The sequence below is a fragment of the Rhinoraja longicauda genome, chromosome 11, assembly GCF_053455715.1.
Source record: "Rhinoraja longicauda isolate Sanriku21f chromosome 11, sRhiLon1.1, whole genome shotgun sequence".
In the NCBI taxonomy this organism is placed as follows: Eukaryota; Metazoa; Chordata; class Chondrichthyes; order Rajiformes; family Arhynchobatidae; genus Rhinoraja; species Rhinoraja longicauda.
The window spans coordinates 39,344,177-39,920,892 of NC_135963.1; the positions used below are offsets into that span (position 1 = coordinate 39,344,177).

Here is a 576,716-nt window from a genome sequence, read left to right on the forward strand (position 1 = left end):
GCAGTGATCACAATATGATAAGTTTTACTCTACAAATTGAGAGGGAGAAGGGGAAAATCAGAAGTGTCAGTATTACAGTAGAGCAAAGGGGATTACAGAGGCATGAGGCAGGAGCTGGCCAGATTTGACTGGAAGGAGACCCTAGCAGGGAAGACGGTGGAACAGCAATGGCAGGTAATGCAGAAGTTGCAGGATCAATTTATCCCAAAGAGGAGGAAAGATTCTAAGGGGAGTAAGAGCCACCCGTGGCTGACAAGGGAAGTTCAGGACAGCATAAAAATAAAAGAGAAGTATAACATAGCAAGAAGAGTGGAAACAGAGGATTGGGACTCAATCCTAAAAAAGGATTGGGACTCAAAAGCCTAAAAAAGCTTTTACTATCCTCCTTTATATTATTGGCTAGCTTACCCTCGTACCTCATCTTTTCTCCCCGTATTGCCTTTTTAGTTATCTTCTGTTGCTCTGTAAAAAAGGCAATACAGGGAGAAAATATGAGGCACGAGGGTAAGCTAGCCAATAATATAAAGGAGGATAGTAAAAGCTTTTTTAGGTATGTGAAGAGGAAAAAAAATAGTCAAGGCAAATGTGGGTCAGAAGCAGGGGAATTTATTATGGGGAACAAGGAAATGGCAGACGAGTTGAACCGGTACTTTGGTTCTGTCTTCACTAAGGAAGATACAAACAATCTCCAAGATGTTCTAGTGGTCAGAGATCCTAGGGTGGAGGAATTGAAGGAAATCCACATTAGGCAGAAAATGGTGTTGGATAGACTGATGGGACTGAAGGCTGATAAATCCCCAGGGCCTGATGGTCTGCATCCCAAGGTACTTAAGGAGGTGACTCTAGAAATCGTGGACGCATTGGTGATCATTTTCCAATGTTCTATAGATTCAGGATCAGTTCCTGTGGATTGGAGGGTAGCTAATGTTATCCCACATTTTAAGAAAGGAGGGAGAGAGAAAACAAGAAATTATAGACCAGTTAGTCTGACATCGATGGTGGGGAAGATGCTGGAGTCAATTATAAAAGACGAAATTGCGGAGCATTTGGATAGCAGTAACAGGATCGTTCCGAGTCAGCATGGATTTATGATGGGGAAATCATGCTTGACTATTCTTCTGGAATTTTTTGAGGATGTAACTAGGAAAATTGGCAGGGGATAGCCGGTGGATGTGGTGTGCCTTGACTTTCAGAAAGCCTTCGACAAGGTCCCACATAGGAGATTAGTCGGCAAAATTAGAGCACATGGTACTGGGGGTAGGGTACTGACATGGATAGAAAATTGGTTGGCAGACAGAAAGCAAAGAGTGGGGATAAATGGGTCCCTTTCAGAATGGCAGGCAGTGACTAGTGGGGTACCGCAAGGCTCGGTGCTGGGACCGCAGCTATTTACAATATACATTAATGACTTGGATGAAGGGATTAAAAGTACCATTAGCAAATTTGCAGATAATACAAAGCTGGGTGGTAGTGTGAACTGTGAGGAAGATGCTATGAGGTTGCAGGGTGACTTGGACAGGTTGTGTGAGTGGGTGGATGCATGGCAGATGCAGTTTAATGTGGATAAGTGTGAGGTTATCCACTTTGGTGGTAAGAATAGGAAGGCAGAGTATTATCTGAATGGTGTCAAGTTAGGAAAAGGGAACGTACAATGAGATCTGGGTGTCCTAGTGCATCAGTCACTGAAAGGAAGCATGCAGGTACAGCAGGCAGTGAAGAAAGCCAATGGAATGTTGGCCTTCATAACAAGAGGAATTAAGTATAGGAGCAAAGAGGTCCTTCTGCAGTTGTACAGGGCCCTAGTGAAACCGCACCTGGAGTACTGTGTGCAGTTTTGGTCTCCAAATTTGAGGAAGGATATTCCTGCCATTGAGGGCGTGCAGCGTAGGTTTACTGTGTGGAATTCTCTGCCTCAAAAGGCAGTGGAGGCCAATTCTCTGAATGCATTCAAGAGAGAGCTAGATAGATCTCTTAAGGATAGCGGAGTCAGGGGGTATGGGGAGAAGGCGGAAACGGGGTGTGATTGAGAATGATCAGCCATGATCACATTGAATGGTGGTGCTGGCTCGAAGGGCCGAATGGCCTACTCCTGCACCTATTGTCTATTGTCTATTGAAGCTACTTTCAGGAATCCATGGATTTGAACTCCAAGTTGCCACTGTTCATCAACATTCCTTAGCATCCTACATTTATTTTGAATGCCGTACCCCTATTTGGATTCCCAAAATGTATTACTTAGTACATCTGGATTAAATTCTGTCTATCAATGCTCCACCCAACTTTCCTTTGATTGATATCCTGCTGCAGCCTTAGACAACTTTCCTTGCTTTCCACATCATCTGCTCACTCACATCATAATTTATTAATTATCTCTCCTACATTCACTTCCAATGTGTCAGTATATATCATAAACAACAGGAGTCCCAGCACCCATACCTGTGGTATGCCACTGGTCACAGACTCCCAATCAGAAAAGCAACCTTCTATCACCATCCCTGCTTCCTATCACCAAGCCAATTTTTTATCAATGTACCCATCTCTGAACTCACTACAACTTATTGAATGTCCTTGCACTCATTTTTAACAATTTATACATACATTTAACTTTTTATTTGTAAAGAATACTCAGAATCGTTATTGAATAATTATTGAATCCATTATTGAAAAAAATCAACCACACTCCAAAATTATATTTTGATTGTCAATTATCCACTCACTCTTGCACTCTATCAGTCTACCTGTATTTTGGTGTGTAAGAAAAAAAACTGCAGATGCTGGTTCAGTCTGAAGAAGGGTCTCGACCCAAAACGTCACCCATTCCTTCTCTCCAGAGATGCTGCCTGACCCGCTGAGTTACTCCAGCATTTTGTGTCTACCTTGCATTTTGGTGTAGTTCTCCGTTGTATTCTAACATTTCTGATTGTGTAGTGGACAACCATACCCCTGGATGTATCCTATCTGCAATGAAAATCCTTAAATCCAACTTTCTGATTTGTAGCCATCATTCAATAAATTCTTCCACATGGCCACATAGTTTCTCTCGTGATTCATTATAACTTTAATGGAAATACCAGAGGAACAATGTTAACTGCCAGGGTTCCATCAAACCTAGTGGATTAATTGAAGCCTGTGGAAATGTAGAATGATGATTAGGTAATTCTAAGAATGAAGGAAAGATTTGCTGCATTATTTTGGAAGGGGAAATGGGTCTCACCAACATGATCGATGAACCAGGTTCCTCTGGCTCAGGTGGATGGAAATGATCACACGGAGTTCTTTGAGGAATACAATCAAAACTCCTTCAACAAATAAGATTAAAAACAATTCAAGTAGTCTCTCATCCCGTTGCCATCTGAAGTCTTGTAAATGACTGTCCCTTTCTTATTAGCCGAACTTGAGGTACTTCCAGGTGTTTTGGTGATTTAAGAACATGAGAACAGGGGAGCAGGAATATGCCATTGGTCTCTGAAACTTGCTCACCATTCAGTCAGATCATGGCTGATCCAATCTTGGCCTCAATACCACTTTCCCTTTATCTCCCAATACGCCTTGATTCACTCAATGACTTTGATGAAGGAATTAAATATATGTAGCCAAATGTGTTGGTGATCCAAATATATGTGGTTTACAAAATTATGAGGAGGGCTCAAAAAGCACAATTTTCATTTTTATTTGTTCTTCTCTTGACCCCCTTGAGGTTCAAATATCTGTTAATTTCTGTCTTGGATATATTCAATGACACCACCTCTACAGAGCTGGAGTAGAGAATTCCAAAGATTTATGGGAGAAGAAATTCCTTGTTAGCTTTGTCTGAAATGGACAATTCCTTTGGTCAAACTATGGGCCTAATTTCTAGATAATCCAATGATGGAAATCATTCTCTCATACCAATCATCTTCAGAGACTTGTATATTTTAATTAAATCACCTCTTATTCTTCCCAACTCCAATGACTATGTGTTCAACCTGCTCAACACTTCAACGTATGCCAATCCCTTCATCCCAGGAGCAACATCCTGAAGCTAGTGAACTTTCTCTGTGCTACATTAAATTCAGCTATATAATTCCTTAATTAAAACCAAAACTGTCCAACAGTGCCTGTGCAGCTGCATCAAAACTTTTCTGCAAAAAAAGCCAATATTCCATTCACCTTCCAAATTCCAAATTGTTGCTGTTGCGTGCATTTTTATGTGTTTCATTATTAGGACACTTAGATTCCTTTATATTGCAATATTTTTTGGTCTCATTCCATTTAAATAATACATTTATTTTCAATTTTTTCATCCAAATTGGATAATCTCACATTTTCTCAAAATATATTCCATTCGCCAACTTCTTACTCACTCAATTAATTATGTTTATCCTTTACAGGCCTTTTGTGTGCTTCTCACAATTTTCTAGCCAATCTATCTTTGGATCACCAGAAAACCTGTCTGCAGTATATTTGATCCGTTCAGCAAAGTGATTAATATCGAATAAGGGTCCAGCACTGATCCCTATGGCAACCCATTACTTACTAATTGACACTCTGGAGCTAACCTCTATAGGGCTACTCTGTTTTTTGTTAGTTAATGTATCCACTGCCCATGTTGATATACAGTACTACCCCAATCCCATGCCTTCTTCTGGCAAAGTCAAAGTCTAGTTTATTATCACATGCACAAGTACAGTGAGGTAGAGGTACAATGACAATCTTATTTACAACAGCAACACAGGCACATAGACTCTACATGCAGCAACAAATTATATTTAAATTATACATAAATTACACCAATTCTACAAAACAGACTGAGCAAAACATGCTATTTGTACAAAAAATACATAATTAAAAAACAAGTCCATGGTAGTGCAAGAAGTGGTTTGCAATATTTTATTGTTGAAGTTGGATTAGGATTGTGCAGGTCAATCCAAGAACCTGCTAATTGTAGGAATGTTTCTGAACCTGATTGTTTGTAATTTCAGACATTTGTACCTCCTGCCTGATGGTAGCCACATGAAGAGGGCATGACCCAAATGGTGGAGATCCTTGATGATAGATGCCGCCTTCTTGAGGAAGTGCCTTTTGTAAATGGTTTTGATGGTGGGCTGTGACTGTAAGTGATTTTAAGATCGCTCATGTACATAAATGGCTTAAAAGCCCATTTGTTACTGCAGTACTACTAGCTACAGATTCCAGCTTTAAAAGGTACTAGACCAATTGGACCCATTAGGCCCAAACCTCTCCTGCATTGGTGCAGTACCCACCCCCCCCCTCCACTTTCCCGCCCCCCCCCCCCCCCCCCCCCCTTGCGCTAGCGTGTAGTTTTGGCTGTGGTTCAGGAACAAACAAACAACCAAACACGAGTTTTAGTATATAGATGTGTATAGACGAATGTTCTCCTGCATGCTGCCTGAAAAATGTCGCCTCTCTCCGGTACCTTTATTTTCATGTGATAACCTTTTATGTGTTACTTTATCAAATAAACTAAATCTATTGCTTCCCCTTTATCTATCTTGTTTGATACATTCTCACAGATTTCCAGAACATTTTCCAAACAAGATTTCACTTTCATAAAACTTTGTCGATTCTGTTTTTTTAAACACCTGCTATAAACCCTTTGGTCAATTTCAGCATTTTTCAACTGTCTGGGCCTATAGTTTCCCATTTTAATTTTCCATGGATACATATATGGGTGTTATGACATTTGGAGAACTATTATTAATAGTCATTTATTTATATACAAACACGTGCACCAGTTTTGTCCCACATGTCGTACACGTTGGTAGGTTAATTAACCATTGTAAATTGCTCCTAGTATGTAGGTGAGTTGTAGAATTTGGATGTAGTTAATGGGTTAATATAGTTACCCTGGGTAAAAAACTATGCATTCACCCTATCTCTGCATTGTGTGCATTCACCATATCTATTCCCCCCATGATTTTATACACCTCTGTAAGATCACCATTCAGCCTCTTTGTGCTTCAAGGAATAAAATCTTAGCCTGTCCAACTTCTCCCTATAATTCAGGCCCTCGGGTGCTGGCAACATCCTTGTAAATCTTCTCTTAACTCTTGTCAGCTTAATGATGTTCTTCCTATAGCAAATTGACCAAAACTGAACACAATATTCGAAATGTGGCTAACATCTTGTACAACTGTAATGTAACGCCACAACTTCTATAACTCAGTACCCTGATTGGTGAAGACCAATATGCCAAACGTCTTCTTTACCATCCTAGCTGTGACGCCACTTTCAGGGAGTTATGTACTTATACCCCTACATCCTTCTGCTCTGAAATTATGCTTTCCAACGGAAGACATGTTAGCAGTCAGAAGTGCTTGATTCTCTTCGCCAGTCTCCTCTGCAGGCATAATGCCAAGGGTTGACAGTAGCAGCTACTGCTCCCAGGATGGTACCCGGGTGCTTAGCCTACTGGAAAATACCCATCAACAGCACAAAATTGAAAATGAGTTGACACAGGCTCTCCTGCATGCAACCAATAATTACTTATATTCTTAGGGTTCTGAACTAGTAGAAATTCCTGGTGGTGGTATAGCATTTGCCTGCATTTGGACCATAGCCCTCTAAACCATTCCTATTTATATATCTGTCCAAATGTCTTTTAAAAGTCGTAATTGTATTTGCTTCTACAGCCTCCTGTGGCACCTCATTCCATATATTCACGAACGTCTGATTGTTAATGTTGCCCTTGAGATCCTTCTTAAATCTCTCTTCTCTCACCATAAGCCTAGGCTCTCTAGACTTAGAATTCTCTATCATGAGAAAAATATTGTTCACTTTAGCCAAGCGCATTAAATCTCTCTGCCCCCCTCTCTTCGCTATGCCGCCCCAACAGTGCACACCCAATGCACCCCTATCCTGCCCCCCCTTACCGCACCCTTTTGTTTCCTTTTCATCTCAAGCCTTTTTTCCACCCATCTGCAAATCAAACCCCCAGCCCTGTATCCACTTACCAGGTTTTGTCCCACACCCACTTCAATAATCCATGACCTCTAGTGATGCTGCTTGATTTGTTGAGGTACACCAGCATTTTGTGTTTTATTTTGTAAACCAGCATCTGCAATTCCTTGTGTTCTCCTTATGATCTTACACATCTCAATAAAGGCATCCTTCAGCCTCCTATGCTCCAAAGAAGGAAGTCCCAGCCTATCCAACCTTTTCCTATAACTCAGCCTGCATGCCCAGGTAACACCCTGGTCAATCTCTCTGCACCTTTTACAACAATGACAATCGTCCGAAAGCATTGTGACCAATACTGCACACAGTACTCCTAGTCTCATCAACAACTGGTACAGCTGCATCATGATGTCCCAACTTTTGTACTTAATGCCCTCCTCAAAGAAGGCAAACATGCCAAAAGCCTTCGTCACCACACTGACCACCTGACCTGCCACTTTCAGAGAACCATGCATCTGTACTCCCAAACAGCTCTGTTCTGCTACACGCATGGAACTCTACCTTATCCCGTGTAAGTCTTGCCTTGGTTTGACATACCAAAGTGCAATACCTCACACTCATCAGGAATCAATTCCATTTCATTGCCTACTTTGTTCCCGTTGTAAACTTCGATATCCTTCCTCACTGTGCACTATGCCGCTAATATTGGTGTCAACTACATAAAAGTAAAGGAGTTTTTCAGAGGTGGTAGTGGCATTGTTTACTCATTAGGTTTAAGTCATTATGAAGATGTATTAAATGAAGCTGCAGTAGAAAAGGAAAGTAATGGAAGGGTCATGTCAGGTCAATCTCAAGCAATAATTCTGAACCATAACAGTGTGCAGTTACATAAATCAGAAAGCAAGTCTCTATTGCTTTTACTCTCTTCCTTGGTCCAGGATGTATATTTTCAAAGTACTAAATTTTAACAGCATGTGTTCTGAGGCTTGTTCAATGAAAATAATGAGACAGCTGGTTAAATTTGCCCAGAAAATTTGCCCTGGAGAAAGGGCATTGTGTGTTTACTTAGATCACTGCTCCTTCATTTTACCGCATGACCAGATACGGTACATAACTGTCAGAAGTTGATAAACTCTTTGGGTTCACATCCACCTAACCATGGCATGGTGATTACAATTGAGGGTTTCAAGAGTTGAGGGAGAAAAAAACTTTCTGCTGTAGATAAGTAACTTTTTAATGTTTTCCATTCCACAAATATTAGCTAATATTATGAATACAGCTGCTGGGTTACAATCACAGGGCAGAGAGATGGGACACCACATCCCACTCTGGTACTGACTGATTTAATTCCATCTGTTGATTCACTCAGTGTAATGCATTTTGTCCTTGAAACAAGAAAAAATCTGACCTTGCAATAACACTTGAAAACACATAAAAAAGTTAGTCATTCGGAACAATTCTCAGAATCCTCATTGTCCCAGGAAATTTATTCACCGTGGAGCTGAGCAGCACATATGACAAAAAATATATTAAAAATTATATTGAGAGAATTATATAACCAGCCCTGGAACCACTGGGTTATGGATATGGTGATGGGCACGGGTGCGGAGTGAGAAACCAGCCAAGGTTTCCACTCATGAATATGATCCAGTAATTGGAGTTCGGCAAGGTTCATGAAGTGAAGTATGTTCATTAGGTGAGGTATGTGTGGTCAGCCAACACAATTCTGGAGCCATATCCTCGTAAAAAAAATCAGCTTCTTTCCAGCAAAATTATTATGCCGAGAACAGATTACTTGGATGACTTCTGATTGTGATGATGAGATCGTATCATTTAACTAATCCACCTGTAATTATTCTGGCAGAAAGTTATACAAAATATTTGAAGTGAAGGAAGTGGTACATACTTCAATCAACAATGGGGATTTATTTCAAAATACTTAAACTGGCTGCCATTCATGATTCTTTCAAACTAAGTCTAAACTTCCATAAACTGGAAAAATGTCAATACAAAGGGCCAGAATGGACTCAACTTTTGTAAAACAAGTGTTAGTGCGGCTCTGTTCACTGCTTTGCATAATCTTAACCTCCACACCAGTGCATTGCAGTATTGATGTGCAGACTGCATTAGAAGTAAGATGGCAATGCCAATACCAAATCATCTGATTTCCCGATCTACTGCTGGACTCAACACCCTCCAGTGGTGGAGCTTGTGTCCTACAATGATGAGAAAATACATTTCATAACTGACAGTCAGCTTAATCTAGCAACGACTGGCAAATCTATTGCAATACTATTCAATAGAGCTGTAAAACGCCCATCAAGCCAGGCAGTTGAAGTGGTTTCTTCTGCTTGCAGATGATCCGCTGCACTGAATGGCCTTAAATCCTAATGGCGGAAAATCTTGGAAAGCTCAGCAGATTAGCAACATGATCTTGAGCTCAGTTACAGCCTAGAGGTCAACAAAGTTTACTGAAGCCTTAGGGATTGTACAGAGGTATGGAAATGTCAGACATGTGTTGGTCAAACACTATCTGAACCATTATTTTGGTTGTCGCACTTCCTTCCCGTGTAATAATTTTCTTCCAATTTCATTTGAGTCATTATTTTTTTTCTCCTTGCATAATCCCAACCTACATAGACTTGTTGCCTGACTAATGGTTGAATTATTGGTTTAGTATGGCCACCACCAGTTTTATTCCAGCTATTATAGTTGAGATATTTGAATATGGAAGAGAAGATGGAAGAAGGTAGAATGGGACAAGGGGAATTCTATCCCCCTTTGGAAGGCAAGGCAGCTTGGTGTTATATTTAAAAGCCAAACCGAAAGCTGCATCTTGCTACTTTGGTATTGAGAGAGGCTGCATTTATATTTCCTGTCATCAAAAGGAATCAGGCTGATTTCTCGAGAACATGTGCATGCTTCTGAGATTATATACTATCTCATCAAAAACCTCGATATCCCTGTTTGCTCTGGATTTTTCTTAAACTGTAGTAGCTCATGCATTATTCTGTACATAAGGAATACAATTGCCAGGTAGTTATATCATCTCAGTCGTTGGTTAGATTTCTGCATAATCTTACCAAGAGAACATGTGATATTATAAATAGGATTAAGAACATATTCAGCAGTAGGCTCTCAACTTTTCTATTCCTGGTTTCTCTGAAACATTTAAGCCAGTGGGTATTTTTTTCGGTTGAACATCTGGAGTATTTTCTTTTATGAAAATATTAGTTTTGATATAAGACCACTTCAAAATTGGCTGCAGTTAATACACATTTTCTTAAATTGTTGGCAAGCAAGCAGTGAGTTTAGCATTTTATATCAAAGATTTCTGGAATTTAAAAAAACCCTAATGTTTCAGTTATTCCAGTTTTGTTAATATTGATGTTTAATAATCCAATCAGAAAAGAATACCAAAATGGTAAAAAAAAATTAAAAACTAATTTAATTGGGTAACTTTGCCAATTCTGAGAAATTTGACTTAGCCTACTGATTTTTTTTAACATGATCCAGAAATGTCCTCAAGGAATTTTCCCAACTGATGTAACTCTGGTGGAAGATCAGCGGAAACTCTGGATCCATGTGTAAATGAGGCTTTGGCCAATTACAACAAGCAACTGAAGGAGGAATTCAAAATTTATGTCTCAATAGTTGGTGGAGAATTTATGGAACAATAAACCATTACATGGAAAGGTAAATTTTGCTTGCTGAACAGTAACAAAAAATCTTGATCCTATTGTAAGATTAAAACATGGATGTTCGTCCAGTTCTAAATTCATAATGGCATTTTCCTTCAGCTATATATTCCTGGGCCAATATATAGATAGTCTGCTAAAAAGACATAGCATGTGTGAAGAGGCACTGATGTGACGTGCAGTTACAGGTTTGTCAGGCAATATGCTGTATGAGTGAAATTACTGATTATTCTGGATTTCCTGAGCAGCAAATGGATGAATACAGCCAGTAGTGTGCTGAAGTTTCCATTTACATGGAGAGACTGCATTGTTAAAATTAACATTGGTCCTAGGAAAGGTGACTGGAAGGCTGGATAATACCTATTATTAGCTTCAAGCCACAGAGTCATAGTCCACCAAGTCCACACAGATCCATCAAATACCCATTTATATTAATTCTGTTATTCTTCCTGTATTCTCATCAATTCTACTTGATTGTTCCCCTCGTCTACACAACATTACAGTGGCAAATTTACCTACCAACCAGTATGATTTTGGGACCCACATGGTCACAGGGAGAAAGTACATACTCCAGACAGGGAGCACCAAACATCAGTATTGAACCCACATAACTGGAGATGCTATAGTTCTACTTGCTGCACCACTAGGCCACCATTTGCATCATGTTACTGGTCAGATTGCAAACCAAAAATGAGAAAAGTCTTCTATCTGCACTTGTCTTTTCATCAGCAGTGTAAAGAGTTAAATTTGTATCATGCCTGATTGCAGACATTCTTAGCAGTACAACTCTGTGTGCTCTGATGTTAGTTTTGCTTGCACAACATTGAAATCCTCAAGGGGCAAGAATCTGAAGTGACCACATTTACTAGCCTAACAACTTGGCTATTAATATATATTGTTTCTATATGTGAAAGGTATGGGATTTATCCACATTTGAAATGGCAGATCCTAAGACTGGGTAGCAACTTTGACAGCTGCTTCCATGTAGTTTGAAAGGAAGATATTTTTTTCAATAGCTGAGCTCTCTGGGGTTGTCAGCTTCAGGGGTTGAAGTGTCACTTGAATGGGTAATTTTTCAAATTGTACATGTGGAATTTTCAACCGGCAGTCAATTCATTAGTCTTCTTTTCGGAAAAGAGAATTCATAGCTCAGCTTAGTACAATATATTCAGTGAGAACTGATATATAACATAAAGGTTCTGTGTTAAATACTTGTTTCATACTATTGTATAATTAAACACTGTGCAATAAATAATGTATTCTTGCACATGGGGAATGTAAAATCAATTCACTGGAGTGATCAGCAATTATGAATAGAAGAGAATATCTAATGTAAAAGATCCTAAACTGTGGAAACTAACACATCTGAAACTATTCTGAAATGGGTACCATGATCTCAACAGTGCAAGTTTTGATATAAAATTCAATTTATTTCTCAAAATTTGGTAGTACAGAGCACTTGGTGTTAAATTATTCTCTAGATTCATTTCCTCTGATTTCCTCCTACTGCTAGTTTATTAATTGGTGACAGTGCTGTTTTATGATTTATTATTTTCCATTGAGTAATTCAGATGAAAGATTAGAAGCCAAAAGAGATGTTTTTGCTAAATTAGCAAATCAAGAAAGATATTTTTACCAAATTGAAAATCAGTTATGTTAAAACAACAATGAAGATTCCAAATTATGATATCATGTTGATTAACAGAATATTGTTCCCAATAGAGGCATTTTCTTCATTGCAGGTTAATGAATGGTATTTGCCCTGGTGGGAGGGGAGGTCGGTATGAGATATTGTCCTAAGTTATCAATTCCTTAAATTCTCTTATTTCTTTGGTTCCACAATGATTGACTAAATGCATCCTTTGTTTCATATCCACTATCAAACATTATCACATTTTAAGTTTTTGGTTATCATGCATTTAAGCAATTCTGATGAAAGACTTGAAGTGTTTCTCTTTCTCTATGCTGTCCATTCCACTGAATATTTACAGCATATTATTTTATTCAGATTTCCACATCTGCAGTTTCTAACTTTGTAATTTTTTAAGCAAGACTACCTCAATGACCAAAAATGTAAACAATGTTTCTCTTTCTACAAATGCTACGAGCTGTTGAGTATGTCCAGTATTTTAGGTTCATTAAGCTCTTATAATGTTATCTGAGCTGAATGGAAGACTCAAAGCATTATGTCTGGTTTTAACTTTTATTTATGGTTTTAGCAGAGTTATTAATTTGATCACAATTGTCGAATACAGAAGCAAAACTTCACAATAATAGAACATAAACATGTGGCAGTAAATAAACAGGAAATTTCAGAACTAATGCAGCAAGGATTCTTTTCTCCCGCAGCTTGAACTTCGCAGATTGCTTTTTACCAGCTGAACAAACTGCTCTGTATAATAAGAATAATGTTAAATAATTAAAGTGTGCTTCAAACCATTCACAGTCAGGAATGTTCCAAATGACAGCTATACAAGCAGACTATGTGACTTCGACAGTAAATATAGCTTGGAGGAACAAATTCATAAAGTGAAGGGATGACATCCATTGAAAATGCTGATGAATGTTTGCAATGATAGGGAGTCGGCAGGGTGGTGGTGGGGGGGGTGGGGGGGGGGGGGGGGAGGGGAGGTTGAAGTCAAGCCCATTGCCCAATTAGATTTGTCATTTAACTGTGTTGAAGAACAACACTTTAGAAAGAAAAGACAAGTATCTGATGATAGGACATAAACTTCAAACATTAAACTGTTTCTCTCTTCAAACTGCTGCCCAAACTGGTGTGAACTTTCCACATTTCCTTTTTACATTTCAGCTACTTGTGAGTTTTTTAATGGAAGTTAGCCATGATTATACAGTGGAAGTATATGGATGGCTAGACATTCTTTGAGTTCTCATGAATCAATTTGTTAAGCTGTTCCAAAAATGATTTTTTTAAAAGTAGATTCCAAGAGTAGGACTCTTTTAAAATTAATTTATGGTGTGGAGGCATTGCTAGCGAGGCTAATATTTATTGCCAATATCTAATAAACATTTTAAAATAACTTCTATTCTCACTTCCCTGTGAATTTTAAGGAATTTCATGTTCTTCAGGTGCAGTTACAAATTTATAATTTTGTTTTATGTATTCCTTCAGCTACAGCAGTGTAGGCCAGTCGCCTAAATTGATTGCAATGTTGCAACTATCCTGCCCGACAACCACTTATATAATGACACATGATCTGAACAAGAGGTTTTTTCTTTCACTCATTTTAGCTTATTCATTTTTTTTCAAAAGGGAACTTAGAAATCATCTGGCAAAACAAGGACTGGTGCAAATTATAAAACAGTTTTATTTCATACTAAATGAACATATGCAGAACATCAATATAATTCAATCAAACAATTGATCATACAATAATATGAAATAACGAATTCTTCATGCTTCTGTTAATCAGAGGGGGCTGACTTGCTGGACTTAAAGTTATTTTGAGTATTCCTCCTGCAAAGTTTGGACCCTGACAAAAGCTTTGCCTAACAACTTTTATTTTAAAGGGACATTATTGGTCTGGTCCTGTAACTTTGCTTTAACTCATTCTCAGCGCAGGTTTTAACAACTTGAGGGCAATGAAAGAAGTTTTGTTATATCTAAACCCGGTCTTCCAAAACCATAGGCGATAGTGGCAGATTAACACTTTTTTTGCAGTCTGAAAAAATGATTCCAGAGTCTAGTCCATCAGCAATTCAGTGCCTTTTCAACCCTTTAACTCTTTTTCCTCCTAATTTTTCTCTGTCGAAGCGGATTTCTATTTCGCATGTTGCTGGAGTCAATCCAAGTCATATATGAAAAATGACAAACATACAACTCTCCAGGAATCTGTGTGTTTCCAAACTTCTAACTGATCAATTATCAGCAAATTGGGATAGTAGATAAAATGAATTGTATAGAAACTTTAGACTTCCTTGTAAATTCTCAATGTAGCTGAGCAGATTTGTTTATCAGCAAGGATGTTGCAGCTCTCCAAAGAAATAATAAGAAATATTTGTTGTCCCTGAGGATTCCCATCCATTGATTATCCAAGTGATATATAATCCGAGCTGTTGGATAAAAAAGAGTTGTGGAGTAAAATGTCTCCCTGGTTCGAACAGATAGAAAGCCAGTATTTCCATCCATCCAGGAGCACTTTTCAGGTTATAGAGCATGTAACTACATAAACACCATTCTCTCATGTACCTGTGCCTGCATTGCCTTTCACTGTATGGAAATCACTGATCATACAGGGCTGTGTCAGTAACAGTTCTGTTTTAGCAACATGTTGCCATCCTTCTTCAGTCAGGTTTTTAAAAGATGCATTAGGAAAAATGTGGGTTATTCTAGGTCAGTAAGATTGGTTTGTACATATTCCAGGAGATTTTTTCACATGACTGCCAACCGCCCTAATGCTCTTTTCCTGGCATCTTGACCTTTTCAGTGCCAACCTTACCAAGACAGTTGGAAAACAAAATCTTTGGTTTCCGCTTGTCTGATTCTTGACTATCCCTCTAGTCAATATTTTCATAATTTGTGATCAAATAGAATGGGAAAGAAAACATTCCAATCCTCATTTGAATGATGTGCAGGTAAGAATTATTTTATTTATCTTAATGTCTTAAAATATTTGTTAGTAATTGCATTTTAACATGCTTTTAATATTTTTTGTGTTTGTTTTAAATATATATTTTATTTATTTTTAGATTATTTTAATCTATTTGGATCATTTGCAAACAACTTAATCTGAGACTTTCAAATACTGTTAAATCCTTTGACACCAGACAAACTGGTGAAGGCTGTCAGGGCATTCTGGGGGCAAGGACTCATGAACGCTCACTGCTCAGAGCACGGCCTGCATCACTGGCAGCTTATCAGATGAGGGGGCTGGGTGAGCTTGCTCCACACCACTTCCAAACCAATACAGGATTTACAAATGGCTAGTGTTATTGGGAAAATATTTTGTTAAATAAATATTTGTATATTATATACCCAGAAAGTGACATGCTATTCATTATGATGGAAAATAACTTTGTATTTTAAGGATGCACACACTAAAGAGTCAGTGATGTTCAAGCGAAAATCCGTAAATTGAGAAATTCCTGTAATTGCAGTTGGATGAAGAATGCAGTTAGCAAGCCTAAGAAGTGGGCCAGATCCAGGACAATAGGGCCCATTTGATAATCAGTATAATATAAAGAAATCAGAAGACAAGCAGCAAACAATACAAAAAATGCCAAATTACTGAGCTAAGAGAGATTGAAGAATGGGTTTAATGCAGACCATGTCCCTGTTGCTTTTGCGTAGGCAACATACCATTCCAGCTAACTTACTGCTGTTTGCCAGACCGATTTTTTTTGCCTGATTAGCACCATGTTTCCCTACATAAATCTGCTGTAGTTCAAATATTTGTTTATACTGAGCCCGATATTTTATTTATAATAGGGTAGAAGAAAATTGAACTGTACTTCATCTGGAAATATCTGAAACATTCTGTCAATTAATCTGAGAAATAATAGATGATCTTATTTATTATCATTGTATTAATCTCATTGTATTATTTCATTTTGCAAGTGTGCGGCACTGTGGTGCAGCAGTAGAGTTATCATATATCATATATCATATCATATATATACAGCCGGAAACAGGCCTTTTCGGCCCACCAAGTCCGTGCCGCCCAGCGATCCCCGTACATTAACACCATCCTACACCCACTAGGGACAATTTTTACATTTACCCAGCCAATTAACCTACATACCTGTACGTCTTTGGAGTGTGGGAGGAAACCGAAGATCTCGGAGAAAACCCACGCAGGTCACGGGGAGAACGTACAAACTCCTTACAGTGCAGCACCCGTAGTCAGGATCGAACCTGAGTCTCCGGCGCTGCATTCGCTGTAAAGCAGCAACTCTACCGCTGCGCTACCGTGCCGCCCTATGTGTATGTGTGTGTATGGAGTTTGTGCGTTCTCCCCATGACCGCGTGGGTTTTCTTCGATGACTTCGGTTTCCTCCCACACTCCAAAGACGTACAGGTTTGTAACTTAATTGGCTTGGTATAAGTGTAAATTGTCTCAATTTGTACAGGATGTGCACAGGATAGTGTTACAGGATAGTGTTAATTTGCAGAGATCGCTGCTCGGTGAAGATTCGGTGGGCCCAAGGGCCTGTTTCCGCGATGTATCTCTAAACTAAACTATTCAATTATTTTCTTTATTTTAGTCTGCTTTTAATCAGGAGACACCATCTTCATTCCTCAAAGAGACCAAGGCACATCTTTCAGGCACATATGCAGTATGTATGTTCCTTTGTAAATGTCATAGTAGTGATGCCTACTTGAGGATGCTGCCTAAGAGTAAAAATAAAGATTGGAATTTTTTGCAGGTTTTTAAATGTCATAATGTTGTATAATATAAGAGCAATATATTTTGTATCCTAAAAGAAAATGATATTTAGCTCATTTTATATTTTTATTGCATTATTCAAGAATTATTTCCTTTTCAGCTGATCAGAAATTGTATATATTGGAAATGTCCTTTGTCTGTGCAATTAATAAGCAGTGGTGGAGGTGCAAGGCATTCATCTTCCTGAGCCAATCTGTCTTCATCAATGTGACCGCCTGCGGTACTACCGTGTGAATATGTAGGAGCACAAACTTGGCTCTGATAAGTAGCGAAATAGCTTGCCCTGGCACTGCCAGCTTTTGTGAGTATAATGACTGAGATATTGACCACCTGCAACAAATTAACAGGTAGATATCTATTACAACTAAAGTTGTCCATTTTGCCATCGATTTAGGTTTTAGTTTATTACTAGACTGAGGTGGACCCGTTGGTTCCAAATCTCTCCTGCGGGCCTCTCCTGGGGCAACCCTCCCTAACTGACGATCCTGTGGGCCCAGCAACCCCCTCCAACTGACGAAGCCCGTTGCCAGGCGGAGAGTGTCCCCCGGGGCCGTGGGCGGTTGAGGGGGGACAGGGAAGGGGAGAGGGAGCCACTCACCTCTGCCCCGTGCTACCAGTGCTGTAGCCAGAGCGATCCGTGGACCCAAAGCCTCTCCTGTATTGGCTTAGCACCCTCCCCTCTCCCTCTTCCACTCCCCCCCACTCCATCCCCCCTCCCCCCCCCCCCTCACCCACTCCATCCCCCCTCCCCCCCCTCACCCACTCCATCCCCCCTCAACGCCTCTTATCCCCCCTCCTCCCCTCCACTCACTCCATCCCCCCCTCAACCCTCCTTAAAACTCCCCCAAACCTATCCTGCATTGGTCGAGCACCCTCCCCTCCCCCACTTCCCCTCGCCTCCTCTCCACCCCCACTCCCCTTCCCCCCACTCACCCACTCCACCCCCTTCCCCCACCCACTCGTTTGTTTGTTTGTTCCTGAACTACAGCCAAAACGGTACAGAATTGCGCAACAATTTTAGGCCCACCTTACTCACCATCGTCCCTTTGTTGTTAATGGAAGAAGTTTCATTGAAAACAGAGTTATATATTTAAAGTTACTCACATTTTAACGTTTAAATCTATCTCCTAGGGAGGGAGGGGGAGGAACGGGGGGGGGGGGGGGGGGAGGAGGGAGGATAAGGGGAGTTGGGGGTGGAGTGGGAGAGGGGGGAGGTGGAGGGGGGCATAGAGGTGGAGGAGGGAGGGAGGGGGATGGGGGAGAGGGAGGGGAGGGGTGGAGAGGGTGCTGCACCAATGCAGGAGAGGTTTGGGCTCAACGGGTCCACTTGATCTAGTAATGAGATAAAATCTGCGACTGAAGAGAAAGATGCACTTTGCAGAAGTAGCCACTGGATGGCTCCCTTGCCCAATTCCCAAAGCCCAGGTGAGATCTGATGTTTTCATTCCCAAAGATTTCCAGTAGGGAAAAGGTATCACTGCTTGAGATAGGCAGTACCTGTGGAAAGAAAAACTGAGTTAGGATTTCAGGTCAGAGATCCATGAAAGCAATTGATAGGCTCAAGGACAATATCTGTTTTTAAAAGAAATAATAATTTCCTGTTAACTGGAATTGGCGTTTAAGTGCCATGGAGCATAAAGATTATTTTTTAAAATCTTAAATGCAAATTGTTTACTTGACTTTTATACCTTCTTGCTGATGCTTTTGGGTTTTCAGCACTCATCCAACCAACTGGCCGAACCTGCACCCCAGAATGCCAAAGTGCGACAAATGCCCGAGCCAAAGGAAAACTATTATCAATCAATTTCAATTAAGATGACATTCTTTTTAAATGGGCACTTTGGCCAATTAAAATAAATCTATTAAAATTATTTTTCATCTTTGATGACCCTAGTTTCATGCAGGAATCTTAACATGAAAGGGTTTAAGTTAAATGACAGCCTTTCCTTTCTGGAAGTGAATTGATGGCTCAGTGGACTGACCCTATCTTTGGCAATTACTACTCTAAATTGTGCTCCCCTTTGCTTCCTTGCTAGTGTCACCATAAGATGAATCAGAAGAACTATTTAACACCTGCAGGATCAGCTGGTGCTTCTCCCATTTGCTGTTACTTTAGGAAAATGTAAAACATTACGATGAAAGGAAAAGCAAGTGTTCATACAGTTTCCTCACCCATTATCACTCTTATAATGATTAATTGTGAGTCTCGTGGTTATTTTCAGTCACATCTTAGCAATCGACAGAAGACTAGGGAATGTTTTAAATGTCTGATTCCTGAACCAGATATTCTTGGCTAAGGATTACTGAAAATTGAACAAGTTCTTTAATTCTTATAGAGCGATAATTTTCTAATATTTTTGGTTCCGTTTTCCAGCTGTTAAAAGATCTTTGGTTCTCAAGTAAATCAATGCCAATGAAAATAGGATAAACACACCAAGCTGGAGTAATTCAGCGGGTCAGACAGCATCTCTGGAGAAAAGGAATAGGTGACATATCTGGCCGAGACCCTTCATCAGTCTGAAACCTCACCTATTCCTTTTCTCCAGAGATGCTGTCTGACCCATTGAGTGTCTAGCTTTTTGTGTCAACTTTTGGTTTAAACCAACATCGGCAGTTCCTTCCTACCCAATGAAAATAAAATCATTGCAGAAAACTGTGGCCAGAAATCTATGTTGTATTATAAAATTTAATAGCACATTGGCATCTAAGTCTGACCTAGATTAGTAATGTTATCTGATAGCACCTCAGGGAGGACCAAAGATATCTTATGGTGTAAAGAAGTGTGGTACTTTGAAAGCGACCAAATCGCTGTTTGTCTTTTCCAGTGGTGGGATGAAATTATTTGAAGCTAGTTCTCCCTGTCCAGAAGTCAACTTTTCTCCCTCAACCAATAGTACTCCAAAACAGGCTGAGTGACTGAATCTCATCTCATTTATGTGGTGCTGGTTTTGAGATTAATGACACGAGAACAGTCACTGCCCCTTAGTGAAGGGGGGTATTCCAAGACACTCTGCTTGTGAAGATATTGTAGAAACATCCACCAAAATAAGGGAGAATGGCTTATTTTGAAACTAGAAAGGAAATTGCAGGAGCCCTGGTTGAAATTGACGAGTTGCCATTAAATACAAGAGAGGTGCCGGAAGATTGGAGCGTGGCAAATGTTGTGCCTCGATTCAAGAAGGGCTGCAGGGAAAAGGCTGGGAACTATAGGCCAGTGAGCTTAACATTTCTCTAGTTGGAAAGTTACTAGAGTATTCTGAGAGATAGGATATACATGCAGATAGATGGACAAGGGCTGATTAGGCATAGTGAGCATGGTTTTGAACGTGTCTCTTGAATCTGATTGTGTTTTTTGAAGATGTGACCAAAAAGGTTGATGAGGGCAGAGCTGTAGATGTATTTATGGTCTTCAGCAAAGTATTCAACAAGTTTCCACGGTAGGCTGCTCTGGAAGGATAGATTGCATGGGATCCAAGGAAATATAGCTGAATGAATAGAAATTTGGCTTAATGGAAGGAAGCAGATCGTGATGTTGGAAGGTTGCTTCTCAGACTGGAGGCCTGTGACTAGTGGTGTGCCTCACGGTTCGGTGCTGGGTCCATTGTTGTTTGACATCTATATACTAAAACTCTCATTTGTTTGTTTATTTGTTCCTGAACTACAGCCAAAACGGTACACAATAGCATAACAATTTTCGGCCCACCTTACTCACCGTCATCCCCTTGGTGCTAATGGAAGAAGTTTCATTGAAATCGGTGTTATATTTTTAAAGTTATTCACATTTTAAAGTTTAAATTTATCTCCTAGGGAGGGAGGGAGAGGGGAGGAGGGAGGGAGGATAAGGGGGGTTGAGGGGGATGGAGGGGGGAAGGGGGATTGGGAGGGACAGGAGGGGGAGAGGGAGGGAGGGAGGGGGAGAAGGGGAGGGAGGAGTGGGGGACGGGAGAGGGAGAGGGGTGGGGGGGAGGGGGGAGGAGAGGGTGCTGCACCAATGCAGGAGAGGTTTGGGCCCAATGGGTCCACTTGGTCTAGTCTATATTAAAGATTTAGATGAGAACATACATGGTAAAGTTAGCAAGTTTATAGATGATATAAAAGTGGGTGGTATTGCAGATAGTGAAGATAGTTGTGAAAAATTGCAGCAGGATCTTGTTTGGTTGGCCAGGTGGGCTGAGGAATGGTTGGTGGAATTTAATACATAGAATTGTTTAATACAGAGGCAGGTGGGACTAGTGTGGGCAAGTTGGGCCGTAGGACCTGTTCCCATGCTGCATCACTCTATGACTCTAATTGTGAGAGGTTGCATTTTGGGAAGTCCAATATGGGAAGTCTAACATTGGGAAGACCGACATAATAAATGGTAGGGCTCTTGGGAGTGTTTAGAGCGGAGGGATCTAGAAGTACAGGTACATAGTTCCTTGAAGGTGAAGTCGTAGATAGGGTGGTCAAAAAGGCTTTTGGTACATTGGTTTTCATTAGTGAGAGTATTGAGTATAGATGTTGGTAGGTCATGTTGCAGTTATATAAATATGATGTTGGTGAGGCCGCATTTGACGTATTGTGTTCAGTTCTGGGCACCATGTTATAGGAAAGATGTTGCCAAGCTGGAAAGGGTACAGCGAAGATTTACGAGGATGTTGCCAGGACTCAAGGGTCTGAGCAATAGGAAGACGTTGAGTAGGCTGGGACTCTATTCCTTGGAGCGCAGGAGGATGAGTGATGATCTTACCGAGGTGTATAAAATCATGAGAGGAATAGATCAGGTAGACATAGAGAGTCCTTTGCCCAGAGTAGGGGAATCCAGGTCAAGAGGACATAGGTTTAAAGTGAAGAGGAAAAGATTTAATAGGAATCTGAGGTGTAGGAATCTTTTCACACAAAAATATAGAGTAGTGAACATGGCCCAGTCCATCAAAGGCTCCTCACTTCTTTCCATCCAGTCCATCTTCAAGGTGCATTACATCAGGGAGGCTAGAAGTATCATCAAGGATGCCTCTTACCCATGTCATTCCTTTTACTAACTTCTCTGTTCGGGGGAAAATATAGAAGCTCGAAAACCCGAACGCCTAGACATGAGAATAGCATCTTCTCCATTGAGTCTGGAACCAATGGCTTGTTTTACACCCCATTCATTCCCAGATGTCCTACCACATTCTCTTACTCTTAGCTCTACCTTATTCTGTTGTTACACGTCATATTTTTTTGCACTACAATCTTTGCACCATGCTACTGTTTATTATTTCATATTTATTATTGTATCTCATTATCATTAATAGTGTTTACTCTGAGCTTCAAGCGAATAAGAACCTTCATTATACCTGGTGTAAATGACAAACTGATTTGAAAATGAATTCATTTCAGATTATTGGTGCAATCAATGGAAGTGGTGATGACTGAAAATAGGACTCAGTTTGAGCAATTCTGATCTTAATGAATGGAAGAGTATGCTTGAAAGTGTCAATGACCTATTGACACCGATTTCCATATCTTTATCCAGAGTCGAAAAACTTATAATTGTCATATACACGTCATCCCCTGGTTGCGAATGCCGGACCTATGTGCAGTCGAGATATAGGAACGAGTGTTTGTAAGACTGGTATATTCTGCTGCGAGGGGGTCTTGGTTCAGGTCACGAACTAAATCATTGAGCTAAACGTGGTCCTTGCTGTCGAACAGTTCTCAGGAACATAACCTGGGGAGGACCTGCACTTGCATTGGTTTAAACATTTTAAATCTATTTATTATTTGTTTTCAAATCTATTTGTGATCTTATGAGAAAGACAATTTTCTGGAGCGTAATCTCTCTAACTTTTAACACGCTCTGCAGAAATCTTGTCCACGGGCTTCCTCGCCTGGTGTAAGTGCACCCCGCGATCCATAACGCTGCATTGGACCTGTGTCCAAGTTGAGGATGCTATGTGAATTCAGCACGGCTCTCGTTGATGTGGGGCTCCGCCACAGAAGGTCGGACATGAGTCGCTGAGATCGTTTCACCATCGGCCGTCATTCGGGACGGTCCCGGCCGACGCTAGGAGGCGGAAGTGTCGCATTGTTGTCAACTGCCGATCTGAGAGCTCGGCTGGCGGAGCTCGAGCCCGAGGTTGGGCACGCACAGCACAGGGCGCGCGGCGGCGGGCAGATTCCATCAATGTGAGCGGCGCGCAGGCGAGCGAGCGGGGAGTCTTAACGGAACCGGCGCGCGGCGGCGGGCAGAGCTTCTGTCAACGTAAGCTGCGCGCGGGCGGACAGGCGGCCGTAATGGAGCGGGCGCATGGGGAGCTTCCCACGACAGCGGAGGAGCGCGGTGGACGTAGGGGGAGCTTCACTCGAAGCGCCGGAGGGAAAGCGAGTGGGCCGGGGGAGGACAGGCCCCGGTAGGCAGCCGAAGTGCCGGGGGTTTAGTGGGGTTGCAGGGCTCTGGCTGGAGGTGATGTGTGTGTATCTTGTTTACTCTCGGCAGAAACCAATCGATGAATGCGGCTCCGGCCTCATTCCCTCCCAACACTTCAGTTCCCTGGGTCCTCTCTATCCTACCTCACCCATCCCCACACATGCCACGCCGCCTTTCCGGCTTCCTAATACCCACCAATACCTTTTCTGTCCTCTTTCCAAAAAAAAAATCCATCCCCTTTATTTTTTGACGCCCCCTTCTTTGCTCTTGGGTGAGAAGGTTTATGAGTTAAAGACCTCCTCTGGAGACTCCATTTCAAATCTCGCCAGCATGACACTCGAGTGCAAAGTCCCAATGGATAATTTTATCGGGATCGCCAAATACTTTTGGGCTGGACGAGGGAAGCTGGTAAAAGCAATTTGTGCCTTTTTTTGTAGTTGAAGCTAATTGCATAAAAGCTTCTGCAGGAAAAGCTGGATAAATCCACGAAGGAGAAAAGATTGCAATGTTCTGTTGATAGGATTAGATTAAATGGGAATTGGAGGAGATTCACGTGTAACATGAGAACCAGTGTGATACATAGGACCAAATAGCCTTGCTTCATAGAGTCATACAGCTGTAGAACACGAAGCAGGCCCTTCAGACCATCTTGTCCAAGCTTGGCATTCAGGGCTAGACCTATTTGCCTACATTTGGCCTATAGCCCTTCAAACCTTCTTGCCTAGATGTCTTTCATAAGTTGCTGTGCTATCTGCTGTAAATTATTTGTAATAATGCTTTCAACACACCTCCAGCAAGTGCTGTAAACTGCAATAAGCTGACAGAGGAAGTCAAAAACAGCATAAAAGTGAAAGGGAAGGCATATAATATTGCTAAGATTAGCAGGAAACTAGAAGATTGGGAAGCTTTTACAAACCAGAAGGCAACTAAAAAGGCAATAAGGGGAAAAAGATTAAATATGAAGGTATGTTAGTCAATAATATAAAAGAGGATACCAAAAGTTTCTTCAGATATATAAAGAGTAAAAAAGAGGCAAGAGTTGATATTGGACCCTTGGAGAGGTAGTAATGGTGAATGAAGAAATGGCGGATGCATTGAATAAGTTATTTGAGTCAGTCTTCACAACGGAAGACACCAACAATGTGCCAGAAATTCAAGAGAGTCCGAGGGCAGAAGTTAGTTAGTTGCGATTAACTGAAGAGAAGGTGCTTGGTAAGCTAAAGGTCTGAAGGTGGATACGTCACCTGGACTAGGTGGACTAGGGTCTAAAACAGGTAGCTTTAGAGATTATGTGGGTATTAGTAATCACTGGGGCTAGAAGTGGTCCTAGAGGACTGGAAAATTGCAAATGTTACTCCACTGTTCAAGAAGGAAGCGAGGCAAAAAAAGGGGGATCGTTAGAACAGTTAGCCTGACCAGTTAGCCTAGCCAGTTTTTGGTGTTAAGATTTTAAAGTCCATTATTATGGATGAGGTTTCCCAGTACTTAAGAAGCACATGATAAAATGGGCCAAAGTCAGCATGGTTTGGTGAAGGAAAATCTTGCCTAACAAATATATTGGAATTCTTTGAGGAAATAAACGGCAGGATAGGTAAAGATGTTTTATTTGCTTGAATTTTCAGAAGGCCTTTGATAAAGTGCCGCACATGAAGCTGCTAAACAAGATGAGAGCCTATGGAAGATATTAGCATGGATAGAAGGTTGGCTGAATAGTAGAAGGCAAAGATTGGGAATAAAGAGTGCTTTTTCTGGTCAGCTGCCAGTGACTAGTGACGTTCTGTAGGGGTCGGTGTTGGGTCCACTTCTATTCACATTGCATTTTATTGATTGGATGATGGGATTGTGGCAAGTCTGCAGATGACATGCAGATAGGTAGAGGGGCAGGAATGTTGAGGAAGGAGGAGTCTGCAGAAGGACTTGGACAGGTCGGGAAATTTGGTAAAGAAGTGGCAGATGGAATACTGCATGATAAAATGTGCAGTCATGCACTTTTGGAGGGGATTGATAGGTTCTTGATTACTAAGGGTGTCAAAGGTTATAGCAAGATGGCAGGAGAATGGGGTTAAGAAGGATAGATAGATCAACCTTTATTGAATGACGGGGTAGATTCGATGGGCTGAATGGCCTAATTCTGCTCCTCTTCTATGAACTATCAACGTTCTAAGAATACTGAGGAGGTAAAATGGATTATTCCTCAGTATTCATTCTTGCTGACTGAAGGACAGTGCCCATGATTCCCTTTTAATCTAGCTACAGAGAATAAAAAGATAAGAATGTAAGAAATAAAATCAGGAATAGATCACTTGAGCTTTGGCAGCAGCAATGCCATTCAAGAAAATCCCGGGTGTTCTTTTTTCCGAGTACCACTGTCATACCACTGGATGATCCCCCAAGAATATTCTCTCTCAGCGTTTAGTTTGTCCTCCCCGATTTAAAAAGTCGACCCACCGTTCCTGTCCTCCATGAGTAGTATTCACCTAGGTTGTCCAAACCAATTTTCAGAAAAATAGCTTTGTTCCCTTGTAACTGGCAGTTGAAGTGCCATGAATAACTAGCTTGAATCATACCATGCCCCAGAGATTTGCTATTTTATTTGGAAATCAAAAAACTACAGACGAAATGTGAAGCAAAAAGATTTTGTAAGTTGCCTTGAAAGGTATTTCACTTAATTGTATTAAGAGAACACATGTTTGTATCCTAATTCCAAACTAAAATCCTGTTAACAAATTAACGTCTAAGGGGTGCCACCTTAAGATGTTAAAATAAGTCATATAAAAATGTGTAAAGAAGTCAGGATACATTACAGGCTATTAGGTTGTAGGTTGACAGGAAATTATGTCTGGATGTACCGTAGGTTGTCTGGAAGTGATGTCTGTTACAGGTTGTCAAGACATTGCAAAGTCTTGGGGTTCTTTGCAGGATGTGTAGGCACTGGGAGATGCAAGATTGCAGGCAAAGTTTGGGGATTTATGTTCGTGGGAGAGTATAAAGCTGCTTTTAATGCAGATGAAAATAAGTTCACCATAAGCATTGTTTTGCTTTTTTTCTGCACAATTGTGATTTTTTTTAGAATTCTGGCAACCTTTCAGCGATTTTCATGACAGAAACAAACAGATGGCACCGGGGTGTGGTAAATCTTTGCATCTATATGTGCTATTCCCAAGGAGGGTGTACTATCATCCAATACAATAATTCTACTGTTTTAAAATCTATTTTCCATCTGTAAATCTGGCACCATTTCAAAGTTCTGAAGATATTCTACCTCCAATTCACCTCTTGCAGACATTGGATTTGTCTGGGCGCTACAATGCTGAGAACGAGATTCAGCATGGTGTATCTTCCCTATTGTACTTGAGCTTGACTTGGTTGAATTTACGTATAGGATTATATCTGATTAAATAGCATGCAAACAAAGCGTTTCACTGTACTTCGGTACATATGACAATAATAAACCTAAACAAGTTGTGAAGAAATTTGGTGGAAGTGTGAGACTGATGAGTTCACATAAAATGGATGGAGAGAAACTGGTCATTGGCAGGTGTTTCAAGGCCCAGCAGATTCTGATATAAACTTGATCAAGGTTTGTAGTTGATTTATTATTGTTGTCATCGGACAAAGACCTGACGAGGGAGGGGAGAAGAGAGAATGACGGGTATGAGTCATCCTTGATCATTTTAGCTGCTTTCCTAAAGTAGAGGGAAGTGTAGGCGGAGTTGATCATGGGAAAGCTAGTGTGCCTGTTGGATTAGGTTAAGTTTACAACTCTTTCAATTTCTTGCGGTTTTGGGCAGAGCAGTTGCCATGCTGTGATGCATCCTGATACGATAATTCATAAAAAATTGATTAGTCATCAGTGGCATACCAAATTTCCTTATCCTAAGGAAGTAGAGGCATTTTTTCGTGCTTTCTTAGCTGTAGAGGCAATGTGGTTGGGTAAGGTCAAAATGTTGCTGATATTTACACCTATGAACTTGAAGCTCTCTGCAATCTCCTCCTCAATACTATTGATACAGACAGGGATGTGTACTCCACGCTGCTTGCTGAAGTTGATGACTATCTCCTTCATTTTTTTGACATTGAAAGAGGCTGTTCTCTTGATACCATACTACTAAGCTCTCTATCTCCCTCCTGTACTCCACCTCATCATTGTGTGAGAACTTGCCCAGCATGGTGGTGTCATCTGCAAATTTGTAAATGGAGTTAGAGCAGAATTTGACCACACATTCACGTGTGTATAGGGAGTATAGCAAGGTGCTGAGTACACAGCTTTGTCAGGCACTGGTGTTGAGAATTATCACGGCAAATCTGTTGATGCCTATCCTTTGATTGCAGTCTGTCATCAGGAAATTGAGGATCCCTGAAGAAGGATGTGCTGAATCCTTGATCGTGAAGTTTAGAGATAAGTTAGGTTGGAATTGTGGTGTTGAAATCATAGCTGTAGACAATAAATAGGAGTTTGACATGGTGTCTTTGTTATCTAAATGTTACAGGGATGAGTGTAGGGGTAGGCATCTACTGTGGACCTGTTGTGGTGGTAGGTGAATTGCAATGGATCAAGACTATCTGGGAGGCTGGGTACCTTGTATACCTTGACCACCTGCTCTAAGCACTTAATGATGAAGGAGATCAGAGCCACTGTGAGGTAATCATTAAGGTACATTACCTTGTTTTTCTTTGCTGCAAGATGATGATGGTCTTTGTAAAGCAGATGGGAATCTCAGATTGAAATAGGGAGAGGTAGCGATGTCCGTGAATACTCCCACTGCTGTTCTGCTCAGATTCTGAGGACACAGTTGGCGACTCCAACTGGGCCTCCTGCTTTCCACGGGTCCACTCTCAAGATGGCTGTCACGGTGATGTCATTTTACTGATGTTTTTTAAATTAGCATAAATGCATTGAGCTCATCGGAGAAGAAAGCTACGTTGCCAGTGATTCTGCCTAACTTCACTTTGCCACAATCGACAGGTGTCTGTGTGGTTAATCTGGGACTCTAATTAGCTCTGGTATTGTCTCTTGACATCCATGACAGCTTTGCGAAAGTTGTACCTAGATTTCTTGTACAGTTCAGGGTCACCTGACTTAGATGCCTCCGGTCTGGACTTAAGTAGGAAGTGGCTCACTGGTTCATTCATGTTTTCTGATTGGGGGACTCTCAGATTGACTTCTTTGACATGCAGTCCTCTGAACACTTGCTGATGAAATCTGTGATGGTAGTGGCATACTCTTTTAAGTTGGCTGCTGAGTCCTTGAATGTGGATCAGGCCATTAACAAAACTGTCACGTAGGAACTGTACGACTTTCTGCACCTGATCCTCGCGCTTCAGTTTCTGCTTGTATACAAGGGGAAGGAGCACGATTTGCTGGGCTGATTTTCCAAAATGCAGGCAGAGGATGTAACGATAGGCATCTTTGATGGTTGTCTAGCAGTGGTTAAGAATGTTTGGGCTGCTGGTTGGATAAGATAAGTATTGATAGTATTTTGGTCTCACACACTTGCGATTGGGCTGATTTAAGTCCCAAGCTATGACGAACAATGCCTCAAGGTACTTTTTTTAAGACTATAGGTAGCATTGTATAGTTCATCCAGTGCATGGCCTCGTGAGATGGGATGTAAACTGTTGTCAGGGTAGCCACAGTGAATTCTCGTGGCAGGTAATAGGGATAGCACTTCATTGTTGAATATTCCAGATCCGTGGAGCAGGAACTCACTAGGACTGTCACCACCAAGCACCACGAGGTGTTAATTAGGAATCTGATCCCTTCATCCCATACCTTGCACAAGGATGCCTTACACTACAATCAGTTAATTAAGAAGTAGTGAAAGATGAAGGCTAGCATACCATACACCTTCTTTACAACTCTATCTACTTGTGTTGCTATTTTCAGGGAGTTATGGACCTGGACCCCAGGATCCTCTGTACATGAATGCTGTTAAGGACCTTGCCATTAAATGTGTGCTTTCCTCTTGCATTCAACATCCCAGAATGCAACAACTTGGACTTAGTCGGATTAAACTCCATTTGCCATTTCTCTGACAGTTATGTATTGATCTATATCCTACTATATACCTTGTATATTCTCTGACAGTTATGTATTGATATATATCCTATAATATATGACCACATTATCTGAACACTCTGCTTCCGCCAACTATTATGCAGGTAGTATTGGACACTTTAAACTGATGGACTCGCCCGTAACATATTGGCACTTGCAGAAAATTCAGTTCATTGCTTTATTTCAACTCTTGCATATTTGTCTTGCTTTTTCCTGGATCATCATCAAACTCGGGGCCATGTGCCATTAACTCAAGTCTTTTAGTCATATGCTTAATCCTATTTTCATTCGCTCCATTATGATATCTCTATCCTCAAATTATGATGTACCAACAGGAATAACATTCTGATATCTATATACTAAAACTCTCGTTTGTTATCTTGTTTGTGACTGAACTACAGCCAAAACGGTACATGATAGCGCAACAATTTTAGGCCCACCTTACTCACTATTGTCACTTTAGTGATAATGCAAGTAGTTTTATTGAAATCGGTCTTATATGTTTAAAGTTATTCACATTTTAAAGTTTAAAAGGAGGGGAGGGAGAGGGAGGGTGAAGGGGGGAGTGGGGGAGAAGGGAGAGGGGAGGGGGAGTTGAGGAAGGAGGGGAGTGGGGGAGAAGGGAGAAGGGAGGGGGGGTTGAGGGGAAGGGGGGAGGACACGGTGCTGCACCAATGCAGGAGAGGTTTGGGCCCAACGGGTCCGCTTGGTCTAGTATCCAACAAAGATCTATTTCTAATGCAACACTGAGCAGATTTCTATGATACCCAATAGAAGTTTATTTCCATTGTTGCCTGTTCCAATCATGGTCTGTGTAAAAAAAACTGTGGTTAGTTTGAGGGATCTATTAAGTTAAGTGGCTGCAGTCTGTGATTTCAAGGTGTTGTATGAACACAGCATAACAATTACCTCGTGAATAGTAATCTTGTTAACCTGTGATTTAAATTGCCACATTACTTATAATAACACAGAAGGTAACCTAGTTGCTGACAGTGCCAATATAGGATATAATAGAAACAGGTTGAATGCTGTTGGTTGTTATTACTATTAACAGTAACTACCAACAAAAATGCTCTTTCTCTCTGCCACCTAACATTAAAGATGGTTTGTGGGTGTGAAAAAAGGTTCCTATATCAAGCTCGCAAAAGGAGCAATTATGTTTTAGTGAAAATAAAACATTGTTAATCTGAGGAGTACCTTTACCTTATATAATTCTACTTTCGGAACTATCACTTTCCTCAAGTCACACACACAGTCTTCAGTTAACGCTGCTTCTTGATTTCACAATATTATAATGGTATGGCGAGTCCGAAACTTGTTGGTTGTAGACGAAGTTTATTGCAGCCGCAATACACGAATACAGAGTTAAACAACAAGGTAAAGGACAACCAATACAAACTTACTGTCTTCCTTGAAGACTTCGCCGAACTGACTAAATCGGGCGCCAAACGCGCACATGACATCGCTGGCCAATCAGCGATGTCGTTCCCTGGACCAATCCCCATGGTCGCGTTCCCACGTGACCTCGCTGGCCAATCCGAGGGTTCGACGACCTGGACCATTCTCTATGGTCGCTACATGACCCCCCCCAGAACCCGAGGTGCGGAACCTAGCTGGGAGCCGGATTTCGCGACCATAACGAGTACGGAGAGGGACAGCCTGAACCACAGGAGCCGGAGGTTCCGGACTTGGTGGGACAGCCGGAACGAGAGGTTCTGGAGGAACTACCGGCACGGGGGGTCCTGGAGGAACTGCCGAAACGGGTGGTCCTGGAGGAACTGTCGGAACGGGGGTTTCTGGACTGGGCGGAACTAACGGAGGTCGGCCTCTCCTAGGGGTTTGACCGACCAGGACTGGTTGATCCGGGTCCAAATGGGCAGGTTTGAGCCGGGACACCGAGACGAGTTCACTCTTGCCGCCCATGTCTAAGGTGAAAGTAGCCGTTCCCTTACGTAAAACCCGGAACGGCCCTTGATAGACCCTCTGCAACGGGGCGCGATGGGCATCTTTACGCAGAAAAACAAACTCACAGTCCTTCAGGGAAGACGGTTCATGTACCATGGGACACCCATGACGTGAAGTCGGCACTGGAGCCAGGGAGCCCACCCGTTCCCGGAGAGATGCTAACGCTGATGGGACTGTAGGGAGCAGGGCTGAAGGGTCCGGAAACAGATCTCCGGGTACTCGAAGTGTCGAGCCATATACTAGCTCTGCGGACGACGCACCGAGATCTGGCTTAGGAGCAGTCCGGATGCCCAAAAGAACCCAAGGGAGTTGGTCTACCCAGTCCGGGCCTTCAAGCCTTGCACTGAGGGACGCCTTAAGTTGGCGGTGGAACCTTTCTACGAGTCCATTTGCCTGGGGGTGATATGCAGTTGTGGGTTGTAACTTGGACCCGTACAGTTCCGCCAGCGCGGCCCAGAGGGACGAAGTGAACTGTGGCCCTCTGTCAGTTGTAATAACTGCCGGGACCCCGAAACGAGCTACCCAATGAAGGGCCAAAGTCCTAGCACAAGACGCTGACGAGATATCAAACAATGGGAAAGCCTCTGGCCACCGGGTGAACCGATCCACCACCGTGAGGAGGTGTGTGTAGCCCCGGGAGGAAGGCAAAGGCCCGACCAAATCCACGTGGATGTGGAAAAAACGACAAACCGGGACCTCGAACTCCTGTACGGGGGGCTGGACGTGGCGCTGGACTTTAGCGGTCTGACAGGGCACGCAGGAACGTGCCCACCCCGCTACCTGTTTCCGCAGGCCATGCCAGACAAACCTCGCTGCTACCAAAGCAGAGGTGGAGCGGATGGACGGGTGCGCCAGCCCATGAATGGCATCGAAAACCCGGCGCTGAAGGGAGGGCGGTACAACCGGCCTGGGACGAGGAAGAGAAACATCGCACCAGACTTTCGTGCCCTCCGACCCACAAGCTACCTGGGCCAACTTCAATCCCGAAGTGGTGGACTGGTAAGCCGAAACGGTATCCGCTAAGAGCTGTGCCTCCGCGAGCTCCTGGGGATCCACTTCGCAGTCCACCGCCGAAATAGGGGGAAAAGCAGGTCTAGACAGGGCGTCAGCAACGGCATTAAGCTTACCCGCGATATGACGGACATCTGTGGTAAATTCGGAGATAGCAGTCAGGTGCCGCTGCTGGCGGGCCGACCATGGTTCAGACAATTTCAAAAAAGCAAATGTTAATGGCTTGTGGTCCGTAAATGCCACAAATGGGCGGCCCTCGAGGAAATACCTGAAATGACGGACAGCTAAATAGAGAGCTAGAAGCTCTCGATCAAATGCGCTATATTTCAGCTCGGCCGAATTTAGTTGCCGGCTGAAAAACGCTAAAGGCTGCCAACGGCCACCGACCTGCTGCTCCAGAACCCCACCCACCGCCACGTCAGAGGCGTCAACCGTCAAGGCCGTGGGGGCGGAGGGGCTCGGATGGACCAACATGGTGGCGTCTGCCAAGGCTGCCTTAGCTGCCGTAAAAGCCGACTCTGCGGTCGGGGACCACAACAACTCTACCGGGTTCCCTGCAAGGCATTGGAAAAGCGGGCGCAGGACTCGCGCCGCTGCCGGAACGAATCTATGGTAGAAATTAACCATGCCTACGAACTCCTGCAGCCCTTTTACTGTGGTGGGCCTGGGGAAAGCCCGGATAGCCTCCACCTTCTCGGGCAAAGGGGCGGCGCCGGCAGGGGTAATTCTGTGCCCTAGAAAATCGAGAGCAGGCAGGCCGAATTGACATTTGGAGGGTTGGATAATGAGCCCGTGGTCTTGGAGCCGCTGGAACACGGTCCGCAAATGGGCCTGGTGTTCCTGCACTGAGGGGCTGGCTACCAGAATGTCGTCTAAATAAATAAACAAAAAGGGTAAACCCCGGCCCACGCGGTCCATCAGTCGCTGGAAAGCCTGTGCCGCGTTCTTTAAACCGAAAGGCATACGCAACCATTCAAACAACCCGAACGGAGTAATAGTTGCAGTTTTTTGTATGTCCTCCGGTCGCACCGGAATCTGATGGTATCCTCGCACCAAATCGATTTTGGAAAACACCACCGCTCCTTCCAGTCCAGATGAAAAGTCCTGTAGGTGCGGTATGGGGTAGCGATCAGCCGTGGTGACAGCATTGAGACGCCGATAATCGCCACATGGCCTCCACCCCCCAGATGCCTTGGAGACCATGTGTAACGGCGAGGCCCACGGGCTGTCAGACTGACGGACAATTCCCATTTCCTCCATCTTCCTGAACTCTGCCCTTGCCACCACCAGTTTGTCTGGCGGTAGTCTCCTGGCCCGAGCGAAAACGGGAGGGCCTTCGGTGCGGATGTGATGGACCACACCGTGCTTAGCCGAAGGTGCGTCAAAACGTTGGACGAGCAGCTCTGGGAACTCTGCCAGAATCGCAGCATACGAGTCGGGGGCCGCGACGACGGCCTGGACCGTAGGGCTGGGCGAGGAGGCGATTGTCGGAGCGACGTGCTCATCTTCGGCAGAGGGTCGGAGGTCGTTACCGCGGACATCAGGAACCAGTGAAAAAGCCCACAGAAAATCTGCGCCCAGGATCGCTTGTTTGACGTCGGCTATGATGAATGGCCATTCGTACGTGCGGAGGCCTAACACAAGGGACATCTTCCGTGTACCGAAAGTGCGAATTGGGCTGCCATTAACCGCGATGAGGGTGGGACCTGTCTTACCCGATCTGGTTTCGAGGTCGATCGGCGGCACTATGCTGACGATGGCTCCCGTGTCTACCAAAAATTCTGTGTCCGTGAATCGATCATGGACATAGAGGCGCCGGTTCTGGCCAATCGTAACTGCCCCTATGTACGATCGGCCGAGGCATTTCCCGCGAAGGTACAAGGCAAACGACAGTTGCGGGATTCGTTACCCCATTGTAGGTGATAATAGCACCAGCCGCGCTTGTGCGGATCTTTTTGGCGGGCTTTCGGAGAATTGGCGGGAGACGTGGCGCCATCTTGCCGTCGCTGTGGCGTGGTCACCGATGTCGAGACTTTGTTGATTGAACCACTTGCCTTGTTTTTTGCCGCTATGAGCGCGTCCGCTTTCGCTGCATATGCTTCGGGGTCCTTAAAAGAACAATCCGTAAGCAGCAGTCGGACATCCTCGGGAAGTTTCTCGCGGAATGCCTGTTCAAACATCGGGCAATCCGTATGCTCCCCGGCTAGCATCATCATTTCGGCCATGAGGACGGAAGGCAGTTGGTCTCCAAGATCCGGTAGGTGCAGAAGTTTTGCCGCACCACCATGCTTATTCAACCCGAAGGTTCGCAGTAATACCTTCTTCATGGCCTCGTACTTGTCTTCCGCAGGTGAATTTACGATGAACCGCATCACGCGCTTGGTTGTGTCCGGCGATAGAGCGCTGACGAGGTAGAAGTACTTCGTGGATTCGTCCGACACCTTCTTTATATGGAATTGAGCCTCGGCGTGGATAAACCAAGCTTGCGGTGCGTACGTCCAAAATAACGGAAGATGAACGCCTGCCGCGCTTGACTCCGGTGTTACCTGCTCGGTCATCGTCAACGAGGCGTCGGGTTCCTGCTCAGTCGGTGATCGTCCAGATCACGTTCGGGGTCACCAATATGGCGAGTCCGAAACTTGTTGGTTGTAGACGAAGTTTATTGCAGCCGCAATACACGAATACAGAGTTAAACAACAAGGTAAAGGACAACCAATACAAACTTACTGTCTTCCTTGAAGACTTCGCCGAACTGACTAAATCGGGCGCCAAACGCGCACATGACATCGCTGGCCAATCAGCGATGTCGTTCCCTGGACCAATCCCCATGGTCGCGTTCCCACGTGACCTCGCTGGCCAATCCGAGGGTTCGACGACCTGGACCATTCTCTATGGTCGCTACAATGGAATTCATTTTAAAGGCCCCAATGCTGGCCAGGGGATAACACTGAAGTTTGTGTGTCAATTTTTGGTTTGAAACTTTGAAACCAATATCATGAGCTATAAAACACTAAATTCTTGATGCCTCATTATCAGGAGCGAATGGAATAAGACAATAAATTAAGAGTGCAAGGTCCAAAATGTGTGTAAGCTGCATGTTTAACTAATTATTTTCTTTATAGTGCACTATATTGCATTATTGTGTACTGTGCACAATATAGAAAATAATTGGCTAAATGTGTTCTAATTGTAATGTGTTCCTTTCATGCCCATCATTGATATTCACTACACTAACAAAGCCCACCTGTTAATACTTTCACATACTTTAGTTACTTCACAATTTGACTCTTCCAGTGTTGTTCTGCCCAAGCTGCCAACTTCCATCTTGCATTCATTTGCACTCATACAAACTTTTGTTATCCTCGCTCTCATTAATCCTCCTCCTCTTTCACCCATATATGTTTGCTAATTTTAGCTGACTGATATGTAAACTTTTTAATTTGTGTCCATCTGTTCAAATCTCTCCATGGCTTTCGCCCTCCCTGACGGGGACAATAATCACAGCAACATCTTTGAGACTTGGCAGAAAACACGAGTACCCAGAGGAAATCCATATGGTCACAGAAAGTCCACTGTGCCATCACATTGTGCTTCCAAATTTGATTGAAACAAAGTCTTGGCTATATTTGTGATGGTTCGTGTGATTCGCAATGGTTAAACCTTGTTAAATACCGCATCACATTATCAGCATATATTATGGATTATATGGTCCATTAAAAATCCTAATTGAACATTTTATAGAATTTTCTATGAAAATGGCACAGAAGGGCCATGACGGGACTAATGTTGACAGATCAGACATTTTTTTTGCTTCCTTGGAAATGGAATCTTGCTTTTATGTATGGTGAAAATTGTCTGTGTCGTTGAGATGGCAGGTGGGATAGTGGAATGCTCCTCCTGCAGGATGTTGGAAGTCACAAGCAATTCCCGTGCCCCTGAGGATGACACCTCCAGTAAGTGTGTTCAGCTGCAGTTCTTTAAGGACCGCATTAAGGAACTGGAGCTGTAGCTGGTGACCTTAGGATTATTATCAGTAATAGATAGGAGTAACAGAAAGATGGTCACGCCTAAGGTACAGGCAGGAAGTAGATGGGTGACCGTCAGGAAAGGGGGTAGACAGAAAGTGCAGAAATCCTCTGGGGGCAATCCCCTCAACCACCAATATGCTCTTTTGGATATCCTTGCCGGGAGGTTTGCTTGTTCAACTTTGGAGGGTTTAAACTAGGGAGGCAGGAGGGAGGGGAGCAGAATAGCAGGTCAGAAATTGGAAGAAGTGAAGGGAAGATGGAGGTTAGGATTGAGGCAGGTCACTTTATTTTTCTTGGGTATTGGAACAATGGAAGTTTTCTTGAAGCAGATACGGACAGAAAACTGTTAGAAGTGAGAGGTTGAAGATGTTGGCAAAGACTCTGGCCAGTTGATCTGTGCATCATTTCAGACTCCATCTGGGTCGAGAGTGCACTCTTGTGAAAACAAATCTGACTTCTGCCACCAAGATGTAAAGGGACAGAGCCAAGGAGATGGGATAACTCGCCTTGATGGGAGCTTTATTGCTGTTCAAAATGGCTATAAAAAGCATTAAACTATTCCGGTGTAGATGTCTGAGATCGTCCACGATTTTGGCGTGTAGTGATGTTATTGATGCTTTGCACGGTTATCTGGCATTCACAATTGAATTTATCTCCAACTTGCTTTGAAATTCTCTCTTGGCATCTCAGGTAGCACTGTGAAGATTATATTAGGCTGCCTTGTTCATGTGGGATCATCCTTGCTGAGAGCCTTGAATCTGGAGTTTAGCAGAATACTGAATCACCCTGTTCATCCAAGGTTTCTGTTTGGGATAGTCTTTGGGATTAGTTGTCTTTTTCGGAATGCAGGTGTCAAGGCATTTCTTGATGAAACCAGTGTGATGAATGCACTAATTCAGGCTGGATAAAGTGGTCTTGAATATGTTCCAGTCCACCGACTCAAGACAGTTTTGAAATAGACCTTGGTTAGGGACCGAGAGCAAGAGGAAGTGATTCCTGTTTCGTGAGCATGTTAGTTCACTTGGATGTCTGTGTTCTTCATGGAGCTATTTGTTCTTGTTGTCTAGTGAATAGCTTTCTTAAATCAACTGCATCCGTGATGATCTAAAATATATCTTTTCTCCAATCTGCATTGTTTCTGAAAGAAATTGCAAATCACCTGATTGAGGCCTTGAAAATCCATAGGGAAAATAATACTGGGCCCATGGAGTAAACAATATAAGAGATGACTCACAGTTTGAAGAAGGGTTTCGAACTGAAACGTCACCTATTCCTTTTCTCCAGAGATGCTATCTGATCCGCTGAGTTACTCCAGTTTTTTGTGTCTATCTTCTGTTTAAACCAGCATCTGCAGGTCAATCCTACACAATGTAAGAGATGAAATGGATTTCTGTCACATAGTTCTTCAGAATTCTCAACAGCATATCGCATATCTGCAGCAGTTGAAGGTTTTAGGGAATTCAAAAGTGGCTGGTTTTTAAAATAAATCTCTTAAAGCTAGGTCTTTTGTAATTTTGAAGACGTTTGTTATGATGGAAATCAAAATTCTCTTTCTACAGAGGACATTAATTATAAATTATCAGAATCGATCAGTTTGCTTGCGTGAACAGAGAGGAATAGAATTGGGGATAGGATTAGAAAATGTTGAAATAACGGAAATAAATCTGTATGTTTTCCACAATATCCTTGTACAGTTAAGATGTGATCATTTTTGTGAAAGAATTATAGCAAATATGTGCCCTAAGCATAAAGTATGACATTGACTGGGTAACCTGCAAGGGTCCCTTTCCAGTCAACTTTGGCCAGCTCTTCCCTCATGCCTCTGCAGATCCCCTTTGCTCAGCTGCATTACCGACACATCTTCTCCCTCTCAAATTGCAGGTTAAATCTCATCATATTGCAGTCGCTACCTCCTCGTGGTTCTTTTACCTTGAGTTCCCTTATCAAATCCGGTTCATTACACAACACTAAATCCAGAATTGCCTTTTCCCTGGCAGGCTCCACTACAAGCTACTCTAAGAATCCATATTGGAGACACTCTTCAAATTCCCTTTCTTGGAGGTCCAGTACCAACCTGATTTTCCCAGTCTACCTGCATATTGAAATCTCCCATGACCACTGTAATATTGTCTTTCTTACATGCTGATTGTGATTTGTACCCTGTATCCTGGGTTATTTACAGTACCCCCATTGTACCTTAATGGGGGTCCTGTAAATAACTTCCATTAGGGTCTTTTTACCATTGCAATTTCTCAACTATACCCACAATGACTCTACATCATCAGGTCCTATGTCATCCTTTGCTAAGAACCAAATTCCATTCCTCGCCAGCAGAGCTACACCACCCCCTCTGCCCACCTGTCTGTCTTTCCAATAGGGCATGTAACCTTGAATGAAGTTGATGAAGTAGATGAATGGATGGGTATTAATCAGTTCTTTAAATTGTGTCAACTTGAGAAAATAAGACATTTGAAAAATAACAATTCAGATTACACAGTGTACTCTCAGTACTACATTGGATTTTCGTGGTTAAGTCTCTGGAGTGACTTCTGACTCCGAGCTATGTCAACTCGACCAAGACTGCCGTTGAGCCCAAAAGCATTTTCATCTGTGGTTTTGACTAACAGTATTTAAAAGTGAATGAAAAGTCTCCTGAGCCCAGCCCTATTCATTTTCAATGAATTAGTTTTGTTGCAGTGTTGTGAAGAGCTTCTGAGATTTACTTTGCCGAGGACCTGCACTCTGTCGATTCTGTCATCTGAAATCCCCCCCCCGATTGATCAACCCTCCCCTCACATCTGTCACCATCACCCCTTATTTGGTTCCACTCTTGAACTCAATTTCTCATCGGGTTTCAGAATCTGCAGCCTTGTATTCTCCACACCTTCCAGCCTGTGTTGCTATCTAAACTTCCCTCCCCCACTTTTTTTTTTTTTTTTTTATATCAAAAAATACTTTATTCAAGTAATAAATATCCTTTACAAAACATCATTTTTTAAACAAACCCATCCGACATTTCCGGAGGTTACATATTCAATACAGGCATTTACTTAGACATTTACATACATTTACATACATATCCCTTATTTGGAGGGGCGTCTCTCTCCACCACACCCTGCCCCCCATGTCCAGCAGCGGAAGGACCCTAGACTGTGGTCCTCCCCCACAGGGCCTTGGCGTTGGCTGCACCGAGCTTCAGAGCGTCCCTCAGCACGTACTCCTGCAGTCTGCAGTGGGCCATGTCGGCAACATTCCTTGACGGACAGCTCGCTCCGCTGGGAGGTCAACAAGGATCGGGCAGACCAAAGAGCGTCTTTCACCGAGTTGATGACCTTCCAGCAGCACTCGATGTCAGTCTCGGAATGCGTCCCTGGGAACAGTCCGTAGAGCACAGAGTCCTCTGTGACGGAGCTGCTCGGAATGAATCGTGACAGGGGCCCCTGCAGACCTCTCCAGACTCTCCTGGCAAATCCACACTCTTTGAAGAGGTGGGCCACCGTTTCCTCTCCGTAGCAGCCGTCCCGAGGGCAGCGTGCGCTACCTGATTCTTATCTGCCTATCGTTTGCTAGCTCTTGCCCCATCCCTCTCCCCCACCTCTGCACTTGCCGTCTCCCCTGTACTCTTTCAGCCCAGACGAAGAGTCTTAACTGAGTTCCACCAGCAGCTTTCCTTATTTTAAGATCCCCATTATTTTATGTCAATGATTAATATTCGTACTCTGTCACATATGTGTTATGAACTATTGTTTTTAGAAGAATTCAATATACTTACTTTTAAAATATGTTGATGACGTTATCTTTCTTGACAGTTCCCTTTTCAACCTGGAATGAAACAGTTCCCTACTCTCATTGGACTCCCATGAATGTTTAAATATAGATTTGCTAAAGGCTTTTATTGTGAATTAAATCCATTTGTAATATAACATTTCTGGAACTTTAAACAATCGTCACAAATTTTAATGCGATTTATTATGTTTTTCATTTTTCCTATTATAAGTACAGACTCAAGTTTACAGAATATTGTTAAAGGGAGGAACCTCCTAATATTTGGAAGTAATCATTTCTTCCAGGGTTGTATTTGCTTAGTGGGTAAGGTTCAGATTAAATTAAAGAATGTTATAAAGAATGCTACCAACAACAATCAGGCTATGGAACACTACTATTGAACTCAACTGTACTACAAACTGCCTGGGTTGTACTAGGGACTTTGGGCATGTCTTGCACGGTTAGGTTTTTCATTTATTGAGCTTGTTTGTTTTGTTGTCAATTGAGTGTTTACAATCCTGTTGTGCTGCTGCTGCAAGTAAGAATTTAATTGTTCTGTTTTGGGACATATGACAATAAAACACACTTGACTCTTGAAGAATTAATTGATCAATTGATCAGCTGGGCAAGTGGGCCAAGAAATGGCAACAAGTGTAATTCATATAAATCTTGGGATGCAAAACCAGGATAGGACGTTCACGGTGAACTGTATGGCCCTGGGGAGCCTTTTAGAACAGAGGGACCAATACCATGTTGTCCAGATTCTGAAAAATATTATATGAAAAAAGCTATTGGGCAATTTTTTCTTTTGGTCTAGATTATAGATTGGTATTTTAATGATAATAATCATTCTGTTAAAAATATGTTTGCACAGACTTGTTCTGACAAGTTCAGTAGTTAATTAATATACAAATTCAGTTGTTTAAAAAAAAATAAAGGGTAGCTTAAAGTGAGATATAATTTCTACAAAAGCTATGGAGCTGAACAATCTGTCTTGAAAACTGAAGATTTGAAACTGGTACTGAATCTCATTTCATGAACTGAACTTATTGGCATTAGCAAGTAAATCAAGAACAAGAGGGCAAAGGTTTATGATGAGACTGTAAAGATTTAATAGGAACCTGAGGGGCAACTCTTTTTACACAAAGGGTAATACGAGCTGCAGTGGGTTCATCATACTTTCATGTGCAGTTTGAATAACTGATTTGGAATTTCCTTTGCTGTGAATATGTTGCATTCTTTCTACTTTAATTGCTTTTGTTGATTTTCTGCCATTTTATATTTTCCAGGAAAATTAATTGAAACATTGTTGGCAAAATAGTTTTGGAATTGGTGCATGCTCAGGTCTAATCATGGATGCACCAATAAAGGAAATTGGTCTCTTAAAACAAACTTTTATAAAACTTTGCATTCTAATGTAAATGATCTCTGATGCAGTGAAGAAAGGAAAGCTATTGGAGGAGCTCGCTGGTCAGGCAGCATCTGTGAGAGGATATGAATAGTCAACCATCTGTGAGAGGATATGAATAGTCAACATTTCGGATTAAGACCCTTTATATAGGTGAAGCATCTCAACCTCAAAATTGACTATTTTCCTCCACATATGCTGCTTTCCTGCGGAGTCCATCCAGGAGCTCTTTTTTTACCTCAGACTCCAGCATTGACACTGTTTCGCATCTCTGATGCAGTGTTCAAATGCAGCATTTATGTTTTGAAAGCTGGAAATCCGGTGAAGAATCTGTCTATATAGTATATAGTACTAAAAATCTCATCTTGTATATGTGTGTATGTGTGTATATATATATATATATATATATATATATATATATATATTCCTGAAATAAAGCCAAAATGGTACACGATAGCGCAACCATTTTAGTGGCACCTTACTCACCATTCGCCTGTGGTGTGCAGTTTCAAGTTTTGTTCAAATTGTTGAGCTATCGTGTACCGTTTTGGCTATATTTTGGGAACATACATATATATATACAAGATGAGATTGCCATTTTGATCTAATACTTCCGTGTTCATCTCTCTATATATTACAAAAAATCTCATCTTGTATACTCTTTTGCACTGTCTCCTGTGGCTTGACGAAGCAAGTAAGCCAAGATCACAAGATTTTGACAGATTAGTGCAAGCTGAAATACCAGACCCACAACACAAGTAGATCCTGAGCTGCATGAATTGGAACTGAAACACATGATTCGTGGACCATTCTGCAACAACACCTCTCCATGTTGGAAGAATGGAAGTTGCAGTAAGAGATTCCGAAAGCCATTTATCGAGAGGACAGGGATTGGAGATAATTCATATCCTCTGTACAGAAGATCTCCAGATATGGGAGGATTTCAGGGACATCAAGAAGGATGCCAGAATTGACCTATTACGTCTGATTGGGTGGTGCCCTATAATGCTCAACTATTGAAGTTGTTCAAATGTCACATCAACGTTGAAATATGTTTCTCTGTAAAGTTCATCAAATACATGATCAACTACACCTTGAAGGCAGTTCAAGCAGTTTTTGGAGTTAACAGAGATGATGAAATTACACTGTACTTGACTGGTGTCACAACGGGAACCCAACGGGTCCATGGGTCGTCTAGTATCTATCTACATATTACTAAATCTCTCGGTTTGTTTGTGTTTATGTGTGTACCATCCCTCTACACAGTCAAAACGATACAGGACAGCGCGACCATTTTAGACCCACCCTACTCACCATTCCCCTGTGGTATGAATAAACCCACTTTTGACACTTTTAAAAAACATTTTACCTAATAAACTTTAATAAATGCACTCCCCCCAGGAGGACCGGCGTCCGTCCCGGCATGCCCCGTGCCTGACCTTCATCCCATGGTGCAGCACGCCACAGAGGTGGTGGTCGAGGGTCCAACAAGATGGCCGTCCCCGCCGATCGCAGCAGGAGAAATGGGGCCGACGTCAGTACCTTCTCCCTGTCCACTCCACGGCCCCGGGCGACGCTCCCCGCCCGGCAACAGGACCATGACGTTGCCAGCGTTCCCCGCAGCAGATGGGGTCCGGGGTCGGGAGGGATGGGGGAAGGGGTGATGGGTGAAGGGGAGGGGTGAGGGGGAGGGGTGAGGGGGAGGAGTGAAGGGGAGGAGGGGGTGCTGCACCGATGCAGGAGAGGTTTGGACCCAACGGGACCACTTGGTCTAGTATCTATCTATCTATCTATCTATCTATCTATCTATCTATCTATCTATCTATCTATCTATCTATCTATCTATCTATCTATCTATCTATCTATCTATCTATCTATCTATCTATCTATCTATCTATCTATCTATCTATCTATCTATCTATCTATCTATCTATCTATCTATCTATCTATCTATCTATCTATCTATCTATCTATCTATCTATCTATCTATCTATCTATCTATCTATCTATCTATCTATCTATCTATCTATCTATCTATCTATCTATCTATCTATCTATCTATCTATCTATCTATCTATCTATCTATCTATCTATCTATCTATCTATCTATCTATCTATCTATCTATCTATCTATCTATCTATCTATCTATCTATCTATCTATCTATCTATCTATCTATCTATCTATCTATCTATCTATCTATCTATCTATCTATCTATCTATCTATCTATCTATCTATCTATCTATCTATCTATCTATCTATCTATCTATCTATCTATCTATCTATCTATCTATCTATCTATCTATCTATCTATCTATCTATCTATCTATCTATCTATCTATCTATCTATCTATCTATCTATCTATCTATCTATCTATCTATCTATCTATCTATCTATCTATCTATCTATCTATCTATCTATCTATCTATCTATCTATCTATCTATCTATCTATCTATCTATCTATCTATCTATCTATCTATCTATCTATCTATCTATCTATCTATCTATCTATCTATCTATCTATCTATCTATCTATCTATCTATCTATCTATCTATCTATCTATCTATCTATCTATCTATCTATCTATCTATCTATCTATCTATCTATCTATCTATCTATCTATCTATCTATCTATCTATCTATCTATCTATCTATCTATCTATCTATCTATCTATCTATCTATCTATCTATCTATCTATCTATCTATCTATCTATCTATCTATCTATCTATCTATCTATCTATCTATCTATCTATCTATCTATCTATCTATCTATCTATCTATCTATCTATCTATCTATCTATCTATCTATCTATCTATCTATCTATCTATCTATCTATCTATCTATCTATCTATCTATCTATCTATCTATCTATCTATCTATCTATCTATCTATCTATCTATCTATCTATCTATCTATCTATCTATCTATCTATCTATCTATCTATCTATCTATCTATCTATCTATCTATCTATCTATCTATCTATCTATCTATCTATCTATCTATCTATCTATCTATCTATCTATCTATCTATCTATCTATCTATCTATCTATCTATCTATCTATCTATCTATCTATCTATCTATCTATCTATCTATCTATCTATCTATCTATCTATCTATCTATCTATCTATCTATCTATCTATCTATCTATCTATCTATCTATCTATCTATCTATCTATCTATCTATCTATCTATCTATCTATCTATCTATCTATCTATCTATCTATCTATCTATCTATCTATCTATCTATCTATCTATCATCTTGTGAATATATATATATATTTTTTGGGTTTGACCTGAATATATCGTATATTTATACGTAACAGCGATTGCAGCAAAACGGCGGACCGTAGCACGACGGTTTTCGCACCGCCTCAATCGCCAATCTCGCGCTCGCTCGGCCGTGATATTTTCATTTAATTTGGTCGCGTGTTTTTTAAGTTACAGAGGTTTTAAAGCGCTGCCCCCCCCCCCCTTTTTCAGGGGGGCGCTGCGGTGCAGATTTAGTTTTCAGCTTGTGGCTTGTGACGGCTACATTTGTTTCGAAAAGTTTCCAGAAAAGGATTTCGTTTTCAGCTTGTGACGGCTACATTGTTTCGAAAAGTTTCCAAGTAGTCTTTTTTGTTATTGCAAGTCAAGTCAAGTCAAGTCAATTATATTTGTATAGCACATTTAAAAACAACCCATGTTGACCAAAGTGCTGCACATCTGATTAGGAAAAAAAAATAAAAATAAGGTTATAGTGGTCACTTGACATACACAGATCAGGAGGACGGGCCCAACGGGCACACTTGGAGAGTAAGAGTGGGGCTGGGGGAGGAGAGAATGGGGGGTGTGGGGACGGGCCCAACGGGCCCGCTTTGAACGGGCACACTTGTTCTAGTCTATATAATACTAAAACTCAGATCTTGTGAATATATATATTTATTTTTTTTTGGGTTTGACCTGAATATATCGTATATTTATACGTAACAGCGATTGCAGCAAAACGGCGGACCGTAGCACGACGGTTTTCGCACCGCCTCAATCGCCAATCTCGCGCTCGCTCGGCCGTGATATTTTCATTTAATTTGGTCGCGTGTTTTTTAAGTTACAGAGGTTTTAAAGCGCTGCCCCCCCCCCCCTTTTTCAGGGGGGCGCTGCGGTGCAGATTTAGTTTTCAGCTTGTGGCTTGTGACGGCTACATTTGTTTCGAAAAGTTTCCAGAAAAGGATTTAGTTTTCAGCTTGTGACGGCTACATTGTTTCGAAAAGCTTCCAGAAAAGCACTGATTGTTTTGTTATTGCAAGTCAAGTCAAGTCAAGTCAATTATATTTGTATAGCACATTTAAAAACAACCCATGTTGACCAAAGTGCTGCACATCTGATTAGGAAAAAAAAAAAAAAAGAAGGTTATAGTGGTCACTTGACATACACAGATCAGGAGGACGGGCCCAACGGGCACACTTGGAGAGTAAGAGTGGGGCTGGGGGAGGAGAGAATGGGGGGTGTGGGGACGGGCCCAACGGGCCCACTTTGAACGGGCACACTTGTTCTAGTATACTACTAAAACTCAGATCTTGTATATATATATTTTTTGGGTTTGACCTGAATTATTTGATATATTTATTTGTTCGTATCAGCGATTGCGGCAAAACGGTGAACAGTAGCGTGACGGTTTTCGCACCGCCTTAATCGCCAACCTCCCAAACGACCGGCCGTGATATTTTCATTTGATTTAGTCGCATGTTTTTTAAGTTACAGAGGTTTGTTTTAAAGCGCTGCCCCCCCCCCCCCCCTATTCAGGGGGGCGCTGCGGTGCGGATTTAGTCTTCAGCTTGTGATGTCACAATGCCCCTGTGAGATGAGCTCGAGCTGACCCCCCTCCCCCCCCCCCCCTTCAGCGTGTGATGTCACAATGGACAAGCAGCTGCTATTGGGTGTCTAATCTTTACAAATTTACATTTTTTTATTTTTAACTTTTTTTTCAAGGTCTTCAGCTTGTGACGTCACAATGCTTGTGTGAGATGGGTTCTACATTGTTGCGAAAAGCAAATGATTGTTGTTTAAAGTTGTGTTTTTTATTGCAAGTCACTTAACATACACAGATCAGCATGGGGCCCCTATTCCCTCCCTCCCCCCCCCTTCCCCCCTCAACCCCTTCCTCCCCACTCCTTCCCACCTCCATCCCCACTACCTCCCACCCTCCTCCCCAACTCCCTCCCCACCTCCCTCACCCCTCCCCCCCTAACTCCCCCCCCCCTCCCTCCTCCCTTCCATCCCTCTCTCCCTCCCCCCTCCTTCCACCCTCCCTCCCCCCCTTCTGGTTACAATGGAAACCCCACGAGGACGGGCCCAACGGGGAAAGAGGGGTACTGGGAAAAGGGGAGGTCCCCATTCCCTCCCCCCTTCCTCCCCCCTCCCTCCCCCTCCCTCCACCTCCCCCCTTCCCCCCACCCCCCTTCCCCCCTTCCCTCCCCTCCTCCCTCCTCCCTCCCCCCTCCCTCCCCGCCTCCCGGTTACAATGGAAACCCTACGAGGACGGGCCCAACGGGGAAAGAGGGGTACTGGGAAAACGGGTGGTCCCCCTCCCTCCCCCCTTACCCCCTCCCTACCCCCTCCCCTCTCCCTCCCCCCTTCCCCCCTCCCCCCTCCCTCCCCCTCCCCTCCCCCTCCACACCTCCCTCCTCCCTCCCTCCCCCCCATTCCCCTCCCGGTTACAATGGAAACCCTACGAGGACGGGCCCAACAGGGAAAGAGAGGTACTGGGAAAAGGGGAGGTCCCCCTCCCTCCCCCTTCCCCCCTCCCCTCCCCCCTCCCTCCCCCCTACCCCCCTCCCTCCCTCCCCTCCCCCTCCCCTCCCCCTCCCCTCCTCCCTCCACAACTCCCTCCTCCCTCCCTCCCCCTTCCCTCCCTCCCCTCCTCCCGGTTACAATGGAAACCCTACGAGGACAGGCCCAACGGGGAAAGAGGGGTACTGGGAAAAGGGGAGGTCCCCCCCCTCACCCCATCCCCCTCCCCTCCCCCCTCCCTCACCCCTCCCTCCCCCTCCCCCCCCCTCCCCTCTCCCTCCCCTCTCCCTCCCCTTCCCCCCTCCCCCTCCCTCCCCCTACCCCCTCCCTCCCCCCTCCCCCCTTCCCCCTCCGCCTCCCTCCCCCTCCCCTCCCCCCTCCCCTCCCCCCTCCACACCTCCCTCCTCCCTCCCTCCCCCTTCCCTCCCCCCACTCCCCTCCCGGTTACAATGGAAACCCTACGAGGACGGGCCCAACGGGCACACTTGTGCTAGTATATTACTAAAACTCTCATCTTGTTTGTTTGTTTGTCGCTTTGTTAGTTTGTACGTACCCAAAATACAGCCAAAACGGTACATGATAGCGCAATTATTTTAGGCTCACCGTACTCGCCATAGGCCTGCGATTCAAATGGCTGTTATATTTTAAAAGTTATTCACTTTTTAAACTTTAAAAATCACTTTTTAATCTTTAATAGATCCCTTTTCCACTTGCCCTGCCTGTCAGTCGTGCCTGTGCAGTAATACCTCTGTGGTCGACGTCACAATGGGAACCCAACGGGTCCGCGCATGCCCATTGATCTAATACAGATGCTCCCCGACTTACGATGCTTCGACTTACGATTTTTCGGCTTTGCGATGGTGCAAACTGCAGCGACCCGTAGCGAGCCGCAGTTTGATTCCGGCCATGTGATCAGGTGTATTAAATGCATTTCGACTTACGATATTTTCGGTTTCCGATGGGTTTCTCGGAACGTAACCCCATCGTAAGTTGAGGAGCACCTGTATTTGTGTGTTCATCTTGCGTCACAATGGTAAGATGACCGCCGGATCCGCCCGTGCGCAGTTGGGGGAGGGTGAGGGGGGGAAGGAGGGGGATAAGGGGGGTTGGGGGGGGGGGTGGAGTGGGGGAGATGAGGGTGCTACAAGAATGCAGGAGAGGTTTGGACCAACGGCTCCACAGCAGCTAGTATATCATAAAACTTGGTTACTTTTATTTCTGGACAATTCAGAAATACATTCATTGAGATTGTACATTGATATTATGTTGTCTTAATACTTTAATTGGGATATTTCACTAGCCTCTTGCATCCATTATCGGCTTTCACTGTTCAGTTCACAGGAAATGGCTTTCTAAGGGTTTGTGCATGAGCATTCTGAAAATAACAAGTTTTCTTGGCACTAATATTGTTTGTTTTTAGATCCTTAGAAATCTGTCTGGTGTTAGTGAGTAAAGTTGGTCATTTTGCTTCCCACAGAGATCTTACCCATATTCCAACTTAAGTGATATGTAATCAGACTAAGTTTCTAATTTTTATTGGTCTTTTAACATTCACAAACTCGTCTTATGTACATCAGACAGTCTTTGTATTATTTTCTGCAGTTCCATAATATGCACATGAACACAAACATATCTAGATTATGTTAATGTCCTTTTTTTATTGTATGTTTAGGAAAAGTTGAGCATAGATTTTTTTTTAATTGAAAGAGGTTGGTGTTTCTCTTATAAGAAATATGATGCAAGTGGTATGCAATGAAAACAGTCAACTTGTCGGTGGGATGTAATCAGGGCTGGAGAAGCTACGGCGTACTCGAGGCATAATCCATAAAGCATTCAACACGTTACTTTAGAAATTTGATGAGAGAAACCTAAATTTACGATGAAAAGTGGTTGGAAGAAATAAATCATTGCAATGAAGGCAATCAACAATTAAGTAAATTATTTGTCAGAGCAATAGGCAATGTTAGAGAGATATCCCAATGCTCAGTGTTGTGATGATTTGTTACAATTGGACTAATGGTTCCTAACCTTTTTTTAAACAAATGCCTCTTGGTCGCACTTAGTAAAATATCATCAAACATGTATGTATTAATTATTTTATACCTGATTGTATCAGAATTACCTCTACCTCTTCCATGCTTTTGTTTGAATGGACTTCATTGGAGATTATGACATACTATAGACTGAAGAAGGGTCCAAATGTCTGTTCGTCTCCCTCCATAGATGCTGCCTAACCCGCTGAGTTCCTACAGCAGTTTGTCTTAAACCAATGCCTGCTTGTTTCCATTTAAAAATTACCCAATTTTCTGTTTACCAATACGCATAATTTGACATTTTCAAACACTATTTACCAACTTTAATGTCCATTTGCTTAACCAGCGTCCTTCTACAGACACTGAGATTTAAATCAAGATCAAATTTGAAGAGAAGATGATATAAATTGAGAGTATGTAAGGGCTTCCACAGACCCTTGCAGTACCACAGCAGTAATAGTCTACTAAATTGAGCATCTGAGGTCAGGATCGAACCTGGAACTCTGGTGCTGTGAGGCAGTGGCTGTGGCAGCTACACCACCATACCGCACAATGTCATTAGGCAGGCGCTAGGGAGAGTAAATTGGGAGCAATAGTTATTGAGAGTTCACATTTGACATGTGGGAGTTGTTTAAAGGCCAGTTGATCAAAGTTCAGGACTGGCTTGTTCCAGTAAGAGGAGGGAATAAGAATGGCAAGGCGAATGAATCTTGGATGACCACCGAAGATGTAAATTTGGTCAAAAAGAAAAAGGAAGCATAAATAAGGTTTAAGAAGGCAAAATCGGATTGGGCCTTTGCAGAATATAAACCAAGTAGGAAAGAACTCGAGTGGTCAATTAGAAGGGCCAATCAGGGGCCATGAAGTGTCTTTGGGTTAGATTAAAGGATATCCCATGTATTTTAAAAACAAGAGAGTAACCAGGGAAAAGGTAGGATAAAGGAGGGAATGTGTGCTTGGAGTCAGAAGATGTAGGCAAGGTACTAGACAAAGACTTTACATTTATTCACCAAGGAGAAGGATATGGAGGACAGTGAGATCAGTGTAGGGAATACTAAATGAAAGGGAAGTTTGAGATCAAGAAGGCTTGATAGGGCTCATAATCTGCAAGGGAAAATCTAGTCCTTGACAGCAAAAATAATAATTGATTGCAAAACTGCCAGGTTGTCATGAAAATCAAATGCCCTCAGAGGATAAAATCTGTCATCATTCCTGGTCTGACCCATATGCACTCCAGTCCCACCAATTTGGTTAACTTTAAAATGCCATCTGTAGTGGCCTAACTGGGAGAACTGGGAAGAGGGAAGGGATAGAGAGGGAAAGCAGGGACTATCTGAAGTTATAGAAGTCAATGTTCATACCACTGGGGTGTAAACTACCCAAGCGAAATATGAGGTGCTGTTCCTCCAATTTGCACTGATCCTCACTCTGGCAATGGAGGAGGCCCAGGACAGAAAGGTCAGATTGGGAAGGGGAGGTGGAGTTGAAGTGCTGAGCCACCGGGAAACCAGATTGATTAAGACGGACTGAGCGGAGGTGTTCGGCGAAACGATCGCCGAGCCTGCGCTTGGTCTCGCCGCTGTAGAGAAGTTGACACCTGGAAAAGCGGCTTCAGTAAATGAGGTTGGAGGAGGTGCAGGTGAATCTCTGCCTCACCTGGAAAGACTGAGTCCTTGGTGGAGTCGAGGGGCACTATAAGGAAGCAACTGTGCTATTGTGATGCCCTAATCAGCCAATTTTGAGAAAGTACACATTGCCAACTAGAAAACAACCTAAATTTGTTTAAGTAGCAGCTGGCAGACAGTATTGAGACGACTACAGCAAGAGCTTTTTGCAAATGATGACACTTGAAATAAGTTTAAAAATATGTATTCACTATTTGTGGATGCAGCTAGGTTAATCCAGTATTTCCCTCATACCCCTCAATATGGCTAGATAAAACATTTTAAAGAGCAGTTGAGAGGCCAGGAGACCAGGAATAAACCTGGTCCATTGGAGCTGTAGGTAGTAGCACTCGTGGTTAGCTATGCCACCTATTTTGGTTTCACTGGAGAACAGTGTGTAGAGAGAGGGAGAGATATTCATATTCAAAGGAACATGGAAGTCCTCTTGATTCGTTTGCTAGGAATGAGGCCCTGGGTAGAGGGGGACTAGGAGACCTGACATGACTGCCATTTGAAGGGCAAAGAAGAAGGAGTCTATCTTTGCAGTGTGGAAAACTGACTGAACACATTATGTGAAGATGAGCTGTAGACCAACAGTTAAGCACGTGCACACTTATGCACACACATATACACTATCTGCACACCATCATCTCTGATGCCACCCTTCTTGCCTTTATACCACCATGGATATTGTACCTCCTACATACTGCACAGATAAATATGGACTCCAAATGTCTGATAATAGAAAGGTTTGCTTACTAGTCTTCATCTTCAATCAGGCAAAGCCACCAAGGAACAGGAGTGAAGCCACCCCCATGGGAAAGCAGTCCCTTGCATGTGCAGTGTCTCTCACACGTGAAGGAGACCATCCAGAACTTTGTGGGCAGATGGATCAGGGAGCCTTAACTAACACTGCAGCGAGTGTATGATGCAATTTATTGGGCTTACTCAGTTACAATATCTCTTTGTGATTGCTACATTTCTTGTTCACTCGTGGATCTGTTTAATTTTGTTTCTGCTGCTTCCTCATGTAAGTATTTTGTCTTTCCAAGACCTTGAGATAAGTCATTAAGGAAGAGAAAGAAACATAGTGCAAGGAATATGAGGGGAGTAATGATGCATTGCATTTGATATCTCACTACACTGCTTCCTTGAGGGATGGATGCATGAAGTGAGAGGTACATTGTCATAGGGAGATACAGAGAGAACCAACATGTTCTCTAGTCTGACTTAAGTTGTGGTAACTTTGGTGTGGGGTCTCGCAGGAAGGAAGCATTCATAGTGCCCCAGAAGATCCATTGAGGAGTACAATTGTGATGCTTCATGACTTTATTTTCACTTGTTAAATATTTCTTAAGCAAACTTTATTTGGATAATGTAGATTTTTGTGGGAAAAAATTAACATGACACCAAAAGAAAATTATATAATAGTCCAAAACAGAGTTAATAAATGTATCAATCATTGCATGTGGGGTACTGAATGGATCACCAACAATATGAATATTTTCAACCAGCTTCACTGATTTTCTTCAAAATCGTATATTTTACAGAGATCGAAGAGATTGTAAAATTGAAGTTGACGGTTCAACATCTCGTACTCTCATTTCACGACGTCACATCTTATTAGTTTGATTTCCTAATCCAGGGTTTCAACTGGAAGCTTTCTAAAGGAACAATGAAATACCTGTGTCAACTTATCTCTATTATGAAGGTGAAGGAAGACCAGGTTGCAATGGAAATCTAGTGGAAGCTAAAGGAAGATAAATGTGACTACAGATGCTGGAACCTTGAATAAGAAAGAAAGTGATGAAGGAATTCAGCGGGGTCAGTGTTTAATTAGTTTTTAATGATATCTGCAGAAACAAAAGAGGATTTCAACCCTTTTCTGCTAAAAAATTGTGGGGTTTAAGAAGTCATTCAGGGATTTTATTTATTTTGTATACTACCAATGGAGTTGTGAAATAGAGAACTATTGCAGTCATTTTACTGACTTGGATAGCTGTTGCATTTGGCAAAATATAGTCCACAATTGTCTGGATTTATCCACAGATACATTGTAGAGCTGTATGCTCACTGAGTTAAATTTATGTTAAGCAGTAGGAGGCTTAATCTAGAGGTCAACTCCTTTATTTAGACTTTTAAAAAAAATGTTTAAGAATGCCGGATGTATTGCTGAGTTGGATGGGATGACAAAGCCAAATTAACATAAAGAAAGCTAAAAGTCCAAAGTTAATATGTTAACATAAATATTTATGTGGTCAGGATGACAAATAATTTCAGATTGTCACATCGGACTACTTGCACCATAAATAGTTGTTGTGGCAATTTTTGACACCTTTTTCTCAATATCAGCAAGACAAAGGAGATAGTGATTGACTTCAGGAACCAAAGCGGTACACATACCCCAGTTTGCATTAATGGCGCCGGAGTAGAGATGGTTGAAAACTTCAAATTCCCTGGAGTCAATATCACCAACAACTTCTCCTGGACAACCCATATTGAAGCAACGACCAAGAAAGCACACCAACGCCTCTGCTTCCTTAGAAGGCTGAGGAAGTTTGGCATGTCCCCTACAACTCTCACCAACATCTACAGATGCACCATAGAAAGCATTTTATCAGGATGTATCACAGCTTGGTTTGGGAACAGCTCCATCCAAGACCGCAAGAAATTGTGGATGTAGCCCAGACCATCACACAAACCAACCTCCCTTATATTGATTCCATCTATACCTCATGCTGCCTCAGCAAGACCAGCAGCATAATCGAGAACAAGTTGCATCCTGGCTTGTTTTTATTTTCTATTCTCTTTTAATGACTGTTTTTAATTGCTTTTAACTACTCTTTAATGTTTTATGTAAAGCACTTTGAATTGCCTTGTTGCCGAAATGTGCTATATAAATAAACTTGCCTTGCCTTGCTTCTCCACCCAACTTGTCCCAACACATAAGCCTAATTGCTCTATTTACCCTTTCCAAAGCATTCAGTAGTGAGGTTTGGATGAATCTTGACTAAATAATTTCTCTGCTCCAGAATTATTTAAAATTGTTCATTGGCATATTTATCAATGTACATTAAACCATCAACTGTTTGCATTTGATTGGTCCTTTTATGTGGTATTGAAAGTGTTCATGCTTGCTAATCTCAAGGTTTTGGAATTAAATATGGAACCTATCTCTTTAACTTTTATTCACCACCTCCAATGGGATCCCACCACGAGCCACATCTTCCCATCTTCACCCCTTCTGCTTTCCGCAGAGACCATTCCCTCTGCAACTCCATGGATAACTCGTCCCTTCCCACCCTCCCCAGGTACTTTCCCCTGCAACTGCAGGAGAGGCACTAAGATCAACAGCATGCAATGCTCAGTTGACCTCAATAGGTATAATATTCTACTGGAGCCATGGGATCGCTGAATCAAGTCGTAACACCTGACCCTATACCTCCTCCCTTGACTCTGTCCAAGGACCCTGGCAGTCCTTTCAGGTTAGGCAGAAAGGTTGCACCTCCTCCAACCTCATCTACTGTATCCGTTCAAGATGTGAACGCTTGTACATCGGCGAGACCAAGCGTAGACTGGACAATCGTTTCGCTGAAGACCTTTGCTCAGTCTGCCTGGACCTACTTGATTTCCCAGTTGCCAAACACTTTAATTCCCCATCCCATTCCCACACTGAACTTTCTGCCCTAGGCCTCCTCCATTGTCAGAGTGAGGCTATTCCCAAATTGGAGGAACAGCATCTCATATTTCACTTAAGCAGCTTACAACCCAGTGGTATGAATGTTGATTTCTAACTTCAAGCAACCCCTGCAGTCCCTCTCTCCATCCCTCCCCCACCCAGGTTGCACCAGGTTCCTGTTCTCACGTAGCAAACATATATTTTATTCATTTGTTCTATATCTCTCTACATCACTGTCTATATCTCTCGTTACCCTTTCCCCTGACTAGTGTGAAGAAGGGTCTCGACCCGAAATGTCACCCATTCCTTCTCTCCAGAGATGCTCCCTGTCCCGCTGAAATATTCCAGCATTTTGTGTCTATCTGCAGTTCCTTCGTACTCTTTTAACTTACTAAAGAGCTTCTTCCTGCATCGTGAGCTCTAAAGTTGGTATCTTGCCTTTTGTATCTGCATGGAACATTGGCATTACTGGCTTTGTAAGCATTTATTGCACATTCTGCATTGCCTTCAAGAAGATAACTCATGAACTGTTCCAAATCCTTTGGTAATTGTTAGGTAGAGGTTTTGGCTAGTGCACAGTATACAGGTCAAATGGGTTCCATTCTTCTGAATAGTGTGGAGTGTTATTGAAGAAGCACTCATCCAAGCAAGTGAAAAACATTTCAACATACTCTTGACCTGATCTTTGTGGCTTTGGGCATCAGGGGTTGTGTCATACAGGGAATAGCATCTGACGTGCTTTATTTAGCCACTGTATTTATGTAGCTGTTCCTGATAAGTTTCTGATTAATGTTAAGTGTGGATGAATCGGGAATGGTAATTCTCCTGAATATCAATTAAGATATTTTGAACTTGCTTTTGTTAGAGATGGGTCTTCCATGGCACCTGTGTAACAGATATTATTTACCACTTATCATCCCGTGCCTGATTGTAGTTCAAGTATTACAACGTAGAACAGTACAACACAGGAACAGTACAACACAAGGCCCTCTGGCCCACAATGTCTTTGCCGAGTATGATGCCAAGACCAAATCTTATCTGTTTGCACTTAATTCATATCCCATCATTCTTCGCATACCTATACGCCTATCCAAAAGTCTCTTAAATTACACCATTGTGTCTGTTTCAACCACCACCCCTGGCAGTGCGATCCAGGCACTCACCACCATCTCTAAATAAAAACTTGCACCACACATCTCCTTTAAATTTTGTCTCTCTCACCTTAAAATTATGCTCTCTAGTGTGTTATTTTTGCATCTTATGGAAAAAAGTTCTGACTGTCTATCCTATATGCCTATCATAATTTTATTTCTTCATAATTTTACTTCTATTGGGCCTTCCTGCAACTTCTGGCATTCCAGAGAAAATAATCAAAGCCTTTGCAACCTCTAGCAAGTCACTGTTTTTGCAATGTATATTAATAATCTATAAATATTTTCTAGAATTTAACAATCACTGTTTATTTTGAACAGTAGAACCAGATGTCATCGGGTTCAATATTCCTTCCCTCAAACATATTCATGTTTACTCTCCCATAATACTTTTGGATCAAGGCTAATGTACTCTAAAATGCAGAAGATTTTGCTGAGCTGCGACTGCCAGAGTACATTAAGGCTTGTGGCTCAGTACAGACCTCAGGCTAAGGTTTTTTTTCTCCGATCTCAAACTTAGACTCTTATCGCAGATGTAACCTCTTAGTTCAATGCATTTAAAATTTTGTATGAATTATAGCTGCTCATGTGTACTTTTTTATGTAACTTGTGTAACTATTTATTGGCCTGCCAATATTTTATGTGCTAACATACAGCATTATTTTAAGTACTCTATTTATGTAATATACATTTTTTAAAATTGCATAGTATAGTTACACTATATGAAACTATATACAAATTGATATTAAAGAGGTAGTACATTGAAAAGTCAAGATTTTGGAGAATCTTTGGTGTCTTTAAATTAAGCTGCTTTTTATTTGGGGGGGGGGGGATTGATCAGGATTAATACGATTCCATACCTGCTGTTCATGTTGTTCTTCAACTGTTGGAATAATTTTTGTAGATGCTTATTTTCTCTTCCCTGGGCAGCATTGAAACTGTCTATTGATTCAAGATAAATTGATTAAGCTTGTTATTAATTACAACATTAATTACAGCATAAAATTAGGTTATTTGGCCATCAAGTCCATGCCAGCTCCAAATAGAGCAGTCCCATTTCCTTATTTCTCTACTACCTTATTTCTTCTTGTATGCTATTAACTGCCACGTTGATTATTTTTCTACGATGCTTTGCGAAGTAGTTATTTGCAATAACTAATAAATTACCAAGCCATCTTTGGATTGTGGGAGGAAGAAGTAGCACCTACTGGAAGCTCATATCAAGAGGAGAACATACAAACTCCAGACAGGTAGCACCTGAGGTTAGGATTGAATCCGGATTCCTGGAGCTGTGAGGCAGAAGTTTTAAATTCTGCAACACGCTGACCTTATCTCTTGCTGGTCAATTGAATTGATGGACAAATCAAATCTATAGCCATCAGTCTATTATTCTTATCTGTTAAAGTTTGTTTTCTCTAGACAGACAACAATGCAACAAAGTTAGTGGTAAAACAGTAAAGTCTTTATTACGCCAGGCAGGAGTGGAGAGATCAGCACCGGTTGTCTTCAGACACCCATGCTCACCTCGTGTCCCACTCACCGAAACAAAGGACAAAACGGTATAGTTATATCTTTTTCTTATCAGTGAATGAGTTGGCACCACTCACATCATGCCCATACAAGGTAGTGAAAGAAATAAGACCATGTCCATATAAGGTATTAAGTCATTAGTAGGTCAGTTTTTTAAAAAGTACATGCTGCACTTCTCACGGTTAGACAGAGCTTTATCTTTTCTGCTCAGCTGTACTTCTTACAGTTAGACACAGTTTTATCTTTTTCTCTCTGCTTAGCTAAGCCATGTGCAACGCCTAAGAAGAAGCCGGCAACCATTTTGTGTATCTTTTTAAACTCATATCTACTATTTGTGCATTTATTGTGTTGAGAAATATTTTGATAAAAAATTAATAATCTATTTTTCTTTCAGGGCTTCTATTATTGGTATGTACATGATTGCAAAATTCAGCTGAAGTTGCTGTTGGAATGCAGTCACCATTTTGACGCCATTTGCAATATCTATCACCATCTTGGAACCAAGAACGTCATGAAGCTAAAGCAGCGTGTTGTTTTACTAGCTGCCCTTCTAGTTATATTTATTTTCACAAAAGTGTTCCTGATTGACAATTCAGACTCATCTGCAACTAATCGAGAGGATCAACATTCTTTCCAACATATGATGGATACACTTAAGATTGAACTGAATCCAAATCTGGAGCACACTCTGCAGTCACCATGGGAAATTGCAGCACAGTGGGTTGTTCCCAGGGAAGTGTATTCAGAAGAAACCCCAGAGCTTGGAGCCATTCTACATGCAATGGCCACCAAAAAGATCATCAAGGCCGATGTGGGCTACAAAGGAACCCAGCTGAAAGCTCTGCTTGTTCTTGATGGCGGACAGAAGGTTGTGTTCAAACCTAAAAGGTATTGATTTGTACAAGAAAAAAATATTGAAATTAAACTAAAGCATAACACTGCTAATTGCAACTCCTTTCCCTAAATTATGCGTTCCCTTAAATATTTCTGCTCAAACACATATGTGGTATAATACCGGTGTTTATGCAACATTGTAACTGAGTTTCTCTATTTTGTGAGCATGTAGCTATATCTACATACTAAAACTCTCATTTGTTTGTTTATTCCTGAACTAGAGCCAAAACGGAACAGGATAGCACGACAATTTTAGGCCCACCTTACTCACCGTCGTCCCTTTGGTGCTAATGGAAGAAGTTTCATTGAAGTTTCATTGAAATCGGTGTTATATTTTTAGTTATTCACATTTTAAAGTTTAAATCTATCTCCTAGGGAGGGAGGGGGGAGGGAGGATAAGGGGGGTGGAGTTGGAGGGAGGGGGAGGGGAGGGGGGTGGGAAGAGAGGGGAGTAATTATGATGTGGAGCTTTCAAGGCTCCCCCTTTTCCTGACCCCCAAGATGCGTTGAAAATCTTAGATATGTCAGAAATGTGTGTGAAGATATGTGAGAAAATGAGATGTGCATTATGTGATTAATTTACTCCACCTCCATGCTGGAAAACTTCAATGAAGGAAAACTTCAATGTGTTTCCTTTATGGAAATATTAAAACAATCTTGCAAGAGTTCTCAATAATAGCATTTTTAAAAATTATTTTTGTGCAATGTTCCTGTACAAATATGTGGGATAATAAGGAAGCAGATTTATTGAATGATTATTTTGTATCTTCACAATTTAAGAAGAGATAATGCATTCGGGAGAATATAAGAATGAACCAAGAACACGAATTTGCTTGTAAAGGTTTGTACATGATTGCAAAATTTCACAGATTCCACGTTCCTGATAGATTCTACTTCAGGAAATTTCAGGGGCTTTAGCTAAAATCTTCGGCCAATGCACTCCTAAATTAGGAATTGGCCCTTCGGGTTGGAAAATTAAAACATGAGACTAGAAATAGTAGATGTCTAACAATTGTTAAAAATGGTATTTGAATTTGTAATAATGAGCAATTAAGCAAATGCAGAAATTTGAGCTGATTGGAAAAACCAACATGGGTTATACAGCGTGGAAACGGGCCCTTCGGCCCAACTTTGCCATGCCAACCAACATGCCCCATCTGCACTTGTCCCACCTTCCTGTGTTTGGTCCATCTATATACTAAAATTCTCGTTTCTTCGCTTGTTCCTGAACTACAGCCAAAACGGTACACGATAGCGCGACAATTTTAGGTCGACCTTACTCACTGTCGTCCCGTGGTCCTATAGAAGAAGGTTAATTGAAATTGGTGTTATATTTTTTAAGTTATTCACATTTAACATTTTTTAAAACCGCATGCGCAGTTGGGGCCCCTTTGATCTGGTACTTACGTAAGATGATCACCGCATTCGCTCATGCGCAGAACAAACGCGTCCGTGCGTGTGCAGAACAAACGCGTCCGCGCGTGCGCAGAACTAATACGTCCGCACCTGCGCAGTTGGGGCCCGTTGTTCTCGGGTAGGAGCAGGGCTAAGCCATCTGTCTCTTGGGGTCGGGTTTGCCTGCTCCAAAGTGGCGGGAGAGCCACGCCTGGTGCCGGGGGAGGCAGCCGGAGCCTGGGCCTGAGGTGGCCCAAGGGGAAGGGCAGTAGCAGCGGCAGTGAGGCTGGCCGTTGGTGGAGGTGGAGGCCGAGACCTGGGCCTGGTGCTGGGCCTGCCCTCGGCTACCCTGTCCACCCTGCTCAGCACCTTCCCCACACTGCCCAGAGCCCAGCGGTATCAGCGGCCGTCTGGGCTGGGAGGCAGGGGTGGGTGAGGGAGGGGAAGAGTCTTGCAGCATCGACCCGAGGGCCGTCAGTGGGAGAGGGCCGTCTACCCACCTCACTGACCCCCCGCACCGGGACGGGACAGGACTCTTACCCCCCATCCCTGCTCCACTAATGGCGGCCGGGAGGCGGGTTGCTACGCAACCTCCAGTAGGCGGTGTCAGGGTCGAGGGAGGGAGGGGGGGGAGAGAGGTTTCAATTAAACTTCTTCCATAGGACCACGGGACGACGGTGAGTAAGGTGGGCCTTGAAATTGTTGCACTATCGTGTACCGTTTTGGCTGTAGTTCAGGAACAAGCGAACAAACAAGAGTTTTAGTATATAGATTAGGGAATGTTGGTGCAAACTATCAAATACCTTGTGGAGTGGTAAATGTAGGATATCTGTCCAAAGGACTTTGGAAGGAATTTGCAAATCTAGAATAAAATATCCATTGTCTGAAAATGTTTTATTGCTGGCTGAGTCTAAAAAATTGTTGTATATATAGTTAGAAAATTAGACAGTATTTGTCAAGGTTAGAATTATCTCTGTTGAAACAGCTAAGGACAAGTCAAGTCGAGTTTATTGTCATATACATAAGCGCAGTGAAGTACTGGTACAATGAAAATTCTTGCTTGCAGAAGCATCACAGGCATATCGGCTCAGCCAAACTTAGAAACAAATTATACATAAATTACACACAGAAATTCTGACAGACTGCAAAGCAAGATTTTGGTGCAGAGGGCAGATGGGATTGAAATTATGAATTAAAATGACAGGCAACTGAATGCTCAGGGTCATGTCAGCAAGTTGATTGGAAGTTTCCTGCGAAGTGATGTGAATGATTTGTGCCAAACTCTTTTTTTTTTAATGTTATTGATCTGCAACATTACCTCAGTTGACCTATTGAATACTTACAGTTTTCACTTTCACTTCAAATACTTAGCTTTTTGCTCAGGACATCTAACAAATTCCTGATGAATTTCCTGAGATCATTTTTCACGTGATGGTAATCTTGTTCTATGAACTTTTTTGTCCTTTGGAAAGGAAATTGGAAGTTTTTCCATCTGTGAATGCATATTTTTAGACAAGGTTGGCTATTTTATGTTGAATCGGGATAAATTTAACATTTTATTAAAGATGTGCAAGAAGTTTAATATTTACAATGTGGCATTCAATAACATACAACTACTGTCAGTTTAATGTAGTCTTAAAAAAATGGAGACAATTATCGTATTAGCCCATACTGACGAAGCACTAAAATTTATATATAATCAATTTGTGATTGAATGTTCTTATAAAAACTAAAATTGAAAACAAGTGCAGAGTGGTGCATAGTTTTAGAGACTAAATTTAAGAAAATGTCATAGTTCAAGCAAATTGAATTAATTTTTACATAAAACATTGTAGAAATGAAAGAAAAAAAAGTAATTTCTTCATAATTACAAGCATCAAATGTGAGGTTTTGATAATGCATGGAATCTTAAACAAAAACTTATTCAACACAACTGTCAATCTCTCTTGCAACTTCCTCACTAAATCTTTCAAAGTGTATGTATCTGTCTTGATAATAGCCATATTTGGAATAAGTATTATTCATTTGGAATAAGTGTTATGCATTCAGGGTGTTCATTTCATTATTGAAAATTAGTTATTTACTAGACCAAGTGGACCCGATGTGCCCAAACCTCTCCTGCATTGGTGCAGCACCCTCTCCTCCCCCCCCTCCCCCTCCCCCTCCCCCTCCCCCTCCCCCTCCCCTTCCCCCCCTACCCCTTCCCCCCCTACCCCTTTCCCCCCTTCCCCTCCCCACTCACTCCATCTCCCTCAACACCCCTTATCCTCCCCCTCCCTCCACCCCTCTCCCTCCCTCCCTCCCTAGGAGATAGATTTAAACTTTAAAATGTGAATAACTTTAAAAATATAACACCGATTTCAATGAAACCTCCAATATTAGCACCAAAGGGACAACAGTGAGTAAGGTGGGCCTAAAATTGTCGCACTATCGTGTACCGTTTTGGCTGTAGTTCAGGAACAAACAAACGAGAGTTTTAGTATATAGATGATTGACAAATATTAGTGATAATTGATCACTCATGAGATATAAATGCATTTTCAACAAGATGTTTTGTGTGCATGATTACATAAAGGAGGTAATGACTTCATTGAAAGAATAATCTTTAAATGTTTTTTTAACGATGCTTTCGAAAACAATTAATTGCTATTATTCATAATATAACAAAGTTTGTATATTCATTTTTTAATTTTAGGTACAGCAGGACTTATGTGGTTGAAGGGGAACCATACGCTGGATATGACAGACACAATGCCGAAATATCTGCTTTTCATCTGGATCGGTACAATACAAAAGCTTGCTTTTTGGACAAGGGATAGGATGAGAATTAAGTTATGTGTTCGCATTCAGTTGACGCATGTCTAAAAATGGTTAAATTAATTATTTTCTCAATTGTAGTCAGACTAGTAAACACATCTTTACATGTTTTCTTAGTCTAAGCTATTATCTATATGACAATCACAGATCATTGATAGCACAGAGGGAGGCCATTCAACTCACAATTATGCTGGTTACCCAATCTAATCCTACTTTTCAGCACTTGGTCCAGAGCCCTGCAGGTGGAAAAATGACAAATGCATATGCAAGTATGTTTTAAATACGGTGAGGAATGTTGCCTTTTTGGGCAGTGATATCCAGATCTCCATCACCCTATAAGGTTAAAACAAATTGTATTGTCCCATCAATCCCCCTATTAATTACGTTAGATATACACCGATGAGCCAAAACATTATGACCACTGACAGGGGAAGTGAATAACATTGGTTATCTTGTTGCAATGGCACCTGTCAAACAGTGGGATATATTAGGCAGCAAGTCAGTTCCTGAAGTTGATGTGTTGGATGCAGGAGAAATGGGCAGAAGTAAAGACCTGAGCGACTTTGACAAGGGCCAAATTGTTATGGCCAGACGACTGGGTCAGAGCATCTCTGAAACGGCAAGGCTTGTGGGGTGCTCCCAGTCAGCAGTGGTGAGTACGTACTGACATTGGTCCGAGGAGGGACAAACCACAAACCAGCAACAGGGTGTTCGGTGCCCAAGGCTCATCGATGCGCGAGGGCAACGAAGGATATCCCGTCTGGGCCGAACTGACTGTGAGAAGACAACAAGCCGGTGGAGGGAGTGTGATGCTCTGGGCAATGTTCTGCTGGGAAACCCTGGGTCCGGCCATTCATGTGGACGTCAATTTGACACGTGTCACCTACCTCAACATCGTTGCAGACCAGGTACATCCCTTCATGGCAATGGTATTCCCTGATGGCAGTGGCCTCTTTCAGCAGGATAATGCGCCCTGCCACACTGCACACATTGTTCGGGAATGGTTTGAGGAACATGATGAAGTGTTCACGGTGTTGACCTGGCCTCCAAATTCTCCAGATCTCAATCCGATTGAGCATCTGTGGGATGTGCTGGATCGATAAGTCTGATCCATGGCGGCCCCACCTTGCAACTTACAAAACTTGAAGGATCTGCTGCTAAAGTTTTGGTGCCAGATACTATAGGACACCAGGGGTCTTGTAGAGTCAATGCCTCGGCGGGTCAGCGCTGATTTGGCGGCACACGGAGGACCAACAGCATATTAGGCAGGTGGTCATAATGTTTTGGCTGATTGGTGAAAATCCATTGGTCTTTGACCCATCTACAAAAGGAAATAGGCCCACCCTGATAATTTAATCTGGACCTCCTCATAATTTTATCCATTTGAACTAAGTCTCCCCTCAGCCTTCCGCTACCAAAAACTCTATCTTATTTTATCAGATCGTTCCTCAAAATATGATCTTTTCTCATTAAAAAAATTCCAGACCTGGCAACATCTTGTAAATCACCCCTGTACTCTCCAGTACAATCACTGTTTGTGACCAGAAATGTACACCTTATTCAACTGATTTATCGTTTCATATACAGTTCTAGCAAAACCTTTCTACTCTTGTAATCTGTGCATCAGCTAATAAAGAACATCCCTTGTGTCTTTTTAGCCACCATGCCTAACTGTCCTGCTAGCCTGTAAGGCTCTGTGAAGAAGCACTCTTAGGTGGCTCAGATCCTCCAAACCCATTATTATCTTTCCATTTATTGTGCTATTTATTGCATTGTCACATCTCCCAAAAAGCAGTATCTTACATTTCCCTGGATTAAATTCCACTTCGCCTCTCTTGTCCATCTAAACAGGCTATCTTCAGACAGATATCTAGCTGCAAAAATAGGTTAGAGACTGGGTATCTTGTAATGACTGTCTCGCTCACTAATTCTTCAAAGCCTTTCTACCATGAGTCTAGACTGTGATGGAATGGTCTCCACTTGCCTGAATGGTTCCATTTGAAATTAGAACTGCAAGGATGATAGCAAGTGAAATAAATAGATTGTGGCTTTTATCTAATAATTGCAATATTCTTACACAATCAAGAACGTCAGCAATGCTGTCATCTGATAGTGGACATCAACTATTTTTCAGTCAAATATGCATAACCAATTTGTTTAATTTATCTCCTCTCCACGATGGGAAATTATGTCCTTCCTTGTAATCATTGAATTTCAGAACCGCAGGCTCCAGTTCGGCGGAGGTATAAGAATGGCAAAGTAAGGGAACCTTGGATGACCAAAGAAGTTGTGAATTTGGTCTCAAAGATAAAAAGGAAGTGAATGCAATGTTTAAAAGAATGGAATCGATAGAGCCTTTGAGGAATATAAAGAAAGGAGGAAAGAACTCAAGCGGGTGATTAGAAGGGTTAAAGAAAATCCCAAATCCCAAATATTTTCATACCAATATTTAAAAACAAGAGGCTAACCAATGAGAAGGTACGGACGGACCACTCAATGATCAATAATGGAATTTGTGCTTGGAGTCTGGGGATGTAGGTGAGGTACTAAATGAGTATTTCGCATCTGCATTCACCAAGGAGAAGGACATGGGGGACAGTGCGAACAGTGTGCAGAATACTAATATGTAATAGTAGTATGAGAGTAAGAAGGAGGCGGCATGGGGCTCTTGAAGAACGTTAAAGTGGATAATTCCCCTGAACGATGGGATTTATTGTAAAAGGCAAGTGAAACCGCAGGGGGCTTGGCGAAGACCGTTGCATCTTCTCTAGCCACAGGTGAGGTACTGGAGGACTGGAGAGTAGCTGATATTCCTTTATTAAAGGAGAGAAGGAGAGATAATCCAAGGAATTATAGGCTGGTGAGCCTCAAGTCAACGGTTGGGAATCTATTGGAAGGGATTTTCTGGGTTAATTAGGGACAGACGGTTTGCTTTTGTACGTCAACCTGCTATTTGCAAGTACTTACTAACTTGATCAAGCTGAATGATGAGGGTAGGCCGGTGGATGTTGTCCACATATATTTTTGTAGGCATTTGATAGTTCCCCATGGTAGAAGATTAAGATGCATGGGATGAACAGTGACTTGGTCATATGGATTCAGAACTGGTTTGCTGATAGACCACAGAGGCCTGTGGTGGAAGGACAATATTGAGGCTGGAGGTCTGTGACTAGTGGAGTTCTGCAGAAATCTGTGCTGGGACTTTTGCTGTTTGTCATATATATGTATGAATTATTATTGTTTCATCTTCTGTTGACTGTTGGCAGGTTTGTATTAAATCTCCAGTAACAGTGCAATGCTGCCTCCTCTTTTACATCCCCTCTATCTTCCCTGAATATTCTATACCTTGGGTTGTGATGTTGCCAGTTCTCCTCGTCTTTCAATTTCAATGATATCTTTGTCTCGTGTTAATTAAAGCTTTAAGTTTTAAATATATATGCCTTACGAGTGAGACTCCTTAAATTAAAGTGAACAATTTATTTGAACTATTTGAAGTCCAATCAAATATGGATTGGAAATGTCTTTGGAGGTGAATTATGTGAACTGCCAGAAAGGTATTTCCTAAAATGGCAGTAGAGATAATTAATTAGCAAAAAATTGAGGTAAAATTGGGTTTGGAATTGCTTGGATGGGAGTCAGGAGAGAGATAATGCATTTTTTTGTCTGATCATCTTCTTCTTGCATATGGCATGCACAGCCCAAAGTTGAAGGTCAAGGGTAGAACATCCAGGCCAGGGCAGCATCAGTTACTGGGTGGATGGCCTTTATACCACCAGGGAAAAGCCTCAGTGAGCAGTCATTCATGATGTGTGGGATGGTCTGGTCTGGATATCCGCTGTCACAAGCAGGGCTGTCTGTCATCCCCCACATGTGCAGGTGATGGGCTGTTCTTGCATGGAGGGTGTGGATCCTGTTCAGGGTTAGCCATTGCTTGCGATGGAAGTCAAATCCCGGTGTCACTGTGGGGTCTGTGATGACCTCTCCTTTGTTGGTGTTGGCATCTTTCCAGGCTCTGCGCCACTCAGTCTTGGGGTCAAAGTCTTCCAGGGGTTTGGCTGAAGACTAGAAGGGTTTGCAGGACTTCAGGTGCATGTTGGGCAGATTGTTCAAGTCAGCATGGATGGGAAGGTCAGGGTTAGCCTTGATGGTGCACCAATCTTTCACCATCCTCTCCCTTCTGCGTATGCTGGGAGGGGCGATGTGAGAGAGGACAGGGAGCCACTGCAAAGGTGTTGATTGACTTAAGCATCCCTGTGATGACCCTCATTGCAGAGTTAAGAACAGTGTCAACTCGTTTGGTGTGGCAGTTATTAGCCCAAGCTGTTGAGCAAAACTCGGCTGTTGAGTAGACTAGGGCTAAGCTTGCGGTACGGAGGGTGTACGGAGGGCATTGGATCCCCAGCTGTTGCCTACGTTTCCTGATGATGTTGACCTTTGCTTTCAGTTTATCAGCCACCCTCTTCAGGTGTTCACGATAGGTGAGGGTGCGGTCCAGGGTGACTCCGAGGTACTTGGGAAATTCTTCATTCTTCACCAGCTTACCACAGAAGGACACTTGGAGCTTTGCATTGGCGAGCCGATTGCTGAGGTGAAAGGCAGTGACAGTTGTCTTAGATGGGTTGGGGCGAAGTCATCAGAAGGTGAAGTACTCCTCCATCCCCTTCAAGTCTTGGGTTAGCACTCTGCTGATATCCTCAAGGGCAGCTCCCTGGTAGGCAAGGGCAAGGTCATCTGCATATGCAAACTTCCTGGATGAGGTAGTTGGCATGCCACTCACATAGATGTTGAAGAGTAGGGGAGCTAGGACAGAGCCTGATGAGATGAGCATTCCCCAGGGCTTCAGCTTTGTGTAACATGTGTAAATTAGTCAGACATTAAAAATTTGTAGAGACGAACTGCAGATGCTGGTTTATTAAGAAAAAGACATGGTGCTGGAATAACTCAGCAGGTCGTTTAGCAACTCTGGAGAACATGGATAGGTGAAGATTCGGGCTGGGACCATACATCAGACTGATTGTGATAGGGGAGGGGGAAGAAAGCTGGAAGAGAGGAGGGTCAGAACAAAGCCTGATGAGTGATAAGTAGATACAGGTGAGAGGGGATTTTGATAGGCAGATGGTAAGACAAAGGCCAGAGATGAAAAGGCAAAAGGTGTGAGATAAAGATAAAAGAGTTGTGAAGCCAGAGGAAGGAATGTGAAAGGAGGGGGAGGGGAAAAATAGGTGCGCAGGTGGGGTACAGGGAGGAGAAGTGGGGGGAAGAAAGGAAGGAGAGAAGTGAGGAGGAGGTGTGGTTGTAGGTTAGTTACCTAAAATCGGAGAATTCAATGTTCATACCATTAGGTAGTAAGCTACCCAAGCGGAATATAAGGTGCTGTTCCTCCAGTTTGCGTGTGACTTCACTCTGCCAATGGAGGAGCCCCGGGACAGAAAAGTCAGTATGGGAATGGGAAGGGGAGTTAAAATAGTTAGCAGCCGGGATATCCTGTAGGCTTTGGTGGACGAAGTGCAAGTGTTCAGCGAAGCGGCTGCTTAGTCTACGCTTGGTCTCGCCAAAGTAAAGGAGGCCACATCGGAAACACCACATGCAGTAGATGAAGTTAGAGAAGGTGCACGTGAACTTCTGTCTCACCTGGAAGAACTGCTGGATGGATGTGAGGGAGGAGCCATAGGGACAGGTGTTAAATATCCAACGGTTACAGATGAAATTAACTGGGATGAGGGTGGTTTGGGTAGGAAGGGATGAGTAAACCAAGCAGTTGCAGAGGGAATGGTCTCTGCAGAAGGCAGAAAGGGGTATGGATAGGAAGATATAACTGGTGGTGGGATCACATTGAAGGTGGCGGGAATGTCGGAGAATGACATGTTGGATGCAGAGGCTGGTGGGTTGACAGGTGAGACCCTGGGGAATTGGATCTCCCGGTTGTTAACCATTTTAACTCCACATTTCCACAATTATCCTTCTGTCCTGGGCCTTTTCCATTGCCAGAGTGAGGCCACACACAAACTGGAGAAACAACACAATCTGCCTATCACCCCCCTCCCCATTAGCTGCATCTACCTATTACTCGTCATGTTTTGTCCTGCCCCTCCTCTCTTCCAGTTTTCCTCCCCCCACCCCACCCCCGTCACAATCAGTCTGAAGAAGGATCCCGACCCGTCACCTATCTGGATCTATGTCACCTTTCCATGTTCTCCAGAGATGTTGCATGAGCCGCTGAGTTACTCCAGCATTTTGTGTTCATTTCAAAATGCTGTACTGTGAGCACCCAACACATCTGTGGTTGGAGGAGTTTACAAAGAGAATGAGACAGACTAATTGTGGTTACAATTATGTGGTTACAAAAAGAATTAGACAGACTGAGTGGGAAACATTGTAGCAGGTGTTCAGTCTTGGGCAATATGAAGTCATGTATTTTGGATACAGGGAAGACAGGGTTATTTTCTTATTATTGAGAAAGTATGAGTTATTACAGAGCAAAGACGTCATGGTGTACATGTAAACAAATCTAAAAAAAAGTGAATGTTCACCTTGAGCGATGGAACTGTTAACTTTTCGAATAGGATAGGAGAGTATGGCCAAGTGGAATAGGGATCGATGTGAAGGGTGCGATGAGTAAGGAATTGAAAGTATTGTATATGAATGCGCGAAGTATAGAAGTAAAGTAGATGAGCTTGAGGCTCGGTTGGAGGTTGGTAGATACGACATTGTGGGGATTACAGAGACGTGGCTGCTGGAGGATCGGGCCTGGGAACTTAATATTCAGGGTTATACATCCTATAGAAAGGACAGGCAGGTGGGCAGAGGCGGTGGGGTAGCTCTGCTGGTGAGGGATGAAATTCAGTCCCTTGGGAGGGAAGACATAGGGACTGACGAGGTAGAGTCACTGTGGATTGAGTTGAGGAATTGTAAAGGCAAGAAAACACTAATTGGTGTTATCTACAGACCCCCAAATAGTAGCCCGGATGTAGGGTGTAAGATGCAGCAGGAGTTAAAACTGGCATGTAAGAAAGGTAATGCCACTGTGGTGATGGGGGATTTCAATATGCAGGTAGACTGGGAAAAATCAGGTTGGTTCTGGACCCCAAGAAAGAGAGTTTGTAGAGTGCCTCCGAGATGGATTTTTAGAGCAGCTTGTAATGGAGCCTACCAGAGAAAAGGCAATTCTGGATTTAGTGTTGTCCAATGAACCAGATTTGATAAAGAGAACTCGAGGTAAATGAACCGCTTGGAGGTAGTGATCATAATATGATTAGTTTTAAACTGCAATTTGAGAAGGAGAACGTTAAATCGGAAGTGTCAGTGTTGCAGTTGAACAAAGGGGACTATGAAGGCATTTGAGAGGAGCTGGCCAAGGTAGACTGGAAAGGGATCCTAGCAGGAATGACGGTGGAACGGCAATGGCAGGAATTTCTGGGCATAATCTGTAAGACGCAGGATCATTTCATTCCAAAAAGGAAGAAAGATTCTAAGGGGAGAAGAAGGCAACAGGGAAGTTAGGGATGGAATCAAAATAAAAGAAACGATGTATAACACAGCAAAGAGAAGCCAGAAGCCAAAGGATTGGGAAATTTTCATAGGCAACAGAAGGTAACAAAACGGGCTGAAAATATGAAGTATGAGGGGAAGCTGGCCAAGAATATAAAGAAGGACAGTAAAAGCTTCTTTAGATATGTTAAGAGAAAAAGAGTAGCAAAATCAAATGTGGGTCCCTTGAAGGCAGACACGGGTGAAATTATTATGGGTAACAAGGAAATGGCAGAAGAGTTGAACAGGTACTTCGGATCTGTCTTCACTAAGGAAGACACAAACAATCCCCCAGATGTATTGGAGGACAGGGGATCTAGGGGAGTAGAGGAACTGAAAGAAATTTTCAGTAGGCGAGAAATAGTATTGGGTAGACTAATGGGACTGAAGGATGATAAATCCCCTGGGCCTGATGGTCTGCATCCCAGGGTCCTCAGGGAGGTGGCTCTAGAAATAGTGGACGCATTGGTGATCATTTTCCAATGTTCAATAGATTCAGGATCAGTTCCTGTGGATTGGAGGATAGCTAATGTTATCCCACTTTTCAAGAAAGGAGCGAGAGAGAGAGAAAACGGGGAATTACAGACTAGTTAGCCTGACTTCGGTGGTGGGAAAGATGCTGGAGTCAATTATTAAAGAGGTAATAACGGTGCGTTTGGATAGCAGTAAAAGGATAAGTCCAAGTCAGCATGGATTTATGAAAGGGAAATCATGCTTGACTAATCTTTTGACATTTTTTGAGGATGTGACAAGTAAAATGGATGAAGAGCCAGTGGATGTAGTGTATCTAGACTTTCAGAAAGCCTTTGATAAGGTTCTGCACGGGAGATTGGTGACTAAAATTAGAGCACATGGTATTGGGGGTAGGGTGTTGACATGGATAGAAAATTGGTTGGCAGGCAGGAAGCAAAGAGTAGGAGTAAACGGGTCCTTTTCAGAATGGCAGGCAGTGGCGAGTGGAGGGCCGCAAGGCTCAGTGTTGGGGCCGCAACTGTTTACCATATAAATGATTTGGAAGAGGGAATTAGAAGCAACACTAGCAAGTTTGCAGATGACACAAAGCTGGGTGGCATTGTAAACTGTGAAGAGGATGTTAGGAGGTTGCAGGGTGACCTGGACAGGTTGAGTGAGTGGACAGAGGCGTGGCAGATGCAGTATAATAATATAGATAAATGTGAGGTAATCCACTTTGGCGGCAAAAACAAGGAGGCAGATTATTTTCTCAATGGAGTTAGGTTAGGTAAGGGGGAGGTGCAACGAGACCTGGATGTCCTTGTACACCAGCCACTGAAAGTTGGCGTGCAGGTACAGCAGGCAGTGAAGAAAGCTAATGGAATGTTGGCCTTCATAACAAGAGGATTTCAGTATAGGAGTAAAGAGGTTCTGCATTTGTATAGGGCCCTGGTAAGACCACATCTGGAGTATTGTGTACAGTTTTGGTCTCCTAATTTGAGGAAGGACATCCGTGTAATTAAGGCAGTGCAGCGTAGGTTCATGAGATTGATCCCTGGGATGGCGGGACTGTCATATGAGGAAAGATTGAAAAGACTATGCTTGTATTCACTGGAGTTTAGAAGGATGAGAGGGGATCTTATAGAAACATGTAAAATTATAAAAGGACTGGACAAGCTAGATGCAGGAAAAATGTTCTCAATGTTGGGTGAGTCCAGAACCAGGGGACACAGTCTTAGAATAAAGGGGAGGCCATTTAAAACTGAGGTGAGAAAAAACTTTTTCACCCATAGAGTTGTGAATTTGTGGAATTCTCTGCCACAGAGGGCAGTGGAAGCCAAATCACTGGATGGATTTAAGAGAGAGTTAGATAGAGCTCTAGGGGCTAGTGGAATCGAGAGATATGGGGAGAAGGCAGGCACGGGTTATTGGTTGGGGACGATCAGCCATGATCACAATGAATGGCGGGGCTGGCTCAAAGGGCCGAATGGCCTCCTCCTGCACCTATTTTCTATGTTTCTATGAATAGCTTTGATGACCTATCCAGAATTATACAATAAGGAATTTCCAGCCACCTTTCACTTTATGTAGGGGTTCGCTCTTGAAAAGCAGTGCATATCTCAAAAACTAAGTTTTACCATAAGAATGTATGTAAATGGTAGGTTAGGGGAAAAGTCATATAACTGTTTACATCACACAATAAATAGTTCATTTATGATTGCATTATTCTCTTACTTATTAATAAAAAAACAGCCATAAAGAAATCTTAACCAAATAATGTTTATTTAAAAACTATTTTGGGGAATGTAAATGCTAATACTTAATTGACAACTGTCACTGTTGTACTGTACCTTTGCAAGTATTGCAGGCGACTATGTTGTCACATGTCACATGTAAAAATACGAATGCGTAAAGTAACCTTTGGTATTGATTAAACAAGCACGTTATTCCAAAAACGCATAAATCAAACACACATAAAATGTGAGGTGACTGCACTTGAAACGCACAAATTTTGAAAATCACAAAACAAATCCCCACAATTCTATCAGATTTAAGTTAATATAAAGTACATCCTACATCAGGAATTATAAATTTATTTCTTGATCTATGATATTGTTCTGCCGGATAGATTTAGCTAGCTCTTTAAAATAGCTCAGTGCAAAAAATGCACAATTCCAACACAATCTGACTGGATTCATGTCACTCTTACCGAGCCTTGAGTTGAAGTGACTGACAAATCTGCTTATTTGACCTGTTGAACATTTTTAACTGGTTCCTCCTTCCAACCATGATGGCAATTTAACAATTAATTCAGCCATTTTGAAGGTTCAGCTTGAAATGAAAAAGCAAGTTTTATGGTTGGGATAACCATTCGGTTTTATTTTTCCCCACAGGATTTTAGGATTACGGCGAGCTCCAGTAGTTGTCGGGAGATATGTAAATCTAAATACAGAGATAAAACCTGTTGCATCTGAGCAGCTTCTAAGCACCTTCCTCACAATAGGTAGGAACTACTTTTTAATTCAAGGTGATTTAAAAAATATACTTTAACTCTGTAATGCACAATTTGGACTGAAATGGTCAGGGAATTACCAAAGGGCACAGATATGTTCTTCAAAAATTAAGTTTTGAATTTGGCAAGACTATTAGACTGAATGTGGGTGGGTCTATTTTGAGACCAAGAAATATCATTGCCTCCTTCCAAGAAAAATATCAAGCAGAGTAATTACAGGAATTAGCATGGAATATTTTTGCCTCAAATCACAGGATTTCATTTTTCGCAATTTCTCATGTTTCCTCTTTTTCTCTACTGCTCACTGAATTAATTTGTCCTCTTTCCAGCTGGATGTGACCTTGTTCACCAGGCTTCATTCCTATATATCCAGCAATGGCTTTTCTTCTCCCTCCTGAATCATCCCCCCTTGAATCTCTTGTGTTTAACACAGTAGATCACTGATGTGAATATGTTGAATCCAAAACATACAAAATCCAAACTTCATGAAGTTAGTGATTCTTCAAGAAATATTTGTGAATGTTAATAATTTCAATAAATTAATAAAGTTTTTAATGGGTAAAATAATCTACATTATTGTGAATCTGAAATAAAAACAAAATGCTGAAAACACTCGGTATCTATGACAAGGGAAATCTGAAATGTTAACTGTTTCTGTTTAACATTTTTAATAGTTTTATATTGTTCATGTCATTTAACTTTTAGACATACAAATAACATTTAATTAGTTCATTACTACTCGCTGTGATTGAATTTATCCATAAATCTAAAAATTGCCATATTTCAATTAATTCAGTTTGGATTTCTTTATCTACATTGGGAAGACTGAAGCCACCATACCTTCTCTCAGTGTAATTAACTTCATTCTGCGTAACTGATTCCTTTTCCTGTAAACTTTGACATTGAACCAGTATGTCATTATTACTTCCTCCATTCTTGATTATTCTGATGCATTTCTGATTGACTTCCTATGTTCCCTCTTTGTAAAACTAGATATTTCAAAGTATTCTAATGAGCAACGAATCCTGTTCACTCATAAGCTGTGTACTAATTGACTTCAGCTAACTTCTGATTAAGCAATTTTCAAATTCTGTGTCTTGTTTTTCAAATTGTTCATGATCTTGTATGCCTTGATTCTCTGATCACCTTCAGTCTTATCGCTTCCAAAAGTCTCCATCCTCAAATTTAGTCAATCTGCTGTGTGTGCCATTCATTTGGCTACCAAGATCCTACATTTTGGAAGCATCTTCCTCAATCTCACTGTCTTTCTGCCTCTTACATTCTATTAGATAGCCCTTAAAAACTAATTGTTTGAAGAGCTGGTGCTCGTCTAGTCAAGTATTTCTTCCTTTAGCTTCATTATTTTAAAAATTACATTTTTTGGAAAATGAGCTCTAAATGAAAGTTCTTCATGTGGCAAGCATGTGTACTGCTAAGTCAGTCAATTGTCGACATTAATTTAAAATCTAACGATTGAGATGTGTAATAAAATTCAACAGTAAATTAATGATGAATGAAAGATTATGAAAAGGACTTCAGGGGACTTAAAGAACCAGACACGAGTTTAAGTTGAAGGGGGAAAGATTTAATAGGAACCTGAGGGGGCAACTTTTTACACAAAGGGTGGTGGGTATAGATCGAGGTGCCAGAGGTGGTAGGTGAGGCAGGTACTATCACAATGTTTAAAAAATGTTTGGACGGGTACATGGATATGTTGGGTTTAGAAGGATATTGGCCAAATGCAGGTAAGTGGAACTAGTGTGGGTGACATGTTGGTCAACATGGGCAAGTTGGGTCGAATGGCCTGTTTCCACGCTGTATTACCTATTAATTAAATGTAGGTGTGCTCCTCTGTCTTGCAAAATCTTGTATTGTTCTTAGAAAAAGCGGCATTGTGTTTTTGTTTGAATTAATTTCTAATATTGGTTAGATTTACTATTGTTGTTAGTTTGATGGTAATGAAGCGGCTGTCACCAATCCCCACCACATATTGAGTTTTACCCAGATATTGGGTAAATCTCACATTGGACCCAGAGATCATCTTCGGATCACACTTTATCATTTAAAATATGTACTTCCAGCACAATGACATTGCCCAACTGTTCATCTACTGCGTTACTAAATGTATAGCATACATGGCTATGCAACCAAATTTTGCTCTAATTTAAGTTGCTCTTCCATTTAGGAACACCACGAAAGTAGTATAAATTAACATGGGTAGATGAGCCACTTAACATTTCTAAGAAAATTATTAACCCTTCAAACCTGTACATAATTAGTTTAGTTTATTGTCATGTCATGATGAAAAGCTTTTGTTGCATGCTACCCAGTCAGCAGAAAGATTATACAAGATATACATGAGCACATGATATACAGTGCACAGATACATGATAAAAGGAATAACGTTTAAAGCAAGATAACATCCAGTAAAGTCCTATTAAAGTTAGTCCAAGGGTCTCCAATAAGGTAGATAGTAGCTCAGGACCTCTCTCTTGTTGTTGATTTAGTTGCCTGATAACAGCTGGAAGAAACTGTCCCTGAATCTGGAGGTGTGTATTTTCACACTTCTGCACCTTTTGCCTGATGGGAGAAGAGAAAAGAGGGAGTGACTGAGATGAGACTCGTCCTTGATTATGCTGGTGGCCTTGCCAAGGTAGCGTGAAATGCAAATGGAGACAATGGAAGGGAGGTTGGTTTGTGTCATCATCTGGGCTGTTCCCACAATTCTAATTTCTTACGATCTTGGATGGAGCTGTTCACAAACCATGCTGTGATGCACCCCGATAAAATGCTTTCTAAGGGGCATCTGTTGAAAAGCGAGAGTTTTTGGGGACATGCCAAACTTCCTAACCCTTTCAAGGAAGTGTGCTTTTGACCATTGCTTCAATGTGGGTGGTCCAGGACAAGTTGCTGGATTTACTCAAGATTTACTCCTAGGAATTTAAAGTTTTTTACTCCTTGGAACTTAAACTTTAATAGACCTCCAGTTTATTTTCTTATCCAGATAACACTGGCTTCATTTGAAAGCATATTAAGATGGTTTCGCTACTATTTATCAAAAATAAATAGCCACTGGTTTACAACTATGTTGGCCAAGGTTAACAATGGGCACAATCTGTACTGGATAGGATCTTTAAGTCTAGAATTGCTTGAATTGGATGCCTAATTAAAAAGGAGCTCAATTAAAACCTGATGTTTAATTTAGCTCAAAGATAGACACAAAACGCTGGAGTAGCTCAACAGGTCAGGCAGCACCCATAGAGAAAATGGATAGGTGACATTTTGGCTAGGGACTCTTCTGTCAGATGGCCCAACTTGCCCAAGCCGTCCAACATGCTCCTTTCTAATTTAATTTAGCTCTTTGGTTAGATTCATAACTACTGGATGTGGTTACATAGTTTAGGACTGTGTGACAACTATAGGAAACCGAAGAACAGCATGAAGCTACTTAGTGCCTTTTCTAAGCTTTCTTTTTATATAATCTTTCATACAATGCCTGTATTACTTCAGTGTTAAGCAATGGCATATATGTTACAATTCAATATTGCAATTGTGCCATTGTAATGTGTTCACGGTTCTTGTGTTCAACCTATGTGTGGCTCTTTGCAGCTTCACAAGTCTGTGGAAATGTGTTGATGACGAAGACAATGTGCAGTTCTCCCAGTTTTGGCTGCCAATTCTTCTATTACATCTAGCCCATCTGTGGATGTATCCATAGCTTTGAGAAGTAGATGCTAGAAGAAGCAGCATACATCAAGATCAGAGAGATGTTTCTTATTTTTGTGGCAGTTATCACATATTCTGGCCAGGGCCGTCTTTACAGCATTATGGGCCCCGGGCAAAGCAGTGTACTGGGGCCCCTACGACAACTACTCACAGGAATAAACACTACACTCCACCACCCCCCTTTCCCCAGCACCCCCATTTCCCCCACTCTCTCTTCCCCCCCACCACCAACCCCCACCCTTGCTGTCCCCCTCCCCAGTCCCACTCTGCCTCCTCCCACCCCCACTCTCCTCCTCCCACCCTCCCCGTCGCCCCCACCGTTACTCTCCCCCACCCCCCTTTCCCTACCAGCCCCCCCCCCCCCCGTCGTGCCGGCGAAAAGCACTTACCGAAAAGCACTTGGCGATGGACTTAGGGTGCTACATTGTTGCGAAAAGCACTTACAGATCGCTGTGAGAAGCACTTAGGGATGGAAAAGCAAAGCACTTAGGGAGCTAATTGTTGCGAAACAGATCGCTGTGAGAAGCACTTGGGGATGGAAAATGTTGCGGAAAAAACACTTAGGGACCGAAAATGTTGCGAAAAAAGCACTTATTGAACCTACATTTTTAAAGTAGTATTTATTTATTGCAAGTCACTTAACATACACAGATCAGCATGGGGCCCCTATGCTCGTGGGGCCCCGGGCAAGTGCCCATCATGCCCATGCGTTAAGACGGCCCTGATTCTGGCACTTGTGGATCTGAAGGAAATTGTTTTTTTTAAATTGCAGCAAAGAATGCACCATTGCCCCTCAATGTTTATCAGAGAGCATAGTCTCAGGATAAGGAATCAACTACCTAGAAAGGGGATGAAGAGAAATTTATTCAAATAGATCATTGTAAACATTTGGAATTTTTTACTCAATTGGGATGTACATTCTCTGTCATTGATTAGATTCAAGGCTGAGGTTGTGGGCATAATGAGTATCAGAGTATGCTGAGATAATAATATAATAATAATAATAATAATAATAATATGCCTTTATTGTCATTGTACGAACAGTACAACGAAATTAGAAGTGCTACATCTGAAACAGTGCGACAGTGCAAATCTTTCAAAAACAATCGCACAAACATAGGAACCAACACAACAAGTACCAATATCAATAAAAACCAATAAAAACTAATAAATAATAAATGAGTTTTGCACCTAAGATGCTGTATATATTTTTAAAAAGTGCAACGAAAGTGAGAGTTACATCAAGTCAAGTATTTCCATTCACAGTTCTTATGGCCCAGGGAAAGAAACTGTTTTTAAGTCGGTTTGTTCTGGTCCTTAAGCTCCTGTAGCGCCTCCCAGAGGGCAGGAGAGCAAACAGTTCTTATCCTGGGTGTGTGCTGCCTTAATTATATTTCTGGCCCTGTTTAGACAACGCGAGCTGGAGATGTCCTTCAGAGAAGGTAGTGGACAGCCGATAATTTTCTCTGCTGTCTTAATAACCTTCTGGAGGGCCTTCGGGTCTGCAGCTGATCAAGCAGGAAAGTGGGCTGAAGAAACAGGATCAATCATGACACTGACTGCCAAGCAAGATCAAGGGTGTTTTGGATAACTCAGCTTGGATTTCTGATATTCTTTTGTCCATTTCAATAATACAATATATCTCCATTGATGCTTTAAGTTACTTTACATTAAAATTGCACTTTTTTAATATTTCTCTGAATTATTTATTTTGCTGTTAAAGGGAACAATAGTTGCTTCTATGGAAAATGCTACTACTGCAGAGAATCAGAACCAGCCTGTGCAGATGGACATGTAATGGAAGGATCTGTCACACTATGGCTACCTGATATCTGGCCTTTGCAAAAACATAGACACCCATGGGGCAGGACCTACCGAGAGGGGAAACTAGCCAGGTAGGCCTTGTTAATTATTACTTCTGTTCATACATTTCATACATACTGGTCTTGTTAATACATATTGTCTTTATTTCTCATAATTAAATAATACAATATTTACGATACGATAGAACTTTATTTATCCCAGGAGGGAAATTGATCTGCCAACAGTCATAAAAACAGAAAATACATGAAACATGAAACTAAAGTGACGAATGGAAAGGATTGGGGATGTGCAAAGATTGGGGAGGTGTGAGGGGAGTCAGTCTCAGTCTACCACACGACAAAAAGGGGAGGAGTTGTAAGGTTGATAGCCACAGGGAGGAAGGATTTCCTGTGGCGTTCTGTCCTGCATCTTGGCGGAACCAGTCTGTTGCTGAAGGTACTCCTCAGATTGACCAGTGTGTGAGGGAGGGGGTGAGCTGTATTGTCCAGGATGCTCCGCAGTTTGAGGAGCATCCTCCCCTCCAAGACCACCTCCCAAGAATCCAACTCAGTCTCCAGGACGGAGCCAGCATTCCTGATGAGTTTGTTGATCCTATTGGCATCCGCAGCCTTCGCCCTGCAGCCCCAGCACATGGCAGCGAAGAAGATGGCACTGGCTACCACTGATTGGTAGAACATCTGCAGCATCTTATGGCAGATGTTGAAGGAGGATCGGAGCCTTCTCAAAAAGTACAGCCAGCTCTGTCCCTTCTTGTACAGGGCCTCAGCGCTCCTGGACCTGTCCAGGTAGACTCCAAGATATTTGTACTCCCCGGTAAACTGCACATCCACACCATTAATGGAGACAGGGGACAGGGGTGTTCCTCTCCTCCTAAAGTCGATCACTAACTCCTTGGTCTTGTTGGTGTTGAGCTGCAGGTAATTCAGCCCACACCACTCAATGAAGTTGTTGACAACACCTCTGTATTCAGGTTCCCTCCCCTCGCTGATGCAGCCCACAATTGCAGAGTCATCTAAAAACTTCTGCAGGTGGCAGGAGACCGAGCATATTCATATGCTATCTGCACAAGCATCCCAAAAACAGTCTGAAATGTACAATCCCAATGTAACTGACAATTAAAGAAATTGGCTACTCAGTAATTATTCTACCTTTCCTCCTCCATCCCCTTCCTTCACACCCCTATCCCACCTCCAATTTTAGTTGATCACTCCCCATAGACATTGCACTACAGGGTTACCGAACTCAGATTTATGTGAGCAGCTTTGCATGTACAGATGCTCCTCGACTTACAATGGTGTTACATTCCGATAAACCCATCGTAAATCAAAAATATAAGTCGAAAATGCATTTAATACACCTAACCTACCAAACATCATAGCCACCTAACCTACCGAACATCAAAGCCATCTAACCGACCGAACATCATAGCCACCTAACCTACCGAACATCATTGCCTAGCTTAACTTAAACGAGCTCGGAACACTTACCACATATCGCTAGCCCGGGAAAAGATCAAAATTCGAAGTACGGTTTCCACTGAATGTCTATCGCTTTTGCACCATCGTAATGTCAAAATATCGTTTGGGTGGGAAGGGACGAGCTGACCAGGGAGTTTCGGAAGGAACGGTCTCTGCGGAAAGCAGAAAGGGGTGGAGATGAGAAGATGTGGCCAGTAGTGGGATCCCGTTGGAGGTGGCGAAAATGTTGGAGGATTATATGCTGCATGCAACAGCTGATGGGGTGGAAGGTGAGGACAAGGGGGACTCTGTTCTTGTTATGAATGGGGGGAGGGAGAGCAAGAGGGCGGGATATCCTAAAAAAATATAGAATATAAGACCTATAAAACTGCAAGTCTTTGGAATGTGGGAGGAAACTGGAGCACCTGGAGAAAACCATTCCGGTCACAGGGAGAACGTGCAAACTGTGTAGAAAGAGCAACATTAGTTAGGATCGAAAATGGGTCTCTGGTGTTGTAAAGCAACAACTCTACTGTTCGCCATTAAAGTCATCCCATTACGCTCCTGTTAATTACAGTGTGATATTTTATGACAATTCTTCTTCTTATCATGTCCACACATGCTCGATATTGTGTTTCAACCAAAACTGAACACAACTCTTAGCAATATCATTGTTCTCTGCGTGGTCCTCAGCTTTGCTTTGGTGCTCCAATAGAGGACATCTCAATAGGTGCTCCATAGTTTGTGGTTCAGTACCACATATGCAGATGACGCCTTCAATGTTTATATAACCCCACTACTTGAGAGTGGCTTTATAATGACCATTACCAGCTCACACAGTCTGTTGAGGCATTTCCATTCAGCCCAGCTTGATTCGGCCCCAGGAGGAAGTTCTTCTTTGGCACTTATGGACATGGATGTCGTTGATGGGAGATTGGCTAGTCACTCTTCCCATAATGCCATTCTAGTACCTTCAGCTTCAGCATTTGGTTCAACTTCATTGAGGAAGCTTTTCCTGGACTTTAGCCGACTCTTTGTGGGTTCATGGCTGAATAGGGGATGTCGTACATCTGTGGTCTGGCGATGGCGTTCTCTACTGCTTGCTGCACAGCGACGAATCTCTGGTGGCGCTATACCAGATAGTATGTATAGGCTGTCAGTTAATGTTGGTCTAAGACATCCAGTGATAAGGCGGCAGGTTGTATTGATGGAATTATGGCAATTAAATTGCTATAAAACAATTAAGTTTTAAATGTGTTTGTGGAATAACTCTGGAGTGATGTTGCAGTACCAGTTAAATGCTTGTTTAAAAAAGAGCTCTGAGCTCTCCTTCAACTTGTACAATAAGTTCAAAATAATTTATGAATGTTATTTTGCTCAACTTAATTTCTCCATCCATCAAGAGTGAACTTAAAGCACTCACAATATCCATTTTACAAGCTGTTTTTACCTGATACACATCACCAAGACTCCCTGCGTTTACACCAATAGCATCTGCACCATCTACCTCATACAGTGTGCTGCGGAAAGCCTTGTTTATGTGTTTGCTACTGCAGATTGCCTTTTTTTATTTTGCTTTTCTGGCTAGATTCGTCTCTTCCATTCTTCCTAAATGTAGGTATCCAGAACTCTGCATCCATCTGCGTCCACCCTGCGTCCCTACTTGTATCCATCCTAGGGATGGTATTAGAGGGAAGAGATACTAGCACAGATAGAAGATTGGCTGAAGGCAGGTATAAAGGGGGCATTTTCTAGTTGGCTGTCAGTTACTAATGTTATTCCGCAGGGGTCAGTAGTAGCTACTTTTCACAATGTATGTTAATGATTTGGAAGATGGAATTGATGGCTTTGTGGCCAAGTTTGCGGATGATATGAAGATAGGTGGAGGTGGCATCCACCGCCACCCCTGGTCATCCTTTCCAGGACACCACCACTCTCCGTGTAAAAAAAAAAACTTAACCCGCATATCTCCATTAAACTTTTCCTCTCTCACCTTATTGCAATGTCCTCTAGTGTTAGACATAACCCCCCCGGGAAAAGGTTCTGTCTACTCTATGCGCCTCATAATATTATATACCTATCAAGTCTCCCCTTACCATTTGACGTTTCAAAGAAACCAATCCAAGTTTATCCAACATCTCCTTGTACCTGAAACCCTTTAATCCAGGCAGCATTCGGTTAATAGATAATAGACAATAGACAATAGGTGCAGGAGGAGGCCATTCGGCCCTTCGAGCCAGCACCGCCATTCAATGTGATCATGGCTGATCATTCTCAATCAGTACCCCGTTCCTGCCTTCTCCCCATACCCCCTGACTCTGCTATCCTTAAGAGCTCTATCCAGCTCTCTCTTGAATGCATTCAGAGAATTGGCCTCCACTGCCTTCTGAGGCAGAGAATTCCACAGATTCACAACTCTCTGACTGAAAATGTTTTTCCTCATCTCAGTTCTAAATGGCCTACCCCTTATTCTTAAACTGTGGCCCCTTGTTCTGGACTCCCCCAACATTGGGAACATTTTTCCTGCCTCTAACGTGTCCAACCCCTTAATAATCCTATACGTTTCGATAAGATCTCCTCTCATCCTTCTAAATTCCAGTGTATACAAGCCTAGTCGCTCCAGTCTTTCAACATATGATAGTCCCATTCCGGGAATTAACCTAGTAAACCTACGCTGCACTCCTCTACATCCTCTCCAAAGCCTCCACATCCTTCCTGTAATTAGGCGACCATAACTGCACGTAATACTCCAAATGCGGCCTAACCGGTTTTATATTGCTGTGTAATAATTTTTATTTGCCACATTGGTTCCACGTCATCTGAGCCAGATCACTTTTCATCACATTGAAGTTAGATCTACTTTAAATTTCTCCTCGGTCTTTTCCATTGTTATGCTGATTAATTGCACAACTCGTTACTCATGTTCCTCACATGCGGTGTAACTCATTCCTTAACAGAATTACCACTCCTTTGCTATTAGGCAAAAAGCAAGCCTTGCAACAATCAGTGAATGTCTGTGTTGTTATTCTGGGACTGTAGGTTGGTCCCCATATGCAGCTTACACCTTTCCACTGCCACTTTCTCTAAATCTTAGCTTTACCTCATTCCATTATTCAGTAATTGTACTTTAATTTTTAATGCACTATTTCAGATTATGGTACAATTTTGCATCTTTCTACTTTTTTGTACTCATAGGATTTATTATTGTATTTACCATTACTGTATGTATTCTGTTTACTCTGTGAGCTTCAAATGAACAAGGAATTTCATTGCAGCCTAGTGTATATGATAAACTAATCTGAATTTTTCTACAGGTGGGAATATGATGAAAGTTACTGTGATGCTGTAAAGAAGACCCCGCCATATGATTCCGGTCCTCGACTCCTGGATATTGTAGATACTGCTATTTTTGACTACTTGATTGGTAATGCAGACCGTCATCACTATGAAAGTTTTCAAGACGATGGTGGAGCAAGTATGTTAATTTTGTTGGACAATGCAAAAAGGTACTTGAAATTTCATTGTACAGTTCTCCTAATTGGTGCAATACCAGCAGCCCTCATATTTTGGCCATTTGAGTCACTAAAATGTGCCCATATTGAATTCACAAACAACTACCCAAATATTTTTAGTAGAGAATAAAATTCAATCTCACAGAATTTGTGTGGGAGCAGAAAGTAAAATAAATCAGCTAAAATTTATAGCTTTACATTCTCGTTTTGTCACACGTGCAGATGACTAAAGGGCCTGTCCCACCTAGGTGATTTTTAGGCGACTGTCATAGTCGTAACAGGTCGCCAAAAAATCGGCGACTGGACCCCCCCTACGACAATGTCTAGTTGACGGCAAGCTACCGACAACCGGCGACCCAGTCGTCGCGAGTAGGACGTCCACCTATGACCGCACCTACGACAACCCACGACCACACAGGCGACAACCTACGTCCACCCGCGACAACCTACGACCCTGTTGGCAACAACTGAAGACAATTCATGTAATTTTGGTGTCCGGTTTTGACGCCGGTACCTTTCGTGGTACCTGTCGCCGGTTGTCGTAGGTTGACGTAGGTAGTCACCAATGGAATTCACCGAAGTCAGCACCAGCGACAACCTACGTCACCTGGCGACCATCTACGACAGCACCTACGTCAGGAGACATCAAGCTATGCTCATTGGCATCAAACCCGCTGTCGCCAAAAGAATTTCAACATTCTGACAATCCAGCGACGACCAGAAATACACTACGACGCTTTGGAGACTACTCACGACCATACAGGCGACACCCTGGCGACCATGTGGTGACAGCCTAGTCGCCTTTAGTCGCCTAAAATTGCCTAAGTGGGACAGGGGTTTTAGCTTTACTTTACAAAATATCACAGTGCAATCCATTTTCTAGAGACACAACCCTTACCCCCTCCTTGTAATATGGGGATCGGCTTTTGTGCTTACTTGTCCACGCAGTGTTAGTCTTGAGGAAGGAGAATAAATAAAAATGACAGAACGAATTATTTGAATAAATTAACACTAATTACTTCCACTGCATATTTACATGTTCTTTACATGCAAACAGACTTTATGTATTTAAATTAAGCAAGGATGTGATGTTAAAAGATGAAAAGTTGCCATACCTGTTTCTTTTGTTGTTTCTTATTTTACTGTTTTTATGGAGTTGATGCCTAAATGAAAGGATTTATCAAGGATACAGGTGAGGGGAGGGGGGGGTGTTTGTTTGGCAGATGGGTGGACAAAGGCTAGAGATGAAAAGGAGATTAAAGGTGTCAGAAAGGAAAGAAGTGGAGTGAAATGTTAAGCCAGAGGGAGAGATATAGGGGGGGGGTATGGGGTCTGGAAAGAGAGGAGGAAGAGGTTGTTACTTTACACTGGAGAATTCATTATTCATACCGTTGGGTTGTAAGCTACCCAAACAGAATATGAGATGCTGTTCCTCCAGTTTGCGTGTGGTTTCGTTCCAGCAACGGAAGAGGCCCCGGCCAAAAAGGTCAGAATGGGAATGGGAAGGGAAATTAAATTGGTTAGCAACTGGGAGCTCCCAACAAGCTTTAGCAGACAAAGTACATGTATTCAGCAAAACAGCCGCAGAGCCACACATGGTACAGCCAGTGTAAAGGAGGCCACATTGGGAGCACCAAATGGAGTAGATGAGATTAGAAGAGGCGCATGTGAACCTCTATCTCACCTGGCAGTTTCAGGTCAAACATTGTTGAAAGAGTTTTACAAACTGTCATTCCATCAACTTGGCTTCTAATCAACAACAAACCTAACATTATCTTGTAAGTGGTTTGAATTCACCTAGTTTTAGAAAATGTTAATCCTTTTTAGGCCCGATATCTCCCATTGTTTCATTATTGTAGCACTCAGGTTTACGTTATGATCCATGACATTTCTGGTCAAAACCCTCATCAGGACTGAAAATATAGAAGGGAAATTGCTGTTATAAAGATGTGAGTTGGGGGAGGGGGGGGGGAGGAGACAAGTGACAGGTGGATCCAAGTGAAGATAGATTGATGGGCAGATGGAGATGGTGGAGGGGAAAGGATGGAGTTGGAAGACTGGCTAATGGATGATATGTAGAAACAGATGAGAAAACAAAAAGGCAGGTATGGGTAGAATTAGAGACAGTGGTTGAAAAGTGACAAACTGACAGGTGGTTGCAGATGAGGAAGCTGATAAGTAAGGAAGATGCTAATTGAAACAAGGTAAGGAAGGGGAGATAGGCACATGGAACCAATTATGGAAGATGATAATGCAGGGTCACTCCCCAAAACATTCACCATTCCTCTGCTGCCACAAATGCTGCTTGACTTGCATCAGCAGTTTGTGCCATTATAAGGTGCCATTATAAATCAAATACCAAATTGGAGCCAGTGTCTACACAAAACCATGAATGCTTTATGATAGCTGTCATGTCATATGATGTTGCTTGATCATTGATCATGCAAATCCAGCTAAAGGGCAGGATCTTGAGCCTGAATTGCGAATTATAAATACGATCGCTGGTACTTGCATTTTTTTCCAGGTGAAGGTTGGCCAAATTGTAAAGAATGACAAGCAGTCCAACTGCCAACTTTCCTCTTACAGTCAAATAGGATGCAGAACACCGAGGGACTATCATTTAGCCTATGCATGATAGGATGCCTTCCACCGAGAATTATTGGCTTACCTAGAGTCACAAATAAAAGACTAACTGAGTAAGACCCTGAGTGGTACCACACGGGAGGTTGGTGAGCAAAATTAGAGGACATGGTATTGGGGGTAGGGTATTGACATGGATAGAGAATTGGTTGGCAGACAGGAAGCAAAGAGTAGGAACAAACGGGTCCTTTTCAGAATGGCAGGCAGTGGAGAGTGGAGTGCCACAAGGCTTGGTGCTGGGGCTGCAATTATTTACAATATATATTAATAATTTGGATGATGGAATTAGAAGTAACACTAGCAAGTTTGCGGATGACACAAAGCTGGGTAGCAGTGTGAACTGCGAAGGTTATCCACTTTGGCGGCAAAAATAAGGAGGCAGATTATTATCTCAATGGTGTTGGATTAGGTAAAGGGGAAGTGCAAAGAGACATTGGTGTCCTTGTACACCAGGCACTGAAAGTAAGCATGCAGGTACAGCAGGCAGTGACGAAAGCTAATGGCATGTTGGCCTTCATAACGAGAGGTTTTGAGTACAGGAGCAAAGAAGTCCTTCTGCAGTTGTATAGGGCCCTGGTGAGACCACATCTGGAGTATTGTGTGCAGTTTTGGTCTCCTAATTTGAGGAAGGACGTCCTTGCTATTGAGGCAGTGCGGCGTAGGTTCACGAGGTTAATCCCTGGGATGGAGGGACTGTCATAGGAGGAAAGATTGGAAAGACTAGGCTTGTATTTACTGAAGGATGAGAGGGGATCTTATAGAGACGTATAAAATTATAAAAGGACTACACAAGCTAGATGCAGGAAAAATGTTCCCAATGTTGGGGGAGTCCAGAACCAGGGGACACAGTCTAAGAATAAAGGGGAGGCCATTTAAAACTGAGGTGAGAAGAAACTTTTTCACCCAGAGTTGTGAATTTGTGGAATTCTCTGCCACAGAAGAAAGTGGAGGCCAATTCACTGGATGAATTTAAAAGAGAGTTAGATAGAGCTCTAGGGGCTAGTGGAATCAAGGGATATGGGGAGAAGGTAGGCACAGGTTACTGATTGTAAATGATCAGCCATGATCACAATGAATGGCGGTGCTAGCTCAAAGGGCCAAATGGCCTCATCCTGCATCAATTTTCTATGTTTCTAAGAAAGCAGGACTAGATTGCAGTCTAGGACTCAGCAGATCAGGATGCAAGGTTGTCTGGGTTAGGAGAGGAGGTCATTTGAAGAGGGGAATCTTATTTTCAGGGGAATGGGTTTGGAAGGAAGGAATGTGGTACTCTGCTTTTGTGCTCGGGTATTGCCTGATGAGCCTCATGAGAAAATTACTCGGTGAACCCCACATTTTAAAATTTGCTAATCAACTGGGAACTCAAACTTGATCAAGTTGAACCTGTGACTAATAAGTAATGGGCTCAATTATCTGATTGGACTTTATTCTTACAACTTACTCTGGATTTGCAGCTGCAACAAGCTCTGCTCTCCAATCTTTACCAAGTCTGCTGAATTCCTAACTGAGACTAAGCCCCTGGTGAACTCTGTGCATCAAAGTGTTGCAAGTGACTGGGCCTTGTGTGCAATAATGAAATTTAATATTTAATCCTCTTGGGCGATTGACGGAACACCTTGGTGATTAATCTTAAATGTGTACTTATGACTGAAAGATTACTTTTATAATATGCCCTTCCTGTTTGGTGATTGACATAGCAACTTGGGTTTTGTTTCTCAGCTGAGGTGTGGTGGGTTATGTGGCTCTTTGTCATCCCCTCAAAAGTGACACATCTAAGAGTCATTACCAAGGGTTTACATTAAGGTAGTTTCTGCCAAGGTAGTCCTGAGAGGACTAACTGATAAAACTCACCACTGCATGTAATGGCAAGTCACGTTCACCAGAGGCCAAGCCTCAGTCGGGAGTTCAGCAGCTTACTAAAATTGAGAAGCAAAGCATGTTGCAGCTGTAAATCTAGGATAAACTGTTGGGGGAATCAAATCAGATGATTGGGCCCTCATGTTTTCTTCAGTTGTGCAAGTTGATCAAGTTTGAGCTTCCAGTAATTTTCGCATGAGGTTTATGGGATGGCATTTACAGAAAATGGAAATAGCACACAAGAATATTTATCTGTGACTGATTTTAAATCTGCAACGGAAACTTGTATACATATAGAGTTTAACAGTGCAAAAATTGTGTTTTGTAATTAACTCAGAACGTTAATTCCTTTGATCAGCATTAATATTGGGAATAAACGAGGTAAATAATATTTTCCCAACACGATTTTAAAGTTATCTTTGTTTCTGTTTTCAGCTTTGGGAATCCAAGTTTAGATGAAAGAAGCATTTTAGCATCTGTTTACCAATGTTGCATGTAAGTACTATGCATTACTAAAGGTTGCTGTGAAGTATTGCACTACTGATCTATGAATTATTGTGTAGCTTTAACATTCTTATTGCAGATGTCCGTTGTGACATTAAAGTAGAAGTCTTCTTGAAATGTGAAAATTATTTTGCATTGGTGCTATTCTTCCTTTGAATGAGCATCTGTCAAAACATAATACCGTCTCAACCCGGAATGTCACCCATTCCTTCTATCCAGAGGTGCTGCCTGTCCCACTGAGTTACTCCAGCATTTTGTGTCTACGGTGTAAACCAGCATCTGCAGTTCCTTCCTACACAATACTGTCTCGATGCTTCTGCAATTAACTCAATATCAAAACCTTTTCAGAAGTTCTAGTGCTGTATATTGCACAGTCGTAGCATGTGGGTTTGTCACTTCATTCTTTCAGACAATTGTTCTGATACCAACTAATGTGTAGAGGGACACTGGAATTCCAGTTCATTGTTCACCATTTATAAATAATGTTCTAGAGGCTGAAATAGGTTGTCTTTCCCTGTGGTTGGAAATAGAATGACCCTGCAACGGCTGTTTTTAAGTGGTTTTATCAATTATAAATTAATTACTTGCTTTATGTTATAAATGAATATGTTTGTAGGCTGATTTTTGAAAAATCATATTGAAGATCTGTTGCTATTTTAATAAATAGGCCAATAGCATACTATTAATTGTATCCTATCAAATACGATATTTATCACTACACCTTATGCCACATCCAGTACCGATTGTTTACATGCTGACTCAACTGCAAGGATATACATTTTCAAGGATCAGAAAATGGAGCTGTTGAAATGTTGCAATCCTATCAGTGTACAACATATTCCTACAACAGTAAATATTGGTTGTCCAGGATATTGAATAGTCAAGATCACACCCAAAACAAGCTAGAATGTGTGAACGGGAATCATAAATCAATGCGTTACTTGGCGTGAGATGGACAGATCATGAGAATCCCGTGGATGATTTCTGAAAGTACTGGTTTACTAATCTCTGCCAGTGTGGCAGAACAGAAACTAATTTTGGCCACAGTCACAGGATCAAATGGAAAATAAATTCAGCTACCTTTAGAATTTTGTGGCAACTTCATGACTTCATGACTTCTGCCAGTACATTCACATAAATGTTTACCCAATGCTGAGGTATACATAGCTGTTTGGTGAGTTCGTTAAGATACTGAATACAAATAAAAACAGGAAAGGCTGGAAAAACTCAACAGGTTAGGTAGCATCTATGGAAAGAGAAACAGTTAATGTTTCAGTTCGAAGACCCTTCAGCAGGTGAGAAAGTGAAACATGTTGGCCCAGCTGGAAGAATTCATGGAAACCTGAATGAAAATGTAAATTCCAAGTAGTAAATCCCAAACCTTTATGTATAAAGGGAAAATACATAGATTTTTTTTGTTCATTGAATTTGAATGTAAAAATAAAGATTAAATTCATTGATAATGTGGTTTGAAAGATGAAATTGATCTCTGAGATGCCCAGCAATTCTCATACATTGAAACACAGCAGTTTTCATATGAATGTGAGGAATGCAGATGAAATACATTTTGTGTAAAAAAAAAAGAAAACTATATTTTTGAAATTGAGTGGCAAAATGTGGTGGGGTACAGATTGTCCTGGGCTGAAACTTTGACATTAGTTTAGTTGTTTAAATTATTTCCGTAGTCCAAATTATAATGTGAAAGTGTCTTGCTTTTTATTTGATATGCACATTTTGTGATTTGAATTAAAAATCTACGAGATAGCACTGGATTTTCTAGTCTTGCCAATATTCTGACTCCAAGTAGAAGTTAAAATTATTTGTACAGTCAGATTATAATAATATAATAATGATAATAAACATTTATTTTATATAGCGCTTTTCCAAATGCTCAAAGACGCTTTACAAAAACAGTCAAGACATAAAAACAAACAAACGAACTGTCCTGACGGAGAAGCGGCGAACAAATAGCGCCAGCGTCCTCTCACGTCAGGGTCCGGCAGTAGACAATAAAGAACACAAGACACACAATTACAATTTTTAACACAAACAGCCATCACAGTGATTGCTCCAGGCACACCCTCACTGTGATGGAAGGCAAAGAAAAGTCTCATCTCCTCCTCATTCTTCTCCCGTGGTGCCACGAGGCGATCGAGGCTCCCGACTTTTGAAGCCCCCACCGGGCGATGGAAAGTCCCAGGGCCGAGCCGAGCAGGCCGATGAAAGTCCTGAGCCCCCACCGGGCGATGGAAAGTGCCGCGGCCAGGCCACGCAGCTCAAAGAATGTCTCACATATTTGTACTCAAAACAAATGGACAAAATTTTACTGGGCTGAGCCCACTACCTTGAACCATTGCTTGCAACCTCCCCCACCCAACTCTTAACATAACCAGTTGTGAGAGATACCTAGTACCATGTTGCAACCTGTAACAGTCCAAACAGCAGCAGGGGCGTACAGTTAAATAGCAGTAGACGACCCGTGGACCCGTTGGGTTCCCGTTATTACTAAAGGTCCTTTAGTAACTTGTCAGTTTCTTTGTTGAACTAAATTAAGGCACATGTTGTAATCAAAAGCGCTTGAACAATTGGTTGGGCAGAAAGCAGCCAAAACGGTACGCGATAGCGCAACAATTTGAACAAAACATGACCCATGGACCCGTTGGGTTCCCATTGTGGCAGCCCCGGGGCCGGGGGCGGGCGATGGGGTAGAGGAAAGGGGAGAGGGAGCCATTCATGACGGCGGCCAGCAGCAGGAGAGCGGCTGCAAAGCGCTGCCCCATGTTCGTCCTGCCGGCGGCCATCTTCTTTGACCTCTCTGTCGCCGCGCTGCACCACGGGAGGAAGGTCAGGCGTGGGGCACGCCGGGACGGGCGCTGGTCCGCCCGGCGCTGCTGCGCAGGCAGGCCGCCGCTGTGCCCGACATCGCTCCCCCAACTGAGCATATGCAGATACCGGGCCCGGCAACCCTCCCCCACCTACGCAGGCGCAGATGCCGGGCCCGGCAAGTGGGAGCGCACTGCACAGGTGCAACTGCCACGTTGAAATTTGGACGTTAAAGTTTATTAAAGTTTATAAAGTGAATTACTTTTAAAATATAACAAAACTTGATACTGCACAACGCAGGCGAATGGTGAGTAAGGTGCCCCTAAAATTGTTTCGCTATCGTGTACCGTTTTGACTGTATTTCGGGAACATATATATATATATATATATATATATATAAAACATACAAGATGAGACTTTTAGTAATATAATAATAATAATATAGATAGATAGTGCAGGAATCAAAGGATGACCTGCACATAAATGTTAGGAATATCACCAGGGTACAGTTGTGACAAGATGGCTTTGACTTTGTGAATCTGTCAGTCACTGCTTGAGACCCGTGCAATTAACAACCCATGCAACAACATCCCAGAAAGGCTCACGTGAGGCAAATTATGTTGGAAACAGGTGGCATCATCTCTGTGGGGTGAGAAACAGAGAGACTTGAATAGTGGTTTTAAATAAATCCTCTCTGTGCCTTTATAGGACAACTGTTAATGTCTTCAACTACATTTCGGGATAAATATCCTGTATCACAGCCAAATGAATTGCCTTCTTTCCCAGAGCTGTAGGAAATAACGAATGCATCTGAATATGTGGGGAGCTTTAGTAAATGACAAGAGCAACATTGATAGAGGTTTGAATTATGAACCATTTAATTTATGAAATTCTATGGTATGCCCATTTTTAAAAGAAGATATCTAAATAACAGAGAACACAGAGTTACTGAAATGCATTTTGCAAGACGCATGGCAATAATCAGATATGATTTGTATCAGAAATTCCCCCACACACAGTTGATATATCAACTAACGTAATCAAGTTGTGGACTATCCAGTGTGGCAGATTCACCTCCCAATGCTACTGTAAGTGTAGACCTAAAAACAAGCAATTCTCAAATCCAAGGAAGCAGTGTATTTCTTAAAGTTGGAAGTGAAGATTGCAAAATGAAATTTTAAGTTTGAAATTTTAAATTTAACATCGAGTGCAAAATACTTATTTAAATTCTGATTTTAGAAACACCAAAATGGATGTGAAACATTATTTTTCCAATTACATTTGCAAGTAGGTGCATCTTTCACTCTGTTTAAATTCTTATTTTTAGTTTTTGTGCTCAACTGTGATTGTTGGGTAATTTTTGTAAACTGTTTTCACTGATTTGTTTTGACCTATATTAACGTGTGATTGTCTTTCTTTCTTACAGCATTAGAATATCCACCTGGAACAGGCTAAATTACCTAAAGAATGGAGTTCTCAGTACAACAATGCGAACTGCCATGTCTCATGATCCTATTAGCCCTGTTTTGACCGATGCACATTTGGAAGCCATGGATCGGCGGCTGATGAGTGTCATGGCAACTATCAAACAGTGCATTGAACAATTTGGTACAGACACAGTGCTGGTGGAAGACAGAATGCAATTATCTCACTTAAAATAAGGTGCTCGTAATGAAAACGGAGCACCGCTAATTTCCCTGCATATGTCAAAGAAGCATAAACAATGTGAATTTGCACATTAAGGTGTACAAACCCAAGGAAATTTAAGAAAATCATTTGATTCTCTTTAGGGTTATAAATTATTTGGTAAAGTAGGTTTAACCTGGGATAGGTACTGGAAAATCTATTGGCTGGACTGATTTCTACTGACCCTGGAAGCACTGCCTAATAGATAAGTCTAAAAGGAAGCAATAAAACGCTTTCTGAAGTAATGCTTTAACTTGATCTTAAATGCAAATATAAGCATGTCTTTGTGGTTTTATCTTATGTCAAATAATGCAGACCTGTTTTAAGTGTCTTAAAGTTGATAAATCTATGCTTAATCTGACATAATTAATACCTACAGGGAGTGAAAGGTTATTTAAATCCTTGATCTTGCACTGCCAATAGCGAAATCCAGATTATTGTCCAACTAGATAAGTTTTTACTTAGAAGCCTACCTGGGTTATATTTAATATATGTCATGGACACATTATAAACCCCACACATTTAGGTATTGTCTCACCTTATCTGTTTTAGAAACTAAGATGTTTCTAAATTTGGTCATATGATACAGTACCGCAATTGCTAAAAAAAACAAGTAAGATGTACAAGAGACAGAATCTGAGAGTGTGCATTTTCTTTCCCAAACTACAGAAAATATTTTCTTACTTTAACTTCAGAGTATTTAAAACTTTATGGGGATTATTTTTTTTCTTGTAAAAGTAGTGCTCAGTCAATCTTGTCCTATTTAAAGTGTAATGGCAAACTTTACACCATAATTTTTTCACATTAGCACTCTGGTGCACTGTGATAATTCAGATTTACCTGATCTTGCAGATAGATTTGATGAGGGAGGGATTTAAACTGAGAACTATGCAATATATAAGCATGGGACCAATTGAACAATTTCTGTCTACAATTCAGACTGCTCTTTTAGGAAGAGGTTGGATTAAAAAGTTGTGAATTTATATACTTGTTGTTTTGACTGATTCTTTTTTTTTTTAAAGATATCGGGACCCAGGTTAAATATAACAAAAGAAGTATGTTCAATTGTCAGTTCAAAACTACTTTGGGATTTTGTATACTGTGACAAGTTTCAACTGTTGGTTTAATATGTGCATATTTGTGGTGTTAAGCGTACATGTGAAATACCCAAAACCTAATAGTAAACTTTCAAAGTCAATTGCAATTCCCTTTCCCTCAACTTAAGATGCACCACCTTTGATTAGATGTTTACAATAATACTGCAAATGAGGAAGGTATGTACTGCTTAAATCAATGGTACAAATTTCACAATTATGTAACTTTTGAAGTATAGTAGGAAAATAATGTAAAAATAATTATTCAGATAATTTATTTGTTGGAAGTAGCCATGAGCTTTTTTTAACTGGGCTTTACAATAATGCAACTGATATAAATGGTAGATTGTTCCTTATTTTAGCGGAGAGAATGGGTGCATCTCTGGTTTAAATTCTATGATAACCCACTTTTGGAAAATGTCTGATCAATTTCAGTGCAAATAAACAGTTTAAAATATCTGTAGGATAAAGCCCTTCTATTTTAATATATAAAAATAAAGCACAGCTTCAATAAATTTGCAATTTCATTAATTATATTATAAAATTCTTAGGTCAATGAATAGTCATCAGTTGGTAATGGTATTTGTCATTGAGTTTTTACTTTGGATGAGTTTAATGCTGGAGTATTTATGTTCCTATTTAAAACAGTCAAATCCTTTCATTCTTGAAAGTGTTCTATACAAGACAATTCCATCCATGGAAAACAGACTGGTATTAACACAGATAAAAGCCTATAAATATCATAAGGTGGCCGGTCACTTGGCAGTCTGTTGCCCATTTTGTCGCCAGATTTTGACCTGCAGCTCAACCTGACATTAGAATAGCAACTGGAAATTTATTTTGTGTTATTCTTCTAGTTTGACATGAGTTGATCTTGTATGTTTAACTGAGTACCCACTTTCCCCATACAAAATCTCTTCTGCACCCTTTTCAGTGCAACTAGGCATTTAATGTGATGATCAGACCTCAACTGTAACAGGTATTGAAAATGAAATGCTCTATAACTGGTTCTATTCCTGCAGTATTTGTCCTATTGTACAAATTTATATTGAGCAACTTCAGATTTTACCTCCTTTTTTACTGGTAATTATTTTATTTAGGATCACATTGGAAGCCCATATTTTTTCACTGCCTGATATCCCCTGATCATTTTATTACTGTAGGTTCTGATATAATAAAAACTGAAAATGCCACATATGCTCAGGAATTTAAGCAACACTAAAAAAGAGCAATCCAAGTTTAATATTTTGGACTATTTGCCAATTGTCAGGTGAAGTAGAAATAGTGACAATCATTCAGAACTGTTTATTTGCAAACACTAAGTTCTTCCTCTCCATTTTAACATTACTACTGAAATGAGTACCTGTGGCTTTCCACTCTTTAGATTATTTCTTATCTATTATCAATAGCAAGATAGTCATTTGGAATGTTATTTCCTTAGACAATAGACAATAGACAATAGGTGCAGGAGTAGGCAGAAAACTAGTCTGAGGATGTTGGTTAACTGGTAAGCTTTGTTTTTTGTGCATCGATGCTGATTGTTTAAGAGGTTGAAATATTAATGATTTTCATTAACTTACAAATTCTGCTTCAGACAGAATTGAAATAAAATCATAGAAATGTTATGTAAAAAACAAAATGCCAATTATGCTCAGGAATATAAACAACATTTATGAAGAGCAATACAAATTTAATATTCTGAAGGACCTCTGGGTTAGGTATCTGTGGAGGGAAATGGACAAGACAATGTTTCGGGTCGGAATCCTTCTTCAGACTGAAGGGGTAGAGGGGTGATAGCTGTTAAAGAGAGGTAGGGCTGAGGCAAAACCTGGTGGATGCAGGAGAAGAGGGGTAATTTGCAGATGGGTGGAGATAGCGACAAAAGCTGGAGTTGAAATGGAGACAAAAGAGTGCCAGATGAGAAAGAGAGGGGATTAAAACTAAAGCCGAGGGAAGGATACGGGTGGAAGGGGACTGAGGAAGGAAAAAGAGGAAGGATAAAAGGGAAATGGCGTTTCGGAGTATGGAGGGTGGCAGATGAGTGGAAGGAGGAGGTAAAATGCTAATAGGGTATTGCGGAAATGGTGTGCGCACTGGGATGGGGGGTCATTAATGAGAAGTGTGGTCAGTAATTTACTTGAAATAGGAATTCAATATTCATACTTTTAATTTAGTTTAGAGATGCAGCACGGAAACAGGCCCTTCGGCCCACCATCCACACCGACCAGCGATCCCCACACTATCCTATCCTATTGACAATTTACAGTTTTACCAAGCCAATTAGCCCACAGACCTGTAAGCAGGTCACAGGGAGAACATACAAACTCCATATAGACAGCACCCATAGGCAGGATCGAATCGGGTCTCTGGCGCTGTAAGGCAGCAACTTTACTGTTATGTCAGCTTAAAGATATACACTGATGAGCCAAAACATTTTGACCACTGACAGGTGAAGTGAATAACATTGATTATCTTGTTACAATGGCACGTGTCAAGGGGTGGGATATATTAGGCAGCAAGTGAACAGTCAGTTCTTGAAGTTGATGTGTTGGATGCAGGAGAAATGGGCAGGAGTAAAGACCTGAGCGACTTTGACAAGGGCCAAATTGTTATGGCGAGCCAACTGGGTCAGAGAATCTCTGAAACGGCAAGGCTTGTGGGGTGCTCCCGGTCAGTAGTGGTGAGTACCTACTAACAGTGGTCTGAGGAGGGACAAACCACAAACCGGCGGCAGGGTGTTGGGCGCCCAAGGCTCATCGATGCGCGAGGGCAACGAAGACTATCCCGTCTAGTCCGAACCGACAGGTCTACTGTGGCACAAGACACAGAAAATTTTAATGGTGGTCACGGGCGGAATGTGTCACAATACACAGTGCATCGCACCCTGCTGCGTATGGGGCTGCTTAGCCGCAGACCGGGTCAAAGTGCCCATGATGACCCCTGTCCACCGTCAAAAGAACCTACATTGGGCATGTGAACGTCGGAACTGGAGCTTGAAGCAGTGGAAGAAGGTCGCCTGGTCCGATGAGTCCCGTTTTCTTTTAGATCACTTGGATGGCCGTGGACGTGTACGCCGTTTGCCTGGGGAAGTGGATAGTGCACCCTGCCACATTGCACACATTGTTTGGGAATGGTTTGAGGAACATGATGAAGTGTTCACGGTGTTGCCCTGGCCTCCAAATTCCCCAGATCTCAATCCGATTGAGCATCTGTGGGATGTGCTGGATCGACAAGTCCAATCCACAACGGCTCCACCTTGCAACTTACAGGACTTGAAGGATCTGCTGCTAATGTTTTGGTGCCAGATACTACAGGACACCTTCAGGGACAGGTGGTTGTAATGTTTTGGCTCATCAGTGTAAGTAGAGAGCAGAGCTATTAGGGATGAAAAAGTAAATCTATGTACAAAAAAATAGGAAAGGTGGAATCGAGGGCAATCACAGGTATTTTTGATTGTGGTAAAAAGAAATTGGCATTGAAATTTAGCTATATTGTTGAATGACAGAAGGTGGATGTCACATTTCTCATATTTGAGAAATTTGGAATCTACTGAGTCTACATCAGTTCCTAGCAATCTCAACAGTCTCATTTTTCCCGTCATTTTCCTGCAACCTCTTCTCACATCCCCATTAACATTCCTTAATTTTTCAGTGATTCACGTTGCTCGTGGGCAATTTGCAGCATTCAATTAACTCAAGATGGGAGAGAAAACCAGGGCCCCTGGGGTAAAACAATGTAAACTTCACAGAACACCAGAGGTCAGAATTGGGCGGATGGAGGCAGGAACATTATGTCCCCATCCTACTGCAGTTCTTATTTTGTTCTAACTTAATTAGTCCAGGAAGACCTTGTCTCCTTGGATGATCTTGAAGAAAGCAAGGTTAAATTAGAATTGGTGATGAAAGCTTTGGCGAACTATAGGTGAAAAACAGACACATTTTCAGTCCTGGGTACCAGAGATGGAGCTAAACGGCAGACAATGGAGTCAGTTGTACAAATGAAATGTGTAGGAAGGAAATGCAGATGCTGGTTTCTACCAAAGATAGACACAAAAAGCTGGAGTAACTCAGTGGGACAGGCAGCATCTCTGGAGAGAAGGAATGGGTGACGTTTCAGGTCGAGACCCTTCATCAGACTGGTTAGGGAAAAGAGAAACGAGAGACATAGACAGTGATGTGGAGAGATAAAGAACAATGAATGAAAGTTATGCAAAAAAAAGTAACTATGATAAAGGAAACAGACCATTGTTAGCTGTTTGTTGGATTAAAACGAGAAACTAGCTTGACTTGGCTGGGGATGGATGGAGAGAGGGAATGCCAGGGCTAACTGAAGTTGGAGAAATCAATATTCATACCACTGGGCTGTAAGCTGCCCAAGCGAGATATGAAATGCTGTTCCTCCAATTTGCGTTTAACCTCACTTTGACAATAGGGGAGGCTTGGGACAGAAAGGTCTGTGTGGGAATGGGAAGGAGAATTAAAGTGTTCAGCAACTGGGAGATCAGGTAGGTTCAGGCAGACTGAGCGAAGGTGTTCTGCAAAACAATCGTCCAGTCTATGTTTAGTCTCGTCGATGTATAATATTCCACATCTTGAACAATGGATACAGTAGATGAGGTTGAAGGAGGTTCAAGTGAACCTCTGTCCAGGACCACGACAGTCAATAGACAATAGGTGTAGGAGTAAGCCATTCGGCCCTTCGAGCCAGCACCGCCATTCAATGTGATCATGGATGATCATTCTCAATCAGTACCCCGTTCCTGCCTTCTCCCCATACCCCCTGACTCTGCTATCTTTAAGAGCTCTATCTAGCTCTCTCTTGAATGCATTCAGAGAATTGGCCTCCACTGCCTTCTGAGACAGAGAATTCCACAGATTCACAACTCTGACTGAAAAAGTTTTTCCTCGTCTCCGTTCTAAATGGCCTACCCCTTATTCTTAAACTGTGGCCCCTTGTTCTGGACTTCCCGCAACATTGGGAACATGTTTCCTGCCTCTAACGTGTCCAACCCCTTAATAATCTTATACGTTTCGATAAGATCCCCTCTCATCCTTCTGAATTCCAGTGTTTTCCAGTCCTTTCAGGTTAGGCAGTCAAGGGAGGAGATATAGGGATAGGTATTGTATCTTCTGCGGTTGCAGGGGAAGGTACCTGGGGATGGGGTGGTTGGCAAACCATCTTTCATTCATTGTTCTTTATCACTCTACATCATTGTCTATATCTCTTGTTTCCCTTATCCCATACAGTCTGAAGAAGGGTCTCAACCCAAAACGTCACCCATTCCTTCTCTCCAGAGATGCTGCCTGCCCCGCTGAGTTACTCCAGCTTTTTGTGTCCATGTACGAATGAATTGTTGGAGAGATGTATAAGCACACAAGCTTAATGAGTAAAGTATTTGGGCGGCACGGTGGTGCAGCGGTAGAGTTGCTCCCTTACAGCGAATGCAGCGCCGGAGACTCGGGTTCGATCCTGACTACGGGTGCTGTACTGTACAGAGTTTGTACGTTCTCCCCGTGACCTGCGTGGGTTTTCTCCGAGATCTTCGGTTTCCTTCCACACTCCAAAGACGTACAGGTTTGTAGGTTAATTGGCTGGGCAAATGTAAAAATTGTCCCTAGTGGGTGTAGGATAGTGTTAATGTGTGGGGATCGCTGGGCGGTGCAGACCCGGTGGGCCGAAGGGCCTTTTTCTGCACTGTATCTCTAAATCTAAAAAAAAATTTAAATCTAAAAGTGACCGGTTTCATGTATGGTTGCTCACAACAAGGAGTGAGTTGGCTTTCTTGAGTAGATTAAATGCAAAAATGTATGAAGCACGCTGAGGCTATCAAGTGGTTGAATTGAATATAACATATAGATTAATAGTTTAAGAGTTCCACAGACCATATTATTTATCAATGGATAAAATGTGAAATCTCAAATACTTATTTTATTTAAGAGATTAATATTTTGATACTCTCACTTTCACACTTTAGTTAAGTTCTTTTCATTTGTATGTGTTTTTTCCAGAGGATCATTTCTGTATTCAGTCAATTAATTTTAATTTAATCTTAAGTTTAGTTTAAACTGTCTAAAACCAACAATGAATTAAAGCATAGTATAAAATGCATTAAGTAAGTAATACCTCTACAAGAAACATAACATGACATACTGTAAGATCTGTGATTAAATCTGGTGAAGCAGAATGGATAGGGATGTAACCATCTTGGAGTTCGTCCAACAGTTCAAACAAAGGAGTGCATTAATTTTAAGATCATATGGAGCTTCTTTTTGTCTATTAGCAATATGAAGTAGGGATATGATGTGGCCATGGTTTGCATCAAACTAAACACCTTCCCCATCAATATTAGTTCATCATTATAACACTGCCTAAATGCTTGTCTTATTTCAAAGATTGTTGAGAATTCAGTGACAGAGGGATGTGCTGACTCTAATCCAGGAGTTTGGAGCTGAGTTTGTCTTACCCAAATGCATCACCTCACATTTATCTGAATTAAATACCATCTGCCATTCCTCAGCCATTGGCCAAGTTGATCAAAATTGCATTGTAATCTTAGAAAACCTTCTTTGTTCACAATACCACCAATTTTAATGTCATCTGCAAATCTACTAATGTCATTTACGGTCACATCAAATTAATTGATCTACACCACTTATTACAGCCCTCGAATCTGAAAAATAACCCGTAACCACCACTCTTTTTCTTGTTTTCAAGCCAATTTTATATCCAATTGGCTAATCCGCTCTCGGTCTCATGTGATCTAAATTTCCAGACCAGCTTATAATGCAGTACGTTGTTAAAGACCTTGCTGAAGTCTATGTAAATTATGGCAACCACACTGCCCTCTTCAATATTCTTACTCCCCTGTTCATGGTTGATCTATGCTGGTACTATTGCCTCCTTCTATGCCAGTTTCCCATAGCCCTCTGCTCCTTCATCTTTCTGATATTTATGTATCTCTAGCATAAATATAAATAATGATCTGGCCTCCAGAGATTAGTTTAAGGATTACTATACTTTGTGAGAGATGCGTGATGGTGCACATAAGCAATGTACCTGCTCAGTATTTACACTCTGGTGAGTTGGCTTTTCATTGAAATGACCTATGGTTACCACATTCTTCACCCATGTTATAATTTACAAGTATGCCAAGGCAGGTGAAATCATATTGCGGATCAAGAAAACACATTGATTCATAATTATTGAAGTTAACATTTGAATACAGTTGAATTAGACATTTCTTCATCACAGAAAGTAATCAAAATCTGGAATGTTACCCCTGAAAGGTGTTGATGCTGAGATATTTGTGAATTCCCCAGACATTGTATACAGCTGAGGATGAAGGTATATTGGGTGGTTGGTGTTGGGGAGGAAGCTAAACTGAGTTGAGTTACTGGTAACCGAGAACAGAAAGTGGCTCGGCCCGTTAGCAGGTAGTGAAGAACTGCTGCAATCTTTGAGGTGTCAGTGTACCCGCAATCCTGTGAGGGAGGGGTGAAGGGGGAATATTTTTCCCCTGTGATGGTGAAGGAATGGCAATATATTTCCAAGGCAAGATGGTGTGTGGCTAGGAGGGCAAGTTCCAAGTGGTGGTGTTCCAGTACTTTTGCTGCCTTTGTCTTTCCAATGGCAGAGTTGGTGGACTTAAAACATGGCATGTATGAAGACTTGATGAGTTGCTGCAGTGCAACTTGTAGATGACATAAACTGCTGCTACTGTGCGTCGGTGATGGAGTTAGTGAATGGTTGTAGATGGGATGCCTATTAGGCGGACAGCTACGTCTAGCGTGGTGTTGAGCTTGATGTTTTTAAAGCTGCACTCATCCAGGCAAATGGAGAGTATTGCATCATCCTCCTGACTTGAGCCTGGAAGATGATGAACAAATTTTAGCGAGTTAAGAGGTGTTATTTGCTGCTGAATTCCAAACTTCTTACCTGTTCTTATAGCCACATTGTATATATGGCTACTCCAGTTCGGTTTCTGCCAGTGGTTACCCCCGGGATATTAATAGTGGGAAATTCAGTTATGAAAATGCCACTGAATACAGATTTTCTCTTGTTAAATGTCATCATTGCCTGATGCTTACATGGTGCGAATGTTACATGGCACCTATCAGCCCACGCCTGTATTTTGTCCAGATCTTGGCTGCATTTGAATGTGGTCTGTTTCATTAACAGAGGAGTCCCGAATGGTGCTGAAAATTGTGCAGTCATCAGCCAACATTCCTAGTACAGCTGACCCTACAACTGAAGGAAGGTCATTGATGAAGCAGCTGAAGATGGTTGGGCTAGCACACTACCTTGAAGAACATCAGCAGGGATGTCAGGTGCTGAGATGATGAACCTCTAACCACAGCCCTCTTCCATTCTGCTTATGGTTCCAATGAGCAGAGGGTTTTTCCTCTGATTCCAGTTTAGCAAAGTGCCATGTTCAATCAAATGCTGCCTTGATGTCAAAGTTACTCATACTTTGTTTCTGGATTCTACTCTTTAGTCCATATTTGGGCCAAAACTGTGTTGAGGGCAGGAGCTGAGTCACTTTGGCAAACTGGTCTTCAGTGAGCAGGTTGTTGCCAAGCAAGTGTCACTTGATAGACTATTAGTTATCCTATCACTTCAGTGATGATCAATCATAAACTAATGATGCTGTAATTGGCTGGATTGGATTTGTCCAGTTTATGGATAGGGCATAGCTGGGCAATTTTCTACAATGTAAGGTAGATGCTAATGTAGCCATACTGAAACTGCTTGGCCAAGTGCGTGGGAATACTGGAGCACGTCTTTAGTACTTTTGCTGGAATGTTGTCAGGGCCCAGAGGCCTTTGCTATATTCAATACTTTTAGCTGTTTCTTCATATCATGAACTGACTCAAATTGGCAGAAAACTGGCATCTATAATGCTGGGGACCACAGGTGGAGGGCAAAATGGGTCATTCATTCAGCACCTTTGGCTGAAGGCTCTTGCAAATGCTTCAGGTTCTTTTCTTTTGCACTGATGCACTCCTATTTTGTGAATGGGAATTTTTCTGGAGCTTTTTCCAGTGAGATTTATTGTTACCACCATTTATGACTGCATGTGGCAGTACTTAAAAGATTAGATCTGATCTCCTCCTTTGACTCCTCCCACTTACTCCAAATCTGAGGCATAGCTATGGGCACTCGCATGGGCCCCAGCTATGCCTGCCTCTTTGTAGGGTACGTCGAACAATCCCTGTTCCAGGCGTACACTGGCCCCATCCCCGAACTCTACCTCCGTAACATTGATGACTGCATTGATGTACCCTCTTGTACCGATGCAGAACTCACTGACTTCATCAATTTCACCACTAATTTCCATCCTGCTCTTAAATATACTTGGACCATCTCCAACATCTCCCTACCGTTTCTGGATCTCACCATCTCTATCAAACCTACTGACTCCCATAGCTATCTTGACTACACTTCTTCCCACCCTGTTTCCTGAAAACAACTCTATCCCCTACTCCCAATTCCTCAGTCTACGTCATATCTGCACCCAGGAAGAGGTGTTTCAAACTAGGGGATCAGAGATGTCCTCATTCTTTAGGAAACGGGGGTTCCCCTCTTCCATTATAGATGAGGCTCTCACTGGGGACTCCTCTATATCCCGCAGCTCCGCTCTTGCTCCCCCTCTCCCCATTCGTAACAAGGAGAGAGTCCCCCTTGTCCTCACCTTCCACCCTATCAACCATCGTATACAACAAATTATCCTCCAACATTTCCGCCACCTCCAACGGGATCCCACTACTGGCCACATCTTCCCACCTTCACCCCTTTCTGCTTTCCGCAGAGACCGTTCCCTCTGTAACTCCCTGGTCCACTTGTTCCTTCCCACCCAAACCACCCCATCCCCAGGTACTTTAGCCTGCAACCACAGGAGATGCAACACCTGTCCCTTTACCTCCCCCCTCGACTCCATCCAAGGACCTAGTCTTTCCAGGTGAGGCAGTGGTTCACCTGCACCTCCTCCAGCCTCATCTATTGTATCCGGTGTTCCAGATGTCAACTTCTCTACATCGGCGAGACCAAGCGCAGGCTCAGCGATCGTTTCGCTCATACCTTCGCTCAGTCTGCCTTAACCAACCTGATCTCCCGATGGCTCAGCACTTCAATTCCCCCTCCCCAATCTGACCTTTCTGTCCTGGGCCTCCTCCATTGTCATAGTGAGGCCCATCACAAATTGGAGGAACAGCATCTCATATTTCGCTTGGGCAGTTTACACCCCAGCGGTATGAACATTGACTTCTCCAACTTCAGATAGTTCCTCTTTCCCCTCCCCTTCCCAGTTCCCCCACTAGTCTTCCCGTCTCCTACTACATCCTATCTTTGTCCCACCCCCTCCCCTGACATCAGTCTGAAGGGTCTCGACCCGAAACATCACCCATTTATTCTCTCCTGACATGCTGCCTGACCCGCTGAGTTACTCCAGCATTTTGTGTCTACCTTAGATCTGATCTATTGGTTATGGGATCACTTAACTCTGCTTATTCCATGCTGTTTACGTTGTTTGGTATGCATGTAGTCTTGTCTTGTAGCTTCACGTTGATCCCCCGTTCTTTTCCAAGGTATGCCTGATGCTGCTCCTCCAGCACTTTTCATTGAAGCAGGGTTGTACTCATGGTATGATAAAATGCTGGAGTAACTCAGCGGGTCAGGCAGCATCTCTGGAGAGAAGGAATGGGTGACGTTTCGGGTCTGAAGAAGGGTCTCGACCCGAAACTCACCCATTCCTTCTCTCCAGAGATGCTGCCTGACCCGCTGAGTTACTCCAGCATTTTGTGATACCTTTGATTTGTACCAGCATCTGCAGTTATTTTCCTACACTCCTGGTATGATGGTAGATTGGGAAGCATGCGAGGCCATGAGGTTGCATCTCTAAAGTGTCTGTTTTGCTGGTGGGATACAAAATACCAGGGGTGGAGATGGTGGTGCCTGGGACACTGATTGTGAGGTATGATTCCGTGAGTATGACTATGTCAGACTATTCCTTGAATAGTCTGTGAGACAATCCACCAATTTTAGTGAGGAGGACTCCACAGAGCAATTTCTACCATTGGTCCATTCCAGGTGATCCAGTTTTGTTTATTTGTAGCTTTCTAGCTGTTAATTACAATTGGATGGCTTGCTAGGCCATTTCAGAGAACTGTTATGAGCCAACAAACATCACTGTGGGTCTGGAGTCAAGTGTAGGTCAGACCATCCAAGATTTCCTCCTCCACCAGACATTATTGAACAGATAAGTCATTTGGTATGGTTTTGAATAGATCTTTTAAAATTACAGAATTTGATTTTATCCTACTGCCATGGTGGGATTCAAACACAGGTCCCCACAACTTTGCCTTGGGATCTAGATTATTAATCTTGTGATTTATACCATTATGCCAACTCCTTCCCTTTAAATAGCACTTTAAGTAGTGGTTTCACTTAGTACCTTAAAATATTTCATAATACATTTATAAATTGTGAATGAATCTAAACTCAGGCCTAAACCTCAGATGGTTATGACTTCTGTCTATCCTCATAGCAGTGTCATGTTGACACTGTTAGCATTGCTGCCTCTGACACAAGGAAGATTCTATGAGCTGTGTTGATAGAATTCTTCCTCTCTTTCGGAGAACCCGCTGGACTTTAGGGACTACGTTTTGGCCTGAAAGTGGTTAAAAAATGTTTTTGACGAAAATGTGCTTTTAATGATTTCAATTCTCATGATTTGATAAGTGTGCAGTAAGCATCAAAGTATGTACAGTGCCGTAGCTGGGAGCAGTTCAGACATACCAACCTTCAGTGTTACTTGTAGGTTACAAACACTGAAATGGTACAAACCTCTGTGGTCCAAATCTACTTTAGCCTCTGCAGCTTTTGTTTCAGTTACCAATCATTCCATGAACTCTCATGAATTGGTGCTGTCCTCGTGGATTTCGGTGGGCCAGTTGACTTGAATGTGATACGGACTCAGTTCTTCAGCACTCATAAAATCTGGTGCATTACACATTAGATCATGTCCTCTGAATGATTTAGGAAAAGCAATAACGTCCCTGATACTGGAGGCTCCAACTGTAAGAGCTATCAGTCTGTCCAAGCCTGTAATGAAACCGATAAAATAATTTAGTGTGCTTGACTGATTGTCTAAACTCAGTTATATAACATTTGAAAAACATGATTTTGTTGAATTTTGCTTTAATAAATAAAGTCTGCTCTGATCAGCATTCTTTTAGGAATGAAAAGTACCACAGGTGGTGATGTAATTACATTACTGGATTAAATTTTGAGAACAATCTCAAATTGAGCTTGAATTCTATTTTTCAAAATCTGAAAATGAAAAGCAAGTCCTAGTTTAAGTGACAATAACAATGGTGGATTAGTGGAAAACCACCAATGTTGCACTAAAACCCTCAGACAAATTAACTGCCATAAAGTTAACAATGAAATACTCAAACTTGCCTTAAAATTATATTTAATTTGCGCTGGGCAAAAGTGTTTTCCAGCAAGACTCAGACCAAGATTGAAATTACCTTTTAGTGTTCAGAGTTAAATAAATCCCCAAAATTCTACATCCTCAACTGAAATTGTGAGCTTGCATATTAGACTATATAAATAAATGTCTGCTTTATTCAATCATAGCCTTCTCTGTTGCTTGATTACAGACTGACAAACATTTATGCAGAACTCACCCAAAGCAATCCCACCGTGGGGCGGTGATCCAGAATCTAATGCCTTCAGCAGATGTTGTAACAATCCAGTGTCTTCCTGTGGCACACAAATAAGTAAAGAGCTACTCAAATAAAATAATTCCACGTGATTATCACACTTGCCCTGCCCGGTTGTTACATTTGCTTCAAAAGATTGAAATCCAAAATATTTTGCTTGAAGTTGTAAGAAGTGTCAAGAACCAAAAAACTATTTACCAACAAGTGAAGTACAGGGGAACATTCATTTACACATCATTACATGAATATTGCTGTAGATATAGTCATACAGCACATAAACAGGTCATTAGCCCAACTCGGCCATGCTGACCCAGATGCCTCATCCAAGCTAGTCCCTTTTGACCACACATAACCCATACCCCTCTAAACCTTCCTTCCAAATGTCCTTTAAATTTTGTTATTATACCTTCCTCAACTACTACTTTTGGCAGCCCATTCCATATACAGATGCTCCTCAATTATGATGGGGTTACATTCCGAGAAACCCATCGGAAACCAAAAATATCGTACGTCGAAATGCATTGAATACACGTGATCACGTGGCCTGAAGCGAGCTGCGGCTCGCTATGGGTCGCTGCCATTTGCACCATCGCAAAATCGAAATATCGTAAGTCGAAGCATCATAAGGCGGGGAGCACCTGTACTCAAAAACCCTCTGTGCGAAAAAAGGTTCTCCTCATATTCCGATAATATTGCCCCTCTCACCATAATCCTATATTCTCCAGTTCTTGATTCTTCTACCCTCGGGAAAAAAACTATGCATTCACCCTATCAAATCCCTTCATGATTTTGTACACCTCAATAAGATCTGCCTTTTGTGCTCCATGGACTGAAGTCCTAGTCTGCCCAACGTCTCCCTGTATCTCAGGTATAGACTGGTAAAAACAAATCATGATGGGTTAACGACTTAAGTGGTAAACAAATGGTACCAAAGTTGAAGTCGTGCCTCAAATTTCCAAAGATGTTTCTTACAATAGCACATAATGGTTACTGACTAAATTATAATTAATGGGACAAGGATAAGAATAGAAGCAGAATTGGATATTGTTTTGAAGAAGCCAGAAAGGCAATTACCTGAGGCCTATTAAAATCTGCTTTGCTATTAAAGTTCCTGGCTAATTCTGTATCTCCATCACTTTATATTTTCCTGATTTCCTTAATATCCACAAAACATATCAATAATGGCATCAAATATACTCACTAACTACACATCTATTACCATCAGATAAGTTCAAATGTTTACAACACACTTTGGAATGAGGCATTGTGTCCTGAATGGCTAAACACATATTCTGAGGTCATGCTTCCTAATAGTGATTTACTAACTGTACCTGTCGCAAATTTCTAGAGGAAACGAAATTTGATAGATTTTCTTTTGACACTTCATTGAGAAACAATCAGACAAATTCAGTTACACACATACCTTTAATATCGACTCGAGTACATACTTCTGCAATTCCATATTATGTATTCTAATGGAGCCTCCTCCTATTTCATTGCCATTTAGTACAAGGTCATAATGTTGACTCCTCACCTGAAGAAAACAGAATTCAGCAATACTAAACACAAGCAAAATACTTTGGATACTTTGAATAGAAAAGGCTGTAAATACTCAGCAACTCTGAAAGCAATCATGAAGGGAAAGCAGAATCCCTTTGAAAGGGAAAGCAGGACATTTGAAAGGATCTGCACACCATTCCAGGTAATTGAGGTTGTGCAGCAGATCCTCAAGTTCAAATAAAACAATAATCCACATGGTTACATTTTTGTTCTGATCTTAAATGTAAGACAAACTTCCTCTTCATCTTAAGCCCTTTGCTCCTCTGGGGAGCATAGGCCAATGACAAATGTCCCCCACCTCACTTAGTTGTTGGCGGTTCTTTCGAGATCTCCCCAGTTGAGCCCACTCCCAGACATTTCTGCCTGGACACCGCTTCTGCAGCTGTTCCTGGGGCGACCTCTTTTCCTTTTGGGGGTTCCATTTCAGGGCTTGCTGGGTGATGTTTGTGGTGGGTTTTCTGAGGGTGTGTCCAATCCAACTCCATTTTCTCCTTTGAATTTGTAAGTCAATGGGATCCTGGCTTGTTCTTTTCCACAGGTCCACATTGCTTACTTTGTTTCTCCGCCAGATGTTTAGTATTCTCCTGGGGCAGATGTTAATGAATGTTTGCAGCCTGTTTGTTGCGTGTTTTGTTGTTATCCATGTCTCTGATCCACACAGCATCACCTGCTTCACATTTGAGTTAAAGATGCGAATTTTGGTGTTGATTGAGATGTGTTTTGAGCTTCAAATCTTCCTGAGCATGTTAAACATCACCCTAGCCTTATTGATTCTGCTTTTTATGTCTGCATCTGCTCCTCCAGTGATGTGAATGTTTCTACCTCCTCTAGGGCAGTGATGTGCATGCGGGCAGGGTTGCTGGTTCTGGAGAAGATCTTCATCACCTGTGGCTTTGCTGTATTGGGTGTAAGACCAAGTTTTGTTGCAGCTTGTAAGAGTCTGTCTGTCTTCTCTTGCATAAGACAAACTTGAAGGAGAGTAAATCAGACAGATCTTATTTTTACTGCAGCCTTCATTTGCTGCAGCCTTAGCCTTGCTGGCTGAGAATCTCTTGGATGATCAAGCATCTAAACTCTGCTACATCTGCTATTTACACTGGTGAGTCATTCATTTTAGGAGATGACCACCAATTATTATTTCCCCAATAAGCTTTGGGAATTCTCTTACAATGAAGCCACAGTAAAAATCACCTAATTAACTCCAAATCAAAAGCCATTGATATACCTATGAGATCTATCCCTGAAGGTACAAATATATAATAGTATTGTCCAAAGTTTATAAAAGTAACTAAGAATTTGCCTTTATAATTTATATTTTGTCGCCATACCTTACCAGGCTCTGTGTAAATGAGGTGGGCATCATCTGGGTGAGGAGCTGTGAAGGGGTGATGGGCTGATTCGTACTCTTCAGATCGCTCTTCTTTTGGTAGAAACAGTGGGAAGTCGACAACCCACAGGAAATTAAATGTATTTGGGTTTCGGAGGGCAATTCCTCTACACTCCAGTATGTTAGCACATTCCAGCCGCACCTTCCCTAATGCAGCACTCTGAGGAAAAAGATAAAATATAAATGTCTCACTTTACATCACATATTGTATATGACAGTGTTTAATTTAGTTTTGGTTTCGAGATAAAGCGCAGAGACAGGCCCTTCTGCCCAGAGTCCGCACCAACCAGCGATCCCCGCACATTAACACTACCCCTCACACACTAGGGACAACTTACATTTATACCAAGCCAATTAACCAACAAATCTGTACGTCTTTGGAATGTGGGAGGAAACCGAAGATCTGAGAAAACCCACACGGTCACAGGGAGAACATACAGACTCCATACAGACAGCACCCGAAGCCGGGGTTGAACATGGAGATAAATTATCTCAGGCTATCTTTGATTAGCCACTGTAATCTGCACTAATCCTCATTAATTTACAAATTAATGTTTATTTTTTCCTTGGGTAGTGAGTGGTCTCTAATAACTTTTAATTAAATACTTACTACTTTTGCCTTGTCACCTCCTGCAAGTATCAGTACATCATCTTTATGGAGATTTGTTGTCTGACATAGCTGTAATTGCTCCAGATTCGTTAGGATTTTGGCAAGTGGAGATTTCAATGCACCATCAGGTTGCAGCACAAAAAAAGTCAGGTCCTGTTGGATTAGATCAATCATAAGTGACAGAGGAGGTATTATCTTCAGTTACTGCAGTGGTCTCTTATGTCTAGCAACTATATCATGTCTGAGATGAAGGGGCTAGCACTGCAAATGATTTTCTGGAAGGAGAGCAAAACAGGTGACTCAGTAACCCAATGATGGTTGCACTACAATAACATTGGAGCCATAGTTTTAGAATGCACTATACAGAGAACAATAGCACCTATCTTATAGTCAGTGATTCCGTGCTGCTTTCTGCTGCATCTGTGCCAAGTAAAAACCTGAGACAAATGTTCAGGTCCATCAAGGAAATTACTTCCTACTGCTTCCTGCCTCCTAATTTTGCATCAATATAGTTTGAGATCAATCCTTTTAGGCCTGTACTGTTCTAAATTGAAACCTCCATCTCCAATGATTTTCTATCCATGTGCTACATTCCCATTTAACAACATAAGCTCTGCAGGTATTGTACATAATTGCTTGATAATGTATCAGCATTTACAAAGAAAAAGTACAGGAAAATAGTCAGAACTTTCTCTGCATCTGCACCAACAAGTTTTTTTTTAAGCACCTTAGTTATGAAATTCATAATTTTGCAACTCCTAGTAATAAAGTTTAGGCAAACTGCCATCATCATGTAAGTCCCTGTAACATCCTTATGAAACTAAACTCTCACTCCTTTTTAGGCAATTTTACCTTGCGGATGTGCCATGTCCCAAAATGAAAACAATGCTGCCGGTGGGATTGTATTAGATATTCATATCATTAGATATGAATTTCTCCACCTTTCATTCTGCCAATTTGAGATGAAAGAAAAACTTTAATCACTGTACTTTTTAGATACGAGTATTTAAAGTGGATTTTGTACATAGACATTCAAAACTTTTGTCTCTAAATAATATTGTTTCTAGCTTGTGTTGGGTTATCGACAGATCAATGATATGCACATATTAACATTCAACTCTATCCGCTGTACTTCTTCTACAAAATGCTATGAGATTAGCATTTGCAAAGGATCTGTGTTTTGCATGCATTGCTACTCAATAATTTCAACTGTCTGCGCTGAATTATTGTGACAGAGCTTTGATGCCTCTGATTTCAATAACAAATGCTCAGAAGCTAATAATTAAATTTAACGGCAGCTGGCTTTGATTCTATGCTTAATAGATGTTAGCATCAATTCTAAGATTAATAGATGTGACTTTGTCTAATCTTTTTAAAATAATTGGCAAGAATAAGTCAATTATTTCACAATGTAACCCCACTTTTTAAAAAGGGAGGGAGAGAGAAAACAGGGAATTATAGACCAGTTAGCCTAACATCGGTAGTGGGGAAAATGCTAGTCAGTTATTAAAGACGTGATAGCATCACATTTGGAAAGTGGTGAAATCATCGGACAAAGTCAGCATGGATTTATGAAAGGCAAATCGTGTCTGACGAATCTTATAGAATTTTTCGAGGATGTAACTAGTAGAGTGGATAAGCGAGAACCAGTCGATGTGTTATATCTGGACTTTCAGAAGGCCTTCGACAAGGTCCCACATAGGAGATTGGTGTACAAACTTAAAGCACACGGTATTGGGGGTTCAGTGTTGAGGTGGATAGAGAATTGGTTGGCGGACAGGAAGCAAAGAGTAGGAATACACGGGTCCTTTTCGGAATGGCAGGCAGTGACTAGTGGGGTACCGCAAGGCTCAGTGCTGGGACCCCAGTTATTTACAATATATATTAATGATTTGGACGAGGGAATTGAATGCAACATCTCTAAGTTTGCGGATGACACGAAGCTGGGTGGCAGTGTTAGCTGCGAGGAGGATGCTAGGAGGCTGCAGAGTGACTTGGATAGATTAGGCGAGTGGGCAAATGCATGGCAGATGCAATATAATGTGGATAAATATGAGGTTATCCACTTTGGCGGCAAGAACACCTGAATGGTGGCCAATTAGGAAAAGGGGAGATGCATCGTGACCTGGGTGTCATGGTGCACCAGTCATTGAAAGTAGGCATGCAGGTGCAGCAGGCAGTGAAGAAAGCGAATAGTATGTTAGCATTCATAGCAAGAGGATTTGAGTATAGGAGCAGGGAGGTTCTGCTGCAGTTGTACAGGGCCTTGGTGAGACCGCACCTGGAGTATTGTGTACAGTTTTGGTCTCCTAATCTGAGGAAGGACATTCTAGCCTTACAGGGAGTACAGAGAAGGTTCACCAGATTGATCCCTGGGATGGCAGGACTTTCATATGAAGAAAGACTGGATAGACTAGGCTTATACTCGCTGGAATTTAGAAGACTGAGGGGGGATCTTATAGAAACATATAAAATTCTTAAGGGGTTGGAGAGGCTAGATGCGGGAAGATCGTTCCCGATGTTGGGGAAGTCCAGAACCAGGGGGTCACAGCTTAAGGGTAAGGGGGAAGTCTTTTAGGACCGAGATGAGAAAACATTTCTTCACACAGAGTGATGAGTCTGTGGAATTCTCTGCCACAGAAGGTAGATGAGGCCAGTTCATTGGCTATATTTAAGAGGGAGTTAGATGTGGCCCTTGTGGCTAAAGGGATCAGGGGGTATGGAGAGAAGGCAGGTACAGGTTACTGAGCTGGATGATCAGCCATGATCATATTGAATGGCGGTGCAGGCTCGAAGGGCCGAATGGCCTACTCCTGCACCTATTTTCTATATTTCTATGTGACCCAGGTGGAAAAGTTGTTTGTAGTTTAAGTAAAATCATTGCTAGATTCCATACAGGACTGATCTGTTCATATCTACCCAGAAGATGGCACAACCTAGAAAAATGTGGCCTGAAAACTTTTTTCATTTGCTGTAGTAGTACATTGATATTATTGTGAATGAAGTCTAAACTAGCACTTTGAATTTATCTGCCAGTATTTTTAAATTAAGTGGTCAACAAGATTATTAAAGAGATTTTCTGTTTAATGATTAGCTTGAACAACCATATTTACAATTTTACATGCCTGCTCAAACCTGTGGCATAACAGGTTGTGTTCTGGAACATGACACCAAGTATGATCCAGTTGCTTAGATTATAAAAAGCATTTTTTCATATTTAAAATTTTGGTTATTTGAAGATAATCTGGTCTAATAACACAATTAATCTTAACTGAAAAATGGGAAAATGTCCAATTTATTCTGTGTGTAAGTGCCTTTGTTAATTACACTTTCTATAAAAGCAATACATGCTACTGCATTACCTGATTCATCTGGGCCTTTGCCAGTTTCATAAGATTTTCTAAATCCTTCTTTTTCAAAAGTTTCTGAAAGAATGAAAACATCGAATGTAATTAAATGGAAAAAGTACAATGTTTCCCTTATTTCTCTCCCACCCTGTCTTTGGCTTTTCTGTTACAAACAGTGCCAGAACAAATGTGAGAGTAACTATCCATGAGCTTGAGCCTTTGCTAGGACCTTCAGCATAACTGCATGGTTCAGACTATGAATTTACATCTTACAATTCTACAATCTACACTATTTGATGTGGTTAACTAAACAATCCCAGTTGAAAAGCCCAATTATTTTTTTGATACATTATCATTTTACAAGTCTATAATTAGGATTAGTACTATAAATCTGTGTTTTCCACTCTTGCTAACTTTCAGTACACCACTCTCATCAATGTTCATTTTTAACTTGTCTTGGTTCCTGTCTGTCATGGGCCTCCTCCAGTGCCATAGTGAGGCCAACCGGAAATTGGAAGAACAGCACCTCATATTTCGCTTGGGCAGCTTGCAGCCCAACGGTATGAACATTGACTTCTCCAACTTTAGATAGTTCCTCTGTGTTTCTCTCTTTTTCCCCCTCCCCCCCTCCCCCTTCCCAGTTCTCCCACTGTCTTCCTGTCTCCACCTATATCCTTTCTTTGTCCCGCCCCCCTGACATCAGTCTGAAGAAGGGTCTCGACCCGAAACGTCACCCATTCCCTCTCTCCTAGATGCTGCCTGACCTGCTGAGTTACTCCAGCATTTTGTGATACCTTCAATTTGTACCAGCATCTGCAGTTATTTTCTTACACTGTATAAAAGGAACAGCAGAAACCAGCGTTGGAACCGACAAGCTCCTGAGGCATTTAAACGCATTAGCGCTATTGCGATCTACCGGCAGCAATGGAGCTGCTGACTGTAAGGCAATTCCCGATTGCAGGGAAATCCCTGACCTGGCGGAGGATCGCAGGAACAGTAAGTACAGTACCTGGAAACACCGGGGAGGCCTTCATGCTGTCCAGAAACGTGGCCAGCGGGCAAGACTACGTCAGACTGAAGTGCACGACCCCCTCTCCCTACCATCCTACTAGCCAATGTACAATCACTGGAAAATAAAGTGGAGGACTTACGGTCAAGTCTGCTTTACCAAAGGGAGCTGAGGGAATGCTCTGTGTTCTGTTTCACCGAGACATGGCTCACCCCCAGCTCCCCAGACTCAGCCGTCCAGCCTGAAGGTTTCTCTATCCATCGTATGGACCGTATGCATGCATCTGGGAAAGGGAGAGGCAGTGGCATCTGCCTCATGGTCAACTCTTTGTGGTGCTCAGTCGTGGCAGTTCTGTCTAACTCCTGCTCTCCACACCTGGAACATCTGGCAGTGAAGCGCCCCCCTTTCTACCTCCTGAGGGAATTCACCTCCATCATCCTGACCTAGGCAGACATCTGTCTAGCATTGGAGGAGCTGCACACCGTGGTCAACAAGCACCAGACAGCGTACCCCAAAGCCTTTACCACAATAGCCGGGGACTTCAACAAAACCAACCTGAAAAAATCACTCCCAAACTACCACCAACATGTCACCTGCAGCACCAAAGGGTTTAACACCCTTGACCACTGGCTATATACTTTTTTTTCTCATTTATCATATTGTTTACAGTGTACTATTTTTACATATTGTGTTGTGCTGCAGCAAGTAAGAATTTCATTGTTCTATCTGGGACACATGACAATAAAACATTCTTGACTTTTGACCCCCTGAGAAAATCATAATTCTGTTATACTTACAGCCCCTTCAGTGATTGAGATTGCTCGTACAACACCACAAGTATGGGACAATGCATCATGTAGAAAAGAAACCTCTGTATTTTTGAACATTTCAGTGACATCAATAATCTATTTTTTTAAACAAAAATGCACTTTAGGAGAGCAGTTCAAAAGCATAAATTGCCATCTTGACCCTAATTTGATCAAGTATATTAAAAATCTCAAAATAAATATTTCAGATCAGTCCTGTTCAAATACTAGAGAATTTGAACAGGACATCAGAAATATTTATTTTGAAGTTTATAATTTGCCCATTGATCAACCATACGATTGAAGTGATCGTGAAGCCAAGGGTAGTAACTAATTCCTGTAATTAATAATCGTATGAAATGCTTCTCACAAATGCAGAATCCTGACTGAGTTAAGAATACAACATCAAAGCCTTTTCATTAAGATCGCCATACTTCCTTTTCTGCCTCAGCTCATTTGCCGCCATAATTCTCATCTATACTTGCTCTGCACTCAACTATTCTACTCGTTTTTTTCATTGCTTTCAAGGCTCTATTCTCAATTAACTTCAACAGATTCACAACTGCCTAATCCAAAATTACATAAAATTTCAAGGTCTTGCTGACTCTCAAAGATATCTAATCTGGCAACACCCAATTTATAAAATGCATTTATATATCCAAGTCCCTCAATGTTCACTAATTCTGTAACCTCCTACAGCCTTATAAACCCAGATCTCTGCATTTCCTCATTGTTGGCCTGTTTTCAGTGACCCATTCTGACCGTCATGCTAGAACTAGTTGGCGTGCAGGTACAGCAGGCAGAGAAGAAAGCTAATGGAATGTTGACCTTCATAAGAGGATTTCAGTATAGGAGTAAAGAGGTTCTTCTGCAGTTATATAGGGCCCTGGTAAGACCACATCTGGAGTATTGTGTACAGTTTTGGTCTCCTAATTTGAGGAAGGACATCCTTGTAATTGAGGCAGTGCAGCGTAGGTTCACGAGATTGATCCCTGGGGTGGCGGGACTGTCATATGAGGAAAGATTGAAAAGACTAGGCTTGTATTCACTGGAGTTTAGAAGGATGAGAGGGGATCTTATAGAAACATATAAAATTATAAAAGGACTGGACAAGCTAGATGCAGGAAAAATGTTCCCAATGTTGGGCGAGTCCAGAACCAGGGGTCATAGTCTTAGAATAAAGGGGAGGCCATTTAAAACTGAGGTGAGAAAAAACTTTTTCACCCAGAGAGTTGTGAATTTGTGGAATTCTCTGCCAGAGGGCAGTGGAAGCCAAATCACTGGATGGATTTAATAGAGTTAGATAGAGCTCTAGGGGCTAGTGGAATCAAGGGATATGGGGAGAAGGCAGGCACGGGTTATTGATTGGGGACGATCAGCCATGATCACAATGAATGGCGGTGCTGACTCGAAGGGCCGAATGGCCTCCTCCTGCACCTATTTTCTATGTTTCTAACTGCCTATGCCCCATGCTCTGGAATTAACAATGAGTTTTAATTGCACCTCTTTCAAATTCTTATTAAAATTTACCTATATTACCTGCTCTATTTTCTTATTATGTCGTTTAGTGTCAATGTACTGAGAAACATCTAACAACTTTAAAAGTTCAATACACAATCAAATTGTCATTGCTGAAAATCTCACTAGGTGCCGTCAATGTGACCCTTTTGTTCCCATCTTGCTGCAGGGAAACTGATCCACCAGAGCCTCTTGCACTTGTTAAAAATCAAGAATTTTCAGGCAACCTATTTATAATTATGTCAAACAAATGTACACCTCATCCTAAGGAAACCAACCTTCATTCCAAATCGAGTATCGGGTTTATCAACGCCATAGTTGTCAATAGCCTCTTGATATGTCATTAATGAGAAAGGCGTAGAGATAGGTCCTTTGTCCTTCGGCCAGGAGTACTCTATTAATCCTTCAATCAGTTTCTGAATCCCCATCTGGTCTACAAAGGACATCTCAATATCTATCTGAAAAGGACACCTGAGCATTAGAGATAGTATAAAATGCATAGTTATACGCAGAGCAGCACATTTTAGAATCTTTCATTTAAAAAAAATTAGCGACTTCTATGTAATTGTTACCTATAGCACGCACATTAATACATTTTGCTGCCACTTGCTTTAAAATAAGCCAAAATGTATTTTGGTGGAATGATTTAATCAGAAATTAAAGTTTCATTGACATAAAGAAATTAAACTTATTCTTCTTTTGCCTTTCCTCTAAATTCCAAACTCACCATAGCTCACCTGGGTAAATTCAGGTTGTCGGTCAGGCTTTGAGCCTTCATCTCTATAACAACGAGCCACTTGGAAGTACCTGTTGAGATTATGTTACATGTGAACCAATGCAATATTTACATGTAATATCCCCCAGGAACTAAAACTAAAGACCACCAAGTTTGTTTTCTGGACATTATTAAATTATTTTATGGCATTCTGTAGCATTAAAATTCAACATCTGCAATCTCATAATTTGGATTTTCTTTTGGTGAAAATGAAATGGAGATTACTGAGGCAACCAGGAGCAAATCATAAACTAAAAACTACTACATTTATTGACTGTTTCATAAGCTTTCTGCTCAAGAATTGAAACTTTACATACAAATTTGATGAATTAATAGAGAGCCAATTTGTATACAGAATGAAGAAATATCAAAATACCTGATAAAACACAGATATTATTGGGGGAACCGTTTAGATTAGTAACCGAGTTTGATGGCAAGATAGATGGAATTAATATGTATGAGTGAAATTGAATGTAGTGCTATAATAATTGCTGTGGATGTTTGGTAATGAATTAAGAAGGCATATTCACACTGGTACTTTGAAGAAAACCTTGGCCACAATGGGACAGCATCCTAAATGAACACTGTGGAGTTGAAGTGCCCCCCATCACACTATGAGAAATTTGATTAACATTTAATGACAAAATAAAACTTCCCAAATGTCAGTTTGAAACATTGTGCAAGTTAATCACTAAATATTTGTTTTGCTACCTACTCTCTGATTGAATCTTGAAGATTTATTTGACCAATAATCTGGAGCATATGTTTTAGCAGAGGTCATTTGAGTGGATGATGGATTGGCTCTAACAACCAGTCCAAATGGTCAAACTTAACAAATAACTGTTTGTTATATGACCTGTGTTTCCTTGCATGTCAAGAATAAAGTTGCACATTTCAGGATACAGGATGGACGAGTCTGCTTTTGGAAATGCCTTTTTTTTTTAAAAACTGCTTCAACACTTAAGTTTTGTATGGTTACACCATACACACACAAAAAGGTCTTTGAATTTCTGAAGTTCAGTCCTAGAAATCAGAATGAAAAAGCATACAAAAATGAACTGCAGTTAAGACTTAAACCTTTGCATCTCAGGAGTGTTTCATAGAAATCAAGCAAACAACATGACATGCATTTCCTTTGTTGCGTTTTGTAGCTAAACTTCAGATAAAGGTTTTGCACGTGCAATGGGAAAAAAATGTGACTGTAAAGGTTTGACAATGTTTACCACGTTGACTTGTTCTCTCTCAGTTCTACCATAATTATTTAATCAAATAATAAACACTCAAATTCTACCACTGTATATGTGTAAAAGGTTAGTGCGCAACTAAAAGATATGGGAGACACGGCATTCCCAGTTTCAAATTAGGACAGAGAAACAGGGCCTTTGGCCTATGATGCTATGATGACAATTATGTCAATATAAACTGCACAACTGATTAAAATTTAAAAATCGATAAAAATTATAATCCACATGTGAATTATTCAAAAACAATATGATTGAGCAAAACCCAGTTGGAATAATGGTTATTTTTGGCTTTAAATTGAAGTTTGCATTTAGTCTTGTAAGGTCAGAATAATACCTTGAATCTGAATAATAATAATAGGAAGGTCACTATTTATTGCCCATCCATAATAACCCAACAGAAGATGTTGGAGTTCTACCTCATGGAACCAGTGTAGCCCTTCTTAAGAACTTCCGCAGAATTGTTAGAAGAGAGTTCCAGGATTTACTCAGAAACAATGAAGGAATGGGAAGGTAATTCCAAGTTAGGATGATGTACGATTTAGAGAAGCTGCAGATGGTGATCAACCTCCCCCCTCCTCTGTGACTGCCATTCTTAATCTTCTTGATGTCAATGTTGTGAGAGACACAAGAGAATGCCCTGAAATGGGCGGGGACGGACGACGACCATGTATAAACACAGCTATAATTTCTACATGGTGAAACCAAAATGTATAAAAATACCCTTTAATAAAATCTGACAATGTGCACTTATAACCACATGTGATTTTTTTCTATTACAAATCTTAAATTGTGGAGTAGAGGCAAATAAATAAATGATGGGTCTTTGTCCCAAACATTATGGAGGGCACTGTAGGTAGTAAATACCATTTCCTCTGTGGATGACTACACTTAGCATTTGAAGCACAAGTGTTACTTGTCACAGATCAACAGTTGGGTCTTGTAATACACTGGCATGGGCAGTTTCAATTTCCAGAGTGTTGCAAATGGAACATGTCAGATGGTCCCATCGGGTATTATTCTTATTTTAAGGTACTTTTTGTTTTAATATCTCTAAACAAAAGTCATAATTCATGTCCCCATTATTGGTTAGAATAAGACTTTACCTGTCCAGTCCTCCAACCATCAGTAACTGCTTGAACTGCTGAGGGCTTTGTGGGAGACTATAAAATTTCCCTGGCTCCCTTGAAGGCACCACAAATTCCTTTGCTCCCTGAGAAAAAGGAACAAGTTAAATTTAGTGAAAGCTTATAATGTCCATCCCTGCCACCTGAAAACTGAAACAATTTTCAGTATTTCACGTGTTCACACACCAGGTTTGGTGATTAGGTTGTAAAAAAAATTGAAGTTTTTGGAAATATTAAATATAAAGAAGAAAATACCAAAACATACTTACTCCTGGTGTTTTCTTAAACAATGTTGGTGTCTCCACATCTACAAAACCTGAATATAAAAACATGAGAAAATAGCTAGGTACTGCATGCATTGTTTGTTGATTTTCACAGATTTCACATATTATATATATATATATATATATGATTTTGTGTGTTATTGAAATACAGCCAAAACGGTACACAATAGCGCAACAATTTTAGCACCACGATAATCACCATTGTCTTGTGGTTCAAACGGTTGTTATATTTTAATTTTTTTTCACTTTTTAAACTTTAAAAATCACCCTTTTAAACGTTAAAAATCTCTTTTCAACCTGCGCTTGCCCGTCAGCCATGTCACAATGGGAGGGGGGCGGGACCCGCCCGAGTGACTGGAGTGGCGGCCAATGAGGGGGGGAATGTGACAATGGGAGGGGGTGGCAGCCAATGAGGGGTGGGGGAGTGGAGCTGAAGGGGCAGGACCCGTAGCGATGGCAGGCCAGGGCTGGGGTGAGTGGCTCCCTCAGGAGAGTTTGGGACCCAAACGGTCCACCCTATTCTAGTGCTTTCTATTATTTGATGCATTTTATGAAAATTGTAATATTGCCTTAGAAAATGATCAAAGTAATACAACAGAGAAAATCCAACTGAAGCATCTTATCACAAGGAAATTTAATCATCAGAGCCAACAATGCCTTTCATGTTCTCTGAAGCACCATCTTTACTGCAGAGTAAACAAAGCAAAGGTGCAAAGTAAGAACCTGGAATGAGAATATAAGAAATAAGATAAATATATTTTTGAAATGTTGACTGAAGGAGAATTGTTAATGCAGACACCAAGAGTATACAGTCCGTCTGAGCAACTGGATGGCATTTATTCTGTAATACAGTGGCATCCCCTCAACACTCCATTGATAAAAGTCAAGGAATATGCACATGACCCTTCAGGGAGGCTGGAATGCACTAACTCCTGGCTGCAAGAATGCTACGAAAAAATAGTTATAAAAGGATAAAGAAAAAATAATTTTAAATGGAGAGTCAGATGTGAAATCCTCACATTGTTGTTTCTCACCATGTAAATTACAGAGATACTCCCGCATTCTCATGACCATCTGAGAGCGAAGTCGCATGGCGTATTGCATTCGAGAGCTCCTCAGGTCCAAGTATCGGTGCTGCATTCGCAGTGCTTCTGATTTCTGCAGAAAGGTAGTAATTTGGAATTTTAAAATACAGTCTCACAGCTCAAGAAGGATACCTATCCACTTTTTGAAAATTACTATTGAATCTGCTTTCATCACTTGTCCTGGCAGCAAATTCCAGATCATCACTTGCTACTTCTTTTGACTAGGATCAGGTGGGGCAGATACAAATGTCTATGTATCATCAAGGCATCGACTCGTTTAATTTACATAATTTTTAGATGCTCAAACAGTCAACCTCTAGAGCTGAAGTGGCTCAACATGGTGTGCTGTTGAGATATTAGTTCAGGACTGATCACTGTTCGGAGCTGAATTAGATCAGCTAAGACATGTAACAGATGGAGTTAATACAATTAGTATTAACCGGTTGCAACACATCCTGGTTCAGCAACATGAATGTGAAGGTTCGATGGAGATTACAAAAAGCGGTGAACGCTGTGCTGACTTCCACACTATCGAAGAGATCTGAAGGACGCATTGCCTCAAAAAGACAACCAGCATCATCAAGCACCCTCACCACCCTGGCCACTCTCATTTCATTCCAGCCATTGGGAAAAAGAGAGAGGAGTCTTAAAATTGTGACCTCCAGGTTCAGGAACAGCTTCTTCCTAAGAATCATCAGGCTCTTGAACACTATAAACACCAACTAAACTACGAACTTGGTTGCACTAACAGCTTTCGTGTTGCAGTTATATTGATTTTCTCATTTATTGATTTTTTGGGGATTATTTTGTAATCTGTGAGTATGTGTTTAGACATGTAATGCTGCTGCAAGTAAGAATTTCAATGTTCTGTTTTCGGTACACATGACAATTAAAACTCTTGACTGCAGATTCACCATTTGTTACCATCTAGTAGGTAGGCTGACTAGTCATAAATATTTACTAATCAAGTTCAAAGGGCACAAAATATGTGTGAAAAGATGGAGATGTCATTTAACAATTATTTAAATGATAGACTTGCCTTGCCATCAAAGTACACGACTTCAGATTGCAAGCAGGATCATTGGATTGGTTAAGATAGCTCTTATTGGTTGTAATGCACACAAGTGCAGTTCTTGGGTCTTGGACCCGATGGTGCTTGATTTGCTGAGTGTTCTCAGCATTTTCAGGTTTCCAGCATTTGCAGACACAAAGAACTGCAGATGCCGGCTTACATAAAAAAATGCTGAAATAACTCAGCGGGTCATGCAGCATCTCTAGAGAACAGGGACGGTTAACATTTCAGGGCCGGGACCCTTCTTCAAACTGATTGTCAGAAAGCTGGAAGAGAGGTGCAGGCAGGACAAAGCCTAAAAAGTGATAGGTGGATACAGGTGAGCATTTGCTTTTTTTTGCAGACCATGAGAAGATTCATAAAATTGGGTGAATTGGGAAAATGAACAAACAAGCAACATTGAATAGTATTGATTCCGTGGGTCCATGAATCAACAGAGCAGGAAGGGAGAACATTGGGAGTGGAATAAAGGAACTTTAAACAGCACCACCAAATGGCCTCCTGGGGTGCTTCCATAACTGCTTAAACTACATGTTGCCTGTTGGGTAGGACTTCCATAGTTGTTCATGTTGTATTTCATTCCAGGATTTACCTTTGCAAGCTCCTTGGTTTCAAAGGGTAACTTTCTGCATCTGTTCAGGACCTCAGCATGCTGCAACTGCACTTCAATTTTACCTGTCGACATCTCCTAAAGAGGAGAAGATATCCATTTTAAGTCATATTAATAACAAAATTTAAAGTAGCACTGTTTTCAAGTGGCTCTGAGATTACAGCATTCTTGAGTAAATATGGACCAGATTCACTGCCCTAGCACACTATTCCGGTACACAGGAAATTGCACATACATAACAGATGCGTTATACCACATCACAACATGATTTTGAGATAGGAGGTGATTTGTAGAAACCAAAAAGGAGGGGGGAAAATCCATACAGCATGGCTCAGGCACATCCTGGTAACCAATTCAGAGAACCAGCAATAGAAACTTGGTAAATACACTGTCTGGGAAATGATGTTCAGTCCAAAACAAAAACTTTAAAACAAGGAAAATAAATTTGACACAGCATGGCTATTGTCAATTTGATATTGAGCAAATGGTTTAGCAGGCAATTTGTTATGAAATGACAACTATAGGGGTTATCTATTGCATTCGGTGTCCAGAGGGTGGACACTATGCACAAGGAATAAATTGTTAACTGTACTGGGAGAGAAAAAAAAGAACATACATTTCAATAGTGCCTTTCACAATCCTGGGATGCCTCAAAGTACTATACAACCAATGCCCAATTTGCTCAAATATGATCACAATTGTAACAAAAGACTGCCAGATTCTCTGTCTATTTGCAAGTTTAATATGGCAATCATTTTTGAAATCATTAATCCATGATATTTCTCAGTTGAGTAATGTCTTGATTTCAGATTTTTTTCCCTTGTTCTTAAAACCCACCATGAGATCATTGCTCACTATCTTTATATTCTACTCCAGCTTGCATGACCCAGAGATATTTGCACTTTTTCAGCTCTGGCTTATTACACACACCTGATTTGCACCACTACAGTAGTATGTGGCAGCAACAGCAGTATATTCCTTTCCTGAGTGTGCTAACTTTGTAATTTCCGCCTTGAATATTTCCACTTCACAAGACGTGTCTTGAAGAATTTATCTTAAACGAGTTTTTAGTTACCTGTCTCAATATCCCTTCAATGCTAAATTGTATTTGCCAACTCTCCTGTAAAGATCCCATGCAAATACAAACCATTGACTGGACCTGCACTAAATGCTGCCTCCGAAAAGTAGCAAACATATTCAAGACTTGAACCACCATTCCTTCTCTCTACTTCCATCAGGTAAAAGATACAGAAGCACGTACCATTAGACTCAAGAACAGCTCCCTCCCCTCTGTTATCAGGCTTCTAAAGTCTTTCCATAAGCTGGCATACTGCCTTATTCACCTCTTTCCCCACCCCATTGCAGACATTGGACTTGTCTATGGAACTGTTGCAGTACAATACTGAGAACTATATTCTGCACTGTATCTTCCCCATTGCTCCACCTATTGTACTTGAGTTTGATATGATTATGGTCATGTGTTATATCTGATTTGATCGGACAGCATGCAAAACAAAGCTATTCACTGTACCTCGGTACACGTGACAATAGTAAACTGAAACCAAAACCTGATATCTGAAAAACACAATGGCAAATCTGAAAATTGACATAATGAAAAATGGGGTTTGCACCAAGAAGTGCTAAAACAAGAGGTTCGGAAGGAAGAGAAATAAGGACAATATTTCACAATGTGCAAACACTTGCATTCAAACTACACAATAGAACCTTCAGAAGATGTATGCACTTTAATTGTCAATGTTACTGGCAATTCTGATCTGCACTGCTGGTATAAATGATAAACATTTAATTTAGTCTGGGAAAGAATAAGTGCCAAGAGAAACAATACAAGTAGTATTAACTTTGTGTGACACCGGAGATGCAGAAGTCACCAACTGACCGGATTAGCTTGTCCTGGTGGCCTGGGAATGACTGTTCCAGTGACAGAAATTACAGATTCAAGAGGAAGTTCACAAAGCATCTTCTTAAAGTGTGCAGTGGACTGTGAAGAGAGAGATTACAATACAATTTAATTGTGGCATAGCTCCTTTTCAGAGACAATAAAGAAAAACATTTTGGTAAATGTGAGTGATATAAAAGATGAGTGGGTGACAGTGTATGAATAGGCACATGTTGCAAATGTGAAGTCAAAAGGAGCTGTTAACACAACTGGCATCCAGCATGCCATATAATGACAGGTTCTGGGTACCTGACAATAATTGGCATCAAAGGAAACTTTCAGTATCACAATACCATTTCCAAATATGGAGGGAGTCATTTATTGTACATCTCTGATAGTATAGATTCTTTAATCAAGGGATTGCACAGAAAGAGGTCTGAAAATAACTACAAAATACTTATTCATTATAACCATTCTGAAAATGTTTAGAGTTTCTTTTAAAACTCAAAAACAATAGAGGTTATGCCATTAAGATCCAATTCATCTTCTTTAGAACTTAAATTATAATGATGATAGTTCTGATGTTGTGATGGTTACAAAGGAGAGTTTCAGACACAGGGACAATCATAATCTCTTCCAAGCAGGTGGGATCTGTACAAAAGGTACTGATTGCACCTAAACTGGAAGGGGACCAATATCCAAATGGGGAGATTTGCTAATGCTAACTGCAAGGATTTAAACAAGTCTGGCAGGGGTGGGACCCAAAACAGTATGTGGAAAATGGGAAGGCTGAGACAAATATAAAGGTTAAAACAAGCAAGTTCAATAGACAGGACAGGAGGGCAGGACAAGTAGAGAGGTAGGTTTGATCGATTAAACTGCTTTTATTTTAATGCAACAAGCCTGACAGGTAAGGCAAATGAACCCGGGAAATGGATAGGTACACTGGACCGGATATTATCACTGTAACAGAAACATGATTAAGGGAGGGGCAGGACCGGGAGCTCAATGATGCAGGATACCAATGCTACAGGCATGACAACAGTGAAAGAAAGAGATGACATTGCATTTCCCATTTGTGAGAACATTACAGCAATACTTTGGAAACTCATTCTTCGGGGATTGTCCATTGAGATGATAAGGGTGGAATTTAGAATTAAGAAGATGATCACTTTTATGGGATTGTATATAAGCCCCCCCAATATTCCATGGAATTAGAGGGCAAATACATTGGGAGTTCGTAGGTAGTTATAAGAGTACTAGGGGTTGTAATAGAAAGGCGAGTTTAATTTGCATCATATTGATTGGGATTGCCATACTGCAAAGAGCTTGAATGGGAGTGAATTTGTTAAATGTGTCCAGGAAAGCTTTCTCAAACATGCGTAGAGAGGGCTACACTGGACCACCTATTGGGTAATGAAGCAGGGCAAGTTATTGAAGTGTCAGCAGGGGAGCACTTTGGGACCAGTGACAATAATCTATTACTTTTTAAAATAGTTATGGAAAAAGATAGACATCCAAAAATTGAAATTCTACACAGGGGCAAGATAATTTTGAAGGGCTTAGACAAGAACGTATTGAGAGAGGCTGTTTGCATATTCCTTTAGCTGCAAACAGCCTCTGTCAATCAACCTTTGTAAGTTCCTGTCTAATACTTTCAAAATTATCCTTTAGGATTTTAGGATTTATAATTAGGATTTTAATTTATCACAGGGACAGCATGCTCCTGTTAAAGTGAAGGGCAAAGCTGGTAGGAGAAGGGAACCCAGGAATATTGAGGCACTGGTCAGGAAAATGAAGATGTACTCCAGACATAATCAGCTGGGATCAGATGAATACCTTGAGGGGTGTGAGTTGTAGGCATACACTTAAGAGGGAAATCAGGAGGGCAAAACGTGGACCTGAGATTGCTTTGGCAGGTAAGGGTAAGGCGATTCTCCAATTAGATTAAGAGCAAACTGGCAACTAGGGAGAGAATAGGTCCCATAAGGATCGATGTGGTCATCTATGTGTGGAGCTACGGGAATTGGGTGAGATGTTAAATTAATATTTCTCATCTGTATTTACTGTGGAGAAAGTTAATGGAGGCCAAGGGATTAAGGAAAATGTATAGTAATGTCTTGGAACATAGCCACATTAAGACCTGGCGGTCTTAAGGCTTATTTTGATGGATAAATCCCCAGAGCCTGATCAAATGTATCCTAAGACATTGTGGGAAGCCAGGAAAGAAATTGCAGGAGCACTAGCAGAGATATTTGCATCTTTAGCCACAGGTGAGGTACTGCAACACTGGAGGGTGGCTAATGTTTTACCTTTATTTAAGGAAGCCTGCAAGAACAAACCAGGTAACTACAGGCAAATGAGCCTAACATCAGTGCTGGGAAAGTTACTGAAAGGGATTCTGAGGGACAAGATGTACCAGCATTTGAAAAGGTAAGGACTGATTAGGGATAATCAAGGGAAAAAAAGAGGACTGGCTTTTTGCATGGGAAATCATGTCTCACATATTTGACTGAGTATTTTTGAAGAGGTAACCAAGCCTATTGATGAAGACAAGGCAGAAGAACTTTAGAAAAGCTTTTGACAAGGTCTCAGCATAGTAGGCTAATGTGGAAGGTTAATCAAGAGACGAGTGTTTTATTGTCATATGTCCCAGATAGAACAATGACACAACAGAATATGTAAACATAGTACACTGTAAACAATATAATAAACGAGAAAAAAGTTCAGTGTGTGTGTATATATACATACGTATATACATACGTATATATACATACCTATATGTATGTATATATATATATATATATATATATATATATATACACACATATATATATATATATATATATATATATATATATACACACACATAATAGTGCAATAATAATCTATGTAGTTCAGAGCTTTTGGAGGTTGTAGTGTTTAATAGCCTGATGGCTGTAGGAAAGAAGCTGTTCCTGAATCTGAACATTTGTCTTCAGGCTCCTGTACCTTTTTCCCGATGGCAGGGGTGAAATGAGTGTGTGCCAGGTTGGTGTAGGTCTCTGATGATGCTGGCTTCCCTTTGGAGGCAGCGACTGCTGTAAATCACGTGGGATCAAGTCAATTGCATACAAAATTAGCCTTGTGGGCGGGGTGTGGTACTGCGGTTTGTTTTCTGATTGGAGACATGTGACTAGTGGGGCGCCGCAGGATCAGTGCTGGGTCCACTGTTGTTTGGAACCATATTAACGATTTAGATGACAATATTCTTAACATGGTTATTTAGATTGTGGATGACCCCAAAATTGTTGATGCAGTCGACAGTGAAGAAGATTATCTATGTTTACCACAGTATCAGGATGAACTGAAAAGGAGACCCAGAAAATGGCAGATTAACTAGGAAAAGTGTCAGGTATTGCATTTTAGTGAATTAAACCAGGGCAGAACTTACACAGTAAATGGTTGGATCCTGGAGATTGTTGGGACCGAGGGGTGCAGGTACATTGTTCCTTAAAAATGGTGCCACTGGTATTCACAATGGTGAGGGTGGTATTTGGCATGCTTGTCTTTATCAGTCATAGCATAGGAGTTAGGACATCATGTTACAACTGTAAAATTCTTTGCTGAGAACACAACTGAAATATTGTGTCACCCAGGATACCTTTAAGCTGGAAAGGATTCAGATAAGATACATGAGGATGTTACCAGGACTGGAGCTTAAGTAATAAGGAGAGCGCTAGCATTTTTTTCTTGAAGAGTAAAAGATTGAGGGGTGATCTTATCAAGATATATAAAATCATGTAGGTTGAATAGCCATAATCTTTTTCCCGCAGGGTAGAGGTCTAAAATTAAAGGGCATAGATTTATGGTGAGAAGAGAAAGATTTAAAAGGAACCTAAGGGGCAAGTTTATTGATATAAGGAATATAAAATGAGTTGCAATGGGAAGCTGTATAGGTGGGTACTTTTACAATGTTTAAAGGACATTTGGACAGGTACATGGATAGGAAAGATTTAGAGGGATGTGGACAAATTGCAGGCAAATAGGATTAACTCAGATAGGCATCTTAGCCAGCATGAACATATTGTGTCAAAAACCCCATTTCCATACTACATAACTCTATTCATAATAATTGCTGAACCTACTTACCTCCTCCTGTGGTAGAACAATTTGTGTTAAACCATCAAAATCTCTCAGAATGATAAAGAGGTCCTGTCTGAATAAACACAAGAAATAGTTAATAACAGGAGGAAATAGAGCATTCAATTACAATACATCTTTCCTTCTACCACTAGGGTCTATCAATACTTTTCTCCGACAATAGATCTAGGAGCGGACCGGAATCTATTTCAATTTTACTTCCAATGTTGCACATTGACTGGCTGGTGTTAAAAAGCAAGCAGTGTTTGCACTCATCAACACTGTGATGGCATAGTGGTACAGCTTTTAGACTGCTGCCTCATGGCGCCAAAGACCTGGGATTCTGTCTGTGTAGAGTTTGCATGTTCTCCCTGCGACCATGTGGGTTTCCTCCCACATCCCAAAGATGTGCAGTTTTGTACGTTAAATGGCCTCTGTAAAATTGCCTCTAGTCTAGGGAGTGGATGGGAAAGTGCGATGACATAGTACTAGTATGAACGGGTGATCGATGGTCAGCCTGGATTCAGTGGGCCAAAGGTCCTGTTTCCATGCTGTATCTCTAAACTAAGCTGTAAACTACAGGAATAAAACTTATGGTGCTTACTCAAGTGGTATCTAGAGGTGTAAGAGACAGAGAGGAACACATTTTGAGTACATACCTTTGATACTGAACCCAGCCACAGAGTCTAACCTCCTGACCAATGTGAGCAGCACAAAGTTCTCCACAAGTATGAGTCCGAAGGACAAAGCTATTCAGGTCTATGAAGGAAGAAAACAGAAATTTCATGTAATCGCATGTATTGTAGAAAGAAAAACAAAGACTGTTTTCTCCACCCGAACAACATATGGATGCACAGAATGCTAACAGCTGTTGCAGACAGTGAGAAATCCACTTTGTTAGCTAGCGATGGCACAATGGCCCTGATATGATTTATGCTCATTCTTCCTTGGCATGCAGCTGATATTGAGCAGGCAATCATGCTGGAAAGATTCCAACGGCACAAAAGGAAAGCAAAAACAAGGAACAATTGACCTGTGAGCCTGTGACCTGGGAGGCGAGGTTTGACCTATGACCTGGGAGGAGAGGTTTGGGCCCAACGGGTCCACTTGGTCTCTATATATATATATATATATATATATAGGTTTTTTCTTGTGATTTTCTCTAATTATATATTTTGCTTTCAATCTCTCTCTCTCTCTCTTGTATGTATATCATGCCATCAGTCATGCACACACTTCTCAGCACATGGTTCTCCCAATCATGATCACTGTTATCTCACATACATTTCATTAGGGCCTACCCATACACATTCGCAATCAGTGACATCATACTTATTTCCAGAAATCCTAATATTGTGAATAAAATAACTATGAACACATGTCAAGATTTTTTTTCATTCTTTTCATCCTATATTAGTGTAACAAAATGTATGCATACATACCTACACTGATGCAGAAGTGCTAACTTTAGACATGAATAATGTATATTCATGTCTACATTGGTACCATAGTTTCGTATTGAATTAATTGAGGGGGTCGGTGCAATATAGTGTTAACCCTAACTTTTGTGAAAAATGAGTTACATGCATTAACACGATCCTTACCCATTACCCTATAACCTGTAAAAAATTGATATTTAAATTCAACCAATAAGTTGGTCAAATAACATAGGCACCTTGTTTTTTTTTGGTGATTTATGGATTTTTCAAATGTGAATATCGCATAACGACACATTTGTGGATTAGCAGTATATTGCACCAACCCCCTCAATTTTAAATCATTCAAAAATGAACTTCATAAACAAGGATAACACTTTTTATTTTTGTCATTCATGGTAAGATTTACATCGTTTTGTGTATCATTTCGAGATATACAGGGTTGCACTGTTTCGCATATCAACTAACCAATGAAAAGATCAGGTCCTGATTTATACCAGCTCTTCACCTCCCCCCCCCCCCACAAAAGTCTGTGAATAGTGGAGAACTCCCAGAAGATTGGCCAAGTGCTAACATTGTCCCCATCTATAAAAACGGAGATAGGATAAATCCTGTAAACTATCGCCCAGTTTCACTGACCTCCATACCATGCAAGATTCTCGAACATATAATCCACCGACATATCATGGACCATATTGACTTCCACAAGGTACTAACAAACCACCAACATGGCTTTAGATAGGGTCGATCATGTGAAACCCAACTGGCGGGACTCATCGATGATCTAGCCAGGTCACTCGATAACAAGGGTCAGATTGGCCTGATTATATTAGACTTCAGGAAGGCTTTTGATAAGGTTCCCCACAAGCGGCTCCTGTGCAAGCTCAACCATGTAGGGATGACGGCAACCTCTTAAAATGGATCGAGATTTTTTTGACAAGGAGACACCAACGAGTTCTCTTGGAGGGAGAGACGTCAGTTAAAACTCCTGTGACATCAGGTATGCCACAAGGGACTATCATGGGTCCATTGCTCTTCCTACTGTATATCAATGACATTCCAAATGCAGTTTCGTCCAGAGTTCGACTCTTTGCAGATGATGCCATAATTTATAGAGATTAAAACACCAGAAGACAACTTGTCCTTACAGAAGGATCTGGATGCTTTCCGTGAGTGGGAGAAAACCTGGCAGATGTCATTCAATACAACCAAATGTTATACCATGCATGTCTCACACAAGACTAAACCATTTTTATTGGAATACAACATGGGTAGCCATACGTTGCTTGCTGTCGACCATCAGCCATATCTAGGAGTCGAATTAAGCAAAGATTTAAGTTGGGCGACGCATATTAGTCAAATGTTTAACAAAGCAAATAGAATGCTCGGCCTAACTTAAAAGAGATTTCCACGCATGTAGTACATCCGTCAAAGAGAACGCCTGCAAGTCCTTGGTCAGGCCTAAATTGGAGTATTGTGGGGCTTTATGGGATCCTTTCAGCAACAAGATCACCCTGGAGAAAGTACAACGCCGAGCAGCTCGCTTTGTATGTAATGACTACAAGCGCAAATCAAGTGTGAATAATATGCTGACTTCTCTCGGATGGGATACCCTAGAGCTCTGCAGAATCAGGCTAAGACTTATTGCAATTTACAAGGAGATTCACAAAATCACGCCATCAAATCTTCCGTCATCCCAGAGCACCAACTGCCATGAAACGGGTCCCTGCATCATCAACTCGCTAAATTTCAATAAACTTTGCTACCAATATTCCCTTTACCCGAGAACGATAAGGGAATGGAATATGTTACCACCCAACACATGTGCCGCTCCCGATGTTCAGTCATTTAAAAAGGGGATTGAGCAACTAGATCTCCTCAACTTGGTCAAAAAGGCGCACTTCAAAATTTAATCACTACTCTACTCACTGCGCAAGATAACCACTTTTGAGGTGTTTGCGCAGTAATCAACCAGAACCATCACCTATCCTTTTTCTCCAGAGATGCTGCCTGACCCAGTGATTTACTCCACCACTGTGTTTATTTGAATTGGATTTATGCTTCTGTACCACGTCAGGCAGCATTGCTCATTTTAGTGGCTGTCATTGGCACTAATGAATTCACCAATTCAAAATTTTCTTGGCTCCAAGTATAAAGTTAAATGTCTTTTCAATTATATTGTGGATATGGTAGAGTTCTATTGTTTGCAAATGACTAATCTCTGCTTGCATGACTTTTTAAAATAAAACAAAAAGAGATACAGCTCGTGGAGGTGAAATTAAAATTAATAGGGAAAGCAAACAACAGGACATTATATATGATCAATTGGCCTGATACAGAGTGGATCTCGAGTGCAAATATTCAATCATTAACATCCAAAATTTAAAGATCACGAAGCAGTAATTCTTCAAGTAATAGTTATAAATGTCAACTCATCCAAGAAATTGAACAAAAATAATTGTTTGTAAACATTTTATATACGAAGGAATCGCAGAGTTGTGAACACTGCCCAGTCCAGCACACGGAGTCTGCTTACTAAGATATTTACCCATTACCGACTACAGTTTTTAGGGTCGAGTGCTCTATCTTGCTCGTCTAGTATCTTTGGGCAGCATCTCTGGAGAGAAGGAATGGGTGACATTTCGGGTCGAGACCCTTCTTTCTCACCATTAATTTGGGCCGATGCATAAATAAACTCGGGGCATCAGGGTAACGACAAGGGCCTCACCTGCGCTAAGTTTGGGCCGGCTCCGGGCGGCCTGGACCTCCCTGGTTGAGGCGGCCCTCAGGCTGGCGGGGCAACCCGAGGCACAGCCGACTGCCATCTTTGCCGCCGCCCAAACCAGGCGACCAGCGCGACGGTACATCCTCGGGCTCGCTACAGAGACTCGGACAACGGGCCTTCTGCCCCGAACCTCTCTCCCCACTTTGACGACAGGCACCGCCAATCGAACCCATCGGCTCCTCTTTCCGCTGCGATTATTCCGGTCTGTTGTCAAGCCGCGCGGTGCAGGACGGGAAGCTGGTTTGAACCGAGCGGGAAGCGGCGGAGGCCCAGGGAGTAAGTCCCGGCCCCAGTCCAGGGAGTGAGTCCCGGCTCAGCGGCGGAGGCCCGGTCCAGGGGGTCCCGGCTCAGCGGCGGAGGCCCAGTCCAGGGGGTCCCGGCTCAGCGGCGGAGGCCCAGTCCAGGGGGTCCCGGCTCAGCGGCGGAGGCCCAGTCCAGGGAGTGAGTCCCGGCTCAGCGGCGGAGGCTCAGTCCAGAGGGTCCCGGCTCAGCAGCAGCCGCCTCATTCCGATCCACCTCTTTCTCACGCCGAGCTGCTTCGCTGGATGGCTGTTTTCTGAACGAAGAGTTTAATCGGCGACAGGCCCGGGAGAGCTCTGTCTCCATCCCGGGCCACATTAAGGTGAGGAAACGAGTTCAATTGATACGGTAGTAGTGAAGCCGAAAACAACAAGCCTCCCTCGCATTGTCGGTGTGGGGTAATGCGGGTGTAGAACTCAGTAAGTAACATGTCCTCAGTAGAAAACTACTACTCAGGGTAACATACCCTCATTTGAAACCTTCATAAAGGCATTAAGCAGATATCTCCTGTAACTAACACATTGTTAAAGGCATAATTCAAAATAGGCCCCATGTTCATTTCATTTGCCTGTGTTTAGCCTCTATTGTTCCAAGTATATCTTATCCACGAAGCTGTACAACAGGAAGGATTGGAACTGTTTGTTTTTGTTAATATTTATGCATTTCCTTTGAGATTTATGGTTATATTGCAAAATGATTTGGAACCAAAAAAGTACTGGAAATAATCTGCGGGTCATTTATCCATTTGTGGCAAGAAAAAAATGTATTGCGTTGAAGACCCTTTGTCTCACCTGCTGAGTATTTCCAGCTCTTTTTATTTCATTTTAGACTTCCACCACCTAGTCTTTTTTTCTTTTGATGAATAAAATTACACTTCGCATGATACTTTCTATCCACTTTCTGAATAGACATTATGGATGTTGCATAATAATCCTCCGAAATTTCCGCCACCTCCAATGGGATCCCAGCACTAGACACATTTTCCCATCTCCACCCCTTTTCGCCTTCCGCAGAGACCGTTCGCTCTGCAACTCCCTGGTTAATTCATCCCTTCCCACCCAAACCTCCTCCCCATGTACCTTCCCCTGTAACTGCAGAAGATGCAACACCTATCGCTATGCCTCCTCCCTCGACTCTGTCCAGGGACCCTGACAGTCCTTTCAGGTTAGGCTGAGGTTCACTTGCATCTCCTCCAACCTCGTCTATTGTAACCGTTGTTCAAGATGTGGTCTCTTATGCATCGGCGAAACCAAATGCAGACTGGGCGATCGTTTCATGGAACACCTTCGCTCAGCCCGCCTGAACCCACCTGATCTCCTGATTGCTGGACACTTTAATTCTCCTTCCCATTCCTACACAGACCTTTCTGGCCTAGGTCTCCTCCATTGTCAGAGTGAGGCTAAACTGGAGGAACAGCATCTCATAATTCGCTTGGGCAGCTTACAGCCCAGTGGTATGAATATTGATTTCTCTCACTTCAGGTAGCCCTGGCATTCCCTCTCTCTATCTCTCCCCCACCCAAGTCGCACTCGCTTCTCATTTTCACTCTACTGACAGCTAACAATTTCCTGTTTCCTTTATTATCGTAACTTTTTTGCATATCTTTCATTCGTTGTTCTTTATCTCTCCACATCACCGTCTATAATCTCTTCCCGTATCCCTAACCAGTCTGAAGGGTCTTGACCCGAAACGTCACCCATTCCTTCTCTCCAGAGATGCTGCCTGTCCCGCTGAGTTACTCTAGCCTTTTGTGTCTATCTTAGACATTATGGATATTCTTTTTTTGTAAAAAAAAGTCACACTTCTGATTACACTATTAAGAATAATTTAAACTAATTGACAAAGAAAACATTGCGATGGATTTGAGGAAAACCGAGTTAAGATAGATGTAATTGTACTTTATGTTTGAATTTATTCATTACTTCAAATACTTAACTCGTATTAATGTTTATTTTGCTCTATTCCAGATTTGACATGGAACACCTGACACCTTTTTGCAAAGCTGGACAGAGGACAGTGCGGAAGCTTACATCAGCTCGCAAGACTCCCGCCAGACGGAAAATTTCGAGAGCAGACTGGCCAGTAGTCAGTAAAATAACCTTGATTTTTCACAACAAATAGGATTTTGTTTGCCTTCCCAAAATGCATCAACCAGCACTCATCTGAATTGAACACCATGTGTCAATGCTTGGCCCACTTACCTAGCCAATCGGTCCTGCTGTTTCGACAGCCCCTTTCACTATCTGATATCTCCTATTTAAGTGTCAGCTGCTGACATGCTTACCATGCCATGTACATGCTCATTCAAATCATTTAAATAAATGACTAACAAAAATGAGCCCAGCAGAGATCCTGTCCCTCAGAATCTCTGGTTTTAAGACTATGGAAGGAACCTCACAAGCTGTCATGATAGGAGTAGAATTAGGCCATTTGGCCCATCGTCTAGACCATTCAATCATGGCTGATCTATCTCTCCCTCCTATCCCCATTCTCCTGCCTTCTTTCCATAACCTCTCACACCTGTACTAATCAAGAATAAGTCTATCTCTGCCTTAAAAATATCCACTGACTTGGCCTCCACAGCCTTTTGTGGTAAAGAATTCCACAGATTCACCACCCTCTGATTAAAGAAAATTCTCCTCATCTTCCTAAAAGAATGCCCTTTAATTCTGAGGCTATGACCCCTAGTCCTAGACTCCCACTGGTGGAAATATCCTCCCCACATCCACTCTATCCAAGCCTTTCATGATACTGTATGTTTCAATGAGGTCCCCCCTCCCCATATTCTTCTAAACCACCGAGTACAGGCCCAGTGCTGACAAATGCTCATCATAGGTTAACCTACTCAATCCTGGGATCATTCTTGTAAACCTCCTCTGGACCCTCTCCAGAACCAGCACATCCTTCCTCAGATATGGTGTCCTGATGTAATCCTGCTTTTTCTCTTCCTCCACTTCCCCTCTTCCCCCCCCCCCCCCATACCCAATGTACCTCATTGCAGACCTTGCACTTTTTTTAAAAATCTGAGCCTTCTCCATGGCAATAACTCTATATTCTGGCCCTTCTTTTCTCTGCACTGCCTGTTCCATACAGTTTGATCATGTATGTAATCATTCTTTGCTTATCTCAGTCCACATGACAATAATAAACCAATAATATTATTCATTAACTGCCCACCTCTGACATCAGGCTTACTGGCCTGTAGATCTCTGGTTTATCCTTGCTACTTATTGTTGTACAACATTAATCATCCTCCAGTCTTCTGGAAGTTCATTTGTGTCTGAAGATGAAGCAAAAATATTTGCAACGATTTCTGAAATTTCTGCTCTAGCTTCCCATAAGGTCTGTGGATAAGTTTGGTTATGCCCTGGGGATGTATCCTCCTTTAAGATTTGCAATACCTCCTCTTTGGTAATTTATATATGGTCTAAGTTATCGCAACTAGTACGGCTCAATTCCTTGGCATCCATGAACTTTATCCATTTGTTTGTGTTGAAACAGTGCTTTCCTGATCTCCCAATAGAGCATTATTCCTTAAATGACTCCATCACTGCCTGTTAAACCTTATTTACTAACTTTCACATCTTCACCTATGGAACTGAAATGTCAATAGTTTGGTTAATTGCCTGGTGCAGTTGCAGTATTTCCGTTGTTTGTGTGGCTAAGATTTCACAACTGTTCCCTCAATGTTTTCACAGGAAAATCCAGAGCAGATTGCATTGTTGTTACAGAAACAGTGGCGTCTATATCATTTAACACCAATGTATCGATTCTCTTACACCATGCTGAAGAAATACTCAAATGAGTTGTCTGTATTCATCGCTTGTGAGAAGAAAAAGGGAATAGCTGTTGAAGTGGGAATTGAGGTTGCCAGCAAAGCTAAATTCTCCATGCTTGCAGGTCTCCGAGCTACTGAAAGTGATCCAGAGGCAATCTTCATCCAGGTTAGATTTGTAAACCAATTTCCAACAACAAGCCAATTATTGGGACTTAGGCTAACAAACTTGCTCTTTTGATTAGATATCATCTAAAATTTGGCTGTCTCAAGCTTTCACTATTTCCCGTGATTTAAAAAAACCCAGCATAGTTTGACTGACAATCATCAATTTTTTCAATAATTGTCAAAGCTACAAGGGCAGTTCATTTTTTGACTTACTGTATATCTTGCACCTGTTTTGATGGATTCATAAAATTATTGACATAGTAAGGGATGTGTAAATAAGGGATCTCATGAGGGATGTGTAAATAATTATAACATCATTTTTGATTGTCTGATTAACTAGATGGTCAGCTGCTACTTCGAGATAAGTCAGCCATGGACCTGCAACAGGTCTGGGACCTGCTATCCCACTCTGCCACTGGGCTAATTACTGAGCCCGATTTGTTCTGAAACCCAGAATCCGCTTTTTGATTTTTTTTTTCCCTTGCCAGCAAGGAGGCCTGGTGTCATTCAATAGTGTGATGATGCCCATTCAAATCTATGGCCCATCAGAATCGCCATACATTTGAATAGGAATTCCTCGGCTGGAGATTAAAAGTGACTTTAATTTTGAAAGTCACTTACCACTTTTGCTGCACATCCTTCAGTGACTCACTGATTGGATATTCATTCTTGGAAGAGCCATATTTCAGTCCTTCCCTTAGCTAGGTTCAGTTAGGTACAATTATCGGCTTCTGTATCCCTGATGGCAAAGTTCTACAGTGCTATTCATTGACTCTCTACAGGTGGCTGAAATTACAGAAAGTATTGTGTAGTTTTGTGTATTTTAAGGTAGCTACTTACCCAATTATGTTAAAACTGGGTCTTGCAGAAAATTATCCTAGCATCTTTAGTAGGTGGAAGGACAAGGGAAATGCAGTAATATCTGAACCCACGAATAAGTGTTCTGTTTTTCTGCTTCCTGACAGATAACATCAAAGACTCCGGTCCAACAAGCAGCTGATGAGAAGGTGGTGTGGTCTGGCTGGTTATGCTGTGTTGATGGAGATTTGGGCTTCTTGGAATCTCTCCCAGTGGAATTCACCTGTTTGCCCTTGCTTTTTGCCAATGGCCCTGAAACAGTAACAGCTATTGTTGGGGAATGGTTGCAGAAAACATTTGACTGTTACATCAGTGCTTTTCCCATCAGTTCTGAGAACCTGACATGGATGGCTGCCATGTGGGCCAATTGTCTTTCTGACTGCATCCACCGTGTAATGGAACTAGAATGGTCTGTGCCCCCTGTGCAATTGACCATCTCACTGAGTATTCACCCAGAGGACGTAAAGGCACTGTGGGACAGCATCCATGGAGATGAGGATGAAATTGCCATCGATGAGGTGGAGTTATTCATGAGCAGCCTTCATTCACATTTCTACAGACATTTTGGGGTGCGCCTTGCAGCTACACGTTTGGTAAAGGTGACCACAGCTGTAGCATCTGCTCATTGTGATGGGAAATTAAAGGTGAGAAATGGGTAACACTGATTTTAAAATGTAACTTACACTGTTGGTTACGTTAAAGAGAATCACTTTGTGCATTTTGCCCAATCCTGTCTTTTTTTTTTTTTTAATTTAAATTTCAGATACAGCGCGGAAACAGGCCTTTTCGGCCCACCAAGTCCGCGCCGCCCAGCGATCCCCGCACACTAACACTATCCTACACACACTAGGGACAATTTTTACATTTACCCAGTCAATTAACCTACATGTCTTTGGAGTGTGGGAGGAAACCGAAGATCTCGGAGAAAACCCACGCAGGTCACAGGGAGAACGTACAAACTCCTTACAGTACAACACCCGTAGTCAGGATCGAACCTGAGTCTCCGGCGCTGCATTCGCTGTAAAGCAGCAACTCTACCACTGCGCTACCGTGCCGTCTAGTTTTTAGTACAGATAATTTTCTGTTTTTATTTATCTCTCCAATGACAAACTGCCATTGATTCTGAATCCTTGAGCTATCTCAGACTTCTAACGTTAGCAGACACAGCAGACTTTCTCAAATATTTTTTTTTTTGCCGACGAACTCTGGTCCAATTAAGCAAGTTTCCACTGTGTGTGGGGGTGGAAAATTAATTTAATTAGTGTCACTAGCAATCTAATATTCTTAATTTGAAGGTTAGTGCGGGAATGTGAGAATTTTTATTTGGATGCTGAATTTACATCAGATCATGAAAGTCATTCCACTTTCAATATTACAAAGCTCCAGGAAGTAAAACAAATTCCTGAAACTCTATTCTGGATGAAAATGGTTCAGAGCCATAATCTGATCCTTTGAAAAATGTTGTTCCCTGATTACTAAAATGCGAACAGACCAAGGATTTTTATATCCACTGCTTTTTATTTCTTCCCCACCTCCCAAAAAATTACATTACATTTCTGAATGTAGTATGTGCTGACTGGAGATTGTATAACTATTTTGTGATTATTGGTTTCTGCACCGAGTAGAACCTCAGCGCTGCAGTTGCTTTTAATGTTGCTACAAGTGCAGAATATAAACACTGCACAAACACTGAATTCTAGATGTGTATGAATTAGCTGTTTTTGCTGTCTGTGGCTTTAAATATTTCACGTTTCATTTGAAAGTATAAAAATTTACTTGAGCTATTTATTGAACAGTTTTCAGCTCACAACAGATTTTATTTTGGGTGCTCTATCAAGATCAATATTAATTTTATTCTTAATGAGGCGTGTTTGTTTTTCTGCCAAGGTGGAAGTACATGGCTTCAATGGCAATGTTGAAAACTGTAAAAACAAAGTCGAATTATCAAACACTTGTACCCTTTCCTTCAGACTTTACATAATAACTTTCAACTGGGATACATCATGATTAATATTCTTGGATAAATTGTCTATCGTCAGAATCTCTGTGCCACTGGAAACAAGTAGAATCTGAGTACCATCTCTCGTCATAGTCATATAGCTTCGGCCCAATTTCCTCAGCACAATTACCTCTTCTGGCAGCTCGTTTCATATGCCCAGGTTCCTATTAAATCTTTCCCCCCTTGTAAACCTATGGTTCTTGATTGCCTTTTCTGGGCAAGACTGCACTTACCTGATCCATTCCACGCCACATTTTGTATGCCTCTTATAAGTTCACCCCTCATCTTCCTGCGCTCCAAAGAATAGAATCCTAGCCTGCTCAACTTCTCCCTTTAGCTCAGGCCCGAGTCTTGGCAACATCTGTTTTGACAGCAACAGCACGCTATCAATTGCAAACAATTAACAACTTTCATTGGGGGGAAAAATTTTAGACTTTCATGAAATGTATACAGTGAGATATATTCCCTTTTGAAATTTCTTTCCCAAGACTAACCTTACAGTACCAACTTCAGTTTTTGTCTGCATTAACACACAAACTTAAAGTTGATTGCACTACTTTCTCTGTTAATGCAATTCCATTTTAAAACATCTTGTGTGGATCCAAAGTAAACTTGCTTTTTCTGAAACCTCTCTTGCATTTGAGATGCAGTGGATTTTGGGACAGTGATGAGCAGTGTTTTTCTTGCAGAGAAAATGCTTTTGAACAGCAATAGCAGGCTGTCATTAAAAAAAGTTGATTACACACATTAGAAGAGTAACATTCTCCTGGTATATGCCCATAAAGCAATTCCATAAGCATTTCGTGTCTATCCTTAAGCAGAATCTGATTGGACAAAATCCACACCTTGGAAAAAAATTGGAAGCAATTTTAACAGTGTGGATCTTCGGTAAAAGATGCTAATGGAATGAGAAACAGAACATCTGGGGAGACGGTCAGAACCTTTTTCCCCAGGATGGAAATGTCAAAGACCAGAAGACATGGCTTTAAGGTTGGAGGGGGGAAATTTAAAGGAGAAGATGCGTGGAGCAAGTATTTTTTTTTCTCCAAGAGTGGTGATGCATGGAACACATAAGTAGGATTGGACATGGAAGCAGATATAATAGTGATATTTAAGAGGCTCTTAGATAGGCATATGGATGTGCAGGGAATGAATCATGCATAAGCAGAGAATTGTTTCACTTGGCATCTTGTTTGGCACAGACATTGTGGGCCAAAGGGCCTGCTCTTATGTTGTACTGTTCTATGAGGTGCATTAGGAATAAGCACTACCCAAAAATGGGAGCAGTTATATCATTTCAGATCAAAATAACCATCTGGAAGACGTGCCTAATTGAGTGCTCAGCACAAGTGTAGGGGCCAAGCATTGGGGAGAGTGGAGAGGAACATATAAATGCTTAACTAAAAGATGTGCATTGTGCTTGTGGATTGACTTGTTTCCTTACCCTTAATAAAACTTCATACAGTTTTATTGTTGAAGGACCTGAATGTGGCATCACAATACTAATTAGAATGAAAATGCAAAATTAACAAATCATGATGGGGCAGTTTGACGTTTGCAAACCTTGGAAATAAGCAATGAAAGTGCTCTTAATTTATGTAATGAGAATATTTTCTGTACTGATTGTGAATCTGTGGAATTCTCTGCCTCAGAAGGCAGTGGAGGCCAATTCTCTGAATGCATTCAAGAGAGAGCTAGATAGAGCTCTTAAGGATAGCAGAGTCAGGGGGTATGGGGAAAAGGCAGGAACGGGGTACTGATTGACAATTATCAGCCATGATCACGTTGAATGGCGGTGCTGGCTCAAAGGGCCGAATGGCCTCCTCCTGCACCTATTGTCTATTTTCTGTACTGAAAATCTCTCCATCTCTTACAGCTGTTCAGCACCAAGCATATAGACCACGTGTTGCCATTCCTAACTGAGCTGGCTTTTCATCAGATACAGTACCGACCTAGTCTTTGCACTAGTATGGATTAAATGTGACTGGATCAAAAACTAGTTCTTCAGAGCCACAAGAGAAGAACAATGTTTTTCATCTTCTGGAAATGACCGGTTACTGGGCCGAATCAAGACAGATCTGACAGGAAGGAGAAGATGACTACAGGGCGATTAATATTTGACTTGAGTGCTCCCTCTATTATCCAATGCAGTATCTTTCTCCAATAAATTTGCTATTCTTTAAATCCTTGTGCAGCATACAAACTGTAGAGCAGTCAGCCTGACCATTTTTAATGGAGGGACCATATCCCATTTTAAAATTAGTGTTGCACAAAACCTTATTAAAATTTGCTTTCACACCTTATTGCTTGCACAAATGTTATCCATTGAGTGAATTCTAAATTTATTTTCTGTGTGTAACTTCTTAAGCAGCATAAAATGTAAAATTAAATGTTCTAATTTTAATGATGACTAACCCCATTAAGTTTCATAAACATTGTGGAACTACATCTCTCCTCTGTATTCTCATTATTTACTGTACAAATCTGCTGAAGCTGTTAGTTCACTTTTTAATAAAGTTGTAGTATCTTAGTCATTTTTTATCCTTCACTCTAAAGAAAACAATTGCAGTAAGCAACCTGAATTCCCTAGCCCAGCTGTATAACTTGAATATCATTTCTAACCAGTTCCTTCAATAATCCTACTACACCAATACTCAGTCAAAGTACAACTTTGACTAAGTCCAGTTCAACTGTGCAAAATGGTGATAGTTCATGCTATTTACTACCTTCCCATATCATGATCATTTAGAATAAGGTGAATTTTGTGATATAAGAATTATAAGCTTAGAGTGAGTGGCTATCCTTGTCTTGTGTAACAATTGTGCCTCTAATCTAACTATAGGAAATGAAAAGATGTATTAAGGAAAGAAAGATTACATAGGTCCATACAATTATTGTACCAAAACATTTACAGTTTATTTGTGGAAAGTGCACATAACATCTCATAACTGCTTACAAAAGTCATAAAATAGCACTGATGAAAGTAATTAGCACCTGCAGGTGATGTAATTGCCAACTTACTGAAATCTAATGCCCCAGACTCATTTGGAACTTGAGGAAATTGGCAAAAGGTGAACAATTGACAATGACTTTGCTTAAGTCTACACAGTGCTATTTTAAATGAAATACATGGTAGAAGTAGTTTTTTTTTTTCCTTAACTTGGGTTTAAAAGAAAAAAACAAAACATGAAATCAGCTATGAACAAGTACTTATTCTGGTATCACTTGCAGCAAAAAACAACTTAAGTAAAATAATTTATTAAATCATGACATACCCCTTCAACCACATTCTAAACATTTGAGCTGTACAATATTTTCCAGTGGTTCAGATCTACAATTTTATGCTGCCCGTTGTAACAAAGTACCACAAGTACTGTAATCTACTCACTTGGATAACCAAGCATAAACCCAAGTTTTGGAAGTAGTTTTAAGTGGTAGGCAGAGAAAGATAAAATATTGCAGCTTTAAAATCAAATCCGACCTGAAGAAATTACCGAGTTCGCTAAATAGAAGGGAGTGCTTTAAAAGAGAACTGTATGAAAGCTTAATGAATTTTTTTTAAACAAGGAAGAGAGGGTGTTAACATTAGCAAATGTAGCAATCTGATTTAAAGCCTCTCAACATAATAGCTCTTGAAGCAGCTAAGAATAATTATTGATAAATACAGATTTGAGCACCATACATCAACCATTCAAGCCCAACTGCAGGCATGCATAATCTAGGATTGGCTGCTGTAGCGAGAAATGTATGTGCTATGCAAAAACCTCAAACTGCATAAATGATATAGAACAGCTGCAATGAAAATAAATAGGATTTGCGATTGCAGCATCCTACTTATAAATAAACTGGTAGTGTACTTTTGATCTTAAGTTTTAAACCTGCTGACTGCAATGTGATAAGAGATTACGGTAGTTTGGATAATTTATACGTGGTGGACATGTACTGTAATTCCGGAGCTTCATTGCCAAATTACCTTTACCATCCACTATGCATTAGGTTACTTTTGTTTTTAAAGAGCTATGTCATTAAAATGTATTGAATGGACCATCTTTAAGGCTGCCTTGAATTAGTGTTTCTTTTTTTTTTGTGTTTATATCTTTAGTTCCGTCTGATAGTTAAAATAACATTTTCTGTCACAAGATACAAAGATCATCAGTATAAGTAGTAGAGATTTTCCCTCAGTATTCTAGCAAACATCTTCCAACCAACAATCCCAATACAGATTTTGGTCACTATCAAATTGCTGTTTATCTGGACTTTGCAGTGCCAAAGCAGCCTTTTGTGTTTCCTGCATGACAATGGGGATTACATCCACAAAAAAAATCACTTTGGAGCATCTCAAGATTGTGAAAAGTACTAGATGCCTTTTCTTTCTGCAGATATAATACAAAATGCAGTATTAATGAACTAGCAAATTTGGTGGTGCAACTAGTAAAACCACTACCAAAATCCAATGACGTGGGTTTGATTCTGACCTGTGCTAATGTCAACATGTGCAGTTTGCACATATGCTCTTGACTGCTGGGGCTACCCCCAGGTGCTTTAATTTTCTCCGATAACCCAATGATCTGCAGATTGTTTGATCATTGGCTGGCATAAATTGCCCCTATTGTGTAGGTGCATTATAGAACCCGAGGGTGGTAATGGGAATGCAGGAAGAATAAAATATGATTAGTGGTCAATTACTGCTAATATTTGCTTGAGGTTTGTATGGACTTAGAGGCCAAAGAGTATTTTTATATGCTTTACGGCTCTATGAAATTAGGTCTACAGGGGATCTGTTGGGAGAAAAATGTGAAATAAGAAGAAAGGCTTGTTTGCAGTTACAATGAGTGGGTCAACTTTAAGGCAGATATTTACCCAAGGAGGATACTGGAGGATGACATTTCTTTCACAAAAATCACTGAAAACACTCCTGGTATCTGACCAAATGTTGAAAACCATTTGAAAGCATCAATTAAGAAGGTGGATATAAAATTGCAATCATCTAAACAAAGGCTTCCACTGATATTTGCACAATTTATCAAAGTGTTCTAAAAATGATTTATTCAAATGTACAGTAGTGAAACCAATAAATAATTATGGGATTTTCAACAAATAAGAAAAATAAATGCTATAGGGCTTTTAAAACAAAATACTTAGGAATCATTTTTTGGAATTTAATTCAATCACATAAATGAAATGGTATTGAGTGAAAAATACTGTACACCCAAAAGCTTGTTTTGGTCATGGCAACTTAATACAAACTGCAGCCCGTGACATTAGATTTTTAGGATAAGTAATGGAAAACTTACAGCATTACATCTTTGCAAATAGGTGTTGAGTAAAACTGCATATCTAATCCATCAATCATCTTTATGTAAACTGTTCAGTGACATGCTGCTCAACAACTATTATTGAGAGAGAAAAGAAATCAAACTGCTGCTCAGCCCGTAATGGAGGTTGCCATTTTAGCATTGGTTATTTAACAGTTACCATCCTTGATGTGATCAATTGTGTGAAGCATGTTTTTCCAAATGTAAAAACTATGTTAATATTTTAATAGGTGCAGAGATATTGTGCTCTTCCTGAATGCAACAAGAGAAAAAGTAAACATCTTAATCAGATCTGATTTGAAAAGCCAAACAGCTGGATAATATGAGGTTTCATTTAATTTCTCTCTCCCCCATTTCCATATTCCAATAACACAAAAACGGTAGACTGGGGAAATTCTCCATCAATATTTAACATTTTGCAAGTCAATATTTTAGAACATCTTAAGCTTTCTTCGAACATACATAGTGCTATAAGCCTAAAAAATACATCAATGCCCTGCTTAATATCAATAATGTTACTTTTCTGTGAAGAAAAATATAATTGACAAGATCAATTCAATGAATTAGGATTAAATGTTTGACCTACTTTCCTTCTTTTAATGATCTTCACTTAAAAGCACACCCGAACATTTATTTGATACACCTGGTGATTGAGCTGTGTAGCCTCTAAAAAGAGACTATTCAGCGCAAGGCGCATCGCACTGGTATCACCCACTTCAGTCACAAAACAATGATTTTTTTTTTGACCACTAAATATTCACCCAAAGCTATGACAATGCTCCACATAAAACAATATGCAAAATAAACTTAATGTCCACTGGTAGCAAGGTGGTTGTGGGCAACTATTTCATTTCAATTACAAGTAAAACTGAGAGGAATTCTGGTAACAGAAAATACTGCTTTAAGATAAACCTTTCTACAGTACATCGCACATCTTTTCCAAACATTTTTGTCTTCCAGAAGGAACAGCCACGCATCTTATTTAGTCATGACAACATTATACTCAAGAAATGTGAAGTGCACTATCACGCTATGCACTTGGAATTACAGGGGGGGGGGAAAAATCACTTCACTCTCATGACCACAATGCCCTTTAAGATTCCAGTTTTGCAATATTTCAGGGAGTTCAGGACTATTAATCCTGCATGTATCCTGAATAAAATACTATTATCACTGTGCCAAACACAAAAATTATTTAACATCAGAGAGAAGTAGCAATGGGTAGTTTTAGTATTAAGGTCTCCATCAGGGGGAATCGAGTTTGCATTTGCCCCAACTTAACATTCACCATAAATATTTTCTTTCTTAAGAGTACGTGGAATTGTTCAGTCTGAAAGAAACTAGATTAGTTCCATATTTTGATAGTCATCTCCGAAAGATGTAAACCAACGCCTGCTTTCTTTTCAAATTCCTTGAAAGATGACGATTAAAAAGTCAATTTCATCACTACCATTCAAGTTGCAATTGTGCAACTTTTATATTCTGCCTATTTTTGAGGTGTTCTGAATGAGAAAGCTTCCGCACACACAATACTTGTATAGGCATCAATCTGCAATATCATTGGAACTGTTCATTGGACCAACATAAAAGTCTTTTTTTTCCCGTTGATCACATATTGCAGGGAGCTCTGAATATCTCCTACTTTGATTGATCAGCAGCCAGATTCTACTGAACCGAATACCAGAATGAAAGTGTACTCTCCTAAACAATTGCAGCATCCAATAGCAGCAGGGATATCAATCTTTACTGCTCTACCATATGTGGGATTCGCAGTGTGTCATTTTGATAACACCCACTCCACCGCCCAGTCTGCGATAGTTCATCCCTCCATATAACCTGTTTGAAGGGTTAGAGTTTGTTGGAAGGAGGGGAAATGATAGATGGGAATAAGGAAAAAAATAAACAAAAAAATTAATAACATATAACTTCTGCAAGTTTTAACAAATGAAAATTAACTTGCTTAACAGAACTATATCAGGATTTGGGCGTACAATTGTTTCGCAAATGGCACTGTAATCTGGATTAGCACTGTTACAAACCACAGATGAACTGATGCTCTATGTGGAAAAAAATGGGCATATCTGGTTTGGTCACTAGATTAAAGAAAGAATAATCAATTAAGCCATGCTGACACAAATAAAATTTCTACATTCAATGCTGAAATTATACTTCACTACAATTCAAAACTTTTGTATGTCACATAGAGTAATGTAGACTTATACATAGAAAATACTTAGAAAATAGGTGCAGGAGTAGACCATTCGGCCCTTTGAGCCAGCACCGCCATTCAATGTGATCATGGCTGATCATCCACAATCAGTACCCCGTTCCTGTCTTCTCCCCATATCCCTTAATTCCTTTAGTTCCAAGAGCTCTATCTAACTCTCTTTTGAATGCATCCAGTGAATCGGCCCCCACTGCCTTCTGAGCCAGAGAATTCCACAAATTCACAACTCTCTGGGTGAAAAAGTTTTTCCTGATCTCAGTTCTAAATGGCCTACCCCTTATTCTTAAACTGTGGCCCCTGGTTCTGGACAACCCCAACATTGGGAACATATTTCCTGCATCTAGCTTGTCCAATCCCTTAATAATTTCATCTCTGGATCAGCTGAGCACTGACAATAATTGAATTAGTGGGGAAGGGACAAGGTGGGGGTGGGAGGACAATAAGTATTAAAATAAAATTAACAATATCCTTGGACTGTAAAGGAAAAGTAAAAAAGAAACGTGACATGTTAGATGAAGACACAAGTAGTATAGTTGCCTTGTCTCTTCCTGCCATCAATTTTTACTCAAAATGAACATATTGTGTTTGGCACCAAAGGCTCTGCCATCTGCTGGCATTCAGGTGCATTAAATTGTCACATGAAGAACTCTAATTTCCCTTTTAACATGGCTACAAGTAGAACAAAATGTACAGACTAGATTCAAATTTTGTGGCCTGTTTTCCACATTCCTCACCCGATGCACATTCAATACAAAAATGTACTGAAACCAGGATGGAGGCAGTAGATCTATATAAGCAAGAAATTTGTTTGTGCTCACCTCCACGTATTTGCATCTGGATCATAAACTTCAATAGTTTTCAAGTAAGTAGTACCATCAAATCCACCTACTGCCATCAGTTGCCCATTTACAACTGCAAGGCCAACCTATGAAATAAAAAAGTGTAACAATGTTCTTCCTCTGTAGATATACAGAACTATCATTTAAGTAAATTAAACATGTTCATTAAAGAATATCCTGCTGCAGTCAATACCAAATTTACATTTGAGGAAAGTGAACAAATATTTTAAGCACTGAAGAATTTTGTTTTATCAGATTTAATAATGCAAATGTTATGAATTTATAATAATGCAGCAATGTGTCTATTATAAGCCAGTGTTCAATAATTTCAGATAATGTATCTTTCCTGTTTGTACCAGAACTGACCAGTTCCAAGATCATCCACCTGTGACCTTAACTCAGTTATTCTTTTAGCATTTTGCTGCCTGATATGCTGGGTATTTCCAGCATTCACTTACTCATCCCTGCCCACCACTCCAATTTCCACCAACTACTCTGTTCTGCATCTTGTAGTTCCAGCGTGTTCCTAAATTTTTTTTTAACTCTCTACCTGCGCTCATTCATGTATTAACTACATGGCTTTGTAAGTGTTGCTTCTCGAGGACAAACTTGGTCTTCACCCTATGCAGAAGAGGTTTACCAGAATGCAGCCTGAATTAGATGGTATTGGCTATAAGGAGATATTGGATCAACTTGAATTGTTGTCTCTGGAGCGTCAGAAGCTGAGGAGAGCTTGAAAAAGTACATGACATTATGAGAGGCATGAGACAATGAGAACCTTTTTTTCCCCCAGGGTTATAATGTCAAAGACTAGAAGGCATTGCTTTAAGGTTAGAGGGGCAAATTTTAAAGGATATGTATAGGGCTGTGTATTTTTCCCCCCCACGCAGAGTGGTGGGTGGCTCGAATGTGCTACTGGGGATGGTGGTGGAAGGAAAAACAATAGTGGTATTTAAGAGGCTTTTAGATAGGCACATGGATTTACAGAGAATGGAGGGATATTGCTAACATGCTGGCAGAAGAAATTAGTTTAACTTGGCATCATGTTCAGGGTGGACATTGTGGGCTGAAAAGCCTGTTCCTGTGCTGTACTGTTCTACGTTCCTTCACTAAATTTCCTCTATTCCTCTCTCACTCAATGCATGTCTTCACTGCTTTTCCAATTCTGCTGAAGTTATTGAACTGAAATGTTTACTAACCTGAGTATTAACAGCATTTTATTTTTAATTAAAAAAATATGTATGAAGCAAGGATAAGGTAGGCGGTTGGACGGGGGCAGAAAATGTTCAGATTTGCTTTGAGACATTGCAATTTTCTAAATTTTATTTTGGGCATAACTTAACACTGCAATACATTCAATTTGACCTGTAAAAGGTTTAGTCAAGGTGCACAATAATTGCCATTTTAAGAAAATACTTATTGCATGATAACCCTCCACATGAAGAACTATATCATAAAATGTATTCTTGGGACACAAGTCCAGGCTGACATTTAAACACCAGCAGTAACGGTGAAATACATGAACATGATCATAACATGAAAAAGCTACCTTGAAAATGAGATGTGCAGTAAAGTTAGACTTCTATTGTATTCAAGAGATTAGAATGAGTAGGAAAGAGAAGAACCTTCTGTGAAAACAATACTTGGTTCATGTAAAGTGAAACAAATCATTTTCTTGTAATCATACATAAGTGATACGAACAGAATTAGGCCATTTGGCCCATCAAGTCTACTCCGTCATTCAATCATGGCTGATCTATCTCTCCCTCCTAACCCCATTCTCCTGCCTTCTCCCCATAACCACTGACACCCATACTAATCAAGAATCTATCTATCTCTGCCTTAAAAAAATATCCATTGACTTGGCCTCCACAGCCTTCTGTGGCAAAGAATTCCACATTCACACCTAAAGAAATTCCTCCTCATCTCCTTCCAAAAGGAAGGTCCTTTAATTCTGAGGCTATGACCTCAAGTCTTAGACTCCCACTAATGGAAACATCCTCTCCACATCCACTCCTTTTGCTATTCGGTACGTTTCAATGAGGTCCTCCTCATTTTTCTAAATACCAGCCAGTACAGGCTCAGTGCCGTCAAACACTCATCACATATTATAACACTCATCATACCTTATACCTACTAGAGCGTGTTACAGAACGCATGCTATTGGACACTTTGCTAAACATTATCTTACAGACCTACTGTGACCACAGGAGAGCTGCTTTTGGAGCACTTTAAGCAATACAAGATGGAAAATGTACAGCCAAGTTCATTTTCATCGCTCTGAATAATTAAATGAGGTGTTGGAAATACCCCCAAATAGAACTGGAGTGAACTGGAGGATAGAACTTGGCTAATCTTTGTTCCTCACCAACTTTTCACATTGGGCTGGGTCTCAGCTCAAAATTGCCATCTGCAGCTCTCCTGCGCTTACACTTAACTGGGCCAAGTGAGGAAGGTCTACACACCATTGTCCACTGGGCTATTGTGCTTTGGATGGTATAGTGCAGAGAGCTCATCCCTGAAATATCCATGGCAAAACTGAGAAAGGCATTTTGTCTATCAGTGATTTTAACGATTTTTATAGCTGACATTTGAGACATTTAAGTCTTAAGATTTTTCAAGCTTTCCTTCCCCCTACTACAATCAAAGAAAGGTCCGGACCCGTCCATGTTCTCTAGAGACGCTGCCTGGCCCGCTGAAGTACTTCAGCATCTGCAGTTCTTTCTTTCTTCCCTTCTGCATTGTGCACTACACACCCAATGAATATAAATGAGTTTTCCATTCCTGTGCTAGATTAGGCCTAGTAAATGAACTGAGATAAGATATCCACTACAATACTAGGGATTCACAGCAAGATTAGGCACTTCCAAGTTTACTATCAAGTCCTGGACTCACGGCTGACTGTGCTGGAGTAACTCAGCAGGTCAGGCAGCAACTCTGGAAAAAAAAGGATAGGTGACATTTCTGGTCGGGATCCTTCTGAAAAATAGTCTGAAGATGGATCCCGACCCGAAACATCACCTATCCTTTTGCTCCAGAGATGATGCCTGACCCGCTGAGTTACTCCAGCATTTTATGTCTCTCCTGGAATTTCAGTGTGAATTTTATCTATCTGGAGGAACAATGGACCAATGGATATGTTACTCACTGCACATCAGCACCAGAGAAATACAGGGGGCAGTATCAACCACCACACACTTTTTTTTTTACCTCAAATGTTTGTGACCATCTTTCGACAGTCACAAAATGTATCACCATCTTATATCTATTGTACGGTAGCATACAAGCCATCGTCTTAATAGCTTCTTTCCTCCATTCTGGATAGATTCCAGCAATGCAACTGCATTGCAACAGGTTGACCAAAGGCAAAGTTAATTCTGGAGTACAAGCCTTCAGTATTACAAGCCTGGGTGTTGGCTGGTCCCTTTGATGTATTCAATGCTCTCAACTATTTCTTTGTATCACGTGGAGTAAGTCAAAGCAGCCAAATCTGTTTATGACATTAAAGATCTCAGGAGGAAGCAGAGATGAATCATCTACTTGACACTTCTAGCTGAATATGCTTATGAATGATTTGTACTCTCACGTTGAACCCTACCATCACAGAGGATGAGGATGACGTGGAACTACCTCTTCCTATTAGTTGTTTAATTTACCCCTATCATTCACAACCAGACATCCAGAAAGCATATGAGCTTTCATTTCATTCATTGGTTGTGGGTCTGCTCTGTATTGTGGCTTCACCAGTCTAGTCCCTCAGTTTTAGGTAAGCCTGATGCCACTCCTGTCATGCCCTTTTGCACTCCTCAATTAAGCAAGCTTGATCCAACTGCTGGTCTCTAATGGTTAATTAGAGATATGCCAGACCATGAGGTTATTTGATTGTGGTGGTGCAAATTTCTGCTGTCTCTATTGTCAACTGTAGCTCATGTGTGCCACGTTTTCAGCTGGCAGGTCTGTTCTGGGTCCATCCCTTTCGCGTAATGTACATATCTTCATTGGCTTGTATGCTATCGTACAATAGATATCTTCATTAAGAAAAGAGTTTGCCTCCACAGGCTCAATGCAAAGGCACTGTCTGGCTGCTACATTCTTCATGGGTCAGCCTGCTCAATCAGCAGTGATGCTAACAAACCAGACTTGGCAATGGACACTGAAACCCTCCCTCTGGAATACACCAGTTACTTTCACAGCTTTAGCCAAGTGTTGTTCACTGTAGGGTATCACTGATTCATCAGCTAAGGGAGGACTGTCAGTGGATAGTCAGGAGGAAATTTGCTTGTCTGTGTTTGAACTGCCGTAGTAACATTTCACTGGGTCTGGGGTAAAAATTGAGGACTCCCAAGATCACTCTTTCCTGTGTGCAAACCACAGTACCATCAACTTTGGTGGTTTGTCCTGCTGGATGGACAGGATATTCTCAACAACTGTGATGGAAGAGTTTGCACCTTGCCCATAAGACATCATTCTACAAGAACAACTAGTAGAATTACTTAGTTGAGGGGTATGTAAGATAACACTCACTTTACACAGCAGTCCTCGGATGTCAAAGATTGATTTTGCTGTGAATGAGTTTGGTACCTAGGTTGTTCAGTGTGTCATGTCTTTTTCTGTTTTAACGTGGTGGTTATTGTACAACTGAGTGGCCTCCTAGGTCATTTCAGAAGGCAACCAAAAATAAACTACTGCAAGAACTCAGTGTGTCAAGCAGCATTAGTGGAGGTAAAGAAAGGTCAATATTACGAGTCAAGACTCTGCATCTTTGTTTCTCCATTTCAGATGACAGTTAAGAGTCACCACATTATTGCAAATTCTGGGGTCACAGATAGACCAGACCAGGTAAGGACAGCATATTTCCTTCCCAAGAAAGATATGCTGATGACACCAAACCCAGAGTGCGGCAAGCAGCAAAGATAATACCAATATCAAAAGATAATAGTTGCAACAAGACACATTCAGGCAGTTGAATGGGCAGATAAATAGCAGACGGAGTGTAACACTACCTAGTGTGAGGTGATACATTATGTCTCAAGATATGTAATTCTAAAAAACAAAGTTATAAAGAGTGTATAAGAACAGAGAACTGCAGGGAGCTGATCTTTGGTGGGGTCGGGTCATGTGTATGCGCTTTGAAGAAAGTCGGACAGATTGAGAGAGTAGTTTGAATAGCCAATGGCACCTTGAGTTTATAAATAGAAGTACTGAGTGCAAAAGAATGGAAGTTGTACTGAATCTTTATAAAGTTCTAGTTAGCCCCGATTTTTTGCATATTGTTAAATTGATGAAAAGCTCAAAAGGATTTATTTTAGTCACAAGTAATATAGATACAAATTTTAAGTGAAAAGATCTGTCCAATGAAGCATTGAAACCATAGGGAATTTAAGATGCAATCTGTGACGCATGGACTGAAGATTCTCAATACCATCAGTGACACTTCTCCATTTTCAGTGGTCATGAACCAGAGATTCCCAGAAGTCAGAAGTTGCTTGTTTCATCCTTGAACTTTTTCTTGTCTGCCTGGTAATCTCTTCCTGTAGACTGAGCTCATAATAAAATGCGTGTTCAGCTATCTAGTGTCAGGCAAACTCAAGAAAATAAATTCTAACACTCTCCATTAGGAAAGGTCAAATCAAAATTGAGCCTACTAAATATTCCAAAACATTGTAAAGATGTAAGCAAATTGGGAATCTGCATGTTATTAAGATAGGTACAGAGGGCAAATATAAATGGGTATCTAGGGAATATTAGATAACTGCCCACTGAAATTGTATACGATTGGCTTGTATTCCCTTGAGCATATGGTTATCTAATTAATGTACATTTGATGCTCAAAGAATTTGATAGGATAGATAGAAACTATTTTCCATGTTGTTCAAAATATATTTTAGAGTACGTACATGGAGTTTCTAAAGGTTATTTTGCTATTTTCTATCTTACAGGAATTAAATGTATGTACTTAGGAACTTTCCTAGCACTGCTTTAATGAGTTTCTGTGGTCTGAATCGTCACCATCTCAGCTCTAAGCATCTATTTTTGGGAAATATTGATAATCGGTAGAAAATATTGGCTAGAGATCAGAAAGCAAAGTATTGACCTGCTCACAACTTATAAGTGAGTTGTCTTTTTGTAGCCCTTTGTTACACCTATTGCTACATGTTATATTTGCACTATGTACTGTACGTTTTTATAAAATACAGCTTCCAGGTTTGCTTATATCTTTACATTTATCCCTCTCTTTGTTACAGAAATCTCAGTCGAACACAGGAAGGAGCCAAAATTCAGCTGCAAGGGCAACTGCTGGGAGAGTATTTCATATAGGTTTGAGAGACAAAATAAGGGTTACACTTAATCCACATGAAAGGCCAATAGAGTGTATCCAAACAACGGCAACAATCCAGGTGACTCATTGAAAATTGTTTTATTTTAGTCCATTCAAAATCTGGCAGCTTATTTTATTAAGGATTAACACTGCATCTACAGACATTTCAGGCTATGATAGTTGTTGCCAAAATGGCCATTTTACTTCAATCCTTGGCAGCAGCCGTCCCGCTTTGAGGGACAGAGAAGAATATTCAGTATCTTTCTATTTCAGCATTCTTAGGAATCTGCAATTTTACTCTGGAACCTAATTTATGTCTACTTGAATAGAATCTATACTCACCCCACTCCTGCGCGATGTCATAGCCACAACTGGAGACCACTGGTTAGTCCGCGGATTGAACCTCTCAGCACTGCTTAACTCTGTGGTATCATCTCTCCCTCCAACGGCATAAATCATGTCCTGGTAAACAGAACATCCCAGGTGCTTCCGGCGAGTTCCCATTGGTGCAATGGTATGCCATCGGTTTTCCTGTGGACTGTAGCGTTCAACTATAGGCAGAAAATACAAGCCATTCTTGATTAGTATCTGTGATACCATGGACTCTTAGACTGATCTGTAAAGTCCATCTCTTCCCATAGTTGTGAATCTATGGGAGGGTGAAGGGGGGGATGGGGGTAGGGGGGATGGGTAGGGGAGGGCTAGGGGTGGGGGGGTAGGGGTGGGGGGTAGGGGTGTGGGGGTAGGGGTGTGGGGGAGGGGTAGGAGGGAGGGAGTGGGGAGAGGGGAGGTGGGGCGGGGGAGGCAGGAGGGGAAGGGGTAGGGATGGGGGGAGGGGGAGAGGAGAGGGTGCCTGACCAATGCAGGAGAGGTTTGGGCCCAACGGGTCCACTAGGTCTAGTGGTGCAATAAATGGCTCATTGCAGCTCAGTGTTTGCAACCCCCTCTAGTCCCATGGTGAAATAGGACCTATAAAACGGTATAACAGAGGGTCAGTCTTCATCCTTGCCACTGAGGCAACTGGACGGTTGCCACCAACAGAAGAATTTTCAGTGACTAGACTGGTCACACAATATTTGCAATCACTTTAACAACATGATTAGTTTCCAGATCTTGATAAAAATGCATTTATAATGTGACATTCTAAAACTTAATTCTGCTCCCATCTCTCATGGTAAATCATGGTCTACAGAGATATCGATTAATGAGACAGTTATAATAATGTAAGAGAATTCATCTTCCCACACAGAATAAACGTACCAGTATTAAGGGGAGAGGTACCATCAGATCCACCAACAGCATAAAGAAATCCACCTAACACAGCAACTGCCACACCTAGCCGTCTGGTACTCATTGAAGCCACACGTGCCCACTTATTCTCTTTTGGGTCAAACCTAGAATGGAAATATTTTTGCCTTTATCACTTAATGCAGAACCACTAAAAACAAAGATCGAATTTCCAACCATCTGCACTGAAAGATCTCTTGCCATATTCTCAGTTGAATCAAAGTGATCAACTATACATTATTGAATTTATTTTTGATGTTGCATATTTAAAATCATGCAGAGTACGATAGTTGGAGTAAGGGCATAATTGAATGAAGACCAACTTAAAGGCGGTCTTTGAGATTTGATTAATACAGTATTGATTTTGTTACAATCTTCTTGCAAGGAGTGTTTCTCTAAGTCAATACTGATTGATGATCTTTAAACCTGCCATAAATTCACCAATTCTTGGAAAAGTGGACAACCAGTGTAAAAGAATCCTTGTTAATAGTGTTTAAGATTAAAACTCATTTGTTTTAGGATCATCTTGCACATGGCCAAGCATCGAGAAAATATAAAACAGACTCAATGAATTCAAAATACCTGGCAATACCAAAATGATAAACAGAAAATGCGGGAAATATTCAGCAGATCAGGTAGTGTCTACAGAGAGAGAAACACAGTTAGCATTTCTCATTCGTGATCTTTCTGTCCAAATGAAAAGTCATGGACCTAAAATATTAACTCTGTTTCACACTCCAGAGGTTCTGCCTAATCTGCTGAAAATTTCCAGGGATATCTGTTCTTCTTTCCGATTTTCAGCATCTACAGTATTTTGTTTCTGAATAGCTACTAAATACTGCTGCATAATTATCAGTGACTCCCCATAAAATAGAACAGATGTTGCTACAGTACCTAAAGTTGATTACACAACCATTTTCCCATAAACTATAGAAGAATGTTTTCAAAAATGATTATGTAGGCAGCCTGCTGAACTGTCTCAACTTGCTCACCACAATGTGATCATTGGGAGGATATTATGTTAAGGGAGGATCAACCTTCATGTTAAGGGAGGATTAATAATTTAAACGTAAAAACAATTCCCTCCATTCATTCACAAAACTCTAAAAAGAGTCAGTCATAAGAGCACTGCTACAGCCACATCTCTTCAGAGTCAATCACTGCGTGATTAAGGCTGGGGGGAAGCAGAGGAATGGGAAATAGACAAAGGGAAAATGATAAAAAGGAAAGGAATGCAAAACTATTTATCAGAACTTTTCCATCTTAAATAAAACAAAACATCAAGAGGCATTACTGAAGTAATACTTTCATATTTTGAACATATAAAATTATTTAAAATGATTACTTATATATTTTATTCACATTTGCCTACCAGCAAAAGGATCTAGGATTTGAAAATGAGTGGAGAACAGGCAAATCCCAGCCCCCAACACTTAGCATCATGAGCAAGCATACTACCTGTATCACGAATGGACTCACAAATATGATCATTTCGAGTTTTAACATGTATCCAATGTAGATTACGAACTTCCATTGAGGCAACACACTGCCAGCGATGCATTACCTCATATACAAGGCTGTGATTCAAAGCTCCCCTCAAGATAAAGATATGCAATGGCTGGGGAATTATATATCATGCTTCCGTAGCTTTACAAAGACTACTTTAATTTCTAACCAATGAAGGGGCATTGAAGCATTGTATAATTACTCGTGATGGAGAAATGTCTTGCTTCCCTTCGCTAATAGCCTGTGTGAGAGCAGATCCCACAGAGAGGAATCACAAACACACAACGGTGCTCTACTACTCCAGAAGGCAGCATGTTGACAGGCCAACTTTGCTATGCCACTTACTGCACCACACAATTACTGCTATCAGATCAGGTTAGGAAGAAACACTCCACAAGTTTACCTTTCCACAATGTTCAGACAAGAGACGCCATCCTGGCCACCTACAGCATACAGATACCCTCCCAAAACTGCCACGCCAACACTGGTCCGACATGTACTGGTGGGAGCCACGTCACTACTCCACTGGTTGGTCTTTGGATCATATCTAAAAGTTTAATTATTGAGAAATTAAAAAGATATGCCTAGTTTCAAAGCACTCGCAATAATAGAATACACTGCGAGTGGAATTTGTGACCTTAAGATTTATTTCTCTTAAAATTTAAGCATTAAAAAAGCAAAAGCTACATTAAAGGAATAAATTTTACTCCCAGGTTTTATCAAATAGCAGAAATAAAAAATAAAATTAAAGCTTAATTTTTGTTGACCAATATTTCTTGCCCTTTAGATTTGTTGTGCTTACACAGATATTTTTATGTGCTTCTTTACACTAGAGCAAAAATTGCAAGGGTAAACAACTGTGTTTCCTATATTGTCTACTCACAGAAGTTGGTGATTATGCCTGAAATTGCATGGTTATCTGAAGAATACACGTGGGGGCAAGGAAAAGGACAAGTACTAAATTCAATAGTTCATACATGTTGTTTTGTGCTTAAGGAAACAGAGATGCAGAAGTAGTTGAACAAAATGCAGTTTTCAACTACACCAGTTGGGTGGAAATCCGATAAAGCATTTTAAGTCAGGTAAAAATAGCAAGAGATACAAAGACAAAAGACAGACAGACCAGAAAGCAGGTATCATCCATTTCAAATTTTATCATAAAGTGCCAATGATTGAAGTCTATTCAAAAGTAGGATTTGACTGGGTAAAATGATATTGTGATCGGCATTTATGAGAAATAGTTTTGACAGATCATTCCACTTAGTTTTAAAGTTTCTCTGATATGGGTGGCCCTAGCAAGCTCAGCATATATTGTCCATCTCTAAACACACTTGAGAAAGGGATGGCAAGTTTCTTTCTCAAATTCCTATATTCTGTATTGTGGTGGATGCCAAATTCCTGCAGTAAAGGAAAAACAATATATTTTCAAATAAGGATGGTGTGTAACTTGCAAATGAAATTTGGTGTTGGTGTGATTCTTCATCAATTGCTATCTTTCTCCTAGGGAGTAGAATTGGAGTCCGGGTGAGACAGTCGAAGAAGCATTTATGAGTAACTGCACAGCATTTTGTAGATAGTACACCTATTTTATGGAAGGAACAGTTACTATCAAAGTTCAAGCTAGTAAATCAAGTGAACTGCTTTGAGTTCACAAACATAGAGTTGAGCTTTATGTTTTGCTGTAACTACACTTCCTTGAGATCTTGACTTTTGTTAGAGCAAACATTCAATTATACTCCTGACTTGTGCCTAGTAGGTAATGAAATGAATCTGTGGATTCATGTGATCCATTTGCCACACGTGACATGGCCTCTGATATCCTCCTCTCTATGCAATAGTTATGTGGCTGCTCCAATTAAGTTTCAGTCAGCAGTGAATCCTAGGTTATTGCTATTAAAGCCAGAGGTAATTAAGCTTTCTTATTGAAAACGTTCATGACCTGGTTATTCATTGATTCACTGATCCTCACTTTAGGTTCCTCTAGGAACATTTGTCTCCAAATCCTGCATTAGCCACGATCTACTCATGGTGAAAAGAACTGGCATGACCGTTCTGCAGCTGGGGATCCGTGGGAGGGTGATGGTGCTCAGTGAAAGAATGCTTTCTACTGGCTACAATCATATTGAATAAAAAGGAAAATGTTTGGGTTGATGGAGACCAATCATCTCAAACTCAGGGATTTAATGAGAAACTCTCACAGAAATTTCTTGAGTCTAACTGCTTTCAGATCAGATCTCTCCTAAAAGTGCACACGTGAATTGTTCTGTCTAATTGAATCAGACAGTTGTCAAAATATCTATGGTTCAACTGTCCCCATTTTTCACATCCATGGATGGTAATGAGACTTTGCTGATTTAAATGAGCTCAATGTACCTGTCCAATATTATAAAGTTTTAATCTAAACTGAATGTGGGTATTAAGTGAGGTTTTTAACTTGGTGTAAAATTAATCAGGTAAAATGTATAATCTTATCTATAAAATGTAAATGACAGATATATTTTGTGTATAATTACAGTATGCATCTGTAAGAAAAAAATTGGGAAGAAAAAAGTGTGTTCACAGACTGTATTGACCACACACAAGGCTGTACCTTACCTCTCTACGCTGTTTAGATATGACGAGCCATCATGTCCACCCACTGCATAAAGGAGATCATCCAACACACTGACCCCTACTCCACACCGCCGTTTGCTCATGGAAGCTACCATTCGCCATTCGTTGGTCTGTGGGTCGTAGCGCTCAACACTTGAAATTGCGTCCCCACTGCACCAACCTCCAACTTAAACAACAGTTCACAAGTGAAAATTCTGCCATATCATTCCGTCACTCTCAGCATTAATTGCCTCCATGACATTTTGTTGAAAGTGATAGTTAACTAAGAATACCTTATTGTAATTCTGTCATGAAAGTCCATCTCAAGCACAGTCAGGAAAGATGTAACAGAAACCAATGAACTCATGAAAAGTCTGGGAATGACTGCGAGCAATCACATCTTAGAAGGAGGTCACCAAAATGCATGTCATCTTTTAATTTTTCAGCAAAGGTTCATACCTATAAGGCCACCTTTAAAACCATGCACTTGTGTCCAGGTTTGAATGCAATGTTTTATATTCAATTCATTAAGACAGAAGTCATGGGTGGGCAGAAAAGCCTTTTGGATCCTTTTTGCAGGGAAGATTAATTTAGCTTGGCATCATGTTTGGCACAAACATTGTGGGCCGAAGGGCCTGAATCTGTGCTGCACTTTCTTTATTCTCTTTTCTATAATCAAAGCCGATGCTGATGAATGTTTGGACTGCTATGACTGAGCACTTGCAGGTCACTGAGGTAAAAAAACGTTCAAAGGTTCACAAGCACGGGATTGTGAGGTTACGGGCTACATTGTTTTAAACTCGCAATAACAAAGTTATTTTTCTCACAGAATTTTCAAAAATAAAGATCTTTACAACAGTAATAATTACTACGGGCTGTATGTTACATTGTTTAATTGAGTAATGATGCACAAGTGTCAATAGAATTGTTCATCAACGTCAATGACCACCTGCTGTAAAGCAGCAGCTGTGTTCTTAAGAGACAATGGTGTCTGATTACTGCCTGAAGGTTACATGGAAAGAAGTTTTTTTTTTTCAGCTGTACTATTTAAATTCAAGACAGCAATTTTTCTACTTGTCAATTTCCAAAACAATGTTTAAGTAGTTCTCTAATTCCCAGTCAAAATCACATTATAACCAATTTGGCCTGCATGATGCAAATAATGTTCCATAATTCATACCTCGCATTGTATCCAGTTTGTGTCATGGAAACTCGCATTATAGAACTAGCAGAACTAGCTGTAATTTTATATCAAGCCTTAAAACCTCCATTTTATCTAATAATTTTTTTGTGATATTTCAAAAGCTTTTTGAGAATAAGATTTACTTCCATCTGGTTGCTCTTTATCTATCCTGCTTACAAAAACCATTAAAATAACATATTAGGCTTGTTAAATACTATTTTTACTTCATAAAAAGAAACATATCAGCTCTGACTGGTCACATTAGGATTCTTATGTGCCTTTTGTCCTTTAGGATGAATTTCAGTATATAGTCACCAATAACATTTGGTTAGTTTGTATGGAATACCTTATTTTTCCTCTCCTTCCTTCAAGTAGATAAGATTAAATTTACATCATTCCAACCTGTGCTTTCAGAATCTAGGGAATTTCATAAACTATTCTCTATAGGATTGACCGTTTCTGCAGCCACCTCTTTCAGAAAACCAGAATTCAGGTTATTAGGTCCAGGAGATTTGTCTCATTTTAATTTGTTTAATTTTTCTTGTCATAAACCTTTGGTTCATCTTAACTTATGCTACATTGCAATACAATTTAAAAAATCTGAAAACATGCATCTTAGCTCATCACAAATGATCTATTATTTGTATTTTTGTTAACTCTTGAAACAAGCTGATATTTTGCTAACGGTTAAAACATACATTTTATGCAAGATGACAAACCTGCAAATAAAACCTCGCCACATCGGATAGGTTTACGAGGCCTTGTCCTTGGACCCTGCATTAGGGGACGTTCTTGTGGTAAAAGTAAATAATTTTTGGCTTCATCAACAAGGTCTCTGTGTGAAAAGGAAACAAGAAACAAAATAGTATTTTTTCTCATATACAATATGATTTGGTACATATAAAAGAACAAATACATTTGCACAGTAGGAACATGAACAGTGCATTCTATTGTAAATTATCAGCTTCAAAGGCCAACATAAGAAAATGCTGACCAGAATCTCTCCAAGCAACAATAAGTCATTCTGTATTAGGTATCACAACAGTGTTGATAAAAATACCCAAGAGCAAGTCACTTGGTTTTGCGGAACACCAGCTTGAAGTTGCCCTATCGCACGGGCCCTATCCAGATCAGTCAAACGTGGCATGCCGATTCTTGGAGCAGACACCTACTGACCACTGTAGCAGGGCCCATGCTCACAGATGCTGCCAATCAGGTGCCAATCAGGCACCTGATTGTCAGCACCTGGGGGTACCAGAAGTCAAAACAAGAGTCAATAGCAACAGCAGAATAAGCTGTTTGGCATTGGCAGAGAAGATTTGGCAGATTTTTCATGGGCGCAACCCACATACTCAGCTCTGCTGCTCATCCCACAAATGCATGTTCCTTACAAATGTGGCACCATTTAAAAGGGAAATAAACAGGCTTTCCAACGGTATAAGATTTATTGCCAAGAAGCATTGTTACAACAAATAAATAATCTACCAAACACAAATTTCCTTACTTTTTGTGCTATGTTTATATATATATATATACACACACACACACACACATATATATATGGGGGGGGAGTGGAGAGGCGGAGTGGGGCCCAGGGAGACACTCCCTGCCCAGCAACGGGCTTCGTCAGTTGGGGAGCATTGCTGAGCCCACAGGATCGTCAATTGGGGGAGGTTTGCCCCAGGAGAGATTTGGGCCCAACAGGTCCACTTGGTCTAGTCCTTGATAAATGTCACTGTACTGAATGGAAGGCTATTATTGGGTTTCTTGAATAAGTGGCAAAAAGAAGAAAATTAAGAGACAATGAGTTACATTTTAGCTTTAATATTCTGTAAATGGAAGCTCACAGAAAAATCAAGAAATCATTTAAAAACATTAAAAATAATCTAATTTAAAACATCGCCATCTTGTCCTGATTTCACTGTCTATGTAAACCAACCCAGTCAGCTTAGAATCCCATTGTCATACAGTACTCCCCATGGGACAACATATGAAGTTCTACCAAGCAATAGGAACATGTGTGAACTAAATAGTTCTTTCAACGCAGCATGTTCTTAGTACCACTGTTTGTGTGAGAGACTATTTTAACTAGCAGTTTGTCCAATTAGATCCTATTTTCCTCTCACTGAAACGTTTGTAATATTTATTCGAAGAATGGCACAGTATTAATACCCACACTTAAAATTCCTTTTTGGTCCATGTGCAGAAGGATAGGCAGGACACTCGCACTCAAACTACCATTCTGGAGAGATGCATAAGCAGTATACCTCATAATGTACAGCTTTTTGTTTCCCCTGTTTCCCCCCCCCCCCCCCCCCCCGTCTATGCTTCACATTTCATACAGCTGAGTTGGAATGTGTACTCACATGCAAACTCATTTGTTTAAGTAAAAACACCATAGCGTTGTATAGTAATAAAGCATGGAAACAGACTCAACTGGTTTTATTGAGGGAACAATCAGTGTACATCCATTTGTTCAAAAAATACCTCTGCCAATATATCTATTCTGTTTCAAGCTATAATTAGCAAGTATGGGACTGGGCTCTGACTCCCACCTGTTTTAAATGTTTCTGTTCTTCATAGTGCAGCTCCCATAGAAAAACACAGCTGCAGGTTGCTTGCAATCATGCTTTTTACTGTGCATTTTTATTAATATAATTTAATCCTTTGAGCACATCTTTGTCAACTTGAAACATAAGAATGACAATTTGTAACAAACTGCATAACTTAAACTAAGAGCTAACAAACTGGGTATCCAAACATTCAAAACTGCTCACAAAATATACAGTAATTGTTATAGTCCGATTTATAATATCACTGGTCACATGCGGACATGTATAGAAGGGAAGAATACATACCTGCACTCCTCATCACTCTTTATAAGGGGATCAGATCCGACAGTTCCTACTAAAAACTTGGGACTGAGCAATGGTAGGCGAACATGTTGCAATACCTGGGATGGGGAAAATTAATTGAAGAGAACTGCATTGCAATGTATCTCAGTCGTAGGAAATTTTTAATTACTGTTTACATCAGTGCTAAGATAAATATATTTACTTAAACATCGTTTAAGGTTGACGCGACCAAGGACGTAATCACTATAATAGCCACTTCCTTTAAAACTCGGAAGCAGTTTTATTTGTCAAAATATTTCATGTGCTTTTGTGAATGCAAAGTCAAGGAAGACACTATATAAATGCAAAACTATCTTCTTTTGCCTAAAAAAATGAAGTATTTTAGAAAAGTATGAATATTGAAGCATTTGTGTGATCTAAAGTAAACCAGTTCATATTAAGGCCTTGAGAAATATCAACAGAACTGGACTAAAACAGATTACTACTACCCTTAATTGAGGCTCAGAGATAAATTGATCTCACGATGAAACTGTACTGAATTTGAACAGACGTACATCTATTAAAGGTTTGGAAATGCAACCAATCAGGATGTAAGAATTCAGATTTTCACCTGGACATTGTCTCACCTGGGGAAGCTGTGGACGTCTCTCTTGAATACTGTACTTAACCCAGGCCATAACTGCATTAAAAACCTGTTCCTCACTCCGTACATTCAACTCATCACTAGAAATGATATCAATCAGCTGATTGGCTGGTAACAACATGAACTCCTCACTCTCCATCACCTGAAAGCAGCAGGAAGAAAGTATTTTAAGAAACAATTAAGCAATTTAAACAAGAGCATTTAAAAAGAAAAGTTGAATTTACTATCAAATATCTTTCTTTTCAGGCTACTGGCTCTTTAGAACAACATTTGGGAGTAACGGTAACAACTCACACTTTTAATTGTGTAGGAAAATAACTGCAGATGCTGGTTCAAATCAAAGGTAGACACAAAATGCTGGAGTAACTCAGCGGGTCAGGCAGCATCTCAGGAGAGAAGGAATAGGTGATATTTCGAGTCAAGACCCTTCTTTTCGACCTGAAACGTCACCCATTCCTTCTCTCCTGAGATGCTGCCTGGTTAGTATTTTGTGTCTACCCACATTTTTAATTCCTCATGTTGATAGGAACATTACAGTCATGCTTTTAAATGAAATACACCCTCTAACAAAGAAATTGATTTAGTCTCCATTTCAAATATAGCAAATGTTTATCCCCAGTCATGTTTTTCCACTCATCTCTTCCATTGCCCCATATTGTGTTGAAACTAACTTCAGAATATAATAGTGAGAAAGCTGAAATATTCCACAGACCCAGCAACATCTATGGAGAGTGAAATACAGTCAATATGTTAGGTTAACAGCATTTCACTGGAATTCTGATGAGAATCACATGTTTCTCTCCTTAAAGATGCTGCAAGATGGAACATTTTCAAGATTTTCTACCTTATTTACAAATTTTCAATATTTATCTTTTAGAATCTTGTGTTGTTCTCTGTATTCCCAATAAATTGATAACTCAGAACTCTTCTTAGCACTCATTTTAGCTGGTTGTCGATGGCCAACCTCCTCCCAATCTAGGGCTACACCCTTTCTGCTGTCAGCTCTTGATCCCTACATTCCCTCAAAGTACTGCCCATCATCAACTTCCCCATCCAATCCATAGCTCCTCGATTTTGTTGCTGCCGTTCAAATGTATCAGTACTTTTTTCAAATTTCTGGTTTGAATTCTTTCAAACATGCTGCCATTTGAAAACGTTATCCAAAACACCAGAATTACCTCTAAGTCCTAACTCTCAGATTGCCTTCTGATAGATATCTCCTCCAACCAAAGAGTGGGAAGTTAAGCTTCACACTCTGTTCCATTCATGAACTCGACAACCTCACTGACGCCTTCTACATTACTGGTCTCTGGTTGAAACCAATCTCTTTTTATTGTTTGTAACTCTATAACTTTACTCTCAGGATAACTTCCTCACAAACATTTTCAGGTCACCTGACTTCAACCTAGCCTTAGATCATTTATAAGCCCATTACACCGCTGGCCAGCTTTTCCCATTTTACCCAGAGCAAACTCGAGATGATCTAAAATTCTGCTGCCTAACTCTGACAGATTTATTCACCTTCACGGTTGCCTTCCATTCCTTGATCTTTCATAACCCATGATATCTGTGTTTCCCCCAATTATGAATTCTTCATTACAACCAAAGTTAATAATTGTGCCTCCCTTCCTTCATCTTTGAAAACTAAGCCTTGGAATTTCCTCATAACTCTCTCCAAATTCACAACAAATTTTCAGTATGATGATCCCTCAAACTTTGATCAAGGTTCCTTTGTCTTTTAGTTTAGTTTTAGTTTAGAGATACAGCGTGGATACAGGCCCTTCGGCCCACTGTTTCCACCCCAACCAGCGATCCCCGCACACTAACACTATCTAACACACACTCGGGACAATTTGCATTTATAGCAAGCCAATTAACCTACAAACCTCTACGTCTTTGGAGTGTGGGAGGAAACCGAAGATCTCGGAGAAAATCCATAGTCACGGGGAGAACGTACAAACTCCGTACAGACAGCACCTGTAGTCAGGATCGAACCTGGGTCTCCAGCGCTGTAAGTGCTGTAAAGCAGCAACTCTACCGCTGTGCCACCGTGCCGTCCGTCTTGATGGCACTTGGTTTGATATTACCTTTGAACTAATCCAATCAAGTAATCAGAGCATCCGAGTTAAAGTACTTACTTGAACTAGATTCCAAAGAATGTAAGTGGTCAAAAAACAATGGGAGATTTAAACAAGAAAATAATTAATGAGCAATAGGAACATACACTAAGCAAAGACCAATGTGAAACAGAAGGAAGGTTTGAAAGTCCAAGAAATGACATGAATAGGGAAATAACATGGGAAGGAAATGAAATAACAGGAAATGGAGAAATAATCTTTAGAAATAATGAAAATAAGGGAATGCAAGACAGTATTTTTTTAATGAATAAAATGGTGAAGGTAAGGATGATGCAGGGTGAGTGCATGAAGAATGGAATAAAAAAGGGCCAGAGAAGCAAAACGAGTAAGGAAGATTATGTATTAAAATAAAGTTATATGAACACCCTAAATGGACATGGAAACCTAACTTGCAAGAAATACAGGCAAGCAGCTAATTGATTGAGGCAAAGCCAAATTTTAATTTAAACTTGCGGCACACTGGGCAATTAATTTGTAGGTCTTTGTTATTTTTTAAATAGGGAGGGACTTAAAAGACATTTGGACAGTTGCTTGGACAGGAAAAGAGAGAGATTCAGGCCCAAAGTGGGCAAATAGGATTACTATAGGCAGGCATCACAGTCAACATGAACAAGTTGGGACAAAGGGGTCATTTCTATGCTGTACAACCCTACAGATCTTTGCCCACTCACTTAATATGTATGCAACTTACAATCTAATTTATCTTTGTAGCATCAGCAAATCTGACAACCATATCCTTGGTTCCTTCATTGAAAACATTTATACAAATTCTCAGAAGTTGATGCCCGAATACTAATCTCAGTTACACACCTCTCATCACATCTTGCCAACCATAAAATATACATTTATGGCTACCTTGTTTCTGAGTGGCTAACCAGTTTTCTACCCATGTTACCCCCTACTTGGCTTCAATCAAACTTCCTCAAACTCAATTGCAACAAATCTGAAATCATCATCATTGGTCCAAAAATGCTCACCAAATCCACCCAAAACTTCATCCTCAACATTGATGGTCTCCCAGTATCCACCTCACCTCACATCCGGAATCTTGGAATCATCCTTGATCAAACCCTCTCCTTCGACAAACACATCAAACACATCACAAAGACAGCCTTCTTCCACCTCAAAAACATTGCCCGTCTCCGTCCATCCCTCTCCTCCACAGCTGCAGAAACCCTCATCCACGCCTTCATCACCTCCCGTCTGGACTACTGCAACAGCCTCCTCTATGGCGCACCCTCAAAAATCATCAATAAACTTCAATACATTCAAAACTCCGCTGCCCGTCTACTCACACACACCTCGATCCGTGACCATATCACCCCCGTCCTTTATAAACTCCACTGGCTCCCCATCCCCCAGAGAATCCAGTACAAAATCCTCCTCATAACCTACAAAGCCCTCCATAACCTGGCCCCATCCTACCTGACCGACCTCCTCCACAGGCACACTCCCAACCTGCACCCTCCGCTCTGCCGCTGCCAATCTCCTATCCCCCCACATCCGGACTAAACTCAGATCCTGGGGGGACAGGGCTTTCTCCATCGCTGCTCCCACCCTATGGAACTCACTACCCCAAACCGTTAGAGACTCCCCCACACTCACCACATTCAAAACATCGCTGAAGTCTCACCTGTTCAGCACTGCCTTCAACCACTGAAGGTCACCTCACCTACTGTCTCCTTTCTCTGTTCATTTATTTATTTACTTATTTATCTATTTATTAATTTCCCTATGTTCTCAAAATCTCTGTAAAGCGTCTTTGAGTATATGAAAAGCGCTATATAAATAAAATGTATTATTATTATTATTATTACAAGAAGCAATTTTTAGATCCTGTGGTAACATTTGATGTAGCACCTTATCAAATAATGGAAATCCAAATACAATACATTAATTGTTTCCCTTTATGCCAACATTTTATTTCAAAGAATTCCAACAAATTGGTCAAACAACTTTATTAAGCCATGTGGACTTAGCTTGACTACCTGGATTTTTTCTAAAGGCATTGCTATAATGTGTTTAATGATAGCTTTTAACTTTTTTCCTATAGAATACACTAAGTTAACTGGCCCCCTGCCACAACACACACGCGCGCGCGTGCACACACAAACCGAAATGGAACCTTCTCTGAATCCAGCAAACTTTGATCAATCAAAACCAATGCATTAACAATCTCACTACCTATTTCCTATAAGATCCCAAATGAAATCTATTAGAGTCCAGAGACATGTTAACCCACAATTTCAACAATTTACTCAGTACTTCTTCCCTAATATTTTCCTGAGTTCGTGCCATCCTGAATGCTTTTATCCAGTTTTAGTATAAATATTAGTGGTAAGCATCAAATAAACAACTTTCAGAGAAAACAAACACGGATCCTTTCAAATCAGCAAGGGCATGCACGATACCTCAGAGTACTTATTACCGAAGGCATCATTTTAAGATCCCATGAAATGCGAGTTCTGTGAATCTACTGCAGTAATAACGTGTTACCCTTAATAAAAATATACAGATCTCAAAATACCCGACAGTGGATCTGAGCCAACTCCAAATTGAAAGATGACCTTTTCAAAAGAGTCATCTGCAACAACCCTTCAGTTCTCTGCATAAACTTCACCTTACTTTATGAGCAATATGTGCTGAAATCAGAGCACAAAATATAGCTTTCATCAGTTGCAAACTAAAAAAACAAAGTTTAACACATCTAGAAGATTATCTTATTCTGAATTCAAATATTAAAATAAATTATATATTATTTATGATCAGTCATGAGGCTTGAAATACAGAGGTACCAAAATAACCTCTTTGTAATCCTTTAACATGTCATTACCCAAGAAAGGATTGGACAGTGTCAAACCTTGAACCAACAGTGTTATCATGATGGTTTGTGACGTCCCAATGATTTTGTATTTAACTAGATGACCACTTTGGAAGATTTCGCAATAAATAATTGGTCCATTGAATACATAGATAGAATACATAGAAAATAGGTACAGGGGTAGGCCATTCGGCCCTTCGAGCCAGCACCACCATTCAATGTGATCATGGCTGATCAACCACAATCAGTATCCCATTCCTGCCTTCTCCCCATATCCCTTGATTCCGCTAGCCTTAAGTGCTCTATCTAACTCTCTTTTGAATGCATCCAATGAATCGGCCACCACTGCCTTCTGAGGCAGAGAATTCCACAAATTCACAACTCTCCGAGTGAAATAGTTCTTCCTCATCTCAGTTCTAAATGGCCTGCCCCTTATTCTTAAACTGTGGCCCCCGCTTCTGAACTCCACCAACATCGGGAACATGTTTCCTGCATCTAGCATGTCCTTCTCAATTACAGTAATAGATATGGTGGATAATTCTAATGGAGATATTCTTGCTCATCCCTGACTTAAAAACAAAATATCCCCTTTTTCTGTTTTCTTGTGGCTTCCAGTGGAGAAACAAAACATGTGGATAGTTCTTAAGGAATTTTAATCTCCACTTGCATTGAAAGAATGAGCATTTGACAACATGCCGCAGGCCAGCTATGATTTGTAATTAAGGATTCAGGATAGGAAAGGGTGAAACAAAATCAACATGTATTGTGCGAATATGTTTATGCAAAAAGGCAAGAGGATGGTAATTGTTTTTTGAAGGCCTAAAGTTATATACTATTTATTTCTTCACCAGATGTAAAATGTAAATTACTAATTTCTGATTATCTCTTATTTCAAAACAGTCTTAAATAATGGAAAGCAGTGAAAAAGGAATTTAGTAGATTATAGTTTTCCAGTGGCTGCCCCCTTTAATTCCTCTCCATTTCCTACGCACTGGAACATTTTCTCAAGAAAGTAAGTTAACTGCAACATGGTTTACGCCGAAGAAATTTTCTCTCACTTCTCAAAGGTCCCCATATGATGTAATTGCCCTTTCTTTCAGAAACTGCATGGCTTTCATCAAGACTACTTTAAAATAACAAAAATAAAACTGAGAGCATATTCACGTATGGGAACTTACTTTGAGTTTCACTATGAAATCACATGCCTTTACCCCATCATGGTCAAAACCAATGTATTATGTTAACAAGTAAAGATACGTATTTTAGAATGGCAGACTGGTGCATTGATATGCAGGATGACAAAGGTAGGTGACAGGAACTGGAATAATTTTTCTACGTTTTCAGCAACTCTTCTTTTTCGAGATTTTCATTATTGTGATAAAAAAACATTGGCAGGAATATCCAGGAACCCAGGAGGTCCATTTATAAAGGTTCATAGAATGGAAATACATTGCCTTTGCCCTCTCTCCCACACAAGTAGAGGCCAACACAAATGTTCCTTCTCTTCAAAAGCAACTTAGATGAGAAGGACAAAGGCTGAATTTTGATCAGCTCACCATTTAGGATAAAATAGATCAATAAGCCTGTTGGGGTAAATTTCAAATATTCCTCCTTTAATGCCCAAATGACTTCCAGGGAATAAAATATTTCTATTATCCCACTTATATACTAAAAATTTGCAAAGAAAGAATAGATTTAAAAATAATTAAATCTACAGTAGCCAGATTTACTGCACCATGAACATTCAATTGTGAATACAGTAAAAATGTAGCATTCTTGTGGAGTTCATTGCTTAAGTTAAATTACACTGGGAACACGTGGATCTTGTCCCATTTCATTAGCCCTTACCTCTTGGAAGTTGTGCTGAGTGAATTTGTCAGCGATGCGGAGCAGTTCTCTGCAGGAGTGGGTGTCAGCAAAAGCTCTGATCCCAAGGCAGTTGGAGGGATCAAGTTGTCTTTTCAAGAACTCACAGCATGCCTCCTGGATCTCGGCCAGCTGCAAGAGGCAGGCAGCCGGCAGCAAGGTCTGTACATTCCCCTCTTCTACTGTTATCTGAGACGTGTAAGCAAAGTCAATTAAAAGCTCCATAGCTCGCTCGTCAATATCACGAATCACAACCTCCGTTTGCCGGCTTTCTGCAAGCTCACCAGTGAACATGGCTCGGAAGTAAGGACTGCAGGCAGATAGGATAACTCGATGTGCATAAATCTTTTTTGTGCCCACAACCAGCACCACGTCGCAGAGTTCCCGGTGCTTCCTCAGTAGATTAATCACTTCTAAAGTCTGCCGGGGATGCTTGTCTGATACAAATGGCATCCTAGCTGGTTGCGGTACTCCCTCAGGCAATTTGTTAGGATCGCCGAGCGTACATCGGCTTGTGACGTCCATTCCGATTTCTCCTGGGCGAACACCAATACACCTGATAGTAGGAGACAGGGAGAAAAAAGAAAAGAGCATATCAGACTCAGAAATTTCCCTTTCTTGCACATTATTTGCAATCCGTTCATGGTGTGAACATTAGCAATATTAAAACACCACATAAGCTAACATCGCTGCCGGACAACGACTCTGACCCCATGCAGGATACTGTCACTGCACTGAGTAGCTCCTTCAGTGACAGACTCCTTCACCCCAAGTGCGTGAAGGAGAGATATAGGAGGTCCTTCCTTCCCGGTGCTGTGAAACTGCACAACCAGCACTGGTTCCAGCAGACGAGTCAACAATAACAGCTAAGAACACACAGAAAACTGATGACAATTTATGTATCTTTTATTTATAATGAATGATCTCTTGCTCTCTTGCAATCCACTTTGGTGCTGTAACACTGTAAATTTCCCCGGTGTGGGACAAATAAAGGAATATATTATTATTGTTATTATTATAAATCTATGGCTGGAAACTGTCCCAGTTGCAACACCTTGCTGTTAGCATCATTTATCAGGCAGCTCCGGAGGTGTGGAAGAAGATGGAACAGAAGAGTTGTGGTGTGCTACACCCCTTCCTATCCTGAATCCTTAATCACAGTTTGAGCTACTAAAGATCATCACTGATAGAAGATCATAAGCACATCAATCTTTAATCACAGAAGTAATGTCCAGATGGATGCAAAGGATGAAAGATAGCAGCCTTAAAATATATTTTTTAATGTTTCATATTCTGCACTGTCAGTGATCTACAAAATAGCAATAAAGTTCATTGTGTTAACCCATTAATAACAACACAATCTGATACAATCTATTTAATCAGATGGTGTTGAGGATCAGTCAGTGTAGTTCAGAAGAATGAATACAGGCAAAAGGTAAAGACCAAAAATCAGAGTGGTGTTCACAAAATGACCACAGTTTGTCACTATTAATCACTAATATAGTTTGTGATTAGTTTGTCACTAATATAGCAAATGACATTATGTCACAAAGCCACAGTCAACCGTCAATTTCAGTTCATTTGTTGAGTTGTTAGACCCAACCACAAAGAAAGGATATGGAAAAATGTTTAAACATATTGTGGAATAATTATCAGATCTCACATCAGCATAACATGATACCCACCCAGCTCAAGAATGGCACAAGCCCTAGACCAGAAATGAAATTTATACATTGTGGCATAGCAGGTCCCCCAAAAAAGGCTAGTTTGATAAATAATTTGATCTTTATGCTATGTAATAAATAGAACACACACCGGTAGCACCATTAATGCACCTTGTACAATAAACATGCATAGAAATGATTGAACATTTTAACTTTTCATCATGTTATTCCTTTTCTTTGAGCTGTTGGAACTTGCTGTGGTTCATTGCCATGAAGTTCATTGGCATATCGCCCGTAGCTATTATTGTACAAGTATTTTACTATGAGCTGGCAAATTTAGGCTAACAGCTGTCCGAGCGAGCTAAGATCAGCTAATCAGAATCCAGGAATCAATCCTCAGAACTCGTGTTTGTTACAGATTGTGCCTTTTCTTATTAATTAGTACTGTGAGAATCTAACAATGAGCAGTTAAAAGATCAATAAACAAATCCATTTCTAAATGCAATACTTCAAGAGAAAATTGTTTACACCTTTCATGGATCATAGAACAGTGTAGCACAGAAACCAGTCCTTCGGCCATAATGTCTGCCGCCAAACATGATGCCAAGTTTAGCCAATCTCTTGAACCTGCATGTGATCCATATACCTCTATTTCCTGCATATCCACTGCCTATGTAAATGCCTCCCAAATGTGCCTGTTTCCACCACCAGCCCTGGCAGCGCATTCCAGGCAACCACCATTCTGTGTAAAAAAACTCGCTGCGAACATTTCCTTTAAACTTTCCCTCTGACCCTAATGCGATGTCTTTGAGTCTTTGAAATTTCCACCCTGGGAAAAAGCTTCTGACTTTCTATTCCATCTATGCCTCTCATGTTTTTATATACTTCTATCAGGTCTTCCCTCAACCTCTGAAGCTCCAGAGAAACAGTTCAAGTTATTCTGGTGCAGGTTATTGTCACGTATACCGAATTAGTGAAAAGCTTTGTTTTGCATGCTCTCCAATCAGATCAGATACTATATACATCAATACAATCAAGTCAAACTCAAGTACAATTGGTAGAGCAAAGGGAACGAATGCAGAGTATAGTCCTCAGTATTGTAGTGCACCAGCTGCATTGTCAAAGTCCAAAATCCACAATGGAATAGAGATGAATCAGACAGTACCCTAGCTGATAGAAGGGCCATTCAGAAGCCTGATAACAGAGGGGAAGAGGTTGTTCCTATGTCTAGTTGTGTTCCTGTGTCTGGTGGTGCACGCTTTCAAGCTTCTGTATCTTCTAATGGGTGGGAGTGGGGAGGAGGAGGAATGATCAGAGAGGGTTAAGTATTTGCTTATATGGCAGCTTTAACTGAGGCATTGTGAGGTGTAGATGGAGTCAATGGTGAGGAGGCTGTTTTCGGCTTCACCCAACTTCTCCTTCTAGCTAATACCGTCTAATTCATTCAACATTCAGGTAAATCTCTTCTGCACCTTCTTCAAAGCCTCTGCATTCATTCTTTACTGAGGCAATCAGAACTGCACACAATACTCCATATGCGGCCTAACCAAACTTATATAAAGCTGCAACATGACCTTGTGACTCTTATACTCAATGCCCTAACTGATGATAACAAGCATACCATTAACATCATTATTTTCTTTATCACATCACAAAATGTCCCACAGCACTTTAGAACTATTTTGTGCACAGCCAAATACCAAAATGATATATTTGGCCTCAGTTTGCTTTTGGTGTAGTTGGTTGAGAGACGAATATTGACCCAGTTGTTGGGAGAACTTCTTGCTGTATTCCATGTGAAGCTACACGATGTTCACATCAACCAGACTACAGTATGGGTTCAATTTCTACAATTAAGTTAGATGTTTTAGTTTTAGCAATAAACGTGGAAACAAGCCCTTCGGACCACTGAGTCCACACCACCCAACACCCGTACACTCTTTCTATCCTGCACGAGGGACCATTTACAGAAGCCAATTAACCTACAAACCTGCACATCTTTGGAGTGTGGGAGGAAACCGGAGCACCCGGAGAAAACTCACAAGGTACTAGGGAGAACACATCAACTCCATACAGACAGCACCCAAGGTTAGTCATGATTAAATGGCGGAGTACACTCAATGGCTGAATGGCGTAATTCTGCTCTTATGACCTGACGATTGTGGACTATGGTTCAGGAAGTCGAGGATCCAGTTGCAACGGGGTGTGCTGAGTTCTAGGTTTCAAGATGAGTTTGGTTGGGATTATGGTGCTAAAGGCAGAATATTAGTCAATAAATAGGAGTTTGACATACAGTGCCCTCCATAATGTTTGGGACAAAGACCCATCATTTATTTATTTGCCTCTGTACTCCACAATTTGAGATTTGTAATGGAAAAAATCACATGTGGTTAAATTGCACAATGTCAGATTTTAATAAAGGCCATTTTTAAACATTTTGGTTTCACCATGTAGAAATTACAGCTGTGTTTATGCAAAGCCCCCCCCATTTCAAGGCACCATAATGTATGGGAAACATGGCTTCACAGGCATTTGTAATTGCTCACGTGTGTTTAATTGCCTCCTTCGTCCAGGTATAAGAGAGCTCTCAGCACCTAGTCTTTCCTCCACGTTCCATCACCTTTGGAAACTTTTATTGCTGTTTATCAACATGAGGGCCAAAGTTGTGCCAATGAAAGTCAAAGAAGCCATTATGAGACTAAGAAACAAGAATAAAACTGTTAGAGACATCAGCCAAATCTTAGGCTTACCAAAATCAATTATTTGGAACATCATTAAGAAGAAAGAGAGCACTGGTGAGCTTACTAATCACAAAGGGACCTGCAGGCCAAGGAAGACCTCCACAGTTGATGACAGAAGAATTCTCTCTATAATAAAGAAAAATCCCCAAATACCTGTCCAACAGATCAGAAACACTCTTCAGGAGTGGATTTGTCAATGACCACTGTCCACAGAAGACTTAATGAACAGAAATATAGAGGCTACGCTGCAAGATGCAAACCACTGGTTAGCTGCAAAAATAGGATGGCCGGGTTACAGTTTGCCAAGAAGTACTAAAAAGAGCAACCACAGTTCTGGAAAAAGGTCTTGTAGACAGATGACACAAAGATCAACTTATATCAGAGTGATGGCAAGAGCGAAGTATGGAGGAGAGAAGGAACTGCCCAGATCCAAAGCATACCACCTCATCTGTGAAACACGGTGGTGGGGGTGTTATGGCCTGGGCATGTATGGCTGCTGAAGGTACTGGCTCACTTATCTTCATTGATGATATAACTGCTGATGGTAGCAGCGTAATAAATTCTGAAGTGTATAGACACATCCTATCTGCTCAAGTTCAAACAAATGCCTCAAAACTCATTGGCCGGCGGTTCATTCTACAGCATGACAATGATCCCAAACATACTGCTAAAGCAACAAAGAAGTTTTTCAAAGCTAAATAATGGTCAATTCTTGAGTGGCCAAGTCAATCGCCCGATCTGAACCCAATTGAGAATGCCTTTTATATGCTGAAAAGACAACTGAAGGGTACTAGCCCCCAAAACAAGCATGAGCTAAAGATGGCTATAATACAGGCCAGGCAGAGCATCACCAGAGGAGACACCCAGCAACTGGTGATGTCCATGAATCGCAAACTTGAAGCAGTCATTGCATGCAAAGGATATCCAACAAAATACTAAACATGACTACTTTCATTTACACGATATTGCTGTGTCCCAAACATTATGGTGCCCCGAAATGGGGGGACTATGTATAAACCATGCTGTAATTTCTACATGGAGAAACCAAAAAGTATTAAAAAAGGCCTTTATTAAAATCTGACCATGTGCACTTTAACCACATGTGATTTTTTTCTATTACATATCTCAAATTGTAGAGTACAGAGGCAAATAAATAAACGATGGGTCTTTGTCCAAAACATTATGGAGGGCACTGTAAGTGTCCTTGCTATCCAGATATTCCAGGGATGAGTGAACAACCAGAGAGATAGTGTGGGCAAACTGCCATGGATGAAGGTTATCTGGAAGGCTGGAGCCAATGTGCACCATGACCAGCCTCTTGAAGCACGTTATGATTATCAATGTCAGAGCCACTGGATGCTAATCATTTAGGCACGCTACCTTGCTTTTATTGCAGGTTGGAACTTCAGAATGGAGCAGGGAAAGATATTTGTGAATATTGCTTCTCTATATTCTTCCCAATGGTTGCTTTGAGCTGCTGGGTGACCAGTCTTAAAAGGCTTTATCTGCAAAAGACTTATTCTCATAGGTGATCTCATCAGCCATTACCCAAACATAAAATACACAGATCATGCACCATGCTATCTGATCAGTGAGTATTACCAGCAATTTTTTGTTTTTTCTTTATAATCTATGCTGTATTTTGCCATTGGTAACAGATTAATGGATTCCAATCATCAAATAATGCAGCAAAAATCTAAAGGAGCAAAATCACTATCAAGTCTGTGGTTTATTATAAAGGTCTACTCTTTGGAGATTTCCCAGTGGCCTTTGGTAAGAGTCAGAGGAGAATTACAAGAATGAAGTCTAGTCTAAAAGAAGGTCTCCAAGGTTGTTGGGCTAAAACATCCTCATATTAATTTTAGAGAAATAGTGATTTAATCATTTAAAAAATCAATGATCAAAGGGTCAAGTTGGTAATTTGACATCCAAAATAGGAAAGTTGTTAGAATTGCCCAAAGGGGATAACTACAGAAAAGGAAATTAGTTCAAATCTGGAGCATACCTACTTCAAGGGAGTTGTAGAATTAGACAGATTATACCATTTGGTTGAAGGAAAAACATCATTCAGACTTACAAATAAAATGTTTTTAATGTACTGTATATTAAAATGTGCACTGAAATATTATCTTCTACAGCTATCATTGTCACATTCTGTAGAATGGCAACCCACAAAATGAATCCTTCTGAAAAAGAAGCTTGATATACAATTTAAAAAATAATACATTCTTATTATTTTGTTCAGTTTGTATGTAACATGCATTTTTTTTAACTCACTACTGGAACAAGAGGCTGTTAAGTCTCAAAGAATGATGGCATCAAGGATGTGGGAATGGAATTGGACTATGGTTTCAAGCTAGATGATTAGCCAAGTTGGACTGACTGGTGGAAAAGATTCAAAGGCCAAACTCACCTCTTCCTATTGGAACCTTCTAGGTTTCTATGAAAACAGTTGTAGAACAAGTCCAAAAACTATTGAAAGCAAATCTGCTTGATGGATGAAACAGATGGTTTGGATAATAGGACGAGAAATTGTAGAAAGCGATCTTAGACATATTTTACGTTTTTGCTGCTGATTACACCCAACAATGCAGCAAAATTATTAGTTAACTGTATGCTTACCACATGGGTTTATTCCAGGTGCTCCAGTTACCTCCCACATTCTAAGTAGTACGGTTGGTTAGTTGCTCACTGTAAATTGCCCCTAGTGTGTAGGTAAATTAATGAGAATGTGGGTCCTACATTCAGACTGAAGAAGGGTCTCGACCCAAAACGTCACCCATTCGTTCTCTCCTGAGATGCTGCCTGACCTGCTGAGTTACTCCAGCATTTTATGAAATAAATGTCCCTCTTGGGATTACACCGTTCCAAGCCAACAATCAGCCTATCGGAGCCACCCTGCCTGATGTCATCTGTTGCCAGCCCTGATTTATACTGGTCTTTTCTTGAGTCCAGTTCCTCCCTCCTACAAACAGTATGAAGAAAGATCCCGACCTGAAACGTCACCTATCCATTTTTTCCAGAAATGTTACCTGACCCGCTAAGTTACTCCAGCATTTTGAGTTTATGTTTGATACAAACTGTCATTTGCAGTTCATTTTTATTACTGCAAATGCTGGGATCTGGAGCAAAAAATAAACAGTTGTACGCATTCTTCCAGTAGGTTGATTTTTGTTGATTACTTCTGAAATGTAGTTATTGTTAGGTAGGCAGAAAACCTGCATACAGGAAGGTACTATAAAAAGCAAAATCCTATGCCTGTTTGAATATTGAAGTAACGGAAATTGCAGGAAACATTGAGCAGATTGAATAACATTGATGTGAAGAAAACAAGAATCAAAGTTTCAAAGCCAATTACCTTTCTTTGGAGACGCAATGAATTGCAGATGTTGGAATCTGATTATATTTGGACTAATATCATCATTAGTTCCAACCCATTTTCAAGATATTAATCAAAAAAGATGGAACACCAACAAATTAATTCTCTTTTGAGCAGCATTAGAAAAGATATAGCCGTAAATTGTTATTATTATTATTATATATATGTAAACACCGATGAGCCAAAACATTATGACCACTGACAGGTGAAGTGAATAACATTGATTATCTTGTTACAATGGCACCTGTCAAGGGGTGGGATATATTAGGCACCAAGTAAACAGTCAGTTCTTAAAGTTGATGTGTTGGATGCAGGAGAAATGGTCAGGAGTAAAGACCTGAGCGACTTTGACAAGGGCCAAATTGTTATGGCCAGACGACTGGGTCAGAGCATCTCTGAAACGGCAAGGCTTGTGGGGTGCTCCCGGTCAGCAGTGGTGAGTACCTACCGACAGTGGTCTGAGGAGGGACAAACCACAAACCAGCGACAAGGTGTTGGGCACCCAAGGCTCATCGATATGCGAGGGCAACGAAGGCTATCCCGTCTGGTCCGAACCGACAGGTCGACTGTGGCACAAGTCACAGAAAATTTTAATGGTGGTCACGGGAGGAATGTGTCACAATACACAGTGCATCGTACCCTGCTGCGTATAGGGCTGCTTAGCCGCAGACCGGGTCAGAGTGCCCATGATGACCCCTGTCCACCATTGAAAGCGCCTACATTGGGCACGCAAGGTCGGAACTGGACCTTGGAGCAGAAGAAGAAGGTCGTCTGATCTGATGAGTCCCGTTTTCCTTTAGATCACGTGGATGGCCATGTAGATGTGCGCCGTTTACCTGGGGAAGTGATGGCACCAGGATGCACTGTGGGAAGACGACAAGCCGGCAGAGGGAGTGTGATGCTCTGGGCAATGTTCTGCTGGGAAACCTGGGTCCGGCCATTCATGTGGACGTCAATTTGACACACGTCACCTACCTAAACATCGTTGCAGACCAGGTACACCCCTTCATGGCAATGGTATTCCCTGATGGCAGTGGCCTCTTTCAGCAAGATAATGCGCTCTGCCACACTGCACACATTGTTCGGGAATGGTTTGAGGAACATGAAGTGTTCCTGGTGTTGCCCTGGCCTCCAAATTCTCCAGATCTCAATCCGATTGAGCATCTGTGTGATGTGCTGGATCGACAAGTCCGATCCACAGCGGCTCCACTTACAGGGCTTGAAGGACCTGCTGCTAATGTTTTGGTGCCAGATACTATAGGACACCTTCAGGGGTCTTGTAGAGTCCATGCCTCGGTGGGTCGGCGCTGTTTCCGCGGCACATGGAGGACCAACAGCATATAAGGCAGGTGGTCATAATGTTTTGGCTCATCAGAGTGTATATATATATATATATATTATATATATATATATATATATATATATCAGTGGAGAATTAAAGAACAAGAAATCCTAAATCTATAGCATGCTTCCACAATTCAGAAATAGTATTCTAAATACAATAAAATGCAGATGCTGGAAATCTGAAGAAAAAAAAAGCAGAAAATGCTGGAGACATTGTGCAGACCATGCAACATCTGTGGAAAGAGAAACAACATTGAAAAGTCATCAACCTAAAATGATACCCATGCCTCCACAAAGAATCTGCATGACTCGTTGAATATCTCAGGTTGTGTTTTATTTCATAAATAGCGTTTAAGTCTCAGTAAATGAAAAATAAGTCTAATCAGATTTGCCTTTTTCAATTCCAGAAGCAATGGACAATCAAGCACAACTAGCATCACTTTTTTTTATCCATGAGATGAACAGCTGGGGAAAAAAGACAGTGACAAGAGCAAGTCATATGGCTTCCTGAACAAAATCATGATTGATCTTCTGTATCATCATTCTCCTGCCCTATCCTCCAAAAATCAATTTGTCTCAACATTAAACACACTCAAAATGGTGAACTATCCCAAGTGCTCTGGAGTAGAAAATTCAAAAGATCCAATTTTTTAAGTGAAGAGATTTCCTCTCACCTCAATGCTAAATGCCAAATCTTTATCCTGAGACACCATCAGCTTGTTCCTATCTCTCCCTTACTACCCATTACAATTCTTCTAGCCCACCAAACCCATGCCTCAAATCTCTGCCAAAATGCCCTCTAAAGCAAACAGCCAAATCTTGCAAAAATTATAAAGTATGAAGATCTTTAAAATTCCCTTAACCAAGAGAATACACGTTCATTCCACTCTTTACCTCAAAAAAGTTAAAGAAGCGAATGCTGGCCTTATCTTTCAGCACTGGAAAATAGAAACTATAGATGCTATATATTTGAATAAAAATAGGAAATACTGGATGTACTCAGCAGGTGTCTCCACAGATGACGCTGATTATTTCCACAATTTTCTGTTTGTATTTCCCTCCCAGCACTCAGCCTTATTGTAGCATCGATATTTGTTCAATAGCTTAAGTATACTTGGGTTTCTAAAGAGATTTATTTTAAGAAATATCCAATTTGACATCTGCAATCCTATTTTCTATTGGTTATAGGTCTACAGCGTTTCAAACAGATTTCAGGGATGCACAAACACATTCAACTCAAAAATACTTAACTCACCTGCGCATTAGCTGTCCTTCCATGCACAGTCAATAGATTCTTGTTTCCTTTAAATTCTTTTCTATATATGAAAAAAAAAGTGAAATAAACAAAACTGCCATTCAATTCTACTGGACAACGTTGCCGCATTCATTAGCAACCCAATCGCTATTCCAGAACTTCAAAAGTGGAGATATAAATCTTTTCAGACAATAATGTAGTCTTAGTCTCCAAAATCAACCGTCCCATTTTTAATTCCCAAGCACATTTCAACCAGTCCTTAGTTAATTCAACAATATAAGGGAATATAATTGCTTTGTAATTCTAAATAGACATTAAATAAATAACTCACAATTATATCTAAAAATATCTAAAATTAACTATTTACAGCCCCAATTTGTGCACAGATCTTGTAATTACTAAAGTTATTTTAGAAACAAATTATGTTGATTGATTTCATACTGAGACAAGGTTTTGATTTTCAGAACCAGAACTCTAAAGCCGCTGAGCTATTTAATGTTTGCTGGAGGATCTTGCAATTATTTTGTTACTATTTCTCACTGCAATAACTTGAGAAGAGTACATTACGCTGCTAGTCTTTCAGTTAAAAATAAACAGGAGGCTAGTATAAATGTGTTTAAACACTTTAGAATGCCTTCTGTGACTGAAGAAACATCCGTTAGATTCAGGTATCTTATTGGGATGGTAAGTAATAGAAAAATGACTCAAAATAGGGAAATCAATAGAATTAATAAGTTAGATTCTACCAAGATAGGAACAGAAAATAAAAACAGGAGGAGATCTTTTGGCTCCATGTACCTGCTCTGCCACTCACTAAGATCAAAGTTGAAGCTATTTAAGAACCTCTTTTCTACATATATCACCGTTCCTTTGATTTCCTTAATGTGCAAAAATCTCTCAAGCTTTGCCTTGTATACTTAGTGACTAAGCCTCCACAATCTCTTGAATGGAAAATTCCAAAGGTTCATCAAAGTCCTGAAGTGGTTATTTTGAAAAAGCAACCCCGATTCTAGACATGCCAACCAAGGGAAACAACATACCTTCATTGACCCAGTAAATCCCCAAGAGAATTTTGTATGTTTCAATAATGTCATTAAAAAGAGCTGCACTTCTATTCTTAAGTCATTGGTGAGGCCACATTTGGAGTAGAGAATATTTTCGAGAATGTCGCTAGGAGAGAGAGGGAGAGGTTGAGCAGGCTAGGACTTTATTCCTTGGAGTGCAGGAGGATGAGGGGTGATCTTATAGAGGTGTATAGGATCATGAAAAAATTAAATAGGGTAAATGCACAGAGACCTTTACCCAGAGAAGGGAAATCAAGAACCAGAGGGCATAGGTCTAAGATGAGGGGGGAAAGATTTCATAGGAACCTGAGGGGCAACTTTGTATGGAACAAGCAGCCAGAACAAGCTGCCAGAAGAGATGGTTGAGGCAGTTAATATCACAATGTTTAAGAAATATTTGAACAGATACATGGATAGGATAGTTTAGAGGGAATATGGGCCAAACGCAGGCAGGTGGGACTAGTATGGATGGGGCACGTTGGTCGATGTGGGCAAGTTGGGCCACAGGGCCTGTTTCCACGCTTCATGACTCTATGACTATTAAGTCAAGAGAGGATAACCCAGTCGCTTAATTTCTTCTCCTAGGACAAATCCACCTCATTCCCGGAATCACCTGGTGAATGCTCATTGTACTACAGGTGTTGCAGACTATATAGTTCTTTTAGTGCGGAGATCAAATCTGTTCATAATATTTCAGGTGTTGTTTAACCAGTGTCCTGCATAATTGCAATAAGTCATCTTGATACTTGCATTCAAATCCTTTTGCTACAAAGGTTGGCATATCTTTTACTTTGCTGATTGTTTGGTCAACCTTTATGTTAATTTTCCTTTACCTTGGCTCAAGACCTGGGTATCTCTGATTATCAATATCTTCCATAATTTTACTATTTAAAACATACTTTGTTTTCCTGTTGTTTTTAAATCAAAGTGGATGACTTCACATTTTACAATATATTCCAATTGCTATATTGTTGCCTGTTAGCTCAGTCTATCTCTATATACCCGAGACTTGTCCATATCCTCCTCACAACCAGCTAAGTTACTCATCTTAGTACCATCATCAAACGTTAATATACTATGCCTAGTTCACATCTGAAGAAGGGTCTCGACCCGAAATGTCACCCATTCTTTCTCTCCAGAGATGCTGAGTTACTCCAGCATTCTGTGATATCTTTGATTTGTACCAGCATCTGCAGTTATTTTCCTACACATGCCAAGTTCATTCATTAAATCACTGACATAGATGAAAAGATGGAGCCCCAGCACAAATCTCTCAATCACTGTGCTAGCCACGGCCTCTCAACCTGAATATTTCAACTAGTTTTCAGTTTGTTAACCAATCATGCCCTTACATTAGAACTCATGTGGTTGATGTGGCACCTTGCAGAAACCCTTTTGAAAGTCTGAACACGTCACATCCACTGGACCAAACTTCACAACTCTTAATTTGATATAAATGAATTCCAAGATCCAATTGCAGAAGTGATAAAAATGGTCTTCATTCTCAATTAAGCTACATGGAATACAACCCACTTTATAATAATTTTGGGGTGTAGGTTTCAATGGCAAGTTGATAATAGTGGTGGTCAGTTCCCTTCTTAATTACAACAGTCAATATAATACACTAGATTCAGAAAAAGCTTCTTCCCTGCTGTAATCAGACTACTAAATGGTCCGCCATAAAATAGGGTGTAGCCTGATCTTCCACCCTACCTCACTGCATACCATGCAAATTTTGTATCTGCACTTTCTCTGTATCTCTAATCAAGGAGATGCTGAAGGTCCTAACACGTATGAAGATAGACAAATCTCCCGGGCCTGATCAGATAAATTAGAGGACAATGTGAGAAGGTATAGAGGAAATTGCAGGTGCCCTGGCTGAGATTTATGTGTCATCAATAAATACAGGTGAGGTGCCGGAAGACTGGAGTGTGGCAAATGTTGTGCCTATATTTAAGGGCTGCAGGGAAAAACCTGGGAACTACAGGCCAGTGAGTCTATCATGAGTGGTCGAAAGGTTACTTGAGCATATTCTGAGGGATAAGATATATATGCATTTAGATGCACAGGGGCTGGTTAGAGTTAGTCAGCATGATTTTGTGTATGAGAGTTCATGTCTCACAAATCTTATTGAGATTTTTAAGATGTAATCATAAAGGTTGACGAGGGCAGAACTATAGATGTTGTATACATGGATTTCAGCAAGGCATTTCATAAGGTTCCGCATGGTAGCTGCTCTGGAAAATTGGATCGCATGGGAGAGCTAGCCGACTGGATCTAAGGAGAGCTAGCAGACTGGATGGAAAATTGGCTTAATGGAAGGAAGCAGAGGGTGATGGTGGAAGGTTGTTTTTCGGACTGGAGGCCTGTGACTAATTCACCTCAGAGTTCACTGCTGGGTCCATTTCTGTTTGTCATCTATATCAATGATTTGGATAAGAATGTCTAAGAAATGATTAGTAAGTTTGAGATAACACTAAAGTGGGTTGTGTTGTACATAGCAAAGATGGTTGTCAAAAATGGCAGCAAGATCTTGATCGATTAGGCAGCTAGACTGAGGAATGGTTAATGAAATTTAATACAGAGAAGTGTGAAGTGTTGCATTTTGGGATGTCAAACCGGGGTAGGACCTACACAGTGAATGGCAAGGCACTGGGGAGTGTTGTCGAGCAGTTAAATCTAGGAGGTTGAGCAGACCAGTACTTTACTCCTCGGAGTGCAGGAGGATGAGGGATAATCCTATAAAGGTGTACAAGATCATGAGAGAAATAGATAGGGTAAATGCACTACCCAGTCTTTTACCTAGAGTAGAATCGAGAACGAGAGGACATAAATTTAAGGTGCGGGGGAGGCATGGGGAGATTTAATAGGAACCCAAGGGCCAACTTTCTTTTTACACACAAAGAGTGGCAGGTGTATGGAGTGAGTTGCTAGAGGAGACAGTTACTATCACAACATTTAAGAAACATTTCAACAGGTACATGGATAGGATAGGTTTGGAAGGATTTGGGCCAAATACAGGCAGGTGGGACGAGTGTAGAAGGGCACGTTGGTCAGTGTCGGCAAGTTAGACCGTAGGGCCTGTTTCCACTCTGTGTGACTCTATGAACTGCAACACCATAAAGTTGTAAAGACTATAATCTACATTTTGGTATTTTTGTCTTTACTCTACCTGTCGTGTTTGTGTACAGCTTGATTGTACTCATAGTATGATTGATTTGACTGGACAACACACAAAGCTTTTTGTTTGTGGTACACATGACAATACATTAATACCAATACCAAGATCTATCCTCGCACTCATTTCCACAGCAAAGATGTTCACGTACTGGTCTCAAGCAATTACAACCACATTTTCACACACTGACAACAATAAAGTAATAACTTTAAAACATTAATTCAATGCACTTCCACAGAAGATCATTTTACAATTTGATTAGAAATAAGATTAATGAGATGAACATACAATAAGTATTTTGGCTATTTCAATGGCCAAAATGTGTTATATAACACAGAAAACCACAAGCTCAGCAACTAAACTCAAAGAACATAAATAATTGGAGAGGGGAGTCATCTATACAATTGGAGAAATGTTTTTAACTTTAATATTCTGGTGCAGAGAAATAACAAGCTTAATTGACTTGGTGGGAAAAAACGAATTCTACTGGAGACACTAACATTAATTAAGGTGCTGCTATTGGGTAAACAGGGGGTCATGAAGTGGGTAAAAATTGGGAAAAAAGTGATTTGGCGATTCTTAAAATATAAGACTGCTTCCTGGTCTTTAAGGGTCCCAACTCAAAATCTCACTTATTTATTCCAGTACTTTTTTTTTGTTCTGCTCAAGATTCTAGCATCGGCTGTTCCTTGTGTCTTCTTGATCTTTATATTACAGTCCGAACTTCTTCAGATTTCTTTTGATCAAAAAGACAACCCTTGTTAACCCCAGAAAACTACAGAAAAACGTATTCTGTGATATATTTCTTTCTGCTTAGGATGTTAACTCCAGATTTACCCGGAGAACAATCCACAAAAAGAGTATTGCGCTTTTGAGTTTGCGTAGTTAAGCTCCATGTTGTATGCGTCGGGCATGTCGTCTGAACCCGGGTTTGAGAACTAGGTACAACCAGACACCCAGGACGTCTCAGCTAATCAATGTCCATTTTTAATGTTTCTACATAAACACGCCCAAAGGAGATTGTGGGAAGCCCCGTGTTGGGGGGTGACTCTCAACATGCATGTATTAAGCCTCATGCTTCAAGCTTCTGACATTGGACAATTAATACATACCAGTTTTCCCTTTGCTTTTAGTTTCTTGATCCACACTTGCCCCGGCAAGCACCGATTGCGCAGCTCCACTGCGCACCTTCGGAAGGTCGGTGGTGGTGCAGCTGCCAATATCTTCCCCACCGGAGCAGTCAGCGGTCAGGAAATCACATTCACGCCAACCCACGACCACCCCGAATTGACAACGGCCGAAAGACTAGCGTCACCCAGCTGCTGTGCGAGTGACACACGGCTTCGAAGTGTAGGAGCGACCAGCAACCGCGTAACATTTCAAAAGTGAAGGAAGACGCCGTCACCAAAACCTGACTGTCAGCGCGTCCGCTGGCCAACTGCTGGACGGCGTCTGCGCGGCAACTGCCGGCAGCGGCGGCCGCGCAGGCGCGGGGAGGCGCTGCGGGAGCGCGCGCTGATCCGGGCGTGAACGCCGGGGGCGCGCGCCGCTGATGTGCTGTCATTGAGCTGCACGGCAGGGAAGCAGGCCCTTCGGCCCATTTAGTCCGTGCCGACCAAGTTGGCATGCGGGGGCCCTCTCAGTGAAAAGATTACCCCTGAGGTTTCTGTTAAATCTACCCACCTCACTTTAAGTCTCTTCCCCCTAGTTTGAGAATCCTCCAAAACCTGAAAAAATGACTGAGCATTCACTGTATCCACGCCCTTCATGATTGTTCTGGTTCTGGTTGATTACTGCGCAAACACCTCATGAGTGGTTATCTCGCGCAGGTCGGAGTGAGTAGAGTAGTGATGACATTTTGAAGTGGGCCTTTTTGACCAAGTTGAGGAGATCTAGTTGCTCAATCCCCCTTTTAAATGACTGAACATCGGGAGCAGCACGTGTGTTGGATGGTAACATATTCCATTCCCTTATCGTCCTACGGTAAAGGGAATATTGGTATTGAAATTTAGCGAGTTGATGATGTATATTGTCTTGTTTCATGGCAATTGGTGCTTTGGGATGATGGCGTGATTTTGTGAATCTCTTTGTAAATTGCAATAAGTCTTAGCCTGATTCTGCGGACCTCAGGGGTATCCCATCCGAGAGAATTCCAAGAGTATTTACTTCAACCACCCTCAGCCTCGTACCTTCCAAATGTAAAAAGTCCCAGCTTTTCACTTTAACTCAAGCCCACAAGTTCCAGTAATATCCTTGTGAATTTCTTCAGCACAATTTCCAATTGACATCCTTGTGGGGGGGGGGGGGGGGGGGGGGGGATATTAATTTAACATCTTTCTCGTCTCAACACAAAGATGGCTTTGCTGATCTTTAATTCTTTTTCGTATTTTCTCCCTAGCCACCCTTCCATTAATATACCTACGGAATCTCTTAAAATTTTCCCATGCCTTGCCTATCAGATCTATTTCATGTCTCCATTTTGCCCTCCCTGTGGCTTCTTAAGTGTTCTCCTACATTTCATATGCTTGCCGAGAGATTTACTTGATCCCAATTGCCTAAATCTGGTGTAAGGCTTTTTTTTTTTCCTGACCAGAGCCTCAACATCTCTCATCAACCAAGTTCCCTGAACTTGATCACCTTGTCCTTCACCCTAACAGGAACATGCTGTCCTCCTACTCTAGTTGTCTACTTTTGAAAGCTTCCCACTTGCCAGCCATTCCCTACCTGCAAACAGATTAAATTACCATTTTCTTTGCCTGGCGGAAGTTGCCCTCAACAACTTCTCTTCCAATTTCACTTTCTTGAAGTAAAAAATGTAGTCAAGGGCACTTGCATTGTCCCCAACTATGCCTGACCTTTTTTTTATTGGTTACGTCGAACACACCTTGTTTCAAATGTATCCCGGCACCATTCCCTAACTTTTTCTCCGCTACATCAATGCCTACATTGGGGCTGCCTCAACCAGGGACCCCAGCAGTCATTCCAGCTGAGACTAAGGTTCATGTGCACCTCTGCCAACTTCATCTCTTGCATTTGCTTCTCCCGATATAGTCTCCATTACATCAGCGAGACCAAGCAGACTAGGGAATCATTTTGCTGAATACTTATGCTCTATATACGATACTAATGTCTGCTGGATCTTCCAGATGCCAATCATATTTACTCCCCTTTCCATTCCCATACCAACCTTTCTGTCCTTTCCCTCCTCACCTGTGTCCAGTCTGAAGAAGCGTCTCGACCCGAAACGTCACCCATTTCTTCTCTCCAGAGATGCTGCCTGACCCACTGAGTTACTCCAGCATTTTGTGTCTATCTTTGGTTTAAACCAGCATCTGCAGTTCCTTCCTCCACCTATCACTTATCAGGCTTTGCCCTACTCCCATCTCTCCTTTTCAGTTTTCATCCCCCCCTACTCCATCAACCTGAAGAAGTGTCCTGACCCATCTGTCTATTTTCTCCACAGATGCTGTCTGATGAGTTCCCCTTGTGCTTTTTATTTGTACTCGCCAAATTGTGTACTGTATACTTTAGTGAAAATGTTCCCTTTACCTCAAATAAGCAGAACCGTCCCGACCTTAGTTTCTTATGTTTAAGTCCTTCATCCTATATTATTTGACAATAGAGTTCTCAGGTGCTTTGCCAGCATACTTTCAACCCCCAAATATTTCTGTCTCACAGTTTTTTAACATTCTCCTTCTAGACAAGCTCTTCCGCTCCTTTCCCCCTCCTGTCATTGTCCCCTGCATTAGCTCTAGCATTTTATTTTATTTCCGTGTGGCTCAGCACATTTCTGGCGGTGTTTTATTGCACAAAGAGACGATAAAAATGAAAAAGGTTGTTTTTTAAATGTTACATTATGGTCAGCAAAATAACGTGGATGATTTTCTGTAATAAAAATAGAACTGGAAGGTCATTGAACTAAAAATAATTCAGTTGCATTCTTCACAGACGTTGGCTGATCTGCAGAGTATTTCCAACATTTTTAAAATTTACTTGCTACGCAGATCTGCTTTCTCCAGGGCGGATCAACTACCATCATAAACAGGTCAAGTGAATGGTTGAAAATTAAGTAAACAAAACCTCAGATTCTGGAAATCTGGAGTGAAAACAGAAACGGCTGTTAACAGTCGGCTGGTCCGTGCAAGGAGAAAAAGAGTTAAGGTTTCAGGTCCGGGACTCTTCATCGGATCTCTAGCCTGTTATTTTCGCGCAAACCACATTTCTTTCCACTGGGATTCATACGGTGGAATCGTTGAAGCTCCTCTTTTCTCCCGCTGATGAGTGCCGGATCTTAATTGGCGCTACTCCTGTTTCTGGCGAGCAGGATCTTTACCCGCGTTGCACAGAGGCACTGGTTGCCGTGGAGACGCCTGTGGCAGGTCCTGGGCAGAAGGAGAGATCAAGGCACGGGCACCAAAGGAGTGGTTTTCAGACCCAATGAAGAGCGCAGATCGCGGCCAGAAATCAGGTGGTGAGATTTAGAGAAACATCCGTCTGAAAGTAAAAAAGGAGAAATTAAAATCAAGGCGCCGGTTAAATTATTATGTTTTATTTGATTTGGATGGACAGTGATGTTTCCATTTCCTGGGAAGCGAGGTTAGGAGAGGTTTCCTTTGCTCGTGGAGAAACATAGAAAATAGGTGTAGGAGTAGGCTATTCGGCCCTTCGAGCTAGCACCGACATTCAATATGACCATGGCTGATGGTCCAAAGTCAGTACCCCGTTCCGGCTTTTTCCCCATATCCCTTGATTCCCTTAGCCCAAAGAGCTAAATCTAACTCTCTCTTGAAAACATCCAGTGAATTGGCCTCCACTGCCTTCTGTGGCGGAGAATTCCACAGATTTGCTGGAATACTTTTTCCAGCAAAAAGTATTTCCTCATCTCAGTCCTAAATGGCCTACCCCTTATTCTTAAACTGTGACCCCTGGTTCTGGACTCCTCCATCATCGGGAACTTTTTCCTGCATCTACCCTGTCCAATCTACTAAGAATTTTATATGTTTCTATAAGATCCCCTCTCATCCTTCTAAATTCCAGTGAATACAAGCCCAGTCGACCCATTCTTTCATCATACATCAGTCCCTCCATCCCAGGAATTAACCTGGTGAACCTACGCTGCACTCCCTCAATAGCAATGATGTCCGTCCTCAAAATAGGAGACCAAAATTGCACACAATACTCCAGGTGCGGTCTAAATAGGGCCCTGTACAACTGCAGCAGGACCTCCATGCTCCTAAACTCAAATTATCTCGCAATGAAGGCCCACACGCCATTGGCTTTTTTCACTGCCTGCTGTACCTGCATGCTTACTTTCAGTGACTGATGTACAAGCACACCCAGGTCTCGTTGCACCTCCCTTCTCCTAATCTGACACCATTCAGATAATAATCTGTCTTCCTGTTCTTGCCACCAAAGTGGATAACCTCACATTCATCCACATTATACTGCATCTGCCATGCTTCTCCCCACTCACCCAACCTATCCAAGTCACCCTGCAGCCTCATAGCATCCTCCTTGCAGCTCACACTGACACGCAGCTTTGTGTCACCCGCAAACTTAGAGATATTACATTTAATTCCCTCGTCTAAATCGTTATATATTGTAAACAACTGGGGTCCCAGCACTGAGTCTTGCGGTACCTCACGAGTCACTGCCTGCCATTCTTAAAAGAACTCGTTAATTCCTACTCTTTGCTTCCTGTCTGCCAACCAGTTCTCTATCCATATCAATACCCAACCCCCAATACCCAGTGCTCTAATTTTGCACACTAATCTCTTGTGTGGGACCTTGTTGAAGGCTTTTTGAAAGTCCAGATACACCACATCCACTGGCTCTCCCTTATCCATTCTACTTGTTACATCCTCAAAAAAATCCAAAAGATTAGTCAAGCGTGATTTCCCCTTCATATATCTATGTTGACTTTGACCGATCCCGTCACTGCTTTCCAAATGCGCAGCTATTACATCTTTAATAATCGACTCCAGCATCTTTCCCACTACCGATGTAGGGCTAACTGGTCTATAATTCCCCATTTTCTTAAACAGTGGAGTTACATTGACTACCCTCTTCACAGGAACTGATCCAAAGTCATGAGAACATTGGGAAATGATCACCAATGCATCCACGATGTCTAGGGCCACCTCTTTGAGTGCTCTGGGATGCACAGACCATCTGGCCCTGGGGATTTATCTGCCTTCAGTCCCAACAGTTTACCTAACACCATTTCTGACTAATGTGACGATGGGTTTCTCGGAACAGAACCCCAATCAGAAGCTGAGGAGCACCTGTAATGTGGATTCCCTTCAGTTCCTCCCCCCCCCCACTTGATCCTCAGTACCCTAGTATTTCCAGGAGGCTGTTTGTGTCTTCCTTAGTGAAGACAGAACCAAAGTATTCATTTAACTGTTCTGACATTTTCATGTTTCCCATTATAAATTCACCTGTCTCTGACTGTAAAGGACCTAAATTTGTCTTCTCTAATCTATTCCTTTTTACAGTACATACCTATAGAAACTTTTACAATCAGCTTTTATATTTCCCGCAAGCTTCTTTCATACTCTCCCCCCCCCCCTCTTAATTAGCCCCTTTGTCCTCCTCCGTTGAGTTCTAAATTTCTCCCAATCCTCTGGTTTGCCGCTTCTTCTGACCAATTTATATGCCTCTTCCTTGGCTTTAACATTTGGATGAATGCCTTGCCTCGTTGAATGATTGAGCACACAGCATCTTTATTGATATAACACTTTTAAGTATCAAAACATCAAAGAGTGCTTCACAGCTTTAAAAAAAATCTATTCATTTTGCGTTGGGGATGTTGGTGGCAGGGCCAGCATTAATTGCCCAGCCCTAATTGTCCTTGAGTGGGGAATATGCTGCCATGGCATCTTTGCCTTACTAAGGCAAGTAAGTAAGGCAAACCAGTAAACAGAATACAGAATGAGAGATGCATTTAAGAGGAATAGTTAGGCAGACAGTCAGAACCTTCTTTCCAGGATGGAACAATCAAAAACTAGGGGGCATAGCTTTAAGATGAGAGGGGCACCGTTTAAAGGAGATGTGCAGGGCACGGCAAAAGTACAGTTGCTCCCCGACTTACGATCATTCGACTTGCGATAGTTCAACTTTGCGATGGTGCAAAAGGCAGCGACCCGTCGCGAGCCACCGCTCGCTTCCGGCCACGTGATCGTGTGTATTACAATGCATTTCGACTTACAATACTTTTGGTTTCCGATGGGTTTCTCGGAACAGAACCCCATCGGAAGCTGAGGAGCACCTGTAATATATAGGAGAGAAAAGAGTGAACATAGTTGTGTCTGGTTTATTCGAGATTCTTCCAAGACTGTGTGCCTAAGCACAACAATACTCAAAATCAAATACATCGTCATATTTTGAGTCATCGTCATAGAATTATACAGTGTGGAAACAGGCCCTTCGGCCCAACTTGCCCATACCAGCCAACACGTCCCAGCGACAATAGTCCCACCTGCCTGCGTTTGGTCCATATTCCTCCAAACCTGCCTAAACTGCAGGGACTTAACACATTTAAAAATATTCCAATAATTTTACCTTAAGCAGAAATAGTGGGAAGCATTTGACAACTTTTTGAAATACATAAGTTTAATAGATATCTGAACCACAAAGTCACAGCAATGTTTGTAATGGTATTGGCATCGATTCCACCTCTGGATCCACTGAAGATATCGCCTCATAGAACCTAGAATAGTACAGGAACAGGCCCTTTGGCCAACAATATCTGTGCCGAACATGATGACAAGCCATCTCTTATCCACCTGCATATCCATATGCAATCCAAAAATCTCTTAAATGCCAATGTCATGTCTGCTTCAATTACTAACCCCAACACTGTGTTCCACGCACTCAACACCCTCTTTAAAAAAATTGCCCTGCACATCTCCAATAAACTTTGCCCATCTCACCTTAAACCTGTGCCCTCTAGTTTTTGATTGTTCCATCCTGGGAAGAAGGTTCTGACTGTTTCTGATCTATGGGTCTTACATGCATCTTTTATTCGGTATCATGTCCAATAATTGTAGCACTCATTCGGGAATATATTCAAATGCATACCCCTCCTCTTGAACAACATGCACTGTGTGAGGAAACCTTTTATATATTTTCCATCTCCAACAATTCATTTCTCAATACACTATCTTGTGCAACCTTATGGGATATTACTTGGAACCACATGTCTCCACAATCTTTTCAACATCCCATTTCCAACATTTCACCTCTTCCCTACCTAGTGGTGTGAGCATACAATCATTATTGAATAATTTGAATCTCCACCTTTTGGAGCACGTGACATAACATTTGGTTTGTTTCAACTGTCCTTTCACCTTTCCTTTGAGATTCAACTGAACCAGATCCAAATCATGTTCTGGCTCTTGTGAGTCAGTATTTCCACAGTAATGTGTCCTGTTGTGGAGTATGACATTGATTGCTGCTTAGAAGAAAATCTGTGAGTCAGTACTTCGTAGTGAGACTTATCTGTCCTACATGATTTGCCTCTTTACTGCCTCTTTTATTGTACTTACTGATCTGTAAGCATCTCCTATTAAGGCTGGAAAGTAAAGAGCTATCATTTAATGTTCAATCCCATTTCATCTATCTGATCCCTTTATCCCTTTAACTTTATCTGATCCAATGCTTCCTTTACGTTTGTCCTCTCACTCTTTGTAAGTGCAGTGGGATTTTTTTCCTTACTGTTGTTCAGAATGTGGTTTATAAATGCCTAAATTTTATACAGTTGGAACACCATGAGTGAGCTTTGGCGTGCAAGTGATGTTGTTATACATCAGGAGGAACTCACTGCTGCGACTTCTCCAACAGAATTTGTATGCTTTCAGTCATTCCATTCTCCTCAGCTGTGGTTCATCCTTCTTCAGCAACCTATGTAACAGTATCACTACTGTTGCTAGCTAGGTCTGTCCGGAAGCTTGCATAATATTCTCAGCATTTCTAGTTTGGAAAATGGCTTCAGTCTTCTCTTTGACCAGTTGTATGCTATTTGCATCCACCTTTGGGCCCAAATAAACCATTTATTTCTGTACAAAGATGTTCATGAAGTCTCCTAAACACCTCTGGAGTATTTAGCACTTAAAGTATGGTCTTGTTGTCTAAAGTATTTAAAGATTTTCCTCCTCTGTAGTACTTGAGTTCAAAGCTTGAGCTGGTTACATATACAGTGTTAAACTCCCTTTCCATGGTGGCCTGAAATAATTCAGTTGGAGCAGACACATTTTTGCCCTCAATCTTAGCAATATTATTTGCTATGTAGAACATCTCCATCAACTGAGCAACAACTGAAGGACTCATGCACTTTATCCCGAAATGTCAAATGTCCATTTCCCTCCACAGAAGCCGCCTGACAGGTTGAGGTCCTCCAGCAGATTGTTTGTTGCTCCAGATTCCAGTTTCTGCTGTCTCTAATATCTCCACCTTGCTAAAATTCACGTAGTTAATGTCTACTGCCCAGCATTCATCAATCCTCTTATTCACCTCTTCAAAAAAGTTATTCATATTTGTGACACACATTATTTCCCATGCATAAACCGATACCTCATGCACAAACCTACCCCTAATCAATTCTTCCTTTGCAAATGCAAAGAAATCCTAACTGTTCAAATCCCTTCCAATAACTTTCCCACCACTGATGTAAGGCTCACCAGCCTGTGGCTCCCAGACTTATCGCTCCTGCCCTTCTTAAAGTCACAACATTAGCTGTCCTCCAGTCTCCAGTCCATCATTGTTCTTTGCAATGACCCACGGCAATCATAAAGTGCTTCACAATCTAAAAAGGATTGTTTAAGTGTGGTTGTTCTAGAAAACAATAAAAAACTGATTCCATAAAACCAATTCCATCAACGGCAAATCTGATTTAATAGTGTGATAAACTAATGGCAAGGACAGATAGAATCGTGGTTTAATGTCTTCCCCCAAAATAGGTGCTTCCAACAACTAAGCACTCCTTTATCACTGCAAGGTGAGTTGGTCTAATTGTGTGCTTAGACATGAGAGTTGAAGTTACAGCCGCAGTTGAACGAGCTATCATATGGTATCCAGTTTTCCTGATCATCTGACAGAGATGAAGATAAAGGCGAGAGAACCAAATAATGAAATTAGTTTAGGGTTTCTCTATCTGACACATCTGATTGGTACTTATTGACATGAATGTTTATTGTGCTTTCATGGTTAACAAATACTGCATATTAAATTATTTTTGTTTAGGCATGAAATCGGCTAGTAAAAGTAACACTGTTAAAGAAAAGACTGTCCCAAACAATGATGATTCAGTAAATGCTGAAGATCTTGAACTAGAAAACAGGAACAACTTTCTTAGCAGTGTGCTCACAGGAGATGCTGAGAACCTACACAAGTGTTTCGTAGATGCAGATGATCCAAATTCTGAAAAAACAAATCAATTGTTAAATATACATGATGACATTGGCAGAAATGCTCTCTTTGCAGCTGCCATCCTAGGTCATTCTGAAGTTATTCAAGAGTTGGTGACACGAGGAGCAAATGTGAATGAGCAAACCAGCCGAGGTACGTGGCAGCATTGTTCACTGATTTCTCAATGTTAGTAATGAATATTGAAATAGTTTTGCTTTTATTTCCTATTTTTTCTGTTCTTCTTAGCATGATCCCATGAGGTAAGATTTGAACTGCGATCTGTGCATTCTTCAGCACATACTGTTTCAGGACTCTGAATTAAATACAGAATGAACACATCATCATATGCTACTAATCTGTGACATATACTGTTTATCGTAATTACATAGGCTTCTGCTTGTCTTGCAGTACCCCTTTTCAGTAACAGTATTTTTCAAAGGATTGTGACAAGTTGTATCCAAATTTGGCTCAGTGACTGAAAAATGCTGAGAATTTTAGTGATTTGTACGCTGCATAGAGCAGAATTCCTCAAGGCCATGAGCAAGGTCCATTGTTTTTCAAGTCATGTGTCAATAATTAGAATTTAAGAGTTTTGCAAACAATACCAAAACTGACTAACTTGGAATTAAGTAGCAGTCTCAGGAGGTGGATCCTGCTTTTAGAAACACACTGAGATTTAGACATCTAGACAGAGATTTGTAAAACTTTGGAATTTTCCACCTTCGAGGGCTGTGGGGATGCTCAAACATTGAAAATATTTATGGCGGATGTCAGCACCTTTTTGGAGAGCAAAGCAATCAGAGGATTTGGGGTAAGTTTGGAGAAATGGTGATTTGGAGAGGACAAACAGGAAGAACAGATTTCTGTCAAGAAAGGGTACCTGTTTAGGGGCATAGATTTAAGGTAATGAACATTAGAATTAAAGGAGAGTTGAGGATTTCATTTTACCCCAAAACATTCTGAAAAGATGATGAATGCAGAAACCCTGAATACATTAACAAAAAAGTATCTGTACAAGCACTTATGTTGGCTTACCTTTCAATATTTATCCTGAAAAGCTTGTTTTCTAATTGCATGGATACATTGGGTGGACTAATGTCTTCCTGTAAAGGAAGATTATACTATGAAAGACTGATAAAAATAATACAGATGCTTGGAAAACTGAAGTATTCAGATAATTTTGCAGCAAGTGCGGAACAAAAAATAACTTTTCATATTGCTGGAAGAACTCAGCGAGTCAGGCAGCATCAGCGGAGGGAGATGGACAGATGGCTTTTTGCGTCAGTACCCATCTTGAAATACTGTATAAAATTGAATTGAGGGTTTCTCTTTCTAGCACCCTCTCCCCTTCTCCCCTCCTCCACACCCATGCATTCCTACTCTCTGTACCCCATTTTAACCTCCCTCGCCACCATCCTTCCCTACCTTTCTACATTTCTGATCAGGTTCTACCATTTACACCCTTTTGTTTACCTCCACTATCACTTTCAACTTTGGTTATTATCTCCACTTTTCTCTTCCCTCCACTTGACTTATCTGCCAATCAACCGCTCCTGAACTGGATTCACCTGTCACTTGCCAGCTCTTGCCCATCCCTTCCCCTCACCTCCTTTTACCGGCTATCTCCTCTCTATTATATCAGTCTGCAGAGGTATCCCAACCCAAAATGTCATCTGTCCATTTCCCTTTGCGGATGCTGCCCGGCTTGCTAGGTTCCTCCAGCAGATTTTGTTTTAGCTCACGATTCCAGAGTCTGCAGTCTCTGTGATGAAGGTCAATCATTTTCATTTTGTAGCTGGCATTCAGTTCTTTTGTCCAAATAAGTATTTTATCATGACATTCAGAATTCTCTTAAATTTATTTAAGATCTATTATCTCTCGTCCTCGAGCCCTCCACCAAAGGAAATAACGTCTCCAGTCCATCATAAGTCTGAAGTGGAGACCTGACACAAAATGGCAACTAACCATTTTCTTCTACAGATATTGTTTGAACTGCTGAGTATTCTCTTTGTCAGCAGTTTGTCATTTGTTCAAGATCTTAGCATCTGCAGTCTCTTGTGTCTTTCAAGTTTAAGATTGATGATTTTTCAACAGAATTATTCCAACAAATGCTCTTCAGCCTGAAATGTTAATTGTTTCTGACTCTGCAGTTGCTCCCTGAATTGTTCCGCTGTTTTCTACTTTTCATGTCCACAGGCTATACCCCTTTACATTGTGCCGCTGCATGGGGGAAACAAGAGAGCCTAAAAGCTTTGGTGGGCCTTGGAGCAAACATTCGAATAACCAACTTCAGAGGTGAAAAACCATGTGACATAGCTAAGCGATATTCGATGACTGATTGCTTAGAGTTTCTAGACTGGGCAGGTAAAACATGACATGTTGCTCTATCACTTGAGATCAATGATCCCAGGATATTTATATTAAATTAGCATGTCAATGGTGCTAACAAGTTATTAAAACTGGGCTGATCCCAATAGATAACATACCAGTGGTGTATCACTTTAAAACATTTTTTTCTTAAGTATTTCCAGATTACAATATGACATGATATTTCCTCTGCACAGATAAAACTAAATTCAATATTTTTTCAAATTAATTCTATAATTAGGAATATAATTCCACAGGCTGCCACGTTAACAATACAATAATAAAGGAGTATTTTACTTGTGCTTCAAAATCTTGTTTTTCAATTAAAAATTAAACTGATATTAAATATGGTTTGCATCATATAGGAAAATAATTATTGTTTCAAAAATGGTAGATTTCACTGACAAGAATATCCATAAAGATCAAAATGATCTCAAGAAAGTCTGAAATATTAAGGTTCTGTGTAAAGGAAAAAAATCAGTTATGTGCAGACCTGTAATCAGTATCCCAAATTCCCTGCAGGAAATGGGCGTCTGGTGAAGCTGTAATGCTGCCCCACAGCCAAATATTCTCTTGCATGTACTGTCAAGGGATAAATTTAATTGCAGCTGTTTAAGCAATGTATTGTTATTTCTGGAACTCAAATAAGGCCTGCAATAAAGATGTAGGGAAAAGGGTCATGAAAAGCAAAAAGAGAAGTTTCTGGCTCTGTATATTTTGAATTACAAAGATTGTTCATATGTTAAGAAAAATCTGAACCTTTAATATTTCTGGCAGTTTTATAAAATATTCAAATGCAGCAAGAGCACATCAAATGGAAGATGAGTTTGTATGTACATGCTGGGTGTAATTAGATGCTTTTAATTTCTGTGTCATTTCAAATCCTGCCAACTTTGTGTTTCTCATCAACACAAATGACATATGTTCATCTATTCCTCTGCACCGTCCCTTCAAGCAGTGAAGAGAGCGTGATAAGCTTTACAGAGAGGTTTTATTTTTTCCCTTTATGATTGCAGACTTTAGCTTAGTGTTTATTTCCATTCTCCAAATTGGTGAGTCTTGAATCTCCAAGTTGGTGAGGCTTATTCCCATTGTAATTTTTAGAGTGAATGATATGGGCATTCACATGGGCTCTAGCCATACCTGTTTTTTTGTTGGTTACATTGAACATTCCTTGTTCTAATAGAATCCCAGCTCCATTCTCCAACTCTTTCTCAGCTGCATCAACAACTGCATTGTGGCATCCGTTCAGAACTCAATCAACTTCACCACTAACTTTCACACTGACCTCAAATTCACATGGGCTATCTCCGAAACCTTTCTCCCCTTTCTTGATCACTCAGTTTCCATCACAGGGAACAGATTATGTACCAATAACTATTACAAACCCACTGACTCCCCCAGTTGTCGACTGTAATTCCTCATACCCGGCCTCTTGCAAGGACACCATCCTTTACTCTCAATTTCTCCATCTCTGCCACATCTGCTCCCAAGATGAGGCTTTCCATTCGAGGACATCTGAATTGTCCTCCTCCTTCAGCGAATGCGATTTCCCCCTCAGTTGTTATGGTTGGAACCATCATCAATCTGTCTCCCACAGTTCTGCTCTTGCTTCCCCTTGACAAGGATATAGTTGCCCTGGTCCACCTTTATCCCACCAGCCTCCGCATCCAACTTCAGTCTGAAGAAAGGTCCCAACATGTCTGTGCATTCCCTCTACAGATGTTGCCTGACTCACTGATTTGCTTCAGCACTTTGTGTTTTGCTGAATGTTCCAACACATACCGTTCATTGTGTCTCCATTAATCAAATGTATTTTTTCCCTCAAGCAACTTTTCGCAATCTATTTCACCAGATCCTGCCTTATTGTGTTGAAGTCAATCCTCCCCCAATTTAAGATCATAACACAAGGACCAAACTCATCTTTTTCCTTGGCTGTTTTGAAACGTACTGAACAATGGTCACGTTTTCAAAGGGCTCCTTCACAGACACTTCCACTAATTGCCCATCCTTATCCCTAAGATATGGTCACGTATAGCCCCTTCCCCCATAGGACTTTCTGCATACTGCTTTAAATACTCCTCATATGCATTTGATAAATTCAAGTGGGTCAGGCAGCATCGCTGGAGAAAATAGGTGACATTTCAGGGCGGAACCCTTCTTGTAATCCTATGTGCTTATCCGTACTCAGCTCATCCATCTTACGTGCAAGGCTCTTTGCATTAAAGTGAATATACTTAAGGCTGTCAGCTCTCTTATGCTTCCTCACCCATCTCTATCTGCTCTACCCAAAATAGATTTGAGGAGGATGGAGTGGGGAGAGGGGAAGGGGGGGAGGGAGAGGGAGGGGGGAAGGGAGGAGGGAGGGAGGGGGAGGAGGGAGAGAGGGGGGGAGGGGGGGTGGAGGGGAGGGTGCTGCACCAATGCAGGAGAGGTTTGGGCCCAACGGTTCCACTTGGTCCAGTAATATGTTAAATCTCTACCTTGCTTCTTTGTGATGCCATTTTGTTCTTTGTCAAAATGGTCATATACCATTTAATTATTTAGGTTAAAGAGAACAATGCAAGGAGAATAACCCCTTTTTAATTTGCACTTTTTAACCGCAGAAGGCAAACTCATTTTGGAATTGTATATTAATAATGTCCAGGAAACTATTACTGATCTTGAAAAGTCACAAGGCAAGCTGACTAAGCCTGATAGGGTAAGCTATAGTATTCTTCAGCTGAAAGCACTGTTTTCTGCACTTCTTTCTTTGATCAGTGAATATGCAATGCGTTTTTGGGTTCATGACTTTTTATCATCTGGTAGACTGCCTATGCAAATGCCTGCCGAGCAAAATCCGAATGGCTTCTTATGTCACAGAATGCTTCCGTAGATGAATTTGAGGAACAAAAGAAACAGTTAGAGTTGATTGTGGAACCAATCATTACCAAACTAACATCAATATGTGAGTACAAATATCAATCCGCAGTGAGATTGTTGGCCTGGCTATCTTTCCTATTTATTTAACTGGTCAAGTTAAGTAAATCAAGTTAAGTTAAGTCAAGTGTCAAAATTGAACCAAATATTATGGGATGAGAGCAGTAGTAAGAATACACTGCCTTGAAGGTAATGTCATTGTTATTTTTTAAACTTCACCAATGGCACCAAAGTGCCAAACCAGGTTGGGAATGTTAAAAGCTTTTATAGAGATAGCAGCGTAAATGTCAGGTAAACAACATTTTGGTATGCCTTATCGATTTCTTCAATGTAATTCTTTAACTTTGAAAGTAGAACTGTGTAAGAGGGATGTGATAGAGATTACTACTGAAGTCAGTTATTCACACTTTGTAGAATGGGCTGAATCACACTTGGTCCAATTGTCTGATGTCAATTGTTAGCCCTGCAGCCACACAAATGATTTGGAGCTGCGCAGATCCCAATGCCATCCACAAGCAGAATGGGTCTTCAATGATGACCAGACCTCAAAGAGTTGCGCCCTTTCAACCCTCTTTTATGACTGCTGTCATGGTATTTAGCAGTTTGTCATGGAGATAACATTTTAGAATAAGAAAGTGATGTTATTCACTTTAATGAGAAGAAAATTAAAAATACAGCGATAAACCAGTAAGGTGTGTAAGGATCTGGGTGTACTGTCTTACAAAATACCGAAAGTGAACATGCAAGTACAGCAAGCAGTTAGGATGGCAAATGGTGTTTTGGTTTATATTGGTCTGTTGGTCTGAAGTAAGACACTATTGGGTCACAAATGGGTGACATTTCGATCCAAAATGTCACCCATTCCTTCTCTCCAGAGATGCTGCCTGTCCCGCTGAAATACTCCAGCATTTTGTGTCCACCAGCAACTGAGGACCTTGGTAAAGATGGATTCCATAATGGTCCATTGTTGGCTGGAGATGTGACCAGTGGAATTGGTAGGACGACTTGGGTGGCGGGGAGAGGGGATGCAGGAGTTACTTGAAATTAGATAAATTAATGTTCATACCCCTGGGCTGTTTCGTTTGGGCAGCTTACTAAATGTGTTTTGACACGATTTGTTCAGAATCATGCTCTTTGTGATCGAGGAAAGGAACTACTCATGTGTAGAATTGTCATTCTGCAGAAAATAAAATTAAGTTATATTGCTAAGATAACTTTAAGAATAAGAAAGTCTTGTTGCACTTGTGCAAAGCTTTAAGACACCACCTTACTGCCTTCTAGGGTATGTCTAAATACCTTCTAGGACTTTTATTTATTTTGAACAGCTGGTCCACTGTATTTTACAGGTACATGGATATGAAATGTTTAGAGGGATATGGGCTAAACATGGGTAAATGGGACTGGTGTAGATGGGGCATCTAGATTGACATGGGCAAGTTGGGCTGAAGTGCCTGTTTTCATGCTGCGTGACTGACCTTCAACAATGGCAGTTTAAGAAATATATTTGCAAAGTAGAAAGTTGGTGGAGGGACATCTTTAATCACTTCAACAAAATTAGCATGTTGAATCTGATCCGTCACAGCTGATTTTGATAAAAGCCTCAGCATTACATCCGTTTTTATATTCTAGTCCTCTAAAAATAAATACTAGCATTGTGTTGTCTTCTTTACTTCCGATTCGCCTTGCAAATTAATCTTTTGGGAACCCTGCAGCAGCATTCCCAAGTCGCTTTGCACCTCTGATTTCTGAATTCTCTCCCCATGCCTTTATTCCTACTACCAAAATGCACGACTCCACACTTTGCTACGCTGTATTCCCTCTGCCATTTCGTTGCCTACTGTCCCAACCTGTCCACATCCTTCTGCTGAGTCCCTGCTTTCTCCACACTATCTGCCCCATCACCTATATTCATATCATCAGCAAACTTGGCACAAAGCTTTCAATTCCCTCATCCAAATCATTGATATCCTTACAACCTGAAGAGTAGCGGCCCCAGCACTGACCCCTGCAGAACACCGCTTAGTCACTGGCAGCCGACCAGTGGTATTGGTCAAAGCTCTATTGGTTAACTTTGTTTGGAACTCATACACCTATACTTTTTAATGAATCTCTGCAAGAGTAACTTTTTATTTTATGAAGGACCAAAGTACTTAAAAACATTAGGGAGTGAAGAATTACCTGCTTCTTCAATCCAGTCATTAAGGTGTGCTGGTGGTATGAGATAGTTCCTTATAATATATAACTGTACAGAGCTAAAGTGGATGAAACTAATTTTGATTTTTCTCTTTCAATGAAGCTCCTCAGCCCTCAAGATTATCCAAACAAACAATATCTTCATAGTTGGACAAAAACTGCAATCAAAATGGAAGATTTCAGAGTAATTGGATTTTTAGTCAATTTGTGTTACTTTACCTGCTGACTGGTGTCATTCTTGCATTTGTTTCAAGACTTTAAAGCATTATTGATGAGAGCTATTTATTACTACTATTAATGTAGTCTCATATTATTCCAAAAAATATAGAAACTGATAAAAAGATACTGATGCTTAGTTTGGTATTGTAATCAAAAGCATAACATTTTAAGACAGCTTCTGTAAAATACAGTTCACCAGCAATTTGATACACCGCACAATACACTGATACTCCTTAGTTTTCAGAAAAAGCAAAGAAGAAATGAAATTAGTCTTTTTCCACTTGAAAACATTGATATAACATGGCAAGCCACGTGTCTTTTATACATCGGTCAACTAATTTATCAGAGCTCTTTTGATTTATGGAACTCTGCCTTTAATGGAAAAATGATGCCAGTAATCCAGTTTCTACAACTAATGCATCCCTTCTGGTTATGGTACTCCAAAAGTTGCATGGACAGTGCCAGGATTTAGATCTTCCAGGCCAAAGGAATGGCGATTATATTTCCAAGTTAGGATTGCATGTGATTTGCGGGAATAGCTGCATGTGGCAGTTACCCCATGTGTCCTTGACTTTCTAGATGGTAGAGGTGTAGAAACAAAGAACTACAGATGCTGGTTTACAAGGACACAAATTGCTGGAGTAACTCAGTGGGTCAGGCAACATCTCTGGAGAGCATGGATAAGTGACACTTTGGGTCGGAATTCTTCTTCAGACTGATTGTGGGGGGAGGGGGAAAAAGCTGGAAGGGGGAGCAGAGGGTGACAGCAAGATAATGTCTCTTTTTTTGCAATTCTTCATGCACCAGTATGGATTTCCAGTGGGATGTCAGGGCAACATCCAGTGTTCCTGAGTACGATACTCGAGGTAAATGTGATTAGTTGCAGCTCCTAATTGACCTCATGCGTAACTGGGCTGCAGCTGGATGACCTCTAGCTAAATACTTCATAGATAGGGGTTATTGCGAGGTGGTCACACCTAATGGTTAAGGCAGAGAGCATTGGGTGATCACCGAGAAAGTGAATAGGTATAGAGTGCAGCCTTTGGCCATTCCCCTCGAAAACAAGTGCTCTCTTTTTGGATACTTTTGAAAGGATGACTGTTCAGAGGAGAGCAGCAGCAGCAGTCAGGTCCACACCACCAGGCCTGGCTGTGAGGCACAGCATGGTAGGGTGAAGTCAGACAGGGCTGCACTGATAGTAGACTAGATAGTTAAGGGAACAGACAGGAAATTCTGCGACTGCAAACTGGAATCCAGGATGGGGTGTGCCAACCAGGATGTCTAGGATTGCTGCAGAACATTCTCAATGGGTAATGCGAGCAGCCAGCAGTCATTGTGCACATTGGCTGCACGCGCTGTGAGGCAGCAATTCTACCGCCTTGCCGATGATCTCCCATTGCATGAATTTCAATGCTGCAGGTTGGGTCCTGAATTCCTGCACATTTAGACCAAGCACAGTCATGAGCCAGCAATATATTTTCAAGACAGCATGATGTGTAATTTGAAGAAAAATAGCAGGTGATGGAGTTCATATTCATCTGCTGCACTAGGCAAAAAGAGGTTTGGGAGATGCTATCAAAGTTTAAATTAAAAAAATATATATACTTTGTTCGTGAAAGAACATTCAATACATATATTCAATACACCAATTACACAAAATTACCCCCCACCCATGTGGCCCACTGGCGTGGAATCCCTTCCCTTATTTTGAGGGGCATCTCCACCACACCCTGCCCCCCATGTCCAGCAGTGGAGGAGAGGCAAATAACTGCACCACAGCCTGTAGATAGATGGTTGACACTACAGTTGGTTGAGGGAGTGACTATTCGGTTTATGATGCACTATCAATCTAATGTGTTATATATCATTCTATCCCATTGCATAACAAATCACATCGGAAATCTCGTCACCATATATTATTGACCTGGTGATCAATAAAAATCAGCTTTTCTATGAATGCACCTTAAAAATGTTGTGTAAATACAAACTACTAGACCAAGTGGACCCGTTGGGCCAAACCTCTCCTGCATTGGTGCAGCACCTTGTCCTCCCCCCCTCCCCTCAACCCCCCCCTCCCTTCTCCCACACTCCCCCCTACCTCCTCCCCTCTCCCTCCCCTCCTTTTAAACTTTAAAATGTGAATAACTTTAAAAATATAACACCGATTTCAATGAAACTACTTGCATTATCACTAAAGTGACAATGGTAAGGTGGGCCTAAAATCGTGGTGCTATCGTGTACCGTTTTGGCTGAAGTTCAGTCACAAACAAGATAACAAACGAGAGTTTTAGTATATAGATGTGCACTTCTCTGCTTTTTAGGAATTTCTAAAAACATTTAGCCTTTTAAGGCACAAGGGTTACCAGTGTATAAAAAAATGTTTATTTATTTCAAAATAAGGCCAGTAGTCTGTGCCTAGTCCAGCTTTTCCCTGGATTTTCTCTTCAGTTCAGTTCATTTCATGCTTATGATGACCTTCCCAATGGATTTGCGCTGCAACACGTGGAGGAAAGCTTCATTTACCTGGAAAATTACAAATCTGATGAAGTACTGCAGAATAAATGGTCTGCTTGTCTGCCGTTCATCAATAAAAATAACAGTTGTTAACCAGTAAAATTTCTCAACTTACTAAATAAATTAATGGACCAGGTAATCAGGAACAACAAGTTCTCCAAAGATTTTACTTGCACATCGCTTGCCTTCATGAGCCAATAGTACAATATTTGCAGTGAATTGATACGAGCTTAAAAGGACTCATCCAAGGATTGCTTGAATTTATCAGTAACTCGTCTACTCTATAGATCACAAACATCCTGATCTGTAGCATCCACTGACAAGAGGAGTTAAAAATAAACTTCTCTTTTGGATGTTTTATTTACCAATGCAGAAATTCTTGAATATAACTTCCAGGATATCTTCAATTCCAATTTTTCCAGTGATCTTTCCAAGTTCTCTTAATGCCATTCTGAGATACTCTGCAGCTATGACAATGTCCAGCTCTCGATGCTGGTGATATTGCATCAGATAATGGGCACAGTTCTGGAGGTGCAGCCGATGACGGGCCTGCGTCAGGCTAGGATTTCCAGCCAAGGGGTTCCCACACATTTTTTCAACTTTTTCACCGAGGAGATGTAGGAAGTCATCAAAACCATTGCCGGTTTTACATGACAGCATGCACACCTGAGGCAGTCCATGTTCTTTAAGAATTACGGGCAGCTTATTGAAGCCCTCCACCCGAACCAGATCCATCTTATTACAAACTACAATCCAGTCCACCAGTCCTGGGCTGGACTTATCCCAATCCTCGTTAGGTTTATGCAAAATTACTTTGCCTAGATAATCTTGGAGAAAGTGGACTGCATCAGTCAAGTGTGTTGGGAGCTCCGTGGCATCCACTACCACAACGACAACATCCGCCTGATTCAACCTCTGCCGCGCACGCCTCACGCCTTCCTGCTCGACGATGTCAGATGTTTCTCGGAGTCCTGCCGTGTCACTCAAAAGTATGGGGTACCCTCCAATGTTCAGGGCCGCCTCCACAACATCTCGCGTTGTTCCCGCTACAGGTGACACTATGGCAGTGGGTTTTTGACAAATTGCATTCAAAAGGCTACTCTTGCCGACATTTGTCACCCCGACTATCGTAACATGAACTCCCTCCCTCAACCTTTCGCCTCGGCGACTGTCACACAGGTGACTGTCAATCTCTCTCTGCAACACATGCACATCACTGTCAACTGTGTTAAGTATGCCCTCCTCAATGTTGTCATCTTCGCTGAAATCAATGTAAGCTTCTGCATGAGCCAGACATCGAGTTAGCCTCTCACTCCAGCCACGATAAAGCTCCCCCAGGTCGCCAGACATCTGCCTTAGTGCCTGTCTTCTTTGGGCTTCTGTTTCAGCGTGAATGAGGTCTCCCAGGCCCTCCACCTCAGTCAAGTCCAGTTTCCCATTCTGAAAAGCACGCTTTGTGAACTCCCCTGCTTCAGCTGGGTGCAGCCCAGGCAAGCCTCCCAGGGCCTGAAGTACTCCACCGACTACCGCTGATCCACCGTGGACGTGAAACTCGCAGCAATCCTCTCCAGTAAAGCTGTGTGGGCCTGGAAACCACAGCACCAGGGCCATGTCCAGGCACTCCCCTGACGTGGGGTCTAGCAGGGACCTGATGACAGCCACCCTGGCTGAGGGTAGTGGTCTCCGGCCAGTCAAGGAGCTTAGTGCATCCCTACTAGCAGGACCACTCACTCGGATAACAGCTACCCCACATCTGCCATGACCAGAGCTCAGTGCAAAAATTGTCCTTCTCTCACAGTAGTCTGAACACTGTGACCTCACAGAACTGGCGTGGAAAGTACGCTGTTTGAAAAAAAATTAAAAGTCTATTACTTTAAAAGTAATTAAACAGAAGAGATACACTGTGCAGAATAGAAAAAACTCCAGGGATTTCTGGGCATTCTCCAAAATCAACATTTATCCGAAAAGTATTAAACATCATACAGCATTCAGCGGAGGAAGAATTTTTTTACCTCTTTAATAATTATATTCCTCCCTGTTACTTCATTTAAGGAAATAGAAACAAATAGGAAATAATAAATATATTTTATATATTATTAATCAAGTTCTGGATTCCCAACAAGGGAAGCTGGGAGAGGTTGATTTTCTGCATGTGAGGCACCTTCTGCTCGGGTAATTTACAATCCAACCATATAAACATTGAATTCATCAATTTTAGGTAACTAACCATAAACCATCTTCCCTATGCTCCATCTGGCCTTGTGCCCATCTCCCTCCCCCTTTCCACCTACATTCCTTTGGCTTCAACAATCACAACCATTCTATCCTTATCTCACAACATTTGTGTTTTCATCTCTGACCTTGTCCGCCAATGTCTGCCTTTCTGCTTTTATCTCAGATCTCAGATTTTAACAGACCTCTCCCCACCTGTATTTTCCTTAATTAAATCTATGCCATTCACCTCAATTACTACGTGATACATAAACATTCTCACCAAACTGCAAGGCAAGATATGTCAGCATCCACATTTAGGAAATTTAAGCCATGCATGTTAATTTTCACTAACATTCAAAACATTTTAAAAGTCAAGGAAACAGACCAGTGATTCAGACTTGTCGAATATTGTAACAATAGACTTAGACGAATTAGTGTAAACTGCGAGATGGTCCAATCATTTGCATGAGCAAAGGAGACTTTTTTTCATTTTTAAACAAGCCAAATGGAAGCTGGAATATTTGAAGCAAGGATGCTGTGCAAAGTTCAGCTAGAAACACAAAGCTGCATAATAATTGAAGTATCTTAAAATAGATAAACTGCAAAGAACAGATTTTAGCAGCGACTGCCTGCAACATCTTTGTGCACATCTCTGACTTGCCTGCAGCTTCAACCTGCTATTTGATGACTCATTTCCCATCTGGTTCAGGCTATTCTCCCCAATTCCCCCTATCCTTTTAATCTCTGTCACTGCTCCCATTCCACAGGAACACATTCTTAAAACTATTTTCGACAAGATGACAAACGTCAAAAATTCTAGAAATACATATGAATAAGCATCTGCAAAGTTATTTTTTAAGCTGTAACCATGTGACATGAATACAGGAAATAACTCCCTCAACAAACGGGTTCAAAAGGAGAAATAAAATGCAGTCAATGATTTGAAAACACCTTAATACAAAACTGAGAGAGTTGTAAAGATTCATTTGTGTGCACAAAAAATATTTTTAAATAATATTTTTAATCATTAATAATTTTTCTAAAATTATATTATTGGACTCTTTAGACAGGTATTTTATTGGGTTCATAATTATAATTATAACCCTAACCCATGAATGAGCTAGAGTATACTAAATTTGTGCCCAGTAATTAATCAAATACTTGAGGATTTACAGATCCCATTAACTTCTTTGACTGGAACCATAACAATTATTTTTGATTCCTTCTCCCCAGCCCATCTATAGTTTTCAGCCCTGGAATAAATTTGCTGATTTCTCTATTATGCTAAAGAATGATATTTTATCTGTCATTTCTCTTTTTGGATACTGACAGATGTGACATGTGGCTTCAGTTTTTTCTATTTTTGTCCCAGATTTTCCAGAATCTAAATAGTGTTCATGGAATGCAAGAACCTGATATGAAGCAGCAGAAACGTTTACCTGTTGCAGTTTAAAGACCGCACCAACGTGAGGTCTGATTCTTCCCTCCTTGTAGTATTGAATCACGGACATAATGGATTTGGAGAAGATTGGGTAATTCATATCTTGATATCTTCCCCAGTAAACACCCATGGCCGTTACATTCTTTATTAGCAGTTGGTTAGCTGGTATGCTTGGTATATTTCCCCCAGCAAAACCAACTGCCACAATCCTGCCTTCCCAAGCCAAGCTGACAGAAATGGAACACAGACCATAAGTTAAATGTTAGTTGAGCAAACCAAGGCAACAAAAGACAACCAACATTTCTGTAGTATGACCTCAAGACGGCTAAAAACAGCAGAGAATCAAACTAAATGAAATTGGATAATTTGGTGATTACAAAATTGCAAACGGCAATCACTCTGATCATGAATGAATCACCTGCTTTATTATTGTTCATTGTGGATAAATATGATTCAAGATGCCTCTGAAATAATGGCACAGAATCTTTTACTTTGACCTCGGGGTCCAGAGTTCAACATCAACAATTGTGCAACTGAATACTACTTCAAAGCATCCTGAACGCTGTTCATACCATCAAAGTTTATGTTCATAAATTAAAAATCAAATTTCTTCAGATCCAATTCTCAGAGACTTGGAAAGTCAGTGCCAACTAGTGAGATTTAGTAAGGAGGCAGTCAGGAGGAGGGGAGGTAAGGAACTAGTAAGGAAGCAGTCAGGAGGAGGGGAGGTAAGGAAGAGGATTCTCACTCATGCTTCAGTCGATTACTGACTCAAGCATGAGCAAAACTAAAGATAAACCAACATACAATAAACAGAACCATTCCAAAATGGCAATGTCGTTCTTCCAGTAGATGTCCAGATGTTTAATTTTTTTTGCACCAAATAAATCTATTCCCCCATTTCCTCATCTCTTTCTGTTGTTATATTCCTTTTCCTCTTATGTCCAGTTCCTCTGAGATACATCAATGCTATTTGTCTCAGTCGCTATTTATTGTGGCAAAATCTACATATGTTTTTCCTGAGTAACTAGCATCTAGGATAGTCATAATGACATTGTTAGATGCACAATGATCTCACTATTCTGAGCTAACAATAAATCCAAACACCAAAGAAGAGCTAGAACTACTCGGGAGGAGTTTAAATTGCTCTGGCAGGGGTTGGGACAAGTGGTGAGGTAGATGAGAAGGTTGAGACAAATACAGAAGTTAAAGACACCAAGTGCAAAAAATAGGATAGGCAGGGAGTGAGAGAAAACTGATGGATTTATTTCAAAGGGGCCTGCGATTAAATATATGAACTCAAGACATGGGAAGGTACATGGGACTGAGATATTACAGCTATTACAGAAACATTAGGGGGGATTGAGGTGGTGAAATAAGAGGCGAGGGAGTTATGGTTTTTATTAGGGAAAACATCCCTACTTATGTAAGGAGATCACAGATTGCTGCATAGGGGGAAGCTGGAGGAAATTGCAGGAGTCCTAGCAAAGGTACTTGCATCATCTTCAGTCACGGGTAAGGTGCTGGAAAACTGGAGAATGGCTTACATTGTGCCTCTGTTTAGGGAAGGCTGCAAGGAAAAGCCAAGGAATTACAGACCAGTGAGCCTAACATCAATGGTGGTGGGTAAGTTATTGGAGGCAATTCTGACAGACAGGATCCACATGAATTTGGAAAGTCAAGGACTGATTATAGATAGCATAGTTCTGTGCGTGGGAAATTGTGCTGCACCAATTTGATTGAGGTTTTCGAAGAGGTGAACAAGAAAATTGATGAAGAAAGTGCGATAGACATCTACATGAACTTTAGTAAGCCCTTTTAAAAAGATCCACATGGTAGCTGGTCTCAAAGATTAAAACATAAAGGATCCAAAGCGAGCTATCCAAATGGATACAAAATTGTCTTGAAGGTAGAAAACATGAGTGTTTGTGGATTGTTTTTTTGGACTGAAAATTTGTAATGAGTAGTGTGCCATAGGAATTGGTGCTTGGTCCACTTTTCAAGAGAGAGTTAGATATAGCTCCTATGGCAGACGGAATCAAGGGATATGGGGAAAAAGCAGGAACGGGGTACTGATTTTGGATGATCATCCATGATCATATTGAATGGCGGTGCTGGCTTGAAGGGCTAAATGGCCTACTCCTGCACCTATTTTCTATGTTAGCTATTTATACTAACAATTTGGATGTGAATGTTGGTAGAATGGGTTAGTAAGTTTGCAGATGATGCTAAAATTGGTGGCAAGATGGACCAATGGCTTCTTGGATGGCATGGATGAATTGGGCCTAAGTGCCTGTTTTCATGCTATATGACTCGTGACAGCAATTATGACTCTTTTTTCCATTCATTTTATGATCTAGGCAACATTTACTCTCTTCTCTCTTTGAGAACCATTCTTCGGGGAAGGTGCTCCCTGGGTGCTGTGGCAAAATGAGCTCCAGGATTTAGAACCAGTGATTTATTGAGTGAGAATGGTGTGTGAGTTGGACAAGAACCTGCAGGTGGTGGTTTCCCAGCACCCCTGCTGCTCATTCCTTTTTGTGGTAGAGATCCCAGGATGGCGGGAATAAATAGTTAGTGCAGTCAACGGGATGGTAATCAAGCAACTTACTTTGGATGGTATTGAGAGTTATTGCTGCGGCTTATTGTAATTATTGTTACAGCTGCGGCTCACCGGCAGTCTCTCTGTCTTTTTTTTGTTTTTTTGTCTGTCATCGTTTAAATGTACGTTTTGTTTTATTTTTAACTCTGTGTATGTGGGGGGGTGGTGGGGGGGATGGGGGAAACCTTTTTTCAAATCTCCTCCTCAACGGAGATGCGACCTTTACCATGTCGTATCTCCGTTCGCGCTACGGCCTAACATCGTGGAGTCGGCGGCCTCCAGCTGGGATCGACCTTGAAGACTCTGGTCGCAGGGCCTGGACTTACCATCTCGGAGGCTTCGGCCGTGGGCCCTGCAGACCGCAACATCGGGAGCTCGCAGGTCCCTGGCTGGCGACCGGCTTTTGGGAGCTCCAGCCGTAGCAGCTTCGACCGCCCCGAAGTGCGAGGTATGATCGACCCGCCCGCAGGCCCTTCATCGCCCTGCGTGGCCTGGCCGCGGCACTTTCCATCGCCTGGTGGGGGCTCAGGACCTTCATCGGCCTGCTTGGCTCGGCCCTGGGACTTTCCATCGCCCGGTGGGGGCTCAGGACTTTCATCGGCCTGCTTGGCTCGGCCCTGGGACTTTCCATCGCCCGGTGGGGGCTCAGGACTTTCATCGGCCTGCTTGGCTTGGCTCGGCCCTGGGACTTTCCATCGCCCGGTGGGGGCTTCAAAAAGTTGGGAGCCTCGATCACCTCGTGGCACCACGGGAGAAGAAATCAGGAGGAGATAAGACTTTGCCTTCCATCACAGTGAGGGTGTGCCTAGAGCAATCACTGTGATGGCTGTTTGTGTAAAAATTGTGTAAAAAAATTGTGTAAAAATTGTATCTGTGTGTCCTGTGCTTTTTGTTGTCTACTGCCGGACCCTGACGTGAGAGGACGCTGGCGTTGTTCATTCGCCGCTTCTCCGTTAGGATAGTTTGTCTGTTTGTTTTTATGTTTGATTGTTTATGTAAAGCGCTTTGAGCACCTGATAAGGCGCTATATAAAATAAATGCTTATTATTATTATTATTATTATTATTATTGCAGCAATACTCATCCAAGCAAATGGACAGCATTCTATCACACACCTGACATGCCTTTTAGGTGTTGGAAATATACGATATCACTCGCTAAAGGATTCCCAGCCTCCAACCTGCTCTTCCAGCCATGGTATCTATTTGACTGGTTCTGTTGAGTGCCTGGTTAATGATCACCCCAGGACATTGATGGTGAGTGACTTGACAATGGTGAAGTCACAGCTCTACCAGTTCCGCCACTGTAATTAACTTGCTAGTTATCACTGTGTTAAACGTTGTTTAGGTCTTGAAGCGGCCCATGCCCGTTTGCTCGGGAGTTGTGAATGGACTCCAAAGTCATGCAACCAGCAGCCAACATCCTCTGACATGATTGCCTCTTATGACGCTGCAAACAAATCCTGTTCCCGTCCTGATGTAGTTTATATTTACAGCCGAGAGAGGTTGAAGCGATGAATGCAATCAGAAGATTGGACCCACAGAATGTCATAGGCTGCTTTCCAATTAACATTCCTTGGGGTAAACCATTTTCCAACTCCTGATTTCCGGCATGTCAATCTGTTCATCTCTTGGTAGCCAGAGGAGGTCAAAGCAGCCTGTTCCCATGTACATTACATAACTCTTTCATTTATCTGACTGTTGAGCTGAAGGCATGGTGCAGCACCCAGAGGAGTCTTCAGCTTATAGTTCCTCTGACATGGTCTCACCCCTGACATATTGTCCAAACTAAGACAAACAATTGAATGAACTTCTACAAACACTCCTCTCTCCTGTTTTACCAGTTCCACAGTTCACATTGTATCCCTCTTGAGATCACACCTTCCTTAGCCAACAATTAGCCAACTCGGGCACCACCCTGCCCGAGGTTATCAGTTGATGGTCCTGATTTGGCCTCATTTTTTTCTTGCCTCCAGTCCTTCCCCACCCCGTACCTTTCTCAGTTGGTCTGACGAAGGGTCCCAACACAAAACATCACCTATCCTTTTTATCCAGAGATGCAGCCTGACCCAATGAGTTAAACCAGCACTTTGTGTTGATCAACTGAATGGACAAAGTTTGATTCTACATCCCTCTATTATTGGCTGTCACGCTTTGCTGGTTCAGTAGTCAGTGCCACAAGCACTTTGATGATGATGAAAATACCTGTTGAAAGCTTCCTTGAATATATCTCCTCCCACAGCATCAAAAACTACATCCACTCCTTTGTTTCCAGTAAATTTTTTCACCTCTTCCTTCACGCTCTGTGTGGTGTAATTGATGGCTGCCACTGCACCTTTTTGTACAGCCAATTCACATTTCTCATCCGTTCCTGCAGCCGCAATGACCTGGAGAGAGAGAGAGAGAGAGAGAAGCGGAGAGAGATTGAGGAAGTGGGAGAGATTGAGGGAGGGGTAGAAAGAGGGAATGAGGAGAGGGAGAGAGCAGACGCAGCACTCATTGATGGGGACAGGTGCCTGCAGAATATTTTCAAAAGTAAAATGCTGCACATGTTTAAAATCCAAGATAAAAGCAGACATGCTAAAACTCATGCGGAACAGGCAGCCCATGCTGAGAGACTTTTCCTCCTGTCCATCTCTCCACAAAAGTTCTACCAATCATTAAATTTTCAGCGGGTGGGGGGGGGGGGGGGGGGGTGGGTGGAATGCTGGAAAGGAAAGCGCTAAATCTAAACCAGACAACAAATAAGTGTATCAGAAATAAACGAGCATCATACCTTCGCATTTAGAACGTGAGATGCAATGTCCACTGCTGCAAGTCCTGCTGCGCCAGCGGCCGCGGTCACCAGAACAGTCTCCCTGGGAAATAGTACCAGAAACAAAGAGTCACAACTTCAGATTAATTCCAGACCTCTCCGAAATCCCGAAGCCCATGCTCAGAAAACAACGTTGCTTCAGAACCATGTGTTTAAATAGAGACCAACACCATAGCTAAAGAGATGAGCTTTAAGGACAGTATTAAACAAGGAAGCGGCATTGGCTCCACAGAGCCTGATGTGATCTATCCCAGGTTATTGAGAGAGACAAGAGAGGAGATTGCAGGGGCTTTGCCATAGATCTTTGTATCCCATCCAGCTATGGACAAAATCCCAGAGGATTGGAGAGTAGCCAATGTTGTTCCCTTGTTTCACAAGGGAAGTATAGAGTTTCCAGGAAATTATAGACCAGACAGCCTCACGTCAGTGACTGATCCAGGAGATTAAGGTGCATGGGATCAATGGTGATTTAGTAGTAACTCACAGAAGACAGAGGGTTGTGATGGAAGGATGTTAGCTGAAGATCTGTGACCAGTGAAATCCCGCATAGAATTATGCTGGAAACTCTGTTGTTTTTAAGTTTATAGATGACACCGAAATTGGTGGGAGTTGAAGACAGTGAGGAAGACTGTTAAAGAATATAACAGGATTTAGATCTGGGCAGAGAAATGGCAGTTAGAGTTCAATCCAACAAAGTGTGAGGCATTGTACTTTAGGAGGTCGAATGCAAGGGGAAAGTATACAGTTAATGGAAAAATCCGTAACAGCATTAATGTACAGAGGGATCTAGGGGTCCAAGTCCATAGATGCCTGTTGCAAGTTTATAAAACTTTGGTTTAGCCACATTTGAAGTTGCATACAGTTCAGGTTCCCCCATGACAAGAAGGATGTGGAGACTTTGGAGAAAGTGCAGTAAAGGTTTGCCAGAATGCTGTCTACATTTGAGTGTGTTACCAATAAGGAGAGGTTGGACAAACTTGGATTGTTTTCTCTAAAATGTCAAAAGGTTGAGGATAGACCTGATAGAAGTATATAAAATCACAGGGGGTTATACGGGGTAGTCAGAACCTTTTCCCGGGGTGGAAATGTCAAAGACCAGAGGGCACAGTTTTAAGGTCAGAGGGGAAAGTTTAATGGAGATGTATGGAACAAGTTTTATTTACACACAGAGTGGTGGGCACCTGGAATGTGCTGCCTGGGATGGTGGTGGAAGAAGATACATTATCCGGATCCGGGTTCACGTGTCCAGTCAAGAATGGTTTATTGTCATATGCCCCAAAACAGAGCAATGATATGTAAGCATAGTACTCTGGAAACACCATAGTAAACAACAAAAAGTTCAGTATATAACAAATATAAAACAAACAATAATAGTGCAAAGACAAAAACAATGCCCCCCAAGTCTATGTAGTTCAGAAGGTTGTAGTGTTTAATATGAAAGGCAAACTAAGATTGAATGAAGTCTCGTATCTTCTCACCCTGGCTGTGTCTTTGCTCGGTGCTGCAGAGCCAGAATGGATGTGCCGTATGATACCGGTAACACTGTCGCCACCTCATAAGGGATGGTTTCATCGAATGGCCACAGCATCTACAGGGATTTCAGGTGCATCAGATACGCACTTCAAACCAACTCAGCATATTGACAACCTCACCAGCCACTCCTGATTGTACGCTGTTCTACCGACCCCCATCTTGCCCCCCAGCCAATTAAGCATAGTGCCGCCTTGCAGAGTGAGACGTGACCACTTTAATGGTGTTGGTCACTGCATTTTGTCAGACTCTCGGCTGGTCTAAAGCTGTAACCAACATGAGAAATAATTTAAGTACAGTATAAGCCAAACTCCACAAAGGCAGCAATTCAGTCTCACCCAGTTCCTGGGAATTCAGGCTTTTTTTGACATTTATATTAGAGATACAATGTGGAAATAGGCCCTTCGGCTCACTGAGTCCATGCCGACCAATAATCGACCGTATACTAGTTCTATCCTACTAGGGACAATTTACAGAAGCCAATTAACCTACAAACCTGGAGTGTGGGTGGAAGCCGGAGAAAACCGACACATTCACAGGGAGAATATACAAACTCCGTACAAATAGAACCCATTGTCAGAATGCAACCCGGGTCTCTAGCGCTGTGAGGCAGCAACTCTAACATTACGCCACCATGCATTACCCTTGAAGTAGTATTTCAACCATACATCCCGAACCAAATATTATGCCAAATTGCACTCCTCCCACCCCACCTCAGCCCTAAACACTGTTAATCTCAGTAAATCACCAGAATTTGAGAACAGATTTGCCATCCTCGGCTGTCTTTTCTGAAACTCAATGCCACTCACCGTGTGGTCAATGATGCACTGCTCCGCCATTGCCCCCATGGGACACACGCCTAACACTCGGTCTCCCTGAACAGAAAACAAAACAGATCTCAATTCATAAATAAACCTGTGCTGTGCTCAATTAAACAACTCTCACAGATGGTGAGGTGTGCTGGCACTCCACCTACTACCCCCAAAAATTGGAAAAATGCAGAGGTCAATGATGAATCCAGATTCAAATCAATTTCAATTTTTAACAACCAGTTGGCGACAATTGTCATCTGTGGAAAACATTGGTTCTTCAAATATTTTGTTTACATAGATTAAATATTTTCTAAAAAGGATACAAAGTGCTGGAATAACTCAGCGGGTCAGGCAGCATCCCTAGAGAACATGGATGGGTGACGTTTCGGGTCGGCACCATTCTTTTTTTTTTTTTAATTAATTTTATTTAAATTTTAACAAAACACATACATGTTACAGCTCATCGTACCCAATGATACCTACATTATAAATTCGATTATACATTATAAATTCGATTATACATGTATTGTTCTGTATTATCTCCCCACCCACAACCTCCCTCCCCCCCACCCCCCAGTTAGAAAAAAGAGGAAAAAGGAGAAGCAAGAAAGAAAAAAAAAGAAAGAAAGAAAGAAAGAAAGAAAGAAGGAAACCTGGAGACAAGAAGGAAACACTCCCGGCTAATTTCTTATTAAATTCTTTTTAAGGGTATCAAAACAATCCTGAAATTAAATATTTCCAATTCTTAATTAATGATAATTTATAATGTGTGAGGCTAGGCAATGAAAATCAGCTGACGTCAAGGGTGGGGCAAGAATATCACACCCGAGCTCAAGGCACTCGCCTTGCTTCCACAATCCACACTTCTCATCAGAAGTGGATTCTTACGAGATTGGTCGGTCAAGTGGCTGTTAATTTTTCTTAGAAGAGATGGGGGGGGGAGAAGAATTGGCAGCGGGGGAAGGTGTGGGGAGTGTGGGGTTTCAAGAGGAAAAATTTAGATTTGTTCAGTTTAGTGATACAGTGCGGAAACAAGCCCTTCGGCTCACTGAGACCACACCAGTGATCCCTGCACACTAACATTATCTTACACGCACACGAGGAACAATGAAAAATCTTACCAACGTCAATTAACCTACGCGTGTGTACGTCTTTGGAATGTGGGGAAAAACCGGAGCACCCATGGAAAACCCACACAGGTCACGGGGAGAACGTAAATACCGTACAGACGGCACCTGTTGTTAGGATCAAACTTAGGTCTCTAGCGCTGTATGGAAACAACTCTACCTCTGCACCATCATGCCGCACTTAGTGTATAGAGGCATAGAGTCACTTCGCACGGAAACAAGCTCTTCAGCCCAACCTGCCCATGCCGTCCAAGATACCCCATCTACACTAATCACAGCTGCCCGGGTTTGGACAATATTCTTCTCACCTTTCCCATTCATGCACCTGTCCAAATGTCTTTAAATGTTGTTACAGGGCCGGATTAACATAGTGGTAAAAGTAGCATTTGCTACGGGCCCCGCGCTAAATGCTTGAAATCGGCATCCCACTGAGGGAAGCCGTGTTGCGCGCGCAGCTTCCCAACCACTGCGGTTAGAATGTGTTGGCGGCGGGGCTGCACGGACCAATGGGCAGCCGGCTCATCACCACCCAACCGCCCAGTCTCGGCCCTCTTACTCCACACACCTCCGGCCTCACCCAAACACCTCACTCCTACGGACCTCTCTGCTTCAATATTGGCCTTGTCTCCCCACACATCCCAGCCCTCTCACTCCTCGCTCACCGGCTCTTTCCTCTAAAGTCCCCGGGCCACTTTCACCACCTCATCACCCCTCGCTACCATCACTCCCACTCTCCCTCGTCCTCTAGCGCTGTCTCCGCACTCCTCTGGCACTTGTTCCCCCGAATCCTCTGCTGCTCACTCTTCCGCATACCTTCCGCCTGTTCTTTCCCTATCCCTCCGCCCCTCCCTCTCCTTGCTAGGGCCTTCTCTCTCTCTTCACTCCTGCGGTCTTCTCTCTCTCCCCACTCCTCCGCCTCTCTCCTTCTCCCCAATCCCCCTTCCCTCTCACCTCTCAGATTTTCAGCGCTCCAAATAGCTACTGTTCTAGTCCTCTCTTCCGCCAATCTACCTCCCCCTTTTATTCCCAATCCTGTCCCTCTCCCTCCTCTTCTCCATCCCACTCTCCCCCCTGCGCATCTCCATTATGCTCTCCCCGTTTCCTCCGAACCTCTTTCCCCCACACCTCCCTCCATGCCCCTCCCCCCCTCCGGCCTTTACTTTCCATTTCTATAGGTACTTTCCCTCACACTTTCGGCCTTTTCTCAGCCCCTACCCGTCCGTACCTCTCTCTCTCTCTACTCTTCTGGCCCATGCTCCCAAAATCCCTCTCACCCGAACCAAAAGCTCACCAATCCCCCAGCCTTCTCTCCTCACTTCCCGGGCCCTGTCTTCTCCTCCACTCTTCTACCACCTCCTCTACCCACACCTTGCATGCCTCTCAGCATCCACTGCTCCAGCACTCCCTACCCCTACTCCGTCCCTCCCGCCCCAATTCACTCCTCTCCTTCGGCTCCCACTCCTCCGGCCCTCTTCTCACAATCCTCCGTCATTCTCCCCTCAGTGGCTCAGTGGTGGAGTTGCTGCCTTACAGCCCTTGCAGCACCGGAGACCCAGGTTCCATCCCAACCATGGGTGCTGTCTGTCTGGAGTTTGTACGTTCTCCCCGTGACCGCGTGGGTTTTCTCCAAGATCTTCGGTTTCCTCCCACACTCCAAAGACGTACAGGTTTGTAGGTTAATTGGCTTGGTGTATGTGTAAAATTGTCCCAGGTGTGTGCGAGGATTGCTGGTTGGTACGGACGGTGGGCCGAAGGGACTGTTTTAGCGCTGTATCTCTAAACTAAACCCCTCCATCACACACTCTCTGAGAGTCCCATATTAGGCCCCCGGGCCGTTGTAGGCCCTGACACTGTAGGTCCAGACAGTGTAGGCTAATGGAGCTCGTTAACGTTAATTGAATTTGGGGAGCGGTGCTAAGTGTGTTTGGGGAGCGGGGCCAAGTGTGTTCGGGGACGGGGGCCAAGTGTGTTCGCCGAATGGAGGTTGCATCCCACCTCCCGGCCTGGGCGGCCGTCATTTGGTGGAGTGGGAGCATGTGGACACTGGCTGGGTGAGGTCACGTGGGGCGCGGGCGATGACATCACCTTGTCCCGTGTTTAAGGCCCCATTATAACATATGCTACGGGTCCTGCACTAGCTTAATCAATGTGTTGTTACCATATCAATCTCAACGACCTCCTCTGGCAGCTCATTCCATCCACCCACCACCCTCTGTAGACGGGTGTTCAATGGATGATCTGAAGGACCTGTTTCCATGTTGCATGACTTGATGAGAAGCTAGGACCCTCCTGTCAGCCTTCTCTGCACTTCCATAACAAACCTTCACCCTTATCATGCCATGCTGGCAAGTTGATGCTGCCTGAGCAAATCTGGGAAAATTATCTATGACTGTGTACCTAGCATCTTGGCGTTAAAACATATGCTGTATTTAACCCCCCCCCCCAGTTTGCTAGAGGGGGCCCAATGCATTGGAATTGTGAAGACTTACCTTGCAAACTTTTGCGACATTTGTACCAACCTCTGTCACTGATCCGGTGAACTCCATTCCTACAAAACAAACACAGATCACTGGGGCAATATATTATCCTGAACATGAAATTTTATTTGTGAGCACATCACTTGCTTTTTTGTGAGTTCTACTGTCACAAAAACGAAAGTAGACAGTCAAGAAATAGAGATTGATCTCTGATTATCAAAACTGTGAAAAGATACTCAAACAAGTCACAGAAGCACCGTGAGTGGGAGGAAAACACATTGTTTCCAGCATGCTGAAAAACTATTGAGGTGTTCATAATTTTGTGATTTAAGAGCTTCCTCATGTTTGAATGAATGAATGAATGAATAAGTTTATTGGCCAAGTATGCATATACAAGGAATGTGCCTTGGTGCTCCGCTCACAAATGACAACACAAACATACAGTTAACAATTAAGTATAAAGCATAACCACATCAAAACAATAAGGATACAACACTATGGTCTTAAGTCCATTAATTGTAATCTGTGCTCTCAAGCTATTTCCCAGAAATCTTGGAAATAGTGCTCCAGATTAAAGACACCTTGGCCATTCACTGACCCACTGAGCATTTAGCCTGATTCCAATTGTATTTGGAATAAAAAAATAAGACAATAACGAGAGCAATGTTCATACACAACTGAAGCCATAACCCAACGAGCTTACCTGGAGTGAAGGGGACCTGTGGCCGCTGCTGATACTGTCCCCGGCATATCAGAATGTCAGCAAAGTTCACACCGCAGCAGTGAATGTCCACTCGCACCTTACAATGGAAAGAAGGGCACTTTTAATCCAAAGATTCAGTAGAGCACCAGAAAATAATGCAATAGTATATTGTCTGTCCCATTTGGTGTCCATGCACCTCTTGTGTCGGTTACAGTGCCAGTACAGGTCCAACACTAGGTCTCGACACCCCTTTAGCTTGTATAGTGAACGCACTTCATCCACTCACGTTCAGTCACCTCTCTGTGCCCCCCTCATGTACATGGTCAATGCACTTTTCTGGTTCTCATGTACAAGGAGCTTAACAAGACCCAGATCAGTTCAGTTCAGTTTATTGTCATGTGTACTGAGGTACAGTGAAAAGCTTTTGTTGCGTGCTAACCAGTCAGCAGATAGACAACACATGATTACAATTATTGCATTTACAGTATATAGATACATGATAAGGGAATAACGTTTAATGCATGATAAAGCCAGCAAAGTCCGATCAAGGATAGTCCGAGGGTCATCAAAAAGGTAGATAGTAGTTCAGCACTGCTCTCTGGTTGTGGTATGATGATTCAGTTGGGTTAGTTGGAAGAAACTGTTGGGTTAATTTACTCCATTCTCATAATTAATTTTAAGAGAGCATTAGTGTAATTGTGCTCGGTCCGCCAAGGCCTTCTGGGTCTCCCGGCTGCTAACCATTTTAACTCCCTTTCCCATACTGACCTTTCTGTCTTGGGCCTCCTCCATTGCCATGGTAATGTCACATGCAAACTGGAAGAACAGCACCTCATGTCCCGATTGGGTAGCTTACAACCCAACAGTACGAACAGTGAATTCTCCAATTTTAGCTAATAGCCCCCTTTCCCTTTCCCGTGCCTCCCATTTCTAGAGCACACCCATTTCTTCTCCTCGTCTTTCTGATGTTCTTCCATCCGCCAATCAAAATCCCCCTCATGCGTATCTACCTATCACTTGCCTGGCTTTGTCCATCCCCCACCTCTTTTCCAGCTTTCTCCCTTCCCTCCCTCCCCCACTCTACTATCGGCCTGCAGATGGGTCCCAACTGAAAACATCGCCTATCCACTCCCTCCACAGTTGCTGCCAGAACTGCTGAGTGACGCTGGCATTTTGTTTTAATTCAGTGTAGTAAGCAAGTTTTCTGTTCTTTATTTTAGATTTGAACCAAACTGAGGGTGAAGTGCTATTTAAACTAACTGCATGGGGCTCATGTTGTCGACCTCCTCATGTTGTGAGCCCTGTCAACTGACCTTAGTCAGGCGAACGACAACAAACAGAGGCAGCAGAAGCAGAAATAACAACGAACAAACAACAACAGCTTGCAGCCCAAATGCAACCTCAGTGGCTGAGCATGCGCCCTTCTTAGGGCGGGCACCTATGGTTGTCGAACTGGATGGCATCATCCTGCTGCAGCTGAATGCGGAAGGCCTCACCAAGGCGAAGACCACCATCATTGAACATCTGCTACAGACCCACAAAGTCACTGCAATCCTGCTCCAAGAGACTCACAAAAGTGACAGCTTCCATCTGAAGTTCCCTGGTTATACACTGGCCGCCTACACCGAGAGCCACACCCACGGGATTGCCACCTTTGTCTACAGCGCCTGGAGGGCGTTACATAACTTCTGCTGCCTCAAACGCAAGAAGAAATACTAACTGCATCTACCCAAGCAGAGCAATTTACCTCAGTGGGTTTGAGTGCAACTGCAGGCAGTTGCTGGATCTCCAATGGCTTCGTTAGGTCAGTACACAGCGCTGCTTGGTAGGAATCCCTCAAATTTGTGGCACTGCTGGTACCAATTCCTGCCAGTCCGTTTATTTTTCTGAGTAAATTAGTCCTCCTGTACAAAAGAAATAAATAGTATTTTCAGTCTGTGATCTTTAAATAGCTGAGCTCACACAAACTCTCTGCGAATGTATGGGCTTTCCCTGGGTGTTCCAGTTTCCACCCACGTGTGAAAGAAAATTGGTAGGTTAACTTGATGCTGTAAACTGCCCCCAGTTTGTAGGACAGTGGTAAAATTGGTGGGGGAGGGGCAAAGAACTTATTTCTGTTCTGTATCTCCTTATAATAAAAATCATAAAAGTGCTGATTTTGGAAATTTGAAATAAAAACAGAAAATGCTGGAAACATTAAGCAGCTCAACCTTAAACATTAATTTATACAAAATGTTGGAGTAACTCAGTGGGTCAGACAGCATCTTGGTGGACTTGGATAGGTGACGTTTCAAATCGGAACCCTTCTTCAGGCTGATTGTTGTAGGAGGTTGAAAGCTGGAAAAGAGGTAGGGGTGGGACAAAGCCTGGCAAATGGATAAAGGTGAGAGATGGATTGATTGGCAAATGGGTGAACAAAGGCTAAAGATGAAAAGGAAAAAAATCTCCACTAAACATTAACTGCTTCTCTTTGCACAGATGTCTGATCTTTTGAGTTTTCAGTATTAACTGATATTTCACATTTCCAACCTCCGTAGTTTTATGATTTTTATTCTTAAAGAACGACACAGGGCAGAAACGGGCCTTTTAGGCCATAGTGGTAGGGTTGCTGCCTTCCAGCGCAAGAGACCTGGGTTCAATCTTGCTTACAGATGCTGTCTATACGGAGCTTGTACTCTCTCCCTGTGACTGTGTGGTTTTCCTCCCACATTCCAAAGACGTGCAAGTTTATAGGTTAATTGGCTTCTGTAAATTGTCCTCAGTGTGTAGAATATAACATGTATGGGTGACTGCTGGTAGGCATGGACTTGGAGGGCCAAAGGGCCTGTATCCTCAATTTATATCTAAACTAAAGCCGACCATCAAGTACCACGAGAGACACAGGAAACTGCAGATGCTGGAATCTTGAGCAAAACACATCTGTGGAGGGAAATGGACAGATGACATTTCAGGTCGGGACCCTTCTACAGACTGATGCTGGTGCCACTAGAAATTGCCGCCATCATTAATCCATGTTCAGATGAGGGCAGAATCCCATAGCTTGCTTCCCCTTGTCAAATAACTCAGTGGAAATTGAGCACACACACAGGAGTCACATGCCTGGAAATTAAACTACAAGATCGAGTAAGGTATTTAGAAAAAATGTTTCAACCTTTGGAGTGAAAGGGGCTGGAGTAGCTGACTGCCCTGTCACTGGTGCACTGTAACAGGTGGCTATATTTTTCTGAGCGGCGTACCCACAAATCAGGGAGGTGAACCTGACCCTTTGGTGTCGCGAGAGACTGCAGAGGCTGGAATTTGGAGAAAAAAACAAAGTACTGGAGGAACTGGAGATACTGATGTGGAAACTGGAGATGTCTGTAGAAGGGTCTCGACTTAAAAAGTCACCTATTCCTTTTCTCCAGACCTACTGCCTGACAAGCTGCATTACTCCAGCATTTTGTGTCTATCTTCGGTGTAAAGCAGCCTCTGCCGTTCCTTCCTACACAGACTGATGTGGATATTTTCAGTAATGGGAGAGTCTAGGACCAGAGCACACATCCTCAGAATAAAAGGACATGGCTTTAGAATGACGAGGAGGGCTTTCATTAGCCAGAGGGTGTTGAATCTGTACAATTCAATGGACAATAGGTGTGGGAGTAGGCCATTTGGCCCTTCGAGCCAGCACCACCATTCAATGTGATCATGGCTGATCATTCTCAACCAGTACCCCGTTCCTGCCTTCTCCCCATACCCCCTGACTCCGCTATCTTTAAGAGCTCTTCGTTGCCATAGATGGCGAGTGAGACAAAGTCATTGGGTATTTAAAAAACGGAGGTTGATAGGTCTTTGAGGGCATCAAAGGTTACGGGGAGTGGGCAGGGGAATAGGATTGAGAGGGGAAAATAGTCCAGCCATGATGGAATGGTAGAGCAGACTCCACAACCTGAATGGCCTCATTCTGCTCCTGTAGGTCTATCTCCGAAGGCCAGGCCAGGGCAGGGCAGGCCAGGCCAGGCAGCATCTGTGGAGCCAGGCGGCATCTGTGGAGCCAGGCGGCATCTGTGGTGCCAGGCGGCATCTGTGGAGCCAGGCGGCATCTGTGGTGCCAGGCGGCATCTGTGGAGCCAGGCGGCATCTGTGGAGCCAGGCGGCATCTGTGGAGCCAGGCGGCATCTGTGGAGCCAGGCGGCATCTGTGGAGCCAGGCGGCATCTGTGGAGCCAGGCGGCATCTGTGGAGCCAGGCGGCATCTGTGGAGCCAGGCGGCATCTGTGGAGCCAGGCGGCATCTGTGGTGCCAGGCGGCATCTGTGGAGCCAGGCGGCATCTGTGGAGCCAGGCGGCATCTGTGGAGCCAGGCGGCATCTGTGGAGCCAGGCCAGGCCAGCCCAGGCAGAGGGACGGGCAGCTGTTTGGTTTCCACCGCTGTTCCTCCATCGGTCTGTTTTCTGCCCCTTTAATTGCGCACTATTCTTCAGCTGTATCTGGGGTGATTGCACCGTGTGAATGCATTAGTTACAAAAACGTTTAAAACACTCCGGACAAATCAGGAAATCTGCGTTTCTAGATTTCCAGCAGAAGACAACTGAGGCCGAATTTTACATTTAATGTCTTGTACAAGACACCTGCCGGAAATGCTGCGTCAGCCTCGGCCTCGCGCTAGAGTGCAGGCCGAGGGCAGAGGCACAACCCGGGGGTCCGACTCCATTTGCTGGCGCTAACCTGCCCACGTCCCGCCGCACGGCCTGGAGCGCGGCGCCCAAACCGCCCGCCGCCGCTCGCCTCATCGTCCCGGCACCCGGGGAACGCCCGCCACCGCCACCGCCACCTGCCCGCCGCCACTGGCAACTGCAAGGAGTGTGCAGGAAGGAACTGCAGATGCAGGAAGGAACTGTAGATGCTGGTTTACACCGAGGATAGCCACAAAATGCTGGAGTAAATCAGCGGGACAGGCAGCATCTCTGGAGAGAAGGAATGGGTGACTTTTCGGATCGAGACCTGGGTCTGAAGGTCTCCCATTCCTTCCCTCCAGAGTGAGATGCTGCCTGTCTCGCTCAGTTACTCCAACATTTGGTGTCTATCTTCTGGGTTGCAGTGACCACCTTTCTAAATGCAACGACCAACGGGGACTTGCGAGAGGCGGCGTCCCGGGACCTTTGCTCATTCGACGTCATGTCAACCTTGTGCCCGACCAGGTGTAGGTTGTAAATGCAACGTGCAAGGTGTTGGTTGTAAATGTTGCTTTAAGATAAACAACATGCGGTTGATGATCTTTGCACCCGGCTACTGTAAAGATAAAAATCCAGGGTGTACAACTGGATGGCAATTTACAAAGGATGGCTGAAAAACTAGTACTTGGCACAGAGCATTCTTGGGTGCTATTGACAGAGTGTTTGTTCCAAGAGATAAACGTTAAGCAACATCTTAAAGAGGAAAGCGAAGATGCTGACTAGGTACAATCACTGACTGTTAACACATGCGTGCAACAGATAACAAGGAAGGCTAATATCATGTGCAGAAAAGAACTGCAGATGCTGGTTTAAATTGAAATATACACCGATGAGCCAAAACATTATGACCGCCGACAGGTGAAGTGAATAACATTGATCATCTTGTTTCAATGGCACCTGTCAAGTGGTGGGATATATTAGGCAGCAAGTGAACAGTCAGTTCTTGAAGTTGATGTGTTGGATGCTGGAGAAATGGGCAGGAGTAAAGACCTGAGCGACGTTGACAAGGGCCAAATTGTTATGGCCAGACAACTGGGTCAGAGCATCTCTGAAATGGCAAGGCTTGTGGGGTGCTCCCAGTCAGCAGTGGTGAGTACCTACCAACAGTGGTCCGAGGAGGGACAAACCACAAACTGGCGACAGGGTGTTGGGCACCCAAGGCTCATCGATGCGTGAGGGCAGCGAAGGCTATCCCGTCTGGTCCGAAGAAACAGAAGATCGAAGATCTACTGTTGCACAAGTCACAGAAAACTTTAATGATGGTCACGGGAGGAATGTGTCACAATACAGTGCATCACACCCTGCTATGTATGGGGCTCCATATCTGCTGACCGGTCAGGGTTCCCATGATGACACCTGTCCACCGTTAAAAGTGCCTACATTGGGCATGCGAGGTTGGAACTGGACTTTGGAGCAGTGGAAGTAGGTCGCCTGGTCCGATGAGTCCTATTTTCTTTTACATCACATGGATGGCCGTGTACGCCGTTTACCTGGGGAAGTGATGGCACCAGGATGCACTGTGGAGGGAGTGTGATGCTCTGGGCAATGTTCTGCTGGGAAATCCTGGGTCCGGCCATTCACGTGGACGTCAATTTGACATGTGTCACTTACCTAAACATCGTTGCAGTCCAGGTACACCCCTTCATGGCAATGGTATTCCCTGATGGCACTGGCCTCTTTCAGCAGGATAATGCGCCCTGCCACACTGCACACATTGTTCGGGAATGGTTTGAGGAACATGATGAAGTGTTCATGGTGTTGCCCTGGCCTCCAAATTCCCCAGATCTCAATCCGATTGAGCATCTGTGGAATGTGCTGGATCGACAAGTCCGATCCACGGCGGCCCTACCTCACAACTTACAGGACTTGGAAGGATCTGCTGCTAATGTTTTCGTGCCAGACACCACAGGACACCTTCAGGGGTCTTGTAGAGTCCATGACTCGACGGATCGGCACTGTTTTGGCGGCACACGGAGGACCAACAGCTTATTAGGCAGGTGGTCATAATGTTTTGCTTCATCAATGTATATACTTAAGGTATCTCAAGACAATAGACAATAGGTGCAGGAGTAGGCCATTCGGCCCTTCGAGCCAGCACCGCCATTCAATGTGATCATGGCTGATCATTCTCAATCAGTACCCCGTTCCTGCTTTCTCCCCATACCCACTGACTCTGCTATCCTTAAGAGCTCTATCTAGCTCTCTCTTGAATGTATTCAGAGAATTGGCCTCTACTGCCCTCTGAGGCAGAGAATTCCACAGATTCACAACTCTCTGACTAAAAAAGTTTTTCCTCATCTCTGTTCTAAATGGCCTACCCCTTATTCTTAAACTGTGGCCCCTGGTTCTGGACTCCCCCAACATTGGGAACATGTTTCCTGCCTCTAACATGTCCAACCCCTTAATAATCTGATACGTTTCGATAAGATCCCCTCTCATCCTTCTAAATTCCAGTGTATACAAACCTAGTCGCTCCAATCTTTCAACATATGACAGTCCCGCCATTCCGGGAATTAACCTAGTAAACCTACGCTGCACGCCCTCAATAGCAAGAATATCCTTCCTCAAATTTGGAGACCAAAACTGCACACAGTACTCCAGGTGCGGTCTCACTAGGGCCCTGTACAACTGCAGAAGGACCTCTTTGCTCCTATACTCACCTCCTCTTGTTATGAAGGCCAACATTCCATTGGCTTTCTTCACTGCCTGCTGTACCTGCATGCTTCCTTTCAGTGACTGATGCACTAAGACAGCCAGATCACGTTGTATGTCCCCTTTTCCTAACTTGACACCATTCAAATAATAATCTGCCTTCCTATTCTTACCACCAAAGTGGATAACCTCACACTTATCCACATTAAACTGCATCTGCCATGCATCCGCCCACTCACACAACCTGTCCAAGTCACCCTGCAACCTCATAGCATCTTCCTCACAGTTCACACTGCCACCTAGCTTTGTATCATCGGCAAATTTGCTAATGGTACTTTTAATCCCATCATCCAAGTCATTGATGTATATTGTAAATAGCTGCGGTCCCAACACCGAGCCTTGCGGTACCCCACTAGTCACTGCCTGCCATTCTGAAAGGGACCCATTTATCCCCACTCTTTGCTTTCTGTCTGTCAACCAACTTTCTAACCATGTCAGTACCCTACCTCCAATACCATGTGCTCTAATTTTGCCCACCAAACTCCTATGTGGGACCTTGTCGAGATATACACCACATCCACCACATCCACCGGCTCTCCCCTGTCAATTTTCCTAGTTACATCCTCAAAAAATTCCAGTATATTAGTCAAGCACGATTTCCCCTTCGTAAATCTATGCTGACTCGGAACGATCCTGTTACTGCAATCTAAATGCTCCGCAATTTCGTCTTTTATAATTGACTCCAGCATCTTCCCCACCACTGATGTCAGACTAACTGGTCTATAATTTCCCGTTTTCTCTCTCCCTCCTTTCTTGAAAAGTGGGATAACATTAGCTACCCTCCAATCCACAGGAACTGACCCGGAATCTATAGAACATTGGAAAATAATTACTAATGCGTCCACAATTTCTAGAGCCACCTCCTTAAGCACCCTGGGATGCAGACCATCAGGCCCTGGGGATTTATCAGCCTAGAGTCCCATCAGTCTACCCAAAACTTTTTCCTGCCTAATGTGGATTTCCTCCAGTTCCTCTGTCACCCTAGGATCTCTGGCCACTAAAACATCTGGGAGATTGTTTGTATCCTCCTCAGTGAAGACAGATCCAAAGTACCGGTTCAACTCTTCTGCCATTTCCTTGTTCCCCATAATAAATTCCCCTGCTTCTGTCTTCAAGACAGTGGCAAGTTACCATCCACGGAGACATGGGGCATCCAAACAATCGGTGAGATCACTCCTAGTCTTGGTGACTGTTTCGCAGAACACTTGGCTCTCTCCACCAGGGCCACCTGGAGCCCTCCAGTTGTGAGCCACTATATGTCCCCACCCCATCTCTTCACTTACCAATCTGTCTTCCCCCAGCCACCCTCCGCTTCCAAAGGCCATAAACTAAAAGAACAGCACTTCATGTAGCTGAGAGCATGAGCATTGAATTCACTAATTTCAGGTAGACCTCTTCCTTCCCTCCCCCTTCCCCCCTTCCCCCCAGCTTCCCCAACCTCTGCTCCAGTTCTTCACCCCTTATACCCAATCATCACCCACCTCTCCCTGAGGAGTATTCAGGATGGTATTGAGAAGAGGGCATCATTAGACACACAGTAGCCCAGTACCAGCGATAGACGGAGTGCGCCACCTCACAAGCTACTAATCCACCCAGCCTGTTGGCCACCTTCTGGCCCATCTGTGGAAGATTCTATAGTTACAACGTTGTCTTATCAGCCACCTCAGAACTTACAAAACTGGAGTGGAAGCAAGTCATCCTTGATCCTGAAGCACTGCCATGAGAGACAGCAAATGGTATATTGATCTTTATTGCAGGAGATTTTGAGTACAAGAATAAGCATGTGTTATTAGAAAAGGGATCTTAGCCAGGTCACCAGGATTTGTAGTTTTGGTATACTTACTGAAGCTATACCTAACAAAGAGGGAGAGCAACAAAGGTTCAACCGGCAGATTCGTGAGAGAGCATTAATGCTGAACAAGAAATTTGGTGAAGCTAGTTCAGAAGAATGAGAGATCTCATTAAAACATACAGAAACCTGACAAGGTGCCCTGAAGTGAAGAACACAATCTCAGGAAATGGTGTAAAAAATTTAGGAACAGAGATAAAAGGAGTAATTTAATTCTTTTTTAATTTCCTGAGGGTGATGAACTTGTGAAATTCTATACCATAGAAACCGAGAGGCTAATTTATTGAATGTTTCCGAGGAAGTCGACGGATTTTGTGGTCCAAAATACATCAAGTAGGGAAGGAGCAGAAATATGATGGCATAGAGAGGATCAATTGTGAACTGGATGAAGGAGCAGACTCAAAAAGGGCAAAGTGGCCTATTGCTATTTTTCCATGGTTCAAGACTAGGTTTTTAATAAAAGGGACTGTGAACGAGGCCCAGCATCCATATCGTTCCATCAACTTCTTTGCATTTTGTGTAGAACATACACACCAGGTTCTCAAACCCCCCCCCAATATTTATTCATTTTCTTCCGCTCATACATTGTTTTTCTAATCGACTGATCTATACTTTCCTCATCAACTTCCACCTGCTTCTGGGCCTATCAATTAACCTTGCTTGTATTCCATAACAACCTTTCTGATCATTCTCAAAGTCCACCCTGTCTGTATCACCAGCAAATCCAAACCCAGAACTCAGCTACAAAGCATTGTCGGTGATTGTGCACCCCTCCCTATGAACTTAAAAGCATTCTATGTTTGCTTTGAGGAGAAGGCCAACAGGGCAATGACATCCATCCCCACAGACTCAAGTGTGCATGTTCCCATGGTCACTCTTGCAGAAATAAGACTGGGCTTCTTAGGATGAACCCATGAAAAGCAACTGGCCTGGATGGAGTCTCTGGCCGCATCCTTAGGACCTGCTCAGATCAACTAGCAGGTGTGTTCACAGATATCTTTAATCTCTCCATACTCTGTGCTGAGGTACCCACCTGCTTCATGAAGATGACTATTAGCCTGGTGCCAAAGAAAAGCAAGATCTTATGCCTTAATGACTACCGTCCAGCGGCATTGACATCCAAGAAGCACCAATATTAATGAAACACCAACAATTTCTAGTTCCATCTCTCAACTAGGACCTGTCTCAACTAGGACCTGGTCTTAAAGGACATAGGGAGAGATAAAGCACAGAAATGGCAACGAGAGAAAAATCCGCCTTGAATACACATTTTAATATTCACTTTTTGTACAAAGTAGATTAAGACAATGGAAAGGATTGTGCTGATAAAAAAAGACTAATTTGGGAATTGACAAGACAAGATTGAGAAGACAAGATTGCAGATTCTGGAATTTTGAGCAAAAAACAAAGTACTGGAGGAAGTTAGTGGGTCAGGCAGCCTCTGTGGAAGGAAATGGACAGACGATGTTTCGGGTCAGGACCCTTCATCAATCTGAAGACGAGTCTAGAGCAAAATCACTGTCTATCAATTCCCCTCCAATGGTGCTGCCTGACCTATTGAGTTCCTCTGGCATTTGTTTTTTTTGTTTGGATTTGAACAATCAGTTTGAAAGCTGCATGCATCTCTCCATTATTTTTCTGCACAACATTTGTTGTGGGAACCTCATTAAAGCAAAATATCATGAACACTGGAAACCTGAAATAAAAACAGAACTTTCCAGGAGGTTAGGCAGCATATCCAAAGAGAGAAAGTTAACATGATAGGTTGCTGCTCCTTCTGAGAGCTCATGTCAAGAATTGACTGGCAATGGAGCAAGGAGCTGTTTGGAGAGCCAAGTGATTAGGGAAGTAATTTATGATGAATCTAGTTTTTGAAGAGACCACTAAGGTATACAGGAAAATAAGTGCCTTTATCTGCGCAGAAAATCATCAGCACACACTGTCAGAGGAGGCCTTTAGATTGGGATTGGAAATTGGGCAGAAGGTGGCAGAGTGTAGATGAAGAGAAGGAAAGTGGTTTGCCTGATGCTGAGGAGCCATCTGGGTGTTTTCCAAACAAGCTTAAGGTTTTTATTATGAATGAATAAAAATCAAAAGGCAGCAACATCAGATCAAAGTGCAAATTCATCATGGTCCAATTTGGGATGAAGTAGTTTCAAGAGGATGGATGGCGTATTCCCAGGCCTATGACACTGAAAACTCACTCTGTAAGCCAAACTAGGAGTACTTGGGAAGCTGCCTCAACAATAGAGCTAGGCTGGACACAAAATGCTGGAGTAACTCAGCAGGACAGGCAGCATCTCTGGAGAGAAGGAATGGGTGACGTTTCGGGTCGAGACCCTTCTTCAGAGGGGTCTTGACCCAAAACGTCACCCATTCCTTCTCTCCACAGATGCTGCCTGTCCCGCAGTTACTCCAGCATTTTGTGTCTATCTTCGGTTTAGACCAGCATCTGCAGTACCTTCCTACACAATATAGTTATGTTTCATTATTAAATTCTTCAAAGGACAGCGAACCAGCTTTGTTCTTTAATACCAATCCATGGTTTCAATGTGTACTTCTGTATGCAGACAAATGGGCAGGTTAATTTCCACACAAAGACAGATGAATATACATTTTAAACATTTATCATGTTACATTTTGCACTTCATGTATAAATCACAATCTTCAAAAATACTTATGTAAAAATCCATTTGAGACAACTTTTTCTTGAAAAGCTTTTAAGTGTAAAAGTTAAAAAATAGTATTTCATCCACTAGTTCAATGCATTCAATAGTTCATCTAATATGAATAAGCATTTTTTTTAGTACATATACATTTAAAAGTAAAAGATACAATGTCATACAAAGTTAGCTTATTTACATTAATTCATCAGGCTTGTGATTCCTAGGCCATTGGTTCTGTAGTTTCACTGTAGTTGAGTGTGTGTTGCACACACAGGTTATTGTCATGTGATTGTCTGCATGACATACATCCTAGCACCCAGGCATCCACATTTCTAGCTTGCTTTGGGAAAAGACCAGGAGTTTGAGATTTTGGTGCGTTATTTCACACTTAATGATGGGAAGAAACATTTGTGCTGAAGGGCGGGACATTTGGGCAAGTTAGAAATGCACTGGACAAAAAAAAAAGAGGATTATTCACTGTGACTACAACCACACAAACTCAGTCAAGATTGAAAATGGCCTGGTGAAATGTTTCTTTTTTAATGAGTTTTCTCTTTACATTAACTTGGAATTTGTCTAATCTTGAAAAACAAAATCAGTTGGGAAGACAATTGCAAAATAAAGCAATGTGAATCCTTTGATTGGCATTTTTGAAGGATTGGATGATAGAAATCAGGAGGGAATCTTTCTCAGTTGTTTCCTCATTAGGCTTCTGAAGATTGTTCAGATCGAAGAGCTCAGAGTTTAGCTCACGGATTTAAAGTGCAATATTGCATTGAGGGGTGAAAACATCTGTACTAGAGGGATGGAGAGTATGAATGACCTTTAAATAAACTTTAAAGATTCATTATAAATTACTTAGGCAAAGTTGTACTTAAAAAACATGTCAAGCATGTCACAAGGTTGGCTTGGTATGGTATCACAAACTGTTCAATTGATCAATTATAAAATCCATTAAAGTTGCTGCAAGCTAGATTCATTTCTTGATATGGGCATTGATATATTTGCAAAAACTAAGTGAAAAATGCTGATTTTTCAGACTTACAAATCACTTTTGGAAAGTGCTATTAAAGACACGAATTAAAAATCCCAAATTATAACACTATTCCAAACACTCCATTCCAGGATCAACAATTGTCTTTTTTTGCAATTAGAGTAGGGGGTGACCGTCGGGGAGTTATATTGGCCACTTTATTCACAAACATCTGGCTGAGTTGGCACCAAAACATCAAAATGCTGTGTTGGGATGGGTTATGGTGGAAAAGGACGAGGATAACGAGCTGGTAATTTTGAGAATTTACAATCCAGGTAAATAAGCTAAAAATAGAAATGTCTATTTGTGCTAAAACATTATTTGAATGGAATCAGAAAGTTGCCGTGCTAATTTTCATGTTGTTCAACAAATGCTTTCATGATCTGTTTCAGGTGCTGTGTTTGGGAGGTAAGTCCCAAAGGTTGAAGAGCTGCATTTACTATTCTCTTATCAACAGTATACACCCTTTGATCCAGTTATGATCTATCACAAACAACTCAGACCAATGGGTGAGACATACTTGACAGATATCGTCTGCTTTCTTTCAAAGAACCTTTCAATGATTTGTTTTTGGCTAAATTTAAATGGTTTCCTCTAAATACATTTCACAGGAAATACAGAACCCTAACTTTTTTTCTCAAAAATAATATACATTGTGGATATAAATCAAGAAAGAAATCTAAAACTCCAAGGTACAGCTGGAACTTAACCAACAATAAAGCAGTCTCTGAACATCTTACGCAGTGGAAGAACAAGCCTATGAGACAAGATCCCTACTTTAAATCCTTCGATCACCAACAGAACAATCCAAGTACCTGTAAAATTAACGGCTTTTAAATATTTCTTTGTGTTTCATAAGAACAGTGAAAAGTTGTAACTCCCAAGACTGAATTCTTCACGTGGGGACTTTCAATTTAACACTGTGTTTCTTCATCATAGCATAAAGTACAATTTTTTGAGGAAAAAGTTAGAAGTGGTTCAAACACAAAAAGAAATTATTTCAGACTCAGAAATTGTCAATATTTGTGCAACGAAGAGCTTCAGGAAGAAAAGGCGATGGATATATGAACTGAATCCATGTCACTCAAGGCCCAGCTCAGGGCAAAACGTGGAGGAGAATGTTCAGTTCAGTCTCTGCCCTTCTGCAAACCGTGGCTTTGCTCAAACCTCTTGGCACGTTTATGCACTTTTGGAATAAGCGTAACATCAGGCTGACTGGCAGTTGTGCAACCCCGCCCGCCTGACCGGAGATGAACTTGACACAATGTCAGCAGCTGGGAAAATCTTCCTGCATGGACTCAGTCTCACAAATTAAACTGAGGCAAGTTCCTTACGCAGACTGGGTGGCCAAACTGAGATAGATTGACCCCATTAAAAGGTCTGAATCATCAACGTTTAGACGGTGGACACAGTGGATTGCCAGTGACATCATTTCTTATTGCTGCAGCGAAAATGTCATACACTATTTGTCACTTCACTCAAGCTTCCAAATCGATAATTGCATTCAAACTATCCCTGATATATCGTAACAGAGATACAATAATCTAGATTGGATCATATTCACATTAAAGGAATTAATTGCCCCAGACATTCTATTTTTCATAGAGCTTTCACTGGACTGTAGGAGATCGACAGATCTGATGCCCATACTCTTGCTAAGTACCAGGTCTTGCAGATGACTGTCTAGAGAACAATGATCAAATCAGGAAAAATCTTCAATACCATATCATTGCACAAGGACGCTCGAAATATTCAAAGAAGCTTATTTCACCATGAGTTCTTGTCATTACATTCTTGTTTGCAAATTACTGCACAATCAAGGGCAGCTGAAGACAAATACATGGGTGGAAGAGTTTTTTTAAATAATGTTTTCTGAGGAAGTGCTCCCGAGGCTAAATTGTAGCAGGTATCAGAGAAAACATAAAGTTTTAAGTTTGCTTCTTCAAATGAAACTAAAAAAAATCTGTTGGTGAATCCGAGTAATTGATTCCCTGGAAATGTTATACTTTACAAGACATGCATGACAAAGGAATGATTAAAAAATTTATGCTCAACTGACTTTAAAAATTAATATAAAAGTATAGTAACAATGCTTGGCTATCCCACGTGCCCACTCCTTTGCTAGACTGTTGCTGGTTAAATAAGTCATTGGTACAAGTTCATGTGAAGACACTATATCCACAATACCGTGCCACAAATAAGCAACAACTAGCAATGGAGGAGAGTCTGAACTATTGGATTACAGCATCTACCCTCCCTCTTCCCACCCCCAGCCCCGAAACAAAACAAAAAAATGTGGCAGCATTGCATTTGCTTCAATTACTTGATTCCCAAGGCGTGTTACCAAGACCTGCTGTTGCTGTCAAATAGTCTGCAAACACAAGTGCCAACTTCAGCATGGTGTGCCCTCTATATCAGAGAAGGGTCCATAGAGGGAAATACTGGCAACCATGCGAGCCAAGCTTGTTTTCACTGGGTCATGTTGCTGAAAGGGAGTTTAAAAAAAAACTTGAGCCACACAGACATTGAAACAGGCAGTGATTAAAATAAATAAAACACCCAAAAGCACAACATCATGTCAGGTCTCTGAAGTCCAAGGGAGCTGATCTTGCAGTTAATAGGAACAGTTTCTCCATTTCAGTCTTCTGCCACCCACCCCATCCTCCCACCGCAACAGTGACGGGAAATCTCTCAGCAGACGTTCAAGGAATTCTTCTTCCTTCACTTCAGGCAGTCAGACATCTCTCCTCCTCAGCTCGGTTCCACTGTGCTCAGGCAAACACTTGCATGTTGCTCCTTTGCTGCTCTGGCATGTGCGAGACCTGTTGGCGCTGCCCGATCGGGGCTGGGCTGGGCGTAATGTCGGACCAGTCGGACGTAGAATGCGGAGAGGAGCTGGACCACTGATCGGGCGACTCAGGGGAGGGCGTTAGGTACGGGTGCTCACTCTGGAGGTGGATGTTGTGGTTCGGGGTATTATCCGTCGCCGAGACATAGCTGTGCTGAGATGGAGGGGTGGGGTACTTGTCGATCTGCACTGAACTTGGTAGCTTGTGATAAGCTGGCAGGGTGGCCTGTGAGGCCTGACCCTCTTGGCTCGCGGGCAGCATGGAGTTGTTCATTTGGCCATTCGGCAGCCGGATGATGTCTGACATTTGGTGCATGTTGCCAACAGGGACTTGTGTCATGGAGCTGCAGTAGGTTTGCCCCTGCTGCTGTGTTACTTGCGAGTTCTGCTGCCTTGCCGGCTGCGACGTGCCACTATTCATCGACTGGTAGGCCAGCAACTGGGGCAGCTGCTCCCTGACCATGGTCATGTGCATGGCAGGAACGTTTGGCTGCAGCACGCCGTTCTGTTGATGGATTGTGGGGTATGAACTGGAGACTTGGTGCAGGATACCCAGCAATGGACTATACTGGGAGGTGGCGATTCCCATTCGATTCATCCAGTCTTGTTGCATGTTCATGTGACCGACCCGGCCTAAAGACAACCCCAAGTTGGAGCTTTGTCCAGTAATGGACGGATGCGACATGGAGGGGAGGACTTGACTCAGGACCGAGTTGGAGCCCACGTTGATACCTTTCATTTCACTGAGGTTTGAGAAGGACATTGCCAGTTGACCCTGCACTGGCATGGAAGGGTGCAGAGATGCCACTGGTGTTTGCTGGAGCACCCCTGAAGTTAGTAGAGGTGGAGATGTGGTGGACAAGTAGGTGTGTGGAGATTCCAGTGATTCGACCGGCGACAAAGCCACTGAGCTCTCCACAAGGGTCTCTTTACCACTGCTGATGGATCTTTTCCGCCGCCTGGCTTTTGCCTCCTTGGAGTCTTTAGCACTGCCTGGAGCCAGGCTCTTTGTGCTGGGCTTTCTTGCCCTCTTGCCCATGGGGGTGAGCTTGAGGCTGGAGCAGGAGCTGCCTGTCAGGCAGGTAGCGGGGGACATGGTGGGTCCCATCATGGGTCCCCCCAGGCCCTGTGGACTCCGAACCAGGTTGTACTCATCCAACAGCTGCACAATGTCATGGTGCATTCGCTCTTGAGCGATGTCCCGGGGGAGTCTGTCCATGTGGTCAGTGATATCACGGTTGGAATAGTGGTCCAGTAGAATCTTGGTGGCTTCGAAGCTGCCTTCCCGTGCAGCAAGAAACAAGGCTGTCTCCTCCTGCAGAAAGAACAAGAGTTTATAGATAGAGTAATGATACAAGTAAAGCCTAATTTTTAACCAGTCTTGTCTTATGTAAGCGGGGTGGAACATCCTCTGTCTGTCGGAGGTATGTCCTTCAACAAGCAAGGAGACCAAAACTGCACACTACTCCTGTCACCAGAGTCCCATATAATTGTAGAATGTCATCTCTCAAATCCTCTTACAATATAGACCAATGTGTCCATGGCCTTCCTCACTGCCTGCTACACCTACAGTGCCCTCCATAATGTTTGGGACAAAAACTCATCATTTATTTATTTGCCTCTGTACGCCACAATTTGAGATTTGTAATAGAAAAAAATCACATGTGGTTAAAGTGCACATTGTCAGATTTTATTAAAGGCCATTTTTATACATTTTGGTTTCACCATGTAGAAATTACAGCTGTGTTTATGCATATATTTCAGGGCACCATAATGTTTGAGCCACATGCCTTCATAGGTGTTTGTAATTGTTCAGGTGTGTTTAATTGCCTCATTAATGCAGGTATAAGAGAGCTCTCAGCACCTACTCTTTCCTCCAGTCTTTCCATCACATTTGGAAACTTTTATTGCTGTTTATCAACATGAGGACCAAAGTTGTGCCGATGAAAGTCAAAGAAGCCATTATGAGAAACAAGAGTAAAATTGTTAGAGATATCAGCCAAACCATAGGCTTACCAAAATCAACTGTTTGGAACATCATGAAGAAGAAAGAGAGCACTGGTGAGCTTACGAATCGCAAAGGGACCTGCAGGCCAAGGAAGACCTCCACAGCTGATGACAGAAGAATTCTCTCTATAATAAAGAAAAATCCCCAAACACCTGTCCGACAGATCAGAAACACTCTTCGGGAATCAGGTGTGAATTTGTCAATGATCACTGTCCGCAGAAGACTTCACAAACAGAAATATAGAGGCTACACTGCAAGATGCAAACCACTGGTTAGCCGCAAAAATAGGATGGCCAGGTTACAGTTTGCCAAGAAGTACTTAAAAGAGCAACCACAGTTCTGGAAAAAGGCCTTGTGGACAGAGGAGACGAAGATTAACTTATATCAGGGTGATGGCAAGAGCAAAGTATGGAGGAGAGAAGGAACTGCCCAAGATCCAAAGCATACCACCTCATCTGTGAAACACAGTGGTGAGGGTGTTGTGGCCTGGGCATGCATGGCTGTTGAAGGTACTGGCTCACTTATCTTCATTGATGATACAACTGCTGATGGTAGTAGCATAATGAATTCTGAAGTGTATAGACACATCCAATCTTCTCAAGTTCAAACAAATGCCTCAAAACTCATTGACCGGCGGTTCATTCTACAGCAAGACAATGATCCCAAACATACTGCTAAAGCAACAAAGGAGTTTTTCAAAGCTAAAAAAAGGGTCAATTCTTGAGTGGCCAAGTCAATCACCCGATCTGAACCCAATTGAACATGCCTTTTATATGCTAAAGAGAAAACTGAAGGGGACTATCCCCCAAAACAAGCAGAAGCTGAAGATGGCTGCAATACAAGCCTGGCAGAGCATCACCAGAGGATACTCAGCAACTGGTGATGTCCATGAATCGCAGACTTCAAGCAGTCATTGCATGCAAAGGATATGCAACAAAATACTAAACATGACTTCTTTCATTTACATGACATTGCTGTGTCCCAAACATTATGGTGCCTTGAAATGGGGGGGGACTATGTATAAACACTGCTGTAATTTCTACATGGTGAAACCAAATTGTACAGAAATGGCCTTTATTAAAATCTGACAATATGCACTTTAACCACATGTGATTTTTTCTATTACAAATCTCAAAATGTGGAGTACAGAGGGAAATAAATAAATGATGGGTCGTTGTCCCATAACATTTTGGAGGGCACTGTATGTGTTAGCTTTTGGTGATTTGTGTGTAAAGGACTCCCATGTCCCTTTGAACATTAACATTACTCAATCTCTCAGATTTTCCTATTTTTTAATATCAAGATGGAGAATCTCATTGTCACGTTCCCCCTGTGCCATGTAGTTGCTCACTCACTTTAGTTTGTGACTTTTTTCTCCATCTACTTACCTGTGTCTTAAATCTTTTAACATCCTTAGCTCAAAACAAAATCAATTATTTTCATTTCTCGAGTCTTCAGTGGAGCCCTATCCAAAGGTCTAGGTAAGACTGGAGGATGCCTAGAGGCTTCCATCACCCTCACAACAATTGGAAAGTTATGGTGATATTCTAGACTTCATTTCATTAGAAAGAATGTGGGGAGGGAGAGCTGTGACTTCCTTTCTCTCAGCTTTCTACTTCATATTCAAAACCCTGCCAACATTGCTTTCGTAGCAAGGTATGGCTTGGTGGGTTGGGAGTTGGGGGGGGGGGGGGGGGGGAAACAGAGCCAGGGAAGTAATGAGAGATATATTGGGGGATAACGCAAAAGAAAAATACCATGATAATGGGGTGGGGGTTGGACGGGCAAAGCTTCAGACTGATGGGAAATCGCAAAATAGAGTTTCAGTCATCGAAGAAAGATAGGTAACAATAACGGAGTGTGTGGGATTCACTGACAGTGAATGACACATCAGGAACCTGCAGCACTCCAGCATGGGGATGTGTTGTCCATACTGCGAGACACTTTACCTTATTGTCCTGCATGTCCTTGTTGGCTCCATTCTTCAGCAGGGCCCGGGTTGCATCCACATTGTTAACAGCTGCTGCCCAGTGAAGTGCCGATTTACCTGGTAGGGCAACAAAGCATGTGTTAAACATAATCATTCCATCCAGAGAATAGTGCCAAATTTGAACCTACCTTACGCTTGCACTGTGGAACAGGAGTCAGATATTTTATTAACCTGGATTAGAACATTTTCCTGTGGGGTCCACTATCACTCTACTCCACAAGAAAAGTTTCTATTGTGTGTTCCTTCACGCCAATTGCATCTAGCACATTTATTAGATTTTCAGTGGCCAGCATTAATACATTCTCGCTCCTCCAGTCAACATACTTTGCTGATTGTGAGTGGGGGGGGGGGGGGGGAGCTAAGAGTTTAGGTGGAAGAGAGTTTTGTAAATGTTGTTATACGGTATCTATGTGGACCTCCACATCATCAAAAAGATCTTTTGGAAGAGCTGCCACAAGAAGGCAGCTAATATCAAAGACCCAAACAACTCTGGCCGTTCTATTATCTTGTTGCTACCATTGGGAAAAAGATAGAGCAGCCTGAGAACTGTTAACTCCAGGTTCAAGAACAGCTTCTGCCCATCAGCCATCAGGTTCTTAAACCACTCGGCACAACTGTACTTCAGCGCCAAACTACTATAGGCTTTGGAACTGGACACAAAGTGCTGGAGTAACTTAAGCAATTCGGGCAAAATCCCAGGGCAACATGGATAGGTGACATTTTGGGATGAGACCCTTCTTCTGTTTCAACTATAGGCTGTGTATAAGTTTGCATTCTGCCCTTCAGCTATTATGGTCTGGTTTAATAATATAATTGATAATTTATTATTTATTGTATATTTATTTGCTGTAATATTGCATGAATGAGCCTGTAAAGCAGCTGCAACTAACAACAGGATTGTTCCGTTCTTGATGCATGTGACAATTAAACACTTAACTTGGTGATCCTGTGAATTCATGACCAGTTTGATGCATGCCCTAGTATGCATTCACCCGGAAAAATGATAATGCAGATTTTGTAATTACAATTCTGTTTGAAGCTAAAGGGATTGGAGTTAGACTTGTTCTTATTACACATTGTCTTTGCCTGAATCTTGGGTGGTAGAAATGTTAAATACAATTTCTAAGCCCATACCTGCATGCTGCGTGCACCAAAGAACCCCTGGAGGCATGAAATGTCGACTACCAATGATCCTAGTGACACCAAAGGAACCAGGGGACCTTCCACACAAAACCAAGAGGGTGTACAGGACGTTTGTGTCATCTGAGCAGTGATGCCTTGCGGGTCGACGGTCGATGAGAGCATGGAGGACCGCCGTGAGGGAGGTGAACAATGGACAATGGTGAGTGGGGGAGAACAAAGGAAGATGGGGACCCGGCATGGGGAACCACTTTGGGGGGGAGGGGAAACAAAAGGAGGAGACGGCGTGCTTTGTAACTTTGTTAGAGATGTAGGTGGCTGCTATTTGTATACGTTAGGTATGCAAGCAAAGAATTTCACTGTGCCTAGTCACATGTGACAATAAAGTATTCCATTCCATTCCAAGTAGAGTTGACTCCAAATGTCACCTATCCATGTTCTCCAGCGATGTTGCCTGACCCGCTGGGGTATTCTAGCATAGTGTGTCTTTTTTTCAGTAAACCAGCATCTGCAGTTCTTTGTTTCTATGTTGTTGATTTCCCCCCTAGCTATTGTACCCATAATTAGTATTAGTAACCATTAATTGGTTATTTACTTCATCCCAGTACACAAGATGGCTGGTGTGTATAGTACCCTTCAAGAAGCAGTTTGAGAGAGAGTTAGATATAGCTCTTAGGGCCAACGGAATCAAGGGATATGGGGAGAAAGCAAGAATGGGGTACTGAATTTAGATGATCAGCCATAATCATATTGAATGGCGGTGCTGGCTCGGAGAGCCGAATGGCCTACTCCTGCACCCATTTTCTATGTTTCGATGTAAATTGTGGTTTAGCACAAACTGAGCTGCCTAAGGTGCTGCCTAAATCTCTCTCTTTAAACCCCATGTTCCTCTTACCATGATCATCCACAGCATTAACATCGGCATGGCAATTGATCAGCTCAACCACCATGCCCTCAACAGCAAGGCGTGCAGCGAGGATCAGAGGAGTGGTCCCGTCGTTCATTCGGCAATCCAGGTCCGTGGCTCTATTCCGAATAAGAATCTGGATCAAGAGAGAGAGCAGCTCATCATTTCAACAGCTCATGAACCCTTCTCTCGCTCCGGTCCCATCACATACTCTTCTCTCATCTAACTATCAACCCATCTCACCACTATGGAGAAGATCAACAAGGACCAATTTGTTTCATTAATATCGATTTTAAATTTACTCTCAAAAAGTAAACTCTAGCAACATCTGATAGCGGAGTGAGGGGGTATGGGGAGAAGGCAGGAACGGGGTACTGATTGAGAGTGATCAGCCATGATCGCATTGAATGGCGGTGCTGGCTCGAAGGGCTGAATGGCCTACTCCTGCACCTATTGTCTATTGTCTATTGTCTAAATCACTAATTATGCTGCTATATTTATTCATGTAAGTATTTAAATAAAATCTGCATAGTGTGACACCGCATTTTTTATGATTAAAAAAAAAATCATATTACAATGCAAAAACATTTCCGTAGTTGCTTTCTCGCAAAGATGTATAGTTTGTACAAATAAAAACGTAACAATTTATCAAAATCGAAGTTAGATGTTAAGTTGGGCAACACGAATGGTGCACTTTTCTATGTCTTCATCATTTACTTGGATTTAATATTGGCCTTAACATTCCCAATTGTGCTTCTGCAATTCACAGGAAATCTGAAGTCAAGACTGGTGCAAATTTTACAAAGCAAACCAAGAAATATTTGGCTGTGAGCAGAATAACTGGAACATTCAGCAACTGGAATATTCGCAACAATGAGGGGAAACAGAATAACAAATGTAATCAAATTCTGATCAGAGGTTTCACCTTTACATTATTCAGAAACAGGACTTTCTCTCCTTAACAACAGTTTAACTGTCTCTCCTTAACAACAGTTTAACAAGTTCATAGTTCATAAGTTCTAGGAGCAGAATTAGGCCATTTGGCCCATCAAGTATACTCCACCATTCAATCATGGCTGATCTATCTTGCCCTCTCAATCCCATTCTCCTGCCTTCACTCCATTACCCCCGACACCTGTACTAATCAGGAATCTGTAAATCACCATAAAAATATCCATTGACGGCCTCCACAGCCTTCTATGGCAATGAATTCCACAGATTCACCAGCCTCTGCTAAAGAAATTCCTCCCCACGTCCTTTCTAATGGTACGTCCTTTTATTCTGAGGCGATGGCCTCTGGTCCTGGACTCTCCCACTAGTGGAAACATCCTCTCCACACTTTATCCAGGCCTTTACTATTGGAGTGCCCATATCCATGCACTATTGGAATGCCCATGAACAGCATCACATATTTCACTTGGGCAGCTTACAGCACCGTGGTATGAATATTGATTTCTCTAACTTCAGGTAGCATCGGCATTCCCTCTCTCTCTATGCCTCCTACACCAAAGTCTCAATAGCTTCACCTTTTCACCCAACAAACAGCCTGTTTCCTTTATCATCGTTACTTTTTTGCACATCTTTCATTCATCGTTCTTTATCTCCCTATATCATTGTCTATATCTCGTTTCCCTTATCCCCAACCAGACTGAAGAGGGGCTCGACCCGAAACATCACCCATTCCTTCCCTCCAGGGATGCTGCCTGTCCCGCTGAGTTACTTCAGCTTTTTGTGTCTATCTTCACCTGAAACACCCCTTGAGCGTCCGCTGCAACGGCTGCGTGGAGAGGTGACCGACCCATGTTGTCCTGGGCATTGGCATCCGCGCCTGCATCAAGGAGGCACTTGGCCGCATCCGCCCGAGCATAGCGTGCGGCCAGGTGGAGTGATGTCTCCCCGGTCCGGTCAGTCTGGGAATGGAGGCTGGCACCCTGATAGATGAGGTCAGTGATGGCATTGGCCGACGAGTCCTCGGCTTCTTCCTCCAACTCGATTCCCGTGTCTAGACCGCCACCCCGTAACGATGCCAACATAAGAGGTGTAAAGCCATCTGCAACCACAACAGCAGCCAATATCAACTGGAGGACTGATGGACATTCAAAAGGATAACCACAACACAAAGGCAAAAAACAGGTCATTTAATTCAAGTGGTCTGTCGGAGTTTATTTTCCATATGAGCTGATCTCCTATCTTCTTCATCCAAACCTAACATCACATTATTCACCCTTGTCTTCAATAGTGACCTACCCAGTTTCCCCTCATGTTCTTCTCTTAGATTCAGTTCACATAAAACATGCGGTATTAAGTCCCACATCCTAAGGATGTTTCAGATATGAGTGAACATCTGATATTCAAGGCTTCCTGCTTTTTGACTCTTCTATAAGCAGAAAAATCATCTCTCCATCAATTTTATGAAGATTCCTCATAATTTTAATGGCATCAGGTCATCTTTTTCAGAGCCCAACCTAGTCAACCTTTCCTGATGCCTGTATCCATTTTGTTCCACAATTCCTACACGCTCTCAGCTTGCAAGTCCTCTTCTTCTTGGAATAAATAGCATGTCTTATTTTTATTTCTAAACCCAGGGACAGCATAAAGATTTAGTTTGGTTTCTGACATCTCAGACTGATAATTACAAACGTACAGCTCACTGGAAATCTCAGAGCATAATGTTGCGGAAAGTCTGAGGTCTACAGATTTTGACTCTCCACGTTGCTCATTCCTAATTTGTTTGGAACCCAGTCAGAGGCAAATGCTCATCCACAAAGTTAATTATCAATTTCCTTGCATTAGCAAAAAGGGAAATATTAGAATTCAAACCATAAATCTTGAAGCACAAATGCAAATCATTGCCACAGTGTTTATGAGTATTTCTATTCATACCTGGACCTCTCACATTAACGTCCATGCAGTGGGCATCCTGTTCTCCTTGGGGTGGCGTCAGGGCCAGGGATGGTGTTAAACGGATATCGGCAGCCACCAGATGCTGCTGTGTCCATGGCCGATGGTCAACCTGGTCTTTATTCTCCGAGAGCAGAGCTTGATCTTCAGTCTGTGGAGAGCAGAGCGAGGTTGCCATCAACGCAATAGCAGATCTCTGACCCAACATCCCCCCTCTCTCAACCTCTGGCACAAACAGGAGCAGACCCACCCCTATCAACACACAAACAGACCCCTCCGTATAACCAGGAGCACTATGGCGGGGAGATTGCAGATGCAGAGTATTATCCATGAAGAACATCTGCAGCATATCACCCAGTTGAGATAAAGTGGAAGAAGTTCAGAAGGTGCAAAGAAATAGCACAAGCTGGTATGGGAAATGGTGGCTGATACTCCTGTGTAACATTCTGAACAGGTCAAACATTGGGCCAAAAATCAGGTAATTGGTTTGAAAATTCCATGTAAATGGCAAACCATAAATTCATTTGATCAAGGGGAGAGAGGTAAAGCAAAGCAACAGTGGAATGGCACAGTGGTGCAACAGTGAGGTTAGTGCCTTACAATGCCAGAGACCCAGGTTTAATCCTGACTATGGGTGCTGTCTGTATGGAGTTTGTACGCTTGCTCTGTGATCGCTTGGGTTTTCGCCTGGTGCTCCGGTTTCCTCCAGCATTGCAGAGATTTGCAGGTTTGTAGGTTAATTGACTTCTGAAAATTGTCCTTATTGTGTAGGATAGAACTAGTGTTCATTGGTTGGCGCGGACTCGGTGAAAACAATTGAATCCAGTTGGCAATTTCAACCTTTTTTGGAGAATGGAGACATTTTTGCAATCAAAGAGTTGCGACACTGCGCCTGGTTAATGGCAGATGGGGACTGCACTGGATACTGTACGTTAGATTACATGTTGAGTGGTGATTATCATACAACAGACATAAGACCATGTGTGATTTAATCACGAGTCAGACCTCAAGTGACTGTTCTTGTGGCAAGTACCACATGGCACACATTACATGATCATTAGTTTTGGATTATCACTACTTCCATTCCGTACCTCCAGATTTAGGGACAGTTTCTCCCCAGCTGTTATCAGGCAACTGAACTATCCTACCAAAAAGAGAGCAGTTCTGAGCTACTATCTACTTCATTGGTGACCCTCGGATTATCTTTGATCAGACTTTACTGGACTTCATCTTGCACTAAACGTTATTCATGTTATTCCCTTTATCACAAATCTACACACTGTGGATGGTTCGATTGTAATCATGTATTGTCTTTCCACCGACTGGTTAGCACGCAACAAAAGCCTTTCACTGTACACTGCTACACGAGGCAATAAACTAAACTAACATTCAAATAATCCCACTGGTATGTGAAAATGTGTGGAGAAGGAAGCAATGGACTTGGATAGTCTTTAATGGATGTCAAAACTCCAACAAAAGTGGCCCAACTTCTCATGTCTGGCACGGATACTTCCACGCCTCTATTATTCCCATCCACCAAGGTGCCTAAACCATTGGGTTCCCGAATGATAGTCAGTGTATACATTGACTTTGCAAACCCACCTTCGGTTTCTTTGCGTCTGGCCCGCCTTCCTCCATCCACTGCTCATTCTGGCTGTCATCACCAATGGTGACATCAGGCACTTGCCTTGATAGATTCCTAAGCAAAAACAAAAACTTCTTGCATTAGATTTGATATGATGATAGGGGTAGATTAGGGGAGCAGTAGTCATGGTTAGTCAAGTCCATCTCCAACAACATTCATGTTCTGTTTGAGCTTATTCTGACTGGTGGCCAATGAATTAAACCCTCTCCTGAACGAGGGAGAACACAGTCGTCCACAGAGTCATAAATTGACTGCCAAGACCAGGTGGGCTCGAATGACAGGTTTTCAAGCAAGTCAAATGACGTCCTGACAGAGGCTGAAGGTATCACAAAATGCTGGAGTACCTCAGCAGGTCAGGCAGCATCTCAGGAGAGATGGAATGGGTGACGTTTCGGGTCGAGACCCTTCTTCAGACTGATGTCAGGGGGGCGGGACAAAGAAAGGATATAGGTGGAGACAGGAAGACAGAGGGAGAACTGGGAAGGGGAGGGGAAGAGAGGGACAGAGGAACTATCTAAAGTTGGAGAAGTCAATGTTCATACCGCTGGGCTGCAAGCTACCCAAGCGAAATATGAGGTGCTGTTCCTCCAATTTCCGGTGGGCCTCACTATGGCACTAGAGGAGGCCCATGACAGAAAGGTCAGACTGGGAGTGGGAGTGGGAGTTGAAGTGCTCAGCCACCGGGAGATCAGGCTGGTTAAGTTTCCTACACTCCTGACAGAGGCTGGCCAGACACACAACTTAATGTTATCAGCAAACCCGTCTGCAGTTTTGTTAAGCTTTCATAGCTACTACCCTGCAATGTGCACAAATAATATACTCTTATAAAAAGCTATCAAGTCAGGGTGGTTTAACAGGAACTGCTACACCTCAGATCTGAACAGGATCAGAACACATCAGGAACTTAGTCAGTCAACAATACTGCCAAGCCCTGCACAGCCAGTCCGGCCCACCCATGACATTACCGGCGATCTATACTTCAACTCTTTTTGTTTTCAATTCCTTTGTGTTCTTATCTAATAAAATATATTCCTTGTAAACGTTTATTCGCCCAAGCCCTAGTGTTATTGGAGGTGGGGTTGAAGGAGGGATTCTGTGTAGATCTCTGGTGGTGGGGCCTTTGCTGGGCGACAGCCAGAAGAGTTCGGTTTGTACTTTTGAGATTTCTATGTTCATGTGGGCTCCCTGAATTAGTTGGCACTTGTACAAGTGCCAGCCTTTCCAACAGTAAGGGCAAATCCATGCCATGATCAATAGAATCAAATAAATCCATCAATGCAACATAAACAGTCTCACGCTGAGCACCACTAACAACAACATTGTTAACAACATTAACACTTACTTCATTCCCACTGCATCCTGCCCAACAGGTTCTCTCCGCTTCCGATTGCCGACCTTCTTCAGTGTAAAGCCCTCGGGGAACCAGAGCGGGCCCAGTTTGCGTTTGCGCTTGGCTGCTACGACACCCAGGATGAGAATGAGGACGATGATCCCTATTGCAACCATCAACAGGTATAGGAGACTGAGCTGTCTCTGGCTGCCTTGTACATCACGTTCACCTGAGGTGAAAAAACAAACACTAGTTCAAATCTCACATTTGACAGTGGGAATGGCAAAGAAAAAAAAATGTTTTAGATTTAGAATCCACCCAATGATAACCGTATACAACTTAATTGATTTAAATACCAATAAGGTTTTTCACTGTACTTCGGCACACGTGACAATAAACTAAACTATCTATGTTTTCCTTATGGCATTTGATTTCATCCAATTCTTGATCACCATTTTTCACAGTCCAGCCCATGTCCATGCTTTCTTTCTTCCAATGGAAGTTTGGAGGCAGATCAATGATGGTTATGGGTTAGTCCACTTTGCCACGAAGCCCAGTGATGTTCACTTGCCAGGTGTTCTGGCAAGTTGCTTGGTGATGGTCAGCTGAGGAGTGGTACTATTTTGGTTTATGCGAAGACTCCAGCATCTGTGGTTAATATCAACAAGCTTCATTCGAAAACTAATGAACCCATCTCCTTCCACAAACTGAGTGATCTTGTGCATATGTGCAATTTTAAAGAAGATACAAATGAGCTCATTTTAATTTCCATTTTGGAAAATGCAAATTCAGTGATGTTCCCCAGCAATGGAACAGTGCCAATGGATTTCTGGAGCCACGGCCTCACTGTTTAGTGCGAGGTAGGAACTTGCCAGGTTTCAGACACCACTTACTTTTAACAGACTCGATTGGATACGGCAGATTGCCCTCGCTGGACTGGGCAGCAATAAAAGCAGCGGCAGTGTCCGTCGATGGAAAACAATCCTCAGATGTTTGCAAGCACTGCCTATTGTCAATCTCCAAGTAGACTTCAGAACTGTATGAATAACAATAAAAGACATTCAAGGTTATTGTGTGTGGGGGGAGGGGGGACGACAATATAAATCCAGCCAGCGTGTAGAAACAAGGAACTGCAGATGATGGTTTACACCAAAGACAGACACAAAATGCTGGAGTAACTCAGCACCTCTGGTGGAAAAGGAAGGGTGACGTTTCGGGTTTGGACCCATCTTCAGGCTGAGAAGGATCAGTCTGAAGAAGGGTCCCGATCTGAACCGTCAAAAATCCAGCCAGATTTGTTCTCAAGGGTCCTATCCTGATTCTCCCAGTCTTGTATCGTCGTCTGTGTGTTTTAGTCGCTAAGTAAGTCAAGACATTCAATACTCCATCTGTTGCCTTTATTTTTTCACTCTTACAATATCGATATCACTGGCAAGGCCAGCACTCATTCTTATCTGACCACCATGGGACAGGCCTTGAATCCCACAGACTAGACCGGATAAAGAGGGCAGATTTCCTTTCTTGAGGAACCGTGGAAGAACCATTTGCATTTCCAGAGATGGAAATAATCGGTTCAGCGAATAATCGAAGCAGCAGTTCAAAAGCACGTCTCCCATCAGGGGGTTGGAGGTTCTTACCCAATAACTTCTTGTCCGAGCTCTCTCACTATCCTAACGAAACGCTTCATTCTCGACCCATGGCCGTAGTAAGGCTTGATCATTGGTGCCCCGCTGGAGTCCACCTTGAACCGCAGGGTGGTATGCAGGAGGGACCCCAGCTTCCGAAGGAAGTTGACAGAATCCTTCAGGAGTTCCTCTGGGGGCAGGAGCACTATCAACACCAGCACCCCGTCGGCCAGCTTCTCAGGGGCATCTTCCACGCAGTCCAGCCCATCCCAGCCACACTCCTCAGTATTGCAGCCTTGGTCACACCGTCCATCGCGATAATGATCAGCACAGTACTTCTCGTACAACGGGCTGCATCAAAAAGGGCAAATTAGACAGGCAATAGTCATCTTTTAAAATCAATTTTCTGCAGCTCAAGCTTTACAACACCCTCACCTGCTGATACTTACCACTGCTGTCGTAGCTAGAATAGATATCCCAACTACTCAACTTTTAAAATATCTATCTCTTGATCAGAGATTTATGGGTCCCAGAGAAGATTTACGAAGATGTTGCTAGGAATTTAGGGACTGAGTCATAGGGATAGGTTGGGCCGGCTGGGTCTTTATTCCTTGGCATACAGGAGACTGAGAGGTAATTTTATATGTGTCTAAATCAGAAAGGGCTTTAATAGGATGAACGCCCACAATCCTTTTTACCAGGGTAGGGGAATCAAGAATTAGAAGTCACAGATTTAAGGTGAGTCCATAGATTAAAGTTCCTTGTCTGCAAAGGGGAAAAGATGAGTTGGCTATTACCTTCGCTAATAGAAGAACTGTTCAGAAGTCTGATAACAGAAGCTGTTCCCGAGCCTGGTGGTATGTGGTTTCAGGCTTCTGTATCTGCTGCCTGACGGGAGCAGGGAGGAGGAGGGATGACCGGCGTGGGACGTTTTTAGGTTGGCTATTCATATCATATCATAATATTCAAAAGAGAGTTAGATAGAGCTCTTAGGGCTAGCGGAATCAAGGGTTGTGGGGAGAAGGCAGGAACGGAGTACTGATTGTGGATGATCAGCCATGATCACATTGAATGGCGGTGCTGGCTCGAAGGGACGAATGGCCTACTCCTGCAACTATTGTCTATGTATCTATGTATGTATCTGATATTATAGCTATTCATATCATATATCATAAGTGACCTTAAAGTGCTTTGTGATGCCATGAGACAAAAGCTAAGTGTAATTCCTTCCTTTCCTCCTTTCCGCACACTCCGACTTAACCTTTGGCAAAAAGTGAGAGCTCCAAACCGTGACAGCGTGGGTGAAACGTACTTGCAGGACCTCTGACTGTAGCGACAGGCAAAGTTGTCAAACAGGCACTCGGGCGTGTTACAGGCTTCGTCGCACTGGTTGTTGTTGAAGAACTTCCAGCACTGCAGGGTCTCTGTGCAGTTCTCCCAGGGGTTCAAGTTCAGCGAACAGTCGCCGCCATCCCACTCGCACTCGTGGCTGTTGCACTCCTGGTCGCAGATACGGTCGCCTGCCTTCCCCTTGCACTGCGACAAGTGGCAGCTCTGCCGCTCCAGCTGGGCGCAGGTTAGACCGCGGTACGGGGAGGGACAGCGGCAGCTGAAGAATGGCGGAGAGGACGTGGGGAGGCAGGTGCCGCCGTTGTGGCACGATCTGGCAGCACAAGTGGGCAGCTGGCACTCGGAGCCTCCAAACCCCTTCAAACACGTGCACTTGGGGCCCTGGTGGGTCATCGAACACGACCCGCCGTTCCGGCACAACACCTGGCCGCAGGTGTAGTTGGTGTATTCACAACTCGAGCCCATCACACCCTGTGGAGGAAGGAAATAAAATAAAAAATCAGGTTCAAACTGATTGAGGTTATTCCTCCATCAATGTGTCTGCTGAGCGGGGGAGTTCACTGGTCAGACGGGTAATGTCACTCTTCCCCATCCCACGAATCAACGGGTGGCACAGTGGTAGTTACTACCTTACAGCATCAGAGGCCCGGTTTCGATCCTGACCTCGGGTGCTGCCTGTATGGAGTATGCTCGTTCTCCCTGTGGCTGCGTGGGTTTTCTCCAGGTGCTCTGGTGTCCTCCCACATTCCAAAAACCTGCAGGGTTGTAGGTTAATTGGCTTCTGTAAATTGTCCCTAGTGTGTAGGATGGAACTAGCATATGGGTGATCATTGGTCAATGCAGACTTGGTGGGCCAAAGGGCCTGCTTCCATACTGTATCTCTAAAAAAAAGTAAGCTGTTCAGTCATTCAAGGGCAGGGAGTCAAAAAAAATGGGCGGTGAAAATTAGGCTTCTGACCCCTCTCAGACGGTTGATTTACTCCAGCACTTTGTGTTGTGCTCAAGATTTCAACATTTGCAGCTCCTGTATCTCAAGCCATTGGCTAGATAGTTTGCTGTCTGTAGGTCACTGCCATAGAAAATTGGTGGCCACATTTCCTGTATCATGTTTAGTTTTGATGGGTTTACAGGGAGCAAAATACAAACTGCTGGAGGAACAAAGCGGGTCAGGGAACTGTGGGCTGGGCTGGAATGGGCTGTGATGTTTCATGTTGGGACTCTTCTTAAGATTATGTTAATTGTAAGGGAAGTGAGATTAAGGGGCTGGGAGAGGGAGATTGTCCAGCTGGGGCACATACGCTGATCTCTCAGAAGTCCCACTAGGTTGGACAACCAAATCGTGGGCTTGTTGGCCTTTGCAATAGGTTAGCAGCAAGGAAACCTTGGGGTAGTGCTGAAAAGAGGAACTAGGGTAGATTTGGCAAGTTATGACAAACCAAAGATAGACACAAATGGAGTAACTCAGCGGATCAGGCATCATTCTGAAGAAAGACACAAAGTGCTGGAATAACTCAACGGGTCAGGCAGCATCTTTGGAGAAAAAGGATGGGTGACATTTCGGGGTCAAGACCCTTCTTTGGACCCGAAACTTCCTTTTTCTCCAGAGATGCTGCCTGGCCTGCTGAGTTATTCCAGCAATTTGTGTTTATCTTCAGTATAAACCAGCATCTGCAGTTCCTTTCTACACATCCTAAGCATTGTGAAGAACATGGATAAGTGACATTTCAGTTCAGAACCTTTCTTTATATTACTATATTATGATAAACCAAATCTTGTAGAGTTTGAACCTGCTCCACACTCTAAAGAGAGAACTTCACGATACGATACGATATGATAGAACTTTATTTATCCCAGGAGAGAAATTGGTCTGCCAACAGTCATAAAGCACAAGATACATGAAACATGAAATTAAAGTGATGAGTGAAAAGACCAGGATGGAGGATATGCAAAGATTGGGGAGAGGGGAATCAGTCTACCCCATGACAGTACCTTCAACTGGAGGTATAAACATACAAATCAGGAAAAGTCGGCCTCTCAGTGGGGAAGCTGTAAGGGGTCAAATGATCTACTCCTGCTCTTAATGTGTATATTTATATAATTTGCATCAATCACAGATGCAAGGGGAAAGCAAAGTGATTGCGATTCTTTGAGGTGCTGGCGAACAAGTCACAGTCCTTGATAGGTGGCAAAAGGGATAACCTGGTAGCCTTCCAGCCAGGTCATTCAAGTGGAACTACAGCAGCACAGAGCAGGTGAATAAAATGCCAGCATGATATTCACACAGCTGAAAATAAATACTGAAGAATTTGAATCTTGTCACTATTGACGTCTGCATGAAGTATCAGAAAAATTATTGCAATTCAGACAATTGAGAAAAACTGATTCACTAGCAGCAAGGGAAGAAGATAGTTCCACCTACAGGTCTGCACTGGCAGGTGTATCCCAGAGGAGTGTTAACAGCGAACATGCACGTCCCTCCATTCTGGCATGGCCGGGAAAGGCACAGGTCGATGACAGTCTCACAGTGGCGGCCTGCAACAGAAAGGCTCATGTCAGCAGCTGAACCACAGCATCCGTTGTATTATGCAGCACGATGAGCTTTTAATCAAACACTTGCTTTATTACACAATGGTATTTGGAAGAGAACAGTGGAGGGAAGAACATGCATTCATGTGGTGAAGCATCCTAATTAACTATTGCTGGCGCTCAAACACACGGGAAACCGGTTGTTCATGAGGGAAATGACAGGGAAAAGGAGAATATTTTCTCTCACAACAAAGGAACTGTTCTGTAACTCACCAGTAAAGTCAGGTCGACACCTACACTGGTAATCGTTGTTTAACTGTACGCAGTCAAGCATACCCTTGTGATTACATGGGTTTGACAGACATTCATTGACATCCCCTTCACAACGTTCGCCAATAAAACCAGGCGGACAGATGCAGCTGTAGCCGCCAATTTTGTCGATACACTGGCCGCCATTTAGACACTTGTACTGAGCAGTGCGGGGATCAAAATCAGGTTCGCAATCATCGTTGTTTATTTCACACTGAATTCCTGTGAACAGAAAATAGTTATGTTACAACCTACCATACTACTTATGATTGTAGTGTTTGTATATGACCCACTTTCCCTTCTCACTTCCTGGTCTAAAATTAATTATATATAGCAATTAAGTTTGGTCAAGCGATTATCCCAGGCATCTAAAAGGTTGTCCTGCAACCTGCACCACAGATTATCTTTCCCAACTCTGTTACCAAGAAGAAATAACCATTTGTTGTAGAAAAATAATCAGCAAAGGAACAATGCAGTCAGATTTGTTGTCCAACACATTGAGGAGCCACATAAGAATTCACATAACCAACGTGCACCTTTAATGGAAGCCATTATTGTACTTATGTTCAAAAGTCTGAATGAGGACTAATTCATCAGTGAGGTACCCGAGATTAAGGGCACCCCCGTGTATACCTCCAGGGTCATGAAAGACGAAGCAAATGAGAAATACAAATAGAATCAAGTTGCAGGGATGGCTCTAAAATGGCAGCAAAAAACACTCTGCCAAAGGAACTCAGCGGTCCAGGCAGCATCTGTTGAGGCAAATGGACAGATGACATTCAGGACCATTCTTCAGAATCAGATTGAAGAAGGGGCCTGAGCAAAAAATGCATCTGTCTATTTCCCTCCACAGATGCATACTGACATACACAGTTCCTCTAGCAGCTTGATTTTGCTCAAATTTCCTGCATCTGCAGTCTCTTGTCTCGAGAATGGCAGCCCATGTTGGACCACTCAATCCCCCAACCACTGAAAGGGAGTAACTAAACTCTTTCCTCCCTTAAAACCATTTCACTGCAGCCCAGGCCCATTGGACGTGACAATTACCAAGAGACACATGCCAGCCAGTAACCTGGGAATTAAAACCTCCAATGCAAAACAAAGATGACATTGTCCCGAAGCGTGGGTACAATCTAAAGGCGGAGTTCATTCATTACCTGCAGTCCCTGGGGGACAGGAACACTTGTAATCATTCACCAGGTCAATGCAAGTCCCTCCATTCTGACAGCGTGAGAGCCGGCATTCATTCACCTCATATTCACAGCTGAGTCCCTTGTACCCTGGAACACACTGAAGTCATGGGAACCACCATTAGTAGGATCATAAATTTAAGTTATTGCATCTGCCAAGGGTGGCACAGTGTCGCAGCGGTAGAGTTGCTGCCTTACAGCGCCATAAACCCGGGTTCCATCCCGACGACAGGTGCTTATCTGTAAGAAGTTTGCACGTTCTCCCCGTCACCAGCGTGAGTTTTCTCTGGGATCTACGGTTTCCTCCCACACTTCAAAGACACGACAGGGTTGTAGGTTAATTGACTTGGTATAATTGTAAATTGTTCCTTTGTGTGTAGGATAGCGTTAGTGTGTGGGCATTGCTGGTCGGCGCAGACTCAGTGGACCGAAGGGCCTGTTTCTGTGCTGTATTTCTAAACTAAACTAAACATTGCTTCTGGATGTCACAGCAAGTTAGTGCATTAATTCGATTATCAAACAAAGGCGGCCTGGAGCCAGTTACCACTGCCAGGCAGGCACCTAGGTTCCATTCTAAGCTCTTAAAGTCTGAATGTTCTCTTCACGCTCATTTAGGGTCTTCCAGAGTGGTTTGGTTTCCTCCCACAAGTTGATACGTGCCATGATCAACCTCTCGAGGCAGTTAATGACGATAGGTGCAAGTGTTTTGGGATGTTGGTCATTGAAAAAGTTCACCATGTTTTTCTTGAGCACTGGTATGATAATTGTCCTTTTGAAATGGATGAGATCCTGTAGAAGCAAGAGGTTAAAGACCTCCTCAAATACTCCAGCCAGTTGGTCTGCACAGATCTTTATTGCTCACCTAGTCACGCTGGCTGGGTCGAACACTTGAAGGATGCTCTTACGTCAGCCTGAGAGACCAAGATCACATGGTCATTAGGGGCTGTGGGGAATTATGTAGGTACGTCATTGTTCTCCCTTTCAAACCATTATAAAGATTTTCTTTCTGCTGGGATGTTTCTGGAAATGTACAGCAAATTAATCTTGAATTCCTGGAGTCTCCAAAGCTCATTCTCGACAGTCGATGACCACACCAATGTGCCCAAGATGACAAAACTCCAATTCAGTTTTTGCTGCAATTCCGCTGTTTTGCGTTGTTTCTTACCATCTGAGCCACAAGGGGGAGCTCCTGGTCAAAGTTTTAACCAAAAGCGGCAACGATTTATATGCTTGGCTTCACTGCCTATAGGAGATGGCCGTGCATCGGTTCTCACAGCTCCTGTGATGCATTCTTAGGATTTTCTGACTTCAACAGCCCACAATAGCAATGTACACAGAAGCCCATGGCAGAATCATCCATGTAAAAGCAGCGACAATGGGTGAAGTTAAGCATGACTGACTCGGAGGTGCCTCTGTGTCACCCTGATCATCTTTTCCACGTGCGTATGCAATCTTCAAGCTTCTGGATGGGAACGTACAAAGGTCCTGTCTGCTATCTCCAGGGGAGCTACCTGAAATTTGACATTTGAAGAGCGAGGGAGTTATCGGCAGTATCCTAAGAAATAGCTTCCTCCCTTGCACTGGGTGCACATACTGCATCCAGAGAGAGATACCGGCATGAAAGCAAAGTCACTGCATTTAAGCAAGGGCAGCATTGGTCCCCTGCTCAACATGACTGGACCAAGCGACGATGTGAGATCAAAGAACAAAGTGTCCGAGGAACTCAGCAGGTCAGGCAGCATCTGTGGAAGGAATGGACAGACAATGTTGTGTGTCGGGACCTTTTCTCAGGATTATGTGGGACTGGTGTGCACAGGTTGGCCTCAGCGGTTACTGCAGCACACTGGTAATTATATTTCAATAGGTATTTTAAAATGTTTTAGTTCAAGTGTTTTGCATAAGCTGAAGCTAATTCCTGTTGTTTCTGAAGCACAGCTGTGCCCCCTGCCCGTCATCATCAGCCCCTTTGCTCCAACTGTTCGAGCAACTGACAAGGTTCCGCATGGTTGGCTGCTCTGGAAGGTGAGAGCTGAGCAGCCTATCAAGGAGAGACAGCAGGGATCCAAGGAGAGATAGCTGAATGGATAGCAAATTGGCCATGGAAGGAAACAGAGGGTGATGGTGGAAGGTTGCTTCTCGGACTGGAGGCCTGTGACTAGTGGTGTGCCTCAGGGTTCGTTACTGTTTGTCATCTACATCAATGATTTGGATGAGAACATACAGGGCAAGATTAGCAAGTTTGCTGATGATACAAGAGTGAGTGGTTTTGCAGAACGTGAAGATGGCTGTGAAAGATTGCAGCAGGATCTGGCTTGATTGGCCAGGTGGCTGAAGAATGATTGATGGAATTTAATACAGAGAAGTGTGAGATGTTGCATTTTGGGAGGTCGAACAAGTAGGCTGGGTTTCTATTTTCTTGGAGTGCAGAAGGATGAGGGGTGATCTTATAGAGGTGTACAAAATCATGGGAGGAATAGATTGGGTAGATGCACAGAGTCTCTTGCCCAGAGTAGGGGAATTGAGGACCAGATGACATAGGTTCAAGGTGAAGGGAAAACGATGTAATAGAAATCTGAGGGGTATCTTTTTCACACAAAGGGTGGTGGGTGTATCGAACAAGCTGCCAGATGAGGTAGTTGAGGATGGGACTATCCCAACATATAAGAAACAGTTGGACAGGTACATGGATAGGACAAGTTTGGAGGGTTATGGACAAAGAGCAGGCAGGTGGGACTAGTGTTGCTGGGACATGTTGGCCAGTGTGGGCAAGTTGGGCCGAAGGACTTGTTTCCACACTGTATCACTCTATGACTCTATCTATGACTCTAATCTTTATCCAAATGAAGAGTCGGGTCTCTTGAAGGTGCTGCATTTCTGAAGAAGGGTCCCGACCTGAAACGACACCTATCCACATTCTCCAGATATGCTGCCTGACCTGCTGAGTTGCTCCAGCACTTTGAATGTGGTTTGAACGTGCTATCTGTGCATGCAAAGTGAGTTTCTCCAGCTCCCCATCTCAGTTCCCTTCCCATTATAACAGACCTAAAGCACTGGACTGATCAGTGCATGAGAAGAGTTGGTGAAACACTCACCTCGCATGCATAGCTGCCCAGGTAATCCCTGCAGGTGCCACCATTGTGGCATGGGTTTGACGCACAGTCATCCACATCCTGCTGGCAATAGCTGCCCGTGTATCCGGCCATGCATTGGCATCGATGGCTGTTGCCAGTGTTGATGCAAATCCCTGAATGTTGACAAAGTTGCGGCACAGTCAAGCCTGGTAAGGTGGAGGTGAAGGGAAAACAGTTAACAGAACATCTGCCTGGAATGGAACTGAAATGAAACAAATTCAGGGGCAACGTCCTCCCCGTGGAAAGGTTTGTGGGGAACAAAACGCAAGCCAAGTCACACACCAATGCCAGTGAGAACATTATCTTCAAGTATTATGCTGACGTTCACCCACCTCTATGCAAAGCCGCCACCTCACACGACACATCTGGTACGTCACAGTACAGGCCGGTCCAGCCACTCTGGCAGAGGCAGTGGTATGTGGCAACTCGTTGTATGCACTTGCCTCTGTTCTTACAGGGCGAGCCATTACACAGGTTCACCAGGATCTACAGCACAGAACAAGGCAGCATTATTCATTCATTCACTCACTCATGAAAGGAATAGATCAGGTAGATGTACCTGAGTAGTGGTATCGACAATCAGAGGACATAGGTTTAAGGCAAGGGTGCGGGGAAAAGATTTAATAATCAGCTAAGGGGTAACTTTTTCACACAAAGGGTGGTGAGTGTATGGAATGAGCTGCCGGAGGAGGTAGTTGCACGCACGATTGCAACATTTAAGAACATTTAGACATGTACATAGATAGGACAGGTTTAGAGGGATATGGGCCAAACGGGATTAGTGTAGATGGGACATGTTGGTCAGTGTGGGCAAAAGGGCTTGTTTCCATGCTGTATAACACTATGACCCTATGGAACCAGCACAGTGAAGACCAAAGATACTAGAGGAACAAGATGGACCACTCCGTTGAAATCACCTATACTGAAGTGTAGCACGCAAAGGAGCGTAACGTCCGCCATTTTAGTGGCAAAACCCACCGCTATGCCTCTCGCGGTATTTTGGGGGAACAGTATGTGTGATGATATCATTAAAATGCAGAATATATCTCATCTATCAATTCACAGATTTTTGTTATTCTTCTTTTAAAATGTTTCTGCAAGTTTCTGCCTACTAAAATGGCGCCATGATGTACTACGGTTTTTAGGGTCGAGTGGTCTATCTTGCTCCTCTAGTATCTTTGGTGAAGACCCAGCCACTCCCAGGGCTCACCCACCCACTATGCAAGGCACTCATCGCCATCAACAAGTACAGCAGCTGAATGGTCACATTAGAGCACTAGCAATACGGAGCCCCAAGCTGATCATCACGTGAACGCAGATCCAAATCCCACAACAGCAAGTTTCAGCATTTCAATTCAGCAAAAACTGATCTGCTATTAAAAAGCAGATGGGTTTGGGTTAACTCAGAGTAAAAAACTGTAGGCTTAGTCAAGAAACATCTTTAAAAAATGTTCCCAGCCTCATGGCAACAGATTCAGTTCTCTTGAATGTGGCCCAGTGAGACACATGGACTTATCAAGCAACGGGCTCAGCAACTTCCCTGGGGAACATACTCACATCTCGAGAAGGAATTAATAGGAAAACAAACCAATGCTGAAGGCACATCATCCATAACACAGCACAAATGGGTTTGCAATGTTACAGACAAACCCCCATCACATCTAATCATGTTCCCCTTTAAAATGTACAAGAGATACCCTAGCCTAGATTAGTCCATCAGCTAACATCACAGAGTATCCGGTCATGGACACAGTTCTGGCTTGTGGGATGTTGCTGTGCACAAACTGGGTACTGCCTTTCCGTCGCTATGACTGTGACAATATTCAAAGAGCACTCAGTTGCTTGTAAATGCTTTTCGACACTCTATGGCTATGAAAAGATACAATGTACATGCAGGTCGTGTTCAATTAATAACATCAGGATAAACAGAGTGGGGCTTCTGGAGCATTGCAGCAAGGAAACAGGCCCTTCAGTCCACCAAGCCCTTGAAGACCATCCACCATCCTTGTATCCCACTCCCATTTTATTCACCCCACATTCCCTTTAACCACTTCCAGATTTTAACCTTTCACTTACACAGGAGGAGCAATTTATAGTGGACAATTGACTTGCCAACCTCCTCGTCTTTGGTGTGTGAGAGAACATCTGAGCACCCAGAGGAAACCCATGTTGTCACAAGGAGAATGTGCAAACTCCACACAACAGCAGAGGTCAGGATGATCCTGGCTCACTGGAGTGGTGGGGACCAGTGGGGCAGCCAGTAAAACTGCTTTACGCAACAAGGTCTCACCCTCGCTGGAACAGAAACTGATACAGCTGCTTTTGGAGTTTGGCAATGTTATGGTGGAAACGGTTCCAAAGTCTAGTCACTCTGTTAGCCGCACATGGAGAGCCCTCACCTGACAGTTGGTACCCGAGTAGCCAGAGGGACAGGTGCAACGGTAACTGCCCAGCCCATCGATGCAGGTGCCACCGTTCTTACACGGTTTGGAGTCACACTCATTGATGTCGAACTGGCAATTGGCACCAGTGAAGCCAGGCTGGCAACGGCAAGTGTACGAGTTGATACCGTCGACGCAGGTACCATCGTTGAAGCAAGAGCTATCAATAAAAAAATCAGTCCACTCAGTTTAGCTGACAAGTAGATAGAATGGTGAAGATGGCATATGGTATGCTCGCCTTTGTTGGTCAGGCATTGAGTATAAGAGTTGGGAAGTCATGATGTAGCTCTACAAGACTTTACTTAGGCTCCATTTGGAGTATTGTGCAAGTTCTGGTCACCCCATTACAGGAAGATTAATGAAGCTTTGGAGAGGATGTAGAAGGTATATCAGGATGCTACCTCCATTAGAGGGTATTAGCTCCAAGGAGAGATTGGATACTCTTGGATTGTTTTCACAACACCAGTGGTTGAGGGGAGAATAAATATATTAAATTGTGAGGCATAAACAGAATAGACAGAACCTTTTTCCCAGAGTGGAAAAGCCAAAGACGAGAGGGTATAACTTTAAAATGAAAGAGGCAAAGTTTAAAGGAGAAGTGCAGTGCAAGCACATTTCCCCCCAACACAGGGCCTGGAACACACTGCCAGGAGTGGTTGTGGAAGGAGATACGATAGTGGCATTTAAGAGACTTTCAGATAGACAGGGAATGGAGGGATATGAATCATGTGCAGACAGATAAGATTAGTTTATCATGGCATCGTGTTCGGCACAGACATTATGGGCTTAAGAGCCTGTTCCCTGTCTTATCCTTTTCTATTTCTATATTTTTAAGAAAGTGCTCGAGAAAACCTATGTCTTGCAGTCCAGATGACTACAACCTACACAGATAATGAATGCCCTCAGACGAGCCAGCTGGTGCATTCCTGACTTAGCCACCATGCTACCACTGACCAAGTCTCTGTGAGGATTACCGGATGAGGTAGGAGACAATCGCTGCAGCCCCAAGCTTTGCAAATTTGGTTTACAATTCACATGACACACAGGTTGTACGCAAAAGAGGCTGACAGATGGTATTTAATTTCCCCCTCTCCTCCCCATAGGTTTCTGGAGCAATACACAACGTGGAGACACGAGACAATGTGTGAGCACAGAGGTATGTGCGGCAACTACTGCAAATACAGAAAACTCTGAATTCCTCATTTTCAATCCACTCAGTTCGAAAATGAAGTCTCAAACTCCGATGTCTCAAGTCTCTTACTTTGTGCGAGAGGATGTTTGTGAGGGTTGGTAGTGGGAGGGAATAACAAGGAAAATGAGAGACTGTTGCTGCTGAAATGTCACCGGAGGGAATCATCCATCTCTCAGATAGATTTCTGCACAATTACCTGCTCTGTAACTGTCAAGGGGAGGTCAGAGAGGCACTCGTTAAGGAGGGTGGGGGGGGGGGGTGTGAGGGGCCAGTCAACTCGCTCAGCCCAGGTAAAGGGAACAACAGGACCACGCTCCCCCTGCACCCCATTTGTCAGCACCTAGGCATACAAGGATTGCCCGGGAGCTCGCTGCTAACACAGAAAGCAAGCGAAAGCATGCTCTTTAAAGACAATGGAGTTCTGTTTCTCCCTTTCCCAACCTCTCCAAGCTGCCTTTGAGGATTAGCGTTTGGCCGTACTGCCTGCAGCAAGCCTCAGCTGACTTACTGCGAGCTAATGGAGATTAATGGCGAAAAGGAATGCAGCAACAATGTGTGGGAATCCCTTCCCTCAGACTAACCCACCCCCACTGATTCACTTCATCCTCCAAGCATTCTTTTCACTGCTTACCTCAAATCCTCATCTGCCACCCTCCCCCCCCCCCCCCCCATCCTGCACTGTAGGCTGAGCCCATCTCATCCTTGGCTAACAATTTAAGAGCTTGTCAAATATTGAGGAAATTAAGTGACAACTCCTCATGGATCATCTTTTTATTACAATTTGATGCTCGCCTTATGTTCACACCGTGGGATAGCAACAATTTGGAACTCTTGTCACAAAAGACTGTGGGTTTAGTTTAGTTTAGAGATACAGTGTCGTAACAGGCCCTTCAGCCCAACGAGTCCACGCTCACCAGCGATCCCCGTCCACTAGCACTGTCCTACTCACACTAGGGATAATTTTTACCGCAGCAAATTAACCCACAAACCAGTACGTCTTTGGAGTGTGGGAGAAAACCGGAGCACCCAGAGAAAACCCACACGATCACAAGGAGAATGTACAAACTACAGCACCCGTAGTCAGGATTGAACTCAGGTCTCTGGCACTGAAAGGCAGCAACTGTACCGTTGTGCTACTGTGCCACCAGTGGTGCCTTGTAGAAGAAATGGAGCCTTGTAGAAGAATATAAATCAAAGATAGCTCATCCATTCTTTTACAGAAAGTTCGTTGGGCTGATCAACAGTCTCCTTTCTCCCCTTAGTAAACTACACCTAACATTAACAATGTAAACCAATGCCCCTAGTCTCAGAAAAAGATAAATAAGCCACAGGAGCAGAATAAGGCCATTTGGCCCATCGAGTCTACCCCGCTGTAATGGCTGATCTATCTTTCCCTCTCAACCCCACTGCTGGAGTAACTCAGCAGGTCACACAGCATCTCTGGAGAACATGGATAGGGGATGTTTTGGGTCGGGACTCTTCTTCCGACTGAATTAGTGATTAGCCGTACTGCCTGCACGGCACGGTAGCGCAGCGGTAGAGTTGCTGCTTTACAGCGAATGCAGCGCCGGAGACTCAGGTTCGATCCTGACTACGGGTGCTGCACTGTAAGGAGTTTGTACGTTCTCCCCGTGACCTGCGTGGGTTTTCTCCTAGATCTTCGGTTTCCTCCCACACTCCAAAGACGTATAGGTATGTAGGTTAATTGGCTGGGTAAATGTAAAAAAAAAAATTGTCCCTAGTGGGTGTAGGATAGTGTTAATGTACGGGGATCGCTGGGCGGCACGGACTTGGAGGGCCGAAAAGGCCTGTTTCCGGCTGTATATGATATGATATGATATGATATGATAAAGCTTCAGCAGACTTAATGGTCCTAGTCATACTATAGGTTCCTATGGCAAAGAAACAGGTATTACACTGCTCTGAATTATCCCAAGGTGACGAGTGCTTTAAAATGAAAAAAAAAACTTTAAATGAAAAAGTAAATACTCTCAAATAAAATTTAGGGCCACCCTACAGTCATTGTGTTTGATCATTAGAGACAATCCAGGATCAGTCAGGTTAGTCATGTATAGTCTTTTTGCTGACTTCATAGCACACAACAAAAAAGCTTTTCAATGTACCTCGGTAGACATGACAGTAATAACAAACTAAACGAGCCTCCTCCTCTTGATATTAAACTGCTCCCATCTAAACTATTGGATCATTGAGACTGCACAGTCTGTTGCAATATTGCAATGACCACACTTTAAAAGATATGTTGTTGGCTGTGGTTAATAAAAGTTGTTACATAAAGCAATGTTTTTCTTTCCCTTACCTCTCTGTGCAGTCGGGCATGTTGTTTTCACAGTGAATCCCATTGAAACCTTGCGGGCACTTGCAGACATAACTGTTGACATAATCGGAGCAGTTCCCGCCGTTCAGACAAGGGTTACTGAAGCACTCGTTTATCTCTTGCTGGCACTTGTCGCCAGTGAATCCCAACAAACAGTTGCACGAGAACGTGTTGACACCATCAATACAGGAGCCTCCATTCTGGCATGGATCTATGCAATGACAGCAGCACGTTTCAAATTATTAACCAAGTACCAATGGTGCAGTATTTAACCAAGTTTTAGCAAGCGAACAAGAATTTACAAAAATAAAAAGTTTTCAAATGTGGCTTAATCACAACACATGCCTTTAACACAGAAGGTTAAGGATTTACGTTCCACTCGAGACCAGAGTACATAATCCACCTGGCCTCCCTGGCAGTAAGGGGGGGAAGAGATTAATCTGTAAATTAGAAACATAGGAACAGAAAAATAGGTGCAGGAGTAGGCCAATTAGCCCTTTGAGCCACCACCACCATTCAATATGATCATGGTTGATTATCTAAAATCAGTACCCCATTCTTGCTTTTTCCCCATATCCCTTGATTCCATTAGCCCCAAGAGCTAAATCTAAATCACTCTTCAAAACATCCACTGCCTTCTGTGGCAGAGAATTCCACAGATTCACAACTCTCTGGGTGAAGATATAATTTTCCTCATCTCAGTCCTAAATGGCCTATCCCTTATTCTTAAACTGTGACCCCTGGTTCTGGACTCCCTCAACATCGGGAACATTTTTCCTGCATCTAGCCTGTCCAATCCTTTAAGAATTTTATATGTTTCTATAAGATCCCCTCTCATCCTTCTAAATTCCAGTGAATTGTCACTTCAGTGGCCGAGGTGCCAAATTTTGGATTTATTGTTTACCTAAAGCCTCATTTGCACATGGATGTGGAATCAATGATCCTATGACACCATTTCAAAAGGACCTCACTCAGTATCCTGCACAGTATCCTCAGTCGCCATCACTGAAGCAATATGGTTACCATCATGGCGTCTTTGTAGGTCGTTGTCGTCAAGTAGTTAGGCTTTCTACCTTATAACAGTGACTGTACCTCATGGAGTCGGCCCCCGCACAGAAAGCATTTAGAGCTGAGATGCAAAATTAACAGAACAGCAAGCTTTTTCTTCCAAAGAGCAACAAATGAATTTCATTGCACGTTTAAAGCACTTACTGGGGCTGCAGTCATTGATGTTTGTCTTACAGTTCACTCCCGTGTAGCCAGGGAGGCACTGACATTTGTAGCTCCCAGGAACATTTTGACAAGCAGCACCATTTTTGCAGGGATCAGCAACACACTCATCAATATCCACCAAACATCTCCCACCTACAAGGCAAAACATTCATTAGAACCACATACTGCCGTGAGTGGGGACTTTCCAAATTCCACACCAACTAAAACAATCCATTCTGTGGGAAGGTAAAGCCCAAGGGTCGAATGACTACATAATAATTGAATTCTTTAATGTGCAGAAATAAAAGAAAATGGTGTTAACGGAATTTCCCAGAATTTAGAGCACAAAAGAACAAGTACATGGGAAATGGGAGTAAAGGCCATTCAGACTTTGCATCTGCTCAACCAGTCAATTAAAGCCAGGTTGACCTACTTTATCTCCATCCTTCCTGATTATTGCCACATCCCTCAGTATCCTTGTTTATCAAGAGATCATGAGGCCACATGACCCTTGCCAATGCCTTAGTTCCACAGTGCTTCTGCCTCTATAAAAGCCCTAATTTTAAATGCCTCTGGCTTTTTAATAACTATAAAATGGATGTAAATAGTTAAAGAAAATCATTAGTTTGTAAAATTAATTATTTAAATACATTTAAAACACTCTGAAATAAAAGTTTAAACAAAATAAAATAGTTTAAAAATAATTTGCCCATTGCTGAGGCTGCGATGCCAGGTCTGAAGGTGTAATAAGCTATGGGTGGATAAACACACAGAAAATAGGCAGGAGTAAGCCATTCAGCCCATCTAGTCTGTTCTGCCACTCAATACAATCATAGCTGATTATCTACCTCAGTGTGTTCTCATTCTCTCCCAGTGCTTATGATGCCTTTTGCGGCTTCTTCAGGAGCGTCTTGACCTTCACAGCCCTGTGTGGTAGTTAACTTCATAGCTTCACCACCCACAAACTGAAGACATTTCTACACATCTGAGGCATAAATCCCTTGTCCTGTGATCCGACCAAGACTCTTTGTTCTCGACATCCAGCCAAGAATGGATTGTCCTCACATCCTACCTGTCTAGCCCTTTAAGAAGACGGTCTTCTATCGGATCCCTTCTTACTCTTTCCATCATTGGCGATTGCAATCCAGTGACACAATCTCTCCTCACTGCTTTTAGTTTAGTTTAGAGATACAGCACGGAAACAGGCCTTTCGGCCCACCGAGTCTGACCAGCAATCCCTGCACACTAACACTATCCTACACACTAGGGTCAATTTACAATTTTACCAGACTAATTAACCTACAAACCTGTACATCTTTGGAGTCCCAGGAATTAAGTCCCATAAAGCTTTGCTGCACTCTCTTTGGCTGCTATGACTTTGAGGTTAAGATGAATTGAGGTACCAGTCACTCTTGATTTAATTTAATCATACAGCTATTGATAAGTCCAGGTTTGCTCGTAATCTAACAACGTATAAAATCTCACCTTGCCATCCCACTGTGCATGTGCACACAAAATTCTCATAGTCTTCAGTTTCACTGCACATACCACCATTTTTACATGGCTGGGAGGAGCATGGGGCGAGAATGAATTCACAGTCCTTGCCTGAAGAAATGGAAAGGAAGGTGAAGAAAATCCATTAGAACAAAGCAAGGTACAACGGGTTGCAATACTGGCATCCACATACTGCTGTTGGCAGGGAGGCCCATTGAAAACAAGTGTCATTGCACCTCAGCTTTAAGTGCTGTTTGGAGGTATGGACCCAGAAACAGGCCCTTCGGACCACCAAGTCCACACCAGCCATCGATCACCCAATTCAGGTTTGTTCTATCTTATCCCACTTTCTCATCCACTCCCTACATATTAGGACAATTTTACAGCGGCCAATTAACCTACAAACCTGCACGTTTTTGGGATGTGGGAGGAAACCGGAGGACCCAGAGGAAACCCATGCAGTCACAGGGAGAAGGTGCAAACTCCACTCAAACACCACCCGAGGTCAGGATTGAACCTGGGTCTCTGGTGCTGTGAGGCAGCAGCCCCACCAGCTGCGCCACCGTGCTGCCCTTTTGCTGGGACAGTTTACCTTAGCACGGAGAAGGGCAAAGAGAAATTTTACAGCAGTTCCTAAAAAGGATGAGGGGTTTTGATGGAATTAGGAAAAAGTGCTCCCCCCAGGAAAGAGTGGTAACCAGTGGACAGAGACTTAAAATCCTTGGCAAGAAAACCGAAAGGGAGATGACATTTCCTGCTCGGAAAATAGTGTGTTGAGTGTTCACTTCCTGATGTGGACATTTTCTACAGAGCAATGGATGACACGGAAAATTAATGGAAACATTGCAGTCCATGGGGAAGGAAAGGGGAGTGGGACTGAACCCAAATGCTGTGGATGCCATCTTTGACTATTTTTCCACCAGAGTTAGGCAGATATAGAAACATAGACATAGAAAATAGGTGCAGGAGTAGGCCATTTGGCCCTTTGAGCCAGCACCGCCATTCAATATGATCATGGCTGATCATCTAAAATCAGTACCCTGCTCCTGCTTTCTCCCCATATCCCTTAATTCGGTTAACCAGAAGAGCTATAACCAACTCTCTCTTGAATACATCCAATGAATTAGCCTCCACTGACTTCAGTGGCAGAGAATTCCACAGATTCACAACTCTCTGGGTGAAAAAGTTTTTCCTCATCTCAGTCCTAAATGGTGTACCCCTTATTCTTAAACTGTGACCCCTGGATCTGGACTCCCCCACTTTTGACTATGGATAAGCAAGGGGATAAAAGATGATAGAAGTTACAGAAATGAATGCAGAGTTGAGGTCACAGTGAGATCAGCACAATATTAATAAGTGGCTTGAAGCTTGAATGGCTTAATTAGTTCATGTATACGTTAATTGGATGGCGCCTTCTAAGCATCAGCAAATGGCCCAGATCTCTACATCTGGCTTCTGGTGTAGGACTGATGAAGTTCAGATTACAATTACAGTCCTGGGATAGGGCAGGGACATGGGAAGAGATTGAGTACTGTTGATAGTGAAAAAAGCAAGCTAGGAGAAAGAAGCAAAGACCTTGAAAGATCATGTTCAACAATTGCCACGCTTTCATCTCACCTGGGCCCGAAAAAAACACCAAACCAGTAAAGTAACAGTTATACCCAACAAAGACACAATACAATCAGAAACTCTGGAGGTCTGTACAATTGCAAAATTTGAAAACAAGAGATAATTCAGCCATATCAGTACAATATAACAGCACAGCATGTAATTTTAAAATGTAATCTGTATTTTCAGAATGCTTGGGAACAGCCTTCATCACCATTCCCATCAGTTGAGCCAGACTAAAACCCGTCACCGCTAGTGTGATCTCCTTCAATAATAGAAACACAATAAAGAAATATTTTTACAAGGGACTTAGCTAGCTGCTTGAAGAGGGAGATTAGAGAGTATGTGAAGTGAGCATTAGTTTGGGCGGCTTGCATGGATTAAAGCACAGATGCGGACTTGATGCATGAAAAGTGCGACTGAAAATTTTAAGAATAACATGTCTAAATCCTTGTAAGACAGTGCCAGCCACAATTTAACCAGATGACCAGAGTCTCATCTCAGTGAGTGGATTCAAATGCCATACCCAACTCCGGCAGTCAATCCACTCCTGAGAGAGTGCGATACTGTAGGTACAATAGATTGTGACATTAAAGCAAAGATCCCATTGTATGAATAACTTGTTATTATCACATTGCTGAGGACACTTTCAGCAATATTACAAAAGTCTGGGATGCCCTGGAGATCATTGTTTTATGATGAGAGGGCCAAAGTTTAAAGGAGATGTACGGGTTTAGTCGGCATGGTGGCGCAGCGGTGGAGATGCTGCCTTACAGCGCCAGAGATCCGGGTTCAATCCCGACTACGGGTGCTATCAGTACGGAGTTTGTACATTCTCCCCGTGACCTGCCTAGGTTTTCTCCGGGTGCTCCGGTTTCCTGTCACAATCCAAGAACGTTCAAGTTTGTAGGTTAATTGGCTTCGGTAAAATTGTAAATTGTCCCTAGTGTGCGTGGGATAGTTTTGGTGTGCGGGGATCGCTGGTCAGCACGGACTCGGTGGGCCAAAGAGCCTGTTTCCGCGCTGTAAGTCTAAACTAAATAGGGCAGTGGGTGCCTGGTATGTGCTGCCATGGATGGTGGTGGAGGCAGATATAATCGTGGCATTTTAAAGGCATGCAGTTGGGCACATGGAAGCGGAGAGAATTGAGGGATATGGATCAGGCGGATGAGATTAGTTTATCTTGACATGTTTGCCACAAACCTGGTGGGCCAAAGGGGCTATTCCTCTGCTATACCATTCTCTGTCGATGAGATAGCTGTAGAGTAAATAGTCTTAGGGTGGGGGAGGCTTTGAGATTTAAACTGATAGACCAAATGCTCACAGCTTGGGCTGGGGTATCTGATGTCAGCTGAGACACGAGAGCAGTAGAGCTGGAACCGCAGTAGCACCAGTCCTACAGTAGCAGGGGAGTAAAGAGATGTATGTATACCACCTCCAGCTCTCTCGCACAGTAATGCATCACCAAGCTTCATCTTACAATCCTGCCTTGCACACCACTGCAAAAATTGGGCAGATTTCGCAACCACTCCCCAACATTCTTCTACTCCTCCCTCCATACATGCAATTTCATCACCCCTCACCTGGAAGTCAGTGAACTAAACAACACCAACCTTTGATTTAGTAAATAGAGGTGATCTGAAAACCTTGTGGTGGACGACTTTGCCTTTCGTGGCCGCTTATGCTCAGGTAAAAGATCCAGCCCTGGAACTCTGGCCTTGGTCCTGCCCTCCCCAGAGGACATCCAGAACCAGTGCAGCAGGAATTTTCTCACGCTTACACTGGGGTAAATGTATTGCAGTTTGAAAGAACCGGTTTTGGTTCACACAAGCAAAATTAATAAGAATGCTCCAGTTGAATAACATGTGATATGGAAATTTTATACTTATGGGGTTTCCCTTTTAATCGGGCAATAACATGAGCACGGCAACATTCTGGAGGGTGGGAATGATTTTTGAAACAGATAAATCTGATTTTATAATTCTCTTTTAAGGTGTGGGATCGGCCCATTACTTGCGAAAGATAAATTTACTTGGGTCAAGACCAGTTTTAAACTCACGGTCCACACTTTAGAGGATTGAGTTCAGTTTTGGGCACCATGTTTTGGGAAAGATGTTGTCAAGCTGGAAAGAATTCAGAGAAGATTTACAAGGACGTTACCAGGTCTCAAGGGCTTGAGCTATGGGGAGAGGTTGAGCAGGCTGGGACTCTATTCCTTGGAGCGCAGGAGGATGAGGGGTGATCTTAGAGGTGTACAAAATCATGAGGAAAAGATCGGGCGGATGCACAGTCCCTTGCCCAGAGTAAGGGAATCGAGAACCAGAGGACATACATTTAAGATGAGGGGGGAAAGAATTAATAGGAACCGGAGGGGTCACTTTTTCACACAAAGGGTGGTGGGTGCATGGAACGAGCTGCCGAAGGAGGTACTTGAAACAGGTACTATCGCAACAATTAAGAAACATTTAGACAGATACATGGATAAGACAGATTTAGGGATTTGGGCCAAACACAGGTAGGTGAGACTAGTGTAGATGGGGCATGTTGGTTGGTGTGGGCAAGTTAGGCCGACGGGCCTGTTTCCACGATATAAGACTCTATGACTCCAACATAGCATGGGAGAAACCCAGCAACCCAACTTCATTATCTACCAAAAGGCCACACAAGGAAAACACTGCACACAGTAACTTTGCTTTAAAAATCCTTACCAGTATACGGGAGAGAGCACACACAGTGGTAGGCGTTCACTTCATCCACGCAGGCTCCTTTGTTTAGGCATGGGTTGGATGCACATTCATTTATGTTGATTTGACAGTCGGAACCTTAAGATTCAGAAGAGCGGGAAAAGAAAGGATTATTTCCTCCTGCTTTTTTTTGCCTGCTTATAAGATGATGAACGCTCTTGCCATTGCAGATATTCAGATAAAGAACAATCAATCGGTTTTGACAGCAGTAAAGGTGAAGGCTTTGCTGCGATAACATGCCTTTATAGACAATAGGTGCAGGAGTAGGCCATTCGGCCCTTCGAGCCAGCACCACCATTCAATGTGATCATGGCTGATCATTCTCAATCAGTACCCCGTTCCTGCCTTCTCCCCATACCCCCTGATTTCGCTATCCTTAAGAGCTCTATCTAACTCTCTCTTGAATGCATTCAGAGAATTAGCCTCCACTGCCTTCTGAGGCAGAGAATTCCACAGATTCACAACTCTCAGACTGAAAAAGTTTTTCCTCATCTCCGTTCTAAATGGCCTACCCCTTATTCTTAAACTGTGGCCCCTGTGGTTCTGGACTCCCCCAACATGGGAACATGTTTCCTGCCTCCAACGTGTCCAACCCCTTAATAATTTTATATGTTTCGATAAGATCCCCTCTCATTCTTCTAAATTCCAGTGTATACAAGCCTATGACACTATGACACTGTCCCCTTCAATGCCACACCAACTCTGCAGGTTGAGATGAATATAATTGTCATCTGGTGGTAAAGTTAGGACAGTTTTTGCACTGTATACCCTTGCCAGACCTCCCAACATTTGATTTTACAAATTCATAATTTTGATGTCCAAAATTCAGAATTTTACATCAAAATTCAGAATATGGCGCGTAATGCAACTGTTCAGCAAAAAAAAAGTATGCACACCAAATGCGCGTATGCGTTGCGCTACATTCATGTGTGAAAAACGACTATTATTTCCAACATAGTTCTTGGACTACATGTACAATGTCCGTCTTATCATGAATATGTTCTGCTATTTATAGAAAGGTTATTGAACAGAAATACTTTTTATAACACAAAGAAAAAAATTGTTTTGTTTTTTCTATTTTGTTTTTTCCTCACACATCCCAATTCTCTTGGTATTGAATAAACGAACAATGGTCATAAAATGAATGACTAAGTTTTGAAGAAAGAGTTTCATTTTACAATGCACATACCTAATTTCATTGAAGACATACTTGCTCCCGTGGTCTTCAACAGGAAATCACAACGGTCCATGTCCCTCCCATCCCCCTCCCCCCCCTTTCCCCCCACTTCCACCCTCTTGCCTCCCTCACACCCCCTCCTCCAGCCCACACCCCTCCTTCCCCCACCCCAGCCCCAATAACATCAATGGGCCTCACTCTACTCGGCGAAGCGGGGCGAGCGGCTGGGCGGGGGGAGGGGCAGGGACAGGGGGAGGGGCAAGGCGTGTGTTTTGCAGAAAAATGTGAGGCAAAATCGGAATGACGGAAATAAAATGAGAAAGCGGAAACTTTCCACCAAATTCGGAAGGGTTGGGAGGTCTGCCTTGCCCACAAAGAAGACTCACTGCCAGCACAAACCGCAATAATCCTCCCCAGCAGCACTGATCAACACCCAACCCATTCAGTTAAGCATTCGTCCCATTACCGTACGAGTTGAATCATGCATCGTTTGTAAGGTGCACTGCACCAAGTTGCCATAGACTTCTGAGACAGCATTTCTAACTTGCAGGCTCCAATCCAAATGCCTGAATGCATTTTTAGACATGGGCTCATTTCCACCCATTAGGACACCCCACTCAATGTAACTATTTGGATGATATGAGCTTCACAGATTTTTCTTCACCTTTGAATCCTTTCACGCAAGTACACTTGTAACCATTGACGAGGTTCGCACAAGTTCCACCCTGCTGACAAGGATTTGACTCGCACTCATCTTTGTCCACGTCGCAGTTTACTCCAGCCCAGCCAGCATCACATTCGCATTGGTAACTGCGGGAATGAAAAATGGGAAATTCAAGGAAAAGATTAACCGGAAGCGTCGCCTGCTTGGAAAAGTCACGTCCAAAAATGCAGAGGGGGCCTGTAAATCCAAGGATATCATAAAAAAATGTATTTGGACTGAACATGCGAGTCAAAAATGACACTCCAGTACAGTGCTTAGGGACAACCCACTGATGGATATGCCACCTTTGGGATGTGAAGCTTGCAAGAAGGGTGGGGGTTTCTCTTGGGTAACAATGATCCTCAACCAAAGCCTTGAAGATGATTATCTGGTAGCCACATCATGTTTGTTTAAGCGAATTCACCTTTGTTGACCGTGTAAACCCTTCCCCATTACTTTCAATGGATGATGTAACATAAAAAACACATAGCATGCATCAAGCATTGTTTAATGCATTAAAAAATACCAATTCCACATTCAATTCAAGACCACACATGCAGGCAACAAACAGAAAATATCAGGTTTGTCAAATCCAATGAAAACCCAGACTTTAGTACCCAACCTTCTTGCGCCTATTCTTAGGTATAATATAGTTACTCCTCAGAGAAGAACAATTTTAATTTATGTCCTCACGCAAATTTTTAATTGGTTTCACACTGTTGAATTTTCCATGCATCTCTCAATGCAATGAATCAAACTGGAACACACTTTCAAGAGGCCACAATCAGGCAAGTCGGTCTCACCCAGCAAGCCAACGGCATAGGCAAACCAAACTCTGCCCGTATCCCATACCCACGTAGGATAAGCAGCAAACTAACTGCAGGTGGCATTCAGATTCCCTCAGGTGACTCCTGCCCAGTTGGTCTCACATTCATACTGGTAACTGCAAAAATGAAAACGATCATTTTTTAAGGCAAGAATTAACTATGCTCCTGGAGTTTAACTGTACTCCTGGAGTTTTCCTTATGCCTCCATTGCCCCTGCGCCCCACCCACCACATTTACGTATTTACACACATTCATTAGCAGTGAGAATTTCTAACACATATTTTGCAAGTTAAATGCAGACGTTCTAAGAGATAGAAGGAGCAAAGAAAGGCAGCGACTGGAACAGACCTGTTGACGTCATCCACACATCGTCCATGAATACAGGGACTGCTCTTGCATTCGTCCACCTCTGATATACAATGGGGATCATGATATCCTTCAGGGCAGCGACAAACAAAGTGGTTTATTTTATCGACACATGTACCTCCATTATGACATGGGTTGGAGGCACATTCATCTATGTCAACATTGCACATGGGTCCTGCGAACGAGAACACAAAAACACTTAAATGTGAAGCCAAGCACCCACAATTCAAAATTATTTTGCTTCATTGTCAGACTCCACTCTTAGGTCCTCGATCAATTTTCCCCCTGTACCCATATCATCATACCACCATCTGCACTTACTCCATTGCAGCTACTTCTTCCCTCCTGAATCAAGAACACAAAAAAGCTTTCAAGTTGCACCTAGGTTATCGGAGCTGGAATGAGGAGGAAAAGGAACTGAAGATTGCTCAGAAGGAACCAATTCAAGAGTAAATATTTCACAATACTTAGAAAGGTGAGCCTATCAGCTGATAGTGAACATTTTTAATAAAGCAAACCAACTGGTGAGAGACTCCATTATTGTAATAAAGCTAATGCATCCTCAAGAGATCTGGCAAGAGCATACCCTTCCACTAGCCTCTAGGTAAATGGGGTTACACGGTGGTGCAGCAGTAGAGTTGCAACCTTACAGCGCCAGAGACCCTGGTTCGATCCTGACTACGGGTGCTGTCTGTATGAAGTTGATACATTCTCCCCATTACAGCGTGGGTTTCTCCCGGGTGCTCCAGTTTCCTCCCATACTCCAAAGACATACAGGTTTGTAGATTAATTGGCGTCGCTAAAAATTGTAAATTGTTCCTCGTGTACAAGATAGCGCTAGTGTACGGGGATCACTGGTCGGCGTGGACAGTGGACTGAAGGGCCTGTTTCCACGCTGAATCTCTAAACTAAACCGGCAGAGCCATGATTTTTTGTAAGCTTGATAGACAGGACTTTGGCTCCGCTTGTCAAAGAGCATTGTCTCACCACCTGTTGGCTCCATCCAGGCTTAAAGACAGTCGGGGAAGAATCCTGTGAGCAATGAAATTGCAAACCTACTCTTTATAAAGGGGTTTATAATTTCACTGCACAGAGGAACTGTCGTTCCAGCCGCACCCTCACTATCTCTTTAAACAATGAGCCCATTGATTGCAGCCCAGGTATCCGTCACCAACAAAGAACAAAAAGTAATGACAAGTAGACAGTGTGATTTGTAAGATATTAGTCATTGCTGGAAGTGGAAGCACACGATTCTATATTTAATGGATAAAATCATTACGATCACGGAATTCCCTTTGCACAATGCCAAATTTCAACAACTCAGGTTCCCAGTCACAAATAGTTGAGAGAGCGGGCCAAAAGATGCATGGACCATAGGAGGACATCAGATGGGCTTTCCAAGACCAATCCGTCATCCCGCCTACGTCACTGGCTAGGGAATAAATTAAAATCTCAACTGTGCAACATTCGTAGAGTGTAGAAGCAGTCCCGAAATTCATGGAAGGATCATGGAATGAAAGAAAGCAAAGGGATAATGGAACCCAAACAAAATCACCTTTCAAATCATCGGGGGAGGGAATGAGGTCAGTGAAACCTATTGCTTTACAATCCGGTCCGTGTACGTCACCTTCCCCATGACTTTAAACTGCATTTCTTTTGTTGAATTTGTGTCAAATGCTCCATGTGACCACATCGCAACTGGAAGAGCTGCTGCCTCACTGCTCCAACAACCCGGCTGCAGACCTGATCTCCGGTACTGCCTATGGAGTTTGCATGTTCCCCCTGACACCATGTAGGTTTCCCCCGAGTGCTCTGGTTTTCTACCACTTCCAGCAGATGTGCTGGTTAATTGGCCACTGTAAAATATCTCCAGTGTAGTTAAAGTGGTAAACGAATCAAAGGGGTATTGACACGCACATGTGAGATAGCAAGTTGCAGGCGTACAGGGAAATAAAGAGGGGGAAAGGGACTGTTGGAATTGCTATCTGAAAACGGAATAATTTAAATCTGAAAGTTAAAAAAATGATGCGGTGCACATTTTCCTCTCTTGCACGAGGTCCAATTCTCATTCTGTTGAAAGATCTGGGCATCAAATACCATATAATATTATTTCATTCTCAATCTTTTCCCTTCCCTCTTGGCGCAGTTATGGCACTCTCACCCAAGTTACAATGTTAAGAGTCCAGCCCCCAATTCTGGAAGAGAAGCAAGGAACTCTGCAGTTTTGGCTCCCAAATAAGATGCACTGAATAGATCCAACATTGCTTCAAAAAGCCAGAGTCCTGAAGATATGGTCAATATTTACCCCTCACCAATACACACAACTGTTTGCTGTCACAAAACTGGCCAAGTGATCATGCTCTACAGAAATTGAATGCACAAAGAATTCCATGAATTATTCTCATGGTGGGTGGCACAGTGGACCAGAGACCTGGGATCTATCAAGACTAAGGGGGCTGCCTGGACGGAGTCTGCACCTTCTCCCTGTGGCCACATGGGTTTCCTCCCACATTCCAAAGATGTACATGTTTGTAGGTTAATTGGCTTCGGTAAAAAATTGTAAATTGTCCCTCGTGTGTAGGATAGTGCAAGTGTATAGGGTGATCGCTGGTCGGCGCAGTGGATTCGGTGGGCCAAAGGGCTCGTTTCCAAGCTCTATCTCTAAAGTAAAGGCTAAATTCAAATTCCAAAATTCAAAATCAAAAGAAAGCACCAAAAAAAGACATCCCATTGGAATGAACATTGTTTCGTCACTTTTGCTCAATAAAAAGGTCACCCTTTGAAAGCAGGCTGAATTGTGGTGAATGCCACACCTATAAACATGTTGCAAAGTGGCTATGACAAATTGAATAGAATGGCTCCAAAGGAATAGCACTGAAGGAAATCTAAAAATAAAATTATATTCAGTAGAGAAAACCAAGATGTGTCTGGCCTTCTCAGTGGGCATAAGGAAGCCTGCAGACTACTTCAAAAACCAGCAGGGCTCCTGCTCATGTTTTGGCCAATACATCCCTTATATTCTTGTGCTATGCCATCAGGTTCACCGGGCCATGATGATATAGAACGTAGAATATACAAAATCGGAACAGGCCGTTTGGCCCACGATCTCTGTGCTGACCATGATGCCAAGTTAAAGTAACTCCATCTTTATGAATGAATCATTTATATATAATTTGTTTGTGTATTGTCCAAGTCTACTACCTATACCTCACCCGACTTGTGCACATGATAAATCGATTCGACTCTGCCTGCACATGATCCATATCTCTCCATTCCATGCACTTTCACATGTCTGACCAAATGCCTCTTAAAAATCCAGGCACCTATCAATTTCTGCGTAAAAAAGTCACAAATCTTTAAACTTTGCCCCTCTCACCTTAAATCTACGCCCTCAAGTATTTGGCGTTTCTACCCTGGGAAAAGGATCAACGTCCTTACCCAAACTGCCTCTCATAATTTTATAATCTGATACTCTGTTTACAAGAATAGCACCTGGTCAGTAAATAATGCTTGTTTTAACTCCTTCAATTTCTGAATTGAATACCAACTGCATCCTGCAATACCAACATATTTTTCCTAAATTAAAAAAATGATAGAAAATCTGTTGTCGACTGAGCACAAATTAGAAAACAGGCCCCTGGAACAACAGCAATATCTGGTCTTACCTGTATATCCGGGACTGCAGACGCAGTCATAACGATTTATACCATCTTGACAGCTCCCATAGTCACATGGGTTGCTGGCACAGTCATCATAGTTAATCTCACAATTAACACCTGCAAAACAGGTCATATAAAACAGTCATTTAACATCCATTCAATGCGATGCAATGCAACAGAGTGGCAAGATCAAATGGTGCAAACATGTCTGATCATTTTCAACTCACAACGACCCCCAACGGTCTGAAGAGACTTTCCAAGAGCCCCAACAATAATTTTGCACTTGTGGTAATTAAAGTCTAGTAAACATCATTCTATCCAATCAATCTAAACAAATATTCTCTATATTCAGATTTGCTGCACTATTCTCAGCTTCAGAAAGTTCCTCATTCTGCGCTTGCTTAAAACTCTGGAGCACAAGGCTCTCGGGTAGAAGTTGTTGACATCGGCAGAGCAGATCACAGAACAAGTTGCTGAGAACTCACTCACCCTGGTTTCTTCCTGTCCATCAATTAATCACCTCGGGCCCAGTCCATAGATTTCAACATGGGGAGAAACTAAGTGATTGTACCTGTACCTGGTTCACTAACTACTGGCTTGCAAAGATGAAATTCATTGCCTTCATACGTTCATGGTTGGTACTTGACAAAGGATTCTACACTGAATCTTCTGTCTCAATCACTTTAAGAATATTAGAGGCTGGAGTGAATGACCTGGTCCATCAAGCAACTCTACCATTCAAGGTCATGGCTGATTGTCTCCTTGTATTCTGCTTGGGTAGCTTACATCTCCAATTTCAGATAACATCCCCATTCCCCCCTGACATGCTTCCTCTCTTAATTTACACAGGTCTTTCCATGCAAACCTTTCTCTCAACTCACCAGTTATTTTTCCCTCCTCCACCGCTACCCTCTCCAGGTCTCTATATCACCCACCCATCCCCCCTATTTTTATCTACATACCATCCCTCCCTCTGATACTACATTTCACTCTTGATCTTTCTTATTCAATTCCACCATCTGCAGCCCTTTGACTTTCACCTCTCACATCCAACCGTTTATGACCATCTCCACCCTTCTCTCCTCCACCCAACTCATCTGCCAATCACACCCCCCCCCCCATACCAGCATCCACCTGTCACTTGCCAGCTCTTTCCCCATCCCTCCCCCTTCAACTCTTTCTACCAGGTATCTTCCCTCGACACCATTATTCTGAAAAAATGTCCCACCCAAAATGTTGTATGTCCATTTCCCCGTATTGATGCTGCCTGGCTAACAGTTCGTTTTTTGCTCAAGCTTCCAGGAGTCTCTTTTTTCTCCACTCTGAATCTTTATGTTTGAAAACCTAATTTAAACATCTACCGTAGTGGCACTTCACATTGAGTGTTGTTCGAGTGTTTAAATTTAAATAGGAGCCAAAGGATGGAAACAGCTCCCCTAACAAACTGTGAAGAATTAATACCAGTTCACCAAAAAACAGCTTATTAATGTGGGTGTGGGGTGGGGTGGGATGGGCTCATCAACAGTCAGAACAATTGCCAAGTGATTTTCCTGGGCTTGACAAGACTGGTTCTTTAACAACAGGTACTTGCCAGAGGTGCCAACTGGGCATCGACACTTGTATTCATTCACACGATCTTGGCAGGAGCCTCCATTCTGGCAGGGTTGACTCTGACACTCATCGATCTGCTCGCTGCAGATCAGCCCCTTGTAACCAGAATCGCAAGTGCAGGTGTAGCTGGCGATCCCATCCTCGCACTTCCCATAGTGGCAGGGGTCTGGACTGCAATCGTTTTCGTTAATCTCACACATAGTCCCCATGAACCCTTGTATCCATTTGGGAGCAAGGAGGAAAAAAGAGTGGAATTAGCAGGAAGAAATTGTTGTCTGCTGTGGTTCTTTTCACAATATGTTTTCTAAAGCACGAAAACATTTCTACACTTCACCAATATTATGCTTTAAGATTTCACAAGAGCATTCACAAGAGTTGAAGTGTGTTACACTTGAATTAGCAAGATTACTTGGCCTGTGCTGGTACTCAAATGCATATATCCTACCTGTCCTGCCAAATATGCTACAAGCATATAAAAGCTGTATTGCAATGCTTGGGAACTATAACCATTAGCCCAGCCTCATCCTGGTTTAGAGTGTAGTCAAAGCACAAAGCAAATGGTTGGCCAAACCCATGTGGGTTTACAAAATTAAAAGTAGTCTGGCACTGCAACAGTTAAACGTGACTGTGGGAAAGTTATTCTAATTCAGATGTGTCCCAAGGACAAGTAATCTAATGCTGCAATGCGCTGCGAGGTAACATTAATTATCAGTTGCTTGAAAACACAAGTGTGGTGGGGGAGGAATCTATTTTTGCAGCAGAACAGGAATTCCAGTTCAGTCAACACCTGCAAGTTAAACAATTCAGGGACTGTCTTGAGCATGGAACTCTCAAAGGTTGGGATGTGATAATTGGGAGCCAGAAAGGGGGGGGGGGAAGAAATCGGCAAGTTGACTAGCAAAACATTCCATGAAAACAAGATTTCAAACACTTCAGATAATATTTAGTTTCACTTCCATTTATCTAGAAATTAGCTTGATTTACCTTCACTGCACACACACTCGAAAGCATTTGGGCGATCAATACATTTGGCTCCATGCTGGCATGGGGTGCTGGCACATTCATCAATGTCGATGTGGCACATATTTCCAGCAAAACCTGCAGCAAACGCACACATAGAAAAAGCCACAATAGTGAACAAGGCACAGCTCATCCATGAAAGTCCTTTAAAGAAACAGTATTTCAATGATGTAGAGACTTGGACTAAAGTAGAATACAGAGACTTGGACTAAAGTTTGAAAGATCCTCAAATTTAAATATGGTGTCTGGTTCATTTAAATTGTTTAATGAATAAATATGTAATGTTGATTAAGAAAAAGCTGGTATAATTAAATAGACTCAAAAACATAGACACAAGGAACTGCAGACTTAAGAGTTCTATTTAAGTCCTCTGTCAAGGGAACTTGTTGGTCCAGCTTATTCTCCACTCGTTGAGCAGCCCAATGAAATGGCCAAGTGAGTGATCCAATTGTACCAATCCTCTGTGACAAAGTTGAATTGTAAGAAGACTAAGATCAGATGGATTATCAGGTATCATATAGCTATAGCTCCTCCTTGTAAAATTCTCCCAATCTTGGGAACCTCTCTCCATCTAATTTATAAAACCCATTTAAAATTTTCTGATTTGGGTTGTCATTTGAAGAATGAGCATCTACGGTCAGTCCCTAATGGGAAATGTGTCACTGATCCTTCATTGCTGCTTGGTCCAAGTCCTTCAACACCACATCACATCATCCCACCTATCTCCTAAACCAACAACACTGTTCAGTACATCATTAACAGGAGACAGGCAACCAACTTCTACCTTCAAAGGCAATAAGGGCTGGGCATCAAATGCTTCCAATAATGCCACATTCTCTAAAATGAATTCAATACATTATAAAAGGGGTTTGATAAGGAAGGTGGAGAGGTAATGATGTTTCCATTTGTAGGAAGAAATCAAAATAAGGAGCTATAAATAAACGATGGATACTCTTAAGACCAATGAGCAATTGGGGAGAAGCCTCTTAATTCAGACTAGACCAAGTGGACCCGTTGGGCCCAAACCTCTCCTGCATTGGTGCAGCATCCTCTCCTCCCCCTCCCCCCTCCCTCCCCTCCCTCCCTCCCCTCCCCCTCCCCTTCCCCCCTCCCCTCCTCCCTCCCTCCACCCCCCCTCCCCTACTCCATCCCCCTCAACCCCCTCTATCCTCCCTCCCCTCCTTCCTCCACCTCCCTCCCTAGGAGATAGATTTAAACTTTAAAATGTGAATAACTAAAAATATAACACCGATTTCAATGAAACTTCTTCCATTAGCACCAAAGGGACGACGGTGAGTAAGGTGGGCCTAAAATTGTCGCGCTATCATGTACCGTTTTGGCTGTAGTTCAGGAACAAACAAACAGCCGAGTTTTAGTATATAGATGGTGGTTAGAACGTGAAGCTCACAATCTCAAGTGGTAGTTGTGCCCTGCCAATGTGGCAATAAAGAAACACTGGACCATTGAAATGCTGGAGTAACTCAGCAAGTCAAGCAGCATCTCTGGAGAAAATGGACATATTTGGAGCGTGGACTTGCTGACTGTTTCACTGAACACTTGCGCTCGGTCCGCCAAGGCGTACTGGATCTCCCGGTTGCGAACCATTTTAACTCCCCTTCTCACACACATACTGACCTTTTTGTCCTGGGCCTGAAACGTTGATTTCTACAATTTTAGGTAACTTCAACAAACACCTCTGTAGGAGCCATTTTGTGTTTATTAGCTATCTTAGCATATTATTATATTCTTTGTATCCTGCTGTATTATTTTTGGACACCAGGGGATTGTCGTGAGATAATACTAGTCTTACGTTTTTGGACGGAGGAGCCATGGGAGGAGCCATGGGTTAGAATTTTGAGTATAATGTGCCCAGCACTGACGTAATGCTTCAGTGTGACACCAAGAGCTGCTAAGATAATAGGGTCTTAGTAGACTAATAAACGACTAATTAACTGCAACGTCGTGCAGTTGTTGTTATTTGTGTCAAGAACCATCGCTCCCCTCCTTCGTCAACGGTAAGCTTAAGGACTTTATTGGGAAGGACAAAGCTGCTGCTACAACCTCCCTTTCCCTTCCCTTTCCACTAACGGTCCATTAACCAGTTCCACAAAAGTGACAGAAAGGACTCAATGCATTATACTATCCATTCGGCCTTGAACATTATGATCTGGTGAAAGGTTACTTTAAATGCTCATATAAAGTCTCCATGAGCTATCTGCCTGCTGCCATTCCAAGTCACTGATTAAACTGAGTGAAATATGCCTTTATGATGATAAACCTTTTCAGTTTTCACCGAGAGCTGAAGCCACATCCTGTATCCAAATTAATCAGGGAAACCTCTAGTTGCCAGCCTGGAGCAATGGTGCAATGCAATGCAGCTACACATAAAAATGGAGCAAGGACATGCCAGCAGGCAACGCGAGTTGGCATAGCAATACTCCTCTCTATACCTTCCATCACAAACAAAAAGGTGCTTGCAAGATGCCCTGGTTTGCATTTATCTACTGCGCAATATGAAAGCCACCAGTCTTTTGTGTTCTCAATTTCTTCAGTTCTGAGGAAGGAAATTTGACTGAATCATTAACTGCTTTTCTCCCTCCCCCTCCGCAGATGGTGCCCGACATGCTGTGCATTTCCAGCACTTGGTTTTAAATTCAGATTTCTAGCAACGGCAATAATTTGCTTTTCATAAAGCCATTGAGCGAAAACAACTGGAAAAAAAAATCTTCATTGCCGCATAACGATGCCAAGAAATAAGAAAGTAGCAAGTGAAAGTGAAGCTAATGGGGAAGATACAGAGTGGCTCTGATTATGTGCTTTTAGTTTTGGAAATAATAAAAATAGGTGAAAACAATATTTCTTAACAATATTAATCATGAAAATTAAATTATTAGTAGCTGAAATGAAATACTCATCATTCATCCAGATGGAGCAAGACTACGTAGGGATATGAAACATAAGAGAAAGTTGTGGGGAAGAGTGTGTGAAATGGGTTCATTCTTCATTCTCCATTGCCACCCTGTCCCCACCACACACATGTAGTGTCTCGTGCATCTCCCAAGTCTATAAAAGTTACATCTCAACAACATTGATGGTGGGCAGAGGAATCTTCAGTCTTACTCGAGTGTGAGGGAAGCTCACTGTCAGACAAACTGTTGCCAACAGCAGGAAACAAAGGATGGAGGTGGATTGCTCCTGGGGCACAAGGACCTGGCTGTGATCCGAGTGGTACATTGAGTGTGACTGGCTGCCTGGCAACAGCAGAGTGTGCCTTGGAATCCTGCTGCTTTGTGCACTAAACAACAGAACTGCTTGGAAGCCTCCAGGAATCTCGGGAGAACTTTCAGAGAAGGATGGTGTCATTATCACAGGATTGCATCTAAGCTCCTTTCCAAATAAGGACTGCACCTTAATAAAATCGTTATTACCCTTTTGCAAACTCCCCCAAATTAGATGTTTAAACAGCCAAGATCGAGCAACGGCCCACAGCGTTGCATGTTTGTTCCATTCTCTGCGGTGTAGAGTGGAAATGTGCACTGCATTCCAGGTGAAAGGAGACACAAATGCACATTGTCGAAGTTGCTTTCTGTGTTCTAACTATACCCGGATAAATTGCTCGACAAGTTGGATTGACGAGCGTTTGATTGACAATACATTTGTGCTGATTCCTAAGCAGTCTGGCAGACTTTTAACCCATTTAAGTAATAACTTAAAAAAATTTTTTTTTAAGAGTTTCAGATAATAAACAGTGGACTATTAATTTATAAATATTTATGTTTCTGAAATAGTATGGTGTTTAACGTATCACAAATTTTTATCAAGAGTCAATGGGAAAAGGACATGTTCACGTTTCAAACTACTTGGAAAGAAGCCTGCTCCCTTTGAATTTTATTCCAGCATAAAGAGGAAACGGTATGATCTCCTGGAATTCTGCAAAATGAATGGTAGCAGGAAGGATTTATTCCCTCTGGATTCTGCACCGAAAGAATTAAAGTTTTCAATCTGTTGGGATTTCACAAATCCATCCAAAGTCAGTAAAAATGGGTTTAGTCCCTTGCATATTAATACAGCCATCACAGTATCAACTGGTACATTGTGTAAGAAGGAACTGCAGATGCTGGTTTACACCAAAAAGCCGGAGTAACACAGTGGGTCAGGCAGCTTTTCTGGGGAAAGGAATAGGTGACATTTCGTGTTAAGACCCTTCATTAGACCAGAATCTCGACCCAAAAGTTTTAACGTCACCTATTCCTTTCCTCCAGAGAAGCTGCCTGACCCACTGAGTTACTCCAGCATTTTGAGTCTATCACCTGGTGCATTGATGTATCAAACAGTTATGCTCTCATTTTCCCATTGAATCAACATATGTCAATTATCTTACCTAATGGCAGATTCCCAAATAAGTCAAACATTTATTAATTAATAATTAATATTGTCGTGCCACAGAGATATGGAAGTACTTGGAACTGTAAATAGGATTTCATTCTTTTGAATTTTCAATAAAAACCTTCATTAAGCATTACGAATGTGGAATAACTACAAACATTGAGTGTAGCTGTTAGCTTAATTACAATCTTGAATTGTAAGGCAGATTAATTACACAAATCTTTATAATATTAAATTTGCCTGCTGCTTCTTAAGACCTCAATTTTCAGTGGAACACCCAAAGCAAATAGAGAAATGTCTTATGTTTCTGGCTGAAATATGTATGTCACACTCCAATTTCAAAGACACCAATTATATTTGTTCTGTTCTAACCCTCCACTACATCTCACAAATTCATGAATCTCCTATAATTACTATTATTACTTGCTTCCTCTCTATCCCGTTGCAAACTCCAAACAAGTCCTCTGGCGAAGTTGGACTGCAGATGTTTTAATCTTAATTCATTTTAGAAATATTTTAATTTGGATTTGAACCGATCCTAGTATTGAAGTGATCCAAACCCAACTGGCAGCAGATTTGTAATCAGGACCATATGGGCTGGAAGATTTTGTAAATGATACACAAACCATAATTGGAAAGGTTCAAGGCTCGAATTAGACAATAGACAATAGGTGCAGGAGTAGGCCATTCGGCCTTTCGAGCCAGCACCGCCATTCAATGTGATCATGGCTGATCATTCACAATCAGTACCCCGTTCCTGCCTTCTCCCCATATCCCCTGACTCCATCTTTAAGAGCTCTATCTCGCTCTCTCTTGAAAGCATCCAGAGAATTGGCCTTCACTGCCTTCTGAGGCAGAGAATTCCACAGATTTCCAACTCTCTGCCAGGTTTGGCTGCATGGCCATCAAAGGTAGCCTAACATGCATTTTGCATCAATGCCTCACCTTTTGACAGCAAAGGTGAGGCTAATCAGTCATACACTGATATTTGGAGAAGCTCCCACATTTTTCCTAGGGGAGAAAAGAAAAGATAAACAGGAAATATTTTCTTTCAACTTCATTGATGTAGAAAAGATTTGGGAAGACCTTGGAGCTGACTGACCATTTGCCCACTTGACTATTGATTCACGATGCCATTGGCATCACTTGGAATTTTGAGGATCAATTGTTTGCTCAATGGGTGTCAAACACCATTCATTAAAACAGAGCAGGTGCTAAATTGTAAAGAGAATGGCCATATACTTGAGGAATTATTTCTCCAACAATCTTCAGGAAATTGCAAGCCAAATCTGCTGTGGTGAGAATTTGAAAAGGCCCTTTGCTGCTAAAATGAAACCATCCTTACACACTCACTCTCACAAATGAGCACAGCCAAAATAAAATTATACTTGTGGGAGCGGGGTGTATGAAAATACCAAACGGGAAAAATAGTCTTATAAGAGGCTTGCATTAAAATGTAGGAGACTGATGGATGATCTTAGAGGTGTATAAAATCATGAGAGGCTTACACAGGGTGAATGCACAAACAGACCTTTCCCTGCTCTCCCTTCCCCCGTGAGTTGGTGACTCAAGAACAGGATGGCATAGATTTAAGATGAGAGGGGAAAGAATTAATAGAAACCCGAGGCATTCCTCATGTGCATAATGTGGAATGAATTGACAGAGGAAGTGGTTGAGGCAAGTACAATAATAAATAACTGCATTTGAAATACGTTTGGACAGGTACATGGATAGGAAAGTTTCAGAGAGATATGGCTCAAACACAGGGAAATGGGACTAGTGTAGATGGGCATTTAGGTCTCAGCATGGTGTTGGGCCGAAGGGCCAGTTTCCATGCTTTATGACTCAATACATATATTTAGCTAAATATGCAATTGCATGTGGACATACGTATATTCCTGTAAATAGATGCATGTGATTCAAATTGTGAAATATAATCTAAACCACTGTGGCGTAACATATTAGCAAATTACCTTCAAGTACAACTGATAAATCACCCAGACAGAACAATTCTGTCCGTGATATAACATGGTTTCCTTCCCAAAAGAACACAAATCATTCTCGCCTATCATCAGGGGATCTCGATTTAAATGAATGCCTTGACACACACGGCAGTCGCTTGAATGGAGAATGCACAAGCACTGAACCAGATACTGTGCAGTAATGGATACCTTTTATAATTAAGACCTTTGATCACATAAATAATATTGATAAAATCTGCAGAAGGGCAGAAAAAATATCCCATTAACTGCTGCATGGTCTGACAACAGGAGAGACACAGAGACAGAGACAGAGAGAGACAGAGACGTGTCCTTCTGGAGGATTAGTGAGGAGGATGTATACATTCCTATGTTTACTGATATTTGTTTTGAAGTTTATCACCTGAAGACATAAACTCGGTTCCCTCTGCAGAGATGCTGCCTGACCTGCTGAGCATTTCCGGCATGTTCTGCACTATTCTGGTCTATGGTGCCCTGAAACATTTTAATTCTAATTCCAAAACCAGGACAACCAAACAGATGCTGCCAAAAAACATTTAAAAAAAGAATCTTGTTGCAGGAAGAGACCATCTTTTTTACATTTCTATTCAAAGGCCGCGCCTAATTTCCTCCAGCAATCCGAAATCAGCACCAACCTGTCCTTTTCTACGATCGAGACTCCGCTCCTCCCCTCACCCAACTCCCATGGCCACCCCAGGCCCCAGCCATATCTAAATCTCTCCGATTCTTTCCCACTCCTGATCCCTCCCACATTCCGATACACCACAGCTGCGATACAGTCATGGGCACTGATCGTTTCTGGGTAGTGATCGTTTACAAGGGAGCAGCTTAGAGCTCACAGAACCTGGCCTTGTCTCACAACGAGCCCGGGAATGAGTACATTATTTTTTTTCCTGCTGAGTGGTGAGGATAGCAAAGGGGAGAAAAGTCCAACCAATGCTGTTGTCCTTCAGCGGGAAACAGTACTCTGATTGTGTTCTTCTGAAGTGGCCTCTGCAGCTTTCCTCACTCTCCACAATGAGGCTGCTATGCCATTGGTATGCAGAACAGACAGAGCTCCTCTGCTCTGCTGCCTGCCTGCCTTCTCCAGCAACACTGATGGATTAACTGAGCAGAATGGGCCCTGTCAGAAGCAGTCAGCCACCACGAGGGCTACGGATTGCTTTCATTAAAAATATGCGCCGGTGTCAGACAACATTGCCTGTTATGAAAGGGCTCCGGCCTATTGTCAGAGGACTGTCCAAATCCCCTGTCTGAATAATTTATTATTAGTTACTGTCAGAGAAATGACATGGTTCCAAGGAGCAAAGCTCACATTAAAGAACAGCACCATCCCGGTGGGCATGAATGAGGCAGGTGACGTGCACTTCTTGCTGCAAAATCTCTAACTATGTTTTGTCTTAAATTCCAGCGCAAGGTTACGATTGTTTCAATGAAAACACAGGGGAGCCACTGAGCAGCAAATCTCTCTGCCACCTTCATGTCCATTCTAGATGATTACGTCTCCACGAACAGGCAAAGATTTATAATTTCTAGCTGGGGAAACCACACCAGCCATCCTACCTCCCCCCCTTTTCGGAATGCATTCTCTGCTTGTGTTTCCAATTCCTCTGTACTTTTCCAAAATTGTAAGATGGCAAATACTGGCACGTGTATGAATGGGCAGGCCTGGCAATTTACTTGTAAACTGGCCATATGCAAGAGGAACAATCATCCAATTCCCATATGGAACCCAAAAGACTGGGTTTAGTTTAGCTTGTTTACTTCAGAGATACAGTGTGGACACAGGCCCTTCAGCCCCACTGAGTCCAGGCCAACCAATGATCATCCGTACGCTAGTTCTATACCACACATTAGGGACAATTTACAGAAGCCAATTATTCTGTAAACCCACACGTGTTTCGAATTTGGGAGGAATTTGGAATTTGGGAGAAAACCCGTGCGGTCACAGGGAGAATGTGCAAACTCTGCACAGACATCACCCGTAGTCAGGATTGAACCCGGGTCTCTGGTGCTGTAAGGCAGCAACTCCACCACTGCGCCACCGTGCCGCCAGTAACTCCAAACAAAATAAATCATTCAGTAATGGAGGGGAATGGGGTTCAGGCTCTCATTCAGAACAGCCGAGTTACAGACAAGTATATGCTCAGCAACAAGCATCTAAAATGCTTCCCTTGCCCTGCTGTAAGATATTAGTTCTCTGCACATGAAGGATTCTACTCACCTGGAGGGCACTTGCAAGCAAATCTGTTCACCTCGTCCTTGCATACACCATTGTTGAGGCATGGCTGGCTTTCACACTCATCAATATTTGTTTCGCAGTATACTCCCACAAAGCCTGGTATCAACATAACAAGGCATGGTGAGAACTATGCTAGAACTATGCAAGCATACATATCAACAGACAGTGCAGTGTCCAACATTTAGGAATTAATTAAAATCAAAAACGTGGCCTGATGAAGAGTGCTGGACTAGAAACATTAACTGTTTGTCTCTGTGCAAGTGCTGCCTAACCTGCTGAGTATTTCCAGAATTGTAGTTATAATTCTCATCTTAATTGCTCCAGAGGAGAAGTAAGCTATGCTATTTTCATTCATCCTTTACATCATTCTTCACCAAACGATGTTAGTATGGTTTGTTGGTAGCATGTCAGCCTTGGTCATAAGGTTGTTGGTTCAATCCAATTCCAGAAACTGGAGCACAATATCTGGGTCTGCTATCCATAGCAGCATTGGGGGAGCTGAAGTTATTTTAATAATAAGTAGAACGGATCATTCAGTTTGTTAAACAAGATCACAGAGTTCCTTTCCAATGTGGAGCAGACAATTGGCTATTTGGCAGCGATAGGAACAAACCCATGTCCTGCCACTGTGTGGCGCCATTGGTTAGAAGCAGATAACAGTGGGAATTTTTTTAATTATTTCCATAAATGGCCCACTGTTCAGAAAGCCTTCATGTTCACTGGTGATACAAACATTTCTTGGACATAAGAATATTACCCCAAGAAGCCTCAGATGGATTGGGACATCATGCCAAAACCTGATATTTCTGTACACACAGACCAAGACCAAGAGGTCAAACGGCTCCAATGTGCAGAATCCCTGCACCATTAAAAGCCCAAATTGTACTTCAATCTGTGATGGGAACAAAATGCAGGCAGACTTGGCCTCTCTATGGTAATCTGCATACAGGACTGACAACATTGCAATCTGATACAGCTGCAAGTTTCCACTGAATGATGGCAATTTATGACTGATAGCTATTTATTTAAGATACCAATTAATTTCACATGCAGCACAGATTTAAACATATTGCAGTCGAGTCCGTCCATTTTTATATTCAAAGTTTACCTAATGAAATGCTAACCATTAGCCTCGTTACTATTAAAATAGTTTTAAACTTTTTAAACAAAGCAGAACTGTAATTACACCGACCCATAAACTGGCTTTCTATTTGATCTGTTTTGTTTATTTACATTGGGAGTTGTCTTTACATCAGGGTGTATTCATTGAGGTGTGGTTGGAGTTGTTCAATTATCAGGAGAGCACAATGGGCAGCAGATGGAACCCTTGCTTCATAGCAGGTTCAATCCTGATCTCCAGTGCGGACCGCGCGAGATTCCCCTTCGGGTGCTCCGGTTTACTCCCACATCCCGTAGGATGTGTGCGTTGGCAAGGTATTTGGTAATTCAATTTCTGGTGTGAAGGTGAGTGTTACAATCTTGGGAGAGTTGATGGGAATGCAAGGAGAAGAAAATTGGATCATTATCGCAACACTTAAGAAAAATCTAGACAGGCACATGGATAGGATAGGGATATAGACCAAACGCAGGCAGGTTGGACTAGTGTAGATGGGATATGTTGGTCGGTGTGGGTAGGTTGGGTCGATGGGCCTGTTTCCACGCTGTGTGACATAGAGCAGGATTGCACATGTCTGCTCTGTAATCCTCACCTGGCATACAAATGCACTTGAATTCACCGATCTGATCCAAACAGGTGGCATCGTTCTGGCAGGGCATAGCAAGGCACTCGTTGATGTCCATTTCACAGCGTGGTCCTGTGTAGCCCACAGCGCATTCGCAGCGGAAGGAACCCTTGGTGTTTACACACTTCCCTCCGTGTTCACAGGGATTTCCCCCTACAAGCAGGAAGACCATAAATAAGATTACTTAACATGTCTTTAGCAGCAGCAACAATGAATGGTGCCAAATGCATCGTCTTCCACACATTACTCCATCCTTTGCCTCACTCCCACCAGATCACACACTTCCTTTTTGAAGGTTAGTGTGCTCGCTTATTTAAACCATCTCAACATCAACACCACCAAAAATGGACCATATTCCCTTGAGTATAACAGAGATTCCACAGATTATCCTTCCAATGCAGGAAATCTTGTTTGGAACAAGAGTACCATTGCACGTTGAGGCAAGGAGATCACAAAACAAAATGGAAGGTCCCACCTGCAGAGGGCTGAACCCTTTCCTTAAAGGACCTGAAGTGACTGGCAACAGATCATTAAGTAAATAGAACTGCTCTCAATCATAGTGGTGCGACTCTTCCATCTCCCCCCTGCCTGCCACCCCTCCAACCTCAGCATAATCTGTTACTGGCCAACTTAGACCTGGAAACTGGACAGTAAAATAAAGCCCTTTCTGTTACTCTTGGCAATGGACGATTGCAATAGGGATTTTATTCTTATTCTCTCTCTCTCTCTTATTCTCTCTCTCTTATTCTCTCTCTCTCTCTCTCTCTTATTCTCTCTCTCTCTCTCTCTTATTCTCTCTCTCTCTCTTATTCTCTCTCTCTCTCTCTCTCTCTCTCTCTCTCTCTCTTTTTTTTGAGGGAGTTTATGTTCAATCATCTTGGGTGCTATCATCTTGGGACACATCTTGCCACATAGAGAGGCCAACATGGAAACATCATTCATAGGTTCCACCGCCATCTCTGGATCATAATCCAAGAGTTCTTTCTTAGTTTCCATGTAGATGTATTTTTGTCATTCAACTTCAGGAGTTCAAGGCAATAGCTCACCACACTATCTCAATGTGAAGAAGGGTCTCGACCCAAAACGTCACCCATTCCTTCTCTCCTAGATGCTGCCTGACCTGCTGAGTTACTCCAGAATTTTGTGATACCTTCGATTTGCACCAGCATCTGCAGTTATTTTCCTACACACTATCTCAATGGGTCAGGCAGCATCTCTGGATAAAAATGATCCTAAGAAGGGTCCTGAACCAAAACATCACCGATCTGTTTTCTCCAGAGATGCTGCCTGACCCACTCAGTAACTCCAGCACTTTGTGTCTATCTTAACTACACTATTTCAAGTTGGGTGAGGGGTAAAGACTAAATGGCAAACTTACATGCAATATCCATACTCCAAGAATGAATTAATACAAAACTACCTTAATTGATCATCTACAGGACATAATTACTTACGTAACAAGGTAAAGATGTAACAGCTTACCTAGGGAACATTCATTGATGTCCTCATCACAGACAGTCCCCCTGTAACCAAGGGGGCAACTACAAAAGAAGCTGCTCTTGAGAGGGTTGGTTTCACATGTGGCTCCTTCATGACAAGGGTTGCTGACACACGCGTCGTCCACCTGACAGAATATACCTAAAAATAAAGAACCATTTATTATCCAACAATGCACACAAAAACACAAGAACACTTACCACTTCCCCAATTTTGGGTAGGGGCCTGGTGGAGAGAGCAATAGAACTTACAGCATTATGAATACTCCCTGTAACCATCCTTTTCTTTCCCCACTCCATAACATATCACTTCAAGCCACTCAAGAGGATTCCAGTTGACGACCTGCTCTAAACACCGTCTGGCACAATTTTACCCTCTCCACCATTAGTGTCAGAAGAGGGAATTAAAAATGTCGCCCATTTCAACTCATACCTTGTGGTCATGATACTGAATGCATTTCAGATAGGAAGGGGAGCAAACCAACTGTGGTCCACCACTCCTACTAACGAGCACGCAACTGCATACAAAGATTCAATATTATCAAGTATTGAGGATTACAAATAGAGTGAGGCACAGGTTTTAGGAGGGCAGAGAAAAAGCAAAATTACTTTTTTTTTTTTAAATTAAGAGTTAACCAACATCATGCACTTCCAATTATGGTTCAATGTGAGAGAATTGAGGGTCCTCATAAGACATCATGCACTTGACTGCCGACAAAAATAATTGCCTCTTTCAAGTATCCCTACACGTAGATAATTTTTTGGAATTCTTCTCTGAGGGGAGAGGTCCTTCAGAAAACCCGTAACCAAAAGAGCAGATAAACTTGCTGGTAAACATGCTGTCAGGAATCTTCAGCACCCTTGAGGCTCTCCATGGGGTGGCTGGGAGGGGGATTGGGGAAGAGAAACAGTTCTCTATTTCATGTTGAAGACCCTCAGTCAGAAGGAAAGGTTCTTAACCTGAAACGCTGACTGCTTCTCTTTCCACAGATGTGGCCTGACCTGCTGGTGTTTCCAGCATTCTTTTTCAGTTTAGACTTTCAGCAGCTGAAATTTCTTAAATATTCTCAAAGTATTTTTCGACGATTTATTGAGAAGATACTACCCGAATATAAGTAGTAACTGTCTTCAGCGTCTTGATCAGATGGTGCTAAGCACACAGCAATGGTCTCTGTGCTATCATGAAAGATTTCAATGCAAAAATTATTTTTTGTTTGATTTATAACCACGATAAAAAAACAAGTGGCTTACATTGGCTGCATGTGCAATTCTAAGAAACAATTCAATTTTCATTCCATGGCATTTTCAGTTCTCTTTAATATCTTTTGTTTAGCTGTTAAAGTGAGTGCAAACACAGCTCTGGCAAAGTGAAGAGAAGCAGCAGGAAGGAATGACAGAGCCCAGCTGCGGGAACTGAATGAGACAGTGGAAAGAACAGAATCACCAGGATACAACAGTTGTTACTCAAAGCCCCTTCATGTGTTCTTCCCAGACAGATACCAGAATGAGGTCAGTGATATCAAACACAAAAAGAGAAGTAACTAATTTGTGTTAAACTTGACAGCAACCATTGTTGAAACATAGGACTGTAAAACAGATCTCATTGGTAAGTCAATAAGTCACCTTGTGGTGGGGGCAAGCATTCAACTCCTTCACCTGGCTGTTTGTATTGACAGAGTTGATCACACTATCATACACCAGAATCTCGGCACCATCATTCGCTGTATGGGAACTCGCACCAGGTTCATTTTATTTAGCCAATCAAACCTGTAATCACCGGTGTTCCCAAACCCCACTTTCACCTTATGATCCCCAGGATTCGTCCGTGGTCCCTCCCAGCATGCTCCTTCCTCGCGACAAATATTATCCCTTATCACAGGAGGACTGACAAGCATGGAGGTTTGCTTCCCCATTACCTTCTCTACCCCTTCACCACCTGTACATTGTCAAACTGAAATCTAGCACTAGATGAGCAGAGATTTCCTCTGCAGATACCAAAGGCCAACGCCAACATCTGGAATTCCCCTGCCACCAAATCAAGATGTATTACTTCTCAAATTGAACCGGAGAGTTCACAAGCTTGTTGTCACAATTGAACAGAGCTTCACACCTGCACCATTAACATACTTTAACTTGACCTCCTACAACTGGCCAACTCCACCTCTGCCTTATTTCATTGTGTAGGAAGGAACAGCTGATGCTGGTTTACACTGAAGATAATTGAACACTGAACACCTATGCTCCGTCTGTCTTGGCCTACATGATCTCCTGGTTGCCGAATGTTTTCACTCCACTTCCCATTCCCATATTGACTATTCTGTCCTGGGCCACATGCTAATTGGAGGAACAGCACCTCATATTCTGCTTGGGCAGCTTACAACCCAGTGGTATGAATATTGATTTCTCTAATATCAAGTAACCCCTGCATTCCCTCTCTTTCCGCCCCTCCCTCACCCTAGTCGTCCTGCAAGTTCCACTGTTCACATTTCTGTATCCCTTCATTATCACCTCTCCCCTAGCCAACAATGGACCACTGTGGGCTCCACCTTTCCTTGATTTCCTAGTTTTCTTCTCGACTCTCAGTCTGGTTTCGATCTGAAATGTCACCTGTTCCTTTTCTCCAGAGATGCTGCCTGGTCCGCTAAGGTACTCCAGCATTTTGTGTCTACTATCTGCCTTATTTCAACTTTTGCTCAAGCACTAACTTGTGCTTTTGTTACATTTGGATTTGGCGGCATTCCTTGCTAGCCCTGCTGAGTCTATTCAAGAGACTTTGGATAATTCAAAATACTGTAACTCATGTACTGGCACTCACCAAGCCCTGTTCACCCATACCCCCACTACCACGGAGCTAAGTTGCCTGACAGCAAACAAGGGATTCACTATTAAAATTCTCCACCCTGCGCTTAAACTCCCTCATGAGCATCTTCTTTCATCTTCAGCGAATCTGCCCTCCTCACAGTCTGTGTTGTGGGTCATTGCTAAACTCAATCATTCCAGCAATGGATTGTCTTGCTGTGTCTAGCACCAAGGTCGGTAGCTCTCTAAATTCCCTTCTTAAACCTTCCTGCCTCTCTAGCTCTCTTTCCTGCTAGGAACACTTTCCCTTCCTCCAAGCTTCTGATCATCTACATTAATATATTGTTTAGTTTAGTTTAGTTTAGAGAAACAAGGCGGAAACAGGCCCATCCGCACAGACCAGCAATCCCCACACATTAACACTACCCTACACTAGGGTCAATTTTTACATTTATACCAAGCCAATTAACCTACAAACCTGTATGTCTTTGGAGTGTGGGAGGAAACCGAAGTCCTCGGAGAAAACCCATGCAGATCATGGGGAGAACGTACAAACTCCGTACAGAGAAGCACCCATAGCCAGGATCGAATCTGGGTCTCTGGCACTGTAAACGCTGTAAGGCAGCAACTCTACCGCTGCCCTTATGAAGTTCAACATCAATAATCTGGCTCATCTAAGTCAAGTGATGCAGTTAGGGGTGTTTTTGTTACATTAAAACGGTGTTGCATGAATACGTTGCCGCTTGGAGAAAAGAACAGAATTAATTTCAAGAACCTAACAAAAATGCATGGTTTCCTTCTCAGCAAAGCAGATCAGCAATGATTTATCTTAGATAGCCACACATGTGCAGAACAATGGACAATACTGGCTTGTGGAGCAACAAAACGTTGCCGCCAAGTGTTCAGCACCAGGGAATGATCAGTCACACTGTCAACTGAACACTAAGATTTACACAGAAGGCCAATTATAAAATATATTCAGAATTGCACCAGATTTTGAAAAAAAATCAGTTGTTAATAAATTCTGCCCCTAATTCAGCATTTCATCAAGCCTTTGAAGATCCTTTTTGCAAATTAACATTATATGCTTAAAGTTAGAGTACAAGAGCCTAATAAACAGATAGTTCCTTGAACAATAACTTTCCCTTACCACTGCACATGCATCCCCGTGAAATACACCACTATGTCACTGAATCTGGGTGCACAAAGTGGATATTTTAATTTTTTTAACTGAAATAATGTAGCTTCCCTTTCCACATTTTATCTAAAAAAAATAATTTAAAACAGGCTTCGGAAGATTTCCAAATCACTGCACTGAGTTATGAGTACATTATCAAAAATGTTATCCACTAAGAACCTGCATAGGTTTTCTCCGGTGCTCCGGTATCATCCCTCCCTCCAAAGAAGTACAGGTTTGTAAGCCCATTGGCCCTAGCGATAGAGTTAGTGTGTGGAGATCGCTCGGCAGTGCAAACTAGTTGGGCCAAAGGGCCTGTCCCCATGCTGTATCTCTAAACTAAAACTAAACAAGAGCTACAAGGTTGTTCCGTATCTTTTGCAACTATTAGGATAATTGCTGAGCACCATGGAGGCAACACATCGGCCATCTCATGGCTTTCTCATGGGCCATCTACATTTGGAACACTCTTATCTTGTCTGCAGTTAGAAGCAACACAATTATTGTTCAATCTATGTTTTTCCAAATAGCAAGCAAGGAAAGTGCATTGTAATTACATTGTTAACTATTGCTCACAAACAACCACTGATTCAGCTGTTTTTGACTATCTAAGTGCTGATTCCAGTTCAACATTTCAGCACCGTGTATATTGTGTGGAATGAAGGGATGGAGGCATACAAGAATGTTATTTTGGGTAATGAGCACAGGGGCCAGGAAATGCGATGGAGTCGTCAGGGTTGAGCAGAGTGAAGGGGTAACTGGTGGGGCTTGTGCCTGCGAGGCCCTACAGCAGCCAGGGACTTGACCCGGGGGCCCTGTGAGCTGCAGTTGTGTTCCAACTGCAACCCTGGATCGCCCGCTGTGAAACCAAGAACTCCCCTGGAGAGGAAAGGCCAGTCTGGTAAGTCTTACCTTCTGTGCCCTCGAGGCCGGCTACGGGAGGCACCCCCAGGAAACAAGAGCTGAAGAGGGCCGCGCAAGGAGGGACATTGGTTTGCGGGAAGACGGAAATGGAGACAACAATGGGCTCTTGACGGAAATGGAGACCGCAATGGGCTCATGTAGTGAGCTGCTGTTCGGACTATGTAATGGCGCCAAAATAGTGCCTCTGGCATATGGACTCTGTGCTGTTAGTACATTCTGTACTAACCGGAGGGTTGACAGGGATAGTCTTGCAGCGCTGTGTGCAAAAAATGCATTTCACTCTACCCGGTACACGTGACAATAAAGAAATCATTGTGCTAGGAGGGTGCAAGAGCTGGGGGGGGGGGGGGGGGGGAGGGAGAAGGAGCAAGGTCAGGTCAAGCACAGTGAGGAAGGAAAGGAATGGGGGGGAGAGGCGGTTGGAGGGAGGTGGTTGGGGAAGCACCCAAACAGGTCTGTGAGCAACCCCAGCTTTCACAAAGATACAGGAGCTCTCATAACATGGAAATCACTGTTGCAATTGTTTGGAGAAGTATCAAGCAAAGATATTGTAGTTGCTCTTGCTCAGAGGTGACCCTAGGTGAAATTAAACATCTTAAATAACTGAACATATAGATTCATTTGGCTGATTTATTTCACTTCAGTGCAAACAGCCTTGCAAAGCCATGGATCTGCACTTTATTTCCATTTTTAGACATAAGATTTGAAACCACCCAGAATAATGAAATGAAAGTACTTTTTGAGATAAATTAAAACATATATTTAAGGAACAAACAGGAAATATTCAGTTTAGTAATATTAGTTACGTCAAAGCATAAGAATGAAACAAAATAGATTTTCTTTTTAAAAAATAAGGAAACAAGGGACAAAATGCACATTTTTGGGGGGAGAATAATCACAATAATTAGCAAAACGTTTTTGGCAGCAAAAAAAAAAAGGGCATCGTACCCAGTAGTCATTGTCAGTTGTTCAATGGAGAGATCATGAACATCACCTCCTGGCAAGAGAATAAAGTCTTAAACTAGATGTCTTCACAGATGATCAGTATCATTCAAGATAGTGATAACGTGACCAACATCAAAAACATATTCAAGCCCACTCCACGTTGTATGCACATGGCAATTAATCTTATAGAGATTTCACTTTAGCCATCACCACTCAATCACACTTTCTGTGGAAGATTTATTTGATTTTTACAATAATTTTTATCTAACATTCACTTTGTTGCATGGTGCAAGGCTGCACTGGACAGTGAAAGACGCTAAGTTAACGAGGGACAATAGACAAAAGGTGCAGGAGTAGGCCATTCGGCCTTCGAGCCAGCACCGCCATTCAATGTGATCATGGCTGATCATTCACAATCAGTACCCCGTTCCTGCCCTCTCCCCATACCCCATAGGATAGAGGGACTATCCTGCGGAATCTAACCGTAATTTAAAGAGCAACGTGTGCTGTTTAAAGACTTGTGCACTTCTCTCCTCTTTGAAGTCTATAATTAGTGCTCTAATTTTAGGACGCAGTTGACAGACCAAGCCAATACCAAGAACCAAATCTGCCACCGCTGACTCAAGGCAGAACCCACTATCAGAACAGGAAACTAGAAAGGCCTTTGGCTCAATATATTGGGTTCTAAATTCAAGTGGTTTAGGCAAACCAAATCCAAACCTCGAGCCAGAGGTGGTGAAAGTTTCGTCACTGTCTCTCTGCCCCAACATTATTCAAGGCCACCTTAATTGTACCCTAAATTTAGAAACTTTACTTGAGCTGCAGAATCCCGAGAGAATACTTACCAGCTTTGCCGACAGGACATTCACATACAAAGGATGCAACTCGGTCATGGCAGGTGGCTCCATGCATGCAGGTTGCACCGGCACAATCATCTATGTTCTCACTACAGTCGTCTCCACTCCAGCCATTGACACAGACGCAGTGATAGCCTCCGTTGATGTTGAAGCAGGTCCCTCCATTCTGACAGGCATTTGGCTGCAATTGACACTCGTCCACATCTTCTGTACAAAACTGACCTAAGCGGTGGAAGGGATTAATAGTTTAGCAATGTACTCCAAACGGCTTCTGTTCATACAATCCGTACATACTACCACTTTAAATGACTGTGGAGATTAACAAAATGGATTTAAAGAAACGCTCAATAAGCAGGGAAGAGAGAAAGGATGAACGTCTTTACTGCTAGGTCCAAGATAAAAAAGGGGCGAGAGGAGATATACATTGGGGACACAAATACACAAAGATTTGTCAGTTAAAATTCCCAAATTCTATGAAGCAGTGCAGCCTAGTGGTTTGCACCGCTGCCTCACTGTGTGGAGTTTGTACGTTCTGTTGTCTGATGTTCTCCGCTGTCTGTGTGGAGTTTGTATGTTCTCCCTGGGAGGTTCAGTTTCCTCCCACACTCCAAAGATGTACAGGTGTGTAGGATAATTGGCTTGGTAAAATTGTAAATTTCCCTAGTGTGTGTAGGATGGTGTTGGCGGGCGGGGTTTGCTGGTCAGCGTGGGCTCGGCGGGCCAAAGGGCCCGTTTCCGCGCAGTATCTCCAAACTAAACTAAACTTACAACTCAAGGACTCGGGTGCCATCCTGATCTTTGGTGCTGTCTGTGTGGAGTTTGCATGTTCTCCCTGTGACTCCATGGGGTTTTTCCCATATGCCAAAGACATGCTGGCTGGTCGGTCGATTGGTTATTGTAAATTACTCCTTGTGTGGTTAGGTGAGAGGTGAGAGGAAAGATGCGATTACTATAGATGGAGGATTGATGGTCTGGGAGGATACGTGGGCTACAAGGCCTATTTCTGTGCTGCACGAGTCCAATGTTATACATAATTCTTTGCAATGCGACGTGTGGTAGCAGCTGTGAAGCAAGGGGGAAAGTCAGTGTTGCTGCAGTAGGAAGTTTGTCAGGTGGCAACAAGTGAATAGCAAGTGAAAGCCACAGCCTTGTCACAACACGCCTGTAATAATGTTTGTGAATGACAATGCATGAAGTCAGTCTTAATATACATTAATTTTAAATTAATGCTGACAACAGCAGCAGCACGAAGATGCAAATTGTAGCCACTCCCCACCTCCTCCACCCACCTGCAAACAAATTAGTACCTTCTGAATCCCTGGAGCCAAATCACTGGAACTAGACCAAATCGATTCCTCAACCTCAAGTTTTGCTCACTTACCCCGAACGCAGTCCAGCTGAAGAGCTATAGTCACTGCCAAATGGACGAAAACCAAAAACTCCTTTGTTCGCAGAGCATTCCCCCATTCTGCTTTCAATTAACTCCAATATCCTGCTAGCCTAGTTAATTTAAAACATTTCTCACACTGAACTCCCCCTTCCCCCTCCAATCCAAGTCCACCACCCCTCAGATCCATGCAGCATTCCATCCTGACGACTGTCACCAACTTCCTTCTGCACACACAGAGGGCGACTGAGGGGTGGGGGAAAGATAGGGGAGGAAGAGTTGAAGAAGCAAATGATAGCAAAAATGTTCATCTTGTTGGTTTGAATCACAGAACAGGAAATACCGACTGAGAGCCAGACATTTGTGGCCCAAAAGGGACTCGGCCTTCAATGCTCCTTGCCTTTGATTTACTTAGGTGTAGTGCCCTACCTGTCTAAAGTTAATCATCACTGATATCGAACGGAGCTGGGAACTAACCCAGTCTGAGGAAGGGTTCCGACCCAAACGTCACCCGTTCTTTTTCTCTAGAGATGCTGCCGTCCAGCTGAGTTAGTCCAGCATTTTCTGTCTGTCTTCGGTATAAACTAGCATCTGCAATTTCTTCCTACACAACTAACCCACCATCCTGCCTGGAGGTTTTGCATTTCACTCCTCACTTTCCTTTCTTACCAAATCCACTATCTGAACTCCTTTGTCTTCTCCACTCATCATACCTTGATTTGGCGATCATCTTCACCCTTCTCTCCCTCACCTTACTCATCTGCCAATTAAGCTCTTCTCATCTAGACCCACTCTTCACTTGCTAGCCCTTGCCCACCTCTTACCACTTTCTCGCACCCATCTCCCCTCTACTCCAGTTTTGAAGAAGGGTCCTGACCCAAACCATCGCCTGTCCATTCCCACCGCAGAGGCGGACTGACCCACAGAGTACCTCCAGCACTTTGTTTTTGTTTCACTGGGAGAATTAATATCTGATCACAAATGGCCAATAAAAAGATTTCTAAACTTGAGGTCAAAAGTATCATGAGTGACCTTATAGAGGAAAGCACTTCCAGGAATAAACTGTAATTTGGAATTAAAAACTGAAACTAGATTTAATATAAATGAATTTAGTATCAATGGGAAGGGTCGTGGGGTTGATTATCTGAGGCAGGGGAATGTTATCATGGATTTAAGCAATAGTTAAAAAGGAAGGTTGAGACGCAAATATGTTGTCCCCCAAACAATGAAAGTCACTGCTGGGAAGATCGATTGAGACAGAAAACAGACGTCTCATTTAAAATTACCTGGATGAGCATGTGAACAGCCATGAACTTGAGACAATGAACATGAACTGGGAAATGGGAGTAGCTTTAAAATGCTCTACTTCTGGCCAGAACGCTCCCTTTGTGTGCCATGAAATTTCTGTGTGTCTTTGAGGCAACTTTTCTAGCAAAGAACATTTACATCGTCCAAACCTCTCTCACTCCTGAGATTTGCACTGTTTTTCAAGCGCCAGGGACTACAAGAAAGCCATCGACTCCACATCAGTCCTCCTGTGCCTCTGGTTGCTTATTTCCCCCCACAAACAGGAATGCAGAGTTTGCAGAACCAAGCTTTCATCCAAAGTTCCTGTCTGTACATTTCCAACAGACATCACTTGAAAGTGATCAGGAACAGGAATCTCAGCTCATTTTCTAGTTCTTTGTGTCCAGTCCAACATTCCTCTCTCAGCTTACACGATCAGGAATAGATTTAACTGACCGGAGCTCTCAATGATGTAGTGGGACTTTGCTCCTGCCAAACAGCACAGAGATTACACTTTCAAAGTAAATTATTTCCTTAAACCATATCAAGAGTTAATTAAAAGTAGACACAAAATGCTGGAGTAACTCAGCGGGTCAGGCAGCATCTCAGGAGAGAAGGAATGGGTGACGTTTCGGGTCGAGACTCTTCTTCGGAGTTAATTAACTTAGGGTATTTTCAGTTACATTTCAACCACCTGCTGGCAGAAACAAGGCAAGCCCATTAACTATAGTGTGTCCTGATCTGACCTTCCTCCTTTCTTTTAATTCAGGTCAATGCAGCCAAATGTCTCCAAATACCTGTCCACTCAGGTGTGCATCGGCAGTTGTAGGTGTTCACTCCATCCACACAGGTGCCTCCATTGTGACACTGATGGTCAGGGCAGTCATCAATGTTTACCTCACAGTCTTTCCCACTGAATCCTGCCAAGGGTGAGAGAGAATTTGATTTGTTATTGTACAGCAAAGAACACTGACAGTATCAAAACAGAAAGTGAGCACTTGGCTGGCTGTATCAAAATGGTTTGGAAGACAAATGTCACATTGGAGCAAAAAATAAATCATTGGAGGCACTCAGCGGGTTGAGCAGCATCTGCAGAGAGGGAAAGGATCTGCCAACATTTCAGATAAAGACCTTGCAATAGGACCGATAACTGACAAATGGGAGTAACTTTATTATGTCCCATCTCTAGATCCCTTCTTGTGCCACAAATTTCAATTGTTTTTGTTTTGAAGCAACAATCACGTAAACTGATGCAGGGTCTCATCCCGAAAACATTGACAATTCCTTCCTACTTGCTCCCCACCCCGACGAATGCTGCTTGTACCACAAGCAGCAGATTCAAGCACTTGCCGTCTCATGTCTCCAAATGGCACTTTGGCCTGAATTGAATGAGTGGAATTTAAAAAGAGAATGTTTACAATTGTAGAAGGATGTTGGTGAGTCCACAGTAAGCAAAACAATGAACTAGCATTAGATCAAATCCACAGGTGAACTGTTAGGCCAAGTTCTGGATGAGAGATTTGCTTGCCTCAAATGGCTACTTTAGATTTTTAGACTTTAGAGATGGAAGGGGGGCCATCTTATTCGAACATTTAAAATCATACAGTGGATTGACAGGGTGAACACTGAGGCATTTGTGCTAGTGGCAGAGTCTTAAATGAAGAAGCAGTTGCAAAATGAGGACCAATCATTTAAAATCACAGCATATAGAAGAGGGTGGTATATCTCTGGAATTCTCAATCACAGAGAATTGTGGAGTGTGGATCACAAAGTATTTAAGAGGAGGAGCAGGTAAATATTTTTTTGATAATTCAACGAATTGAGGGCTTTGTGGAACTAACATGATTTGAGATCTGGGGCAGATCAGCCATGATTATATTAAATGACAGGGCAAATTGTAGAAACAAGGAACTGCAGATGGTGGTTTAAAAAAAACAGTACACAAAGTTCTGGAGTAACTCAGCAGTTCATCCACGTTCGCCAGAGATGCTGCCTGACCTGCTGTTTGTCCTTAGCAAAGCATGCCTGAGGGGATCGAGTGGCCGCCTGAGGGGATTGATTGGCCTCCTCACACTCCTACCTTGTATCCTGTGTGTTTGTATTTTTAAATTAAAGAGGGTGTCCTTAACTCAAATTCATCAAATTTCCAAAACATTGCTCTTTCAAGCTTTATTTCTTCAATATAAACCATTGCTCTAATCAATAATCCGCATTATTTTAAAAGCAAAGTAGCTCTTGAAGCAGTGCTGAATCTCATCCTCGCTACTGACCTCAAGATGGACCCCAGAATCAAGAGTAGGTTGAGAAGCAATTATTTCAGAATGCACTGCTGTGATATTAATGCAGCAGAAGATAATTTAATCTTCCCTCACAAGCACTGCTTAATGCTGATTAACACAAGGTGATTTCATTGAATTACAAAATGTGGATTTTTAAAAATCTCAATTGATGTGCTATACTTCATTTTAAACCCAGAGATGATTGGCTCTAATTGCAAATGACTTTCACAGAAGTGAACGAGAAGTAATCTGGAAGACAGTTGACTAAGTGGCAGAGGTTTAAGATATGGTTTTCACCTCAGCTATTCAGTTTTCGAGCACTTCAGCGTGTGGTAAAGAAGAAACAGTATCAAACCTCAGAAGTGTGGTGACCTCATTTATATTCAAAAGTTATTTTGTACTGCAATTTTAATGATAAGCCAGAAAACAAGATACTATTTAGTTCGGATAAATACTGTGGCCACAAGAGCTGTTGAAAGATTAGGCACCCTGCACCCATGACTCATTCCTCAACTCTAAAGCCTTTCCACAGTCCAGGAGACGCAAGTCACGAGTGTGCTCACTACTTTCCTGAACAAAAGCAGCTCTAACAATACTCTTGAAACCTGAAACCGTCCAGGATAAAATAACTTCTTGATTGGCGACTCATTCACTGTGTTAACATATCATATCATATCATATCATATATATATACAGCCGGAAACAGGCCTTTTCGGCCCTCCATGTCCGTGCCGCCCAGTGATCCCCGCACATTAACACTATCCTACACCCACTAGGGACAATTTTTACATTTACCCAGCCAATTAACCTACATACCTGTACGTCTTTGGAGTGTGGGAGGAAACCGAAGATCTCGGAGAAAACCCACGCAGGTCACGGGGAAAACGTACAAACTCCTTACAGTGCAGCACCCGTAGTCAGGATCGAACCTGAGTCTCAGGCGCTGCATTCGCTGTAAAGCAGCAACTCTACCGCTGCGCTACCGTGCCGCCCATGAACGACACCTCCGGCACGACAGGACAGCAGTGTACACCACCTACAAGCTGTACTTACTCATTTGTTTGGAACGTGCACAACACTAAAGCCAACATTGATTATCCTAAAATGCCCAAAGAGGTGGGGCTGAGAAATCTTCTTGTAGGTTGTTCCATAACGCCTTTGGATGGAGAGTTTCAGAATTTAAATTGGGGTATTGCATGCAATTTGGAGTGTGACGTTCTGGCCCTCCATTACAGGAAGGACGTGGAGGCTTTGGAAAGGGTGCAGAGGAGATTAACCAGAATGATGCTTGGATTAAGGGTTATCAGCTAAGGCGAGTCATAGATTCATTAGTTATAGTGTGGAAACAGGTCCTTCGGCGCAACTTGCCCATTCCGACCAACAGATGTAATAGTCCCACCTATCTGCATTTGACCCATATCCCTTTAAACCTGTCCTATCCATGTACCTGTCCAAATGTTTCTTAAACATTGCAATACTACCTGCCTCAACTACTTCTTCCGGCAGTTCGTTCCATACACGCACCACCCTCTGTGTGAAAAAAATAACCTCTCAGGTTCCTATTAAATCTTTCCCCCATCAGTTTAAACCAATGTCCCCTTGTTCTTGATTCACCTACTCTAGGCAAGAGACTCTGTGCATCTATCTGATCTATTCCTCTCGTGATTTTGTACACCTCTATAAGAGGTTGGACAGAGTAGGGTTATTTTCCCTGGAATGCCGGGGATTGCGATAAAAGTATATAAAATTCTAAGAAGCAGATAGGGTAGACAGTCACAATTTTTTTCACAGGATGGAAATGTCTATTGCTAGAGGGCAGAGCTTTAAGGTAAGAGGGGTAAAGTTTAAATGAGATATGCACGACAAGGGATTTTTCTACACAGAGGGTGCTGAGTGCCTGAAACGCACTGCCAGGGATGGTGATGGAGATAGATAGCATAGTAGAATTTAAGAGACTTTTGGATTGGCACATGGATATGGAGGGATGAGAATTATGTGTAAGCAGATTAAATCTAGGCATCATATTCGGCACAGACATTCTGGATTGAAGAGCCTGTTCTTCTGCTGCTCTATATTCTGTAAACAAAAAGCAATGCACTTCTATGTCAGGATGATATGCCATTTAGAAACATATTCTGACCTTGTTCTTCCTGGTCATAGAGTCCCAGGTTTGAAAGGTGCTGTTGAAATAGCCTGCACAATTGCCTTTTATAGCCGGTACACATGGCAGCCACTGGGATTCAGTGAAGGAGGAAGAGCTTGCAAGAAATCACCAGCTACAAAAGGAAACCTCCCCCGCTCCTTGGACAATCGCCAGTTGACCAACAACCTGAACGAGTTCTACTGCAGGTTCGATAGATAGAAACATAACCCCAGTACCCCTTCCCTCCCTCCCTCAACCACTCCTCCCCAAACACCACTTCACACCTACTTACAGCCTGACTACAGTCTGCAAAGACAGGACTCTTCCCCAAGCACTCCTCCCCAATCACCACTTCACACCCACTTACAGCCTGATTCCAGCCTGCAAGGACTGAGCCCTCCTCCACTACCCACCTCCTCCTTGTTGCCCAACATCAGTCTGGCCATTTCTCCATCACTAACAATAGCAATTGAGGAGGTGGAAAAGCTATTCAGGGGACAGAAAAGCCGGAAATCTCCAGGATGTTTCCCCCTCTGCCCACAAGCTCTGTGCCGAACAACTGGCACCAGTCTACACAGACATTTTCAATCCGTCCCTGCAAACCACTGTCCCTGCTTGTTTCACTGCAAACCACTGTCCCTCCTTTTGCTCTGGTATTTTATTTCATCCTTCACATGTTCAAATTATGTTTTATTTTTAATTGTTTACCGTATATCATGTTGTTACTTACGAGCAAAGCACCAAGGCAAATTCCTTGTATGTATACATACTTGGCGAATAAAATTTATTCAATTCAATTCAATTTAGCATGATAAATTGGATGGCAATCCAACAGGCTACTTTATCTGCAATGGAGTTCGAATTAAATGCTTGATCTACAACTGCTGAAATATGCCCAGATTTGTCAACTGCACTGTCCAAACTGACAATTCCCACCTTTGAGTAAGCGCAGGGAACAACCAGCACCACCCGGTCACACTGGCATGATTATTTATTTCCTGCAGTGAAGGCAAAAAGGGCAGCACGGTGGCTCAGCGGTAAAGTTGCTGCCTTACAGCACCAGAGCCCCGGGTTCGATCCTGACTAAGGATGCGGTCTGTACGGAGTTTGCACGTTCGCCTGTGACCGCGTGGGTTTTCTCCAGGTGCTCCAGTTTCCTCCCACACTCCTAGGACATGCAGGTTTGTAGTTAATTGGCTTCTGTAAAATTGTGAATTGTCCCTCGTGTCTAGGATAGTGCTGGTGTATGGAGTGGACGTATGTATGTATGTATGTATGTATGTATGTATGTATGTATGTATGTATGTATGTATGTATGTATGTATGTATGTATGTATGTATGTATGTATGTATGTATGTATGTATGTATGTATGTATGTATGTATGCTGGTTGGCGTGGACTCGGTGACACATAGGGCCTGTTTCTGTCTGTATTTCAAAAACTAAAAAACAAAGGCGGCAGTCGCAGGGAACAACGAGCACCTCCCGGTCGGTCACACTGGCACAATTATTTATTTCAGATTGACTGGCATGATTATTTCTTTCCTACAGTGAAGGCAAAATCCTAGAACTCCAACTTCACATGAGAGTGGGAGCTCCTTCACACCAAGGACTATCTTCGATCAAGGCAGCAGCTCAGCAACACCTTATGTAATTAGAACTGGACCATCCACACTAGCCTTGCCAGCAATCCACATGCCAGGTATCAATACAAAACCTTTCAAATACAAGTGTAGTGTGACTAGCAAAACAATCCTGCCGAAACGACATTTGTCCCTTTCCCACGTGACCCAATATTCCTTTCTCAAAGCTAAAGCCATAACCTCCTTCCAAAATTAATGCACAATATAATTTGAAATCTGAAAGTGTGCAGTCCCACTTAAATCAAAACATTCTTAGGACAAGGAGCAGCATTCAGAGCAGCAGCTCTGGTACTGCGGCAGTGTGTGTTCTTGTATGCAAAGTACTTCCAGCGACATCCTCTTGTACTCCTTCCAAGAAGCTTGTTTTTCTGGTATTTCACATCCTGTAACTGAGCAAGGCTTAGCTTCCTGCACACCCTATCCCAACAGGCGATTGCATTTCCCATTCTGGGCGATAGCTCCTAATTGACCTTGGAGCAGGGCTAATAGTGCCAAGAGGGACCCGCTATTGGAGCTAATTGTTTAAGTAATTCACCCACATTTTCAGTTTAAATGTTTCCTCATTGACAAAGAACATTTCCTGGCCAAGATCCTCGGCCAGATTAAAAAATACGTTGTTTTTTTTCTCTCTACATCAGCACGAGCATTCAGCCACAAGTTTAGAGTGGAGGAAAATGAAGGAAGAAAATAATTACGCAAGAACCACACAGGGTAGATTACACTGTGTTAATGCATTGAATAATCACTCAAACAGAGGTGATAATTTGACTCCTTGCTCCAATTAACTGTTGCCTATACATAAAGGGAAAAATACTCCAGCCGACTCCTCAGCCAACTTCCACCCTCTCCCCCCTGGTCATTATGTTAAAAATCAATTACAACTTTTCAAACTTCGAAACTCAGCATCTGGACTTTGTTGGCAATTGGTTCGAGTAAGATTGTGCATTCCACAATGCTCACTGCTGTGATTAGAAGTCTGTTGAAGCAGCTCATGCAAGTGCACGGGCATTTGGTCAGTGACTCCGAGGCATGTCCACAACATATGAGCAGCAGCAAATTGGGGGCTATATGGCTGGCACTCCCCCTCTAATCCAAATGTTGCATATATATGATCTAGAGCCAATGACATTTTTCTATAAGAAAATAACTGCAGATGCTGGTACAAATCGATTTTACAGTCTGAAGAAGGGTCTCGACCCGAAACGTCACCCATTCCTTCTCTCCCGAGATGCTGCCTGACCTGCTGAGTTACTCCAGCATTTTGTGAATAAATCGACTTATTTTTGTAGGCTTTCTTATTGGAGAACGTGCTTCGACGCAATGGGTTTTGAATGGTTACCAGGCATTTATCGACAGGGTATATAACAGATGTAACAGACCTATCACACTAAGAATGATTGAATTGGACACATCGCACAGTGAACCAGCACAGATCTGCTTGCACTTTATTCTGTTTTAAAACTGTTCTAATTTGTTTCATTGGGTTGTTTAAATTAATACTGATTAGCTAATTGATTTATTGCATCGTATGGGAGGCGCATTCCCAATCTCGTTGTACCCCTGTACAATGACAATAAAGATATATTGTATTGTATTGTAAGTGGGGCACAATGAAAGTTACCAAAAAGAAATAACTTGACTGCATTCTCCACTCACCAGGAACACAAATGCACCCAGCACGATAGCAATTATGGTATTGCTTCATAAAATACAGTAAGCACCATCACATTAATGGCATGATGGATATCATGTAGATCAGATCAAATCAATCAATGCCCAAGCCTCCTATACAGGCACTGTGTTGTTTACTATCACGTTCACGTTATAGTAGAATTAGGCTTTTCGGCCCATAGTCCACTCCACCATTCAATCATGGCTGATCTCTGCCTCCTAAACCCATTTTCCTGCCTTCTTCCCATAACCCTTGATACCCTTTCTAATCAAGAATTTGTCTATCTCTGCCTTAAAAATATCCACTGATGGCCTCCACAGTCCTCTGTGACAATAAACTCCGCAGATTAACTGCCCTCCGACTAAAGAGGTTCCTTCTCACCTCCTTCCTAAACGAGCGCCACATCCTTTCTCCATCCACTCTATCTATGCCTTTCATTATTCTGTAGGTTTCAATGAAGTCCCCACTCACCCTTCTAAACTCCAGCGAGTAGAGGCCCAGTGCTGTCAAATGCTCATCATATGCCAACCCACTCATTCCTGGAATCATTCTTGTAAACCTCCTCTCGACCCTCTCCAGAGCCGGCACATCCTTCCTCAGATATGGGGCTCCAAATGCAGCCTAACCAGCGCCTGAAAGAGCCTCAGCATTACATCTCTGTTTTTGGATTCCAGTCCTCATTATAAATGCTAGCATTGAATTTGCCTTCCTAAGCACTATCCCACCAAATAATTTCTTCATCCAAAACCTATGGCCCTTTCAGTGAGGGAAGGAGTGGGGAAGTTATCCCTCGCACTTTCAATTTGCATTCTAACACATCCTTTCTCTGGCACTTCCTGCATTCAGATGGACAAGGTGACTACTTGATAACTCCTGTAGCAACATAGCTGAAAGGCGAATTATCGTGAAGTAGCACTACTATATTCTGGACTTCTCAAACTCACTATTGGATAATGAAATATCCTATGATTAGACGGGATGTCTGGGGTTATGGGGAGAAGACAGAGGGAAAGACAGATCAGCCATGATTGGATGGCGGAGCAGACATGATGGACCAAATGGCCCAATTCTGCTCCTATATAATGATTAGTTAGCAAATGCATCATTGCTGCAGCATTCCACTAGATGGTAGATGAACAAATCAGGGACTGAAAAATCGCCGCAAAAAGACCATGCTGATCCTCATTCTTTCCTCCTTCCTACACTCCACAAGCTTGCGTAACCTGATGGGATATCTCACTTGGATTGTATCCTCGCCGAAGTTCCCCAGTTCCTGAGCTCTAACTTCAGAGAATTTGCACATCTTGATGCTCAACAATAACTTGCCTACAGAAGATTGTGGTCTGATCATAGAAACATAGATGTAAACATAGAAAATAGGTGCAGGAGTCGGCCATTCGAGCCAGCACCGACATTCAATATGATCATGGCTGATCATCCAAAATCAGTACCCCATTCCAGCTTTTTCCCCATATCCCTTGATTCCCTTAGCGCTAAGAGCTAAATCTAACTCTCTCTTGAAAACATCCAGTGAATTGGCCTCCACTGCCTTCTGTGGCGGAGAATTCCACAGATTCACAACTCTCTGAGTGAAAAAGTTTTTCCTCATCTCAGTCCTAAATGGCCTACCCCTTATTCTTAAACTGTGCCCCTGGTTCTAGAATCCCCCAACATCGGGAACATTTTTCCCGCATCTACACAGTCCAATCCTCCAAGAATTTTATATGTTTCTATAAGATCCCCTCTCCTTCGAAATTGCAGCAAAATATAAGACCAGTCGACCCATTCTTTCATCATACGCCAGTCCCGCCATCCCGGGAATTAGCCTGGTGAACCTATACTGCACTCTCTCAATAGCAATAATGTCCTTCCTCAAATTCGTAGACCAAAATTGCACACAATACTTCAGGTGCAGTCTCAGCCGTAGGACCTCCTTGCTCCTAAACTCAAATCTCTCGCAATGAAGGCCAACATGCACCTGTTTTCTATGTTCCTTCACTGCCTGCTGTACCTGCAGGCTTTCAGTGACTGATGCACAAGCACACCCAGCACACAAGCACTCATTGCACCTCCCCTTCTCCTAATCTGACACCATTCCAATAATAATCTGCCTTCCCATTCTTGCCACCAAAGTGGATAACCTCACATTTATCCACATTATACTGCATCTGCCATGCTTCTGCCCATTCACCCAACCCATCCAAGTCACCCTGCAGCCTCATAGCATCCTCCTCGAAGCTCACACTGCCACCCAGCTTTGTGTCATCCGCAAACTTAGAGATGTTACATTTAATTCCCTTGTCTAGATCATTAATACCCAGGTGTCTCATGCATTGAATTTAATTGATGGGGCAAATACAGAGAAGTATTTTCATCTCAAGATGACCAGGAACAAAAGGCATAGACACTTGGAAAACCAAACTTGGGTAATTTAGGAAAGAAACTAGCAAACTCAATGGACATTCAAAATGTGTGGGCTCTCTCTTCCAAAAACAAGACAATGTTTGGAAGACTTACAGCTTTTGCGATATATATGTTTTTGGTATTGTTACTGTAGGATGTGGAGTGGGTCAATGGATCCGAGGTCAGGTCTGCCCTGATCTGACTAAATGAAAGAGCACGTACAGGAGGGTGAATCGTTTGCCTCAATTACAATTACAGACCTGGCAGGCAGTTGCATTCGTAGGCCAGGTCATCACTGGTTGGCCGGCAGGTGCCTCCGTTAACGCAGGGCGATGGCGAGCAGGGGACGTAAACGCTCTCACAGCTGGATCCAGTGAAGCCCGGCTGGCAGAGGCAGCGGTACGAGCCAGGCTCGTTGTTGCAGATCCCTCCATTCAGGCACCGATCCCTGACCTTGCATTCGTCAATGTCGGTCTTGCAGCGAGACCCCGTGTAGCCGGAAGCACAGGTGCAGGTGTAGTTGTTCCTTGAACTGCTGCACTTGCCCCCATTAGCACATGGCTGCGAGGTGCAGGAATCCACATGCTGGCAGTTTTTACCTGTTTAATAAAAAGTTTGAGAAGATTCTGAAGTGAAACATTTATTATCTTCCATCCCTTGCCCTTTAATCATGGTTCTTCTGCCCAAGTGTGAAGGTTGTGGGTTCAATCCTCTATTCATAAATGTCAGTGCAATGCCTAAAACATGCCACAATCTCTGGCCAAAATGTTTTATTGAATCGCCAACTGACTATTGAAGAGAAGCTGTGATTTTACTCTCCACATCTGACCAGTCTTTTGACCAATCAAGCAGTAAACAGCAGAGGAGACTTTCCATGCTGTCAGCATCCAGTGAATTATTAACAATATTTTTTTTAAATGGAAAGTCATGGCCAATTCATGAAAAACAACCCAACAACCTTGGTCGGTGCTGACTCGGTGAGCCGAAGGGCCTGTTTCCATGGTGTATCTCTAAGCTAAACTTTAAAAAAACAACGATGAAACACTGCAACCTGAGGCTATTCTTACCTATCCACCCTTGTTGGCAGGCACATTCATACTTCTGAAGGGTGATGAGTTGGCAGGTTCCTTGGTTTTGGCAGGGATTGTTCAAGCAGACATTGGTCACGATCATCGCACACCGATCGCCAGTGAACCCCAAAGCACAACTGCATGATCTTTGTACTTTGCCTTCAGCGATGGAAATGATACAAGTTCCTCCGTTAAGGCAGGTTGAAATCTGACAGGGATCTGGGTGCTGGCAATGTTCACCGACAAATCCAGATCGACACCTAGACAGTTGAGAGAAGTTCAGAGATCAAAATATAGTCACCCTTCCAAAGACTTATCAGAGAACTTCCGAATTGAAAAGTACATTTTTATTCTTAAATTCTGGATTCTTAAACTCCCACAATGAAACAATAAAACCCAAAGCCAGCTAATTAAATACCTTTTGGAGCATTATGAGCATAACTTGGTGTTTACCATAGGGGAAAATTGGAGGCGAGGAATGGGGGAAATGAGACTAAATTGGGTAGATGAGAAAATTAGTAAAGTGACATTTTATTTTAATATTTTGTCCTTCTTATACATTTTGAGATTACACCCACTTCCAATGTGCTGAGTTTTTCTTTTTTTAAAAATTACAAACTTCAATATAAATTAAAACTCATCCATTTACCCAGAAAACCTATCCGACCAACTTGATCCAGCTAGACTTCATTCTTAGCTGGTAATTAAATCTTGCAGACTTCTCCCTCGGCAGATCATCATCGCCTGCTGTAACTCCAGCATTTTGTGAATAAATATCATCATCTAGATTATCTTACTTGGTTCAGACTTTGTTCCCTGTGTCTGGCTCAAAACAGACCAGACTATGGAAAGTAAAAATGCATCCTCTCTGACCAAAGAAAAGATGAACCTCATTCCACCCACACTATTGCAAGTGGTCTCAGTTCTCATGTGCGCTGGTTTCCATCAGTCTGTTCAGTTTATGTTTAAGTTTGTACTGACCAGTTTATCAGAATAACTAACCGTGCAAAGAGTTCATTTCCCTATTTTATACATTGATTTTTGGCTTTGATCCTCTCCACACAGTTCCAAGATTTGTGGTGCAGTGACAGTGATAATCATATAGTACCACTGTAGTGTAAACGAGTATAACATAAAACAGCAACACCCTCTTCCACATGGCTTGGTTTTGTTGATGAGTCAGCTTGTACACTTATGACTAAGAGATTTCAGAATAATTCAGAATCCATCAAACACCAACGATCATTAAAACTACTGCTGGTCCCAAATACGCCTTGACCTCAGCATGGATTGTATGGAGAGTTAATGGTGGAAGAGAAAATTGGAAGTGAAAAAAACCCATATCATCACAATTTACTTACACATCCTACTCATATCAGATAAAAGGGCAAGATTCAATTGTGCTGCCGAACACAATGATACAAAGTGTAGGAAGGAACTCCTGATGCTGGTTTACATGGAAGATAGACATAAAATGCTGGAGTAACTCAGCGGGACAAGCAGCATCTCTGGATGGAATAAATGGGTGAGGTTTCGGGTCTGAAAAAGGGTCTCGACCCGAAACGTCACCAGCTCCTTCTATCCAGAGATGCTGCCCGTCCAGCTGAATTACTCCAGCATTTTGTGTCTATCTACAATGAAACAAAGCACCAGCACATGACGAAACACCAAATGAGATGGATCCCCAGTCAACTACAAGATATGACATGGCATCAAATTCAAATAAAAGGAAGAACATTTGAGAATGGAATTTATTAGTTTCAAGGAAAAACATGGTTACAATGGCAGAGGGGTACTCAATCTCCCAGCACCTTTATACACCAATAACCCAATAGTGTGGCATTAAAACTGAAGCAGATGTCAGAAGATCTGATGGATAACATAGAACTAGTGTGATTGGGCAACAAATGGTCAGCATTCACTCAGTGGGACGAAGGGCTTGTTTCCATGCTGTATCTCTAAACTAAGCATTTTGGATGCGAACAAGAATCCCCAGTGAAAATCCAAGTGCTTGGATTGAGAGTGCCACAAAAGAAAGACAGAAGTGAATAAAAGGACATTAAAAATGAATTGATGGAGCTCCACATAAAAGAGTTACTATACTCTGGAACAAAGCCACTCTACCTTCACACACAGCATGGACTGCATCAGATCCCTTCAAACAGCTGGGCTTTAATATCAGGTTTCATTCCCCTTCCAAATACCTGAAGTTTTTTTTTCCCCTGACACATCATGTTTGAGATTAAGAGTTTATTCAGCATGATATTGGATTGTGGCCATACGAGTCAGACTATGACCAAAACACTTCATGATGCAAACAGCCTTACAATATTGCTTCCTCTTCGCAGGGACCAGTCTTTGATTTGAACTGAACATTTAAGGAGTCCCGAAAGTAGACACAAAATGATGGAGTAACTCAGCAGGTCAGACAGCATCGCGGGAGAGAAGGAATGGGTGAAGTTTCAGGTCGAGACCCTTCTTCAGACTGATGTCAGGGGAGGGGGTGGGACAAAGATAGAATGTAGTAGGATACAGGAAGACTAGTGGGAGAAGTGGGAAGGGGGATGGGATAGAGAGGGAAAGCAGGGACTACCTGAAGTTAGAGAAGTCAATGTTCATACCGCTGGGGTGTAAACAACCCAAGCAAAATATGAGGTGCTGTTCCTCCAATTTTTACTTTCCTCTACCAACTAACAGTTCTTGTTCATAACTATCTGATAACCATCACCTCCGATACATGGATAACTGCAACGGCCATTCGTGAATGGTTAACAGTCATATGGACCTCACATTACACAATGCATCAAGGTAAAACCATCAAATGCAAAAACAAATGCTGAGTAACATAGTGGGGAAAGAACGTTTCAATCAGTATTGAACCAACTTAATTAACGAATGAAGCAACAATGCAACAGATGGCTTTTTATGGAGGACCATGAAAATATATTTGAATACAAGTGCTGATAACTAATGAGTAGTCCTCTTCTGCTGTCAGTTTTAACAAAAATGGCTCAACTAGCCCATTGTCCCCAATTAAAACATCAGGACTATTTGTTTCCAGTCAATTTTCTGGACATGGTTAGGTTTATATATCACAACTACAAAATTGCGGTTGTTAATATTCCCAATCTCAGACACAGGTCGCACCGCACAACGTTACATTACAGCCCTGCTACCAAATTAATTCAGCCATCTGAATCTTGAATATATACCAATACCGTCAAGATTTAGGATAAAGTTAAGAAAACCCTTGTAACTTAATGGATGAGAGAAAGAAAAAAATCCATATCGACCTCCAGCCCTTCACTTTGCATGACACTAGATTTTTACAGAAAGTGGCTACTTGTTGCTGAAAGATTTCCCCTTCTCTGATGTTGGCTGCTGCCAAATTTCAGTTTCAAGGGACCCCTGGAATCCAACACATATATCAACAAGATGGCTCAACATTCTAAGTCTAAACTGTGGGTAAATATGTTGTTGACTGGTGAAAATGACTGGTGAAAGTCTGAAGAAAGGTCTCAACCCGTAACGTCACCCATTACTTCTCTCCTGAGATGCTGCCTGTCCCGCCGAGTTACTCCAGCTTTTTGTGTCTATTTTTACTGAAAATTAAAGGTTGGAAGATCAAGATAAAAGACAACAAACAAAACATTATTATTTAAAATATATATTTTTTAATATTCCCGCGGGAATCCCACAAATGTAGATCTGACTTTTTTTCCATAAGGAACGGCTTGGCATTATTGTTGAAAATAAAACTCACACCTGATGCATCAACACAATCACATTTATAGGATATTTTAGTGTGAAGATAATGGATAAATAAAATCAGAAAACATTACCAGCAATCAGCAGATCATTGGTTCAATGGTCATAAGTCAAAATGTTATAAGTGATAGGAGCAGAATTAGGCCATTCGGCCCATCAGGTCTACTCTGCCATTCAATCATGGCTGATCTATCCCTCTAAACCCCATTCTCCTGCCTTCTTCCCATAACACCCGGCACCCATACTAATCAAGATTCTATCTATATCTGCGTTAAAAATATCCATAGATGGGCATCACAGCCTTCTGTGGTAAAAAAACACACATATTCACCACTGTCTGACAAATGGTGCTTTATTTGGCACATATACAACGGCACAGTGAAATTAATTTTGCTTATTTACATGTGGGCGCTGGCATGTTTTGGCGCCATTTCCAAAGTCCGGTCTGCCCACGCGCGTGCTTGGTCCACTGGGGCAGTTCCAAATCCCTGTAAGCCCCAGGCTCCTGCAGGGCCTTCCTCCTCATCTTGCAATATGGGTCATCCACCCGAAACTTCAGCAATTTCCTGACCAGTAATTTCTAGTATTTTCTCTTTCTACTTTTCAATACGATGCTCATATGCTCATATTCGTTGGGTTGCTGTTAATTACTTAAATTATTGCATCGTATGGGAGGCGCATTCCAAATCTCGTTGTACCCCTGGGTACAATGACAATAAAGATATATTGTATTGTATTGTATTGTATTGTATTGTATGAGTGTTACAAAACATTGCTTCCTACACAGAAAAAAGGAAACGGTTGAGGGAAGTGCCTGAATTTCAATAGACAATAGACAATAGACAATAGACAATAGGTGCAGGAGTAGGCCATTCAGCCCTTCGAGCCAGCACCGCCATTCAATGCGATCATGGCTGATCACTATCAATCAGTACCCCGTTCCTGCCTTCTCCCCATACCCCCTCACTCCGCTATCCTTAAGAGCTCTATCCAGCTCTCTCTTGAAAGCATCCAACGAACTGGCCTCCACTGCCTTCTGAGGCAGAGAATTCCACACCTTCACCACCCTCTGACTGAAAAAGTTCTTCCTCATCTCCGTTCTAAATGGCCTACCCCTTATTCTCAAACTGTGGCCCCTTGTTCTGGACTCCCCCAACATTGGGAACATGTTATCTGCCTCTAATGTGTCCAATCCCCTAATTATCTTATATGTTTCAATAAGATCCCCCCTCATCCTTCTAAATTCCAGTGTATACAAGCCCAATCGCTCCAGCCTTTCAACATACGACAGTCCCGCCATTCCGGGAATTAATCTAGTGAACCTACGCTGCACGCCCTCCATAGCAAGAATATCCTTCCTCAAATTTGGAGACCAAAACTGCACACAGTACTCCAGGTGCGGTCTCACCAGGGCCCGGTACAACTGTAGAAGGACCTCTTTGCTCCTATACTCAACTCCTCTTGTTACGAAGGCCAACATTCCATTGGCTTTCTTCACTGCCTGCTGAACCTGCATGCTTCCTTTCATTGACTGATGCACTAGGACACCCAGATCTCGTTGAACTCCCCCTCCTCCTAACTTGACACCATTCAGATAATAATCTGCCTTTCTATTCTTACTTCCAAAGTGAAGAACCTCACACTTATCTACATTAAACTGCATCTGCCATGTATCCGCCCACTCACACAACCTGTCCAGGTCACCCTGCAGCCTTATTGCATCTTCCTCACAATTCACACTACCCCCCAACTTAGTATCATCTGCAAATTTGCTAATGGTACTTTTAATCCCTTCGTCTAAGTCATTAATGTATATCGTAAATAGCTGGGGTCCCAGCACCGAACCTTGCGGTACCCCACTGGTCACTGCCTGCCATTCCGAAAGGGACCCATTTATCCCCACTCTTTGCTTTCTGTCTGTTAACCAATTTTCTATCCATGTCAGTACCCTACCCCCAATACCATGTGCCCTAATTTTGCCCACTAATCTCCTATGTGGGACCTTGTCGAAGGCTTTCTGAAAGTCGAGGTACACCACATCCACTGACTCTCCCTTGTCAATTTTCCTAGTTACATCCTCAAAAAATTCCAGTAGATTTGTCAAGCATGATTTCCCCTTCGTAAATCCATGCTGACTCGGAACGATCCCGTTACTGCTATCCAAATGCTCAGCAATTTCGTCTTTTATAATTGACTCCAGCATTTTCCCCACCACTGATGTCAGACTAACTGGTCTATAATTACCCGTTTTCTCTCTCCCTCCTTTCTTAAAAAGTGGGATAACATTTGCTATTCTCCAATCCACAGGAACTGATCCTGAATCTATAGAACATTGAAAAATGATCTCCAATGCTTCCACTATTTCTAGAGCCACCTCCTTAAGTACTCTGGGATGCAGACCATCAGGCCCTGGGGATTTATCAGCCTTCAGTCCCATCAGTCTACCCAAAACCATTTCCTGCCTAATGTGGATTTCCTTCAGTTCCTCCATCACCCTAGGTTCTCCAGCCCCTAGAACATTTGGGAGATTGTGTGTATCTTCCTCAGTGAAGACAGATCCAAAGTAACGGTTTAACTCGTCTGCCATTTCTTTGTTCCCCATAATAAATTCCCCTGCTTCTGTCTTCAAGGGACCCACATTTGCCTTGACTATTTTTTTCCTCTTCACGTACCTAAAAAAACTTTTGCTATCCTCCTTTATATTATTGGCTAGTTTACCCTCGTACCTCATCTTTTCTCCTCGTATTGCCTTTTTAGTTAACTTTTGTTGCTCTTTAAAAGAGTCCCAATCCTCTGTCTTCCCACTCTTCTTTGCTATGTTATACTTCCTCTCCTTAATTTTTATGCTGTCCCTGACTTCCCTTGTCAGCCACAGGTGTCTCTTACTCCCCTTAGAGTCTTTCCACCTCTTTGGAATAAATTGATCCTGCAACCTCTGCATTATTCCCAGGAATACCTGCCATTGCTGTTCTACCGTCTTCCCTGCTAGGGCCTCCTTCCAATCAATTTTGGCCAGCTCCCGCCTCATGCCTCTGTAATCCCCTTTGCTATACTGCAATACCGACACTTCCGATTTTCCCTTCTGCCTTTCCATTTGCAGAGTAAAACTTATCATGTTGTGATCACTGCCTCCTAATGGCTCTTTTACCTCTAGTCCCCTTACCAGATCAGGATCATTACACAACACTAAATCCAGAATTGCCTTCTCCCTGGTAGGCTCCAGTACAAGCTGTTCTAAGAATCCATCTCGAAGGCACTCTACAAACTCTCTTTCCTGGGGTCCATTTCCAACCTGATTTTCCCAGTCTACCTGCATGTTGAAATCTCCCATAACCACCGTAGCATTACATTTTTGACACGCCAATTTTATCTCCTGATTTAACTTGCACCCTAAGTCGAGGCTACTGTTTGGGGGCCTATAGATAACTCCCATTAGGGTCTTTTTACCCTTACAATTTCTCATTTCTATCCATACTGATTCAACATCTCCTGATTCTATGTCACCCCTTGCAAGGGAATGAATATCATTCCTTACCATCAGAGCAACCCCACCCCCTCTGCCCACCTGTCTGTCTTTTCTATACGTTGTGTACCCCTGAATATTCAGTTCCCAGCCCTGGTCCTCTTGTAGCCATGTCTCAGTGATCCCTACAACATCATACTTGCCCATGACTAACTGAGCCTCAAGCTCATCCACTTTATTTTTTATACTACGCGCATTTAAGTACAACACTTTAACTTCTGTATTTACCTCCCCTCTCACATCGTTCACAATTGGCCCTGCCCTTAATTTCTTTTCCGCTCTGGAACTTCTGTTCCCATTCTTCCTAGAGTCTTTTGCAATATCTCCTGTATTCCCTTTTACCTCATCTTCATATTCACAATTTGTTAACCCCTCCCCCCCACTACTTAGTTTAAAGCCACAGGTGTCACACTAGCAAACCTGCCTGCCAGAATGTTTGTCCCCCTGCTGTTAAGATGCAACCCGTCCCTTTTGTACAAGTCACCCCTAGCCCAGAAGAGATCCCAGTGGTCCAGAAATCTAAATCCCTGCTCTCTGCACCAGTCCCTCAGCCATAAATTCATACCCTCTATCTCTCTGTTCCTGGCCTCACCAGCACGAGGTACCGGTAGCAGTCCAGAGATAACCACCTTCGACGTCCTACTTCTCAGCGTTTTTCCCAACTCTCTAAACTCCCGCTGTAGCACCTCCTTCCTCTTCCGCCCGACGTCATTCGTGCCCACGTGCACAACGACTTCAGGTTGATCGCCTTCCCTCGCTAGGATTTTCTGAAGCCGGTCTGTGATGTGTTGAACCCTGGCACCAGGGAGGCAACAGACCATCCTCAAGTCCCTCCTGCTGCCACAGAATCTTCTATCCGTCCCTCGGACTATGGAGTCACCGACCACTACGGCTCTTCCAGACTTCGGTCTCCCCTGTCGTGTATCCTTGCCAACAGGTCCGCCACTCGGACTGGAAACGTCTTCTGCCCCGACAGTTCCCAAGAGGGTATACCTATTTGCAATAGGCACAGCCACCGGGGTCTCCTGTAGTCCACGTCCACTCCCCCCGGAAACAGTCTCCCACCTTCGCTCGACCTGGACCCTTGGCGTGACAGCCTCACAATAGGTCCTGTCGAGGAAACTCTCGCATTCCCGGATGGCCCTGAGGTCATCCAACTGCCTCTCCAACTCCACCACACGTCCCTTCAGGAGCTGCACCTGGACACAGTTCTTGCAGGTGTAGCTCCCAGAAGCTCCCGCGACGTCCCTGTCTTCCCACATCCTGCAGGAAACACACCGCACCAACTTTTCCGCCATCACCTTGTGCCTATAACCAGCTCTGGCTTAAAACAATGGTATCCTCCTCACCTCAGCCTCCTTGCCGAAGACTCGCAGCCAAAGACTCGCACTTTTCTCACTGGGCACTTAGCCAAAGACTCGCACTTTTCTCACTGGGCACTTAGCCAAAGACTCGCACTTTTCTCACTGGGCACTTCCCTCACTGGGCTGCACCTGAACAGGGCTGCACCCTTTTGTGAGCCTTGCTTATATCACCAATTTAAATTGCCTGATTGTCCAATTTACCTGACTTCTCACTTAAACTGCCTGTTGAACTGTGATTAGCACTTACTTTACTGCTCAGCCAACGGGCGTCATTTAATTGCACATGCTCCCGTTGTTGTTGCCATCGTGAACCTCACTATCGTAAAGATTACAAAATGCAGGGCACTTCCCAAAGCTATATTACAAAACTCCTCAAAAATATTTTGGAAACTGTGAAGCAGCATGCAAGATCCCAAGGATGCTGTGGAAAAGCAAGTTCTATACTTCTAGCCTAAACAACTGTGACTCTGGTACAACTGTACAAATTTACTTGGTGCAAGGAAGAGTTTCACTTGGTGTGACTATGGATTAAATTAAAGTTACCATTTCCCTTAGAAACTAAAAGTTACAAAAATAAACTCTGTCAAGAGGCAGAGCTATATAACAGATCAGTCTGAAGAAGGGTCTCGCCCTGAAACGTCACCCATTTCTTCTCTCCTGAGATGCTGCCTGACCTGCTGAGTTACTCCAGCATTTTGTGAATAATGAGCTATATAACACGTTATCTCTCTATACCGTGCCCATTCATCTTTTCCAGAATTCTCTTAAATGTAATGATTGTATTTGACTCCACCATCTCCTCTGGCAGCAAATTCTAGATAACAACCACTGTGTAGAAAACTTCCTCAAATCTCCTTCGCCATTACTTCCTCTCACTTTAAACCTATAACCATCTTGTTTCAATACCTCTTCATGCAAAAAGATTGTTAAGTTACCATCTGTGTGCTTGTTATAAAGTTTATCTATATCTGTAAACTTAACACAGCAAACTCAAGAGTAAAGAAACCTTGTGCCTGAACACAGCATTATATACTCGCTGCACCTCAGACGGAGACCTGCACACAGGTGGCTTGTGAAACACCTGTGCAGGTAACTTCTTGCATCAGGGCACAGCACAGAAATATTCACAAGGGCCAAAATGCTTGGATTGGTCAAGGTCAACGTGACTAACAGGGATTTTAGAGCCCGGACAAAAGAATGCTGATTTTAACATTTAAAACAGCAAAGAAACACAATTGTTACCAGGAACATTCTCTATGTGACATCATCTGCTGCTGCCCATAACCCATGTTATACTGTGCCAACAATACAATGCCACACACAGCTGCAGATGATGTAGACGACCACTACCCACCACTGCATACCAGCCATGTCATATTTTTTTCTTTTGCAATTTATTTGCCATCTTTGCAAATGAACAGGACTTAAACAAGTCTCGTTCATCAGCATTTAATCCAGATAATCCATCCCCTCACACTAATTCACAGACTCTGGTGATATTATAATCCAAACTTCAAAGTATTATTCCACTAATACAACAAAAACACTCAAATCAGGACTGTAAGAACTCCTGGCCTTTGCTTATACCTTTGAACTAAATTGATTAAAAATGGTGGCAAGTTTAAAGAGCTGGCAGATTCAGTGTGGGTACCTAAAGTAAATTTGATGACAACTAACTTTACAATGCCAACAGGACTTTCAAAAAACTTTAAATTACACAAAATGCTGGAGTGAATCAACGGGTCAGGCAATATCCCTGGAGAACATCATCTATATACTAAAACTCTCATTTGTTTGTTTGTTTGATCCTGAACTACAGCCAAAACGGTACACGTTAGCGCAACAATTTTAGGCCCACCTTACTCACCGTCGTCCCTTTGGTGCTAATGGAAGATGTTTCATTAAAATCAGTGTTATATTTTTAAAGTTATTCACATTTTACAGTTTAAATCTATCTCCTAGGGAGAGAGGTGGAGGGAGGGGGTATGGAGGAGGGAGGATAAGGGGGGTTGAGGGGGATGGAGTGGAGGGAGGGGGAGGGAGATGGAGGGGATGGGAGAGGGCGGAGAGAGGAGGGGGAAGGGGAGTGGGGGAGAAGAGGCTGCTGCACCAATACAGGAGAGGTTTGGGCCCAACAGGTCCACTTGGTCTAGTAGTTTTATAGAAACACTAGACCAGGTGGACCCGTTGGGCCCAAACCTCTCCTGCATTGGTGCAGCACCCTCTCCTCCTCCCCTCTCCCCCCTCTCCCAGAGGTGGTGGTGGAGTCAAATATAAATCAATATAAGTGACTTTTAGAAAGCGACCTGAATATGCAAGACATGGAAAGACACAGACCAAATGCAGAGAAATAGGATGCATGTAGATAGCTAAAAAGGTGGGCATGGACATAGTAGGCCAAATGGCATATTTTTGTGCAATGTAACTTTATGACTCACTCTGCGATAGTTTTTTTTTAACCAGTCAGTTAGTGGGGGATAAACTGCAGTTCATTGATCATCCTGTTGTGTGTTTCAGCATAAAAGTGGCTGAACAATAAATTCACGAAAAATGATCATTCTTATTTAATCCTGTCACACTGTGTGACACAGTACTGAAGTATCCTTTCACCAAACCAAGTACATTTGTGCAGAAGAACTTCAGGGTAAAGAACCACATGCAGCCAAGTATACAACATTTTCTTAGGTCATCATTTGTGAATTCCCTCAAGTGCGCATCATACGGATTGTGCCAGAATCTTCCCCCACACTCAGATGGCAAGAGGACAATATTATGAGTAAGTCAGTGATACACCACTCCCTCCCCGCTTGATAGCACATTCAACAACCCAAACTTCCCACTTCCATTGAACAGTTTGCTTCAGGTACGCAGAGGTGTCAGAATTGGGCTAATGTATGATAACTCAGTCAAATGGCTTATCTGTACACATATACAGGTTTCAACACTCATGAAATCTGCTGCACCAAGAATCAGTGCAATTATTGGTCCATTATGAAACACAAAATCCTTACGTGCCTTTGCCAGTTCTTGGAAAGAACCAAGGAATTACTCAACATCATTGCTCTTTCCCAAGATCAACAAATTTTTCCCTTTAAGTTTCTGTATTTAGAGTTGCTATTGAGTCTACTTCTATCACCGGCATTTCAGTAAGTTTATAATACGTGAAGTATGACAACGCTCATCCTACTCTCCCGGCTCACTGTTGGTTACGATCTTAAAAGGTTGCCAAATAATTCAGTGGAATTAAAGTGGGTGAAAGGAAACACTTACATATTTATTGGATGAACATAAAGTTAAGTTACTTTGGCAGATAATTCAAGCCACACATATTTGTCTCTTGCCATTCCAGATTGGGAAACCACTTGAAGCTAGTTCTGCAAATCTTTAACCCAAACACAACTAAAATAGAATGAATTTTCTGAACAACAACATTGGTCGTCAGAAATATGATCACTTCAAACCCGAGCAGTTTCCCCACCCTTAAGAGAAAATAAATGTGATTCAGATAGGCAGGTGCGATGAAAGTCACAGAATTAAACAGGACCATCAATCCCAAACAGAGATACCAGTACTTTGTGCCACACCCTATGAAGCTCCAGACTGCGCTTTTAAACTTACAAGAAAAAACTTCAGAACCATAAGATAAATCAGGACATGCCAATGTAAAGTATTCCAATTTTTTTTATTTTTTTCCCCTAATGAAAACAAAATTAAATTAAAAGAGACCTTGTCATTTTAAGCAATCTCTACTACACTCAGGAAAGCAGGCTCACATCTTTCTCATTCCTCTGCAAAGAAATAAACAGAAATTCCCTCGGGCAATGAAAGAAACAACTATAAAGCGTTTCAGCAGCAGGTCCTTGGCCAAGGCGTAGCCACATAGTAAATAAGAATACCACTGCATCAACTCCTCACAGATATGAAAGACTGCAAGCACCATTCACCCGTCTCGTAACGCGCAATCCCCATGGCGACCATGCGCAGCCTGTACTCCCGTGCTCAATGCACTGGTTGTGGCAACACTCCAGAACAAAGATTCATCGAATTGTTTCTAACAAGGCACTGCAGATTAACAGTGAAGTGAAAAGGGGCCAGCAATACTTCAAGAGTTGCTAGTTACGTGAGCCTCATGTCACCCAGCCCCCACCTTGAAACAGCAACAAAATTTGCCTTCAATCAAATTCATCTTGCCCAATTCATTTCGCTCTCCTCTCCTCTCCCTTCTGACATCAGCCATTCAAGCACAGGTCTGGTCCCGATCCCACATTCATTTGAAATCCAGGAACGCACAACTTGTTCACCAAGAATAATGCTGATTGCTTCAGGAATTCTGCAAGCTAAAATTTATGTCTATCTTCAATCCTTTTTATAAAGACTATTTAAAATCTAAATGTGGTCGGGCCGGGCAGAGGCAGAGATGGAGTGTGGGGTTTGTATGGGCTGCACAGGGAGGTGCTTGGTGGGGGATGGGGAGCTGTTCAACGCAGACTTGAAACTGAATTTTTTAACTGAAATTACTTGCATGAAGTGACATCTTGGAAGTACACACTCTCTTGCTTTCCACAAAGAACCAACAGAGATATTGCTGCTTTGATCAAAAATCCTACACTGGTAACAAGCCAGATGACAAACTTGTGACTGTGGAATTCTACAAAACAGACACGTGGGCTGAGTTTTTAAATTATTTTTAAATTCTGCGTTTACATTTCAACTGATATCTAGCTGCTCTCTTCTTGAAACATTCTCCAGGTCATAAGAGTCAGGAATCAGTGGTTCATAACCCGCTGGAGGTTGGGGATACCCACTGACTTCCATGTGTCCTACAATACCATGACTACCCTTCAAAAATGCTCTACTCACTGAAAATCCTGAGATTGAGAAACGAGCCACATAAATGCAGGATCTTATCTTTCACAGATTTGTATTTCAGGTCGTCTTTAGCTGACAAGGTTCACACTGAGTACAATGAAGCGTAGCTCATTTCTTTGCCTTGAATCCTGCTCCTTGCCATCTCGAGAAAACAAAGAAAACCCTCCAGATTCAGTATTCCCACCAAGCAGCGATGCAAAGGCTAGCTCAATTCTGACCTTGGTACAATCTATGTGGAGTTTGCACGTTCTTCTTGTGACAGAGCGGGTTTCCTCCCACATTCCAAAGACCCATGGCTTGGTTGGTAGATAAACTGTCTGCTGTAAATCATTCCTTGTGTGTGTGAGTTGAAAAATTATGACGGAGTTGATGGGAACATGGGATTGGTGTAAATGAGCACAAACTCGGATCTGTTTCAGATAGGAAAAGAGGAATATCTTCAAAAGGAGGAGGCCAGCTAGTCTTCCTTAAAATAAGTGGTTGATAAACTTGGTTGACTGGTTAATGAAGGAATCCTACATTGACAGTTGAAAATATGAGATAAAATGGAGTGTGAAGTGCCAGTTGGAAGTTATGGCTGATAGCTGGTGGTTTCATCCTGCTGCATGAAACTAAAACTCCACACGGACAACACCCCAGGTTAGGATCAAACCCGGGTCTCTGAGAGGCAGCAGCACAGTGGCTCAGCTGGTAGAAACATTGCCGTACAACACTCAGAGACCCGGTGTCAATCCTGACCTAGGGTGCTGTCCTTATGGAGTTTGCACGTCCTCCCAGCAACTCCGTGGGGTTCCCCAAAGACGTGCACAATCGTAGGTTGATTGGCCACTTTAAATTGCCTTCAACGTGTAGGGAGTAGACGCGATGGTGGGATAACATAGAACGAGTGTGAAAGGGTGATTGACATTCGGCGTGGACTCTGTGGGCCTGTTTTGATGCTCTATCTCTAAACTAAGCATTTGATATCCTACATCATTCTTCGTGACCCAGGTCTGCAATTAACCATTCAACATGAAATCTTGATAACATTTGCACAGATAAGATTGTAAGGGATCCTCTTATCATCCCACTCTTTTGCGATGACCTACTTTACAAAAAAAATGAATTCAGTCTCCATTTTGTGAGGGGGAGTGACCAAGTCATGGTGAGGTAATATGTGTGATGCACAGACTAATCTCCCACACGTGATTTGTTTTTGTTTGTATGCAAACCCACAAGTGAAGATTTTGTTTTGTTTAATTTCCAAATCCTTACCCACGTCTTGATATCCTCCAAAGCTCTCCCTTCACCCATGTACTCAAGCCTCATATTTTCCATGGATATTTATTCACTCCTGGCTATTTCCCTTTTGTTGCTACATTATAAGATGGTCTTCAACCTCCACTGTTTCAGTGAAGTACACTCAACACGTATGTAGGTATTTACTCTGCTCCTCCCATGTGGTTGACTGGCCACTGTCGCCAAGTTTGAGCAACAAGGAAAGTACCAACAGAATCGATCCACCGAGGAATGCTGCACAGATACAGTGGGTTGATAACTCTGCTGATGACAGAACAGAGGTGGTCACTTTGTGAAGGGAAAGTGCACAGCTAGCATTATAGCTAATATAACTTTATTTATCTCCACATATTCCCTATTGACAGAGGAGGAGGACTTTCAGTCCATCAAGTATAATGATGGAACTCAAGGTAAAGAAACCATTAGGAGGTTGTGACCAGAATATGATAAGTTTTAATCTGCAATTTGAGAGCGAGAAGATAAAATCAGAAGTGTCAGTAATGCAGTTGAACAAATGGGACTATGGAGGCACGAGGGAGGAGCTGGCCAAAGTTGACTGGAAAGGGGATGAAAGTAGAACAGCAATGGCTGGAATTTCTGGGAGTAATCCAGAAGATGCAGGATCATTTAATTCCAAAGAGGAAGAAAGATTCTAAGCAGAGCATGAGGCAACCGTGGCTGACAAGGAAAGTCACGGACAGTATAAAAATAAAAGAGAAGATGTATAACATAGCAAAGATGAGCAGGAAGCCAGAGGATAGGGTAAATATTTTAAATAACAACAGAAGGTAACTAAAACGGCAATACAGGGAGAAAAGATGAAGTACGAAGGTACGCTAGCCAAGAATATAAAGGAGGATAGTAAAAGCTTCTTTAGGTATGTGACAAGGAAAAAAATAGTTAAGACAAACGTGGGTCCCTTGAAGACAGAAACAGGTGAATTTATTATGGGGAACATGGAAATGGCAGACGAGTTGAATAGGTACTTTGATTCTGTCTTCACTAAGGAAGACACAATCTCCCAAAAGTACGAGGTGACGGAGGAACTGAAGGAAATTCACATTAGTCAGGAAATGGTGTTGGGGCTGAAGGCTGATAAATCCCAAGGGCCTGGTGGTCTGCATCCCAGGGTACTCAAGGAGCTGGTTCTAGAAATCGTGGACGCATTGGTGATCATTTACAATGTTCCATAAATTCTGGATCAGTTCTTGTGGATTGGAGGATAGCTAATGTTATCCCACTTTTTAAGAAAGGAGGGAGAGAGAAAACAAGGAATTATCGACCAGTTAGCCTGAAATTGGTGGAGGGGGAGATGCTGGAGTCAATTATTAAAGATATAATTTGGCGCATTTGGATAGCAGTAACAGGATCGGTCCAAGTCAGCATGGATTTTATGAAGGGGAAATCTTGCCTGACTAATCTACTGGAATTTTTTGAGAATGTAACAAGTAAAATGGAGAAGGGAGAGCCAGTGCATGTAGTGTATCTGGACTTTCAGAAAGCCTTTGATAAGGTCCCACGCAGGAGATTGGTGGGCAAAATTAGAGCAGATGGTATTGGGGGTAGGGTATTGATATGGATAAAAAATTGGTTGGCAGACAGGAAACATAGAGTAGGAATTAATAATAATAATATATTCCTTTATTTGTCCCACACCGGGGAAATTTACAGTGTTACAGCAGCAAGAGATCATTCATTATAAATAAAAGTAAAGACAAAGATAAATTGTCATCAGTTTTCTATGTGTTCTTAACTGTTACCGTTGACTCGTCTGCTGGGAGCAGTGCTGGTTGTGCTGTCTCACAGCAGCGGTAAGGAAGGACCTCCTATATCTCTCCTTCATGCACTTGGGGTGAAGGAGTCTGTCACTTTAGGAGCTACTCAGTGCAGTGACAGTGTCCTGCATGGTCCAGCAGCGATGTTAACTTTGCCATCACCCTCCTCTCTCCCACCACCTGCACTGAGTCGAGGGGGCAACCCAGGACAGAGCTGGCCTTCCTGACCAGCTTTTCGAGTCTCTTCCCTTCCGCCGCTGAGATGCTGCTGCTCCAGCAGACCACTCCATAGAAAATGGCCGATGCAACCACTGTGTTGTGTTGTAGAAGGTCCTTAGGAGTGCCCCTGCACCCGAGTCTCCTTAGCAGATAAAGTCTGCTCTGGCCCTTTCTGTATAGCACATCGGTGTTTTCAGACCAGTCCAGTTTATTGTTGAGGTAGACCCCCAGGTACTTATAAGAATTCACCCTCTCAATGTCCATTCCCTGGATTTTCACCGGTGTCGGGGGGACCTGGCTGCGCCTGCGGAAATCTACCACCATCTCCCTGGTTTTCCCCGCGTTGATCCGGAGGCGGTTCCGCTGGCACCAGTCCACAAACTCCTTGATCAGTTCTCTGTACGCCCTGTCATTCTCGCCTGTGATGAGGTCGACGATGGCAGTCGTCAGAGAACTTCTGTAGATAGGAGTTTGTAGAGCCGTGCCTGAAGTCCGCGGTGTACAGGGTGAACAAGAATGGAGCTATCACAGTTCCCTGTGGACCCCTGTGCTGCAGACCACCGGGTCTCTTTCAGAATGGCAGGCAGTGACTACTGGAGTACCGCAAGGCTCAGTGCTGGGACCGCAGCTATTTACAATATGTATTAATGATTTAGATAAAGGAATTAAAAGTAAAATTAGCAAATTTGCAGATGACACAAAACTGGGTGGCAGTGTGAACTGTGAAGAAGATGCTATGAGAATGCAGGGTGACTTGGATAGGTTGGGTGAATGGGCAGATGCATGGCAGATGCAGTATAATGTGGATAAATATGAGGTTATCCACTTTGATGGCAAGAACAAGATTATTATCTGAATGGTGTCAGATTAGGAAAAGGGGAAATGCATCGAGACCTGGGTGTCCTTGTACATCAGTCACTGAAAGTAAGCGTGCAGGTACAGCAGGCAGTGACGAAAACTAATGGCATGTTGGCCTTCATAACGAGGGGATTTAAGTATAGGAGCTCAGAGGTCCTATTTTCTATGTGTCTAAGTCTGCATAGCTCTTTGGAGCAATTCCATTCCCCACTTACTTCCCTGTGACCTATTCTCACACACACGCCTGTTCACACCCCCAGTTATTCCACAGGCAGGTACACGAAGGGCAACTTACAGTTGGCAATTACTTTACCAACCCACACATCTTTAGTACGTGGGAGGAAACCAGAGCATCTTGAGGGGAAAGTGTGTAAACTTCAGAGTTCAGAAGCTAAATCAGTTGCTGAGACTGTGCCACCCAATTTTCTATGCTATCTGCCTCACTGTGCTACCCATTTCAGTCAGAAACGTGGAATTACAGCCCCTGTTTGATTAAAGACTCAGCAAACCATGCCTAGGTGGTGAATTTGTGGAATTCATTGCCACGGACGGCTGTGGAGGCCGTCAATGGATATTTTTAAGGCAGAGATTGACAGATTCTTGATTGGTAAGGGTGTCAGGGGTTATGAGGTGAAGGCAGGAGAATGGGGTTGAGAGGGATAGATAGATCAACAATGATTGAATGGCGGAGTAGACTTGATGGGCCAATTTGGACTAATTCTGTTCCTACAACTTATGAACCTCTGATGCAAGGGGATTGGCACAATTGTCAGAGGCCAAGATCTAAACAGTCGACTCTTTCCCATTTCTGCTGCTTACTGTTCAAAATGCGCTATTTCTTTTTAGCCCATCCTGGAAATCAACAGCTTTAGCTTAAAAGCTGGTCACTTAAAAACCATCTCCTCTCTGCGCAGTAGACTTCAACACGAGCTTCCATTTTCTGCCAAAGTTAACCAAATGCAAGATGAATTAATCATAATGGAGGACTGCTGCTGTAAAGTGTGCAATCATACCAAGGGTGTACACTGCAATTACAACCCCATCTCAGCAGAGCCAAGGAAGGAAATAAACCATATGCATTGACAGCAATATCAATCTACCTTCTGCAGCATGCCCCACAGCAAGAGAAAGGAATGCATTTAGCTTGCTGCCATCAACAACCAGGCAACAAGAACAGCCTGAAAGCCAAATATAACTGTTCTACTCCCACACCATCTCCACATGCCACTACCCTGCCCCCCACCCCCTTTCTCACCTCCCAACCACAAAACAAACACAAGATAAAACAATTCATAGAATCTGGCTATTCCTTAAAGTGGAATCCATTTATCAGGCCTATCATTCTTTCTCCAAGCTCTGAATGCTCGCCCTCACCCTTCTTTGCTTGGCGGTGCTGTCCTGCCTCAGACAGGGTCTGTTGCATTTCTTCTGTCCCCATGCAGAAATAACTTGCACTCATGTAACGACTTTCACGGATGACGGGAAGATTCCAAAGAGATTTACGGATGCGTTAAGCAGCGTTGCTGGGACGGAAAAGCAGAAGTATCAGGAATCAGCAAAAAGGTGACCCTCTGGCCCAGTTATTCGGCAGGCTTTCCGAGCGAGAGGCAAATCTGATGATATGTGGTTTTCAAGTCCCACATTCAAAAGAAAGCAAAGCATGCACACTCATTCAGTTACCATGCAGCACCACAGAATTTACATATTAAAAAATCACGTGGCTGCTTGTCACGCAACACAAACTGCTGACTCTTAACTGAAAACGTGATAACATGGTCTGTTTTGAACTCGGGAAGAGAAAGGGGGGACAACACAAAAAAAGTACGCTTAAAGGACGGGAGACTGCGTTTGGGAAGGGCACATTAAAAATAAAAATTGGATATTGAGGGTGCCAGGCAGAGGCTTGGAAAAGGCAATGGGTATTTCTTCTTGCGTTTGAGGTAGCAGAAATTATGTAACGCCCTCCAGGCGCTGTAGCCAGTACAATGTGCTGTTGTCGAGGGCCGTGAGGTCTACCCCTTCACCAGGGGGATGGACGACAGTGCAGTCGAAAATGACGTGCTGCGCTGTTTGCTGGTCTGCTCCACTCACTCACGCAGGCTGCTGATGAACGCAACCTCCAAAGATGCACGTTGGCATTGACAGCATCACCTGGGGCGGGGCTACCGTTCAACTAACCCAGATGGCGCTGCACTAGAAATCTGGGCCTCAGCTACTGGCGTTCAACTCCTATATGACCCAAAACAACCGGACCGTTTCCGCTCTGGCAGGTGGAACACCACTACCAACACTGACTTGGCTTTTGCAAACCTGAATGGACCATCCCCACACCGTATCACTTCCCGAAATCACATCGTCCATCTCTGATTATCCCGGACAACCCCATCAAGCACCGGTCCCAACCAAATCTGCTAAGAGGTGGAATTTTCGCAAGGCCAGGTGGGACCAGTTCGCAGGTCTGGTGGACCTCTGGATCGATAGCCTTCCCACCCGCACCCCCACCAACCTGGACAATGCCTACTCAGCCCTCTGCAAACTCTTCAGGGAAGCAAAGAGTTCCATTCCTCGCAGCTATCATCGCCAGTACATCGCCACATGGGATGAAGAGTGTGATGCATGCTATGACGCATTCCTGAACGCTGAACCTGGGGAAGAGGCTGCCTCCAAGGCTGCGGAACTGACAAACTGCCTTGACAAGAAGCGTAGAGAGCGGTGGGAAGAGACAGTCCAAGGAATCGACTTCACACACTCCAGTAGGGTGGGGTGGAAGACCTTCAATCACCTCACTGGTCGAAGTACCCGCCCAAAGTATTGCCCTGTCACGGCCAACTCCATCGGCCACCAGTTCCTGGCCAATGGCCACTCCAAAGACACGGACAACAACCATACTCGTTCTGTCAAACAGGAATCCACTAATCTTTGGAAAGCTCCAGGTGCTGATGGGCACCTGTCAGCACCCTTTTCCTCTCCAGAACCTTCTACTGTCATCTCTCAACTGAAATGTGGAAAAGCTCAGGGTCCTGATAACATTCCCCCCAGAATTCCTGAAACACTGCGGACCTAAATGCCTGGCCTGGCTCCGTGAGTTTTACTCCTCTTGCCTCATTGGTCAGTCCATTCCGAAGATCTGGCGGAAAGCCATCGTCATTGCGCTACCAAAACCAAACAAGCCTGCGAATGACCCAAGGAACTATCGGAAATGGGTAGGGTGCGCATGAGGCAGTGATTGAGACCGAGCAATGTCGAGAGGGCAGCAGAGCAAACAGGTCAAAACCTCTATCAACGGAGAGTGAGCAAGATATGATGGAGATCTCCCCATCATTTAAGGTGAGGGCGTAAAGAATTAACGGGAACCTGAGGGATAACTTTTTTGTTTTACACAAAATGTGGTGGGTGCATGGAACAAGCTGCCGGAGAAGGTAGCTGAGGCAGGGATTATCACACCATTTATGAAACATTTAGACAGGTACATTTATGGGATAGGTTCAGAGGGATATGGGGCAAAAGCAGGCAGGTGAGATCAGTGCAGGTGGGGCAGTGTAGGGAAGTTGGGCTGAAGGGCCTGTTTCCACGCTATATGACTCTATGACATAACAGAGGCAGACACAAGGAACATAAACCATGGGAAAACATGGTGAAAACTTGTTTCTAATTTGGAAATAATTCACTGTGCAAGAAAACCTACTGGCATCGGTTTATTGGCACGGATTCTGAAGCACATAGTCTTCTGCCTACATGACACTGGTGAAAAGTGAAATCAGACAGGCTGAAAAAAAACTTATCAGGCCACAACTTACAACTTGTCGTGTTATCAGAGAGACACAGAATGCAGCTGCCACAACATTTCCCAGGGCTGTTTCTATTTAGTGATGTTCTTTTACATCAGGAAGATTAAACTGTTTCTTTAAAGAGAAGAGCTGATAGGAATGGTTTATGGGAAACTTAAGATCGTGGGAATCCTTTAAAGACACATCTCACTGGGCAGGTAAGAACATCCACAGCCACACAATACCCACAGACACAGTAAGTAGCACAACCTCCAGGTTTCAGTTTAAAGGTTGCAATCGGATTCTAACAGCATCAATTTTCCTACAAGAATTTCCATACAGATATTTTACAACCTTGGAGATTCTCAAGTTTCCTAGCAAGGGACAATTCTTATTTTTATTGGTTCCTTCACGGGAGTCAAGGCTTTCAAGGAAGATGGAGTGATGCACCATAATTTCAAGGAAACCCCTCAGCAACCAGATTGCCACATTAGTGATAAGTTGTGGGGGCACAAAGAGGACATGTGATCAGCCTCTCAGCCAAGTTATAACTGTGTGCAAACACATCTTCCCTCATGGGTGATCCCAATTCAAAGAACATCAAGACACCAGAGAAGGTGCAACAACTGAGATTTACACAGATGATGAAATTAGCGTATAACTTGGTGAAAGGTCATTAAGTGATCTGACAGAGTTCATGAAACTTTTTGACAAAGAGACCCTTGCTCAATTTGCTTGGGTTTTTTCATTTTTAAAAAGCTTACATGGTAAACATGAAGAACACCTTTCCACTTGGCATTACATGCTGGTACCTCACCTAGCGCTCAGGATGTGTACCCAAGAAAAAGAGGATAAAAGGGGCCATTATACATACAGTGATGGATTACTGGCAGCACTGTTTTATTTGGACTGTAAGATGAAATACAAATATTAACAAATGGAAGTTAAAATAGTACAAGATAATGCATTTGGGGAGGTGCAATAAGACAGGTAATGCATTGCAGACACTGTATGGGAAAACAAAAAAAGTTACTTTGGAGCATACTTATCCTTAAAGAATCTTTTTGGAAGTGCTTTAAGTCGGATAGGTTAGAAGGTGGAGCTCAAAGGCCCACTCCTCTTCATTATTATGCGCTTAAAGCAAAAATGAAGTGCAGCATGGAATTGGTATGGTTCAGGTCATTCTTGCACAGCGAGTTTCACTCCCTTGCCTGCTGATGCACTCATATGAGACCAGCTTAAAACCATGAACAGTTTTCATGCAAGGTGGTTTCATCCAAGTATACCTTTGGGGATTGTACATGGTTGTAAGATATGAAGCACGGAATTGAAACAAGATTCCTTTGCCCATCCAGAGAGTTCATTCTCATAGGAATATGATAATTATGATTGTTGACATGGCATTGGAAGATGGTGTGGAGGGGAAGATGCAAACCAAGTCAGAATGCACCCTTTCTCTGCTCAAGCACCATTGGAGTTTTGTTTAGAGATACAGTATGGAAACAGGTCCTTCAGCTCACCCCGACCATCTCAATCACCCGTTCATACCAATTCCAGATTACCTCACTTTTTCATTCTCTCCCTACACACTAGAGGCAATTTCTTTTTCACAGTGGCCAATTAATCTACAAACACATAGGCCATTGGGATGTGGAAGGAAACCCATGTGGTCTCAGGGAGAATGGGTAAACTCCACACATAGAACACCTGAGGTCAGGATTGAACCCAGGTCTCTGGTGCTCTGAGGCAGCAGCTCTAGCAGCTGTGCCACTGTGCTGCAATGGCATAGCTGACTGAGAAATTAAGAAACCTTAGCTCCATCGCTCCATCTGTTGCCTCTCTGGCTTTAGTGATGAGAAGTGACGCCAGAGACAGAGCTTTGTCACGGCTGCAGTATTACCATTACAAGACTGTTCAACCTAACTGTAGCATCCTTAAGATATTACTTTTTATTTATTTTAGAAGCAAATTTCATGCCATATCTTTCTTCTTCAAAGCAAACTGTCTTTGCAATTTAAAAAAAAAAATTGCATGTAAGGAGATCTTGATTTAATTTTAAATGAAAAGTGACCCTTTGCGCACTGATCATCTAACCTTGAAGGACTAAGTGTTGCCATAATGTGGAGTAAAACATTGAGCTTGCCGTGTGCTGCCATCGGGGTTCCAGAGGAGCTTGGCACACTCAAGCCCATGTGCTTATTCAGATGTCTTCAATAAAATCCTTCATCCCTGTGCAAAATTTAAAATATTTTTTTGTTCCTGCAACTGGGCATTGAAAATATTTTGTTTTTACTCAGATGTCTCAATTGGAAAGAGGCAAACCATTATTTTAAATGGCTTTATATAAAGTATGGACTTTATTTGCAGAATACGACCAGCAGCTGCACGTCTTTGATCAAAGGGCCACTCTTGCCAAGATGCTGGTTTGCTGCATTTATCCAGGTAATACTTAAATGCATTTAAGTTGTCATATATTTACAACTTAATTTTCTGGATTCTCCCTTTAGGAAGAAGGACGCATTATCCAGTGCTTCTCATAAATCACAAAGTGCCTCGCAGTGAATTAAGTTCTTTGATCAAAATTGTAGCATCAGAAACATACACAAAGCCAGTTTCATGTATCCTTGTACAAATGGCCATGTGAAAATGATCACAATCTGTTTTAGAGATGATGGAGAGAATTATTGATCAGGACTTGAGATGAAAATGGCACTTTGGATCTTCAAAGTACACTTAACACTGCTGCTAAGAAAGCAGATTGTCAGTCCTCTAATCCCAACATTAACTTTAAGAAAGACATCACACCTACTATGATGCTGGGAACTCGGCCCTAAATACTACCCTTTCCAGTGGTATTCTTGTAACAATGGATTGTTCTTGGTTGGATGGAGAGGCTGCCTGTGAGAGTTGCTGTTGGGATGATCCAAGGCAAATGGTGCAGTCACTCAGAACTGAGATGTCACACTCAAGACTGTAACCATGTAGATACAATGTGTGGGCTATTGCCGGGGACACACAGACTGCTGTTATGTTGCAATGTTGTCAGTAAGATAGTTAAAAGGCATCCGAGACTACTGTTTATTAGCCGAGGTAGAAAATGCAAGAGCAGGGAGTTATGCTTCAACTTTATTGGGAAATTAGGGCAGCACCTGACATTGTGTAGACACCAGGAAGTGCTGGAATTTTGAACAAGAAACAAAATGCAGGAGGAACACAATGGGTGTTCACAGATGACATTTTGGGTTAGTACTCCTCTTCAGACTGATTGAGAGGGAGGGGGAGAGATGCAAGCTGGAAGAGAGAGGTGGGATGGGAAAAAACCTCGCAGGTGATAAGTGGATGATTGGTGGATGGATGGATGAAGTAACTAACATGATGAGTGGTGAAAAGGAGGCAAAAGGGTGTCAGATAAGGTAAGAGGAGGAGGACAAATTAAATGTAAAGCCTGAGGGAGGGATATGGGTGGATGGGACATGGGTAAGGGAAAGAGAGAGGGGAGAAATAAAAGGGAAATGGGAGATGAGCATATGAAGGAGTGGAAAGGAGCAGGGCAACTTGGTGGCAGGAGAAAGGCGTGCCCACCTGGGTGGGGGTGGCTTTACTCGAAATTGGGGAAAGGTCCTCGGGGAAATGGAAACATTGTCCGTTCATTTGATTCCACAGATATGACCACATTACAGGAAATACCTTGGCGATAATGCAGAGGATGTTTAGTTAGATGGTGTAGGAAAGAACTACAGATGATGGTCTTTAGACTGAAGGGTCTCGAGCCGAAACATCACCCATTCCTTCTCTCCAGTGATGCTGCCTGTCCCGCTGAGTTATTCCAGCATTTTGTGTCTACCGTTGGTTAGATGGCGGCAGAAGTAGAAAATCGAAGCTATGAGAGATGACTTTGGGTGCAGATAAACCTTTATTCGGTCGCAACAATCACCGACAAATGTAACTGAAATGCAATGCCTCATAACCTAAAATGGAAGGAAATAAAAGGATCACCCAGACTGTTTTGATTTAATCCGCCCATTGAACAGATGAAGGTATTTTTATTTAAAGGGAGATAGTAAGTGGGAAAAACCAAAACACCATGCCACAACACGGAGATCAAAATCAGCGAGGATAGGCGATAAACACTCTCCACAATAATTTTCAATGGTGCCACGTAAGGATGCATTTCCACCCCTTTACTGTACTCCCCAAACACTCACAACTGTGTGGCCAAATGAAGTTTAACTACATTTACAAGTTTGGAGATGACACCTCTGCAGTGGGCCGATCTCCAAATAGATGAGACGAGTGTTACAGAACTAAGATAGGGAGCTTGTAAATTGGCGCTTTCCATCAGTCAGCAAGATGAAGGAGCTAGTTATAGAAACATAGAAAATAGGTGCAGGAGTAGGCCATTTGTCCCTTCGAGCCAGCACCGCCATTCAATATGATCATGGCTGATCATTCAAAATCGGTACCCAGTTCCTGCTTTTCCCCCATATCCCTTGATTCCTTTAGCCCCAAGAGATAAATCTCTCTTGAAAACATCCAGTGAATTGACCTCCACTGCCTTCTGTGGCAAATTCCACAGATTCACAACTCTCTGGGTGAAAAAGTTTTTCCTCATCTCTGTCCAAAATGGCCTACCCCTTATTCTTAAACTGTGACCCCTGGTTCTGGACTCCCCCAACATGGGGAACAATTTTCCTGCATCTCGCCTGTCCAATCCTTTAAGAATGTTCTATGGTTCTATAAAATCCCCTCATCCCTCTAAACTCCAGTGAACAAGCCCAGTCGACCCATTCTTTCACCATACGTCAGTCCCGCCATCACGGGAATTAACCTGGTGAACCTACTCTGCCCTCCCTCAATAGCAAGAATGTCCTTCCTCAAATTAGGTGACCAAAACTGCACACAATACACCAGGTGCGGTCTCACCAGGGCCCAGTACAACTGCAGTAGGACCTCCTTGCTCCTAAACTCAAATCCTCTTGCAATGATGGCCAACATGCCATTAGCTTTCTTCGCTGCCTGCTATACCTGCATGCTTACTTTCAGTGACTGATGTACAAGCACACCCACGTCTCGTTGCACCTCCCCTTTTCTAATCTGACACCATTCAGATAATAATCTGCCTTCCTGTTCTTGCCTCCAAAGTGGATAACCTCCCATTTATCCACATTATACTGCATCTGCCATGCAACTGCCCACTCACCCAACCTATCCAAGTCACCCTGCAGCCTCATAGCATCTTTCTCGCAGCTCACACTGCCACCCAGCTTTGTGTCATCCACAATCTTGGAGATATTGACTTCATGAAGCATGGCGGTGTACATGCCCCCATCAACGATGTTGAAGTAGAAATGGCCGAGAGCTTCAGGCTCCTGCGAAAATATCACCAACAATTTGTCCTGGGCCACCAATATTGAAGCCATGGACAAGAAAGCATATCACATCTCTACTTTCACAGAAGACGAAGGAAATTCAGCTCGTCTCCAACAATTCTAGATGCACTGCAAAAGGTTCCCACCAGGATGCATCACAGCTTGGTTTGGCAACAGCTCTGCCCAAGGCCGCAAGAAATTGCAGAGTTGTAGGTGTACCCCACTCAATCACACACACACAAGCCTCCCCCATCGACTCAATCTACACTTCATTCTACATCAGAAAACCAGCCAACATAATCAAGGACCATTTACATTCCGTCATTTCCTCTCCTCCCCTCTCCTGCTGGGCAAAACAAACAAAAGTTTGAAAGAATGTATCACCAGATTTAGGAACAGCTTCTTCCAACCCTCTGACCAGACTACTGAATAGATCTCTTATTAGCTCAGGGTGTAGTCCTGATCTGTTTCCCTAATTGTGGTCCTTGAATTTTTTATAAACCTGCATTCTCAGTAACTAAAATGTTGGTATTTTTCTCTTTGGGCTACCTGATGTAGTTGTGTATGGCTTGATTAGACTAATGTACAGTAGGATTTGTATAGCACGCAAATTTATTTTCACTGTATCATGGAGACGTTTGCATGAAGAGTACATTTGGTGTAGGATACTAAAAATATGCCGTCTCCAGAATTGGAATAGGCATACAATGTAGTTGGCTATGGAAATAGGTGACGAAAATTCCAATAAACTTCAGCCACCTCTAAACATTAGCACAATTGCAATACAAATGGCAGGAGACCAATGGCAGCTACACCATCACAAAGAATGACCACAGAAAGCAGATGAAAAGCTATGCTATCATTTCAGCGGGAATTGTCCAGCACGTGCACGAGTTTAGAGCAGTGGGATGGCTTCACTCTGGAAGGAAGAACAAACAGCATTCACATCAGGTTAAAATAAATGAGCACAAGTCTAAGCAGTGAAAGGAAAGCAATGTAAACATGGATGGGAAGTCATTACAATAGAAAACCAATGAAAGAGGGTTTACAAGATTTTATAAATACATAAGGGGGAAAAGGGTAACTAGAGAGAGAGTGGGACCTCAGAAATTAAAGCGGTCACCTCTGTGTGGAGCCACAGGAGATGGCCAAGGTCATGGTTGCAGACTGGTTCGTCGTGGGAAGGTTTAGACCAGACGTTTATACGAATTGCTACTGAAAATCAATACTTTAAAGCTGAGAACACACTTGCAAGAACCTGACAACATTCAGGCAAATGGAATGTGGTCCTCCCTAAAAAATACATGGCTATCATTTATTATGGCCGATTACATGAACAGGTAAATTGTATGATGGGTGAAGGGATTGAGGACATGCAAACCAAAAGTAATGCAAAAGTAACCTGCCAAGATTAACGAAGCTTGGGAACAATGTGGATAAAAACTAAAGGATTCACACACAGGCATTAAAGGGCATCATACGATTGTGTACAAAACCAAATTCCAACCTGACCTATTGTCGATCGACATTTATTATTAATCAGTAGGGAGGAACTGCAGATGCTGGTTTAAACTGAAGACAGACACAAAAATGCTGGAGTAACTCAGCAGGTCAGGCAGTATCTCTGGAGAAAAGGAATAGATGACATTTTGGATTGAGACCCTTCTTCAGACAGAATATGGGGAAAGCGAAATTAGAGATATAGTCTGTGATATAGAGAGATAGAATAAACGAAAAGAAGATATACAAATAAGTAATGATGATCAAGGAAACGGTCCATTGTTGGCTGTGGGATGGGTGTTAATGAGTTATACAGGCAATGAAACTCACCAGAACAACAGTGAAACTAGTACAAGGACTAGGGTGGGGGAGGGATGGGGAGAGAGAGGGGATGCAAGGGTTACGTGAAGTTAGAGAAATCAATATTCATACCGCTGGGTTGTAAGATGCCCAAACAAAATATGAGGTGCTGTTCCTCCAAATTGTGTTAGGTCTCACTCTGACAATGGAGGACCAGGACAGAACATAAAACACAGCGTAGTGTGCAGGTATATTACAAATAAAACCACTAATTTCCTCCCCAGGACTTAAAGTAACAACACATCCATTCCAGCGGTTTTTGCTACATATTTGAGCTTGCTTTGAACTGTGTTTTTTTGGGTAGGTTGGCAACCTAGAGTTGGAAGTATTTTTATAATAGACGCCTTTCAAAATTACAATGTTCCAGGAACAGCTTGCTCTGAGGACTTTGCCACATCATCATCTTGACCTCTGGAGAAAGTTAGCAAGATTGCTGAAGTGCAGACCAGCTCAGGGGTGTCTGACTTCGCATAAAGACACCAACTTTCCTTGAGGACAATTGATTAATTTGCTGTGACTCACTTGGCTCAATTAATAACATACTAAATTGAGGTAATACAAATGCTCTCACTGCTCTTCCCTATCCTCACACAAACCCCCTCACCTTAATTGTTCTAATCCTTTATCATCCACCAGAGATTTTCATCACATGAACTTGTCAACTTTCAGGCACTGCTTGCATCAAGAGTTGCCATTCATCTCCCTGGCCCTTTCATATTGAAGGAATGTGGCTAAATAAAAATGTTTAAAAAAAAAAATGAACCTTTGAGATGCAAGCATTGGTTTATATTTATTGCTCATCCTTACAAGCCACTGCCAAAGAAAGGCAGCTGTTAAGAGTCAATTACATTGATTTCACATCAAAGCCTGACTGATTATGATCAGTAATTTCCTTCCCCAGAAGGCCATCAGTCAACTGGTTGGAAAATCTGAAAACCCGAGGGTGAGTAGTCAGGGTACCACCGCTTTTTTGCCCCCCTCCTCTCTAGTCATAACCTAAAAACAGCATCCCAGTCAAAAGCACACAAAAGTCCGAGGTAAACTCAAGCCACACTGTCATTTAATTCCATCCACAGCCATATTCAAATCGCCCTTCAAAATTCTGTAACAAATACCTGCCCACTGCACATTCGCCCTGCACCACTCAAAGCCCAATCTCACTCAATGTCCAAACGAAGGGTCCCAACCAGAAATGCCAACTTGCCATTTCTCTCCACTGGTGCTGCCTGACCCACCGAGTTCTTCCAGCAGCTCTCCCTTTTCCAGCACCTGCAAACCGTTTCCTCATGAAGGCAGATACGTTCTACATTCTATGCAGTGCACCTAGCACAGGAAAAGAGGACCTGACAACCATGCTCTCAACATCAGCAAGACCAAGGAGATGATTTTTTACTTTAGAAAGCTAAGGACCCAAGAAAAAGTCTTTATTGATTGGGGTTGGCAGTGGCGAGGCACGGTGGCGCAGCGGTAGAGTTGCTGCCTTACAGCGAATGCAGCGCCGGAGATTCAGGTTCGATCCTGACTACGGGTGCTGTACTGTACGGAGTTTGTACGTTCTCCCCGTGACCTGCGTGGGTTTGCTCCGAGATCTTCGGTTTCCTCCCACACTCCAAAGACGTACAGGTTTGTAGGTTAATTGGCTGGGCAAGTGTCAAAATTGTCCCTGGTGGGTGTAGGATAGTGTTAATGTGCGGGGATCACTGGGCGGCGCGGACCCGGTGGGCCGAAGGGCCTGTTTCTGCACTGTATCTCTAAATCTAAATCTAAATCAGCAACTTCAAATTCCAAGGTGTATATCTCTGAACATCTATCCTAGACGCAGCACATTGCTGCAATCATAAAGAAAGCCCATTAACACCTCTACTTCCTTAGAAGATTTGAGGAGATTAGGTTATGCTCTTGAACTTCGACAGGTGTAGGATAGAGAACATATTAACTGGTTGTATCGTGGTCAGTAACACGAATGCACAGCAACGAAGGATTTAACAAAATGTGGCGCACACTGCCCGGACGCGTATCAACCTCCACACTATCAAAGGGATCGACAAGCACCGAATCAAAAAGGCAACCAGCAAAGATTCACACCACCTTCACCATGTTTTCATTTCATTCCTACCCTCGGGAAGGTATAGGAAAACCGTGAGAACCAGGTTCAAGAACAGCTTCTTCCCAACAACCATCAGACTCTTGAACACTTCACACCACAAACTAAACTATGAAGTCATTGGTTGCACAAAGGACTTTAGACTTTTTTTGCAATGGTATTGAGTTTATTAACTTATTAGATTTTTGTTTCTTATGTTATCAGAGTATTGTGTTTACAGGCCTGTGATGCTGCTGCAAGAAAAGATTTGATTCTTCTGTTGTCAATGTTGTCATATGACGATTACACATTTGGGAAAACTTATATAAAAGGGACACTATGTCCTTTAATTAATGTAAGGCAGCAGATTCTGGGTGAACGAGGGAAAAAAATGCCAAAGAATGTTGCAATAATCATTTTTTGGGTGTCCTGTCTCAATTCATGGACTGCAACCTCATCCAATACGTCAGCTGCCTTAATACATTGTGATCATTGTTTCACAAAGAGTCAAGAGTGTTTTATTGTCATATGTCCCAGGTAGAACATTGAAATTGTTGTCAGTGTAAAATGGAAACACTTGCTGATGACACTTGTAACCACCATGAAGTGGCTTTAGCATTCTTCACAATCTAGTCAAATATACCGTCAAGTTCCAAGCCTTGCCCTCTACAGCACAACAGAGCACAGGGTCTATGTACACAGGGTTATACAAATACAAACTCCAATGTCAACAGTAGCCCAACATTTCCTCATAAAAGTACAAAGTTTAAAGCAAACAAAAAATTGGTTATATACATTTTAAATGTCAATACATCTTCAGAAGCACAAATAGAGAACATCCAATTTCCAGAAGAATATCCATTGTTCTGTCAAATACAAGGTGCAAAAACGCATTGGATTATTTCCTGGAACTCCATATATACTTAACACTCTTGAAATACTCTACATTTCCATACAACATGGAAGGAAGCCTTTCAGCCCAACAAAACTATGCCAGCTATTTAAAAGTTGCAACAAATTGTCACAGAAAATCCAAATGGGAGGATTTTTCATCAATCCCATTTCCCTCATAGTCTATTTTCTCCTGATCATTACCAGCCCCATGGTTTGCCTCTAACCTGCCTACGAGCTAATTTACAAGGGCCAGTTAATCTAACAATCAGCATGTCTTTGGGATGCAAGAGGAAACCTGCATGGTCACAGGGAGGGTGTGCAAACTCCACACCAATGGCACCCAGGTCAGGCGAGGCAGCAACATCATTTTGCCATCATTGCTGCTAATAAGATGTTCTTTAGTCAACGCACACAAAATCTAGAATGAGGCAAGTTTCTGTTTCTGTTTTCTACTGCACAACTGCCAACAGCTGGGCTATCTCGTGCAGGTATGATACAACCATGCAATGATGGGTTCCCAATCGGAATGAGGGCGAGGTTGGCCATGAGAATGGATGCCAGGGTGACTCTGGTGGTGTGAGATTAAAAGCTCAAAGTCATGATACCAACACAAAGACATCCAACCTTGTCAATGAGAGTCAAAAAGCATTCCTGCAACTGAACAGTATGGGTACATGTAGATTAGGCATGACTGACATTTGATCTCAGGAATTTGCAGAGTTGACTGACCTTGGGTTGGTTTAAACGATCAGATAGCCCGGTGATGCTTCAGTCACTTTATACAATTGCAGTAAACCTGAGAGCGTGTTCTGTAGGTCAAGACATTATCCTCAAATGTTTGTGTCAATATATCGAAAGCTACCATTTTATTACCACACTGCCCTCCACATTTTTTTGAAGAGCAACATTTAGTAATTATGGATCAACTGCCTTACTACAGCAGTTTAACCTTGCTTCTCCCAGGTGCTCATACAGAATAAGAGGCTAAAGTGGCAACCAAAGATTCAGTTTTACTCTTCAAATACTTGCCTCAATTAATGCTTCATGCTGCAATTAATTAATCAAGGCCACATACTGGTCAGCTTTCCCGCTGTTCCTCAGTCCCATCTCTCACGCAGCACCACGATTTAATCACAGTCCCATTCTCATCCCCTTCCAAAATTCTGTCAAATACCTATCCAATCCCATTATTCAAGAGCAATGCTGTTCCTGTAAAAGACTTACTGACCCAAAGCATGGATTTCAACTGATAGTAATGTTGCAAGCTTATCCAAGGACTCGTTAAGTTGCAATTATGCCCTTGCTCTTTTGGCACTTATTCCTGCCCCAAGGACTAAAGCGTATTGTAAAACATAAGGATCACCCTGCCCTGTCCGCATACAAATTGCAAAGAACTGTTACAATGAACTAAAAAATATACAAGAATACAAATCTATAGTTGCTGTGACATGGTGAAAGTTTGGGGGAAATCAATTTTTCACAGAGCCACTCCACATGTATGACCTCTGGCCTTGTCACTGCTCCCATTAATCACAGTCTTTTACTAACTTCACAAAAGGAGGGCCTTGTTTTCAGTCAACTCATGGCTTTCTGTGCTGCAGGTCTTTCCACCACCTCCCTTCCAACTCAGGGAAGCCGGCTCAAATGATTCTTACCTTGGACACAAAGCTGCTCAGAAAACATTATCTAGTGCCTGGTGGCAAAATTCCAAGACAAGTTACAATGGGTTGAAAATCAACACCATCACATCACAAAAACACCAAAGCCCAGTTGCTCCCGAGAAGCAAGCCTGCAGCACGTTCACTGTTCTGAACAATTATTCTACTTTAAAGTAGTCAACATTAAAGTTGTGTCATTCATGCAACTTCCACCAGGCTGCACCAAAAAAATAAATCACAGCTCATGTATTAAATGGCTTTACTAGGCCAGAAGTCCACAGTGCTTTTTCCACCAGACTTCACATTCTTTCCGCTTTGCCCTGCATATTGAGACTTCGACATGGCTCTGGGATCTTATTCCTTAGGTAATTTCATCACAGACATGTGCTTTACATGTTACAGCACATGTAACATGTTAGGAGAGAGAATGTTGGAGTTAGGACAGGCAGCATCTGCGGAGAGAGAGAAAATGTTTTGAAGGAAGGTTCCAATAGTCAGTTTTTGTCGTCTTCCCTAAAAAGCGGTTATTATAGTACTCGTTGCCAAAAGGTGGAGAATGCATTCAGCGGCCAGACTCTCAGGAGTTACTTGGTCTGCCTGTATTGAGTTAAATCAACTAGCAGCCAATACATTCTCAAAGGCTTTGGATATTTTAATTAACATGTTCCTTGGCAACTTCTCCCAGCTATTTCCTCCATTGATAAGATAAATCTCCAACCTATTTTCATAAAGACCAGAGGTTTCCATTGTAAAACAAACTAATCTCCAGTGAAAATAGAAATTTAAAACAGCCATCTTCTCAGCAAGATCTGCCCATTGTTATGTCACAGTTCAAGTGTGGAGAGTCATCTTCAACTTTGGTGCTTTTTTCTCATCTTTCCCACAGAACCAATGCTGACGTGACCTCTTCAGGATCTTTCAACTTAACGCTGCACAATCTTGTTTGGGCCTCTGGATCAGGAACCTAAACCCTCCTTCATCATGGTTTCTCATTTCCGGGTAAAAACCCACAGGCAAAGCTACACTATGAGTATGCAACTATAATTATATTTTGTGAATCAGTAAACAGTTATTACAAAGCCTCAAAATATATTTTAACTATTCAAACGCTGAAATAGGGTAACTCTAGCGACATTTTAACAATAAAGCAGGAAAACAGGATTAAAGGACTCAAGGGTTTTGCCTTGTGCAAAGTTTGATGTGTGCCAATTATGATGGAAGACAGACATTAGACACATTCAAAACCAAGATGGATATCAACTTAGAGTGCAAGGAATGAAGATTCTTATTCATTACATCCCATGGATTAATACTCAATCTCTATTGAAGTAGATCAAAATGATTTTGTACAGAGTTGTGCAGAAGGAATACTTCAAGCTAATGGGCAAAGGAAATGTGTTGTCAGTGGAGACAGATGGGTTCATTTGCCTCTTTGTAGTTACAGGCTACAATCATGCTCCAGCAATGTGCAGGAAGGAACTATTTCTCTTGTCCAGAGATGCTGCCTGATCTGCTGAGTTACTCCAGCATTTTGTATCTATCTTCGTCATGCTCCAGCAATCACAGGCATAGAACGAATCAGAATGAAGCACAGTGAGTTTGAGCAGTTCATGAGAGAGTGCTGATGAACTCTGGGAACTGCTCATGCTTCAGGGTACAGTGACCTCACCCAAACAGACGGGTGGTCAGCACCATGTTCAGGCTCATCGACACAGCCGGACCATATTTACAACTTCAGCTGCAACAAAACACTCAGACAATGAGAGAAAGGTTTCTCTCATAGAACGAGCTGGGACACAAGGAAAGACCATGAACCAGGACAAGCGTCCTGCAGATACAGACAGCTCACTTTACATGGGGCAGGCGATTTCCTGACATCAACGTAATTTGTTGATTTACTGACATCAACTGACACACAGTAAGAGAATTAAAACCGTTATTGTGCAATTTCAAGCTTTGGTGATGAACCTAGAAGGGTAGGGAAAGAAGCGTTTTTTGTAACTTCAATTGGAGCTGGAAAGATCTGGCTTCTACATGATATAGTGGGAGATGTTTTAATAGTGTGAAAGCAGCTACATAAAGATTGAGAGCCTTAAGCAGAGTAGAATGCTGAGATAAAGGTGACATTAGCTTGTAATTCGCCAAACACAATATAATTACACACAAGTAGTTCTGCAATAACACCCATTTCCATAACAACGTGGATTTAACAGGATTGATGAATGAGGGCCCAATATTTGCTTCACACCAGCTAAATCGGTTATAACATGATTTTGATTAAGAACTAGAAAACTGCTTAAAATATTGACAAGCAGTAAAAAAAGCTGCCTTGGATTTAAAAAGTACGGGACAAAAAACAACATGTAACCTCCTGCCGTAATCAGACACCATTGTCTTCAGAATATAATGGTGGGGCCATTGAAATTCATAAGCTGTCCCTTCTTTTGACACTTGTGCACGATATTACACAATGTAACATGCAGCCTTTAGTCGTTTTAACTTGCAGTAACTAAAATAAACATGGCTGTAAAAAGATCTTTATTTTTGAAAATCTTGAGGGGAAATGTTCTTTGTTTCAAGAGTGAAACTCTCCAGCCTCTAACCCCTGTCCCACCACACACACCATTATCTTTATAACACTATTTACTGTAACACTGGATTTCTTAGGAGCGCAAATGTCGTGCCATAGCTGAGCTATCTGACCTGCAGTATTTGGTAAGTGTTCTAAGAATGTGCTAAGTTGAATAACGACAGTTTCTGAAATAGGTGATACAAAGTATTTAGTTACTATTGTGGAAATTATGTTAAAGTAACAACTGCCAGACACCATGAGAGATTGGCTTCGCACACAGCCAGTGTGAAGGAATGAACCACTAGAATTATCAGTAACTGGAGTGGATACTTGAGATGCGTAGCGTAGCTCAGTGAAGAGTTTTATATCCAACAAGAATCAAAGACCAAGTAGATTTATGCTTATTTAAATATACATGTATCCGTTTAAATAACTGGCATCATGGTGTCATGCACTGAAATTTTAAATGTAGAAAAATTACAGATTTATTCCAAACTGGCGGCGCCTAACGGCTGCGGCTCGCTAGCAGTCTGTTCGTCTTTTTTCCCTTTTTTTTTTTGTGTGTCGGTGTTGGGATGGTTTTTGTTTTTTTTTGGTTGTGTATGTGTGGGGGTGGTGGTGTGGTGGGTGGGGGAAACCTTTCTCTTTTAGGTCTCTTCCTCACGGCGCGGGGTGCGGCTCGGGCGCTGGACTTCCATCGCCCGGTGCGGCTCGGCCGCTGGACTTAACATCGCCCGGTGCGGCTCGGCCGCTGGACTTAACATCGCCCGGCGCGGCTCGGCCACTGGACTTAACAGTGCCCGGTGCGGCTTGGCCACGGGGCCTAACATCGCCCAGCAAGGCTCGGCCACTGGACTTAACAGTGCCCGGTGCGGCTTGGCCGCGGGGCCTTCCATCGCCCGGTGCGGCTTGGCCGCGGGGCCTAACATCGCTTGTGCGGCTCGGCCGCTGGACTTAACAGTGCCCGGTGCGGCTTGGCCGCGGGGCCTAACATCGCCCGGCGCGGCACTTTTCATCGCTGGTGTGGCTCGGCCGCTGGACTTAACATCGCCCGGTGCAGCTCGGCCGCGGGACTTAGCTGCGCACGGCTCGACCGCGGGGCCTTCCATCGCCCGGTGCGGCTCGGCCGCAGGGCCTATCATCGCCCGGTGCGGCTCGGCCGCGGGACTTAGCTGCACACGGCTCGGCCGCGGGGCCTTCCATCGCCCGGTTCGGCCGCGAGACGTCTCAGCGCCCGGTGCGACTCGGCCGCGGGGACTTCCATCCCCTTGCGGGGACTGTGCGGGTCGGTCGGGGACGAGCTGTCTGTCCGTGGGCGTGGGGAAGAGAGTGGAAGTTTTGTTGCCTCCATCACAGTGAGGGGGTGTTTGGAGTCACTGTGATGGACGTTTGTGTTGGGGTCATGTGTCTTGTGTTCTTTTTTGTGTGTGACTGCTATGTAGTTTCGTTCGGTACCTTGGTACCGAATGACAAATAAAGCTCTGTTGAACTGTTGAACTGGGAAACAAGAGCAGTCTAAATGAATGCAAGAACCGTGTCGACCATGTGGTGTGTGTGACTTTAGGTACATAGCTGTACCTGCCACTGGAGTTAGTTTGCAAGGTGGGTACCTCCAATCAAAAATCTTTTGTTGGTCGCTCTACCTTTCTTGCTTTGTGAACAACACCACCCACACCACAAATGCCTTTGTGACTTGCGATCTGAATAAGCAGAGGTTTTGCCTTTCCCCTGTTTAGCTTCAGAGTCTGTCCTCAATTCATCTCATAAATGATGCTTTGCCAGCATCCTTTACTGCACAATGTGCGACAGATTCGTTCATCTGTTCTCAATAAATTCAGTTACTGGAATCTTTTCCTTTACCTTGCAGCACATGCCCGCATATGATACAACACCATGCTCTGTGTCACCTGCATTCAAAAAACATTTCTGGAAAAATAACTGGTGGAGAAATGTAATCCGACTGTCCACAAATGACAACTCTGCCATTATTTTTAAACATTCGAAGGACTATATTTGTTCAAGGACACTTTTGTATGATTGTTGTGGAAATCTTCGGATGATACGGACTGTGTGACCAGATCAGACTCAACTATAACTCATTGTGGGCAAATAAATATTTTAAAGTCGTGGAGTGGTGACAGGAAATCTTTCGCAGTGGGAACACTTCTGGTTTCAGCCTGCACCACTCTCCTGCCTCTTGGGAATAAAGAGCACAGAGCTGAATTCCTTTGAAACCTTTCACTCCTATATTCCCAAATTATTCTGCTTTATACCTCATCAAAAATGTGAAGATACCACTTCAGCTGTAGTGATTTTGATGTCACTGGAATGTGTGAGCAGGAAGTAGGTTTGAACCACTTGCTTCACCTCCATTAATAACAAGCCATTAACGAACATCGCAAAAACATTACAGGTCCTGGCATCTGGCACAAGCCGAAACCACATGCAGCTTATAGAAACCCCACTCCCAATAAAAATAACTGACAAGTTCTGAGAATTGCATTTTCTCCAAACTAGTCATTCAGTCAACAACTCTTCTCTGTTCAGTGGTTCCACATTCGCATCTGGAGAGGAGATTTAAGAGACATTGCCATTTCATATTTTCTTGTGTCAGTCTCAAACAGTACAAAGGCACAACCATTCAACTTGAGAATGGAGGAGCTCAGAGCCCACTTCAGCCTCAGCATAAACCACAACCACACCTTCTAAAAAGGATGTGCGCTGCAGGCAGTGCAGAGCTCTCGTGCACGAACACATGACACATTCCGGGGTTGCTAAAAGTCCTACGCAGGACAGCCAGTAGTTTCCCCCGTGGAAACAAGGGAGGACAAACTAAGACAAAAGAGGATGCATAAAGTATGACAATGTAATGCAGATAATCCACACATTCGTCCAAATGCGGAGATGAAACGTAGCCGCAAAAACAGTAATGCTTATAATGAAAGAATTCATGCACGCAAATCAAAAATCATATTAGTGGTGATAATTCACTTTGGATGTGGGAAATAGGACCGATCAGCAAAGAACAGTTCATTAAATATGATCAATTGGCCTGATACAGAGTGGATCTCTAGTGCAAATATTCAATCAGTAACATCCAAAGTTTAAAAATCACGAAGCAGCAACTCTTCAAGAAATAGTTATAAATGTCAACTATTAACTTATCCAAGATTTTGAACAAAAATAATTGTTTGCAAACATTATATACAAAGAAATCGCAGAGAGTTGTGAACATTGCCCAGTCTAGCACACAGAATCTGCCTCCTAAAATGGTGCTGAAATTTACCCATGACCTACGACGGTTTTTAAGAGTCGAATGGTCTATCTTGCTCCTCTAGTATCGTTGGTCTGAAGGGTCTCGACCCGAAACGTCACCCATTCCTTCCCTCCAGAAATGCTTCCTGTCCCGCTGAGTTACCCCAGCATTTTGGGTCAATCTGGGAAACAGGACAGACCAATTCAAAATGGAAATGATGTTGCAATCATTGCCAAATCACTAGAGATTAGGTCTCTGAAAAGACTGTGTGCAGAGTGAAACATATACAGGGTTGAGTGACAACAGCACATGAAAATAATGAGCAGGAAATGAAGAGCCTGTCCATCAAGATCATCACACACCTTCAAGCTCAAGGATTCACAATTCACCAACAGAACAGTGAAGGTATTGCAGCTAAACTTAAACCAAGCCACATCCAAACTGGATTTTCAGCAAGGGTCAATGAGCATTTTGGCAGAGGTGAGGGGAGAAAACACCAGTAATCCTGTACTTCAACTTTTTGTTGAAGAATGTCTAAGATCAGTTTTCAGCCAGATCATGGTAACTTTTAGCTATTTTACATTTTTGAATTTCAAAATTAGATCATTAAGATCAATAGCGAGAGCCAGAAAACTTTCATACTTTGCTGCCACAGCTTATGCATCATGTCACCAAATATGCAAGAAGTCAAATACACAAGCATTCCCAAACGAAACATACTTTGTTATTAAATTAGGGAAAATTAAGCATTAGAAAACAAAGAATGACTTGATCACAACAGATAACTACCAAGTATCAATATGGGGAGCACCACTCGAGCTGGAGTCATACATTACTGAGGAGATCGAATCCTGCAACAAAGTGAAACCAGAGCCTTCATGACTTACTGACAATCGATGTAATTCAGGAAAGGTTCACCAGATTGATTCTTGGGATGACAGGTTTAATCTGGAACATAAAACAGGAAAGGGCCCTTTGGCCCCCAATTTTTGTGCTGCATTTTATGCCAAGTTAAATTGATCACATCTGCCTGTACATGATCAATATCCCTCTATTCCCTACACTTCCATGTGCCCATCTGAAAGCCTCTGAAACACAACTATCCTATCTGCCTCCACCACCACACCTGGCAATGCTTTCCAGGCCCCCCATTAACCTATGTGGCTTGTAAAAAAACTTGTCGCACCCATCTCCATTGAACTTTCCCTCTCTCACCTTACAACTATGCCTCTAGTGTTAGGTATTTCCACCCATGGAGAAAAGTCGAGACTGTCTCCCTATGTACGTACGCCTCTCAAATTTATATACTTCCATCAGGTCTCCCCTCAACCTCTGACATTCCAAAGGGGACAAGATGACACAGACTGTGCCTGTACTCGCTAGAAATTCTAAGAATGTGAGGTGATCTCACCAAAATGTAATAAATTAAGGGACCCAACAGCATTGATCCTGATTTGAAGTTCCTCTTGGCCGAGTAATCTAGAGCTATGAGTCTGCGTCAGGAGGGTACAGCCATTCAGGAATGAGCTGAGAAGCTTCTTCGTCCAAAGGGTCATGAATCTTCTCCACCACAGAATGAATTCTCCACCACGGGTTGCTTAAGTCGTCTATAGTCAGGACAGTGATAGATTTTTAGACCGGGAGAATTAATAATGTTCAGAGGAGGAAAGTGGGCCTGAGGCAAAAGGCAAGCCATGACCTATTTGAATGGCTATGCAGACAGCAGGCATGGAATAGTCTAACCCCGCTTCAATCTCTTGTTTTTCAGCGTAGCTTGAAAACTATCGGGGTCCAGTTTTCCAATTACAGCGATTGTTAGAACTGCTCAAATTAAAATACTTTTCATCACTTCCAAACACAAGCATGCATAGCACATGCCCAAGCCAGCTGTACATTCACGACTTGTGAAATACAGTGATACATTGAAATTACTAAGCAGCCCAAACGTCACTCAAAATCCCACAGAAAACGGCGAAAGGTTAAAAGAAGTGCTGCGGAACAAGCAAAATGCTCGTGTGCCTCAACAAAAGTCAGATGGGGCAAATCTTTTTTAGGCATCTGCAATTCATTTGCCAGAGATAATGACAAATATTACACGGTCATTGGGCAATTGGTGGCTGGAGTGCAGGAGGTGGCTGGCCAGCCCTTGGACTTGTGGCTGGCCAGCCCTTGGACTTGTGTACTGGCCACGTGCATTCCTCATGATCAGAAATCTGTGCATAGACATTGGACACAAAAAGCTGGAGTAATTCAGTGTGCCAGGCAGCATGTCTGGAGAAAAGGAATAGGTGCTGTCTCAGGTCAAGACCCTTCTTCAAACTGACAGTCAAGGGAGAGGGGAACGAGAGATATGAAAAGGTACAAAGAAATAAATGAAAGGTATGCAAAAGGACAAATGAAAGCCAGCAACGCTGATCAAGGAAAGGTGCAGCCCACAATGGTCCATTGTTGGATGTGGAAAAGGTGATAACGAGTGATACAAAGCGGATGACAGTGAAACTAGTACGACGACTATGGTGGGGAGGGATGGAGAGGGGATGCAAGGGTTACTTGAAGTTACAGAAATCAATATTCATACCACCGGGTTGAAAGTTGCCAAGTGAAATATGAGGTACTGTTCCTCCAATTTGCATTTGGCCTCACTGACAGTGGAGGAGGCCCAGGACAGAGAGGTCAACATGGGAATAGGAAGGGGAGTTAAAGTGCTTGGCAACCAGGAGATCACATGGGCCAAGGCAGATTGAGCGAAGTTATTCAGCGAAACAATCACCTAGTCTGTGCTTGGTCTCGCCGATATATAGGAGTCCATGCCTAGAACAGCGGATACAGTACATTAGGTAAATGTGCACAAACATTGGCAAATTTCCCATCTCCTGGGCTAAGCAATTCACACACTGAACCTGCAAGGTTAACCTGCCAGAAGTAGAAGGACAGCATGGTGCTACGGGTGCTGTCTGCACGGAGTTTGTACGTTCTCCCCCTAACCGTGTGAGTTTTCTCCGAGATCTTCGCTTTCCTCCCACACTCCAAAGACGTACAGGTATGTAGGTAAAATTGGCTTGGTAAATGTAAAAATTGTCCTTGGTATGTGTAGGGTAGTGTTAATACATGGGGAATGTTGGTCGGCACGGACCCGGTGGGCTGAAGGGCCTGTTTCCATGCTGTATCTCTAAACTAAACTAAACGTAGACTAATACCACTGAAATGAGAAAAAAAGCAACTGAGAGAATGGCAATTTTTTGCTTGCATGTGTTTAAATGTTTTAATTCTTTTCAATGCCCACACATTTTTAAAAGTTCCAATCATGTTCAAATCATGTTAACTTTTAAAAAATCTTGCATCACAAAATCATGACGCAAGACAAACAGAAACATTGCATTTTAACAGGTTTGGCAGCTGGCGAAGTTGGGGTGGGGGGCGGTGGAAGGAGGAGGATTAAGAACTGGAGTCTCATTGCAGCTGGTCACTTCGACTGGAAGGGATCTACATTGCCTCTTTTATGCTGAGAGTCTGACAGCCATGAGTAAATGGTACCTTAGAACCTGGTAGAAGAAACATCTTGACATTTGGGGGAAGACAAACTGCTGCAACACTTTCCTTCTAAAGTTTCTCTTTTGGTCCAGTTGGATCCCATGCTAATGAATTAGCGTAGCTTTCCACTGCTCCCATCGGAGAGACTATTCCTCACATTGTTTTAGGCAGTAAAGAGGGGAAGGGGAGAATACAAGGAGGAAGAGCAGCAGCTAAGGAATCAATGGTCCCTTATAGGATTAGATTACTGGCAAACAAGTAAATGGGAGAGGCTTTGAACAAATAGTTTGTTGATCTGTGGAATGCCCTCAGATACGAGAAGGAACAATGATAATTACGAGAGAAATTAAATTATCAAATCTGATGGACTAAAGATTGACATACTTCCTGGACACAAATGTCTTCTTCCTAGAGTTGGGCCATGTAAATACATATGTTGCAATTTCCCCAAATTGCCTAAGTTCACAAATAATCTCCAGAAGTTTGGAACTTTGCAAGTATAATGTCCTTATTCAGGGAAGGCAAGGATAGAAAACAAAATATAAAGCCGCTGGATTAACCTCTGTTCTCGGGAAAGTGTGAGAACGCACTATCAAAGATGATTAGCAGGACATTTGACAAAGCGTAAAGCCATTAGGCACAATAAACATACTGATTAAAACGGTACTGGTGTTTAATTCTTTAGTGTTTTTTTAAGAATGTAAAGAGCAGGAGAGATAAAGGGAAACAAGCTGAGGTGGAGTATTTATCTTTCCAGAGGGCATTCTGCAAAAGTGCACACTTAAGTGAACAAGTCAGAAGCATGGGTGGTGGGGAGGGGAAGGGTGTAGCATGGAAGGAGGATTGGATAAATAGAGCAAAGTTAGGATAAACTAGACCAAGTGGACCCGTTTGGCATTGGTGCAGCACCCTCTCCTCCCTCCCTCCACCCCCCCTCCCCACTTCATCCCCCTCAACCCCCCCTACGCTCCCTCCTCCCTCCCTCCTTCCCTCCTAAGGAGATAGATTTAAACTTTTAAATGTGAACAACTTTAAAAATATTACACCGATTTCAATGAAACTTCTTCCATTAGCACCAAAGGGATGACGGTGCGTAAGGTGGGCCTAAAATTGTTGTGCTATCATGTACCGTTTTAGCTGTAGTTCAAGAACAAACAAACAAACAAGAGTTTTAGTATACAGATAGATAGATGTGCCATTTTGAGGTTGACAAGCTGAAACTAGTCAGGTGCCATGGGGATCCATGCTGGGCGTCAACTATTTACCTTCTTAAATTTACGACTTGGATGAAGGGACCAAGTACAATGTATCACAGCAAACTCGGCTGCAAAGAAAGGTGAGAAAGCAAGCTGTGAAGAAAATGCTGAAAATATGTGAAGAGAGGTATATTAGTTGAGTAGGTGGGTAGAAGTTTAGGCAAATGGAGCAGAGGTAGGAAAACACAATCAGAATATTAAATGGACAGAAACTACTCAAAGCTCAGAGCAATCAAGATATCCATGTAAAGGAGACTCAAAATTGGTATGTCGTTATAACAAATAAAAAGGGAAGGCAAAATGAATCGTGAATAGAAGATACACACAAAAACCTGGAGTAACTTAGCGGGACAGGCAGCATCTCTGGAGATAAGGAATGGGTGATGTTTCGGGTCGAGACCCTTCTTCAGACTGGTTATGGATAAGGGAAATGAGAGATAAAGACAGTGATGTGGGGAGTTAAAGATCAATGAATGAAAGATATGCAAAAAAGTAACGATGATAAAGGAAACAGGCTGTTTGTAAGGTGAAAATGAGAAGCTAGTGCGACTTGGGTGGGGGAGGGATAGAGAGGGGGAATGTCGGGGCTACATGAAGTGAGAGAAATCAATATTCGTACCACTGGGCTGTAAGCTGCCCAAGTGAAATACGAAATGCTGTTCCTCCAATTTGCATTTAGCCTCACTCTGACAATGGAGGAGACCCAAGACAGAAAGGTCTGTGTAGGAATGGAAAGGAGAATTAAAGTGTCCAACAACCGGGAAATCAGGTAGGTTCAGGTGGGCTAAGCGAAGGTGTTCTGCAAAACGATCGTCCAGTCTGCATTTGGTCTCGCCAATGTATAAAAATGAATCGTGATCTGTATTGCAATGACAGTGAACAAGTGAAATGTTGGTGCAACTGTGTAGGGTGTTGGTGAGACCACCATTCAGCTGCATGTACAGGTTTAATCATTTGAGGAGCTATTGTTTTGCACTGGAAGCAATTAAGGGAAAATTCACAGTTGTCACTTTGGATGAAGGTGTCATCTTGAGGAAAGAGTAAACATGGTTGGGCTAAGGCACTGGAGTTTAGAAAGATGAGGGGGGATCTAACTGAAACAAGATGCTGAGGAGTATTGGTAACAAATACTGAGCAGTTGATTCTTTTCAGATTGAGTTTTGGAATATGGGATTGCCTATTTCAGAGAGAGAGGTGTAGAAGAGCTTTTCAGTGCCATGAATCTTCAGAATTCTCTATCCAGGTTCAAGGGTTTCAAAGGTCTTTTTTTGTAACATGTACCAATTAAGGTACAGTGATAGTCGAATTACCACACAGCCATAAGAAAAAAAGCAACAAGACGAACAACTACACAAAGTTAATATAAACATCCACCACAGCAGATTCCCCACATTCCTCACTGTGTTGGAAAGCAAAAAAGTCTAAACTTCTTCCTCTTTATGGTGTTATTTGGTGGTTGCTGCCAAGACTAATTTATTCAATGTTCAAGGCTTGTATTGAGAGATTTGTGGTCAAAAGTAGAGTGAAGTAGAGTAAAGAGTTGTGGGTAGGAGACAGGAGAGTGGAGCTGAAGGCCAAGAGATCTCCTTGAAAGGTCGAGCAAACTCTCGGAGCACATGGTCAATTTTTGCTCTTATTCGACTGATCATTTGTCCATGTCTTGAACTGGAGGATAAATTGAACATAGAACAGTACACCACAGGACCAGGCCTTTCAGCCCACAAATCTAAACTAATCTCCTGTGCCTACATTTGACCCATATCCCTCTGTTCACTGTATATCCTTGTGCCTTTCTAAAGGCCTCTTAAATGCCACTATCATATCTGCTCACATCACCAACGCTGGTAGCGAAATATAGGTACCCACCACTCCGTGTGGAAAAACTTAACCCACACATCTTTTAACTTTCTCCCCTCTGATTTTAAAGCTATGCCCTCTAGTCTTCGACATTTCCATCCTGGCAGAGATGTTCTGACTAAAATGGGAGGGCAGAGAATCTTGGCCTGTATTGCAATGGGGACATTCTACAAGGGGTTGGTGAGACCACAACAACTCAACTAGCGTGTCCAAGTTTAGTCAATTGAGGAGCTATCTGTTTGCTCTAGGAGCAATTTACTTGGTTGTACTCTATTACATCCCACCACAATTCAAAGATGAGGACCATGTGTTCCCGTCAAGATCACTCCCTCATGTCTGTCGCTGCAAACATGAACTGGTCATTCACTTATATTGCCACTTGTCACACTTGCAGGCACAGATCAGCTACCCCCAAGTTTGCTAAATAGGTAAGCACTAAATTGCAAAGGTAATTCCCAGCTTAAAGTGGTTGCAGATTTTTCAAAATAAAGTGCCACACATTCTAGAAATAACTATTAACTCTTAATGCTGAAGGATTTGTTAACTTAATATTACCAAGTAGACCGCATGTCATCAACGCAAAAGTTAATGGACTATTGATACCAAAACCGATGCAAGTTACAGGTCCTTATTTACGACACCATTCCTGACTTGTCCAGGCTTTCTCTATTTGATTCGAAGGACAAAGAATCCATAATTAATCTGCCAAAGGCTGGTTTTCAATTACCTACCTTCCTCAGCCCATTCGTAAGGGCACTAGAACGAGAGAACTACATTCCATTCATGACAGCGGGGTGAAACATTCTTTGAATGGTTTATAAACACAATGTTTCATTTCAGCTCATTCACATAAAATAAAGGCAATTCACACAGGTAGAAGAACATCGGGGAACTTAACTCCCAAATCCCTACACCTCCGTCCCCACTCCAAGTCACCTTATTAGCAGTGGCCACACTCTTCAGATTTAATTGTTTGTAGATTTAATAAAAACTGAATATGTAACTCCCCCCTTACACACACACACACACACACACACACACACACACACACACACACACACACACACACACACACACACACACACACACACACACACACACACACGTTTCCACGGCAGTAACAAATCGACAAAGCTTCTCAACAAACAAAAGCAGCCTCTTGCACCCCAGGCATCCTCACCAGACTTCCCAAATTACAGACTGCAAATTTCAAAAGATCATGCAGTGTCACAGCAATTGTGCCAGACCCTTACACAATCTAATACCTAAAAATATTTGTTAAGGTTCCATCACACAAAGCATTCAAACGTGGAAGCCTGCCAACAGGAGTGCAGTTTTTATTAAAGACCATAGGGGTCCAATTGTAAACAAAACCAAGACAATTTTAAAAGCATGGGGAAGCCCCAGTCTAATCCACCTTGGCTCATGTGGGCATGCACGTGCACCAACAGTTACCCACCAGCTGAAACGTCACAGGTCTTAGGCTGCAGCAGGAGTACGAGATGTGGAGAGGATGTTTCCACTAGTGGGAGAGTCTAGGATCAGAAGCCATAGTCTCAGAATAAAAGGGCGCACCTTTAGAAAGGAGATGGAGGAATTCTTCAGAGGGTGGTGAATCTGTGGAATTCTTTGCCACAGAAGGCTGTGGAGGGGGTCAATATATATTTTTAAGGTGGAGATTGACAGATTCCTGATTAGTAAGGGTGTCAGGGGCTATGGGGAGAAGACAGGATAATGGAGTTGAAAGGGAAAGATAGATCAGCTATGATTGGCGAAGTAGACGGGATGGACTGAATGTCCTAATTCTGCTCCCACAACTTAAGAACTTATTATGAAGTCAAAATTTTGGACCAATTTATAATACAAAAGGAAATGGGGCTCCTTCCTTTGAGGACCCGAACCTTATCTACTCAGCAAGGGACGAGATTATGATTCCATTCATCAAGTGGAAAAAATGGCCAAAGATGACTCAAACCAGTGTTTCAGTTGGGGGGGGGGGGGGGGGGGGGGGTGGAAGAGCTGGAGATGAGGAAAGACCAGGACCAACCACAAATCACCTCAAGCAGTGCATTGCCTGTTGTCCCAGGAAAAGGAAAGAAGAGCAAACAAAAAGGCCCAGGTGGGAGCAAAGATTCATCTGCATACATAACAACATTCCCTTTGGACAAGTACAGTAAAGGAAGGTGAAATGGTTTGCAAATCTTGCATTTCCTACTCTGCACCTATCTAATGTCTGAGGCAGCAGAGTTACCAAGAGGGCAGCAAGCACTTCCCTCCTGCTCACCCTAAATGAGTTGCCAGGGCTAAAAAGGGATCAGGAATCCCCAAGGTAATGAAAGGCATTAACAAATCTGGAGGGGGTGAAACAAAAGTCACAAAACGGGTGACAAACAAAAATCAAGAGCTGCCAGAGATGTGTTAACATTGAATAAGTAAATATTTAGTGGCAGAGGTTTGTCTGCTCTGCAACATTCCAGTCTGCTGTGTCAATAAGGTTGCCAGTCCAATTAAATCAACTCAAATCTCTCCCGGAGATTATTTACCAGAGACCAACATCAGTTGTTGTTTTTTCCTCCTTCACTTCAATCATGTTTTGCACAGCCTGGTCTGAAAAGCCTCACCTTAAAGTGTCGTCTTTCTAACTGTGGCCAGTGACATGCAGAGTACAGGGATGAGATAGAGAGCTTAGTGTCAAGACAACAGCCTCTCCCTCAATGTCAGCAAGGCAAAGCAGCGAGTTATTGACTTTAGGAACCAAGGTGGTGTGTACGCTCCAGTCAGCATCCATTGTGCCGAAGCGGAGATGGTTGAGAGTTAAATTCCTCAGTGCAATTCACCAACAATTTGTCCCGCATTAACCACATTGAAGCCACGGTCAAGAAAGCACACCAACACTTCTACTTCCTCAGAAAAGCAAGGAAATCCAGCATGTCTTCAATGACTCTCAACTTCTGTAGATGCACCGTAGAAAGCATCCTAAATTGGGATGTATCTCAGCTTGGTTTGGCAACAGCTCTGCCCAAGACATTAAATTGCAGCGAGTTGTGAATGTAGCCCCAAGAATCTATGTACGAATGCAGCCATCTACTCCAAAAACATGAAGCTGTACTCACTAATATTGTACATGGACTAGATTTACTCCAGAATACATTGATTTTGCCAATGGTGAATACTGCAGGAACCTGTGCACAACATCAAAGCCCTCAACCCATGTGGGAAGGGTTTGTTTCAGTGTCAAACGCAGTGTCAAAATGGATGGGTGTTGAAATGAAGACACACCATCCTCTCAGATTCAGTACACCCATTTAAGACAAGCACTGGAGTCATCTATGCCAGTCTTTCCAATATTTATAGATCAGACATCACCACGGTAAACAGAATCAGGTCGTTGCCACAGGTCTGTGGTGGGAATATACATTCGATCACTTGAAATACCAGGAAAAAAGTTGAACAGGGGCTGTGGTAATTTAAAGTCCAAATTGAGGTTAATTTTGTTAACACAGCCAGCTCCTCCAGAGCAATCAGCCCGTCGAGACGCTGCACAAACCTACCCGGGACACTGCGCAAACTTATCTGTGACGAAAAGAGAGACAAATCCAGATCGATTTACAAAGACTTGCACAGCTACTAATTACAAAATGGGTACAAGGGGACCGAGTCAGTCGCTCAAACATAAAACCTCTTCAGCAGTGCTCAAGTCCACCTTGCTATTCAACCTGCTGTTTCCCCAGGAACAATGCAACCCCTGTCTGCATCTCAGGGGGTATCCATTACCTACAGGGCGAATGCAGCCCTCAGCACTGTAAACACTTGCACAATTCCAAGGCGTTTGCTCCTCACAGCAGCACGCCTCGCCAGCGGACTCTTTTCTTTTGCTGTGCAGGGCTGCCAGCTGATGTCCCGGGTAGAGTACAATAAGATGCAGAAATCTAATCTGACCAGTTCATTCATCTTTCTTGCTGCCAAGGTTTGCTCACATACCCAACCATAGCCTCTCCTTAATAGTAATAAAATGGGCATAAAGGACCAAGGAACACTTGAGGAAAAAAACTCTCACGGGAAAGGCAAGTTGTTTTAAGACACAGTTACTGGAAGTGAGGTGTTAGGCATTGTATACCGTAGCTCCTTTGCCACAACTCTGCTTGATGTTGGGAACCTAACGATATGTTGGTATTTCTTATTGATATTAATTTTACATCTGCAACAACACCGTTTATACATCACCGGAGTAACAGAGTCATTTCAAGGTGCTGTACAGGAGGTAGGTTGTCAGACAAAAATCACCAAGCCATACCAAGAGGTTTTTGGGGGTATTGTAGGGGTGGGCGTTGCATCTATGAAGACAAATTTGACATCTGATGCCAAAAACTGTTGACAAGAGAGAAATGAGTTGTTAAGCTGGTCCCAAGATGCTATTCCAAGAGCATCTCAAATGAGGTAGCAGTAGGGAGGAAAAGTGGACAAATTCTATGGGGTCCAAGAGACATATTCTTCAAAAGGTTAACCCAAGAAGTCTACAAAGTTTGAGATTGATTACAGCCATTGCTTTGTTTTAAAAAAGAAACACATTCTGGAATATACTTCAAAGTGAAATTGCATAAATTGTAAAGTGGAGAGTAGTGCAACAATTGTCTTAGAGAATTTTTTAAAGCATTAAAAAAAGGCAAGGAAGACCTGTGTATGGTTTGAGAAGGTTACAGAGATAGGGCAGTGAGTGGCCAGAATGCGATTTCATCATAAAAATGAATTTTGTAACCCAGGATTTCAAGAACCAGGTTCCGACAGAGCTCCATCGAGATGGTTGCTAGGCAAAACTTATGGTGCAGGGTCTGGTAGTAAATCCTGCAGTGTAGCCCCAAATTCCACATACCTGCATGCTCACATTTGTATCTTTGGCAGGATAAAGGAATCATTCTTTTCCTCAACTCTACTTGCACACAATTGACACATATAAACAAGTGCATTCCTCAAGCTTGGTTATAAAATGCAGCACAAGAACTTGCAAACTGGAAGTTATTTTTACGCCTTTTTAATTGGGTTGAGAGTGAACACACACGCAAACACAAATTTGTGAGATCACCAGCAGCAACCCGAAGAAATGAACCAAGTAAATACCAATTAACAATGAAATGCAGGAACAGGGATTTACTTACCGACAACCTCCTGTACCATTTTGGCGAGTTAAGCAAGTTCCTCCATTCACACAAGGTTGAGGCGACTCATGGCACTGGAATGCTGAGTGAAAAGAAAACAATATTAAAACCAATGCAAAAAGATTTTCAGTTTGTCGGCAAGCTTTTGCAGTTCTCCCTCTCTCACTAGTAGGAACTTATTTAAACATGCAGCTTTAAAACCCAACTGTCACAAATTCTACCACCTACAAAACAGATCAATTTGATATTTATAGAACACGAGCCATGTTTTTTTTAATTGGATCAAAAAAGAAAAATAAGGGGATTAAATGTTTCAATCATTTTAACTTTGAGGACTTTATTGCATTTTTTAAAAACATTTTGAAATATTGTAGTACGTGCTTAGCAGGAGCATTATGTAACAAATGCTCGTGCTAACCCAGGGACAAGTCACCCATATCATAACGAAGCAAAACAAAAATTGTAGGAATGCTGTGTTTTACTCAAGATTTCAACACCTGCAGTTTTTTTGTGGCTAAACAACAATGAAGTGTGGGGTTACTTTCGACACTAGTTTCATGCCGGTTTCCCGTTGGACCTGTATTGCCTGATTTGCATGTCATCGTTACACTTCAACCAGACGGGTTGGATTCCTGAGGCATGTGTAAAATAAGTCACCAACAGTTTCTTCCTTTTAATATCCATTTTTCCTCACTGAGACTTCAAACAGATTTCATGTGAAACGCAGAACAGGATCTATCGTGCTGTTTTACTGCTTATTACTAAACCACGTTTTTGAGTACAAGTTTCTAAAGAAAGATTTCTTCAATTTCCAACTCCCCTACCCCTGGCGTTCCATACTTTTTTGAGTACAAGTTTCTAAAGAAAGATTTCTTCAATTTCCAACTCCCCTACCCCTGGCGTTCCATACTTTTTTGCCTCTGGTTGTGTCAAAGCAAAACAACTGTCAACACCAACATACACTTTCATTAAATCACAGTGAGAATCCTTCTCACCTTGAATACATGTAACTAAGAATACAAGCTACAACTTTATGGTGGACAGGTAGTCACAAAGAGAGCACTGGTCCATCGTTCTTTCTGCTCCATTTTATGAAAATAATTGGGCAGCATTACAGCATTGTTACTCTGGTAGAAAACAAGATGCATTGCATGCCCAGAATGATGTGTGTGCTCCTCCCAAACATTCACTTTTGTTACAGTCTAAAGACCCAGGTCTATGTCCCTATGCGTCTAACTTCTCGCATTGGAGCAATGCAAGGATTTAAGAACATTTTGAAAAATGGAGCGGGGAGTGCACTTGCGATGTGTTAGGCATCAGAACAATATTAGCCAAGCTGGATTAACCAGCCAGGTCAATCACTATCCATTTATTCTATAATGCTCTCAGCACGTTTCTAGCCCAAACTCTGGTAAGTTAAAGACACAAGTTGAAGGAGGGACCTACCAGTGTGGCTGAGGGTTTATCCCCACCACTCAATTAAAACAATCACTGTTATCCAATGGACTGACAAATCCTGTAAAACTGTAATCCTGCACAGGTCACCATTAGTAGAAGAGGCAAAGAAGATGATTACTGATTAATCCCAGTAGGAGCATGTAGAATACATAGTATCTTTCCATATTTTGTAGAGCTTCTATATTTCAAAAAAGTTGAAATGAAATAAACGTAAAACAAAAACAGTGTAAAAAAACTTCATACATTCTTACTATCTATCCATTCAATAATAAGCAAATGTTCATTCACCGCCTCAAGATCAAACAACATTGAAACTAAAGTGCTTTTTGAAGATATAGTTACAATCAGTTTTATAGTTCCAAATCAGTGTTATATTTACACTCAGGGCTCATGTTACTGATGTTATCAGCGATTTGCAAGGCTCAGCTCCAGGTGGGAGAGCACCAGCTTTTCTCAGGGAAAGGCGGAATTTTCGGGAGTTTCACTTCATGAACACAAATCATTCAACCCCCAAGACCAGGTCATGTCCAAGAAAACTCACTTTGATCTAGTAATTGTTAAGACAAAAAAAAAAAGTCCTGCTTACAACAAATTCTTAAGACCAGCTGTTCTCAATCTTTTATTTTGATTATCTCACACTCTCTCTCCTTCACAGTGAGGATGAAGAATCCAAATATCCTACTACACAGGAACATATGTCACTTGTATGGATTCCACTGTCAGTGCCAGAATTTTATGCTCCCAACAAATGCTTGCCATCAGGAGTTTGTGCATCCCACTGTCTCCCCACTTCCTCCAATCCCCTATTGCCCACCCACCCACACATTGTAATTGCTCATTTCACAGCTGAGAAATACAAGAAAATCAGTGACAATAATTTTCATTTAAAAGCGCTTGTGAACACACTTTTCATACCAGTGGTTTTAAATGAGCAGGCAAGATGCCAATTGCAAAGCACACCCCTGATCACCCAGGAGTGTTTTGGTTCAGACGCCCATCTCAAGTGAAATGGTACGAGAACAAATTCCTTTGTTTTGTATGCTGGTCGTTTAGGTGTGTGCAATGAAACTTCAGCAGCCAGGTATAAAGTTTGAACGAATGTTTGCATTATTTGGCAACATTCCAAGTTTTCGATGTGGGAGCAAATTTGGGTAGGACAATTTGAGATTGCACAAAATGGATGGATCTTGGATGAAGCCTGTTGGAGCCAGCACAGGCTCAGGTCTACGTACAAGTCAGTCAGTGAGTTCCATCCCTTCCCTCTGCAACCCTGAAAACGTCATTTTAAACACTTATCCAACCTTTGGAATGCTACAATTGAATCTGCCTCCACTACTAACTGTGATCCAATCATTCACTGCACAGAATTTTTTTTTTCCATGTTCTTACCCATTCTTTTGCCAAACATCCTCATCCTATAGACCAACAGATTCTGTACATCTCACAGTTCAATACACGTCATTTGCAAATTTGGAAAATATGCCGCGTACACCCGTGCCCCTATGTATTTGTGCAGTTGAGGGTAGACAAAAATATGGAGAGATTAAAAACATGGGGAGAAATTTGAATGCATGGTCAATGTTTGTGGCAGACTCAGTGGGACAAGGAAGGCTGAGTGCTAACCAAGTCACATTTGATAATAGTTTCTTCCTCCAACTTATCTATCAGTTGTTTAAATTTTTGCCAAAGTATTATCAAACCTCACTTTGCCTATTTAACAGCAAATTCTGCAATATGTTCCATTGCTTTCAAGTCAACTTCTTTTATACTATTCTTACAAAATTTGTTTATAAAAAGTTAGAACATTTTTCTATTCACAATATGCAGTGAAATACTACCTCAAAACTCTATACGATGTACTGAATCCATCAATTCCTGGATTTTGGGTGCTCCAAATTCACTTGATGCCCCAACCACATTTCCTAGCTGTCCAGAATGCAGACCAAAGGAAATAAATTCGAGCACACGTCTATCTACTCATACAGAGCAGAATTTTATTGTGACAGAATTGTCCATTATGAATAGGTTGCCAATATCTATGAAAACGACAATGCCATTCACCTAACAAGGCTCATTTCTATCCCAGACAATAGACACGCGATCAAAAAATCTGCTCATTCAAGTAATGAGGAAGTACAACACATCAGAACTACCATCTGCACCCTACATAAATACCTCCAGTGGGAGGGGCACAATGGGAAATTTCTGAGCATGCATTCAATTCAATATAAAAACTATTCCATGAATTTCATTCAGATCTTTGTTTGCCCCTTGGATATTAATATTGGATATTAACACATTGATGCTAGGCCAAAAAAGCACACCAATGCCTCCATTTCCTCAGAAGAACAGGGAAGTTCAGCATATCTCCAATGACTCTTGCAAATGCACCATAGAATGCATCCTATCAGGATGCATCACAACTTGGTTTGGTCACAGTTTATGCAGGCATGGGAAAGCAGTCAGCATAATCAAAGTCTACTTACATCTGGTCATTTCCTCTTATCCCCTCTCCAGTTGGGCAGAAGATACAAAATACTTCATCGTTATCTAACTCACAGGAATACATGGGTCATGCTATCGCAATATGATCAGAAATCTGCAGCACAAATTGGAAGGGGGGGGGGGGGGAGGAAATGACCAGATGCAAGTGGTCCTTTATTATGGGTGTTCAAGCCATCTAATTTAATTTAACCAAAAAAAAAAATCGATCAGCCACACATCCAAAGCCACTTCACACATTTCAGTGTACGGTCTTGTCAGTTTCAGCATTTTAACTCCTCAAAGTATTTCAAAGCAATACCCGATGTACAACAGAAACCAAGAGTGAAATTCAAGTACAGAAACCAGTTAATTGAACTATGCTTTGCCTTTGCAAATATTCTGCTCAACCACCACCTGTGACCAAAACTACAAAGCAAACCAAATGCGGTGCAGGCACAAATCCTCTGTGGGAACATTCTAGAATACGTGCAGTCATCAAGTGCTGCAGATAGCAATTTAGGAAATGAATGCAAAATAAAATTGATCAGTAAAATCACTGGCTTCAGCTGGTCCTGTCATTTATCTTTCACAACACTGTCAGTGTTCACATAATTAACATATATCAACCACGCCAACAATGTCTCAGCATTTTAAAAAGAGTTAAAATTAAAAAAGGAAAGCAGTTGAATCGGAGATAAGCAGCTAGATCAAAGAGGTATCAAAACACAACACGTTCTAAAGGAATTTAAGAGTTTGGCATCCTATATACACAGGGAGGATGGATGCTAGCATAACTCAAGGATGGGGCAGCTCATATAATTGGACATGCAAAGATGCCATCTACCATTCTCCAAATCAACAATAATTTAAGTCTGATGAAATGAAGGACCACCATTCCTTAAATTGATCCAATACCTGGATTTGGATTTTGACAGCACTGAATTATCAGTCGTGGAGGAACATTGACAAACTAGAATACTCTGGCTCCAATTACTGGCAAGCCCTAGTTGGAAGCCAGCAAAACAAAAGGAATCAAAGGCTGAATGAACTCAGATGATACAACGTTAGATACAAATTGACTTGAAATAATTCAGTAGAGTTGATGCCCATTTTAAATACCCCTGCAATTCATGGATAATATTTCAGTAAACTGAAGGCTATACTTGCGTGCAGATTGAGAGTAGAAACAATCATTTTTCCAATGTCAATGCGTTGAAAGCTCATCAAATCTCTGCACATGAAAGCAAACTTCATGCTCCATTGGCAGATATGTGGGGTACAATATTTTAACAACCTTCACAAAACAAATGAAGCCTCTGCTGAAGCGAATGCCATTTCCCGGCGAAATTCCAGAGACAAATACCACAGAGCAACTATTGGCAACAAGACATACTACAATGGATGACATCAGGCCAGTTTATTGTCATATACACCAGAGTGCGATGAAACTCCACATTCACATGGTATAAATGCAAAAAAAAGATAAATGCAACAATAAATACAAGTCCAAAACAGCAGAATGATACAAGATTAAAGTGCAAAAAATATTGAGGTACAATGACAGACGAACCAAAAGAAGTTAAGAATAAGAGTATATGACAGCACTCTTGATTGAGGTGACTGATTCAGTAACGAGATCATAGCAGGGAAGAAGCTGTTCTTAAATCTGGATATCTGAGCTTTTAAGCTTCTATATCTTCTCCCGGAAGGCAAAACAAAGAAAGGAGAGTGGCCAGTGTGGCAAGCATCATTGATAATATTTCCAGCTTTCCTGATACAATGCGCCGTGAAGATGGATGCAAGTAACGAGCCTGTGATGAACTGGGCTGTGTTCATCACTTTGCAGGTTTAGACCATCCATAGCAGAGCAGTTGCTACAGAAGGCCAAGATGCATCCTGACAGAATTATCTCCACAGTACAAATGAAGATGCTCAAGGGAAACGTCGAGAACATGCCAAATTCTCTCAGATGCTCAATAAATTAAATAATGCTTTTACACATTCTGCATCACCATGTCAACCACGTTGAATTGCCACCCTCTAGGTTGAATTGAGCCTCCAACTTGTTCTGGAATTCATTCACTCCGATACTCCAGCAGAAATGATGCTTAGATTCTTGTATAGTATGGGATCATCCTCCTGGAAAGCCTTGAATCTGGATTTTAGCAGAGTGGGAATTGTCTTGACGGCCCAAGTTCCAGTAGTTATCTGCTTCATTCACATGTTACCTGTCAATTAGCCATCCCGCCCAGAATACCTTTGCCATCAATATGAAGATTAAATAATCCACCAGCCAGAAAAGAAAAAGCAATGTCAATTAAGACAAAATGAGGAGGAGGAGAGTCATGCAAGGCATAAACACTGGAGCAGACCAAACAGACAAAATAGACCGTCAGTGTTGGGCAAGCTATTTTCACCAAAACAATTTATTTCACAAGCATTTGCTTCCCTTTCAAGAACATGACTACTTTCAGCCACCGCATTAAAAACAGACCTTTCTAAAATGCTTTCCTGAGACATTAAATTTAGAGGCAAATTTCCATCTCACCGGCCAGTGGTACTTCCTGAACTACCTGGTCAAACCTCCTCAACTTAGAACATCTGTCAAAACACCTGCCACCTGTTCTTTCGTAAATACTTTGGTTTCTTATTACAACCAAAGACATGCGGCAAATCTCTTCTGCACCCTCACCATGATCTCATTATACCTTCTGAAGTAGCGTTTTGCAAAGTAGAATATTCTTTACAATCAATTAATATTTCAGCAGAGGCCTTATATTTGTACCGCTGCACCAACACCTCAGTTTTGAGCCCACCATCCTGTGAAGATCTTCTGACGCTATTTCTTTGGCAAGATGCCTATTTAATGCTTTTATTGTTGGACTGTGGGTGACTGAATTTCGTCCAATATTGGATGACAAATAAAGCTATCTTGAATCTTGAAGAAGTCCTCACACCCCACTAATGCATTCTTACCCTGTCATCAACACTCTTCCTTGTCTCCCCCGTCAGCCTTCTACCTCTCTTGATCTTTTCATCTCCAACTGCCGCTGTGATACCGACTGTGTTGTCTTGACTTTTCCACTCCTCTTACCTACTCCAATCTCACCCCCACTTAAAGTGCATTCCCCCACAGTCAGTTCTAAATCCCAATATTGTCATCACTTCTAGTGCCTGGACTGTAGTCTGGCAGACTAACCTCTGCCATCTCAAGCAGAACTGCCCTGCCTTGTTTCTGCCTGTACCTGCTCCACCACACCCATCTCCAGATACTTTGATTCCCTTTCAACTCCCTTTAGCCAATCACTTCCCACCTACATGTAGTACACCTCACATGCTCTTCACCACTTCAATGACTTTCAATTCCTTGGCCCACATCACCTCTTCTTTGTCATGGACATCCAGACCCTCTACTCCTCCATTCCCCACCAGAAAGACCTCAGGGCCCTCCAGTTCTTCTTTGATCTGAAACAAAATCTGTTCCCCTCAATCAACACACTCCTCTCACTTGGGACCAACCAAGCCTGGCCTTTTGTTGGTTATGTCAAACAGTCCTTGTTCCAGACGTACAACGGTCCCGTCTGCTAACTTTCTCCGCTGCATTGACGACTGCATCATGGCTGCCTCGTGCAGAACTCGCAGAATTCAATTTTATTACTAACTTACACCTTGCCCTCAAAAGCACTTGGACAATTTCTGACACGTCTCTCCCCTTTTTCAATCTCCATCTCAGGGCACAGTCTATCCAATGACATCTACTGCAAATTCACTGACTTCCACAGCTACCTCGAGGACATCTCTCCAACCTTGACTCTTGGAAGGACACCATTCCTTATTCCTTCTAGAGCACATCCAAGCCACCACCACTGATGATCAGAGTCAGCAGCTACATACATGGAAAAGGCCGCACCAACAGTTTCTCCTTAAGTCTCAAGATTTATTTACAAGTATCTTGTCTAATATCTGGAATGGGCAGTTCAACATAGGGGGAAAGTTTGAACAGGCTGTGCTTGTATCAAGTTCAGGAAAGTGCGAGGAGATCTGACGGAAATTTTAAGGGGTTGAAATTCCTTTTGAGAGAGATCCTAGAACTGGGTGTCACCCATTCAAAGAGGAGGCGAGTTGTTTTTCTGCATTGTGAGTCTTTAGACTTGACAGATACAGCGCAGAAACAGGCTCTTTGGCCAACCGAGTCCACGCCGACCAGCAATCACCCCGTACACTAACACTATCCTATGCAGCAAGGACAATAAAAAAATTTACCGACCAATTAACCCACAAACCAGTATCTCTTGAAATGTGGGTGGAAACTGGAGCACCCGGAGAAACCCACGTGGTCACAGAGAGAATGTACAAACTCCGTACAGACAGCACCCATAGTTAGGATCGAACCCGGGTCTCTGGGGCTGTAAGGCAGCAGCTCTACCACTGCATCACTGTGCAGCCCTTTGGAAATTTCTTCCACAAAGTGCGGTCGAAAAAAAGCTCAGAACAATTTAAGCCATGAACGATGTCAGAACCACAATCATGTGGAAATACATTGCTATTACTTCAACACCTTCATACGGATGCACCTTTGTTGTAGAGATCACAGCAGTTCCAAACAGCAGCTCACTGCCACCAGCTACTGATGGACACTGGGCATGGGGAAATCAAAGCTTAACTTTGCCAGTAACATCCACATGCCATAACTGAATAAATACTACACCAGCACTGAATGTCAATAACTAAGTGGAACATAACAAGATGCATTCAATCCATATAACACAACACCCAAAAATGATTCGGTTCACCAATTTGCCAGATAAATTTACCACAGAAACAGGCCCTTCAGCCCACACCAACCATCAAGCAATTTATTTTAACACTAATCCCCTTTGATTCTCAGCACTTTTCATCAACTCGACACCAGATTCTTGTAGGAAAGAAAACTGTGGATGCTGGTTTAAATCGAAGGTAGACACAAAATGCTGGAGTAACTCAGCGAGTCAGGCAGCATCTTGGGAGAGAAGGAATGGGTGACGTTTCGGGTCGAGACCCTTCTTCAGACTGATGTCAGGGGAGGGGGTGAGACAAAGATAGGATACAGTCAGAGACAGGAAGACTGGTGGGAGAACTGGGAAAGGGGAGGGGATAGAGAGGGAAAGCAGGGACTATCTGAAGTTAGATAAGTCAATGTTCATACCGCTGGGGTGTAAACAACCCAAGCGAAATACGAGGTGCTGTTCCTCCAATTTGCGCTGGGCCTCACTCTGACAATGGAATGAGGCCCAGGACAGAAGGGTCAGATTGGGAATGGGAGGGGGAGTTGAAGTGCTGAGCCACCGGGAGATCAAGTTGGTTGATGGACTGAGCGGGGGTGTTCAGCAAAACGATCACTGAGCCTGCGCTTGGTCTCGCCGATGTAGAGAAGTTGACACCTGGAACAACGGATAAAGAGGATGAGGTTGGAGGAGGTGCAGGTGAACCTCTGCCTCACCTGGAAACACTGCTTGGGTCCTTGGTTGGAGTTGAGGGGGGAGGTAAAGGGACAGGTGTTGCATCTCCTGCAGTTGCAGGGGAAAGTACCCGGGGAGGGGTGGTTTGGGTGGGAAGGGACAAGTGGACCAGGGACTTTCAGAGGGAATGGGAAGATGTGGCCAGTAGTGGGATCCTGTTGGAGGTGGCAGAAATGTTGGAGGATAATATGTTGTTCACCTGCACTTCCTCCAACCTCTTCTACTGTATCCGCTGTTCCAGATGTCAACTTCTCTACATCGGCGAGACCAAGCGCAGGCTCGGCGATGGTTTCGCTGAACACCTCCGTTCAGTCCATCTTAACCAACCTGATTTCCCGGTGGCTCGGCACTTCAACTCTCCCACCCATTCCCCAATCTGACCTTTCTGTCCTGGGCCTCCTCCATTGCCAGAGTGAGGCCCAGCGCAAATCGGAGGAATAGCACTTCATATTTCACTTGGGTAGTTTACACTCCAGTGGTATAAACATTGACTTCTCTAACTTCAGATAGTCCCTGCTTTCCCCCTCTATCCCCTCCCCTTCCCAGTTCTCCCACCAGTCACCCTGTCTCCGACTACATCCTATCTTTGTCCCGCCCCCTCCCCTGACATCAGTCTGAAGAAGGGTCTCGACCCAAAACATCACCCATTCCTTCTCTCCAGAGATGCTGCCTGACCCGCTGAGTTACTCCAGCATTTTGTATTAACCTCTGGATTCTTGTACTCGTCTACAAACTTGGCACAAAGTTCAGCAGCCAATTAACATTCCAACCTGGAGGGCAAAATTAGTCAAAAAGGCAATCTACAAACCTGAAACTGGGAATACAAACCAGTCTTTACTGTGATTGAGCTCAGGCTATTGTGTTGTCTTATCACAACAAATCAGTAATAATGCAAAGTGCTGCTTCTCCCTTCAATTTGCCATCCCCATACATAACAAAACAGCGATTATGCTGGGAACCTGTTTACCTGGCTCGTGACCACATCAACTCACCAACGTAGTAGCCATTTTGAGCACGGGAATATGACAGGACTCGCTCAACTGTTGCTGTCATAAACTTGCCACTTGGTGTCACTGCACCCCAATCAAAAATACAGACAATGCACCAAAATTAATTGAAGGACCTGACGCTAAACATTAAACTGAACTTCAAATAATTTCCACAAAATGTTTGGTTCTAACATTATTATATGTTTAATACTGGGAAAGGATACATGTAATCAGACAAAATCTAAATGCACGATGCAAAAATTTTTAACCAATTTTCCCTTCTCCAGGTGCCAAGTCCCTGTTGTGCGTTTAATTCTGCAGGTTGGGCCAAATTTAGCAGTCATTATTCATATTGCAACTTCAGCCAAGAGTTATGCCAAGTGATCTGACCTTGCAGGAAATCACAATCAATCTAAAATCACATTCTCACTTCACTGACATAGTTGCATCCTTGAATCAGTTCCTGAACATTAGCAGCATAAACTCTGATTTAACCCACAATCCAAAGTTATAGTTTTAAGATACAGCACGGAAACAGGCCCTTTGGCCCACCGAGTCCGCACTGACCAGCAATCTCCATATGCTAAAACACATCCAACACACTAGGGACAATTTATACCAAAACCAATCAACCTACAGATCGGGTGTTTTTGAAGCATGGGAGGAAACCGGATCTCCCAGAGAATACCTACGCAGTCACAGGGAGAACATACAAACTCCACACGGACAGCACCTGTAGTCAGGATCAAACCAGCGTTCCTGGTGTTGTAGAGCAGCAACTCTACCGCTGTGCCAAATGCCACAGTTGGCATAATCAGCAATCACACTGGCCTGGCCTACATTGTTGAGCTGGCAGCAAACACATTGTTAAATCGGTGCGAAGCTTTAAACTCCATTTGAAGTAGTTTCCGCTCTACCTATTTCTTGACTGCACTTCAGTTACTTTCTGGAACTCTTCCAAAAAAATCCTACTTTTGTTCGAGCAATGCTCTCAGCCCTGCCTCGCCTCCTCCCTGGCCCGTGCTGGCATACTCCACACTCCCCAAATTGTTCTGAGGATTGCCACCGACAGAGAAGAAAGCCATGGGAGGATATAGGCAAAAAAACAACTTCAAATGTACATTAGAGCGTTAGTTATCCTGAGAGGGAGTGCTGCACCTCCCTAACCCAAGGGCACTCTGTCTTGTGGTAGCATACATTGTCCAGCCAAGATCCATTTACTGAAAGCATACATTTGTAATCCTTCCTGGTCTGAATGGCTCAGCACAATATTAATCACTTCATTTACCTGCTGATTCATTTAAGCATCACGGACAAACAATTTTAGTGGTTTGAAGTTGAGCTGTGCGATCATGCAATTTTGAGATAGGTATTAGAGCAAATATCTCTAGCACCGGACTCAACAACATTCACCATTTCTCACTAATCTTTTTCCTCCCTCAACCCTCCTATTCGTTCCTTGGGTCCTGCCACGATCTTTGACATTCAGACTTCCTAAAGGAGTTTATCAACAAAGCCTGAAGACTAAGCTGTCAGGAATACAAAAAAAAAAGTCTGGTTTCAAAAGTTGATAATATTTTCCAAAGTTCCAGCAGACCAACACTGAACATTTTCCCAACTGGCCAGACTTCCAGCTTACAAAGGACAGATGCTGCTACAATTTCCTTAGTTTTAGCCTGGGACTTTCTGCTCAGCACTTTACACAAAAGCACTTAGTGTGGGAAACCGAGAAAGAGACGAGGAATGCAAAGAACCAGAGCGTCTGTTGATCAAAATCCCTCATCAATACGTAAAAAACAGATCATCAAGACTCAAATGAAAACAACTTTAGAAGCAAGGCAGTTTATCCTCAAGTATCTTTTGAAAATGCAACACCTTTCTTGCCAAAGACACCAGACATATCAATGTTTAGCTTAGAGATACAGCTTGGAAACAAGCCCTTTGGCACACCGGGTCCACGCTGACCATTAATCACCTGTTCACACAAATCTCAGATTTACATCCACTACTTATACACTAGGGGGAGTTTTACTGAGGCTAATTAACCTACATATCCACACATCTCCGGGATGTGGAAAGAAACTGGAGCACCTGGAGGAAAACTACAGGGAATGTGTAAACTCCACACAGATAGCACCCAAACTCAGGATTGAACATGGGTTCCTGGTGCTCTAAGATAGCAGCTCTGAGATAACTACTCCACCATGTCCAAGTTCAAGGGCTCAAGGGGAAATGGTGACTGCAGCTAATATTGGGAGTCTTACTCTTAACTGTAACCTGCATTTACGTTTGGCATTTTGCTCCTCGAACTCTATTGCAGTTACTTGCAGATATAAGCACTGTGAGGCAGCTTACAAAGCTGCACCCCACTGGTGCAGCCCACCAGCATTGTGTGCATTCTTCCTGTGACTGCACCAGTTTTTCCTAGGTGCTCCAGTTTGAACCCGTCCCAAATGAATGCAGATTGGTAGGTTAATAGGTTGCTGTACGTTGACCCAGTGCTAAAATTGGGGTGTGGTTGTGGGGGTAAGAAAAGAACTGGGTTAGGTAGGACTGGTGTAAACCGGTGGCAAAGGACATGCTTCCATACCATACCTCTGACCTGTGACTTCATGATATGAAATGGCTTAGACACATGAGGGAACTTGTACTGCAAGAACAATGTTGCCCCACAAAACAGTTTATGCTTCAGCAAAGGTAAAATTTGAATTTTTTAACAAATTTGGGAGAAATTAGTTATTCATTTTGCAGGTTCCTGCATACCTTCTAAACAACAGATCAGAAAGGCAATGACCACTCTGGAACTGAGTCATACAGGTTGTGATGTCATAACAGAAGCAAACTGCAGATGAAACAAGAACAATTTAATCCTAAATCCAGACATTCCCTTAGTTTCATACAAGGTCTATTTCCACAGCCTATTAAATACAACTTACTCCACTCAGCACAGCATGCAGACACGGCAGTGTCCTGCCTGCTTGATATGCTTGCAATCGAAGGGGTGGAGGAGGGGGGTGGGATTGAGAAAGGAGTACCCATCAGCTTGGAATGAGTTAGAGTGCAGTGTTATATCCTCAAATGTTAGTGAATTAGTCATTGTGATAGCATAAGGTGAAATTGCCAGATTGGCATTACTTTGGAAAAGAAATCTGCAATATTAAAACCCAACATTAGAATCAGACAAGGGACAGGGGTTTATGAAAAGCAGAAGCAAATATCTTCGAGCAGGTTTGTGTTGTCTTGTTAGCAGTCAGCCCTCAGCTAACTTCTGAAGTTGAAGTCTATTATCACCAAGTGTGGTGCCAGACACAATATTTCTCCAACCCATTCCTTAGTTCAATGACAGACTCCACTATTTCTGCCTTTAGTCCATGCATTTGCAAGTACTGCAGCACATGCATCTCAACAAGACACCCAAGTTACTTTAAGCCGCTATGAGGGGCAGGGACAAGTAACAGAACAACATCTGAAACAGGTGAGGGAATCAGCATTTGAGAAATGGAATTCTCAACATTATGCATTTGGCTTCTCCAGTCCATACCCAGTGTCAACTGAAGCTCCTAGTTTGTAGCACCACACGCCTGTAATTGCGATGCTGTAATTGTCTGTGCTGGGCACGGCTTTTAAAGAGTAATCAAATTGTAGCAGGAGTACCATGGGCAGTAGACAAAGTACAGCCCAATCACCGTACAAATACTCAGCACGGCAATGAACAATCTCTTCACACTTGTCTCAGTGCAAAACAAGCAATTAAAAAAAACTATACAAGGAGTCATTTTAACACTTCCTTTGTTCCAAGTAGAAATGACAAATTTTCTTATATTTCCTGTAACCCATTAAATATGATTTACCTCACTCAGTCTAACAGGGGACAAACATCCCACTACCATTTCTGCAAAGGTGCGTCGGGGAAAGCCCCCATCAATTTGGCAGCAGAGTAACAAGTCTTACGATTCATACTAGTGTCGCTATTGACAGGATGCTTAGTGTGCAAGTTTACATTTTTCATCTTTGTTCTTTATTGACAATTATGAGTTTCTCAGGTGCGGGCAAGACCCACTTAACCAATTATTCTTCTCAAGCAAGTGTCACATCACATTCCAGTCTCCAATAGGATCATACATCCATTAATATACCATTCCCATTATTCGTCAGCAAGTTGTGTTAAGTAAACCCTTGACCACTTCTACATACAACATAGCGGGTAGTAACAGATAATTCAGTCCAGTAACGAGTTCTTGTGCTTTAGGGAGCAAAACTACAACGGTCACGGTGAGCTGGGGTGGTTGGTGCTGCAGGCAGTAGATAAAACTGTTCGGTCAACTTTTGTAACTTGGTTTGCACCAAAACCAGGCAACACTTGTGTGCTGCATAGGTGGGGTCTACTACATGATTTTACCGGGTTGTAAGCAAAACAAAGCATTTCACTGTACCTAGGTACATGTGACAGTAAAGTATCGTTGAATCTCTACCCGGTCCACAGAACTGGTTGGAACATCTGATCACCCACTACACCCTAAAGCTGGGACCGTAAACCAGACCTCAGCTTTCATTCAGCTAACTATTACTCATGGTACACAATCCTCAACCCAAGACTGGTTTATTTTGGAGCACAAATAAATCTAGCCCAAAGACAAGCATGCATAACAACAGGGACGAAACTTCAAAGTAAATCATCATGTGAAGTGCCACAAAACACTCCAATTATGTAATACGGCTACATAGAGACACGGTTCTTTTTATTTTGCACTGAATGGTGCATTTACTGGCAAGACCTGGGGAGTTTCCGCAAATGATTATTTTAGGGTTTTTTTCGGAACACGGGTTAAAAGAGTAACACCGAATAACAACTTCAAACTCGGGGAGCGCTCACGCTTTAATAAAGTGAAATCAGTGTGGCTGCATGCGTGTGTCATGTGTGTCTGTGTGCCAAATCAACAGCATTGCAACGCACCAAACCGACGCAGCCCACACCATGAACTTCAAAACTTTTCTTAGAAAACAGATGTTATCCCAACGTACAAGAACAAGATGAACCTTTCTCTGCGAACTCTCTATTAAATAACAATGCGATCCAAACGCAAGGGGGTTTCGTCTGTTTCATGTTATTTTTAAGATCACAACTAATGAATGGATTTCTCCCCAGACAAACCGTGACAGAAACTGCTGCCGTGGCTTTTTTGAGGGAAAAAAACCCAGGGTTTAACACGCCCGTTGTATGTAAATATGAATCACCAGTCTTTTGACTAAAAAAAGTTTCCACATTGTCATTTCCACCGTGTGATCTTTTCAGTTCCCTAGTTCCCTTCCTGACATTTACGATACAACTTGTCCAAGTTTTTAAAAAATAGTTTAAATTTTTCAAAAGAAAGAAACCCACGAAGGGGGGTGGGGGTGGGTGGGCGGAGAAACCCCCGCAATCCGGCACAGACCCGATCCAGATGTGAAACCGCTGTACATACTTTATAAATTATTCTTCGTCGCGCAAATAGTACCGAGACCGCGGAAAAAAATATCCACGAAGTTTAACAGAAAAACAGCGGCGAAAAATCCATGGAAGTTTAGAGTTGGTACCAACTCCACTTCAACACGACTCAAAACGGAAACTTATTTTTTAATTCGCTCGGGTCTGTGGCAGAGTTTTAAAATGGAGAACCAATCCAGCGAGGAAATTTATTTTAGTTGGTTAAAACTTGTAACTAGCTCTTTTTAAGGGGTGTGTGGGGGGGGGGGGGGGGTGCGTGGGGGGGGAGGGAGGGATGGATGGAGTGAACGAGAGTCTCTGGGTAAGGGAAAGAGTGGGGGAATAATACTGGAAACAGCGGAGGAAAGAGAAAGTCGCTGCCCAAAACCCCGCCGCTCATCTGAACAGAAAAAGTTTTTAAAGTTTCCATTTGACGTACGTGCACGCGCGCGGCGTGCACATCCGCGGGCTCGATACAGGTTGAGACCCCGATCCGTCTTCCACCCCCCCCCCCCCCCTCTCCTCCCTCGTTCACGGGGAGCCCGCGTTCCCGTGATTGAAGTCTGTCAGAAAGTTTGTCTTGAGAGGAGGGACGAGAGAGGCAGGGAGCCGGGCACAGGGCAGGAGGCTGGCGTGGGGCCGGGCTTCAACCTCATACATTCACAGCCACGCTTTACCTGCTCCACAACCGATTCAGATGTGTTGCCTCTCTCCCCCCTCCTCCTCCTCCTCAGCTCAACAACCCACCGTCCCAGCTCCAACTTCTCACCCACTGGCACTGACCTGCACAGACAGCAGCCACCGCCAGCACACCCCAAAAGTGCCTCCAAAGCCGGCTGGCTCCCATCTCTCGGCAGCTCCCTCAGAGTTACACTCCTCATAGAAGCCGGCTGGGGTAGAGAGGAGCGAGGTGCGGTGGTGGAGTCCAAGGGATTGCGAGTTGCGGTACTTGGGGTCCAGATACTTGGGGTCCAAGGGAAGGGCGACTTGCGGTCCAGGTACTTGGAGCCGGGCTAGTTGCGGTATTTGGGGTCCGGGTGTTGCGAGTTGAGGTGCGAGGCGCCGGCGGCCGCTACAATGTTGCCGACATTGGAACTCAGAGTAACTTTCTGGCCGTCGCGTCACCGCCGCATTGCTCCTCCTCCCAGTGCCGCCCCTTTCCCCTTCCGCCGCCTGGCGCTCAGAACCCGCTGCCAAATCCTCCCACCCCCCCCTCCTCCTCCCTCCTCCTCCCTCCTCCTCCCTCCTCCTCCCTCCTCCTCCCTCCTCCTCCCTCCTCCTCCCTCCTCCTCCTCCTCCTCCTCCTCTCCTCCTCCTCCTCCCCCACCCCCCACCTCCTCCTCCCCCCACCACCCCCACCTCCTCCTCCCCCCACCCCCCACCTCCTCCTCCCCCCACCTCCTCCTCCCCCCACCTCCTCCTCCCCCCACCCCCCTCCTCTTCCTCCCCCCACCCCCCTCCTCTTCCTCCCCCACCCCCCTCTCCTCCTCCTCCCACCACCCCCCTCCTCCTCCTCCCCCCACCCCCTCCTCCTCCTCCTCCCCCCACCCCCTCCTCCTCCCCCACCCTCCTCCTCCCTCCTCCTCCTCCCTCCCCCCCACCCCCTCCTCCTCCCCACCCCCTCCTCCTCCCCCACCCCCTCCTCCTCCTCCCCCCACCCCCCTCCTCCTCCCCCACCCCCCTCCTCCTCCCCCCATCCCCCTCCCCCCTCCTCCCCCACCACCCCTCCCCCCTCCTCCCCCCACCCCCCTCCTCCTCCTCCCCCACCCCCTCCTCCTCCTCCCTCCTCCTCCCACCCTCCTCCTCCTCCTCCCCCCACCCCCCTCCTCCTCCCCCTCCCCCCCACCCCCCTCCTCCTCCCTCCCCCTCCCCCCACCCCCCTCCTCCTCCCCCTCCCCCCACCCCCCTCCTCTCCCCCCACCCCCCTCCTCCTCCCCCCACCCCCCTTCCCCCACCCCCTTCCCCCCCACCCCCCTCCCCCCCCACCCCCTCCTCCTCCCCCCCCACCCCCCTCCTCCCCCCCCACCCCCCTCCTCCCCCCCCACCCCCCTCCTCCCCCCCCACCCCCCTCCTCCCCCCCCCCCACCCCCCTCCTCCCCCCCCCCCCCTCCCCCCTCCTCCCCCCCCCCCACCCCCCTCCTCCCCCCCCCCACACCCCCCTCCTCCCCCCACCCCCCTCCTCCTCCCCCCACCCCCCCTCCTCCCCCCACCCCCCTCCTCCCCCCACCCCCCTCCTCCTCCTCCCCCCACCCCCCTCCTCCTCCTCCCCCCACCCCCCTCCTACTCCTCCTCCTCCTCCTTCTGCCTCCTCCTCCTGCCTCCTCCTCCCCCCACCCCCCTCCTCCTCCTCCTCCTCCCCCCACCCCCTCCTCCTCCTCCCCCCACCCCCTCCTCCTCCTCCCCCCACCCCCTCCTCCTCCTCCCCCCACCCCCTCCTCCTCCTCCCCCCACCCCCTCCTCCTCCTCCCCCTCCTCCCCCACCCCCTCCTCCCCCCACCCCCTCCTCCTCCTCCCCCTCCTCCCCCACCCCCTCCTCCCCCCCCCCTCTCCTCCCCCCCCCCTCCTCCCCACCCCCCTCCTCCTCCACCCCCTCCTCCCCCCCCCTCCTCCTCCTCCTCCCCCCCCACCCCCTCCTCCTCCTCCTCCTCCTCCCCCCCTCCTCCTCCTCCTCCCCCCACCTCCCCCCCTCCTCCTCCTCCTCCCCCCCCTCCCCCCCTCCTCCTCCTCCTCCTCCTCCTCCCCCCACCCCCCTCCTCCTCCTCCCCCACCCCCCTCCTCCTCCTCCTCCCCCCACCCCCCTCCTCCTCCTCCTCCCCCCACCCCCTCCTCCTCCTCCTCCTCCCCCCCCACCCCCCTCCTCCTCCTCCTCCCCCCCCACCCCCCTCCCCCCTCCTCCTCCTCCCCCCCCACCCCCCTCCTCCTCCTCCTCCCCCCCCACCCCAACCCCCTCCTCCACCCACCCCCCCACCCTACCCCCCCACCCTACCCCCTACCCCCCCTCCTCCTTCTCCCCCCTACCCCCCCCACCACCTCCCCCCTACCCCCCCACCACCTCCCTCCTCCCCCCCACCCCCCTCCTCCTCCCCCCCCCACCACCCCCCTCCTCCTCCCTCCTCCCCCCTCCTCCTCCTCCCCCCACCCCCTCCTCCTCCCTCCTCCTCCTCCTCCTCCTCCTCCTCCTCCTCCTCCTCCTACACGGACTCTCTGCTCATCGCCTCTTCAAACACACTAGGACTGTTTAGCTTCCCTCCGCTCTCTCGTTCTTTTCCCCCTTCGGTGCGGAGGTATTTCTTCAATTTTTCCGCAAGTTTGTCGATTATTTCAGAATGAGACAACTGTGTTGAACGAAGACAGTTCAGTTGCTTGTTCACCAGCAGAGTACAAAAGTTTGTTCCAACTTAGTGGAGATTTAAAATGGTGCACTGTTAAAGACGGGGGAATATATGTAAGTTGAAGTCACTGGTGTCACTACGTATACCGGCAGGTATACTGCAAGCATACTGAATAGTGGCGGCGTGCTGATGTACCTGACGTTGTGCCATTAAACCTGTTGCTGGAGTGAATGACACATCGGCACCTTAGCCCTGCGCCTGGCGGTCAGTCCCTCATTCGCACGCGTCAGCGAGGTGACAGGCGATCTGCACCTAGTTTGCATTTAATCTTTGGTACCCCTGATGCATCAAAATTCTGCTTCGCTCCAATTACCCTCAGTACCTTCAGTACCTCCAATTACCCTCAGTACCTTCCCCGTTTGGGGGCGAGGGAACAGGATTACACATTTCAAGAATACACATGTACAGTGCATTCAGAAAGTATTCAGACCCCTTCACTTTTTCCACATTTTGCTACGTTACAGCCTTATTTTAAAATGGATTTAATTATTTTATTTTTATAATCAATCTACACACAATGCCCCATAATAAAAAAGCGAAAACAGGTGTTTTGAAATTTTTGTAAAGTAATTAAAAAGAAATAACTGGAATATCACATTTACATAAGTAGTCAGACCCTTTGCTATGACACTCAAAATTGAGCTTAGGTTCATCCTGTTCCCATTGATTATCCTTGAGATGTTTCTACAACTTGATTGCAGTCCACCAGTGGTAAATTAAATTGATTGGACATGATTTGGAAAGGCACACACCTGTCTATATAAGGTCGCACAGTTGACAGTGCATGTCAGCAAAAACCAAGCCATGAAGACGAAGGAATTGTCCGTAGATCTCCGAGACAGGATTGTGTCGATTCACAGATCTGGGGAAGGGTATAAAATAATTTCTGCAGCATTGCAGGTCCCGAAGAGCACAGTGGTCTCCGTCATTCTAAAATGGAAGAACTTTGTAACCACCAGGACTCTTCATAGAGCTGGCTGCCTGGCCAAACTGAGCAATCGAGGGAGAAGGGCCTTGGTCAGGGAGGTGACCAAGAACCCTATGGTCACTCTGACAGAGCTCCAGAGTTCCTCTGTGAAGATGGGAGAACCGTCCAGAAGGACGACTATATCTGAAGCACTCCACCAATCAGGCCTTTATGGTAGAGTGCCCAGACAGAAGCCACTCCTCAGTAAAAGGCACATAACAGCCCGCTTGGAGTTTGCCAAAAGGCACCTAACGGACTCTCAGACCATGAGAAACAAGATTCTCTGGTCTGATGAAACCAAGATTGAACTCTTTGGCCTGAATGCCAAACGGCACTGCTCATCACCTGGCCAATGCCATACCTACGGTGAAGCATGGTGGTGGCAGCATCATGCTGTGGGGATGTTTTTCAGCTGCAGGAACTGGGAGACGAGTCAGGATCGAGGGAAAGATGAACGGAGCAAAGTACAAAGAGATCCTTAATGAAAACCTGCTCCAGATCATTCTGGACCTCAGACTGGGGCGCAGGTTTGACCTCCCCCCTTTACTTTCCATTCCTATAGGCAGTTTCCCTCACATTTTCGGTCTTTTCTCAGCCCCTACCAGTCCGTATCCCTCCCTCGCTCTCCTCTTCTGGCCCATGCTCCCAAAATCTTGCAACTCCCTCTCACCCATCCCAAAAGCTCGTTCTTTTCTCACCAATCCCCCAGCCTTCCCTCCTCCCTTCCCAGGCCCTGCCTCCTCCTCCACTCCTCTACCACCTCCTCTACCCACACCTTGCCGCTCAGCATCCACTGCTCCAGCACTCCCTACCCCTACTCCGTCCCTCTCACCCCTATACCTCCAGTCCCGCCCCTATTCACTCCTCCGGCCCTACCTTTCCCACATTCCTCCGCCCCTCCCTGTCTCTACTTCTCTGGCACCCTCAGCTCCCTCTCCTCCGGCCCTCCTCGCAATCCGTCATTCTCCCCACGGTGGCGCTGTGGTAGAGTTGCTGCCTTACAGCGTTTGCAGCACCGGAGACCCGGGTACGATCCCCATCACGGGTGCTGTCTGTACGGAGTTTGTACGTTCTCCCCGTGACCGCGTGGGTTTTCTCCAAGATCGGTTTCCTCCCACACTCCAAAGATGAACAGGTTTGTAGGTTAATTGGCTTTGTGTATGTAAAATTGCCCCTTGAGTGTGCGGGGATCGTTGGTTGGTACGGACTGAAGGGCCTGTTTTTGCGCTGTATCTCTAAACTAAACCCTTCAATCACACACTCTCTGAGAGTCCCATATTAGGCCCGCGGGTCGCTGTAGGCCCTGACATTGTAGGCCCGGATAGTGTAGGCTAACGGAGCTCATTAACGTTAACAGAGTTCGGGGAGCGGGGCCGAGTGTGTTCGGGGAGCGGGGCCGAGTGTGTTTGGGGAGTGGGGCCGAGTGTTTTCTGGGAGCAGAGCAGAGTGTGTTCGCCAAACAGAGGTTACAACCGCCTCCCAGCCCGGGCGGCCATCATTGGTGGAGAGGGAGCACGTGGCCGCGGGCAGCGACGTCACCTTGTCCCGTATTTAAGGCCCCTGTATAACATATGTTCCTAGCTTAATCCGGCCCTGATCCAATGGTTTGGAAACTCGATGATGTGAATGTGCGCCCAGGCTCCAGAATGCAAATGAAGTGTGCGCGCCTCTGAGACATGGGCCGGGAGAGGGGTCGGGTCCAAAGACAGTATGTGTGAATGGAACCAGCCTTGGGGTCCCTGAAGCCAGTGGTGAGGGATGTGGTATGGGAGCTGGTATCCCGTGCGTTGAGAATTCCAGCTTCATTTAAGCTCCCAAGTGCACTAGAAAATATACTATACTATGTAGCTTTAAAAAAAAGTATTTGGGGCTATTTATAATAGTAATGTCTAATGGTCTGAAAAAACCTAGTTGACACTACCAGTCTTATGGATGCACGATTATCAGTTTTTATTGCATTTCCTTGTATTAAGATTAAAACATATAATTGTGAAATACTCAAAAGGTCCAGCAACATCTCTGTGAAGAGAAACGGATTTGATATTTCACATCATACATCAGAATCGGGAAGGATAAAGTAAGTCACCTATCCGTCCTTGAATAATGTGTTTGGGTCTTTTTGCAGCAGGCACAATTTATCCAGGATTTCACCTTGAGAGTGGCAGTTTTGTCAACACAAGAATCCCTCAATATTCCACTGGAATAACAACAAGACATGAAGTGGAGATGTTGGTGGGTGTGTGGAGTAGGAAGGACTTTGCATCTCAGATGTCAAAACATCCAATTCAGCGGTTTTGAAGTGTCAGCACCCAGAACGTTAACTGGCATGTTACCACAGCAAATATATCTGAAGAGGAAACCACGATGGCTGACAGTAAAGACAGGGTTAGGTTTGACAACAGTGTAAAAGGGTAAACGAGGACAATGGGACCATTTTTATATCTGGTCAGTCTGAAGGAGTGTCCCGCCCCCAAATGTTGTCTGTCCATTCCCCCACAGATACTGCCTGACCAGCTGAGTTCCTCCAGTATTTTATTTGTTTTTGCTCAAGATTCCAGCATCTCTTGTCAATTATTTCTATTGACTTTGATGCTGGATGAGATGTTAAGTACCCAGCTGGATTGCTACCATCTACTTTACACTTTGCAAGTCCATGTGACAGAAACCAAGGTAAGAAGTGACACTGCAACAAGTGCACATTTGTAAACTGATCAGTATCACTGCAGTGCAAAGAAGAGGACTGACCTGAAATTTCATCCATTCATGTTCTGCCTGACCCACGGAGTTGCACCAGCACTTTGAGTCTTTTTTTGTAAACCAGCATCTGCAGTTCCTTGTCTCTCGAGTACCTTTCCCTCAGCAAGTTCATCAAGTGAATTTTACTTTGGGAGGACGCTTCAGCCACTGAATTACAGCAATAGTCAATCAACAATTGTAATCGGATGAACAGAACAATTCAGGTTATCTCCAGCCTCTCAATTTTCACTTTCTTTCTCCTAAAGGTAGAGAAATGCAAGCATTTGCACTGACCATTAAATTAGTGGATTTTGAATGGATTTTATTTATTGAACTTTTTTTTGTTTGGTTATTACATTGTCTATTGAGCAATGTGTTTACAAACTTGTAGTGCTGCTGCTGTTGCAGCAAGTAAGAATTTAATTGTTTCTTTCCGGGACAAATGACAATAAAACACTCTTGAATCATTTGACTGGATCTTCAAATAGTTTGCATGATCGCAAGCATTAGCTTGTGGCTTTTCTGTCAGGTCCACACACAGCCTTGCACCTAGACCGCACCAACATCAGTATCAACATTGTCATTGTAACCACTTGGTAACAGACTCCAGTAAAAACAATTCATTTAAAAATATATCAGCTTGCCAAGATCTATCTTGCTTTGCCTCTTTTACCACATGCGCACATATACAGATGAACTCTTTGAGCTTCCTGTAGAATGGAGGAAGCAGTGCGTGTTGAGGTTTGAAACCTAATTACAGTGGTGTGGTGGTTATGTTACTAGACGACTAAGGGGAGAGAAAGAACGAGATCTTGACTAATAATCATGAATTCATATCCCGCCGTGCTAGTTTCATAAGACTTCAAATGGTTTGCTGATGTCCTTAAGGGAAATTAACCTGCCACCATTCACTAGTTGGGCCTACACGTGTCTCTGGTGTCACTCTACAGTGGCTAACTCTTCAGTGATTTCTGAAAAGGCCCTACAGATCCCTCAAGTTCAAATGAAGGATGGCAACAAATTTATCAGGAAAACTAGGAATGGGTGACAATGTCAGCATTGCGGTTGATTGATTGAAAGATACAACATGGAAACAATCCCTTTGGCCCACCAAGTCTACACCAACCATCGATCACCTGATCACACTGGTTCTATACTATCCCACTTTCGCATCCACTCCCTACACACTCAGGGCAATTTACAGTGGCCAGTTAATCTACAAACCCACACATACTTGAGGAAACCAGAGGAAATTTGGAAGAAACCCACACTAGAAAGAAAAGTCTAACTCAATAGGAACTCATCAATATTCCACTTAGATTGCTCATACTGCAATAATTCAAAGCTGTGAACGAAGTAAACTTCATTGTAGTTTCACACACAGCCACTAAGGGGTGCATCATGTCTCTTTTTCCAAAATCCACTTTACTTCTGTCTTTATGGCACAACACTTCAGATAGCCAAGCCGGAGAGCGAAGCTCCCAACATTTCGCATTCAAAGGGGCCAGCAGTGTGCGGAAATGCAGGCCTCTTTAGCACAATTGGCTTTGGGTTCATTCTTAATCTGTACTGAGTTAGCTGAACTAACAGAGTGTGATAATTGACCTCAACAGCTGAAGGTAATCGATGAAAACTGCACTCTTTGTTGTTAACCAGGACTTTTTCTGCAATGTGCATAGGAGCACATTTTTAAAAGCTCATTCATGTAAAGTAGGACTTTTCAGCCATGATCATCCAATCTCAAATTACCTTTGAGAAGATAGTGGGAAGTGTAAAAAAAAATCAAAAAGAATGTTTAATTGTCATATGTACTGACAACGAAACAATGAAACTTGTAACAGCATAACATGGCTGTAAATGCAATACATTTAGAAATATACAATAAACTAAAATAATATTAAATTAATAAGCACAATACAAATGCGAAAAATATCCAAAGTTCTTCGAGCGACCAAGACAGTCCATAGAAGTTCATAGTTGAAGTTAGTGTTGTGAAGTGTTCAAGGACCTGGTGGTTGTTGGCAAGAAGCTGTTCTTGAGCTGGTGGTCACAACTTTTTGATACCTCTACCTTCTTCGCAATGGGAGGAGTGAAATGAGAGCATGGCCAGGGTGGTGTACTCCTCTGATGATATTGGCTGTCTTTTTGAGGCAAGGCCGCCAGCATAATCAAGGACCATTCTCACCTTGGCCACTCCTCATCTCCCCTCTCCCATCAGGCAAAAGGCATAGAAGTTTGAAAATATATACCTCTTGATTCTGGGATAGCTTCTTCCCAACTGTTATCAGGTAACTGAATGGTTCGCGCATCAGCCAGAGAGCGATACTGATCTCCCATCTACCTCATTGAAGGCCTTTGAACTATCTTTAATCGGATTTAATCAGACTTTATCTTGCACTAAATGTTGTACTCTTTATCCTTTACCTGTGCACTGTGAATGGCTTGATTGTATTCAAGTGCAGTCTTTTCTTTGACGGGATAACACAAAAACTAAAGCTTTTCACTGGACCTTGATACACGTAACAATAATAAACTAAACAAAACCTCCTGCAGATCCCTTTGATGGTGGGGAGGTCAGTACCTCTCTTGAACTACTTCAGTGCTTTTATGGTGCTGGTAAATATAAAGCTCCAGGATTGTGACGATGATACATTTCAAAATCACAATGATGTGAAACATAGAGATATCATGATCCTTCTTAGTGTTAGAGGTAACAAACTTGAGAGGAGTTACTGAAGAAACTTTGATGTGGCGCTACATTGCTTCTGGTAGATTGTAAATATAAAATGTCTGTGCAGTCGGGAGGGATTGGATAAGGTAGTGAATGGGTACTGATCAAATGATTCATTAATTCCCCATCAAATGATTGTTTAAACTGGTGGATTGGTGCCAAATGATTGTTTAAAGTGGGTGCCAATCAAGGAAAATGTTTTGTTCTGGATAATTGCATGATCTTGATCCAAAATGGCAAGTTACAACTTTTGGCACCACAGATGCTGCTTGACTGGCTGAGTTCTTCCAGCAATCTATTATATTTTCCATGTTCCAGCACATGCAGTCTTTTGTTTTAACATACAGTCATTGAATATCTATCTATATACTAAAACTCTCGTTTGTTCGCTTGTTCCTGATCTACAGCCAAAACGGTACATGATAGCGCAACAATTTTAGGCCCATCTTACTCACCGTCACCCGTGGTCCTACGGAAGAAGTTTCATTGAAATCGGTGTTATATTCTTAAAGTTATTCACATTTTAAAGTTTTTAAAAACGCGCATGAGCAGTTGGGGCTCCGTTGATCTGGTACTTACATAAGATGGCCGCTGCATCCGCGTGTGCCCAGAAAAAACGCATCCATGCCTGCGCAGTTGGGGCCCGTTGAGCAGAGGGGGTGGGGAGAGGAGAGTGGAGGAGGAGAGGGTGCTGCACCAATGCAGGTGGTTTGGGCCCAACTGGTCCACTTGGCCTAGTATTATATATCTATATACCAAAACTCTTGTTTGTTTGTTTGTGATTGAACTACAGCCAAAACGGTACACGATAGCGTGACAATTGTAGGCCTACCTTACTCACCGTCGTCGCTTTAATGCCAATGCAAGTAGTTTCATTGAAATCGGTGTTATATATTTAAATGTATTAACATTTTAAAGTTTAAATCTATCTCCTAGGGAGGGAGAAGGGAGGGAGGGAGGGAGGGAGGGATGGGAGGAGGAGGGAGGATAACAGGGGTTGGGGGGAGGGGAAGGGGGAGGGAGGGGGGGGGGATGGGGAGGAGGGAGGGGTGGGGAGGGGTGGTGGGGAGGGTGCTGCACCAATGCAGGAGAGGTTTGGGCCCAACGGGTCCACTTGGTCCAGTATATTACTAAAACTCTCATCTTGTGTATTTGTTTGGCTATTTGTTTGTACGTACCCGAAATACAACCAAAACGGTACACGATAGCGCAACAATTTTAGGCCCACCTTACACAAATTCAAATGATTTTTATATTTTAATTTCACTTTTTAAACTTTAAAGATCACTTTTTAAACTTTAATAAATCCCTTTACCACTTGCCCTGCCTGTCAGCCGCGCCTGCACAATAATACCTTCATGTTCGACATCACTTCGTCCCGCTCAAAGCAATGCTGTTGCCGTCGATCTGCCGCTGCAGGAGAGGTTTGCACCGAATGGGTCCACGGGTTGCTCTGGACGGCGCGATGACCGCACGGGGCCGGGGTGAGTGGCTCCCTCTCCCCTTTCCTCTCTCCCCTCGCCCGCCCCCGGCCCCGGAGGACACTCCCCGGCCGGCAACGGGCCCAAGGATCATCAATTGGGGGATGGTTGCCGGGCCCGCAGGAGAGGTTTGGACGGAGGGTTGCCGGGCCTGCAGGAAAGGTTTGGACCCAAAGGGTCCACGCCCGTCTAGTAAGAAATAAAAGCAAGGATAGCCCATTTACTCTCACCTGCGGCTTTCACCAGTCAATGGGACCATGGCTAATCTTTTACTGTGCCACTTCTCTGCACTAACTCCATATTCCTTAATTCCATTAAAATCCTAACATCTATCCATCACTGTTTTAAAATATGCACACTGACTGAGCCCTCGTGGTTCTCTTGGCAAAGAAGGGCAAAGATTCACAACCCTTTAGGTGGAGAAGTTTCAACTCATCTCAGTCCCAATTCTTTTTTATGTTTCAATGCAACCACTCTTCATTTTTGTAAACACAGTAATACATAATATTAAGTTTAATCTTTTCTCATAGGAAAATCCCCTCAACCTCAGGAATTAATCTGGTTAACATTTGTAGCATTCCCCATTGGAACTAAGTATATCCTTCCTCGGGAAGGGTGAACAGATCTGTACATGGTGTTCCTGATGTGGTCTCACCAGGGCTGTATATAATTACATAGAACATAGTAAGGTACAGGAACTGGCCTTACGCCTTTCAATATCTTTGCTGACCATGATGCCAATTTAAACTGCACTTATTGTACTTTAAATTATAATAAAAAATCTTCACTCCAGGATTCACTTCATCTTGTAACAAAGTCCAACATATTTTTTGCCTTCTAAATCTCTTGCCAAAATTATCTGTTAATTTTTAGTGATTTGTGTAAAAGATCACCAGACCCTCCAAACATCTATTCATTTAGGTTCCCTGTAGAAGTGTCCTAACCCAAAATTCCAGCTGACCATTTCCTTCCATGGATGCTGCCTGAGCCACTGTGTTCCTCCAGCAGACTGCTCTTTGCTCCAGAATCCACCATCTGCAGTCTCTTGCTTCTCCTTTTAGTTCTCTCACCATTCAACATATTCCACTGTTTTGTTTTCCACCAGAGTGACTGTCCCTGCTCATCTTCACGTTATATCCTACCTGCTATGACCTTGTCCATTCACCTATATTCAATGAAGCTTCTCACCACACCATATTACAACCTGCACTGTTACCATCCGGCTTTGTTTCACCAGAAAACTTGGATATATTACACTTGATCATCTCACCTTAATCAATGATAGGTATTGTGGATGTTGGGGCCCTTACACTCATCCCTCTGGCATCCCAATTGTCTCAACCTACCAAGCTGTAAACAAGAAACTCATGGAACATTGAAAAGTACAGAAAGTGCTGCAGTAAATCAGCGGGTCAGACAGCATCACTAGAGAATGTGGATAGGTGACGCTTTCTTCAACCTGAGTGATGCCTGATCTGCTGAGTTACATGAGCACTTTGTGTCCTTTTGTGTAAACCAGCATCTGCAGTTCCTTGCTTCTACATGGAAAGGTATACTGCAGGAACAGACCCTTTGGTCCACAATGTCAATGCCAGGATAAGCTAACCTCATCTGTCTACACATGATCCACACCCTTCCATTCTCAGCATATTCCTACTCTGTTTCCATTCCCCAATGCTCAATGCATACCAATATATTATTCATAATCTGGCGTATACTAATTTTCCTAAACACCTTATCAAAGAACTTCTGAAAATCCAAATGCAGCACACTCACACAATCCCTTTTATCTATGCCACTGGTTATAACCAGAGATAAACGAACAGATTTGTACATTCAGATTTCCCATTCATAAATCTGCATTGACTGTGTCCAGTTTTATGCGTCAGATTTTATCTTCATTCTCTAGGTTCTCTGTCATCACTTACTTAGTAATAGATTCTACTTACTTGGCTAGTATTGTTGTCAGATTAACTGGTCATTAGTTCCCAGTTTATTCCTCTCGTGCCTTTTGTAATTAAGGCAGTTCGTTATGTTACCATGATACATTTCATGTAAAAGCATGGAAAATTTGTGTCACTCCCTGAGGTGTGCAAGTGTAAAGTAAGCCAAGTGTCGAATAAAGATAATGAGGCAAAGTGTCCCAGTGTAAATACGACACATGAGTGTGGCCTGATAGGTCATGCCAAACAGGAAGTTAAATTTGACAGTGACAGTGGAGAAGGTTCACGCCCGCTGGTTATTCCATGCAAACACTCGAAGATTTAACCTGCTTTGTCATGAATGGGGAGAGGCCTGTGGCTATTCTGGATCACCACTCCCCCCACAATCACAAATGTGTGGATGGTTTATTTAAGTGTAGTATAGTTTAGAGATATAGTGTGGAACGACGCCCTAAGGCTCATTGATTCCACATCAACGAGTGATCCCCGTACACAAGCACTATCCTATAGACTAGGGACAATTTTCAATTTTTACCAAGCCAAATTAACCAACAGACTCGCATGTCTTTGGAGTGTGGGAGGAAACCGGAGCACCTGGGGAAAACCCACAAAGTCACAGGCCATTAGTGGAGGGAGGGGGGGGGGGGGGGGGGGGGGTACCTGTCCCATCCCGTCCCGTCTTGGTGCGGGGGTTCAGTATGGTAGGTAGACGGCGGTGCCTCTCCCACTGATGGCCCTCGGATCGATGCTGCTGGACTCTTCCCCACCCCCGCCTTCCAGCCCAGACAGCCGCCGATGCCGCTGGACTCTAGTTGGCATGGGGAAGGCGCTGAGCCGGCTGGGAAGAGGAGGGGGGACGGGGGAGCCGAGGGCAGGCCCAGCACCAGGCCCAGGCCTCCACCTCCACCAACGGCCGGCCTCACCGCCGCTGCTGCTGCTGTCTTTCCCCTTGGCCCACCTCAGGCCCAGGCCCATGCTTCGGCTGCTTCCTCCGGCACCAGGCCTGGCTCTCCCGCCGCTACGGAGCCGGTACTCCCGCCCGCAAGAGACAGGCAGCCGAGCCCTGCTCCTACCTGAGATCCACGGGCCCCAACTGCGCATGCACGGATGCGTTTGTTCTGCGCACGCCCGGATGTGGCGGCCATCTTACGTAAGTACCAGATCAACGGGGCCCCAACTGCGCATGCGCAGTTTTTTAAACTTTAAAATGGGAATAAGTTTTAAAATATAACACCAATTTCAATGAAATGTCTTCTATAGGACCAAGGGACGACGGTGAGTAAGCTGGGCCTAAAATTTTCGTGTTATTGTGTACCGTTTTGGCTATAGTTCAGGAACAAGCAAACAAACGAGTGTTTTAGTATATAGATGGGCCAGATGCAATCAAAATGGGACTCGCCCAATAAGCCAACTTGGTTGGCATGGACAACGTGTAATGATGGGCCTGTTTCCGTACACAACTCTCTGAGATAAAACATTTTGTCACCCAGAAGGCAGTGTGTCTTGGAAATGTGTAGGCAGGAACCGCAGATACTGGTTTAAACCAAAGACAGACACAAAAAGCTGGAGTAACTCAGTGGGTTAGGCAGCATCTCTGGAGAAAAGGAATAGGTGACGTTTCAGGTCGAGACCCTACTTCACTATTCCCAACTTAAGAGGGCTATGGAGCATCAATCTTTGAATATATTTAAGATAGGTTGATGGATTTTTAGATAATAAAGGAATCAAGGGACACAAGGGTTAATGCAGGACATTGGCACTGAGCCATGGCAAGTGACCCACAGCTCCAGTTTTTCTTATGTTTGCAAATATTTCCAAAATTGTTGCGAAGTTAAGGAGTTCTATGCAATTGTAATACGACATCTCAGCTCTTCAATCAGTAAAAATCTTTTAAATTACCTTTACAAGTTACTCATATCCTCTCACAAAGACGGAGATGGAAGACCGTGGCACTGGTATAAATACACATATGGGTTTAATTTCCTCCATGTGGTATTTTAATGCAGCAGCGTAAGGCTTTGCTAACGATGTTTTAACACAAATTATTTTAAGGCTCAGCTCCCAATTAGGTTAGACTTATATTGCTGCGCTGTTGTGCTTGAATTTGCCAAACAGTTTTTAACAGGTCAGCTCCTGTAAGTTGTTCCTCAGATCCAACCTTTAAACTAGTTTAGTTTAGTTTAGAGATACAGCGTGGAAACAGGTCGACCAGTGATCACCCCATACACTAGCACAATCCTACACACTAGGAACGGTTTACAAATTTCACCAAAGCCAACATTTTGGGAATGTGGGAGGAAACCGGAGAACCGATAGAAAACCCATGTGGTCACAGGGAGAACGTACAAACTCCTTACAGACAGCATCCATTGTCAGGATTGAACTCGGGTCTCTGGCGCAGCGAGGCAGCAACTCGAGCGCTACACTGCCATGCTGTGCTTTGGAGTTTCTAAAGTCTCTAACCCTGAATGTGTCATAGAAGGAAAAGAAAAGTTCAGCTCATCCGATCTCTCAGTGAACCGAATGTTGGGTCACATGTCTTGGCTATGCCACCTTTCTCTTTATCTGCAACACTTAATCAATAGTTTATTTCCAAGTTTTCCTTTGCAGCTACTTCAATAATCATATCAAACTTGACACTTTCATTGACCTTCTTGAGGACAGAAACAATCAGGACATTAGAGGCTGGGGAAGGTGGGTGTAAGTTGAACTCCTTCTGAATTGTCTTTATACTCTGAAATTGCATTCCCTTTAAATATCTGCAGAGATCTGCGACAGGCAGCTTTATGCCAAATCCTCCTTTTCCTGTGGTGGAATTCCAGCGATCCATGTCTGGAAAGCAAACGCGCAGAACAATCATTTGGGTGTTTGAGGATTGAAATATCCGTTGAGACATCTGTTCCCAATACCCACCTAGCTGAATGGCACGCTGATTATAAAGGGAGCACAGTCTCAATGCCCAGAACGCTGCAATGACATGTGCGACAACAGACGCCACAGTCTGCAGTCAAAGTCTGAAGAAAGGGAGTTGCTGTCAGTGGGGATAAGACCTAATGTCATTGAAAGCAAGATTGGAGGGTGACAGTGAATCATTGAACACCCTCTACACTAAAAGCTTGCAAGCTCTTTGTATCAGTTGCTTGCCAGAGTTACTTCTGAAAAACATTAAATTTGCCTCTTTATGAAATTCCTCTCTGTTCCTCCCACAAAGCCAAAACACAATGCACACTGGAACTAAAGAAAACAGAAGGGCGGCAGAGTGCCACATCTAGTGGAGCTGCTGCCTCACTGCTGCGGTGCCCTGGGTCTAATCCTGAGGTGTTGCACATTCACCCTGTGACCGTGCTGGTTTCTCTGGGGGCTCCAGCTTCCCCCAATATCCAGAAAACATGTGGGTTGGAAGGTTAATCGGCCACTGTAAATTGTGTAGGTGAGAGATAGAATCTGCGAGCAGTTGATTGGAACAGAGGAAGAATAAAAGAGGTTAGAGTAGCATTACTGTGAAAATGCTTGCTTATTGATTGTCAGGGACTCAGTGGCCTATTTCTGTGGTTGTATCTCTGAAAACTCCAGGAAACTAAAGCAATGTTTCCAAACTGCAAGCCATCTTTCCCTTTCAATTCTCCCCTGCTAAGGAAATTTGGCATGTCTCCAGAGACTCTTACCAATTTGTGCAGAGGCACCACAGAAAGCATCCTATCCTAATGCATTGCAGCTTAGTATGGCAACTGGTCTGCCCACGACTGCAAGAAATTGCAGAGTTGTGAATGCAGCCCAGTCTATCACACAAGCAGTTCCAACCACACTTCACGCTGCCTCGGAAAAGTAGACAATATCATCAAAGACACTGACACCCCGGTCATTCCCCCTTCCCTGTTCTCCCGTTGGGCAGAACTTATAAAGGCTTGACAGCATATACCACCAGATTCAAGAATAGCTGCTTCTCCTCTGCTCTCAGAACTTGAACAGACTTCTTGTTTGCTAGGGTCGAACTCCTGATTTTCTTATTGACCTTGTTGCAGTCCTTGCACTTTTTTTTAATCTGCACTTTCTCTGTGGCTGCAACATATTCTGCACCTGCTTATTTTCTCTTTTGCACTATCATGTGTACCTATATGATATGATTTGCTTGGATAGCGAGAAAAACAAAGGTTTTCATTGTATCTTGGCAGGCGTGACAATAATTAACCAATGTCAGAGAGTTGTGAATCTGTGGAATTCTCTGCCTCAGAAGGCAGTGGAGGCCAATTCTCTGACTGCATTTAAGAGAGAGCTAGATAGAGCTCTTAAGGATAGCGGAGCCAGAGGGTATGGGGAGAAGGCAGGAACGGGGTACTGATTGAGAATGATCAGCCATGATCACATTGAATGGCGGTGCTGGCTCGAAAGGCCGAATGGCCTACTCCTGCACCTATTGTCTATTGTCTATTGTCAATGAACTCTTTTTGGGATAGACAAAAAATGCTGGAGTAACTCAGCGGATCAGGCAGCATCTCTGGAGAGAAATGAACGGGTGACATTTCGGGTCGAGACCCTTCTCCAGACTGATGTCAGGAGAGGGGGCGGGACAAAGCCCCCTCCCCTGACATCAGTCTGAAGAAGGGCCTAGACCCAAAACATCACCCATTCCTTCTCTCCTGAGATGCTGCCTGACCCGCTGAGTTACTCCAGCATTTTTTGTCTACCTTCGATTTATACCAACATCTGCAGTTTTTTTTCCTACATAACTCTTTTCTGGACTTAAGTTCCAATTCTCTCACACCTTATTGTAGACAGTGCAATTGCAAGTATGCTGCGAGTCAACTTTCTCTAGTTAAAACAGTATGAAATAAACTGGAGCTTCATTGCTTTTAAACCAATAAAACTGAAGCAAAACATGTCAAAGCTGAATGGCTCACTGCAGTGCCATCTGCTCCGAAAAATATCTTTGTCCAATATCGTGAGAGTTTGCTGCCTTAGTTGTGGTGTGATTGAGTTGTTGGACAGACAATGTATTTCCTATTGTGCTTCCCAACTCATTTCCTTCAACCAATTGGTCAACAATAATGGAATGAGCAGTGATGTAGTACTGCAGGTGATGAAGTCCAGAGTGTAGGCTGGGTGGTGCCGAGTCCAGGCTAGCTTAGTTGGGCCAGCTGGCCTAGTTACCTCTACCTTCGGATATCTCAGAGCACCATCTCTACTGAAAGGACTGGCCAAACACTGGGGCTGACCAGTTGTGGGTGGAACTTGTTGAAAGATCGGAGGAGGCTTCCAAAAGTAGATGTCATGATGTCATGAATGTGGAGAGGATGGACCTAAAAGAGAAAGCATCTTCGTAAGTGCCTTTCATGGTTTTGGGAATAATAGACAATAGGTGCAGGAGGAGGCCATTCGGCCCTTCGAGCCAGCACCGCCATTCAATGTAATCATGGTAGATCATTCTCAATCAGTATCCCGTTCCTGCCTCCTCCCCATACCCCCTGACTCCGCTATCCTTAAGAGCTCTATCTAGCTCTCTTGAATGCATTCAGAGAATTGGCCTCCACTGCCTTCTGAGGCAGAGAATTCCACAGATTCACAACTCTCTAACTGAAAAAGTTCTTCCTCATCTCAGTTCTAAATGGCCTACCCCTTATTCTTAAACTGTGGCCCCTTGTTCTGGATTTCCCCAACATTGGGAACATGTTTCCTGCCTCTAACGTGTCCAACCCCTTAATAATCTTATACGTTTCGATAAGATCTCCTCTCATCCTTCTAAATAGGCGGGTCTGTTCTTCATCCCTGATGGCTGATTGCAAATTTGATGTTTGACACGTTTGCAGCCATCTTCATCTACAAGGTGATTCACTGTGACCTTCTCTTGAGCTTCCTTCCAATCTACTGCTGGAGATGACTGTGAACCACAAAGTCATCATTATATTTGGAAGGCCACTGGAAGAAAAGACAATATTATTTTCAAGGGGAACCTTTGTCCAGCACGGAAACGTTGAACCAAACAGCCTCCTGCTAAATAAAATATTTTGGCCCTACGGGCAGCATCGTACGGCCAATCATCACCAGCTCTTTCAATGATGACCTTCTCTCACTCACAAGGTCAGAGCTGGTGATATTCACTGTCGACTGCAAAATGCTCTGTTACACCCACACTCCTCCAACATCAAAGCAGCTTGACCTGAGCCAGACCTATGACTGGGCCGAAGATGGTCACAGAACATTCATACTTGAGTGGGACCAGACAAAGCCCATTTCCAATAGGAAAGAGTCCAACCACTGCCATTAACTGCCTTTGTTGTCAACAATCAACCATCAGCTTCCTGGTGTTTACCATTGAGGAAAAATAAGTATGGATCTGGACTCATTACAATTCGTCTATGCCACAATGACGAAGAGGTTACCAGGGAAATTTTTGAAGAGGTTACCAGGGAAATTGATAAGGGCAAGGCTGTGGATGTTGTCTATATGGACTTCAGTAAGGCATTTGACAAGGTTCCACATGGAAGGTTGATTAAGAAGGTTAAATCGTTGGGTATTAATAGTGAGGTTGCAAGATGGATTCAACAATGGCTGAATGGGAGATACCAGAGGGTAATGGTTGACAATTGTATGTCAGGTTGGAGGTCAGTGTCTAGTGGAGTACCCCAAGGATCTGTGTTGGGTCCACTGTTGTTTGTCATTTACATTAATGATCTGGATGATGGTGTGGCAAATTGGATTAGTAAATATGCAGATGATACTAAGATAGGTGGTGTAGTTAATAATGAAGTAGAGTTTCAAAGTCTACAGAGAGACTTGGGCCTTTTGGAAGGGTGGGCTGAAAGATGGCAGATGGAGTTTAATGCTGATAAGTGTGAGGTGCTGCATTTTGGTAGGACAAATCAAAATAGGACGTACAGGGTAAATGGTAGGGAATTGAGGAATGCAGTGGAACAGAGGGATCTGGGAATAACTGTGCATTGTTCCCTGAAGGTGGAATCTCATGTGGATAGGGTGGTGAAGAAGGCGTTTGGTATGCTTGCCTTTATAAATCAGAGCATCGAGTATAGAAGTTGGGATGTAATGTTAAAATTGTACAGGGCATTGGTGAGGCCGAATCTGGAGTATGGTGTGCAGTTCTGGTCGCCAAATTATAGGAAGGATGTCGACAAAATGGAGAGGGTACAGAGGAGATTTACTAGAATGTTGCTTGGGTTTCAGCACTTAAGCTACAGAGAGAGGTTGAGCAGGTTGGGTCTTTATTCTTTGGAGCGTAGAAGGTTGAGGGGGGACTTGATAGAGGTTTTTAAAATTTTGAGAGGGACGGACATAGTTGACGTGGGTAGGCTTTTCCCTTTGAGAGTGGGGAAGATTCCAACAAGGGGACATAGCTTCAGAATTGAGGGACAAAAGTTTAGGGGTAACATGAGGGGTAACTTCTTTACTCAGAGGGTGGTGGCTGTATGGAATGGGCTTCCGGTGGAAGTGGTGGAGGCAGGCTCGATTTTATTATTTAAGAGTAAATTGGATAGGTATATGGATAAGAGGGGATTGGAGGGTTATGGTCTGAGTGCAGGTAGATGAGACTAGGTCAGGGAAAGTGGTCGGCGTGGACTGGTAGGGCCGAACGGGCCTGTTTCCGTGCTGTAGTTGTTATATGGTTATATGGTAATGGATCAATAGACAATAGACAATAGGTGCAGGAGTAGGCCATTCGGCCCTGCGAGCCAGAACCGCCATTCAATGTGATCATGGCTGATCATTCTCAATCAGTACCCCGTTCCTGCTTTCTCCCCATACCCCCTGACTCCGCTATCATTAAGAGCTCTATCCAGCTCTCTCTTGAATGTATTCAGAGAATTGGCCTCCACTGCCCTCTGAGGCAGAGAATTCCACAGATTCGCAACTCTCTGACTAACAACGGATCCAATCTCACTGGCTCTCCACTCTACACTTGACCATTTGGACGATAAGAACTCATACTTCAGGCTGTTGTTCATCGAATGTAGCTCAGCGTTCAATACCATCAGCCCTTTTAAATATATCGTCAAACTAAGGGAACTGGGTCTCTGCTCCATATATAATTTGATCTTCGACTTCTTCATCAGCAGACATCCATCAGTATGAATTTGCAATAACACTTCCTCTTCGATGACCATCAGCATCGGGGCATATCAAGGCTGTGTGCTCAGTCCCCTGCTCTACTTTCTCTATACTCGTCACTGTATAGGCAGACACAGCTCTAACCCTAACGTTAAATTCGCTGATGATGCCACCGTTGTTGAAAAAATAACAGTTAATGATGAGAGTCAGAGTACAGGAGGGAAAGTGATGGTCTGATTGAATGGTATCAGAATAACAATCTACTCTCAACATAAGCTAGACCAAGGAGTGATTGTTGGCTTCAGGAAGAGAAAGCCAAGGATACATGAACCTGACTTTATCCAGGCCAGCTGCTCCTAGCCAGCATTACGGTGAGCCTCGGCCATGCCTCGACAGCTGGCCTGCTTGCCAGCCGGGGAACTGGGAACCCACCTGGAGTTGTCCAAGGCTCGTCCCCTGCACGATGCCATAGATCACGAACCGGTGAGGACTGTGACAGCGGCAGATGCTGGATAAAGGGCCACTTTCAAGATGGCGGTGGGCGGAGGAGAGGATCGGTGCCACCAGATCAACAGGCCTTTAAAGCCAAGATAAGACTTTGAAACTGGCGCCAGAAACGTGGTAACCCTATGTGTCCTGTCTCGGTGAAGTCTACTATTACACTACAATCGTTGCACTTCTCGACTTATCTATGATTGTGCTTATCTATGATTTTACTGGATTGTATGCAAAACAAAGATTTTCATTGTGCCTAGGTGCATCGGTACATTTGACAATAAAGTATCATCATCATCATCATCATCATCATCAATGGGATGATGGTGGAGGGAGTCAACAGCTTCAGGTTCCTGGGCATGCATATTTCTGAAAAGCTGTCCTGGGCCCAGCACATTGATGCAAACATTAAGAAATCCCATCAGCTCCTCAACTTCCCGAGGTTGAGTAGATTCAGCCTGAACCTGAACACTATAGTAGTTCTACCGGTAATGAGCACACTGACTGGTTGTGTCACGGCATGTTTCAGTCCAACAACGAAGGAGGCTACGGAAAGTGGTGGACACTGCCTGGTCCATCATGGGTATTGACCACCCACCATTGAGGGGATCTACAGGCAACTTGAAAGGGTGGCTCAAAAGACCTCCCAGGCCACACTCTCATCCGACCGCTACCATTGGGAAGCAGTTGCAGGAGCGTGAAAACCATGACCACCAGGTTGGGGAACAGCTTCTTCCCATCAGGCTCTTGAACCACACTGCACAACCGAACCACAACCCCACCTCAGCAACAATCTACCGTGGACTTTGTTAGGTTGCATCACGTATTTCGGTTTGCACTGTGGTGTCTGGTTACCTGGTATTCCTGATAATTTCTTCATTACTGTATTTTTTTTTTGTTGTGTTATTGTGTGAATGGGCCTGTCAAACTACAAAAAGTAAGAAATTCAGTGCTCCGTTTCCAGGACACATGACAATTTCTTGAACTCTTGAAATTTAACGAGATCAGCCCTTTAATTAAATAGCTCAATTTAGTTAATGAATATCATTTTAACTCTTTTCTCTGATTACTGCGGCACTGTGTCTATGTTGCAGTGACTGAATCAGCTTGATTCCCAAACCCATTGCCACCTCTCGACAAGGTGGAAGTCAGGAGCATGACGTGATAATTTCTACTTGGCTGTAAGAGTGCAGCTCTTTTAAAGCTCAAGAAACTCAGCACGACCCAGGGAGAGCGGTCCATTTGACTACATCCATCGCCCTAAAGGTTCACTCCCCTCGAACATCAGTGCACCGTGGCTGTACATATGCAAAATGTACCACAATAACACTCCGAGGTTTCTGCAATAGGACTTCCGAAATCTATCCAGCCGAGAAGCAGGTGCAAGTGAACACACAAACCAGCAAGTTCCCGCCAAGTCGCACGACATTTTAGTTCAATCAACCGCAGTAAGCAAAATTCTTGGAACTGCTGACCAAACCATGGGAGCACCTTCACCATACATGGCTAACAAGGTGAGTCACAATGACCTCCGCATGGATTAACAGAGAATATCAAGGGCACGCCAGTGGCATGAATGAAAACAGATTCAAGGAGCTGGACTGTTTATAATGTAATGGATGGAGGACAAAGTACAGACGATCCCTGGGTTATGAACTTCCAACCTCCGGAAACCCTGACATTTGAGGAAGAGCTCACAATATTACAAAATTCAAAGTATGTATGTTAATTCCTACAAAGTACAGAGCTAGTTTACTCTCTCTCTCTCTCTCTCTACTTTAAGTAATTGTTCTTTCTTGTCAGTCTTCTGAGCATTTTTTTGCCATTCGTTAGAAAACGTACATTAAAACAAGAGGGTAACCAGGGAGAATGCAGGATAAACCGGGTATTTAAGAGGTCTTTAGATGGCCACATGGACATGCAAGGAATGGAGGGATATGGATCATGAGCAGGCAGCGGATCCTGCCTTCTCCCCATACCCCCTGACTCCGCTATCCTTAAGAGCTCTATCTAGCTCTCTCTTGAATGTATTCAGAGAATTGGCCTCCACTGCCCTCTGAGGCAGAGAATTCCACAGATTCACAACTCTCTGACTAAAAATGTTTTTCCTCATCTCTGTTCTAAATGGCCTACCCCTTATTTTTAAACGGTGGCCCCTGGTTCTGGACTCCCCCAACATTGGGAACATGTTTCCTGCCTCTAACGTGTCCAACCCCTTAATAATCTTATACGTCTCGATAAGATCCCCTCTCATCCTTCTAAATTCCAGTGTATACAAACCTAGTCGCTCTAGTCTTTCAACATATGACAGTCCCGCCATTCCGGGAATTAACCTAGTAAACCTACGCTGCACGCCCTCAATAGCAATTTGCACCCCAAAGTACAAAGACCCAGACTACCCAACCTTCCCAAAAGCTCTGGTTCTCATATCCTGGCAAACATCCTCACAGTGTGCCAAATGTCTTCTGCATCACCATGTCGACCTTTATTGTCTTTTTCAGGAATCTATGCACATGTACCTCCTGGTCTCTCTCATCTACATTATTCTCCAGGGCCCTGTAACTTAATGTGTAATTCCTGCCGTGGTTTAATTTACTAAAATGCAACACCTCACACTTGTCTGAGTTGAATTCCATCTGCCATTCCTTGGCTCTCTTCCTCAGTTCATCTAGATCCTGTTGTGAACTTTTTCACTTTTCATCCCACCATCAATTTAGATTTCATCCATAAACTTACTAACCACGTTAACTATATTGTCATCCAAATTGTTAATATACATGATAAACAATAGTAGACCCCACACTAATCCTTCACCACACCACTGAAGCCTCCAAACAGAAAAACAACCCTCCACTACGAATTGGTTAGCTTACCTTGGACCCCATGTGATCTAACCTTCCAGACTAACCTACCATGCAGAACCTTGTCAAAGGCCTTGCGAAAGACAATATATAGAACATCACCCATCCTGCCCTCGACAATCCTCTAGGTGACCTCTTCAAAAAACGTTGTCATATTGTGAGACACCATTTGTCACGCATAAAGCCAGGTAAATATACATATCTAAAACTGCTGTTCATATACTACACCTCAGCTTTCAACAGAATCATCACTGCCTGCTGAGCCCCCTGTTCTACCCTCTCGACACCCATGGCTGTGTGGCTAAACACTGCTCCAATGCCATCTATAAATTTGCTGATGACACCATTGCTGCTGGTCGGATCACAGGTAGTGATGAGTCAGCGTACAGGAGAGAGATAAAACAGCAGGTTGGGTGGTGCTGCAACAACAACAACCTCCGACTAAGCATCAACACAATCAAGGAACTAGTCATTGACTTCTGAAAGGAGAAGTCCAGAGACCACATGCTAGATTTCATTGGTGAGTCAATGGTGTAGAAAGTTAGCAGCTTCAAATTGCTTGATGCTAACATTGCAGATGATCTGGGATGTCCTGGACCAATGTCCATACTTCCTTAGAAGTTTAAAGAGAATCAGTGCGTCTCCACATGCTCTAACAAACTTCTACAGATGCATGATTGAAATCATCCTGACTGGTTGCATCATGGCCTGGTACAGCAATTCCAATGCACATGAACACAAGAGGCTGCAGAGAGTGGTGGACTCAGTCCAGTCCACAATGGACACAGCATCCCAAGAAGATGGCATCTATTATCAAGGATCGCCATTATCTGGTCCGTGCCCTTATCTCACTACTACCAATGGACAGGAGGTACAAAGCCCAAAGCTGCGCACCACTAGGTTCAGGAACAGCTACTTTTCAACAACTATCAGGATCTTCAACCGACCTACAAACCCCAAACTGACTTTGGCCACAGAACAGAAAGAACCATTTCTTGCACAACCGTGGGCCTGCTTTCTAATTGTAAATTTTCTCACTAATGTCTTGTTTTTTTTGCACGATGTTTTTCTTTACAATGTCTTATAAAATTGATCTGTAATCGATTTGTTGTGTATTGTCTGAGTCCATGTACTTCTGCAAACAAGACTTTCATTGTACCTGTACCTCATCGTACTTGTGCATATGACAATTGACTTCACTTGAAAAAACTCTTTCAAATTCCTGAGACACAACTTCCGTCATGTCTGTCTAAATACCTTCCAGTAACTTGCCCAGCACTGATTTTAGACTCACCAACCTGTAGCTCCCTGTCTTGTCCTTGCAGTTCTTCTTAAATAAAGGCATTTGCCAACCTCCAGTCCTCTGGAACATCACCAATGGCTAAAGATGAATCAAATATCTCTGCCAGGGCCCCTGCAATTTCTATCCTTGCTTCCCAATGTCTTTGAATATATTTGATCTGGCCCTGTGGATCTAGCCACCTTAATATGTTTAAAATGCCAGCACCTCCTCTGTCATAATGTGGATGTGTTTCAATGCATCACATTTCATTTCCCTTAATTCCTGAGTCCCATGACATTCTCCACAGTAAATAGAGACAAGAAATATTCAATTAAGACCGCCCATCTCCTGTGGTTCCACACAAATACAACCACATTGATTTTCAGGGGACCTATTCTTTTTCCAGCTAACTTTTTCAGCAAACTACCCAAGCGAAATATGAGGTGCTGTTCCTTCAATTTGCGCTGGGCCTCACTCTGACAATGGAGGAGGCCCAGGACGGAAAGGTCAGATTGGGAATGGGAGGGGGAGTTGAAGTGCTGAGCCACCGGGAGATCATGTAGGTTAAGACGGACTGAGCGGAGGTGTTCAATGGGAGGGGGAGTTGAAGTGTGATCTCCTGGTGGCTCAGCACTTCAACTCCCCCTCCCATTCCCAATCTACCTTTCTGTCCTGGGCCTCCTCCATTAGTCAGAGTGAGGCCCAGCACCCCATATTTCGCTTGGGTAGTTTACACCCCAGCGGTATGAACATTGACTTCTCTAACTTCAGATAGTCCCTGCTTTCCCTCCATCCCCTCCCCCTTTCCAGTTCTCCCACTAGTCTTCCTGTCTCTGACTACATTCTATCTTTGTCCCACCCCCTCCCCTGACATCAGTCTGAAGAAGGGTCTAGGCCCGAAACGTCACCCATTCCTTCTCTCCCGAGATGCTGCCTGACCCGCTGAGTTACTCCAGCATTTTGTGTCTACGTAAAGAAGGTAGCAGCAGAGCACATGGAATGAAACCATTAGAAGAACACTGCACAGTGATTCAGATCAGGGAATACTGCCCACAACAAATCAAACTAAGGAACAGTGCCCATAACAAATCAGACCAGCGAACAGAACACATACTGAATCAAAGTAGGCAGAGCACAGAGAATTAAAAATGGGAAGAACAAAAAAATACTTATTAGAACAAGGAAGTAGCTGAGCACATTGAATCAGCTGAGGGGCTGTATAGAAACTCAATGACACCAGATAGCAAAGGAACACACTGACTCGTTAAGTGAACCTCACAACACATAGAGTAAAACAGAGAGCAGCACACATGCACTCAATCAAACCCAATCACACCAGGAAAGTGTGCAACACATCGACTCACACCAGGCAACAGCACAGCAAAAACAAACAAGGGAACAGAACAAAGAAATAAGACAAAATGGGGAATAGCATAAACCAGGGAACATCAGAGTACACTTAATCAAACCAGGGAAGAGCACAGCACACTGATTCACATAACATGGCAAACTGAATTCAAAGGTGCACAGTACTGCACATTGAACTCAGCAAGCGAGCTTCACAGCAATCTGAAGTAAATCGGATGGCGGAAGACCACACTGAATTCAGTTCAGGTAACAGCACACCCATGACTCAAACCAGTGAACAGAGTACACATTGAGTCAAACTGGGGACAGCAAAGCAGACTGAATTAAACCAGTGACGAGCGCAGCATTCTGATTCGACTGGGAATCAACATAATACACTGAATCAAAACGAGGGATAACACACAAGTGGAAGCAAGGAACCGTACATGCACTGAATGAATCCAGTCAATGGCACATGGTGGGTAATTTTACACGCACTGAATGAATCCAGTCAATGGCACAACACCCAGATTCATGGTGGGTAATGTTACACGCATTGAATCAAACCAGAGAAAGGCACAACAGACTGAATCAAACCAGTGAACAGCACATATACAAATCAAAGCGAGGGACAGCACATATAAACACATCGCTGAATTACATACATAGCACATTGAATCAGAACAGTTGAAAGTACAGCGATCTGAATCAGAGCAGGGAGTGAAGATCACACTGAATTCAGTTCAGGTAACAGAACATCGTGACTTATAAAGGTGAACAGCACTGCCCATAGAATCAAATCAAAAAGTGTGCCCACAGCACATCAGATCAGTGCTGTTGCATGGCTTGGTTCAATGCAGGAAGGAACTGCAGACACTGGTTTACACCGAAGATATACACAAAATGCTGGAGTAACTCAGCAGGTCAGGCAGCACCTCTGGTCCGAAGAAGGGTCTCCAGCCGAAACGCCACCTATTCATTTTCTCCCACTGAGTTACTCTAGCATTTTGTGTCTATGTTTGAATCAGTGTGTTCCATTCACTGGCTTGATTTATTGTGGGCACTGATCCCTGGTATGATTCAGCATTTGTACTGTTCAGTTTGGCTGTGCTCTTCCCAGGTTTGAATCAGTGTACCCTGTCCCATCCCTGATTTGTATGTAGTGTTCCCTCATTTAATTCAGTGTGGGTGCTGTTGACTGGCTGTTGACTGGCCTGATTCTCAATGTGCTACGTTATTCAGTGATTTCTTCAAGTGTGCATTTCTGTTCCCTGGTTTGATTTGTTTGTGTGCTGTTCACAAATTTGACTCACTGTGCTGTGCAGTTCACTGGTTAATTCAGTGCATGTTCTATTTAACACACATTTGAGCACAGGGAATTAAAAAGTGGATCAGTAGACACATCAGGGCAAGGCAGTCAGCTGGTCTGCGCTTGGTCTCACTGATGTAGAGAGAGCTCTAAACACGATAGATGAGGTTGGGAGGAGGTGCTGCCTCACATGAAAGATTCATGGATGGAGATGAGAGGGGGGTGTAGGGATAGGTGTTACACTCCTGCAGTTGTAGGGAAAAGTGCCTGGCAAGGGTGAAGGATGGGTGAGGGGAAATGTGGCAGGTGGTGGAATCGCATTGCAGTTGGCGGAAATGTCGAAGAAGGATGCGTTAGATGCGGAGGCTGGTGGGGTGAAAGGTGAGGACCAAGGGAACTCTGCCCCTGTTCTGGGATGTGCAGGATGAGAGCAGAAGTGTGGGGTATGGAGGGGTGAGGGCTTCATTTCAGGGGACGCAATGTTTCCTGAAAAAGGAGGACGGGCTGGAGAGGAAAGCCTCATCTCATGAACTGAGGTGAAGGAGACAGAGCAACTGAGATAACGTGATGGCGTCCGCTCCAAGAAACAAAGTGGGAGGAAGTGTTGTCTAGGTAGCTGTGGGAGACAATTCTCATAAATGTCAAACCAGGGGACAGCACAGTGAAGCAAACTAGTCAGAATTAAACCAGGAAAGAAAACAGCTCATTGAATCAAACTGAAGAACAGCACAGCACGCTAAATGAAATGAGAGAACAGAACACAGACTGAATCAATTCAGGAAATGCACAGACTGAGTCCATCAAGGGAATGACACACAGATGAGTCCATCAAGCAATAGCACACAGACTGAATCAGTCCAGGGAACAGAACACAGACTGACTCAGTCGTGTGTCAGTGCACACCATAAAATCAACCAGAGAATTCAGCACACACACTAATTTCAGCCCGTGAACAGGACACACACTGAATCAAACCTGTGATCTACACAGCACACCAATTCAAATGAGAGAACAGAACAATGACTGAGTCAAGCTAGTAAAGAACACAGCAGCCTAAATCAAACCCGGAGAAATGTCTCGACCCAAAACGTCACCTATTCCTTTTCTCCAGAGATTTTGCCTGACCCGCTGAGTTCCTCAGCATTTTGTTTCTATCTTCGTTGGTAATAGAAAGCTGTTTTACAGATTGGAGGCATGTGACCAGCGGTGTGCTGCAGAGATCAGCGCGACATGCCCTGCTGTTTGTCAAATAGAAAAGATTTGGATGAAAATATAGGTAGCGTGATAACAAGTTTGCGGATGACACCAAAATTAGTGTTGTGGCAGACTGTGAAGAAAGTTGTCTCAGGTTACAAATAGGATCTAAATCAACTGGGAAAGTGCGTAAAAGATAGACTTTTCAAAAGAAAGTCAGATGGAATTTAATGAAAGTGATGGACTTTAGGAAGTTAAGCTGGGGCAGGAGTTACACAATACATGACATGGCACTGGGAGTATTGTTGAACAGGGCAACCGTGGGGTACATTATAAGTACATTGATCCCTGAAAGTGGTGACACAGACAGACAATGTGGTGAAGACAGTATGGTGTACTTGCCTTCATTGAATGTGATATTGAGTAGAAGAGTCGGGAGGTCATGTTAGGTCATTGGTTAGATCGCAGCTGGAATATTGTGTGCTGTTGTGGTCTCCATGCTATAGGAAGGATGTGATTACATTGTAGAGGGTGCACAAACATGCACAAGGATGCTGACAGGTCTGGAGACCTTGGGTTAATAAAGAGAGATGGGATGGGGTGGCACTGTTTTCCTGGAGGGAAAGAGGCTGAGGGGTGACCTGATAGAGGTGTATAAAATGAAAAGGGACATTGATAAAGTGAGCAGCCACAGTCTTCAACCACAGTCGTCCATTCTCAATGGCAGATCTATTGAATGAACCTAGAGTATTACACTGAATCAAACCTGAAACAGCACAGCACAGTGAAAACGACAAACTTTGAATACCAGGAACAGCCAAGCATTCTGACGCAAACCAGGGAACAGCACAGCACGCTGAATCAGACTGAGAAAAAGCACAACACACTGAATTAAACCAGGAACTGCACTGAACACAGAATCAAAGCAGGGAACAGCACACACACTCAATCTTATCAGTGAACAGCACACAGAATGAATGAAACCAGCACAATGATTCAAACCAGTGAGCTTTACAGAACATTGATACAAACCAGTGAAGAGCACAAACCTTGAATGAAACCAGAGAATGCATCCAGAAAATATCAGACACAGCGACTCAACTCAGGGAACATATCACATGCTGAATCAACCAAGAAACTACAGGCACACTGAAACTAACCATGGGCCTGTAGAGAAATTTGATCAATCCAAGGAATTGCACATCCATTAAATTTGACCAGGTACTGATTCATGCAGCCGTGTACTGAATCAAACTAGTGAACAACATGCACACTGAATAAAATCAGAGAGGAACATTGACTGAATCCAACTTGTGAACAGTACAAACACTGAATCAAAACAATGAAGCGCCCACCACTGAATCCAACCAGAGAATAGTACAGCACCAGGAATAGTCAAACCAGTGAAGAGAAATCCAGAGATACTGCCTGACCCACTGAGATACTCCAGCACATTGTGTCCTTTAACAGAAAGCACACGGAATCCTAAAGAGAACAGCACACACAGTGAATCAAAGCAGAAAACAGCAGGCACATTAAATCAATCCAGTGGTAACATGGACACTGAATTTAACTCGTCAACAGCACACACACTGAATCAAACCAAGGAATGACAGACACACTGAATCAACCCAGAGAACAGCAAATACAGTAATTACTGAATGAAACCACTAAACAGAAAGCACTGTGAGTCCAACTCGAGAATAACACATGGCACTGAATGAAACCAGTGAAAGGCACAGCAGACTGAATGAAATCAGTGAATAGCTACACAACACAGTGAAGAGCACAAACTTTGAATGAATCAGTGAACTGCAAAGCACACTGAATCCAACAAGAGAAAAAAAAATCAGGCACTTTGAATCAAACTGAACAGGGGAAACCAGAGAACAACATGATGCAGTGAATTAATCCAAGGATTAATTAATCCACAGTGCTGCCTGAATTAAATCAATGAGCAGCTCAGCACACCGAACCAAACCAGAGAACAGCACCCACACTGAATTACACTGGGACAGCTACGCAGACTGAATCAAACCAGTGAACATCACAACATACTGAATACAATGGGGAATAGCAGATGCACTGAATCATATTAAGGAACACCAAAGCACACCAACTCAAACCAGGGAGCTGGTCAGCATGCTAATTCTAATCAGGGACAGCATAAACGCTGTATCAAACAGGGGATAGACTGCATACCAAATCCAAATGAAGACTAGCAAAGCACACTGAATCCAACCAAAAAGCACGAGACACTTTGAATCAAACAGGGGAACAGCACACACACTGAATCAAAACAATGCACAGTGCACACAGTGATTCAAACTGGGGTACAGCAGACACTCTGAATCAACCAGAGATCGGTCCACACACTGAGTCAAACATGGTTAGCACACACACTGAATCGACCATGGTAACCCACACACACTGAATCGACCATGTCAACACACACACTAAGTAAACATGGCAACGCACACACTGAATCAACCAGGGTAACACACACACTGAGTCATGGTTAGCACATGTACTGAATCAACGGTGGTAACACACACACACTGAATCAACATGGTAACGCACATGCTGAATTAAACCAAAGACAGCAAAACAGACTGAATTAAACCAGTGAACTACAAATAAATGGGATGAAACCGAGGAACAACACATATGCTAAATAGAACCAAGCATGAACACAGACACTGAATCTAACCAGGAATAGCAAACAGACTGAGTTAAACCAGCGAACAGCACAGTAAACGTAATGAGAGTGAGCAGCATCTCACACTAATTCAAACCTGCGATCAGTTACTGAATCAAACTAGGGAACGGCACATACTCTAAATCGATCCAAAGAACTGCAAATACACAGCTGCAAAGCAGTGAAGAGCAAGGCATACTGTATCAAACCAGGGAAATGCAAATGTTTGAATTAAACAGGTTTGAATTAAACAGGGATCTATCGACAGGATTCTGAGGGACAAGATAAACCAGTTTTTGGATTGGCAAGGGATAGTTAGCATGGTTTTGTGTGAGGATATCATATCTCACATAATTGAGTGAGTGTTTTGAAGCGGTCACCAAGCTGGCTGATGAGGGTAGATCGGTGGATGTTGTCCGTACGGACGTGACACAGCAATATGTCAAATTAGCAATATGTCATTTTAAGTGATACAATACAGTTTTTGAAGTTACTCAGTTACACAGCAATATGTCATATTAAGCGATACAATACAGTTCTTGAAAATATCCTAGATATACATCCTGCAGATTAAGTTCACTTCAATATGGAGTATTTTGATGTGAGATGCAGTATTTCAGTGCAGGTGTAGAAGATTGAGAAGAGAGTTGTTACCGTCACTCTGTTTAGGATTTGATCTGATAGTTAGGATAACAGCTTTCTGGTCATCACGCAGCAGATACAGTATATATTTGAGCAGTGCAGGCAAATTTGAGAAGGATTCGCCATTATCCTTCTCAGGCTGATGGACGATTGACTTTGTGAAGTTGACAAAGGGCTGCACAGTGGTTGGACTGCTCCTAACATTTTTCATGGATTTAATACACCTGGGAAGATTGTGTCTATTGTACACTGGGCACCGAGAAGAGAGGCAAGGGGAGACAGAAGTTAAGGGGAGGAGAGTCCCAAGTAAGTGAGGGAGAGGGAGGGTTGATAAATGAGAGGAAAGGTGAAGGAACTGGGGAGTCTGGAGGGAGAGAGAAAGAAGGCCAGAGGAAGCAAGGGAAAGAGTTAGGGAGAGAAGGGGGGGGGGGGGGGGGGGGAAGAGAGAAAGAGAGAGAGAGAGAGAGAGAGAAAGAGAGAGAGAGAGAGAGAGAGAGAGAGAGAGAGAGAGAGAGAGAGAGAGAGAGAGAGAGAGAGAGAGAGAGAGAGAGAGAGAGAGAGGGAGGGAGGGAGGGAGGGAGGGAGGAGAGAGAGAGAGAGAGAGAGAGAGAGAGAGAGAGAGAGAGAGAGAGAGAGAGAGAGAGAGAGAGAGAGAGAGAGAGAGAGAGAGAGAGAGAGAGAGAGAGAGAGAGAGAGAGAGAGAGAGATTGGGAGGTAGAGAGCTGATGACACAGAAAGAGGGTAGATGAAATGGAGAGAGAGGAAATGAGGGAGAGAGAGGAAGATGAGGATGTTCCAGTAGTGAGGGTTAGCTGAAGAGGGTGAGAGGAGATAAGAGGGAGGGATCTGAGGGTAAGAGAAAGAGAGGGGAAGAGGGGAAGAGGGAAAGAGCAGGATGTGGGAATCCATCTGTGTCATCAGAATAGGTTACTTCTGCACCCATTATGAACATGATAATATCCATGCATCCAATCATCTGAAACCCGCTCATCACTGGGCCAAGGCCTTGCTCTGTTAACATGGTGTGGTTGCTGCTGTACAAATGTCACCCACACTAAAAGAAGCCATGTGCAGGCCTCCATGAAATTTAGACCTTCGAACACCAGGATGCTTGTGGAGAAATCCACAGCTGAACAGCTGAAAGTTTCTCCATATTTGACAGAGAATTCACATACATGGACTTTGATTCGGTCAGGAGTCAGTCAGCTCAATCAAGATGGACTGAATGATCTCCATTTGCATCACAGTTTATATTATTTCTCTACAAGCAGTGCCACACTGTAGATCAGTTATGGGTGGAAGGTACAGCTGTATTTCTTTCTGTAGTTTTCCAAGTTTCTTTATTGAAAGAATTTCAAGCACTGTAATCTGATCCCACAAAGCCCACCCACACGAGCCAATACACAATCCTCCCTTTTCCTCTCAGCAGTTCAGAAGCAACTTGTGCCAACTGTAGCCAACTAACCTTTGTGCTGTGTCTCTGAACTCATGAACAAAGAGGATTAAAACAATCCGCAGCATGGATGAATGTGCCATGCAGTGTGGCAGTCAGCCACAGGGGTCAGGACTGTGCCACGTTGTTTCCAGTCTTGCTGACTACGATGAAGGCAGCAGCCAGAGTAGCACAGGAGAACAGAAAACCGATTGCTGAAAATCTGCTGCTAAAGCAGAAACAACTGGGAATGGGAGGCTGAGATACACTATAAAGGGGCTGGACATGTTTTATTTACAGATAACGGGCGCTTTGTGAGACTTTTAGTTTTGTTTAGTTTAGAGATACAGTGTGGAAACAGGCCCACCCTGACCAGCGATCCTCATACACTAGCACTATCCGACATACTAGGGACAATTTACAATTTTTCCGAAGCCAATTAACCTATAAACCTGCATGTCTTTATAATGTGGGAGGAAACCAGGGCATTCGGAGAAAACACACATGGTCACAGGGAGAACGTACAAACTCTGCACAGGAGGGGGAGGGGGGGAGGAGAGGGTGCTGCACCAATGCAGGAGAGGTTTGGGCCCAAAGGGTCCACTTGGTCGAGTATGTTGTAAAGGGGCCCTAAATACGGGACAAGGTTACGTCACCGCCCGCGCCCAACGTGACCTCACCCAGCCAGTGGGCACATGCTCCCGCTCCACCAATGGCGGCCGCCCGGGCCAGGAGGCGGGTTGCTACAACAACCTCCATTAGGCGGCGCCCGGGCCTCCAAAGGGAGAAGGTCTCGACCCGAAACGTCACCCATTCCTTCTCTCCAGAGATGCTGCCTAATCCGCTGAGTTACTCCAGCATTTTGTGTCTTCCTTCGATTTAAACAAGCCTGTGCAGTTTTTTTCTCCATCTTCTGGCTGAACCTCCATGAGACGCTTGTCTCTTGGGGGCGGGTTTGCCGACTCCGTAGCAGCGGGCGAGCCAGGCCTGGTGCCGAGGTTAGCAGCCGGAGCCAGGGCCTGGAAACCAGGTAACCGTGAGCCTGAGGTGGGCCAGGGGGAAAGGCGGCAGCAGCAGCAGCGGCAGTGAGGCCGGGTGTTGGTGGAGGTAGAGGCCGAAGTCTAGGCCTGGCGCTGGGTCTGCCCTCGGCTCCCTGTCCCCCTTCTCCCCCAGCCGGCTCAGCAACTTCCCCATGCCGCCCAGAGTCCAGCGGCATTGGCGCAGCAACATGCTCTGGCCCCCCCGAGGGCCGTCAGTGGGAGAGCCGCTGCCGTCTACCCATCGCACTGAATATCCCCGCACCAGGACGGGACAGGACTCTTCCTTACCCCCCCCCCCCCACCCACCCCCACCCCCACCCCCAGGACGGGAGGCGGGTTGCTACGCAATCTCCGTTAGGCGGCGTCCGGGCCTACAGCGCCCACCCCCTCCTGGGCCCAATATCGGACATGGATGGTTTCATACGGGACAAGCCAATTTAGCCCAAAATACGGGATATCCCAGCTAATACAGGACAGTTGGCAACCCTAGTTAGCCTACACTGTCCGGGCCTACAATGTCGGGCTAAACGTTTCTCTTATTATAATATTGCCTGTCTGATTGGGTGTTTCCAGCATTTTTTACATTTTTATTTCATATTTCAAGCATCTTAGTTTTTAATGCATTTCAATCTCAAGTTTGAATCAGTGTACAAAAAATGACAAAGTTACAAAGCTTGGCGGCTCCAGCTTTTGTCCCACCCAGAAATCCCCCACAGCGATCCCTCTGCGCCTGGTCCTCCATTGTTCTTACCGTCCCTCCCCTCACGGCGGTCCTCCATGCTCTCATTGAGCGTGACTGTGGGTCGACCCGCGAGGCATTGCCGACGCCGCGGTCCTATCGTCGCGAGGCTTCACCGCTGCCACATCTGAGGCCTCACTGCTGTCGACGCCCCTCTTCACGACTGTGTGGTGTCGACCCGCAACTGGGCTCCGTCGGCCGCTTCGCCCGACCCGGGCTTCTACCCGCGAGGCCCTGGCCGGGCCCCGATCCAAGCTTCTACGCGGCGATTCGGGAGACATCGAGACCGCGGCGTCGCGATAAAGGCCTCCGGCCGCGTTACCAGTCCACAGCCGTGGCCCGTCGGGAAGTTACGTGTCGAAAGAAGCTGCAGATGCTGATTTACACCGAAGATAGACACAGAAAGCTGGAGAAACTTAGCGGGATCTCTGGAGCAAAGGAATGTGTCGGATCACGACCTTTCTTTAAACCAGAGCTGCCAGAGGGCGCTCCGGTGAGCTCCTGCTGCACTGCACCCCTGGTGGTGGGGGGGGGGGGGGTCTGTGTCTCGGGGTTGGCAGTTGGGCGGTGACTCGCCGGCTGCCCATTGGTCCGCGCAGCCCCGCAGCCAACACATTCTAACTAATGCGTTGGCAACACATTCTAACCGCGGCGGGTGGGGAGCGGCACGCGCAACACAGCAAGGGGCCCTCGAAAGTGCGGGGCCCGTTGCAAATGCTACTTTTGCTACTATGTTTATCTGGCCCTGACCCTAACTTGTAACTTGTGAAACAAGAACATTGGGAAAAGTGGAAGAAAATCAAAAAAACAGCAGATGCTGCAAATCTGCAATAAAAATAGAAAATGTTGGAATACTCCACAAACATGGGCAGGATCTGTGGTGGGACAAAACAGAGTAAACGTCTCAGGTCAAAGCACTTTGGGTCAGTATCGGTAGTTGTTTTAGTAATCTGCAGAAAGAGGAAAAATAGTTAACTTGTAGGAAGAAACTGCAGATGCTGGTTTACACCGAAGATAGACACAAAATGCTGGAGTAACTCAGCGGGTCAGGCAGCATCTCTGAAGTATAGGAACAGGCACCTTTTCAGGTCTAAACCCTTCTTCAGACTGAAAACGTCTTCCTCCGACAGGAAAAGAGAAACTGGAGGTATGAAAAGGTTCAGAACAAATCAAAGCTGGCATCGATGAACAAGGAAAGGTGGAGCCCATAATGGTCCATTGTTGGCTGAGTTTCAGGCTCAGCTCCAGGCCCACAGGCTCCACACTGCAGGCTCCTACACAAAAAAAGTTAACGTTTCAGGTCCCCGGCTCCTGACCAGCTGAGTGTTTTCACCGTTTTTGCTTTTATTATGACCAGTGGCTGTGAACACCGTGTGGCTTGAATCTGATTCCCATTGCCTTGTACAGGATCAATGAAGATCACGAATTGTTTGGAAGCTGCTTGCTTGCTTAAGATCAAACAAGAAAGCAAATATCCTGCACCTGAGTTAGCAACAACAACAGTTCATATTAAATGAAGTGGTTTTATATGGCAAAGTATTCCATGGTGCTTTAGAGAGGAAAGTTTGACAGAAAGCCAGAAATGATATACTAGGGCAGACTAGGGCAGGTGTTCTGATTAAAGATTATTGACGTGAAAAATTACCTTTCTTTCACTCACCTCAGTTGCTGCTTAACCTGCTAGGTATCTCCAGAATTTTTTGTTGTTTTTTGTTGTTTTAATGGGGATTAAGGAGGATTTTGTGCTCAGGGTCATGACAGCTGAAGGCACAACTGGTAAAGGTGGAGTGATTAAATTCAAGGTCAACCAAGAGGACAGAAATCTCAGGATTACAGGGCTGCAGGAGATTACAGCGATTGGAAGACCATAAAGAATCTGAAGACAAAGATGAATTGTTTTCAACTGAAGTGTTATTCAACGAATAATTAATATATGGGTAATGGGGGAGAGGAATGGTTTAATGGTGCAAACTGGAGGAACAGCTCCTCATATTCCACTTGGGTATCTTACAACCCAATGGTATGAACATTGAATTCTCCAATTTTAGGTTACTACATCACCCTCCCTCTCTTCTCCCCTCTACCCCTCATGCCCTCCCCTGTGGCCCGCCGGGACTCACACCTATTTCTTCCCACCCCTTTCCGCTCCATTTGTTCCTCGCTTCGCAACTCTTCAGTCCTCTTGTCTCACACCTTTGTTTTTCATTTCCAGCTTTTGTCCAACCATGTTCCTATCAAAAAGCCCTCCTCATCTGTATCAATCTATTACCTGCCAGGATTTGCCCAACTCCTCCTCTCTTCCAGGTTTCTTTCCAGGTTACAGTCTGAAGAACGGTCCCAACCTGAAATGTCACCATTCCATGTTGTTGTCAAGGCATCGAAGGTTGCGAACAAATTCTGATAATTTACACAATTTAGATGGTGGCCAGCATTGACATGGTAGGCTGAATGACCTGTTTTGCACTGTGTCCTGCTGTGACTATTAACTCTTTTTTAAATTTTCCCACAGATGCTGCCTGAGTGTTTCCAGTGTTTTCTTTTTTTCTACCTTTCTTAAATGTTATTGAATATTGTTCAACAACTGGACTCACACATTAATGGTTATTTCTATCAGTTGAGAAGTTTGGTAACTGCTTGAGAAGTTTTAGCAAGGATCTATTTACATTAATTTATTACCACAATCAAATTGTTTCTTAGATTGATGGAGAACAAGAATGTTTGACCATTGTAGCAAGAAAATACTTGATGCCTGCTGAAATTTTAGCAAGCGACACAGTTATACATTGTAAAATGGATTCGCTTTATTCAAGGGCTGTTGTGGCTCATTCATTGAATATACTCTAGATCAGATAGATTACTAAGGGAATCAAGGGATATGGGGTTAGTGCAGTAAATCACATCGAAGGAAACAATCAACCATAATCTGAAGAAGGTATTACAGCCAGCATCTCATCTTTCTTATAAAGCCCCAAAGCTGCCGTTGACAAAGGATAGTGGAACGCAAATAATCAACAACAAAGAGATCTCCACAACGATTCAGTTTGTTAGTCGTTTATTTGAAGTTGCAATAAAACATATTGGCATGTCTCTTGTCATTAACCTGTTATTGATTAGTTTGGTAAAAATCTAATATCCTACCGTATTTCCTTCATGACTTATACGAACTACCAGACCTTATATCCGGTAGGCACTTCTTGTATTTTCTTTGGCCACCAAAATCTTATTATTTTTGGTAGGTTCTTATAGTTAAAATCCTTCGCGTGAACTGAAGCATTACGTCAGTGCTGGAAGATCTCTGGCTCTGCCCAGACTATATACATAAGCATAGTGTTAACCTTTAGCATATGTTCTCGAAGTTGTTTGTTTCGGTCTACAACCTGTTGCTCCTGACCATGCCAGTATCTAGCTGCAGATGGTTCCAGTTTAGCTGACAATTGGCTTTGAGCAACTCCCCTGCCCAGATAAGAACTCCTCCTATCAGATACTACTGAGCTGCTTCTTGATTTCAGAGCACCGAGTACACTGAGTTTTGTCTTGGCTGTTGCCATTTCAGTCTCTAGTTCAAATCATTCTTTCTCTCTTCTCAATTGATCATTCCTCTTCTTCCATTCGCTCCCTATTGCCAATTGCCTTCTCTTCTGTTCTTCTTCCATCTCTAATTGGCTTCTGTTCCATTCTTCTTCCATTTCTAATTGCTGTGCATCAATCTCATGCCTCTGTTTTAAGAACGCAGCTTGCCCTGCAAGAACAGCCAGTTCGACCACAGCCTCCTTACGAGCAGAGCGCGTCGAAGATGCACGAGATTTGATGCTCAATTTAGAGTTTGAGATATTTGAACCAGTATCTTCAGGTCTGATGGAATCTACGTCTACACCACCCTGGCATGAGGCACTCTCGACAATGGGGGGGTGTGACCTATGACCAACTTGGTATATCCACACATCAACTTCCTGATCAAATTCATCGAGAGTGTCCCTTACTTGGCGCATCCATTTGTCTTGCCTTTCAAGTTCTCCTGCAGATGGTTATAATATTTCAATGCTTCATATTCTTCATTGATTTCGTCCTTAAGGTGGTTAAATTGAATCATGTTGAATCGCACCTCATGTCATGTACCTTTTCAGCTGATTTCATTAGTTCTTTAGTGCTTTCCATTAACCCGTTAGCTTGTTTCCATTTACTTTTCTTCTTTTTTTCATGTTTTTCATCGGCTAAATTCAGACCTATAGGTGGAAGTTTAGTGGCTCTTTTCTCCACTTTAGGCCTTGTACCGATGTCGCCACCTTGTGACAGAACATCAGATTTAGTTACGGACATGCTGTCCTTCTTGAAGACGTGCAGCTGTGTTCTTATCTTCAATGGAATGCCAAACAAGACTGATAACCAGCCACTCTCAAGGTCGTCTCTTTGTGGGTCGCATTTCAAACTTTTCAGTACCAGTTATAGAAAACAGCTTTCCAAAAAGGCTTACTGCATTTAACAGGCTTTCTTATAAACCAATTTAACGCAGATATCGATTTCTTATCTTCAAACCTTTAGCGACAAACAATCTTAGTTTCCATCGTCACACAACTTCAGTCTCTTTGCAAGCTAATAAACTTCAAATCACTCTAGAGACAGATTTATGTTTCAGCCACCGAGGATAGCTGGTTCTATTCTTCGGTTGAGAAACTTCCGCAATAAATCCCTCCAGGTCAGTTAAGCTCTCACGCTTCGTCGCTAACGAAGGCAAGTTCTGGCTGAACACTTCTGAAGAGTAAATTCAAGCTGATCGCCCCAGCTAAGGTAGATTTTTACGACATTATGGTCCACTTCTCGTCTTTCTTATAAAGCCCCAAAGCGGCCATTGACGAAGGAACAATATCTTCTTGACCAAATAACCAACCACAAAGAGATCTCCACGATGATTCAGTTAGTTAGTCGTTTATTTGAAGTTGCAATAAAACATATTAGCCTGTTATTGATTAGTTTGGTAAAAATCTAATATCCTACCGTGGTTCCATCGTGACTTATATGAACTACCAGACCTTATATCCGGTTGGCACTTCTTGTATTTTCTTTGGCCACCAAAATCTTATTATTTTAGTAGGCTCTTATAGTTAAAATCCTTCGCGTGAACTGAAGCATTACGTCAGTGCTGGAAGATCTCTGGCTCTGCCCAGACTATATACATAAGCATAGTGTTAACCTCTTAGTGTCCAAAATAATACAGCAGGATACAAAATAATATAATATACTAAAATAACTAATAAATGCAAAATGGCTCCTACACACCGGCCCCTAATTGTTATGTGTATAGCGCAACAATTACTAATAAACATTAAAAGGAACTATAAGAACTTCATACATAATCAAAAAGCATGCACTATTTATTGACATCTAATCTACTGCAGTGATTCTTCAATCTTTAAGCCACCAGTCCTTCGCTGAGAAAAAGTTTGGGGTATGTCGTCATCCCAACCAAGTTTCGCCTTGCAGAGTTCCAGCATAATCAGCTTAGCTGGCAGAGTAAATGGTGCTAGGAATCCTAAAGGATCGTAGATGGAGCCGACTACAGACAAGATGCCACATCTGTTGTACGGTCGTTCCTGTACAGCAATTTTGAACTTGAACATATCTGTTTCAACGCACCAGTGCAATCTTAATGCTCTTTCCATCGGCAGATTGTCCTGGTCCAAGTCCAACTCCTTATCTCTTTCGCTCTACTTGCTTGAGGAATGGATATTAATAGAGCACTGCTGTTACTGATCCATTTTGATAGTGTAAATCCTCCCATTTGGCAGATCTCAGTTAGGTCTTTTACCATTTGGACTCCTTCCAGTTCTGAAGGCATGGATTGTAAACAATCATCCATGTAGAAGTTGTCCTTTACCATGTTTATCACCTCTTGCGAAAGGTATGCTCCGTTATCTTCAGCAATCTTTCTCAATGCAAAGTTTGCACAACTTGGTGATGACACGGCTCCGAAAAGATGTACCTTCATCCAGTATTCAACAAGATCTTGTGCACATCACCGTCAGGCCACCACAGAAATCGCAGATAGTCAATATGCTTTTCTGATACCTTGACCTGATGAAACATTGCTTTAATATGCGCCATCAAAGCAACCGGCTCTTGTCTGAATCTGATGAGAACTCCAATGAGTGAGTTAGTTAGGTCTGGACCCTGCAGTAGTTAGCAGATAAGTGATGTACTCTTAAAGACTGCTGCACAGTCAAAGACCACTCTTATGGTTCCTTTCTTTGACTGATACACCCCGTGATGAGGGATGTTCCAGAGTTTTCCATCACTTTGATTCAGCTGGTCCATTGGTACCCTTTCAGCTTAACCATTATCAATCATTTATGTGAGGAAAGATGTATATTCATTACAAAACTTCTCATTCTTACTAAACTTGCGTTTCAAGCTCTGGATACGCTGCTCTGCAACGGTTGTTCGGCATGCTGGTATTCTCCTGCTTAAAAGGGAAATCTATAATGTCCATCTGTCATCCTTGCCAAACAATTCATAATATCCATGAACTTTACCTCTTCTCTGCACATTTCTTCCTTTTCCTTGTTGGATCCTTCATTGAAGTCATGATTGTGTTGTTTGACCAGTGGGTCCAGAATACTCGTAGACAAGATCTCCTACACCGAACTCCGGAGTACTTGTCAAACAACTGCTGTCTTTGTTCAGAACACTTCGAACTTCACTATTTTTCCAACAAGCAGACCAAGAACAGGCTACAATGGAATGCGGTTCCAACGCTCTGTTGAAAAGATCAATAGACAAGGAAACTAAAGAAAGTAAAACAATTAGTGACGATCAGAGGAGCAGGTGAATTCCTACATAAACCAGCACTGTCTTTCTTTGAGGCACAATTGCGGAATGCGTCTGGACTTAGAGGATCAAGAGGAAGACGATGGAGTTATTCAGACAAGGTCCTTGTCTTGTCCCTCTACCACCAGAGTCCCCGTGCATACCAGTTCTGCCAGCGCATTTTCACACTTCCATCAATCGCACCACTGCGTAGGTGGTTGAGTAATATCGAAGTGAGTCCTGGGTTTCCCTCTAATGTCTTTGAACTTTTGAAAGACCCGGTAGCAGGAATGACAGAGATGGAAACGTTCTGTGTAGCGTCCTTTGATGAAATAAGTCTATGTGCAGGACTCATACAATATTACAGAAGATTCAGTAGAGGGTTTTGAAGACTTTGGATCCTTAGGGAAGACATCATGGCCTGCCAACCATGCTCTCGACTTCATGGTTAGAGGCTTGATGGGAAAATGGAAACAACCTCCAGGTTACTTTCTGTCGCGAGACACCACAGCGGCTGACAAACTGGAAACATTACTAAAAGAATGCTTACGAAAGGTGAAGGCCATTGGACTACAGCCTAAGGCTGTGGTTTACGACTGAGGCTCAAGCAATGTTCGAATCTACACAAAATTGGGTGTAACAGAAGATCATCCTTTGTTCATCCACGGGGGAGACAAGATCTATTGTATGCTTGACCCACCATACTTGCTAAAAAACCCTAGGTCAAATTTGGAAAAGTGTGCAGAGGGTGTGTTTAAGAAATACAAGGGAATCTGCACAAAAGATGGGGCTGGGGAGGAAGGATGGGAGGGAAATGGGCACAAACAGTAAGAAATAATGAAATCAGAGAAATTAAGTAGGGCGAAAACATATAAAAAGAAAAATAACAAAAAAAAAGTGAGTTGATAGATGAGATATTTTCTGCATTTTAATGGTATCATCACACATACTGTTCCCCCACAACACTGATTACACTGCGAGAGGCATAGCGAATTGTGGGTTTTGTCTACTAAAATGGCAGATGTTCCCCACCATTGCGTACAACACGTCAGTGCACGCGTTTTTGACGGAGTGGTCCATCTTGCTCCTCTAGTATCTTTGGAGTAAACGATGATTCAAAAGTAAAAAACAAAATGCTGGAGGAACTCTGTGGGTCAGGCAGCATCTGTGGAGGGAAATCGACAGGCATTTCTGGTCGAGACCCTTCTTCAGCCACCTGCAATTTCTTGCGTCCCCACTAAACAGTGATCCACCCCGCCAACCTTGATGCAATTTTTTGACTCGAATAGCTAATTGAAAAAATTAGAAAAATCGCTCTATTGATACACAGAATAGCCAAAGTTTAAAATCTCTCTACGACTCGATTTTACGGAAAACTTAAGAAATTGCAGACGCTGGAATCGGGAGCAACAAAAAAAAAGACGCCGAGGAACTCAGCGGGTCAGGCGGGATTCTGGTTCTGGTTGGTTACTGCGCATATACCTCATAAGTGGTTATCTTGTGCAGGTCGGAGTGAGTAGAGTAGTGATTAAATTTTGAAGTGGGCCTTTTTGACCAAGTTGTGGAGATCTAGTTGCTCAATCCCCTTTTTAAATGACTGAACATCGGGAGTGGCATGTGTGTTGGGAGGTAACATATTCCATTCCCTTATCGTCCTGGGGTAAAGGGAATATTGGTAGCAAAGTTTATTGAAATTCAGCAAGTTGATGATGTATTTTGTCTCGTTTTATGGCAGTTGGTGCTCAGGGATGACAGGAGATTTGATGGCGTGATTTTGTGAATCTCTTTGTAAATTGCAATATGTCTTAGCCTGATTCTGCGGAGCTCTAGGGTATCCCATCCGAGAGAAGTCAGCATATTATTCCCGCTTGTAGTCATTACATACAAAGCGAGCTGCTCGGCGTTGTACTTTCTCCAGGGTGATCTTGTTGTTGTTGTTGAAAGGATCCTATACAGCCCCACAATACTCCAATTTGGGCCTGACCAAGGACTTGTAGGCGTTCTCTTTGACAGATGTACTACATGTGTGAAAATTTCTTTTAAGAAGGCCGAGCATTCTATTTGCTTTGTTGGACCCTTGACCAATATGCATCGCCCAACTTAAATCTTTGCTTAATTCGACTCCTAGATATGGCTGATGGTCGACAGCAAGTAATGTATGGCCTCCCATGTTGTATTCCAATAAAAAGTGGTTTAGTCTTGTGTGAGACATGCATGGTATAACATTTGGTTGTATTGAATGACATCTGCCAGGTTTCCCCCCACTCACAGAGAGCATCCAAATCCTTCTGTAAGGACAAGCTGTCTTCTGATGTTTTAATCCCTCTATAAATTATGGCATCATCTGCGAAAAGTCGAACTCTGGATGAAACTGCATTCGGAACGTCATTGATACACAGTAGGAAGAGCAATGAACCCATGACAGTCCCCTGTGGCATACGTGATGTCACAGGAGTTTCAATAGACGTCTCCCCCTCCAAGAGAACTCGCTGGTGTCTCCTTGTCAAAAAGGTCTCAATCCATTTTAGGAGGTTGCCGTCTATTCCTACATGGTTGAGCTTGCACAGGAGCCGCTTGTGGGGAACCTTATCAAAAGCCTTACTGAAGTCTAATATAATCAGGTCAGTCTGACCCGTGTTATCGAGTGACCTGGCTAGGTCATCGATGAGTCCCGCCAGTTGGGTTTCACATGATCAACCTTGTCTAAAAACATGTTGGTGGTTTGTTAGTACCTTGTGGAAGTCAATATGGTTCATGATATGTCGGTGGATTATATGTTCGAGAATCTTGCGTGATATGGAGGTCAGTGAAACTGGGCGATAGTTTGTAGGATTTATCCTATTATGGCGAGTCCGAAAACTTGTTGGTTGTAGAAGAAGTTTATTGCAGCCGCAATATTCGAATACAGAGTTAAACAACAAGGTAAAGGACAACCATCAAAAACTTACTGTCTTCTTCGAAGACTTCGCCGAACTGATATATCTGGCGCCAAAAGCGCACATGACCACGCTGGCCAATCCGCGATGTCACTCCCTGGACCAATCCACACGGTCGCGTTCCCACGTGACCTCGCTGGCCAATCTGAGGGTTCGACGACCTGGACCATTCTCTATGGTCGCTACATGACCCCCCCCAGAACCCGAGGTGCGGAACCTAGCAGGGAGCCGGATTTCGCGACCATAACGAGTACGGAGAGGGACAGCCTGAACCACAGGAGCCGGGGGTTCCGGACTTGGCGGAACTGCCGGAACGGGAGGTCCTGGAGGAACTGCCGGAACGGGGGGTCCTGGAGGAACTGTCGGAACGGGGGGTCCTGGAGGAACTGTCGGAACGGGGGGTCCTGGACTGAGCGGAACTAACGGAGGTCGGCCTCTCCTAGGGGTTTGACCGACCAGGACTGGTTGATCCGGATCTAAATGTGCAGGTTTGAGCCGGGACACCGAGACGAGCTCACTCTTGCCGCACATGTCTAAGGTGAAGGTAGCCGTTCCCTTACGCAAAACCCGGAACGGCCCTTGATAGACCCTCTGCAACGGGGCGCGATGGGAATCTTTTCGCAGAAAAACAAACTCACAGTCCTTCAGGGAAGGCGGTTCATGTACCATGGGACACCCATGACGTGAAGTCGGAACTGGAGCCAGGGAGCCCACCCGTTCCCGGAGAGATGCTAACACTGATGGGACTGTAGGCAGCAGGTCTGAAGGGTCCGGAAACAAATCTCCGGGTACTCGAAGTGTCGAGCCATATACTAGCTCCGCGGACGACGCACCGAGATCTAGCTTAGGAGCAGTCCGGATGCCCAAAAGAACCCAAGGGAGCTGGTCTACCCAGTCCGGGCCTTCAAGCCTTGCACTGAGGGACGCCTTAAGTTGACGGTGGAACCTTTCTACGAGTCCATTTGCCTGGGGGTGATATGCAGTTGTGGGTTGTAACTTGGAACCGTACAGTTCTGCGAGCGCGGCCCAGAGGGACGAAGTGAACTGTGGGCCTCTGTCAGTGGTAATAACTGCCGGGACCCCGAAACGAGCTACCCAATGAAGGGCCAAAGTCCTAGCACAAGACGCTGACGAAATATCGGACAAAGGGAAAGCCTCTGGCCACCGGGTGAACCGATCCACCACCGTGAGGAGGTGGGTGTAGCCCCGGGAGGAAGGCAAAGGACCGACCAAATCCACGTGGATGTGGAAAAAACGAACAGCAGGGACCTCGAAATCCTGTACGGGGGGCTGGACATGGCGCTGGACTTTAGCGGTCTGACAGGGAACGCAGGCACGCGCCCAACCCGTTACCTGTTTCCGTAGGCCATGCCAGACAAACCGAGCTGCTACCAAAGCAGAGGTGGAGCGGATGGACGGGTGCGCCAGCCCATGAATGGCATCGAAAACCCGGCGCTGAAGGGAGGGCGGTACTACCGGCCTGGGACGGGGAAGAGAAACATCGCACCAGACTTTTGTGCCTTCTGACCCACAAGCTACCTGGGCCAACTTCAATCCCGAAGTGGTGGACTGGTATGCCGAAGCGGTATCCGCTAGAAGCTGTGCCTCCGCAAGCTCCTGGGGATCCACTTCGCAGTCCACCGCCGAAATAGGGGGAAAAGCAGGTCTAGACAGGGCGTCAGCAACGGCATTAAGCTTACCCGCGACATGACGGACATCGGTGGTGAATTCGGAGATAGCCGTCAGGTGCCACTGCTGGCAGGCCAACCATGGGTCAGACAATTTGAAAAAAGCAAATGTTAATGGTTTATGGTCCGTAAAGGCCACAAATGGGCGGCCCTCAAGGAAGTACCTGAAATGACGAACAGCTACATAGAGGGCCAAAAGCTCTCGGTCAAATGCGCTATACTTCAGCTCAGCCGAATTTAGTTGCCGGCTGAAAAACGCCAAAGGCTGCCAACGGCCACCGACCTGCTGCTCCAGAACCCCGCCCACCGCCACGTCAGAGGCGTCAACCGTCAGGGCCGTGGGGGCGGAGGGGCTCGGGTGGACCAACATGGTGGCGTCTGCCAAGGCTGCCTTAGCTGCTGTAAAAGCCGACTCTGCGGTCGGGGACCATATCAACTCTACCGGATTCCCTGCAAGGCATTGGAAAAGCGGGCGCATGACTCGCGCAGCTGCCGGGACGAACCTATGGTAGAAATTAACCATGCCTACGAACTCCTGTAGCCCTTTTACTGTGGTGGGCCTAGGAAATGCCCGGATAGCCTCCACCTTTTCGGGCAAAGGGGAGGCGCCGGCAGGGGTAATTCTGTGCCCTAGAAAATCAAGAGCAGGAAGGCCGAATTGACATTTGGAGGGTTGGATAATGAGCCCGTGGTCTTGGAGCCGCTGGAACACGGTCCGCAAGTGGGCCTGGTGTTCCTGTACCGAGGGGCTGGCGACCAGGATGTCGTCTAAATAAATAAACAAAAAGGGTAAACCCCGGCCCACGCGGTCCATCAGTCGTTGGAAAGCCTGTGCCGCGTTCTTTAAACCGAAAGGCATACGCAACCATTCAAACAACCCGAACGGAGTAATCGTTGCAGTTTTCTGTATGTCCTCCGGTCGCACCGGGATCTGGTGGTATCCTCGCACCAAATCGATTTTGGAGAACACCACCGCTCCTTCCAGCCCAGATGAAAAGTCCTGTAGGTGCGGTATGGGGTAGCGATCAGCCGTGGTGACAGCATTGAGACGCCGATAATCGCCACATGGTCTCCACCCCCCAGATGCCTTGGAGACCATATGTAACGGCGAGGCCCACGGGCTGTCAGACTGACGGACAATTCCCATTTCCTCCATCTTCCTGAACTCCGCCCGTGCCACCACCAGTTTGTCTGGCGGTAGTCTCCTGGCCCGAGCGAAAACGGGAGGGCCTTCGGTGCGGATGTGATGGACCACGCCATGCTTGGCCGAAGACGTGTCAAAACGTTGAATGAGCAGCTCTGGAAACTCCGCCAGAATCTCAGCATACGAGTCGGGGGCCGCGACGACGGCCTGGACAGTAGGGCTGGGCGAGGAGGCGATTGTCGGAGCGACGTGCTCATCTTCGGCGGAGGGTCGGAGGTCGTTACCGCGGACATCAGGGACCAGTGAAAAAGCCCAGAGAAAATCTGCTCCCAGGATCGCTTGTTTGACGTCGGCTATGATGAATGGCCATTCGTACGTGCGGAGGCCTAACACAAGGGACATCTTCCGTATACCGAAAGTGCGAATTGGGCTGCCATTAACCGCTATGAGGGTGGGACCTGTCTTAACCGATCTGGTTTCGAGGTCGGTCGGCGGCACTATACTGACGATGGCTCCCGTGTCCACCAAAAATTCTGTGTCCGTGAATCGATCATGGACATAGAGGCGCCAGTTCTGGCCAATCGTAACTGCCCCTATGTACGATCGGCCGAGGCATTTCCCGCGAAGGTACAAGGCGAGCGGCAGTTGCGGGATTCGCTACCCCATCGTAGGTGATAATAGCACCAGCCGCGCTTGTGCGGATCTTTTTGGCGGGCTTTCAGAGAATTGGCGGGAGACGCGGCGCCATCTTGCCGTCGCTGTGGCGTGGTCACTGATGTCGAGACCTTGTTGATCGAACCGCTTGCCTTGTTTTTTGCCGCTATTAGCGCGTCCGCTTTCGCTGCATATGCTTCGGGGTCCTTAAAAGAACAATCCGTGAGCAGCATTCGGACATCCTCAGGAAGCTTCTCGCGGAATGCCTGTTCGAACATAGGGCAATCCGTATGCTCACCGGCTAGCATCATCATTTCGGACACGAGGACGGAAGGCAGTCGGTCTCCAAGATCCGGTAGGTGCAGAAGTTTTGCCGCACCACCATGCTTATTAAACCCGAAGATTCGCAGTAATACTTTCTTCATGGCCTCGTACTTGCTTTCCGCAGGTGGATTAACGATGAACCGCATCACGCGCGTGGTCGTCTCCGACGATAGAGCGCTGACGAGGTAGTAATACATCGTGGAGTCGTCCGATATCTTCTTTATATGAAATTGAGCTTCGGTGTGTATAAACCAAGATTGCGGTGCGTGCGTCCAAAACCACGGAAGGTGAACGCCTACCGCGCTTGACTCCGGTGTGCCCGGCGCGGCCATCGACAACGAGGCGTCGGCTTCCTGCATAGTCGGTGATCGTCCAGATCACGTCGGGGTCACCAATATGGCGAGTCCGAAAACTTGTTGGTTGTAGAAGAAGTTTATTGCAGCCGCAATATTCGAATACAGAGTTAAACAACAAGGTAAAGGACAACCATCAAAAACTTACTGTCTTCTTCGAAGACTTCGCCGAACTGATATATCTGGCGCCAAAAGCGCACATGACCACGCTGGCCAATCCGCGATGTCGCTCCCTGGACCAATCCCCACGGTCGCGTTCCCACGTGACCTCGCTGGCCAATCCGAGGGTTCGACGACCTGGACCATTCTCTATGGTCGCTACACTATCTCCTTTTATGTAGATGGGGACAATGTTAGCATTCCGCCAATCTTCTGGGAATTCTCCACTATTCACAGACTTCTGAAAAATCTTTTGAAAGATTGGAGCGTAGCTTGCTGCACAATTCTTTAAAACTCTGGCTGGTATCTGGTCTGGCCCTGATGCCTTCTTTGGTTTTGTTTCTTCCAATAATTTCTGCACCCCGTTCGTTTTTACCTTAAGAACTGCAATTTTTTGGAGTTTGTTGTGAGTTCAATGACGGAAATTCATCTAGGTTTTCTTCCGTAAAAACTGAACAAAACTGCTGGTTGGATGGAAGGAATAGTGTGAAGAAAGTTCCTGACCAGAAATGCCACTGTCATTTCCCTCCAGAGACGCTGCCGCTGAGTTCCTCCAACGTTTTGCTTTAAGGAGTTGTGTCTCCTTAAAACGATGGACTTTTGGTATTTTGGCGACGTAGAGGCAGCGCAATACATGGCGTTGATTTACACGAGGGGACGGGTCCTCGCGGGCTGCAGGCGCGGCGCGGGCAGTTGCGGAAAGCGCCCTATCGGCAGCGCTGCGAGGAGCTCAGGCAGTGCGCCGGCCGCCCCCGCCCAGGACCTGCAACCATGGTGCGCAAGCTGCGCTTCCACGAGCAGAAGCTGTTGAAGAAGGTGGACTTCATCTCGTGGGAGGCGGACGGGAACCTGAGTGAAGTGAAGGTGCTGCGGCGGTACCGCATCCAGCGCAGGGAGGACTACACCATGTGAGTCTGCCGGCCCACGGCCCACGGCCGGGCACCCACATCTTCACGCCCGCGGCCTCCAACCAGGACCATGGCCGGGGGGGGGGGGGAGAGAGAGGGAGAGGGGGGAGGGAGGGAGGGGGTAGGGAGGGAGAGGGGGAGGGGGAGGAGGAGGGGGGGAGTGAGGAGGGGGGGAGTGAGGGGGTATGGGAAGGCAGGAACGGGGTACTGATTGAGAGTGATCAGCCATGATCGCATTGAATGGCGGTTGCTGGCTCGAAGGGCTGAATGACCTACTCCTGCACCTATTGTCTATTGGGAGGGAGAGGACGAGGGAGGGGGAGGGAGGAAGAGGGAGAGGGGAGGTAGGAAGGGAGGAGGAGGGAGAGGGGGGGAGGGGGGGAGAGAGGGAGGGGGGGAGAGAGGGAGGGGGAGAGAGAGGGAGGGGGAGAGAGAGGGAGGGGGAGAGAGAGGGAGGGGGAGAGAGAGGGAGGGGGAGAGAGAGGGAGGGGGAGAGAGAGGGAGGGGGAGAGAGAGGGAGGGGGAGAGAGAGGGAGGGAGGGAGAGAGAGAGGGAGGGGGAGAGAGAGGGAGGGGGAGAGAGAGGGAGGGGGAGAGAGAGGGAGGGGGAGAGAGAGGGAGGGGGAGAGAGAGGGAGGGGGGAGAGAGAGGGAGGGGGAGAGAGAGGGAGGGGGAGAGAGAGGGAGGGGGAGAGAGAGGGAGGGGGAGAGAGAGGGAGGGGGAGAGAGAGGGAGGGGGAGAGAGAGGGAGGGGGAGAGAGAGGGAGGGGGAGAGAGAGGGAGGGGGAGAGAGTGAGAGTGTCTGTGAATGTTTGAGTGCGTGTGTGAGAGTTATACACAAAATGCTGGAGTAACTCAGTGGGGCAGGCGAAAAGGAGTTTCTCTCTGGAGGGAAGGAATGGGTGATGTTTCGGGTCGAGACCCTTCAGACTGAGAATCAGAGGAGAGGGAGTTAAGCGATAAGGAAGGATGAGGTGTGAAAACAACAGACCAAAGCGGATGCTGATAAGCAAATGGTAGCTGAGGAGGTGATGACAAGGTGAAATTATTGTTCCTTTTTGCAAGTCTATCTGGAATCTGAGGTCATGTTTTCAAAATAAGGGGTTGGGCATTTTGGGGACAGTGGAGTAGCGGTTGAGTTGCTGCCTTATATCATCAGAGACCTGGGTTTGATCCTGACTATGTGTGCTATCTATACAGAGTTTGCATGTTCTCCCATTGACAGCATGGGGTTTCTCTAATTTCCTCCTGCACTCCAATGGTTTGTAGGTTAAAGATCGACGACTGCATTGGTGCTACCTCTTGCACCCATGCAGAACTCACTGACTTCATACACTTCACCTCCAATTTCCATCCTGCCCTTAAATATACCTGGAATATCTCTGACATCTCCCTCCCGTTTCTGGACCTCACCATCTCCATCACAGGAGAAAAACTAGTGACGGACATTTTCTACAAGCCCACCGACTCGCACAGCTATCTGGACTACACTTCTTCCCACCCGGTCCCCTGCAAAAAGTCTATCCCCTACTCCCAATTCCTCCGTCTACGCCGCATCTGCGCCCGGGATGAGGTGTTTCAGACTAGGGCTTCCGAGATGTCCTCGTTTTTCAGAAAACGGGGCTTCCCCTCCTCCATTATAGATGAGGCTCTCACTAGGGTCTCTTCTACATCCCGCAGCTCCGCTCTTGCTCCCCCTCCCCCCACTCGCAACAAGGACAGGATCCCCCTCGTTCTCACCTTCCACCCCACCAGCCAGCGGATCCAACATATCATCCACCAACATTTCCGTCACCTACAACAGGACCCCACCACTGGCCATATCTTCCCATCCCCTCCCCTCTCTGCGTTCCGCAGAGACCGTTCCCTCCGCAACTCCCTGGTCCACTCGTCCCTTCCTACCCAAACCACCCTAACCCCGGGCACTTTCCCTTGCAACCGCACGAGATGCAACACCTGTCCCTTCACCTCCCCCCTCAACTCCATCAAAGGACCCAAACAGTCTTTCCAGGTGAGACAGAGGTTCACCTGCACCTCCTCCAACCTCATCTATTGCATCCGCTGCTCTAGATGTCAACTTATTTATATCGGCGAAACCAAGCGCAGGCTCGGCGATCGCTTCGTTGAACACCTGCGCTCGGTCCGCATTAACGCAACTGATCTCCCGGTGGCCCAGCACTTTAACTCCCCCTCCCATTCCCAGTCTGACCTCTCTGTCATGGGCCTCCTCCAGTGCCATAGTGAGGCCCGCCGGAAATTGGAGGAGCAGCACCTCATATTTCGCCTGGGCAGTTTGCGGCCCGGTGGTATGAACGTCGACTTCTCCAACTTCAGATAGCTCCTCTGTCCCTCCCTTCCCCTCCTCCTTCCCAGATCTCCCTCTATCTTCCTGTCTCCACCTATATCCTTCCTTTGTCCCACCCCCGACATCAGTCTGAAGAAGGGTCTCGACCCGAAACGTCACCCATTCCTTCTCTCCCGAGATGCTGCCTGACCTGCTGAGTTACTCCAGCATTTTGTGAATAAATCGGTTTGTAGGTTAATTGGCTTTGGTTTTAAAAAAACAGGTGTAAATTTTCCCCAGTGTGTCGGTATGGGGTGATCGGTGATCGGCCTGGTTCTGCTCTATATCTCAAATCTAAAGAGGGAATTTCTCTATTCAGTGTGTAGTGACTCCAATTCTCTGCCGAGGAATTCTGTGATATGTGTGTATATTCAAGATGGATAAATAGACTTTATATGTTAAAGCAAATCAAGAGAGATGGGGTTAATGTGGAAAAACTGGTCTTGCAGCACAGGAGCAGGCCTCTGGCTCACCATATTCATGCCAACCATCAATATCTAATTTACAGTTTGACCATTTACCATAACTGGTTTCAAGCTAAAAGATCAGCCACGATCTTATTGAATGGTGGACCAGACACGATAGGCAGAGTGGCTTCACGTTTCCATTCCTCGCATCAAGCTTGTTTAGTTTATTGTCACGTGGAAAACTTTTGTTGTGTACTCACCAGTCAGCAGAAAGACAATACATGGTTACAATCGAGCCATCTACAGTGTACATTATTTATTTCACAAAATGCTGGAGTAACTCAGCAGGTCAGGCAGCATCTCAGGAGAGAAGGAATGGGAGGCGTTTCGGGTCGAGACCCTTCTTCAGACTGATGTCAGGTGGGCGGGACAAAGAAAGGATATAGGTGGAGAGAGGAAGATAGAGAGAGAACTGGGAAGGGGGAGGGGAAGAGAGGGACAGAGGAACTATCTAAACTTGGAGAAGTCAGTGATCATACTGCTGGGCTGCAAGCTCCCACTCCCAGTCTGACCTTTCTGTCATGGGCCTCCTCCAGTGCCATAGTGAGGCCCACCGGAAATTGGAGGAACAGCACCTCGTATTTCGCTTGGGCAGCTTGCAGCCCAGCGGTATGAACATTGACTTCTCCAACTTTAGATAGTTCCTCTGTCCCTCTCTTCCCCTCCCCCTTCCCAGTTCTCCCTCTATCTTCCTGTCTCCATCTATATCCTTCCTTTGTCCCACCCACCTGACATCAGTCTGAAGAATGGTCTCGACCCGAAACGTCACCCATTCCTTCTCTCCTGAGATACTGCCTGACCTGCTGAGTTACTCCAGCATTTTGTGAAATAAATACCTTCGATTTGTACCAGCATCTGCAGTTATTTTCATACATCTACAGTGTACAGATACATGATAAAAGGAATAACGTTTAGGGCAAGATAAAGTCTAATAGTCTGATCACAGATAGTCCAAGGGTCTCCAATGAGGTAGATACTAGCTCAGGACTGCTCTCTGGTTGTTGGTAGGATGGTTCAGTTGCCTAATAACAGCTCGGAAGAAACTGTCCCTGAATCTAGAGGTGGGGTGTAGTGACATTGTCTGCTATCATGATTTATCATTTTTACATTTCATTTTAGGATGATGCATTGAGCCGAGAAAAGAAAATGATTGTACTTTGAAAATGATTGTACAATTCAACCATTCTGCAGATTTAACAGTGCGATATTCTCATGAACAAGTATTGCTATGTACTTGGTCTTCATTCAGTATTTATCAATATTAGCAAGGTTTGGTGTCAAGTTATGAAGCATTGTTATCATGTTAAATTGAATTACATTTGGGCAGCTGTTTGTCAACCTGGACATTGAAAATGTGTAAAAAAGCATTGAAGAGCTTCAGTTTGCCTAGTGAAGAACTGGGTTGCACAGACCAGCAATATGTTAGGTTTTCTTTTGGACTTCAACTGACCATCTTGGCCAAATGTTGTACAGTATTTCCTGTGCCTCCAGATAGCTAGTGATGTGGAACAGCTTCATCTTATGATGATTTATTTGTATCTTTTGATGAAATATGCTTTGTGGACATAGGGTGAAGACACGATTAAGGTTGCCTGCTGTTCTTCACTCTTATGCAAAGAAGGCATTTGGTGCATCAGGGGATAACCATGCCTTGGAGATACAACAGTGTATTTAAGCACACTAACGCCAGGAAAAAAACATTGGCATTTGTGGCAGTACGTTTCTTTTACCCTACTTATTAGATTCTGGTGTGCTGTTAAAGTCAGGATTTATTTCCTACCTCATTGTCTTTGAGATTACTGTAGTTCGTCACTAATACATGCACTGCTGCGGTATGGTTGTGAGAATATAGGGATGCTATTGGGTTTTGAAATGGCTAATGATACTGACATCCTGTGTTAAAGAGTTATAAAATAGACGCCCTGCTGTGTTTTCAGCAGGAAAATGGATGCCTTGCTGTTAGTGTTGGCTTAGTTGGAATGGAATGTTGTCTTTATCAGCTCAGAAGTAAAAGCCCACGAAAGCTGCAGAGTAGCGCAAACTGTCAAGACAAGGAATGACTCCTTATTGGAATAAAGCCTTATATGGACATGTATTGAAAAGTTAAGTGTCAAGTTTTGTTCTCTGTAACCATGTGATGCCTGTGGTAGATATGCAAGATTGTAATTGGCTGTTGAGTAATTACTGTGCCACCCCCTTTTAACTCTGTATAAAAAGCAATTAATCTTGGGACAAGCTCTTTTTCTCTGGAGAGATGTTTTGGGAGTAAAAGTCCCGCGGTAATAAATCTGTTAACTCAGCCAGTGTATTCGATTCAATTATTAATTAGCCAGACTGAAGGTAAAGAATCAGGATTATCAGTTGTAAAGGGTGTTCCATGATTGAGACCTCTTAATCAAGAATGATCATTACTGTTGTTTGAAGGCACAATGGATGGAACTTGTAGGGAGACCTGCAGAAGGTGGGGAATTCCTGTATGATTATTGGCCTTGATTGCTTCAAAGGAATACAGATGAGTTATGCGAGTAGGCAAAGAGTTAGCAAATGGAGTGTGGTTTAGGAATATGTGTATTTGTCTATTTTGGCAGGGAAAGTAAACTATATGAATGGCAAGAGATTGGGGCGTCCTGGTAGTTGTTTTACAAAAGGTTAGTAATGCTGGTAGGCACGGCAAGAAATTTGGAAAGCTAAAAGAATGTTACTATTTGAGGAAAAATGTAGTGAGCTTATACTTTGGTTTTATTGGACACTGGAAAGACCACACCTAGAGCAGAATTGCTCTCATTTAAGGTGTTATGTTAATATATTATAAGCAGTTCAGAGGTTTTCCAGATTGAAGCAAAAAAAACCTGCAGATGCTAAAATTTGCAGCGAAAAAGAGAAATTGCCAGTTGCACTTAGCAGGTCAAGCAACATCAGAGTTGCGAGGAAGTAGTCTGCATTTAATTTAAATGACCCTTCATTACAAATGGAAAAGGTGAGAAAACCAGCATGTTTTAAGTTGTAGGTAGGCGGTGGGGTGGGGGTGGGGGGGCTAGAAAGAACAGAAGTAATGTCTGATGAGGCGCAGATCAAAGCTGTCACGGTAACAATTACTCTAAAAACCTAGTAGTTAGAAACTCGAGAGGAAAAAGAAACAAATTGATACAGTTATTGCACATCTGTCCGGAGGAGGAGGAAAAAGGTGGTTAAGCTAAAATTGTTACTTTCAATATTAAGCCCTGAGGACAGTGATTATCAGCCACGAGTGATAAGGTGCTGTTCCTAGAGCATATCTTGAGTGGTATTGGAGCATTGATGGAGACTGACGACAGAGGGGTCGGGCTGAAAATGTAGTGTGTGGGAACCCAAGAAGTCATTTGAAGTGAAACAACAATTCACTTGGACTTCTAACAATGCAGTATTTACAATTCTTCTTGTTCCCACTTTGTCCCTTCTGACTTTGGTGTCCCACCAACAATGCTTGAAGGAAAAATGAGGAATAGCATCTTGACTTCTCTCTGAGTCTATCAAAGCTCTCACAGCTTAATATGGCATTTAATAATTTCAGGTAAACATTTTTTATTTGCTCTCTTTCAGTGTTTTGCTTTCATCTTTTCCAAAGGAAATGTTGGCAACTTTGGACTGCACTCTATCACAGCTGTTCCCTGTGTCTGTTGTCCTTGCTCTGCAAACACTTTTTATCCTACATTTTCTGTCCCAATCATAACTGTTTCACTCTTTACAAAAGCTGTTTGATAGTACTTCCATTCCTTATTATTATTTTGAGGAGGTAGCCCACTTTACACTGATTACTCAGGCCAAGTATACCACTTGAATTGAATTAAAAGATACACCATGGAAACGGGTCCTTTGACACACTGACTCCACGTTGACCATCATTCGCACTAGTTCTATGTTATCCCATTTTGGTCTGCACACTCGGACCATTTTGCAGGGGTTAATTAACCAGCAAGCCTGCACATCTGTGGGATGAAGAAGGAAGTGAGAGCACCTAGAGGAAACCCAAGGGGAATGCGCAAAACTCCGTACAGACAGTGCCCGAGGTCAGGACTGAACCTGCGTTGGGGGTTCAGGCAATTCTTCATTGCCAGGAGCTGGGCCGGGCACAAAAGATTGATCATTTGAGGCCAGACCCAAAATGCTGGAGTAACTCAGCGGGTCAGGCAGCATCTTGGGAGAGAAGGAATGGGTGACATTTCAATAGACAATAGGTGCAGGAGTAGGCCATTCAGCCCTTCGAGCCAGCTCCACCATTCAATGTGATCATGGTTGATCATTCTCAATCAGTACCCCGTTCCTGCCTTCTACCCAGACCCCTGACTCTGCTATCCTTAAGAACTCTATCTAGCTCTCACTTGAAAGCATTCAGAGAATTGGCCTCCACTGAGGCAGAGAATTCCACAGATTTACAACTCTGACTGAAAAAGTTTTTCCTCATCTCCGTTCTAAATAGCCTACCCCTTATTCTTAAACTGTGGCCCCTGGTTCTGGACTCCCCCAACATTGGGAACATGTTTCCTGCCTCTAACGTGTCCAACCCCTTAATAATCTTATATGTTTCAATAAGATCCCCTCTCATCCTTCTAAATTTCAGTGTATACAAGCCTAGTCGCTCCAGTCTTTCAACATACGACAGTCCCGCCATTCTGGGAATTAACCTAGTAAACCTACGCTGCACGCTTTCAATAGCAAGAATTTCCTTCCTCACATTTGGAGACCAAAACTGCATACAGTACTCCAGGTGTGGTCTCACTAGGGGTCTGTACAACTGCAGAAGGGCCTCTTTCCTCCTATACTCAACTCCTCTTGTTATGAAGGCCAGCATTGCATTGGCTTTCTTCACTGCCTGCTGTACCTGCATGCTTCCTTTCAGTGACTGATGCACTAGGACACCCAGATCTCGTTGTACGTCCCCTTTTCCTAACTTGACACCATTCAGATAATAATCTGCCTTCCTATTCTTACCATCAAAGTGGATAACCTCACACTTATCCACATTGAACTGCATCTGCCATGCATCCACCCACTCACACAACCTGTCCAAGTCACCCTGTAACCTCATAGCATCTTCCTCACAGTTCACACTGCCAGCCAGCTTTGTGTCATCTGCAAATTTCCTAATGTTACTTTCAATCGGGTCGAGACCCTTCTTCATTTCTTCTCTCCCGTGATGCTGCCTGACCCGCTGAGGTACTCCAGCATTTTGTGTCTACCTTCGATTTAAACCAGCATCTGCAGTTTTTTTTCCCCGACATGGTCATTTGAGGCCAATCATCTTGGATCCAGGACATCAGTGCAAAATGTATCCAGCATTTTGGACCCAGTAATTTTCAGTTTGTTAATTTTAATAACCTTCCTTCAAAGGTTAGATATTGACATTTTGTTTTTGTACAATGTTCAATTCCATTCAAAACAACTCGAACTGAAGCAGTCTTTGCCTTGAATGGTATTTGGCTCTGGTTGATAGGAAGCTGATAATATGTTCTACAGCCATATTAGGCAACGAGTGCTTTTAACACGAGGGTCACCTTGCCCTTGATCACTTCTATATTTTCTGATGCAAACAAGTTTGAATCTATGCTGCTTCAGATAAGTCCAGAACAACTGGCTGCAAAAGCTTTTTGGAAACTGTATTTTCCCAAATGAATGCTAATTTAATGCCTTTTCACCAATTATATTGCTTGAGCACGATATACAATGGAATACTGTATCTACTAGGTGGGTTGCAGCCAACAACCTTCTCAGCTGATCGAACGATCCGTTGCAGCCTCTGGATGTCGTGCTTGGTTGCTGAGCCAAACCAGACCATGATGGACAAGAGACTCTGTGCATTTACCCAATTTATTCCTCTGACGATTTCATACATCTCAATAACATCACCCCTCATCCTCCTTCACTCCAAGCCCCAGCCTACTCGACCTCTGCCTTTTACTCAAACCCTCGAGTTAGTTGTGTTCTTTATGAAGACCTGGTTTGCACTGAATGTCGAGCCAGAAGGTTTGATGATTTGATAGTGTGGAGCTGAGCTTTGTCATCCCACTTGAGGCTGCAATGCACAGTTTAAGAAAAGTGTTCAAAAGATGCTTTTAATCTGTTAAATGGTTTAAGAATACATTTGCATTTGTCTACTTTATGTATTCTTCCTCGCCTTTCCACTTAGAATTTAGTGTGATGCAAATCAGCAACTATCTTTGGTGAGGGTGCAGAAGAGGTTTACCAAAATGCTACCTGGATTAGAAGATATTTGGTATAAGGAAAGCTTGGACAAACGTGGATTATTTTCTCTGGAGCATTGAAGTCTGAGCTAATCAAAATATATAAATTATGAGCGGTACTAGATAGGGTGGATAGTTGGGACCCTGGTCCCAGGGTGGAAAAATCAAAAGCAAGACACACAGCTTTGAGGTGAGATGACAAAGTTTAAAAAGATGTGCAAGGCAATTTTTTTTTTAGTGAGTGTGGTGGGTGCCTGGAATGCGCTGCCAGAGGCAGGGATGGATGTAGAAATGGCAGGCTTTTGGATAAGCGCATGGCTATGGAGGGATATGGATCGCATGTAGGTAGATGAAATTATTTAACGGCATCATGTTCAGAGTGGACATTGGGCCAAAGGGCCTGTCCCTGTGCTGTACTGTTCTGTCTTTCGATGCTGTGTCTCATGTTTATTAACCTTGTCCATTGTGCAAGCACAATTTACAAAACTATGGAAAAACTGGCATAACTTGAGAGGATGAAAGGTTGGGTTGCAGAATCCCCATTGCAATGCTCCACAATAAGGGTTGAACTATTTTCTACAAATATGGTTTACTGATGCCTTTCAACATCTTTTCTTTGTCACGTCCAACACACTCTATTGTATTTGATTTTGTGTTTTGTTGAAAGAAAAGGCAGAATTAAATATTTGGGGTAAAAATTAAGGGCTTTCACTCTTTCTGTTTTACCAGATACAATAAGCTGAGCAGAGAAGTTCGAGAAGTGGCACGCAAGATCCGAGACCTTGATGTGAAAGACTCCTTCCGAGCCAAGAGCACCAGTCAATTGCTGGAGAAACTGTAAGTGTTTCCATCTTAAGTTAAATAAAGAATGAAAAGCAAGAAATCTATTTAAAAGGCAGGTGGTATAAGTATAAGAATATGCATAGATGGAAGGTGAATTTTTATTATTTTGGTTTGCATTGTCACAGTTCCCTTTAGTGATTCCTAGTGGAAATGTGAATTATAATTTTCAAGTGAAATACACCAATGCCTAATTTCATGCTCTAGATTAATTCCGAGAAAATGAAGCGCTAAACAAAACAGATCTATACTGGGTCATTATAGTATAGCATAAATAGAGATGCAATCCTGATAAGTTCAATTTAACTCCCTTATTCCGTTCGCCGTTCAAGTGAAAAAAGAGACGTGAATTGACTCGATTCCCCGACTGCAGCTTTGGCTTCTCCCAGCAAGCAGAGTTATGGTGTGAAATTACCCTGTGGAGAGTTTTTGTAGTCGCAGCTGGCAAAGTCTTCCTTTATTGGTGTAACATTTACCAAGCCTGGCGCCTGCTTCAAACTCAAAGTTCTCTCTGTGAGTGGAAGAGCAACCACCCATTGGCCAGGAGCAGCTCAAAGCCCTAACCCTGAGTTTGACCACCACCAGTATTCAGTGCCTAGCAACGTAAAACCAGAGAGAGGTGGCGGCAGAGTGCCCAAGTCTCCCTGGACACACTATTGCTTCTGCTGTTGGAACCACGACTTCGACATGTGGCTGAAAGGGCATGGGGTGTGCAGCTGACACTGCTGCCAGTGCCCCAAATGTTACCTGATCGCCGAGCACCTGTGCATCATGACAGCACCAAACGTACTCCACAAGTGGTGAGAAGAGGAGCTGGAGCTGGCTTTGCCTTGCTGGCAGCTGATGGGAGTAGCTTTGGTACAAGCCCACCCGCTGGCCCAGAACAACTCACTGGCCTAACCCAGAGTCTGGCCACCAGACAAAAGATGAAACCTCACACCTGCACATGCGCGGAGCCTCTCTGGGTGTGGAGGATAGACATAGGACAGTCCCTCCGCCTGCGAGGTCCATGCCTACACCAGTTCAGTAAGAAAAATCAATGCAAATTAGTGGAAATATTTTCCAATGTATTGCACAACTTGTAACTCGTATGCTAGAAGAAGAGAAATATTTATTTAATTTATTTAAAGGGTGATACTTTTGGATGTTAACTCCTGTTTTCTCCTTAAAATCAAATCTAGTAAGGTACCATAATGAAAGAGCGCTATCATGAAAAAAAATCTAAATCAGACAGATGAGATCTGGGTTTAGCATTTCACTTAAAGACTAATGAAGCAGCCTCAGTCACACAGTGGAATGTCAGCACTATTCTGTGCACGATTCTCTACAGTACTCTTCCATTACCAAACAGAACTTTCACTTATATCATACAATGTAGAGGAATATAAAATGATTTAGACTCATTTCCTCTTCCTTTCCCCCTTCATTTCCTCCTCCTCTTCCCCTCCGTTCCCCTGCCCACTGAGGTTTCCTTGAAAGCTTCCGTGTTCCTTGTTCAAATATGCCATTGCTACCAACAATGAGCTTCAATTAAAAAATGTCAATGAAGTCATTTCTCTTTGTTGCATGATTTAATCACAGGTGTAACCCTGATGTTTCTTCTCTTTTAAATTGGGATTTGGAATTGTGAATTTATATTCCTCTACATTGTATGATATAAGTGAAAGTTCTGTTTGGTAATGGAAGAGTACTGTAGAGAATCGTGCACAGAATAGTGCTGACATTCCACTGTGTGACTGAGGCTGCTTCATTAGTCTTTAAGTGAAATGCTAAACCCAGATCTCATCTGTCTGATTTAGATTTTTTTTAAAGATCTAACATTGCGCTATGAGATCATGCAAAGAAACCTCTGTCATTTAATCTAACCACAGCTGCCAGGCAAGGCACAAATTTCTATGGATTTGACTACAAACTTCTGACTCTTTGACATGGAAAATATTTTGTTCTGGTGGGAAGATGTTATTGTTCTTCCTTGCATTTTAGATAACCCCTAGTTTGTGGATTTTAGTTCTGCATTCAACACCATTGTGCCATAGCTACTACACTCCAAACTCTCCCAGCTGACTGTGCCTGAACCCCTCTGTCAGTGGATCACCAACTTCCTGGCAGACAGGAAGCAGCATGTGAGGCTGGGAAAGCACATCTCGGACCTGCAGACCCTCGGCATAGGAGCACCGCAAGGCTCCGTACTCTCCCCTCTCCTTTACTCTCTTCTACACCAATGACTGCTCTGTCAAGCTTCTCAAGTTTGTGCACAACACAACCCTGATTGGACTGATCCAGAATGGGGAGGAATCGGCCTACAGACAGGAAGTGACACAGCTGGCGTTTTGGTGGCTTCGCAACAACTTGGAGCTCAATGCTCTTAAGGCGGTGAAATTGATTGTGGACTTTAGGAGAGCTCCCCCTCCCCTTTCCCCACTCACCATTAACAACACCACAGTCACATCTGTGGAGTCATTTAAGTTCCTTGGAACCTTCATCTCCAGGGACCTTAAATGGGAGGCCACCATCGACTTAGTCAAAAAGGCTTCCTGCGGCAACTGAGAAAACACAATCTGCCACAGACAATGACGGTCCAGTTTTATACTGCCACCATAGAATCTGTTCTCACCTTCTCCATCGTGGTCTGGTTTGGCTCGGCCATTAAGCATGACATCTGGAGGCATCGTTCGATCAGCTGAGAAGGTTGTTGGCTGCAACCTTTCCCCCCCCATCGACGAACTGAACACTGCAAGGGCCAGGAAGAGAGCGGGTAAGATCATTTCTCACCCCTCTCACTCTGGCCACAAACTCTTTGAAGCACTTTCCTCTGGAAGGTGACTCCGGACTGTCAAAGCCGCCACAGCCAGACATGAAAACAGCTTTTTTTTCCACGAGCAGTAACTCTACTCAACAGCCAAAGGTCTGTAGCCTCCTTTTGCTCTGGTATTTTATTTCATTCTTCACATGTTTAAATTATAATGTTTTATTCTTAATTGTCTACTGTATATTGTGGTGTTAGTTGCGAGCAAAGCACCAAGGCACCTTGTATGTATACATATTTGACTAATAAAATTTATTCAATTCAATTCTGCATTTATAAAAATAACCATTTGTTGTTGTTGTTGTTGTTGTTGTTGATGTGTGTTACCATATGTGTCCACCTTGGAAAAGCAGGCAAAACCTTTTTATTTTCACAGCTTTTCTTTGCAAAAGCACACGTGGCAACTTTGCCTCAGAGAATACGAATATTTCTCTCCAACTGTTGCCGTCAACCAGGAATACCATTGAATTAGCTGTAGTTTTTCTGTCTTTCAGCCTTGAAATTTGTTGTACTGATACGAGCTATTTTTTTAAACCAAATATTGATCCCTTTAAATTGTGGTGCTTCTCTGATCTGACCTGATGGGTGTAGCATTTTAATTTTACATTTCCGGCATCTGCAGTTTTTTTGTGATTTTCAAAGATAAACTGATTTGAGGTTTATCAGATCTGGAAAATTGCGTGTGTGCGCATGGGATTTGGTTGTTCTGTGCTTAGGAAATATGGGGCAGGGCACCTTTCAAATGCATCACTTCAGAAGCTTGGTCCTGTTTGTGTACATGTCTTCTAATTAAAAACACTCGACCATTTTTTAAAGCATTTAAGACAGATGATTACCAGTAACTCTTAAAATAATTATTTATTCATGAGCGGCAAAGATACAAAGCAAGAACTGGAAAGACTATCTCAAACAATGGGCTTAATGGCCACCTCCTTTGGCTTTGATTTCCAGTTTTTCTCGAATTAAAGATCATTGTAGATGGATATTCTTTTGTTACTGATATTCTGCATGACGATTGCTGATGAAAAGGGGACACTTTGTGATTATACGTGAATTTAAGTGTCATAATTTGCATATTATTACAGTCCTGCATTTTACATAAACTCTTATCCTCTCGAGTGTGAGAAATACAAGTTTGCCTTGGGCTGAATTTTGGCAGTGATTTCGATTGTACTGCCATAAAATTTATGCTTCTTTCTCTTTTTTACAAGCAGTTCTGTGAGAATGCTTCGGAATCCTATTTCAAAATACCAAGTTGGTTTCCTGTGGATGAAGTAACTGTGCAAGGTATCTTGAACACTAGAATTTGCTGGTGTTCCCTAGAATCTAATGACATATTTAAAACAAAAATGTGCACTGAACACAATCATTTCTGGCTGGCGTATTGGTGTTCAGAGAAATGATAGAACTTATCTCAACTGGACTTCAGAGTCCATCGATGTTGATCCTTTAACGATCTGAAAAGAAAGTGGGTGTGGGAACTGAACTAATCCATCCAGAGTGGGTAGTCCTTTTGAACACCATTGGCTCCATCTATGTGTTCCTAAATTGCCCTGGAGGCAGATATGTTTTCTTTCTGATTTGGGACCACTGTCTTTATCAATAGTCTTTGTTTCCCTGGGCTAGGCAAAGGAAAACATTTTTGACAAAATAAGGATTTTCTGTTTTATTTAATACATGTCCAAGTGTCCAAGGACCCCAACATTCCTTTCAGGTGAGGCAGAGGTTCACTCCTCCAACATCATCTACTGTATCTGCTTTTCCAGGTGTGGACCTCTTTCTGTCTTGGGCCTCCTCCACTGTCAAAGTGAGGCCAAATGCAAATTGGAGGAACCGCATCTCATATTTCGCTTGGGTAGCTTACAACCCAGTGGTACGAATATTGATTTCTCTAACTTCAAGTAACCCTTGATTTCCCTCTCCTTCCCTCGTTTGACTAGCTTCACTGTCCTCCTGATTAATTTTGCTGTTTGTATGTCTCGTTGTCACCTTCCCATCAGCAACAATGAACCATTCTATATTTCCTTGATTATCGTCTGCTTTGATCTGTCGTTTTCATGCTACATATTCTCTTTGTACCCTAGTTTCCCTCTCCCCTGACTCAGTCCGAAGAAAGATCTCGACCCGAAACGTCACCCATTCCTTCTCTCCAGAGATGCTGTCTGTCCCACTGAGTTACTTCAACATTTTGTGTCTATTTTCCCAAAGAGTAACTCAGTACCACTACGTACAAGAACACAGCATTCTCACTTGGTTTATTTCAGGGACCCATGTGAGGAGTAAACTTGTCAACTTATTTACTTTGCAATTAAGACCTGTTTCCATTTTAATTTAAACATGTAATTGAAAACTATTTCATAGTGTCCAGTCCACAAATAAATTTGAACTTCATATCGCCTTTAATACCTCTGTGTGGGAGTTTTATAATACAGTATTTGAGCAGATGACAAAAGCTTTCCAATGCCTCCTGTTAAAATGCTTTTCTTTTTAATGAATAATTGATGTAAATGATCTGCTTTTAAATTATGACATGCCAAACTTGTTTGTTTCTCTAAATTCCCAAGTTTATAAGTTATAAATTTGAAAATGAATAAATGGGATGGGTAAACTAAGTTTTGGAACCATGGGACTTGGAAACTGAAAACTATGGAATTAGGAATACCGATGGGAATGGGATAAATGAAAATACAATGAAATAACTACAAACTAGCCTTGTCTAATGAAACTACGGCTATTTTTCCATTAATGGAACAAATCAGTTAAGTTGTTCTCCATAAAAATGATGTCATTGTGCATTTGAGTTACCATACCACTTCCCACTAGAGAAGAGGTTTGTAAGTTAATAAAATTATTATTTCTAAAGAACAGAATCTAAGTGACCTTGAAATACAACTTACTAAATCATTACTGATTGTTTCAGCTCCAAGTCTTCATGAGAAGTCAATGGAGGTTACCAGAACCATCTACCAGAACCATCAGTGTTAGATAAAGTGGTCACAGGTTTTTACATGCACTGACTTTGTTGCATGATTTCCAAAGTTGCCCATTCACGGAGAATGTCAGGGCTTGCTTTTTGCAAGACCTATTTGGTCTCCTACGCATCAATGGAGAATTAATACAGATGAAAACAAAAAAGGAAATTAGTTTTATAAGTGAAGAAAACTAGCAAACTGCAGCAACATGAGTTGTCTCATGGTTAGCAAACTCATTGCGTATGGGTCTGAACTCTGGAATAAATGCCAGAACTGGGTGTTCAAACTGGTTTGGTCAGACATAAATCTAATTAGTTTTTAAACTGCTGCATTAGTGATTGATAAAAAGATGTGTTGCTTTAATTGTCAGTACTTGTGTGGATGATTATTGCAGTGTTCTTTTCTGTCTGGTTTCTTTCAATCCATAATTGTTGTTAGCTCTGACTCCCCTGGTTAATAATGAACACTGCGTTTCTGCACAACAGTTTAACTTGAATGGAATTTCTTTATGATTAACCATCTTTTTAAAGTCCTGTTCATTCTGGGCACCGTGTTATTGGAAAGATGTTTCAAACTGGAAATGGTACAGAGATTTGCTAGGATGTTGCCAGGACTTGAGGGTCTGAGCTATAGGTAGAGATTGAGTAGGCTGAGACTCTTCCTTGGAATGCTGGAGGATGGTTGATCATAGAGGTGTATAAGATCATGAGAGGAATAGATCGGGTAGATGCACAGTCTCTTGCCCAGAGTAGGTGAATCAAGGACTTGGGTTTAAGGTGAAGGGGAACAGATTTATTAGGAATCTGAGGGGTATCTTTTTCACACAAAGGTTGGTGGATGTATGAAACAAGCTGCCAGAGGAGATAGTTGAGACACGGAATATCCCAACATTTAAGAAACAGTTAGACGGGTACATGGATAGGACAGGTTTGGAGGGATTTCGACCAAATGCTGGCAGGTGGGACTGGTGTAACTGGGACATATTGGCCGGTGTGGGCAAGTTGGGCCGAATGGCCTGTTTCCACACTGTATGATTATATGGAGCAAAAAATTGCTGATGCTGGAAATTTGAAACAGAAACAGAAAATGACAATTACTGTTATCACATTAGGTAACATCATTTTCCAAATTCACACATGCTGTCTGATCTGCTCATAGTTTATTGGTATTTTCTGTTTTTGTCCATGACTGTATGTTTTCCCTTCCAATCAATGTTTCCTTTTCCCTTCTCTCTCCACCCTGGATTTTTTTCCAATGCTTGTAGTTTATCTTGTTAAATTTGTGCTTGTGCCACTTATGCTTATTGTACGACTGTTCTTGTTTTTGTTAAGTTGCTGGAAATATTGCTATCTATTGTTATTCCTAATTTCCATTGAACAGTTAACCACGTTGCATCGAAGGTGAAATATTGGCTAGACCATTGGTAATATGGCAGATTGCCTCAAATTCAACAGTTCGAGCAGCACCCGAGGAGAGAGAAACAGACCTTTCATTTCAGGTCCATGAACTCTCGTCAAAAAGGCTGCTACCTGATTTCCAGCATTTTTAAAGATTTCCATAATCCTTTTTTCTGTAGATTTTCTTCTGTGGAGGACATAATTAAACAAGTTATTTTTGTTAACAATCAGTAGATTTAAGGTTGTTGCTGCTAACTTTTCCAATTAAATTCCAGTTTTATTTAATAACGTTGACAGGTGGCAACATTAAGAATATAAAGAGCAGGAGGAGGCCATCTTGCCTTTTGAGTCTGCTTTGTCATTGATCAAAATGATGGCTAATCTTTTACCATCGTGTAATTTTGCTGCACTATCCTCAATCCTTTGATTCTCTTAATATTTGCGAAAAATTTTGATCTTTATTTAAGATGAATGGACTGAGCAAGCCTCCTTTCAGGATGGAGAATTCCAAAGATTTGCCACTCTGCAAGAAGAATTTACTTCGATTTAAAAAACGTAAATTGCCCCTTGTGTGTAGGATAGGGTTGGTGTGCAGAGATTGCTGGTTGGTATGGACACTGGGCTGAAGGGCCTGTTTCTGAGCTGTATTTCTAAACTAAACCAAACTAATCCTCTCTAACTCAATTTGCCACTCAACTTTGTGTTAGCTTGGATATATTATGCTTGATCCTCCAGTCCAAGTCATTAATATAAACTGTGAACAACCTGGGCTCTGATGCCAATTCATGCAGCATTCCATTGGTTACAGCCATCCTTTATGGCAAATGACCTCATGATTTTTCTTGTCTTTTCTCTGTACTTGGTACATTGTATTGTTGGACATGTATAATGTTTCTCAGCCTGTCATAAATCCCTGATGACCAGTCTCCAAAATTCACACCTTCTTATTCTTGCACCTGCTTTCTTGTGGAGCCAGTTTGTATTCTTCGATAAAACATGGAAAAATTACCCTTTTCCACGTTTGGGTTTTAGATAGCCTTCAATTTTCATAGGTGCAACTCGGTGATTTTTGAGCTGAAGAGATATAATCTTATAATCTGGAGAAGGCTCCATGAAGGCTTTCCATTCACAAACGTGCACATAATCTGCCCTGCCATAATTTAGATTGGATTTATGTCAAATTATTGAATTTAAGAAGTTTTATTAACAGTACTTGGCAGTTTCCCTGTTCTACTTAAAACAACTAGAATTTGTAAGGGAAAAAAATCTTAACATTTAGCAGCTAATCACTTGCTTGTGATTCTGAAATGCTAACATGTTTCTTTTTTTCTCAGTTCATTTATTCTTACAGTTGTAATAATCCTAAAGCTGTGCCCTGGTTTTTGGAAGCCCTTGTATTCAAATACACCAATGAATACTCTAATACACTAATGTGGCCCAGAAACAATGGTTGTTACAGCCTATGTTGCATATTTATCCTTCTCGTATTACGATATATGCTTTTAATGTTGTTGAGTATACATATGGCAATAGTCTTGATCATACTGTGGTCAACATTGTAGTAACATTCATAATGATGTGTAAATATAAAACAAACTGCATAGATATTTATTTTGAATATCCTCTAGCATTTGTTTTGTCTGTTGTGATTTGAGGTCTGGATGTTGTATTGAAAAATGGAAAATTAAATCCTGAATTAATAGAAAACTGGTGCACAGTTGGAGGAAAGATGCCTCTGGCCCAACTGTTTTAACAACCTCTACAAAGTTGGCTTCACTGATCGAGCATTGATGGTTTATAAGCACCAAATGGAGCATGAGTGCTCCTGCTGGCTGAACAGCTTGCAGGTTTTGTATGGAATATGCATCAGTTCAGAGGAGGTATAACCTGTTATCAGTTATTCATGGAGACAGCATTTGGACCAAAATCAGTTTCTGTCCAAGATTCTTCATTCATTTGAAGCCACAGGTCCAAGAGCAAAAGTGCAGGAGCCAACCTAAATATTCATGTTAATTTGAAAGATCAGTGAATACAATCAGGCCAGTGGGTGGTTAAAAGCTTCATAGCACATTTCTTTCCTTTTTTCTTTCTTTCTGGTTTTCATCTTTCTCGGGGGATGTAAAGTTAGTTTAGGAAAAAATTAAGATGAAGTAAGCTATTGATTGAACTTTGAAAACTGGACCAAAGCAAGGAGCATGTGCGTTTACTATGTTGTAATGTAATCGATTACAGTGCTGTCTCTTCCTCATGGCACGAATTTGTGATGCAGAAGAATGTACTCCTTTTAATATTTGCAGTGGAGAGAACTTTTGGGAGCTACTGGATTTCTACATTTTTGAAATAGTGGTAAGGTTGTTCTAAAACGAAGCATACTGATCACTGAATGCAGCAGACATCTTAATGAGATGCATGTCCTAAAAATGACCCTTGTACTTTGCTGGGAAAGCTCAAACTTGTCAGGATTCTTCTTTTAATTCTCATTCAAGGTTTGCATTGTGCTTTAGTAATTTGATTTTGGTCACTGTTTTGTGTCCAAAGAGCAAGTATTCTTTTTTGTCATGTCCTTGTAGCAAACTGATTAAGGTTTCTTCTCTCTTTCTTGGGAGTGTTTGTCAATTGCTTGACAAAAAAGGAGAAAGGTGTAACAAAAATAGGAATGCCGGAGAAACACAGTTAAGCAGCATCTGTGGAAGGGGAAACCTGTTTATAGAAACATAGATAGAAACATAGAAAATAGGTGCAGGAGTAGGCCATTCAACATAGAAAATAGGTGCAGGAGTAGGCCATTCGGCCCTTCGAGCCTGCACCGCCATTCAATATGATCATGGCTGATCATCCAGCTCAGTAACCTGTACCTGCCTTCTCTCCATAGCCCCTGATCCCTTTAGCAAAAAGGGCCACATCTAACTCCCTCTTAAATATAGCCAATGAACTGGCCTCAACTACCTTCTGTGGCAGAGAATTCCACAGACTCACCACTCTCTGTGTGAAGAAATGTTTTCTCATCTCGGTCCTAAAAGACTTCCCCCTTATCCTTAAGCTGTGACCCCTGGTTCTGGACTCCCCCAACATCGGGAACAATCTTCCCGCATCTAGCCTCTCCAACCCCTTAAGAATTTTATAAGTTTCTATAAGATCCCCCCTCAGTCTTCTAAATTCCAGCGAGTACAAGCCTAGTCTATCCAGTCTTCCTTCATATGAAAGTCCCGCCATCCCAGGGATCAATCTAGTGAACCTTCTCTGTACTCCCTCTAAGGCAAGAACGTCTTTCCTCAGATTAGGAGCCCAAAACTGCACACAATACTCCAGGTGCGGTCTCACCAAGGCCCTGTACAACTGCAGTAGAACCTCCCTGCTCCTAAACTCAAATCCTCTTGCTATGAATGCCAACATACCATTCGCTTTCTTCACTGCCTGCTGCACCTGCACGCTTGCTTTCAATGACTGGTGCACCATGACACCCAGGTCACGATGCATCTCCCCTTCTCCTAATCGTTCACCATTCAAGTAATACTCTGCTTTCCTGTTCTTGCCGCCAAAGTGGATAACCTCACATTTATCCACATTATATTGCATCTGCCATGCATTTGCCCACTCGCCTAATCTATCCAAGTCACTCTGCAGCCTCCTAGCATCCTCCTCGCAGCTAACACTGCCACCCAGCTTCGTGTCATCCGCAAACTTAGAGATGTTGCATTCAATTCCCTCGTCCAAATCATTAATATACACTGTAAATAACTGGGGTCCAAGCACTGAGCCTTGCGGTACCCCACTAGTCACTGCCTGCCATTCCGAAAAGGACCCGTTTATTCCTACTCTTTGCTTCCTGTCCGCCAACCAATTTTCTATCCACCTCAACACTGAACCCTCAATACCGTGTGCTTTAAGTTTGTACACCAATCTCCTATGTGGGACCTTGTCGAAGGCCTTCTGAAAGTCCAGATATAACACATCGACTGGTTCTCCCTTATCCACTCTACTAGTTACATCCTCGAAAAATTCTATAAGATTCGTCAGACATGATTTGCCTTTGGTAAATCCATGCTGACTTTGTCCGATGATTTCACCACTTTCCAAATGTGATGCTATCACATCTTTAATAACTGACTCTAGCATTTTCCCCACTACCGATGTTAGGCTAACTGGTCTATAATTCCCCGTTTTCTCTCTCCCTCCCTTTTTAAAAAGTGGGGTTACATTAGCTACCCTCCAGTCCTCAGGAACTACTACAGAATCTAAGGAGTTTTGAAGAATTATCACTAATGCCTCCACTATTTCTGAGGCTACTTCCTTAAGCACTCTGGGATGCAGCCTATCTGGCCCTGGGGATTTATCTGCCTTTAATCCATTTAATTTACCTAATACCACTTCCCGACTAACCTGGATTTCCCTCAGTTCCTCCATCTCATTAGACCCCCGGTCCCCCGCTATTTCCGGCAGACGGTTTATGTCTTCCTTAGTGAAGACAGAACCAAAGTATTTGTTCAATTGGTCTGCCATCTCCTTGTTCCCTATGATCAATTCACCTGTTTCCGACTGCAAGGGACCTACATTTGTCTTAACTAATCTTTTTCTCTTCACATATCTATAAAAGCTTTTGCAGTCAGTTTTTATGTTCCTTGCCAGTTTTCCCCTCATAATCTATTTTCCCTTTCCGAATTAAGCCCTTTGTCCTCCTCTGCTGGACTCTGAATTTCTCCCAGTCCTCTGGTATGCTACTTTTTCTGGCTAATCTGTATGCTTCATCTTTTGTTTTAATACTATCCTTGATTTCCCTTGTTAGCCACGGATGCACTACCTTTCCTGGTTTGTTCTTTTGTCAAACTGGGATGAACACTTGTTGTAGTTCATCCATGCGACCTTTAAATGCCTTCCATTGCATGTCCACCGTCAACCCTTTCAGCATCAATTGCCAGTCTATCTTGGACAATTCACGCCTCATACCCTCAAAGTTACCTTTCTTTAAGTTCAGAACACTGTATTGACTTTGTCACTCTCCATCCTAATGAAGAACTCCACCATATTATGATCACTCTTGCCCAAGGGGCCTCGCACAACAAGACTGCTAACTAACCCTTCCTCATTACTCAATACCCAGTCTAGAATGGCCTGCTCTCTCGTTGGTTCCTCGACATGTTGGTTTAGAAAACCATCTCGCAAACATTCCAAGAAATCCTCTTCCTCAGCACCCCTGCCAGTTTGGTTCACCCAATCTATATGTAGATTGAAGTCACCCATTATAACTGCTGCACCTTTGGTGCATGCATTTCTAATTTACTGCTTGATGCCATCCCCAACCTCACTACTGCTGTTAGGTGGCCTGTACACAACTCCCACTAGCGTTTTCTGCCCCTTAGTGTTTCGCAACTCTACCCATATCGATTCCACATCCTCCGAGCTAATGTCCTTCCTTTCCATTGCGTTAATCTCCTGCCTAACCAGCAACGCTACCCCACCTCCTTTTCCTTTCTGTCTATCCCGCCTGAATATAGAATATCCCTGGATGTTGAGCTCCCAGCCCTGGTCACCCTGGAGCCACGTCTCCGTAATCCCAACTACATCATAATCATTAACAACAATCTCCACATTTAATTCATCCACCTTATTCCGAATACTCCTTGCATTGAGACACAAAGCCTTCAGGCTTGTTTTTATAACACTCTTGCCCCTTATATAATTATGTTGCAAAGTGGTCCTTTTTGATTTTTGCCCTGGATTTGTCTGCCTGCCACTTTTGTTTTTCACCTTGCTACCTATTGTTTCTACCCTCACTTTATACCCCTCTGTCTCTCTGCTCTTGTTCCCATCCCCCTGCCATATTAGTTTAAATCCCCCCCGACAGCACTAGCAAACACTCCCCCAAGGACATTGGTTCCATTCCAGCCCAGGTGCAGACCGTCCTGTTTGTACTGGTCCCACCTCCCCCAGAACTGGTTCCAATGTCCTAGAAATTTGAATCCCTCCCCCTTGCACCATTTTTCAAGCCACGTATTCATCTGTAATATCCTCCTATTTCTACTCTGACTAGTGGCACTGGTAGTAATCCAGAGATTATTATCTTTGAGGTCCTATTTTTAAGTTTATCTCCTAGCTCCCTAAATTCACCTTGTAGGACCTCATCCCGTTTTGTACCTATATCATTGGTGCCAATGTGCACCACGACAACTGGCTGTTCACCCTCCCCCTTCAGAATGTTCTGCAGCCGCTCTGAAACATCCCCGACCCTTGCACCAGTGAGGCAACATACCATCCTGGAGTCTCGTTTGCGACCGCAGAAACGCCTATCTATTCCCCTTACAATCGAATCCCCTATCACTATAGCCCTTCCACTCTTTTTCCTCCCCTCCTTTGCCGCAGAGCCACCCACGGTGCCATGAACTTGGCTGCTACTGCCTTTCCCTGATGAGGCATCTCCCCCAACAGTATCCAAAATGGTATATCTGTTTAGGAGGGAGGTGACCGCAGGGGACTCCTGCACTACCTTCTTTATGCTACGCTGGCTAGTGGCCACCCTTTCCCTTTTTGTCTGCTTAACCTTTACCTGTGGTGTGGCCAACTCACTAAACGTGCTATTCACGACTTTCTCAGCATCGCGGATGCTCCAGAATGAATCCAACCGCAGCTCCAACCGTTCAATGCGGTCTACCATGAGCTGCAGCTGGACACACTTCCTGCACACGTAGTCATCAGGGACACCGTCAGTATCCCTGATTTCCCACATGCTACAGGATGAGCAAACCACGGGGCTGATCTCAGCTGACATGGCTTACCCTTTATATTAACTCAAATCCCTTAAATTAAATCAAATCAAATCAGCACACTCCCTATTTAAAAATCGTGATCCTTTTAAGCGGTACCTTTAACTAAAAAAACCCAGAACCTGTGATTCAAAGTGCTATCAGAAAGCAGAAATACAAACCTGGGGTTACTCACCAATCAGCTGCTCCCTCCCGCTTACTCACCAATCAGCTGCTCCCTTTTTCAAGTCACTTTTTCAAGTGTGACGCACTAATGGAACGTTGCAGAGAGTGGTACGCTCCCACCTCTCCAACGGCTCCTGGGCCTCTGTGGAACAAAGCCTCGCGCTCGGGTTTTAAACTCACCGCACGGACGCTGTCCCAGTCGCTCCCACCTCTCCAAAGGCTCCTGGGCCTCTGTGGAACAAAGCCTCGCACTCGGGTTTTAAACTCACCGCATGGACGCTGTCCCAGTCGCTCCCACCTCTCCAACGGCTCCTGGGCCTCTCAATATCAATTTGGCAATCGTTCATTGGAACTTGGGAGGGTTTACAGTTTTCAAAGCTAAACTGGGAGAGGAGTGGGATTTAGGACAAAAATAACTATTGCAATAAGTTTGGTGAAAAGGAACACAAACAATGGCAGAAATGCTGAATGAACTCAGCCAGTCAATCACCACATAAGCACCAGTCAACATTTCAGTATTTAAGGTTCCAGAATAGCAGTTTTATTTCTTTTTCAGTAAAGAATTAAGTTCTGGGAAATTATAAAAGATTATGTTCAAACATCCTCGTAATCTGCATGAATATGTTAAATGGAGTTGAAACGTTGTGTGCAGTTCAAGTCGACCTGCTATAGGAAGGATGCTTTTAAGATGGAAGGGGTACAGAAAAGATTCACCAGGATGTTACCAGGACTTGAGAGCCTGTGTTATCAGGAAAGGCTGGATAGAGTGGGATTTTTTTTGGTGGTGCACAGGAGACTGAGTGTTGACCCTTCTAGAGGTAAATAAAACCATTAGAGGCAAAGGTCTTTCTCCTGAGATAGAGCAGACCATAACAAGAGGACGTAGTTTAATGGTCAAAGGGCAGTTTGTTCGCATGTGGGTGATGGGAATATGAAATAACCTGCCAGATTAAACTGTAGTGGTGGGTACATTGGCAGTGGTTAAAATAAATTTAGACTTGAACATGGATAGGAAAGGCTTAGGGGGGGGGCATGGGCCAAAAACAGGAAAATGGGACTCGCCTTGTTCTAAAACCTGGTCAGCTTGGATGCGTTTGGGCAGAAATGCCTTTTTTCCATTTTATATGACTATGACTCTGTCCCAAATGTTGGGTGGCAGAGATTCAAATGTCGGAGGGGTAATATTTAAATGGGATGTACGGTGCAAGTTTAAAAAAAACATGTTTAAGACATTTGAACAGGCACTTGGATAGGGAAGGTGTAGAGATATGGGTCCAATCTGGGCACCTGGCACTAGCGTAGATGGACATCTTGGTTGTCATGGGCAAGTTGGAACTCATAGGGTCATAGAGTGATACAGTGTGGAAACAGGCCCTTTGGTCCATCTTGCCCACACCGGCCAACAATGTCCGAGGTACACTAGTTCCACTAGCTTAAGTTTGGTCCATATCCCTCCAAACCTGACCTATCCATGTCCCTGTCTAACTGTTTCTTAAACGATGGAATATTTGTCTGTGTTGGATTTTTCATTTGTTCCGAAATATCCGGCTCCGGCTGTGATGTTGTGTTATCATTGTGGATTAAATGTTCGTCCCTCTCTGAAGTGCTTCCAGGATTTGCACCTACGGTTGGTGTTGGCCTAACTATCAGTGGATAGTTTGGTTGAACCACTTCTCTTTGTTGGAAGTGGGTGTGTTCGTCACCTTTTGGCAAGTACGCTCTCATTTGATCGATATGCTGACGATATGCTGACGATTCCCTCACTCAACTTTACATTGTACAGGACTTCACTGATGACTTCTGCTATTATTCCGTAAAGCCAAGTGGGACCTGATGTAAAGTTCTCGACTTTGATCATTCACATCAAAGACTCGCTTCTTGCTTCCTCGATCTGCTGCCTGTTTCATTGAGGCATGCTTCCTTCGGACAGTTTTGCTGAGATCGGGTCGCAGACTGTCAAGTTTAGTGCGGATCTTTCTTCTGAACATCAGTTCACAGGGTGACTTTCCAGTCGTTCCTTGAGGTGTGACTCGGTACGTCAGCAATAACTTCTGGATCTTTAGTTCCAGGTCTGTTCCTTTTCCTTTCTTCACACCTGCTTTCACTGTCTGTACCCCTCTTTCTGCTAGTCAGTTGCTGGACGGGTGCTTGGGTGATGTTTGAATGTGGCAGATGTTGTTGCTGCTGAGGAACTTGGCAAATTCTTCAGACACAAACTGCGTACCGTTGTCTGTGACCACCGTTTCTGGTAACCCATGAGTTGCAAACAACTGCCTCAGGGCAATCACTGTTGCTGCTGCTGTTGAGTGTTTCACCCGCATGGCTTCAATCCATTTGCTGTGAGCATCGACCACAATCAGCACATTCTCATTGTCGAGGCTGGCATGGTCACAGTGAATTCTACTCCACGGTCTCTCAGGGAACTCCCATGGATGGATTGGGGCTGCAACAGGACTATGCTGACTCTGCTGACAGCTTGGACAACTGTTGCTGCTGCTGTTGAGTGTTTCACCCGCATGGCTTGATTCCTGGCCACCAGACGTATGATCTTGCCAATGCCTCCATTTTCACAATACCAGGGTGCGTGCTATGAAGTTCTTCAGGGATTCTAGTCCTTATCTCCAGATTATCTGGGATGACCACTCGTGGTCCCCACAGGATTATGTCATCCTCAACTGACAGCTCTTCTTTCTTGCTGGCAAAGGGCTTTACTTCCGGAAGATTCCTTGCACTTGGCCACCCTTCCATGATGTGGTTCTTTAACTTGGAGAGAACTCTGTCCTTCTTGGTGGCTCTCTTCACTTCCTGTGCCCAGATCGGTGAGCATGTTGATGCTTGTCTCTGGTGCTTCATCAAGCTCGGCGAGCTCCGGATGATTCCATGAAGAGTCCTCTTCGTGATCGGCAAGCGCGACAACACATTTGCATTCTGGTGTTTCTTGCCTTCTCGATGGACTATCTGGTAACTGTAGGCAGACAGGATCATCTGCCATCTTGCTATGCGAGCTGATGCCATCGGGCTGGCCGGCTTGTGGTCTCCAAACAGTCCCATCAGAGTCTTGTGATCAGTCACAATGGTGAAAGACCTTCCATGTACTGCTTGTGGAACTTCTTCCGTCCGAAGATTATCGATAAACCCTCCTTTTCATATTGTGCGTAGTTCATTTCACTGGGCTTGAGAGTGCGTGAAGTGAAAGCTATTGGGCGTTCTTGTCCATCTGATTCAACATGGCTTATCACAGCACCTAAGCCATAGGGGCTTGCATCCGTTTGGAGCAGGATGGGTTTGGCTGGATCGTAATGCGTCAGCACACGGTCACTCTGAAGAAGAAGCTTGGATCTCTGGAATGCCTGCTCTTGTTCCTTTCCCCATTTGAACTTGGGATCAGGCTTGCTGCTTCTCCTCCCACTCTTTGAATCTGCTGATCTGTACTCCGCCTTCAGCATCTGAGTCAATGGTGCAATCTCCTGTGACAGATTGGGTATAAACCTCCTGTAATACCCCAGTAGGCCGAGGTATGCCTGGAGTTGGCTTTGGTTCACAGGCCGCTTTGCTTCCCGCACCGCATCAACTTTGTCTTGAAGAGGACGAAGACCATTCTTGTTCATTCGATGTCCGAGATAGTCAACTGACTCTTGCATCAGTGCACACTTCTCCTTCTTCAGACGTAACCCATTGGTTTCTAGTCTTGACAGGACCGCTTCCAGGTTCCTGAGGTGCTCTTCGTCAGTCTTTCCGCTGATGATGATATCATCAAGGTATGGCTTGCACATGAGAATATCGGCTAGCAGACTCCATTGTTCTCTGGAACATGGCTGGTGCACTGGATATCCCAAAGGGCAGTTTGGTATACTCAAAGAGACCTTTATGTGTGTTAATCGTGGTGAACTTTCGAGCTTCAGGGTCTAACTCTATCTGATGATAGGCATGGGAGAGGTCTAGTTTAGAGAACTTTTCTCCTGCTAGTTCCTGCAGTAGATCCTCCAAAGTTGGAAGGGGATACTGTTCGACTTTCAGCACCTTATTTGCTGTGAGCTTATAGTTGCCACAGACTCTCATTCTCCCATCTGGTTTCGGAACAGCTATGATCGGGCAAGTCATTTCATATTAAAAGTCATTTCATATTAAATCAGGTTCCCATACCCAACACACACCCTTTTTTAAATTCTGCCCACATACTCCAACTCCCCTCTGATTCGACCTCTTAGCACATAATTTGCAGTGACCAATTAATTTATCCACCTGCGTGTCATTGGGATATGGAATGGAGATGGAGCACCCAGAAGAAATCTGTGTGGTAATGGAGAGAATATGCAAATGTCACACAGCAGCCAAGGTCAGGACTGAACGTGAGTCTCTGGTACCATGAGGCAATGGCTTCACTATTATGCTTCTGAGCTGCTAGGTCAATTGTGCTACTGTGTTAAAATGGTGGGCCAAATGAAGAAGTTTGTTTGCAGGAGCTGCAGGTGAGAAGAAAAGAGCTCTCCGGGGTTGTGTGACTGCGTCATCAGCAATGAATGACTGAAGTGGATGTAAACCTATTCAACCTCAAATCCAGATACTGATTTAAGTAAAGATCACAACATTTGATGAACACATTTGATGATATGCAAGCACAGATTTAAAAATGTTTGCATTTTCTCACTGTCCAACCACCGCCATTTCTGTTTGCATTCTTCACCATGGTTGTCTATATCCTGTGCAGAGCCCATGCCAAGATTTATATCTTTATAATGGAGAAAAGAAAAGTATCTTTACAATACAGTATAATGTAAAATTCCTTAATTTATCTGGGAATGTTTAAGAAACACCAGTGATATGGACATGATAGATCTGTTAATTATTTCACTTTATTGATGGTTAATTACATCTCCCCCACCTTGTCCCAAACTTGTAAAGCAATAATTGAAAGATTGGTGCTGTCTCAAGATTGTAAGATTCGTGGACAACTCTTGTATAAAAAATGTCATAATATTTGCAAATTTACAGAATATATCGCTATATGCATTACTGACCTATCCTCGTCTTAAGTGCTATTTGAAAACATCGATCATTTCTTATAACATTACACTAGCTTTTCAAGCATATTATTATTAAATTATTTTGAAATATTGATGTAATAGACATAATGTTTAATTTCAGTAGGTATCTGGTGAGGTAATGTGAAAAATATTTAAACACTGGTGCAGTAGGTAAGTCAACTCCTCCTACAAGGCAAGAAATTAAGTTTTATCCACAACACATTGTTCTCTTAGTTTAGAGATGCAACATGGAAACGGGTCCTTCAGCCCACCGAGTCCACACTGACCATCGATCACCCATTCCCTTTGGTTCAATGTTATCCCACTAGGGGCAATTTACAGAGACCAATTAAACATAGAAACAAGATGCAGGAGGAGGCCATTTGGCCCTTCGAGCCAGCACTGCCATTCATTGTGATCATGACTAATCATCTACAATCAGTAACCTGTGCCTGCCTTCTCCCCATATCCTTTGATTCCACTAGCCCCTAGAGCTCTATCTATCTCTCTTAAGTTCATCCAGTGAATTGGCCTTCACTGCCTTTGGCAGAGAATTCCACAATTCACAACTCTCTGGGTGAAAAAGTTTCTTCTCACCTCAGTTTTAAATGGCCTGCCCTTTATTCTTGGACTGTGTCCCCTGGTTCTGGACTCGCCCAACATTGGGAACTTTTTTCCCGCATCTAGCTTGTCCTTTTATAATTTTACACGTGTCTATAAGATCCCCTCTCATCCTTCTAAAGTCTTTCCAATCTTTCCTCAAATGACAGTCCCTCCATCCCAGGGATTAACCTCGTGAACCTACGCTGCACTGCCTCAATAGCAATGACGTCCTTCCTCAAATTAGGAGACCAAAACTGCACACAATACTCCAGGTGTGGTCTTACCAGGGCCCTATACAACTGCAGAAGAACTTCTTTGCTCCTGTACTCAAATCCTCTCGTTATGAAGAACAACATGCCATTAGCTTTCTTCACTGCCGGCTGTACCTGCACGCTTACTTTCAGTGACTTGTGTACAAGGACGCCAAGGTCTCTTTGCACTTCCCCTTTACCGAATCTGACACCATTGAGATAATCTGCCTCCTTATTTTTGCAGCCAAAGTGGATAACCTCATTTATCTACATTATACTGCATCTGCCCACTCACTCAACCTGTCCAAGTCACCCTGCAACCTCCTAACATCCTCTTCGCAGTTCACACTGCCACCCAGCCACCCAGCTTTGTGTCATCCACAAACTTGCTAGTGCTACTTCCAATTCCATCATCTAAATCATTCATATATATTGTAAATAGTTGTGGCCCCAGCACCGAGCCTTGCCGCACTCCACTCTCCACTGCCTACCATTCTGAAAAGGACCCGTTTATTCCTACTCTTTGCTTCCTGTCTGCCAACCAATTCTCTATCCATGTCAATATCTTACCCCCAATACCATGTGCTCTAATTTTGCTCACCAACCTCCCGTGTGGGACCTTATCAAAGGCTTTCTGAAAGTCTAGATACACTACATCCACTGGCTCTCCTTCAACCATTTTACTTGTCACATCCTCAAAAAAAATTCGAGAAGATTAGTCAAGCAGGATTTCCCCTTCATAAATCCATGCTGACTTGGACCAATCCTTTTACTGCTATCCAAATATCCATTATTACTTCTTTAATAATTGACTCCCAGCATCTTCCCCACCACCGATGTCGGGCTAACTGGTCTAAGGTTGCTCTCTCGCTCCTTTCTTGAAAAATGGAATAACATTAGCTACCCTCCAATCCACAGGAACTGATCCTGAATCTATTGAACATTAGAAAATGATCACCAATGCGTCCACGATTTCTTGAGCCTCCTTCTTGAGTACCCTGGATGTAGACAATCAGGCCCTGGGGAATTATCAGCCTTCAGTCCCATCAGTCTACTCAATACTATTTCTCGTCTAATGCAAATTTCTTTCAGTTCCTCTGTCTCCCTTGATCATCTGTCCACTAGCACATCTGGGAGATTGTGTCTTCCTTAGTGAAGACAGATCTGAAGTACCTGTTCAACTCTTCCTCCATTTCCTTGTTACCCATAATAATTTCACCCGTTTTTGTCTACAGACCCGCATACTGATGAATTGGAAGTTCCTTTGGGGGGGATGTTGAGGGCCTATGCAAAATAGATTACAGTGGACATTTCGTTGATAGTCACTGCTAGTTTTACTAAGCAGGTCATGAGCATAGTTTGTGTGGAGGTTAGAGGGGACTTACAACTGTTTCATGCGATGAAAGCTGGATTACTGTAACTTGTTTTCAGACCTATTGGGTCTCCAGGGCAATATTGTGAAATTTCCATCGGGGATTTATGAAAAGTATCACATGAATTCTACATCTCCACGTTAATGTACGACCGAAGGAATTCCCCCATTATTGTGCTGTAACCTTTGCAGCACAGGCAGTACTCCAACTCCAGTTTTGTCAAAGTTTGGGATGAGTGCTTTTTGTATCAGGCAGGATCTAGGCTGTAGGTAAAATTTCACTCCTGATGTCCATCATTGAGGGCACAGTATAAAAAGAGGTTGTATCTGTGCAAAAACCTTGAAAGCATTTTACCTACTTTTCCTTTCTCATATCTTCTAAATATTTTCCTTTATACTTGCCTTCCTTTTGTAAGATTCTGTGGATACTTATTCTAGTGTACCAAATCCACTTTTGAATTTTTGTCTTGGCTATTTTTATATTGTTCTTCCTTTTGGTTACAAGCTTATTAAACTTAGGAACCTAAATAAAGCTAGGTGCAATTGGACTCCCGCTCTCCGCACCCCAAGAGAGGCTTTTGAAGTTCTGCACAACTCTGTGGCACACAATCTTCTTGGGAGGGGTGGTCAAGATCACAATGTAATCTCTGAGATTTTGGGAATATTAAACAATTTAGTTGGAAAGTTGATTAAAATTTTAAATTATAAAACAATAATTCAAAATATTTGCTTGGTATTAGCCTTGACAGAAAAGATGCTCACAGTCCAGCTCCTTACAAGGTGTAAATAAGTGGGGCCATTCTGAAATGCAAAGAACTTGGTTGGAGTATCTAACTCTGGTACAGTTTGACAGATTTAAAACAGACGCTCAAAAGTGTATTGCTGGAGTTTGTAACTATCTCAGTTGCACTTCCAAGCATGCGTGGGTGTTGAGGGCAAGTCATTGTGAGTATAAAGATTGTCCATTTACTTTTTCCAAAGTGAATTGTGCAGATTACAAAAGCCTCTTAATGTTAAATTACTTTGGTGTAATTGTTGCTTTATCCAAATGGAACGTTTGAAAAATGTGCTCTGGAAATACCATCATATTTTGATATGTTCACGATTTGATTGATGTAAGTTTCCTGAAACATCTGTGCAAAATTACATTTAAGGGAAAGCATCGGATTGATTTTATTTCTTCTCCCCTCCCCGCCCATGTATCTGAAATGATGAGAAACAGATTTTAGTCTACCTTGCTTTTCCCTGTCTAAGTTGTTGAGCAACGTCCTTGCAACTGGCAAGAGATTAAACCCCAACTAGAAATTAGAACTAAAGGACAAGTAGAAATAAGGAATGAAAATTATCAATCACAAATTTTAAAAAACAATCTAATGGGGAGGTAAACACAAAATGGTGGAGTAACGCATCAGACAGGCAGCATCTCTGGAGGGAAGGAATAGGTGACATTTCGGGTTGAGACCCATCAAACTGATGTCAGGGGAGTGGGCGGGAAAAAAATAGAATATAGTTGGAGACAGTAAGACTGGTGGAAAGGGGAGGGGATTGACAGGGAAAGCAAGGGCTATTTGAAGTTAGAGAAGTCAATGTTCATACTACCCAAGCGAAATACGAGGTGGTGTGGGGTGTAGGGAGAGAAGGGTGGGTGGGGTGGAGTAGGGAGAGAGGGGTGGGGGGGGGTGTGGAGTAGGGAGAGAGGGGTGGGGGGGTGGAGTAGGGAGAGAGGGGTGGGGGGGTGGAGTAGGGAGAGAGGGTTGGGGGGAGTAAGGTTGGGAGGGACATGGACCGTTGTGATTTGCTGTTGAATACCACTGGAGCAAGTATGTCTTCAATTAAATTAGGTATGTGCAGTTGTTTAAATGAAACTCTTTCTTCATAACTTAGTCATACATTTTATGACCATTGTTCTTTTATTCAATGCAAAGAGAATTGGGATGTGTAAGGAAAAAGCAAAATAGAAAAAACAAAACAATACAATTTTTTCTTTGTTGTAAAAAGTATTTCTGTTCAATAACCTTTCTATGATAGTAGAATAGTAGAATATACTCATGATAGGCCTGACATTTCAGAATCAGAATCGCCTTTATTGTCATCCAAAAAAAACAAGTCTTTTGAACGAATTTCCATTACCCACAGTCCAACAAAAAGAGCAATAAAAATAGCAATAACATACACAATCACAAACCAACACAAAACAAAAAAAAGAAACATCTATCACAGTGAGTCTCCTCCAGTCACCTCCTTACTGTGATGGAAGGCCAGAATGTCTTTTCACTTCCCTGCCGTCTTCTCCCGCGGTCAGGCTGTTGAAATTGCCACGTCGTGGCGGTCGTCATGGAAGGCAAATCACTTTTACCTTCTTTTCTCCTGCGGTCGGGGCAATCGAAACATCCGCAGTCGGGGCTGTCGAATCCCCCCGCCACGGGGCGATCGAAGCTCCCGTGATCGGGGCAATCGAAGCTCCTGCGGTTGGAACTCCCAGTCGATCCCTAACAAAGGGACCACCAGCTCCATGATGTTAAAGCCGCAATGCAGACGGAGATACAATGAAAAAGTTGCATCTCCGTCGAGGGAAGAGATAAAAAAAGTTTCCCGCAACCCTCACCCCCACATAATACAAAAACTAAAGACACCCTAAAACATACGAGTAAAAACAGACTAAAAACAACAAAAGGACGAGACAGGCTGTTGGCGAGGCTGCCATGTATGGCACCACCCGACTTGTGTCGAGCTCACTCTGTAGCACCCACAAAATGCCTGGCACCATCTGCCACATCAATGGAGGAGTGTGTGGTTTCCCAGCTTCATTGGATACCTGAACCTTCAAGACGAGCACAAAGTAAATTCATCCTTGATCCCAAAGGTCTGCTGGAGAAGGAAATGTATCACATCTGTTTACTGAAGAATTTTGCACATGTGCACGAACCACTGCAAGTCCTCAGTTGCATCCATGCCTAATAGCTCTGCAGAAGACTTATGATGGACTCAACTTACAAATGTGAGAGAAACATGGCTGTGAGGTTTTGGCTTCATTCTCCCAGAGAAAAGACTAAATTGAATTGACATACAAAATTGCCCGATGTCTCAGTTTTTCGAAGTATGGAAAAATATGAGAAACTCAGAAGATATTCTAAAAAGAAATACACTAACTATTGTTAGGGGTACTTGGACATGTTTCTAATTTCAGTAATGTGGTAGGAAATAGGGGGGAAATATATATAACAAAATAACTTTCGAATTTTTATTTTCAGGCAAGCTAATACTTGGGGTTTACCAATGACCTGCTGCTGAAGCGATGCAAAGTAGCAGCACATTCATCATTATTTGCATTTGAAAGTGGTTTGTACTGAAGTCAGGAGGCAAATATTGTATCAGTCGAATGGCAGTCAGTAATTAACAGCAGAAATAAGGAGGCCTTTGTTTCTGAGGTCGTTGCTGCCTTTTTTTTGGAAGGGGATGCTTTACTTCCCTCACAGAGGCTCCAGTTAACACTAATTAGGGAGCAAGGGAAGGACCATGTGTAGTGATGATCAAAAGGGATGAACTCTGCAGCAGGGTTTTCAATAGACTTTTTACAAAGACTAGCATAGTTCTGCTTGTTGCCAAAACAGCCCTAAGTAATGCTTGCCATATACTGTAATTAACAGTTCATTGGCAAAATGAGTACAATAACGTTAGTGTTTCATGAAAGTAAGCAATGTAATAAATCTTGTGCAACTCATACACATGATGAGGGGATTAAGTCATGTCTGTTTACGTGTGGGCCACTTGTTCGATGCAGATTTTTTTTTCTTGAAAGGGTTTGATTAAATTTTGTGGCTCCTCAATTAGCCATTATTTATTGTTCCTTTTAAATTGGAAGAGATTCAGATTTTTTTGCAGAGTATCTTCCAATAAGCAGAGTATCTTCCAATTTTGCAATCTCAGACACTTCTTTGCAACTTTATTTGCACTGACTATCTGGCACACAGCTGTGGACAGTTGTTAAAAGACTAGATTTCTTTAGAGAACGGACACAATGGAAGAGGTTCTTTGTGAGAGAAAAAATAAACTTCTCGTAATCAGCTTTAATAAGCGAGTTCGGTATCTGGACCGTGCATGTGCAGGTCACAGGTCACTTGTGCTAAACATTCTCGCCGGCTGAGCTGCTGCGTGTATACAGACCTTCGTTTCATCTGTATTTTCCAGTTTTGCTTCTTCGAGGTAAGAAAATACTGCTTTCAAAACTGATTAGATGTATTTATGATTAATTTGTAAAAAATACGATTATTTTGTAGGTTTTATTGCTTCGGTGAGCGCGCAAGATCGTGACTATTTTCTTTTGCATTGTAACTTGTACCGGAGCTGCTCCTCAAGCGGGAATATGTCGCACTTCCCAAACGATGAGTTATTCTTGGTTTTCTCAATAGTTCTTGGATTGTTGGCGATGCAAAAGAAAAACAAACATTTGAGGGAATGAAATGCTGCTTTGTGTAGGTAGTGGCTACAGTCCGGAATGTCAATTGATGACCACTGTAAACTTGAAGCTGCTGTTCGTGCAGCGATTAGATAGCTGCAGAGGTTAGCATCCAGCTGAGCTATATCCCTATAATATCACCCAGAGACACATCACTCCGGAAGACACAAAATGCTGGAGTAACTTACCGGGACAGGCAGCATCTCTGAAGAGATGGATTGGGTGACGTTTCAGGTCGAGACCCTTCCTGTAGGTTTGATCAGATAAACTGCTCTGCTGGATGCTGACCTCTGCAGCTGTCGAATCGCTGCACGAACTGCAGCTTCAAGTTTACAGTGGTCATCCATTGACATTCCATCCATTTTCTTTTTCATCGCCGACAATCCAAGAACGATTGAGAAAACCAAGAATAACTCATGGTTTGGGAAGTGCGACATATTCCCGCTTGAGGAGCAGCTCCGGGACAAGTTACAATGCAAAAGAAAATCATCACGATCTCGCTCACTCACCGAAGCATAAAGAAATAAAACCTACAAAATCGTCGTATTTTTTACAAATTAACCATAAATACACCTCATTAATAGTTTTGAAAGCGGTATTTTCTTGCCTTGAAGGAGCAAAACTGGAAAATACGGATGAAAAGCAGGTCTGTATACACGCAGCAGCTCAGCTGGCGAGAATATTTAGCACAAGTGACCTATGACGTGCGCATGTGCGGTCGAGAAACCGAACTCGCTCATTTAACTTGTACAGGAAGTATGATCATTTTTGATCAAAAATCATTTATCAAAAATGTAATGACGACTTTCAAGGAGTCTGGATGATCCTCCTCCCATCTGGACAGATGTAAAATTGACAGTTTAGAAATTTTAAGCTCTGTGAGCAAGCTATTGGTCAGATTGTTCAATTTATAGAATAGAATAAAAATTGGTGCCAGTAGTTGATTGATTAGCCTCTTTTGGCTGTACTGTATGTGACCTCTGTGTATCTCGTTTTTCTCATAATGTATTGTATTCAGGACCTCTTTGGATCTTCAATGCATTGAAGTTGAAGCTTATAACACGAGATTGTTTGATTTCCATAAGACCGTTGTACATAAGCCAATATTTTGTATTTTGCATTGCAATATTTAGTTCAGTATGAAGAAAGGTCCCGACCTGAAACATTACCTTTTCATGTTCTCCAGAGATGCCGCCTGACCTGCGGAGTTACTCTAACACTTTGTGTCATTTTTAATCTAAGTTATCCTGCTTGTAAAAATCGATGCATAAAACACGAAATTCGGTTCGGTTCCTGATGTACAACCACCACGATGCAGATGTACACAGATTTATCCATCTATGTTTCGCCTCCCCTAGATTAATGCCGCATTACTGAAGCATGGCGAATTAGTGCTTTGACATTACAATTTCATTTTGTGTAAAATCTTTGTAGAAGTACCAGGATTTAAATTTATTATTAAGAGACTCTCCACAGAGAATAATGAGGAATAGAGATAACAGTGAAGGTAATAATGGTACAGAATATATTCTAATATTTCATCTATTTTTAAGTAGTTTAGGGAGGGGAGGGAAAATTAATTTTCACAATGTAATAAATTTAAAGTGTCAGAATTAAGAAACAGAACAATATTTTGTTGTAGTAAACTTAAATATTTACACCTTGCTTGTAATATAAAAAATTCTGAAATGGTGTGCAAGATTGATGAATATTGAAAATGACAGAAAATTGGTGAAATCTATGGAGCTGCACAAGGAATACATTGTTAGGAGCAGGAAGAAAGTTCTGGCGACAGAGGAGGATTTCGAAAGATTTGCACAAAATAACAAACATGTCAGAAGAGAAAAGGGCCAGATTTTGGAATCGGACTTTAGACTAGAGATACAGCATGGAAATGTGCCCTTTGGCCCATCGAGTCAGCACCGACCATCAATCACCCATACACAAGTGCAATCCTACACATTAGGGACAATTTACAATCCACAGAAGCTAATTAATTTTACAGCTAATTAATTAATTGCACTTCTTTGGAGTGTGGGAGGAATCTGGAGCATCTGGAGAAAATTCACGGCGTCACAGGGTGAACGTACAACCTCCATACAGACAGCACTGTAGTCAGGATCAAACCTGGGTCGCTGGCATGGTAAGGCAGCAACTCAATCGCTGTGCCACTGTGCTGCCCAGTATGCTTACTTTCGAAAGACTGTATGGAAATGGACTCTTTAGCCCACTGGATCCACACCGATGATCAATCACGTGTTTACAATAGTTTTGTGTTATCTGACTTGCTCATTCACTATCTCCAGAGTCCAGTTAACCTAAAAACACGCATGCCTTTTGGATCTGGGATGAAACTGGAACACCCTGGAGGTCTTTAGAAATACAATGTGGAAACACGCCCTTCGACCCACTGAGTCTGCACCAACCAGCAATAACTCCGTACACTAGCACAATCCTATACACTAGGGACAATTTACAGAAACCAATCAACCTACAAACTTGTATGTCTTTGGAGTGTGGGAGGAAACCAGAGCACCCGGGGAAAATGCACATGATCACAGGGAGATATTCACAAAAAGCTGGAGTAACTCAACGGGTCAAACAGCATCTCTGGAAAAAAGGAATCGGTGACATTTCGGCTCAAGACTCTTCTTCAGGCTGAGAGTCAGAGAAAGGGAAACGAGAGATGTAGACGGTGATATAGAGAGATATAGAATAAATATATGAAAGATATCTGAAGAAGGGTCTCGACCCGAAACGTCACCCATTCCTTCTCTCCAGAGATGCTGCCTGATCCGCTGAGTTACTCCAGAATTTTGTGTCTACCTTCCAAAAAAGTAACAATGTTAAAGGAAACTGTCCATTGTTAGCTTTGGGCAAGGTGAAAATACAGACAATGAAACTCACCAGGATGACAGTAAAACTAGTACACTGACAGGAGTGGGGAAGGGACCGAGCGAGAGGCGATGCAAAGGTTATTTGAAGTTAGAGAAATCAATATTCATACTACTGGGCTGGAAGCTGCCTAAACAAAATAATGAGGTACTGTTCCTCCAATTTACATTTGGCCTCACTCTGGCAATGGAGGAGGCCCTGGACAGGAACGTCAGAATGGGAAGGGGAGTTAAAGTAGCAACTAGGAGATCACGTAGGCCCAGGCGGCTGAGCAAAGGTGTTCAGCAAAACAATCGCCCAGTACACGTTTTGTCTCGCCAATGTAACAAGAGATACAGTGCATGAGGCTGAAGGAGGTGCAAGTGAACCTCTGCCTAACCTGAAAGGACTGTCAGGGTTGCTGGACAAAGTCAAGGGTGGAGGTATAGGAACAGGTGTTACATCTCCTGCAGTTGCAGGGGAAGGTACCTGGGGAGGGGTTGGTTTGGGTGGGAAGGGAAACAGCGCAAACTCCACACAGACGGCACCTGAGGTCAGGATTGAACCTGGATGCCTGGTGCTGAGAGGCCACTGTGACACTCCTGTGATATATGATAAGAGATGATTGCTTAACAGTGATGATATACCTTTGCTGTTCCTCTTAAAAGAAATGTGCAAATTCATTCTTAAACATAAAGAAAATGACAATTAAACCTAGAAGTAATCAGTGAGGCTTCTGTTCTGGCAAATTGAATGGACACAGTAGTGGGCAAAATGATGACAAATGCGCACAATTCTGATGGCTGCTAAATGTTTGGTAGCAGTATAAAGCTGGAGTATTTCTGAGAGAGACTGTGGGAACAACACTTCAAAGGATGCTTTTGTGAATGAGAGCCAGAGGCAGGTGACGTACAAGTGAAATTAGTGTGATTGTAGTATCAGGATGTTTTGGAGTTTATATATAGTGTAACATTGGTAACTGTCAAGGATTGTGTTGATGTATCTATCTCTAGGTGTGAATAAGTTGAGCCTAAGGATTCCCGGAGAATAGTTTGATGCTTTAGAATATTAAAAAAATAAGGATAAGCATCTTAAAAATCAATGCAGAATGGGTGATTGCTTTGGAGAACACCTTTGTTCTGTCCACAGCTTCCGTTTGCCTGTCTCTTATATTTTCCATCTAACTCACTCTGACCTATTGGTGTGTGCCCTACTGTTCTGCAACAACAAAGGCCATTATAAACTTAAGGAACAGTCTGTCTTCAGTTTGGGCAAGTTGCAGCTGTCTGCACTTAATACTGATTTCTACCATTGCAAATAAATTGTTTTCTGTCTATATCAGATGTCCATCTGCAATATTGGTTCAGTATGTTTGTTGCTTCCCTCTTATTCCCATTGGAAGCAAAGGAATTGAGTAACTTAATCTGCCAAGTATGCCTTCCTATTCTCCAGTTTGCTACTTGCACATTCTTTTGTTGATGTTCTCACTCTACCTGCTTCTATTCGCTCAATGACTAGATAACCTTATTTACAGCTTAACCCCATGCTAGCCTTGTTTTTACTTCACATCTCTCCCATCTTCCTGCATCTCCTTCCCAGTTTTGATGAGAATGTGAAACGTTGTCCGGTTTCTCAACCTACAAACTCAATTTTTTTATCATTTTCTATTTTTATTTTGGGTTACCACTGTGTGCAGTTTGTATGAGTCATCTGGGTGTCCAATAATGGCGTTGTAACCAATTTTCACATTATTTAAAAACTTGCCATGCCTATTTAATTATTCCTCCAAGAAAAAGTTTTTATTTTGCACTTAGACTTGGAAATATCCAAGAGATAAAAATAGTGAGACTTGGAACTCCCAAAGTACATAATTTGTTATGTTTCTTAAATTAAACTACAGTTAAGTTGTTAGCTGGATCACTTAAACCACAATAAGCTATTGTTCCATACTCATTTTAACTGTGTGCATTCCCAAAGGTACTCTTTCAACCTTGTCGATGGACCTTGGTACTTGCCCACATTCAATGAATTGCCCAAATGTGGTTTTGGAGCGTTGATGTTTGGATAAATTATTTAATTATCCGTTTGTTTGTTTGTATGTACTTTGAATTGCTGTACAATTATCAGGAAGTCAGTTCTTTCATGATTTATCTCCCCTATTCACCAGCACTCACATTAGACACTGAAGTTAATCATATTGTATTACTGCTCCACAAGCTTAACTCTGCACAGACTGCAAATTAACCATGACACTTTTTTGTCCTCCACTAAACAAATGATTAGAAGAGTGAAAATCACTTGACTTCAAATGACTCAGTGCCAGTAGCTTGTTTTATCCACTGCCATTATAAAACCTCGATAATGGATTTTACTCCCCATTTTTCATCACCCCACTCTTCCAGTAACTCTTCAGGGTGTTAATTTATACCAGCATACTGTTTATGGCTGCCAGCTGCTCAAATTGCTTGGTGGTCTTGCCTCATGTGTGAAATTGCACTTTGATTCTTGATTCTGGCAATTTTACTGGAGGTTTGACACTGCCCTCATGTGATCCAAATGTATACATGCACATTTAAGGAAGAGGAAGATGGGACTGCAATTCAGAACAGGGTTCGTTCAAGTATTTCTTTTCCCTTCAGTTTGGAAGGACGAACTAATTATGCCCAAGGCTGCTTCTGCTGAACAAGGCAAATTAACATAAATTGCCAATTTAGAACAAAATAGAGAAACACAAAAAGTAGCAGGAGACCAGTTGACCATTTTGAAGTAATCTATCATGCAACTTGATGATGGATGATCCTCTTTCTCAAAACCGTAACCCTACTTGCTCCCCATATTACTTAAAAAAAATAAAATATCAAACATATATATGTTAATATATTTTTTGCTCAGAAATGTATCTATTTCCATCTTAAATTTATTCAGTGACAGCCCTCCCTCCACACTTCGCCTATATCCACTTATGACTTGCCAGGTTTAATCCCACACCAACCTTTTTTCCAGCTGTCTTTCCCCGACTCCAGTCAGTAGTCAGTCTGCAGAAGGGTCCTGACCTGAAATGATCTATCCATTCTCGCAGATGCTGTAAGAAGGAACTGCAGATGCTGGTTTACACCGAAGATAGACACAAAATGCTGGAGTAACTCAGTGGGTCAGGCAGCATCTCTGGGGAAAAGGGATAGGTGACGTTTCGGGTAGAGACCCTTCTTCAGACGAAGGGTCTCAACCCGAAACGTCACCTATTCCTTTTCTCCAGAGATGCTGCCTTAACAGCTGTGTTACTCCAGCATTTTTTGTCCATCTCTCACAGATGCTGCTTGACCTTCTGAATTACTCCAGGACTTTGTTTTGCTCAAAATTCCAGCATCTGCAGTTTCTAGTGCAGTTTCTAGTGCCTCGTACTATTTATTCATATGTTGATGAGATATTTTTTAACATTGCAATTTTAGCATTGTCTAGTTAATACAAAATATTAAACTAAGAAGAGATGGAGAAATTGAAAGGAAAGTTGGCTATGAGTCTATCAACAGCAGCAAAACTGCTGGAGTAACTCTATGCTTCCTGTTCATGTTTTAATACAGACCCGAAAATCTCATTCACAATTCAAAATTTTCATTCTTGTTAAAATTTTAACAGGTGGAGACAACTGTTAAGTAAACCACTTTGTGATGAGATGAATATTTAATGTCTAGGAAATTGCATAGTCAGAATTACATGAAGGAAGGAAATGAGCTTAACCAACCTTCCCACCTAGTTCACCTCATCCTGTGGGCTTTCGGTTTATCAGCTTATACCATTGTCTTTCAGGTGGTATGGTGGTGCAGCAGTTAGTGCATCACTTCCAGTGACCCCGTTCCGATGTTGATCCTCGTTGCTGTCCCTGTGATTGTGGTTTCCTGTAGACGTTCCAGTTGCCTGCTGAAAGTGCTGTAGATTAATTGGCTACTCTAAATTGCCACCAGTGTGGGTAAATAGAGAGAGAGAGAATTGAGCTGAATGCTCACCTCCTTTGTCATAATAAGTATGTTCACTGCACTTAATTCCATAAGCAGTCATTGGCTTTCACATAACCTACTCAAATAGCTAATGTCGCCTTTCCCTTAAAGGCTGCCTCCCCTGACAATACATTCTATCACTCACCACACCCAGTCTGCTGTTGTGACATTGTCACCAAATTGCACCTTGGTTTGACCACTTTCTTATTTGGCATTTTCTTATCCATTTCGTTTCTTGGCTTGTTCTTGTCCTTTTATCTGTGTACTAAAACTTTTGTTTGTTTGTTTCTGAACTACAGCCAAAACAGTACACAATAGTGCGACAATTTTAGGCCCACCTTACTCACCGTCGTCCTTTGGTGCTAATGGCAGAAGTTTCATTGAAATCGGTTATATTTTTAGTTATTTACATTTTAAAGTTTAAATCTATCTCCTAGGGGAGGAGGGAGGGGGGTGTGGGAGGGAAGGGGGAGGATAAGGGGGTTGAGGGGGGAGAGGGCTAGACCAATGCAGGAGAGGTTTGGGCCCAACGGGTCCACTTGATCTAGTATTCCTTTAAAATCCTTGTTCTCTACTGTCAACCCAGGGATCACAATTTTTATAAGAATAACTTCACTAAGTCCATATCTGATCCTCAGCAATTGTATTCTTCACCATGCCTTCTGTTCCTTTTTGAATTAATTGTCCCATTTCTTGATGTCTCCCCCTCTCTATATATTGCTGTACCCTTTGAAGTACAAAAACTAATATTTCTTCTAACTAAATATTTGGAAGACCAGAAACTATTACTTAAAGACCCTGTGATAAACAACATTCCCCAACCATCAACATGAGCAACATTGAAACAGTCCATTCTGTTCATAACTCTGTGTTCACAATTAATATGTTGAAAGCAGCAGCACTGCCTATTTTCATCTCCACTTCACCTTGGCCCATCAAACTACATTCATTGTGTTTCCCTTCAGTCTTTACTATTCAATACATTTTTAAAGCTTGTTTTCTTTGATTTCTCACGTTCCCTCGAAATGAGGTCAAGCAAAACAGAGCCTGAATCCTGTCTGCTTAATGTTTTTATGTTGATGACATATTCTTCTGGTTAACAACTTGAATTTAAAATTGAGTTATCTGCACACTTTTTATTCCAGCATTCCAATAGACAATAGACAATAGGTGCAGGAGGAGGCCATTCGGCCCTTCGAGCCAACACCGCCATTCAATGTGATCACGGCTGATCATTCTCAATCAGTACCCCGTTCCTGCCTTCTGTCCATACCCCCTGACTCCGCTATCCTTAAGAGCTCTATCCAGCAGTTTCTTGAATGCACTCAGAGAATTGACCTACACTGCCTTCTGAGGCAGAGAATTTCGAATATCATTTAATTGCTGCACCATTGTACGAAGTTGTGATGGCCTAAGCTCAGAAATTCCCTAAAACAAGAGCTCTCTCTAATTTTCTTAAAATATCCCTCGCTGAGCATCTTTCCTGATATGTCTGGATGACAACACATCTTTTTATTCACAAAATGCTGGAGTAACTCAGCAGGTCAGGCAGCATCTCGGGAGAGAAGGAATGGGTGACGTTTCGGGTCGAGACCCTTCTTCAGACAACACATCTTGTTTAGGGCAATCTTCTCGTGAAAAACATGGGATGTCATTTTTTCATTAAAGCAAAATATCAATTGAAAATGTTACGACAAGTAATTATTGGCATATATTATATTTAAGTTCAAACTGCCATTTGTATTTTTGAGAAAAATTTAGACGTGAAAAGAGATTTGAACTTTAAATTCTGAGAAATTTAAGAAGCGGTTTACTTAACTTGAATAGAATAATTCTGTTTTTTTGACGAATTTTTGAGTTCACAGTTACTCTTAACACTGAGAATGGAAGTTTAGATGTTTTATTTGTATATTTTGTCCCGGTCAAATATTGCACAGTTCCTTTAGCTCTAGTAGAAATGCAGACATTGCAAATCTTCTAATTCTTCCATAGAAATGCTACATTTTTTGCCCCAAAAGAGAAATTGAGAGAAACATGGTGGGTTGAACTCCAACAGGGCTACTATCCTACTCTGTCTGACATGCCAATTATCTTTCTTCCAAATAATACCAACGGATGCCTGTATGAGAATCAATGGACCGACTATCACGACTGTGCCAAAAAGAGTTAGCTGCAAAATACTAGGTCCAGTCTTCCAGTATTTGCATGGAGTTTGCCCGTACCCTCATTTGTAATGACGTGCCAGTCGGAACTGGCTTTATAGTCGAGCCAACATTTGTGGCTTGCCAACTACTCTGAATGGTAGGATATCCATAGGAAAGTCCATTTTTTCGAAATTCTGTGCATTAAAAAAGTACATTTGGTACAAATCCCGCTGACAAAACTAAATAGAGCGAGGAGAAAGTCTTGAACAAAAAAATCAAAAACATTGTTGTTGCTAAAAACAAAACCAGGAAGAGCTATTAAGTACGTTGTAGTTTAGTTTAGAGATACAGTGCAGAAATGGGCCCATTGGCCCACCGAGTCCGCCTTGATCAGCGATCCTCGTACACTAGCACTATCCTACACATTAGGGACAATTTACAAATTTTACCAAAGCTAAATAGCCTACAAACCTGTCCGTCTTTGGAGTATGGGATGAAACTGGAGCACCCGGGGAAACTCACATGGTTATGGGGAGAACGTACAAAATCCGTACAGATTGAACCCGGGTCTCTGTAAGGCATCAACTCTACTGCTGTGCCACCGTGCTGCCCTAAGTTGACTTGAGTTTAGCAGCATCTGTGGGGACAAGCAGTGTTAACAGTTTGGGTGGATGGTCTACCCTATCTTTGACAGATCTCTGACTTGAATTCCAATAAAAGCAAATTTGCCTTGTAGTTGCACGGTTGTCTTTCTTTAAAAAAATGTAGTCTGATGTAAAATTGTCCACTAAAGTGATGAGCATACAAAACTGATCCCCCCAGGAAGAAAAGTGGAGAGAAACTTTGAATTCATTGAGCAGTGGTGTGATGATGTGCTTAGTGGAATAAGTGTGTCAGGTCTTTTTGAATGGGTAAATAAAGTGAGTTGGTCGCCTTTTGCTTTTACTAGTGACTGTTCATGCTTTTTCCCATTAGTTTTTCACATAATAATAGCATGCCAGTGGGCTGCTTTCATTGCCTATCATTGTCTGTCATCGTCCGTCATTTGGCTACTTGGAATTGAGGAAGTTACAGTGTGTTGGACTGGCTTATTGACCAATAATAATCATAAATTGCACAAATATTGGGCTGTCCTGGAGTGTTGGTGGCGGCTAATGTAAATTTTGTCTTTCAGAAATGGAGTGTGAGATCTAGGATAGAATGGCCCTTGTAAATTAAAACGCTTAGTTTTATAGAGGGTAGTTTGGAAGGATGTGTTGAAACCATTTTATTTGGTCCATAAGATAACATAGTATTAGTTATATGTAATATGTTTATGAGAAATTGTGGTGTTCCTTTAATAGCAGACACAGTCTCTCAAGGTGATAACTGTCAAACCTGCTCGCCAAATTTAGCATACTTTGTTCCTCTGACATCAATTTTCTGATTGCATGGCCTTGTGGAACAGATTACTCTTCCCTGTTTGAAGCTTGCACCCCCTCTTTCTCTTGCAAACCTTAATTTGATAACTTGGAAACTGGCATACTGACTCATTGATCTTGAATTTTTGTTACAATTCATACATAAGCTAATGTGAACTATAACAACAACAAAAAATCACTCTAAACCTAGATCCTTACTCGTGCAATTTGCTTTGGTGTAAAGGAAAGGGGATATTGAGAAATACTGCTATATTTTGCATTTTCTATATGCATTTATTTCTTTTAATTGAAGTTGTGGCACTGAACATTTGTACGATAATAAATTTGAAGAGTGGGAACTGTAATTCTGTGAAAAAATGAAATTTCTTCAGAGACATTCATGTTTTTGGAAAAATTAAAAGGGAGGAGTAAAAAGTTAAATAAAAATCTGGTTTTGGTTTCTAAATTTGGGATACCAGAAGGTGAACTTAAATGACAATTTTTAATGAGGTATATTCCTTTATTTATCATGGGAGTGGTTGATGCAATTGTCAAATTATTTTTTTTGGAACTTGAATTACATCTGATGCAATTTAAGGTGTTTTAGTATGTCACTTAATGCATTGTCTGCAGATGTAGCAGATTACATTTCCATCTTGAGTTTTTTCAAATTTATTTCCCATGCACCTGAAAATCCAGGTAGCATGCATGTTAAGTCATGTCAAGAGGGAAAGATGACAAGAAAAATGTTTTTATCATGCTAAACTGAAACATTTAAATGACACATGGTATGCATCAACTACTACTTAAAACCACTTCATATTGAAAATGGGGATTAAGGTAGAATAGTAAACACAGCTTGGCAAGCGATGAAGTGTGTAGGAAGAAGGGAAACTGTTTTTGGTTTGGGACTTTTGTATGTAAATGGCTGTTTTTGTAATAATTTGTATGAAGTTTTGCTAACTAATGTTTTGATATTAAAGTTGCACTTAAACAATAAATGTTTAAGAACAGCAGCTAATTTATTGTGTGAAAGAAAGACACAAAGTACTGGAGTAACTCAGCTGGTCAGGTGGCATCTCTGGAGAACATGGATAGGCGATGTTTCATTCATGACCCTTCAGGCTGATTGAAGTAGGGGGAGAAAGCTGGAAGAGAGCTGGGGCAGGGCAAAACCTGGCAAGTGATAGTTGGGTGCAGGTGAGGGAGTGTGATTGGCAGATGGGTGTACAAAGGCCAGAGATGGGAAGAAGACAAAAGACTATGAGTTAAGGGGAGAAGACGCACAAAATGTGAAGCCAGAAGAAGGGATATAGGTAGTAAGTGATGGGGCAGAGGAAAGGGCTATTATTGGTTGGTTACCTAAAATTGGCGAATTTAATGTTCAGGTGAACATCTTCCAGGTGAGAGAAGTTCACATGCACCTCCTCTAATTTCATCTACTGCATTCGGTGCTCCCGATATGGTCTCCTTTACATCGGCGAGACCAAGCCCAGATTAGGTGACCGTTTTGCCAAGCAATTGCGCTCAGTCTGCCAAGACCTGCTGAATCTCCTGGTTGCCAACCATATTAACTCCCCTTCCCATTTCCATATCATCCTTTCAGTCCTGGGCCTCCTCCACTGCCAGAGTGAGGCTATATGCAAATTGGAGAAACAACACCTCGTATTCTGCATGGGGAGCAGACAACCCAACAAAATTGTTCTGATCCAATTTATCGTGTTGTTGTTCCATAAAATATTTCTAATACAGTTTTTCAAATGTGAATAAATTCTTGGTGAACTCCTAAGTGAAAACTCCTCCTCACCATAAGCCTATGGCCTCTTGTTTTCAATACCTCTCCATAGAAAGGCAGGGAAATAGTCCCTTGGAAAATTAAAAGGGAGAGTTTTTGGCCAGAAAACATAGCAGTGGCTGAAGATGCTGGAAGAGATGAGGCTATCATAGGAAGAGACAGGACAAGGAAAAAATAAAGCTGTAATGATGTATCTTGAAAGGTTGCTTCCGTTATGTTTCTTTGTTTGGGACATTTCAAGATGAAATTCAAAGTAAATTTGGGTGTCATTTATCAGTGGAAAGATCTGATAATAAACCAGAGATTACATTTGCAGTTCCTTGTCATGGATCCTAGATTGGTCACTAAATACATTGATTTAATTTCAATTCCTGGTTTGCTAAAATTACATTTTGTGGAGATGGAATCTCCCTCTGTCAGTCAGATACCATATTAATTATTACCATCCATTCTCTCAGTTGCTCTGTCTGATCCCAAGATGAAGCTTTCCACCCTATGGCAGCTTGGTTGTCCTCATTCATCAAAAGATGTAACACCTGTCCCTACACCTCCTTTCACTTCCATCCAGGGATTACGACAACCCTTCCACGCAAGACGGAGATTCACTTGAGTCCCTTCCAATCTCATCAATTGCATTTGGTACTCCTGATTATGTCCTTCACATCAGTGAGATCAACTTTAGACAGGTCGACAGTTTCGGCGTAAACAGTCTGCCAAGACCCCCTGAGTCTCCCGGCTGTGGTTTTAACCTTTTCCCATTTCCATAGTGACCATAGGAATCTTGGGCCTCCTTCATTCCTGAGAGAGGCCACATGTAGATTGGAAGAACAGCACCTTGTACTCTGCTTGAATAGCTTGCAACCCAATGGCGTGAACATTGAATTCTCCAAGTGGAAGCCAAAACGTTTGACCACCCTTCCTTGTGCACACCTTTCTCAAACCATCCCATCACTCTGTTCCTTTATCCTGCTCCTCCGCTTATCTCACATCCCCGTCCCCAATTTCCCTTTTTTAACCACTTCTTCCCATCCCCCCCAATTCGCGATTCACTCTTCTACTTCTGTCCTTGCTGACAGCCTTTTGTCTCAATTTCACCTCTAGTCTTTGTCACTCGCCCCACCCATCTGCCAATCACTTCCCTGCTCCTACCTCCAACGTACCAATATCCACCTATCACTTGCCAGGTTTGTGCCTCCCAATATCTCTCTTTTCCATCTTTCTACGCCCCCCCCCCCCCCCCTTCACTACAATCAGGTGGAAGAAGGGTTCCAAGCCGAAATGTCGTCCGTCCGTTTCCCGGCACAGATGCTGTCTGACCTGCTGTGTTCCTCCAGCACTTTTGTTTTGCTCAACATATTCAAGAGCTCTTGCCAGAGGGTTTCTTGAGGAAGATCAACAAATGGCACGATTTAAGAGGAGCTAGAATTAATCTTGCAACTGAGGCAGTTTTTTTTGCCACTTCCAGTACTGCCAAAACCAGAGGATCTGGCCATTAATTTGCTGTTTATGAGACTTCACTGCTCATAAACCAACCTTTTTTCTGTGAGCTGCTACACTTACCATATTAGCTTTGTTATCAAGTGCTTTGGGACAGATTGAGAGCATGAACAGTGTTCTGTAAATGCGAATTTGCTTTATAATACTCTTATTCATGTTTAAACTTTGTGGCAGGGAGAAAGACACTTTCTTCAACATCAAATCCTTTTCTTTGAGAATTAAGTTATTTATGCCTCTGTTCAATTAAATGAAACCTGTTGGATGCATTTGAAAAGGTATAATTTTGGGCCACTACAATTTTATTAAATTGAAAGAATTGTATTTTTATTGTTGGCTATTACATTAGTGACATGTCAAAATTAATGTTTCAAAATTGGTGTACAGCTGACACACTATGTTTAAAATATTGTCTATTAATCTTTGATATTAAGATTTGGCCAAAGTCTAGAAAAAGTGACAAGATATGTATGTGATGGAGAATGATGCAATTATGAATAAGGAAAGACCTGGATTGAGTGGATGTGGAAAGGATTTTTCCAGTAATGGGAGAGTACCAGATAGCCTCCGAATGAAAGGATGTTCCTTCAGAATGGAGATGAGGAGGAATCCCTTTGGTCAGAAGGTGGTGAATCTGTGGAATTCAGTGCCACAGATGGCTGTGGAGGCCAAATGTATTTTTTAAGTAGAGATTGATTAGTTCTTGATTTATAAGAGCGTCAAAGGTTACGGGGAGAAGGCAGGAGAACAGGGTTGAGAGGGAAAAATAGATCACCCATGATTAAATAGTGGAGTAAACTCAATGGGCTGAATAGCCTAATTCTGCTCATCTCATGATCTTGTGTAATGTTACATTGTCCCCTGCCCTGTATTGGACACTCCAGAGCAACTCCACTGGGTTCATTGGCTGCAGCATCCAAAACTATTGTTGCAATGAGCACAATTGCTTCCCATAATACTGTCATGGGCATAACCCTATGTCAAAATTCTGTAACACCCAACCAAACTCCTTGACTGCTGTGATTTGAGAAGGCCCACCACTATTTGCTAACAGAAAATAAAGACCATGTTTGACAACGGTGTCCTTATTCTAATAGTTTACATTTTTTAATCTACTTTTCTTCCACACTGTCCCTCTCATCACATCCTTTCATATATCCCAACTTACTCTCTGCCAGATTGCCTATAATTGGACATTTTGCCAGTTTCTTTAATGCCTTTAGGTTTTTTAATGAGCTTTAAAAATATTCAGGGAAATTTTGTGCTTTAGGCATGTCCTGCTTGTGATTGATTTCAATTCTCTGTAAAATCTTTTCTTGACACTGGATCTAAAAGTCTTGATTCCCAAAGTCTTGGACCAAATGTAACCTGTATTCCAGAGTGCAAGGCCACCACCACACGCTTAGTTTCTTGGGTATCACACAGTGTGAGTTCCTCTGGGTTTTGCATCCTGAAAAATATTACTTTTGAGAACAATGAGAGGAATTGAAATGTATATCAGCAGTCTTTTAGTTTTGGGGTCCCAGTATATTCAGTGCTGTTGCTAAATGAGGCTAATGCAGAATATAACAAACTAACATGGCAATGGGTGTTGTGGGCAGGATAACACGTTCAGGCTGAGCAATGATTTGCAGCATGATTAATTTGTAATAGTCGTATTTTAAAAGTAAATGTTTTCAAGTAATATAAGCTATTTTTCTCTCAGTGGGACTGTGCGAAAATTTTATTCATGTATTGGAATTATTGAACAGAACTTCCTCATGTTTTATTTCCAGATATTCATTGGGCCTGATCTCCACCAAGCAGGGACTACAACTCTGTGAGAAAGTGTCAGCATCATCATTCTGCAGGTATGAATCGGTGACGAGCTTTGGCAGAGTCTAGGGTGGAGTAATTATTCACAGAAATATATTAGAATGCCTTGCATCTATTGATAAGATAGGCAACGCCTGCACATTAACTGTTGGATGCTTTTCTGAATTCATGATGTTTTTTCTTCCTCTGCTCATATTTGAATCAATTCATATTCAAAATTGATGTTGTCTTCCCTTTTTGTTCATTAACGACATGACATAAAATGTTGTATATTGTACATTGTGTGACTTAGGCATGCTCCCAGAAACTAGTTGCTGAATTAACTTGGCCTAGAAACATTGTCCAAAGCTGTGACAATGGCCAGTCAATTGAAAAGAGGGACTCAACAATTTATTGGAGTGCTGAAGGTAACTTCAAACCCTGTTGCACTATTTAACAGTGTAGGTGGCTGTTCCATTTTTATTGAATGAAAAAGGCTTCAATTTAATTCATTATTTTAATTTGAGAAGTAATCAGTGCCTCGCTTTGGCTGTAGTGTTGAGCCTAGACAGACTCATCCAAAAGCCATGGACGGTTCTTAATTGGAAGACAATAAATTTGACACTTGACTCGGTTTGGAAGCTATGACCCAATCTGAACCATTCCCTGTCCATTTTCTCCATGGATGCTGCCCAACCCACTGAGTTCGCCCAGTTGTTTGTTTTGTTGTTGCCATTGTATTGTTGGGAATAGGTTTCTACATTAGTGCTTGATGATGAAAGTGCATGTTGCAGTTTAGCACTTGTTTCTGAGACCTTGGTAGGTTTTGTTAATTTTCTTTTCTGTCAGCAGCAAAAGTAAATTAGATTTTGTAAAATAAAAATCTGGTGGAGGCCAAATTCATTTTCAGTCATTCGCTGTTAAGCATTGATGTGGATTCAGATCATGAGCAATGATGCAGCTGGATTTATGCAAAGCCATCAATATTGTTGCTGCCTTCTCCCAAGTTCTGTTTCCTTCTTGCTTTGTTTTATGACTGCTTCTGGTTTCTCACATGTCTTCTCTTGTTTATTTACCTTTAATGCTACTAACTTTGCCAATCTCCAAGCAACTCCACCAATTTTGGCGTCATCTGCAAATTTACTAACCATCCCATCTACATTTGTCACCACGTCATAGGACCAAATGACACTAAAGTGGGTGGTATCGTAGATGGTGAAGATGGTCGTCAAAATTGCAGCAGGATCTTGTTCAGTTGGGCAGGTGGGCTGAGGAATGGTTGATGAAATTTAAGACAGAGAAATGTGAGGTGTTGTATTTTGGGAAGTCAAACCATGGCAGGACCTGCACAGTGAATGGCAGGGCTATGGAGAATGGTGTAGAGCAGAAGGTTCAAGGAGTGCATTTGCATAGTTCCTTGAAAGTTGCATCACAGGTAGATAGGGTGGTCAAAAAGGCTTTCAGCACATTTGGCCTTCATCCATCAGAGTATCGAGTATTGAAGTTCGAAGGTCATGTTACAATTGTGTAAGACATTGGTGAGGCCACATTTAGAGTATTGTGTTCAGTTTTGGTCACCATGTTATAGGAAGGATATTGTCAAGCTGAAAAGGGTGCAGAGAGAGAGGATTTGCAAGGGTGTTGTCAGGGCCTGAGGGCCTGAGCTTTCGGGAAAGGTTGAGCAGGCTAGGACTTTATTTCTTAAGAGCGCAGGGGAATGAGGGGTGGTGATCTTAGAGAGATGGACAAAAATTCTGAGAGGCACAAATCAGGTAAATGCATAGTTTTTTGCCCAGAGTAAGGGAATCGAGAACTAGAGGACATAGATTTAAGGTGGGGGGGGGGGGGATTCAATAGGAACCTGAGGGGTAACCTTTTCACACAAAGGGTGGTGGTATTTGGAAACAACAGTCAGAGGAGGTAGTTGAGGCAGGTACCATCCCAACATTTAAGAGACATTTGGACAGGTGCATAGATAGGACAGGTTTAGCGGGTTTTGGGCCAAGCACGGGCAGGTGGTACTAGTGTAGATGGGGCATGTTGGTCGGCATGGGCAAGTTGGGCCGAAGGGCCTATTTCCACGCTGCGTGACTCGATGACTCTAAGTCACCATGTGTCCTACTTTTCAGCCTACGTTGAGGGAAGTTATCAAATGCTGACAAAAATCTATGCAGATGACATCTACCGGCCTATCCTCATCGACACCTCCACAGAAAACTCCATAGACTTTCTAAGACATGACCTGCTGCTGACTAAGCAAGGCTGACTCTCCCTTATTAGCCCATTCTCTTGCAAATGTGAGGAAATCCCATCCAAAGAATCCTCTAAGGATTCTCTATCAATGACATGAGTCTCATCAGTCTATAATTTCCTGGATTATCTCTGCTTCCCTTCTTAAACAAAGGAACAATGTTGGATACTGTCCAGTCCTCTGGGATCTTACCAGTGATTAGCGAAAATACAAAGATCTTTGTCAAGGCCCCTGTGATCTCCTCTCTTGCCTCTCTCAATAACCGGAGAAAGATCCCATTTATCCATTTCAATAACCATGATAATAATAAGTAATAACCATGATGAAAATGACAGTTAAAAACACATACAAATGATTAAATCTAGGAAGCCAGGTGGACAGACAGTGCATACAGATAAAGGATTTTTTAAACCGTTAATAAAAGGAACACCTCTTGGATTATTAAGATTATACGCAAGTATTATGATTGTGTATGGCCTGGGGTTGTTGAAGTGGAATGTCATGTAGACAAATGAATGAAGAAGCATTATACTCTCATTTTTATAAGTACTCTGAATCAACTCGCACTTGTGGATTTTCTTTTGTTTCCGTACACCATATTTCCTCACACAGGCAGGAACTTTGGTAAGTGCCTTGAATAGTGATCAGATGAGAAGCATCTCTCCCAAAGTTGAAGGGAAGCCCAACACAACACAAATGGGAAAGACTGCCTGAGATAGAAAAGCTTCAAGTATCCTTTGCTTGGTTTAGTTGTGAATCAGAAATAGGTCAAATCTGATGCGGTTGAGTTTCATATCTCTTTAGAAACTGCAGTGGTGACTGGTATATTCTTGGACTCATTTGGAGTAAGATCCTCAGTTACTAATCCATTTTGGTTGGTATGGCTACCAGTAAGAATTGTGTATTTCAACACCAGGGTACCAGCTTGTATTGATATTTTTTTGGCAACTTCACAGCTGTACAAATACATGACTGAATTCTTTTGTCTGGTGTCCGACAGTTGAAGGAGGGTGATATTTGCTGAAATGGGCAATAAGTGTTTGATTCTGTGTTGTTGAATAAAAACAGAATTGTGGTCTTTCCTGCAGGAGGCGTCTCCCCACTATAATGATAAAGCTGCATATGGCCCAGAACCTGAAAACAGCAATTACGTTCATCGAGCAAGGACGTATCCTTTTGAAACATTCCCATGGAATGAAGAACAAGCAATTTCATTGCACTTTCATTTGCATCACAGTGCCTATAATATTTTAAATATTTTTGATATTTTCCAACACAGGTCGGTCATTCTGCTGTAACATGTGTGTCTATAACACAAATTAGATATGATGCCTTTGATGCATTAGAGAACACTATTTTCTTTATGCAAGCTGAATTGATTACGGCACAGTGCCGCAGCGGTAGAGTTACGGAATCTCAGCACGAGAGACCTGGGTTCGATCCAGACTATGGGTTCTTTTTGTATTGAGTTTGTACGTTCTCCCTGTGGCCATGTAGGTTTTCTCCAGGTGCTTTGGTTTTCTCCCACACTCCAAAGATGTACAAGTTTGTGGGTTAATGGGCTTCGGTAAAATTGTAAATTGTCCCTACTGTGTAGGGTAGTGCTAATGTGTACTGGTTGATTGCTGGTCTCGGTGAGCAGAAGGGCCTGTTTCCGCGCTTTACCTTTCAAGTTCAACGGATAACCTGATTTTGATCGGGAACTAGAGAATCAATGAAGTCATTTTGGAAATTTATAATCAGAAAAGAAAGCTGTCTTGGATTTAAACAGTATGGATGGGTGGGAGGGATACCCTGTTTCTATTCAAGCAAGGCATACCTTAGCAAGATTCTCACCAGTAATCAGATACCATTGTCTCTTGAGATTACAACTGCTGCTACCTTAACCATAGGAGGCCTTCGAAATTGACAAGCAATCGCTTCTATCGAGACACTTGTGTTATGATACTCTTAAACAATGTAACTTATGGCCTTTAGTATCTTTTGCTTGCAGTAACAAAAATAACATTGCCATTGAAAAGACCTTTAATTTTGAAAATCCTGCGGGAAAAATAGCTTGATTATTGCGAGTCGGAAACACTCTAGCCTTTAACCCCTATCCCCCTATTTTACACAATGGTCTTTATAATGCAATTTTCTGTAACACCTATCCCCATCCCATCTCTCCCCATCTTTAATCAGTTAAAACTTCTTCAACGTTTTCCAAACTTGGTCTCAAGTAAGAATTCTTTTGTTCCCAACTATGTCTCCCTCTCCTCCATTACCCCCGTCCATTAATTTAAACTTGTTTCCATCCACATAGCAGCTTTTTGTTCATCTGCACCAGTAAAATAGCCCCTCTCACCAGATCCAAGAAATTAGCAGTCATCTTTTAACCCCTTGGCACTTTATTTAACATGTGAAATCGGTCACAAGATCATGGTATATTTGAGAATCTTGTCTTTGGAAAGATAGGTGAGCAGAAGGAATGGAAACAGGCAGAAAATCTGAGGAAATATTCTTGGTGGCTGCACAGTATCACTAATGTAACAGGGTTATAACAAAAATGTAGATTGTGGAATAAAGAAAACTTTAATCTGGGGGAGCCTAGTTTTTCTTTGAGCCAGACTAAAATATCAGTTTAAAAGTAAACAGAAAAAATAAAAAGTATTATCATTGGGGGAATACTTTCAGAAATAACTATTACTCTTATTTTAATCCTTTGCTTTAAAAGCTCGCATTGACAAGTTGACAGATTATTGAGGCTTCATCTCACAATTGTCCCATTACCCAGAAACCTTTGTGAATGTTTCATTTTGCATTAATCAAACCTTAAAAAAAAAATTGTTTGAGCAGAAACTTGCATTCTAAGAGAGATATTTGTCTTATGGTGATAAAGTGCTGTGAGGTTTGGACAGCTGGATAAGATAATGTTTACACAGATCAGTGCTACTTGGTTGTACTGTATATTGAAAGGGAGATTGAATGAGGTCCGTTAGCTTAATCCATTGTTTCATGCACAGCTGCTGTGCTTTTAAGATTTTCCTGAATGGGTGTGCATTTGTCATCCATTTTCTTACTTTCCATCTCTTATTTTCCCTCTCACTCTCATGTTTCCAGCAAAACTGCTGGACAGTGATGTAGTATCGCTGGACTGGGAGAGGAAGCATAGTTTTGAAGCAGTTGCAAGAATCAATCAAGATGTTTGGGGCGATATTTTCGTGTGGGAATCCTAAACTTTATAGATGGAACTACTAAGGCCAAACAATTCAGCCTGACATTTTGTTCTCTTCGTTTATAGCTGAGGTTGCAAAATTAGTTGATCTTTCACGAATGAATAACAAATGTAATCAAGCAATGCAATTTAAATAATGTAATGTGATCATAATCGTGGTTGACTCTGAAATATTTGTACTGAAATGACATGTATCACATTTTGGGGCTTCTGTGTTAGACCACCCAGTCGCAATATAGGGCTATTGCATTCTCGACAGTTGTAGCCTGGTGTTAATATTCTGTGGTAACTAAAGACAGCTATAAAAAAAATGATTATTGAGTATACATGAGCTTTGATGAAGAATTTCAAATGTTGGAAGCCAAGTATTTCACATGGTGGTTGTACTGTTTTAATGTCCTTAAGAACCCTCATGTTGCAGAAAATTATGTTTTCAAGACAATTGTGCCAATGGCAGAAACGAGTTTAAGGGCTAGAGAGCTTTCAGATTTGCAATAACAACTTAACATTTCCTGCAAGATTTTCAAAACTAAAGGTCTTTTCAAGAGCAGTATGTTTATTTTTGTTCCTGCAGGCTAAGAATTCTAAAGGCTGTATATTGCACAGAACATTTTTGCGCAAGTGTCAATAGAAGCAATTGCTTTTCAATTTCTATGGAAGCCCACGATTAAAGTAAAGCAGCAACATGTTCATAAGAGATAATAGTATCTGATTACAGTTGGATTACAGTATCTGATTACACTTGGAAACAGTTTTTTCTCTGTAGTGTTTAAATACAAGCCAGCTTATTTTCCTGCACGACAATTTCAGTAACTTTTAAGTAGTTCTTTACTTCCCATTTAAATTGTTTAATACCAATTCAGCATAATGCAGATAATGATCCTCAATTCATCACTCATATTATAGCGAATACGTGTAATGGAAATGCGTATGAGAGCTAAAATATCAATTTTCATTGTAGCTGCCCTGTCAGGGTAATATGTTAACAATTTTTTTTCCGATTATGTTAAAAATAATGACAGTCATTTTGGGATATTTTGTTGAGAGGATTTATTTCAAGAATTCATTTTAGCATTTGTTCCACTCCATTCTTCAGAAGTTTGCAACATGTGATTTGGCTCCGTGACTAGTCTGTCACAGTAGGTCTGTGGCTTTTATGTGGAAACCTTGAAATGCCACTTGCTGGGGAACTTGTGTCATTTATAGTATGCATCCAAGCTGAAAGCAACTTTAAAATTTGCCTATCAAATCTGTGACATTTCAGACCTGTATGTAGAATGTGCAGCAAAAAGTGCCTCTGATGACTGAAATTTTCTCCTATGGGGAAATTAAATTAATGCCTTACAACCCAGTGGCATGATCATTGAATTCTCTAATTTTAGTTAAACAGCCTACAAACACCCTCCCCTTTCTCCTATATTCCTTCCTCTGGCCTCATATTTCACGTCTCGTGTACTCTGATCTCTCACATTTTGGCTTTACATCTCTGACCTTTGTCCAACCATCTGCAGATCAAAAACTCCCTCACCTGTATCCACCTCTCACTTGCCACGCTTTATCCCACCTCCACCACTCTTCCAGCTTTCTTCCCCCTCCTACAATTAGTTTTTAAGAAGGGCCCCGATCCAAAAAGTCGCTCATCCATGTCTCCAGGGATGCTGTTACTACTTTTTTGCTAAACCAGCACCTGCAGTTCCTTGAGTCTATGTCTTAAAACATTCTTCCATATCCATAATGTGTCCACATACCTTTTGTTCTTGTCTAGTTCATCTGCTGCTGAAATGACCTCTGTGCTTCTTTTATGTTGAGACTTGGCTGCCTATTATTCTCTATATAACCTCATAATTTTCCTCCTGGTGTTCATCCAAAATATTTTTACTGCATATCTCTTAAATTCCTGTCCATCCATCACTCTTATTTGTTGAAGTTTTGGTGTTTACCTTTGTTCCTCTAACTTTAGTCTCAAATCCTTTGTTCTTTTGCCTGGGAATTGTGTTTTCAGACATACTCCCCGGAACTTTATGCTTAAATCAGTCTTTGTATCTCTCCATCTTGTCGTGCTGATTAAAAAACATGTTTATATTTCTACCACCAGCCTTTACTTGATGCTAGTCTTCTTTTTCCTGATGCCACCTCTTGAAGTAATTTAGGTTTTTATTTCTATTTTTTTAAAGATTTATTTTAGATTTAGAGATACAGCGCGGAAACAGGCCCTTCGGCCCACCGAGTCCGCGCCGCCCAGTGATCCCCGCACATTAACACTATCCTACACACACGGGACAATTTTTACATTTACCCATTCAATTAACCTACATACCTGTACGTCTTTGGAGTGTGGGAGGAAACCGAAGATCTCGGAGAAAACCCACGCAGGTCACGGGGAGAACGTACAAACTCCGTACAGACACCGCCCGTAGTCAGGATCGAACCTGAGTCTCCGGCGCTGCATTCGCTGTAAGGCAGCAACTCTACCGCTGCGCCACCGGGCATTACAGGTGGCGGCAAATTCTAGGTTTTAGTGATGATCACAGATAACACTTTAATTTCACTGAAGCACAAGCACCAGACTTTAAAAAATGAAACAAACCTTCAAGTATTATGAAAAAATGTTTTCGGATAATGAACTAGCCTCTCTGGTGTTCCCAAATGACTTGGGCTTCATTGTTGTTTTTGAGATATCTTTGAATATAAATTAGGTTATGAAGCCTTATATATATCAGGATCAGCATTTCAGTTAAAGAGTTGATATTACAAATGTCTTCATAATCTTATGAATTATTTTGAAAGTTAAAGTAGCCATGTAGTAACATTTGAATTGGTAGGGTACAAACCTCTCCTGCTGACGACCCCTTGCTGGCTGGGGAGTCACCCTCGGGGCCGTGGGCGGGCAAGGGGGGAGAGGAAAGGGGAGAGGGAACCACACACCCCGGCTCCGGGCGGCCATGGTGGTGGTCAGAGCGAGCTGTGGACCCGTTGGGTGGAAACCCCTCCTGCAGAGGCAGCTGGACGGTGATGGCCTTCTTCTTTGACCCTCTGCCGCCGCGCTGCACCAGGGGAGGAAGGTCAGGCACGGGGCACGCCGGGACGGGCGCCGGTCCTCGGGGGGAGGGAGGGGGAGGGAGGGAGGGGGAGAGGGGGAGGGGGGGGAGGGGGGGGGGGGGGAAGGGGGAGGGGGAGAGTGCATTTATTAAAGTTTATTAAGTTTATTATTTTTAAAATGTAACAAAACTTGATTAATCAAGACCGCAGGGGAATGTTGAGTAAGATGGGCCTAAGATTGTTGCGCTGTTGTGTACTGTTTTGGCTGTATTTTGGGAACAATTTGATATACAATCAAATATACGAATATACAAGGTGAGAGTTTTAGTAATATGTATATATAGTGAGAGTTTTGTATATATATACAAGGTGAGAGTTTTAGTAATATGTATATATAGTAATATGTATATGTATATGTATATGCAAGCATTTCTTTCCTTGCAGTTTAATTTCTTTCACAGATCCAGTATTTAATTTGCACGCAAATATTTCAATTCTTTTTTGTCAATTTTATTTACATTTTTCTATTTAAAATTAGAAATGAAAAGGGGAAATTTTCTTCGGTGTTTTTAATGTAAGATTATTGAGAAACTGGTTCCAGTCATTAAGAAAATCCATTGATGAATATTGCTTTTACTGTGCATCTTGGCCCGTGAGCAGATGAATTTGTTGGAAGTTTATTTCGAGAGGGTTAACATACAAAAACAGGGATGTAATGCTGAGGCGTTTTTAAAGCACTGCTCAGACTGCATTTGGAGTATTGTGAGCAGGTTTGGGGCCCCATCTCTGAGGAAGGATATGCTGGCATTGGAGAAGGTCCAGAGGAGGTTTACGAGAATGATCCTAGGAATGATTCGGTTAACATACGATGAGCATTTGAAGCCACTATGCCTGTACTTGCTGGAGTTTAGAAGGATGAGGGGAACCCAATTGAAACTTATTTGAATAGTGAAAGGCTTGAACAGAGTGATGTGGAGAGGATGTTTCCACTCGTGGGAGAGTCTAGGACCAGAGGCCATAACCTCAGAATGAAAGGACGTACCTTTAGAAAGGGAACGAGGAGGAATTTCTTTAGTCAGAGGGTGGTGAATCTGGAATTCATTGCCACAGGCAGCTGTGTAGGCCGTCAATGGATATTTCTTTGGCGAAGATTGTCAGATTCTTGACTAGTAAGGGTGACAGGGGTTATAGGGAGGAGAATGGGGTTGAGAGGGAAAGGTAAATCAGCCATGATTGAATGGCGGAGTAAATTTGATGGGTTGAATGGCCTAATTATCAACTTATGAAATAACATCTCGTATGAATCAAGCAATGTGGCTATTCTTCAAAAAGTCACTAAATGCTTGAACAGCATTCAATTTGTGATCATCGTGAAAATGTTTACTTGTATTTCTAGTGCATTCTTTTTCATTTCCTTGGTACTGTGCAATTATTAAGGAACATCTCAGTTCTGCATATTTTTCAGATCCCTGCATTTATTAATTGATGACAGTACCGCTGCCTTTCAAAAATACCTGTTCACTGAACCACAACATTGGTCAGTGCTGGTCTCTGCTCTGGAAAGGATGGAGAGTAGCAGTCCCAGAGCAGAGATGAAAAGAACCTTGAACCAGATATAACTGCCAGAAGTAATTGACCCTGCAGCTGGGAGTAGTGCTTGAAGAAATTCCATGACTGTGTTAAGGTTATTGTTCTGACTCTTTTGAATGTTGGTTTGCAAATGCAGCCTTGAAATGAAGACTGATGCAGCACTTGTGGTCCAAACTGAACACAGACGCCTTTCCAGCAGTGATAGGTATTTCACCAGAGGTGCACCGATGTGCCTCACTGCCTGAGCCCCATTTAGCAGCTCTCACAGCTCTCACAGCTCTTGTGCACACCAAGTCACAACACTTAAACTATGGAGTGTCCAAGGAGCATTGATATCTTTGTCCCTGCTTGCAGGATAAGGCAAAGGAGGGGGATGATTCCAAACTCAAAGGATCAACGGGTTGGAGAAGCAGGCCTTTTTCCTTGTGGATATTGTCATAACAAAAGGAGATATTTCTCCAACTTAATAGAACCAACTGCTTTACTGTCTCAGCTATCACAAGTGTGGATGTTTCTTGAATAGACTTTCATAGATTATAGTTATCGCCTATAACCAGTACACGGAGTCAAACGAATTGGATAGCTAGGGCAACATACTTGTTTTTTGTTGGACACACATGATGACACTGTTTTCCCAGTCAAGTTATTCTCCTTTGTAAATTATCTCATGCCAACCCTTCTCCCACTCTTCTTCACACTCTCTTGAGACCTTTACATAGAAACATAGAAAATAGGTGCAGGAGTAGGCCATTCGGCCCTTCGAGCCTGCACTGCCATTCAATATGATCATGGCTGATCATCCAACTCAGTATCCCGTACCTGCCTTCTCTCCATACTCCCTGATCCCTTTAGCCACAAGGGCCACATCTAACTCCCTCTTAAATATAGCCAATGAACTGGCCTCAACTACATTCTGTGGCAGAGAATTCCACAGATTCACCACTCTCTGTGTGAAAAAAAACTTTCTCATCTCGGTCCTAAAAGACTTCCCCCTTATCCTTAAACTGTGACCCCTTGTTCTGGACTTCCCCAACATCGGGAACAATCTTCCTGCATCTAGCCTGTCCAACCCCTTAAGAATTTTGTAAGTTTCTATAAGATCCCCCTTCAATCTTCTAAATTCCAGTGAGTACAAGCCGAGTCTATCCAGTCTTTCTTCATATGAAAGTCCTGCCATCCCAGGAATCAATCTGGTGAACATTCTCTGTGCTCCCTCTATGGCAAGAATGTCTTTCCTCAGATTAGGAGACCAAAACTGTATGCAATACTCCAGGTGTGGTCTCACCATTGCCCTGTACAACTGCAGCAGAACCTCCCTGCTATACTCAAATCCCCTCGCTATGAATGCCAACATACCATTCGCTTTCTTCACTGCCTGCTGCACCTGCATGCCTACTTTCAATGGCTTGCTCTGAACCTTGCTGCTTGGGTTTGAATGCATGCACCTTTAAAAATTATTTTCAAGTTTGATATTCTGGTTGGAGTCTCACTTTCCAATTTCAGGAAATTGCATCAGTGACTCATATTGCACTGCAGTTCCAGATTTTTAAATATAATTATGTAAAACCCTTCAGGGCAGTTACTATTTACTGGGACAGGGTCTCTCTCATTTGGATCTCTCCCCACTCAGTGGCCCAGGTGTTCTCTACAATCTTGGTGGAGTTTGGAGGACTGGAAAAGACTGACCTAGAGGCATGGTGATTTACTTCCTAGCAATATGGCGTCATCAGAAAATGGATGGTTGGAATATTTGCTGGTCAGTGTTAACTGAAGTATTGACTGATGTGAACAATCTGAAATGAAGGAAGCACAGGCACTTGTGGCTTGCTCTGAACCTTACTGCTTGGGTTTGAATGCATGCACCTTTTTAAATTCTTTTCAAGTTTGATATTCTGGTTGGAGTCTCACTGCATCCAATTTCAGGAAATTGCATCAGTGACTCATATTGCACTGCAGTTCCAGATTTTTAAATATAATTATGTAAAACCCTTCAGGGCAGTTACTATTTATTTAGCTTCTTGCTCTGGTGTAAACTCTCACAATGAGTACGGAAAGAGGAATGGTCTGTTAATGTTGTGTAGAAATTCTTGCATTTTTGTTTAATTTAGGAGATGTAGGTGTTCCTGCCACTTATTGTTCTTTCCTACTTGTTCTTACAGGGCACTTGTGTGACTTGTGTGTCATGATGTTTTCTCATCACTTGTGTTTTTCCATGCAATATCAGTCATGGGTTTAGGGTAGACACAAAATGCTGGAGCAACTCAGGCAGCAGCTCTGGAAATAGATGGTGATTCATTTTCTTAATCATTTTCTCCAGAGATACTGCCTGAACCACTGAGTTGCTCCAGCATTTTGTGTCTATCTTTGGTATGAGCCAGCATCTGCAATTCATTTTTATTACATGCTCTTAAAATAGATATACTGATTAATTGCAATGCGTCTTGTCAATGGTACACACTACAACTAAACATTGCTCTTCGTAGATGACATGCAGCATGTTTATTATATTTGGCTTCCTGGATAAATCAGTGTTACAAATCTGCCAGGCTCAAATTTGAGGTATACTTTTTAAAATAATGTTTGGTCCCTGCAGCAAGATTACAAAATATTGAGCTTCCGTTGCAAAAAGCCTCCCCTCCTCTCAAAGCCTGGATAGTAAACACCCTTCCTGTTTTGAAGATGTCTTGTCGATCACTCCAGGACATCTCACTAAAATGGGCACTCCACCTCACTCCATGAATCAACAACGTTGGCAGATAGTTTGACCATTGAGGGTATTGCAACAAAGCTGAATCTTGCACTCCCTGATTTCTGGATGTGCACTCCATGTAAAAGTTCACTACCTGTGGATTGAAATCCTAGCCTATTGAGTATGCTGGGATACTGAGAGCATTTGTGTTCCTGGTTGAGATTTCTACTTTCACAGCAAAAATCAAATCAGAGATTTTTGGTTTTGTTAGCTTCACTTGGTGCTGTAAGTTAGCTTTCTATATAAGGTTGGCACTAATCTTGAAAACTTCTTGGCAGCTTCTCCGAGTATTGTGTAATGCGAGAAGACAGAAGTAAAAGGGTAAAACACCTTCATCTACATGGGCTGGGAGGGTTTGGTTGAAGAAAGGAAGTCTTTGGGTTTAGTTTACGGTCATGTGTACCGTGATACAGTGAAAAGCTTTTATTGTATGCTAACTAGTCAGCAGAAAGATAATACATGATTGCAAAGTAAAGTCCAATCGAAGATAGTCCAGGGGTCCTCAATGCAGTGGATAGTGGCAACAACTACTCTCAAGTTGTTGATAGAATGGTTCAGTTGCCTGACAGTTCAGTCTTGAATGTGGTAGGCAGCACACTGATTTATTATGACCCGGGGTCAATTTCCATGTATTTTATGCAGGATATCTAATTTACATGCATTTTGACAGCTAAATGATGCTGTTTACAATAAGGATTAGTGGACTGTTTTAATGACATGGGATTCCAGAATTTATTGGTTGTATTTGTGTGTTTTTTGTCTCATTCCTATTTTGGTGAAAATTTTAAATCTGTGCTGGGTTTTTTTCTCAGTCATTATACGCCTCGTTCATTTGTGCAATTTTAAAAGCTTTTCACTTGAAATGAGCGTGCTTTCCAAAGTAAGTTTTGAAACCATCCCAAGATTTCAGATTTAGTCCTTCCCCAAACGGCCATAAAATGAACATATGTGTAAGAAAGAACTGCAGATGCTGGTTTAAATCGAAGGCAGGCACAAAATGCTGGAGTAACTTAGCGGGACAAGCAGCATCTCTGGAGAGAAGGAATGGGTGACTTTTCGGGTCGAAACCCTTCTTCAGACTGCTTAAGCTATTTATGGAGTCAACTCTTCCATGCTCAATCTACACCAGTTCCACCTGCCCATGTTTGGTCCATGCCCCTCTAAACCTTTCCTATCCATGTACCTGCGTTTAAATATTGTTATATTACCTGCCTCAACTACTTCCTCTGGCAGCTCCTTCTATATACCTATCACCCTGCATGTGGAAAAAGTTGCTCCTCGGGTTCTTAATAAATCTTTCCCCTCTCACCATTAGTCTATATCTTTTGATCTTGATTTCCATACTCCACTGACTGGATAACATGCAATAGCTTTCCACTGTACCCCGGTACACATGGCAATAAACTACTCTGGGTAAAAGACTGTGCATTCACTGTAACTATTCCTCTCATAATCTTATACACCTTTCTGTAAGATCACAACTCAGCCTCCTGTGCTCCAATGAATAAAGTCCTAGCTTGCCCAAGATGCTTGCTGACCCCCTGAGTTTCTACAGCATTTTGTGTTTATCAAGGGTTTCAGTTGCTCTCTGCATACCTTATTCCTGTGTTTGCCCATTTTAGGGATTCAGGCCATTGATACTGTCCTTCGGCCCAGGACTGGTTTGAACCTTAAACTTTCTTTTCCTGTTGAATTCAGCACTGTATCAGGAAAAAAAACTGGAACATTATTATGCTAGTAGATAGGGAATTCTGGGTTTTGGATCCAGCGATGAAGAGAGAGTGATATATTTCCAAATCAGTTTGATGTTGGACTTGGAGGAATGCAAGTCGGTGGTGGTGTTGCCATATACCTGCTACATTTGTCCTTGTTGATAAATGCTGTGGGTGTAAAGGTACTGTTGAGTTTCATGGATATCATTGGAGCTGCCCTCATCCACGCACATTCTTGCCTTATCCTCTGTAAATGATGGAATATTATCGTTCTGCAGAATGACAATAAAAATTCCTTTAAAAAATTGGGTTGTACAGTAAACCTGGAAAGATGCATCTGCAATTTGTAGATTGGTGACAATGACTTAATTGGTTTATCCCTTGTGATTTTTTGCTCGATACCTATTGCAGATTTTATCTGATAGTTATGCCCTTTTGGGCTTGACCAGCTCAGTCACTGGTGGCCCTACCATGCCACTGTTGATCATGAACATTTGATCTGGTCCACCTAGACTACACAGGCTGCTTCCAGTGCTCCAAGTTTTTCCCAGCTTTGATTCATCAGTGGAGGGAAGATGATAGTAATCAGGGGGATGCTTTCTCTCTTTGTCAGAAGACTCGTGGGGTCTGGAATATGTCCTGAGGATGCATAGGTGTGTATGCCTGAGAGGCATGTGGAGCATATTTTGTAGCTCCAGGTCATTTCCATGAGTCAGTCAGCTTGTGAAAGCTATTGCTGCTGTGAGCCCAAACAAGAAAATGTTTTAATGTTTCTTCAAGGGTGTAAGCAACAATAACCACTTAAAGCAAGATTAGCCCAATGTCTAGACTTGGTTTTTTTTTGGCAAGATATAAACTCTGCAATAAAGCAGTGAAGTATTACATCAAATATTAAGGACTGCCTATCGAAACAGAAAATATAACTTAAAATATAGAATTACTGCGGACCAGTGAATAGACTAGGTATCATTCATTAAAGAATACAATTGAATAGAATCCATACAACATACCAAAATGCCTAAAGTCCAATTCTGAACAATAATTTGAATGTTGATTGAGCAATATTTAGAACAAAAAACAAGTGCTGATGGAACTCTGCAGGCCTGGCTGCATTTTCCTCCAGCTCTTTGATTTTTGGCCGAGATTCTGTCCTTTACAGAATCCTCTACAGTCTCTCATGTCTCGAGCCCCGACGTGGCAATTTCGACTGCCTGATCGTGGGAGAAGACGGCAGGGAAGACATTCTGGCCTTCCATCACAGTGAGGAGGTGACTGGAGGAGACTCACTGTGATGGATGTTTTTTGTTTTATGTTAGTTTTTGTGATTGTGTGTTTTATTGCTTTCTTTTTTATTGCCTCTCATTGTTGACTGTGGGTAGCGTAATTTTGTCCAAAAACATGTTTTTGGATGACAATAAAGGCTATTCTATTCTATTCTATTCTATTCTATTCTATTCTATTCTATTCTATTCTATTCTATTCTGATGGTCAGCGATTCGGCAGTGCCACTGAATGGTAGGTCTGCTGGCACTTGTGCACTGAACATATTATCTGCCTCTACTTGTTTAGGATTAGCTATATCTCGCAGCAAACGGCCGTAGGCCACTTTATTTTCTGAGCAGTTGTGAGTGGAATTGAACGTGGTGCAATTCATGAGTGAATATCCCCACTCCTGACCAGTTAATGAGGGAAAAGTCATGGTTGAAGTACCTGAAGAAGGTTCAGTTGAGGACACAGTGCTGAGGAGCATATGCGGTGGTGCCCGGTGGCTGAGATCAGCCTCCACAATTACAACCATTTTCTTTCATATAAACTATGAGTCTAACCATTGGAGTGTTTTCTCCTCAATTCCCGTTTTCAGCTTGCTCGGGGATTCTTGTTGTCCCGCTTACTCAAATGTTCAGGGCAGTCAATCTTCCCCTGTCTCTGCATCAAAGATGCAGATTTATTTCTTTGCATCAAATTTGAACCAAGGCTGCGTTGAGCTCTAGGGCTGAATTGTCCTGGCAATTTGCCGAGCAATTGCATTTTCACTCTATAGATCAATCCACTGGTATTTGGTATTTCTGCACTATTTTCCATGTTATTGGTTGGATTAAAGGATCAATTAAGAAGATATTCTTGGATATGTAGGAGCTCTCTCTGCTTTTGAGTCCTCTCAAGTTTGCATAAATAGGGTGATAAAGCAGGGGGTAATATTTGCTTCATGTAATTATTTAAGACATTTCTTCAGGGAGTCGGAATATAGAACTTATCATGTGGAGTAGTTGAAATAAATATACTGAAGCATGTAAATTCATAGTTAATGTGCACATAAAAAACGAGAAATTAGAGGGACATGCCAAGTGTGAAGCAAGTTGGTAATTACAGTGGAAAGAGACTGATGTAGAATATAAGCACCGGATTAATTTAGTGAGGATGAATGGCCTACTCTGCTTTGAATTCTTTGCAATCAAATTAGTCATCTGTGTATATAGGTGATGATTATTATGTAACTAATGAAATACTTCAGTGTATCATACCAGTCTGTTTTTTATTTTTCAGCAATTCTATATTTCAAGTTATATTTTCTGTTACCACAGACGATCCTCAAAGCTGTGAAATGTAACATCAAGTATTCTGACAGTTTGTTTTTGAACAAGCTTCTGACATCCATAAAAAGCATTTTACTGAGCAACAGTACACTTTCTTTGTTGGTTGTCGTTGGGATGAAATCCAAAATCCGACTATTTTGCCTGCCAATATAAACCATAGCTAAGCCTTGTACTGAATCGACCATGACTTGCAAATACCACTGCCTATGGGGTGCACTTCATACAAAGCCAAATCGAAAAGCAACATGGTATATCTATCTTGCTTCTTTGTGCATCTATTCTGCAATTAAGCCACCTTCCCTTGCATTAGAAGCTTGGAATACGAACAAGTTAACTCAACTCAAATTGAGTTTGTACATTGAGTCAGGATTATAATATATACATCAACAAAGTAACACCATTGTGTGGTGAAACAATGTAAAACTATGATTAGCTTTCTGCTAACATGGCAAAATTGTAATTGCTGCTTTTTTCTGTATTGCAAAAAGTGGAAAACACGGGAAAGTTTGTCCATGGTTCCAATTGAAAGGAATGCTCAGATGATGCTTTTCTGATTATAATAGCCACTAAATCTTTTCATTTAATCTCCCCCATTTTTTCCCAGCTTTTAAATACAGTATGTTTTTAAAAACATTTTCCAGCCTGGTATTTAACATTTGCGAAAACAATACTCAGTCAATCTTCTCCTTTGCGGCATTAGCAAGTAGAATCAAACAATTTTTGGTGAAGAGTGGAGTTGCATCTGAAAGTGGTTGGACTGAGCATTCTGCCATACCACCTCAAGAAGCTCCTGCTGCAGTGTACTGAGGCTGGGATCAAAAAGCACACCCATTTTGTTTGTGCAAAGTATAGCTTCATTGGCATGTTTTTCCTTTTGATGCCCATTGACTTCAGTTTCCTAGGGTATCACAAAATGTTGGAGTAACTCAGCGGGTCAGGCAGCATCTCAGGAGAGAAGGAATGGGTGACGTTTCGGGTCGAGACCCTTCTTCAGACTCTTTAGTGGTCGTAGAGTAGGAGGGCAGGAGGAATCACAGAGGGGGTTTCAGTTTCCAAGGGAGTTATTTTCACCTTAATTCTAAGATTCAGCACTTCAGTCAGCTGTGATGAGGTTTGACCACAGCCCAAGTCTGTGATTAACATCAGTAGTCCAGTGTTTCCTGATGCAAACCCAAAGTGAGAGACAGTTTGCAGATTACTAGAAAGAAGTGCAGTGGTGTGCATCTCAGAAGGATACCAAGATGTACCATTTACTTCTGACTCAATGCCAGCCTTGTCCCTTTGTAATGATGTGCTGGGGAAGTTCACTGCTGAGGATGTGGGTATTTTCTGAGCTGCCTCCATCCATTTGTTATTTACTTGGTTCACCACCCTTCATAAGTCGATGTGGCAAGACTGCAGATGTTTCACCGATTCATTGGTTGTGGAATTGCTCAGCTCTTCGAAGCATGTTGTCTTGTGCTGCTTCATCGTGTTTCCAACTGTTAAGGTGCTGTTCTTGGGTTACCCTTGCGCACTCTTCATTTAAACATGGTGGAGCAACCCCTCCCCCTCTAACTGACTGTCTGCCCTGTGGGCTTGATTGTAATGATGGGATGAGTTATTTGCTGGACCTTGAGGGTGCTTTTGGGTGCACATTTGAGCTGCTCATTCAGCATGATTGAGCTGCCAGATCCAATGCCATGGGCAGAATCCTCAGCATGAAAACGGTGCATGCTCTGCAAGAACTGTATGGTGGCCAGATGGCTCTGCCGCAGGAGCATGGGCAAGGACAAGTTGGTGATCTACTCATTACCTGCAAGTCTTGTAACTCGGCAAACTCAATCACCAGTGGTGCCACCAGGCCACAGAATGGAAATTTGTCTGCTCTCCAACATACGTTTTGGTGACTTGGTTAGTTCACTGTTTCTTCCTGGTATTTTTGTTTAACCCAAAGGAGTACTGATTCATCATTGAGGGAGGATGATTTCCTCGCCTATGTTTGACTTGGAGCCATAAAACATTATGGGACCAAGAGCCGATGGTGAAGATTTCCAGAGCTTCTCTCTGTTTGCCATGGTACTTCAGCTTGTGGTAAAGATATCCTGTGGTGAGGATACCGACTCTGGATCAGTTCCTGTGGACTGGAGAGTAGCCAATGTAACTCCACTTTTTAAGACAGGAAGGAGAGAGAAAATGGAAAATTATAGACCTGTTAGCCTTACATCGGTAGTGGGGAAGATGCTGGAGTTGATTATTAAAGATGTTATAACCGCGCATTTGGAAAGCAGTGACTGGATCGGTCAAAGTCAGCATGGATTTATGAAGGGGATATCATGCTTGACTAGTCTTTTGGAATTTTTTGAGGATGCAACAAGTAGAATGGATAAGGGAGAGCCAATAGATGTGTATCTGGACTTTCAAAAAGCCTTTGACAAGGTCCCACACAAAAAATTAGTGTGCAAAATTGGAACACATGGTATTGGAGGTAGGGTGTTGACATGGATAGAGAACTGGTTGGCAGACTGGAAGCAAAGAGTAGGAATTAACGGGTCCTTTTCAGAATGGCAAGCAATGACTTGTGGGGTGCCGTAAGGCTCGGTGCTGGGACCCCAGTTGTTTACAATATATATTAACGATTTAGACGATGGAATCTCTAAGTTTGCGGATGACACAAAGCTGTGTGGCACTGTGAGCTGGGAGGTGGATGCTATGAGGCTGCAGGGTGACTTGGATAGGTTGGGCGAGTGGGCAGAAGAATGGCAGTTGCAGTATAATGTGGATAAATGTGAGGTTATTCACTTTGGTGGCAAGAATAGGAAGGCAGATTATAATCTGAATGGTGTCAGATTAGGAGAAAGGGAGGTGCAACGAGACCTGGGTGTGCTTGTACGTCAGTCAGTGAAAGTAAACATGCAGGTACAGCAGGCAGTGAAGGAAGCTGATGGCATGTTGACCTTCATTGCGAGAGGATTTGAATTTAGGAGCAAGGAGGTCCTACTCCAATTTACAGGGCCCTGGTGAGACCGCACCTGGAAAATCATGTGCAATTTTGGTCTCCTAATTTGAGGAAAGACATTATTGCTATTGAGGGAGTGCAGCGTAGGTTCAGGTTAATTCCTGGGATGGCGGGACTGGCGTATGATGAATGAGTCGACTGAGCTCGTATATACTGGAATACTCATCCTTCTGAGAGGGGATCTTATAGAAACATATAAAATTCTTAGAGGATTGGACTGGGTAGTTGCAGGAAAAATGTTCCGAATGTTGGAGAGTCCAGCACCAGGGGTCACAGTTTAAGAATAAGGGGTAGGCCATTTAGGACTGAGATGAGGAAAAACTTTTTTAACCAGAGAGTTGTGAATCTGTGGAATTCTCTGCCATAGATGGCAGTGGAGGCCAATTCTCTGGATGTTTTCAAGAGAGAGTTAGATTTAGCTCTTAGGGAATCAAGGGATATGGGGAAAAAAGCAGGAACGGGTACTGTTCGCTGGCTCGAAAGGCCGAATGGCATACTCCTGCACCTATTTTCTATGTTTCTTATGTTGTGATGTGCTGTGAGTATGTGCTTTTCGGGCTGTTACCCAGATGAATGGAGGACAGTTTTCTCTATTTAGATTAGCCCCTCAGTATTTGTACAGAGAATTTCACAATGTTGAGGAAACTGAGAATGATGTTGCCATTTCAAATGACACCTCTGGCTGTCCTGTTCAAGGAACTGATTTATTAGACCACTTCAGTGACCAGTTGAGAGTCAACCACATTGTTGCACATTTGAAATCATGCATTGGCCAAGATAGAATGGCAGATTTCCTTCCAACAGAACTTTACTAACCTGATTTGATAATCATCAAGGAACTTTGCATTTCAAGACACATAATTAAGAGTGATCCTAAATTGGCTGAAGTATTTTCTGGATGCAGCAAAATACTGTTCTCAAAATAATAAAAGTTTTTAAGATGATGGTTCCTGCCCAAAAGGTCGTCAAAAATTGGAGAGCTCTGAGGCAAAAGAAATGGGCACTGGTTGCTTGGCCTGCGCCATTCTTGTCTTGGAATAAAATGCAGATGACGAGGGAATTAATCAATTACTGCCAGAATTAAAAGTGAGGCCTGGAAGAGCAAATGTAGAAGATCAGGATGAAAATACAGTTCAGCATTTATAGTGCGAGATAACTGAGTTTATCTGAAGTAGGTTGGAAAGGCAGTGAGATTGTGAGGAAAAGCCAGAAAAAGAAATGGATGATGTCGATCGTTTTTATGAGTATAGTAGGTTTTACTGTAATTACTGAAACTAATTTATAATTCCAAGTTATTAACTTGCTAGCTACATTTAAATTCTAGTTGCCATGGTTAGATTTAAACTTGTGTCTGAATTATTTGGTCAGGCCTCTGGCTTACTGGTCTACCACAAGCATACTGCTGATAGCGGTATGATGTTGAAAGTAATAATTTAGACCAGTGGTTCCCAACCTGTGGGTCGCGACCCCAAACGGGGTCGCGACACCAATGCCATGGGGTCGTTAAATGATTTTGAGCTGATATGAATATTATATAAAACACAGTGAAATGCATATTAAGATAGTTATATAAATTCATACTATGAAACTAAATGTAACAGTTCCCTAAGTCACTCAACACAACGTGTTGTCACTCAAGCCAGTATTGAACATGTTTGGTTTCTGTTTTGTCTTGGTCGCGCCACCGCTGTCGCTCCTCCCACTTACCTAGTGTTGTACGCGCGCTTGCAGTGACACGTAGTTAGTTTTGTTCGAGTGATTCTTAACCCTTTAAAAATGAGTGTAAGAAAGAGAAAGTACAGTGATGATTTCTTGAAATGGGGATTCACTGACATAGTTAATGCAGGTGTGGAAAGACCACAGTGTGTAGTATGTTTGGAAGTTCTTGCTCATGAGTCTATGAAACCAGCTAAACTTCAAAGACATCTCGAAACTAAGCACCCTGATTTGAAAGATAAAAGTATTGACTTTTTTAAAGCAAAAGTTGTTGGTGTCAAAAGCCGCCGGCTTGATAGCAGTGGATTATTTCAAAACAAAAATGTAGCCGCCATTGAAGCTTCATACACGGTTGCATTAAGAATAGCACGTGCTAAAAAGCCACACACAATAGCTGAGAATCTTATTTTTCCATGCACCAAAGATATTGTACGTCTCATGATCGGTCCTGAAGCGGTAAATAAATTATCGCTTCTATCCGTGTCAAACAATACGGTAAAACGAAGGATAACAGATATGTCCGAGGATATTTTATGCCAAATTATTCAAGAATTAAAAGAAACTCCAACTGGGCTGTTCAGCATACAGCTTGATGAAACTACTGATGTGACAAACTTTGCACAACTTCTTGTGTATGTTCGTTATTATAAAAATGAAAAAATTAAAGAAGAATTCTTGTGTTGTAAGCCTCTGCAAACTTCAACTACTGCTGCTGATATTTTTGATTTAATTGATGATTTCTTTAATGAACATTCAATTGAATGGAAGAAATTATGCGGAGTTTGTACTGACGGGGCACCTGCAATGCTCGGCTGTAAGTCTGGCTTCCAATCGTTGGTTAAAAAAGTGACTCCAGAAGTAATTGGGACTCACTGCATGATTCATCGACAAGTATTAGCTACCAAGACGTTACCTGAACCATTGAAAGAAGTGCTTAACCGAGTGATTAAAGCAGTAAATGTCGTTAAATCAAGGCCACTTGCAACACGGCTCTTCAAAGTTTTATGTGAGGATTTGGGATCAACGCATGAAGCACTATTGTTTCACACAGAGGTAAGATGGCTCTCGAAAGGAAAGGCGTTGAAGAGATTTTTTGAATTAAGAGGAGAGCTTCAAATATTTCTCGATTCTCAAAATGCAAGCGAATATGAATCATTGTTGACGGATGAATTTACGTTGTGCAAATTGGCATACCTGGTCGACATTTTTGAGATATTTAATAGTGTTAATACAGGATTACAGGGTAAGGAAAGTACGATAATATCTTTGTCTGAAAACATATCGTCTTTCAAAATGAAATTGGAACTCTGGATCACCAAAATTAACCATAAGAAATTATACATGTTCCCAACACTTGTCCAATTTGTTGAAGAAGCGGCAAATGAAATTAACATCGATGACTTATATAGCTTGATACAAGAGCATTTGGAAATTCTTACTGTTCGATTAAGAAGTTATTTTCCTGATGAATGTTGCAAATCTTTCTCCCTTACAATCAACCCATTCAATGCCAATGTATCTAATATCCCTGAAGCAGCAGAAGAAGAGTTCATCGACTTAAAAAACAATTTTGAAGCTAAATCATGGTTTGGTGAATTGCAACTACAAGAATTTTGGGCAAAAAGTTTCCAAAAATTCCCAGTAATATCAGAAATCGCGATAAGGAATTTATTGCCCTTCCCAACAACTTACTTATGTGAAGCAGCATTCTCCCAACTTCTCATCCTTAAAAACAAATACCGAAATAAATTAAATCTGGAAGACGACTTGAGGTGTGCCATATCGACAACGGAGCCCAGGATAGAATTGCTAGCTAAAAAACTGCAATACCAGCCGTCTCATTAAAGTCAGTTCATAAACATATTTTACATAACGGTGGAAATTTGTGTGTTCGAACAATTTTGAATTGATTTGCAATTAATTAATGTTTGTAGGAGCTTTGGAATTTTTTATGAATAAATAATCTATAATTCAATAATCGCAATATATGGCAGTTTGTTGTACAAAAACCGAATGTATATATAAGATATTTTAAGGGTTGGGGTCGCTTCATGATTGCTTGTTCTAAAATGGGTCGCTATATTTGAAAGGTTGGGAACCACTGATTTAGACTATAGTTTTTTTTAAACTTTTGACAGAAACTAAAATTCTTTGAGAAACGAGAACCAAGGCAGCAAGTATAAATCGATTTGAATGTGAAATAAATAGCAAGAAGAAGAAAAATCTATAAATACAGACACTGGTAAAAAATAGAGGTGCAAGTGAATCAGTTCGGCTGAAGAATTAATATTTCTACATGAATGGAATTGGTTTAATGTTAATCCCATGTACTGTCATATCATTAACTATTGCAGTTAGTGCAGAGAGTTGTGTCACAATAAGTTCATAAATTCCAGTAGCCGAATAAGGCTATTCGGCCCATCAAGTCTACTCCGCCATTCCATCATGGCTGATCTTTCCCTCTCAACCCCATTCTCCTGTCTTCTCCCATAACCCCTGAAATCTGTAATAATCAAAAATCTATCAATCTCCGCCTTACAAGTATCCATTTACTTGGCCACAGCTGTCTGTGGCAATTCATTCCTCAGATTCACCACCCAATAAAGTTATACCCAGCAATGACAAGGATATAAAATTAGGAGCCTGGCTCATTAATGGCAAGCTATCAGCTAGTCACAGAGACATAATAGAAGCCTCAATAGAGATGCGCCACTTATCTTGGCAACAACTAGATGTGTGACAGAATATATTTTGATCTTCGGTTTGTAAAATTTCATTAACATCACATCATTATCTTAACCAATTGACTGCTAAAATCAAACATCCAATGAAATTTGGGTTTGTTCTGAAATGAATTACTTGCACAATCTCTGGGCAATGTCTTAAATAAACCAGGTTTTTTTCTTGCAGCTTTTTATTACCGCCTTTTGTTTTAATCTCCGAGGGAAGGCTGCACAAGTATGTGAGGTGCTCTTTGTGTCCATCTGATTTTGCTGTTTGGCTATTCTATTTCAGATCTGCCTTTTTTGTTAAATAAACATTTTAAGCATGTTAATATTTTTCCAACGTTCTGGTGGAATTCCTATGTATTACTACATAAGCTCTAGAAAGGGTTGTGCACAAGTAAAAGTATTTTAATTCCTTGTGATGTTTTCACAAGGAGCTCAGGCAGCTGGTTCCCAAGGTGATGAATTAGTCGTCTTGCACTTGACAAAGAGCAAAAGGCGCTTTTCAGTAGAGCGCCATTCCGTTTCCTTTAGCACAAAGAGAGAACCCTACTGAAGAGACAATTTTAATTAATAACTACTTTGAAACATTTCTTAATTTTGAGGTCTTGCAATGAAAAGCAGATTTGAGAGGGATTGGCACATCTCTGAGTGTGGCGGAGGTCTGCAGCCCCAAAGGTCGCTGTTTGTTTCTGTGTGGCTGAACTAATACTAATTAAAACATCGAGGCCTGTCCTTGTAGGGCTTTGCAGAAATCTGAAGGAACAGCTTTGATAACTTTTCCAAAGTGGGATTAGCGTTTCTGTAGCAACCAATGTTTTTGATACAGACGTAATGTTTACAGAGATGGTTAAAGTTGGCTTAAAATATACATTTGAGTTTTGCTACATGCAAGCTCGCTGACCAGAGGAATTTCTATCTCAATTTCCACTTCATCTACTCAAGCATTGAATAATAGTGCTGTTCCATGAATTTGTTATCGGTATTCCAGCCAGCTTTTCTTGTCTTACTTGTGTTGGGCTAGTTTTCATAAGCTGGCAGTTGGGAAAAATTGTCAGACTTTTGCTGCTCCCTCATTTATAGCGGCAGGGGGAGCAGTTCAAATAAACCCTGATGGAAACAAAATGATTAAGCTGTCCTAATAGCATTTAAAGTAATTATGTAGAATTGACGTCAAATTTATTTGCCTGGCTTTTTGAGAGTCCGATTAAATTCAACATTCTAATTTAGGAGTAGGAGCAGTCAATTTGGCCCCACCAGACTGTTCTGTCATTTTATAAAATCATGGCTGATTTAACAGAACTTCAGCTCTGGTTTTTCGCATTCTCAGGGAAACATTTTACCTCCTTGCTTATCCAGAATCTATTTTTGCCTTAAATGTTTTCGGTGACTCTGACTCAAATACCTTTTTAAAGGACGGAGTTCCAAGGACTAGGAATGCTTTGGGGGGGGGGGGGGGGGGTTTGTTGCCTGATCTCTGCCTTTATCGGCTGATGCCTTATTTTCAAACAATGGCCTTGAGTTCTGGATTCTTCCAAAAGAGGACACTTCCTCTTCACATTGATCTGTTAATCATCTATTGTAATCATCTTTCCACTCACTGTTGCCCGTGTAACCTTTTAAGATATCATCTTGTTCAAAAAACCTGTCTGGTAAACCTTCTCTAAATTGCTTCCAATTAATTAAGGTATTTGCTTAATAGAGATAAATACCAAGCACTTTGCTCCAGGTTGGCACTGTGGTGCAGCTGGTAAAGCCGGGTTCGATCCTGACCTTGGGTGCTGTCTGTGTGGAGTTTGCACGTTCACCCTTGACTCTCTGTGTTTCGGCTGGGTGCTCTGGTGTCATTCCACATCCCAAAGAGGTGTGGTTTTGTAGGTTAATTGACCTCAGTAAAATTGTCTTGAATGTGTATAAAGTGGATGAGAAAGTGGGATAACGTTAAACTAGTGTAAACAGATGATCGATGGTGGGGCGTTGCCTCGATTGACCAAAAGGTCTGTTTATATGCTGAAAACAGATGAGCTCACATGTGCCTTATAAAAATGAAGCCAACCTCTCTCTTTTTGTTTTTAGATGCTGCCTGACCCTCTGAGTTACTCCAGCATTTTGTGTCTACCTTCGATTTAAACCAGCATCTACAGTTTTTTTCCTATCCCTCTTTTTGTATTCAGACCCCCACACAATTAAAAAATAATGTTATTTATCCCTAATTACTTGATGTTTCTGCAGATTACCTCATAGTACCTGCAGTTTTCTGTTATAAAACTAAGGTCCATAGGACAACAATGTTATGAAGAGTCTTTTCTTTCCTCAAATTGATGACTAAACTTCAGAAGATCAAATTTTCTAGGAAGGAACTGCCAAAGATGGACACAAAATGCTGGAGTAACTCAGCGGGTCAGACAGCATCCCTGAAGAAAAAGAATAGGTGATGTTTCGGGTCGGAACCCTTCTTTAATCTGTTATAAAATGCCTTCAGATGTCCTGCAAGGAATGTGACAAGTACTCTACGTTGATTCAAATGTAGTTTAATGAACATTATGAACATTATGAGATAAGTGGGACTTGAACAAACAATGCAGCGGAGCTTATTCTACAATTCTTTCTGAATGTGTCTCAACGCGGAACTGTGGATTGTGAAAATCAGTTATTGGATATTCTCAACTCATCACCTACAATTCCCCTTCCTCCGCCACTTCCAATTAGTTTCTTTGCTAAGCTATTTATTGCTTTCTAAGTGTTGGCTTGGCTAATGTTACAATTACATGCTTTGTCCAAACGCGAAAAGATAAATTAGTTGCAGAAGAAAGCGATTTAGCCTCGGACAAATGTTTTGGATCTTAATGGAGCTTTACCTACTTTGATGTGATTGGGCTGAGCTAGAGTAATTTAGAACCCAGAGAAATGAGTCAAGCCAACTGAACTGCAACAGATATGTTTGCATTAGAACACATTATGCATGAATTGGGTTTGGAACCAGAAGAACACTACCAACAATAACTTCCATTTATACAGTCCCTTCAGCATTGGAAAACATCCAGACTTAATAGGTGGCCAGGAAGGGATCATGTATTATGTGGTTGTGATTAGAATTAGTGGCAGGGTCTAAAGTCTGTGTCTTTCATCTCGCTGGTAGTTGGAGGGGAATTCTCTTTATCCATGATTGAATGTCAGAAATCTAATCTTAACAATTTGAATTGTGCGGAGAGGTCAAGAGAGATGGTGGCAAGGCCGAGCTGGATATTGTGATTTTGCGCACTCGTGTGTTTTGAGCAGCATGTTAATGAGAGATAGAATTGGGTCATGGATTAATTGTTATGGACCTCAGTGCCAAAACCGTAGTCTAAAATGGCATCTGCAGGTTTCAAAGATGATGCAAAGAAGCAGAAAAGGTGCTGGGTTTGAATGTTGAATTTGTTTAAAGTTTTCTTTTTTTTTTCATCTTTTGGAAATACCCAAGTTGGATGGTAGGATTTGTACTTTATTATGCTGGTATCAATGGAACTAATTTTCATTTTTAGATATTAACTGATAAGATGGCTGATACAGTGGTGCATCTTGTAGATCTGATCTCTCACAGATCCAGCGACCCAGGTTTAATTATTACCTCTAAAATTGCCCATGTGGAGCCTCCTTGTGAGTCTGTGGGTTTCTTCTAGAGCTCGATTCTACCCTCGTCGCTATGATACATTAATTGGTAGCCTTATTGACCACTATAAATTGCACCTGGTTTGTGGTGAGTGGTGGAAACACAGTGCGAGTTGCTAGGATCAGCCATGATCGTATTGAATGGCGGAGCGGGCTCGAGGGGCCGGTTGGCCTACTCCTGCTCCTATTTTCTTGTGTTCTTGTGAATGCGGGGAGGATAAGATAAGATTGGATCATTGTAAAATTGGTGCAATTTGGTGTTTGAAGGTTGGTATGGAATGGTAGGTCGAAGGGCCCATTTCTGATTTGTGTGCCTCTGATTTTATGAATAAATGTTTCTGTCACTGCTGCAGTTATGACAATTAATTTTGTCACATTAAAGTTGTGGAAACTATCCTTTACAAATGAACTTAAGAAGCAAAAGTTGAAAAGTGGTTATAGATCACATGCAGTAATTTTGTTCATGTCTGTCTCAGCTTGATTCATCATTTACATTTTTTGATCAAATTGTACTGTAAATTTCTACACAAAAAATATCAGAAATATTGAACTATATGAGGTGAACAGAATTGGAATGAAAATTGAGGAAAGTTTAAAATATGAACACCGATATAGATACGATTAATTGTTTTAAGCTGGCATTGTTTAGCCACTGTATAGACGTAATGGTGATTGCTGTCTTATTTTTGTCTGGATCTGTGCAGTGACAGTTTTTTAAAAGTTAATATTTTTGTGAATAGCATCTCCAAAGCCTTCAGTAATTCATATTCAGAAAGGAGAATTGAAGGGCTAGGTTTATTAAATGAAAATTTGTCAACTTTGGGAATACAGCAAGTTTTCAAAGTATATTAAGTAACTACAAAGCAGTTGAGTTCACAAAGAAAGAAGATATCACTCTCTCTCTCTAGTGCTGGTTCTTAATCGATATTTCAGTTCTTGTGCTACCTAGTAAATTGTGATATCAATCTGGCTTGTGTCCCGTTCACTAATAAGACTAATAAACCTTTTAAGCTCTGAGTTTACCAGCATAGCATGTAACATAGATGTGTCATCCCGATACTGTATTTACAAGACGTTTTTCCTACGTTTCATTCTCTTACATGGATTATTGCTTGAGGAATGCCAGTTTAAAAAATGGCTTCAAACATGTATGCATTTATTGCATAGATAAGTTTTGGGATCTGGTTTGATGATATTTTCGTCTAAACGTAGAAATTTGGCACGTTATGAAAGTTAAGCGTTTGTGTTGTTATTATCACTCACCATTTTTGCATGCAGCTGAACTTTGTTAAACCACGCACAATAAAAATGAATATAACATTGATTAGGAGGCGGCTTTCTGGTGTGAAGAACCATCCTTCCAGTAGAAACAGTACCATAAGCAGTATTTTTGATTTTTACATTGTCTCTTCAATCTGCAAGTGTTGAACCATAGCTGGTCAAAGTTAAGGTAATTTTTCTTCCCTGGGCAAGAACAATTTTTGATCATAAAGGATCTTATCTACAGCAACGTCTTTACGTTGAAAAGACTCGCCTCCTCTGAACGCATCCTAACAACTATTGTCAGATTGAAATTGGGCTCAAATGTCCAGAATTCTTAAATGGTCAGGATTTTTATTTTTAGGCCACACCAACTTAAAATAAAAATCCTAACCACTTACCCCCCAACCTGGAGAGTTGACACAATCTTCCCACCAGATTCAGAGCTTCAAATACAAACTTAAATTCAAGAGTTAGGGTGCAAGGAACTGTAAGTTAAAAGTGGCTTAATTTACTTCCACCTTGTTATTTACCCTGAATGATGTAGTGTTGTGTACTTATATAAATATGTTACAAAGTTATGGGAAATAGCAAAGATTATCTAATTTGCAAGATTAGTGTTGTGTTCGTATCATATAAAATATATTTTGAAATTAACCAAGTGGCTGTTAATTCTTCACTGTCAAATGGAGCAGTTTTATGATATTTTTGTCAGGGTAAAAAGTGATGAATTGACTTCCATGGGAAACTCTCACAACTCTTTTCCCAAGGTAAATGGCATTGTTTGGCGCTCCTTGTATTAGTTTGTGATGTAGTGTACATTTCTTAGAGAAAAAAAAATATTGAGACGATAGTGTCCTTTATTTCCATAGGTTCCCCAATAGCAGAACCAATTTGGTATATGACAGATGGGTACGGCATTGCCAGAATGGTGGGAAACTGCTTAGCTTATCTCTGATTCCCACCTTGAACTGTACGAAGAGATTGAGGACCTCCAATTAATATTGTCGACCAGATAAGTGCGGGTTTGTGAGACCAGAGTAAACATATATTTTTCATGTATTTGGCCATAATGTGGTGAAAGTACACAATTTTGTCGGGACTGTAACCTTGGCTGGTGAGAATTATTGCCTCAATCACTGTTTTATTAAATGAAGTCAACAATCCAGGTGGCATCCGAAGCAGAGCAGCTGTTTGCTGTGATTTGTTTTGAACTTCATAATGTTTTTTTTATTGATTTGAACCTTGAACTGCAGAACATAATGGCTTTTAACATTTTTTAAAAATAAAGAGGTCATCTGATTGAGATTTTAATCTCTCAAAATATACTTATGTTAAAATTTATATGTAGACTTGGATCCTTTTCTTTTGGAACTTTGACATGGTTTTCCCCTCCTTGCTTGCATTAAAAAAAAAAAGGCTGACCGATCAAAACAGACTTCATTTGGGTATCCGACAGCAGCAATTACTCACATCCACACAACTTAAGTTTCTTACACAATCCAACATTCCATCACTTCATCCCTCACTTGCCCAGTTGGGGGCTCAAGTGGAACCCCAAATTAACAAAAAGCCATGGGTTCAGCTACAATTCCCGTAAAGTTTTACAATTTATTTTCTGGGGGTTGGTGGCATTCGAGCTGGAATATACTGCTGAATGAGACGCACCTCTGTCAAGTGTTGAGCACTCTGAAGATTAGAAATTGTCCCTTCAGATAGAAATTTCACCGGTGGTTTAATTATGAAGTTATGAAGAATACCTGTTATTTGCATGATTCGTATAAGATTAATATGTAAGTGTAGAAAGTAATAAGGGAGGCTGACAGAAAGTTACGGGTAATTGCGTGTGAAGCATCAACATAAGAGGGAGTTTATGCTTCAGTTATATTGAGGTTTGGTGAGACCATATCTAGAGGACTGCAGTCAAGATAGATCTCTTTTAAGGAAGAATGGTAATGTCTGAAAAACAGTTTAGACTAACTTAACTCCTAGAATGTTCAAATAGTCTTATGAGGAAAGGTTGGACAGACTATGCTTGTACCTTCTAATGTGAGAGAGGACTTGGTTGAAATATAAAGTTCTGGTGGTTGTTTCCTCTTGGGGGAGGGTCTAGAGGTGAGGGGATATTGTTTAAAGATACATGTCCTCCCAATGTTCTGTTTCCCTTGAATTGTTCGTAACCTGGACGATTCACAAGTTGGATATGTGGCTGCAAACTGAGTTCCAACATAGCAGAAGATGCTTCAGCCTCACAGCAATCAGCAAATCTATCCCGCTGGTTTCTCAAATGCTCGCTCAAATGTGATGGTTGTACATAAATCTGTTGTTGAAACCTGGAGAGGACCTGTGTGGCAATACACATTTAAGAGAGATCAGATTTTTTTTCTCTTTTGGAATTCGAGAGAGAAAAAAAATCTCTTAAGGGTTATGGAAATAGTCTTTGAATGCGTTTAGGGCAGAAGTAGATAAACACTTAACAAGCATGGGGTAAAAGGTTACTCTGCATAGACAGGAGTGCAGAGTTGATTTTTTTCAGAGTGCAGAGTTGATTTGAAATGAATATTTCATTTCATATATACAGCGCGGAAACAGGCCTTTTCGGCCCACCAAGTCCGCGCCGCCCAGCGATACCCGATGTCAAGACTGTTTAATTGCCTTATGAACCCGTCAGCGGAACAATGAAATTCCTACTTGCGGCAGCATAGCAGGCCTGTAAACACTGCTCACAGACAACATAATAAACAAAAAATATCAATAATTTAAAACGTCCAAAATTAGAGCAAAAAGCCCCAAATCCTTAGTGCAACCATGACAGTTCATAGTTTAGTGAGTGTTTTGTAGTGTTCAAGAGAGTTGTTGGGAAGAAACTGTTCTTGAACCTAAAGGTCGCGATTTTCAAAATCCTATACTTTCCCAATGGCTGAGTGATAGAAGAACAAGTCCCAGTTGGTGTGCTTCCTTAATGATGCTGGCTGGCTTTTACAAATAGCACCACCTTTAGATCCCTTCGATGGGAGGGAATTCAGTACCAATGATAGACTGGGCAGTGTCCAGCATTTTTTGCAATCTCCTTCATTCCTGGGTGTTCGAGTTACCAGGCTTTAATCCAACTAGCCATCCATAGAAATTCAAGAGTATTTACTGACTTACTGAATCTTCTCAATCTTCTAAGGAAGTCGAGGCGTTGATGGGCTTTCTTTATTATTCCATCAATGCGCTGGACCCAGAACAGATCTTCAGACATATTCATGCAGAGAAACTTGAAGTTGTTGATTTTCCAACCGCCAACCTGTAGATGAAGACAGGTTTATGGATTCTTGGCTCTCTTCTAAAGTCAACAATCAGCTTCTTGGTCTTGTTGACATTAAAAGCAAGGTTGTTGTTCTGACATCGTTCAATCAGATTATCAATCTCTCTCATATAATTTTACCGACAATGGTGGTGTCGGAAAATTTAAGGATGGCATTGGAACTGGTCTGACTGCACTGACTACAAATGGATCAGTTGTGATGTTATAAAATAGGATTGATTTGAGGGGCAAAGTGGCATACTCTCCTAATTTATGTCTTTTATGTGACGTTACAGAACACATTTCCTTTTCTGCAGGTTTTAACAACACTTGAAAAAATAGGTATTACTCTGTGGTGACGGTAACATTTGCTTGCAGAGTGGCGCACTGGAGAGAAGATAGAAGGATGTGCACAGACTGGGACAATGGAAGGTGCAGTTTAAAGTGTTAGAATATTAGTTTATGTTGGTGAGAAAATTACAGATTAAATGGTATTTCTCAATCCAGTTGAATGGACAATAGGATTTAACAGTGCAGTTGCATGAATTGTTACGCAGATGGATTGGTTTGAAAATATGTTGGATGGAATTCGGAATTTATATTAAATTAGGATTGAATATAGTTTAACATGTAGTTGCTTAACTTTGATGGTCATGTGAGAACGTTTTTGAATGCAACGTTCAAAATACTAAAAAGAGGTCAACAATAGATTATTTCCATTTACCTAATGAAATACATTGGAGAGTTATTGGAATGTGGAATTCTCTTGATTATTTAAGAAGATATTGGCTAAATATGAAAAACATTAGAACCATGGACACCAAAATCAGCACCAGATCAATGCTTAAACCGCTTGGCAAGCGTGCAACCTGAAGGCAATGTGGTTCTCCAGTGAAGCCTGTTTGTGTTGTTTATTACCCTTTTCAAATTAATTGGAAACTGTTTTGTCATTTCATTGTTTACACCATTCTGGTGGTACAATGAACTAATTTCTCCAGGTTCCTGCTGTTGCACATATCCAGGTTTGTCAGTGATTCAAATTGAGTGTTGATTCCAGCCTGCCTGAAATTCCTGGTCTCTCCTCTCTGCTCGTCACCCAGTTTCCAAACCAAGTCAAATCTGAGGTTATGCCCTTTGGACCAAGGAGGATAGATTCATAGAGTAATACAACATGAAAACCAGCCCAAAGCCCCAACTCATCTATGCTGACTGAGGTGCCCATCTATGCTGATCCTGTTTTCCTATGTATTGCCCATATCTTTCTTAACCAATCCCAGTCATATATATAATAAAATGTTTCATGTGATGAAAAGCAACAATTATAGAATTAGTGGATGTTCAAAACGATTGAAGGGTCGATTAAAATATCTTGCACAGCAACTGAAAATAATTTGATAAAGGCTATTAGCATGCCGGCTGGCCTAATTGGATAGAGAATTTCAATTCAAGGATTTAAATATTATGTTGCAGCTATATTTTTAAAGCTTGGTTAGGCACGATCAAGAGGACTGGGAACAATGCTGGACACAACACTTTATCTTGGCCTTGAAGGAAATGACGTGGAAATGAACCTGATTGAATCCCAGGATGCCAAGGGTTAAAATACAAAGGGAGTTTAAGTAAATATAGTGTTCTGATAGGCTATTTGATTGGAGTTTTGAAAATAGTGATAGGGACTTTGAGGCACTGCTGGTTGAGAGTCTGAATCGAGATGGCGTAATCTAAAAAAGTTGGAGCCAGACTTGCCAAGCATGGGGAAAAAAGGAAATGTTGCTACACTTGAGGGGTGATAAGAGTTTGGAATTCTTCTACCAACTGAAATTAATTATATTGAATTATTAATTTTTAATCTGAGAACGTTTTTGTAATCGGTATTACTAGGATTTGGGGAAAAGTCATGTTTCTCAACTTTAAACACAGATCTGCTACGATCTCTGTGTGCCAAAACAAGCTCAAGGAGGGATAAATAATCTATTATTCTTATGCTGCTATAGATAACGTAGTTTGTCTTGAGGTAGGTTGTAATTGTGTCCAGTTGAACAACAAGCTTGATGCTGGAGTAAGCATTTATCTTTCTAAATCTCTGATATAGTTTGGCCCCCTCGTGACTGATTTGTTGAAAACACACAAAGTCGTGGTTTGAGACAATATCCTGGCAGCTTTGCTTACTCAATTTGTGATGATTCAGATTATAATGGACCTTGCTGAGGTTCGGCAGTTGTGCACAAATGCATAAGGAGGAGGGTTCGCGATAAGTTCTTGCTCCAATGGCTTTTGATATGCCTTTTGGGGAAAATGTATATAAGACGTATAATTCAGTCAAGGGGGTTTTGTTCCTTTAATCCTAATTGGGGGAAAAAAGTTATGCATTATATGTGCATGTGTATCCAGCTTTTTCAGGTAAGGCAGAGGTTCACCCTAACCACCTCCAATCTGGTCTACGGATTGGGTGCTGGAGATGTGGCCTCCTCTATATTAGTGAAACCAGGCATAAATTAGGTGACCATGTTATTGAACCCCTGTGCTGACTTTTACTGAGTGTTGTTTCAGATGTCCAGGACTAGCTCCTGCTGATTTCCCCAGTGAGTCAGACTCATGCTGGAGTTTTTCCACATTTCGTTGAACCCAAAATGTCATCATAATGCAAGGTGACACATTACAGCTGAGCGAGATGCTGCCGCTCCCACAGGATGAATCTGCCTTTGTTGTCTGGCCAGTTCTATGAAATCAACACATGGTGAATGGGATCTTCTAGCATCAGGCGAGTAGCTGAACATGCTCCTGAGGTTTTCTGGGTTAGGTAAATCAGGTCAGTGAGGTGAAACAATACAATCTTTGCAAAGAATGGTTGTCATTAATTTAGTTGTAAGAGTCTCCTTCCTCATCTTCCTTCATAACTCCAAAAAAAGCACACTGGCTCCTTGTGAATTGATGACTTGAAGAACATTTCAGCATGTAAAGGGTTACATTTTTGAACTTAATTATTTAAGACAATGACCCTGTGGTTTTGGCAAAGACCATAAAATAGCTTGATAAGTCATTACAGTCTATATAATTATAAATTCCCATGCAGCAAGTCCTGTTCCCAAGTGAAAATGGGCTATTTTTGGAGTGCTCGGGATCACTCTGGTAGGTCCTGAAAGTGAGAACAGTACTTTTTATAGCCCATTTTGGCATGGCGTTTGGAAAGTTCATCACTGTGTGGTTGTCGGAAGCTGAGAACGCAGAGGCCTGGTGTGCTCCCTTTGGAGTCTCTGATAACCCAGATGGGAAACAGGAAGTAGCTCATAACAGCCTGTGTGTCTGCCTTCAGGGCTTTGGAGACTTGGTTTAGGGAAAGTTTAGGCTAAGGTTGGGGAGAGGTGGGTAGGACAATAAACAATTTCTCATCACTGTTATTTCCCCTTCTCTGAAATGGGCAGTCAAAGGCAAGAGGATAGGAATGGTTGCCATTGCTGTCAATTAACTGGTGGGCAATTCTAATGTGTTGGATGTTAAGTGTCAGTGAGCTGGTTTCTTCAAACCATGTTATCTTGATTCCTGAGTAATTCTGCTACATGCACATTGAGTGTCCAGCTTTCCAACACAGGACAGTGACTACACTTGACTGTTCAGTTCTTTATAAATCACTTCAATGTATTGAGTATGTGCTAAGACTCAATGCGAATACTAATTATTTCATAACTTCATTTAAAAAAAACTGACCTGTTTACGGAGCCTGTGGGAAACTATCAGAGTACCTAGTGAGATTATATGTAATGACTGAATGTAGACCATGCCCTCTGATGGTGTTCACAGCAGTCACAAAATGTAGGCAGTGAGAAATATGAGGTTAAAATAGTCACTGCAGTATTCAATAAATGTTAGTGGAATGCAGCAATTACTCATTGCCCCACTGGACTGCTTTATGAACGCAGTCATTGTTAACTGATTGCAGCTGTCTAGATGTTTAAAAAGTAAGGGATAACTTTGTGACTTTTACAGATGGTGAACAGAAAAATGTCTGCTTTATTTGGCTTGTTTTTATTTTGTAGTCTAATATAGTTTCACGCTGTATTCATTAACCAGTCAGAAAATGTTTCTAATTGTGCGTTTACATCCAGCTGTCTACTCCTTGTTATGAACATTAATCCCCATCCAGCACATTCCTAACAATCCAATCAATATAACGTTGATACTTTTGTGCCACAACTTGCCAAATAAATTCATTTAAACAGAAACTAATGGAGCAATTTATTCAGTGGGAAAAAAAATCCTTTATTCATTCGGGTTTTATGATTAAGCTGTTTACGTTAAATACAACATTAATCACAATGTGCATCCTTAAGAAAGATCCAAATAGCTTGGTGCTGGTGGACTCTCATTATTGCAACTTTTTGGTCTGGCTTAAACATTGCAGGAATTTTTTGTGTTGAGATTGAGTGGTGTCACAGTTATGAAGAACTGTATTTTGATCGGAGGCTTTGTGGGGATGACTATCCTTCTGGTAGGAAACCAGAATGATGAAAGAATGGATTGACTGGGCTTATATTCACTGAAATTTAGAAGAATGAGTGGGCATCTTACAGAAACATATAAAATTATTACGGGATTGGACAGGCTAGATTGCAGGAAAAATGCTCCCGATGTTGGGGGAAGTCCAGAACCAGGGTTCACAGTTTAAGAATAAGGGGTAGGCCATTTAGGACTGAGACGAGGAAAAACTTTTTCACCCAGACAGTTGTGAATCTGTGGAATTCTCTGCCACAGAAGGCAGTGGAGGCCAATTCACTGGATGTTTTCAAGAGAATTAGATATAACTCTAAAGGCTAACAGAATCAAGGGATATAGGGAGAAAGCAGGAACGGGGTACTGATTTTGGATGATCAGCCATAATCATATTGAATGGCAGTGCTGGGTCAAAGGGCCAAATGGCTTACTCCTGCACCTAATTTCTATGTTTCTATGAAAACAGTTTGACAAAGACCAGGTCTCAGGGAATAATCTTGCTAATACATGCGTCCATCAGGGGAAGTGGTATCCAACTATACTGAGAAACAATAATACAAGTCATAGGGACAAACAGCACGGAAACAGGCCCTTCAGGCATACTTGCCTCTGCCGACCAAGATGCCCCATCTGCGCTAGTCCCACACTTAGTCCATTGGAAGCTGGAAGAATGTCTGGAACAGTAGCATCTCTGAAAATCGTCTATTTTCAACATGTGTAAGCATCAATGAAATATGTTTGAAATGGAAAGAGCAAGAAAAAGAGAGGACATGTTTAGAACAAAAGAATTTGTACACATTTTTGTCCTGCAGCAATTTGGTAAACGTTTTCTCTTTCGTAAACATGTTTTCAATCACAGAGATCATTGCAGGCGAGTAAAATCCACTCCTTGTCCCATATTTGTTTCATGGTGAGGATCTCTATTATTAGTTTTCGCCTTCATGGAATTCATTGAGTTAAATGTCCTTTCTTTTTCTTGCACTCTCATCTCAAACATCTCATTGTTGCCAACGCAAGTTGAAAATATTGAGACAATGTTCATAAATCCTACTGTATCAGACGTTCTTCCAGCTTCCAACAGACTGCTATTATTGTTTCTCAGTATAGTTCGATCTGTGTAATCATTGGCAGGAATTGAGGTCTGTTTTCAAATGTGTGAATACGATTTGATGTCATTAAGTCAGCCTCGGTGATTGATTCTATCCTTCTGACTGAAACTTCTGATTTCACAACAATGATACATTGTTTAGGCAGATGCGGGGATTCAGATGATGTGGGTTTTAAGTGAACTTAATGTGAGACACATTGTCATCCAAATTTGCTGTTCGTGGTTGAACCAATCCAATGCAAAATTTTATTTTTCAAAAAGTATTAGCTTTTAAATGCTCATGTGCTCTCACCATTCACTCAAATGTGTGAACTAGCATGTTCCTGGTTTGATTCATGTGTTGCTGAGTTGACTTCTCGGCAGGGTTAGTAAACTGCAAGCTAAAATTAACCACAGCATATTGGTTAATTACGAATGCACGTGACTAAACAAAATTTGCACTTCCTGGCTCTTAAAAGAAAAACAATGACAGAAGAATAAATAAAAAGCTGCATTATGCTGAAAAGCAGGCAAAATGTTGTGTTTTCCTGTCAGGTTCGTCTTGCTATGGAATTTCAATTTGTTATCCCTAAATTGACAATACTATCGCATAAGGCTGCTTGCTATAAGTGGCAACAATCATTTGTACCTGTAAACAAATAATTACAAACAAAGTTCTCTTTCTGTTGCATCACATTTTAAGATTTTAGCTGTTTTGGGGATTTAGCCTGTCTTCTTTTATTTTACTGTGTGAATACTAAAATTATTGAATATACTGATGAACAGATGTACAAGAAATGAAACAGCATAAGATGAGTTTGGACAAAATGCTAGTTTGCTTTCTTTAAAATACAAATACAAAGCTTCCATAACTTACCTGATCAGATATACGAATTGGACCAGAAGTCATAACCGATCCTGCATTCATAGTGACAAGGTAAGCAGTGATCTTTCAATGATCAAGTCAAGTGCTTTAAGGTAAAAAATTGTGATGGTCTCCTTTCTAAAGTTGTTTTCATTACTGTGTGATGCTACCTTCTTAAATGTGTAATGGGTACCTAATTTGTTGCTTTAAAATGTTTTCTCTTAATCCTTTTACTTGATAAATTTAATCAAAACATTGTTAGATATGAAAGTTGTATAATATATTTGTGCGAAGCTCTAAGCACACTTATTGAAGTGAGATCTCCTGTTCCCCAAAGACTATAGGGAATTCTGCCCAGCATGCCACATTTTAAAAGCTTGGACTAAATTCTGTTAGAAACCATATTGTTTAGCCCCCTGAACCTTTACTGGATTTTACTCTTTTTTTTGGTCCCCAAAATCTTTCGTAATTTGATAATTATTTGAGTTGAGTTGAGTATAGGAGCAAAGAGGTCCTTCTGCAGTGAGTTGAGTATAGGAGCAAAGAGGTCCTTCTGCAGTTGTATAGGGCCCTAGTGAGACGACACATGGAGTGCCGTGTGCAGTTTTGGTCTCCAAATTTGAGGAAAGATATTCTTGCTATTGAGGGCATGCAACGTAGGTTTACTAGGTTAATTCCCGGAATGGCGGGACTGTCATATGTTGAAAGACTGGAGCGGCTAGGCTTGTATACACTGGAATTTAGAAGGATAAGAGGGGATCTTATCGAAACATATAAGATTATTATCGGGTTGGACACGTTAGAGGCAGGAAACATGTTCCCAATGTTGGGGGAGTCCAGAACCAGGGGCCACAGTTTAAGAATAAGGGGTAGGCCATTTAGAACGGAGATGAGGAAAAACTTTTTCAGTCAGAGAGTTGTAAATCTGTGGAATTCACTGCCTCGGAGGCGAATTCTCCGAATGCATTCAAGAGAGAGCTAGATAAAGCTCTTAAGGATAGCGGAGTCAGGGGGTATGGGGAGAAGGCAGGAACGGGGTACTGATTAAGAATGATCAGCCATAATCACATTGAATGGTGGTGCTGGCTCGAAGGGCCGAATGGCCTACTCCTGCACCTATTGTCAATTGTCTATAATCTCATAATATGCCCCCCAAAATCTTTCATAATTATTTGTTGCTGGATTTCAACTATTACACTCTTATTGCTCTCCATGCAGAGGAACCGGACATACCATTTCCATTTGATAAATAGAGTGGATGTGGAGAAGATGTTTCCAGTCATGGGACAGTTTAGGACCAGAGGGCACAACCTCAGAATAAGAGGACGTACCTTTCAGAATGGAGATGAGGAGGAATTTCTTTAGTCAGAGGATGGTGAATCTATGGAATTCATTGCCACAGACGGCTGTGGAGGGCAAGTTATTAGGTATTTTTAAAGTGGAAATGGATTGGTTTTTGATTAGTAAGGGTGCCAAAAGTTATGGGGAGAAGGCAGGATAATGTGTTTGAGAGGGAAAGATAGATCAACCATGATAGCATGGGGAACAGACTAAGTGGAGTGAATGGACTAATTCTGCTCCTTTATCTTAGAACATGACAGATTGACTAATTGAACCACTGCAGAATCAAAAATCCAACTAATCACTGAAATGAAATAAATATGACTTTTCTATGGACTTTAGAACAAGTAACAAAAATTTCCTCCTAAGTTGCCTGATAACTGCCTTTATATTAAGATGCTAAACCTACCACAAAGCTCATGGCTTCCCAGCCATTCGCGATTCTTGCTGGCCTGCAGGCTCTTGAGACATGAATTATCGAAAGGAGACAGATCAGACACTGAGGAGAAATGACCAACACAATCTATAAAAAATCCTTCAAAATGACTGGTGCAAGAGTGAACGAATATCAACATTGTTTCCCAGGCCATCATCATTAACATTTTAATTGCATTCAACCAGCCCTGATTGGCAGGCCGGATTGCTTGTACCTAATTCTGGACTTCTGAAGCACTGGCTATGCAGATTTCTGTCACAGCAACTGATTTATCTGGTGGTCCATGGAACATTCTCCTTAGCCCGGTGAAAATGATTCTAAAGATGACCTTGAAAAATGTCACATCCCCACAGAATTAAAGGAAGCACCGCCCATGACTGGTCTAAGTAGGGAGAATTGGGAATTGGAGAAAATAGAGAATAAATTGGAGACGGCATTAAGAATCTTGAATATGAGAGTGTGGAGCAAAAAGTAGACGACTGTAAATGGCAGAAGGAGTGCTCTGTCAAGTACCTCTTGCATCATCTGTTAGCAGTCAAGGGGCCCATCAGTAGCCATAAGCACCTCTCAAACCCAAGAATTAATCATCCTTGACCGCAAAGGGTTACCTAAAGGAGAAAAGAGTAATTTTATTCATTTTCTATCCTGGAGGATATTCAAGCCATCTGCTATCTCATAGGTGATGCGAGTAGAGATGGGTGGTGATGATGCAGGTGCAGTGAAAGCAGTATGAAGCTTGTGAACAAGATGCAGACTTAAGCATGAATGCATATTTTTTATAATTTTACTGCAGTGATTGTACTTAGGATTAGAAAACTTGTTGCTGTGCATTGTTAAATAATGGCACGGGTGCTGCACCGTGTGAGTAGAACAATAACCAGCTGAAAGTCTGTTTTGGATTAAATACAGTTTAAAATAAAATGCTGTATAAGAACATAGCTGCAATATGTTTAAAGGGGTGGGTGCGGTTTTGGGTGAATGCTGCTTTCTCAAGCATGATAAATTGTTTTCCCCTCTGGTCTTTAGCGTTTTTGTGGTGAGCTTTATTCAACCTTTCCATATTCCCACATTGTTGGTACTGTTAACAAATAAGCAATTCATGGAATTCTTCATGGAAATAACATATATAAACCACAATGGAAATCCACTTCATGAACACTAAAACCCCAGAAATTTTAAATGTAAATGCTGCCATGTAAGGAAGTCTAAACATATGTGAAATTTCTGGTTGAAAGAATGGCTTATTCTTGAATAATGGGAAATGAGAGTTGGCTTAATGATGCCACAATGCGTTGGAACTTTGTTATCCGTCTGGTTTAGATTTAAACCCTCACTGTCTAAGCAGCTGTAAGAGGCCAATATGGAATGAGTTTGGACTATCTTATTTCAGTTTTAAACTGATAGTTTTCTTTAATGTACAGCTCTGTAATTCCCCACTAAATAAACACCATCAGAGAGTCAGTCAAGGTCCTGCTGTTTTGATGTGTGAGTAAGAAAAATTGGATGGATAAGCTGCTTCCCATGCTCTTACACAAACTTGTGTTCCATTGCCCTAGAAATAGCACTGTGAAGAAAACTCAATATTATGCCATTGAATTTTGCTGGTTATTTTTGACCGTCTTGTTGGTGTTTTGGCTATTTTGGTGCTGCAGGCTGTTTAATGTTCAGCATGGTGGGCTGGTTTTCATTCATGATTTTCAAAGGCTGTAGCAACTCCAATTCATTGTCTTCATTTTGGTAAATTGAATAGGTTTTAAAATATCTTCCAGTAAATATGCTATTTCTCTGCAGCATTTTCTGAATAGGTATATGTTTTTTGTTTGAATTTTAGAAACTTAGGAAACAAATTAATTTATGCACTTATTCCTTTTCAGTGTTTCATTCTTTAAATTCAGACAGGTTGACGATCACGGGAATTTATCCCAACAAACAAATTGTGGAGAAACAATCGAAGTTTGCAGTTTCATGATTTTCCTTGGAACTTTCCTTCTCTACTTTTCCCAAAGCCTTTATTCTGTTTCATAGAAACATAGAAAATAGGTGCAGGAGGAGGCCATTTGGCTCTTTGAGCCAGCACCGCCATTCTTTGTGATCATGGCTGATCATCCACAATCAGTAACCTGTGCCTGCCTTCTCCCCATATCCCTTGATTCTGCTAGCCCCGAGAGCTCTATCTAACTCTCTTAAATTCATCCGGTGACTTGGCCTCAACAGCCTTCTGTGGCAGAGAATTCCACCAATTCACAACTCTGGGTGAAAAAAGTTTTTTCTCATACTGCCCAGTACTTTCGTACTGCCCAGCAGCCCTTCATAAACTGAGAAGGAACACAATATCAGCTCTATACGTGTTATATTCATAATATTCCCCAGAAATCTGTGAATGTTTGCCTTTTGGTCATGCTATTTCTTTTAGTCTAGGCCTGAGCACAGTCTTCTAATGGGGTCCCGGCATTTTAGCATGGCAGAGTGCAGCAGAGGACATGTCTCAGCAAAAAAGCGTGCTATTCACAGCATGACTTTAATGTTCATTGAGACACCAGCCCCCCAGGCTGACCAGTGGTTTCCATTAGCATGTTTATGAATGTCAAAGACATGAACATCTTTGACAACCCAAGTAACACTTAAAAAGTATTATAATCTTAAAAAATGAACAGAATAATAAAAATACGTACGTTAGAGACTTAAAATAACGCCTTTCTCTCAGCAACTAACCTCTCTAATCATTTGAAGGGTTTATTTAAACTGGCACAGGATCGGCAAACAGGTTTCATATCCTAGGAAATCAATGGAGTTTTATGCTCCTGCATTGGACTCCATGAGGAATCCACTATTGTAGTACAGGTTGCAGGATGTTGCCATTGGCTTAACACAACACCGCCATTGGAAGCTGTGATCGATGGGCTGGTCTGGAGATGTATTGGGTTAGAAGATCCTGCCTGCTGTTTCAACAGCGATGCACACCAGCGTCATTTATTTTGATAAGTTATTTTTAAATGATAAAAGCTTGGATCTCTTGTGATTATTGTTGGTGTATTGAATAATTATTATACTTCCATTATGAATCTTGTTTTAAAAGGAAATTACTGGAAATGCCTATCACAATAGTCAGTTATTACAGAGAGAACAGGTCCCAACTCAAATTGTCATGTATCTTTGTTCTCCAGAAATGCTGCCTGACCCGCTGAGTTACTCTAGTACTTTGTCTTATTTTGCAAACAAGCACCTGCAGTTCTTGTGTCTACATCTAGAGTAGCGGAACGGTGGCATAGCAGCAGAGTTGCTGCCTTACAATGCTTGCAGCGCCAGAGACCCGGGTTCGATCCCGACTACGGGTGCTGTCTGCACAGAGTTTGTACGTTCTACCCGTGACCGTGTGGGTTTTCTCCGAGATCTTCGATTTCCTCCCACGCTCCAAAGACGTACAGGTTTGTAGGTTAATTGGGTTGGTATAAGTGTAACTTGTCCCTAGTGTGTGTAGGATAGTGTTAATGTGTGGGGATCACTGGTTGGTCCGGACTCTGGGCCGAAGGGCCTGTTTCCACTCTGTATCTCTAAACTAAACTAAACTGAACAGGGATGTTAACCTTTTCAATCATTGATTTTCCATCAGGAACATAAAAGTTAGCAATGTGGTGCTTTAAATATATATACATGGGAAGGAATGGTGAAAGGTAGTGCAGTCATGAATGAAAGGAATGGTGTGTAGGACGTAAGATGTGTAATGATAAAGTGGATGGTAATGCGGCAACAAGTATAAGGTTAAGATAGACGCAAAGTATTGGAGTAACTCAACGGGCCAGACGGCATCTCTGGAGAAAATGGATAGGAGATGTTTCGGGTTGGGACCATTCAGCCTGATTAGGTAAGTGGGCAGAGGGTAGAAAGTTGGAAGAGAGGAGAGGAAGGACAAAGCAGGTCAAGTGATTGGTTGATACAGATGAGGGGGGGGGGGAGGGGGGGGGTTGATAGGCAGATGGTTGGGCAAAGGCTAGTGATGCAGGTGTGTGACAAAAGGATTGAAGAATTTCAAATTGTGAAGCTTGAGGAAGCAATGTCGGTGGAAAGGGAGAAACAGGTGCAATTCAAGGTTTGTAGTGACCCAACATTGGAGGATTCAGTGTTCATACTGTGGGGTTGTAAGCTACCCAAACAGAATGTGAGGTCTTATTCCTTCATTTTGTGTGTGGCCTCACTGGCCATGGATGAGGCCCAAGACAGAAAGGTCATTATGGGAACGGGAAGAGGAGTTAAAAGGTTAGCAACCAGGAGAAGCAGTAAGTCTTGGCCGACTGAGCGCATGTTCAGCGAAACTGTCACAGAGTCTACGCTTGGTCTCACAGGAGGCCACATCGACAATGATGGATGCTGTAGATGAGGTTAGAGGAGGTGCACATGAATCTCCGTTTCACCCGGAAAGACTACTGGGATCCCTCGATGGATGTGAGGAATTTAGGTATAGGGACAGGTCTAACATCTGTGGTCGCAGGGGAAAGTACCTGGGGAGGGAATGGTATGTCTGAGAAGGGATTAATGAACCAAGGAGGTGTGGAGGGAGTGGTCATTGCAGAAGACAAATGGGTGGGGCTGGGATGATGTGACTGGTGGTGGAACCATGTTGGAGTTGATGGAAATGTTGGAGAATGTGTTTGATACTGAGGCTGGTGGGGTGAAAGGTGAGGACCTAGGGAACTCTACCCTTGTTTCATCTGGGGGGAGGGGGAGCAAGAGCAGAACTATGGGACACAGAGGAGATGCATGTGAGGACACCATTATTGTCAGTAGGCGGAGGAACTGTGTTTACTAAAGTAAGAGGACATCTCGGATGTCCGAGAATGGAAAGCCGTCTTTTGGGAGCAGATGTAGTGAAGACAGAGAAATTGAGAGTAGGGGATGGCGTCTTTGCAAGTGGCAGCTTGCAAGAAAATGTAGTTCCGATAACTAGAGTCGGTGGGCTTGTAGTAGACGTCAGTCGATATTCTGTCCCCTGTGATGGTTCAAGAAAGGGGGGAGAGAGGTGTCTAAAATAGTCCAAGTGAATTTGAGGGCAGAGTGGGTTAATGAAATCAATGTGTTCTGCACGAGTGCAGGAGACAGCCTCGAGGCAGTCATCAATGTGGTGAAGAAAGAGTTGGGGGATGGTGCCGGTATAAGTTGGGAACAAAGACTGTTCGAGGTAACCAATAATTACAGTCTCATCTTTTACATAATGGGTGCCATCTGTCTTCAAATTTGAACTGCAGTTCAAGAAATAAAAACCCTGCTTTATAATATTTTTTTATTACTTTCTCGTGGACTGGAATCAACGTGCTAAATTTAGCAGTTTATCCGTCCACTTTTCACATATTATTTCAGTTAAGGAAGAAGCTGAGGCTGCATTTCCAGTTGAAAAAAAGGTTTAATCAATTAAAAATCTGTAAAGAAATAGAAGATTATTGTTCACATTTGATTCTGATTTGGACTCTACAGTGATTTCCTCTGCTGGATTATTTTGTCAAATGTGCTTTATTTCCCATCACGTGCTTTTGCTCTCTTTTCCTTGTTTTCCTTTCTTGTTTCTTCTCTCTCTCTTCCTTCATACACCCCTCTCTCTCCCTCTTGTTTGCTCTTGCTTGTGTGGCAATGCTTGAAACAAAATTCCATTGGACTTCTTGCAAGGTCCAAATCAGAAAGTATTTAATTCTTGGTCTACCCTGTTCTAATGGTTGGACGCAACATGGTGTATGAACTCAATGGGTCAGGGAGCACCTCTGCATAACGTGGATATGTGACGATTCTGGAAGGGATCCTTCTTCAGACTGATTGTGGGGTGGGGAGGGAGATAGAAAGCTGGAAGAGATGAGGGGCAGGATAAAGTGGTGACAGGTAATAGGTGAACACAGATGTGAGGGGATTGTTTCTCTGCTCTCGTGGTTGACTGTTTTATTCTAATTTGAAGGTGTTATGATGGCTTGTTTGGATTTTTTGGCTATCATATGTTTCCACGTGATTCATTAGTTCTATTGTTCTTAAAAGATTGTGTAATTAATACAGTTTTTTCCACATTTATTTCAACAAACTGTTGAATCCTCCTTGAAACAACTGCAATCTGACTTGTTTCCCTGTGTTGCCATTGTAAGGAAAGTTTTTCGGTGAAGTATATAGTTTTTCAGTGCGTGGGATTGGTTTGTTCATCAGATGGGTATTGTAAAATAATGACATCACTGCTATCTCGTGCTGAGAATGTTGAAAGTTACATGACTTTTACCAACAGATGTAAGTATCGAATTAGATGCGGAGGGGAAGTTCCAAAATGTTTTTCATTCTTTGGGCATTAAACTGTCATGAAGAGTTATATTAACAGAGATGAAATATAATACCAGTTTGTTGAAGAGCAGTATAACATTCAGATTCCACTGCAGCATGATGGATATTCCTGTGCTTGATAATTTGAGAGACTTTTTATTGCATGTTCTTTCATCGACTACATTTGTGAATTGTCGTCAGTGATTAGCAACTTCTCAAATGATTCAGAGAATTGCTAAGAAACTAAGAATGTCGCTAAGAAACTGTGATTCAGCTTGTTTTCGATAAATGGGTCATTGATTTGACTACTCAAGTCACCCAATATACAAATCCTTCAGGAAATCATCTTAAGATTGAGGGCATATGTATCATACCTTTTTAAGCAGCTCTTGTTACATATATCCAGACAGCCAAACACTGTTTCTTTTAAATAAGACTACAAACCTATCAGATTTTTTTTACCACAGCCACGTGTGTTTCCTCAACACTCTTCTAGATTAATTTTCTGCTTGTTAGAAGTGTTGCTTTCATGTGGCTGTTTGTTTTGAAGAATGGTATTACGCCAATTCTTGACTGGTGCAACAGGTTTTTTATCGCATCACTTCTTAAGTCACATTATGGATGCATCTTAAAAAACGCATCTTTTGTATTACTGCAGATGACCAAAAAAGCTGTGTGTGTGTGTGATTATGTTTAGAAAGTTTGCCGAGTGCTACAGACTATCATATAACAGTGGGATTGTTATTGCTGGTGGTGAAGAATCAATTACTTGAAAATGGCAAATCAATTAGGTGTGATCCTGAGTGGCCAAATTCACACATTAAGTGTTTCAGCTTGACTTCAGTTTACATTCTAGTTTTCCACTGAATAGGATTCAGGTTTTTATCCAATTGCTAACGGCAGCCAGCTATTGATTGGCATCAGTGTTGAAGGTAGGTTCATGATAAAGCTACATTGGAGCCACTTCTACTTCTGTAAACATTCTTCACAGTTAATAACAAAAAATTTATGTCCAGTATCCATTTTTTAAATTCTCATTCGTCTAACCGATGAGAGAGTTTAAGGAAAAAGACACAAAGTGGTTGCGTAACTCAGCGGTCAGGCAGCATCCTTGGAGAACATGGATAGGTGACGTTTCATGCTGGGACTCCTCGACCGAAACGTCACAAGTCCATGTTCTCCAGAGATGTTGCCTGACCCACTGAATTACTCCAGCACCTTGTGCTTTTTTTTGTTGAAAACCAACATCTCCAGTTCCTTATTTCTCGTGACAATTTAAGGAGATGAACTGCCAAAATTAGCAAACCTGAAGTAGACTGTAGAACTTTGTTTAGTTTAGATTCGAGGTACAGTGCAGAAACAGGCCCTTCGGCCCACCGAGTCTGCGCCAACCAGCGATCCCTGCACACTAACGCTATCCAACACACATGGGATAATTTACAATTATACCAAGCCAATTACCCTACAAACCTGTACGTCTTTTGAGTGTGGAAGGAAACCAGAGATCCCGGAGAAAATCCAGGCAGGTAACGCGGAGAACGTACAAACTCTGTATAGACTAGCACTTGTAGTCAGGATCAAACCTGGGTCTCTGACTCTGTAAGGCAGAAACTCTACCGCTGCACCACCATGCCACCCTTAAATACAGTATTTGTTAATAGTGTATACATTGCCAATGGCCATTGTAGTTTATTACTTATAAAATTGTTTCTCGTGAAAGGAAATTGGTATTATATTCTGGGTTTGTATTGCACTCCATTATATCAAGTTAATTCCAAAAATATGCCTGATGCATTATTATTTTTCATTTAATAATAAGTTCAAACTTTTAAGTAGATTATTGCTTCTTACGATTTGAACAATTCAGTGCCTTAAAATATAACTCAATGTCTAAAAGGTTTATATTACATCCATATTTTAGGTCTGCATTTAGCTGATTAGGTCATTTATCTTTTGATTTATTAGGTAAATGTTTAACTTGCAGAAAAAGTTCTATCTTCTGTCAAATTAAAAATTATCTTGACAATAGCAAATATGATGCTATTACTCAGTAATAACTTACTTGTGTGGAGGTATAACATTGAGGTATAACATTTTTAGGTGTTTTTTATAAATGTTGTTCCAACATTAAGAGAAGTTGGCATATGGAATGAGCAAATGTCTGGAGTGATGTCAGCAGGCTGCTTGGGCATTTTGTCCATAGTCCGTCACGTGTACTAACCTCCCCATCACCAAAGGGATCTACTGGAGTCGCTAACTTAAAAAGGCAGCCAGCATCATCAGAGACCCACACCACCCTGGTCATGCTCTCATTTCACTCCTGCTATCGGGAAGAAGGTAGAGGAGCCTGAGAATGGCAAGGTCCAGGTTCAACAGCTTCTCCCCTACAACCATCAGGCTCCAAGTTGGCTCCGAACTATATAGACTTGGGGGCATTTAAAAAAAATTCTGCACTATTGTCTATTTATCAGTTTGTTTTTATATACACTGAACTTTTGTTGTTGTTTATTTTTACATATCTGATGTGCTGCTGCAGGTAAGAATTTCATTGTTTCGCTTCAGGACATATTGATAGTAAAACACTCTAGACACTTGACTCTCTTGACCCAGCATGCTCGGTGAGCTGATGATATACAAACATCTCCCACACAACAAATGAGGCAGAATGAGGCTATCCTAGATCTTTTTTAAAAGCTGTCAATGACTCTGTGAGTGTTGAGAGAGCCCCATCCCAGAGCAGTAACATCCGTTGACAGATGGTTGTTTGTGGCCTTATAATTTTTGTTTCTGCTCGTTATTGTACCAACTATTCCAATCGTGATAATTGTTTAATTACATTCACTAAAATACTGCACTGACAAAAAAAAGAAAATTGAGCTTAAGGGAGTCATAGAAACATAGAAAATAGATGCAGGAGGAGGCCATTTAGCCATTCGAGCCGGCATCACCATTCATTGCGATCATGGCTAATCATCTACAATCAGTAACCTGTGCTTGCCTTCTCCCCATATCGCTTGATTCCACTAGCCCCTAGAGCTCCATCTAACTCTCTTTTAAATTCATCCAGTGAATTGGCCGCCACTGCCTCTATGGCAGAGAATTCCACAAATTCACAACTCTGGGTGAAAATGTTTCGTCTCACCTCAGTTTTAAATGGCCTCCCCTTTATTCTTAGACTCTGCTCCTGGTTCTGGACTTCCCCAACATCGGGAACATTTTTCCTGCATTTAGCTTGTCTAGTCCTTTTATGATTTTATACGTCACTATAAGTCCATTTGCATCCAGAGGGAATCCCTGGAAGGTACCGTTGGAGAGAATGGTGGAAGCAGTCATTGACAGCTTTAAAAAAAGATCTAGGATAGCACTTAAGTTGTCAAGCCGCAGAAGGCAATGGTTCAAGACTGGAACATGTTATTAATAAGATCGGGTCCCCAATGGTGGGCACTGATGTCCATGCTGTATATGAATCTGAAAATCAAACACTGGAGATACTGAAATTCTGAAATAGAAACAAGAAATGCTGGGAATACTCAGTAGGTCAGGGAGCAACTGTGGAAAGGGAAACTGTTGACATTGGAGATCTGGAACCGTACAACCATCAGGCTGATAACCCCATTCAAATTTGTGCATTTTTTGTCACCTGTCCTAAACATGGTTTTTTTTAAAAATGTCAGATGAAACAAATGTGTTTGACGACTATAGGGTTATCATTTGTACGCCTTCCTTGGTGTAAAGTTCAAGGGGCTGGTGCAAGTCTAGCATCAGCATGAGTCCGCATCACTCCCTTTCTCATTGTACAATCATACTGCCTTTTCCAGTGTTCTCCACTTCACTTTCATCATTAATTTTTCTATTTCCTCTGTTGATCCTCTACACAACTTCCTGATTGGGTGGTGCTACTCAGCAAGCTGAGCAGACACCAATCTCTGCAGTCCATCTTCTCATTCTCTCATCTTATCGCAGATATTCCCTTTGTTCTCTTCAACTTCTTTTTCTTTGCAGATTAAAATTGTCTAGTTTTCTACCCTTTCATAATTTTGATGCAAAGACAGCTCAGTGGTTCAGTGGTAGAGTTGCTACATTACAGCACCAGAGACCCGGGTTTGATCCTATGTATAATGTCTGTACAGAGTTTGTACATTCTCCCTGTGACCATATAGGTTTTTTCCGGGTGCTCGGGTTTTCTCCCATTTTCCAAAGACGGCAGGTTTGTAGGTTAACTGGCTTCTGTAAATTGCCCCTAGTATGTAAGATGCAAAGCTGGGATAACATAGAACTAGTGACGGGTGATCGTTGGTCGGCACAGACTCTGAGCCAAAGTGCCTGTTTCCGCGCTGTATCTCTAAAAACAGTTATAAATCTGAATCTTTAATTTCATTTCTCTCTCCATAGATCTGCCTGACTGCTCTGTGCTTTCACCAACTTTTCTTTTTATTTCAAGATTCCTGCAAACATTGTTTTTTGGCTTCTACAGAGGCTTGAACCAATAGTTTTCTGACTAGAATTTGAGTCACACCTGATTCTTTCACAGTTCAGCTGTGGCTTGAACAGAAATGTTTTTAAAAAGATTTTTCTGTCAGATGAGACTGCTCCAGATAAACTGAACATATCAGGAACTGTTAATCAATTCTCCTGAAGCTTTGTATTATTTGTTCTTCATTGAAATTCGTTTGAAGTACTTGCATCAAACAGGCCTGTTTTGTACCAGTTAGACAGATGAAGGCCTGGGAGATGAGGAAAATCTTTTTCAGTCAGAGAGTTGTAAATCTGTGGAATTCTCTGCCTCAGAAGGCAGTGGAGGCCAATTCTCTGAATGCATTCAAGAGAGAGCTAGATAGAGCTCTTATGGATAGCGGAGTCAGGGGGTATGGGGAGAAGGCAGGAACGGGGTACTGATTGAGAATGATCAGCCCTGATCACAATGAATGGTGGTGCTGGCTCGAAGGGCCGAATGGCCTACTCCTGCACCTATTGTCTATTGTCTATAAGGCTGACATTTTGCAGAAGAAATCTGCTCTTTGTTTATTCATGCCGCAAGTCTTCAAATATTTCTGGCTTACTGTGAACCAATCTTTTTTCAAACAAGTTCAATGGAAATATTGCACCTTTCCCACATCTTCAGTCAATGTAGGTAAATTAAACCACATTTTAGTCATCAAAGTGTACATTTCGGGGACTGATGAGTCACTCTATTGTTCCTGTAAATTGTAGAGAATGTGGAAATTGAGTGATATTTTATCGAATACTTTACACATGTCTGCACTTAATTGATCTGTTCTTCAAGTTGAATCGAGTTTATGGTCACATGCACAAGTACCGTGAGGTTCAGGTACAATGAAAATCTTGCAGGAGCATCACAGGCATTAAGACTTCATTATTTGTGCTGGTGCATGTTTGTCAATTTCCTCTCGAAAGCAAACAATGCTAGCATATATTTCAAGAGGGTTGAATACAAAAACAGGGATGTAGTGTTGAGGCTCTAAGATCCTGGTGCGGCCGCATTTGGAATATTGCGAGCAATTTTGGGCTTTTATCTGAGGAAGGATGTGCTGACTGGAGAGGGTCCAGAGGAGGTTTACAAGAATGATCCCAGGAATGAGTAGGTTAACCTATGATGAGCATTTGTCGGCACTGGGCCTGTACTCGCTGGAGTTTAGAAGAATGAGGGGGAACCTCATTGAAACATACAGAATAGTAAAACATACAGAATAGGAAAGGCTTGGATAGAGTCGATGTGGAGAGGATGTTTCCACCAGTAGGAGAGTCTAGGACTAGAGGTCATAGCCTCAGAATTAAAGGACATTCTTTTAGGAAGGAGATGAGGAGAATTTTCTTTAGTCAGAGGGTGGTGAATCTGTGGAATTCTTTGCCACAGAAGCTGTGGAGGCTAAGTCAACGGATATTTTTAAGGCAGATAGATAGATTCTTGATTAGTACAGATGTCAGAGGTTATGGAGAGAAGGCAGGGGAATTAAGTTAGGAGGGAGAGATAGATCAGTCATGATTGAATGGCAGAGTAAACTTGATGGGCCGAATGGCATAATTCTACTATCACATGACCTTTTTCCATAGAGAACACTTGCTGACTTACCAGCTATCGGGTTCAATGTGAATCTCTGGTTGAAGAAATGATCTGTTCTGTGCACTTATCCATAGTACTTTGTGGTAGTTGTTCGTTGTCATTTTTTAGTTGCTTCTGAAGTTTGAAGAGTCAGTTTAGTTACATGTATTTTAACAGTGTTTCCCACAAAACCAATACCAGTTGTGAAATGTCTTTGACATCTTTTAAACCTTGCACCACTGCCACTGACCCTCTGCCCCATCAAAGCCAATGTTCATGGTTGAAATAGACTGTTGGCGCTTTTGGAATTCTGTTAGATCCCAAGTTTACTTCCAACTCCACATTTTCTCCATCGCAAATAATTCAGATTTTTGTAGGTAAAAAGAATTAACTTGTGAAAATGTCACCTGATGAGCAATAATCCACCCCTCTCTGACTTATTTGCCTGCTATTTTTGGCTTATAAAATTAGACGTAATCCCTTTGCACCTTCTCTGTTCACGCACACTTTCCTTGCTGCCCATCTGCCATTCTACTCTGTCTTCTCTTCCTCCATTTCCCATGACCTTACCCAGTGTCTCAGGATTAATGAGACAAAAAGAGTATAGAAAGGAATTCATGTACAAAAAGCGAACTGCTGGAGGAACTTAATGGGTCTGGCAGCATCCGAGGAGGGAAATGGATGGATTAAATTTTGTGTCAGGACCCTTCTTTGGACCCAAAATGCCTTCGGTTCATTCCCTCCACAGATGCTGCCTGACCTCTAATTTGTCAGAATTCTATGTTTTAGGTTTATTATTGTCACATGTACTGAGATACAGTGAGAAGCTATGTTTTCCATGCTCTTCAATCAGTTCAGATAATACTATACATAAATACAATCAAATCAAACTCGAGTACAATAGATAGATTGGGACTGGACAAGTATTTGATTATGTTAGTTCCTGTTCTGAGGCAGCATTAAGTGTAGATGGAGTCAATGGTGGGGAGTCTGGTCTGTATGATGGACATCATCAACTTTCCACAGTCTCTTGCAGTCTTGGGCAGAGCTGTTCCCAAACCAAGCTGTGATGTAACCTGACAGTATGCTTTCTATGGTGACAAAGCAGATTCCAGTTAGTCCCATGCTGAGCACAAGGTTTTTTGTTTGTTTATTTAAACTCCAATTCATTCATTTGAAGATGATAAAAGGAACTGCAGATGCTGATTTATGAACAAAAATGGCGCAAAGTGCTGGAATGACTCAGTGGGTCAGGCAACATCTCTAGTAAACACGGATAGGTGACATTTTGGCTTAGGATCCTTCAGAATGCCTGATAACAGAATACCAAAGGAATTACTCCATGGAGAGATGACTGAGGATAAATGATCACATGGTGGACAGAAAAAGAGGTTTAAAGATTCTCTTCAAACTCTGTGAAGAGTTTCAACGCTGACCCACCACTGTGACCAACAAACATCCTGATTGGTATACCTACATAAAAATTGGTGCTTGTTCATATGATGAGGCTAGAATGGAGAAAGCCAAGTAGAAAAGCAAATTTCAATCCAAGAGCCACTGATACTGCATCATTCCAACACTTCTGTCAACTGTGTGGAAGGAGCTCTTGAGCCCAGTCTGGTCAGCTATTTCGGCACACATCGCAACACAATAGACAAAGATGTCACAGTCTTTTTCAAGAATAGGTAATGAGCAACAACAGACGCTGGATGTTCTTTTGAGAATTTCCAGCCTGTCATGTTTATATTTCAGATCTCCACTCTACACAGTTTGTTTTCATACATATACATTGAGTAAACTATTTCAATAAGCAGAGTGAATTATTAAACCTCATCAAAAAGATTAAATCATTATGACGAATTCCTCCTCCCTTCAACCCTACATTAGTTGCTTAGTTTAGTTTGTCATTTGTACCGAGGTATCGTGAAAAGCTTTTGTTGCATGCTAATGAGTCAGCAGATGCGGTGCTGGCTCGAAGGGCCGATTGGCCTATTGTCTATTGAAAGACTAGACATTAATTTATGCTCATCTTAAACTCTGCTGTGTACATCTTAATTTATTCAACATTTTATTCATCCATCTCTGCTGTGCTTGCTGACATTAGTTCCAAGTTTGACAACAAGACTAAAACTGAACAGCTTTCTTGACGTTTTCTAAACTCATTTCAGCCCAATCAAGATCTCTGCACTCATTTTTTACACTTTCCAAACTTTCATTGTTCCCTCATTGGTGACCAAGTCTACTATTGATAGGATTTGTATATGTATTTTCCAGTTTTGCTTCTTCGGGGTAAGAAAATACTGCTTTCAAAACTGTAATTGTCATGTAGATGGAAGCAATCAATTTCAAATATTTAAGAGATTAAGAAATAGTCAATCCCATGACATGTATTGATGTTAAATTATCCACCATACCCAAAATAGGATGGAGCAGAGTACTTCCAAAATGGCGAGAAGGTAGCTACAGTGCAGTCTCAAACACAGTGTTCCACATTCATAGATCATTATAATATCATAAAAATGCACAGAAAATTACTATTAAGATTGATTTAAAATGTTCTTTAGTATTTGGAGACTGAAGTACAAGAGGTGATAGTTGTGTTGTAAGTTTATGAAGATATGGTTAGACGACACCTGGAAAACAGCAGTCTAGGTACCACTGCTTGAAAAAGATGCCTTGGAGAGAATGCAGATTATATTTGCAAAGATAAGTGGACTGCAAGTGTTAAGAAACCAAGGAGAGATTGTACAAAGTAAGTTTATGTTCCCTTAAACTTAAAACAGATGATATGATTGAATTTTTAATGGTAGTGAGAGCAATAATATCTGCCAGTTGGTGAGTGATGATGGCAGATACAGGAGGACAGATGGTGTGCTGACACAAAGGAACATTCTCTAAACATTTTATAAAAGGCCTTTCAGAAATGAAGTTAGAAATACATTTCGGTCCGAAGTGTGGTATGAGTTGGGGACTTTTAAATGGCCGTTGATAATCAATTGTTAACTTTAATCCCATGCTTGGTGGGTTTTTAGTAACCAAGGGTATAAGGTAAAATTTGTTGGGCAGATGTGCGGCTGGGACAATAATTTGCTGTGATCTCTCTGAATACCAGTTAGATTACTCTCGCTTCTTCATTTCATCTCATTGTTAATTTTTTGACCAAGTAAAATAATGTACCAAAAATGTGTAAATTATCCCCTCACTCTTCTGCCGTTGTTTGCTCTGCCTCTTCCAACATTTCCTATATTGTCCGTCCCTTTCTATTCTTGATCCAGTCATATCAGAGTCACTTGTTTCTGGAAGTTTCTCTTCCCAACATGATATCTTCACCTCTGTTTCAACCTTGATCAACCCAAAAATATTTCCTTCACCATTGGCTTTGGTTCCATGGTTCCATGGCTTTGGTTCCAAGGTCTTAAATTTTGGAATTTCTTGCCCCCTGCCTCGATCTTTCAAATTAAACTTTCGTTATCTGCCCATTGACCTCCTTACCTCGTTGATGATTAATTTGCTCTTGTGAAGTATCCTGAGATGTTATTCCTCTGTTCAAACTTCACTGTTCACTGTAGTTTAATTTGAATGTTGTAAGGACATTTACATTTTTTAAAATTTGAGTTAATGACAGCAAAACTGATACCTTGTGAATTCATTTTTAACTAGGTGATTAGTTATACTACACTTGTGTTTCCATACTATACTAGAACTTGAGGAGCTCATAAGGTTGTGTAAGGTATGTTGAATGCAATGAGCTGGGTAGATAGAATTGTGGAGGTATTAGTTGTGATCTTTCAAGAAACACGAGAGTCAGGGGTGGTTCCAGATGATTGGAAAATTGCAAATATTACTCGGCTGCTCAGGAAGAAACTAGGCAGAAGAGTGGAAACTCTTAGCCTGACTTCAGTGGTTGGTAAGATTTTAGAGTCCATTAAAAAAGTCGAGGTATCTGAGTACTTAAAAGCACACGATAAAATAGACCATAGTCAACATGGTTTTGCAAAAGGGAGTTCTTACCTGACGAACCTGTTGGAATTCTTTGAGGAAGTAAATAGCAGGGTAGACAAAGGAGAGTCAGTGGATTTCGTTTACCTGGATTTTCAAAAGGCCTTTGATCAGGTGCCGCACATGAGACAGTTAAAGAAGATGAGAGGTGCTGTTGGAGGGCAGATACTAGCATGGAGAGCAGGTTGACTGGATGGCAGAAAGCAAAGTTCGAAATAAGGAGGGCTTTTTCTGGTTGGCCGCCAATGACTAGCGGTGTTCTGCAGTGGTAGGTGCTGGGGCCACTACTCTTCACGGTGTATATAAATGATTTGGATGAGGGAATTGAAGGCTTTGCAGCCATGTTTGCAGATGATATGAAGCTAGGTGGAGGGGCAAGTATTGTTGGGAAAGCAGGGATTCTGTAGGACGACTTGAATAGGTTGGGAGAGGGCTGAGAAGTGGCAGATGGAATGTAGCTAGCAAATTATGGAGTCATACATTTTGGTAGTAGGAATAAAGGTGTAGAGTATTTTCTAAATGGAGAGAGAATTCAGAAATTGGCATTGCAGAGGGACTTGGGAGTGTGTGGTGCAGGATTCCCAAAAAGTTAATTTGCCAGTTGAATCAGTAGTAATGAAGGCGAATGCAATGCTACGATTTATTTCGAGAGGGCTGGACTACAAAAACAGGAATATAATGTTGAGGCTTTATAAGGCACTGGTCAGACTGCATTTGGAATATTGTGAGCAGTTTTGGGCCCCATATCAGACATACGATGGGTTAACATATGATGAACGTTTGATGGCACTGGGCCTGTACTCGCTGGTGATTAGAAGGATGAGGGGGGAACTCATTGAAATTTACCGAATAGTGAAAGGCATGGATAGAGTGGATGTGGAGAGGATGTTTCCACTAGTGGGAGAGCCTAAGACTTGAGGTCTGAGCCTCAGAATTAAAGGACGTTCCTTTAGGAATGAGATGAAGAGGAATTTCTGTAGTCAAAGGGTGGTGAATCTGTGGAACCTTTTGCCACATAAGGCAGTATAGGCTGACAATGGATATTTTTACGGCAGGGATAGATAGATTCTTCATTAGTATAGGTGTCAGAGGTTGTGGGGAGAAGGCAGGAGAATGGGATTCAGAGGAAAAGATGGATTAGTCATGATTAGATGTTGGAGTAGACTTGATGGGCTGAATGCCCTAATTCGGCCCATTATGAATTGATGCAATTGTCCTACATCATTATCTATGCATCATGCCTCAAGCTTTGCATGTTAGGATTTTTGACTTTCAGCTTCTGAAGACAAAACTGCCACTGATTTTTAATTTTTCAGATGTCCTCCTACCAGTAACCCCCATTTGTTATTATCCTTCTCCTTTGCTCGTTCTTCTGTTTGTGCAAGCCTGTAGTTTGGCTTGCACCTTTTGAAAGGATATCCAAGATTCGTAGATTCTCCTGTGGGAGGCCGATGTGTGAGGTAACCTTCTGGTTCATACAGCCATATGAAATACCTTATCTCAATGAATGTGTGCAATATTCTACAACTCTCACAATATCTGCTGTGAGTTATTGCAAAAATGGAAGCTAACCCAACCTAGTCTGATTGAAAACTGTTTAGGACTGAGTTTTGCTTTGAATTCCAGAATGAAACAGGAAGTTTGAGTGGGATGGGGAGGCATTGGGGGTGTGATTTGTGATGTGAGATAAACAAACAAGTGGGAAGACAAACACTAATATTTTGGAGGGGGTGCAGCAATGTGTAAATCTCTTGCCTGGGAAGTTTTGCCATTGTTCTGTCTGATCACCATGTTTCTTCTGCATTTTTTTTCACCTGTTGTTCTGGGCTCTTCAAACATGATTTTCTCAATTAAACCAACAGACAAATGTAAACCGTTTAAAAAAAAAAAAGGATGGTTGGAAGCTACATAATTAAACATCTCCACCTTCAGTCCTCTTTTTGATATAGAAGAATATGTCAATATCCTGTCATGAGCCAAAACTTCTATGCCAACCTAACAATCTTAACTTTTGGATGCAAGTTAAAACATTTCTGGTCCCAGGAGAGACTTTAACAATATAATATGGGCGACACGGTGGCACAGCGGTAGAGTTGCTGCCTTACACCTAATGCAGCGCCAGAGACTCAGGTTCGATCCTGACTACGGGCGCCGTCTGTACGGAGTTTGTACGTTCTCCCCGTGACCTGCGTGGGTTTTCTCCGAGATCTTCGGTTTCCTCCCACACTCCAAAAGACGTATAGGTATATAGGTTAATTGGATGGGCAAATGTAAAAAAATGTCCCTAGTGTGTGTAGGATAGTGTTAATGTGCGGGGATCGCTGGGCGGCGCGGACCCGGTGGGCCGAAGGGCCTGTTTCCGCGCTGTATCTCTAAATCTAAATCTAAAATCTACCTTTACTGAAACGCAAGTTATATAAAGAACCAACTTTCTATATTTGTTCACTTTCATGCATTTAAGAAGTGACACAATCTTTGCGAGACATTCAAATTCATATAGGTAAATACTAAATGTGTAACTAATGGAGAGGGGAAGAAAATGGGGAACTATAGAATAGTTAGCACAATAATAGTCATAAAATCCTGCTAAAATCTATTATTAACGAAGTAACAGGATTGTCAACATCAGCATACATGAAAGGGGATTCATGTTTGACAATTCTGTTAAGATTTTAGAGTTAAAGTTAACGGAGTAAATAAGTGGGAATCTCGGGTTTTTCATTTGATTTTTTTTGAAGGCCTGAAGATTGCCATAAGATATTGATAAGCGAAAAGCATAAGGTGTTACATGCTGATTTTATCGCGTACAAAAGGCAATGGGAACAACCATGATATTTTTTGGGATGAATGCTGCAAAAATCATCAGCTATCACCAATGCTTTTAACTGATTTGGATGAGAGGTTCAATGAACAATGCCTATCATTGATTTGGATGAGAAGTTCAAGTGTAATATCATCATGTTTGCTGACTATACTAATCTTGGGGTGACATAGTGGGACGTCGTGTTGATCTGCTGTCTGTGATGTTTGCACATTCTCACTTTGTTCGTGAGGGTTTCATTTAGGGACTCTGCCTTTCTCCCCTGTCCCAGTGATAAATGTGTTTAGGTCAATTGAGAAAGCTTCGGAGAGATATGCAAAGTGAAATGATCAGGAGATGGAAGATGGAATTTTATGCAGAAAGATATGTGAGATCATCCACTTTGGTACAAGCAAAGGGCAATATTTTGTTTAAAAGAAAATGCTAATAGGTTGAAAGGTGCTAGTATTCAAAGGGACCCAACTGTCCCTGTATTCAAAGTTAACATGCACGTATCGCAATCAATTAAGACAAACAGTATGCTGCCCTTTATTGTAAGAGAATTGGAGTACAACGTAAGGAGGTCTTTCTGAAATGACATCAAGCGAGAGAGAGAGAGAGAGAGAGAGAGAGAGCGACTTCAACGAGAACATGGTATTTCAAGTTTGGTGTCCTGCCCATAGAAGGATTTACTTATGATGGAGAAACTGCAATGAGGCGCACAAGATGAGGGGCTTGAAAGGGTAGATATTAAACCAGAAACTATAATCTCAAAATAAGGGATCGACCATTTAAGATGAGAAGTTTCTTTAGTCAATGTAGTGAATCTTTCAAACTCTTGCGACATGGGTTATGGAGGCCCAATTACTGACTATATTCAGACAATTAAATAATTTTTTTAGACATTAAGGGAATCATGGGGTGTGTGCTAGGGGCGGCAGAGTTGCTGCCTTACAGCACCAGAGACCCGGATTTGACCCTGACTACGGATGCTGCCTTTACAGAGTTTATATGTTCTCCTTGTGACCGCATGGGTTTTCTCCGGGTACTCTGGTTTCCTCCTACACTCCAAAGACGTACAGGTTTGTAGGTTAATTGGCTTCGGTAAAATTGTAAATTGCCCCAAGTGTGTAAGATAGTGTTAGTGTATGGTGTGATCGCCGTCAGTGCGGACTAGGTGCCATAGGGCCTATTTCCGTGTTGATCTCTAAAGTCTAAGTGCAAAATAAGGTCTAAATTAGGTAAGTGGAGCTGAGATGATGAGTACAAGTGGAACCTTCAATCCTCAGTCAAGTTGTTCATTGGAAACAAGACAGTTATTGCCCTGTTTGATGGATTACCAGAGAAAGCACATAAAATGTCCATAGGAGCTGGGATAATATTTGCTGCTTTACTTGGATATTTGTGCAGAAAACTAACATGCTAGCACTGTAAGCAATAGGGTAGGTGTTACGTTTACCCTGCAAAGATGTTTGTCCATGAGAGATTTGTTGCAATTTCAGTTCACTCTCGAGATGTATCATGGAAACAGGCCCTTTGGCCACCAAATTCACGACCCACCATTGATCACCCATTCACACTAGTTCAATGTTATCCCATTTTCACATCTTCTCCCAACACACATGGGGCATTTTACAGAGGCTGATTAACCTACAAACCCGTATGTCTTTGGGATGTTGGAAGAAACAGAACCACCCTGAGGAAACCCATGCCATCACAGGGAGAATGCGCAAACTTCACACACAGTACCTGAGGTCCGGATCGAATCCGGTTTCTTGTGTTGTGTGGCAGCAGCTCTACAAACTCTGCAAGGTTTTGATGAGATTAATGCATGAATGAATGAATAAGTTTATTGGCCAAGTATGTACACATACAAGGAATGTACCTTGGTGCTCCGCTCGCAAGTAACAACACGAACATACAGTAAACAATTATGAATAAGCATAAAACATTAAAGCATTAAGAATACATCATTATGGTTTAAACATGTGAGTGAAATAAACCAGAGCAATAAGAGACTACAGACTTTTGGTTATTGAGTAGAACTACTACTCGCGGAAAAAGGCTGTTTTTATGTCTGGCTGTGGCTGCTTTGACAGTCCGGAGTCGCCAAAGCAAAAGACTGCAGATGCTGGAAATCTGAATTAAAAACACAAATGCTGAAAATGCGCAGGTTAGGAAGCATCTGCGGAGAGAGAAAAACAGTTAATGCTAGAAATAAGTGTATGTTTTAAGTGTCGGCTGAGTGTGTGAAAAACGCAAAGGCAATGTGATAGTGGAGACTAAGTGTGACTGGTGCAAATGGTGGTGCTAGCTCAGAGAGGGCAGTGAAAGCTTGTTAATAATGTTTGAGAAAGATTCAAGTAGAAGAAGGAACAGGTAAAAATATGTTGGAACTGTGAGATACAAAGTGCAAATGATGAAAATCTGAATAAAATTGAGATTGCTGGGAATTCTCCAAGATCAGACCATCAGGAGAGGGAAAAGTGGAATTAATGTTATAGGTTTATGAGTTTACAGATGCAAATAGAAAAGCTTTTTATCTAAAATGGTTCATTTTATTTTTGAGCCCTGACAGTTATAATGTAGTGAAGTCAAGTGGAGTTTATTGTCATAAGCACTATATGATGATGTAGTTATAATAAGAATTATACTTGCAGCAGTATCACAGGTACACAGACTCAAACAACACACAAAAACTTAAATTATACATAGGTTGCACATAAATTCCACAAAAACACAGTGCAAAATAAACAAGGCATTACTGCAAAAATATTCAATTGGAAAGCAAGTCCATGGTAATGCAGAGGTGGTTCTCTTGCCAAGGCAGGATTAGAGTTGTTCAAAAACCTGTTCAAGTCAGTTCAAGAACTTGACAGGCGTAGGAAAGTAGCTGTTCCTGTACAAAGTGGAGTCTGACTTCAGGCTTCAGAGCCGCACCCGGGTGGAAGGAATCCTAGATGATGGATGCCACCTTCTTGAGGCAGCCCCTCATGAGATGCTCTTGGTGGTAGGGAGGGCTGCTCCAATTGATGAACTGGTCTGAGTCCACCACTCTTTGCAGCCTCTTGTGTTCCTGTGCATTGGAATTTTCGTACCAGGCTATGATCAGTGGATGTTTGTTTGAGTATGGGGCAGCATGGTGGCGCAGCGGTGGAGTTACGCCTTACAGCGCCGGAGACCAGGGTCGATCCTGACCACGGGTGCTGTCTATACGGAGTTTGTACGTTCTCCCAATGACCACGTGGGTTTTCTCCAGGTGCTCCGGTTTCCTCCCACACTCCAAAGACGTACACGTTTGGCTTCAGGAGAAATTGGAAATTTTCTGAAGTGTGGGTAGTGCTGGAATATAGGAACTCAGTGAGCTGAAGGGCCAGTTTTTGCACTGTATCAAAACAAAACCCCAAAGATAGGTTCTAAAGATGTTTAATGCACAGCCACCTATAAAAGTAGTTGGGAAAAATTTAGTATATTTAGCATCAATCTGAGGTGGTGAAAAATAATAGGAGTTATTTACTAGGCATATTTTCTGACTCCTTAATCATCTTGTCTGACAATTCTACTGAGTAACTGACCAGCTGATTTGCCTAAAATATATCCAAATTTCACAGGTCTACAGAAATCGTAATATGACTGTTGATTTGTCATATGTTTAGTACTTAAGAATTAAACCTGCATTTTATGCAAAGCCTAATCGGGTCAACCTGTTGCAGATCTTTTTGCTGCATCTCACTTTCTCTTCGACTCCCCACTCACGAGAGCCCATTTACAGAGGCCAATTAGTCTCCGTGTTTTGGGGATGTGGGAGGAAACCGGAGCACCTGGAGGAAGCCCATGTGGTCACAGGAAGAACGTGCAAACTCCATACAGATAGTACCCGAGGTCAGGATGAAACCTAGGTCTCTGGCACTGTGAGGCAACAGCTCCACCAGATGTGGTCCCACAATTATCTCAGGGTGAGAATGTTAACACTCTATTGCCAGCCTAGGGTGAAGATAAAGACTTTATTTACCCACGCATGTGTTTATCCTCTGCCAATTTAAGAGGTATTTAGTTCCCAGCAAATAATTGGCCTTCACCTCATAAAAGTATACAATAGCGGTTGATTGATAATCCACTGAGCAGAAATTTGCTGCACTTTGCACCCCATTTTGATTGCACCTCTGCAATCTTTCATTATCATTTGAAACAATGAAAAGTGTTGCTGCTGTTTCAGTGTTTGCTAACAGGTGATAAAAGTTGTGAAAGGCAATAAAATTGTCCTCCACATGTCTCTGAAATTGATGCCGGGTATCTTGACTTGGTTTATTTTGTTTCTTTAAACCGAGGAATCCGTGTAGATCTGAGACAGCTGGACGTATGAAATAGAGCAAGATCTAAAGACAAAATGAATGGAAGGACTAGTGCTCATACAGGAAAAGATAATATCCCAGGAACTCAGTGGACCATTCTTCTCTATATACTTTAAACTGCTTTTTGCCTTTTGTAATTTTGATGACTTTTGTCATTTTTAAATAAAAACTAAAGCCAATGATGAATAATGCAGTAGGAAATAATCTAGTGGATGCTGGATTTGAAATGGGTTTTAGAAAGTAATCCCCTTTATGCAGCAGTTGAATTGCACATGTCCCACACATATTAAAAGCTACGTAAAACAGTGCCTCATTGTTTCTATTTCAAGTTGTGCCTAATTAACTCTTAGCTGGATTTTTAAAGCATAAACATGTAAGATGTGGACCAAATTTAATGGTGTTCAGATTCTATTTTGTAATTGGGCAGAGGGCCAGACATTTCATCTTTGGAATCCAGGTCCAAGTACATTGTCGAATCAGTGTTGACTATATTTGGAAGAAACAGTGAAGGGGGTAGGGGTTTAGGGTGCAGTGGGGAATTTAAATGTCCAAAATTGGCTTGGTACTACTGCCACTGACTGAGCTGGCTAAGTTCTGAAGGACATAGCGGATAGATTGCGTATAGTAAGTGAACCAGCACAAGAAAAAATCTATTATGCTTCATACTCGCCGTTCCACCTTGGATGGATGCATCTGTCCAAAAATAGAAGTGACCACAATATAGTCTTCATGGAGACCAAGTCCTGTCTTCATGCTAAGGATGACCTCCATTGCATTATGTGGCACTATATTGTGATAAATGGGTAAACTGGAAGAGCTCAAAACTGCTCTTCCGATAGTGTTGTAGACTGTTCGTTGTCAGCTGCAGAAATCTACAACCTTGTGGCTGCAGTATCTCCCATTCTATTGTTCATGTCAAACCAGACGTGAACATTGGTTCAGTGAGGAACACGCAGAGCAGCATGTGGGAAGCTGCACCAAACCTAGTTCAAAGTAAGGTACTCAAGTTGAAGCTGCATTGTAGAACTACATTTATATTAAATAACATGCAAAAATAGACGGTAGCAATCTCACCCCCCCAAATACTGTTAAAAATCTGTAGTTTTACCATGTGTAATTGTGAACAATAGTGGTTAATTAAATAGCTGAAAGGAGTTGGTGGCTCCAAGAACACCCTAGTCCTCAGTGGTGGTAAACTCAACAAGAGTACTTAAAATAGTTCTGAACCATTTACATTCATGTTCAGTGAGAAATGCTAAATGGATGATCCCATCCCAGTTTCATCCTGCCGTGAACACTGGATACAGCCATGGTTATTGGACCACACAACATCCCGGCTGTAGTACTAAGACGTGCCTTTAAACTGCTGTGAGCCAAGTTACTGAGTTCAGTTACAACACTGTTAACTTCCCAATGATATAAAAAATCTCCCAGGTGTGTCCTCTCCACATTCAGTAAGACAGATCCAATTTGACTAAAAGCTGTACAATCAATCTACTCTCAAGCTTAAACAAAGTGAAAGAAGGTATCATTGACCGAGGGGAAAATAAAATGGGATGGGTGTAAGTAGATACTTGATGGTTGGCACAGAAAGAGTAGATTGAATGATTTCATGCTTTCTGAACTCAGGTCATGTCATAGAGTCATGCAGCATGGGAATGGGCCCTTTGTCTCTGAATCTATGCCAACCATCATACCCATGTACGTTATTTCCATTTTCAATGTCTCCACATTCCCAACAAGAGTGACATGGTGGTGCAGCAGTAGAGTTATAGTGAATGCAGCGCCGGAGACCCGGGTTCGATCCCGACTACGGGTGCTGTCTGTACGGAGTTTGTACGTTCTCCCTGTGACCTGCGTGGGTTTTCGCCGAGATCTTCGGTTTCCTCCCACACTCCAAAGACGTACAGGTATGTAGGTTAATTGGCTTGGTAAATGTAAAAATTGTCCCTAGTGTGTGTAGGATGGTGTTAATATGCGGGGCTCGCTGGTCGGCACGGACATGGTGGGCCGATGGGCCTGTTTCCTTGCTGTATCTCTAAACTAAACTAAACTTCTGTCAGATTTTTTGACTCACCTGCACACTTTGGGCAATTTATTGCAGCCATTTATCCTTTCAATTTCAGCGTCTTTGAGATCAAGTGGCACTTAATATCCTGCTATCTACTTGCGAATGGCCAATTGGTCTAAACACCAGGTGTCAACGTCATCACATGCTTGATCCAAATGTGGACAAAGTTAACAAATTCCAGAGATGAGAGTGACAGCCCTTGACATCAAGGTGGCAAAGAATGTGAGCAGCAAGTAGAAACTGTCCAAAGATTGATGTCTTACCGTACACATAGAAGATGGTTGTAATTGTTGAAATTCTTTCATCTCATTCCTAAGGTATCACTGCCTGAGTTCTTCATGGCATGGTCCTCAGCTCAATCATGTTCAACTACTTCATTAATGTCCTTCCTAACATTCCAAGTTTAGAGGTGGGGGTTGTTTGCTATTTTGCATATTGCAATATTGCATTCCATTTGCAACTCCTCAACAAGTAAAGTTGGTGATAATGGCGATAATCTAGATAATGTTCATGTGTGAGCTGATTTCTCTAACTTCAAGTAATCCTTGCTTTCCCTCTCTCCATCCCACCCCACCCTAGTTCTCTGACTAGTTTCACTGTCCTTTTGATTAATTTTACTGATTGTATGTCTCGTTGTCACTTCCACATAGCTAGCAATGTACCATTCTATATTTCCTTAATCACCATCTGCTTTGATCTTGTTTTCACACCTTACCTCTGTCTCTAGTCTCCCTCTCTCCTGACTCTCAGTTCAAAGAAGTGTCTCGATCCAAAACGTTACACGTTCCTTCTCTCCAGAGATACTGCCTATCCCGCTGTTACTCCAGCATTTTGTGTCTTCGGTGTAAACCAGCACCTGCAATTACTTCCTACACAAACAGCATTAAAGTTTTTGAGGTTGGAGAACTGTAAACTCCAGACCATTGAGATGCTTTTGAAGTGTGGTGGCAGTTGACATGCAAATAAATTCTAACATTAGTAACTTGCTCCCATTGTTAATAAAATAATTGCCATTAACTAACTTGGATTGGTAGTGTTTTTTAGTTTAGTTTAGAGATACAGCACGGAAACAGGCGCTTCGGCCCACCGGGTCTGCGCCGACCAGCGATCCCCGCACATTAACACTATCCTATACACACTGGGGCCAATTTTTGCATTTACCAAGCCAATTAACCTACATACCTGTACGTCTTTGAAGTTGGTGTTGGTTGAGGAAGAGAGATAATGTGTACCAAAGTTATTGGAAAATCTCTACTCGTTAAATGGTCTTGAAGATCATTAACATAAACGTGTATCAGAAGGACAAGCAGATCTCTTCAGTTTCATTCTCGTGATGTACTGCACGCTCTCCGTTAATCTTGCCTGTGTCTTGAAATATGTGACCACAAAGCTATCTGATATGAACTATTGACTGCACTGACAGAGAAGCCAACTTTCAGCAGAAGCTGTGGAAACAGAAGGGATCTGCAGAAGGGCATTACCTGCTATGCTTTGCCATACCTCTCATCTCTCCCAGCTTTCTTTCTCCCCCCCCCCCCCCCCTTCCAATAATCATTCTGAAGAAGGATCCTAACCCGAAACATCACCTATCTATGTTTGCCAGAGATGCTGCCTGTCCTGCTGATTTACTCCACATTTTGTGTCTTTTTGTGTAAACCAGCATCTGTAGTTTGTTGTTTCTACAAGGCGGCAGTTCCAGGAATATGAGATTGTACAGGTCAAAATCGGTTTTGCTGCGATCAGCATTCTGCAAGTTATTTATCAAGATGTTACTCAGTGGAAACTTGAGTGTTGGAATGGAAATTTTAATGTTGAGTGGGTTGATAATGGTATTGAAATGTTATGATTTCCATCAAAATAGCAAGAGAAAAATATTTTTCAGCCTGCATTAATTCCACATCACCCTTCCCACTATCAAATCGTCTTTGTGGAAGATTTAATTAAGTTTCAGATGCAATGTCAATTAGTTTAAATTATCATATGAAGAGTAGCTGCAGCATCATTGCCTATGCTTTGCTGCCCTCTGGTGACTGGATAATTACAATTTTTACTGCATCAGTCAAGAAGCAATGCAATGTCGACATCACAGCGTGCAATTGCTGGTTTGCAACAACACAAAGTGCTGGAGTAACTTAGTGGGATAAGCAGCCTCTGGAAGACATGGATAGGCCACATTTCGGGTCAGGCCCTTCTTCAGACTGACTGTAGTAGGGAGGAGAAAGCTGGAAGAGTAGAGGGGGCAGGACAAAGTCAGGCAAGTGATAAGTGGATCCTGTATACTTCAGAGACTTACAATGGGTGCCTCAGAACCCTGGAGAAGTACCACTAATACATCTCTGCAAAATCTTCCATTAGCAAATTAAGTAAACCCATGTCAGTGTCCTCTCCCAGCCCAACAATCTCCAGAATTAAAGCTCAAATGGTACTCAGTAGGTGACATAATTGCAAATTCAACATGAGACTTCTGACATAGACACTCTCCAAGGAAATACCAAGGACAGAGGAATACATTTTGGGATTAAGCCTCCTTTGAAAATCTGTGGGGATCTGTCTCATGAATGTTCTCAATTGTGAAGGAATGGCATCAAGAAACTTGCATGTGGACCTCCAATGAAAATGGTGCAAGAATCACAGACCCCCCTCTTAATACCCAGTCACCCATTCAGTGAAATGGCAGTAACCTCGCCTCTAACAGCCTGTGGCTCACACAGAAGCTTTATCAATATCCTCTGAAGCTAGAGAAACTGAGCAGATGCAAGACATCCTTGACCCCATAAGAGAACTTTTTTTGCTGTATGAGAGCAGGAGTCATAGACTGATCATTGATGTGATATGATTAATCGGCAATTCCAAGTAATGATCTTAACCTGAGCTTTTTGATTTGCATGTGTATTTTTCAATGATGCATCTATTTCTTTTTAAAATAAATGATTCTTGATAACATCAATATTGCTCAGAATTGAATGGGTGTATTTCCTCAGACTACAGGAAGGAACTGAACTTATGCCCTGTTCCAGCTGGTGTTATTCGACATCTTTACTGGTGTCAAATCAACCTCTTGAAGTTTCATAAAAAAACTATATTAAAACAAGAAAATGCTGAAAAAAATCAACGCTATGTGGAAACAAACAGTTAGTTGACTTGCCACGTCTATGGCCTTCATCAGAACATGTCACAATAAACTGTGAATTTAGTAAGAAGGGAATGTAGGGGAGTTCAAAGCCGAAGTTCTGCTGAGGGCCCATTGTTTGGGATTGGAAAGGATGAGGAAAAGACAGGAGGGGTGGAACTTGGGTGAAGAGTTGGGGTTGGAGGGTGGTGCAATTGGGTAAAGGATCAGGAGGATACTGGAATCCAATAGCTGTGTAGCTTATGATCTCTGACGTCAAAAAGGAAGGAAAAAGTCACTTGTACCACCAAATGCAGCCGTGAATGAAGTGGGCACAACAGCTCTGATAAAGAGTGAGCTGGTGTTGTGACAGAGCATGCACTTACCTACACATGGAATGAAGCATGGATCTCCGACTGTTTAGAATTTATGGATACAGCATGGAAACAGACCAGCATTCACCCCGCACTAGCACTACCAGACATACCAGGGACAATTTTTATAATTTTTTTTCAGAAGCCAATTGACTTACAAACAAACAAGTCTTTGGAGTGTGGGAGGAAACCAGAGTACCCAGAGAAAATCCACGCGGTCACAGGGATAATTTACATACTCCATACAGACAGCACAAGTAGTCAGGATCGAACCTGGGTCTCTGTGCCATCCCTAAACAGGCCCTGCAGCCCATCGGGTCTACGCTGACTTCCGATCACCTGTGGAATAATCTTATGTTATCCCACTTTCGCATCCTACACACTTGGGTCATTTTTACAGAAGCCATTGGTCAATGCAAGTCTTGGTCAACACCTTATCAAAGACCTGAGGTTCAGTGAATGAATTAGTTATGATTTGAACCACTGAGGTTCAGTGAATGAATTAGTTATGATTTGGAACTGGGCCTCACAATGTGCTTTGTCTGTGCAATACAACCCAATGAGTGGGTTTGAAAGTTTGCCAGGAGAACAAAGGTTTTGTCAGTTCGGATTTGAACTCGGCCACGCACGGGTGAGCGACGGAACTGTATTCGGTTAATGATTAAACAAAGTATTTACACCATATGTGGACCTCCACAGTGGTGACCCCGACGATCCAAAATGGCTTATTTTGGATTTTTACCATGTTTGCAGCCGGCAACCTGGACCAGCAGAATGCAGTTTCCGTTAAACTGCCCATTTTCTGGACATCACAGCCCCAAATGCGGTTCGAACAGTCTGAAGCCCAGTTCCACATTCGACAGATGACTGCCGATGCCACAAATATTACTACGCAGTCAGTGCGCTGGACCAGGACATTGCCGGGCACCTAATCAATTACCTTCGCCAGCCACCAGCTGCGGGCAAGTACGAGGGCCACAAAGCGCTCCTTTTGCACACTTTCGGTCTCAGCTGCCGCGACAGGGCGCTTATGAGCGAAATGCTCGCTTTGCTGAACGGCGACACGCCCTGCCTCCTGTTCGAATAGATTTTCCTCGAGCAGATGCCTGATGACATTCGCCTGCTCCTCGCAGACGAGGATTTCACCGACCCCTGCCGGGTGGCTTCCCATGCGTACGTGCAGTGGCAGGCAAAACAGCTGGGTGGCGCTGCCATCAACCGGGTGGCGGCGTGGCCTCGGCGGGTCAAGCGGCCGGTCGAAGCCTCCACCGAAGGTGCAATGGTGAAGCTGGACACGAGCGATACCAGCAAAGGTACGCAGTACTACTACTATCAAAGGTGGGGTTCCAAGGCCTGCCGATGCCAACGCACGGGAAACGCATGGTCAGCCACCAGTCGTGGCTATTGCAGCCGGCCAGAGGCATCGCCTCCTCTACACCAGGAACCGTCATTCAGGGCGGTGTTTTCTGGTGGACACGGGAGCGGAGGTCAGCGATTTGCCCTCAATGGGAGCCAACACTCGTCGTTGACTGGCGGCCGCAGAGCGAGAGAATGAGGAGATGCTAGCCTACCGCACTGCCGTCTCAGGCCTGTTGTTGGAGGATGTGCGATTCGGGCCTGCTGACACCACGCTCCTTTGCGACGTATCTCTGGGACAGCCGAGACCCATCATCCCCGCAGCTTGGCGCCGCCGGATTTTCGACATGATTCATGGTTTGGCTCACCATTCCATACGGGCAAAACAGCTCTGGTGCCGTCCAAGTTCATGTGGCCCAGGTCGGCAACTGGGCTAGGGCGTGCATCTCCTGTCAGACTTCAAAGGTTCAGCGTCACTCCAAGGCGCTGTATCAGAATTTCGACCGGCCACACCGGCGTTTCGCCCATATCCACGTCGACATCTTGGGACCGCTGCCGCCATCCAAAGGTGTCACCCACCTTCTCACCATCGTGGACTGATTCTCAAGATGGCCGGAAGTCGTCCCGCTCTCGGGTACCTCCGCTATGATGTGTGCACGTGCCCTCTCTGCCCACTGGATCGCACGTTTTGGTGTGTCGGTGGACAGCTTCGAGGTGGTCAGCAATGGCCCGGTTGTTTGGTGCTCAGCTGCACCACACTACGGCCTCCCACCCACAAGTCAACGGCCTAGTGGAACGTTTTCACCGTCACCTAAAGGTATCCTTAAAGGCACGGCTCGCAGGCCCGGACTGGATGGACGAGTTGCCGTGGGTACTGCTGGGAATACGCACTGCTCCGAAGGAGGATCTGGCAACTTCCTCGGCCAAGCTGGTGTACGGCGCCCCGCTTACGGTCCCAGGGGATTTCATCCCGGCAGCACATGGACATCAGGAACCACCCTCGACCATGCTGATGCACCTCCGGGAGAAGGTGGGCACGCTCACTGCCATCCTGACGTCCCGCCTTGGACTTGCCCCCACGTACGAATCAATGGCCCTCACAAACTGCCAGTACGTTTTCGTTCGCCGCAATTCCCACCGTAAGCCACTGCAAAGGCCTTACGAGGGACCCTTCCAGGTACTGCAACACGGTGCCAAGACTTTTGTGATCGACATGGGCGGCAGGCATGAGACTGTCACCGTGGACCGTCTTAAGCCGGCACACTTGGACATTGACCAACCAGTGCAGGTGGCACAACCCCGCCACAGAGGGCGTCCACCGTCACGATCAAACCCGGCCTCAACTATGCCAGCTGCAACCCTGAACACAGGAAATGTGTACACGCGATCAGGCCGCCTCACTTGTCAGCCAAACCGCCTCCATTACTCCGGTTCGGGGGGGGGGGGGGGGGGGGGATCATGTGGTGGGCCGAGCCAATTTGGTATCGATCCTTCGTTTGTCGGGCTCGAACTCTTATGTGGACCTGGCATGATCTGGGCCGACCAATCACGCGGTCAGGGGGACGGGCCGTCATGTGCCAGGAGAATAAAGGATTTGGCAGTTGGGATTTGAACTCGGCCACGCGCGGGTGAGCAACGAAACTGTATTTGGTTAATGATTAAATAGAGTGTTTACACCACGTGTGGACCTCCTCAATGCAACAAAATGCTAAACATGACTACTTTCATTTGCATGACATTGCTGTGTCCCAAACATTATGGTGCCCTGAAATGGGGGGATTATGTTGTAATTTCTTCATGGTGAAACCAAAATGTATAAAATTGGCCTTTATTAAAATCTGACAAAGTGCACTTTAACCACATATGATTTGTTCTATTACAATTCTCAAATTGTGGAGTACAGAGGCAAATAAATAAGTGATGGGTCTTTGTCCCAAACATTACGGGGGGCATTGTATGTTCTAAGCAAGGCAAGAAGTTGCAGCACTCTGTAGGGTTGACAGGAAAGGAGTGTTTTATAAACGTGCTAACTCCAGCCAACTGCACTTCGCAGTATCTTAATAAAAGGATGTGACACTTGTTTCTTAGAAACCTTCTTAAGGGTGAAACAAGCCAAGTTAAATTTTGTTTGTGCACAAATACTTAAAAGGACAGGTAAAATGACAATAGTGGGATCTGTGTCAAAATCTTGCTCATTACAAAGCCTTTCTAATCGTTCACATTTTTTAGGAGCAGACTTAAATTGATGCTTTATTTCCTCCATGCTGCTGCAATATTCGCCTCAGTATTGTTGCATGATTCTTTGCCTAGTAACTGCTTATTCATTTTCCTCTTGTAAATCCTCTTTCCACAAGTTTGATAAAGCAAATCAAGCCTGCTACCATACTTCCAACCCAGTTCTACAGCTCCTGTTGTTGGTCACAGGAAGACCCTCGTGGCGCAGTAACGCAGCGGTGAGGTTGTTGCCTTACAGCACCAGAGACGCGGTTCACTCCTGACCACGAGTGCTGTCTGTACGAAGTTTATATGTTCTCCCTGGGATCATTGTGGGTTTTCTCCAGGTGCTCCAGTTTCCATTCATATTCTGAAGATGTCCAGGTTTGTAGGTGAATTGGCTTCTGTAAATTGCTCCTGGTGTGCAGGATAGAACTAGTGTATGGGTAATCGTTGGTCGGTGCAGACTCGGTGAGCCGAAGGGCTTGTTTTCTGCTTGTACCGCTAAACTAAACCAAACCATAAAATGTTAGGCTATTCGACCCATCAAGTCTGCTCCACCATTAGATCATGGCTGATCTATTTTTCCATCTCAACCCCAGTGTAGGAGTCATTTGTGTTTGCACTAGCTGTTTAGCAATTTATATTATTTTGTATCTTGCTGTATTATTTTTGGACACTTGGGGGGTTGTCGTGAGATGAATACATATATGGGCATAATGGACTGGGAGGAGCCAGAATTCGAAGTATTTCTAGGAATGCAGACACAGGAGGCGTCAGACATGGAGGAGCTTGGCGAGATATAGTTCTTACCAGGCCTATGACGAGAGAAAAGCTGGGAGAGATATAAATCTGTTTGTATTACTACTTCAATAAACGACTAATTAAACAAACGTCTTTAAGATCTCTCTGTAGTTGGTTTGCGCCAAGATCGATCACTCCACCCTCTGCGAAGTGGTGGCAAGTGGAAGGACTTTATTGTAAGGATGAAGTTGCCACTACACTAAAAGTAAGAACTTGCTCCATGCCTGATAAAAGTAAGAACTTGCTCCATGAGTGATTTAAAGTAAGACATGTCTCATAAGAGCCATTTAAAGGAACAATTGACTCTATGAGTGAGACTGGAACTTGTGAAGCGACTGGACGGAACAAGGATTGTTTTATTTCAAAAATCTTGAAGCCGAATTAGACTGGACGGGGTCGATACCTGCGCTAATCTGACTAACAGAGATTGGAAACTTCAAAAGCCAGTGGGAAAAGTGAGTACAGCATTAAGCTTTATTGGAAAAGCTGTATTTCAGTTGAATTGGAAAAACTGCTGCTGAAAACCATGGAATACTGAAAACAAAGAAGTGACCTTGAGCATCGTGAGATATCAGTTTGTTTTGAATTCTTGTGTAGATACTATTTAACGTCAACGCGTCTTAAAGGGATAATGACGTACATGTATGTCTGTGGTTAGATCTGATGTTCAGCCACAAGGTGGCGACATCAGAAAGGATTCCATAAAGGAAAATGTTTTTTTCTCCATTATGTGGAGCTTCAAAGTTCTCATGTCTTGAAATGGGTTGCCGCCCTGAAAAGCCAGTGTGAGATTGAGGAAGAAGAACAGACGAGAAGACAGTTCAAAATAAAAGAAGAACAACTGAGAAGAAAAAAAAATTGAAAGACATAAAATTGTTAATTGAAAAGATAAAGAAAAGAAACCGGATACTATTAGAATATGTAGAACAGAATAAAAAGCCAGTAACCAGTGATGCTGTTCTCCCATCTCAAATGTGTGGGCATATTGGGCCGGTGATGAAACCTGCATCTCCTCCATTGTACCAATATAAGCAAAGAGCCACATGGGGAATACAGTGTTGCAAACATATGCATTTTTGGATCATGGAAGTTCATCTACCTTCTGCACAGAAAGCTTGATGAGACGGCTGAACATTTCAGGGCCAAGGACCAAAATTCTCCTGCGTACTATGAATCAAGTGAAGCCTACAAGCTTTGGTCAAATCAGATATGCACAGCTGCACCACTTTTCAGACGCCAGCGAAAGTGGCTACGGTACTGTTTCATATCTAAGATTGGAAAACGATAACAAAGAGGTGCATATTGCATTCATAATGGGAAAATCCAGTGGCACCATTAAAACAAATGATGCTTCCCAGAATGGAGCTTACAGCTGTCAGAGTTGACACAATGCTGCGAAAAGAATTACAGTTTCAACTGGTCAAATCCATCTTCTGGATCGATAGCACAATGGTGCTTAAGTACATCAACAAAGAAAATAGACGCTTTCAAACATTCATAGCTAACAGAATCACTTTTGTGCGCGATGCTACTGATGTATCACAATGATATGTTAGCACAAAGGAAAATCCTGCAGATGAAACCTCCAGAGGACTAACAGCAGACCGCTTCTTAAGCTGTAAAAGATGGATCAAAGGACCAGAATTTCTCTGTAAGTCAGACAGAGAATGGCCAAAACCTCACTTGGAATCTGCAATCTTTGCTGATGATCCAGAAATCAAGCACACTATCACAATGAACGTCATTGTCAAGGGTCCATTGAACTCCATGAATTCTCTGATCACCTATTTCTCATCATGGAGGAATCTGAAGACTGCCGTAGCTTGGCTCCTTAAAGTAAAGACAACACTCTTGCAGCTGACTCGAAAAAGAAAGGAAATTTAAACTGCTGAGAGTAGCCTTGAAAAGGATCCTGACAAACTGAAAGAGAAGGTTGAAAAGGAGATGCAGGCTTTTAAAGCAACACTCCGCGGTCAATGTTTATGTCCTGAAGATCCTTCCCAAGCAGAAAGCGCAGTCATCTCTTTCAGTCAAAGACAAAGATTCGAAGAAGAAATATCAGCACTAGAAGGTGGTGGTAATACCATCGAAAGATGGTATACAGTCATTTGTATAAACTGGATCCGGTGCTGAATGATGGACTTCTGAGAGTAGGCGGTCGCCTGAATAGACTAGCGATGCCTGAAGAGGCTAAACATCCTATTATTCTCTCGAAGGACCTTCACATATCAGCATTACTGTTACGACCTATCCATGAATAGCTTGGACAAGGAGAAAGAAATCATATGCTGTCTCGTCTCCGTAAAAGATACTGGATTATCAAAGTTAATTCCGCTGCAAGAAAAATCATAGCAGACTGCTTTGTGTGTAAACGACAGCGGGGAAGAGTTGGGGAACAAAAGATGGCAGATTTGCCCCTGGTGACAATTCGATCAGACAAACCTCCATTTACCGATGTAGGAGTAGACTACTTTGGTCCTATAGAGGTCAAAAGAGGACAAAGTTTTGTTAAACGGTATGGTGTAATCTTTACCTGCATGGCAAGCAGGGCAGTACATCTTGAGATGGCATATACACTTGACACAGACTCCTGCATCAATGCATTACGAAGATTCATTTTTGATGAGATCAAGTATCATCTTTAAGATCAGACAATGGCACAAATTTTATTGGAGCGGAAAGAGATTTGCGATAAGCATTCAATAAAATGAATCAGGACAAGATCCGGAGTGCTATGCTTCAGCAAGGGATAAGGTGGTACTTTAACCCTCCAGCAGGATCCCATCACGGTGGTGTTTGGGAACGATTGATCTGCATGGTTCGAAATGTGCTGTGCTCTGTTCTTAGCCAACAAGTTCTGGACGATGAAGGATTGCAAACTTTAATTTGTGAAGTTGAAGCAATTTTAAATGATCGACCCATTACCAAGAATTCTGATGATCCAATGGACCTGGAAGCACTCACACCAAACCATCTTCAGTTGAAAGGCAAGCCAATACTACCACCTGGGCACTTTGTAAAGGAAGATTTATACGGACGCAGATGGGGACGGGTACAATATATGGCAGATCTCTTTTGGAAACAGTGGATTCGAGAATAATTGCCTCTGATTCAAGAGCGACAACTGTGGTCAAAGGTGAAAAGAAGCTTTGCTGCAGGTGACATTGTTCTGGTGGCCGATTCCACTGCTCCACAAAGCTCCTGGCTAATGGGCAGAATATTGGAGACCATACCAGATGCACAAGGTCTTGTGTGCACAGTTTGACTTCAGACTAAGAGCAACATCTTGGAAAGATCGATAACGAAGATATGTCTGCTCCTGGAAGCTGATACCTGAGTACAGCGAAGACTGGTGGCCTTAAAGATTGAAGAATCACTAAAGTGCATTAGATGCCAACATATTGTGCATACCTGTTTATTTTGATGATGTGAAGTTTTTATAGCTCCTTTTAATGTTTATTAGTAATTGTTTCGTTATATACATAGAACAATTAGGGGCCGAGGTGTAGGAGCCATTTGTGTTTGTACTAGCTGTTTAGCATATTATATTATTTTGTATCTTGCTCTATTATTTTTGGGGGTTGTAGTAAGATGAATACATATATGGGCATAATGGACTGGGAAGAGCCAGAATTTGAAGTATATCTGGGAGTGCAGAGCCGGGAGGCGTCAGACACGGAGGAGCTTGGCGAGATATCGTTCTTACCAGACCTATGACGAGAGAAAAGCTGGGAGAGATTCAAATCTGTTTGTATTACTACTTCAATAAATGACTAATTAAACTGAAAGGTCTTTAAGATCTCTCTGTTGTTGGTTTGCATCAAGATCGATCACTCCACTCTCTGTGAAGTGGTGGCAAGCGGAAGGACTTTATTGTAAGGACTGAAGTTGCCACTACACCCATTCTTCTACCTTCTCCCAATAAACTATGATGCCCTTACTAATCATGAACCTATCAATCCCCATTTTTAAAAAAACCCATTGCGGTGCCCAATACACAGGAAGATTGTGTAATACTCTTTAAGATAATTGGTAGGACTGTGCAAAATATTTGATTAGAAGATTCCAAGCAGGAAGCTCCTCCTAACACATCTCCAACATTGCTATCATCTGTGCGTTGTGTAAATTTAATAGTTCAAGTTAATGATCTGCCTCCATACTCAATATATTTGTGGAATGTCAACCTTGGTGCTGCAAATTCAATTTTGTTTATGCAGTTTCAACATTTCTTCAGCTGTGCCTGTATGATTAACAGCTATGTGTATGTAGGTTATGGAATTCTGTTGAACAGATGTTCGCCAATAGTGAATAAAGAAAGAAGAGAAATCTTATCTCATTGTGGACAGGACTGGCAGGAAGCTATTAAAAACAACTGCGAATGCTTGAAAAACATGGAATAAAAACCAAAGCGTGGAAAATTGCAGCAGATCATGAATGTTAGTAAAGGGCTTTCATTTTTACTGGAACCTACCTCCTTTCTGAATGCTGATTGATCTGCTCAGCTCAAAAGCACCTTTGTGCTTCCACTTCTTTCCAATGCTTATCTCGGTAAGATAGAGCTGTGAATGTAGGTGGTGTAATCCATACAGAATTACGACAAAAACAGAATCCAGCTTGGAAAAAACCCTGTGTATTAGAAGATGTTGTTTTTATTGAACTTTCCCCCCCCCCCCCCCCCCCCAAAAAAAAGTCAGGAAATGGGAAGCATACACAATTGACATTTAGTATTGGTGGAGGGAGTGTAGATGTTGGCAGGTAGTACCAATTATTGGAGCACTCTGATAAAATGCTCAGAAGATACTAACTCATAGTTACTAACTTGATAAAATCTGCCACGTGGATGCACAGTCCTTCTGAACAATGTCGTTCAAATATGGTGCTTCTCTCAGCGATTGGTATCAAATATGGGTAGCTGACCTTTAGTTCAGGATGGTTTGAGAACAGCAGATGAAATGCAGAGGGTATGTCTCAAATCCATTTGCTGCATTAAACCACATTGTGTGGAACGTTGATATTTCCATGTCCAGCAACAGCCACTGTTCATTTTTTCAATGTATTGAAATTATGGGCCCACTGCCATTACTGCTTGGATTGGGATTCTCTGCACACAGTTTGTCTGATGTCCTTGTCGCCAATAAATAGAGGAAAGTTAAAATTTTGTGTAGAACACAGAGTGCTGGAGTAACTCATAAAGTCAGACAGCATCTCTGGAGACATGTCCTGCAGAGATGCTGTCTGACCTTCTGAGTTACTCCAGCACTCTGTGTTCTCCTTTTGATTCCAGCATCTGCAATTCCTTATGTCTAAAGTTAGAATTCTGCTGGATTTAAACCCTGGTCCCCCTCTTTAATGTTACATTACTACGCCTCTTCTCCTCTTGCTTAGCACCCACAATGAGGGTGCTTTGCACTCCCCTCACCCCGGTGGTTCTCGGAGGGAGCAAGGTTAGGAACACAAGCTTCCAGGTTTACAGACAAGCCTATGGGCCGCAGACTCGAGTCCCAGCATTCTTTGACATTTGAACCACTGCTGTGTTATGTTTCAGCGTCTGGTTCAAGCTAGTTTCCCACAGCAAAACCTCCCTCTGGCTGCTCGAGTATAGAAGGACTTATTGTCTTGAAGCTGAGAAGTAATCGGTGGTTCACTAATTTCCCCTTCCAGCTGAAGGAGGCTGCTTAGATGCCAGAATCCATGTATGAGATCAGATGTCACAGAAACATTTGAGCCATGATTTTAACCCTCTTCCTGCCTCCCATTACCAAATGTATAATCCATAAACTGCACAATAATTTAATGTATCTGGAATATAAATATCTGAATAACATTATTTCCAAAATGAAATCATAGCTTGTATTATAAATTTATACAATTTGGAGTACATATCTGAAATCTTCACTTACAAACTAAAGATTCTTTTACTTGATTTAAAAAAACCCGCTTTTACCCCTGTACAAAATGTTTTTGATAACACTATTTTTGTCACATCCAGCACTTTCATGCATGTTTTAGTGGTAGGTGTGTGAAAGATGTCTTTGTTTCACAGTTTCTTGTTCTTATCTCCAATCTGTTCTTTTAAATGTGTAATTCAGTCCTCTGGCTGTTAAAGACCAACCCTTTTACACACTACACTTTAATATAGGAAATTGCCTCCGAGAACTTTACTGTCAGGAGGCAGATCATGTGATGAACAGCTTATTCATGGAAATATTAGATCAAAATTGGGCATGACAGCTAACTTCTAAGAGGAGGGCTTAGCAAGACTTATTCAAAGCAGGAAAGATGAATCAAACTAGACAAAGAGGTATTCAGTGTGGTTAGTAACTTCTAGTTTAGTTTAGAGATACAGCCTGGATACAGGCCAATGATCACTCTGTACCCTAACACTATCTTACACACACTAGGGACAATTTACAATTTTACCAAGCCAATTAGTCTACAAACCTGTACGTCTTTGGAGCTTGGATTAACCGGAGCACCCAGAGAAAACCCACGCAGGTCACGGAGAGAAAGGACAAACTCTGTACCGACATCACCCTTCATCAGGATCAAACCCGGGTCTCTGGCGCTGTAAGGCAGCAACTCTACCGCTGTGTCAATGTGCCGGCCCCTCTTGATCATGTGATTTACAGTGGTGGAGTGTGGGAGATGAAAAGCGAGAGTCAGTGTTGGGGTGGAGCTATTGAAGAGTACAGAAGGAAGAGTCATTGAGATCTGGCGGGGTGGATCATGGATGGTACAGGAAGCAGTGGCTGGAACTCTGAACTGGATGTGTAGAGACATCTGGTGCAACTGGAACTGAGAAGAGGGAGGTCCAAATATGGGTTGTAAAATTATCCTTGAGCTTAAGCTTGTGAAGGGATGTAGGAAATTCATTGAAAGGGCTCTGAAGAATTCCTGCTTAAAGGTGATGAATACATATAGCCTTAAAGTGGTCAGATGGCTGGCAGTGAGGGAGAGAAATAGATGTTGACTCTAAGGATGGTTTAAAACTTTAGACATTCAGGAAATGTTGGAATAGGGAGGATGCAGGTTTGCCCTGCTGCTTCTGTTCAGCGACTGGTCGGAGAGATGGGGGCTGTCATTTAATGCTAATCTTTAGTCGGAGCAAAGGGTGGTGAATCTCTGAGATTCTCTATCTTGGAGCATTTCAGAGGATACATCACTGTAGATACTACAGATCATTGGGGTTTGTTATGCATAATTTACCCATATCAGACTGGTGATGTCTGTACAGAGTTTGTACGTTCTCTCCATGACCTGTGTGGGTTTTCTCTGGGTGCTCCAGTTTCCTCCCACGTTCCAAAGACATACAGATTTGAGGGCTTATGAGTTTGAGTTTAGTTTATTGTTACATGAACCGAGGTACAGTGAAAAGCTTTTGCGTGCTAACTAGTCAGTAGAAAGATAATACATGATAATACAAAGATAATCAAGCCATCTACAGTACAAATACATGATAAAGGGAATAACATGAATAATGTTTAGTGCAAGATAATGTCCGATCAAAGGTAGGTCTCCAATGCGGTAGATAGTAGCTCAGGACTCTAGTTGGTGGTAGGATAGTTCAGTTGCCAGATAACAGCTGGGAAGAAACTGTCCCAGAATCTAGATGTCTCCGTTTTCACACTTCTGTAACTCTTGCCTGATGGGAGAGGGGACTAGAAAGAAGTGGCCGGGGTGCTACTCATCCTTGATTATGCTGTTGGCCTTGCCAAGGCAGCGTGAATATGGAATCAAGATGTAGACCATTGTATTCTGTTCGTCTGGCGGTTGATTCAAGAACATTGTATCTTTCGGAAACTAGGTGCTCCTGAGCCTGGTGGTGCGGGACTTCATACTTCTGTACCTCCTGCCCGATGATAGCAGTGAAAAGAAGGCAAGGCCCAGAAAGTGTGAATCCTTGATGATAGATGCTGTTGCCTTGATGGGGAGAAGGCTGTGCTAGAGAACATTGGCAGAACCTGTTCAGCAGCCTACTTGGCTGCAGGCATCTAGGACCTTTGAAATTACAATTGGGAGCAAGGGGTCATGGAGCAAATGTGACATGGACCAAACACTAAAAGGCTTCAATTTCGTTTTGCAATCGAATTAACTTGTTCGGGGGGACCAATTAGAAATCATTTTATTCTTATGAGAGAGAGAACGGTGATGGATCTTTCATCGGAAGAAAATGGAGCTGTTATCGTATCAATGAATAAGCCCTTTATGTTGTGAAATAAACCTGACAGCCAATTAAGATATGGCAAGTTGGGAGAAAATTCTTGATTGTTTCAAGAATTTAAAGCTATTCAAAAACTATTAAAAGTTAATGAAACAATTTTTGAGAACGTTTTCAAAACACTAAAGTAAAACTAAACTACCAGTTAAAAACAAAAAACATTTTGATAAATACTTTCAATTGTTAAGCTCAATTAAAAAAATGTTAATTATTGAAGAGTTTGTCCTTTCCAACTGTTCCTATCCATTAAAATGAATGGATTTGTTGTTCCTTTGTCAGCCTAAACTGGTTAGTTCAGCAGACAGATTCCTTCCCATTTTGTGCTGGGGAACTGCTGTAAACCTGTGCTCCATTGACAGACTTTGTGTTTTCCAAAACAAAGGTGCACCTGGGAAATTGTGTGCAAAGTGGTCACCAATTTCAGGACTTGCATAGGAATTCCAGACTTTCACAGAGAAATGCCCGCAGTTCCCTGAGGAGCTTCCGGTGTTTCTGCACTGGATCCACCCCGCTACATCAGAATGTACTATGTGCAGCAGTGTGCTAGATAGACCTTGTTATAAATGACATGCTTCCTCCTAGTGGCAAGACTGAGTTCTTCAGGCAGTTATTAATAGCATAATTAATGGTCCTACTGCCCACCCTCTACTACAGGTAACTGCAGCAGGGGTTCCACTGGGTCTCCCCCTTCCCCCTCCAGCCAGTTGACCCCCAGTACTCCCCAAATCGGTCCTCATGCCCCCCTCTGCCCAGCTAACCCACCACCCCCCCACCATACATCCCCTCCACCTGCCCCCCTGCCTCCATCCGACCCCAACCCCCACCATTGCCGGGTGTTCACCACCCCCCCTGACCTCCCCCTTTCAGACACCGAACGGTCGGTCCTCAGCAGAGGCCTTACCTTTGTTCCCCTCCGCCCCCACATCAACGAGTTCCGCGTCCGCCATGACGTGGAGCTCTTCTTCCGCCGCCTCCGCCTCCAGCCTTTTACCACGGGAAGGAGTCCCGACCCCCCCACTGATGACCCCTTCTCCCGTCTCCAATGGACCCCCTCCACTTTTACCCCCCAGTATGGCCTACTACCCTCACTAGAACTTTTTATCTCAAACTGCCGGCGTGACATCAGCCGCCTCAAATTTTCCACTCCCCTGACTAACTCCAACCTCTCCCCTCCTGAACGCGCAGCCCTCCACGCACTCCGCAACAACCCGGACTTAATAATTAAACCCGCTGACAAGGGAGGGGCTGTGGTAGTCTGGCGTGCTGACCTCTACCGCACCGAGGCCAGACGACAACTATCAGACACCTCTTCCTACCTATCCCTGGACCATGACCCCACCGATAAACACCAGACCTTTATCAGCAGCACCATCACCGACCTCATCACCTCCGGCGATCTACCCCTCAGTGCCTCCAATCTCATAGTTCCCCAGCCCCGCACGGCCCGATTCTACCTCCTACCCAAAATCCACAAACACAACTGTCCCGGCAGACCCATTGTCTCTGCCTGCTCATGCCCTACCGAACTTATCTCTACCTACCTTGACTCCATCCTATCCCCCCTGGTTAAATCCCTCCCCACCTACGTCCAAGACACCTCACACGCTCTCCATCTCCTGGATAACTTCCGGTTCCCAGGCCCCCACTCCCTCATTTTCACCATGGATGTCCAGTCACTCTACACCTCCATCCCCCACAAGGATGGTCTCGAAGCCCTCCGTCTCTTCCTCGACCGTAGAACCAGCCAATCCCCATCGACCAACACTCTCCTCCGCCTAGCAGAGCTGGTTCTTACCCTCAACAACTTCTCCTTTGACTCCTCCCACTTCCTCCAAACCAGAGCCGTAGCTATGGGCACTCGCATGGGCCCTAGCTACGCCTGCCTCTTTGTCGGGTACGTCGAACAATCCCTGTTCCAGACGTACACTGGCCCCATCCCCGAACTCTACCTCTTGCACCCATGCAGAACTCACTGACTTCATACACCTCACCTCCAATTTCCATCCTGCCCTTAAATATACCTGGACTATCTCTGACATCTCCCTCCTGTTTCTGGACCTCACCATCTCCATCACAGGAGACTGACTAGTGACGGACATTTACTACAAGCCCACCGACTCGCACAGCTATCTGGACTACACTTCTTCCCCTGCAAAAAGTCTATCCCCTACTCCCAATTCCTCTGTCTACGCCGCATCTGCGCCCGGGATGAGGTGTTTCAGACTAGGGCTTCCGAGATGTCCTCGTTCTTCAGAAAACGGGGCTTCCCCTCCTCCATTATAGATGAGGCTCTCACTAGGGTCTCTTCTACATCCCGCAGCTCCGCTCTTGCTCCCCCTCCCCCCACTCGCAACAAGGACAGGATCCCCCTCGTTCTCACCTTCCACCCCACCAGCCAGCGGATCCAACATATCATCCACCAACATTTCCGTCACCTACAACGGGACCCCACCACTGGCCATATCTTCCCATCCCCTCCCCTCGCTGCGTTCCGCAGAGACCGTTCCCTCCGTAACTCCCTGGTCCACTCGTCCCTTCCTACCCAAACCACCCCAACCCCGGGCACTTTCCCTTGCAACCGCACGAGATGCAACACCTGTCCCTTTACCTCCCCCCTCAACTCCATCAAAGGACCCAAACAGTCTTTCCAGGTGAGACAGAGGTTCACCTGCACCTCCTCCAACCTCATCTATTGCATCCGCTGCTCTAGATGTCAACTTATTTATATCGGCGAAACCAAGCGCAGGCTCGGCGATCGCTTCGCTGAACACCTGCGCTCGGTCCGCATTAACGCAACTGATCTCCCGGTGGCCCAGCACTTTAACTCCCCCTCCCATTCCCAGTCTGACCTCTCTGTCATGGGCCTCCTCCAGTGCCATAGTGAGGCCCGCCGGAAATTGGAGGAGCAGCACCTCATATTTCGCCTGGGCAGTTTGCAGCCCGGTGGTATGAACGTCGACTTCTCCAACTTCAGATAGCTCCTCTGTCCCTCCCTTCCCCTCCTCCTTCCCAGATCTCCCTCTATCTTCCTGTCTCCACCTATATCCTTCCTTTGTCCCACCCCCGACATCAGTCTGAAGAAGGGTCTCGACCCGAAACGTCACCCATTCCTTCTCTCCCGAGATGCTGCCTGACCTGCTGAGTTACTCCAGCATTTTGTGAATACATCGATTTGTACCAGCATCTGCAGTTATTTTCTTATAATATTAATAGCATAAGACCATTTTTGTGAGGTGGCTGATTCATCATATTCTGTTCAGTTGGGTAGCAAAGGATGGTGCATGTTTTGATTTGCAATCAGGCAAGTCGATGGGCATGACCAGTAGTTCTAGGTGCAGATGGACCTGCTCAGAGGAATACCAGATGAAGAACATTGCCCTTTATATGGTCTGTGGAACAGTTGTAACCGTAGTTTGTTAATGAAAGCAAAGGTTTGGGAAAGATCTCTGTTTTATCCAAGCGTGGACTAGGAGGATCACTGAAGGTAAGCAGGTATTTATTGTTGAGATCAGTAGCAGCTTTGTTGGCTTGTCATTTAGCCCAAAGTTCAGTAAAAATCCATGACAAGAGCTCAAAACAGGGACTTTTTCGATATCTTGGGAGTGAAGGGAGTATGCCATATTTGAATACACCCTTTCATGGACGAGGATCGCTGAGTTGGTGCGGAGACACTGCTGACAAGAGTTGCCCTTGAAGAGGTGATAGTTTGGTTAGTGGGCAGCTGTTCATTGCTGCTGCTGGGGAAAGTGCGTGGAACAGACACACAATATTGTGGGGGAGCAGAGGGACCAAGCAGTGTATGACTCTGGCAATTCTGATGAAAGCAGCTAAAAGACTGGAATTACTAACCTTGGTGCTGGATAATTAAAATATTTTTTGACTCTCTGTTAATGTGCCTATTCTCATGTTGAACTTGCAGAAATATGGAAGACTTTATAACCTGGGTGGACTCTTCAAAGATCAAACGACATGTAATGGAGTATAATGAAGAGGTAAGAATTCAAGCAACATCTTCTAAACTATTTATTTCCTCATGGTCTTGAACAGTTGGCGAGATATGTCTAGAACAGTATCCTGTTTTACGCTGATGTTTGAAACCAGCACACCATCTGCTATACACCAGGTTGTGTGGTTCAGTCTAATGTTAAACTTCTAATTTCTAAACAGTCTAATTTCATAAGGAGAGGAGTTGAGCATAGGAGCAAAGAGTTCCTTCTGCTGTTATACAGGGCCCTGGTGAGACCACACCTGGAGTATTGTGTGCAGATTTGGTCTCCTAATTTGAGGAACGACATTCTTGCTATAGCGGGAGTGCAGCATAGGTTCACGAGGTTAATTCCGGGATGGCGGGAGTGTCATATGATGAAAGAATGGAGCGATTGGGCTTGTATTCACTGGAATTTAGAAGGATGAGAGAGGATCTTGGAGATGCTAGATGCAGAAAACATGTTCCCGGTGTTGGGAGAGTCCAGAACCAGTGGCCACAGTTTAAGATTAAGGGGTAGGCCATTTAGACAATAGACAATAGGTGCAGGAGTAGGCCATTCGGCCCTTTGAGCCAGCACCGCCATTCACCGTGATCATGGCTGATCATGCACAATCAGTACCCCGTTCCTGCCTTCTCCCCATATCCCCTGACTCCGCTATCATTAAGAGCTCTATCTAACTCTCTCTTGAAAGCATCCAGAGAATTGGCCTCCACTGCCTTCTGAGGCAGAGAATTCCACAGCTTCACAACTCTCTGAGTGAAAAAGTTCTTCCTCATCTCCGTTCTAAATGGCTTACCCCTTATTCATAAACTGTGGCCCCTGGTTCAGGACTCCCCCAACATCGGGAACATGTTTCCTGCCTCTAGCGTGTCCAATCCCTTAATAATCTTATGTTTCAATATGATCCCCTCTCATCCTTCCAAATTCCACAGTATACAAGCCCAGTCGCTCCAGTCTTTCAATGTACGACAGTCCCACCATTCCGAGAAATAAGCTTGTGAACCTATGCTGCACTCCTTCAATAGCTAGAATGTCCTTCCTCAAGTGTGGAGACCAAAAATGCACACAATACTCCAGGTGTGGTCTCACTAGGGCCCTGTACAACTGCAGAAGGACCTCTTTGCTCCTATACTCAACTCCTCTTGTTATGAAGGCCAACATTCCATTGGCTTTCTTCACTGCCTGCTGTACCTGCATGCTTCCTTTCAGTGACTGATGCACTAGGACAGGGGCCTCCAAACTTTCCAGCTTGAGGGCCACATTTTTCACACAAAGAGCTGTGAATTTGTGGAATTCTCTGCCTCAGGAGGCAGTGGAGGCCATTTTGCTGGATGCATTCAAAAGAAAGTTAGATAGAGCTCTTAGGGCTAGCAGAATCAAGGGGTATGGGGAGAAGGCAGGAACAGGGTACTGATTATGGATGATCAGCCATATCACATTGAATGGCGGTGCTGGCTCGAAGGGCCGAATGGCCTACTCCTGCACATAGAAACATAGAAAATAGGTGCAGGAGTAGGCCATTCGGCCCTTCGAGTCTGCACCGCCATTCAATATGATCATGGCTGATCATCCAGCTCAGTAGCCTGTACCTGCCTTCTCTCCATACCACCTGATCCCTTTAGCAAAAAGGGCCACATCTAACTCCCTCTTAAATATAGCCAATGAACTGGCCTCAACTACTTTCTGTGGCAGAGAATTCCACAGACTCACCACTCTCTGTGTGAAGAAATGCACCTATTGTCTATGTATCTACGTAAAATTTACCAATTAACAGTGTCGATTTTTTTTGCTCTTGGTAGGATCTTGATAATTAGCTCTAGAAAAGTTTCAGTCATATGTTTGGTCGTATAGATCAAGGAGTTAGCATTGTGAAATAATGATCAACTTGCTTGAGTTGGGAGGGTTATGGTGAAGCTTTCTGCTGGACAAAGACTCAAGTGGAATTGGGCTCAATTGTATCACTGCCCACAACTGAATAGTCCAATTACTTTTAATTCACTGGTTGCTTTCAGTCCCGCATTTGGACTTGAGCTCTAGGAGACACCTAGGCTGACACTTAGTTTTAGGTAAATGCTGCATTTTCTGAAGTGTTATTTGTCAGATAAAATATTTATTTAATGCATGCCTGCCTGCACACTTTGTTTTTGCATCAATGCAAAATGTTTTGTGATGGCTTTAAAGAAAATAATAGTCCTAAAGTGTGCAGGCCAACAATCTTCCTACAATCAACATCTCTAAACTAGATTTACAAATCATTTCCATTATAATCTACTCACAGGAGCTTGTTGTGAGATTCTAGCAGTTTCTTATCAGCATTTACTCTGCTTCAGAGGTCATTAATTTGCTGCTTTGTGATCTGAACCATGCTGTACGATTCTATTTACTCTTGGATTTATTAATGAAAAGAGATGAAACAAAAATGCAGATGGAAACTGCATTTGAGCGGCCCAAGGCACTGTCTTGCAGGTGGACTTTTGTGATAAGAGGAAGGTGATCTGTGAAGTTAATGTTAAGAGGTGATTATCTGAACCGATGGTGTTGGTGTGAAATCACACTGGAAGCTTTAGCTTGGCCTCTGATAAATGTACAGTATTTTTAACTTTAAATATTCAGGTTGAGCTAGTATATATTTGAAATTAATGTTTTGTTCTATATTTCATTTACAAATTATTGATTAATGCAACACTGGAAGATGTTCATTACTTTTTCTTTCTGTTTTGTCCCCCAGAGAGATGACTTTGATCTGGTTGTGTAGTTCCACTTCTTTCCCCTGATTGGCCTGTGCGTTATTTTAAGTGGAGTGAATCGAACTCGGTGCCCTAACCTGTTCCAGTGGCCACTATTGAGAGGTCCTTGTGGCATGACTATATCATGAGCTGTTCGTTACTGGATTTGAGCTTCCGTTGTACACTACCAATAATTAATGTCAGTGTCATCATCTTTGTATTACTCTGGATATTGTAATCAATAAAAAAAAATTCTGGCTTTACAATGTGGGTGCTCACTAATTGGATGCAATAAACAACTTGAACAATCTTTGCAAAGATTGTGCTGGCCTGCCCATTAAAAAACATTTTTATACCATGCCTCCTTAACTACATGAAGGGTGATTAACTTAGAACATTAACTCTGCTTCTTTCTCCACAGATCCTGGCTGATCTGAGTGTTTCCACTCATTTCCACTTGTATTTTGGATTTCCAGCATCTGATTTAGATGCTGGTTTATACCGAAGATAGGCACAAAATGCTGGAGTATCTCAGCGGGTCAGACAGCATCTCTGGAGAAAAGGAATAGGTGACGTTTCGGGTCGAGACCCATCTTCTCAATTATGTTGCTTTCTGTGAGCATATATTCAGTGATGCAAAACTTGCATCATTCCATACTGCCCTCTTGTGATCACAAATACAGGTGAGAAGTCCCTGACTGTAAATATCTTTTGGAATTTTAGCTATTACTAGTTTAGCTTAGTTTAGAGATGCAGATAGAGCGCTGAAATAGGCCTCTTCGGCCCACCGAGTCCACGCCGACCAGCGACCCCGCACATTAACACTATCCTACACACACAAGGCAGAATTTACTTGGTATAACCAAGCCAATTAACCTACAAACCTGTACATGTTTGGAGTGTGGGAGGAAACTGAAGATCTCGAAGAAACCCGACATGGTCACGGGGAGAGCGTACAAAATCCGTACAGACAGCACCCGTAGTCGGGATCGAACCCGGGTCTCTGGCCATCTTGCCACCGGGAAGATCAGAAGATAGCTGCAGAAGATTTCCACAGAAGGCATTGCACTTGATTTACAGAAGCAACACTAGACTAGGGTTATCCTGAGTATTTTTTGTGCTGAAATCACCAAGAAGATGGGTCAATGAAATGTTTTGCGAGGTTTCATCTTAATCATTCTGTCTTCATCCACAAGAGAGAAAATCTGAATTTCTAGATTAATGCATTTGTAATAATCAGACTCTGTCATAGTGATTATAAAGAGATGTCTATTTATACCAGTGAAGTATTGAATGTTGCTTCATTCAGGACAAGAGTTTTAACCAGGCCTTTCAACCAACCAAGTCCGTACCAACCATCAGACACCCACTTCCACCCTTTCATATATGATTGACTTTCTTGGTCATTATCTTAGTTTGGTCTAATTGCCTCTAAGATTATGTTGCAACTGCTAACTCTGTGACAAGTCTCCAAAATGAAAGAAAATGAATTAACATACTTTGATGCTGCTTTTAATTGCATTCTCCACATCACTTTTGAAGTGCAATTATTGGTTTAAACACAGCACAAATACAAAACTAAATATACAGTTCTCCAGGGCATAGCATGACAAGTTACTTTGTTTCACTAATGGGATGGGCGAACCTGCCACTAGGAAGACTGGAATCCTCTCTGTTCAGTTCCCAACAACCCTGGAAACTAACACCCCAGTGCAAACGGCAGTCCGAACTGAATGAACAGGCAGATTACCAAGCGTCTCTGCAGCAGCTAATTCTACAAATAAACCAGACTTGTGTGTGAGTTTCGAGATACAACATGGAAACAGGCCCTTCGGCCCACCGAGTGCGCCGTCCAGCCATTTCCCGTACTAACACTATCCTACACGCACTTGGGACAATTTATATTTTTACCAAGCCAATTAGCCTACGTCTTTGGAGCGTGGGAGGAAGCCGGAGCACCCGGAGAAAACCCACGTAGGTCACGGGGAGAACGTATATACACCGTACAGACAGCACCCGTAGTCTGGATTGAACGTGGGTCTCTGGCGCTGTATGGCAGCAACTCTACCACTGCACCACGGTGATGCCTTTAGGCCGTCGAGGTCAAGGAGCAGTTGTAATCT

At 42.6% G+C, this 576,716-nt stretch overlaps 9 protein-coding genes across 20 annotated transcripts; 4 read left to right on the forward strand and 5 right to left on the reverse strand.

Moving 5' to 3' along the window:
• The first annotated feature begins 5,074 nt into the window (after nt 1-5,074).
• fam20b (FAM20B glycosaminoglycan xylosylkinase) lies at nt 5,075-94,702 on the forward strand. Of its 7 annotated transcripts, none has more exons than XM_078407424.1 (8): nt 5,075-5,092; nt 57,860-58,353; nt 62,450-62,536; nt 72,945-73,054; nt 78,513-78,684; nt 83,385-83,576; nt 88,515-88,574; nt 92,833-94,702. In XM_078407424.1, the coding sequence occupies exons 2-8, from the start codon at nt 57,977-57,979 to the stop codon at nt 93,065-93,067; spliced, it is 1,233 nt and encodes a 410-aa protein (XP_078263550.1). In that variant the 5' UTR covers nt 5,075-5,092; nt 57,860-57,976; the 3' UTR covers nt 93,068-94,702. The 7 variants fall into 7 exon arrangements, with proteins under 7 accessions (XP_078263550.1, XP_078263551.1, XP_078263552.1 ...); XM_078407425.1 differs by lacking the exon at nt 5,075-5,092 and adding an exon at nt 17,286-17,303; XM_078407426.1 differs by lacking the exon at nt 5,075-5,092 and adding an exon at nt 22,992-23,152.
• A 10,680-nt stretch (nt 94,703-105,382) lies between these two features.
• Nucleotides 105,383-133,878, reverse strand: dars2 (aspartyl-tRNA synthetase 2, mitochondrial). Of its 4 annotated transcripts, none has more exons than XM_078407428.1 (17): nt 133,526-133,873; nt 130,021-130,120; nt 129,371-129,437; nt 125,240-125,341; nt 123,325-123,420; nt 121,610-121,733; nt 120,561-120,607; nt 120,271-120,377; nt 117,876-117,955; nt 117,427-117,602; nt 115,622-115,729; nt 113,831-113,893; nt 110,469-110,621; nt 109,800-110,018; nt 108,335-108,445; nt 106,876-106,951; nt 105,383-106,285 (listed from the first exon to the last, which is right to left on the reverse strand). In XM_078407428.1, exons 1-17 carry the CDS (start codon nt 133,662-133,664, stop codon nt 106,095-106,097), a joined length of 1,959 nt encoding a protein of 652 aa, XP_078263554.1. In that variant the 5' UTR covers nt 133,665-133,873; the 3' UTR covers nt 105,383-106,094. The 4 variants fall into 4 exon arrangements, 3 of the variants coding, with proteins under 3 accessions (XP_078263554.1, XP_078263555.1, XP_078263556.1); XM_078407429.1 differs by having other exon boundaries at nt 117,427-117,606; nt 117,886-117,955; nt 133,526-133,870; XM_078407430.1 differs by lacking the exon at nt 115,622-115,729 and having other exon boundaries at nt 133,526-133,875.
• cenpl (centromere protein L) lies at nt 133,816-144,723 on the forward strand. Its single transcript, XM_078407434.1, has 5 exons — nt 133,816-134,204; nt 135,850-135,967; nt 137,581-137,826; nt 138,791-139,327; nt 142,559-144,723. Exons 2-5 carry the CDS (start codon nt 135,857-135,859, stop codon nt 142,658-142,660), a joined length of 996 nt encoding a protein of 331 aa, XP_078263560.1. The 5' UTR covers nt 133,816-134,204; nt 135,850-135,856; the 3' UTR covers nt 142,661-144,723.
• klhl20 (kelch-like family member 20) lies at nt 143,584-188,357 on the reverse strand. 2 transcript variants are annotated; one of them, XM_078407431.1, is made up of 12 exons: nt 188,011-188,357; nt 182,657-182,717; nt 172,256-172,829; nt 165,432-165,590; nt 164,809-164,903; nt 162,670-162,785; nt 160,771-160,954; nt 158,579-158,722; nt 156,643-156,776; nt 155,725-155,933; nt 149,043-149,149; nt 143,584-147,833 (listed from the first exon to the last, which is right to left on the reverse strand). In XM_078407431.1, the coding sequence occupies exons 2-12, from the start codon at nt 182,677-182,679 to the stop codon at nt 147,749-147,751; spliced, it is 1,830 nt and encodes a 609-aa protein (XP_078263557.1). In that variant the 5' UTR covers nt 182,680-182,717; nt 188,011-188,357; the 3' UTR covers nt 143,584-147,748. The 2 variants fall into 2 exon arrangements, with proteins under 2 accessions (XP_078263557.1, XP_078263559.1); XM_078407433.1 differs by lacking the exon at nt 158,579-158,722.
• Nucleotides 188,358-191,271: 2,914 nt separating this feature from the next.
• ankrd45 (ankyrin repeat domain 45) lies at nt 191,272-204,959 on the forward strand. Its single transcript, XM_078407438.1, has 6 exons — nt 191,272-191,366; nt 197,141-197,458; nt 199,502-199,669; nt 202,279-202,373; nt 202,481-202,619; nt 204,888-204,959. The coding sequence occupies exons 1-6, from the start codon at nt 191,336-191,338 to the stop codon at nt 204,929-204,931; spliced, it is 795 nt and encodes a 264-aa protein (XP_078263564.1). The 5' UTR covers nt 191,272-191,335; the 3' UTR covers nt 204,932-204,959.
• LOC144597816 (quinone oxidoreductase-like protein 2) lies at nt 196,920-228,071 on the reverse strand. Of its 2 annotated transcripts, XM_078407437.1 has the most exons (11): nt 227,163-227,285; nt 224,985-225,141; nt 223,238-223,334; nt 222,547-222,605; nt 218,928-218,993; nt 218,067-218,176; nt 216,550-216,631; nt 215,979-216,160; nt 211,171-211,399; nt 198,341-198,408; nt 196,920-197,317 (listed from the first exon to the last, which is right to left on the reverse strand). In XM_078407437.1, the coding sequence occupies exons 1-11, from the start codon at nt 227,174-227,176 to the stop codon at nt 197,281-197,283; spliced, it is 1,101 nt and encodes a 366-aa protein (XP_078263563.1). In that variant the 5' UTR covers nt 227,177-227,285; the 3' UTR covers nt 196,920-197,280. The 2 variants fall into 2 exon arrangements, with proteins under 2 accessions (XP_078263563.1, XP_078263562.1); XM_078407436.1 differs by lacking the exons at nt 196,920-197,317; nt 198,341-198,408; nt 227,163-227,285 and adding exons at nt 207,142-207,526; nt 227,940-228,071.
• On the reverse strand, nt 207,534-209,245 carry gtpbp3 (GTP binding protein 3, mitochondrial). Its single transcript, XM_078407435.1, has one exon. The coding sequence runs from the start codon at nt 209,126-209,128 to the stop codon at nt 207,875-207,877; it is 1,254 nt and encodes a 417-aa protein (XP_078263561.1). The 5' UTR covers nt 209,129-209,245; the 3' UTR covers nt 207,534-207,874.
• A 6,839-nt stretch (nt 228,072-234,910) lies between the features above and the next one.
• LOC144597818 (uncharacterized) lies at nt 234,911-383,784 on the reverse strand. The gene is made up of 34 exons (XM_078407439.1): nt 383,535-383,784; nt 366,859-366,940; nt 315,946-316,208; nt 315,139-315,477; nt 305,536-305,658; nt 302,053-302,286; nt 295,349-295,504; nt 293,834-294,019; nt 292,107-292,220; nt 283,461-283,574; nt 282,457-282,690; nt 280,872-280,982; nt 277,189-277,381; nt 275,975-276,120; nt 274,098-274,211; nt 269,773-269,892; nt 268,288-268,440; nt 267,058-267,286; nt 263,507-263,708; nt 261,440-261,593; nt 261,069-261,253; nt 257,944-258,076; nt 256,751-257,008; nt 256,371-256,483; nt 253,914-254,422; nt 252,614-252,952; nt 251,870-252,012; nt 250,989-251,205; nt 249,604-249,700; nt 247,984-248,152; nt 246,846-247,150; nt 245,089-245,236; nt 243,013-243,110; nt 234,911-240,370 (listed from the first exon to the last, which is right to left on the reverse strand). Exons 1-34 carry the CDS (start codon nt 383,596-383,598, stop codon nt 238,979-238,981), a joined length of 7,437 nt encoding a protein of 2,478 aa, XP_078263565.1. The 5' UTR covers nt 383,599-383,784; the 3' UTR covers nt 234,911-238,978.
• Nucleotides 383,785-433,888: 50,104 nt separating this feature from the next.
• On the forward strand, nt 433,889-574,878 carry imp3 (IMP U3 small nucleolar ribonucleoprotein 3). Its single transcript, XM_078408006.1, has 7 exons — nt 433,889-434,065; nt 443,822-443,929; nt 485,214-485,288; nt 488,572-488,651; nt 524,482-524,533; nt 571,798-571,870; nt 574,596-574,878. The coding sequence occupies exons 1-7, from the start codon at nt 433,929-433,931 to the stop codon at nt 574,620-574,622; spliced, it is 552 nt and encodes a 183-aa protein (XP_078264132.1). The 5' UTR covers nt 433,889-433,928; the 3' UTR covers nt 574,623-574,878.
• Nucleotides 574,879-576,716: the final 1,838 nt, after the last annotated feature.

What these genes read in the sequence shown, in the direction of transcription:
- LOC144597816 (XM_078407436.1), bottom strand. Translation starts at nt 228,004, where the DNA reads ATGAGGCGAGCGGCGGCGGGCGGTTTGGGCGCCGCGCTCCAGGCCGTG. An exon ending in GTGCGGCGGGACGTGGGCAG is followed by an intron (nt 225,142 to 227,939) that starts GTTAGCGCCAGC and finishes TCTTTTGTACAG; the next exon opens with GAGGACTAATTTACTCAGAA. An exon ending in ACAGGTCCCCTTCACTCCAG is followed by an intron (nt 222,606 to 223,237) that starts GTAAGCTCGTTG and finishes TTTGTTTTGTAG; the next exon opens with GAATGGAGTTCACCGGATCA.
- ankrd45 (XM_078407438.1), top strand. Translation starts at nt 191,336, where the DNA reads ATGAAGAGCGCAGATCGCGGCCAGAAATCAG. An exon ending in AGCTGACTAAGCCTGATAGG is followed by an intron (nt 202,374 to 202,480) that starts GTAAGCTATAGT and finishes ATCATCTGGTAG; the next exon opens with ACTGCCTATGCAAATGCCTG. An exon ending in TACCAAACTAACATCAATAT is followed by an intron (nt 202,620 to 204,887) that starts GTGAGTACAAAT and finishes CTTTCAATGAAG; the next exon opens with CTCCTCAGCCCTCAAGATTA.
- imp3 (XM_078408006.1), top strand. Translation starts at nt 433,929, where the DNA reads ATGGTGCGCAAGCTGCGCTTCCACGAGCAGAAGCTGTTGAAGAAGGTG. An exon ending in CGCAGGGAGGACTACACCAT is followed by an intron (nt 434,066 to 443,821) that starts GTGAGTCTGCCG and finishes CTGTTTTACCAG; the next exon opens with ATACAATAAGCTGAGCAGAG. An exon ending in TAATGGAGTATAATGAAGAG is followed by an intron (nt 571,871 to 574,595) that starts GTAAGAATTCAA and finishes TTTGTCCCCCAG; the next exon opens with AGAGATGACTTTGATCTGGT.
- fam20b (XM_078407421.1), top strand. An exon ending in AAGCACCTTCCTCACAATAG is followed by an intron (nt 73,055 to 78,512) that starts GTAGGAACTACT and finishes TTGCTGTTAAAG; the next exon opens with GGAACAATAGTTGCTTCTAT. An exon ending in TCTGTTTACCAATGTTGCAT is followed by an intron (nt 88,575 to 92,832) that starts GTAAGTACTATG and finishes TCTTTCTTACAG; the next exon opens with CATTAGAATATCCACCTGGA.
- gtpbp3 (XM_078407435.1), bottom strand. Translation starts at nt 209,128, where the DNA reads ATGGCCCTGGTGCTGTGGTTTCCAGGCCCACACAGCTTTACTGGAGAG.
- klhl20 (XM_078407431.1), bottom strand. Translation starts at nt 182,679, where the DNA reads ATGGAAGGACAGCTAATGCGCAG. An exon ending in CTCAGCACAACTTCCAAGAG is followed by an intron (nt 165,591 to 172,255) that starts GTAAGGGCTAAT and finishes TGCTGCTTTCAG; the next exon opens with GTGATGGAGAGTGAGGAGTT. An exon ending in AAGAGTGATGAGGAGTGCAG is followed by an intron (nt 162,786 to 164,808) that starts GTATGTATTCTT and finishes CTTTTCACACAG; the next exon opens with AGACCTTGTTGATGAAGCCA.
- LOC144597818 (XM_078407439.1), bottom strand. Translation starts at nt 383,598, where the DNA reads ATGGGAGCCAGCCGGCTTTGGAGGCACTTTTGGGGTGTGCTGGCGGTG. An exon ending in GGTGGCTGCTGTCTGTGCAG is followed by an intron (nt 366,941 to 383,534) that starts GTCAGTGCCAGT and finishes CTTTTCACTCAG; the next exon opens with CATTCCAGTGCCATGAGTCG. An exon ending in ACGCTCAAGGGGTGTTTCAG is followed by an intron (nt 245,237 to 246,845) that starts GTGAAGATAGAC and finishes CTCTTGATCCAG; the next exon opens with ATTCTTATTCGGAATAGAGC.
- dars2 (XM_078407428.1), bottom strand. Translation starts at nt 133,664, where the DNA reads ATGTACCGTCGCGCTGGTCGCCTGGTTTGGGCGGCGGCAAAGATGGCA. An exon ending in GAGGTGACAAGGCAAAAGTA is followed by an intron (nt 110,019 to 110,468) that starts GTAAGTATTTAA and finishes CTTTTTCCTCAG; the next exon opens with AGTGCTGCATTAGGGAAGGT. An exon ending in CCACGGTGGGATTGCTTTGG is followed by an intron (nt 106,286 to 106,875) that starts GTGAGTTCTGCA and finishes GTTTCATTACAG; the next exon opens with GCTTGGACAGACTGATAGCT.
- cenpl (XM_078407434.1), top strand. Translation starts at nt 135,857, where the DNA reads ATGGAACACCTGACACCTTTTTGCAAAGCTGGACAGAGGACAGTGCGG. An exon ending in CGAGAGCAGACTGGCCAGTA is followed by an intron (nt 135,968 to 137,580) that starts GTCAGTAAAATA and finishes ATGTTTTCACAG; the next exon opens with GAAAATCCAGAGCAGATTGC. An exon ending in ATTGTGATGGGAAATTAAAG is followed by an intron (nt 139,328 to 142,558) that starts GTGAGAAATGGG and finishes CATCTCTTACAG; the next exon opens with CTGTTCAGCACCAAGCATAT.